This window comes from Eumetopias jubatus, unplaced genomic scaffold (assembly GCF_037043125.1).
Source record: "Eumetopias jubatus isolate StellerSeaLion01/CBP00866 unplaced genomic scaffold, mEumJub1_p1.0 scaffold_6, whole genome shotgun sequence".
Classification (NCBI taxonomy): domain Eukaryota; kingdom Metazoa; phylum Chordata; class Mammalia; order Carnivora; family Otariidae; genus Eumetopias; species Eumetopias jubatus.
Window position 1 is genome coordinate 145,677,455 of NW_028274812.1, and position 558,353 is coordinate 146,235,807.

Sequence of the window (558,353 nt, forward strand, 5' to 3'; positions counted from 1 at the left end):
CCGTTATATTTTATGATGTTGCCAAGGCGCAGATTGGAATTCTACTCAAGGATGCTGGCAGTTCAAGGTGATGGTCGTGGAGTCTTCATTCTTGGTTCCTTGCATAATCACTTATAAGAAGTAATAAAAGTTTAGTGTAAGTATGGAAAAAATGGCCATAAAATGAGGAACAAAATTTTATTGATGGTTGAAAAGTGAGTTAGTTGTGATTTGGACTAACTGCTTCCCGTGTTCTCTTTTGTCTTGAGCTCTTAATTCTCTAGATGGTGGGGTATTTCCTTTTCCCAGGGAGCTTTGGGGCTCCCTGATGCTCATGTGTAAATATCCCCTATTATCTTCCAAAGTTGCAACTTGTACTGAAATTTCCAGGCCTGTGGGGAAGAGCAAAGATATTTCTACGTCGTCCCCTTCCCCCATGCCCCTGCCAAACTGTGTTTTGAACCTTTGTTCGTATTTTTGAATGGAGTTAAAATCAACATGTGTAGAGAAAGCCCAGCCCGTGGGCTTCATAGAAGCTGGTAAATGACAACATCAAAGCCAGTGTGGATTTGAAGTTAGACTAACCAAGTGACAAACCTTACAGAACTGCAAATCACAGGAAACGGTAAGGAAGTTTTCTTATGAATCAAACAGAAGCCACATGATGTTTCAGTGACATTAGTACTCGGTAGAGACTCCCACTTTGGGAGTCTGATCCCAGACTGTTTTTACCCAGTAAAGTTCAGTGTAGAGCTCTGAACATGGAGGGAATGAGCAAACAAGCAAGCCTGCCTGATAGTTTTTGTCCCCACTTGGGTGAGAGGAAGCCCAGAGGAAGGCATTTATTGAGAACATTCTCTGAAAATAATGGTGTGTCAATAAATGTTTAATGGCTCTCAGGAAAACAAACAAGAACCCCCCCCCACACACACACACACAACCCCTTTAATTTGTAATGCTTGCCCATTTCTGTGGTGAAACTATTTCCACCACAGTGGATTTCAAACTAGCAGTGACTGAATGTGGAGTTAGTTACAAAGCAATTCACAGTAGCCCACGACGTAGTATCGCCGCCACACAAGAGATGTGAACAACCCCATGAGTAAGGACAATAGTGAAATAATGAGGAGACGTGGGGTATCAATTAACTTTTTTTTTTTTAAGATTTTATTACAGCGCAAGTGAGCACGAGTGGGAAGGAGGGGCAGAGGCAGAGGGAGAAGCAGACTCCCCGCTGAGCAGGGAGCCCGATGCGGGGCTCGATCCCAGGACCCTGGGATCATGACCTGAGTCGAAGGCAGACGCTTAACTGAGCCACCCAGGCGCCCTTAACTTTGCTTTTTATATAAGCTATTTAATTGTAAGTTTATATAATTCAATTTTTAATAATCGTTGAGTTTAAACAAGCAGCTCTCAAAATGCCTGAAGGCTTAGCAGGCGGCCCTGGCGAGCGGTGTGTGTAGCCCCCACTCAGCTAGCGGCCCTCTTTGTCGTTCTTGTTCCGTGTAAATGATCTACTCCTGTGAGGTAGGGGATGCTGTGAAACTCCAGTTTGTAGCCAAGAATTCCAGACCTATGAGACATGAAGCCGATTGTCAAAGATCAGTGGCCAGGAAATGCTAGAGCGGGTGTCTGAGCTTCATTCTCTGCCCCTCCCCCGCTTTGAGTCCTGGGCCGTTTCTGTCCCCTCCTTCCTGTTAGCTGGTCCGCAGGTTCTCCCTCGGGACATCGGATTCTGTAAGTATCTGTCCTCTGGTGGTCTTCGAACCCCAGCTCTGTCCTGGAGGAGGACGGCCAGACCAGCCAGGGTGACGAGCCATGGGAAGCCAGGTGTCTTTCCAGGGCCTGAGAGTGAAGGCTCTTTTTAGGTCCAGTGAGTTCTGGGGAGGATGGATCTGTTTCAGCCCTGGGGGGTCCTAGAGGCTGGACAGTGATGTAGGAGGTAAAGGGGCCTGCCTCACCCAGGACACTGGAGTTAAATCTGAAAGAGGGTGAGGGAATGAGCCCTTGTGATATCTGGTGGCAAACATTCCAGATAGACACAATGATCGCTGCAAAGGCCGCAAGGCCCTCAGGGACTGCAAGGCCCGTTATTCCTGGGTGTAGTAAGCAAGAGGGCGCCCCCGGGGGCGTGGTCAGGGTGTCAGTGTGAGGTGCCAGGGGGAGGGGGCAAAGCTTGTATAGACGGAGTGGTGTATTTGCAGTGCTGGGCATGACCCGTGAAGTATTCATGAAATCAATTTACTGGGCTGCTGCCAAGTGTTTCTGGATGATAGAGCAGAACACAGAGAAAACAGCGCATAAAAAGTCAAATCAGGGTAAGTATTGTTTAATGAAATACTTGTTTTGCTTTTGTGTATCTTTGCTGTGACAAATAGTTCTTACCGAGTGGAATTTTAAAAATAAATGCTTAAAGCCCTGGTCGTCAGACCTTGTAGGAACACTGGGTTTTATACTGAGTGGGAAGGGAAACCATTGGCAGGATGTGAGTCAGGGGACACGAAAGAACACCCTGCCCGCTGTGTTGGGAGCGGACTGAAGAGACGATGCTGGAAATAGGAAGACCAGTTGGGAGGCTGTTGCCACGGGTCCAGGGGAGAAGTAAGGGGGTGGAGTGACCATCTTAGGACAGGGGAGAGCCTGTGGGTGCAGTCTGGAGAAAGACTGAACCATTGGTGTTGGACATGCCAGGGCTGGGTTGCCTCCTGGACGTCCAAGGGGCAAAGTAAGTTGGCAGATTCTAGAAGTGCGTATGTAGTATTTAATTAACCTTACCCAAAGAGAGGTCTGGCCTTTGCCCTTGGCTGCTAGGAGGTGGTCTCTAGGCCCTTGGAGTGTCCCTTCCCGATAAGAGTGTCTTTGTTTACCTGGTGGCCTTGGCCACTGAACAGTCAACAGTATAACTCCTAATGGGAGCTTTGGGCCACACAGGATCTGCTCTTCCTCCAGGGGGGCTGAGGACGGCGGGTCAGCCATGTGAACATCAGTCGTGGAGCTCCAGAACTGTGGGAAAATACATGTCTGTGTAAGCCACCCAGGCCGTGGTGTTTTGTTGGGGGCAGACCAAGCAGAGAAGCACACAGTGCAATAGAAAAATGGGCAAGAGATGCAAAAGAAAACCACAGTGAGGTACCACTACACATCTGCCACAATGGATAACATTTAAAAAGGCTAACAATTTTAATAAAAAAAAAAATAGAAGGATGTGAAACAGGGATTTTCACCTAAATTTTACTCAATATTAGGTTTGTGAGGTTCATCCAGATGCTTATAACTATGGCTTTAATTTTCATTTTTTGATTCCAGAGCAGGTAAACTGGTACAAGCATTCTGAAAAAGTTTAGAGTTTGACCTAGTGATTTCTGATTCTAGGTTATAAACAACACACCTGTGTCCACATAGGTGCCAAAACACACGTGGCAGGAATGTTCACGGCATTGTTTGTAATCCCTGAAAGAGAGAAACAAATGTCTATCAGCAGTGGAATAGATCCCTAAATTGTGGTATATTCATAAAATGGAAGATTATACAATAAAAATGAGTCACAGTTCTATATAGTGACACAGATGAATCTGTCAAACCTAATTTTCTGAGTAAAAGATACCAGGCACAAACGACTACCTTTTATTTGGTTTCCATTTTATATGAGATGCAAAAACAGCCAAACTGGATGACTGTGTCAGAAATCAGGATCGTGGGTACATTTAGGGAAGACGGAGGGGTTAGTGACTGGGAGCAGGTGTGAGCAGACAGGGAGAGTTGGTGGACGTTCTGTTTTTTGGACTTGTGCAGCGGTTCAGGACTCTTCACTCTGTGATCATCCAGGGAGCTTTACATTGCTATTTTGTCACGTTTTGTTATGGTTTTCTCTTTATAGGTTATGTTTCCGGATTAAAAAAGTTTAAAGAAGGTTGGGGGTCATCTAAGGAATATGTCTTCCATGAGAAGAGTTTTCAGCATCCAGAATAAACTTTAAAATCTCCGGTTTGCTTTCTGGGTAGGTTTAGGAGTGGCTTAACTGCTACTTACTCTTTTCATCTGTCAGTATCAAAGTACTGAATGAACATTTGATGCACAGTCAAGGCGCATGTAGCATATTAGCAGCATTATAAATAAAAGGATAAAACCAACCCACAAGATTTTGGGGGCAGTTACTACTGCCTTTGACTGAATCTTGTTTCCAGTGGTCCCCTTTCTGTGCGGGACATGGGAGAGTACAGATCTACGGGTCGCTTCCCACGTCTCCACTTTAGAGCAGCCAAACGTCGCTAGGTCCTCTAGGAGCAGGGTCTAGGCTTGCACACTTGGACCTTGTGCTCTCTCTGAAGAGTTAGCAAATATGTGAGCGATCCTTTAAAAAACACAGAAACCTGTGTAAGTGTGGAAGAGGGTGGCTGCTTACAAAACCTACTTCGTCTTCCTCCGAGGCATGGGAATGAGAATACTTTACCTGCCTCCTTATCTGTTTCCTTTGTAGTTAGGATTCCCCATGTGGAAAGGGAAGCATGGTGCCCCTCTAAAGAGTTTGTAGGAAAGAATGATTAATTAGTTCAAAGAGAACACCCACTGATTCTAAGATCATAAAACTTATTCCAGTTTCTTCTCACTCATTCGCCTTGAACGTGGCTCGATATAAATGTCAGGTGAAAGCACACTGCCCTGAAGATATGATGGGCCCTTCATAGTTGATGGGGGTGCTGTGACATGAATTCAGAGAGCACAACACTCCCTGCAGAACTTTGCCAGACAGAAACAAACACTGACTGACTTCCAAAGCTTGGCTAGCTCTAAGCATTCCACCGTTCTTTGAAAAGCTAGAATTGTCTTATGATTGCCCTAAAATTGGAAAATAAGAACAGGAACGGTGGATGATCTTTACCGTATTTTGGAAGGGATCATCAATCCTCAATTAAAACAGCATGGTGCTAGTCCTTGGACAGATGGACGGATGCACAATAGAAAGTCCAGAAATCGACAGCATAGGAATTTTGTATGCCATAAAGACAGCATTTTTTTTTTTTAATAGGTTTCATGCCCAGTGCAGAGCCCAGGGTGGGGCCCGAACCCATGACCCTGAGATGAAGACCTGATCTGAAATCCAGAGTTGGACATTCCACTGACTGAGCCCCCGAGGTGCCCCATAAACAGCCCTTCTCATCACTGGGAGTAAAGTGTTGAGACAATGGGATAGTCATTGTTTAAAACACCACATACTAGGATACACTCCAAATGGATCAAAGACTGACATGCCAAAAAAAAACAAAAACAACAACAACAACAACAAAAAAAAAAAAACCCAGATGAAAATACAGGTGAATTCCTTTGATTCTTGAAGTGGGAAAGACCCTTCTTAACTTACCGAAGTTAAAAGACAAATGACTATCTGAAAAAACATTTTACAACACCTGGTATAAAGGGCTCAGCTCTCCGATACAGACCCAGAGCTTCTGGAACCCAAATAAACCGTTGTTCCTTTACACATGGTATATCACGTACCCGTGGAAAGAGATGGAGAGCTCTGGGTCCCATTACAGCCAAAGATCCAGGACAGACTGCTAAATGAACAGCGGTAGAGAACTTGTTCGCATTATCCTGTGACAGGGCAAGAAAGAAAAGTATATATATGTTTTGTTTCTATTTGCAGAAAGAAACACCAGAAGGGGACCTGAGTGGTCAAGGTCAGTGATGTGGAACTTGACTTCTCAGCCTGTATCTTTCCATGTAATTTGGATTTTTGTATCAAACCATTATAAAATAAAACAAAATAAAATAGATGGTGACCCGTGGTAGTCTAGGTCCAGTCACATTTCGGTCTTTAGGCATTTGTATTTATTTGTTTTTAAGATTCCGTGATGATTATTTTACTGCAGCTTGCAAGGTTGCTTTTTACCCTTTGATACAGAAATCCCACTCCTGGAAACCCATTCTGAGACACACTTGAAAATGACTGTAGTTTCTGTTAAATAAATTTTTAAGATCCAGCAGGTGACTGGTGAACTAAACAATGATGCACACCCACTCTCGAACCCTTGGGTAGTTGCTAGGCCACGATTTTACTGAACAACCATTTAGTAGTTAATACTTCGAGTTTAACCCAGTTCTATTTTTGTACGCAGAATAATTTTTCCCCTTAGATTTGCATGTACACATTTTCAAAGATCTGAAAAATAGGTTATGGTGTAAAGAAAAGAACAAACTCACCCCCCCTCCCCAATGTTCCCCCTTTTCCTTTGGGCACGTAGGACACAATAAAACCTGCAGCATTAAGATGTGAGACTTCCCCTCCTCTCTTTTTTCCCATGTATGTGCAATTGTAGGACTTACAGAGCCAAGCTCATTATCTGTCGTCAGTACTTTAAAGGGCACACACTGATCTTCCATCAGCCCCGGAAATCCTGTAACTCCTGTGCTTTGCGCCTCTCTTTTCTTTCCTTTCAAAAATCCCCACAGGCAAGGACAATCACATCAATTAGTAAATAACAGAATTTGTATGTCACGTGTTACCCACTTGTCTCTGGAAGATCTCGGGGACAATGAGATGGATTTCAAGTCTCTACCGTCTTATATAGCTGTTAGATCTGATTCTGTGGTCAGAACATCAAAACAGCAGACTCGGGATTGTGAAAGACCATAAGGGAGCATCTTAACCACTGGTTTTCAGACTTGATTGTGACCCCAGTAAGACACGCATTCTTCTTCACGACCCAGCACATGCATACGTATGCCTAACAACGGAAGTGCCCCAAACCTAAGTTCCAGGAAGCCATAGATACCTCAGTATGGCATGCTCTAATATGTTCGAATCTATTCTATTACCGACAAGCCATGAAAAACACTGCTCTAATGCAACTTTTTTTTTTTTTTTTTTTTAAGATTTGTTTGGCAGAGAAAGAGAGCACAAGCAGGGGAAGCGGCAGAGGCAGAGGGAGAAGCCGACTCCCCACTGAGCAGGGAGCTCGATGTGGGGTTCGATCCCAGGACCCTGGGATCATGACCTGAGCCGAAGGCAGACGCTCAACCATCTGAGCCACCCAGGCGCCCCTCTAATGCAACTTTTAAATTAGCAAAGGGAAGCACAAAGAAGTAGAATAGTTACTCATCTTTATCGATGATGAATGGTCAGGACTAAGTCTCCTCTGCCCTTGAGGTTCGATGCCTCAGGACTTAGCACTTTCCTCTTTATACTCTTCTCTACCTCAGTCATCCCCTTGGCGACCTCACCCAGGTTCACGGCTTTACATGCCATCCGTATACCAAGGAGTCCCAAATTTATAGTTCCACCTTAATTCAACTCAGTCCTTCCCAAACTATTCACAAAGCTGTCGGTCACCTCCATACTACTTAACCAAGAGACTCTTCTCAGGCCTGTACTCAATTCAGTCACTCAATCAGCAGCGTTTGAACCCAGTTGCTAATATCCCTCATCCAGTTGGTAATCTCACAGGCTCAGAATTTCTGACTCCCCCCTTCTCCAGCTCTACCACAGCACACCTGCTTCTGTCTTAGATGACCGCCTTATAAAAACACATCTTTTTCTAGGTCGCTCTTTCAGCCACACTGCGTTTGAAGAAAATCATATATCAATATATTAAAGTCTAAGAGCTATTGAAAAATTTTCTAAAAGTAAAATAAAATTTGAAGGTATCATTTAAAATAATGGAGATGCCAAAAATTAACAAATGTCCTAAAGGACAAAAATAGCTTAATTAAAACCAAGAACTAAAAAGGGATTCCTGCTAAATTATTTAACTTTACTTCGGAAATTCTCAGCAAATGCAGTACAAAAGGGAAATGGTATTCACATTGGTATTCACATTGAGGAAGACAAAAAAAAAAAACCAATATAAGTTATTTTGCTGATGACTAGGAAAGACTCAAGGGGCTCTATTTTAAAAAGTAACAAGACGTGGAATTACAGAAATTGGTAAATTCACTGGATACAACATATCAATACATTTCCTCCTTCCTAGCAGTAAGACCTCAAAAGGGAAATGAGCCTTCCATTCACAGTAGAAACAAGCATACAAATTAATAAACATGACTTATGTGGAGAGATCAATAGAAAAGAACACAGAAATCTTATTTAAGACTTTAATAACAGGACATACAGTGGGAAAAACGGATGGATTGTAAATTGTGTTAGGACAACTGGCCATCTATCTGGGAGAATGTAAACTCGGATTCTATCTTAAAGTGCATAAACTTTTAGATGGATTAGAGACTAAAAAAACTTTAGGAAGCAATTTTTAGAAGAAAACCTAGGCTGTTGAATGAATAATGGAGGGGTGGGGTTCAGTTTCTTAACCAAGAATGGAAATCTAGAAGCTTTAAAAGATAGGTTTCTAACATTTAATATCTGGGATTTTATATAGATCTTTATAACATTTAAATGGAAAATCCACCGTAAACAAAATTAGTAAAAAATGCCAAAATTAGAAAGCTATCTGCCACAGAAGTGGTAAGTAGTTCCTTACTATATAAAAAACACAATGGGACAAGAAAAACTGCCCAGTGAAGAAACGAGCACAGGGATAAGCCTGCATTCTCTGAAAAGTGTATTCAAATGACCAATAAACCTAAAGAAAGGATATAATTAGTGGCCGTGATAATGCACATCAACGTGACAATGTGAAGTAATTTCACACCCTTTAGACGGGCAAAAATTGAGCCCACACCTTGATGGCTGGAATGGATGAGGGGGAGTTCTTTTCGGGATACGTCAGCACCAACTGAAATATAAAATTCACTCCAATCTAGCAATTTCGGTGCTGGAACTCTGTTGCACCAGTCCGCCGTGGTAAATGGAAACAATGCCAAGGCTTATCAAAAGGAAATGGATGAATAGCTTATGTTACTCCACGTGGACATTAAAAAGAGGCTTTGACTTGAAAGGATTTTGGAAAGGTTTTAAGAAGCGGTTTGTATAAAGTCACCGTTTTATAAATAGCCCTCACCGAAAACCAGAAGGAGCAATCATGCGTGTGTAGGATAGGTGCTCCTAAAAGACGGAGTTCAAAGAAATCATGAACAGCTAGCTACACGCCAGTTTAAGGGACGGGGGAACAGAGATGTGAAGTGCCTGTATGGCAGATGTTATCGGATAGTGGGCTCGGAGCCCAGCAAGACAGTGGGGGGAAAAAAAAGATCACCTAAAAAACGGGAAAAAAAAATATGTAGGGGCATATGTAAAAATAAGGCTTGACAACCAATTGAGCTGTGTTTAGTAACCCTGGCTCACCATATGGTGTTTTCTCCCCGGAGGTGAAAGATGTTATTAAAATCGGTATCCTGAAATTTCAAAAGCCTAAAGGGACAATTCTTTGAAAGTGTCCTTCCCTACTTAATATGCTGTAGCACCACCAGAATTGAAAACACCGTACGCAATGAAATACGCTCTAGTCAGGTGCAGAGTGGATTTTCAAATATTAGCCAATCAGGGCAGCTTTGTTTCCCGTAAACACAGTAGCCCGGTAAGGGCTTGGGGGCTTGGGCTCCAAAACTCCGCTGCAGCCAAGCTCCTTTGTCGGGACCACCGCCAAACTTGCGGGCAGCCAAGTCGACCCACGCGGAGGCGCCGCGCCAACAAAACCGACCTGCGCTTCCAGAGCTCGGCCGTGATGGCCCCGCAGGAGGCGTGCGAGGCCTACCTGGTGGGGCTCTTCGAGGACACCAACCTGTGCGCCATCCACGCCAAGCGCGTCACCGTCATGCCCAAGGACATCCAGCTGGCGCGCCGCATCCCCGGAGGGTGTGGCTAAGCTTTCGGTCTCACTGGTTACCACCCAAGCACTTGTCAGGGGAACCCACACCGGAGAAGGCCGCTTTAAGCACTACTGTCCCGAAAACCCCAGGGCCCGGCTCTGAACTCAACAGGGAAATGTTAACAGCCGGGTGCGCACGCCGCGCACGCTCCCACCCAGCCTAGTTACCACGGATGACCCACCAGCCTAGGGCGCGGACTTACGGTTAGGGACAGAGTCCCCCAGGTCTTGCCAACACAGTGAACTCTAGGCAAGACGAAGCTCGCCGAGGCCAGGGGTCCCCGAGCCGCTAAGCTTCACCTAGAGGTTGGGCACGCCGGAGGGAACCTGAGCCTCCGAGGAATGGCCGGGTAGGGTCAAGGAGTAGCTCAGCAGCGCCCCCGCAAGGGGGTGCAAACTCCGCCTAGGAGCCAGGGGACACGTACTAAAGCTCTTTCCTCTGAAGTATGTTGGTGGCTCTTAAAAGAGCCGTTGGGTTATTGGAATAAGTTCCAACTGCAACGCTTACTTTTTCTTGGGTGCGGCCTTTTTGGGCTTGGCTGCCGTCTTTGGCTTGGTCACCTTCGCCTTGGCCGCCTTGGGCTTAACAGCCTTGGCTTTGGCAGGACTCTTGGCTACTTTCTTAGGCTTCACAACCTTGGGCTTCTTGGACGACTTCTTGGCCACAGCCGGCTTTTTGGCCTTTTTCGGAGTCTTAACGGCTTTTTTAACAGTCGCCGTGACCTTCTTAGGTTTCTTGGAAGCGCCCGTCACCTTGGCCTTCGCCACCTTCGTGGGGTTGGCCTTAGCCTCCCCCGAGGCCGCCTTCTTGTTGAGCTTGAAGGAGCCCGAGGCGCCGGTGCCCTTGGTCTGCACCAGGGTGCCCTTGCTCACCAGGCTCTTGAGGCCCAGCTTGATGCGGCTGTTGTTCTTCTCCACGTCGTAGCCGGCGGCCGCGAGCGCCTTCTTGAGCGCGGCCAGGGACACGCCGCTGCGCTCCTTGGAAGACGACACCGCCTGCACGATCAGCTCCGACACGGACGGGCCCGCGGACTTCCTCTTGGCAGCAGCCGCAGCCTTGGCCGGCCTCTTGGCTTTCTTGCCAGCCGCAGGCTTCTCGGGGGGAGTGGAGGTGGCCGGCACGGGCGGCGCGGTCTCAGACATAGTGAGAGCGGAGCAGGCGGAGCGAGCTGCGATGGACCCGACGGAGCAGGAAGACGCCGGCGGCCCCGGCGCGGCGTATTTATAGGGCGGGGCCGCGCTGTGATTGGTGCTCGCCGGCGCCCGCCTCTCGCCCCCTAGCGCCCCCTGCGCCGCGGCCCTGAGCGCGGCGGCGAGGGGACTGTGCGGCGGCAGAGCCCTGTCGCCTCGCGCAGACCGCACTTCTGGGCGGGGCGGGGTCGGGAGCCCCCTAACGCCAGACGGTGCCGCTTTCCTCTCGAAAACAAGCCTTTTCATTCCGGGGGGCGGAGGAAGAGCAGTTTGCAAACGAGGCACCCAAGTAAGAATGCAGGGGGGCGTCGTGAGGGGCATCCGTTCCTAATCCGCACCGCATGTAAAAGGCCGCGTCCTGACTGGCCGGGGAGGGAGAGAGGAAAGCGGGGTGTGGGGGGGAGGGCGGTGTGCAGGAGTGTAGGCCTGGTCCGCCGGCCTGGGACCAGTCCTCAACGCCATTGCCCCGGCGACGCCGAAGAGGGACACGCCTGGTCAAGACCTTTCATGAACTTTGGTCAAAGGAGTAGCGTGGTCAACACCGCAACTCGCTGACCCCGCGGCTAACACGCGGGCGGCACTGGTGGGAAACACTACGCAAGCCTCCCGTGAGGGAATGCCAAGCTGTGGCTGCGGTCCGGCGCCCTGGGCGAGCTGCAGATGCCCCTTCAGCCTCAGCACAGGCCGCGGGCAGGGGCTGACGACACTGCTCCCTGGCGGCGCGCTCTTGCTCAGCCACAGCCCCCCCCCCCCCCCCCGCGCACCGGGGGCGGACTAAGCGCTCCCCTGGGCGGCGCCGTGAGGGGGCGAGAGCGCCTCGGGGGAGGGCGAGAGGCCCCGGGTAACCGCCTAGGGCGAGCCTCCTCCGACTTCTTCGTGGCTGTGAGGGGCATCGATGCGCACGGACAAGGCTCAAGTGATTTCACGGGGCGAATCAGACGATGAGAGAAAAAGTGCCTCTCCCAGGGCCGCGCCCGCGAACCAGCACGCCCTGCCACGGGCTCGTGGCCGTCGCCCGGCGGCCGGGAGGAGGCAGAGACGTCGCCTTCCCGCCCTGCGCTCCTGAAGTTCTCAAACAAGTCCGCGCGGCCTAATAACCCGAGCTTCCCGCTCGCCCTCAAACATCCGAGGGCCTTGTTACCGGCCGGCGGCCAGTAATGGGGTGTTCCCACTAACAGCTCCGCCACCCTCAACGACCTCCCGTTTTCCCGAGAGTCTGTGTTTGCGGACGCAACCCGCAGTTTCTACCAGTTGGGAAGAGAACAATCGGAGCTAGGCGTTTGAAGGAGTCAGTTATAACAGGTACACGACCTTCCTCCAAATCTGGAAGCTTTTGTAAGTGAACATCTTCTGAAAGCCAAGCTTTTCCTAGTGTAATAAACGAGGACTCTAATTAAACGTAGCTTTTTAAAAGGGAACACTGGATTCGGGAATTTCTTAAGGTTCCGGCCTCCTGTGTATCCATTGGATTAAATAGGCTTCAGATAAAATAGGAACGTTCTACCCGAATGAAGGATGCTAGGTTTCTTACTGGCCGATCAGTATAAAAGTACTCAACCAATGAAAAGGTAGACTCTGGCCTACCTACTCTTAGTACAAAACGGTCACATTTGATGTTTCTAAGCTTGAAAAAATTTAAGAACTATAAAGTTAGGTCTTGGTAATGAGAAGTTTGCCCTCCCGTGGCTCGGAATCCAGTTGATTGGACCCGGGACACGCCTGCTCCGCAAGGCTCAGAGAGGTTGGTGCTGGAGAATTTAGTCACTGATATTTTACACCTGGCAAAATGTATTCTAGGCGTGAGAAAAAATAAGTTCCAGAAAGCTGCAAGTTTAGAAGTCAGCATTAACATTTAACAAATGGGCGTCCGATTACTGGAAATGCTTCTGTAAACGCCAGTGTAATTTTACGAAGGTTGACATTGTCTCGTAGGATGCAAAGGAGTTCCTTCATTTTAGCATTATAAAGGGATCTCATTTTTTTGAAACTCAGAAACTTGTAATACCATACGGGGTTATTGGGGTTATTGAGCAGGGAGTATAAAGAGTACATTATTGGGGCCAATATTTCTCAAATTTCTCTCCAAGAATTAAAGAAATAATAGTTTTGAACTACAATACCAACGAAGTCAATGTTTGGTAACATTCAAAGCACCGCATTCTGACTAACGAAAATCATTGTGTAAGTCACAGTGAGCTAGTTGTGGAAAAAAAAAACCCGAAGAGACGGGGATAACGTGGTAGCCAATGAAACTGCGCCGTTGTTGGAAAGCAAAATAGAGACCAATCAGAGCCTGCAACCTTATACGTCACATTTTTCTTATCCAATCACTTCACCTTACGTACTATAAATACTAGGCAGTCTGGTTGCGCGACCTATTTGCGCTAGTGTTTGCTACGTTTGTGTGGGTGTCATGGCTCGCACGAAGCAGACGGCCCGCAAGTCGACCGGCGGCAAGGCCCCGCGCAAGCAGCTGGCCACCAAGGCGGCCCGCAAGAGCGCGCCGGCCACCGGCGGCGTCAAGAAGCCGCACCGCTACCGGCCCGGCACGGTGGCCCTGCGCGAGATCCGGCGCTACCAGAAGTCCACCGAGCTGCTGATCCGCAAGCTGCCGTTCCAGCGGCTGGTGCGCGAGATCGCGCAGGACTTCAAGACCGACCTGCGCTTCCAGAGCTCGGCCGTCATGGCCCTGCAGGAGGCGTGCGAGGCCTACCTGGTGGGGCTCTTCGAGGACACCAACCTGTGCGCCATCCACGCCAAGCGCGTCACCATCATGCCCAAGGACATCCAGCTGGCGCGCCGCATCCGCGGGGAGAGGGCGTAATACACTACGGTCTTTTTTTCCTTGAAACTTCAACCAAAGGCTCTTTTCAGAGCCACCCACTTTTTCAAGCAAAGTGGCTGTAAAACTAATACTCCAGAGTTTAATATGACTATGCACTTAGAAACGAAGGGATATGGATTAGCAACACTTAATGGGCCACAAATGCTTACTTTTGTCTAAATGTTCCCTGCATATGCGAACAAGACTGGCCCTTTAAGAGGTTAGGAGGTACTGCTAACTTAGGTCCTAAGGAAGAGTCGGCGTTTCAAGAGGGGCATGAAACAGGTGGCATTTGAAGGGCATTAAGTAGGGCCTCTGAGCATCAGTTGTAAAACGAACAGGAATAGTATAGTTTCATCAAACACGTATTAAAAGTAAAACATCTAGAAAAAACCTGGTTTATCATCAACTATAAGCTGCTCAACATTTCTTTGATCTTGATATTTTTGCCATTACTGAAATTACTGCGAAACAAGCTTTTTGCCTTCTTAAGTATTCTATTTAGAATATTTTTGGAATCATACATGAGCTTACTATAATCCCAGTTCGTTAGAACAATGTAGTCCAGTTAAGGGAGTAAAGACCAATGGTCAAGCTGGGTTCTGACCCCCGCCCGCCCTGAGTTCCTGGGGCTTGGAGGCGGGATTAAGGGAGGGGACTGCTGGCGTCACATTTCCCGCCTGCGCTCTTTCCATTCTCTACATCTGCAGGGGGTGGGGTTGGAAGGGACGTCGTTATATAAGGACCAGCTCTCACTTGCTTTGTCACTGGCTGTTGTTTTGCTTTCTAGAAAACCATGTCTGGCCGCGGCAAGGGCGGGAAGGGCCTGGGCAAGGGCGGCGCCAAGCGCCACCGCAAGGTGCTGCGCGACAACATCCAGGGCATCACCAAGCCCGCCATCCGGCGGCTGGCCCGGCGCGGCGGCGTCAAGCGCATCTCCGGCCTCATCTACGAGGAGACCCGCGGGGTGCTCAAGGTGTTCCTGGAGAACGTGATCCGGGACGCCGTCACCTACACGGAGCACGCCAAGCGCAAGACGGTCACGGCCATGGACGTGGTCTACGCGCTCAAGCGCCAGGGCCGCACCCTCTACGGCTTCGGGGGCTAAGCTCTGATTTCATCACCAGAAAACTACATTTCATAACCAAAGGCCCTTTTCAGGGCCACCCAAACGTTCAAAAAAAGGGCTGTCTTGATAGACCCTCCACTGTAGTTAAACTTTCTAATCTAGAGATCTAATAACTGAATCCCGTTAAGATTGCAGGATTTTTGAAGGTAAAACCGTGCGACATCCGTATACACCAAAGGAACTCCCTTAGCTGAACAGTATTTAGCCTGCTCCTCTGTCCCTATTCACTGCATACGAGTAAGGTTTCAGGAATGATATTCCAACTCAAAAGCGGGGAAGGACCAAGTGGAGCGAGGAACTTGCAATGATTTCCAGGAACAAAGAGGAACATTGTCCAATCAGCAAGTCCCATCCGTGGTTGTCAACCAATCAGAACTGATGATCTCATGTGCCTTCCCCCCCGCCCCCAAACGGCCAGACGAGCCAGACTGGGGGATGGGAAGGCTGGCCAGAAACCCCAAAGCCCTGGGTTAGGAATTTTTATCATTTTGCGGATTATGAAATAGACCCAGACCTGCAAGTGTCCTTCAATCAAGTCCCGAGAACAGTACTGAAGTTTCACCACTAACAGAATGATTTGTCTCCAAAAAATAAGTCTCTGGAAATGGGCAGGGGAGAAACCAGATTCGGGCTGCCAGAAAACCCAGGGCACTGGATTCAGGGGAGAGTAACATCTGGTTTGTGGGGGGAAAGTGCCTCTTTCATTGTCAGAGCCTGTACGAGTTCGCCATATCTTCCTTCCTTCACAGAGAAATGGAAATTAGGGCGGCTAATTTGGGGTGAATTTTATGGTGTATAAACTATATCACAATTAAATAGAGCGAGTGCGACAGAGCCCCCAAGCTGTTGCAAACTCAGTATGTCAGCTTCAGCCGGTGTCTCTCCTAGCTTTTTTGGTCCTCTTTTCCACCTGATAACCGTCCTCTAAGATTTCTGGGGAATGATAAAAGTACCTAGCCTGGCTTAATTTAAATTAACATTTGGGGAGAATTCAGAGCTGCATCCGGATTAGACAGCCAGAGGAGCAAAATGGGCCTGGCTGGGAGAGTGGTCATTTTATGTTCTCCTTAGCTGGTGTTCCTTCAAGAAATATCTATTGACCTCAGGTAATGTGCCAGATACTCTTGTAGGCATTGGGGTACATCTTTGAGCAAATCAGACAGAATTCCCTGTCCTGGATGCAGAGTATATGTAGAGAGGTGTGTGAATGCAGATTTTCTAAATGGGAGGGGAGGGGTAGTTGCTCCAACAATAGACATGACTAGCTTCTGTGATGGTTGGTCTGGCTTCTTTATTCATAGCCTTGAAGATAGTACTATACCCATTTTAGTCGTGCTCACTGCCCTGGGGGAAAGCCTCTGAGCCTTCCTCAGTCCTAATAATCATGAAGGCCTTGTTCAGAACAAAGAGATCATGCTGCGTGATTTGCCATTCGGCATCATTCCTCAGATCTAGAGGAAAAACTGCCACACCGATTGATTCAGGCAGTGGTAAGTCAAGAAATCGTAGAGAATCAATTGTGGCAGCACTCTGGTGGGCCTAGGGTCTTGTGTAGAAAATTCACGTGTGCGTTCATTCAACTGATGGGGTTCAGGACATGCTATCTCCTAATATGCCACCTTGGTATATTAAATATATTAAACTCAAGGAGTTTGAGCTTCAGAAGCAGGAAAATCACCCTGACATCCCCTACACCCCCCACGTCACCCCCCACTTCTTTCTTTTTTCCTGAAAGCAGAAGATAAATCTTTTATGTGAAATGTACCCTCCTGTACCAGGAGGAAGAAAGACATCCTCATGACCAGAGACGAGGAACTCAGGGCTGAGAAGGTTTTATGAATAAACCTTGTCACTTCTTTACCATTTACTACTTCTAGCCCAAAGCACTTTGTCTTTTCACGTCTTTAGAAAGGTATTCTTTCTTTGTCTAACAGATATAAAAGCTTCCTGCTCTGTTCACTTCCTTGAACCTTATATCTTTGTGGGGCTCCTGTACTTATGTACATAATTAAATTGGATTTTCTCCTGTTAGTCTATCTTTTTATTACAGGGAGGTCTCAGTCAAGAATTTAGAAAGGTAGAAGGAAAAATATTTTTCCTCTCCCCACACAACAAACCTTCATAGACTACCTATTAGCTGTCAGCCCTATTCTAGATGCTGGGGACACTTCAGGGACAAAATAAAATCCCTGCTCTCAAAGAATTGTATTGTAGTTGGGGGACAGAAACAACAATCAGACATATATTGATACACGTGAATCGTGTATCATTACATCATTACATCAAATATACATTGATCGAGTCCCGCATCGGGCTCCCTGCTCAGCAGGGAGTCTCCTTCTCCCTCTGACCCTCCTCCCTCTCGTGCTCTCTCTCTCTCATTCTCTCTCTGTCCAATAAATAAATAAAATCTTAAAATAAAATCTTTTAAAAAAATAAAATAAAATAAATCTAAAATATGTTATTGTAAAGAATGAGTAGAAAGTGGTATTATTTTACATAGGGTGGTCAGGAAAGTTCTCTTTCATAAGAAGGTGTTTGCGCAGAGGCCTGAATGAAATGAAGCCTGCAGCCATCCGGGGACAGGTAGTAGAATACGCCACACAAAAACCGCCTGTGACATAAAGATTAAAGGCACCTTGAAAAACAACAGGTGCTGGAAGGCACAGTGATCTCTCCTTTTTATTCCTGAAAGCAGATGAGAAATTCCCCATATAGAAGATGTCATCCTTATATGACAAGGAAAGCAACGTTTTTCTCACCTTGGGTGAGGAGCTGAGGCCCGGAGAAATCTGTACAAACCAACCTTGTAAACTAACCCTTATCTTCCTAGTTACTTTTCCACAATACACTACCCTAACCCCAACCCCCTTGCCTTGTGTTTTCAGCTTACTACTCTTTGTCCAACTCAGTATATAAGTGTTCAACTCTAACTGCTTCTTTGGGTCTTCATTTCCTTATGAGGGTAACTTTGTCATGGAAAAACATTGGTGTACCCCAGTGTCTAAATATATAAATATATATGTATTTATATTAACGTAAAACGAATGGTATGTTTTTCTCCTGTTAACCTGTTTTATGTCAATTTAATTCTTAGGCCTGCCAAAAAACCCTAAGAGGGCAGAAGTAAGATCCTCCCCTATACCAGGATAAGATACTTCTAGGAAGATAGAAAAATAAGCACAAGGGCTCTGAGACTGGAACATGCTTGGTCTGTTCCACAAACAGCAAAAAGGTCAGTTAAGACAAAGAAATGTGACAGCAAATGAGATCAGAGGGTGGCCACGGCCCAGAGCATGCAAAGCCATCTAGGTAGGGTGACAAACTCACCCTGTTTGCCTGAGACTTTATTCAAGTTTTAACATTGAAAGTTCCACATCCCCAGAGACCCCTGAAATTCAGGCAAACTGGAATTTTTGGCTACCCTCCTTGTAGGCTGGGATAAAGACATTGGCTTTTATTATGAAGGTGGAAAACCACTGGAATGTTCTCACGGTGGACATGACATCTTTTGAAATAATCACTCTTGTTGCTGGGTTGAGAAAAAAAAACAAGCTATCAAAAGCGAAAACAAAGACTAGTTAGGAGCCATTATGGTCATCTGGACAAAAGGTGATTGTGGCTTGTCCAGGAGTAAGTAGCACAGAATGCAGTGAAAGGTGCTCTGATTGACTGGTAACATAGAGCTGACTGGGTTGGATTAAGTTGTAAGAGAAAGAGCTCAAACAGGACGGCAAGGTTTCTGAGCTGAGCCCCTGGAAGCCTCCATTTATTGAGGTGGGGAATACTGGAGGAAGAACAGATTTGGGGTGTTTATGTGTTCAGATATCTAATTTGGACAAGTCAAGTTTGAGATGTCCATTAGGTACTGGAGTAGATATGTCAAAAATGCAGGTGGATATGTGGCAAGCTTCATTATGAAGTTTGAGGTGGGTGGAAGGAAACTGAAAAAAGTATAGGGGTGATTAAAAACTCCCTCCTAAAAACAGCCATTGGGATTGAGAAACATACAGAAGTTGACACAATCATAGGCACTGTCACTACAACCTGAACTGACACTTAGGGCTAGGCCATGGCGTTTTCCTGTTGAGCATAAACCATTTCACAGAACACAGAACATATCAATAGTGAGACCAAGAACAGAAAGGGGGCCCAAGAAGTGAGCCGTAGGTACTCTAGAGCACATACTGGAATAGAGTTTCTCTATTCTTTCAATAGGGCTGTATAGCCTTCCATTTGTTATGGACTGTTTGTATCCTCACAAATTCACATATTGAAATTTTAATCCCCTATACGATGGTATTAGGAGGTTGGGCCCTTGGGTAGTGATTAGGCCATGAGGATGGAGCACTCATGAATGGAATTCGTGCCCTGTAGACATAAGAGACTTCAGAAAGCTCTCTGGCCCTTCCCTCTGCCATGTGAGGCCACAGCAAGGCAAGTCTATGAACCAGGAACTGGGGTCTCACCAGACACCAAATCCTGTCTGAAACTGTCCTGTCTGAATCTGCCAGTACCTTGATCTTGGACTCCCAGCCTTGAGAAATCAGTTTGCTGTTTAAGCCACAGTCTGTGGCATTTTCATTACAGCGGCCTGAAGTAAGACACGATTTCATGGGTATAGATAATATCCAGTCCTTCCAGTGACAATTTACATTTCTATTTACATTTCCACTAATTATTTTTATATTATACATATTACACATATAATATATATTATATGTTATTATAATTATTCTACGTTATTTACATTTCTATTTATTATTACAGTGTATTGCAATAAGTGGTGTTTAAATTCTTACTGATCTGATCCAGACTCACCATTTATAGGTTGGTGATTCCCCAATTTTCCTCTAAACCAAAGCAGACCTCTCACTTGAACTCGAGAATCTTTCCCAACTGCCTATTCAGTATCCTCTTGTGTCAGAGAGACATGTTAGCAGAGTAGCTTGCTCTCCGAAGCAGCCGTCAATATACTCAAGCATTAAATCAAAGCTATTCAGTTGTCCGATTTATCAATTTGGGGACATACTTCAAAACACTTACTGTGTTTGTGGGTTTTATTTTGTCTGACAGAGAGCAGAGGGAGCTGCAGGCATAGGGAGAGGGAGAAGCAGGCTCCAGCTGAGCAGAGCCCGACGTGAGCCGAAGGCAGACACTTAACCCACTGAGCCACCCAGGCGCCCCTCAAAACTTGGTGACCATGTGTGAAAGCTTCATTCAAAAACCCCAAACCTTACAATTTGCAGGAGGCAGAAGAAAGAGGGAGAGGAGCTGGGCGGAGGGACGAAGGCGGAGGATGCAAGACTGTCGCCAGAGCCAGTGGCCTCAAAGGAGGACGCGCCCCCCTCAAGCCCTCAAGGTTGGGCCCTGCCAGAGGCCTTAGGGTCTCGAGCAACCCGAGGCCTGAATCCGAACAGACCCCCTTCGCCTACTAAGTGGGAAGTTTCCAAACTCTGCTTGGCCAGGCGCCTCGGGGCGGCCGGGTACCCGAGCCCGACACTGGAAAGGCCGAGGCAGCGCGAAGCCCAAGACCCCCGGCGGCAGCCTCAGAGGCGCCCACTGCGGGGCCTGCTCCTCTCTCCGGACGCCACTGAGGGGCACACAGCGAGGACCGGACGTCCGGCGCCTCCGCGCAGGGCCTTTCAGCCCACCTGGCTCCCTGGGAGGCGGGCAGCGGCCCCCCGCAAATACGCGTTATTTACCGGCCCGAGCCCTCCTAAAGCGAACGAGAGCTGGGCGGCAACGGAAGCCCTGGCGCCACCCGCGCGCTTCCCGGCAGGGAGCGTGGCTCGTACTTACTGCCTCCACAGGCGCGCAGGGGCAGGCGGGGGCCTTGCGGGGAAGAGCTGTGGGGGTCAGGCCCGCTCCTTCCGCCGGAGGCCCGGCACCTCCCCACTGGCTCCGCCCCCCGACAGCCCCTACTCCTGATTGGCGGAAAACCCGTGCCGCGCACTATGCAGCCCACTCATTGGCTGAGCGAGCATCTAGCGGCCGCGATGTTGTCAGGCTTGTGTTCACAACGAAAAGGCAAGTAACCACGTAAAATAAAAAGCTCCATAAACCCAACAAAACCGGGGACACAAGGCGCGTACAGCCCTTTTGGAGAGAGGGTGGGCGGCCCTAAAAAGGGCCTTTAGAGAACTTTGGAAAACAAACGAAGACGAGGCTTTTAGCCCCCGAAGCCGTAGAGGGTGCGGCCCTGGCGCTTGAGCGCGTAGACCACGTCCATGGCCGTGACCGTCTTGCGCTTGGCGTGCTCCGTGTAGGTGACGGCGTCCCGGATCACGTTCTCCAGGAACACCTTGAGCACCCCGCGGGTCTCCTCGTAGATGAGGCCGGAGATGCGCTTGACGCCGCCGCGCCGGGCCAGCCGCCGGATGGCGGGCTTGGTGATGCCCTGGATGTTGTCGCGCAGCACCTTGCGGTGGCGCTTGGCGCCGCCCTTGCCCAGGCCCTTCCCGCCCTTGCCGCGGCCAGACATGGTTGCTCGGAAGCTCTGTGCGAGTTCGACACAGAAGTGGCTCTGCGCCTCCGGCAGGAGAAATTATAAGCAGAGGCCGGACCTCGTTGAGAACTGAAAGCGCGCGCGGGAACCGCGGCCCCGCTGCCCCACCCCGGGCCCCGCCCCTCTCCGGGCCGATCTCCAATGACTGTGGCGCAGGGAGCAGGGCGGTTTCCCGCGGAAGCTCTGGATTGTCCTGAGCGCCGTGGTGTTTGTAGCTGCAGCTCTTCCTATGAGAAAGTGAGTAGGGGCTTCTAGTTTACCACGAAGTACTGTCGTTCTCATTCAGAAGGGAATGATTGTTAGCCGGGAAGGGAACCCTCAGATGCCACCCCAAAAGAGGAGTGTAGGAGTTCAGGACAAACCGTCTCCACACAGGCCACTTTGGTAGGAAGGGTAGCAGAATATGCCACCCCCAAATATGCCTCTTTGGCATGAGGACTGCTTGTGAGCAAGTCATTTTTAAGAAACACCAGACACAGGAGAATCTCTAAAATCAGAGTAGAACTCTGTCTTAAGGGACATGTTACGTTTATACAGGAGATCTCAATCTGTAAGTGTCTCCCTCTCAGTACCAGAAAGAGAAGGATGATTAAATCACCAGACAGTTTTGTCCATGGAGAAGGCCCGAGCTTAATTCTGCATCACAGCCTTGTTTACCTTTTCCCGGTAACCCGTCCCCGGCTCCCTGTGCACTCCGCTCGCACATCGACATCTTTTAGCTGAAGACGGTATTTAAGGCGGTGGCTTGGGCCTTTCCTGGGAGTTTTACTCAGTTCTTCAGAGGATCTCTCATGTATACAGGACGTATACGTGTTATTAAACTGCTGTTGGTTTTTCTCGTTACTCTTTTATTACAGGGTTCTCAGCTAAGAACTCAGAAGGGTAGGGGAAAGTTATTTTCCCTCTTTTACAGCTGTGTGACCTTGTAACCTTGCCTTAGTTTTCTTCATTTGTAAAGGTGGAGTGATGATACTGCCCATGTAGCTTTTGTGAAGATTTAAATTAACTAATGTAAGCAAAGGCCTAGAACAGAGATTGGCACAAAGAAGTCCTACGTAAATGTGCCTGGATTTTAGCTGGTATTATTACTTAAAGAATCTGTCTGGAGTTGGGAGATTGCCCTGAACACTCATTTTCAAGCTTTTACTCTGAATACAATATAGACAACACAGATACATATATTATAGTGAAAGTTTTTGTTGTTGTTGTTTGTTTCATTTTTTAATTTTTTTTAAGATTTTATTTATTAATTTGACAGAGAGAGACACAGTGAGAGAGGGAACACAAGCAGGGGGAGTGGGAGAGGGAGAAGCAGGCCTCCCGCTGAGCAGGGAGCCTGATGCGGGGCTCAATCCCAGGACCCTGGGCTCATGACCTGAGCTGAAGGCAGACGCTTAACGACTGAGCCACCCAAGGTGCCCCTGTTTGTTTGTTTTAAATCACATTTAATAAAATACAAGACATTGATGATTTCTGGTTTTTTGGGTTTGTCTTCAATTGCAGTATAGCTGACATACAATATTGTCCTAGTTTTAGGTGTACAACACAGTGAATTGATGGTTCTACACACTATGAAGTGCTCATCGTGATGTGTTGTGTTACCACCTGTTACCATACAAAGTCATTATAATATGATTAGATTCCCTATGCTGTACTTTGCATCACTGTGACTTATTTACTGTATAACTGGAAGTTTGTGTCTCTTAATCTCCTTCACCTATTTTGTTTCTTACCCCCCACCCCCACAACTACTAATTTGTTCTATTTGTCTGTTTTGTTTTTTTAGATTGCACGTATTCAGTGAAATCATATGGTATTTGACTTTCTCTGTCTGACTTAGTTCATTTAGCGTATACCCTCTAAGTCCATCCATATGAATAATAAGATTTCATCCTTTTTTTATGCTACTATTCCATTGTTACACGGTTGACCCTTGAAAAACTCAGGGGTTGGGGTACTGGCTGCTACACAGTTGAAAATCCACGTATAACTTTTGAATCCCCCCTCAAAACTACCAATACCGTACTGTTAATTAGAAGCCTTACTGATGACATAGTCTATTAACACATATTTTGTACGTCCTATGTATTCTATACTCTATTCTTATTATAAAGCAAACTAAAGAAAATATCAAGAAGATCATAAGGAAGAGAAAAACATTTACAGTAGTGTATCATATTTATTGAAAAAAATCTATAAATAAATGGGCTCATGCAGTTCAAACCTGCATTGTTCAAGGGTCAACTCTATATACCGTATATTCTTTAGCCATTCATCTATTGATTGGCAAGACTCTGATCCTACATGACATGTTAAATATGGTTGTCGGAAAAATATTCCTTTGTGCCCTCTCCCAGGGTGCACTGACTCTGTCCTTCAGTCAAGCCTGGAATGCAGTTCAAATCTCTAAACTGACTTCCCACTGTTGTGGTCAGTCTCCCTAAAACACTCATTGATTAGTAAGTCACTTCTCCTGGGATGACTGGAAGGGCTGCTACTAAATTTTTTAGTCTGAAAAATGCACCCTGACCTTGCCTTCCCCCTCTTTTCTGAAAGTCTGTAACAAACCAAAAGTGTGGTTTTATTTATTTTTTTTTTATTTTTTTTTTTAAAGATTTTATTTATTTATTTGAGAGAAAGAATGAGAGAGAGAGAGAGCACATGGGAGAGGGGAGGGTCAGAGGGAGAAGCAGACTCCCCGCCGAGCAGGGAGCCGGATGCGGGACTCGATCCGGGGACTCCAGGATCATGACCTGAGCCGAAGGCAGTCGCTCAACCGACTGAGCCACCCAGGCGCCCCAAAAGTGTGATTTTAGACACCAACAGCGTTAGCTGTAAACTTTAGCCTGTGTGGTAATATCACTTTGTGGTGCCTGGGAAAGAAAAACTCTCTGTGACCGAGGACGTTGCAACAACCGTTTAAAAGATACAATCTGTAAGTTAAACACTCCTTTTTTTTCTCCAGCATGACCTTAGTCACACCGCTAATGTAATAAAGGCTTAATGCATTAATATTAAAATGCTGGCACAACCTTTGGTCCAATATGTTCAGTAAATTTTCTTTTACAAATGCGAATTTCTTCCATTCTTTGGTTTTCAAATACCTGCTGAAGTTTCATTTCCAAACTGAGCAACAAAGTAATGCCAAATGAAAAGGAACTTTAGAATTTAAAGTTTGCATTTTTATTTCAATTTAAAAAAATCTTAGAATATAAGGGAAAATAATACACAGCTCAGGATAATTCATAGCATTTATACAATGCTCTGTGTCCAAAAATCAACTCATAGTATCCCAATAACAGTTCTGAGGTGGGTAGTATTACCCCCATTTTTCTGATGATGGAGAAATCAATTTGTGTAAGAGGTCACAGTAAGTAGTAAAACTGAACTGGAGCACTGGCCATCTATCATCCAAGTGCCGCTCTGTGCTGCCTGCTTCCAGAGGCTCCTGGAGAAAGATTAACAAGGTTATGAATTCTAAGATGGTTCAAACCTTACTTTCCTAGACACTGGACAATTATTCTTTGAGGAACTCAAGTAAATGAAGACTTAAAGCCAAATCCTTGATCCTTGGCTGGGAAAGGGGGGGCAGGTGGTGGGGCAGGAGCATAGTCTGAGCCACTGTCCTCTGGCCATCTAACTCTCAGACAGCAATGGGTACTTTTGCTTTTGTTAAAGTTATGCTCTCAGGCCCTGTACCTAAAACACCCTTTTTCTAGCAGCTACATAAAATATTAGGGGGAAAAGCCAAACAATGAACATAAGAGCCAGCACAGTTATAAGAAAAACCAAGATACTTGGACTTCAGCTGGGACCCAGAGCTGGAGAGCAAAGTCACCCTGGTTCAAGCCAAGGGTATTGGGTGCCTCTGACAGACCCTTTGTATGGGTAGCAAAGGTCTGTGCCGGAGTGGTACGTATGAGAGTCTGGAGAAATTAAATGTTGAAAATACAACACAGTGACACACACACACACACACACACACACACACACACACACACACAGAAATGTCCAACCTTATCGTTTTAAGAATGCAAATATGTTGTAAAACAAAAGTTGCTTTATTAAAATCCTGGAATGTAAATAAATCCAAGGAAACCACACAATTCAAGTTTAATCTGTGTTTTATATTTCTTGTTGAGTTGTCCGCATGATTTAATATGGTACATCAACTCACCTCTCAGACGGAGGCCCAAAATTTTAGATATTAGGACCTAAGGTGTGGAAAACAAAACACACAAAGCCTTTGGAATTTGCTGCTGTCGTGTTCTACAGCATTCAGTATTGTTCTGTTAAAGGTAGTTTGTAAGTATAGTGTAAATGCTATATAATTTTTAAAATAATTGTTTTTTAAAAAAAATATTGGGTGAAATATGGAAATTAAATTTTAAAGCAAATGTTATTTTTCATCAAGAATCAGCCACTATTCTTATGTGGGTCATCTTCCTTCCAGTACTGAACCAGCAACTCCAGAGAGCAAGATCAACAAAAGAAAAATAATTAGGACTCCTAAACTTGAATAGAAACTACAGCCAAGTGAAAAAATTATTGCCTAGGCCTAGAAGAAATAAAGCCATGCAACCAATCGCAAGCAGGGCCACAAATAAGAAATAACGTATTAAGCTATGCCTCATCAACTTATTAACAATTAAGAATGGATAGTTAGCTATAAAGAAATGTGCAAGCAGCTAGGTTCTTAGTTCAGCTGAAACTCCAGGTTATCTTTAAAAAAATTAAAAAAGATGAAATGTTACAAGAAAACTATTGGGGTGAGGAAACTTTTTTGTAAGAAACTACTAAAAAACCGGGAATATTTATACTCCTTTGAAACTGATTCCAAATCATGAATGAATAACTTGTGTTAAGAGGTAAAAATTATGGGCTGTTTAAAATGCGAAGATCATTAACAGGATCGAAACAAAATGAAGTACATATTCTCTGCTACCGTTTAAAATGGCTCGTTACTGTCAAGCTACTCTCGCTTATCTAGGAAAATTCACCGCAAGTCTACTATTCCACTGTTGAACCTGATCATTCCGTCGTAGAATATGCCAATGACCAGGGTTAGCACGGATTCCCAACTTAGCAGGCTCAGGGTCACAGTCAAGAGTACCGAAAGTATCACAGCCACTTTTGCTGAAACTAATTGGGTGGCTCTGAAAAGAGCCTTTGGGTTTAAAGTTGGCACGGAACCAGGAAATCACATTTAGGCCCTCTCCCCGCGGATGCGGCGCGCCAGCTGGATGTCCTTGGGCATGATGGTGACGCGCTTGGCGTGGATGGCGCACAGGTTGGTGTCCTCGAAGAGCCCCACCAGGTAGGCCTCGCACGCCTCCTGCAGGGCCATGACGGCCGAGCTCTGGAAGCGCAGGTCGGTCTTGAAGTCCTGCGCGATCTCGCGCACCAGCCGCTGGAACGGCAGCTTGCGGATCAGCAGCTCGGTGGACTTCTGGTAGCGCCGGATCTCGCGCAGGGCCACCGTGCCGGGCCGGTAGCGGTGCGGCTTCTTGACGCCGCCGGTGGCCGGCGCGCTCTTGCGGGCCGCCTTGGTGGCCAGCTGCTTGCGCGGGGCCTTGCCGCCGGTCGACTTGCGGGCCGTCTGCTTCGTGCGAGCCATCTCAGAGGCGAACTGAGTGTGTCTTCACCGAAGCCGGTAAAAGGCAAACAGCCCTCCTGCTTTTATACAGCCAGACCAACAACCATTGGGCCCAAGGATATTCAAAAATTCCCGCGCCCTCCCCGGATTGGCCCAGCTCCGTGAGGTGCCCGGATTAAGAGTTGCTTTCGGGTTGGTGAATGAATACTAAACCCTGCCCTTCACTGTAGCTACTCTGACGTCATTTGTTTACCCTTTCCCTTCTTAGATCCACTGTGCACAAAATTCTTGCACCGAGCTTAAGATGTTTTGAAATGTACGGTAATCACGCAAAGCAACATAGGAATTTCCAATGTATCTTTTTTTTAAAGAGAAATCCTCAAGATAATTTGCAGGTGTTTAGGGAAATAAATGGGCTGCATCTAAAACGAAATTCTGGGTGTGGCACAAATATTGTGAATTAGGAAAATGGTCTTTATTCGCAAGCATGAATTATCAAGGACCTGTAACTTACTCTCATTTGCTTAAGCAGATGTGCATTTTCATCACCTTGGATCTAGATGGAGAATGTGGGTATTATCTTTACCATAAAATGTTAAGATCCCAACGCTCACTATTTTCATTTTACAAAGTATGAAGCTGTCCTTGCGATAAACTTGCAAACTTACCTATAGACCATAGCCCTTTCTGCCTGACTAGAAAGTAGCCTACCTACTATGGCCAAACACGGTGAATACCGTTAGCCACACTTGCACTAAACTCACGTGTGGCTTTTACCTCAAAGCTAATTGTTACTGACTTTTTATGGAGGGGGGAGCAAAGCTTTCTGGGGGTTGTGACATTTCATGTTTTTAAGCGCTCGTAATAGTTCAAAGCAGGACAGCTCTTTCGGTGGAAAAGGTGGGTGGCTCTTAAAAGAGCCTTTGCAAGTTGTTAGGTTAACTCTTGATTAGGAAAAAACCCACGTTAAGAAAATACGGCCAGCATTTCACTTCCCCTTGGCCTTGTGGTGGCTCTCGGTCTTCTTGGGCAGCAGCACGGCCTGGATGTTGGGCAGGACGCCGCCCTGCGCGATGGTCACGCGGCCCAGCAGCTTGTTGAGCTCCTCGTCGTTGCGGATGGCCAGCTGCAGGTGGCGCGGGATGATGCGCGTCTTCTTGTTGTCGCGCGCCGCGTTGCCCGCCAGCTCCAGGATCTCGGCCGTCAGGTACTCGAGCACGGCCGCCAGGTACACGGGCGCGCCGGCCCCGACCCGCTCCGAGTAGTTGCCCTTGCGGAGCAGGCGGTGGACGCGGCCCACCGGGAACTGCAGGCCGGCCCGCGACGAGCGCGTCTTGGCCTTGGCGCGAGCCTTGCCGCCTTGTTTGCCGCGACCTGACATGGATCCTGGCGTAGAAAGCAAACGCCTTCAGAAAAAAACAAGCAGTATAAAGCAAGAGCGAGCGCGAGAGAAATATTTATACTACCGGGAGGTAGGCTGTTTGCAAGCCTCCCATTGGCTACTTTCAACTAACCAATGGAAAAGCAGAATCAGCATCCCTCATTTGCATACACGCCCTCCGCCTAGCGGAAGGTTTTTGCATGCTGTCGCTGTAGTGTAATGAGGCCTGAAGAGCTTTTATTTTAATACTAATAAATGAATCAATTTGGTTCTTTCAAATAATATTATTTCAAAATGCAATCAGAAGCAGAAGTGTTTGTCCTCACTGCTCTGTCTTTTGGCCGTTTTTCCTTTTCCGGGATTGTGACTGTGGAAAGGAAGAAACAGAAAAATTGCTGAATAAATAACATTTAAAGAAGTCTGTCTATTCCAGCAGTTGCGTTAACGCTTTGAACCTTAAAACAGAAAAGAAAGAAAGGAACAAAATAATTCTTCGGGGAAATCTGGCTGGCGCAGTGGGTTAAGCATGGGACTCTTGGTTTAGGCTCTGGACCTGATCTCAGGGTTGTGGGACTGAGCCCCAGGGAGCCCCAGCGTGGGCCTCTCTGCTCTTAGGGCGGTTTCGGTTTAAGATTCTCTCACCCTCTGCCCTCCCACCCCTCGCTTGCTTGCTCTCAAATAAACAAATCTAAAAATAATAATAATAATAATTCTTTGTCAGAGCCCAAATCTTAAATTATCTGAACAGTGAAAACTGAAAGCAAGACCTGGACCGTACAGCCCCGGAGCTAGGACAGCAAATTTTCTGCTTCAGACTTTATCTTACATATGAGGCCTTACGAGGACCACCCTCAAGGTATGTAGAGTACTGTGTTCACCTTAGAGACTGAAAAACTTAGAGACTGAGATTGTTTGTTTGACCTTGTGCAGACTCACGCTGAGTTAATGAGACAAGGACTCCAAACTCCTGACTAGGAAAGTCATCATTCCCAGTGCCATTCCCAATTCTCCTGCCTTCTCTCTCTCTTTTCTCATTTGGCTGCAACACAAAGGATTCTAGTTGGTTCGGGAAATTCCGCCGTCATCAAGAGAGATTGCCAGGAGAAATGCTGTTTTTCCTTTTACAGTCCATGAGATAGAACTAAATGGGGCGCAGATGGAGGTGAATAATTATTTCAGAAATTTTTTCAGGCTCAAGCTAAAGGTCTCCTGATTCCCAAACAGGATGGTAAAAGGAACAAGAGCCTATGTGTGAGAAAATCTACTCATAAGCCAACTCTGTCAGAGAACCATCTTTTGATCCAGGGAACCTGGCAGGAGAGTAAAGATGCTCATCTTCTGTTTCTTTTTTGCCTTCTCTTAAGTCTTCTGACCCTTTTGACTTTTTTTTTCTTAAGAATATTCAACCTCCTGGGTGCCTGGGTGGCTCAGTTGGTTAAGCGACTGCCTTCGGCTCAAGTCATGATCCCGGAGTCCTGGGGTCGAGTCCCACATCCGGCTCCCTGTTCAGCGGGGAGCCTGCTTCTCCCTCTGACCTTCTCCCCTCTCATACTGTTTCTCTCTCTCTCTCTCTCTCTCTCTCTCTCTCTCTCTCTCTCTCTCAAATAAATAAATAAAATCTTAAAAATAAGAATATTCAACCTGCTTTTTAATTTCATCGTCATCTTCACTATCACCAACACTGATAATAACCACTGGCTCAGTGTCTTTGCCAGACCCCAGATGGAGATATAAAAAGATATCTCAAATCCTGCCTCGAAGACTTGATATTCTTGAAAAGGCAAGAATTGTATATCTGAAGACTAAATAGTAGAGCATAATCTGCATCCCCAAAAGAAGGTTTAAATAATAAGTAATATAAGACCACATGGAGGAGAAGAGTAATCACTGTGGGTTAGAAGGGGAAGAGAGTGTGTGCGGGAGATGAGCATCCAGCATTCAGTCAACGTATATTTACTGAACTCCTGCTACATGCCAGTGTTCCAGGTACATGGAACATGGCAGTGAAAAAAGCAGGTAACCACCTGTTCGTACCCTTGTGGTGAGGCTCTTCTAGTGTGGGGAAGCGCACAATAAGCTAAGTACATAGTAAAAGTGCACAGTGCATTTTTTGGAGTTGAGTGGTTTGGACAAAAGGTAGGAAAAGGGCATAGATACAAAGATGGTCAGGGAAAGCGTCACCAAGACGGTATCATTTGAGCTCAAACCTGAAAGAGGGAAAGAAGTTAGCCAAACAAGAAGAATAAATGCTTCAATAAAAGGCCACATGCATCCAAAGCCAAGGGAACGTCAGAGGCTAAGGGCCAGAAGATAGAAGTGTTCTCATTTCTTGAATACACTGTAGGTCACTTTGGATGGAGCAGTGGGTATGTACAGAGCTAGGTAAAATAGAAGGCAAGATTAAGGCCTGTTTCAAAAACCCAGAATAGAAACTGCAGTCACAACATCACAAATCTATATTCCATTGAATCACGGATGAAAATAAGTCATCCAGTTATCTAGGTCACTGTGTCAGACAAATCGACAAACACTTGGCCTCTGCTATGAGTAGAACAACTTAATGAAATCCTATTAGCAAGGTTTCAAAATCAGCAACATCTAGGCATTTGACTCTGAAGAATAATGTGGAGAGCAGATATTGGGGAGGAAGATGAGGGGGGTAAATTCTTCCATAAAAATATGAGAAGAGTAGCTGTTCCCAATAACCCCTCTTCTGCCAGGAGCAGGACACTTTGACGCATATGGGTTTATATAAGCAATGAAAGAAAGTAAATATCTTTTCCTTGCTCAATCAAAAAAGTGTAATGTGACTTGAACTCACTTGAGAAAATCTAACTGGCCTTGAGGTTATTGTTGAAGGAGTCCAGAACATGCCCTCCCCAAATATGCTACTCTGGCATATTGACTAATTGGAGTTAAAGAACTTGCAAAAGAACAGCTGTGAGGACAATCTCATTTTTTACCTTTTTTTCCTTAAAAGCAGGGGTTGAAATTCCCATGTGAAAGATGTCCTCCCTATACCAGAAAGAAAGAGTCATTCTTCTCACCATGGCCAGGAAATTGAGGCTAAGAGAAATCTGTACAAACATTGCTAAACTAACCCTTAATCTTCCCAGTCTCTTCACCCGGTTAACTACCCCAGCCCCAGCCCCTTTGCCTGTCACGTTGTCACACACCTGTTTTTTGTCCGACACAGTATATAAGCATTAAATTCCAACTGCTTCTTTGGGTCTTCATTTTTCTTTCAAAAACTCCCATGTACATGTAAACAAAAAGTAATAATTAAAACTTGTAGGCTTTTATCCCATTAATCTATGTCAGTTGAATTCTTAGACCCAGTTGGAGAGCCTGTGAGTGTAGAGAGAAATTGTTCCTCCCCTACAAGTAGAAGCATTTGGAAGAATCTGGGTTCGAGTACATTCAAGCTGAAGAACTTGGCAATCTAGAAATGGCAAAGAGAGCAAACAAACAACGGCAACAATAAAGACATAAAACAAGAAAAACCTGGTATCTCTAGCCAAAAGACCAAGGGTCGACCTAGAAAGTAGAAAACTTATGAAATAAGCACTGTGCTCCAACGAAACACCATGGAAAAAATTGTGCATCTGCCTCCCCATCTCCCTAGGCATAAGGTTTCCACAGAGGCCACATGGGGATCCTGGACATCACTTACTCAGCAATGATGAGACACTTCTCCCTCTCAGCATGTGGGAATCATCCACCCAGGATTTTAAGGCAGCCATCATAAAAACACTTCAGTGAGCAATTATAGACACACTTGAAACAAATGAAAGACTGGAAAACCTCCAGGAAAAAGATAAAAGATGTAAAAAAGAACCAAATTCAGATTTTAGAACTGAAAAAATACAACGACTGAAATAAAAAGCTCCATGGATGGGCTCAGCAGCAGAATGGAGAAGACAGAGGGGAAAAAAAATCAGTGAATCTGAAGATAGAATAATAGAAATTACCCAATTTGAACAACAGAGAGAGAATAGACTGGGGAGAAAAATCAACATCAGAGACACGTGGGACAATGACAAAAGACCAAATGTTGCGGAGAGATGCTGAAGAACTCCTAAAATTGACAAAAGATGTAAACCTACAGATTTCAGAAGCTACACAAACCCCCAGGTAGAATAAACCAAAACACATTCTTGCCACAAAACACATCATAATCGAACCTATGCAAACTAAAAGCAAAACAAACAAACAAACAAACAAAATCTTGAAAGCAGTGAGAGAAATAAAACCTACATAAAAGGGAAAAATCAATTCAAATGGCAGCAGATTTCTCATCAGAAACCACATACCAAAAGGCAATGTCACATTTTTTAAGAGCTAAAAGAAGGGAACTGGTACCGTCACTCTGAATTTCACGTCCTTTAGGAATCGGTGGGGAAATAAAGACATTCTCAGATGAAGTAAAGTGGAATTTGTTGCTAGCATATCTCTCCAGAGAAGAATGGCAAGAGGAAGTTCTTGAAAAAGAATGGAAATGATATAAGATTTTTGGAACATCAGGAAGGAAGAAAGTAAAGAAAGAAATATGGGTAAATACAATTCCCTTCAGTTTTCTAAATTATGTTTAGAAGCTAAATTTCTTATATTATCTGATGTGGTTCTCGATGTATATAGAGGAAATATTTCAGATAATTATATTATAAACAAGAGAGGGCAAAAAGATTTAAAAGGAGACAGGCTTTGTAAAGTTGAACTGATAACTAGATACCGGTGGACTGTGATGTTATATGTATGTAATATCTAGAGCAACCACTAAAAACTATGAAAAGACAATAGATGATTCAAATTCAAATTGTCTCAAGAAAATATTCAAGCAGCCCACAGGAAAGTCTGAATTAGAAAACAGAGAAATGAACAACAGCGAGGGAAAAATTAAAAACAAACCAAAAAAAAAAACCCACCAGAAAACAAAAAGTAAAATGGCGAACTTAAGGCCTAACATGTATGGAAGAAAAATTCTTCCTAAACCCCTTTAGAGTCCCTGGCTGGGTGTGATAATTAAACTAACAAAGATAAACTAGCAGGAGAAAAGCATACAAATTTTATTGGAACTTTTACATGGCCTTGGGAGCCTTCCTAAAAAAATGAAGACCTAAAGAAGTGACCAAAGCAGGAAACTTTTATAACTTTAGGCAACAAAGTAGATTTCTAAAGGACTGAAAAGACAAGGGGGTTTGGGCAATGGGTATAGTAAATGTTGAAGTAACATTTTTGTTCATAGAGTCTTCTCAGCCCTAAATTCCCTGTTTCTGGTGATGTTTTTCTAATCCTGCCTTTAGAGAAGAGGGGTGAGGAAGAGGAGGTCAAAGTAACCTTGGTTTGCTGTTTTCCCAAACGCCTCTAGCGTAAGATATTCAGTATGTCAAAGTGCCATCTTTTGGGGTAGTATGCCTGAACCCCATCATTGTCAATAATTGCATTAAATGTACATGGTCTAAATACATCCATTAAAAAACAGAGATCGGCTGAGTGGATAAAAGTACATGCTCCAAATGGATGCTGTTGTAGGGAGGAAAAATAATTTTCCCTCTATCCTTCTAGATTGTTAGCTGAATTCAGTTTGTAATCTAATACAAGAGAGATTAACAGGAGGAAGCAGAATTTAAAAAAAAAACAAGAAACAAAAAACCCCAGAAGTTTCATAACATGTGTACCTCCTGTATACAAGGGGGAGATCCAGGAAACACTGAGTAATGCCTCAAATGGCCCAAGCCACCACCTTAAATACCATCTCCAGCTAAAGGCAAAAGATGTTCAGGGTGGAGGGTGGGGAGGCCCATTTTGGGAGGTTACCAGGCAAAGCACAGTAAACAAGGCTGTGGTTGTTAGGCAGATTGAAGTTTTTGCCTTCTCCAATGAGTTCCCACAGGTTTAGTCATCCTTCCTGGCACAGAGAGGGAAACACTCTTGCAAATGCAGATTTCCCTTGAAAATGTAAATTTCTCTTACGAAAGGCTAACTTCTACTAGGTTTTCAAAGCTTTTTTAATGTCTGCTATTAAAAAAAAAATCAGGGGCGTCTGGGTGGCTCAGTCAGTTAAGCATCTGCCTTTGGCTCAGGTCACTATCCCAGAGTCCTGGAATCGAGCCCCACGTTGGGTTCCCTGCTCTGCGGGGAGCCTGCTTCTCCCTCTCCCTCTGCCTGCCTCTCTGCCTACTTGAGCCCTCTCTCTCTCTGTCAAATAAATAAATAAATCTTTTAAAAAAGATCAGTTTAGGTAATCCTTATGCCAAGGAGGCATATTTTAGGGTGGCAAATAATGTTCCCCTTCATTGTCTACAGGAACTCACTTCAAATATAACTATATACGCATGCTGAAATTATAGGGTAGAGGAAGAACAACCCTGCAAATATCAACAAAAGGAATCAAGGGTGCCTATATTAGTATCAAGTAAGTAAACCAGAGCAAAGAAAATTACCAGAGATAGAAAAGGACATTACAAATGATAAAAGAGTCAATCTAATAAGAAAACCAAGCAATTTTTTTGTTTTGTTTTGTTTTTTAAGTTTTTATTTATTTATTTGACAGAGAGGGAGATAGGACAAGCAGGAGGAATGGCAGGCAGAGAAGCAGGCTCCCCTCTGAGCAGGGAGCCCGATGCAGGGCTCCACCCCAGGACCCTGAGATCATGACCTGAGCTGAAGACAGACGCTTAACCGACTGAGCCATCCAGGTGCCCCAAACCCAGAAATTCTTTATAAATGTGTAAGCACCAAATAACAGCCTTACAAAATATGTGAGGAAAACTGGTAGAACTGCAAGGAGTAATTGGTAGACAGGTAGACAGGTCAACACCCCCTCTCAACAATTGATAGAACAACTACACAAAAATTTAGCAAATATATAGAATTCAACGAGTGGCTTGTTTTCATCTGTAAACCAGCAGTGGTAATGTAGAGGTGGAGAAATGTTCCCTTCTTCCTTTCTAGGCTCTTTGGCTGGTTTAATAATTACATTTTGACACAAGGCAGATTAATAGGAGAAAAGCAAATATAATTTCTTATGTCTGAGAGCCCTGTAAAGACATGAGACTCAAAGGCAGTCAGGCAATTGACGATTGTATGATATCCATACGTGGTGAGGACCTGGGGCTTCAGAGGAGAGTTGGCAATTCACAGGAAGGTAAGAGTAGATGTTAATCAGATGTTTGCCCTGCCTCGCAGGTAAGTTTTTCAGATTAAAAAAAAAGTTATCCCTGACAATAGCTCTCTTTCTGGTACTGTTAGACTAGGCTAGGCTCTAACAGGATGCCTGGAGGCCAGCAAGGAGGCAGGCATGGGCAGCTGTGGGGAAGGTCATAGGCCTGTCCTGGCAGCATCCACGAGAGGCCAGATCCCACCAGACGGGCCCACGATGGCAGCGCCACGACAGGAAACCCCTGAGCAAGTGAGGAAGAAAAAGCAGGGGGAGGCCGCTCCTTCTCTCTCATATCTCAGGGGTATACTTTTAACTTTAATAAACTTTCCGGCTTGTGTCCCTTGTCCTCTGTGTTGCATGTCTGTCCTTGAATTCTTTCTTGTGACAAGACCAAGAACCTTTGATCACCTCTTCGGAACCGGCCGAGTGGAGGCCCCAGGGCCCAGGGTTTCCCTGTTCACTTGGCAACAAGATCTCTATTAAATTTGAAAGGATAAAAGAAAGTATGAACTCATATGACATTAATATATCTATACGTTTATAGACTGGCACAAAATAAAATTTCCAGAAGATTGATGGCAAAAAAGTCCTGGATAATGGAATTACAGTTGATTTTCATTTGTTTATTTGAAATTTTTGTGGTGGTTGTTATTTTAAAATAACGGGCAGGTATTATTTTGCAAGGAAGTTAAAAAGAACTGACTTAAATGTGTATATTATTTAATGGAAACGAAAAGCCAAGGAGAAAGACATCAGATGCTGCGGAGAGATGCCGAAGACAGGACGGAGAAGTCTGTGTCCTCTCATCCGCCAGGAAGCAGAGCCAGGGCATCCCATCTCTAACTGTGCCCTATCTCCTGAATCATGAACACTTTCTGGACGCCCTGTTATCTGTCTGTGGATCCTTCTTTTCTTTTCCAAATTCTCAACCTTTCTCCAAATTAAAAGTCTTCGGAACCCCCCTCTGTCTTGTTCCTGGCACCCAGAACTTAGCCCAGAGCAGCTCCCCTTTCCCTCCCTGACAGATTGAGCTCTTCCTGTCTCCAGCTCATCTTTGTTGGATAGGAAGGCAGGCAAAACTTCCCGTGGCTGCAAGAAGAATCAGGGAAGTAATACAGGCTTTTTTTCTTTTTCTCATTTGCCTTTTTACTCAGAAACTGCCTCTCTGGAGAAAATGTGGGTACTTTATTAGGGAAGAGGGTATATAAACCCTTGTAGAACTTCACTTGGATGGCTTGCCCTACTGGCTCTGCTGTGTCTAAAATTGGTGCCTCATCAGATGCAGCTGGAGAGATTTTATGAGTTTTTTCCTACTTTCTCACCACTCCCCACTATAGATCGGGAGTCTACCACAGAGTCCAGGTATCTGATTATTTAAATTCTCTGTTCACTTATTAGAGATCAGCCAGGTATTCAGTACAGATGGTAAAAAGGCCTAAGTCTAAGTTTACAAACCCAAGTTTAGTTTGAACTTGTCAATTAAGGGTAAAGTTTTAGGTAAAGCATCAAATATTAGGAATGAAGGGGAGCATGGAGGGGGAGAGAGGAGAGAGAGAGATGAAAGGTAGAAAGCAAGCGGGCAGGCAAAAGTTTTGAAGGACAAGATGGGAAAAAAATAATCCCTACCTCAGACCATTTTGAAGAGGTTAAGAAATAATATTAAGGGTCAGTGATTCTTAAACTGTTGCCTGAGTTCGATAATTAAAAAAAAGGGGGGGCAGAATATGTCTTTTTATAATTATTAATTTTTGAGGCTGGGGTCTCATTCACAACTATATTTTGTGTTGCTGAGACTTGAGGTACTCATAGAGCCGTTGGCTGACGTGGGATCTGGGAAAAAGATCATTTAAATTTAAATTTTCTTTATAAAGGGGTCCTTTTAAAGAAATTCTACTGTATATTTTATTTCTTCATCCAAAGACACTGTTGTATGTCAACTACATAAAATGCTCATAAACAGATGAAAAATACTGTTTTCCTCTTTTTCGTAGGCAGTCAACAGCTTAGTCCTACCCATTCTCCTCTCCTCCCCGTCCCGGATTTAGAGCTGATCCATTACCTCCTCTTCCTCAACCAAGGTCATTTTCTGTCTACTGGGGATTATTTTTGGGAGTCCGGGTTCTTTGAAAAAAGTTTACCAAGAAACACCAGCACATCTTCCTCTCCCGACCTGGGCCTTCCCCGCCAGTCAGTGAAGTGGCGCGATTGGGAAGAGCGGGAAATTCAAACCTTTTGTCCTTCCTATGGCTGGAGGGCCATCTTTCCCGCCCTTCTAGTGGCATTCCCGAAAAGCCACACTCAGAACAGGAAATGGGAGCTCGGATTCCTGGAACGCAAGAAAAATTGAAACGGGTTTAGACTGGCTATTGCCATCGGTAAACAATTCTAACGCGCAACTAATTTCCTTTAATCTGCGCAGATTAAAGGTATACCCCAGAAGTGCCCACAGGAACCACGAGCGACTGTTTACTGTTTACCCAATGCTTTAGGGCAGGGAATTTAGGGTCCAGGTATATATAAGCCCCTGCCTGCTCTCTTTCCGCCACCCAAAACTGCCCCTCCTCCCAATGAGGCAAGTCTGGATTAATTATCCCCTGAGGGTCCCTATTCTGAAAACTTTTAACCACTTCTTTAGCCAGCAGGAAAATCCCTCTCTTCTAGAAACGTGGACACTGTTCAGGGCAGTGAACACTTACAAGCATCCTGAAGCTTAGGGAAAAACGGAACCCGGGCTGAAAAATAATTTCTCGGCTCTAAAATTGCCTCCAGGAACATCCTTTTGTTACATTCCTAAGGGCTCAAGCTATAGCAATAAAGTTGCACCTACACGGCTACGGTAGTAATTACAGCTCAATCTCGATCAAGTGGGTGGCTCTGAAAAGAGCCTTTGGGTTGCGGTCAGCGGCCGACGGGCTCACTTGGAGCTGGTGTACTTGGTGACGGCCTTGGTGCCCTCGGACACGGCGTGCTTGGCCAGCTCCCCGGGCAGCAGCAGGCGCACGGCCGTCTGGATCTCCCGGGACGTGATGGTCGAGCGCTTGTTGTAATGCGCCAGGCGGGACGCCTCGCCCGCGATGCGCTCGAAGATGTCGTTGACGAACGAGTTCATGATGCCCATGGCCTTGGACGAGATGCCGGTGTCGGGATGCACCTGCTTCAACACCTTGTACACGTAGATGGAATAGCTCTCTTTGCGGCTGCGCTTGCGCTTCTTGCCGTCTTTTTTCTGCGCCTTAGTGATGGCCTTCTTGGAGCCCTTCTTCGGGGCCGGAGCAGATTTGGAGGGTTCAGGCATGGCTCTTCCTCAGGAGCAGTAGAAACGCTAATCGCCTTCACCACAACAAAGGTTAGTGGTTGTGAAGGGTCCAGAGCTCATTCTTTTATAGTTCTTCAATGCAAATGAGGTTTCAAGAATTGTCTCTTCTCATTGGATAAAATCAGAACGCTCTCCCTAAGGGGAGGGGCTTATGCAAATAAGGGATACAGATTCTCTCTTCCTATTGGATATACAGACTAACATATTTTGACCAATGGGATGGCTTGTTGGCTCATCCCCGCAATTACTATAAAAGAATTTTTTTTTAAGTAGCTAATCTACGTTTCTTCAATTTTCACAGAGATTTGGTTGCTCAGCTAGGTTGGCTTGGCATGTCTGGACGTGGGAAGCAAGGGGGCAAGACCCGGGCCAAAGCCAAGACTCGGTCATCTCGAGCTGGCCTGCAGTTCCCGGTGGGCCGCGTCCACCGCCTGCTCCGCAAGGGCAACTACGCCGAGCGGGTCGGGGCCGGCGCGCCCGTGTACCTGGCGGCCGTGCTCGAGTACCTGACGGCCGAGATCCTGGAGCTGGCGGGCAACGCGGCGCGCGACAACAAGAAGACGCGCATCATCCCGCGCCACCTGCAGCTGGCCATCCGCAACGACGAGGAGCTCAACAAGCTGCTGGGCCGCGTGACCATCGCGCAGGGCGGCGTCCTGCCCAACATCCAGGCCGTGCTGCTGCCCAAGAAGACCGAGAGCCACCACAAGGCCAAGGGCAAGTAAAGTCTAGCACAAACAGCACGTATCTTCCACTTCACTACAGCAAATTAAAGGCTCTTTTCAGAGCCATCCATAGTTTCACAAGAAAGGCTGGTAACGAGTTTATACTACCTTGGTAGAATCAACCCTGAATACATTCGTAAAAGGTAAGGTTAAAACCTTGAGATCCAAGGAAAGCGGCCGTGTACCCTGAACTTAGTGCATACCAGACGTAACTTCGCTATGAGAAAGTAAAGGGACTGAAGTGTACAAGCAGGAAGAAAATTTGCTTTTGGCCAATAATGCCCCCCGTGCTTTTCAAGTTTTCAGTTTAAGGAAAAGCCATTTTACCCAAGAAAAGTCGGCGATCATTTGTTGCGGCCCACTGTTGTATCTAGCGTTATCAGAGCCGGTGCTTTACGTGTGATACTCCAAATCCACCCAGGGACGCCGCCATGTAGTTTCATACGAGAAAACTCGGTATTAGGGGAGCTATAATGACCAGACCTAGAAAGTGGCAGTCCAGGCGACCCGAGATTTACTTCAAAATAACTAACCCAACCATCTAGAGACGAAGGTAACAAGATAAAATTGTACTCGATGAAATGTGCAGACCAGCAGGATTGATAACCTGCGAGCCTGTAAAGAATTTGGGGAATTTCAGGTCCCACTTAGATTTACAGAGCCACACAAATTACATATATCGTGCTTCTTAAATGGCTGGTTACCTAAACTGTACTTAGTGAAAGCGTAAAAGAATCTTTGAACGTTAATTATTTCATACTGAGAAAGGGAGAGAGGGGGAGTAATTCATCCAGTCAGATCCTCCACTAATTAAGCAATGTGGTTACCGTTCGACCAATGGATTTATCGCGTGGTTCTTTTGAAAAATTACAAGGCCAATCAGAAGGTTTCTTACTGTATATAAAGGAATCCTCTCCTTTACTCGCCAGGTTCTTAGTGGGTCTTTTGTTTCGCCAAATGGCTCGCACGAAGCAGACGGCCCGCAAGTCGACCGGCGGCAAGGCCCCGCGCAAGCAGCTGGCCACCAAGGCGGCCCGCAAGAGCGCGCCGGCCACCGGCGGCGTCAAGAAGCCGCACCGCTACCGGCCCGGCACGGTGGCCCTGCGCGAGATCCGGCGCTACCAGAAGTCCACCGAGCTGCTGATCCGCAAGCTGCCGTTCCAGCGGCTGGTGCGCGAGATCGCGCAGGACTTCAAGACCGACCTGCGCTTCCAGAGCTCGGCCGTCATGGCCCTGCAGGAGGCGTGCGAGGCCTACCTGGTGGGGCTCTTCGAGGACACCAACCTGTGCGCCATCCACGCCAAGCGCGTCACCATCATGCCCAAGGACATCCAGCTGGCGCGCCGCATCCGCGGGGAGAGGGCATAAAACAAACTACTGATCGTAAAAGGCTCTTTTCAGAGCCACCCACAGTCTCTTGAAAGCGGTTGTAACTATCAACTACCGAAACAGTTTAGTTGCTAGGAACCTTTGTTTGGGATGTAAATGTTTTAGTATGAGGTACTTGAATGATTGGCCAACTCCCTGTCTCAGGCTTCGTACCCCTGTTAGAAGTGTTTTTTAAGGTACGTTTATCATTTTCGGGGTGACTTAGAAGCAGGTTTAATTTCTTGGAGCAGTTAGACAAGCTTCACATGTACACCAGGAATAGAGGACAAAGTAAGCTTATAGTTGGATTTAAATTCCCCAGGGAGGTTTCTCTTTACATTTGTAGTGCAGTTCCTCGAAAACCCTTTCTATTCATTTACTTTTGCCTGTTCAGTTGGACTTCATTAAATTAAAGAGAATAGCATTTAGTCAGGTGAGTTTGTAGAGGGTCCCGACCATCCCAACAGCTTTCATTCCATTTAGCATAATAGAAGTAAATCTAACAGCATTCTCAGTATCCATAAAGTTATCAGTAGTCCACAAAACATTTCATGTACCCTGACTCCAGAATCTTGTATTGGTCTAACTGAGAAGGGATTGAAGCTCAGGTGATAGAAACACTTCTGTACTCACCAGCAGAGACCCACTAAATACATATATGCAATAAGAAAAAAGACTTGCCTATCATTATCCAAAGTTTCTTTGCCTATGCATCTTAAAATCAATAGGATTTGAGATTCTGACAGGTTGCTACCTAAAGTGTCTTTCCTACTCATGTCCCCCTTTAATAAATACAAAGTTATTGACAAAAGTGTTATTTTTTTAAATTTTCTAAGTATAAAATTATAATGAACTGATGGTAGTTCAAGGTTTCCTGAGGCCTAAAACTTACACAACTTGGCAACTCTTAACAATTACAATTCAAAATTTAAAATACAAAACTAGACAGTATTAATTTATAATTGAAAGAGGAGCCAAATTCCAATTTTACAAAAATAAAACCATAGCCATCACAAAGTTCATAAAAATAGCACATTTTATTAGCTCTTGAGTACAACACTATATTTTTTTTCCTTAGAATATTTTTGACTGCATACTCTGATTCCATTTTTACTTGAAAATTATTTTGGAGGGCAACCCTCTTGGGTCCCCTCCCTCCTTGGGAACTTAGTGCTATCGCTCAATAAACCTGGCTTTGCTGCCCAGCAAAAAAAAAAAAAAAAAGGAGTATTTTCTATATATACAGTGGGAAGAAAATTCAGTATTTCCTCCAGGGTAAATTGATCACAATTTATTTTGTTCTCTTGATAGCTTAGAACTGAGTTTCAGCTTCAAAACACATTATTGGTAGTGTCATTTTTAAGACTGTTTTCAAATTTGGGAAATCCCTTGTCAAGCTTCTTTCATATGTGAGTGGTAAAATTTGGAAGGATTCTTCATGGACTAGCTTTCAGCTCTATACATTTCAAATCTTGATTCATCCGTACTCTACACCTTTACTCCCACTGCGGTTGCTACAAATACACAGATGTCATTATACGACATCTAGTACTACATCTTCTTGTCTGAAATCCAGGTAAGTTTGCCAGTGAGCAATAGGAGTATATTCCTTGAAACCACTCTTACATCCGATTGGCTAGAACAACTGAACTCATATGTGAGCACATCTGCAAATTTTATATCTTGTTAACCCTAAACTAAACATATATGAAGTAAATTTTCTCTTACCCAAATCCAAATGTGTTCATCAGTATCCCGGCATAATCAGGCAAAAGGTGAATTGTAATACGAAAGGGAAGATTGAGTGGCAATAAACAACGGGTTTAACCAGCTATGAATACAATATCTTAACATGGACATTAAAAAAAGAGAGAGAGAGAGACCAAGTGAACACACTCCCAAGAGCCCCTCTCAGGGCTTTTGAAGTACTGAGCCCAACATTTGAGTTTCACTAGCTTCAGGGTAAATGTGCTTCTGAACACTGTCTATGCTTTTCTAAATTATACGTGGCCTTCCCCGGCCCTCCTACCACTCTTCTAACACCCCTTAGCAGAGAGCCCTAAGAGTTGAGAATCGCTAGTTTGGGATGATGACTCGTAGGCCTCTGGGATAATCCGAGCTTTGCTTTGCATGCTGCTTTGGATGGTGGTACCATTCTCAGAGATACCAGGACAAAACTTAGTGCGGAGGATATAAAGTCAACTCCGAGCAATTTGAACCCTTCAAGTGTAAATGTGAGTTTTCTGGGACAATATTGCAGGGTGTTAGGGATCTATTCTGGACTGAATTATTGTCTTCCTTTAGAGAGGTCCCCTTGGGAGGAACAATAAAACCATGTTTTCATTGGAGTCAGTCTAGTAGCTAACATTCATAGTTTTCCATGGGTCAAGTACCACGTGAACTGATTGGCCTGAATTGTTATATATCATTCTTTACCTTTTTTTTTTAAGTAGGCTCCACGCCCAGAACAGGGCCCAATTCAGGGCTCAAACTCACGATGCCAAGATCAAGACCTGAGCTGAAATCAAGAGTCAGACGCTCAACCGATTGAGCCACCCAGGCGCCCCTATATCATTCTTAATACAACACTGAAAGTCAAGTTCTCTCAGTGTCCATTTTAGAGGAAGAACTTTAGCCTAAGAGATTTTAGTTAATTGGCCAAATTTATACCACTACTAAATATCGTTGACAGGCAATCTCACACCAAACCTACACTCAAAATATCCTCTGATCAATAAGATTGCCCAGAAAGGGATTCTTAGATCTAGTTGCTCCTGTCTCACAGATTAGGCTAGCTGGGTAGGAGATGCAGCGGGCTGGCTAACTTCTATTGTCCGAGTCCTCTGCTTAGTGGCCTGGTATGAGATGAAGTGGGTAGGATGAGTAGAAGACACATCCCGTCTTAAGGATGCTCTCTGGGCTTCAGGACCAGGTCAGAATAATCATTTCCTTGGAAACATTTGGATTCTGCTACAGAGCAAGTATTTGCTTGTGTCTTCCCCAGAGTATTTACTATGGAGCTATATTGTCCAAGACAGTAGCCACTAGCCATGGATAGCTATTATGCACTTGAAATGTGGCTAGTCCAAATTAGAATGAGCTTTAAGGGTAAACTACGTACCAGGTTTCAAAGAGCTGTCTGAAAAATAGAATAAAAAACCTCCTTAATATTTTTTATATTTGATAACTTGTTGAAATAATATTTTTCTTACAGTGAGTTAATATACTATTAAAATAGATTTTATGTGTTTTTTTACTCTTTTAAATGTGGCTACTAGAAAATGTCAAATAATCTATATAGCTCTTATTGTATTTCTGAGGAAAAGCACTGGCATACAGAGGACAATTGCACTGGCTCACTGATAGGAAACTAGCTACATTCTTAATATCACCAATCCCCAATGTTAATGACACCTACCTCAAAGTGCTCTGGCAAGGTGTTTGATAATAAGTGGAGAGTGATGAGCAACAATGCTTGGCACATTGCAAATTAGAGCTCAGGAAATGCTAGCTCGAAACGCTATTGTTCCCACTCTGCCCTAAATCCCTCCACTGTGAAATCCTCTAATGATGTAATCTTGCTTCTCCTGGACCTATTCATCTCTGGCATGAATTTCAACCTAAAGTTACTTTCTACACTTCCCTTAGGCATAGAATGATACCTAGAACTTTCCCTATGAGAAGTAATAGGATATTTAATTTTTCAGCCATGAGAGAGAGCACTATGTATGGGCAGGAAAAAAAAAAGTTTGGCATAATGCATTATAATGCATTACAAGTAGCCTTTAATTTCTGTGTTACTCACGCTTTTGTCATACATGGACATGAGATCATGAATTTTCATTGTTGAATTATCAATCAGCAGTTTAGTTTATGCAGTTCTGGCTAATCAGCCATGTTTGGGCAATTATTTGAATGTATTATTGCCATTATCAATATGATCATAATAAGTAGAACATTGAAAATGATAACATTAATAATGTCAAAATAAAATATAGACTTCGTAAACTAAAAATCAAGACAAGGACCTTTTTCTTTTTTTTTTAAGATTTATTTATTTATTTTGAGAGAGTGAGAATGAGAGAGAGAGAGAGAGAGAGTACATGAGAGCGGGGAGGGTTAGAGGGAGAAGCAGGCCCCCCGCCGAGCAGGGAGCCCGACGCGGGACTTGATCCCGGGACTCGATCCCAGGACTCCAGGATCGTGACCTGAGCGGAAAGCAGTTGCTTAACCAACCGAGCCACCCAGGCGCCCCAAGGACCTTTTTCTTAAAGCAGCCAAATTAGAGTCTAATGAATGGCTTACAGTATCAGACTTAACCCAGTCAACTTTGTGAACACTGGTGAGGGACTGGAACAAAAATCAAAGAAACATTGGTGAAGATTGTATCTAAAGTCTAGGTGAAATTAGAGATTTTTATGACAACTTTTAGCTCTCTGCGAATGAACTCTCCCTGTACCCTTACTAGAGAAGGGTGATTATATTTGTTTTTGAGGAATACATTTCATTTGAAAGTAAAGGACACCCGTTATTACCTAGGCAGATATGTTTGCAGGAGACATTCAATGTGAGGATCAACTGCAAATATACTAAACTCCAAAGGTGTGTGGACTTGAAAGCATTTGAAAGGGAAAGGGAGCATGGATATTCACTATGCCATAACCATAAGCACTAACTGGGATTCTATTTGAAGTGTCTTAATTAAGTCTTCTGGTTGCTACAACTTGACCCAACCAGAGCCAAGCGAGGTGACCCCACTGGCAGGAGTTCCGATGGCTAGGAGAACCAAGAACTCCAATGTCAGGAGCCCAGAGAACACCGCTCTATGCATCTCTCCTCTCTGCTCTGCTCTGTACTTGGCCCCATTCTGCTCTTTTTATTCACCAGACCTCTCGGTTTCTACTACAGAGTGTCTAAGAAGGCAGTTCCCCGGACATCAGGTCACCTCAGTTTCTTTAACTCAATTCTAGTTCTTGGAAGAAAATTTTTGATGGTTCATATTGGCCCAATGCCCTTTGGACCAGTCAACCATCCTTTAAGGTCGGACACTTCACCAAAAGTTTAGGCCACAGAGGACATAATATATTGACACACTGTCATGCAAACATTAAGCCAAAGATGAGGTTAGAGAAGACCGAGACATTAGGGACAGAGGGCATTCTAGACTTTTATTGTCCATATGGTTGCCACAAGCCACATATAGCTAACTGAGCTCTTGAAACAGGTTAGCAGGAACTGAGATGCGCTGTATGCATAGAGTTTCCAAAGACATGATATGAGAAACAAAAAAGAATGTGGAATATCTCATAAATATTTTTATATTGCTTTTATGTTGAACGAGAATCTTTTGGATATATTAGGTTAAATAAACTATGTTATTAAAATTGATTTCACCTGTTTCTTTTTTCCTTATTTATGTGCTATAGACAGCACTGTTCTAGAGGTTATTAATTCACACAGGCATAGATCCCTTCCATAACTGGCTATCTTCTTCAGCGTGCACTTTATGGGATGCTGGTCCTCAAGGAATCTTAAATCTCACAGGTTGCCATTTCAACAGTAAAAAGATGACAAAATATCTGGGAATAAAGGTAATAAGAAATATGAAGATATATTTGGAGAAAATTTGAAACATTCTCCACAGGTACAAAATATTTGAAAAAAAAGGGGGGAAAACATAAAATGTTCTTGAATAGGAAAATTCATCTCCCCAAATTAATTTGTAAATCTAACATCATCCCAAAGAAACTACTGATAGGGTATTGAGGGGTTTTTATGCATAATGGAGGGGTGAAGAGGTGGGAGGAAGGAAGCATCTTAAATTACATTTGGAAAAACGAAATAAACAAAAAATAGAATAACCAGGAAATTCTGAGAAAGAAGAGCAACGAGAGGGAATGAGCTCTATCAGCTATCAGTCATAACATCTCAGTTTATTAAACATTCGATTTTTATTTTAATACCTACTATAGGTCATGTATTCTCAGCATTGAAAATAGTCCTGTGAACAATACTTAACAGTTGTGATCACACTTGAGGAATGGCCAGGAAAGACCAAAGGAACAAAGTAGAAAACGAAGAATTACTCCAACTACCCAAAGAATTTAGCCCATGATAAAGGTGGCATCTCAAAATGGGGGTGGGGTAGGGGGGGCAGAAATGGAAGGGTTGTATACATTTATTAAACCTTACAACAAAATACAGAGGGCTCAATTGTTTTAAATGTGAAATTAACAGCACAAAAATAATGGGAAGTAACCATGGGAAAACTGTCTTCGTGAGTGCGCCCGCGCGCGAAGCGCTCTCAAGGAAGTGGAGGTCTTTCTACTCACGACAACGGACGTCAAAGTATCCCCACTCTGTCGGGAGGGGCGATGCGGGCAGGGATGAAACCCGTGGTCCCTACCAGGAATGGGGGAACGAATCTAGATTAATTAGCGACTAGATCCGTCATTGTGGCAATGGACAAAGAACTGAGCTGCAGTTCCCAGAAGCCCGTTCCTGGAACTTGTCTCGAGAAAATCTGTGCTCACCAGAATAAAAACGGGACTAGGACTTTCTCTGTCCAGAAGAAACGCCATGAATATAAAAGAACCCACAGATAACACCGTGAATATACACGAAAGCCCTTCATTAGACACCACCCCCACACATGCATACGCTTCCAACTGTTTACCCATATTTTGCTCCTCGCATCGAAACTGTTGGGACTTGGGGCCGCACAGAAATCCTTTAAAAAACGTCTCCGGTTTTGGGATGTTGACGTCTGCCTAAAACGAGGCTCGGGTACCCGCTGCCAGGACAAAATGGCCGACGAAAAGTTGTTTTTGATGCACTCAAATCCATCACACCTCTGTCCATATCCAAAGATATACGAGGCGAGGGATGGAAGGGTGCGGGTCCAGCCGTGCGCCTTGGCAGGGTCGCGGCCGCCGCTGCGCGCTTTTCCAGACGCGATACTTGGTGGCCGCGGCGCACGGGCTTGCAGACGACATCGCGGGGCGCAGGCGCCTGCACCCCCTCCTCCCGGGTCGCGTGCTGACCCCCCCCGGGAACCCCTACTTGACTTTCCAAGACATGGGAAGTGTCCGAAATACCAGATAACACGTTTTTCAGCGGGAAAAGCCCAAATCAACCCACCAGAAACAAAACATAGAACACACAAGAGGCCGAACGCCACCCAATAAAACACAGGAAAAAAATCACGGGCTGGAGGAGTGGGCCAACCCGCGAGCAGGGCGGGACTTTTGAATGAGTTTCCAACCCAATGGGGGTGTCCCTAAAGACACAAACAGGCTGGCTTTGATCTGTGGTTGTTTTCGATGTACCCGGCGCGGGGCGGGGCTGGCGGACGAGTGCGCGCCTCGGGACAGCGCTTCCGCACCGCAGCCGGGGAGGCCACCCGGGGCACCGCAGGGCGGGGGACGCGCCCCACGGCGGCACAGCGATCCCCTCCGCCCCTTTCCGGTTGGTGTAAGCCCGAAGTGGCCAACCACACCCTCGCAACCCTGGTTCTAGAGCTAAAGGTTAAAGGGGGAAAAGGCATAGGAGGAAAGAATGCTCAGCTCCTTCTCGGAGATAGTGGTGGCTCTGAAAAGAGCCTTTTTGGGTTTTAGAAGTAGACGTTCAACAATCTACTTCTTTTTGGGAGCAGCCTTCTTGGGCTTGGCAACCTTGGGCTTGGCAGTCTTGGGCTTCACAGCCTTAGCTGCGCTCTTGGCGGCCTTCTTGGGCTTGGCAGCCTTCGCCTTCTTCGGACTCTTGGTCACTTTCTTGGCAACAGCCGCCGCCGCGGGCTTTTTGGCCTTCTTGGGGGTCTTCTTGGCGCTCTTCTTAGGGGTGCTCGCCCCCGCGGCCTTCTTGGGTTTCTTGGCTGCCCCGGCCGTCTTCTTGGGCTTGGCCGCGCCCGCCTTCTTGGCTTTGGGCTTGGCTTCCCCCGAAGCCGCCTTCCTGTTGAGCTTGAAGGAGCCCGAGGCGCCGGTGCCCTTGGTCTGCACCAGGGTGCCCTTGCTCACCAGGCTCTTGAGGCCCAGCTTGATGCGGCTGTTGTTCTTCTCCACGTCGTAGCCGGCGGCCGCGAGCGCCTTCTTGAGCGCGGCCAGGGACACGCCGCTGCGCTCCTTGGAGGCGGCGACGGCCTTGGTGATGAGCTCGGACACCGGGGGCCCGGACGCCTTGCGGCGAGCCCCTGCAGGCTTTTTAGCCGCCTTCTTCTTCACCGGGGCCTTCTCCACCGGGGGGGCGGTGGCGGGAGCGGCGGGAGCGGTCTCCGACATGCTGAAGCTCTAGGAGTGGGTACAAGTGGCAGAGCGCCGTGGGTGCGCCGCGGCCGGGCCGCCGTATATATAGAGCGCAGGCGCGCGCTGATTGGTGCTCCGCTCGCCCGCCTGGCTGGCAGGCTCCGAGCCGCCGCGGTGCGCCCAAGTTGTGTTTGTTCGACTTCACAAAAGTGGGAAAATATGAAAATGCCCCGCACCAAATCTCCCGGCTTTGGTCGGGAAAGGATCCGAGAAGCCTCAGGCTTCGTGCTCGCCGTTTATTTTTTCCGCAAGCCCAAAGACAACGCGTCCAGGCGCCCCCAACTCCCCCAACTCCGAGGGAAGTCCAGGATGGCCGGAGACCACTTTCTGTTTTTCTTCTAAATTACCTGTTCGCTCCTTTGCCCCTGAAAGTTCTTTTTCTCAGGGGTGGTTGGGCACATGCTTCCCTTCTCAGGGAGACAAAAACGAAATGGTTTCCACCTCAGTTTTCACGATAATTCTGTTTCTTCGCAAGGCAAGTAACACAGGTCCTCTGTGAATTCTGCGCCCAGACCCACAGGAACCGTGGACTGGGACAAGGATTCCCGGGCCAGTCCAAAGCCGTTAGGGTCGGATGAAAGGGGGTCCAGAAGCCTTGGGGGGTGTCCTGGATCGTGGGGGGTTAGAGACTTAAATCTTAGATTTGAAAACACTGAAATTCTTTATCAAATCCGGCTTTTCACAGATGGGGGCGGGGCCCTCTTCACTTCTCCAAAGGCGAGAAATTGGGCAGTTTTTAAAAAGGTCTCAGGTTCCCCTCTGGGTTGTGCAAGGCAGGGGTCTGACCCTCAAGAATAGGGAGAATGAGGGAAGAAGGGAGACCCCCTAAGCCTGCAAAAAAAAAAAAAAATCCTCAATAGACTTGGCAGCTATAGGCATTGAGATGATCTGTTTTCAAAGAAAACAAGCATTTATTTATTTATTTTCATATGCTCCAGTAAAGGGATGAATTTCAGCACATGAAAATTCGAGGTTTCTTCCCGTAATACTATCTAACACATGTTATGCTGTAGAAGGACACTCTCTAACTGGGAATTCAAAGACCTGGATGGAAGTAAAGCAGCTGACTTTAATGGGATACACTTTTATCAGATGAACTATATATTTGAAGTTGAGCAAAGTAGATGGCAAAATTTTAAATAGAAATAGAGGAAAAGTACTGGAACATATAAATTATTACACCATTTTTTTGTTGTTGATAAGAACACCTCTTCCCGTACCCTCTAAAGCGGGTCTTACATATTCAGTTCTCAAGTTTGCTTTACTTCTTTAAGGTTTGGTACTTCATATTTCAGCCTTTGGTTGCCAGCAGTCACAATATTTTCTCAAGAGAAAAAGCTGAATAAACTTACTACTCATATATTTAATATAATTGTATATTTATATTTAGGGACAAAGGAAGTATTACAACTTACCAGAAATTCCCATTCAATTATACAGTGACATGAAAATATGTATTAAAGATACCTGCCTTAGATTGTGATCAAGTTGTACAACTTAAGTTCGGTGATGAATAAAAAATGAGGCATCTTTTAGACTAAGGATGACTCCGTGGGTTTATTGAACAACCTTTGTTCAACATTTGGAAATTGTGTCTAGTACTGATCATGTCCTCTGGGAATTAACAGCCTAATAAGATTAGTGATGGATGAATGAGCAGCCGTAGAAAACTACTTTAGACCTGCCATACCTCACTGTGACTTTGGGTATAGGAATTGTAAGAAGATATTGAAAGTGTTTGAACAACTAAAGGACTTTTATCATACTAATGTACTTTGGTAACAGAATAACAAAACAAAATAAGAACATGGCACTTCGCTCTGATTCTCTGTACAATGAGACCCCCCTGGCCTGCCCCCCCGCCACAGGCATCTGAAATTCAGTTAAGTATGCTTTACCACCAGGAAAATAACAGTGGAAAATCTTGATTACCAGGTCACTGGACTTCCCTTCACTATAAACTGGTGTCCTGATTTATAAAACAGCAACATATAAGTTTGATTACTGTGACTCAGTTCTCTAATATGATCACTCAGGTTGAATCAATCAAAACACATCTCCCCACGTGCAAATCTGTTGTCCAGATCTCAAGTCATCAGGATACCTGCCGCTCAGTCTTGCTCCCAACCTCCTGGCCGCATGGTATAGGCCAGAAGGCAGAGAAACAAATAACCCGTCTCCAGATCCCTGAAATTTGTGTTGAGAAAAGGTATCCAAAACTTAAAAAACAAGGGGAAACTATTTCTTCGTGTCCTTCCAAGCTGTATTAGAAAATAGTATTTGGGTCATTTGATGCTCTAAGGCAATGCTCTACAATAAAATAGAATGTGAGTCACATGTGTAATTCTAAGTTTTCTAGTAGTCCCATTGACAAAAGTAAAAAGAAACAAGTGAATTTAATTTTAATAATATATTCTACTTCAATCTATCCAAACTATGACAATTTCAACATGTAATCAAAATTTTTAAAAAATAAGATAGTTATATTCCTTTTTTTTTTCCCAAATGGCAAGTCTGCCAAATCGAGTGTATTTTACATTCGTAGAACATTCCCTTTCAGACTAGCCCCCTTACAGGTGCTCACTGGCCACAGGTGACTACTACTTACCATTCTAGATGGCCCAGCTTTCGAGAAGTTAACTGACTTCATATTTACTCGTTGATTAGGTCCACAGTATGTGAAATTAGACATTCATTTGTAGAAGATTGATACTCTAATAAGGGTTTTGTCCAGTCAAGAGGCAAATGAACTCTTTCCAGCAGAAAAGATAACCCTAAAAGTGATGATTGCATTGCCTCATAGAACATTAAGCAGTTTTGTATCCGAAAAACTACCACTCATTCAGCCTTTCAGCATTTTTTCTTTTCCGGACTGAATAGGTATTTCATTCTCCTGTATCCTGCCTTGACCTAACTTTGTCATCTTGCTTGCAACCTCTTTAATGACTTACATCGATCGTTCTTTGCCCCATGCTTGAGCCTGCTGTAAACAGTACTTGCAGGAGACGCATGTTTTTAACTTCTTGAAGATTATACTTTGACACCTGGTTAGTTGGTTTGTTCTAAGTGCTCCAAATCAGAATCTTTAGAAGCCATTCTAAAAATCAGAAGACACAAAACTCTTTGGCTGTCGACTTTAAAGTAACTTTAGATCTGGTAGGTGTGTCATGGAGTCTCAGGCTTTGAAATAAGATTGAACAAGCCTGTGAACAACAGAAAGCCTATTAAAATTAGTTCCAAGGAAAAATTCAGGTCAAGGGTGTGGTCTCCCCACTCAAAATTGGTGGCCTTAAGGTAGCCAACAATAAGCTGAGGACACAAATGTTGCAGTGCAATAAACTGTGTATTTTTGTATTTATACACATTCTGAATATTATGGATTGGCTAATTTTCTTTCATCTTCCTCAGGTCTGGAAAGCTGGTGAACAAAATTAAATATGCAGAGCTGAATGTCATGTCCAAAAGGCTATAATGGCCACTGGACAGAGCGTGTGGGGGAGAGAGACTTGAACAGCAAGAAATACACAAGGACAGTGAGAGGAGCTGCTGGAGCAGGTGTAGGGATCCTCCTTTTACCATGCCAGAATAGGGTTCTGTCTGCTTCTGAAGGTAGCTAACCTGATATTCGTGAACCCTGTTACAGGCCCCCACTGGGAGCGATTAAAACCTGCTTCTTCCTGACTCACCAATGGATGAGGCTAATAATTGCAGCCGCTGCACTGGGCTGCCTGCTCAAGTGTAAATGGCCAACACTTTGGTCCACTGTGAGGTTGATGATATAGGGCAGCCTGAGAAAAAAATATTCAGGAAAGAGCTTCCGGAGATTTGCAGCCTAAAGAAGATTGTAAGTCTGATCGGAAAGACCCAAACCACAGAGAGAACAGAAGAATAAAAAAATTAAAATGTTCATGTGCTGGTTAACACCTTTGCCTTCAAGTCCTTACCAACTCAGTTGAGAAAATAAGACATCAGAGTTCAGCCTAGAGCAGTGGATCTCAAACTTCTAGATTTCAGGACCCCTTTGCACTCCTAAAAGTCAGTAAGGCCCCCCAAATTTCATTAATGATGGTTACACTTATAGGCATATTAACTACATTAAAAAATTAAAACTGAGTGTTAAATTAATCTAATAATGTGTATCTATATTTACTTGGTAGTATTCATGAAGTACAAAAGTAATTATGTTTATAATTATATACATATGACATATATCACATATTCATTTGTATTACATTTTACAGATTTCTATGTATAACGTATGGTATAGAATATCATATAAACATTATAGTACATTATATTTTATGTGTTATATTGCATATATAAATGATGGACGGTCAACTCAAAAAACTTCCGCATTCCCTAGCCAGTTGGAAATCCTGGGAGCCCCAGGCTAACCCGAAACTTGTCAGGCTGCCTGCAGGTAGAGAAAACAGCTGAGCTCATGGTGCAAGAGAGTAGAAAGATGGCAGTTTTGGAGCAAGCACATTGTTTACGATCCCAATTCCTCCACCCAGCAGCGGGGTGGCCCTGCTAAGTTCTCAGGCTTTCCACTTCCATTTCCTCCTCTGGCACAGGGGAATAGCACCTCCCCCCAGGAATACAGTGAGAATTAAATTAGATCACATGCACACAGTTGCTGAGATAGGGCTGAACACACAGTTGCCTCTTATTTGAGGTTTCCTTCCATGAGATCCACCCACCATGGGACTCTGCTGTTTCAAAGTGACCCTGAGAAAGTTGGTGCTCTCTTTAATTTGGAGGAGGGTGAGAATACACCCGCCAACAAGCTTGTTCCTCTTTCAATTAGGTGTGTTGCTCCTGGAAGCCTCTGAAAGGTAACATGCCTAGGTGTTAACTCAAGGAAAACTTTGAGAAGAGATTCTTTTTTTTTTTTTAAGATTTTATTTATTTATTTAATTGACAGAGAGACAGCGAGAGAGGGAACACAAACAGGGGGAGTGGGAGAGGGAGAAGCAGGCTTCCCTCGGAGCAGGGACCCCAATGCGGGCTCGATCCCAGGACCCTGGAGCCATGACCTGAGCCGAAGGCAGTCGCTTAACCAACTGAGCCACCCAGGCGGGAGATGTGTGTAGGTGTGTGAGCGCTCATGAGCATGTATGTGCATGCGTTTAATTGTGTGTGTGTGCGCGCGTGCGTTGGGGAGTAGTAGGTGAGCATATAACCCAGGACCATCACTGTCACTCAGAATCTACCCCCACATTGCTGTTCTTGGAGCTCACTCCTAAAACTCCCTGGGAAGAGAAGATGATGACACGCACACAGTCACCAGGTCCCCACCTTCTGCATCTCAGGTGTGTGCATACTTTCAATGGCAGGCAGGTATGGCTGTCAGGGAGAGCTGCGTGTTGCCGATGCCTAAGAGGGACCAAGGAACTCCATCACCGTGCCTTTTTTACTACTAAACTCACCTAAACCTGCTTAAGTTCAAAAGAAATCCTTGTTAGGACCAAATTCTTATTACATTAGTCTACCTATGGATTTGTAGCTATACTTCAGTTAATACATAGATTTCTTATACTTTTCATGGTTAATGGTAGTGACATTTATATTGCCTCTTAATTTTATAAAATAATCCAAGAAAAATACAGAGGTGGCATAGTATATTTATCAAAATGACTGCCTCAGAGGCTGGAATGCCTGGGTTCAAGTTCAACTTTACCGTTGGACAAGTTATTTAATTTCTCTATGTTTCAGTCTTCTCATTATAAATGTCAGTAATACTACCTGATTCATAGGCTGTTATGTGCATTAATGAGTTAATATTTATGTAGCTCTTAGAATAGTACCTGCCATATTATAAGTACAAAATTTTATATATACATATTAAATAAAAGCACACATATATCACTATAACCACAACACAGCACAATCCTGCAACTCTTGGTTTAAGAGTGTCAATAGTACTAATAGAGATAACGAGTAACTGCACACTGTATGGACCAGGCATTATATGCACTACTTTCGTTCCATCTTCACCACCATCCTATACATCCTTTACATTCAATATCATTTCATCAGTAAGAAAACGGAGATTGAGAATTCAGATTCCTCCTGGGACAGCCGTGAAGACAGTACAATCCATGTCCCCAACACCCGTGCACACACAAATACCCATTGAACTACAGTCGAAGATAAGACTTGTTTTTTAATCTATAAAGTGCATAAATTAAAATACACCCCAACTATTACTTACTATCTGTTTAGTGAGTTTTGGGTAGAAGGCCTTTCACAGTCAAGTACATCCTTTTTAGAACTCACACCTTCCTGGCAGAAGCAATTTACAATGCATCGTGCTGTTTGTCCTGATTGACGCTAGGTGGCGCTCCGAACCAACCAACTCTTACTTCAGGGGCACTTTCTCCAGGCCTTTAGGTAATTATTTAACCTCTCATTACACACTTAACAGTTTTCTGTCCCTTTTGGTGAACAGAAATTACTATCCCCATTTGACAGATGGTGATCCAGGGGCCCCTGGGGAGCCCTAAGACTACAGGACGTCCAGAGGCAGGAAAGAACATGAGAGGAACAAATTGAGTGACTTGGACTCTTGTCTAAGTGGTGTAGAGAAATCAGGCCGGATAATTCTTTCATTCCACGGAGAACTCATCAGCACCCTCGAGAAGCCCAGCACTGTGCTGGGTTCGGGGAATAAGAAAGTAAGGAGGACAGCCTCTCGGTGGAGGCTGACGGTGGAAAGGGTGGGAGGAGGCGGAACTAGGAAAAAGGAGGTCACGGTGGTTGTTCAGAAGACGTCAGAGGGGGCCTGAAAGAGGGGAACAGTCGGTTTTCCCCGGGGGAGGAGGTTAGGCCTCGAATCTTATAAGGGCAACTTTGAAAGTACTCAATTCCTTCTTTTCATTCTCAGAGTGCAATGACCACAGAGAGGAGGGGGTTTAGAGGTGAATACCAGAACTGGCTCTTCTCGTGCTTAGTAGGGAACAGAATTCTGAGATTCCTGGTTAAGTGTATCAGTACTGACCATGACGATAGTCCTAATAAGAGTAACCATAAATGTATTAAGCAGTGTGTATCGAAAGGGTTAGTGACTTCGCGATGCGTGGAAGATCAACCCAGCACCTTGACTGTAACACACACTCCTCAAACAAAGCCCCCAAAGGACATTGCACTGAAGCGCGGGTTTATCCAAGTCCGACAGAAGAGGCCCTTGAGATGCAGAACATTAACTAATTGATTTTAAAACACCCGATTGCTAACTGGTAACTTTAAAGAGTTTTAGATAAAGAATTGACTATAAAGGTTATGTTTTTAACCTTTGAAGTGCCCAGGCGTAGTCGAATTGTTGAAGGATAACGGTGTAATACACAGATTGGCTTTGGCCTCAACCCTTTCCTGCCCCAAGGAATTTACGCCGCAGGATGCTGTTTGCGCGACTGGACACTAGATGGCGCTCCAGATTAAAACGGCCCGCAGCTGCCTGGCACCGTCATCAATCATTAACCTTGGGTTGACATTGTACTACCCAGATTTCAAACCTCATTCATACAGTCTGTTGTGACAGTATTGAGAATCAGTGAGGCTGGAGTCAGGGCCCAGAACAGTCGAGCCGGGACGCCAGCTGAGGACTTTTGGGGTCAGTACTCCTGATAAAGAGGTACATTGTCTTGGACAAGAAACCCGCGAGGCTTGATCCACTCACTCCCCCAGTTACTAAGGAGGAGAAATACGGATGAGTATGCTCTCACTGCCTGCAGTTTAGAATAAAGAAGAAAACACATGGGAAGAGAATGGACAGGAGCGCAGAGCCGACGCCCAGGGAGGAACGGGTCTGGAAACAATCTCGGAGAAGCCACTGTGTGGGTTAAATGTGGGTAATCAACGGAGAAGTCACCTGTGTCTTAAATGTGAGCAGCAAGTTAAGCACAAGAACCCCAGAGACCTGGAGAGACTGCATATGCTTTATCTTTCTAAAATTATTATTATTTTAATAGTGAGAAAACCACAGTATAGGCAATCGGTAGGAGGGTACTGACCTGTAGAAAGTGACATCCTCAGGTCAGCAATGTCATTGACAATATTATTGTTATCATGTAGTATTATATAATAATATTATTTTTAGAATATATAATAATATATAGTATTTATTATATAATAATATTATATCAGAATATATAATAGTACATTATATAATATATATTTTAGAATATATCAGCAGCAGCAGCAGCATGGCTTAACCTTGATTATATACCAGACACTGTACTGAGGGTTTCATTTATCAATTTTTTCTTTTTTAAAATTTAATTCTAAATATCATTTTATGAAATAGCCGTTGTTATCACCTCTTTACAAATGAGAAAATTGAGACCTAGAGACTTTAAGTGGCTTTGCAATATAACTTTGCCTTGCAGATTGATTATATTTCACGTGTCTTTAAAGCACACTCACATGCCCATCAGAAATGATACACGATAGGGAAGCTTACAAAAACTCTGGTTGTACCAAAGTGAACAAGTGTAGGTTCTATTGCTTTTCTCATCAGTCATGCAAAAAATATATGGACAGTTTCCGTTGGAAGATATTAGATATCAAGGACATTTCCTCCCTGAAAGTTTCTAGGGCTGCCAAAGGAGCCGAAAGATAACAATTAACAGGACTAGTCACTGCGTTGACCTCCAACTCTTCCCAGCTGAACTAGACCTTTACACCGCGGTCTGTTGTTAGTTCTGATGGCACTCTAAACCAAAATGTATTTCATTGCAGTTCATTCCTAATCTGCTGGGTAATTATTACCTTCTACTGGTGTCTATATCTATTAATAGCTGTAAGAGGTCATTCACGTAAAGAATCGATTGGTGATCAGAAATGATTACCCACATTTAACAGATGAGCAGATTAAGGTTCAGAGGGTCTGGAGTAAAGCCATACAGTAGTACAATAAAAATAGCAGTAAACAGTACATTAAGAGGTCAGAAGTAAGCAACCAGGTCTTTGGACTCAGAGTTAGATAATGTTTGCACAAAGAAATGGAATTGTCACTCCAGTTGTGGACCTTTACACCTTCACCTATTTCTCCTACTGGTTATAGATCCAACAGAACTCCAGGCCACTGCTATTTGACTAGTTAATGTAATAGGGCATATCTTTGCAATCTGACCATAAACTTGATAGAGGACAAGATATTTTTGAAAATGAAATGAGATCATATATCCAGAAAGTTCATACATGGTTCTTAGCAAATAGAGTTCATCTTACCACTATTACACTGCATTATTTTTTTTAAGATTTTATTTATTTATCTGCTAGAGAGAGAGAGCACAAGCGGGGCGGGGTTGGGGGGAGAGCAGAAGGAGAGGGAGACGCAGACTCCCCGCAGAGCAGGGAGCCTGATGTGGGGCTCGATCCCAGGACCCGGGGATCAGGACCTGAGCCCAAGGCAGACGCTTAACCAACTGAGCCACCCAGGCGCCCCAACATTGCATTATTTTTATTTAAAGGAACCAACTTGCAGTTAACCACACTGCTGGACACATGTCAGTCTCTGGTCCTTCTCCAAACTCCACCCTTTTATGGTAAAGGATTTTACAAAGAAAGCATAAACCCTCAAAGATGAAGAGAATGGGAGAGGAGACAACCCATGAAAGAGGTCAACAGAATTTTGGAAGCTGGAGAGCACATGGATGAACGCCTTGCCAGACCAGAGAAAGCTGTGTTCAACCCCAGCCAGGGGACAAAACCAGTAAGAAACAAACAAATTCCCCACCACAGAAGCCTAGAAAGATGTAAGTCTTTGAGACACCAGGTATCTCTGAGGTCAGGGTTGTGAGCAGGACTGGAAATAGGTAGGTTGGTTAGAAACCCGTGGAAGAGGCACTTTGATGTGCAGTTACGCCCCCGCACTAACAGCCAGACCACTACTGGAGCCCCAGGCGGCAGGAGACTGAGGGTTTTCCTTGGGTGACATTCAATCAGAGGGACTCCGGACTCAGACGCCTTAGGCATAGCTGACTGCAAAGGTGCAGCACCAAACTGAAAATAGGGTTTGGAAAGAGAATCTGCATACTCAAACTGTTCCAGCTCCTTCCCGTTGTTTCCTAGAACACTAATACCCAGGCTTGTCTCTCCTACGATCTCTTATTTCAACCAATTTTTTTTATCGAGTGTCTACTGTAAAGCACTGAGCCAGGTACTCTAAATGTTTTAGCTTATATTAGTTTGTTGCTATCACAAAGTACCACAGACTGAGGGGCTCAGCCAACAGAAGCGTATTGTCCCACATTCTGAAGGCTGGATATCTAGAACCAAGGTGTTGAGAGGGTTGGTTCTTTCCGAGGGCTGAGAAAGAGAATCTGCCATGGTCTCTCTTCTGGCAGCCTCCGGCACTCCTAGACTTGTAGATGACTGTCTTCTTCCCTCTATGCACGGATGTCTCAGTCCAAGTTTCCCCTGTTTTATAAGGACACCAGTCATATTGGTTTAGGGCCCACCCTAATGACCTCATTTTAACCTGATGAACTCCATGAAGACCCTATTTCCAAATAAGGTTGCATTCAGAGGTGCTAGGAATTAGGACCCAAACAACATAGCTTTTTTTTTTTAGACTGGGCACGATTCAACCCATAATAATAACTGTACCTATGAATCAAACAAAAGCTTGCACGGTGCTTACATTCCAGTGGACGAGCCCCTGAGAATAACCTTGGCTATTTTGGCCTTAGCTGTAGAGTGAATGGCAGAGACATTTCCTGAGATGGGAAATGCAGATTTGAATGGAGGATAGAGAAGAAATTAAGATTCTAGGTTGTTTTTTTTTTTTTTTAGCCATTCTGCCAATTTCTGTTTTTGATTTAGTTATTTAGACCATTTACATTTAAGATGATTTTTGACGTGTGAGGGTCTAGGTCTGCCATGTTATTACTTGTTTTCTGTGTTTTTCCTGTTTTTCTTTTCCCGTCTTTCTGTAGGTTATTTGAACAGATTTTTTTAAATAATTCCATCTTGATTTATTTATAATATTTTTGAGTGTATTACTTTGTACAGTTTTGTCAGTGGTGACTCTTAGGTCTTACAATGTATATGACTTTTCATAGTCTACTCGGATCAGGTTTTATCACCTCAAGTTAGTCATGGACGCTTCATTTTTCTCCTCTCTATTTAAAAGTATTGTTTTGAGTATCAAACTGTGTTACAATTTTTGTATCAATCACCAAATACGATTTAGAAGACTCACGAGAAAGGCAATCTAATGTTTGCCTATGCGTTTACCCATATTTCTGGTCTTGCCATTGTAAGTTCTTCCTTCCTGGTACGCTAAGATGCCTTCTTTTATCATTTCTTTTCTGTTTCAAGAAATTTCTCTAGTCATTCTTTAAAGATAGATGTGTTAGCAAAAAATTCTTTCAGGTTTCCTGCATCTGAGAATGTCTTTATCTCCCCTTCATTCCTGAAGGTAGTTTTACCTAAAGGATATAGAACTAGCAGTTAACAGTTCTTTTCTTTCACTGCCCCCAAAGTGTGCGCCCTTTCCTTCTGGCCCCCGTTCCTTCAGAGGAACAACCCACTGTCCTCTGAGTTGTCCCCACATCGCTTGTTTCTTTCTGAATGTTTTTAAGACTTTTCAATCTGTCTTTAGTTTCTAGAATTTTTATTACAAAGTGATTGGCATGAGTTTCTTTGGTTATATTTTACTTGGGGTTTACGCAGTTTATGTCTTTTCACTGCAGTTTGAGATTTTTCAGACATTATTTCTTCAAATACTGACAAATCAGGGTTGTCAGCCCTGCATTCTTTCTCTTGTCCTGGGAGCTGATGATATGAATGTTAGGTCATGTGTGTAGAGCTACTCAAAGTGACAAAAGTAAACATGTTCATTGACAGACCCAAAGATACAGTCTCTCTAGGGCATATAAAAATAAAAAGCAAAAGCATATGAACTTAAAGTAGTGCTTAAGAGGTGTCTCAGTGTTCTATCTTGAAATGTATTTAAGTGGGAGTGCCTGGGTGGCTCAGTTGGTTAAGCCTCTGCCTTTGGCTCAGGTCATGATCCCAGAGGGTCCTGGGATTGAACCCCCACATCAGGCTCCTTGATCATCAGAGAGCCTGCCTTTCTCTCTGGTCCCCCTGCTCCTGCTCTCTTTCTTTCCTTCTTATTTTTAGGTTTTTTTTAATTAATTATTTGAGAGAGAGAGAGCATGAGCGGGAGATGGGGTGGGTAGAGGGACAGAGGGGGAGGGAGAAGCAGACTCCCTGCCGAGCAAGGAGCCGGAGGAGGGGGGGGGCTTTATCCCAGGACCCTGAGATCATGACCTCAGCCAAAGGCAGATGCTCAACCCACTGAGTCACCCAGGCGCCCCCCTCTTTCTTTTTCTCTCACAGGCTCATGCGCGCGCTCTCTCTCTCAAATAAATAAAGTCTTTTAAAAAAAGAAATGTATCGAAGTGTCTATCTAATGATTATCCATCAATTAACAGAACATCAGAGCAAGGTTCTCAGTTAATGAAAGATCCACTCTGAGCATATGGGGGGAAAACAGGTACTCCTTCCCTTTGTACACCTGTTAAAGAGTTTTGAGTTTCCTGCCCCATCCCAGTTTTCCATGACCCCTGTTAATGTGGGTGTATTTTTTTTAAGACTGTAAGGTTTTTCAGGAATATATATACTGGGTTATGGCAGAAGCAACTGTGTAGCTCTGTGAGGTTACTCCGCAAAGCATCAGGATTATCAAGAAGAAAAGAGAAGGTCTCAAGCAGTGACGAATCTAGTAGACAGGCAATATACTAATATACATGTGTAAGTTCATGCAATGTATTCCCTAGTGTTCATGAGTACCAGGGGCCCCAGGAATATAGAGAGCCAGGAAGTCTTCCCAAGTGGGTTTCCATTGGCTTCATGGTCTGATGTTGGACATTCATTCATTTGCTCATTTATTTACTCAATTCACTCAAATTTATTGAGTACTTATATGAGGGCAACAGTGCTGAACGGTATAGAGCAAGGTCACTGGGCTCACTGTGAAGCAGGAGTTCAAGGGAAAGAGAAGAGACAGAGAGGTACAAACATTCTTGGCCTAGAAAGTTACTGTTCCTGTGGACAGAGCTTGAAGGGGTTTTGGGGGGGAGGGAGAGAAGTCAGGGGAGCAACCAGGCGGAAGGGCGCCTAAACGGGCACAAGACATGTTTCTTTGTGTGAATGTATAGATGAAGACAGGAAAATAAGCTTTCCTGACAAGTTCTGGCATTCCTAGGAATTCATCGTGGATTTAGACCACCCACTTCAGAGGAAGACAGAGAAACAATCAAGAACCAGGTAGAATGAAACACAGCTTCTGTTGAACCTGGCCTAGTTCCTCTCTGATTCTATTGAAGTCATTAAGGCAAAAACTTATTCATTTCTGTCAGTTCACAGAGTTATTTGCCTCTGTGAACTTGGGCAAGACCCTCAACTCCCAATCTCCAAACAGGGATAATATATCTATTAAGGATTTTATTTATTTATTTATTTATTTGAGAGAGTGGGGGAAGGAGCAGAGAGAGAGGGGGACAAACAGCATGGAGCTGGATGTGGGACTTGACCTCACAACCCTGAGATCATGACCTGAGCTGAAATCAAGAGTCAGGAGCTTAACCGACCGAGCCACCCAGGCGTCCCAGGATAATATATTTTTAAGGAGATATTGAGAGTAAGTTCATCCTATATATAAACAGCCTAGCATGATCCTTAGTACAGGGATAGCATTCTGCAAATTGCATTTCCCTTGCCTTTCCTTTCCTCTCCTCGGGTAATAAGTAGGACTTGGGCAATTTGAAGTTACTGTTCGGGGTTAATTCTGAAATGAAAGTGTCGACAGGGTTGGTTCCTTCTGAGCAGGGCAAGAGAAAATCTGTTCCAGGTCCCTCTCCTGGCATCTAGCCTGCAGTCGGGTACCCCCTGTGTCTTCACATCTTCCCTCTGTGAACTTCTCTGGGTCAAAATCAGTCCTGTTGGATTAGGTCCCATCCTAATGGCCTTACCTTAGTTTGGTCATTTGGAAAAAAACTTTGTTTTCAAATAAGGTCACATTTACAGGTGCTGGGAGTTAGGACTGCAGCAACCATTTTAGTGGGGGACACATTTCAACCCATAACACCTGCCCATCCACAAGGGTTTCCAGAGACGTGAGGGGCTGAGGCTGAAGCACCAGCTGAGGGGCTGAGGCCAGCCTTCAAGTGGTTGTTGGTCTCGCGGAGTGAGCTAGTATCTCAGAAGCGAGGGCCCAGAGCCCATTCTTCCTCCCACCCCTGCCCCTCAGAACCGCCTTCAGTATATGTGACCAGCCGCGGGACCTCTTGGCAGGAAGCAGTGGTGCGGTGCCCAGCCCTGCGTTTCTTCCTCTGTGCTACCACACCGGTACCAGTTCTCGCTAAGGGGTCAGGGCGGCCGGCGCTCAGACCACGGAGGGGGCCAGCCCAGCAAGGATGGAACCACCAGTAACACGTGGAGTAAGGAGTGAGCCTGTCAGGGTTGGTAGCCCTGGGTGGGTCTGGCATATTTGCCGAAGCAGATGGTTGGGACAGAGGACCCAGACTCTCACACCCCGGGGAGGGGCGAAAAGAAGGGAGCAGTTAAGTACGTGGAACCTCAAACAGAGCCTTCGCCGTTCTCCAGGAACACCACTGCTTAGATGCCCACGTTAGCAAGCATTTTGGCCATGGCTGCCACTGGAGTTCTTTGGAAAAAGCTATTCTAATCGGGTAGGAAAGCTAAGAAGAAGCACACTGGGGCTTGCTGTCAGTGTCTTCTGCATGGCCGGCGTCTGGAGCCGCAGATCAGACAGCATCTACTGTCACCATATCACTTCGTGGAGAGTGAGAGCTCATCGCTGGCCGCTCGCTGTCCACCAAGTGGGGTGGAGAAGGCCCTCAATCCTCCAGGCCCCCCCTGTTTCTGCCAGAGAACGCATGCACAAAGGAGTGTGTGCGTGTGTGTGCCTACCCTCCGTATCCCTCTCCGCCACCGGAGCCCACTCCTATTCCACCTTTGCAGACTGCCTTTCTAATTAGTTACATGGGTATTTTTGGTTGAAAATGTCCTTCAGAGGGAGAATGTCCTTGTTTTGCATTGCATGTATTTTTAATTTACTAAACTAATGTCTTTGGTTTCTTACGGTACCCTATGGTGCAGTTTCCCCTTTTACTCATTTTACTCTCTCAGTGAAGGGTATACCCTATGTGCCTGCTCCTTCTGGTCACACACAGACATGTACCTTGAAGGATATATTTGAGAAAATCTTTACCAAGGGTGCCCGGGAACGGAATTGAAGCCCCAGTCTGCACTCCCATATCCACACAAACACTGGGCAGTATTCAACTTTGTAATTTGTTAATGCCCTAAGAGACAAAATTATATATCCCTTTTCGTTACCTTTTTTACCAAGTGCTTTGGATTTTTCTTATGTAAGTTTCTTGTTCATTTTTTTTTCACTCATTTCTGATTTGGGGTTTCTGTCTTGGTCTTCTTGATTTAGAGGAGTTTCTTTTCTGTTCTAATTACTAACCCTTCTGTCTGTTTCCAACATCGTATAAAACTTCCTGCCATTCCATCAGCTATCTATTAACTTAATCCACTGTATCCTTCATTGAACAAGAATCTTTAATTTTGATATATGCACTTTCAGGAACTAGATCAATGAAATAGAACTGAGAGTCCAGAAATAAATCCTCACATACACAGTCAACTGATTTTTGACAAGGGTGCCAAAATAATTCAGTAAAGAAAGAATAGTCTGTTCACACATGGTGCTGGGACAGCTGAATGTCTGTGAGATGATAGGAAATATATGTTGGACTCCCCCTCAGTTCCTAACACAGGGCTCCTAAAATCCTTATAATTTCCTGGTTAATAGGAAATTGTTCTTTTGTTCTAATGAGGTGACTCTGGTGGGTTCCTGGTGGCTCCTGGATGAGGGTCACCAGAAAGACCAAGCCATGAATAGAAGCTTCGAATACTCAACCTCCCCCCGCCCCGGCACCATCCTCCAGAGAGGGGAGGGGGCTGCAAATGGAGTTGATAATTGATCATGCCTGTGTGAGAAGCCTCTATAAAATCCCAATAGAATGGGTTTTGGGGAGTTTCCAGGCTGGGGAAAGGCATCCACCCCAGGAGGGTGACGCACCCCGGCTCCACAGGGACAGACGCCCCTGTGCTTGGGACCCTCCCACATCTCTCTTTATGTATCTCTTCACCTGGCTGTTCGTCTGTGTCCTTTATCATATCCTTTAATAAACAGGTAAACCTACATGTTTCCCTGAGTTCTGTAAGCCATCCGTTCTAGCCAACTAACTGAACTTGAGAAGGGGTCACCGGAACTTCTGACCAATAACCCATTGGTCAGAAGCACAGGTAACAATGTGGTCTTGAGATTGGCATGTGAAGAGAGGGCAGTTTCATGGGGCTGGGCCCCTACCTGTGGGATCCGGCACCACCTCCAAGCAGAGAGTATCAGGATTGAGTCAAATTGTAGGACACCCAGCTGATGTTGTAGAGAATTGCTTATTGTTATGGGGAACTCCAACCATTTGCTGACCAGAAGAGTGAGAAGTCAAGTGTTTTGTGTGAGTAGTAAAGGAGACACACGGGATAGAAAACACAATGCAGAAGAACTGGTTTTTTTCCCCCCCATACACGAAGGAAAAGCTGAGAGTCTTCCTTTACACACATGAAAAAGAATGAAGTTGGACCCCAACCTCATACCATATCCAAAAATTAACTCAAAATGGATCAAAGACATAAATATAAGAACTAAAACTACAAATACTTAGAAGAAACCATAGGTATAAATCTTCATGACCTTGGATTTGGCTATGATCTCTTAGTTATGACACCCAAAGTACAAATAACTAAAGAAAAAATAATAGATAAATTGCACTTCACCAACGTTAGCAGGTATCTTGCCTCGAGGCATACCATCAAGCAAGGAAAAAGACAACACACTGAATTGGAAATTCCAAATCATACATCTGGTACAGGACTTTATCTAGAATACATAAAGGACATTTACAACTCAATGAGAAAAAGCAAATAACCCAGATTTTAAAATGGCAAAGGATCTGAATAGACATTTCTCCAAAGAAGTTTTGCAGATGGCCACTAATCTGGTAAAAAAAAAAAAAAAAAAAAAAGTTCAATATCACTAGTCATAGGGAAATGCAAATCCAAAGTGCAATGAGGCACTACTTCTCACTGACTAGGATGGCTAGCATTATAAAGATGAACCATAAGAAGCGTTGGCAAAGGTGGAGAGAAATCGGAACTGTCATTCACTGCTGATGAGAGCGCGAAATGGTGTAGCCACTTTGGAAGACAGTCTGGTGCTTCCTCAAAAGGTTAATTAAACATAGAGTCATCATATGACGCAGCAATTCCACCCCTAGGTGTACACCCAAAAGAAAATAAAATATAAGTCCACACAAAAATGGGTACACAAGTGTTCAGAGCAGCATTATTCCTAGTAGGCACAAAGTTGAAATCATCTAGTTTTCATCAATTGACGAATGGATATGGGGTCTAATGGAATACTGTTCGTCCACGAAAGAGAAACGTGAAAACATTATGCTAAATAAAAGAAACCAGTCGTGAGGAACCACATATTCTAGGATTCCATGTGTATAAAATGTTCAGAAGAGGTAAGTCTATTGAGACAGAAGGTAGATTAGTGACTGCCTTGGGTGGGGTGGGAGGCATGGAGGGATTTGGAGGTGCTGTCTAAAAGGTACAAGGTTTCTTCGTGGAGAGGATGAAAAATGTTCTAAAACCGAGGTAATAGTTAGTTACATGCCTTTGTGAAAATACAAAAACTCACTGAATTTTACACCTTAAGTGGATGAATCGTATGGCACGTGAATTAAATCTCGATAATCAAGCTATTACCAAGAAAAAGAATATTACAGTCAACCCCAATGTTCTCATCAACTGTATTCAACATTTCAAATCCCCCTACAGTTAGGCCCCAATTTCCAAGTCTGATTTTTTTTTCTTAGATGGCCAAAATTGGCATACATGCTTAAAAAGGTATTGCTCATTGGATTTATTAGCGGTTTAAAGGTTTTTAGGAAAATCAGATGTATGAAACTCGTTAATATGTTTTGAAATATCTAAAGCAGTAGTTCCCAAACTTTGGGTGTGTGTGTGGTGGGTTGTGGGGGGTGGGGGTTAAAATTCCAATCCCCAGGTAGCACAGCACACCAGTTAAATCAGTAGCTGACGGTAAAAGCAGGGCATCAATGGGTTTAATGATTTTCTAGGTGATTCCACTGTTTTGTAAAGTTCGTGAAATTTAATTTAACTATGAAAATGTGAAAGATGTTTCAGTAGGTTCTAATTTATTAAACTTAGGATTTAATTATTTCTAATGTGGGAATAAAATGGAAGTTTTACACAAAAACCGTATTTTTACGTTCAATAACAAGATCGGCCAGCTGAACTTAAGATAAACACTTTGAAAATGTATCGCTAATTTTTAAATTACTATTTAAATATCGAATATCAGAAATTAAGCTATTCAGGTCGGACCATTGTTAAGCATATTTCCTCCCACCCCCCCACCCCCCCCATCAGCCACGTCCCCTTAGGCCTGGAAACCCGCAGGGACGGCTGGGTCACTGAGTGTTTCACAAGCCAGGGCTCAGGCTGCAGGAGAGAGTTCAAGTTCAGCAGGCGCGTTTCTTTTCAGCCACAGCCCGGAAAAGGATCGCACTGGCCAGGAAGTTTTGTCTGGAATCCCCGCAGCCCGGGCAGCGACTCCAGGGTGACTTGCTGGCCATGCCCGCGTCGCCGCCGCTCGGAGGCGGGTGAAGCTCCTGGACGCGCGGCCGCAGCGCCGACATGGGCCCGGGAGCGCGGCGCGCGCTGCTCGCGCTGCTCCTGCTGCGGACCGTGGCCGCGCTCCGGCGGCCGCCGCGTGAGTCCGGGTCGCCCGCGGACGAGACCGAAACCAGCTTTGCTGAGCCCCTGGGGTGGCCAAGTGCGGGGGGGACGCCTCGGCCCCGAGCGCAGCCTGTCCCCGACTCTCCCGGGAGGGGCTCCGCCGCCGGGTGCGGGCGGGTTTGCGGGTCCCCTCGCCCGGGACCTGTGCGTCCCCCACCCCGGCTGCGGCTCCCCAGGGTGGCGCTCGGAGCCACCCGCGCCCTCCGCCGACTGTGACGCTTTAACTACTTTTAACTCCATATATCTGTGCGTTTCTCATCCAGGCTGAGCTAGGATCCCCGGGCCCTCGGACTCCGAGCTGGGTGCCCTCGTTCTGCTTTGGGCCACGTCGTGTTTTCTCCTGTCGTCCCCAAACAGGAAGTTCTTCTCCCCAAAGACGACGTGGGCCCGGCCGGGGTGTTGACGCTCAGGGCTGGCGGAGGGCAGCAGGCCCCGGCTGAGCGGGGTCCCTCTCCGCGCCCCCCCCCCCGCCCCGCACCCAGTAGGGGGCACTGGAGCGAGCGGGGGGCTGGGCTTCCCGCGCCCCTCCTCCCACCTCTTTCCAACTCGGGGTCGGGGGAGGCTCCCGAGACAGATCTGACCCCGGCCTTACTGACTCTTGGCGGTCGGTTATTCTTTTGCCTGGAAAAACTGTAGTTTTTCATCATAACTGTGATTTCTGGACTTTTGAACTGAACGGAAGAGTTCTCATTTTCAGCCGGGGGTGGGGTGTTGATTTGCAACGTTAATCGTACTATACATAACTAACGGGTTTTTACTAAAGGATGCCAACGTGATAACTAACATTTAACTCAGTTTTAAATCACCTTCGTCTCTGTGATCTGGTTTGACTCCACTAAGCATTGGGAGGTAGGAACCAGTCATAGGGCGATTTTACTAGTGTTAACTGGCCCTCAGGTTAAATTCCTTCCCCAGGTTAGAAAGAACGTGGGATCTGGTTCTCTGATGAAAAATGAAATACCGCCACTGTTCCTAATCTCAGGTGACCGTGAGTCTTTGCACACCTTCTACACGGTCTGAGAACAACGCTTGGAGGGTAGGTCGTATGTGTATCCACACTATAAAGATGACAAAAATGAGGCATGACCTGCTCATGGGTAATTTTGTTCCACGTTACCCTGGGCTTTTGAGGCAGAACCAGCGCCTCTATGGCTGTGATTCTTAAATGTCACACCACAGTAGAGGTTGAATCCTCAATTTGATGTGGAACAGAGGTATTTGTTGTTCACCCGTAGAAAGGGAGTAACAGAGCGTGAGTTGCACTGTTCTGGACCCCGGGGAGGTAGCAGGGAGCCAAGTCCTTGCCCTCTGGTATTTTGCGTTCTCTTGGGGAGATGACAGTAAACTAACAAGAGGACCCAGAGCCCCGGGTAGCGGCAGGAGCTGTGGAGACAGGTGAGGTGGGGAGGCTAGGGCAGTCTCCTCTCAGGCTGGCCGTGGAGCCGAGAGCTGAAGGAAACAGGGCTGGTGCCAGCGGGAAGCTTCCCAGACGAGCTGAGCGGACCCCACAAGTTGAGTGGAAGCAGGGACTGCAACCTCGGGGAAACTGACCCCTGTCTGTGGTGGGGACTGTTGTGTGCATCATAGGATGTGCTTTACTCACGGGATGTTAGTAGAAATCCCCCGGTCACAGGTGTCTCCAGACGTTGCCAAGTGTCTGCTGGGAGACACAGCTCCCCAGTTAGGAGCGGCTGGGGTGCAGCACGAGCGTAAGGACCAGAGGCCCGGACTCGTCAGGGGCTCAGCCACAGGCCACAAGCCAGGCCTCCTAGGACCTCGCGGGCTGCCGTGTGGGTTCCAGCTGAGGACGGACATGTTCTGGCACAGCTTTGGGAAGGATGGCTCTCGCAGGTCTGTAGGAGGCAGGGGTGAAGGAAGTCGCAGTCAGAGCCGGGGAGCAGCCAGGAGACTGTTGCCGGGTGCGGGCCGGACGCGGGGGGCCGGGCCTGGGGGCGAGCAGAGGAGGAGGAGAGCAGCATCCTGGATGTATTCAGGAGGAAGTTGCCGAAGGATCCCGGCGCCGTGTGAGAGAAAGACAAAAGTCAAAGGCGACTCTGTTCTTTAAAAATTATTTTATTATTTTAAACGTTTTATTGGCCCGAGCAATGGGGTGATAGGTGATGCCATTCCTGAGATGGGGAAACAGAAGAAAGAGCAGCTTGGGGGAAATCAAGAGTTAAACTTAAGTTTGATTTTTCCAATTCCTCATCCAACCGGTGATGTCCTGTCGGCAGTTGGGCGTAAGAATCTGGAGTTCAGGGCCAGAGATAAAAACCAAGGAGCTGTCATCGATCCATCTAATAAGGATGTACTGAGCTCCTAGTACAATGCCAGGCGCTGTTCTAGGCCTTGGGCGTTCATCAGCGGAAGGAAAGGAAACTCTCACTTGCTCTTACTGGGGCTTCTTCCGTGTTTGCTCTGAAAGTGTCTTAGTTATGGATCAGCAGATCTGCCAGCATTTCACGGCAAACATTTATGCGGGAAAGGGTTTAGAGACGGGCGTCATGGAAAAAACCCAACAGTGAATTCCTCTGCACTTGGATCTAATTCGCCCTGAGCATCAACTCCTGAGCTCGGCTGCCCCAGCGAGAGACCCTTTGGGATCTCAGAGAGTTTGTGGGCTGCAGGGGAGATTGCCCTAAATGTGGGACGTGGGGCAGAGGCTGGGAGCTCCGAGGGGGGTGGTGGCAGCGCCCCGGGGGGTGAGAGCACCCAGGCCTGTGGCGGGGGGGGGGGGGGGCGGAGAGGCCCTGCAGCGCACGTGCGGTGGGGCGGGCCCAGACACAGCTGGTGCTGTGGGTTTGATCCAGCAGGGCTGTGGCCCCTCCGCCCCCCAACCCCGCTTGCGGCCCACAGAGCTGTCCTCTTGCCTTGCCCCCCAGGGTCCCATTCTCTGCGCTACCTCTTCATGGGTGCCTCGGTGCCGGACCTTGGGCTGCCCCTCTTTGAGGCCTTGGGCTACGTGGACGACCAGCTATTTGTGTCCTACAGTCACGAGAGTCGCCGTGCAGAGGCCCGCGCCCAGTGGGTCCGGGGTGGGGCCGCCAGCCAGCTGTGGCTGCAGCTGAGTCAGAGCCTGAAAGGGTGGGATCACATGTTCATCGTCGACTTCTGGACCATCATGGACAATCACAACCATAGCAAGGGTACGTGGAGAGGGCGCTTCTCCTTTCCGAGGTGGGCAGAGCACATTCCTGTAGCTCGAAGATGCCTCTGGGCGAGCAAGCAGGGAGTCTGAGGTCCTGGGGGAGGAGGGAAGGAGTCTGAGGTCCTGGGGTCCCTGGGGATGGATGGTGAGACAGGGACTTACTCCTTTGGTTTCAGTAACGAAGCTCGGGGTGTTGTCAGAGTCCCACACCCTGCAAGTGATCCTGGGTTGTGAGGTGCAAGAGGACAACAGCACCAGGGGGTTCTGGAAGTATGGGTACGACGGGCAGAACCATCTGGAATTCTGCCCCGAGACGCTGGACTGGAGAGCAGCAGAGCCCAAGGCCCAGGCCACCAAGCTGGAGTGGGAAGTGAACAAGATTCGGGCCAAACAGAACAGGGCCTACCTCGAGAGGGACTGCCCGGAGCAGCTGCAGCGCTTGCTGGAGCTGGGGAGAGGGGCCCTGGACCGGCAAGGTATGGTGGGAGCGCCCGGTCTGCCTGCAGACTCTCCCGATGCAGCGGCGGCGGATGCGGGGCGAGGCCCGGGCTGCACTTTCCCAGGGGGCCAAGGTCACGCGACTCTCGGGGAAGGTGCTGAGGTCTGAGGTCTCCGCCTTATAACTGAGACGTAGGACCCAGCCAAGGGGCATGGTTTTAGGGTTGTTGTTTTTTTTTCCCCTACATGTGGCCCAAGAAGTATCTGTGATCTTTTGATTTAACCGAGAACCCTGTGTATATTTATACCTCTTAGGAATCTCAGAGATGTCAATTATCACATGAATGCCAAGCCAAGCGATTACCAAAGGAGGCAACCAGGCAGAGTAGCAGAATCCTTTGGAGGTTAAAGGTTACTTTTACAGAACAGAGAGAGAGTCCCTGAGGGCTTCTAATCTTCCAGGGCCCCTTCTTACAAGAATCCTTACTGGATTGAGCCAGGTAGAATGAACCAATAGGGCTTAGTCAATCAAATCCACAAACAGGGGAATTTCATCTGATTCCATTTACTGTATTGACAAAGGACAGAAGCTGTGAGGTGCAGGTATGCATATTTATATACGGGACAGGAGCGTGGGCTTGACTGTCTACCATGTAGCAGCCCATCATAGCGGACTCCTGCAACATGGTTTAGGACACAGTATGATGACTCACGCAGCTGCATCGGCATAGGGTTAGCTTCTTCCTCTAACCCATAGAGAAAGGGAAGTGAAAGTTCCAGTCTTCTTGTCAAGGGTAGAAAGCTCCCCTCTCCAGATCCTTCCTCCTTCCTGTCCAGTGCCTCCTTTGGTGAAGGTGACTCATCACGTGGCCTCGGCGGTGAGCACCCTACGGTGTCAGGCTCTGAACTTCTACCCCCAGAACATTACCATGAAGTGGCTGAAGGACAGGCAGCCGCTGGATGCCAAGGACGTTGAGCTGAAGGACGTTTTGCCCAACGGGGATGGGACCTACCAGGGCTGGGTGGCGTTGGCCGTGCCCCCTGGGGAAGAGCGGAGATACACCTGCCAGGTGGAGCACCCAGGCCTGGATCAGCCCCTCACTGCCACCTGGGGTACGGATGAGAGCAGGGGGGCGGGGGGGTGGAAGAAGTCCATTGTGGGTGGAACCAGAGGGGTCAGCATGGCAGTGAGGGGAGGGTCTGAGCTGGGCTGGGGCCACAGTCCCAGCTTTCACTTGCTTTTGCTGTTTCAGAAGCCCCGGTGCCTGGCACCCTGCTCACTGGAGTCATCAGTGGGATCGCTGTCTGCGTCATCCTCTTTTTTACTGGAATTCTGTTCAGAATCTTAAGGAAAAGGCAGGCTTCGAGTGAGTAGGAAGAAGGAGGAAGTCTCTCAGTTCCTCTGACCCCAGGACACACTACTGCATCAGGAATTGGGCTGAGGGAGGGCGAAGGGCATTTGGTGTCCATCCGAAAGAAGCCTGTTCCTCTTTTTTCTCTTTGGGAACACGGGTTCCGCCCCGGGAGCAGGAATGAATTGTTTTCCTCAGAATGAAAGCTCCAAATTCAACAAACTTCTTTTGAGCACCTACTGTTTCGCGAGATACTACTTAAAGTAGTACACGGGCTTTGAAGTTGGGTTCATTGCTGTTGCTATTCTCAGAACCCACATCTAGAAGGGAATGAAATCTGTAGCACAAGTAAACACAGTTAAAGGAGAGCCCCTAAGGTCCTAAGACAGACCATTCTCGGGTGTCAAAGGAAGGAATGGCCATGACCTGCTGAGGATCCACCAAGGGTTCTGGGCCTTGAGGTAGATGGCTTTAGGAAAGGTTGCGGACAAGGCGGGGGGGTCTACCCAGATGGGGCAGCCATGCACATGGCAGAGCATGAGGCGTAGTGGGAGGTGAGAAATGATTGTGCCTCCACCTGTCCGTCACCAGGGTGCACGCCTGCCTCCTGAGCATCGGGGCGTGGGGGGGGGGGGAGCAGATGGAAACCAGCCAGGCGGAGCTCTGGAGGCCTTGAGGATGCTAGCCAGGGAGCCCTGGGAAGTCAGTGCAGGGACAGTATGGGGGACACGGTCTGGGCAGTTGGAGAATGAGTGTCAGGAGGTGAGATGAGAGGCAAGGAGCCAGCTAGAGAGCTGGTAAGCAACTCCAGGTGAGAGATGATGGTGCTCTGGGAAGGGGGTGGTCCCAGTTGAGGTGAATGGATGTGGGAGGTGAGGGCCAGGGTCTAGGCAGCAGGGTGCTCGGGTTTGTGATGCCCCTTTTCTGTCTCGTCTCCGCAGGAGGAGCCTTGGGGGACTACGTCTTGGCTGAATGTAAGTGACAGACAGCCTGCAGACCCCTTGTGGGGAGGAGACGTGGAGACTCAAAAGAGAGGGCGCCCCTGTGGCCTTCATCGTGTTCCAGGGCAGAATTGGACTGAACGGACATGAACTGCCCCAGGAACTCTCTGCTTGCGGCCTGCCATGTTCATTTTTGAGAAGTTTCTCCCATTTCGGTTTTTGAGTTCCTATGTGCCAATGAGCCACAGCGCCGGCCTCTGGGCAGAACCAGCTGCCTTGAATCTCAAGCTGCCTCTAGAGACTGCCTTCATTTCTGCATCACTTCCAACTCCGTATGCCCATGTCATCTCATCTCCTACCTCTGGAATAACGCTCCTGAAATTTGGGAGACTCACGGTTCCTTTCAACATCTGAGAAAAACAATGAGCTTTCTCCTCGGGACATAACACTCTCATACCCTTACCAGAATTTTGCACACACATCCATGCATTTCCTAGGCCCATCCAATTTCCTTTTGATCCTCTCTCTCTCTGTTACCCAGTGATTCACCTGTCACCAAGCCCTGTGGTCTCTTCCATCAGAGGGTGAAGTGGGTCATTGTACAGTGGTGAAGGCCGTGCACTGAACAACCCATGGAGGTACCCTCAGTAGAGCCATTGTGGATGCCTGTGTTTATTCATGATAGTTTTCCAGAAAGTGGGCCCGAAATGTATTGAGGAGGGGTATGCTTTTCTAACTGGCAGCAAGGTGACACATAGGTTTCCCCAGAGTCACGATTTACACGAATGCATTCACAGTGCCTCTCTGGTGTGCCAGGCTTGAAGTAACGCAGTCATTTCCTAGTTGGATTCTGCTAATGAAATGATAATGAAAGTGATCCTAAGGATGATGACGGTGATGATAAGGTGGCTGACACTTATAAAAAAAAAAAAGCACTTGCTGCCAGACTGAGTTCTGAGCACCTGCTTACATTATGATTCTTACCATAATTCTCTGATATAAGTACTATTATCCTCATGGGTTTTTTAGGTGAACAAAATGAAGTAGAGAGTATCTCACAGCCTTCCAGGGCTAGAGACAGGTCTCAGCTCAGTCAGTCTGACTCTGATCCATCTCACACACCGCGGCATTAGATGCTTTAGATGTGCCAGGAAATGGGGGGATGAGGGAGGTGGGCACGGCTCTTCTGTGGCCCCAGTGTCTTCATTCTCAGCGAGCTTGACCAAAACGAAGGGAAAACAGCAGAAAATAACCTCAGCCATTTCCTTTCGAAGTTTCTGTGGAAAGAAATCCAGCCTGTGGCCGGCTTACTCTGTTGCCACCCCCGGTCCGCTCTGTCTGGCGCATCTCTTGGGCCCCCAGGTCCGGACAGGGATCGGCAGTGTCCCTCAGTGGATGTGTTGGACCCCACGGTGTTTTCGCTCCGCCCGCACCTCCAGAGTCAGAACCCTGGTGGCATTTCCTTCCGGGAATGGGAGCGACCGTCTGTCCTATTAAAGACGGTAAAACGGATGCCACCGAGAGGCCTGGGGGTACCCTGGCGCATTCCCGGGGCTCCTGGGAGTCTGGTTCTCTTCCCCAACTGTGCACATTAAGAAAGGAAACTCATCTCACCGGACTGCTCAGGAATTACTGCATTCTGGGAAAGTAATTCATCTGACCACGTTCAAAAGAATACTAACACAGACACCCGGACGGCCGGTGTTTCCTTTTGTTGCTGTGTACATTTGGCTGCGTAACTGACAACAAGGCATTCCGTCTCCCAGGGCAGGTGCCTCAGAAGACCAAGTAAAGCTCAACGGTTTGTTTGGTAGTTATTGAATTTGGGCAAAGAGATCTCAACAATTTTTTTTAAACTTTTCTTTTTTTTTTTTCTGGTTACGAAAGTTAGGTGGATAAAAGTACATGTAATTTGTGCTTATTGTCAAAAAGTTGAAAATGAGTTAAATTGAAACTATCATTCCATTAGCTAGTGATAAACCCTATGAATGATCTGTGTATTTCCTCTCAGTATTGCTATATTAAAATATATAAAATCGACAAAGAAACTTTAATAAGCATACAATTAATTGTGTTGTGTACTGTATGATTTTTTCTTTAGGGGGCGGAAGGGTAGAGGGAGAGAGAGAGAGAGACTCTTAAGCAGGCTCCACGCCCAGTGCAGAGCCCAGCGCAGTCCTCAATCCCAGTCACAACTTCAGCCAAAATCCAGAGTCAGATGCTTAACTGACTGAGCCACCTAGCACCACGGTATGATTTTCCTGAGGTACTTACCGATGTTATGGATTAATCAGCTTAATCGTTGGGTCATTTGTGGGACATTGATATGCTTCCGATTTTTTTACATTTTGTTTTATGGAATATCTTCATTAAACTCTGGTAGCTGAATTAGTTGTTTTTCCTCACTCTAGAAACATTATCATCTAAGGGGTTACGTGTTGGTTATTTTACTTCCAAACCATATTGGATATCATTCTGTACTCAGAACAACTGCCCAAAAGGTTCCCTTGCTCTTCTAGCTCATTAAGGATACATTACAATTAATTAGGGAATGGTGTGTGTTATATTGGTTTTCTTTCACACAGACTGAGATTTCAAGAAACACCCGTCTTCACAGTGGGACTTTCACTAACCGTTGGCAAGTGTGGCCTGTTACTTTTCTTTTTATATATGTATATTTTAAAGATTTTATTTATATATTTGAGAGAGAGTGAGAGAGAGAGAGCATATGCCAAGGGGGAGAAGCAGAGAGAGAGGGAGAAGCAGAGGGAGAGGCAGAAGCAGAGGGAGAGGGAGAGGGAGAAGCAGGCTCCCCGCTGAGCAGGGAGCCTGGCGCAGGGCTCGATGGATCCCAGGACCCTGGGATCATGACCTGAGCCCAAGGCAGACACTTAACCTACTGAGCCACCCATTCTTTTTATAATGGAAGTTATAAACCTCTATTTTCTTTCAGTGTTCCTTAGCTTACTTTTTCTTCCCTTGTTCATCAATACTTAAGATCAACTACATTTAAAAAATCAAAGACCTACATTTTAAATTCTGGATCCTATTTGGCCTCTGGCAAAACCACCCACAAACAAAGCCCGGTCGTGTGAAGAAGGGTGCCACCTGGTGGCTAAGATCGGAAGTGTCACAGTGGTCATGTGACTGTCTAGCCCTGGGGCGGGGGTTTTCCTGCAGGGCGAGGGAGAGAGAGAGAGAAGAGGTGGGCGCTGGAGATTTTTGTGGAGAAAAAGCCCCTGAGAATTTGAGGAAATAAGAAACGAGTCACCAGCTGGTTGGATCACAGGGCACTGTTGAGCTGCCTGAACTGAGAACAGAACAGAGGAAGACCTTTGGAAATCTTTGTAGTTCAGGTGCAGCTTAGGTTGAGACCTTCTGGGAGGTAGAGGCAGACATTCTTGCTGTGTCTGAGTAATATGGTCTTACAGGGCTGAGTGGGCTTGGTGCACTACGAAACATTCTTCATGGCCACACACGTACACCTTCGAAAACATAACGCCTTCTCTAAAATGCTGGAAAATTCTTAAAAGCTACCATTTTTAAACTATAATTTCTTTTTTTTTTTCTAATCACACTCCAATCTAATAATGACTAGAACCACCCAGGCGCCCAGTATGTGTATACGTTTTAAGAATGCATGACTTTAAACATTTAAGATTTTCACAACGATGGACAGGTATTTGGGGTTTTGATTTCTTTCTGTAGACTTTGGGTCATCTTTTCTTCATTTTTCTTTTGGAATCAGTGTTAAAAGTTAGAATGTCAATTCATTATTAATGATCTTGTGTGACGATTTCATTACAAAGCCTGGGTTGACTTGACATCCTGCACGTATGCCTTCCATTGCATGACTATTTTCTAAAATTATTTTTTTTCTTCCAGCTAACAATGATTATGTACTTACCAGATGCCGAGCCTTGTTCCGGATATTGTTTCTGAAGGATCCGGTGAAGTAGGAACCATGGTTATTTTTACCCTTATTTTGTTGTATAGAAACCAAAGCACAGAGAGGTTACATAACTTGCTGAAGCTTACACAGCTAGAAAATGATTGTGCTCGATTTTTATTCTAGCTCGTCTGGCTCGGAGTCAAGCTCATAACCGCTATAAAAAACCTGTTTCTGTGTCAAGAAAACATGTAGTGTGGCATTGTTATTATCTCTTTGAGATGCTCCTGGTGGCAACACCTCTGATGTTTGCTGCAGTGAGGAGGGAATCTGTTTTAACATTTCAGAATTTGCCGTATCCCTATAACTTTTTCATAAACATTTGGAAACATTTTCTTTACGTGTTTTTTTAATTTAAGGATTTTTTTCTGTTAATAAACAAATTTCTAATGAATAAATTTACATTTCTATTTATTCTCTTTCTCATTAAGGGAGAAATTTGGGTATGAGTAGCCTTGAAACACCTGTGAATCATTTTATTCACCAGATTGGGGTAGAAACTGTTGTTGCTGTTTGTTTGTGGGTTTTTTTTTTTTAAGTATTGTTATTTTTTACATATAAGATTCTAGCTTTTGATCCAAAGAGTCTAAAACAGAGTTTTGGGGTCTTCTGTGTACTTGGGGTGGGACAGGGTGGAGGTGGGGTGGGTAAGTACCAGCGTCTGTATAAACCCCAGCGTTAAGTCTCGGTTAACCTTACTCTAGGGTTGATTAAATGCCCTGAATTTTATTTCTTAAACAGTTACCACAATGGCATTGTCATAAAACAGGGAATAACCAACTTTGATACTGCCAAAACATCTTGACAATGTGTGTAAAGAGAGCATCTGTTTTAAATATGAATGTAACAGTTAGTGGTCTTTCCTTTTATATGTTTGGAATCACAGTTTCACCATTAAAACAAGCGCAAAATACTTGTGCTTTGTGTATGCAATTAGGAAAGTATTCAAGGAAATCTGAAAATCAATTTAATTACAGACATTTATATAAAAATTTTGAAACAAATAAATGCATAAGGAAGGATATCGTTAGAAATTCTCTGTCCAAAGAACTTTTTTTTAGTAGGTCAAAATACATTAAGAATGTTTATAGGAGCAGGCCCACACCAAGACAGCAGGCTGAGGAAGTAGACAGGACAAAACTTTCAGTAGAATGTTTGGACTGAAAAGAAAAAGTAGAACATTTTCTAGAACAGGAAGGAGAGGAAGTAAGGAAACTAGGGAAAAAGCCAGTATATATTATAGACCACAGATAAGCCAAAGGGAATGAAAATCGAATTTAGGGAAAGTGAATAAGACAACGGGTATTCATACTGGGGTCAAGGTGAGGTGGCTGGAAAAGAGAAATGCACTGAAGCTTTAAATTGCAGTAAGAACTGTCAGCCAGTGGCTGGAAGAGCTGTCTGCCCCAGACCAGGGGGATGTCCCCAAATGCCTGGAGATAACTAATGTTATAAAGCCCTGGAAAACTACGTCGGGTCAGGTTGAACGTATACCTTTCTTCAACTGTAATATATGTCAAAAGCATTTGTACCCTAGGATTTTGTCTCACTAAAGAGCAATTACACACTTAAAAGTGATAGTGATGTAGTGGTAGTTCTCAACCCTGGACAAGTATCACAATTGTTTGTGGACTATATATACACAGTTGACTATATACATTTGTATTTATATGTATAGTAGACACAGCATTCCTCAGCTCTGATACTCTGATTGAGTTAATCTGCTGCAGAAGGTGATTGTAGGCATCTCATGTTTTTATAAAACCTTTGATTAACCTCATGGTGTTATCTGTTCAAATGTGTGATGTGACCTATTAGCCACAACTTGTTTGTAGGGTTTTTAGGTGAAGGGCTTTCCTCACATGTTGAATGAATGGGGTTCTCTGAAGCCAGGTTCTCTCTGAGGACGGTGGGGGGGGGCGGTGAAAAGAAAGCCAGCGATACAGGTTCCAGAGTGAGCCACCCCCTCTCCCGAGCCTTATGACCAAGTAGGACCTGCACTCTTCCCCGAGTGGAAGGATCCATTTTTAATATACATCTATATGTGTATACGTTTTTTTAAACATACTTTATTTTTTTAAGATTTTATTTATTTATTTGAGAGAGAGAGAGAGAAAGCGCACATGAGGGGGGGGGAGGGTCAGAGGGAGAAGCAGGCTCCCTGCCGAGCAGGGAGCCCGATGTGGGACTCGATTCCGGGACTCCAGGATCATGGCCTGAGCCGGAGGCAGTCGCTTAACCAACTGAGCCACCCAGGCGCCCAGTATGTGTATACGTTTTAAATATTTCTGTTCTGACATTCATGATTTTTGAGTCAACGTCATTGAGAAAAATTGATAAAAGAGGACATTAGGAGAAGGGACTAGAAAAAAAGACTAGGAAGTCAAAATAAAAGTGAAGTTTTATTAATGATCGAATGGGCAAAATAAAATTGGGGGGAAGCTGGCCTAGATCTCTTCTTGAAATGCAGAGGGCACCTGCTGGGATGTGCATAAAGGGTGGCTCACACCATGGATTTTTGCATGAAATTACCATATTATATACACGCTATTTTTATTTATTTCCATGAAATAAAAAGCACGTTGAGATTTCAGTTTTACTTATAATCTCAGACCCTACACTTTTTCTCTGTAGTGTTTGACATGTCTTCCTAGCTAAGTCCCCCTTATAAAGTATGTGTGGTGGGGGAGAGGAGAGTAAAAGTCAGGAACCTAAAAACCCTCAATTTGGGGCAGAAGAATGTAACTACTTAATAATTCCAGACGTGTTACAGATTAATACGCCATTTAGAGCTTTTCTACCCTCTCCTGGAACTCTTCTTTTTTCACCTGAGAAAGTATGAGGTTTTATATATATATACACGTGTGATCACTCTCGGGCCATAGTCTTAAGTATCCACAACAGGCATTTATATATTAAATAAATAAATAAGAAGGATATTGTTAGAAATTCTCTGTCCAAAGAACTTTTTGGAGAGAGGGGGTGCCAGTAAGTCTGATCATGGAAATTTTCAAAACCTGCAGCAGGAGGCTAAGGAGAAATTTTTATTTGAGAAGGCCCTCTCCCAACCACATTCAGATCCAATTCTGCTCTATTCTGCTTTTTTTTTTTTTCCCTTAATGGGATTAGCCTTGTTTAAAACACCAATAATCTCATCAAAAGCCCTCCAGGGGAGGGCCCTGTAGGCTTTGTTATGACCTTAATCAAGTATTAGCCCTGCCCTACAATTAATCCCCCACTCAACAAAACGTTTGTTCTTGTCTCTAAACCTGGAGAAGGTTGAAAAGGCATCAATCAGTTAGTTAAGGAGGAAAGGGGAGTTTATTAGGAACTGCAGGCAGATCAGAGAGGCCCAGCAGGCCAGGAAGAGGGTCCAGGGGCAACTGATTGTCTAAGCTTAGCCTTAGGTTCCCTAAGTCTCGCACAGACTTTTGTAGAAACAGGAATCACTCAATAAATGTTTGAAAGGGAACAAGAAGTTTTAATTTGCAATTGTTCGGTTTTTTTTCTGTTTCCAAACATAGGGCCAGAGCTTTTAGGTGGCCACGCTTACACTTTGTCCAGCATAAAGGCCTTCTAAGTGCGTCAGTTCAATAGGAATACTAAAGAAGCCGGAGGGGAAGTCCCTTGACCTATAAATCCACCGTCCTTCACATTATTTCCTCTACATTCCCCCCAAGGAATCATTACATAATTTATTAGTTATTAAGTGGAAATAAAAAGAAACGTTGAGTGGTTCTCTTTGCTCGGCGGCTTTACCTGGTTAAAAAAAAACACATTCCATTTGCAAACGCGGCCTGAAAAAAACTCAGGATAAAAGAGACACAAGCTTTTCATCCAGTGAGGGCTGTACCTCCCCCTCCAGCCCGCCCGACGAAGAGCGAGGTTTCACTGGCCAATCAAAACACCCAAATGTTAATGAGGCCTCCTTGCCCCACCCCCTTACTGACCTAATTCGGAAAGAACACCAGGGCACGGTGTTCTCAATCAGGTCCGCACAAATGCTATTTAAAGGGCTGCGTGACGCCGAGGTAGTCACTTCAACCAGCACCACCACCACCATGTCTGGTCGCGGCAAAGGTGGGAAGGGCCTGGGCAAAGGCGGCGCTAAGCGCCACCGCAAGGTGCTGCGCGACAACATCCAGGGCATCACCAAGCCTGCCATCCGGCGGCTGGCCCGGCGCGGCGGCGTCAAGCGCATCTCCGGCCTCATCTACGAGGAGACCCGCGGGGTGCTCAAGGTGTTCCTGGAGAACGTGATCCGGGACGCCGTCACCTACACGGAGCACGCCAAGCGCAAGACGGTCACGGCCATGGACGTGGTCTACGCGCTCAAGCGCCAGGGCCGCACCCTCTACGGCTTCGGGGGCTGAGCGCACCGGACCCCCCCGTATCTCCAAACACAAAGGCCCTTTTCAGGGCCGCCCACAGAATCATTTAAAGGGCTGTTGTGCTTGGTAGAAGGGAAGTTGGGATAGTGTAAAACGCGCGTAGTAACAAGTGTGTAAACTACGGAAGAGTAGGTTCAGAAATTTATGCCGTGTTGTAATCTAGATCAGGGAAGCTTGTACTACCTAAGGGTTTGAAATTTTTCTCTATTTTTTTAAAAACCGCCAAAGTGGTGGCAACGAAATGACCAGAACTGTACTCTAAACAACCGAGAGCATCCCGATGAAGATTCTTCGGCAAAACGCAGCGCCAGCAGCACCCACGGTACAACGTTGGCTCTCGGTCCCACCAGCCGCGGCTATGCAATGCAAATGAAGGTCCTTCGGGGACAAGCTCTGATTGGATGTCGGTGTGGTGCAGGAAAAAATTGCGGGGGGCGGGATTTCAGCACCATTTTTCCTGTTAGCTAAAAAGGGTTTAATAGTTGTCCCCGGAACTGGCGGAAGAACCTTGGTTGGTTAACCCGATGTCTGCCAGGCCCTAAAGAGGCGCGAGGAACAAAGGCGCACAGGATCGCGGGGCCCGTTCTAGACGGATTCGAGCAGGGCCGGGGACCTGCCTGCTGCCAGGCGGGGGTCTGGGGTCGGTCCACTGCTGGGCGCGGCAGTCGAACGAGGGACTCACGGCCTTCCCCGCAGTATTCCTGCGTTACCGTTCCAACCTGAAAGGGAAACTGGCCGCCATGTCCAAGCAAGACACGGGCTGTGGCGGACTATACAACTTTAAACCATTATGTTTATTCGTTTTCCATTATATAAAAAAATTGTCAAGAGGCCCAGTTACATAAATGAGTTTAGAAAGGCTAGGCCCCAGTGAGTTATCTAATACAAGCTTGTACATGAAAGAATGCGTTACATAGTTGTGCATTGGGCTTTATTCAATAAAGGTTGCTCCAAATACCAAGGCCCAAAATAAGATTAACAGTATGAATTTAATATTTATAATCTTTAAGAATGCTAAATCCCAAATTAGGTGAAAGCTTTAAAACTAATTTTGCTTAAAATGAGAAAGATGCCTTTACTCAGATCCCGAGAATTTCCTAAGTCGTTTTTGTGATGTTCACTTTGGACCCTAAAAACTTTGTAGCCCCAATATCTCCATGAAGGTTTAGTATTTTTCAGCCCGTGCAACACAATCTGGACAAGCCTATCCACTCTCTTCATAAAATACATAGAATTACAATTATATTAGTTGTATTTTCAAACCAATTTTTTTAATGTGACAATACAGTACTTTGGAAATGAAGATAAACGGTATTTCATTCTTTCAACTGTAAACTGAAGATACTTGATTTTTCTGTTAAGTGTTAAACTCAGGGTGCCTGGGTGGCTCAGTTGGTTAAGTATCTGACTCTTGACTTTGGCTCAGGTCATGACCTGAGGGTCTTGGGATGGAGCCCCCAGCTCAGCTCTGCTCCCCGCTCAGCAGGGAGCCTGATTCCCCCTCTGCCCCTCCCCATGCTGGTGCTTGGTCTCTCAAATAAATGTTTAAAAAATAAATGGAAAACTCCAAAGATTTAAAATTGCCCCAATCCAAATTTTGTTACAATTCCTATATATTATTGACCCACAAAGCTGTGCAGTGAGTTCTGAAACCCTAGTTACAGTGGCACCATGTAATAGGGTCAACTGGAATGTAAGCACTTGGAAAGTCAGCTAGGTTTGTGCCGAGCTGATCTCCACTCCTCCCTCGACCAACACGTTAGTCTTTCCAGAGAAGTATGGCGGGTACACAAGGCCGTGTGCCGTACTGGTACTCCAGTGCGCAAACTGCTTTTAGATGAGGCACGAGGATTTTCCAATATTGAAACCTTAAGGTGCCGATCTACAGCACCTTATCTGACGAGACCCTTAGTATTTCCTGCAATAGAATTTACTTAATAGACCACTACTGTTTACACATTTATAAGCTTCTAAAAGTTCAGTGTCAAGCCCTTTTTAAAGTAATTGGGGTGGCTCTTAAAAGAGCCTTTGGGTTGACAATAGAGCTCCTTTCAGCTTACTTCTTGGACGCCACTTTCCTCGGGTTCGTTTTCTGCTGGCTCAGCTTGGACTTCCCGGCCTTCGGCTTCCCTTCTCTGGCTTTCCCCGGACTCTTCCGTGCTTGCTTGCCTTTGGCTCCCTTCGCCTTCCCGCCGCTCCTGGCCGCTTTCTGCGCTGCTGTTGCCCTGGGCTTCTTGGCTTTGTTGGTCTTGGCACCTTTCGGCGACTTCGAATCCCTAGATAAGACCAGCTTCTTTGCCTTTGCAGAAGAGAGTCTTTTGACCTTGCTCTTGGTGGTCTCAGGAAGGGCCTTCTTGTTCAGCTTGAAGGAGCCCGAGGCGCCGGTGCCCTTGGTCTGCACCAGGGTGCCCTTGCTCACCAGGCTCTTGAGGCCCAGCTTGATGCGGCTGTTGTTCTTCTCCACGTCGTAGCCGGCGGCCGCGAGCGCCTTCTTGAGCGCGGCCAGGGACATGCCTGCTCGCTCCTGGGACACGGAGAGAGCCTCCCTGATCAACTTGGACACGGACAGGCTCGGGGCCTTGCGACTAGCGCCTGACAGTTCCACCGGCTTCCTCCCTCTCTTCTTAGCTGGAGGGTTCTCCATAGAAGCCAGAGCAGTGTCAGCTGCGGCCGCCGGAGCGGTCTCAGACATCTCACGAGGACAAATGACGGGGACCACCGAGAAGCGTCAAACGTGGCGGGGGGGGCCCTCAAGGCCTTATATAGGGCGGGGCGCGCTGTGATTGGTGCATCCCCCGGGCGCCGCCCCGCCCCCCGGGGGAGGAATATTTGTGTTTGTTTTACCCCCAAAAGTTGGATCCCACACAAATCCTCCGAGCAGAATCGCCCACGCTTCACTGGTGGGTAATCCGTGGAGACTCGGATTTCACGTGCCTTTTAACCTTTTCATGAAAAATGACCCCGAATGCCAAAACTATTAGATAAAGCTCTCGATTTTCAGCAAAACTCAAGGAGAAGAAGAAAACTTCCTCTTTTCCTTGTATATTTAAAAGTAATTTTGAGCGAGAGGCTTACCTCAGCTCTTCTGAGTGGTTTTCCAAACGGTTGGCTTCCAATCGGTGGAGAAAATAAATTATTCACACATTGACTTTTATTGAAAATGATTTATGTATGTGAAGAAAGTAACACATCTCTTAAATATCTCACTGCGTGCTTAGGAGATGCTTATAGGATTGTCTAAAAACTGCAGAGTACGACTTTATTTGGGTAAACAATCTCATGAACCGTAATCTCCAAGGCATGTGGGTTGTTTGTGACTTAAACCAGTCCTCAGTCCCTGTGGCTTGAATTAACTCGAAAACGGGAGGCAGGAAGAGACCGTGGGAACCAGAGCCCCAGATCTCTAGCAGGACTGGGCTGGCCCATGTGCCTGCAAAGCTTCGGGGAAGGAGTTATTGGAACATGGTCTGGGATGGATCCTTTTGGGGGCTTGTCCTCGGACTTGCCTTCGTAAGAGGTCCAGAAAGGAATTTGTTCATCAAGGCCAGACCTTCCAGAACGATGTTGAGAGAGCAGCGCGGTACGGCCAAAGCCCAGGCTTCAGCAGAGGAAAACGCCAAAACGACCATCATGTGGAGATCACCGCCCCCGCCCCCTCGACCCGCCAGTGCCTGCATGAGAAGCTTGTTACTTTGCAGGCTGGGGAAGGACCTGAAGTTTTTAAGGAGAGGATTTGTGTATTGTTCTTGTAGCTGTCTTGGTTTTAGATTTTTCACATAAAAAAATAATTATTGGAAAGGGCCCAATGTCAGAAGTTGGTAGTCTGTTGCAATAGTCTCAGAAGAAAGGCAAGGGCTTCAGCTAAGGAGGTAGGGTGGGAAAGGAGAGAGTCTACATCTGAAATATTTCTGAAGCGGAAATCAAATGATGAGACTTTCCAATTTCTGGTTGCAAAGTGAGGTAGCAAATTCTCTGCCTCTCTGTCTCATGGGCTCATGCTTACAAACACACCTGAAACAAAAATTCAGAAAACAATACCAACTTAAGTGCTTGCATTCTGATACATTCTAGTCTATTTCATTTTTCTAATGCTGGTTACAAACTATGGGATTGATTTCACAACGCACTAATGCACTAATGTGACCCTCAGTTTGAAAAATCTTTCTAAGGGAGATTGCAGGTGCATCTTACCAAGGACCCTATGTTTTAACATGTGTTTGGTTTTTCTGACCCTCTGTGACCCCTGAGTACTTGTGCTCACAGGTCAGGTTGTGAAGTGGATTGATCCTTATAACTATAGGTTGACAGAACGTATCATTCTATTGCTTTAAAAGTAACAGAATTGGAGAATTTAAAAAATTCTTACATTCCATAATTTAAGATCCAGACAAAGAACCATGATTCATACTTTGCATTGGAAATCTAAAAGCTACCACACACACACACACACACACACACACACACACACACACACAGTGCTTATTACTCTGTGTCAATCATCATCCCAAGTTTTTCCTCTTCAAAAAATGAAAAAGTATAGAAACTAATTTTGTCGTTAAGAAACTGAATCACAGAAAAGTCATAAAACTCACCCAAGGTCTTGGAGCTAGGAAGCAGGAGGTTGGCTTCAAAAGGCTCTAGCTAGTTATGGACATCACCTGTGTCAGGTCATTTTTTTCTTCCTCTTAATATGTTAGAACTGATGTTCATGTAATTACATTTTTATAGCTCTATGCGTGTGTGTGTGTGTGTGTGTGTGTGTGTGAAGCAATACTATAATTTTATTTTGGCAAATTTTCTATTGTGGGAAAGTCAACCTTCTGAACTTTCATTTTTGAAATAATACTGCCATAAACATTTTCCTTAAGATCAACTTTTGTTGCCCTCTCCTACTTCTGAATAGTAAAGCAAGGGAAGCAGTTGCAAAGAAAGTAAAAGAACAGTTTTCTTTAAAAAATTATAATAAGTTTATTCTCTCATGATATGGAAACCATACAGCCCATTTTTAATATTAATTTAACATTCTAGTCTGTTGTTTTTTTAATTTTTTAACTTTATTCATTTATTTTTTTAGTAATCTTTACACCCAACGTGGGGCTCAAACTCATGACCCTGAGATCAAGAGTCTCATGCTCAGAGCTGAGATTTGAAGTGGTGTTACGTTGGCCTCCAGAACCTCTATTCATCTTCCTTGTTTTCCTCTGAGCAAACATTGGAGGTACTTAGTGTGGCTATGTGACCTCAGGACACCTTATTTTTCTGGACATCTGTAATCTCTTTGGTCAAGGTGTTGCAGGATTTTTCTCCATCGGTGCCCACAGTTCAGGGTCACACCACTTCGAAAAATGAAGAGGTGGACCAGACAGAGTGATGGGCAGCAAAGCAAGGTTTATTGAGCGATAGCAAAGTGATAGTACAAAGCTCCCGAGGACTGAGGGGACCCGAAGGGGGGTGCCCTCCAGTCTGTTGTTTTAAAAAAAAAATGTTTATTCTATATTTCTCCATGTATGTGTGTGTGTGTGAGTAAAATAAAGGCGTCTACAGATTTTCACTATGTTCAGTGAGATTAGCAGACTTTCATTTACCAGAATATCTACCCTACATGCTTCTTAGATTTTCCTAGTATCTAAGATTTAGACCTACCTTTTAAAACTGTTAACCTTTTTCATGTGTTTCTTCTTTTTTCAATAACTATTTTTGAACTTCGTTTCAAAGACAGTTTCATCTATCTTTAACAAATATTATTTCACATTTAACTTTACCTTTTTCAACTGATCTCATCATTTTTGAATCACTCTATTTTGATTGATTGCTTGTTCAGGTATTGAGTAATTATTTTGTTTGCTTTGTAGAAAGGGCATGTGTACAATTCCATGGTTTGTAAAAGTTGTCTCTAAAATCATCAAGTATTAAATATCAAGAGCAGGTATGATGCTGTTCCAGGGCTGAGGGACATAAAAACAACAGTTTTTAAATTAAGAAATAAGTATTACTTGGTCTCCAAACTAAAGAAATGACTGTTTTCTGTATTTGGGAGATAAGATTTAAATATATGCAATGACAACAATTATTTGGTGCCAAAATCAATGCCCAAAACAATAATCTGCTCAGGGTTTCAAAATGGAGAAACCTCTGTTTAAAGAGGGTAGCAGGGAAGATGTCCTCAATTGAGTCAGATGGACCTGAATGACTTGTTCAGCCTGTTTCTGCTCCTTCTTAGGAAACAGCATGCCTTCCGAAGGAGTTCTAGAAACTTCTCAGGACAGAGGAAAGAAACCCACCACAGTCTAATGAGAAAGCACCGAAGTGCCTGCTTAGAAGAAAAGCTATTTGCATAACAGCAGAAACCGCTGGAGGAGCCATTCAGGTAATCTTATTTCTGTTCTTCCTGACATTCCGACCTCTATTATTAGCTATTTGTAAGTAAACAAAGACACTACTCATATCATGCCATTTCTTAATTTGTGACTCACACCTATAATGCTAACAACGTAGACTATCCAAAACCTTTCCATGAACGGCTCATCGCTAGATGACTGAAATGATTTTTCTCAAGCTCCATGGATGCTCATGAGCCAGTCTCTGAAAATAAGGAGACACAAGAATTAGAACTTGGGGGGAATTTTCTGTTGCACTTTAATGCAGAATACGGAATCATCAGAAGAAAAGCAGGACGTCTTTTTTTTTAACTTCCCAATAATAATCCAGTTGACTCAGATGCCACATGCCTATTTACCCTTGATCTTACCCCTTCTTCCAGTGTGGAGCATAGATTAGCCTTCCAGAGGAGCTAAGGAGGACCATGAGGTTGAAAACTACATGGAGGATGAAAACGGCACGATTGAGAGCACAGGATGCTAGAAGAAACCTTGGGCACCATTGGCAGCTCCCCATGGCCCCTGACAAACCACCCAAGCTCTTCTGCTAATGAGGACAAACAAATCTCTTTCTAGCTAACCGACTACACATGGACTTTTGTGAAATGCAGCCCAGTGCATTCGTGACTGATTCAGTGGATAATACCTTTCCATGAGCATGCCAACTTCATGGACCTGGAATTTTTTGTCTGCCATGCACAGTACTGAATCCTCCCACAACAGTGCCCGGTGTGTGGGAGGGGCTTATCTGGGCCGACCCATTGAATGGATGGATGGACATATAGTCAATCTAATTTCCACCTTTATCTCCTTTGTTTCCTTTTTTTTTAAAAAAAAATAAACCTTTTAGGGGAGCCTGAGTGGCTCAGTCAGTTAAGCACCTGAATTCTGGTTTTGGCTCTGGTGGTGACCTCAGGGTCATGAGATCGAGCCCCAAATGGGGCTCCACGTTCAGTGCAGAGTCTGCTTGAGACCCTCCCTCCATCTCCCTCTCTCTCAAATAAATAAATAAATCTTTTAAAATATTTTTAAAAATAAACAAACATTTTACAGTATATCTTTCCGGTTTATTTATCTGTCTGAGGCACTACTTTAGGACCAATTTGAGAGCCTGCTTCACCACACATACAAAGCCCGGTGCTGTAAGGATACCATTAGACTTTATATCATTTTTCCACTGGGTTGGCAAAAGGGTTTTGCACACAATTTGCATTTTAGTTTTGCAGGAAGTTCAACATTTTTCATAAATGAGCAGTCAGAGCATATTTATTTAAGATTAAACATTCATCTTCTGGGGACAAGTCTTAGTCTAATACTGGTTCTGGAAACATGTGGCTCTTGACCCTTCAAGGCTACTGTCTGCGTGTGGAATGGAGGAGCCCTGGCCTTGGAGTAAGGACAACTGGGTGAGCTTCCAACTTGCCTGTTTCTGACTCTTGTGATTGTGGCCACATAGCACTTTGTTTCTCCTATAGTCTTACTCACTCTCCTTGTCTGTAAGTCACGGCGATGACCTGTCTTAGTCGGGTCAGGCTAGCAGAATGAAATACTATACGTTGGGTGGCTATAGGAATTTATTTCCTCGTAGCTCTGGAGACTTGAAATCTGAGATCAGGGCGCCAGCATGGCCAGATTCCGGTGAGAACACTTTTCCTAGCCTTTACATGGCTGCCTCCTGGCTCTGACCTCAAATGACCTTTCTCTGCTGCATAGGTACCAGAACTGTCTTTCCCTCTCCCTCTTCTTACAAGCCCACCAATCTAATTCGATTAGGACCTCACTTTTATAACTTCTTAAGCCTCAAATACCTACTAAAGCCCTTCATCTCCAGATAGAGTCACATTGGGAGTTAGGGTCTCAATGTATGAATTCTGGGGGGACAGAATTCAATTCACATTAGACACCTTTCTCATGGAGTCATTAGGAGGCTTGTAAGAAACAACGTAGGTAAAAGTAGGTTCAGTTACACACACAGCCGAATGCAATTTATTATTCCAACACCGTCCTGGGCAGAGGGAGGCACCTGCTAAATACTAGTTTTTGGTCTTAACCTCAGAGCCTACTTACTCTACATATGGTGTCTTCCGTGGAATGATTGTGACCATGGGCAGCAGCGGTTCATTTCTTATGGGATCATAGCTAATGAAAACATGGGGGAAAAGTCCCATGAGGGAAATGGCATTTCAAAAAAAAATTTTTTGGCCTGTCAGGTTAATGATGCTTTAAAGCAATTCTCAGCGTAAATATACATGCTGTAAAACAGGGATTTTCATAAAATGTTGGGATTATAAATGGGCGTGGTCCTTCTGGATGGCAATTTGGCAATGTACATATTAAGAGCCTTAAGGGGTGCCTGGGTGACTCAGTGGTTAAGAGTTGGCCTTCGGCTCAGGTCATGATCCCGGGGTCCTGGGATCGAGCCCCGGGTCAGGCTCGAAGCCTGCTTCTCCTTCTCCCACTCCCCCTGCTTGTGTTCCCTCTTTCGCTGTGTCTCTCTCTGTCAAATAAATAAAATCTTTTTTTTTTAAAGAGCCTTAAAAAATGTGGTGACCTTGTGATTTAGTATTTCTACTTCTAGAAGTCTATCTTAAAGAGATAATCACATATTTAAACAAAGATGTGTGATCTGTTTGATCTCAAATGCATAAAAATGAAACTCAGGGGGCGCCTGGCTGGCTCAGTTGGAGGGGCATGCAACTCTTGATCTCAGGGTCATGAGTTCAAGCTCCACGCTGGGTGTAGACATTACTTTAAAAACTTTGAAAAAAAGTTAAAAAAAAAATGGAACTCAATCTAAATAGCTAATAACAGAGGACTATTTATGTAAGTAATGATACATCCATGTATTACCTAGAAAATTATATATGTGCATATATGGCATGATACCTAAATATGCTTTTTATATGCATTATAGGTGTATCATATGTATTCACATTCATCTATACATATTTGTCATATCCATTAAAAGGAGATACTAAGAGTTATTTTAATTCTCTTCTTTATATATTTCTCTTTTTACAAAATTCTACAATAAACATTTAATATTTTTATACTCAGAAAAAAAAATATTTTAGCCAGGTTCTTACTGATCCTACCACGATTGTTAAAAATATTTCCATTTGTCTTCTTAGGGTGTCTCTTGCGTTTTAATGTGTGAGCTGCAATGGTGTTTAGCAGTGACCAGTGGTGGGTAAAGATGTCTAAAACACATCTGCTCCTCCTGTGAAAAGAGAGAGATTGATTGATCAATTCACTTCTATAATTCACCAGATACTTGATATTGGACTTGACTCTGAGAACAACAGCAATAATGGGGGTGGCTGATTTCACTGGGAGCTTGTTCTGCTCCAGGCAGTGTTCTAAGCGCTTTATAGATACGAATGCATTTGATCTTGCGGCAGCCTTATGAAAGACCTACAATGATCCTTCTCTCTGTTGTGGAGATGAGAAAATGAAGGTTGAGTATCCCAGATGACACAGCTGTTGGATGGTGACTCTCTGTAGTAAACTCACACCCTCTAACACTGGAGTCTATGTATACTCTTAAATAAATGATGACTATGGTCTAGCCAGTGTCCTTTAAGTTACATTTGAGCTAAGTCCTCTTTTTTTAAGATTTATTTATTTATTTATTTGAGAGACAGAGAGAGAGAGTACATGCACAGAGCAGGGGAAGGGGCAAAGGGAGGGACAAACAGAGTCCCCATCAGGCAGGCAGCCCTGCTCGGGGCCTCAAACCCAAGACCCTGGAATCATGACCTGAGCTGAAGGCAGACACTTAACCGACTGAACCAGCCAGGTTCCCCTGAACTAAGTCTTGAAGGGCAAGTAAGAATTCTTCAGGTTAGGGCTTTTCATAAAGGAGACACAATGACAAAGACCAGGGAGTGGGCATTGTCTAAGGTGGGGTGCTTGGGGTGAGCTACAGCTTGAACTGCGAGGAAGGTCCTTATATGACCGCAGTTAGAGTTCAAGCTTGTTATTCCTACAGGGACCAGCTGAAACTGTTTCCAGAAGCCACCCTTCTCCCAGCTGCTCATCCCTCCAGGCTGCTAACAGATGAAGTCATCCCCCATGAACTTTTAAATAAGTTAAATGAAACATATCTGATGGAAATGTACCCAAATAAATGCTTAGTCTGTTTCTGGGGTGTTATAAAATGCACTTTTCCTCCTCCTCTTGTCAAGCAAACAAAGGCAAACCTGATTTTATCCTCTGCAGGCGTCCAAATCCCATGTAGGAAAAGGTGCACAGGGAATTCTCTTTTCTACCTGAGGACTGATCCGTTACTTGGGTGGGGAGATACGAGTTTCTGTGGCAAGTGTTTGCCTGCCTGGTTAATCTCAGGACTCATAATTATAACCCACGCTTGACACAGCTAACACCCTGGTGATCATTTCACTTCACAAAGACAAAGATTCGTGCTGCATGTTTTGTATGTACTTATAAAAGTGCAACGCAGTCATATTCGGGTAGGTTCTAAGAAAGATTTGCCTGAAGCAGAGCCTGCCGGTAGTGGTGGAGCGGGCAAGGGGGAAGCGGTCCTCTCTCTTTAGCTGGCAAGGGGCAGTCTCCCCCACAAGCCACCCCACAAACCACCGACTCAAGATGTGACCCCGGATGTCCCCATAACGCGTTTCGCAGACTCACAGTCGCTTCAAATGTAGTGGTCTTAACAATGGCACATGCCACAGGTTGTCCTAAACTCCGTGGAAAAGGCCCCAGATGTAAGGCCTGTGCTAGAGGAACCACCGCTCACCCTCCGTGTGCTCACACCCGAATGAAGACACTGACAACGGTAGCAGAGAAGGAGCGACAGGTACTCGGAATGCTCCGCAGGTGGAACAGCAGGGCGTTGATTTCTCCGCGTTCCTTAATTCCTGGCTCTTCTTCTAAGGGCTTCAGCCCTGTCTGCTTTCCGGCTAATGTGTTATCGTTTGGGAGTTCACTGAGTGAATAGAGTAAACATGTAGAATGGTGCCTGGCACACACTTCATGCTGCCCCAGTGCTACCAACTATTGTGACAGTAAGTGTTTTCATTCGTGAAAATATAAAAATTACATTTACTACCACCCTGACCTGCCTTGCCCTGCTGTACTTTGTACCTCCCTGGAGCGTTTAGTCCCTTCTCACATTCTGTATAATTATGCGTGATAACTACCCTTTGTTGTCTCTCTTCTCCAGCCAAGATGTAAGCTCCAAGATGGCAGTGAGTTGTCCCTTTCCAAGGGGACAGTTGCTGAAGGTGGAGGAACAGAGCCAGAGGACAGTCCTTCAGGGCAGGGGCAGAAAAGGAAGACTTCCCCTCCTTATGCCGCCCCAAGACTCTGTCCTCACTCTCTGGGCTGGACGTTGTCACTGACTGATGAAAAGCCATTGTGGGGCCTCTAGAACGGACAGAAGGGCAAGAGGAAGTGAGGCAGGGGTGGGAGAGAGGGCACGGAGAGGGGACTGGGTCTTAGGACCCACGAGGGCTGCTTGCTCTGCATCCGTCAGCTCTTCTCCCACCGGCCCACGTGGCCAGCCTGCATTTTCCTCTTTCCCTGGCTGGTCAGTTAGCAATTGCTAATGTGGGAGGCTCTGCATGTGTGGGGATAGGGGTATATGAGAAATCTGTGCCTCCCTCTCAATTTTGTTGTACACCTAAAACTGCTCTAAAATATATGTATATTTCAGAATATAGGGGAAAGAATTTCCAATCCACTCAGGCTTATTTATGTCTAGAACTCACGGGGCAAAATTCTCTCTCTGACCCTTAGAGTCAAGACCCTTGAGCACTCTCCCCAAACCTTCCCCAAAGCGCTGACCCTGATGCCTACCAGCTATCTCTCACCGGCCCTCGAGGCCAGCAGGTTTCCTTCCATTCGTGGGCTGAAAGCCTGCATCAGCTCTGTCCAATTCTTTTTTTTTTTTAAGATTTATTTATTTTTTTTAGAAAGTGAGAGCGAGGGAGCGGGGGAGAGGGGGATGGGCAGAGGGCGAGGGAGAGAGAGTCCCAGCTGACTCTGAGCTCAACATGGAGCCCGAGACAGGGCTCTATCCCACAACCCCGAGATCGTGACCTGAGCCGAAACCGAGTGGGTAGTTTAACTGATGGAGCTACGTAGGTGCCCCTCTGCCCAATTCTTAAACACACAATTGTATTCATTTTTTCAACTTTAAAAAATAATATTTAGTTCAGTGCATTAAAGTCCATATGTGTGTGTGTTTTTTTAAACCTAGTACTCAATATCTATCACACCAACTTAAGTTTAAGCAAGTCCAACAGTAAAAGCAAGTCCAACAGTAGAAGGGGCACATTTTAATTTTCAATATTTATATATATTTAAAAAAAATTTTTTTTTAAAGTAGGTTCCATGCTGGGTGTGGAGCCCAATGTGGGGCTTGAATTCACGCCCTGAGATCAAGACCTGAGCTGAGATCAAGAGTTGGATGCTTAACCAACTGAGCCACCCAGGAGCCCCAGTTTTTCAGCTGGGAGATCTAATACCAAGAAGAACCAAAGCAAGATGAAACAGGCCTTCCTAGTAAGTACCATACAAATTGCTTATGGAATGATAAAGCCACGTAAGTCTTCAACTGAGCTAACCAAAGCCTTACATTCCCCCCCTCAAAACTGAGGTGGGACAGTAAGAAAGTAGCTCCTTTTCCAAATTTACTCTCTCTTTCCTAAACTGTAATGAACCCAGGGCACTTGAAGATATGTCAAGTTGATTGTCAGAGTCCAGAAAATTTCATCAGAGCCTAGAATGTCTTTCAGGAAAGGTCACAGTTAGATGTGTATTTGGCCCCGTTTATTTTTATGCTTAGTCATCCCAGATGGCACGGGGTTGCGGGGGGGAGTCTGGAAAAACTAATATTTACTGCCTTTTACTCGAGGACTGCTGGGACTGCTTAGCAAGGCGTGGAATCCATGCACACTTCCAAATCTGGAAGACTCAGGACAAACGGAGCTATGGTTCTTTATGCCCTTAGGAATATGCCTAGAGAGGTAACTAAATATGTTGGGGAAAAAAGGCATTTTCTTTTAATCTGTTGGACCAAGGTAAACACAGTGGAATCAGTTGTCATTTTTTTTAAGATGTATATGTTAATTTTAGAGAAAGATACACACACACACACACACACACACACACACACACGAGTGGGGGGAGGGGCAGATGAGAGAACCTCAAGCCGACTACCCACTGAGCCCTGAGATGGGGTGGGGCTGGATTCCAAGACCCCTGAGGTCACAACCTGAGCCAAAACCAAGAGTCCATTGCTTAACCGACTGAGCCACCCAGGCACCCCAGTCGGCATTCTTTTTATATCAAATCACTTGTGAAATTCCCATGACTTAGAAAAAAACAGCTTTTACCAAGATCTTCAGTCACCGGCTGCCTTAGGGGCTAAGGGTAGAAGGAAGATTATAAATGAAACTTATCAAATATCAGCAGACACTGAGCACCTACCCTTTACCAGTCACTCTTCAAAGTGCTTTCTATGCGTTAAAGATCTTTAATCTTCACAAACATCTAGAAGGTAGGTGCTATTACCGTCATCCTCAAGACACAAACGAGGACACTGAGGCACACAGAGATGAAACGTGGACTTGCCTCAGTCTCACAGCTAAGAAGTAGTGAGCTGGGGGTCAAACTTGGGAGGTTCCATCTCTAGAGACAACACTTTTTTCATCATGGAGCCATTTTACTGGCATGATACCATTTCTGGGACAAGTATTTTATATTTGCAGTTTCATTTACTCCTCACCCCATTTTCATGGGTAAGTAATTATTACCAGCCTACAGGCTCAGAGTGGTAAGTTTGTCAAATAATAACTCAAAGACGTTTAGTTAATTATTAGCACACTGTTTTCTTGTGTACAGGTATGCCAAGCAATAGATAGATTTCATCCAACGAAGTCAAAAAAAGGTGATTATATAACAGGGGGAAGAAAAAGCCTGCAGAATAAGAACGGGATGTCATGTGTGTACATTATTTTTAGTATGGACAATCTGTTCTAACGTAGAGTAAAGAGGACTTTCAAAGAAAATAATAAGTGATTCTTTAGAAACTCTCAAAGTTGTCTGTGGAGCATGTGACAGGCTGCCTCTGCATAATATATTCTTCCAAACCTCAGTCCACACTTCCATCTTGGTTAGGTGATATCTTCACCATCTCTGCCATTGGAATTTCTCAACCCCCCACTTGGGTCAAAAAAGGTATGAGAGCAATCACAAATGTAATAAGAAGTATTTGAAGTCCACATAGTCTCCAAGTATTTAATTGGCGTGTCTTATGTAGAAGAATAGTTCTCAAAGATCATTTTGATGTATTTTAAACAAGTATCATTTTTCCTAATTATTGTTTCAGTTTTAATTTGAGCCATAGTCAGAAATAAACCATGTAGCACCCATTCTTGTTTAGGAAATTTTAGTCAAGGTATAAAGGTCTAGGCTCTGAGGAATTTATTTTATTTTATGTTATTTTATGTTATTTTATGTTATGTTATGTTATGTTATGTTATGTTATGTTATGTTATTTTTTATTTTATTTTATTTTATTATTTTATTTATTTTATTTTATTTTATTTATTTTATTTTATTTTATTTATTTTATTTTATTTTATTTATTTTATTTTATTTTATTTTATTTTATTTTAATTTAATTTAATACTGGGGAAGACCAAATCCAAAATCTAATCATTGGAAAGACTGATAATGGAGAAAAAGACAAAACAGCAAAACGGGAGGAAAAAGAAGAAGGAAGTGGTCTACTCTAGATCTCATCTTGATCTGTAGAAACTCAGCTTCCTACTTCCAGAATTCTGGAGAACTTTTAATGAGTCTCAGGATTGTGTTTCCAATGAGAATGCATATCTAAGCAGGGAGATTCTGTGTTTGGGAATCAAATATCCATCTGTCCTGGAGTGTAAAAGCAATATTTTTAGTTAAAAGTACTGGAAATGGCCCTTTCCATCATTGCTATGAAATTGACATTTATTTTATTTTATTTTATTTTATTTTATTTTATTTTATTTTATTAATTTTTTAGAAAGAGACTGCCACATTCGGGGCCTCATTTGGATGCATCTGGAGTCTTGGAAGCTTGACTACCCTATGTTCTTCTACAAATGGACCTTGACAGCTTGTTTGGAGGTTCTAGCAGGGGTGCGCAGCTACTCGTATACCCTTGACCGAGAAAGGTTCTCCTCTATCCAGAGTCGTCCTCCTCCACGGAGTGTGCAGCTCCAGGAGGGACGCACATGGAGCAGTGAGGGAGGAAAGGGATATCCGCCCACCCACCCAGCCAGATCAGCCAGATGAACCCTGGTGATCAACAGTGACAGATGTCACTATCCGATCACCCTCACATCCTAAAGTTGACACTTCTTGAAGTTTATTTTAATATAGTCTTTAATAGTATAATTTATAGAAGTGTGTCTGGTGACATCTCTCCAAATGTAGCTTCCATTTGTTCAATTATGATAGTGTGGCTAACATTAGTTATTGATAATATCTAACAATATCAGAAGGTCCCAAAGCAAAACATGTTAAAAACCAAGTCACATGGATCCTTTGGTACAATTTCAAACAATAGGAATTTATGAGAATCTTTAGGTATGGACACATTATCATGATTATTAGGATGAAGAGTAAAGTACTGGCACGGTAAGTTTAAGTTATTTTGGGCAAATTTTACTTTAAAGTCTCTTGTATTATCTTCTCAACAGGTAGGGGATGATATGGACTGATGTGATCTGTCCAATAAGAATGCTTTTGTACAGATTGTTGAAAGTATTTTACCTACGATCTCAGTTTTATCATTTACAAGTAGTAAAGGTATTACCAGGTGGGGAAAAAAATCCGTATGTTTTAACAATAACATGAAATTGATATGTTCACGTGATTCTTGAGGTGTGGTTTGAAGCCCTGCCCTACCTTTATAGTTTTGAAATTTATACTGATTATAGATAACGCAAGATTCAATCACTTGTCCTGTCTTTGGGCTAATCAACATATTTGTAAAATTTGAACTGGTTGGTGTTTATCACTGGAGTTTTTTGTTACATGATTATAAAGTCTGGAGACAGTTGAGCTACAGAAGCCGTATGAGAGATTTGTGATAGTCAATTTTTATCGAAGGGCTGGTTATATTTTATTTTATTTTTAGAAATCAGACTAGACAATTGTTATAGCACTGATGGTGAGGAAACCTTGAAAGGCTGTTTTTCACATTGCAGTTGGGGAATTTTCTTTAGCGTTAGGTTTAATTTTAACTACTCAGTTTTTCTTTGGTTGCTCGTTTTCCTCTCGTGAGTAATTACTCTCTCCTGACTCCTGCCCCAATATTGACTGAGCCGTCTGAACAAGTTAGAAAACTTTTGTTTTCATACAAGTGAAAGCAAATGAACAACCAACCGCCAGGCATATCTACTCTAAGTAAATATGTCAACCCTTGAGCTCTGAGCAAAGTGACATTCTCATATCTGACCTATTACATAGACTGAGTTATTGGTTATAGAGAATAGTTAAAGTTAAAACATAACAGTAAAAATCTACTTGGATTATTCTTCAGGGACAATTAATTACCAGATAATATGTCAAGGTTGTAATGAGTGTGGAACATCAGACAAACTGGCACAAAACAAGCTTAGTGTGAGAACAGTTGTTAAAAAGTTATGGGATTTAATTTGCAACCACATGGATGGAACTAGAGGCTGTTATGCTAAGCGAAATAAGTCAATCAGAGAAAGACCACTATCATATGATCTCACTTATATGTGGAATTTAAAAAACAAAACAGAGGATCATAAGAGAAGCGGAAAAAAAATAAAACAAGACGAAATCAGAGAGGGAGACAAACCATAAGAGACTTAATCATAGGAAACAAACTGAGGGTTGCTGGAGGGGCAGAGGGTGGGGGGATGGGGTAACTGGGTGATGGACATTGGGGAGGGTATGTGATGTGATGAGCACCGGGTATTATATAAGACTGATGAATCACACTGACCTCTACCTCTGAAACCAATAATACACTATTATGTTAATTAATTGAATTTAAATTTAAAAAAAGTTATGGGATTTACTCTTATCAGAAGGAAGTTGGAAAGCTGGATTGAGATTGGAAAATTTAAGAATTATATAAAAAGCAGACTGAGCAGTGATTTGGCAATCAATATTTGAAAAATACCAAATACACCTAATGAATTTATCATCCCTCCTTTCTTGAAGTTGTGGGGACAAACTGTTGGTTACCCAATGACTATCAAGGAAGGCCCAGAGATATTTTTTGGTGTAAAAGATATCTTAATGGTTTTACTATTTTGTGTTTAGAGCTGAATCTACGATAGGTAAAAAAAAAAGAAAAAATGTCAGAGAAAGCTGGTTATTACATTAAGATGTAAACACAAATCATAGGTATATAAAAACAAAAAACTGGCCGCAGTCATATTTTAGAGTGAAATGTAAAACACAGCATGGAGCGATGGCCACAAATTCTTTGAGGTGAGGTAAAGCACTTGTTAGAAATTATTTCAAGCTTGGCAAAGGCAAAAAATATATTGAAAGTCCATGTGAATCCTGAATTTTTCTCTTCCTTATAGTGTTTTTTGTTTGGTTTTTAACCAACCCTAGTAAGCCTTTCTGTGCATGTGTTTAGATATACACAAACAAAACCACAGATAAATAAAATGATAAATTCATAGAATGATAAATTCAAAGCCATTGACTTCACTTCTAAAGTATATTTAACTAATCAGCATAAATAAAATAACACATATCACGCTGAATTTACTTCATTAACAAACTGTAACAACTTCCTAATAAACGAACAGACTAAACACATCCATTATCTTGTATGCATATCTGTGTTTCTCTGAAGCTATAATAATTAACAGGACCAAAACTGTATGTGTTAACAACAGCCCTTAGAAGAAGCAGGCGATTGTGTTCCCTCATAGGCCTGAAGAAACTGGGAACAGTCCCAACCCGCCAGGGCCTCTGGGCCAAGCATACATATTACATTCGCTTTTACACATTTAAAGTGGCAAAAACAAACATATCTAATTCCATTCTCCTAAGGCATCTACATGTTCTCTAACTTGTTAATCTAGCATCATTCTAAACTGTGTAAAAATATAAGCCTTGCACAGATCAAATTGTTTTTAGGGATGCATATTTTGCACCCTCTAATTGAGAAATTGTCCAGGTATCCAAAGATTAGGCATTAATGTACTCAATTTAATATTCATCAAAATTCTTAGGGTTATCTACAGATTATGAATTCAGCATTTAAGTTGACACATGTTTTGTGATTTGTATGCATCGTTATAAACATCAAACTGTTTTAAAAATGACATTATCTATTGTGATTTAATTTAGCTCAATGCATAATTTACAGAAGTATAATTTTAAATAAAATGATTTTAACTCTTCTAACCAGTAAACCTAGTGGAAGAAGTTTAGTAAATTCAAATTAATTCGGGTTGTTTTCTTCTTTTTTTAAGAAAATGAACCCTAGACTTCTGTGAACTAGAATATCGTACTAACATTATTCTTACATCATGACAACAACAAAGAAAAAGACATAAATCCATTTTTAAGACAAGATTAGTAAGCCAGTGAATTTATCCAAAAAGTTATCTTAATTAAAAATATGTGGTTAAGGGGCGCCTGGGTGGCTCAGTTGGTTAAGCGACTGCCTTCGGCTCAGGTCATGATCCTGGAGTCCCGGGATCGAGTCCCGCATCGGACTCTCTGCTCGGCAGGGAGTCTGCTTCTCCCTCTGGCCCTCTTCCCTCTCGTGCTCTCTGTCTCTCATTCTCTCTCTCTCTCAAATAAATAAATAAAATCTTTAAAAAAAAATAAAAATAAAAATAAAAATATGTGGTTAAGGGGCGCCTGGGTGGCTCAGTCGTTAAGCGTCTGCTTTCGGCTCAGGTCATGATCCCAGGGTCCTGGGATTGAGTCCTGCCATCAGGCTCCCTGCTCTGTGGGAAGCCTGCTTCTCCCTCTCCCACTCCCCCTGCTTGTGTTCCTTCTCTCGCTGTGTCTCTCTCTGTCAAATAAATAAGTAAAATCTTTAAAAAAAAATGTGGTTTATTCCTATAAAACTACATACCATGAACTAAAAATTTTAAGTTGTTCAAAAATAATAGAAGTTCTGTTTTGTTTCTTATCCTATAACCTGTTAACTAAAACCACTAATTAAATTCACAGTTAAAACTTTCCTGTTTTCTCAGAGTTACAATTTAAAGAGGAAGAACATTTAAAGCATCAGGAGAAGTTTTATTTTGATTTGAGTTTCTCTCTCTTTTTTTTAAGTTTTTATTTAAATTCAAGTTAATTAACATACAGTGTAATATTAGTTTCAGGGGTGTAATATGGTGATTCAACCCTTCCATACATCATACAGTGCTCATCACAGCAAGTGCCCTCCTTCATCCCTATCACCTATTTAACCCATCCCCCCACCCAGCTCCTCTCTGGTGATCATCAGTTTGTTCTCTAGAGTTAAGAGGTTTTCCTCTCTCTGTTTTTCACCTATGATCCTTTGTTTTGTTTCTCAAATTCCACATATGAGTGAAATCATATGATAAATGTCTTTCTCTGACTGACTTACATCGCTTAGCATGATACTCTCTAGGTCTTAGTTTCTTTTACTTTAAATTGTGTTTTTTAGTCTTTACAGAAGCCATTTAAAATGTAAGTTTACATTATAACTTATTAGCTTCCTGCTGAGGTAGAGTGGACGACTTGCTCAAAACTATTTGTATTCATAAAACAGAAAATATTCTCAATCATTGTGCAAGTTAGAGGAGTTAATCGTGAAACAGGAATAAAATTTAAAGTAGGTAAAACTGATGTGGGAAACAAAGGCAGAAGAAAAATTATTAAATTTCCTTACTACCTACAGCCCATTGACAAGTCCTTGAAACAGGCACTTCCTCTGGGGCCTCAGCGGCCTTGATGTTAATACTTTGCTAAGGGCAAAGGCAATCCTAGCCGGACCCTCCACCTCAGGGTCCTGTAAGTCCACTTTAACATATAAAAATTCTTTTGGAAACTTCCTTTATCTCTATCCGGCAAGATACGTTTTGGCAATCATCCCCCAAGCACATGGCCCACCAATATTCATCTGAAGGGTCTCATGACTAAGGTTCTATTAGACGGTAATAAATGACCTTTTCCCAACAACAGCTAGCTGCCTCAAGGTTCTGGAAACCTTGCTTCCAGAATTCCTTAGAGACTCACTATCCCTAACGCCCTCCCAACTTGAAAGTATACAATGGGCCACTCCTCATGACCCCAGTTCAGCTCTTTCTGCCCATGGGTTCTGTCCCTGTGCTTTAATAAAACCATCCTTTTGCACCAAAGACGTCTCAAGAATTCTTACTTGGCTGTCGGCTTCGAACCTTAACGTCTTTCCTACAACAAAACTGGAGCCACAGATTTAAGTATGTTGGTCAGTTAAGGAAAAAAAAAACAGTAATTAAGAAACAAATGTAATTGGGCACCTGGGTGGCTCAGTCGGTTAAGCGTCTGCCTCCCGCTCAGGTCATGATCACAGGGCCCTGGGACTGAGTCCCCGTGATGACTGGCTTCCTGCTCCGCGGGACGTCTGCTTCTCCCTCTGCCTTGCCCCCTGCTTATGTTCTCTCTCTTAAATAAATAAATAAAAATCTTAAAAAAAAAAAGAAACAAATGTAATTAAGATCAGAGATCTCTCAGCAAACACCATTGTTGAGAACATGAGTAAATTCTCTAAGTTTTGTAGGAAATTCTACTTTCCAGTGCCCTAGCTCTCACAATAAACACATTAAGATTTAGTAACTATTAAATGTTTGTTTTATAAGGGTATTGGAAGCCTTCTCTTTTTGTCTGAGTCAGTAATCTGATTTACAATACCATGTTTCTTCTCTCTTCTCTCTAACCTTACTTAAAGAGCCTGAAGGGACATGGAATTATTGAAGCATACACTTTAGAGAATTCTGCAGAGCAAAAGGCAGGCCTCTGCATGCTGGAGATTTGGGTAACTGGTTTTCTCTCCTGTCATTAGTCTCCTGTAAGGCCTAACCGCTTTCTTAAAGTCAAAAGTTATTACCAGATTGCCATTTTACATTTGTATTATCTTTGAAGCAGGAATCCTATTTTTGCAGATACTGACAACTATTTGGACACATAGTAAGTAAACACAAGAAAAGACCATTTTGAAAGGAGGAACGAGACTCTTATCTTTAATTTCAGGAATCCACAGCATACAAACACAAAACACCAAACCCAGTGGATCACATTAAAGGCCAGAAAGAAAAACACCAACTTCCTGTTCATGTATTCTCAATGCCAGAGAATATCAGAATCCCCAGACAAACACAAACAACCCAGAAAAGATAAGCAAATGCCGTAGACTTCAGATTGTCTGTCCTCGGGCACCATGTAATCGCTTCATGATCTGACATAAAACCATTTTAATGTGTCACCAATCGATAGAGTGCACTCAGAATAAGAGCCAAAGTAAGAAACAAATTTGGGCAAGAATACATTTCAGCATGCAAGAGCCAAAGGCAGATCAGCATAAAACTCAAAACTGCCCCCGGCTGGACAAGGAACTTCTCCAGGTCACACATTTCTATTGATTCCTATGGCAGGACTTAGGTGAACAATGTCTTGGTGAAATCTTCAGAAATAAATGGCCAAGTAGTTAATGATTAGCCTGCCCTTCACTTGTATAGAAGGGGGAACAAGCTATAGAATTATTCTACCCTACAGAGGCAGGCCAGAATTTATATAAGAGAAGAGGGAGAGGGGCATCTGGGTGGCTCAGTCCTTGAGCATCTGCCTTCAGCTCAGGTCATGATCCCAGGGTGCTGGGATCGAGCCCCGCATCGGGCTCCCTGCTCAGCGGGAAGTCGGCTTCTCCCTCTCCCACTCCCCCTGCTTGTGTTCCCTCTCTCACTGTGTTTCTTTCTGTCAAATAAATAAATAAATAAAATCTTTAAAAAAGAGAGAGAAAAGGGGGAGAAGAGAAGGAAAACAAAAGGAAACAACCAAACAAAAACCAAAAACCTTGTAGTCAACCTGGTAATAGTGAATCTGCACATTTTTGGGGTAACGTGACCTAACGCAGTTAGGTCAGTCTGAATTGGACCATCAGTCCTTGAGCAGGTTCACTAGCCCCATAGGGATAAAAAAAAAAATCCAATTTCAGTTTTTGAAGGACTCCAGAAACCTTAGAGTTTGGCTGAGGAGCTAGTATGACAAACACCTGCAACTGTCCCGCATTTGCACTTCCACCTTAACTAGGTCAAAACGCTTCCAAGTTAGGCAACCCGAGCTGTGCTCCAGTGGAAGCCTGTCTAGGGCCAGACAGGCCTTTAGAATTCTTCCCAAGTGTTAATGAAAACTGCAGGCTTAAGATCATGAGGACCTTTTGTTAGGTAACTTGGTAATCTACATCACAATGTTTTATGCAAAATTGTACAAGTCTTTATGTTCTTTTGTAACAAAATTTATTCCCTGTATTTCCTGTTTTTAATGGAAAAAGCAAACTTCACTCCTCTAAGTAGTGAAATGTGTCCTAGATCTGGGCAAGACAAAGGGAGAAAGTGCGTCTTTCACCTTAAAGTCTTTGCCTGGAGCAAAGTTCATGAGTAAAGTGCCTAAACTGTAGTTTCCCAGCCTGCGGTATCTGCTCAGTGAAAGTTCTCTATTCGGAGATTTTGAGTGCCCAAGTTCAAAGGCGTCCTTCCTATTCTCCCACCTCGTTTCTCCACCCCTAGACCCCTAGTACTTGCTTTCAGTTCAGCCTCCCTTGGAGACAAGTTACCCAACAACTTTGAGGAGTCTAATAAAGCAGTAGGTCGATGCTAACCCCGCTTAACATAAGCCACCTATAAAAATCACATATTTCTATGCTCAGATGCATCAGACCAATTACGGCACACAGCATGGAGACTCAAAACTGCATGGGTTTTCACGGAGATGACCCCCAAGAGCATAGAATAATAGGATATTAACATTAACTTATGCTCAGTACTGCCCTAGTACCATTAAGAGAAGCTAGAAATTCCTCCCCATGTAATGACTTTCTAATTAAGGTACGATACTTTGCCCCCAACCCCACCATGCAAAATCTAGTATTGTATTACAGCTCTCTTAGTGGACATGTGGGTGGCTCTGAAAAGAGCCTTTGGGGTTGGGATCACAGGAGGCTTACTTGGCAAGTTCACTTGGAGCTGGTGTACTTGGTGACGGCCTTGGTGCCCTCGGACACGGCGTGCTTGGCCAGCTCCCCGGGCAGCAGCAGGCGCACGGCCGTCTGGATCTCCCGGGACGTGATGGTCGAGCGCTTGTTGTAATGCGCCAGGCGGGACGCCTCGCCCGCGATGCGCTCAAAGATGTCGTTGACGAACGAGTTCATGATGCCCATGGCCTTGGACGAGATGCCGGTGTCGGGGTGCACCTGCTTCAGCACCTTGTACACGTACACCGAGTAGCTCTCCTTGCGGCTGCGCTTGCGCTTCTTGCCGTCCTTCTTCTGCGCCTTGGTCACCGCCTTCTTGGAGCCCTTCTTCGGGGCCGGAGCCGACTTGGCGGGTTCAGGCATTTTTAAAGACCTCAGAACACACGAAGTGAAATGAAAGGAGGAAGCGAATCTCTGCTACTTATAGGGCTTTTATGCTAATGAAGGATGCAGACAGTGTCTTAGTTCATTGGAAGACAAGCTGCAAGGCATCCATGGGCCGAACTATGCAAATGAGGTATGGAAATAAACCTTTTCTATTGGCTACTTGGCTGAGTCTTGTTACTAGCCAATCAGACAACCGGACTTACTCCCCAGGAAATGCCTATAAAAGCAGCGATGTTTCTGTCTACTTCACTGTTAGGTCTGTTTTGGCAAGCGAGTGGTTTTCTTGTTTTGGCGCTCCCGTTCCGTGCCTGCAATGTCTGGACGCGGCAAGCAAGGCGGCAAAGCTCGAGCCAAAGCCAAGTCCCGCTCCTCTCGTGCTGGTTTGCAGTTCCCGGTGGGCCGCGTCCACCGCCTGCTCCGCAAGGGCAACTACGCCGAGCGGGTCGGGGCCGGCGCGCCCGTGTACCTGGCGGCCGTGCTCGAGTACCTGACGGCCGAGATCCTGGAGCTGGCGGGCAACGCGGCGCGCGACAACAAGAAGACGCGCATCATCCCGCGCCACCTGCAGCTGGCCATCCGCAACGACGAGGAGCTCAACAAGCTGCTGGGCCGCGTGACCATCGCGCAGGGCGGCGTCCTGCCCAACATCCAGGCCGTGCTGCTGCCCAAGAAGACCGAGAGCCACCACAAGGCCAAGGGAAAGTGATTCGGCAAGCATCTTAGTTTCCGGAAGCGATTTCAAACCCAAAGGCTCTTTTCAGAGCCCCCCACCAATTCAGTAGAAGAGCTAATACTACTCTTAGGTTAAGGTGATAAATAGGCAAAGGTAAGTTAACTTTTTCCGAGGGCAGGATACTGAGGGTTTTCAGGCTTTAAGAGGCTCAGGGTGTTCTCGATCATTACTGGGAAATCGCAAATTGATTAGGATCTAATAATTGCGTGTGCTTACTAATCATACCAGGCGGTCGAGTTAGGCCCAATTTAAACGGTTTAAAAGCAGAACTCCACCGTCTCTGAGCTTTGTCTTGCAAACTTGGATGTTCTGGAAACCGAGTAACATGGTAACATCCTTAACCAAACCCTCTTGGACTCGTCTTAGGCTGCAAGCAACCGGTCTTAACTAATCCTGTAAAGGAGTTAGGCTCTGCTCCCGTTAGTTTTCAGAGTATCACCTGAAAGAGGCATTGGAAAGGGGCCTCTGAAAAGGGTTTCCCTGCGTTAATATAAGGTGGCTCACAATACTGAATTCAGATTCGAATTGCAGCTTCTTCCCGTTTACAAATTAATCTTTGGGGCTAGTTTCTAACTTTGTCATCCGTAAACTGGAGTTTGATAGTGTCATCAGATTTTTGTGCCAACTAGACCACTTAAAGCCTCTAACCTAGATTAGTGCCTGACATTCAATGAACAGGAATTAATACATTTCAAGAGGTTCACGTGCCTAGATTCCTAAGGCAGCCCGGAAACAAGATAAAAGTATGGCCACAGGCCTCCCCAGAGCATTTGCTACTAAGGATCCGGTAACATAGCTGCTCCAGCCCCAAAAGTGGCAATCTTGGACCGTACAAAAATCCCTACGATCTTACTTTCTAGGGTCGAGTCTCACCCAAGTGGTTCTTCAGGATGACTTGGTTTAGGCTTCGGAGAATGAGTGGGCCATGGTTTGCCCACGCCTCTGCGCGCAGAGACTCTGGCGGCCCAAGCAAAAACAACCTCTTTTTCAAACGCTCCTTGAGCTCCCACTGAAGCATTTTCTGGGATCGTTCGTTTGGAGCAATCAAATGCGAACGTGCGCGGTGCGGAGAGAATCTATAAACAGAAGCTGGTTCTCGCGGACGCGCTTCCCACTGCCTAAATGTTGACGCTTGCGGAGTGGTCTGCAGGCAGCCTCCACCCCCTCTCGCCTCCCCTCTTCCCCCAGCTCCGCCTCCCCTCCCTTGGCCTTGCTGTCAGCAGGGACAAAAGTGGCTCCTGTCTGGGAGGTGGTGAAGGCAAAGTGGCGGAAAGAGAAGCAAGCACCTTGATGGCCACATGTTAGAGTTTCCAGAGGAGTTCCTAACGATTCTAATGGGCAGCGGGACTGAGAATCTTCACCCGGGGGAGGTCCGGCCCCACAGCGTTCCAGGCCGGTCTGCTCAGGGGACGGGGTTCTTTCCACCCAGAATTTCTTGTATGCTGGAAAACTTGGATCCTTAGGTCCGATTGCTTTATATGAGCCTAGCAATCCTCTTCATTAACCTTCCAAAGGTTGCTTTGGATCCCGCTCCAGCACTGACCAGGTATGTGACCTTGGGCTTGGTGCTCAACCTCCCCCTGCTTCATTACTCCTTCACCTCTGCTCACGTCCTGATGAAATGAGTAGGCTCAGCAGTGTGGGTTCTGAAGGTGGAGCACGGGCACTCAAGGTTAATGGCTAACACTAAGCATTACTGTGTCAGACACAGTTCTACCTACTTCTAGAAAATTCTTTAAACCCAACAGTCCATCAGTAAGTGCTATCCGTTTCCTGATTTTAAAGAGGAGGAAGCAGGAACAGAGCATAAATAATTTGTCTAAGTCCCAAGGTCAGGAAGCCAGTACTTTTGACTTCTGGCTGTTCTGTGAACACTGTTCCCTAAGAGATTATTGTCAGAACAAAGAAACCAGTAAAAACTCAAGACATAATGGGTTAACTTTGCCCACATACCAAAACGTTACCAATTGCATCTTAAACTAAAGAATTTAAAGGAAGGAGGAGAGGTGTTCTCCCTGGAATCCACATAAAGGGAGGAAGGAAGGTGAATCTTGGCCCTGTGTTAGCACTGTAAACCCAGGGGGAGGTAAATACACTTTTGAAACAAGGGGACAAATCAGGAGATGGTTTGGTAAAGAGCTACAGGACTTGATAAACTAATTTCTCGTGAATGAAGAAGGGGTTAGAGAACGCCTGGGTGGCTCAGTCGTTAAGCATCTGCCTTGGGCTCAGGTCATGATCCCAGGGTCCTGGGACCGAGTCCTGCGTCGGGCTCCCTGCTCCTTGGGAGCCTGCTTCTCCCTCTGCCTCTATCTCTCTCTCTCTCTGTGTCTTTCATGAATAAATAAATAAAATCTTAAAGAAAAAAAGGAGTTAGAGAAGATTTGGCTTTGAGTTCTCCCCTCTGGGCTCCAGTAACAAAACCTTGAATTTGGTTGGTGAATAATACATTGTGTTAATCTTGTTTCATCTTCTGCAAGACCTCCTTAAAATCAAAGACCCATCTTGTTAAATTGTTAATAGTCAGCATAGACCCTACCATACCATAAACACTTGAAAATGGGGCATTGTGTAAATGTTGAGCTGAGTCAGTGGCCATCAGGAAGCCCTTGTTCTAGAGGTTGGTTTATTACCAGAGGAGACGTTAATTAGACACCAGACTAACAGGTTGCTAATAACATCTTCTCTTTCCAGTAGAAAATCCCTTCTGAAAATCTAATTTGCACTAGCATCTTACTTGGAGAGCTTCAAAGAAATACCGAAGGTGCCAACTGACCAGCTCTTACCTGAGAGCTACAGCCAAAAGGCTCTCGAGAGGACACTCCTCACAGATGTGTCCTAGCTCCCCCCCTCCAACATGCTTATTTTCCTTCTAGTTTGAAACATCACTGTTTATACCCAAAAGCCCTAGTTACATCTTTGGAAAATTCTCCAGTGAGCAATAAATTCTCAGTAGCTTCAGTTGGTTTCCAGGCATTGAGCAGGTCTCCATCCGCCATGCCTCAAGGGTCCCAGGGAGGACCATTTCAACTGGGACAAGCTCATTAGAATGATAAACCCAGGCCTTCCAATTACTGAGGGCACCTGGATACCAGGACAGAAGTCGACCTCAGGGATTTACTGAGGTGTGAAGCTAAGACAGAATCATTATTCGGTTATATGGGGCATTCTCAACAAAGCAGATCATTATGACACAATATCACCAATTAGAAAATCCCTTTTTACATTTCCAAACCATCTATGCAGTTTTCCTTTCCTCTGTCCACTGTACAGTCACTTGCCAATTTTTTTATGTATCATTGGAACTCTTTTTTTATGAGGATGAGGCAGTTTATAATTAGTTCTAAAAAACTGTATGTATCTTCAAGTCAATTGCATTACCATCTATGGGTTTGTCATTTTTGATCCTAAGTTATAATTATTAATGTAAATATTCCTGTTAAATATAATGCATGTGTACTATTAGAAGATGTTAGGAATTTAACTGAGGATTCACCATGCATACTGAACTTGAAAATAAAGTGAAGTTGCAGGCATGGGATTGGTGTGGTCCTCTTTAAAAATAGACTTCATTGGACTGCATTACATTGCAGCTATTTGCTTGAGTTGTACTCTGGGCAGGGTGAAGGAACCAGCATCCCTTAGGGCTTAGGACTAATGGACATCACTAGAGTTGGGGCTCCCTGTGAAAGAAGCAAGTGTGCTAAGCTTCAGATTCTTTGCTATATGTTGTTTGTCTGCCAGTTGGAGCTTCAACCTTGAGCACGTTCCTCATCGTCAGGGACACCAGGCAGTGGCAGGTGAGCAAGTCTGTGTACTCCCTACCTTTGGTGATAGCCACAGCCGGAAGGACTCGGCTTGACCTGACACCACGACAAATTGTCCTTGCATTAAAGATTGATCTCAACAAGGCCGGACAATCATGCGCTCTAAATTTTAGAACCTTGGAGCTTGGTACCAGTTCCTATTCTTGATGATTTCATCAATAGTGCAGTTTCAAAGTCTAGCTAGTAGACTTCCAAGTTTACATCTGCAGCCCTGAACTCTCCCCTGACGTGCAGATGTGTGTGTATACACATTTCTCCTTAACACCTTCACTTGGAACTCTCTTCTCAACCGGAATATGTCTAAGATACACGAATTGACACTGTGTACCCTAAGCCTCTTATTTCCTCCTGTCCTTCCAACTCAGGAAGTGACACGGCCTTAAATCCATTTGCTCCAGTCAAAATTTTAGGAGTGAGCCTTGCTCCCTTCCCTTCATCTCTACACATCCCAACTATCTGTAGGTCATGGCTCCTACACCCCAACGTGTGTCTTGATGTATTCTCCACACTTCTCTACCATGACCTGAAGGGCCCCCCATGACCACCTCTGGTTTCTGCCCACCTCCCAGATTTCATCTTCCATCTCACTGTTCCAACCACACTGGTCTCTTTCCTCCTGCCAAGCTCTTTGCGGCTTCAAGACACTTTCATTGGTGCTCTTTTTCTCTGAAAATACCTATTCTCCGACGCGTCTTCTGGCAAGCTCCTTCTCCCCCTTCAGGCCTCAGCTCTTCTTCAGACAATCCCTCTGAAATAGACCTACCCAGACAAACTACAGGTCTGAATACAAAACACAAACATTAGATTAAATTTCAGGAAACACTTTTAACCTCAGTTGTGTGTGTGTGTGTTTTGAGGGGGAGGTGTCGTTAACAAGCAAGGCAGGAAACACAAAACCATATAAGAAAAGACATAAACCACATAGGCCAAAAGGAAATTTAAGACGCAATATAATAGACAAAAATGACTAAACAGGATATTTTGTATCTTTTATTGAATTCAAATGGCCAATGCTTATGAGGGGGATACAAAAAGTTAACCTTTCTAGTAGTGAATTCAGCTTTGTATACAACAGTAACAATGCGATACCAAAACTAGTAATCCACGGGACTAGTAAGGATGAGGAAGATTTGCCACTGCCTATAATCTTTTGAAAAATTCTCCTGGCAATATCTATTTAAATGTATTATTAGACACTTGGCCTTTTATACAACAAATTAGTACTAGATAAATAAAGAAGTAAGCTAAACAGGAAAAAAAAAATTAGACACTTGGAAAAAGAGGGTGTCTGCCATCTAGAAACAAAAGCCCCACGAAGTAAGGTTATATGAGGAGAGATGGTTAACCTTCATAAATATCTGAGTGTAGAGCATTAAAATGAGCCTGTATTAAGTTTGTAACTTAAAGTTTAAAAAGTAAAATAAAAAAGTAACCTCTCTCTGCTCATTTCCCACCTCAGATCACTTTCTGTCAATCGCCCTGTTTAGATCCTTTAAAATACAGCCCAAGATTTTATTGATTGGATCCCTTGCTGTGCACCTCTCCCGTTACATCCTCTGCTCCATGAGGTAGGGACCGGGTCTGTCTACTCACGGTGACTTCCCAGCATCCAGCAGAGGTGGCCACTCAACTCTGCCACATGAACAGGGAATGGATATTATAGCCCAGAAAGCCCTTTCTGAGCCAAGCATATGGTTATCTGAATTTCCGTGGCAAGATGTCTGCCCACTAACCATTGTCCATACCTCTCCTGCCCGCCCTCCGCAGTTACCAGGCAAGCAGTGAAACGGGGAAGTATGCCCACTTGCCTTTGCCCTTTACCTTTTCCCAGCTCTGTGGACTCATCTCTCCAGACTTGATGTCTCATGATAACCCTCAGGAAGCCCTTAATTCTTTTAAGGGCTTGTTTTCCACTGGCTGATATCATGCATAAAAGAATCCTCTTTAATATGCTACCAGGTCTGTGGTTACTCAATGTTTGCTTAGAATCAAGGAAAGAAAAGAATCCCACAGCTGGTGTGTGTGTGACAAAATCAGTGCTTTTTCATCCACTCACAATGTCTGCTCTGCACAGAAGGCCTCGCTGGTTTTTACATTCTAATGCCAGGATTATCCAGTTAACACGCTCACCTCCAGGGTGTTTGTTGAAGAATTCTACCCTCCTTGTCTCTATACCCTAGCACTTCACCTCCTCCCCCCTATAATAGATCTTCAGTAAATACTCAGAACGAATGTGTTGACAACAAAACTTATATCTGCACAGAAATGGAATAATCACTAAGCTGCAGGGACTTGAGGACTGATTCCTGGGTTATGTACCCTGTTAGCCACCACTTGTCTTTAATTCCTTCAGAGCTAACGTGTCCAAGAGCACTTAATCAACTTCCTCCAGGTGGCACCTGATGATATAGGGTTGCCAGATAAAATATAGGATTCCTGGGGCGCCTGGGTGGCTCAGTCAGTTGAGTGTCCGACTCTTGGTTTTGGCTCAGGTGGTGATCTCAGGGTCTGCACTCAGTGCAGATTCTCTGCCTTGCCCTTGCCCTCTGCCCGCCCTCACTCGCTCCCTAAAATAAATAAATTCTTTTTAAAAAATAAAACAATAAAATAAAATATAGGATGATCGGTTAAATTTGAATGTCAGATAAGCAACAAATCATTGTTTTCGACTAAATATGCTCCAAAATGTTGCGTGAAACATACAATACTAAATGAAAAATTGTGATTTATCTGAAATTCAGATTTAACTAAGCATCTTGCATTTTTATTTGCCAAATCTGGCAACCCAACCTCAAGAGCAAAATGAGAGGATTTTCCCTGGGAGCCTGGGTCCTCTGACCCTGGGGAGTTTCTCTGTGAGGAACTGAGAAGGGCTGATACCACAAATGAGTCTGTACGTTTTTCTGCATGTGTTGAAGATGGTTGAGAAAGAAGTTCTTAACTACATTTACTTTGGTTTCTACTCTTTCCTTAGTTTTCAAAAGCTTCTCCCTGCAAAGATGTCTGGGTCCAGAGTGTCTGTCAAACTCGTCAGTTCTCAGAAATAAATGGACGGATGACAGTATTCTGACATCACTCATTGATTCTGCACCTGCAAATGTTTTCCTTTTGAAAACTTACTCTGGATCTATTTCTCTGTGTGCATGTGTATGCCTTGGGGATAAGGACAGTAAAGGGAGAGAAAACATTATTGAAGGAAAGCTCTCTTTAGTACAAAATATGTCTAATGTCTTGAATAAGTAATATATTCAGAGGGTTCAAACAAATCATGATAACAAGGTCTATATTGAGAATCCACTCCTCCGCTGGATTACTCCACTAGGCAAGCATTCATTTTCTTACACATCTGCCCATTGCTAGTTCGTACAGATGTGAGCCAAACCCCCGCCTTCACTGGTAAAAGATGGCAGACTGTAGGCACTATTCGGCACTTGCTCTTTTCCATAACAATTATCCTGGAGAACTTTCCAGATGTGCAAACAGGGAGCTTTCTGTACACTGTCCTGTGGGATTGTACTGTGTCAATGCATCTTGGTTCTGGAACCCATCCCCTGTTGGTGGGCCCATAAACAATTCTAGAGCGATAAACTCTGATTTACGGCACAATTCAAAGTGTCCTTCTATTCTGCTGGGATTGTGGACCATGAACAGCAACCAGTCACTCTCAGGTTGGACTCTGGTTCTTTGCCTTGGAAACGATATGGCCTTAGCCAAGTTAGTCATTTTGAGCCTCAGTTTCTTTATCTGTAAAATGGAGGGGATACTTAGCTTAAGTCACTATGAGACTGAAAAAAGATCACGTGTATGGACTGTTTGAAGCTCAAAAGAACAACACAAATAAGATTGTCTAACTTGCAACACCATTTGTTTAGTGATAGTTAGAGATAATATATTGTAATAGGCACAGATTCCCCAAATCCCAGCCTGCTGCGAGGAAGTGAAAGCTGGCGCATGGAGGCAGGAAGGCAGTTTGATCGGTTACCTGTTTACGACACCTCCCTGGTGAGATGGCCATTTGCTGCCCTCCTCAGAGGAGCCATAAAGCACACTCTCCCAATTTCCCCACCCCTGTCTCCTTATTGCTCTTTTTTCTCTTCAATCGAGGTCAGGTTTTGTCTATATCACAAGTCTGTACAAAGTGGTTGGTGCATGTGCACAGACACAAATACTTCTACACACAGTGGATGTGCAGGGAGACCTTCTGGAAAGGCATGGGAATCTGGAGCTGAATTACCTGGGTTCATGTTCCTGCTGTGCCATTTACCGAGGGTCTGACTGGGGCTAAGTCACCTGCCATCCCTGAAGGTTAGACTTTTCATCTGTGAAATGGAACAGCACCTCTCAGAGTTCTGAGAACGAATCAAAAGAGGAGGCACAGGAGAAAGTACCTTGTTCTGGGGCGCCCAGGTGGGGGGCACAGTCCATTAAGCGACTAACTCTTGATTTTGGCTGAGGTCATGATCTCAGGGTCGGGGGACTGAGCCCCATGTGGGACATTCTCCCTCTCCCTCTGCCTCTCCCCCCCACTTGTCTGCACACACGTTGGTGGGCGCGTGTTCTTTCTTAAATAAATAAATCAATCTTTTTTTTTAAAAAAAAAAGCACATTGTTCCTGGTAAAGTCTAATATACACATGTGCAAAACTATGTCAATACAGATCTTCTATCTACCTATTATCTATGGATCCATCTGTCCATCTCCAAATGCAGGAAAGCAAAAGTAGAAGAGGGTACTGGGATTCCCCTCCGGGGTTTGCTGGCTTCCCCTGCAGGACGGAAGTACCTGGTTATGCTAAGCGGGGACTACCTGTTCTGACGGCAGCTGGGCCGATGGCAGGAGGGAGCTCCTCAAGGAGAGAGTCAGGCAGACACGCCATGGTAAGTGGTGGGGCAGGCCCGCACCCCCTCCCAGCGGGACTCTCCTACCTTGGAAGCAACAGCCCCGGTGGCCTGGGTGGGCCTTTCAAAACTCAGCTGAGCAGCCTTCCAGGAACAGAGGCACCCAAGACAGGGATGCCCCACACGCTGCCCACTCTGTTTGGGCTCAACTCGACTCCCTGGCTATGGAGAACTCACCATGACTGGGTATCTGAGCAATCTTGACAGAGAAAAGAAAAATGCAGGAGGCTATTAAAAAGAAGGGTTCAGGGGGGGCACCTGGGTGGCTCAGTTGGTTAAGCGTCTGCCTTCGGCTCAGGTCATGATCCTGGAGTCCCTGGATCGAGTCCCGCATCGGGCTCCCTGCTCAGCAGGGAGTCTGCTTCTCCCTCTGACTCTCTTCCCTCTTGTGCTCTCTGTCTCTCATTCTCTCTCTAATAAATAAATAAAATCTTAAAAAAAAAGAAGGGTTCAGGGGTGCCTGGGTGGCTCAGCCTGTTAAGCGTCTGACTCTTGGTTTCGGCTCGGGTCATGATCTCAGCATCCTGGGATCGAGCCCCACATCAGGCTCTGTGCTCAGCATGGAGCCTGCTTCTCCCTCTGCCTCTGCTCCTCCCCCTGCTTGTGCTCTCTCTCAAATAAATAAGTAAGTAAGTAAGTAAGTAAGTAAGTAAGTAAGTAAGTAAATAAATAAATAAATAAAACCTTCAAAAAAAAAAAAGGGTCTTGGGTAGGTGGGCCCTGTGGGAGGACAGAATACACAGGGAGGCACACAGAGGTACCTTCTATTCCCTGTAGCTTAGTCCCTTCAGGTTTCAGATGAAGAGACGAGCGCCCCATCTGTTGGTCTTGTGTGCCGTCATTGAAGAGCTCAGTGGATTGTATGAGTCCACACGCTGAGTTATGCTTCTGCCCTTGACGTCTTCACTCTCTCAAGCCTCCCATGGACAATCTGCATGCCGTTTGGAATCCTTCCTTCCCTTCTTTCTACTCTGCGGAGAGTGTATCCCTGGTAGCCTGAAGGTGGCCATAGCGGCACTATTTACTAATGGGAATTAGTAAATGCTCCAAATCAGGGTGTTCTGTTTACTTCTGGGGAGTCAGGAGTTGAAGACGACCAGCACACCACTGCCTGGAACACTCGTTGCTCCTGCCGGGGAAGGAACACGTGTTGGCTCAGGCTATGTTCCTACCTGGAAGGGTCCTGCTTCACCTGCCATGCTCGTGGGCTGATTTCAGTCCCTCGCTCGTGCCATCTGTACCTACCACGGATATTTCTGTATTGTTTCTCATCTGCTGGTGTTTTCACAGCTACCTTCCAAATTCTATGAGGAAACCCAGAACACCCTTCAGACAGATACTCACCTGCCTCACCCCTCACTTCCCTCACGCTCTTTGCTCCCTCATCGTTCTCCTACTTCCAGAGCGGGCGAGTGGCCATGGTCTGGCGGGTAGTGACGCCTGGAGCGCGGACTGTCAGCGCAGAAGCCCGGGAGTACCGTGAGCAAGGCAGTGCGAGGCCGCAGCAGGGCTGTGTAGCCGTGACCCGGGGGGCCTCCTCTGGGGGCTGCCTGGCGCTGAACTGAGAACAATGGGTGCTTCTCTCCCTGTGGGAGAACCCGCCCACGTCCGCAAGTGCTGGGAGGCTGGCGTCCCCGGCGGACACCCACACACTCCTTATTCGAGTCTGCTTTCTTGCTTTCTCTACGGAGGGAACAACACAGGCAGTGGACGCCCCTCTGGGCATCTGGGGCCTCCTTCCGGGGGAAAGAGCCCCCCCCCCGCCCCGCCCCGAGTCTCCTGAGCTGGGGCAGGATAACACACCCCGCAGGCAGCCTTCTGCCCCCCAGTTCCATCGACACGGGACCAATGGAAGCCCCAAATAGGAAAGCCCGGTAGGAGTCACATCACCTCTAGGGGTGTTAGTCAGTGGACAGGAGTGGAGAGCTTTCTCTTCGGGGCTGTGATCTAACTTCTTAAACATTATTTAAATCTCGTGTCCGTCTTCTTCAATGTTCTTCATGAAAGCTACACTCCAACAGGCGTTTCTGTAAGTTTCTATGTCTCTCCTGTAGGCCCCCTTTCTACTGCCCCCCTGCTGCCCAAAATCTCTCTTTCCTCTCCACTTAGCATCGTGAAAAGGACCTTTTTGTTTTTGCACCGGGTGGTCTGTGTTGAAATATGCAGAGACCGCCCCCCCGCCATCAGGGCCTCCGTGGATGCTCCAGGGGGACCCAGTCTCCAGGGAGCTCAGCTTGGGCTCTGCACGCCCAGCGTACCCGTCGTGGGACAGCAGTGCCGAGCGGTCCTCTGGCTCCATCATCAGGAGCCACGCTGCTGGGAGCTCAGAAGTGTGCCTCAGACACAGGCTCCTAGTACCCACATTTACTGCTCTCCAAACTAGAGTTAGATGGTGAGGAATGTAGCTCCTACCTCATTTCATTAATTAGCTTATAATGTTCAGGATGGGCTCGAGCACTACCTTATTTTATCTTCATAAGGAGTTTATGAGGTGGATGCTATTATTACCCCACTTTGTAGGCTAGGAGCCCGAGACACAGAGACATAGGTAACTTGCCCAGGTCACATTATTTTATTACACAATGATACCAGTGGTCTAGTAGTCCAAGGAGCTAAGAACTGTCTGTCTCTTTGGAGGTTTGTTTGATTTGACTCAGTCGTGACTCCAATTTCATAATGACCTCAGTAGCTTTGTCTTTAACTAAGGAACACCAGAAACAAAGCCCTGCTCATTTTTTTATTTTTGTCATTCTGAGAAAGAGAGAATTTCTGAGAGATGCATTCAATTTTAAGAAAGCAAGAAAATATTTGATTTTAAACAATTTGTTCTTTTTCTTTGTCCCCAACCCAAACAAGATGACAGCAACCATGTAGGCTGGTCACTGTGATTTCTGGGACACTGTGGGATAATGGAAATAAAAGCACAGGTGTGGCCGTACATCAGGCCCTACTTTTTGCAACCTGTGTGGCAAAATATTTTTGCAAAACCTTGAGCAAGTGTTTTCCCTTCTTATCCTCAGTTGCCTTGTCTGGAAGATGGAACCCGTCGTATCCCCACCTCAGAGGATGGATGTCAAGATTAAGGGGGATAATGTGCTTGGTCCATAGTAGACACTGGAAACCATACCCTCTTCTCCCTTTATCTATGTGTTTGGTTCATCTCTGGATGTATCTATTATCTATTGACACGTCACAAATTATCCCCAAACTTGGCAGCTCCAGGATCGAAGCTGGTCCATGCTGGGCTCTCTGGATCTTCCACATGCTGATTTTAAGACGTGGCTGGGACTGTAGTCATCTCGGGGCCCAATGTGGGGTCAGTCCACTTCGAAACCCATGCACGTGGCTGTCGGCAGGATTCAGTTCCTGAAGGGTTATTAGACTGAGGGCCTCAAGTGCGTGTTCGTTGTTTCTCATCTTGTGGCCCTTCCAACAAGAAAGCTTACTACATGGATTTCTTCTGAGAGAGTGAGCATGAGTAAGAGTGCAAGTCAGGGCCCAAGACAGAAGCCACAACCTTTTGTAACCTAATCTGAAAAGTGACACACCATCACTTCTGATACATTCTACTTGTTGGAAGCGAGTCACTAAGTGTAGCGTACACTCAGGGCAAAGGATAACCCAAGGGTACGAACCTTCAGAGGCAAGGATCGTTGGGGGTCATCTTAGAGGATACCTACCACAAGGAATATATCACAACCTGTTTAAAACGAGGGGAAAGTGTCTTCGTGATCCCATGTCTTTAAAAATGGCAGTGTATCTCTGTGTTTTCGCACACAGGGGGCCTGGTTGTGTGCAGGCTGGGTCATATGCTCAGGCTTCAGAAATTGCAGAAATATTTGCATTTCTGCTTGTCCTCTGCTGTGGCTGAGTGTCACTGGAAACAACATTTCCCAGGCTCCTTTGCTCTCCGGTTTCCAGTAGATTTGAGCAATGGGAGACCCTGGTGGGACAAGTTGGGGGGACCAGGGCACTTCTCCCCTTTCCTCCTCACTTCCTGGGGTTTCTCCTGCCTCTTGGTGCTGTGGCTCAGTCTCATCAAATGGCCCTTCTCTTGGTGGTCTCAGCTCTAGCTACACCGGGCGTTCCAGCCCCAACTCCTCCCTGGGTGATAGTTATCCGTATCACAAAGTTTTCCCCTTTGTCCCTGCAACCTTAGAGAGGTGGCACCTTCTTGCCACTGCTTATCTTTGGGTTACTCCTCACCCCTCTTTTGGTTTCTCTTTCATCATCTACTTATATACTTATCTCAGTTAAATTCCTTCTATATGAAATCCCTTGTGTTTCTCCTTTTTAACTGGACTGTACTAATACCCTGATAAGCCGTGGGACCAAACACAGCTGATGAACATTGCTCGTTTTTGGACAACTAATGTACAGAACAGTGTTTCCAGCGTCATCTAGTGCTAAATACCTGCCCTGGGCCTCACGCTGCTGGAAGTCCCAAGGGCGACTGCTTCTTGAGGAGAGAGTCTTACTACTCTGGGCTCATGTTTTCTATTTGAGAACATGGGAGGCTTTGTGACATCTGTGATCTCTTAAATCTCTGAATATCGGGGGCTCCAGAATTTCTCCATAGGGAAAGTTTCGGAACCACATTCTAATTGGGAAATGAACTGGGAGCACTTTATATGAAGCCAAAGTGTGTGTTTGGTTGGGGGGAGGGGGGAAGGAAACAAACAAAACCCCAAACCCTGAATTGTCCACATCACAGAAGGGGTTGTCCCTGGCGGAGGCCATGGGGGAACTGACAAGGATTATGCTAAGGCTTCATAACCTAAGTATGTTGTCCTACAAACTGCTTTCTGTTTCCTACTCCACCCCCTGCTTTCTGCCCCACCCCTAAATCAAAGAAGACAGTTTAGGAATAAATTTTAAAAGTATAAAAATTACTTCTCACTGTACTAGGGATAATAATAATAATTTACAAAAGGCCACAGAGTTAGTCCCTGGAATAATTTTACCAGAAAGAGAGACAGTACAGGTAAGCTCTTGTAGCTTAAGACCCTGGGTTACTATAAGTTATATAAGTTACTTATATGGTTCCTATAAGTTCAGAGAATTCATGTAAGAGCAACTATGAGAAAAGGAAGGTTGGTGGTCAGTTAGAAAAAGAAGAGTTCAAGAATGATAACTTGTTCAACATGTCTTTTCTACAGATGAGAACGCAGTACCCAAGTGTCCCCAGGCTGGAGATGCTGATTGATTTGGAGACCATTGCATGATAAAAAGATCCCTTATTATAACTCTATGCTCAAAAAATATCCTCTAATCTGTATTTTGGTCTCCTGACAAGAAAGTAAGCACACGTCTGATATTTACTTTTAGTATCAAGTGTATCTCATTATAAATTAGTAAATGGCACGGCTTATAAACTCAGCTCATGTGAATTTAGGATTGTATAATCATAGTAATAACAACATGTGAGGGTACTAACTATGTGTCAAACAGTGTGAAAGCACTTCAAAAAAATGATCTCATCTAATCCTAGCAGCACTCCTACTGGGAAGATAATAGTTGTATCAATTAGATTTTTGCCAAATTATACAATAAACAACCCCCAAATCTTAGTTAATAACAACAGTAAAGGTTATTTCAGACTCACATTGCATTTCTCTGTGGATCAGTCATGGCTCTGTTCTGTGTTCTCTCCATAGAGAGACCCAGGCTGAACATGACATAAAGGGATCTTATTGCTGTTAATGATTCTGCTGAAAAGTGGGCACATGTCACTTCTCATATTGTATCAACCGAAGCAACTTATGTGGTGATGACTGGTGTCGATGTGGTGGGGAAGTGTACCCCTCACATGGGAGGTGTATTATAAATCCATGTTGTTGGGCAGGGATATATAATCCTCCCAAATGTGCAGCAAAAATTTGGGAGTAATAGTACAATCGACCATACTATTCTCATCCCAATTTTAAACATGAGAAAATTGAGAAATAGAGTCTAATAAATTTATTTTTTTTAAGATTTTATTTTTTTGTTTGAGAGAGAGAAAGTGAGAGAGCACGAGTGGGGGTGGGGGAGAGGGGCAGAGGGAGAGGGAGAAACAGACTCCCCTCTGAGCAGGAAGCCAGTTGTGGGGCTCAATCTCAGGACCCCAGGATCATGATCTGAACCAAAGGCAGATTCTTAACTGACTGAGCTACCCAGGTACCCAAGTCTAATAAAGTCAAAAACCCAGTTAGTGATAGGCTTGGGATTTGAAATGGAGTCATCTGTCTCCAGAACTGTGATAGTCAGATTCCAAGATGGCCCTGGTAATCTCACCTTCTGGTGGGCAAACACTTGGATTGTTCCCTTCCCAAACTGGAAAGGCTGACCTATGCAACTAATATAATATTGTGACTACTAAAGTTAGGTCATAAAAGATATTGTGACTTCAGATTTGCTCCTTGGATCACTCATTCTTAGGGAGGTCAGATGCAATGTAGACAGTCCTGGGGTAGCCCTATGGAGAGGCCAAGGAACTGAGGCCTTCTACCAATAGCCAGCACTGACTTGACAGCCAGGTGAGCCATACAAACCATCTGGGAATTGGGTCTTCCAGCCCCAGCCAAGTCTTCAGATGACTCCACTCCCAGGTAATATCTTGACTCCAATCTCATCAGATATCCCAAATCCACACTACCCAGATAAGTCACCCCCAAATTTCTGACCCATGGAAACTCTGTAAGATAATAAATGCTTATTATTATTTTAAGCCACTAAATGTTGGGATAATTTGTTATGCAGCAGTTGACAACTATATAAGAGTGTATCTGTTTAACCATTATGCCAAACTGCCCCCACATATGAATTAACCGTTGGTGTAAATGCATAGATTTTAGACTTACAAACAGCAAATGCATATAACTCAGGGGGAGTGAATAGGGAAAGTAAAGGGATGTTGAGGAAATAATAATCGGAAGTATCATGGATAAAGAGAGAAAGTGAACAGCGTAGATACACAAGGAGGCCAAATGCAATCTGTTCTTGTTCATTGAACTGTCTCTTCCAAAGACACCAGCAAGATCATGGAATAAATAGATGCTGAGGAGACTGACTATGAAAATGATTTTGAGTTCAATATCAAGGTTAATGAAGAGGTAATTAATATCTCTGAAGTCATAGTTTCTCTAGGGGCTTTCTTTCCAGACAGAAGAGAGTATCTGCTGGGATCTTGCCGTGATTAAGGGATCTGTGTTTTGACTCTTAAGAGTGTATATGTAGACACTTAGGTTTTATATTCTTAAGCTCTTCTAGGCCAAGAAAGGACATCCTAATCCTCCATCTCATCCCCAGATCCAAACTGCTCTCCACCTGTACCTTTTGCAAGGATCCTTCCTTCAACCAGATTCTGTAAGATTCCTTTGCTGGCAACCCAAAGGGCAAATCACTAACCTCTCTCAGGCTTTCATCTTGAAAGAAGATGGATTCTTGGAGTCTTGGTATGCTTCAACATCCAAATTAAGTTTAGATTTATGAGATTTACACTTTCCATACTTTTTGTTTTTATTTTATTGATTTATTTAGCCTTGGGCCAATGTCGAACAATTTGACTAAGTTTAGAACTTAAAATATGTGTGTATATATAACGTAAATATATAAGATATAGAAATATATACATAATATATAATACTCTATAAGGTATAAAAATGAATTTAAGGTCACCTCTTAAACTGCAGCCTTTAACACAGGTTTCCTTCAGTCTGCTGATTGAGACATTTATAAAATCAGTTTAGTTGCTTGTGATCAGCTTTGTTGAAATTGAATAAAGAGAGGAAAGAAGGGAAGAGACTAGAAGGGCAGTGTAGGGAAGGGAAGGAGAGGGGAGGACAGGGGAGGGGAGGAGAGAAGTGAGGGGGAGGGGAAGGAAGGAGAGAAGGTAGCAGAGCAAATTACATCAAAAAGGCATACCCACTACTTTGTTTTGTTTTGCAGTTAGGGCAGGCATGCGGGTTTGTGAGTGTGAGCATGATGATGTAAAATGTGTTTCTTAATGCAGATTATGGCCAAAAAGGGTTTTTAAAAAAACTGATCAGCTAATAAACAGATGAACATAAACTGAAACCATTACTGTTTAAGTTACAAAGGACCCCAAACTTAATTGCTTAAAACAACCACCATTTTATTATGCTCACAGATTCTTTGGATCAGAAATTTAGATAGAGCAGAATGGAGTTGGCTTGTCGCTATGCCATGATGTTTGGGATTTCAGCTGAAAAGACTTGACCACTGCCAGTTGGAATAACATAGGGACTCCTCTCATATTTCTGGTGCTTGAACTAGGATGTTTCCAATATGAGGACAGCCAACCAGGGCACCCAGACAAGGTCTCCTACATAGCTAGGCTTTCTCAGGGCCTGGTGGCTGCAGAATCACCAAAATTCTCATGAGAGAGAGAGTTCAGAGATGGAAGTCTGAGGGTTCCAGAAAATAAGGCACAAGCCTTCTAAAGAGCAAGGGCATGGCCTTGCAAGTCACACAGCCTCACTTCCTCCACACTCTCTTGGTGCAAGCTGTCACAGCTCACCCAGATTCAATGGGATAAGAATTAGATTTGATGAGAGTGCAAGAGGCAAGACACACGGGAGAAGGGAGTGGGGGTCAGGAGAAATCGCTGCAAGCATCTTTGGAAAATTAAATTTGCCTCATCATACAACCAGGAGAATGTCCATGAGCAGTAAGCTAGACAAGTAAATACATTGGGCCACATTTATAAAATGAAATAGAAAACAGTGCAAATCAACAAACTAAAGCTCTCTGTCCCAGTATAATACAGAGGAATGGTTCTTATTGAGGGAAAAAAGCAAGACACAAAGGAGTAAGTACACTATGATCTCGCATATATACATTTCAAAACCAGGACAAACTAAACCATCGTGTTCATGGACATATATATATGATAAATCTTAGATAAAAAAACAAAGAAATAATTTCAGTGAAAGTCCAGATAAAGAGCAGAAAGAGGGCACAGACTATACTACTTGGGTGTCTAGGGAAACTTGGTACACGTTAAAAAAAGTTTTATATTTTTAAGAGAAGCATGTTGTTTGCTAATAATAAAGTAATCCATGCTTATGGTAGAAACTCTGAAAAACATAAAAGCTTGGACACAAGAATAAAAATCATCTACATTTCCACTGCTATGGAGAATCTGTCACAGTCAGGTATATTTTCCCTTTCTATGAAAAGTGTTATATCATGGTGAGATGTGAAGAGAAACCATTTTTAGAAAACTTTTTATTTTGAACTAATTTTAGATTTATAAGAAAGTTGCAAAACTAGTACAAAAATTCCCTTATATCCTTCAACTGGCTTCCCCTCATGGTAATGTCCTCCATAACCATTGTACAAATGACAATTCAGGAAATTCAACAAAACAAAAGCAAGCAAACAAAAGAACAGGAAATGGACATTCGTACAATATTATTTACTAAACTTCAGACTCTTTTCAAATTTGACAAACTTTTCCACCACTGTCCTTTTTCTGTTCCTGGATCTTATTCAGCATCCCACATTGAATTAACTTATTGTTTTTCCTCGGTATTTTCAGGTCTGTAATAGTTCTGTAGTCTGTCCTTGTCTTTCATGACCTTCACACTTTTGAGGAGCACTGATCCATTATTTTAAAGAATGCCACTCGATTGGAATTTGTCTGATGTTTTCTTATCAGTGGAGTGAGTTTATGCATTTCTGCCAGTAAATATCACAACAATGAGGAAATGTCTTCTCAATGCAAGGAGTTCACCATGTCAATAGGTCCTATTACGTGTCATGTTTACTTGCTCACTTAGTGGAGGTGATGACTGCTGAGATTAGCCACTGTACACTTAACTACCTTTGCTTCATAGTTGATAGGTATTTAGGGAAGATAGGAAGATACTCTGAGCCTGAAAATCCTGCTGCTCCTTAAACTCTCACCAAGTGATGTTAGCAATGGCAATATGGCAGAGTTGTCCCTTCTCTTTATGTATGTATTTATTTATGGATACATATTTTACTCAAGGCATTAAAAAATCCAATATTATCCATTTTTATTTTGTTGCGCAAATGGCATCAGCTTTGGCCATTAGTCGCTCCTTGAAACTGGCTGGCATGTTTTTTCAACATTTCCATCTTTTTAAAAACATGTCCTATCTTCTGGTACCATAAGATGTTCCAGGCCCATCCTGTATTCTCCCTGCTCCATCCTTGGAATCAACCACTTATCCAAGGAGCCCTGGTTCTTTTTATTGGAGAATGATGTTTACCAAAGATTGTGTGCCAGGTGTGTTCATTGCTGCAAGAGTGTCACTATTGGTAGGCCCTCTCAGCTGACAGAGCAAGGAAATATATGTGTATATTAACCCATGCACACACACACATCTATGTCTTTGTACCTATATAATTGTAGATACACTTCTGCTTCTAATCAGGCCCACAAGGTTCACTTCAACCAAATACTTCTTTTTCCAACCATAAGAACACTACATCTCATTGTCTACAACGTATTTACTTCATTGGTCAATTCTGGTAGACACATGGGTAGTTTCAGAATGGTTAAGTCATGTCCCTGAAATATTTTATTAGATTACAACCCTTCAGGGTTATTATTTTGCTCAGTTAATACAGCTTGGTTCCTTTGTTAGTGCTTATATTCCATGTGGGTTCCTTCCCCAACCCTACCGCTTTTAATAGTTTCTTTTGCTGGTACATGAAACCTTACCATAGTTGTAAGAGTCAGAGTTACACAAATAGACGTACTCAATAAACCATTCCTCCCTCCTCACCCTTGCTGCTCTGTTCCCCTTTCTCCCTTCCTTATACTCCTTTCTAAACTTCCCCCCATAGAAAACTCATCTCCTTTGTTTTTGGTTTATCCATCCTGTATATCTTCTGCATAAATAATCAGAAAATGTGTTTTCTTATGGCCTCTTCTTTCCCTTACGGAGGGAAGCATACTATGGATACTCTTTTGCACTTGGCTTTGTCCTTTAGTCACACATTCTGGAATTCACTCCTTATTACTTCATAGAGATCTTTCTGACTCATTTTTGTAGCTGCATATTCCTCAGTTCTGCAAATATGCCCTAGGTCACTCAACCACTCTCTCCTGTGTGGATATTAAAGTTCTTCCCAACGTTTCACAGTTCCAAACAGGCAGTAACAAATAACAAAGGGTGTGCAAACACACTTCTGTTGGCTGAATTAGAAAAAAAATGAATAGTAGTTTTTAAAGGAACATATAGCTCCTTTTAAGAAAAATTCTCCAGGAATGTTCTACGCCAAAAGCTAAGAGAGAGGAACCATTAAAAGTCCACAAAGGGGAAGTCTGTCCCAACAGATAGAGTTCCACAGGTCTTCACAATGCTGCCATGTCCCTGCGCACAAAACACCTCCCCTGAAGAAGCCGGGGAGGGGGCACTCATTTGTCTTACAAAAAATACCTCTTTCCCAAACTCTATCTTCAAAAAAGCAATCATGGTAACATTAAAATAGCCAAGTCCAGAATTAAGTGCTTGGAACCCAGAGTGGTTGAGTAAAAGGAACCAAACACAGGCCTCCCATTCCCTTCAACTTTTGTGCAAATCATATTGCTGTTCCTCTAGCATAATTGTTATCGTGTCCAAAATGGAAATGTTCGCCGAGTGCTCCCCACTTTCCATTACTCAGGGTTTTTCCTAGAGGCTTAAAAAAGGTCAATATTAGGAAATTTCCTTTTTAGCTCATTAGAGATTAATACACTTGAGAATATTTCATGGGTTCAAGAAATTGCATGAGGATGACTCCTCCCAGTCTGGCCCTATGGTCCTGCACAGAAGAAATACATTTCACACAGGGGTGGCATCAACACACAAAAAGCTAAGTGAATAACTGAAACCAAATGAATTGGGCTCTGATATTTGATATCCTATTCTAGTTCATTAAAAAAAAGAAACATTTGGCCTGTGCTACTCAATTGATTTCACAACCTCTAATGATTATTCACACCTGCAGTCTGGAACGCACTTTCAGAGCACATGCTTTGAAGCCAGGCAGATATGAACTGGAATTCTAGATGTACCTCATAGCAGACTCAGAAGCCCTTAGCCTGTGTAAGCCATGTCCTCCTATGTAAAATAGGGACAATATCCCAAACTAGGGATTGTTGCCTTGACTAAGTAAGAATGTAGGTACCACACAGAGTACAATAACCAGTAAATGGAAAGGGTAGTTTTTATTAAGAATGATAAAATGGGATGAGAAGTGGAGATGCTGTGCTAGGTGGTTCTGGGAGTCCACAGGCTGCCGAGACCCAGTCCACCCTATGTGGATGGAAAAATCATGAAGCCCAGGAGCCTTTGCCATCACTCTCCTTTCTCCTTCTAGAGGCCACACTAGTGCCCAGTAGGGTGCCAATCCAAGGAAGTCAGGATTGGACTGCTGCTGGCCCCACCCTCTCAACCCAAGGTCATGTCCAGCATGGGCGTTCTTGTTCCACAGGAACACTCACATGAGGGAAAACATTTTTGTCCTGTTGGTCACCTCCAGTGACAGTGGTAGTTTCCAGGCTCAGCTGGGCATCAGAGGGAATTGAGGGCTTGTTAAATATTCAGATTCTGAGACTCACTAGAGTTATTGGTTCAGAATCATCTGGAGCAAGACTTTGGAATCTATATTTAAAATATAAGCACACATGCTCACACACATACACTCCCCAGGTGGTTGAAATATAGCCGGCCAAGCTGGCAGATCAACAGTGTAAAGTAGAGCCTTTGGTGTTACTCCTATTTCATCGTAGAAGAGTGTCAAATAAATATTTGCTTTAATAGTGAGAGATCGTCGATGGATTATTTGAATCCATGACTTAATTTTACTTATAGGAAAACACATCACACCATAGGACACAATCAAACATGAGTTGGAAGATCACAGGATTTGGAGAGTTTAAGTCCCTCCACCACGTCAGAAATAGTAAGGGATACATAGAATCAAGTCAGACATTTAAGAGAAAACTTCAATGGGTTGCATAAATTTCAGCCATTTACAAGAGGTATTGTCACTGAAAATGAGTATAATATACTGTTCTGGGATTGAGTTCCCATAAATCAGTTTCCCCAGAAACTATCAACTGGTCTGTTTTGGAACCTCATCCTCTCCCTTTTTATTTTTACATATACCAAAGGGCATATTTATTTTTCACTAGCATGCACTAATTACACTGAAATGTTTATACAACTAAGGCTTTAAAAATACTGATAATTTACATCACTTTTATACCAGCATTAATTTAAATAACACTAATTTGAAACATTTAAATACTGTTGTATCAAAGGTATGTATTCCCTTTGATTTCAGTAGGAGGGTCTGTTGTGTGTGGAGAGGATGAATTAAACTAAAAATTAATGTGATGTCCAGTGCTGTGTTACAACCAGCTACCCCCACCGAATACTGTCACATCACTTAATAGCACTGGCCAAAATTGTACTTTGTTTCTCAAGTACACGGCTTGCAAGTTTTTAAAGACAATTCCATCCAGACCATTTTCCAGGAATAATTCCTTTAGTACATATCCATTCTTTAGTACATGTCCATTGCCAACATGTACTCTTTGCTGATTGGGTGACTACCTAAACAAATCCATCTTTCAGAGACCTGGCAGAGGATGTCTTCAGAGGGCAATGACTTAACTTGCATAATCCCTCAAAGATCTGCCTCTGAGTTGGAAATCTGAACTTATAATTCAATCCTACATGTAACTTGTTTTCTTTCTTATGGAACACTGGGAAGCATACAGCCATAATCTTCGTGACTGAAGCCATCCATATTTGATGTGTGGACTAGCTATTCATCAACTATTGAGTAATAACAGGGTCTGGGTTTCTCTAATAAGGGGAGTAGAGATGTTATAATTTACACTTCCCATTTTTCCCCCTCATGATCGACGCTTGAATTTCAATTCTAACTCCTTTATTAGTTTAATCCTGAAGAATATGCCAAAAGAACTCAGCAACACTGCAAATTATTCGAAGTGCCCCTCCACTTACAGTGATTTTATGGACTTCATCTCTGTGTCGTGTGAAAATTAATCCTTTTCCATCTGTATACCCTGACTATGTTTTGGGACCCCTTACCGTCCCAAATATCCTGAATTCAAGGTATCTAAACTCATGCAGCAGTTGTCCAGGGAAAAGAGAAGCAACAGCCCCGCCCCCAACCCTTGGGAGCAGAAAGGAAAAGAATTATCCTAAAGAATTATTTTAAAACCCCGTTGCAGCAGACAGAAATAAAACCATGACTGCATAGATTGATGTCCCAGGGGTCCAAAATCTAACCCCAAATGGGCAATAATTTGTTTGGCATTAAACTAAACCAGTTTGATGAACTCAAATGCCCTCGGCTCAATAGGCAGGACTCTCGGAGGAGCCTGTGTTACTTCCCTCACTTAAGCGCAGTTTTGTAATAAAAATCTTAGTGCCAGTGGCATGGTTTTTGGACATATAAGAAGCTAACCACTTGGAGAATCCTATTTGAGAGGTCAGAAAACTCCACAGTTAAAGATCGGTTTATAATTTACGAAGAAAATAGAAAGTTTTGTTTCTCTGAGTTGAAATTTGAAGAGCACGGCGGGAAATATTGCAAGTTTTTGGCATAAAGCTTTGTGCTTTCTTCATAATTTGAGACCAGCGTGAAGCCCGAGGCTTCAGGGATCATTTTCTGAGAAAAACCGGGCGATTCGATGTAGAGAATTTTGATATTTTTGGCATTTTTTGAGGTGTAACAAACACAACTCGGGATCCGAGAGGACACTCTGCGGCTGCCAGCGAGGCGGGCTGGACAGCGCACCAATCACGGCGCAGCTCCGCCCTATATAAACGGGAGGGCGCAGCGGCGCGGCCCGAGTCCCGGCCAGTGCCTCTGCTTCCGGCTCGAATTGCTCTCCCCGCGCCCGCCTTCAACATGTCCGAGACTGCGCCCGCCGCGCCCGCAGCTCCGGCCCCTGCCGAGAAGACGCCCGTGAAAAAGAAGGCCCGCAAGTCGGCAGGTGCCGCCAAGCGCAAGGCGTCCGGGCCCCCGGTGTCCGAGCTCATCACCAAGGCCGTCGCCGCCTCCAAGGAGCGCAGCGGCGTGTCCCTGGCCGCGCTCAAGAAGGCGCTCGCGGCCGCCGGCTACGACGTGGAGAAGAACAACAGCCGCATCAAGCTGGGCCTCAAGAGCCTGGTGAGCAAGGGCACCCTGGTGCAGACCAAGGGCACCGGCGCCTCGGGCTCCTTCAAGCTCAACAAGAAGGCGGCCTCGGGGGAAGCCAAGCCCAAAGCCAAGAAGGCGGGTGCGGCCAAGCCCAAGAGGGCCTCAGGGGCGGCCAAGAAACCCAAAAAGGCCGCGGGGGCGAGCACCCCCAAGAAGAGCGCTAAGAAGACCCCAAAGAAGGCCAAGAAGCCTGCCGCGGCTGCGGGAACTAAAAAGGCTAAGAGCCCGAAAAAAGCGAAAGCAGCCAAGCCTAAGAAGGCGCCCAAGAGCCCTGCGAAGGCCAAAGCGGTGAAACCTAAAGCGGCCAAGCCAAAGACCGCTAAGCCCAAGGCAGCCAAGCCAAAGAAGGCGGCAGCCAAGAAGAAATAAGTTCCTTTGGCCAACTGCTTAGACGCTCAACACAACCCAAAGGCTCTTTTCAGAGCCACCCCAGACCTCAGGAAAAGAGCTGTTGCACACTGTATTCGTGGGGGGCGTGGCGGGAGGGAGGGCGCACCGCGGAGGGGCGGTACCTCCAACCCCGGGAAGTGGTTCCCACAACAGCGCCAGCTACGTCCACCTGACCCTTAACGGAGTTTCATGGTGTAGCTGCTTTCAGGTCCAGGGAACATGGCTGATATCGCCATACGGACATCAGTGCTATTTACCACCTATTTCTCCGCTTTATGGAAGTGAGTGCGCCAAGTGCGAGGAAGAGAAGCAAGTTGGGAAACAATCCAGGCAGGCACTCCTTTTTTTTCAGGAGGTAATAAGCACTACGTATTCGGAAAAAGATGTCGAGCAGCCCAGAATATCGCAGACCTCTTACTTGTAAAGCGAATGTGTTTGTCAATGGTTTCATTTTCAGGCCAAGAACTACGTTCTAGGACCTTCGGGAGGACCACCAGGTGTCCCGTGGTGGAGGGCTCCGTGAACACGGGAAGCCGTACTAGCTAGCAGGGAGCTGTCTACACCAAAGAACCCAAAAAGCTAACCTCACAAAACTTTCATTGGTCCTCGGAGAAATACCAGCGCAATTCCATTAGAGGCTTATTTATACTAGGTTTGGGCAGACTACTCTAGGCCTTCTGATTGGGTCGAAGCAAAGTAACGAAGCAGCCAATGAAAAGCCAGGACTGCATGTATCTTTTACATTCGCATTTGTGACGACACACTAAAATTAATCCAATCCGGAAGGAAATCTTGCTAACCTCATTTGAATACCGCATCTATAAATAAACGGGGCTTTAGCGCTCCCGATTATTTCCCAGGTCTTAGAGTGTTCTAACTTAACGCTGGGATGCCTGAACCCACCAAGTCGGCTCCGGCCCCGAAGAAGGGCTCCAAGAAGGCGGTGACCAAGGCGCAGAAGAAGGACGGCAAGAAGCGCAAGCGCAGCCGCAAGGAGAGCTACTCGGTGTACGTGTACAAGGTGCTGAAGCAGGTGCACCCCGACACCGGCATCTCGTCCAAGGCCATGGGCATCATGAACTCGTTCGTCAACGACATCTTCGAGCGCATCGCGGGCGAGGCGTCCCGCCTGGCGCATTACAACAAGCGCTCGACCATCACGTCCCGGGAGATCCAGACGGCCGTGCGCCTGCTGCTGCCCGGGGAGCTGGCCAAGCACGCCGTGTCCGAGGGCACCAAGGCCGTCACCAAGTACACCAGCTCCAAGTGAACTTACCAAGTAAGCCTCTTGTGATCCCAACCCCAAAGGCTCTTTTCAGAGCCACGCATGCTTTCAATAAATGAGCTGTAATCCTCTCATTCTGAGAGCTATTCTCAGATGTCTCCCAAACTTAAATTAGCTAGGGCTTTATTTCCGGTTAGGGCTTCTAGCAAGTATGTGCACGTTCCCCGGTCAATTACAATAGCCACCATAAATTGAGCGCTCACGATGAACAAAAAAGGTTTTATATAACCATTAATCCTTTAGTTTCACAAAACTAATCAATTTCAAATGAAAATGCCATTTCAAGGGTAGAGCTCTCCTTTCCGTGTGCGGGGCTCCAAATTCATCGTGACGTTCAAGGACTTGGTTAAGGACCTCTTACCGGGTGCACAAAGAGCAGGCTCTGAAAAGTTTGTTCTGCTCAGAGCTCTGCTTTTTCTTTTTAGCATATAGGTTTGTAATACTGAAAAAACCCGAAGACAATATGAGCTTTCACAGAAATCTTACATAGGCTTTCCTGGTTTGCTACCTTTACAATTCCTGTCCTTTCAGCTGGGGGGACCAGGGGGCGCAGGTGGAGGGAGGGCGGTGATGGGGGCGGTGAGGGGTTGGGGGGGCAGTCTGTGTTGTATGTGCTGTATCCTAAAGGCACAGAAGGACAGGAAGGGGAACCTGTCCTGTCTTAGAGAGGCCTTCAAATCCTGTCAGCTATTACACCTTCTCTCCTAGGAAGCTCTTTTCCATTTACACTCTTCTTCCGGCAGCATTTAGCTGCAAGGCCCGGTGGGTCACAAGAGAGAAGCCCACTACTCAATCCCGTAAGGTGTCCGACTGATTAGACGTGCGTTACCCCAGGACCGAGGCCCCCTTCTCAGTACCAGGACTCTTTCCCCGTGTCCCCGGGAGGTAAGGACTGAGAGGAGGGAGAAAGGGAAGGGAAGCCCTTCCTGGCAGGATGTGGCTTCTGCTGTACATGAGAAACTTTCCTGGTGTAGCTGACAACCTGACCCGTTACATCCTCACAGGAGAAGGATGAACTAGAAATGAACACACACGCGCACCCACCCCTACCCACGCTCACCATAGAGGATTGCAACAAGAGTGTGTCCTGAGCCTCGGTGCTGAGCGAGGTAGATTCCGCCATGGAGAATTTGGGCTACAACTCACTGTTTCTGCCATTAAGATCACAGGGATTCAGGATACACCCAGGCTGAGAATTAATTTAGGGATATCCCAAGTTGGTGCCTCTGAGCACCTGGTAAATGCAAAGACACAGTCTCTGTGGAGGAATAAGCTTCATTTTAGGTTTCAACAAATCCCCACAGATAAGATACCAAAAAAAAATGAATGAGCAGTTTCACAACCAAAATCAACACACCATTCGACAAGACACTGTGACCAAGAATAAGAGAAGCACACGATGGAAACAAAAAGTGAAAAAATTAACAGATACAGATTTCAGATTGCTAACTTTAATATATTTAAAACAAAACAAAAAAAGGTCTATTTGAAATATGCTGAGGGATTAAGAATACAAAGAATTTTCCAAAAAGATTTGAGAGAACCAAATACAAATTCTAGAAATGAATGTATATAATTATAAGAAAATTAAAATTAAAGGCTTGCTGGATAGGTCAAATAGTCATTTGGCCCCAGATGAAGCAGACTTTGTCCAAAATGCAGGGAGAGAAATGTAAAAGTGAATTTAAGAGATCTGGAATTAGTACTAAATTTGTCCCCCATACGTCTAATCATGATACCACAAAGACAACCAGAGAGAACGGTGCAGCTGTGAGCTTTCAAAGATCATGGCTGAGACTTTTTTAGAGTTGATGGTAAGTAATTTAATTACTCACGTAATTAAAAATAAAATAGAGTGAAACTCATACAACAAAAGGGGGCCACTCTTTCACACTGTGAATTAATCCCCATAAATTCCCACAACAAATGGAAGGCTGATTTTCACAAGGTTCTACTTTCTAATCTGTTCTGACAGATGGCATCAGACTGAAGCACTTATAAATTCTTGGGGGGAGTGGGAATAATTGAGAAATTGATTATTTACATGCACTTTATATCTATCTGAGTACTAAACTTTGCCAATTCTAATCAATAGTTAATGGACTGTTTCCATTAAATCAAAAAGTTTGATATGCTTTCCAATATCTATTTCTCTTAATTACTTTCATCATGTTATTGTGTTAGCTAAAATTACAAACTATTTGCCATGTTGGGTATGCTAGCAGGCATCACCGTCTTTTTCTTCCTTCTCATTAAAGTGGCTTTGGTTGTTCATGCCTTATGAAAAACTTATTTGCCTGACTACACATGTGTGTGAGTGTGTAATCTGTTTGTGTTGATTAGTTTCCTTCTAAATATATTTTAAGAGTTTTTATTAGAAATGCTATGTGAATTTTTGACATTTGATGGAATCATGTGCTTCTCCTCCTTTATCCTGCTACAATGAAGTATAGGTAGTTTCCTAATGTTACTCCATACTTGCATTCCCAGGCCAAATCTTATTTGGTCATGTTGTATTATTATCTTAAATACTGGCTGCACACATTTTAATATGTCAGAGGGATTTTTTCCTCCTCTATTCATACATAAAATCATTCTGTGGTTTTTTCTTTTGGGCTCATCCATATAGATGGTAGTCATTAAGATTATGGTAACTTAAAAAAAACTTAATTATGGCCTCTCCTCTATTATCTACTGCTATGTAACAAACTACCTAAAAACTCAGCAGCTTAAATCAATGAACATTTGTTATCTCATTTTGTTTCTGGGTTGTCAGGAATCCAGAAGTGACTTGCTGGGAGGTTCTGGCGAGGGTCTCTCAGGTTGAAGTCAAGATGTAAACATGGGCTGCAGTCACCTGAAGGCTTGACTGTGCTGGAGGGTTCCCTTCCAAAGTTGGCTCACTCCCATGCTACCCGCGTTCCTGTTGGCTCTTGGCAGGAGGACCTCAGTAGGACCTCTGTGCCTTGCCATATAGACCTCTCAGGAGGGCTAACTGACTCTCTTCCACAAAGACAAATCACAGAGAGAGGCGGGGAGGAATTAGCCACAAAGTCTCTGAGACCTAGTTTCAAATGTCACACCCTGTCATTTCTGCCACTGTCTATTAATTAAGCAAGTCACTTAAACGTGGCATATATTCAGAAGGGGGGAACAAGGCTCCATCCTTCAAGGTAAGGATAGTACATTCGTGAACATACTGCAAAATCACCATATCATCTTTTTTATGCTTTAAATACTTGATTGTAAAAAGTATTTGTGCTTTAAAGAGTAGACAGAAATCAGCTGTATAATCACCTGGACCTAATACTTTTATATGTGGTAGCTTGTTCAGAATTCCAGGAAATTAGACTGCAACTGACCACTGTCCACAGACAAAAACAAATAAAACTCCCACATGATGTCCTGATGGACTTTTCCCTGAGATTGTAAGGAACCAAACAGTGGTCTCTGTAGTTACATAAAACCAGCACGTTGCAGGTACTTATAGAAAATACTGAATGAATCAAATCAATTCATCCGAGAATTCCTAACCAGCCACCTGTACAGTGAATCTCTGGTTCATGATGGTTGTACGAATGTCCAACAAAATGGATAGGTATGAAAAAAAACAAATTAAAAGTGAAAATAAATACAATAAAAAGGAAAAACCCCAGAAAATACTTTGGCTTATGAACATACAAGAAATTAACAATATGAAAAAACACAAATTAATAAAATTTGCAATTGGACAAGAAGTTAAAGCTAAATTAATAGATTTCAAAGGTAGAATTTGAATTGATGATTGAGTCAGACTTAAAAAACAGCTACCATGTTTAAAGTGAAAGGTAACAGATTAAGTGGTAGCAAAAGGGCATAAAAGAAGAAATCGAAGAGCACAATTTAGTCATGACGGCTTATAAGGTGATCCTTGACATTTGTCAACATTCCCTGCTCAATTGTACCATGGCAATAATTCAGAGTATTTCTTATAAATCAGTCATTTAAGAGGCAGTCATTGAATATCTTTGGGCCAGACACAGGCAAGGGCACTAGAAATACAAAGAGAGATGAGGTTGTTCTTGACCTTCTGGAGCCCTCAGTTTTGTAGACCATGAAGGAAACTTACAGCTAATTGCCTATTTTTTGTTTGTTTCTTTGTTTGTTTGTTTGTTTTATTATCATCCACTAAGACCTAAAAGAGTGTTTATCACTCTTTGGAAATCTGCTGGCAGATGAATAGACTTGGGCGCATCTGGGAACTACAAAATTAATTAAGTTAGGCAAAATATTTATTCAAATATGTGAGTAAGAAACAGAATACAGTAATACTATCATTGTGACATGGTACAAAGTTAAGGAACAGTCCCATTAGACTGACCTCATGTCTGACATCAACTGCAAAGTTGATGGGTCTCTAAATCCATCCTCAGATTTGGTAATTCTTTAGATGACTCACAGAATTCACTAAAAGTTTTTATACTCAAAGTTGGGGTTTAGTATATCAAAAGGATAGAGATTAAAAATAAGCTAATTTCACTCATGTGGAATTTTAAGAAACAAAACGAACATAGGGGAAGGGAAGAAAAAAAGAAACTAATACAAAAAGAGAGGGAGACAAACCCTAAGAGACTCTTAACTCTAGGAAACAAAGTGAGGGCTGCTAGAGTGAGGTAGGTGGACGGATTTGGTAACTGGGTGACGGGCATTACGGCGGGCACTTGATGGAATGAGCACTGGGTGTTGTATGCAACTCGTGAATCACTAAATTCTACCTCTGAAACTATATATGCTATATGTTAATTAAATTGAATTTAAAAAAATTTTTTTTAAATAAGCCAAGGTAAGAGGCACATGAGCAGAGTCTCAGAGGTTCCCAACTCAGAGCTTCCAGTAGTCCTTTCCCTTTGTGGGTGTGGGGAGTATTAATGCCTCCTGCAGCACAACAATATTGTAACAACACAATACACATTGTCAACCACAAGGCTTTAGCACATAAACAAGGATGACCATCCACATGGCTGATCTTTTAGTCCACAGTCCCTCTGGAGGTAGTCCAGGTACCACATGGCCCAAAGCTTCCAACAGAAATGATATTATTAACACTCTCCTGTGCAGCCCAAGGCCTATCGGTAAACAAAGATAGTCTTATGCTGCAGGACATTCCAGGGGCCCAGACATCACCTCCCAGCAAAGGGCAAAGGCCACACCTCCCTTTGGGTATGTTAGTGCTTTACTACACACATAGTCCTAAGAAAAATGATACTTTTTACAGTTTTGAATAAGATATCTGTCATTGACCATAACTTGAATTCTCCAACTGTTTGCTTTTTGATGGTTCTGTCACATAGTTTTGGCTATTTCGATTGACTGCGGACCCAAATGTTATACGGAGTTTTCTTATCGAAGGCTATTTTTTGTACTTTATTCAGATGAATGACTTCGGCAGTCTCCTCCTTGACTTACACTCCCAACTGCCTTCCAAACCTTGGCTGCAGGAAAGAAGCCTGAGGAGAGGTGGAGATCACGTTGGGGGGAGTTCCGAGTTCTTGAGCTCCATTTTGGTGGCGTGGGTTTGCAGCGCTATACACAGGAAGAAAGGCTCCCTTTGCTTTATTTGAACAGCAGCATTTGAGTGACTTTTCCTTTCATAACCATGACATCTGCTACCATGGATAGGGAACAGGAATGTGGAAAAGTGAAGGACTAAAGTTTTAGAATTTGGTCTAAAACTTTAACCATGAAGGTTAAGCTGTATCTCATAAGTACAAAACAATGTAAGTATCACAACCAAGTTATGGCTATTTTTTAGGAAAGACAGAGAAGCACAGGGGGAAGAATAGAGGTGAGAAAACTTGAGAGGGACTCAGAAAAAGAATGGAAGAAGCAAATGGCTACTACCAAAGGACAGACGGAGCCTGAAGACCAAAGAGAAGCCACAGAGCACGCTCGTCAAAGAAAGCAGAAAGGGAAACGAGGGAGATGAGGAGAATCACCGTGTCATGTTTTGGATGCTTCAGCTGGGTATACCACCTGTTACACACTGAAATACTCCCCGCATTCCTTGGGTTTTGGGGTGAGTGGATGGATTACAATGTTACCGCATCTGGGAGATACTCTCCGATCAGCAAAAGTCAAACGGCGCCCTTCTATCCCATTCTTAACCTATTCTGTTCACTCTTCATTACACTTAGCAAAAGTGACATGAATTTGTATATTGTTTCTTTCCTCTTCCCATTCTCCAGACAGCAAGCTCCACTGGGAGGGTTGGTCTTTTTTTGCTGCTGACTCCCCAGTGCCTGAGGCTGTTGCAGGCATACAATGGGCTCTCGAGGAGGATCTGCAGCAATCATAACTAACAAAGTATATGTATATCTATAACAACAGCGATAGAGGCCAGAGCTGAGTTGTTGCAATGGTTCAATAAACGAAGTGACTCAGGCTTTTGGGGACTTATTTTCCACATTTATACAACAATAAAATAATTCTAAGAAGTCGTGTACTATTAAGGATTAAGTGAGATAAATCATGTAACGTTCTTAAAATGCTTATAGACATTTAGTATACACTCACCAATTGTTAGCAGGTACTATATTTTCTTTAGTCACTGAATTAAAAGGACAATCAGAGTAGTCAGTTCTTCTCGGGTCAAAAACTAAAGAGAAAATATGAGCTTTGAACTGCTCAAATCCCACCTCCAGCAGTGTATTTGGGGGATTTGGAACAAAGATCATCTTGTTCAGGAATATCTCTTGGCTAAGCATGGTTTGAGACATTATCTGTTCATGCTACAAATGACTGAGGCATAGGTAATATTGGAGTAAAGGTATCTCATAGCACATTATACGGGCATGTGATAAAACACCTCTCTTCCCTGTACATCAAATATCAATACTGATTGCAAAATGGCACCGAAGAAATAAACCATTTTTATTTCTTCAGTTATAGGAGAGAGATGCAGAGAAGAAGTGAATGCAATGAGTAACTGAAAATGTGGATGAGCTCATAGATTTATGAAGTATAAAAGTCTGATCCGCCTGAGAATGATTGATTAGCGTGTATATCCTGCTCAAATCTAACCTGTCCTGGTTTGTTTTACACTGATTCATCAGGAGAGCATTACCTCGGGAAGAGCCTAAATAAAAGTGTTTTAGCATTTTCACTGTAGTTTTGCTCTAATTATAAAAATAGAATCTACTTCCTTACAGGCCCAGTGACTGGGAATTCATATTTACCATGGAGTACCTTTGATGGAGACGTCTAAGTGAGGACAAAACGTCTGTAGATGAGAGGTTATCATTAATCGGACCTGGAGAAATGGAACGCTGCATTCATTGTTGATTCAAATCCCTCTCCCAGATCTCGCCTTTCTAGACATACGTAATTTTCACCTTATACTCTGGCATCGAAGTCTGAGTGGGTAAGGGTTAAGCCCTGTTTTGGCTTTGGTAACGATCTTGAAGGTAAACGGCTCGGTTTAGCTCAGCTGACATTTGAAGAGGCACCTCCAGCACCTGACCTAAGGGAAGCACAATACTTCAAAGCAGTCCCAAACTTCAGCGCGCACCCAAATCAGCTGAAGTGTTTTTTAAAGCTCAGATTGCTGGGCCCCACCTCACAGATGCTGATGCACTGGACCTCTAGCAGGATCGGATTATTTGCATTCCTACACTGTCCAGGTGCTGCCGATGCTGCGGGTCCGGGGACTCACGCCAGAGAACTGCGCTTTCGACCGGAAGAGAGGATTTCCTTGAAATACTAGTACCGAACAGCAACACAATTACACTCCGGTTTAAACTGGAACTGCAGAGGCCGAAAAACTGGCAGCGGCCGTCACCCACCCTCCGCGTCCACGCAGGCGTGGAAGGGGCCCTGAGGTCCGGCAAGCCCCGCCCCCTCACCCCAGGCCCCCTGGCCACGCCCTCCAATCGCCACCTCATTGGGCCGTTTCCACGCCCGCGTCCCGCCCATTGCCCCAACGAGCCTCCCGTCACGTTACGTTCTTCCGGCTCCCCTGCGGGGTCGCGCGTCTTCTCGCTTCTTCCCGTCGCCTTCGCCGGGGCGGGTTCCCGCGGCGCCCCCTGCTGGTGCGCAGACGCTGGTCACCCGGCGTCGCGGAGCTGCGGCCGGCCCTTCGCCGCCAGGCTCTGGGCGGTTGGCAGGGAAGAACGCAGAGCCGAGCGCTGTGCCGCCCGGGCAGCAGGGCGGCAGTGTCCCTGTGTCCCTCCTGTCCGTCCTGTGCAGTGGCCGAGGGACCCTCCCAGCGCCTCCGCGGGACGGCCGGCTCGCACGCCCCCTGCTCACGGTCCTCAGGTTTCTAGGGCACTTCGTGTGTGCGATGTGTGTGTGGATACTTACTTCATACTCGGTAGCTTTTTCCGCGATTTCATACTCACCTCCGTTAGGCACAGTAGGCACAGGCCGCGGGCCCCAGGGTGCTTTTTGAGGCTCATCAAAATTTTAATTTCTTCTGAAGTCGGAAGATAAATATCAACTGTGAGGTTGACCGAAACGGTCTAATATATAATGTTAATAAATTAACCTCTGTGATTCTAATAATGTTATTAATTATTATTTTAGTCGAGGAAGAGGCCCAAGAAGTCAGAAGTCCTTAGGGTCCACAAAACAGTGAAGCCTCGGGAGCAGGTAGCACACACAATTCTTCCGAGTTATTTTCATTTACCTTAAAAACATGTTTGTTGTTTTGCAAATACCCAGATACGTTTTAAGTTCCTTCCAGATGGTAATCGTGTAATCCTCAGAACACACCTGTGAACTATTAGCCCAGTTACCCGCATCTATATTGAGTCATCTCAGTCTTAAAGTTGTACTTGCCCAATGCCATATAGTTAGTAAGTGGCAGAGGGGATTCTGACTCTGGCCCAGGCAGGTTAGGTCCGGGGCCCCTGCTCTAACCCACTCCACTAAAGACATCTCTTGGTAACCTGCTAACGCAATTAGTTCAAATGACGGCAGGTAAAGTTTAGGCCAGACTCTAGCCAGGTTACTCTGAGCCCTCTTCTCGACTTATAAACACTTGAACAAACATTAAAACAGTTTTAACAGATCAAGTCTATATCCCTAAGATGACCCTAGCCCCTCTTAAAGTGCGTGTCCTAAATCAAAACCCACCATTCTTTACTTTTTTTTCTATTCTTTCTCCTTTTTCTTTCTTCCCTTTCTTAGAATCGTCTTCACTACTTTTGCTCACGAATGTGTATTTCACAATGTTACCAAAAATTCAGTGCACTTTCGTGGCATCACATTAAAACTTTAGTTTATTCGGGAATTTATGAACATTTTAGCATATTGAGTCATCACAAAACATAAACAGTGCAGTGTATGTCTATCTCTTAACTGAAATCAATCTTGTTTTATATCCTTCAGTGACATAGTTTATTCATATAAATTTGGAATTATTTTTCTTGGACGTAGAATCCTTAGACTCTGAAGTACTGCTGTGAATGATGTTTGGTTTTCCTACTTCAGTTCCAGCGAGAGTATTGCTAATGTATACAAAGGCCATGAATTTTATGTGGTGATCATATATCCACCAATCCTGTTGTGCTCTATTAGATCAAATTGTTTCTAGGATCTTGTGGATTTCTTAAATGACATTATTTTCAAAAAATAAAGATAACATTTTTCCCTTATTGAATTTTTATCTATCCTTATTTATACTTCTTGTCTCCTGGTGCTGTCCAGGCCTTGGTGCCATGTGGAATGAGAATAGTACCACAGAACTTTTGTCTTTTTTTTTTTTCAGGAATCCTAAAATTGTGCCCTTATATGTTATGCTCACTATAGCTACTCCTTATAAAATAAGCAGCTACTCCCTCTTGTTCTAGTTTGTTGAAAATGTTTATGATGAAAGAGTGTTATATTCTAGCAAATAATTTCTCAGTATCTATGGAGATGACCACAGTTTTACACTATTAATATCCTACACTGGCAGATTTATGATGTTAAACTTTTCTTCCATTCTTGGGATAAACTCTGCACAATATACTATTATTTGTTAAATAATATGGCTTCTTGGCTTCCATTTGCTTGCTTTTTAAATAGAGCTTTTCTTAAATGTTCTTAAGTAAGACAAAACTATAGTTTTCTGTCTTTTTTGTGTTGTTTCTGCTCAGTTCTGATAATAGGTTATAGATTTTTCAAAAGGAAAAAGGGACGAGATCTATTTCCTACTGAAACAGCTTTTGTAAAATTGGGATTATTGATTCCTTCAATTTCGCTTAAACCTGTGGCCCAACTGTGCTTGGCCTCATTTGGGTTGAGGGGCATAGAACAGATTTTTTTTTTTTAAACTACCCATCCTATTTCCTTAAAATCATAATTTGCTTATTCATTACTTAATATTTTTTCTTGAAAATTATCCTTTTCTATTAAGTATCTTTTTTTTTCATTTGTAAAACTTATTCATAGCATTCTCATGGTTCTTAGTATCTCCCTTTTGGTAGTGACATTCTCTTCTTTATTCCCATAACTATCCCTCTACCGCCGGACCCCCGGACCCCCCTCACATGTACACACACTATTTTTTTCCCTGATTAGTTTTGGTAGAGGCTTGTCTGTTATTAAGTTTTTCAAACCAAAGGTTTTGGTTTATGGATCATCCCAGTTTTTCTATTATTTTTTCTTTTTAAATTTTAAAATTGACATATTGAAAATATGTCAATGTAACAATCCATGGGAATTTATAAATAGTTCTAATAAGAGCTCAAAAGGGTTGGTGGGTATATGAGCACCACATAACAATTCATGACCTTTCTATAAATGAGCAATGACCTATCTGGAATTGAAATAGAAAAGCCAGACTTCATTCACAACAGTACAACAGATTCTAAGGATTCTAAATCCAATTCTCAATCTACTCCCATTTTTATTCTAGCTTTTTTAGTTGAATATCTAGTTTACATATCTTCAGTGTTTCTTGTTGCTTAACATATGCAATTGATATTATATATTTCCCTTTTGGTACCACTACAAATATATTCTACAATTTTTATATGTATTATTCTCATTCATATTTATCTCAAAACATTACATAGTTTCCCTTATGATATCCATTCTAATCCATGTGTTTAGAAGTGTGCTTTTAGTTTCCAAGCATTTGAGAAGATTGTTTCATTTTTAGTTATTTTTTTAACAACATAGTGATTTGACAAGTCTATACATTGTCTATACATTGTGCTGTGTTTACTACGAGTGTAGCCACCATCTGTCAGCACACAAGCTATTACTTTACAATACCATTGGCTATATTCCCTGTACTGTACCTTTCATCTGCCTGATTTATTGATTCCACAACTGGAAGCCTGTGTTCCTCCCCCTCCCCTTTACCCCTTTTGCCCATCCCCCCACTCTTCTCCCCTCTGGCAACCATCAGTTTGTTCTCTGTATTTATAAGTCTGTTTCTGCTTTTTTGTTTCATTGTTTGTTCATTTGTTATGTTGTTTAATTTGCATATGAGTGAAATCATATGGTATCTGTCTTTCTCTGTCTGGCTTATTTCACTTAGCATAATACTCTCTAGGTCCATCCATCCATCATGTTGTCACAAATGGCAAGATCTCATTCTTTGTTTTGGCTAATATTACATTTTATATATGGACACACTCCACATCTTTTTTATCCATTCATCTATTGATGGACACAGGTTGCTTCCATATCTTGGCTATTGTAAATAATGCTAAAATAAATATAAGGGTGTATATATCTTTCCTAATCAATGGTTTTGTTTTCTCGGGTAAATAGTAGTATAATTACTATACCATATGGTATTTCTATTTTTAAGTTTTTGAGGAAACTCCATGCTGTTTTTCACAGTGGCTGTGCTAAGTTACATTCCCACCAACAGAGCATGAGGGTTCATTTTTCTCCACATCTTCAACACTAGTTATTTCCCTTTTTTGTTTTAGGCATTCTGACAGGTGTAAGGCAATATCTCATTCTGGTTTTGATTTGCATTTCCCTGATAATTAGTGATTTGAGCATCTTTTCACGTGTCTGTTGGCCATTTGTATGTCTTCGTTGGAAAATGCCTATACAAGTCACCTGCCCATTTTTCAATCTTATTTTTATTATTTGTGTTGAGTTGTATAAGTTCTTTATATATTTTGGATATTAACACTTTATCAGACATTCCATTTGCAAGTATCTTCTCCCATTCAGCAGGTTCCCTTTTCATTCTGTTGTTGGTTACCTTCTCTGTGCAAAAGTCTTTTATTTAGGTATAGTCCCAATAGTTTATTTTTGCTTTTGTTTTCCTGGCCTGAGGAGACATGGCTAGAAAAACTCTTCTAAGAGTTTTAAGGTTTCAGGTCTCACATTTAGGTCTATAATCCATTTTTAGTTTATTTTGGTATATGGTATAAGAAAGTAGCCCACTTTCATTCTTTTGTATGTAGCTCTCCAGTTTTCCCAGCAACATTTATTGAAAAAAAGAGTCATTTCCCCATCTTGCCTCCTTTTCTTAGATTAATTGTATTGTTACGGAACCTGGACTGGATCACCCGATGGAAGAACCAAGCAGGACCCGGAGATCTTGGAGGACAGGAGGTTTTATTTAAAGGCCGCAGGCTCACAGGAGAGTGGTCTCCAAAGGTCTCAGCCCCCAGCACAAAGAGAGCAATTTATGCACTTCTACTTCCTCATATTTGGCACTTTTGGCACATGCGTGAAGCTGGGCAGGGAGAAGGACCCCGATTGGTGCGCTGAAGCAGAGCAAGAGAAGAACCCGGAAGAGCCCTGAGGCAAGGACTGGGACTCTCCTGCTGGCTCCGTGGGCCATCTTAGGAGACAGATTTTTCTTTATCAATATCATAAAAATTTGGTTTATTTCTGAGCTCTTTATCCAGTTCCATTGATCTATTTTTGTGCCAAGACCATACTGTTTTGATTATTATAGCTCTGTTGAATTTCTTGAAATCTGAGATTTTGACACGTCCAGCTTTGTTCTTTCTCAGGATTGCTTTGGCTATTTGAGGTCCTTTGTGGTTCTATACACATTTTAAGATTATTTATCCTAGTTCTGTGAAAATTACTGTTAGTACTTTGTCAAGAATTGCAGTGACTCTGTAGATTGCTTTGAGTAGTATGGACAATTTAACAATATTAATTCCTCCAATCCATGAGCATGGAATGTATTTCCATTTGTGTGTGTCATCTTTGATTTCCTTCATCAGTGATGTATAGTTTTCAGAGTATAGGTCTTTCACCTCCTTCGTTAAGTCTATTCATTGGCATTTCTAATGCATACTTTCTTTAATGGTGTCCATTATAATGTATGTATTTATAAGTGTGCTTTTAGTTTCCGAGCATATGAGAAGATTGTTTTATTTTTACTATCTTTAAAAAAATCCTTTCTATTGCCCTTTAGTTAGATTATGATAAAAGAGTGCAGTATATATGAAACTGATTTTTTGGTATGTATTGTTACTTTTTCTGAAGCCAGTGTTGAAAATTTGAAATTAAGTGTGTACTTTGAAAATTTCAGATATTCTCTATGTGTTAAGTGAAGGAATCATGGATTAATGAAGTTAGTTCATGGTGTTGTTCAATCTTCTATAACCATAAACATTTTCCTTGTTTACTATATGAATTTCCGAGAGTAGTATATTGAAAGCTTGCCCTACAATTGTAAACTTGAAGTTCTTTTACTAATTCTGGAAGTTACTGCCATACATAGTAGCTATGTGATCAGGTGCCTCAAGGCCCTAAATGCTACATCTTATCAGTGGATTTTTATTTTATTATTATGGAGTATGGCTATTTTCAGTTTTAGAAGTTCTCTTTCGTTTTTGTTTTTGTTTTTGTTTTTGTTTTGATATGCCCAGTTTGGAATGTCCCTTGCTCCTTGACTGTATTATTTCATTTTTATTTCCTTAAGATTTCAGTAAATATTTTATAGTCTCTATGTGATAACTTCAATATCTGAAATTCTTTGTCTGAGGGAGAGGAGGAGATCTAAGGCTCTTTCTCGTTTGGAAGGCTGACTCTTCAAAGTGTTTTCCTCCGAGATTAGGTCACATTTATTATGAGTTTATATTTGGACACCCCAGATTCCTAGGAGGTGCCTGACACGTAGTATGTGCTCAAGAAATAATTTCTGAATAAAAAAAATTTATATGTACATAACTTGGGTTCAAGACACTTCCCTCCTGAAGGGGTTTAAGTTTGCCTTCAGGAAGCACTAGAGGGCGCACAAACCCGCGGCACTTTAATTTTAGGAAGCTTTCATGGAAATTCTATAGACTCTAAGTAGGTCTGTGGTGAAATCCTTGTGGCAGATTTCCTCTACCCTCCTCCACGGAGCCCTGCAGAGACCAACGGGTTTTCTTGTTAGGGATCTTTGCTAGATTCTCCCCGCCCCCGCAAGCTTGTGTTTTCTCAAGAGCCCTGGCTCTATGCTAGGTGTCTCCAGTTCAGTAGAAAGGCCTAGAACCCTCTTTTCCCCAAGAGGCTGCCATTAAGTGACAAAGTGCAGAATCTTAATGACATTTGCCCCCAGGGAACCCAATCTGCTGTGTTTATTAGTCAGGCTTCAGCTCCTAGGTACGTATTGTTCTGGGAGATTTGGGGAGTTTTCCTTGGCTTCTTGTTATCTGGGCCATGATGTGCTAGGATGTGTTTGTTGTTTATGGAGTCCTTAGCTATTTTGCTCCAAGACAGCTTTCCAGAATATCTTGTTGTCCACACCGGAACAAAAGTCCTTACAGTGCACCTCCCTATCCCCACTACTACTTTGAGCCTTAAAATTTGTTTAGTATTAATACTGCTATACTTGCTGTTCCCCTCATCCTTATTTTTTTCTTTATTATTATTTTTTAAATCCATGCATGATTTTTTTCAGACTCAGGAGGAGCACTTTCTAATGCATATTTTGTATAAAAATGTGGTAAACATCATAAAAAGATAAAATATTGTACGTAATCCAGAACTCTTGACATAATGCTTTTCTGAGAAAGGCAAAGGAAAACTTATAAAACTTCCATGAGACCACAATCATATAGTAAAACAACTAAAAAATATTACATGTAAGTTTATAGCTACCATTATTTTGGAGTTACATTTTATGTAAACCTAGAAAAAAAAATCACTATCTGGAGAGAATTTTTATGGGGAATAAGTCCACCAGAGAAATACACTTATTTAAAAGCATGCTTGTCAATTTTGCTTTTAAATTAATGATCTGTGGCCCAAGAAATGCCTCATCATCAAATGATCACTGCCCTGGAGGGGTTTAGAACAACAGGGATTCAGGAGCTCTATGGGCACAATTTTCATGTTATCCAACATATATTTCTATCATAATTATTATATTTCAGTAATTTCATTTCAGATTACATTAAAACCAAATGTGTTTAATATTCTTACATTTTTAATTTCTTTTTTAAACATCAGACCAGCAAGATTTAAATGAGATGTCATTGATTGTAACTGACAGTATTGATCTTTATCTGAGACTTGTGATCCTGGAAAACAGTTAGAGGAATACCCCAGAAACTCTGTGCTCCAAAAACAATTTACTGCAAGGGACCACATTTTCCCCTTATGATTTAGGTAACACTCAAGGATGAACTTTTTGTTTACCTGAGGCCAGACACAGACCCTCAAATTCCCATTCTTTGCCTCATAAACAATTAGCTGAACTGCTTGTCCTCATTCACTAATCAGAACAATACACTCGTTGGGGCGCCTGGGGGGCTCAGGGAGTTAAGTGTCTGCCTTCGGCTCAGGCCATGATCCTGGAGTCCTGGGATCGAGTCCTGCATCAGGCTTCCTGCTCAGTAGGGAGTCAGCTTCTCCCCCTGACCCTCCCCCCTCTTGTGCTTTCTCTCTCTCACACTTTCTCTCTCAAATAAGTGAATAAAATCTTAAAAAAAAAAAAAAACAATATGCTTGTCCACCAAACCTCAGTGACATTTTCCTATCCCCCAGGCCCTGAGCTTTGACTCACCCTCAGCCTCCTAAGGGTCCCTCCTGAGAACTGGCTAGCCTCAGGGTAAAACATTCTCTGATTTGTTCTCTAGCTCACATTCTCTGATCAAGGCACTTTTTCAACCCACCTTCCTATACCAGGTTCTTTCTGGTCTTGTTTACTCTTCCCTATCAAAAAAATCCCTTTTGCCTAACCTTGCAGAAGCTCGCCTCTCTGGTGCAATGGTCACCACTTCCCTATTGCAATAGCCCCTTTCACCCCGTCAGTAATCCTTTCCCCAAAAGTTCTTCCTTACAAAATCTCAATGTTTTTTTAACACAACTCTTGGATTATTTTGTTTGCGTTACATACTGTTTGTGTTTCACTAAATTCATGTAGGCGTGGAATGAAGACGGCAGTTTGGGTCAATCCTCACTACTTTTTAGTATCTATCTGTTCAGGTTCACACACTTAATTTAGTGGCTGGGTCCATTAGACCCATGATTTAAATCCTATAAACCCAATGGTTACACTTGTGGGGCAAATGGTCTGGTACTATTGACTTGCTGCTCTTATTTATTCGTTTGTCCTGAATTGGAAATAAATTAGACCACAAAGGTCTTGTGTTTCCAGGCAATGTGTCAAAAATGATCACATATTTGTAAAAAGAGATGCCCTCTTCAGAGTCAAATCTTATGGGGAGGAAGAAATTTGAGTACAGTTAGAGAAATCATCACTCCTAAAGTGACTGCATATTGTAGGTGGCTCTACAGGGTTGGCTGTCAGTCTGTGGTTTTCAACTTTACCCATAATAAAAATATATAAAATTTTCAAATAGTAAATTAATAAAGAGGTAGTATTGGTGTTGCAGGATTTTTCTCCACCAGTGCCCACAGTTCTTGGTCACACCGCTTGGAAGAATGAAGAGGTAGACCAGACAGTGGTGGGCAGCAAAGCAAGGTTTATTGAGCGATAGCAAAGTGATACTACAAAGCTCCCGAGGAGACAGGGGACCCGAAGGGGCTGCCACCAGCGTTTCTAAGTCTAGAGGGTTTTATGGGCTCCTTGGCAGGCTGTTTCAATCTGATTAACCCTCCCTGCGCCTGTCATCCAATCAGACTTTTGTCACCTATCATATGGGAAAGGGTGGAGGACTCCCTCCAGGGTGGTGTAAAATACTTTTAAGGGTGGTTTCCTCTTAGGGAGGGGGCCCCTTGTCCCTGCCTGCCTGCCTTCCAATTACCCTTCGTCATTGGTAAAGCTAATTTAAACTAACAAAACTAATGGCAAAGCTAAGATAAACTGATAAACAAGTGATCCTAGACAAAGAATTACAAAAGGGTGAGTGTTTTTTTAAAAAATATGGGAAAGAAAAGGGAATCTAGTAATAATATATGCCCATTTATTTTATGGGGCCACTCCGCATGGGTGAAGATAACAAGCAACCATATGGACAGCTCCCTAGAATAGTGCTTCCCACACTGTACTGTGCACCCAAATTACCTGGAGATTTGGTTAAGATTCAATCTGATTTGTAGCTCTGGGGTGGAGCTCCCACAGGACTTGCTGGTGGTGGTTCAGTGACCATAATTGGAGTAGCCAGGCCTTACTAGGGGGAAAAAAAAAAAAGCTGATTAACTGGAGACCAAGGGTCAATGGGAAATGAGACTATTCCAGGATCCAGGCCAGCAAAGGAAAGTGGGGCTGTATCAGCCTATAATTAAGAACACTCAGGGTTGCCTGGGTGGCTCAGTCAGTTAAGCAGCTGACTCTTGAATTCGGCTCAGGACAGGATCTCAGGGTTTTGGGATCCAGCCCTTCGTGGGGCTCTGCACTCAGCAAGGAGTCCACTTGAGATTTTCTCCCCCCATCTCCCTTTGCCTCTCACCCTGCTCTCTCAAATAAATAAGTCTTTAAAAAAAAAATTCAAGAATATCTCAGAGGAAGTTTTGCATAAAAAAAAGTAGCATTGGACCAAGCTGGGCAATGGCAGGCATAGCAACAAAGCATGTTTAAAAGTTTGTAGCTCTGGGTGCCTGGGTGGCTCAGTTGGTTAAGTGACTGCCTTCGGCTCAGGTCATGATCATGGAGTCCCGGGATCGAGTCCCGCGTTGGGCTCCCTGCTCGGCAGGGAGTCTGTTTCCTCCCTCTGACCCTCTTCCCTCTCGTGCTCTCTATCTCTCATTCTATCTCAAATAAATAAATAAAATCTTTAAAAAATAAAATAAAAATAAAAGTTTGCAGCTCTAAAGATAATCCAGTGCTCATGAACTAAATTCAGGGGCTGAAAAAGAAATAGCAAAAAATATTGAAACAAAAAGAGGAAGTAAACTTGTTTTTTTCATTGTACAAAATCTCAATCTCTGCTACTTTAGATATGCACCTTCAAAGGCTCAGGATATTTTGTGACCTGACTTGTGCCTGGCATCAACCATGCTTCTTTACTCTCTGGCTTCTGAGAGGAACCCGCAAGACATCTGAGGGTGGAGAAAAAATGAGACTAAAGTATTTATTCTGCTTGGCTCCCCTCCTACAAAACTGGGCAGAGACTACCTTTCTCTCACAAAAGTCACAGCTCCTGTTGAGCAGCCCTCAACTATCCTCACTGCTCTCCTCAAAGCCTCCTCTTGTCTTGCTTCTTCTGAACTGGAGTAACAGCCCAGCGCCCTCCACCATTCCTTGGTGGTATCCCTTAACCCTGCTCACAACATTGTAAATACTACCTTTATTATTTAACTGTCTTAAATAGGGGCGCCTGGGTGGCTCAGACAGTTAAGCGTCTGCCTTCTGTCATGATCTCCAGGTCCTGGGATCGAGCCCCTTGTGCTCTATCTCAAATGAATAAATAAAGTATTTTTAAAAACTGTCTTAAGTAAAGCTATGACAGGCAGCTGAGGGCTTCCTTCAAGAAAGGACTCGCTGGCCAGCTGTAAGGTGTGTGGTTAATGTGGACCCTCGTCAGGGTCCAGCTCAGGGATCCATCTGAGGTCACTGTGGTCTTAGGTTAGCCCCTGCTCCATCACTGAGCAAGCAGAAGTGAAGGCCTTGGTCATTTCCCCTCAGTTCAGAACTTCTCTGATGGACAGTGTGTCTAGAGTTCCCTGTCGGGCTGACAGCCACTTCATCACCTCTTTCAGGCGTCTAGAACCTCTATTCAAACGTAAAAATACAGCTTTTCCAGCACCTGTACAGGGGACTTGCAAATCGGAGACCTGACCTAGACCTGACCGTTGCTTCTTCGGCAATTCAAAATACGAGGGAGAGCAAATTCTAGTTTCTAAAATTAATCACCAAAGTAACCTGAAATATTAATAATCTGAACTTGTTACAAAGTTAACGGAGGAAATCGCCCTGAATGGGGAAAACTGCTCACAGGCTATGACCAATGGGAGAGTAGAGCTCGAGCCAATCATGAGCTTGCAGGCCACACCATTAGTTGACGAATCAGCGGTCGCAAAACGCATTCTTCATTTGCATATGAGTGTCTACAAATACGCAGGACCCCGACGCGGCCTCCGTTTTCTGTTGTGTCAGAAGAAAGCGCAGTCAGGATGCCTGAACCCGCCAAGTCGGCTCCGGCCCCGAAGAAGGGCTCCAAGAAGGCGGTGACCAAGGCGCAGAAGAAGGACGGCAAGAAGCGCAAGCGCAGCCGCAAGGAGAGCTACTCGGTGTACGTGTACAAGGTGCTGAAGCAGGTGCACCCCGACACCGGCATCTCGTCCAAGGCCATGGGCATCATGAACTCGTTCGTCAACGACATCTTCGAGCGCATCGCGGGCGAGGCGTCCCGCCTGGCGCATTACAACAAGCGCTCGACCATCACGTCCCGGGAGATCCAGACGGCCGTGCGCCTGCTGCTGCCCGGGGAGCTGGCCAAGCACGCCGTGTCCGAGGGCACCAAGGCCGTCACCAAGTACACCAGCTCCAAGTGAGCCCGCCGGCCGCCGGCCGCTGACCGCAACCCAAAGGCTCTTTTCAGAGCCACATATTTTCACCAGTAGAGCTGCGCACTGCCGCGCGCTGCGGCCTAGGCTTGGCGTTCACTTAGCTTAGTGGGAACACCGGGGACCCGGTCCCCCGTTCTCGGGGGTGACGCTCCCTGCCTGTGGCTCTGACAGCCGTGACCGCTCTGTGGCGAGGGCCCCAGCCAAGGGAACGACCGCGCACCGGGCCGGCCAGCGCTCCCGGCACCGGGCCGCGGGGCTCCTGCTCCCCTCCCGAACGCTTTCTCGGGCGCGGTGGCTGCTGGCGCCGAGTCTAGAAGCTCCTAAAGCGGCCGCGGAGTCTCCGGGCTCCGCCTTTTGTCAAGTGTCAACCTACAGAGTGTACGCAGCCGCAGTGAGATTTGAAAAGCCCGCCACCGAGAGGCGGGGTTTCCTGTTCCGGTGCCGCCAGGCTCGCGCCCAGTGTTCTTCGTGTCGCTCCGATCCTCCCCCTGCCCCTCCCCCGCCCGCTTCCGGGGGCTGTTAGAGTCTTGGCTGAGCGTCTGTTACAGGTTTTTAAAATGTGTCTTGGGCGGTTGTAGCTCTCCAGGAAGGAGACTCAGAGGTTCTTAGGACTTTTTCGTCGTGCTTTGTCGCTTTCCCTTTAAGTTTATTTCACAGAGAGACCCAGAGAGGGAACACCAGCAGGCCCGATCTGGGACTCCGTCCCAGGACCCTGGGATCATGACCTGAGCCGAAGGTAGACGCTTAACGACGGAGCCACCCAGGCGCCCTGTCGCTTTCCTCCTTAAGCTGCCCTGAAAAGGCGATCGTCACTACACTTGATTTTTAGGGTGCCGTGGAGAAGAATGCATTCGTCTCCCACTCTCCGCCTGACTCCCAGATGACCCGCCACAGTCTCCTCCCTAGTGCAGCCCCAGAATAAGAAGGCCGGCTCAGCAGCCCCCAGTCCGCCCTTTCCTGTCACTTGCCAGTTTCCTTCCAAGCCGCCCACCTGTCCTGTCTCCAGCGCTGGCCCCCCAGCGCCGTTGAGCAGCTGTGTGTGGGGAGGTCCCAGAGAAAAAGGGACCCAGGGTGGGTCAGGGTGGAGAGCAGGAAATGTGGACTCAGCCCGTGGGTGTTAACATTCTGATGCTGGACACCAAGGTCTGAAAGGCTCTGGTCTGTGATCATGTGATGCCAAAGAGCCTAAACCCTGAAAGTTAAAAGCAGGATTTGTCTCCTTCCCTCATTTCTCCAGGCACTGTGACAGAGGGGCTTCTTTCTGCAACTTAGGTGAGAAAGATTGGGTTGCCGACACCTCACCTGTAAATGGAAATCCAAATGCACCCTAGAATAGCTAACTCTGTCGGCTAGGAACTCAGAGCCAGCCTTCCAGCCAGTCTGTCGCGTCTCCCTCTATTCTGTCAAAAAGGCAAAATAAGCAACAAGAAACAACAAGAATTTGTTTTCAGGCTGCCAAATTACAGCTGCACTTCAACTTTTTCTGATCATCTTGATTTCAGTTTGAGATGATACTAAATCTCCTCTGTCCATAGTGAATCTACTTTCATTCCACAGGGAGAGTAGTTGTGTAGGGAAGCATACCTGATCCTGTATGATTCCTCTCAGTGCCTCCCAGTGATGCCCCTCCTGCGCGCAATCAGAAATCAAGGGCCGTAGACTACCCCTTACAGAAAACTCACACCAAACCTCAGAGAATTCTTTTCCTCCTGTTCTTTCTCCTATGCTTGTCTGTTTCATTTTTTGCTTTTTCACACTTTTTGGAATTCCCCGAGACCTCTCCAGCCTCCAGGCCTTTGCAAATATTCTCTTCCTGAAATGCCCCGGATTCCCCCTTTATCCCCAGCACACACGCACACACACAGTTTTCTTAAATCGACAACTCACTTTTCAGCTCAACCAAAACGTTACTGGGGAAGCTGATCTGCACCGTTAAAGAATCTCAGCCACAAAGAATTGGCTGTATTCCCAGCCCCAAACTAATCATTACTAAGAGGCTGGGACCCTCAGCACTAGTGTGGTAGAATCAGGACCTGATCCCCGAGACCAGAGAGAAAGTCAGCCTTCCCCGGAGCACAAGGCAAGGAGGAGGGGGAGACCAGAATGAAACCGAGGCTCTTAGGAGGAAGGAGGGGAAGTGGCCCTGCCTGACACCCAGGCCTTCTAGGCAGAAAGAAGGAGCGTCCATCTGGTTCATTCATACTCAAGCGCCAAGCACGGAATCATGTCCTGAGGATACAGGGCAGTGCTTCTAACCGAGTGTGCATCGAAATCACCTGGAGGCTTGTTACAGGACAGCTTGCTGGCCCCACTCCCAGGGTTTCCGTCTCATCAGCTCTGGGAGAAATTTGGGAGCTTGGCTTTCTAACAAGTTCCCACAGATACAAACGCTGCTTCTGGCTACTAAGCTTCGAGAACATCTGATACATGGAGAACAAGCGAACCAAAGCCCCTTCCTGTGTGGACGTTTCTGGTGGTAAAGATGAGGTTATGGGATATGAGGAAAGCAAAGCCAGGTGCCCCTAGGCGGCTCAGTCGGTTAAGCGTCTGCCTTCGGCTCAGGTCATGATCTCAGGGCCCTGGGATGGAGCCCCGCATTGGGCTCCCTGCTCAGCAGGGAGTCTGCTTTGCCCTCTCCCTCTGCCCCTCCCCCCCCCGCTCCCTCTCTCTAATAAATAAATAAAGTCATTTTTTAAAAATGAAGAAAGAACAATCAGAGGACAGTTGAAGCAATGCCTTTATTTTGTCAAACACTGATGATTTCCTCTGTGTGAGGCATTAAGCTAGAGCAGTAAGCACAACAGATAAGAGACTGCTCTCGGGAGCTGAGATCCTAAGTGGGAGAGGAGAGATCATCAACACACTGATTCCTCCACTCCATCATTTCAAATAGGACTTCTCACTGCTATGAAATTATCTGAACTAAAACAGAGGTGCCCTGATGCTGACTAGGTGATGCTCCTGATGAGGGAACCAAGGACTCTCATTTGGGGATACAAATTCCAGGACAAGGGACTGATGGTACAACAAAGCTCTAGGGCAGGGAGGAGTTTGTGCTCCAGGTTGGAAGTGCTGTGAGCTGGAAGCCTTGTACGCAAAGGTAAGGTGTTAAGTAAGAGACATTTCTGGGGGTTAAATGGATGCCTGAACATGTTGGACCTTATGGGCCAAAGAAGGCATCCAGATTTTTATTGTGTCCTGAGAAACTCTTAGAATTTGAAAGCACTCAGGCTGCTGTGTGGAAAATGGTATTTGTGGGATTAAAGGTAAAAACAAGCAGAAGAAAGAATGGAACGGTTATTGCAATAACCCCGGTGAAATTTTTGTAAGTCCTCTGGGAGGAGAAAGTCCAAAGAATTTATTTATGAACCAGGTTTCATGGGTGAAGAAACATGTAGCTGACATTTATTGAGCACTTTACATGTGTTTAAGAGATTGTGCCAAACTCTTTCCAAAGGCTAGCTCACTTTGTCCTCTCAACATCCACAGTATCTAGACACAACTATTTTTGCCCTCTAGTTGACGAGGGATGAGCAAGGTGTGGAGCTGACGTTAAAGCCAGACAATGTGTCTCCAGGTTGTATGCGTACCCACACCTTACAAGCGCTGCTGAAATTCTCGGATGAATGTTGCAGAATTATAGACCAGGATGAGGTTTCAGAGGCTGGGACATGACAATGTTTAAAACCCCTTAAGCATTCCATCGGAGGGTCAAGTGCGTTGTACATGTAAGTCTGGAAATCAGAACAACTTGGGGACTGAACATAGAAATTTTGGAGAGTTTGGAAATAGAAATTTTATTGTTGGCACACATTGAAACAGGCATTTACCCATGCAGAAAAAATAAGGAAGCGCTCCAAACTTTAGGGAGAGAAAGAAGGCAGCCAAATGGTGAGGAAGAAAACCAGGGGAGTAGAGTCACAGAAGTCAAGAAAATAGTGTTTCAGGAAGGAAGTCGCAGACAGCCTGCTGTGATGGCTATTGGAGGTGAGAACAGACAGTGACCTTTGCATGTGGTAAATGGATCTCACTGGAAACTCTGATTATGAGTAATAAAGAATAACCCAAATTTTGGGGACAGCTTCAGGAGTATTCCCTCTTACCTGAGCTCGAAGTGTCCCCACTACGTTGTTCCCGTTCCCTTGGGTCATCATGTATGATGGATGGTGGCATCTCCCCAGCTGGATCAGTTGGATTTGTTTTCCTAGAAACTAGGAAAAGCAACAGAACAGAAAGTCCTGCCTGCTCAGCAATTTTGTAAGCGTGGTAGGAGAACGTCTCTTTCAAGAGAGTTTTCTATTTTGTTTGAATAATCTGGAACTGAGTTTTCATGAATAGATCCACAACACGTTCATTAATTTACTTGCAACTTCTCAGGGATACATGTAAACTCACGCTGTGGTCACATTACTTATCCTCCATTGTCTCACTCAGTGACACACACAAAAATATTAAGTTATCCTCACATTACCTATGAGGGGAGAGTGGTTAGTGATTTGTAACAGACAACCTAGATAGAAAATGACAGTTCAAGACTTTAAGAGTATGTCTTCATGGGTTAAAAGTCCCCTTCTTTTTTTTTCTGGGCCTCTCTAATTTCATGAAGAATAACAATAATAGTAACAGTAATAATAATAATAAAAGAGAAAACAGAGAGATTACCGTGTGCCACGCACTGGACAAAATGCTTTGATTTTATTCACCCCAAACCCATAAGGTAGATCCTACTGTTTTCCCCATTTTACAGACGAGAAAACAGAGACACAGAGAGGCCAAGTGACCTGAACAAAGAAAACACCAAGACTAAGCATCCTTCTGTACAAGGTTTCCAGTTTCTTTTTTTTTTCATCTCTAAGGGGATACTGGGAACTTGTAAACTTAATCTATGACTTGCTCAGTGACACGGCCTACTACGTTCTTAGAACTTGTTAGTATATTTACCAAGACTGGTGATGGAAGACAGATTCATTGGGCCTTAAGAAAAAATCATGGACTTCTTCCTGAATCGGGCTGAAAATAAACCTCTCACTGTTTTTATTTACCTCCACGTCATGTGAGATTGAGTCAGTTTGGACTTTCAAGCTTTAAGGACAGTTATTCGTGTCACACAGGACAGATCCAATGTGATTAATCCAGCTCTGAGGGGGCAACTCTGCTCCTCCTGATCAATCCAGGGCTCTTTTTCCTTCAAGTCATCGTTTTGCTGTCCCCTAGGACCTGATGTCTCTGCTAGGTCAAAGATCACCTTCTTAATTAGTGGGAAAAGGGAAAAAGGTTTTAAAGCCCAGACCTGGGAGTGACTTGTGCTGACTTTTCTTGGAGATCTTAGGCACACTTACCTCTGCTGCCAGACAAAGCCAGGACATGTTGCCTAAGGGTAGAAAGCCATCTGCCCAGTTATGCCTTTATGATGTTCAAGTGAACAAATTTTTATGGAAAAAGGTCAGTCTACACCACAATGAACCAAGACGCTTCACAAAATCAAACACATTAGGATGACACCAAAGTACTAATCGGGCAGTCTCTGCCATGTTTATAGTACCAAAGAACAAGAAAGAGGTAACTCATTTGAGGACTGCTACCTTAGTTCCTCACTGCTGAAGAGTAGAAGAGGGATTTGAATCCTGAAGGCCTGGGTCTGAAAGGACAGATCAGTCAGGATGTGCTGCATGCAGACAATAGGGCCCTCCCTGCGACTGGAAGGAAGTGACTTATTAAGTCTAAGACTGAGACACTAAGTCCAGACACTCGTTAAAATATAAACCTTTATAAGGACATCTATCCCAAGTACACTAAAATTTCTCTGAATCTTTAAGAATAAAAGTTCTGGATGGAACGCAGTTGAGAGAAGCAAACACGCCATCTCCCCCATAGCACCTCTCACTACAAACCGACGGGCATAAAGCATCAAATTTGAGGATGTAGGAGGCAGTTGACTATGACAACAGACCAACAAGTCAACAGAAACAATGTAACTTGCAAATTATAAACACAGTAGCCACACCGACACCAGGATAAGACGGAACCTACAGAAAAGTGAGCAACTCTTTGGCGACTAGATAGGTGGCCCTGAAAAGGGCCTTTGGTTGAGAATCGCAGCGTTCCGGTGGGGAGATGGGAATGCTCAGCCCCCGAAGCCGTAGAGGGTGCGGCCCTGGCGCTTGAGCGCGTAGACCACGTCCATGGCCGTGACCGTCTTGCGCTTGGCGTGCTCCGTGTAGGTGACGGCGTCCCGGATCACGTTCTCCAGGAACACCTTGAGCACCCCGCGGGTCTCCTCATAGATGAGGCCGGAGATGCGCTTGACGCCGCCGCGCCGGGCCAGCCGCCGGATGGCGGGCTTGGTGATGCCCTGGATGTTGTCGCGCAGCACCTTGCGGTGGCGCTTGGCGCCGCCCTTGCCCAGGCCCTTCCCGCCCTTGCCGCGGCCAGACATAGCAAACACCAAACTCCTAAGCCGGCCAAGCACTACCGGCCGCGGCGCCACTCAGCCCTTTTATAGCAATGAGACGGACCTGTTTGAAAACCGCGAGCGCAGGGGCGGTAACCACCCTCAGTTCCCGCCCATTGCCTCGTTCTCCTCTGCTCCGCGCTCTGCGCACCGGGCAGGCCGGGCGCCTGAAGCAATAGTCCGTCCCGGGTGGGGGCGGGGGAGTCATTCAACAAATCCTCCCAGAGTCATCAGTGCATGCGTGTGCTTGCAACACTGGCAGCCACTACGCGGGACACCAACGCACACGCTTTCCACAAAGAAGCCTCCCATTGTCCTTCACATTTCCCGGACATCCCCAGAAATCTTTAGTTACTACTCGCTCTTGTCCCTAGGAGACGCTTGAAATAAACTTTGAAGCTAATCATAGCCTTGTTGCTAAGTTTCCCTGTGTCTTATCGATAGATCGATGTCTGGTTCACTAAGGAAGGCTCGCTGGGATGCAGCTGGATAGCCCTACGGGGGGAATTCGCTAGAACGTTAAACGTTTCAAAGTCAAATCAGGTCCAACCCCACTGGAGGCTGCGCTGAACGTTGTTTGTAAATGCGTGTGTCCCAGAGTGATGAGAACCTTGCTCTGCTGTGAGTCTCCGGTTGCTCCTTTGAGCGTGTGCTTAGTTATGCACAGCTTAGGGCCCGCGCGGTTTCTGCCGCCGCCGCGTTCTATGCTGCAGCCGTCGGCAGAGCCTAGGGCCAAGCTCTGGAGACAGCCAGCTGCCTTGCCGGCTCTATGACCTTGGGCAGTCTGGACTCGGGTTTTCCTTTTCAAATGTATAAGAAAGTCTAAGTTACAGAGCACTGGAGTTCAAAAGGGATGATCCATGTAAAGTCTTTACTATCTGCAAATAAACGCTCACTCAACATTATGCTCTCAGCTCCTCCCCTCAGTGTTCACCCCTCTAAACCGCTGAGCCTAACAGAGCATCCTAGTTTGCACAACTTTCTTTCGAGAACTCCTTGAAATAATGAACACTGAAAGATTGAATTCATTGAGGAGTTCCAGTTGAATGGCCGAGATCTGGCTTCTCCTCCAGGGTCTGTGAGGAGGACCTAGTTCATCAAAGCCGTTTTCTGAGTTTATGGTGCATGGGGACAAATTCCTCACTGGGGTTCTTCCCTTGGAAACCGTGATAGGATGCAGGGCAACTAGGAATTGTATGGAACAAAAATTCCATCTGTACTATCCCCCAACTGAACCTTAGCATTTCCTGAATTTATGGATACAGGCAGCAACCAGGGTGATGGGTGGGACCTGTGCTGTGTGCGAACCCTGGGCGGCTTAAGCTCTCACTGTTTCCAATACCATTTAGACACGTCATTCCTACTACACTGTGGTAATTCTTGCTCACTAGGGCAATCTTTGACTTTAACAAATTAATAAAAAAATATCTGTTAACACTTCAACAGTTCGGGGGTTTGATAAATTTAATAATGTATTGTAATATAAATCTTTTCCTATGTAATCCTATGTATATTCTCTTCAGCACTTAAAAGCATTGTCCTGGTAAGGGGCCCATAAACTTCATCATTTCTGCAAAGAAGTCCATGCCCTGAACTGATCAAGAAGACTTCTTTGAGATCTTCAGAGCCTTGAAAGACTGAGTTTTGAAAATGTGCAGAGAGAAACTTTGGGAAATGCCATGAATGTTGGAATAAATACCATATGTTATTAACAATAGTCTAGTGGGGGTGTGTAAGGGTAAATGGCAATGATTATCTTCACTTATCAACAGCAAAGAGATTGTAGCAAGATATAGCCTGGTGTACAAAGGTGCAAAGGGAAATATTAAGCAAGCACCCAGAAATACAAGTTTGACAGTTAAGCAGGAGGACAGACCTGAAAGGAGACATTTGGAAGTTACCCACATCAAGGTAACTCATGAGCCCATGAAGGTGATTGGGGCAGTACCTTGGAGACTCCCTGCATTGACACGACCTAGAGACAGCTCTTCTTTCTTGGTACTGCATCTCTTTTATTTCCCCCATCATGGTTGTAATTCTGGCTCTTCTCTTTTTTGTATGGACTGACTACTGTCACAGCCTTCCATGGCTCAGCCTCTGTAATTCATACTCCTCATTGCTATCAATGAATAATCTTCAAGTGAGCTTCAAAACCAACTATACTGAATCAAAACCACTTTAGTATTAGGAATGCATAAGCTCCATAACAATGAATACACAAAGTAAGAATGATTTATACTGAATCGATTGCTCATCTCATCTCTCCCATTTGAATCATGTTAATATGTAACCTATAGTGACACTAATTTTCATGTTTCACTTGGATGTGCTGAAGGAAGTAATCAGTCATTTCTTGATTTTGAGGGGATCAGAATCACCTTTTGGGCTTTGCTCTGTGTATTCCCGGCATTTCTTTCTTTCACCATCTGAGGGGAACACAGATTACTACATGTTTCAAAATTAAGATACTATATAAAAGACAAAGAGTGAATTTAAGGAGTGAAGAAAATCACATTAAATCACTTTCTGTGGTAAATCTATTTCCTCTTCAACATGAAGCATAAGTTGTAATGTGTTTCCTTCCATTAATAAAAATTGTAGTAGTGAATATAAAACATACTTTTTATAAAATGTCCTTCTTTCAAGGAAATTCCATAAGTGTGTGAATGTCTGTGTATCTGTGTGTGTTATGCATGTGTATAATCTTTTATTCTGTTACTTTAATACATTCCATTCTTCTCTTCCTCAAACATGGCAGAAATCTGTTCCCTCACTTATAAACATTTTAGTAACTGATCCTCCCAAATAAAATTAATGTAAATAAGATGTTATTTTCAACCAATAAAGGGACCAAACTCTTTTTTATACCTCTTCTAAATACCCTGTCCTCACCTATGGCAAACGTAAGCCCAACTACCATGTCAGGAGAATCATACATTGCTGCATTCCCCATTTTCCTAGACAAATCTTGAATGCTTGAAACCCCCAAACTAACTAACCCTGCAAAGTGTCACTAAAAGCTATGATAAAGGTTTTTCAGACAAAATAATGACTGTTCTTGTCAGAATTAGCTGTTATTCCAAGCTTCCTTTACTACCATTCTTGTAGAGAAATGGAGAAAGAGCCTGTGTTATTTCTCTTCATATGAAACAGATTTTCTGGGTAAATCTCCACGAGAACTAAGCAGTTGTTGAATGTATGAGAAGCCAAGGATGTATAGAATATCACTAGAGAGCAAGCGATGGAAAGCACAAAGGGAAGAATTTATATTTTAAACGAAAATCAAGAAGTTGTCTCTCTGACCTGTGAATCTCTCAGAGTCTCGGGGGCTTTTGAAAAAATCTGTGACTAACGTGATAAAAACTGGAAGAAGAAAACATGAAGATCTCAAAGCCCGAGGTGTCCCGCTTCGCTATAGAATGTAATCGGTGTGATTCCTCCACAGGAAATTTTATTTTTTTTGCTTTCCTCAGTTGTAACAAACACAATTCCGGGACAGAGCTGAGACTAGGTTGCTGTCAAGTTGGAGGACTGAGCTGGGAACCAATCAGCGCGCAGCGTGGTTGTTGTATATATACACACGCGCACGCCAGGGCCAGGCAGCTCAACTCCGAGACTTTATTATCATTTTTGTTTTCTGCTTTCACCTTCAGGAATCCAAACGCACGATGTCTGAAACCGCACCTGCCGTGCCTCCTGCCCCTTCTGCCGCGGAGAAAACGCAGGTCAAGAAGAAGGCCCGCAAGTCGGCAGGTGCCGCCAAGCGCAAGGCGTCCGGGCCCCCGGTGTCCGAGCTCATCACCAAGGCTGTCGCCGCCTCCAAGGAGCGCAGCGGCGTGTCCCTGGCCGCGCTCAAGAAGGCGCTCGCGGCCGCCGGCTACGACGTGGAGAAGAACAACAGCCGCATCAAGCTGGGCCTCAAGAGCCTGGTGAGCAAGGGCACCCTGGTGCAGACCAAGGGCACCGGCGCCTCGGGCTCCTTCAAGTTCAACAAGAAGGCGGCCTCGGGGGAAGCCAAGCCCAAAGCCAAGAAGGCGGGCGCGGCCAAGCCCAAGAGGGCCTCAGGGGCGGCCAAGAAAGCCAAGAAGGCCGCGGGGGCGAGCACCCCCAAGAAGAGCGCCAAGAAGACCCCCAAGAAGGCCAAGAAGCCCGCGGCAGCGGCCGTCGCTAAGAAAGTGGCCAAGAGTCCGAAGAAGGCGAAGGCTGCCAAGCCCAAGAAGGCCGCCAGGAGTCCAGCCAAGCCCAAAGCCCCGAAGCCCAAGGCAGCCAAGCCTAAAGCGGCCAAGCCCAAGAAAGTGGCCGCCAAGAAGAAGTAAGCGAATATGGAACAGTTTAGAATCTTTAAAGGCTCTTTTCAGAGCCACCCCCAGACCTCAGTAAAAGAGCTGTTGCACTCTGCAGTGTAAGGGGGCGTGGCGGGAAGAACCAGTCCACGGACCATGGGCGGCACCTACCGGGACACTAGTTAAACGCAGTCGGGCCTTTGAAAACTGTTCTCAGTGCGGTTAGAAACTCTGGGATACTATTTTGAGCACTATTTCGACATTAGTTGGCCCACACTCCACACGGTGCAATAAGGGGGAGCATAAGTTGGGCCATAGCTTATTTAAAAATGTTACCCAGGGACCATGTGCTTGGGGGATGCTAGTGTTATGTACTATATACCCACCTCAAAAAGATTTGACACTGCATGGACCACTGGCATTCCTCTTAGATTGTTACAAAAGTACTTAAGCCACCAAGTCTATGGATAGAAAACCAAGAGGCTAGGGAATAAAGGCATTTCAAAGGTCACTGTAGTCCAGCATAATGCAGAAATCCTGGTTCTTTCCATTAGGTTGGTTAGCTGTAGCAGGAATAATGCGCATCTCATCAAGAACCCCTTGCACACCAGCTGCAGCATCTAGGAAGTCAAAACGAGATGAGACACCCTTCCCAATGTAGGAAGTTTCACTAGCCAGCAAGAAGCTATCCACACACAAACCGAAAGTTACAGTTTTTCCACGAAAGTTTCACCTACTCAAGGTTAAGAAAAAATACTTTTGCTTGAAGAGGATTATAAATAGATTCTGGTAGCCTAGTCTAGACGTTCTGATTGGGTCGAGACAAAGTATTGAAGCAGCCAATGAAAAGCTAGGCTTTCAAGCATCTGTTACATTCGCATTTGTGACGACACACTAAAATTAATCCAATCGTGAATGATCTTACTAACCTCATTGGAATACCGCATGTATAAATAAACGTGGCCTTGCCAAGGCAGATTATTTCCCCAAGTCTTAGCGTTAGTGTAGTTTTTAATAGCGGGATGCCCGAACCCACCAAGTCGGCTCCGGCCCCGAAGAAGGGCTCCAAGAAGGCGGTGACCAAGGCGCAGAAGAAGGACGGCAAGAAGCGCAAGCGCAGCCGCAAGGAGAGCTACTCGGTGTACGTGTACAAGGTGCTGAAGCAGGTGCACCCCGACACCGGCATCTCGTCCAAGGCCATGGGCATCATGAACTCGTTCGTCAACGACATCTTCGAGCGCATCGCGGGCGAGGCGTCCCGCCTGGCGCATTACAACAAGCGCTCGACCATCACGTCCCGGGAGATCCAGACGGCCGTGCGCCTGCTGCTGCCCGGGGAGCTGGCCAAGCACGCCGTGTCCGAGGGCACCAAGGCCGTCACCAAGTACACCAGCGCCAAGTGAACTTGCCAAGTAAGCCTCTTGTGATCCCAACCCCAAAGGCTCTTTTCAGAGCCACGCATGCTTTCAATAAATGAGCTATAATTCTCTTTCTAAAAGCTATTCTCAGATGTATCCTACCAAACTGAAAGCTAATTACGACCCTTAATTTTCAGATAGGGCTGGGAAGTATGTGCACGTTTCACGCTCAATTAAAATACCTACCAAAGATTGAGCGCTCACTATGATCAAAAAGCGGTTCTGTGCAACCATTATTCCTTTAGTTTCACAAAACTAATAATTCTAAATGAAAATGCCATTTGGAATGTAAAGCCCCCGTGTCCGTGTGCAGGCCTCCAAATTCATCGTGACATTGTTCAGGAACTTGGTAAGGATCACTTACCCAGACCACAAAATGGCAGGCTCTGAAAACTGTTCTGCTCGGAGCTTTGCTTTTTCTTTTTAGCATATAGGTTTGTAATACTGAAAAAACCCGAAGACAATATGAGCTTTCACAGAAATCTTACATAGGCTTTCCTGGTTTGCTACCTTTACAATTCCTGTCCTTTCAGCTGGGGGGACCAGGGGGCGCAGGTGGAGGGAGGGCGGTGATGGGGGCGGTGAGGGGTTGGGGGGGCAGTCTGTGTTGTATGTGCTGTATCCTAAAGGCACAGAAGGACAGGAAGGGGAACCTGTCCTGTCTTAGAGAGGCCTTCAAATCCTGTCAGCTATTACACCTTCTCTCCTAGGAAGCTCTTTTCCATTTACACTCTTCTTCCGGCAGCATTTAGCTGCAAGGCCCGGTGGGTCACAAGACAGAAGCCCACTACTCAATCCCGTAAGGTGTCCGACTGATTAGACGTGCGTTACCCCAGGACCGAGGCCCCCTTCTCAGTACCAGGACTCTTTCCCCGTGTCCCCGGGAGGTAAGGACTGAGAGGAGGGAGAAAGGGAAGGGAAGCCCTTCCTGGCAGGATGTGGCTTCTGCTGTACATGAGAAACTTTCCTGGTGTAGCTGACAACCTGACCCGTTACATCCTCACAGGAGAAGGATGAACTAGAAATGAACACACACGCGCACCCACCCCTACCCACGCTCACCATAGAGGATTGCAACAAGAGTGTGTCCTGAGCCTCGGTGCTGAGCGAGGTAGATTCCGCCATGGAGAATTTGGGCTACAACTCACTGTTTCTGCCATTAAGATCACAGGGATTCAGGATACACCCAGGCTGAGAATTAATTTAGGGATATCCCAAGTTGGTGCCTCTGAGCACCTGGTAAATGCAAAGACACATACTCTGTGGAGGAATAAGCTTCATTTTAGGTTTCAACAAATCCCCACAGATAAGATACCAAAAAAAAATGAATGAGCAGTTTCACAACCAAAATCAACACACCATTCGACAAGACACTGTGACCAAGAATAAGAGAAGCACACGATGGAAACAAAAAGTGAAAAAATTAACAGATACAGATTTCAGATTGCTAACTTTAATATATTTAAAACAAAACAAAAAAAGGTCTATTTGAAATATGCTGAGGGATTAAGAATACAAAGAATTTTCCAAAAAGATTTGAGAGAACCAAATACAAATTCTAGAAATGAATGTATATAATTATAATTATAAGAAAATTAAAATTAAAGGCTTGCTGGATAGGTCAAATAGTCATTTGGCCCCAGATGAAGCAGACTTTGTCCAAAATGCAGGGAGAGAAATGTAAAAGTGAATTTAAGAGATCTGGAATTAGTACTAAATTTGTCCCCCATACGTCTAATCATGATACCACAAAGACAACCAGAGAGAACAGTGCAGCTGTGAGCTTTCAAAGATCATGGCTGAGACTTTTTTAGAGTTGATGGTAAGTAATTTAATTACTCATGTAATTAAAAATAAAATAGAGTGAAACTCATACAACAAAAGGGGGCCACTCTTTCACACTGTGAATTAATCCCCATAAATTCCCACAACAAATGGAAGGCTGATTTTCACAAGGTTCTACTTTCTAATCTGTTCTGACAGATGGCATCAGACTGAAGCACTTATAAATTCTTGGGGGGAGTGGGAATAATTGAGAAATTGATTATTTACATGCACTTTATATCTATCTGAGTACTAAACTTTGCGAATTCTAATCAATAGTTAATGGACTGTTTCCATTAAATCAAAAAGTTTGATATGCTTTCCAATATCTATTTCTCTTAATTACTTTCATCATGTTATTGTGTTAGCTAAAATTACAAACTATTTGCCATGTTGGGTATGCTAGCAGGCATCACCGTCTTTTTCTTCCTTCTCATTAAAGTGGCTTTGGTTGTTCATGCCTTATGAAAAACTTATTTGCCTGACTACACATGTGTGTGAGTGTGTAATCTGTTTGTGTTGATTAGTTTCCTTCTAAATATATTTTAAGAGTTTTTATTAGAAATGCTATGTGAATTTTTGACATTTGATGGAATCATGTGCTTCTCCTCCTTTATCCTGCTACAATGAAGTATAGGTAGTTTCCTAATGTTACTCCATACTTGCATTCCCAGGCCAAATCTTATTTGGTCATGTTGTATTATTATCTTAAATACTGGCTGCACACATTTTAATATGTCAGAGGGATTTTTTCCTCCTCTATTCATACATAAAATCATTCTGTGGTTTTTTTCTTTTGGGCTCATCCATATAGATGGTAGTCATTAAGATTATGGTAACTTAAAAAAACTTAATTATGGCCTCTCCTCTATTATCTACTGCTATGTAACAAACTACCTAAAAACTCAGCAGCTTAAATCAATGAACATTTGTTATCTCATTTTGTTTCTGGGTTGTCAGGAATCCAGAAGTGACTTGCTGGGAGGTTCTGGCGAGGGTCTCTCAGGTTGAAGTCAAGATGTAAACATGGGCTGCAGTCACCTGAAGGCTTGACTGTGCTGGAAGGTTCCCTTCCAAAGTTGGCTCACTCCCATGCTACCCGCGTTCCTGTTGGCTCTTGGCAGGAGGACCTCAGTAGGACCTCTGTGCCTTGCCACATAGACCTCTCAGGAGGGCTAACTGACTCTCTTCCACAAAGACAAATCACAGAGAGAGGCGGGGAGGAATTAGCCACAAAGTCTCTGAGACCTAGTTTCAAATGTCACACCCTGTCACTTCTGCCACTGTCTATTAATTAAGCAAGTCACTTAAACGTGGCATATATTCAGAAGGGGGGAACAAGGCTCCATCCTTCAAGGTAAGGATAGTACATTCGTGAACATACTGCAAAATCACCATATCATCTTTTTTATGCTTTAAATACTTGATTGTAAAAAGTATTTGTGCTTTAAAGAGTAGACAGAAATCAGCTGTATAATCACCTGGACCCAATACTTTTATATGTGGTAGCTTGTTCAGAATTCCAGGAAATTAGACTGCAATTGACCACTGTCCACAGACAAAAACAAATACAACTCCCACATGATGTCCTGATGGACTTTTCCCTGAGATTGTAAGGAACCAAACAGTGGTCTCTGTAGTTACATAAAACCAGCACGTTGCAGGTACTTATAGAAAATACTGAATGAATCGAATCAATTCATCCGAGAATTCCTAACCAGCCACCTGTACAGTGAATCTCTGGTTCATGATGGTTGTACGAATGTCCAACAAAATGGATAGGTATGAAAAAAAACAAATTAAAAGTGAAAATAAATACAATAAAAAGGAAAAACCCCAGAAAATACTTTGGCTTATGAACATACAAGAAATTAACAATATGAAAAAACACAAATTAATAAAATTTGCAATTGGACAAGAAGTTAAAGCTAAATTAATAGATTTCAAAGGTAGAATTTGAATTGATGATTGAGTCAGACTTAAAAAAAAGCTACCATGTTTAAAGTGAAAGGTAACAGATTAAGTGGTAGCAAAAGGGCATAAAAGAAGAAATCAAAGAGCACAATTTAGTCATGACGGCTTATAAGGTGATCCTTGACATTTGTCAACATTCCCTGCTCAATTGTACCATGGCAATAATTCAGAGTATTTCTTATAAATCAGTCATTTAAGAGGCAGTCATTGAATATCTTTGGGCCAGACACAGGCAAGGGCACTAGAAATACAAAGAGAGATGAGGTTGTTCTTGACCTTCTGGAGCCCTCAGTTTTGTAGACCATGAAGGAAACTTACAGCTAATTGCCTACTTTTTGTTTGTTTCTTTGTTTGTTTGTTTGTTTTATCATCCACTAAGACCTAAAAGAGTGTTTATCACTCTTTGGAAATCTGCTGGCAGATGAATAGACTTGGGCGCATCTGGGAACTACAAAATTAATTAAGTTAGGCAAAATATTTATTCAAATATGTGAGTAAGAAACAGAATACAGTAATACTATCATTGTGACATGGTACAAAGTTAAGGAACAGTCCCATTAGACTGACCTCATGTCTGACATCAACTGCAAAATTGATGGGTCTCTAAATCCATCCTCAGATTTGGTAATTCTTTAGATGACTCACAGAATTCACTAAAAGTTTTTATACTCAAAGTTGGGGTTTAGTATATCAAAAGGATAGAGATTAAAAATAAGCTAATTTCACTCATGTGGAATTTTAAGAAACAAAACGAACATAGGGGAAGGGAAGAAAAAAGAAACTAATACAAAAAGAGAGGGAGACAAACCCTAAGAGACTCTTAACTCTAGGAAACAAAGTGAGGGGTGCTGGAGTGAGGTAGGTGGACGGATTTGGTAACTGGGTGACGGGCATTATGGCGGGCACACGATGGAATGAGCACTGTGTGTTGTATGCAACTCGTGAATCACTAAATTCTACCTCTGAAACTATATATGCTATATGTTAATTAAATTGAATTAAAAAAAAATTTTTTTTAAATAAGCCAAGGTAAGAAGCACATGAGCAGAGTCTCAGAGGTTCCCAACTCAGAGCTTCCAGTAGTCCTTTCCCTTTGTGGGTGTGGGGAGTATTAATGCCTCCTGCAGCACAACAATATTGTAACAACACAATACACATTGTCAACCACAAGGCTTTAGCACATAAACAAGGATGACCATCCACATGGCTGATCTTTTAGTCCACAGTCCCTCTGGAGGTAGTCCAGGTACCACATGGCCCAAAGCTTCCAACAGAAATGATATTATTAACACTCTCCTGTGCAGCCCAAGGCCTATCGGTAAACAAAGATACTCTTATGCTGCAGGACATTCCAGGGGCCCAGACATCACCTCCCAGCAAAGGGCAAAGGCCACACCTCCCTTTGGGTATGTTAGTGCTTTACTACACACATAGTCCTAAGAAAAATGATACTTTTTACAGTTTTGAATAAGATATCTGTCATTGACCATAACTTGAATTCTCCAACTGTTTGCTTTTTGATGGTTCTGTCACATAGTTTTGGCTATTTCGATTGACTGCGGACCCAAATGTTATACGGAGTTTTCTTATCAAAGGCTATTTTTTGTACTTTATTCAGATGAATGACTTCGGCAGTCTCCTCCTTGACTTACACTCCCAACTGCCTTCCAAACCTTGGCTGCAGGAAAGAAGCCTGAGGAGAGGTGGAGATCACGTTGGGGGGAGTTCCGAGTTCTTGAGCTCCATTTTGGTGGCGTGGGTTTGCAGCGCTATACACAGGAAGAAAGGCTCCCTTTGCTTTATTTGAACAGCAGCATTTGAGTGACTTTTCCTTTCATAACCATGACATCTGCTACCATGGATAGGGAACAGGAATGTGGAAAAGTGAAGGACTAAAGTTTTAGAATTTGGTCTAAAACTTTAACCATGAAGGTTAAGCTGTATCTCATAAGTACAAAACAATGTAAGTATCACAACCAAGTTATGGCTATTTTTTAGGAAAGACAGAGAAGCACAGGGGGAAGAATAGAGGTGAGAAAACTTGAGAGGGACTCAGAAAAAGAATGGAAGAAGCAAATGGCTACTACCAAAGGACAGACGGAGCCTGAAGACCAAAGAGAAGCCACAGAGCACGCTCGTCAAAGAAAGCAGAAAGGGAAACGAGGGAGATGAGGAGAATCACCGTGTCATGTTTTGGATGCTTCAGCTGGGTATACCACCTGTTACACACTGAAATACTCCCCGCATTCCTTGGGTTTTGGGGTGAGTGGATGGATTACAATGTTACCGCATCTGGGAGATACTCTCCGATCAGCAAAAGTCAAACGGCGCCCTTCTATCCCATTCTTAACCTATTCTGTTCACTCTTCATTACACTTAGCAAAAGTGACATGAATTTGTATATTGTTTCTTTCCTCTTCCCATTCTCCAGACAGCAAGCTCCACTGGGAGGGTTGGTCTTTTTTTGCTGCTGACTCCCCAGTGCCTGAGGCTGTTGCAGGCATACAATGGGCTCTCGAGGAGGATCTGCAGCAATCATAACTAACAAAGTATATGTATATCTATAACAACAGCGATAGAGGCCAGAGCTGAGTTGTTGCAATGGTTCAATAAACGAAGTGACTCAGGCTTTTGGGGACTTATTTTCCACATTTATACAACAACAATAAAATAATTCTAAGAAGTCGTGTACTATTAAGGATTAAGTGAGATAAATCATGTAACGTTCTTAAAATGCTTATAGACATTTAGTATACACTCACCAATTGTTAGCAGGTACTGTATTTTCTTTAGTCACTGAATTAAAAGGACAATCAGAGTAGTCAGTTCTTCTCGGGTCAAAAACTAAAGAGAAAATATGAGCTTTGCACTGCTCAAATCCCACCTCCAGCAGTGTATTTGGGGGATTTGGAACAAAGATCACCTTGTTCAGGAATATCTCTTGGCTAAGCATGGTTTGAGACATTATCTGTTCATGCTACAAATGACTGAGGCATAGGTAATATTGGAGTAAAGGTATCTCATAGCACATTATACGGGCATGTGATAAAACACCTCTCTTCCCTGTACATCAAATATCAATACTGAATGCAAAATGGCACCGAAGAAATAAACCATTTTTATTTCTTCAGTTATAGGAGAGAGATGCAGAGAAGAAGTGAATGCAATGAGTAACTGAAAATGTGGATGAGCTCATAGATTTATGAAGTATAAAAGTCTGATCCGCCTGAGAATGATTGATTAGCGTGTATATCCTGCTCAAATCTAACCTGTCCTGGTTTGTTTTACACTGATTCATCAGGAGAGCATTACCTCGGGAAGAGCCTAAATAAAAGTGTTTTAGCATTTTCACTGTAGTTTTGCTCTAATTATAAAAATAGAATCTACTTCCTTACAGGCCCAGTGACTGGGAATTCATATTTACCATGGAGTACCTTTGATGGAGACGTCTAAGTGAGGACAAAACCTCTGTAGATGAGAGGTTATCATTAATCGGACCTGGAGAAATGGAACGCTGCATTCATTGTTGATTCAAATCCCTCTCCCAGATCTCGCCTTTCTAGACATACGTAATTTTCACCTTATACTCTGGCATCGAAGTCTGAGTGGGTAAGGGCTAAGCCCTGTTTTGGCTTTGGTAACGATCTTGAAGGTAAACGGCTCGGTTTAGCTCAGCTGACATTTGAAGAGGCACCTCCAGCACCTGACCTAAGGGAAGCACAATACTTCAAAGCAGTCCCAAACTTCAGCGCGCACCCAAATCAGCTGAAGTGTTTTTTAAAGCTCAGATTGCTGGGCCCCACCTCACAGATGCTGATGCACTGGACCTCTAGCAGGATCGGATTATTTGCATTCCTACACTGTCCAGGTGCTGCCGATGCTGCGGGTCCGGGGACTCACGCCAGAGAACTGCGCTTTCGACCGGAAGAGAGGATTTCCTTGAAATACTAGTACCGAACAGCAACACAATTACACTCCGGTTTAAACTGGAACTGCAGAGGCCGAAAAACTGGCAGCGGCCGTCACCCACCCTCCGCGTCCACGCAGGCGTGGAAGGGGCCCTGAGGTCCGGCAAGCCCCGCCCCCTCACCCCAGACCCCTGGCCACGCCCTCCAATCGCCACCTCATTGGGCCGTTTCCACGCCCGCGTCCCGCCCATTGCCCCAACGAGCCTCCCGTCACGTTACGTTCTTCCGGCTCCCCTGCGGGGTCGCGCGTCTTCTCGCTTCTTCCCGTCGCCTTCGCCGGGGCGGGTTCCCGCGGCGCCCCCTGCTGGTGCGCAGACGCTGGTCACCCGGCGTCGCGGAGCTGCGGCCGGCCCTTCGCCGCCAGGCTCTGGGCGGTTGGCAGGGAAGAACGCAGAGCCGAGCGCTGTGCCGCCCGGGCAGCAGGGCGGCAGTGTCCCTGTGTCCCTCCTGTCCGTCCTGTGCAGTGGCCGAGGGACCCTCCCAGCGCCTCCGCGGGACGGCCGGCTCGCACGCCCCCTGCTCACGGTCCTCAGGTTTCTAGGGCACTTCCTGCGAATATTTGAATATTACATAGTTTCTCATGATATTCATTCTAATCCACGTGTTTAGAACTGCTTTTAGTTTGCAAGCGTGTGAGATTTTTATTTTTACTATCTTAGAAAAATCCTTCCTATGACTCTTCAGATGATGATGAAAGAGTGCAGTATATATGAAACTGGTTTTTTGGTATTTATTGTTATTTTTCTGAAGCCAGGGTTGAAATTTTGAAATTATTAAAAATGTACCTTGTAATAAATCAGATATTCTGTATGCGTTAAGTGCAGAAGTTACAGATGAAGTATGTTTATCGTGTTGTTCAGTTTTCTATAACCATAAGCATTTTCCTTGGTTGATATATGAAATTCTAAGAGTCGGGTACTGAAAGCTTGCCCTACAATTGTAAACATGAAGTTCTAATCCTGGCAATTCCTGCGATACATAGTGGCTGTGTGGTCAGGTGCATCAGGGCCCTGAATGTTACATTGTATCACTGGATTTTTACTTTGTCATTATGGATTATAGTTCTTTCTTATCTCCAGAAGTTCTATTTAATTAGTTTTAAAAATGGGCCTCATTTTGAATGTCCCTTGCTTTTTGCCTGTATTATTCCATTTTTACTCCTTTAAACTTTCAATAGGTATTTCATGGTCTCTATCTGATAATTTCAATATCTGAAATATTTTTCTGAGGGAGAGGAGGGGATCTCTTTTTTATTTGGAAGCCTAAGTCTTCATAGTGTGGTTTCTTCCTCATTTAGGTCAAATTTATTATGAGTTTATATTTGGACACCCCAAATTGCTAGGAGAATGACTGGCAGGTAATATGTGCTCAATAAACAATGAATGCATGAATAGTTGGATAGATGATAGATAGATGATAGATAATAGATAGATAGATAAATAGATAATAAATAATTGGTGTGTAACCCTATAACGGGTTAAAGATGCTTCCTTCTTGAAGAGGTTTAAGCTTGCTTCCATGAGGCACTAGAGGGCGCCCACGGCTCTTTAATTGCAGGAAGCTTTCACTGAAAGTCTAGACTCTAGGTCTTTGGAGAAACCCTTGTAAATTTCCTCTGCCCTTCTCCCTAGCGCCACTTCTGAGACAAACAGGTTTCCTTCTTAGAAATCTATGCTACATTTTTTTTTTCCCTCAAGCCTAAGCTTTCTCAAGAGCCCTGGCTCTATGCTAGGTGTCTCCAGTTCAGTTGAAAGGCCTAGAACCCTCTTTTCCCCAAGAGGCTGCCATTAAGTGACAAAGTGCAGAATCTTAATGACATTTGCCCCCAGGGAACCCAATCTGCTGTGTCAGGCTTCAGCTCCTAGGTGTGTATTGTTCTGGGAGATTTTGGGGTTTTCTTTGGTTTCTTGTTGTTTGGGCCATGATGTGCTAGGGTGTGTTTGTTGTTTATTGAGTCCTTAGCTATTTTGCTTCAGGATGGCTTTCCAGAATATCTTGTTGTCCACACTGGAACAAAAGTCCTTACAGTGCACCTCTCTATCCCCACTAATACTTTGAGCCTTAAAATTTGTTTAGTATTAATACTGCTATACTTGCTGTCTCATGGTAACATTTTCCAGGCATATTTCCCCCTCATCCTTATTTTTTTCTTTATTATTATTTTTTAAATCCATGCATGATTTGCTTTCAGATTCAAGAGGTACACCACCTAATATATTTTGTATTATATATACACACTTTTTTGATTTATAGAAAAAGAATAAGCATCATAAAAAGATAAAATATTGTACCTATTCCAGACATTTAATGTCGGGGAGAAAGAATTCCTCTGCACTTCAAGGTCCTTTTAGCTGGACTAAAAATAAAATTGAAATGGGACAGATTAACAATTGAAAATTAAATTTAATACTGTACATTATGGGGAATCCACATAGACATTTCAAAGACAGTCTGGCAAAATAAGGTACATATCTTATTCTGAACTAAGGAGTTGGAGGGAAGGGTCTCGGACTTCAGAGGGAGGGAAGGTAATTCACAGGGGGATAAGAAGAGCAGATGTTTGGTAATTAGATGTTTGCCCTACCATACAAATGGGTCACGCGGATAAAATTTATCTGTTAATAAACCTTATTCTAGGAGAGACCACCAATTTAGAGTCTTCTGTTTGGTTAAGGGAGAGACAAAAGTTTTCTTGAGACTGCTGGGTATCAAGTGCCTTTAGCTGAAAATAATCCACATGCCAAGTGGCACACTGGGCATGGGGTGGGGAGGACTGTCCCGAGCCCCTTCAGTTTCCCCATCTGAAACTTCATTGGGAGTTTCACATATTAAGAGTTGAGCAGGTAGGTTGTTTCATCTCATTGATCTAGTCTCTTAGCCCTGACAATAGTTCAGTTTAGTCAAACTCATTTCAGGAGGCAGTAATCCAGGTGTATTCTCTGAGTTAGGCCTATGGTTCAAGTAATCAGGTAATAAATAAGAGGCATTTCTATGGAAACAAAAGCAATGGTTAACGATTGGATCAAATGTTAACCCAGTTCTTGAGTCTCAGGATAGCCAGTGGAGAAGACTTCTAGATGTCAGGTTTGACGCATCTTCAACTAGAGTGAGGGCGGGTAATGGCAACCTGACAGATTTTCTTGGTAATTCAGATGTCTCTGGTGATCTTTTGAGTGGCCCATAGAGCAAAAGGACAAAGATTGTCTATTCATGAGCTCTTATGGTGGTTTCTTTACACCAGTCATTTATACTTAGTTTGCCAGGGCTTCAGGAGGAAGGGAAGTTTTAGTTCTCAAAGGATTCGAAGTCAGAAAGATGGAAGAAAAATCAAAATGGTAGCTTGGAGACTTGTAGCCAGGCATTGGAGGACACTAGAAGAAATCCCAATCTAGTTCAGCTTATAATGAATAGTATTAAAATCTTATATCTACAAAGATGTTTTATTGAAACATATTTTCTCTCTATACTCACCCTCATTCTTACCAAAGATAGCTATATTAACAGTATTTTGTTTGTGAGATAAGTTTTTTAGTTTCAAAAAATCTTGGCCTGATTATATAAGTGCAGCAAGAACATGGTTGACCCTATAGACTTTTTAATACCTGCATTGCTGGAACTTTTCAAAGGAATCTCAAGGTGGAATTTTTAATAGCCTCTCAAGGCCAGAAGCCAAGCCAAATCCTTGCCATCAGACTTGACCTGCAATACCTACACATTTGGGTGAGTTCCTCTCTTCTCGAGGTCCCCCAAATATCCTGTGGTTCCTGCACCTGCCAGGAAGTAATCTCTACTCACCTAGTAAGGTTGTTTGGAATTCTGAAAGCAAGGTATCAGGGTGATATATCCAAGGGGCTTTATTGGCTCCATAAACTCAACCTTAGTTCCTTAAAGCTGTCTGGTCATATCTGAATCTATGCCTGTCTCTCAAATATGACATTCAGTCAAAGCCTTGGTAATATAACTATTGTTCCCAATTATGTCCTGTCATAAGGAGAACAAATGTTTATTGAACTTATGCAAATGAATAAATTGCCATAAAAATACAAGAATTCTCACAAATTTTCTGGAACATTCAGGTAGGGAGAAATCAAACTTTTTATTTTATTATGTCAATCACCATACTACATCATTAGTTTGAAATGATACATTTTTAAATTTGTTCACAAAGGTGTATTTTGTCAAACTGCTCTAAGTCAGTTAGCTTAAGAGTAAAGGTTTTCTTAAATCTGGAAAAAAGTGAAACATTTTTTTAAAAGTCAGTAATGTTTGAAATAAAAACTCATAAAAAGTATAATTATCTTCCTCAATTCATTCAATCCCATGTTATTAATTCTTGTTCTGTTTGAATACGACTTTTCCACTAGTTCTGGAAATTCTTACATAGTTCAGCTTTTGGGTTTTGTTTGTTTAGAGAGAGAGTGTGGGGGGGGCGGGCAGAGGGAGAGAGAGAATCTTAAGGAGGCTCCACACCCAGTGCGGAGCCCAAAGTGGGGCTCCTTCTCATGACCCCAAGATCATGAGCCAAAATCAAGAGTTGGATGCTTAACCAACTAAGCCACCCAGGCACCCCAATGTAGTTCAGTTTTATGATCTCAAGGTTACCAGAAACCTGTACTCAGAACTTTTCCCATGAGTGTCACTAAAGATGAAATACATTTGCAGGAAACTTTTATAGAGGCAACTGAGTATAAATACGACTGTCTGTAAATGATAAAAGACTTAAAAATGGCCACGGTGAAGGATCTGATCAGAGCTCATTACAATGCAAATGACAAGGAAATTTGGTTATTTTTGTGACATACAACACTTCAAGATAATAACATATCAAGACATCAGATTTCTAGGAGTTTCAAATAATTTTAGATAACAGATCTACATAAATATAACCTAACAGGGTTTAATATCACTTCACTGACAATGCTTCCCATGTAATTTCACATACCAAATAAGCCTAATTAGTTTTATTGCTCACAAAAAAAATTTCTTTTAATGTTTCTGGGGCCTAGTGGGAAATTTCACTTAGATTCTGGTCAAAAGACTTCATTTTAGAATTTGATTTTGGGAAGTATGTCCAAAAAACCCACAAGGTTTGAACATTTGATTAAGTAGGATCACAATTGTTATGAAACAGTATGAATTATCCATTTAATCAAACCAACAAGAAAAGCAATCAGAGGCAAATACAGAAAGTTACATAGTTGTGAATAAAATTTAGCTCTTTCAATATTAAGACTCTATTTTCTTAAGTAATCAAAGACCCGAAAAACATAGAAATTATTTTGGCAAACTTAGAATTATTGCTTTTTTAAGGCAGATAACTTAAAAGGTACAGAAAAAAATTTGTTTACAATTTCTCATGAAGGGCACAGCAATAGTTTAAGAAAACTTTGTACTTTCAACAAGGAGAAAACAAAAACTTTGCACCAGTGTATTTTTGGTATTAAAACTTATTTACTTATTTAAATTTATCCTAATCTCAGTGAGTATTGACCACACATAAAGTTTCTTTCCAAAGAGTCTTTGTCCATAAACCTACAACATTCTTTATTTAATACTCAGATTTTGACCTAAATTTTCCCTCTAAAAATAACCAGTCTTGCTTTAACACTTGCTTTTCCCTCAACAAATTTGTAGTTTTATTACTCATATTTCTTCTTACCAAAAACACATCTTTCCTCACATAGAGTTGTTATTTCCAGTAGTCTTAATTACATTTCTTAAAATTCTTAATACTTAAAAACCTTAATTTCTAGTGAAAACTAGGTAGTAAGCAATTGTGAACTGTTACAACAGAACTCTTCAGATTGGCAAATTTATGAATCTGTTTCATTATTTTTAGAAACATGTATTTTTTTATAATATAACCTTTCAGTAAAGCATAAAATATGTTTAACAGACCCAAATTCATCTTTAGTTTCTCTATAATAAGACAAAAGTAGATAAACATGTTCAGTAATTAATGTTTCATTATTTTATCTTATTCAGAAGAGATCTAGATTATCAATAAGCTTAACTTTACTCATCATTTGACTTAGCAAAACTATAAAATTTTAGCTTTCCAAAGACTTTGGAAGCTATTTACAAGTTTACCTACAAAACTTTTTATTTACATCTATTTAATTTACTTCTTTTAACAATTATGTGTAGACTACGCACAAAAACATCATGAGGTGGGTGCCTGGGTGGCTCAGTTGGTTAAGCAACTGCCTTCGGCTCAGGTCATGATCCTGGAGTCCCAGGATCGAGTCCCGCATCGGGCTCCCTGCTCAGCGGGGAGTCTGCCTCTCCCTCTGACCTTCTTCCCTCTCATGCTCTCTCTCTACCATTCTCTCTCTCTCTCAATAAATAAATAAATAAATCTTTAAAAAAAAAAAAAAGCATCATGAGGCATTAGAAAGAATCAACCATTATTCTAAGCTTTTTTCTTTCTGACAAATTTTGCAGCAGAAATACCCTGAACTTATTTGACTTTTAGTAAACAAAAGCAGAATAAAAATTTTATGTTTAATGGTGATAACTCTAAAAACATGTCCATTTTAATTAAACCAACAATTTAGCTTTAATACCAAATATTTTCCCAGATTACATGAATTTAAAAAAGATTTGGATTAGTTTCTAACTTTCTGGATGTTAGAATGTCCAATCTTTATAAGCATGTGCCTTCAAACAAACTAAATAGAGTTCTTCTACATATTAATTATAGCAATACCGTCCAGAGGTAGAGAAAATATCTCACGTTAAAACATACATGGACACACTCACACCACAAAATAGACAAAAAATAAACAAAATTTTGATATTTGTGGAGAGGACATTATAGGCTCAATTTTTTTTTAAGATTTATGTATTTATTTTAGAGAGATCAAGCGTTAGGAGGGGCGGAGGGAGAAGGAGGGAGAGAATCTCAGACTCCACACTGAGCTCAGAGCCCAATGCCAGACTCAAAATCACGACCCTGAGATCATGACCTGAGCTAAAATCAAGAGTCAGACACTTAGCCAACTGAGCCACCCAGGTGCCCCGAGGCCCAATTTTTAAATAGTTCCATCTATCTATCTATCTACTTTTATAAAAACCTTTCCCTAAAGTTTGCATGTCAAAAAGACTGGCTCCTGGGTCGTAGAGAAGATGGAAGTAGAAAATTTATAACAAAATCAGAGAGAGAGAGGGGGGCGCCTGGGTGGCTCAGTCGTTAATCATCTGCCTTAGGCTCAGGTTATGATCCCAGGGTCCTCGGATCGAGCCCCGCATCCCACTCCCTGCTCCTGCGGGGAGTCTGTTTCTCCCTCCCCCACTCCCCCTGCTTGTGTTCCCTCTCTCGCTGTCTCTCTCAATGTCAAATAAATAAATAAAATCTTAAAAAAAAAAAAAAAAAAGGCAGAGAGAGTGTATGTAAGTTTTCTTGAAGGTGCATATTTGGAGCATTTCTGCATGTTATTTTAGGTGCTCTAGTCCAGGCATAAAAGCCCTTACAGAAGTTTGCATTTCAAAAAGGCCTCTTTCTGCCCACCCTCACCCACTCCCCCACCCCCCAGCCCCCTACCCTCACCCTCTTTTCTTTTCTTTTCTAAATTCAGTCTCAGGAGATTGTGGGATGTGTTTACATTTCAAAGACATGATAAGATTTATAATTTCAAGGAACAGAGAAAGAAAGCAAAGACATTTTTTCCTAGAGTTTCAGGGTAATTGCTATTTAGAAAATTACCCCCCTTTTAAAGTCCAGAACAATTTTGTTCCAATATCCTATTTTTTTAAGTAATATCCACAAACATTTTGAAAGGAATATGCAAGGTTTGGAGATTGGTAAAGATAGGAGGGCTTTAACTTGTTTCTAGAGTTGTAGAGATTTTTTGCAGAGATTTGTAAAATAAGGACAGAAGAGCTGGATTATAGTCTGAATATCAAGGGATTGGCCCATCTTTTTAACTGAATTTGCTTCTTTATATCACAGAAATTTTTAACTAGAAGGGAAACCAAAATATTTATACCTTTGTAAAGTCTATCTAAAGCATTTTAACAAAAGCCTTCTTTTTCTGGGTATATAATTTAAACTTGGCTTCTATTAGCCCCTGAATATTGGCATTTTGCAAATCATTTATAGGACGGTCTAGGTGATATTTTGGTTATATATCTCCTCAGAAGACAAAGTTGTGAATATAGTCAAATAATCTTTCTAATTCCTCTCTAAATTTGGTAGGATCTTTTGAAAGTAGAAGTAAAAGGGTTTTATAATTTAAAAGCTCTGCTGTTGTGCAGGAGGACATGATTTTGTTGTTGTGTTATGGGTGGGGGGAGGGCAGGGAGGGCAGTGGATCTAGGATACTCCTGCAAAGGGCACTGTATAGGAATGCTTGAGGCTTGGCAGAACCTGATTACAGAGCCAAGGCAGGCAGGAGCAAAGTGACCCTTATTGCTAGTCTCCTGCTGCTTTTGTTAAACTCTTTTTCTGGCTTTCAGCGTTTACCTGAGCAACCTATGTACTTTGAACCTAGAGATTAGGCCAGAGTCATCTCTGTAGATCTTGTAGGAAAAAGGAATTAAAATAGGCAGATGCAGCCAAATTTTAATGAGAATTTACATTGGTTGTGGACATTTCTTTTTGTCTTGTGTCTGATTTCTGTTCTTTTATCTTGTCAATGGAGTCCCTAAGGTGAGCCATTATAAAACAACTGAGAGCTCCTTATAATATATATATATTAAATACAGCCAATTTAAAGGATCCATTGTAAAAATAAATAAAGGATCCATTGTGTCGCCATTGATAAGTAGGATCTATTAATAGTGATTTAAACCAATAAGCCTTTTAATGGCTTAACCAAAGATACAGTAGGTGTCCAGAGAGGGCACAGATGATTCAGCCCACACCCTCCCCCATTCCAACATTTTACTGATGAAATTGGTCTAAGAAAGCAAAAGCTCTCATTGCACAGATGGTAAGGATGGTATAGTAAATGTCTCTGGTGTCGCACAAAAACGTCACACATCTCCAGTCACACACCCACTAATCTGCACAAAAACGTGACACATCTCCAGTCACACACCCACTAATCTGTGATACCAGGTGGGCGCTTCTAGAATGGGACTTTCCAGCACTAACAAGCAAGGAATGTTGAAACAACAAAGATTCCTATGGGCTGGAACCTCTCATGATAAGCACCCTGAGAGGTCACACAGCTGGACAGAGAGAAAATCTGATCCCCAGTCTATTAGACTGGCCATCAATGTGCACCCTCCAGATGGTACACCAAAGAGAATATTCACATTAGTCAAAAGCCAAGCTCTTAGGATATATAACAATACAAAAGGAAAATATTAACAGATTTAAGTCTTGGGTCTCCTGGAACCACACTGAAACCCAAGAGGTATTTGCTGTGGGGTTGGGACTGCGTGTTGTTTTATAATGTACTTACTTCACGGAAGTTTACTTGAGCTTGGGGGTCACCTAGTGTCAATATAACGCTTTCCGTGACCAACATATCCTATCTTGGGAGTCTTCCTGAGCTAGCCAGCTCTCTAACAGCTTTCAAGTGCTCAACCCATGCCCACAAATTATGGGGCATTGGCTTCCAAGAAGTCCCTTAGCAACAGACCACAAAAAACACAGAAGAGGCAAAGGAAAACAGAGAACATATATGGGAGGAAAATGATCAGTTAGTTACTAAAGAGTACTCCGCCAAATTAAGCAGAGTCACTTAGCCCAAAGAACTAGTTCCACAAATATTTTCTCCTGCTAATCTAAATTTAGAAAGAGAGAAAAGAACTCTCACCACACTTGCTCCATCAGATTCCACAGAGATTGGAAGAGGTTGACAGGGTAAATCTTACCTGCCGCCAGCTATGTGGCAGATGTCCCAGGATCTCTAAGCTGCTGCACTGTCTGGGGCAAGCAGTATCCACTGAGTTAAAGTATGCTGCCAACTATGCCAACTGTTGGGGAGCAAGCATTCTGTCCCCTCAAAGCTCCTTGAAGCTTGACATTAAAAAATTAACAAGAGAGCTTTTCCGCCCGCTCCCCCCTCCCCGCGAGTGCCGCTCCGGCTGCACCGCGCTAGGTCAGAGCTCCCGGCTTCTGCTAAGGTAGTGCCGCCGTCGTCTCTCTCCAGCCGTCGTCATGATCATCCACCGGGACCTCATCAGCCATGACGAGATGTTCTCCGACATCTACAAGATCCGGGAGATCGCGGACGGGCTGTGCCTGGAGGTGGAGGGGAAGATGGTCAGTAGGACAGAGGCTAACATGGATGACTCGCTCTTTGGTGGAAATGCTTCCGCTGAAGGCCCGGAGGGTGAAGGTCCCGAAAGCACAGTAATCACGGGTGTTGATATTGTCATGAACCATCACTTGCGGGAAACCAGCTTCACAAAAGAAGCCTACAAGAAGTACATCAAAGATTACATGAAATCAATCAAATGCAAACTTGAAGAACAGAGGCCAGAAAGAGTAAAGCCTTTTATGACAGAGGCTGCAGAACAAATCAAGCACATCCTTGCTAATTTCAAAAACTACCAGTTTTTTATTGGTGAAAACATGAATCCAGATTGCATGGTTGCTCTGCTGGACTACCGTGAGGATGGTGTGACCCCATATATGATTTTCTTTAAGGATGGTTTAGAAATGGAGAAATGTTAACGAATTCGGCCATGACTTTGGATGTGTCACCTGCTGCCGTTAACGGGCTGCTACTCTTCATCCACACGACACCAGGACTTACACAGATGGGACTGATGGCATCTTGAGCTCTTCATTTATTTTGACCCTGATTTATTTGGAGCGGAGGCATTGTTTTTAAGAAAAAAAACATGTCATGTAGGTTGTCTAAAAATAAAATGCATTTAAAAAATTAACAAGAGAAAACCAACTTTATACTGTATATATGGGGAATCCACAAAGACACAGAAATTCCCAAGACAAACAAAATGAGGAAAATATATGTGATTCTAAACTAGGGGATGGAGGGTGGGAGTTTGAGATTTCAGAGGAAAGGAATACACGTCATACGGCAGAGAAGAGCCGAAGTTTGGTAATTAGATGTCTGCCCTGCCATAGAGATGGGTCACTCAGATAAAGTTTATCTCTGTTAGTAACCCTTATTCGGGGAAGACCCCACCCAGTTTAGATTCTTCTCTATGACTAAGAGAGGGATAAAAATTTCTTGAGTCTACAGGGTCTCAAATGCCTTCAACTCAAAATAACACGCATGCTAAAGAGGCAAATTGAGAGGGCAGTGGCCTGTCTTGAATCACCACAATATAAAGTAAACTGAACATGTTATACACTAGGATACCTCCCTGTCATTTCAAAACACAAGAGAACGTAGTTTCTAATATTGAAAATTAATCCACAAATTAATCGGCATTTCTATTACTAATCAGAACTTGTTTTCATAAAAACTTCACCAGGACTAAGGCCTCCAGGTTGATCTGGGGAAACTGCTCACAGGCTATGACCAATAGGAGAGGAGAGCTCGAGCCAATCATGAGCCTGCAGGCCACACCACTAGTCGACGAATCAGCGGTCGCAAAACGCATTCCTCATTTGCATATGAGTGTCTACAAATAAGCAGGACCCCGAGGCGGACTCCGTTTTCTGTTGTGTCAGAAGAAAGCGCAGTCACGATGCCTGAACCCGCCAAGTCGGCTCCGGCGCCGAAGAAGGGCTCCAAGAAGGCGGTGACCAAGGCGCAGAAGAAGGACGGCAAGAAGCGCAAGCGCAGCCGCAAGGAGAGCTACTCGGTGTACGTGTACAAGGTGCTGAAGCAGGTGCACCCCGACACCGGCATCTCGTCCAAGGCCATGGGCATCATGAACTCGTTCGTCAACGACATCTTCGAGCGCATCGCGGGCGAGGCGTCCCGCCTGGCGCATTACAACAAGCGCTCGACCATCACGTCCCGGGAGATCCAGACGGCCGTGCGCCTGCTGCTGCCCGGGGAGCTGGCCAAGCACGCCGTGTCCGAGGGCACCAAGGCCGTCACCAAGTACACCAGCTCCAAGTGAGCCCGCCGGCCGCTGACCGCAACCCAAAGGCTCTTTTCAGAGCCACATATTTTCACCAGTAGAGCTGCGCACTGCCGCGCGCTGCGGCCTAGGCTTGGCGTTCACTTAGCTTAGTGGGAACACGGGGGACCCGGTCCCCCGTTCTCGGGGGTGACGCTCCCTGCCTGTGGCTCTGACAGCCGTGACCGCTCTGTGGCGAGGGCCCCAGCCAAGGGAACGACCGCGCACCGGGCCGGCCAGCGCTCCCGGCACCGGGCCGCGGGGCTCCTGCTCCCCTCCCGAACGCTTTCTCGGGCGCGGTGGCTGCTGGCGCCGAGTCTAGAAGCTCCTAAAGCGGCCGCGGAGTCTCCGGGCTCCGCCTTTTGTCAAGTGTCAACCTACAGAGTGTACGCAGCCGCAGTGAGATTTGAAAAGCCCGCCACCGAGAGGCGGGGTTTCCTGTTCCGGTGCCGCCAGGCTCGCGCCCAGTGTTCTTCGTGTCGCTCCGATCCTCCCCCTGCCCCTCCCCCGCCCGCTTCCGGGGGCTGTTAGAGTCTTGGCTGAGCGTCTGTTACAGGTTTTTAAAATGTGTCTTGGGCGGTTGTAGCTCTCCAGGAAGGAGACTCAGAGGTTCTTAGGACTTTTTCGTCGTGCTTTGTCGCTTTCCCTTTAAGTTTATTTCACAGAGAGACCCAGAGAGGGAACACCAGCAGGCCCGATCTGGGACTCCGTCCCAGGACCCTGGGATCATGACCTGAGCCGAAGGTAGACGCTTAACGACGGAGCCACCCAGGCGCCCTGTCGCTTTCCTCCTTAAGCTGCCCTGAAAAGGCGATCGTCACTACACTTGATTTTTAGGGTGCCGTGGAGAAGAATGCATTCGTCTCCCACTCTCCGCCTGACTCCCAGATGACCCGCCACAGTCTCCTCCCTAGTGCAGCCCCAGAATAAGAAGGCCGGCTCAGCAGCCCCCAGTCCGCCCTTTCCTGTCACTTGCCAGTTTCCTTCCAAGCCGCCCACCTGTCCTGTCTCCAGCGCTGGCCCCCCAGCGCCGTTGAGCAGCTGTGTGTGGGGAGGTCCCAGAGAAAAAGGGACCCAGGGTGGGTCAGGGTGGAGAGCAGGAAATGTGGACTCAGCCCGTGGGTGTTAACATTCTGATGCTGGACACCAAGGTCTGAAAGGCTCTGGTCTGTGATCATGTGATGCCAAAGAGCCTAAACCCTGAAAGTTAAAAGCAGGATTTGTCTCCTTCCCTCATTTCTCCAGGCACTGTGACAGAGGGGCTTCTTTCTGCAACTTAGGTGAGAAAGATTGGGTTGCCTTCACCTCACCTGTAAATGGAAATCCAAATGCACCCTAGAATAGCTAACTCTGTCGGCTAGGAACTCAGAGCCAGCCTTCCAGCCAGTCTGTCGCGTCTCCCTCTATTCTGTCAAAAAGGCAAAATAAGCAACAAGAAACAACAAGAATTTGTTTTCAGGCTGCCAAATTACAGCTGCACTTCAACTTTTTCTGATCATCTTGATTTCAGTTTGAGATGATACTAAATCTCCTCTGTCCATAGTGAATCTACTTTCATTCCACAGGGAGAGTAGTTGTGTAGGGAAGCATACCTGATCCTGTATGATTCCTCTCAGTGCCTCCCAGTGATGCCCCTCCTGCGCGCAATCAGAAATCAAGGGCCGTAGACTACCCCTTACAGAAAACTCACACCAAACCTCAGAGAATTCTTTTCCTCCTGTTCTTTCTCCTATGCTTGTCTGTTTCATTTTTTGCTTTTTCACACTTTTTGGAATTCCCCGAGACCTCTCCAGCCTCCAGGCCTTTGCAAATATTCTCTTCCTGAAATGCCCCGGATTCCCCCTTTATCCCCAGCACACACGCACACACACAGTTTTCTTAAATCGACAACTCACTTTTCAGCTCAACCAAAACGTTACTGGGGAAGCTGATCTGCACCGTTAAAGAATCTCAGCCACAAAGAATTGGCTGTATTCCCAGCCCCAAACTAATCATTACTAAGAGGCTGGGACCCTCAGCACTAGTGTGGTAGAATCAGGACCTGATCCCCGAGACCAGAGAGAAAGTCAGCCTTCCCCGGAGCACAAGGCAAGGAGGAGGGGGAGACCAGAATGAAACCGAGGCTCTTAGGAGGAAGGAGGGGAAGTGGCCCTGCCTGACACCCAGGCCTTCTAGGCAGAAAGAAGGAGCGTCCATCTGGTTCATTCATACTCAAGCGCCAAGCACGGAATCATGTCCTGAGGATACAGGGCAGTGCTTCTAACCGAGTGTGCATCGAAATCACCTGGAGGCTTGTTAGAGGACAGCTTGCTGGCCCCACTCCCAGGGTTTCCGTCTCATCAGCTCTGGGAGAAATTTGGGAGCTTGGCTTTCTAACAAGTTCCCACAGATACAAACGCTGCTTCTGGCTACTAAGCTTCGAGAACATCTGATACATGGAGAACAAGCGAACCAAAGCCCCTTCCTGTGTGGACGTTTCTGGTGGTAAAGATGAGGTTATGGGATATGAGGAAAGCAAAGCCAGGTGCCCCTAGGCGGCTCAGTCGGTTAAGCGTCTGCCTTCGGCTCAGGTCATGATCTCAGGGCCCTGGGATGGAGCCCCGCATAGGGCTCCCTGCTCAGCAGGGAGTCTGCTTTGCCCTCTCCCTCTGCCCCTCCCCCCCCCCGCTCCCTCTCTCTAATAAATAAATAAAGTCATTTTTTAAAAATGAAGAAAGAACAATCAGAGGACAGTTGAAGCAATGCCTTTATTTTGTCAAACACTGATGATTTCCTCTGTGTGAGGCATTAAGCTAGAGCAGTAAGCACGACAGACAAGAGACTGCTCTCGGGAGCTGAGATCCTAAGTGGGAGAGGAGAGATCATCAACACACTGATTCCTCCACTCCATCATTTCAGATAGGACTTCTCACTGCTATGAAATTATCTGAACTAAAGCAGAGGTGCCCTGATGCTGACCAGGTGATGCTCCTGATGGGGGAACCAAGGACCCTCATTTGGGGATACAAATTCCAGGACAAGGGACTGATGGTACAACAAAGCTCTAGGGCAGGGAGGAGTTTGTGCTCCAGGTTGGAAGTGCTGTGAGCTGGAAGCCTTGTACGCAAAGGTAAGGTGTTAAGTAAGAGACATTTCTGGGGGTTAAATGGATGCCTGAACATGTTGGACCTTATGGGCCAAAGAAGGCATCCAGATTTTTATTGTGTCCTGAGAAACTCTTAGAATTTGAAAGCACTCAGGCTGCTGTGTGGAAAATGGTATTTGTGGGATTAAAGGTAAAAACAAGCAGAAGAAAGAATGGAACGGTTATTGCAATAACCCCGGTGAAATTTTTGTAAGTCCTCTGGGAGGAGAAAGTCCAAAGAATTTATTTATGAACCAGGTTTCATGGGTGAAGAAACATGTAGCTGACATTTATTGAGCACTTTACATGTGTTTAAGAGATTGTGCCAAACTCTTTCCAAAGGCTAGCTCAACATCCACAGTATCTAGACACAACTATTTTTGCCCTCTAGTTGACGAGGGATGAGCAAGGTGTGGAGCTGACGTTAAAGCCAGACAATGTGTCTCCAGGTTGTATGCGTACCCACACCTTACAAGCGCTGCTGAAATTCTCGGATGAATGTTGCAGAATTATAGACCAGGATGAGGTTTCAGAGGCTGGGACATGACAATGTTTAAAACCCCTTAAGCATTCCATCGGAGGGTCAAGTGCGTTGTTGTACATGTAAGTCTGGAAATCAGAACAACTTGGGGACTGAACATAGAAATTTTGGAGAGTTTGGAAATAGAAATTTTATTGTTGGCACACATTGAAACAGGCATTTACCCATGCAGAAAAAATAAGGAAGCGCTCCAAACTTTAGAGAGAGAAAGAAGGCAGCCAAATGGTGAGAAAGAAAACCAGGGGAGTAGAGTCACAGAAGTCAAGAAAATAGTGTTTCAGGAAGGAGGTCGCAGACAGCCTGCTGTGATGGCTATTGGAGGTGAGAACAGACAGTGACCTTTGCATGTGGTAAATGGATCTCACTGGAAACTCTGATTATGAGTAATAAAGAATAACCCAAATTTTGGGGACAGCTTCAGGAGTATTCCCTCTTACCTGAGCTCGAAGTGTCCCCACTACGTTGTTCCCGTTCTCTTGGGTCATCATGTATGATGGATGGTGGCATCTCCCCAGCTGGATCAGTTGGATTTGTTTTCCTAGAAACTAGGAAAAGCAACAGAACAGAAAGTCCTGCCTGCTCAGCAATTTTGTAAGCATGGTAGGAGAACGTCTCTTTCAAGAGAGTTTTCTATTTTGTTTGAATAATCTGGAACTGAGTTTTCATGAATAGATCCACAAAACGTTCATTAATTTACTTGCAACTTCTCAGGGATACATGTAAACTCACGCTGTGGTCACATTACTTATCCTCCATTGTCTCACTCAGTGACACACACAAAAATATTAAGTTATCCTCACATTACCTATGAGGGGAGAGTGGTTAGTGATTTGTAACAGACAACCTAGATAGAAAATGACAGTTCAAGACTTTAAGAGTATGTCTTCATGGGTTAAAAGTCCCCTTCTTTTTTTTTCTGGGCCTCTCTAATTTCATGAAGAATAACAATAATAGTAACAGTAATAATAATAATAAAAGAGAAAACAGAGAGATTACCGTGTGCCACGCACTGGACAAAATGCTTTGATTTTATTCACCCCAAACCCATAAGGTAGATCCTACTGTTTTCCCCATTTTACAGACGAGAAAACAGAGACACAGAGAGGCCAAGTGACCTGAACAAAGAAAACACCAAGACTAAGCATCCTTCTGTACAAGGTTTCCAGTTTCTTTTTTTTTTCATCTCTAAGGGGATACTGGGAACTTGTAAACTTAATCTATGACTTGCTCAGTGACACGGCCTACTACGTTCTTAGAACTTGTTAGTATATTTACCAAGACTGGTGATGGAAGACAGATTCATTGGGCCTTAAGAAAAAATCATGGACTTCTTCCTGAATCGGGCTGAAAATAAACCTCTCACTGTTTTTATTTACCTCCACGTCATGTGAGATTGAGTCAGTTTGGACTTTCAAGCTTTAAGGACAGTTATTCGTGTCACACAGGACAGATCCAATGTGATTAATCCAGCTCTGAGGGGGCAACTCTGCTCCTCCTGATCAATCCAGGGCTCTTTTTCCTTCAAGTCATCGTTTTGCTGTCCCCTAGGACCTGATGTCTCTGCTAGGTCAAAGATCACCTTCTTAATTAGTGGGAAAAGGGAAAAAGGTTTTAAAGCCCAGACCTGGGAGTGACTTGTGCTGACTTTTCTTGGAGATCTTAGGCACACTTACCTCTGCTGCCAGACAAAGCCAGGACATGTTGCCTAAGGGTAGAAAGCCATCTGCCCAGTTATGCCTTTATGATGTTCAAGTGAACAAATTTTTATGGAAAAAGGTCAGTCTACACCACAATGAACCAAGACGCTTCACAAAATCAAACACATTAGGATGACACCAAAGTACTAATCGGGCAGTCTCTGCCATGTTTATAGTACCAAAGAACAAGAGGTAACTCACTTGAGGACTGCTACCTTAGTTCCTCACTGCTGAAGAGTAGAAGAGGGATTTGAATCCTGAAGGCCTGGGTCTGAAAGGACAGATCAGTCAGGATGTGCTGCATGCAGACAATAGGGCCCTCCCTGCGACGGGAAGGAAGTGACTTATTAAGTCTAAGACTGAGACACTAAGTCCAGACACTCGTTAAAATATAAACCTTTATAAGGACATCTATCCCAAGTACACTAAAATTTCTCTGAATCTTTAAGAATAAAAGTTCTGGATGGAACGCAGTTGAGAGAAGCAAACACGCCATCTCCCCCATAGCACCTCTCACTACAAACCGACGGGCATAAAGCATCAAATTTGAGAATGTAGGAGGCAGTTGACTATGACAACAGACCAACAAGTCAACAGAAACAATGTAACTTGCAAATTATAAACACAGTAGCCACACCGACACCAGGATAAGACGGAACCTACAGAAAAGTGAGCAACTCTTTGGCGACTAGATAGGTGGCCCTGAAAAGGGCCTTTGGTTGAGAATCGCAGCGTTCCGGTGGGGAGATGGGAATGCTCAGCCCCCGAAGCCGTAGAGGGTGCGGCCCTGGCGCTTGAGCGCGTAGACCACGTCCATGGCCGTGACCGTCTTGCGCTTGGCGTGCTCCGTGTAGGTGACGGCGTCCCGGATCACGTTCTCCAGGAACACCTTGAGCACCCCGCGGGTCTCCTCGTAGATGAGGCCGGAGATGCGCTTGACGCCGCCGCGCCGGGCCAGCCGCCGGATGGCGGGCTTGGTGATGCCCTGGATGTTGTCGCGCAGCACCTTGCGGTGGCGCTTGGCGCCGCCCTTGCCCAGGCCCTTCCCGCCCTTGCCGCGGCCAGACATAGCAAACACCAAACTCCTAAGCCGGCCAAGCACTACCGGCCGCGGCGCCACTCAGCCCTTTTATAGCAATGAGACGGACCTGTTTGAAAACCGCGAGCGCAGGGGCGGTAACCACCCTCAGTTCCCGCCCATTGCCTCGTTCTCCTCTGCTCCGCGCTCTGCGCACCGGGCAGGCCGGGCGCCTGAAGCAATAGTCCGTCCCGGGTGGGGGCGGGGGAGTCATTCAACAAATCCTCCCAGAGTCATCAGTGCATGCGTGTGCTTGCAACACTGGCAGCCACTACGCGGGACACCAACGCACACGCTTTCCACAAAGAAGCCTCCCATTGTCCTTCACATTTCCCGGACATCCCCAGAAATCTTTAGTTACTACTCGCTCTTGTCCCTAGGAGACGCTTGAAATAAACTTTGAAGCTAATCATAGCCTTGTTGCTAAGTTTCCCTGTGTCTTATCGATAGATCGATGTCTGGTTCACTAAGGAAGGCTCGCTGGGATGCAGCTGGATAGCCCTACGGGGGGAATTCACTAGAACGTTAAACGTTTCAAAGTCAAATCAGGTCCAACCCCACTGGAGGCTGCGCTGAACGTTGTTTGTAAATGCGTGTGTCCCAGAGTGATGAGAACCTTGCTCTGCTGTGAGTCTCCGGTTGCTCCTTTGAGCGTGTGCTTAGTTATGCACAGCTTAGGGCCCGCGCGGTTTCTGCCGCCGCCGCGTTCTATGCTGCAGCCGTCGGCAGAGCCTAGGGCCAAGCTCTGGAGACAGCCAGCTGCCTTGCCGGCTCTATGACCTTGGGCAGTCTGGACTCGGGTTTTCCTTTTCAAATGTATAAGAAAGTCTAAGTTACAGAGCACTGGAGTTCAAAAGGGATGATCCATGTAAAGTCTTTACTATCTGCAAATAAACGCTCACTCAACATTATGCTCTCAGCTCCTCCCCTCAGTGTTCACCCCTCTAAACCGCTGAGCCTAACAGAGCACCCTAGTTTGCACAACTTTCTTTCGAAAACTCCTTGAAATAATGAACACTGAAAGATTGAATTCATTGAGGAGTTCCAGTTGAATGGCCGAGATCTGGCTTCTCCTCCAGGGTCTGTGAGGAGGACCTAGTTCATCAAAGCCGTTTTCTGAGTTTATGGTGCATGGGGACAAATTCCTCACTGGGGTTCTTCCCTTGGAAACCGTGATAGGATGCAGGGCAACTAGGAACTTGTATAGAACAAAAATTCCATCTGTACTATCCCCCAACTGAACCTTAGCATTTCCTGAATTTATGGATACAGGCAGCAACCAGGGTGATGGGCGGGACCTGTGCTGTGTGCGAACCCTGGGCTGCTTAAGCTCTCACTGTTTCCAATACCATTTAGACACGTCATTCCTACTACACTGTGGTAATTCTTGCTCACTAGGGCAATCTTTGACTTTAATGGATTAATAAAGAAACACATCTGTTAACACTTCAACAGTTCGGGGGTTTGATAAATTTAAAAATGTATTGTAATATAATTCTTTTCCTATGAATCCTATGTATATTCTCTTCAGCACTTAAAAGCATTGTCCTTGGAAGGGGCCGATAAGCATATGCGAAGAAGTCCATGACCCAAACTGATCAAGAACCCTTCTTTGGGATCTTCAGAGCCTTGAAAGACTCTGGATTTTGAAAATGCACAGAGAGGTAAGACTGTCAGAACAGCACACAGATCACACATCCTAGCCCCAGAAGATGGAGAACTGCCTCCAATCCCCCACTTCCGATGACATCTCCCTGCTTCTGGAGTCTCAGTCCAGCACGGCTAGTTTTGGCAAGGGGGCAGAGTGAGAATAGGAGCCACCATGGCCATATCAGGAACTAGTTCTAGTTCTGGTCTATCATCCAACACCGAGCCAGACTCCCCTAGCAACTCAGCTGACTGAAGAGCAACAAATTAGGATAGCTCAAAGGATAGGCCTTATACAACATCTGCCTAAATGAGTTTATTACCCTGGAAGGGATGATCAGACAAAAACGATCCAGGAAGGTGTTATCTGTGTGATGGACTTTGTTCATGGCGACCCGATTCAATTTCTGCCGTGCACGCACATGTATCTCCTGGACTGTAGGGATGACTGGTTGAGGAGACCCTTCACGTGCCCCTCTTGCATGGAGTCAGGTGATGAAGCCCTGCTTTCGTCCTACGAGACTAACTGAGCCCAGGTCTCTGGTCTGACCTCAAGTGAACCATCATCTTTGGTGGTTTTGATCTTTTGTCACTGGGCCCAAAGAACCAGGGATTAGGAATTAAGATCATGCACAAAAGTTGCCCCAAAATTCCTGAATAGGCTGCAGATGTTGGAGGAAAAAAAATATGTGATATTTTAGAAACTGAGGGGGGAAAGTAGGGTGGTATTTTTATGTAAAGCTTGACCCAGTATTTAAAATTATAATTGTATTTAGATGTTGTTATGCTCCAGCGCATAGGAATTGTGTAGTGTTACAGCAGTTGTATATGTTTAAATTGTGTGTGTTGAAGATAAGGAAAAAGATAGTGGTTGTTTTTCCTAAATGGACTAACTCTCTTTTTCCCCAGACCCAAATTTTTTTCTGAAGTTGCTGGCATTTGGATCAAGGTTTTATTAAAAACTACATTTTATAACATGGGCACAAAAAAAGTAGTTTTAAGCTTATTGGCACAGTTCTTTTTTTTCCGTTGGAAATGGATATCATTGCCTTAGCTCTTTTTAAATAGTGTATTATTATCATTGGGGCTGGCTCTATGCTTGAAAACCAGTTTATGTATAACCTGTTACAAGTGCTCTATCTGGTTGCTGTTAGGAAATGCAGAATTCAAAAAAAAAAAAGGAAATGCAGAATTCAAAGTGATTTCCTAGCTTGTAAGCAAACTGAGATGCACCATCCTTTTTCTATAAAAACTGAGTTAATGTCAAGAGCCCACTCTAGTAAAGTGGGGTTTACTATTACCCTTTCCTATGTGTTTTACCTAATTATTTTGGTTGTTAATATGGTAATAATTAAAAGTCAAGGTCAATTTTACAAGCCATAAGAGACTCATAATCATAGGAAACAAACTGAGGGTTGCTGGAAGGGAGAGGGCTGGGGGGATGGGGTAATGGGTGATGGGCATCGGGGAGGGTATGTGTTGTCATGGGCACTGGGTACTATATAAGACTGATGAGTCACAGACCTGTACCCCTGAAAGAAATAATACATTATATGTTAGGTAATTGAATTTAAATTTTAAAAAAAGGTAAATACAAAAAAAAAATCCTAAAAAAAAAAAAAAAGAAAATGTGTCTGCATTCACTAGATAGTCCATTGTGTATCTTATTATGTCTGATTTATTTTGGCTTCTTACCACATATTTCTAAACCATAATGTTGTTTATAAATATTGATATTATTTGTTTATAAGAAATTGTATGCCTTATGTTAATGGTTTCTTTTTTTCAATTACAATATGCTAATCAAAATTTATAATTAAAGAAGTTTAACTGAGCTGTATTTTTGTTTGGTTTGCATTATTTTACTGCTATTAAAATAAGCCATATCATTTAAAAAAAAGTCAAGGTAAATTTTAAATGTTAAGATTTCTGATTTATTGAGCTTGAATTATGCCACCATGCTTATGTAAAATGAAAGTGGCACCATGGTGAAACAGAAAAGTTGCTCAGTTGTAACAGTTTTGGTTCATTCTTTCTTGAGACCTCCTTCCCTTATAGTCTGGAACCATAGCAAAAGGATACTGACTGCATCTCTTATTATTGTAGTGCTGAGTTTACTGAAGTTATATAAAACACATCTCAATCTCTCTTTCCTGGAAAGCAAAGTCCTGCTGGCTGACTGACAAGTCTAAGCAGGAGAATTAAGATAAACATATTTCATGTTTCGCACACAAATGCAGAATCTGAATAACCACATGACTTCATATTTGTGATCTCAAAGAGGGAATTTCTCCTTTATTTTTTTTCTGGCAGTTAATGTAAGAGCACTCTGAATCTCTAAGCTTCTGAAGTGTTAGTGGTAGAGATGGTTTAGTATAGATGTAGTTTGTAATGTTTTATCCATTTAGCATGTGTTTATTTTTCCTTATGTACTCAAAGGTGACTTAATTGTTCAGCTCAGTGACATTACAGCTAAGAATCATTCATTAACAAAAGGAGAAGCAATGTCAATCTAACAAATCAGAACTGTTTATTTTATATTGAGTTGAATATTTGACTCTAACATTTTTCTATGTACAAAACACGAATATCTTAAGGGTTCCTCATAATTGCATTGTAGGGGAATTCAATATGTCATAAATACTTCTTAAAGATTTGACACTAGACTATAGTATCCATATGTTGGTTAATTTTCTTATGAGCCCCAGGATGGGAAGACTTAAAGATGAATTTGAGAAAAAAATGAGGATTAACACGTTCTGTTAAAATGTTACATGTATCTTGCTTAAGTTTTTGGTCATTAATTTATATCCACCCAATTACATAAAGCAAATTTGGAGGGGGGAAAAAAGAAAAAATGTGCAGAGAGGAGCATTGGGAAATGCCATGAATGTTAGTATGAAAACCCTATGTTAGTAACAATAATTTAATGGAGGAGTTGAAGGGTAAATGGCAATGATTTTCTCCACTTAGCAACAGCAAAGCTTATTTCCTCTCCCTCTTAACACTTTATCTTGAAGAAATAGCGTGTCTGAGTTTTCACATTTACCTTCGGGACAGAGAAACTTTTCTAGGGATTAGCCCCGTCTCCTATTTTTACAATGAAGAGATATTTCTTAGGTTGAGGAGATATAACCTCTACATAATATGTTATAACCCAAATACTCTCTAGATGAGTGGGGCAGCTAGGTGGTTCAGTCGGTTAAGCGTCTGCCTTAGGCTCATGATCTCAGGGTCCCCACATCAAGCCCCAAGTCAAGCTCCTTGCTCAGCGGGGAGTCTGCTTCTCCCTCCCCCTCTGCCTCTCCCCCTCCCCACTCATGTTCTCTCCCTCTCCTTATCTCAAATAAATAAAGAAAATCTTCAAACCACTTTAAAGAAAAGTAATTTTTAGATGTGTAAAAAGGTTCCCTTGGAATTAGCGTAGTGGTCTCTCACAAGATACACCAGTATTTGTCACCAGGTGTAGCCCCTATCTCAGTTAAGAGAAGTGACGGATCCATTTTGCTCTACAATATGAGACCTGTGAGATTTTTTTCTCCTAACTGTGGTCAATCCTGTGCTGAGTTACCAGGATGTAAATCTGTTAATGTTTACTCAGTAATATATGTTTTTTTTCTCTCTCCTCTATGTTGCTACAGAAAGATCATTTTAGTGACAGAGTTCTTTTACTTCTCCACATGTGAAGGGGACCAAAACCCCATAAGTTTCACATTCGTTTACCATTTCTAATAGGAATATTGTCACTGAAACACGCATCCTCTGTATATATTGATGAGAGGATCAAGACTCTCTAAGGAGAGACATAGTTGGACTACTCAGAGCTCACTGGTAGTCATTGGAGCTGTCTACTTATTTCATAGTTGCTCTGGACCTTCAATAGACTAAAGGGCCCCACACAACTAAAATATGTCTCTATTAATAAAAAAGAATGGGGTTTCAGTATGTAGAATTGACAACGATGTCGAGTTGAATGATATATTTTGATTGGAAACAACATGGTGAGGTTGGTTATGTACAGATTATAGGGAGAGTATAGTCCAGTGTATGGAGGTACAAGAGCAAATATCCAGAAGGATCCAGAAATACAAGTTTGACAGTTAAGCACGAGGACAGACCTGAAGGGAGACACTTGGAAGTTACCCACATCAAGGTAACTCATGAGCCCATGAAGGTGATTGGGGCAGTACCTTGGAGACTCCCTGCACTGACGTGACCTAGAGACAGCTCTTCTTTCTTGGTACTTCATCTCTTTTATTTCCCCCATCATGGTTGTAATTCTGGCTCTTCTCTTTCTTGTATGGACTGACTACTGTCACAGTCTTCCATGGCTCAGCCTCTCTGTAATTCATACTCCTCATTGCTATCAATGAATAATCTTCAAGAGAGCTGCAAAACCAACTATACTGAATCAAAACCACATTAGGATTAGGAATGCATAAGCTCCATAACAAGTGAATACACAAAGTAAGAATGATTTATACTGAGTTGATTGCTCATCTCATCTCTCCCATTTGAATCATGTTAATATGTAACCTATAGTGACACTAATTTTCATGTTTCACTTGGATGTGCTGAAGGAAGTAATCAGTCATTTCTTGATTTTGAGGGGATCAGAATCACCTCTTGGGCTTTGCTCTGTGTATTCCCAGCATTTCTTTCTTTCACCATCGTAGGGGAACACAGATTGTTACATGTTTCAAAATAAAGATACTACATTAAAGAGAAAGAATTTGAAGTGATGAAAATAAAAATTAAATGACTTTCTACCAAAAATGTATCCCCTATTCAACATTAAGAATAATTTAATATATGGGGCACCTGGGTGGCTCAGTCATTAAGCACCTGCCTTCGGTTCAGGTCATGGTCCCAGGTTCCTAGGATCAAGCCCCACATCGGGCTCCCTGCTCAGCGGGAAGCCTGCTTCTCCCTCTTGTGTTCCCTCTCTCGCTGTGTCTCTCTCTGTCAAATAAATAAAATCTTTAAAAAAAAATATGTGTTTCTTACAACTTTATCTCCTTGCATAAATAAGAAATATAGTAGCGAATATAAAACATGCCTTTCAAAAATTGCCCTTCTCTCAAGTGAATTCTGTAAGTATGTGGATGTGTAAGGATTTGTGTGTTGCATGTGTATATTTGTTCATTCTGTTACTTTAATACTTTCCCAAAGTTTATCTTCCCCAGGCATGGCAGATTTCTGTACTCCAAAGCTTATGAATATTTTAATTACTGACCCCCCAATTAAATCAATATAAATAAAATATTTTTTTTAAAGAAATAAAGGCATCCAACTCCCTTTTATATCCCTTCTGGATCTCCTCTGTCACCATCTATGTTTACAGGACCAACAATCATGTCAGCAGGATCATACATTGCTGCATTCCCCATTCTCCTAGACAAATCTTGAATGCTTGAAACCCCCAAATTAACACTCCAAATTGGTCAAGAAGCAATGATAAAGCTTTTCCAAAGTAATGTCTGTTTTTGTCAGAATTAGCTGTTATTCCAAGCTTCCTTTACTACCATTCTTGTAGAGAAATGGAGAAAGAGCCTGTGTTATTTCTCTTCATATGAAACAGATTTTCTGGGTAAATCTCCACGAGAACTAAGCAGTTGTTGAATGTATGAGAAGCCAAGGATGTATAGAATATCACTAGAGAGCAAGCGATGGAAAGCACAAAGGGAAGAATCTATATTTTAAACGAAAATCAAGAAGTTGTCTCTCTGACCTGTGAATCTCTCAGAGTGTCGGGGGCTTTTGAAAAAATCTGTGACTAACGTGATAAAAACTGGAAGAAGAAAACATGAAGATCTCAAAGCCCGAGGTGTCCCGCTTCGCTATAGAATGTAATCGGTGTGATTCCTCCACAGGAAATTTTATTTATTTATTTATTTTTGCTTTCCTCAGTTGTAACAAACACAATTCCGGGACAGAGCTGAGACTAGGTTGCTGTCAAGTTGGAGGACTGAGCTGGGAACCAATCAGCGCGCAGCGTGGTTGTTGTATATATACACACGCGCACGCCAGGGCCAGGCAGCTCAACTCCGAGACTTTATTATCATTTTTGTTTTCTGCTTTCACCTTCAGGAATCCAAACGCACGATGTCTGAAACCGCACCTGCCGTGCCTCCTGCCCCTTCTGCCGCGGAGAAAACGCAGGTCAAGAAGAAGGCCCGCAAGTCGGCAGGTGCCGCCAAGCGCAAGGCGTCCGGGCCCCCGGTGTCCGAGCTCATCACCAAGGCTGTCGCCGCCTCCAAGGAGCGCAGCGGCGTGTCCCTGGCCGCGCTCAAGAAGGCGCTCGCGGCCGCCGGCTACGACGTGGAGAAGAACAACAGCCGCATCAAGCTGGGCCTCAAGAGCCTGGTGAGCAAGGGCACCCTGGTGCAGACCAAGGGCACCGGCGCCTCGGGCTCCTTCAAAAGCTCAATAAGAAGGCAGCCTCCGGGGAAGCCAAGCCCAAAGCCAATAAGGCGGGCGCGGCCAAGCCCAAGAGGGCCTCAGGGGCGGCCAAGAAACCCAAGAAGGCCGCGGGGGCGAGCACCCCCAAGAAGACCCCCAAGAAGGCCAAGAAGCCCGCGGCAGCGGCTGTCGCTAAGAAAGTGGCCAAGAGTCCGAAGAAGGCGAAGGCTGCCAAGCCCAAGAAGGCCTCCAGGAGTCCAGCCAAGCCCAAAGCCCTGAAGCCCAAGGCAGCCAAGCCCAAGAAGGTGGCTGCCAAGAGGAATTTAGCTAGTTGAGAAAACCTTAACGACTCTTTTCAGAGCCACACAGTTAACCTTATGAAAGAACTTTGTAACACTTGGTTTTTCCAGTATCTTTCACAATTTAAAAAAACCTAAAACAAGTGCACAGCAATCTTTCATAGAAAAAGTCGTTGGCTCTGAAAAGAGCCTTTGAGCATAAGGTTCAAAGGCTCTGGTCACTGGCTTAAAAGAATTAACGCCCTCTCCCCGTGGATGCGGCGTGCCAACGACGTCCTTGGGCATTATGGTGACGCGTTTGGCGTGGATGGCGCACAGGTTGGTGTCCTCGAAAAGCCCCACCAGGTAGGCCTCGCAGGCCTCCTGCAGGGCCATCATGGCCGAGCTCTGGAAGCACAGGTCGGTCTTGAAGTCTTGCGGGCTGCCTTGGTTGCCAGCTGCTCGCGTGGGGCTTTTGCCGCCCGTGGCCTTGCGCGGGGCCAGCTATTTGCGCGCGGCCGGTGACTTGCGGCCATCGTGCAAGCCATCCCAAAATTAACCAAAACAGGTAGCTGATGGAAAAATGAAACCATACATTCCACACTGTTGTATATGAAGAGAGTCCCATTCTGATTGGACAGACATTTGCTTCCTAGGGCTCCAAGTGAAGATATTGGTAGTGACATTTCACTCCCTGAATCACAGGACCTCCAGTACATTTGGAACAAAAATTAATGTCTTCCATGAAAAAAAAATTAACATCTTCCTCCAATCCACTAGTTTAACTGCTGGTGTTTTCAACTTTCTCTCCTCTACCTTATTTACGTTGATCTATCTCTTGTCTACCTCACCTATTTATGTACAATTTCTTTGGCTTTTGAAAGCGGAACTTAATACCAATTGTTGCAATGATATACCTTGTTGGCTCAATAAAAATGTAAGGTTTGGCCCCTGGAACTGGCTTTCTTTAGAGCTTTTTTGAAAAGACACTCTCTACATGTGATTGGCCAAGTACTTTTTTACCCCGGTTGGAGTGTAGGAAGAATAATTTCAGGTCTATTTCTTGATGTCTCTATTCAAAGTTGGATTTTTTATTATATTTTTATTCTATTCCTAAATGGACCATTACCCATGAGTTAATTTCACACTTATTACTATAATTTCATTAAACACATACTTACTCTACACTAACCAAAGTTTGTGTAAAAAGGTGTTAAAAGACACCCAAAGTTGTAAATGTACAAAAAGATCACTGTGTATCTTTTTAAAGTCATACTGAACCCTGAGTTAGGAAGCTCTGTATAAAGGACAACAAATTCCAGAGCATATAGTTTTGTATTCCAGTTTGTAACTGATTAGGCACAGGCCAGTAAAGTTGGATATTGGTTTATTTTTTTTAAAGTATGATTTGCAGGGGCTCCTGGGTGGCTCAGATGGTTAAGCGTCTGCCTTCCGCTCAGGTCATGATCCCAGGGACCTGGGATTGAGCCCCACATCAGGCTCCCTGCTAGGTGGGGAGGCTGCTTCTCCCTCTGCCTCTCTCTCTCTCTCTCTGACTCTCATGAATAAATAAATAAAACATTTAAAAAAATAAAAAGTAAAGTATGATTTGCAGATGATTTTGTCCACTAAGGTGGAAAACAACTGCCTTCAATAGGATATATTAATAAAGGTATAGTTTTATTGATCTGTAGATCACTAACTAGATTTGGATCTAACCTTTCAACAGAAACCAAGCATTACCTTTCCCACTATCTTACAGCTGGTTTACAATACTGAGAGACTCTGGTATCGATATATTTTAACATGGGACTCAACCTCTCCATACCGTTTTAATCTACAGATGGCAACTCTTATTTTTATGGTAACTCTAAACTGAATGATTAGTTTCACCTTTCTGAGGATTTGGAAGTACTGACATGTATTTATGGATTGATGAACTACCCTGCTGGGCATTTTCAATTAGCTACAATTAATAAAATGTAAGCCCTTTCAATGAGTACGCGGGTGGCTCTGAAAAGAGCCTTTGGTTAAAATGGACCCCTCAATGAATTAAGATTGTATTTTTCCACCTTACTTGCCCTTGGCCTTGTGGTGGCTCTCGGTCTTCTTGGGCAGCAGCACGGCCTGGATGTTGGGCAGGACGCCGCCCTGCGCGATGGTCACGCGGCCCAGCAGCTTGTTGAGCTCCTCGTCGTTGCGGATGGCCAGCTGCAGGTGGCGCGGGATGATGCGCGTCTTCTTGTTGTCGCGCGCCGCGTTGCCCGCCAGCTCCAGGATCTCGGCCGTCAGGTACTCGAGCACGGCCGCCAGGTACACGGGCGCGCCGGCCCCGACCCGCTCGGCGTAGTTGCCCTTGCGGAGCAGGCGGTGGACGCGGCCCACCGGGAACTGCAGGCCGGCCCGCGACGAGCGCGTCTTGGCCTTGGCGCGAGCCTTGCCGCCTTGTTTTCCACGTCCAGACATCTTAACACTCTCTAACCAGGATGCTCCGAAACGGAAAAAGAAATGGGAGTACTAATCCTTTCAGCAAATGAGAAGCAATTATACTTACAAGCCGAATTGTAAATTACGCGGTTTGATTGGCTAAAACAATTTTTAAGTTTGCAACCAATTACAAAACAGAATTAAACACACGTAATATCCATACTATGTTGCAGTTCGCATTTATTTTTTCAATCAAAGTCTAACTCTTTTAGCACTTCATTCGTATAGGAGCCATTAAATATTATGAGCGTTGCAACCAGGGCACATTTCTTATCCGAGAATCATAGTTTTTGTTCATCATGCCAGAGTCACGGAAGTCTGTTCCTATCCCCGAAGAAGGGCTCCAAGAAGGCGGTGACCAAGGCGCAGAAGAAGGACGGCAAGAAGCGCAAGCGCAGCCGCAAGGAGAGCTACTCGGTGTACGTGTACAAGGTGCTGAAGCAGGTGCACCCCGACACCGGCATCTCGTCCAAGGCCATGGGCATCATGAACTCGTTCGTCAACAACATCTTCGAGCGCATCGCGGGCGAGGCGTCCCGCCTGGCGCATTACAACAAGCGCTCGACCATCACGTCCCGGGAGATCCAGACGGCCGTGCGCCTGCTGCTGCCCGGGGAGCTGAAGCTCCAAATAATCCTGACAAAATGTCTTCAGATTTAACCCCAAAGACGCTTAAGAGCCAGACAGTTTTTCAGCGTGAGTTGTAACGGCTTTGATAGTTAATGTAACTGCTGAAGAGGTTTTGCTTTACTTTGCTGAAAGTGTTAGGCTTGTTGGTGTGTGGTGCTAGCACCTAAAATACACATACCTTTTCACTGGTGGAAAGAGAAATGTACGAGTGTGGGTAACGGTAGGACAGATTTCTCTTGTTTCTACTGCCCATTATAACCACGAGCCTGGCCCAAGTGGTGACAAAAAATGTTTCACTGAAGCTGCTGGGATGTAGTGTCCTTTACACGTTGGTTCTATGAAAAGCCAAGAGGGCTTAAGAAATTTGTTAGCGCTATTTTTGTTAGTGGTATGTTGTGGTAAAAAGAAACTGGTTTATTTCCAGATTAATCTTTGTACACTTTTAATGGATTTATTTGCTTAAGACAACATAATTTGTAAATAGTAGTGGGAACAAGCCAATGCATGAAAATTGAAAAACAAACATCACTGACTCCAAGATGTGGTCATTTAATTGTAATGAGAATTTCCCCAAGGCTTGTTTAATGAAATGTGAGACCACTGGCAAAATTCCACATTAAGTAATGATGCTGGCAGTCCAAGATAGAAACTCCTTTTAAGGATATTTTGGTGCCTCTCCCTTAAAATTAGTATTTTCCTCCAGGGTGGATTTTAAATCAGCTTATTTCTGTCCTGGTCAACAAAAGTTATTTTTAAATTAAAAAAAATTAATATGGGGCCTCCTGGGTGGCTCAGTGGGTTAAGCATCTGCCTTTGGCTCAGGTCATAATCCCAGGGTCCTGGGATCGAGCCCCCTGTCGGGCTCCAGCAGGGAGCCTGTTTCTCCCTCTGCCCTTCACCCTGCTCTGATAAATAAATAAATAAATAAATAAATAAATAGATAAATAAATAAATAAATAAAATCTTTAAAAAATTTTTCATATGTCGTTCTAGTAACACTACCACTGCCCTAGCATAGGCAGACATAGATAATAATGGTGATGGAAATTTACACTTTTCTCCTTGTAATTAGAAATGTACTTAAAGTTATAAACTGCCATGAATGGTATGCCACATGAATTAAATGCTAAGGATGAACATACAGAATATTTTTAGGGGTTCAACCCAGGTAGGAAAAAAGTAAAACTATTTTATATTCTTGTATAATTTCTTCCATGAATAACAAACTTTCTACTCCCCACACAACACAAATGCGGGCGCACACACACACAAAACAACATACACAAAGAACATATACATCTTCAAACAAAACAAAAACAACAAGGAAAGAAATGTAAAAGAATGAAATCTAACAATACCAGGAAACTGTATATGAGAGCTTCTGTTGTTATAGTCAATTTTTGCTTTATGTATTCCCAGAAGTAAACAAGGTATGTATGACCTTTCCCAGAGTACAAGAACACCCTGAAAGTATATATGGTAGTGCATCCATTTATTCTTCCCGCTTGTAGAACAGGAAGTATATAGCTTTCTATCAAATTCTAAAAACACTGTGACCTATGGTGCTAGGCAGAAAAATACCATCACGATTATCTTTAACTCCGAACCTCTACGGGTCTGTGAATATGTTAGGTTCCATGACAGAGGGCAATTAATGTTGCAGATGGTAGTAAGATTGCAAATCACCTGATTTTTTAAAAGAGAGATTATCCTGGATTATCCAAGTGAACCCAGTATAATCACATGGATACTTAAAATTGGATGAGGGAACCTGAGTCCAGAACCAGAGAGATAACAGCCCGAGGCTTTGGCCAGAGATGGCTGGCCTTGAAAACTGAGAAAAGGGGCCCTGAGCCAAGGAACGAGGATAGCTGATAGGAGCTGGAAAGGGCAGACAAACAGATTTCTTTTGATAGACCCCAGAGAAGAATGCAGATTTCCTGACACGTGAGATCCATGCCCAAATGCTGATCTACAGAATTATGAAATTATAAATTTTTACTGATATAAGCCACTAAATTTGTGATAACCTGTCAGACCAGCAATAGGAAATTAATACCCCCCCATAGCTTAAGAATTGATTCTGTATTCATTGAGGTTAAGATTACAACTACACATATATATAAATTTAAATGTATACTTATTATCAGAATTGTTATAGATGCGTGTAAATTCTTCCTAAATATTGCAGGCTCCCATAATGTTGAAGGTTCTCTAATTTTGAGAGCAGCATTTTACGTTTCCTTTCTTCCTGGTGTTTAGGATGTCTGGATTTAAGAGCAGCAATTCTAATTTCATGGAGTAACACTTGCTCCACTCGTTGTAGTATTATTACTTCTGATTATAACTCTACTTCAAAAAGCTTGCATTTATTATATATGAAATATGGGAGAAATGGAAAACTTTGCCTCATAATGTTCATAAAAACCTTCTGAATTGTAAATTCCTCTAAAATGTGTATTTTTATTATAAATTATTGCATTTTGTTTTCACAAGTGTCCATAGTTTATTTTAATTATTTATTACTTAGTAATATTTAGTAATAGCCTCATTTTATAAAGTGAGGCACAGTGGGTGTGAGAACCAAAGCTCATTTACATGGCAGAACCTTCGCACCAAAGTCTTCTCTTTCAAAGGTGTCTGGATAGAATTCAAAGACACTTCACATCAAGTAGATTTGTCAACACTTTAGTATTTTTACATAGATCATCTCCTCTCTCCAGCACTAAGCTACATACCTCTTTTCTTGGTGCATTCCTTGTTCAGCTTTCCTTACGTGTCCTGAGTCAGCCAAGAAGAAAGGCTTGGTTAGGCTAGGAGAGGAAACCCCACATTCCATAGGACTGCCGCTGCCCTCAAATTCAATTCACTTCTATATCCTGGAATACTTCCCCTGCCTGGGAGAACTGATGGTGGTAAACCTGAGACTGTTAGTCCCTTGAAAGCAAAGAAAATATCTTACATGATTATCAAAGTGCCTGATGGAAAGAGGAAATGCAATAAACAAATGCTTTCAAATGTAAAGTAGTCGTGGCCCTTATTTAAAACAATGGAGCTTGGAGCCATGCATCTCTCAGGAAAATGGAAAAGTATTGATTTTTACAAATATAATTTAATTAAAAGCTACCCAGGTTTTTCAGCCAAAACTGAGGTATCCCAGAGACAATTGAAGGCAAAAGTAGGGGCTTGGGGCACAAAGAAAAGAAAAAGTTATACAACCTGTAAATTTGGAAGAGGCCAGGTGGAATTCAGGCTGACAACTTAGGAGGGACAGGAATGGAAACATTTCTGGGAGCGTAGAAATCAGAGGGTGGTGGAACTAATTGCTACTGGCAGGATACAAGACCTAGGGGTAGGGAGAGAACAGGGGCACCTTCTAACTCCTTTCCAGCTTCCATAGCATTCTGTAGACTGAAATGGAAATTGAATGTGTGCAAAGTTCCAGGCCCTGTAACATGGACAAGAGAGACTAGAAGTTTTGAAGCAGAAAAAGACGTACGTGCTTTTACTACGCGGGTGGGCATCGGTTGTTTCTCCTATAAAAGGCCGGTCTTCAAACAAATTCAATGTCAAAAGTATACTTAACGTTACAACTCTTTGGATGAAAATATAGGTGGCTCTGAAAAGAGCCTTTGGGTTAGATTAGCTGAAGACGCTTACTTGGCAAGTTCACTTGGAGCTGGTGTACTTGGTGACGGCCTTGGTGCCCTCGGACACGGCGTGCTTGGCCAGCTCCCCGGGCAGCAGCAGGCGCACGGCCGTCTGGATCTCCCGGGACGTGATGGTCGAGCGCTTGTTGTAATGCGCCAGGCGGGACGCCTCGCCCGCGATGCGCTCGAAGATGTCGTTGACGAACGAGTTCATGATGCCCATGGCCTTGGACGAGATGCCGGTGTCGGGGTGCACCTGCTTCAGCACCTTGTACACGTACACCGAGTAGCTCTCCTTGCGGCTGCGCTTGCGCTTCTTGCCGTCCTTCTTCTGCGCCTTGGTCACCGCCTTCTTGGAGCCCTTCTTCGGGGCCGGAGCCGACTTGGCGGGTTCGGGCATCTCGACTACCAACAGTTCGATTGACAAAGCAAATAAAAATCCTAAGATGTCCGCCTACATCCAGAGTCTCCTCTTTTATAGGCCATCTATGCAAATAAGGTATGCAAGAATATCCGAATCTGATTTGATAATGAATTAGTGACGGGGAATATGTAAATTTGAGTGCGTCATATCTGCTTTCTTATTGGTGGGATTGCCAAACGATGACCTTAACCAATCCCAACTCGAGTTTTCCACTTCCATCCAGCACTATAACTGGCATCTTTCTGCAGCTCGCAGGACATTTCTTTTCTCTCTTTCTGTGGGTTTTGGCTCTCAGATATCACTCGCTATGTCAGGTCGCGGCAAACAAGGCGGCAAGGCTCGCGCCAAGGCCAAGACGCGCTCGTCGCGGGCCGGCCTGCAGTTCCCGGTGGGCCGAGTCCACCGCCTGCTCCGCAAGGGCAACTACTCGGAGCGGGTCGGGGCCGGCGCGCCCGTGTACCTGGCGGCCGTGCTCGAGTACCTGACGGCCGAGATCCTGGAGCTGGCGGGCAACGCGGCGCGCGACAACAAGAAGACGCGCATCATCCCGCGCCACCTGCAGCTGGCCATCCGCAACGACGAGGAGCTCAACAAGCTGCTGGGCCGCGTCACCATCGCGCAGGGCGGCGTCCTGCCCAACATCCAGGCCGTGCTGCTGCCCAAGAAGACCGAGAGCCACCACAAGGCCAAGGGAAAGTGAAATGTTTGCAAAACCAACAGTCCCTCTTGAAAATCAAAGGCTCTTTTAAGAGCCACCCAAATTTTCTGGAAAGCGCTGAAATACTTAAAAACCATAGGTGACGTGTTAAGTCTTAGCCATTTGACTACACGCAAATCTTGTTACACGTAACCTGCTTTAAAGTTTACTATTTTAAAAATTGGGTAACTCCTCCCGTTCTTGCCACAGTGTTCATTTCCAATTAAAATGTTACTTACGTCTCCTATGGTATAAAATTAGATTCATGAAACAAATTACATAAAACGTTTGCAAATGCACAATTACAATTACATGACTTGGGGATGTAAGCTATGTAAATGACAGAATTATAGTAATTGAGACCAAAATATCAACACGTTGAGACTGTTTAATATACAAGTGTACAGTTTACATACAAATGTACGTAATTACATATATACTATATTCAAACTTGCGGTCAGAAAGTCTTAAAACGTATGAAAGAAATGAGAGAACAAAGGAGAGATACCTGACCAATCACATGTCATGGCGGGCTGTTTAAATTTTATGGCAGCCTGCATTCTTACTAAAAATTATTTTACCTATTCGTTTTTGCCTTTTCACAAAAAAGCAATGAATGAAGTACACTCACATCAACTCTAAATGAAATCTCGTTTTTATGAACTCAATTTCAAGTAAACTAGGAGTAAATATAAAGAAATACATTTTGATTCTATATTCAAATCTTAGTGGAAATCCAATCATTTCTCGCGAAAGCAACCGGAGAGCCAATTAGATCACAGCGCGGGACCTACGAACCAGACTGGTCTATAAATACCGTCAGAACCGACAACTTGGTACTCTCCAGTCCGTTTCCTCTTCTGTTGTTTGTCATGGCTCGCACGAAGCAGACGGCCCGCAAGTCGACCGGCGGCAAGGCCCCGCGCAAGCAGCTGGCCACCAAGGCGGCCCGCAAGAGCGCGCCGGCCACCGGCGGCGTCAAGAAGCCGCACCGCTACCGGCCCGGCACGGTGGCCCTGCGCGAGATCCGGCGCTACCAGAAGTCCACCGAGCTGCTGATCCGCAAGCTGCCGTTCCAGCGGCTGGTGCGCGAGATCGCGCAGGACTTCAAGACCGACCTGCGCTTCCAGAGCTCGGCCGTCATGGCCCTGCAGGAGGCGTGCGAGGCCTACCTGGTGGGGCTCTTCGAGGACACCAACCTGTGCGCCATCCACGCCAAGCGCGTCACCATCATGCCCAAGGACATCCAGCTGGCGCGCCGCATCCGCGGGGAGAGGGCATAATCCAAGGCTATTTTCTCTGGACTTTGAAAAAGGCTCTTTTCAGAGCCACCTACTTTATCAAAAAGTGTTGTAATGCTTTCCTTACATCTCCCTTAGTGAGAGTCTTCTCTTTCAAGTAATACTCAAGCCATATTAGATGCATGCAGTGAGTTTTATAACAATCTTGTTTGGATTCATAGTAATTGTGTGTAAGGTTACATAATCCATCGCTTAATTTTAGAAAGATACTCACCTGATAGGATGTCTTTCAAACTCTAGCTGTTTGATAAGGGCACAGAATGGCTTTTAGATATTAAAAGATAGGAACTTCCCTATTTACCGGCAGCCTTCTATCCTTTTGCAGTGTGAAAGAAAAGGGCAATACTGTTAGCACTAGAGTCAAAGTCTAGGTGAATCAAGTGAAATGCATAGTTTTTTAATGGGTCTCCAATCCACTGGGTTAGGCCTCAGTAGCTTAAAAAGCAAATACAAACCTGATTTCTTTTCACATGGAGAAATTGTTTTTCATGCCCTTACATTATGCCCTATCAAAGTATAAAATTCGAAATAATAAGCCAAGTCTCATATAGTGAGTTTTTCCAATATATAAGTCATCAATAAGGGACGATCAGGAAGATAAGCCTAGTACAAAGGAGTATAGGACATTATCAAGACTATCGATAGTCCAAGAAAGTGAAGGAAACACAATATTCCTCTTTGACATAAAAATCTGGGGTTCAAGGCAGTTAAGCAACAATCACAGGAAAAGCTCCCTCCACCCTTCCTGCTTTCTGCCCTAAGGCAAGATATAAAGGCTATTCTGGAGACCTCTAGAATCTTAACAGCCCAGAGAGACACCAGAGGAATCAGCAAACAAACCTTCCTGTTTCCTCCCATATATTCACCTTCCCAGGATTTTCAGTCCTTAAAAGCCTAAAACTGCCTTCTTTTGTCCTGTCACTTCTCACTGTATCTATTTTTCTTTTTCAAGATGCTGTATAAGCTGCAGTTCTAAGGTACCTCTTTGAATTCGCTGGGTTTCTCCCAGGTGTCTATGAAATATACGTTAATAAACATCTGATTGTTTTTCTCTTGCTAATTTGTGTTTTGTAACAGAGGCCCCAGCCAAGAACCAAAATGAATGGAGGGAAAATTTCCCTCCCCTACAAAAGACTGAAATAAAACCAAAAGAGCAAATTTAGATAAAAGAGGGTTATTGTCCTATGGCACAATTACAACCTCTAGATAATCTTTTCTACTGACATAATTTCCATCTCCAACAGACAAAACTCACTGAAATTATCAACATCCTACGAATTATCTAAATCGTCATAGATTTTTCTTAGACACTAGACCCTAGACCCTAATAAATAGTCAAACAGAAGCACATTCTCTTGAAATAAGTTAAAAAAACACTTGGACAGGCCTTTCAGACTGTGCTCAATATGACCACGGAAAGAAATGCAGTCTATCCCTTTACGTCAACCTGATATTTAGGTATTTCTTAACAGGTTTCAGAGCTGTCCTAGTCTGTAACCAAAGTCTTTTTCCCTTGGCCTCAGTGACCCCATGCCTGATGAAGAATCTACTTTCCCATCTGCACTTTCAAACTTCCTGCTCATCAGTGATGATTTGAAGTGCCACAGAGGGACTAGTGTTGAATTTCCCAGGCCTAAAGAAGTAGAGAGGACCAGCAGCTTTATGACACCCTGTTTATCTCCAATCAAGTCAAAGTCATGTAATATCACTTGTTTACCTTTTTTCAAAAAGGTGAAATTACCATTCAGAATATAGAAGACAAACATGTGACAAAGAGTTTACTTAAACCATCATTGACTGAAAAAGGTAAAATGCTCTGATCGGTTCAAAGAATATTTAAGAGATTAGGGTACCTATAAACAATTTAATGCAGAAATATTGCAGTAGGATTGTTGAATGAGGTTAAAACAAAATTAATAATGTCCAAGAGGCCATAAATCTTTGGAGAGAGAGAGCGTTCCTCCCAACAGAAATTATTTGCATCTCTACCAAATAAACCCCTGCTAAATTTGTTACTTTCAGTCAAGCGTCAGTGAGATGATCAAAGTCCATTGTCCTACTATATTTGTGTGGTCTTTAGCATTTTATGATATATTAAACATCATGGCCCATTCTTTTTTCTTTACTTCCAAATCTCAGATAATGTGTCTCATACTGTGAACCTTTGCTGGAAAAAAATACAAACATAGAACCTGCAAGATAAATTTCTATGAAACTTCATGATGTGACTCCTTGACATTCTCATTATACCCATTAATCAAATAGTAGACACTGTAACTTTGTTTCTAGACTCCAAAGTAATGGACTTGATTTTCTTATCTGTCTCTCTTGGTCTTTACCCAGATTCTAGAAAGAGTAAACCATTCTCTAAGCTCTCCCTTCCATGAGATGCTTTTGTACTTCCACAGTGATTAATTTGCTTATTTTTTTTTAATACCAGAATATATAGTCTCTTGTACAGAGGCTTAAGCTCTTTTGGACTATAATTGGGTTAGTAAACATTTTTGGATGCTCTCTCTCAACAAAACATACTTTCTGAAAAAAAACATTAGCACAGAATTTCAGCAAGTCTCCGTCTCCTGACACCCCGCCCTTGAAGAATTCTAAGGTCAACAATTTTTCTAGCTATCCATCTTTTCTTGCTTTGATGAGTAATGTTTCCTTTGACAAGCCTCCCTTTGTTCCCTAATGTCATTTTGTTATTTTTTTTTAATTTTTGTACAATGCTTCATTTGAGTTTGGTGCCAGTCTCTGTAACTGGGTTTCTTAGAAATATAGATGGCCCTTAAACAAAGGTTAGGGGCACCAATCCCTTGCACAGTTGAAAATCCAGGTATAACAGTTGACCCCCCAAAACTTAACTTCTAATAGCCTACGGTTGAACAGAAGCCTTACTGATAACATAAACAGTTGATAAATAAATATTTTGTATATGATATGTATTAAATACTGTATTCGTATAATAAAGTCAGCTAGGGACAAAAATATGTTATTAAGAAAATCATAGAGAAGAGATAACACATTTACCATTCTGTATTGTGTTTACCAAAAACAATCTACATATACGTGGGCCCATGGAGTTCAAAGCCCTGTTTTTCAAGGGTCAACTTTACACTGAATGTCCACAATATCCCAAAACCCATGACAGCAAAGTTTGGTAAGAAATCAAGTAACAGAGAGAGGAAATGAAGAATCCTGGAGCAGTGCCACCTATAAGAAATAATGCAAAACACATATGTAATTTAAAAATTTCCAGTAACCACATTGTAAAAAGTGAAAGGATGCAATTATTTTAATAGTATATTTGATATAATTCAAAATGTCCAAAATATTTTTGTTTCAATATGTAATCAATACAAAGACATTAGTAATGCAATATTTACATGCCTTTTTTCATCCTACATCCTCTAAATTGGGTATCTATTTCATTCAATCTGTACTAAATTTTTATTGTAAAAAACTTGATTTGCATTTCAATACCATAAAATTTACTGTTGAAAAATTGAGTTCACATGCCCAAGTTCTTCAAACATACCCCAAACATTGCTATAACTGGACAGAGTAATAGCTTTTAAATTTAAATATTTTTATTAAATAAAATTAAAAATTCAGTCCCTCACAGCATCAACTATATTCCCAATGTTCAAAAGTGGGTCCAGATCACTTTTATCACACAATGCAATCCTAGAAGGAATTGTGTTTTTGGTGTGAAGGTGGTGGTAAATTGGGAGAGTATATAAATTTGAATGTAACCAGGTAAATTTAGCACTGACCCCTAAACTCAAAGATTTGCACTTACAAAGATATAGAGCTTACAAAAAAATAAAAAATAAAAACTGAACATAAATCCAGATTGCAAAATACCAGACTGAGAGATTTAAGAATATCAGGAAGGAAGTCAGTCCCCGGGGTAGGAGACTGCATTTCCACAGGCAAAGTCGTTATCACTGTGTTCAACACTTGACCTAAGATTTACCCTTTGATTTTCAAACCATTTTTGTGATTTTGGGATTAACACTTCCATTCTACAGAGGAACAAACTAAAGTGAAATTGAGAGAACACAAGTCACAAAACAGGCCCTGGACCCTAGAAGGTGAAGGGTAGGGAGGGTCCAGGGCTCAAGCAACAGACAGGGACCTCCGAGGAAAAAGTACCCCACCAGGAAGACGCGCGTCCGTGTCCCACCGGGGACGTGAGTTCTTTCCTCCCTCCGTGAGACCATCTTGCCAACATCACTATTCTACCTTGACTTAAAGTGTACAAAAATACTTCAAGAGGAGGAGAGAAGCGAAACACTCGACTACATTTCAGATATACGTTTAATATTCAAAGCCAGGGGTAATTTCGTCAACGACTTGCCCACGCTGCGTAAGGATGCTAATGTTTCAAACCTGAGAAACAGATACTAGGTTGGTAGATGCCATTATTTCAGTCCCTTGAAAAGCAGAGAATTTTTCTTACACGCCCTTAAACAGAGCTTGTCTCAGACAATTCAGGGAAGGAACAGGGAGGGACCCGGGCCGTGGGCCCTCGGCCCCACCGGACGCACAGCCTGGCCCGCAGCGGTGGGCGGGGAAAATCCGCTGCCTCCCCCGCCCCTCCCCCACCAGCCCAGCCTCCTTCTTGGTTCTCAATTAGGTCCGCCACAGGGCTATAAATAAAAAGATCGGTATCCTGTCAAACCAAATCGGTCAACGGCATCTTTTTTTTCTCGGTGAGGATGTCTGGCCGCGGCAAGGGCGGAAAGGGCCTTGGCAAAGGCGGCGCCAAGCGCCACCGCAAGGTGCTGCGCGACAACATCCAGGGCATCACCAAGCCCGCCATCCGGCGGCTGGCCCGGCGCGGCGGCGTCAAGCGCATCTCCGGCCTCATCTACGAGGAGACCCGCGGGGTGCTCAAAGTGTTCCTGGAGAACGTGATCCGGGACGCCGTCACCTACACGGAGCACGCCAAGCGCAAGACGGTCACGGCCATGGACGTGGTCTACGCGCTCAAGCGCCAGGGCCGCACCCTCTACGGCTTCGGGGGCTGAGACTGCCCACAGATTCGATTTTGGTGAAAAATCCTAAAAGGTCCTTTTCAGGGCCACACTCATTCATTTGAAAGAGCCGGGGACATTGGTGTATAATGGTCTTTTTCACTTTTCTCAGGAACAGGAACTCCAGAATGTTCTCTGGTCTCAATTCAAGTGTATATACTATAACTTAATCCTGTTCGCTGCTACTGGAAAGCACTAAATGTTAAAGCAAGGTTGTTAAAGGTTTAGTACTAGGCTTTGCCAACATAAGACTTTCTAGCTTTTAAGTGGTCCCATACTATTTAATTAGCAATTGCTTCTGATTTTTAAGAATTTCCTTGGCATGATTTGGCAATCCCAATGACCTTCACACACTAATAGGTTAGGTTTTTAAAATATATAGTTACTATTTTCTGGAAGTAAAGTGAATACTGAAAAAATTATGTAATCCTTTTATTATTAGCCTATTTAACTCAAAAAAAATGCTATTGAGTTTGGTCAGATCAACCAGTAGTTGTCTAACTAGAGAAAGGATTCAGTGAGAAGCTCAGATTGAGCTCCAATGAAGGCACCTAGGAGCAGGCCTAGGTGGCACATGGGTACTTTTCTCCCCCATAAAGCATTTATATTTGGATTATGTAAACTGATGACCAATAAAGTATTTTTAAGCCACAAAGATTTGGGGGTTTGTTACACTGTGTCACACATATTCCCTGATATTCTATAATAAAAGCAACAATGTTAATTCATCTCACAAACCCTCTGGTTTGTCAGCTTTAAAGTCAGAAAGGGAGGTACACAGACTTCTAGCCCTGTGCTGGGACTCAGCCACACAATGTTTTCTCATGTGTCAGTACTTGCAAAGGAAAGGAGGGAGAAGCATCCTCCAAAATAATAACCAGGCAAATTATGTTCAGTGTCTTGGCTTCAAGACAGTCACTGGCAGTAGCCTATTTAAAAGCACTTCAAGGGCGCCTGGGTGGCTCAGTCGGTTAAGCGACTGCCTTCGGCTCAGGTCATGATCCTGGAGTCCTGGGATCGAGTCCCGCATCGGACTCCCCACTCGGGGGGAGTCTGCTTCTCCTTCTGTCCCTCCCCCATCTCATGCTCTCTCTGTCTCATTCTTTCTCTCTCAAATAAATAAAATCTTTAAAAAAATAAAATAAAAGCACTTCAAGGTATTTGTAGCCTTTCTCCTTACCTCTTAGCACCGATTCCTGCCTTCGGGCAAACTGAACCAAAGTAACGTAGGGGCAAGGGGAAGGAGGGAAGTTATTTTAGTCAACTTCCTTTGGGTTCTTAGATGGCTTTTATTTTTCCTGATGGGTCCTGTAATGATGGTCTCTAGGGAGGTCCCCAGGGTCCCCTCCTGGTGTTCACCCTTCTGTGATCTAGCCCCTTGAGTGTGGACATGACCTGTGACTGCTGAGGTGATGAGATTTAATTTTCTGTATATAATCATGTTACCTACCATGTTAAGTATGTTAGGTAACATGTGTCTGCCTCAACTCTTACATGCTGACTTTGACAGACCAAGTATCCATGCTGGCAGGCCCAAATGACAAGAAACTGAGGGAGGGGGCTCTTTAGGAAGTGAGGGAGGCCTCCAACTAACAGCCTACAAGCCTTTCAACCAATAGCCAGCAAGAAAGAAAATGGAATTCTCAGCCCCACAACCGCAAACAAATTCAGCCACCCAGTGAGCTCAGAAGATGATATTTCACCAGTCAAGCATCCAAGAGTCCTCTATCCTAGCTAACATCTCAATAGCATCCTTATATAGGACTCGGCTACACCTTGCCCAGATCCACAGAAACTGTCACATAATACATGTGGGTTATTTGAGGCTAGTAAATTCAAGGTCATCTGTTAGGCAGCAATAGAAAACTAATACAGTTAGCCAACACACTTAGCATCTTCAGCAGTCCATGTTGCATCTAAAATAACAGATATGAAGAACTGAAACTGCAATCTTTATCTAATGGAAGACATATTTAAAAAAGGGAAAGGGGGGCCCTATAGTGGGAACATTCCCTTTCACTACTATGTAACCCTTCATACATATCCCCAACAGTGAAGTGGCACATACGTCCATCCATCACACCTTGCAGGTCTCCCTGATATCAAGCCTATAAACCCTGGTCTGGACTCAACAATACATCTAAGTCATTTTACTTTTGGCAGCAAGAAAACAAACGGTCAACTTTTAAATAATTTACACATGAAACCTCCTGGTTTCCATCCATATCTTGTGTGATCCCTGCATACCTAGATCTTTTTTTACTCTTGTTTTTTTCATTTTATTCTTTTTTTTTTTCTGTCTAAATGAATACAGAAGGAAAAACTGAGGGGAAGAAAAACAAAAAATAAAAAGTAGGTCAAAATTAGGGTTTCAGAAACCAACTCAACACACTATACATCTGTAACAAAAAGGCAAAATAAGGAAAATTAAAAATTGTTATTGCAACCTCGAAGAAGTATCTTTGAAGCAGTCTATATTGGTAGTTAAGATTAAATTATGGGGTCCAGTAATTCCCCAGACCTAATTCAGTCTCTACTATATGATGACTAAAATTGAGACTTGGTGTCCTTTGTAAAATAATTTCTTCTCAGTGCATGACTTAACGGTTATGAAACACATCCAATTATATTGTTATAATGTAGGCGTTGTATTTAAAACAAATAACCCAAGTACATGTACTTAAGCACAGGCAATCATAAGCTCCAGACACCAACTACAAAATAATTTTAAAATCTAAACAATTAGGCAAAATAGAAGGACAAATTAAAGACTTAACAAACACAAAAAACAAACTACTCTTTCTAGAGCTTTAGCCAAGTTCCTACTGTACACATTTCACAAAATCCATGCATACCATAAAAGTGTGCTGAGAAAACTTATTACAACTCTCAATATGCAAAAACTGAGTGGCTCTGAAAAGAGCCTTTGGGTTATAAAGCTTGTCTGATGACTGGAGTCGTTTTACTTGGAGCTGGTGTACTTGGTGACGGCCTTGGTGCCCTCGGACACGGCGTGCTTGGCCAGCTCCCCGGGCAGCAGCAGGCGCACGGCCGTCTGGATCTCCCGGGACGTGATGGTCGAGCGCTTGTTGTAATGCGCCAGGCGGGACGCCTCGCCCGCGATGCGCTCGAAGATGTCGTTGACGAACGAGTTCATGATGCCCATGGCCTTGGACGAGATGCCGGTGTCGGGGTGCACCTGCTTCAGCACCTTGTACACGTACACCGAGTAGCTCTCCTTGCGGCTGCGCTTGCGCTTCTTGCCGTCCTTCTTCTGCGCCTTGGTCACCGCCTTCTTGGAGCCCTTCTTCGGGGCCGGAGCCGCCTTGGCGGGCTCGGGCATGATAATCTCAAAACTAGAGAAATTGGGACCACCGAAAAAAACAAAGGAAGCCGAAAATCCAGAATATTAATAGCACCTATATACAAACGAAGGCTCTACATTTTCATTGGACCCAATGTGGCCAATAGATTAATAGTATGTAAATTAGGAATTACAAACCTGCTTTTCTTATTGGACGAATAAACGAAGGCTTTCAGGGACACCAATAGGTTGATTTACAATACCGCTTCATTACTGTAAGTGCGTTCACTAAAACACACACACACACACACACACACACACACTCCCAATAAAATCTTATTTTTATAATTTTGAAAATAAGTAGAAACCTTCTAATTTGGACGCGTAAACCAAGGCAGGAAATCCTATTATCGAGCCCAGTCCAGTCGTAACTTTAGCTACTTTGGCTTTATCACAAATTGTCCATGACTTCCGGCAATAATACCGAGATTCTAGACAATTACTATTGTTAAGAAATCTTCTCAAAAGACTCGATCGCCGCCATCTTTTTCAAGGTTCCACATTGCAAACATTTTCTCAGGACTCTCGCCATTACACCCCGGCTCACATTTTTTTAATTCCCCAAAACCAAACAGCCCAGTGCAATCACCAGTTTGAGTCAAACCCGGTATTAAAGAGCCCGGGGCTCCAGGATACTGCAATTTTAAAACGTGAATCCTGAAATAATGAAATTCTTTACGTCTTAACACTATGACCTAGGAGACTATACTACAATGAACTAGATATTCGCTGTCAGTATAACGAAATAGAACTCACGAGATACTTACACAGTGGAACTTGCAAATAGATAAGGACAGTAAATACCACCCAGATGAAAACGGGATAAATAGAAAATGGCGGACATTTTGTTAAGAGAAATTGTAAAGCGCTTTCTCTTTCGAACATATTCTATTTTCTCTACCGAAACAGGAGGAAACTTCAAAATTATTATTAACGATAATTAACGAGTTGTGAAGCACCCTCAAAGAAACAAGTAACTTAGAATTGATTCTTTTTTTAAGGGGGCTGGGAAGATGTCGGCTAATTGAAATCGACCAATCAGAAACGCGCACGGGTCCGCTAAGCCAATGCGAATCACTCCCGCACTTCCGGGACCGCGCGGCCGTTGACTCCGGGAATCGCCCGCAACCCAATCAGGGGGATTCTGTTCCTGTATAAAAGCAGGGCCGAGAGCCTCGTTCGGTTTCTTCCCTTCGCCGCTAAGCGATGGCTCGCACGAAGCAGACGGCCCGCAAGTCGACCGGCGGCAAGGCCCCGCGCAAGCAGCTGGCCACCAAGGCGGCCCGCAAGAGCGCGCCGGCCACCGGCGGCGTCAAGAAGCCGCACCGCTACCGGCCCGGCACGGTGGCCCTGCGCGAGATCCGGCGCTACCAGAAGTCCACCGAGCTGCTGATCCGCAAGCTGCCGTTCCAGCGGCTGGTGCGCGAGATCGCGCAGGACTTCAAGACCGACCTGCGCTTCCAGAGCTCGGCCGTCATGGCCCTGCAGGAGGCGTGCGAGGCCTACCTGGTGGGGCTCTTCGAGGACACCAACCTGTGCGCCATCCACGCCAAGCGCGTCACCATCATGCCCAAGGACATCCAGCTGGCGCGCCGCATCCGCGGGGAGAGGGCCTAAATGTGATTTCCTGGTTCCGTGCCAACTCTAAACCCAAAGGCTCTTTTCAGAGCCAACCACTTTATTCTATGACAGAGACCGTGGCACTCAAGGTCCGGTTTTTGATAGAACCCTACCTCCACCCTGGCGCAGGCCTGAAAGGCCTTTGGGGACCGTCTTGGAATTGACCTCTCAAGAAGCCAGTAGTTTTTCTAATAGTGATTGCACAGTTTTATTCTAAAAGATCTGTTTTTCTTTGCCTTAAACGCAGGTCTGGTACATTTAGGTTTTGGCTTTCAGGTTTCTTGGCTTTATCCCTAACTTTGGAAATTGCTAGTTTCACCTTTTGTATTGTGGATGTTTTCTTGACTCTTGCACCCGAGGTGCTCTTCGAAGTTAACTTCTTGGGGCTGTTGCAAGGGTTGGCCCGCTGTGGTTTTGGGGTCTAGACAGCCTTCGATTGAGCCTTCAGGGCTTCCGGTTGTCTTTCCCAGAGTTTGCCTTGTTGAACTTGCACCGACCCCAAGGGGCCAGAACGCTTGGTCTGCACTTAACAGAATCTGGGGGCCCAACTCCCTAGCGACCGCCAGAACCTTGAGGAGGGTGATCCAGGATACACCTCTATGCCTCTTATAGGAAGCTGAATCTTAGGTTAGTAGCTGGGGGACCGAAAGGTAAAAGCGCAGCTTTCCCTGCGGACTCCTTGGTGTCCCTCTTTACCGGGGTCTCTAATACAGGCTAAGCAACCAACAAGAGCGGCTTGGGTGGGTCTCAGAAAGTACCTCTGGGAATGAAGAACTCCGGGATTTAGGATCCTTTTTAGTGACACTTTTTTTCCCCCCTAAGATTTTATTTTCAGTAATCTCTACACCCAGTGTGGGGCTGGCTGGGATTTACCACAAGAGTCCCATCCTCCACAGACCGAGCCAGCCGGCTGCCCCTTAACTGACACTCTTAAAAGGGGCTCTTTCAGTTTTCCTAAATTCTGTATATTAACCTCTAAATTAAATCTCATGAGAGTACCTCATATTTGTCAGTAAAACATGGCGATCCTTTAGAAGCTGGATAGTTTTCTTGCAGAAAATACTCTGTTCTCTTCTATCCCTACAAGAAAATGGGTTTCTGTGATACCCATTAAACAGATATTCCCTTCCCATGGAAATAACAGGTTCCTCAGTTTCTAAACTGGTAGCCAAATGGAAGGGAAATCAGGAAATCTGTTCTGAAAGCATTCGGGCAGTTATTTGGAAATGTAGAAGGATGTTTACTAATTGGGATACTGTGCTATTTGGAAGGATTTCATCTATTTAACTGTTTCCGCAAATTTAAGTTTGGAGATGGGAGAAGTTATACTTAACTATAGAATTAAGAGGCCTCTGTCCATTTTTTTATGGGCTGTTTCCCCTCAAAGGATCGCGAAGGAAAGAGATCAGTCAGGTGGTACATTTAACAGGGACTAAGCTGTAAATAAATTACACAGACAAGCTAGCCATAGTAGGAAGTCCTGGAGGCTTTATAGAAGAAATTTTTGTTCTTGGAACTCTGTCAGGCATTGAGACTTGAGAATGTGGGAATAGGGACTCTGGGGCCCTATGGAAAAGAGCGGAGCTAACCGTCTCTGCAATCACTGGAGTGCTGGACATTTGTAATGTTGCATAAAGGCATTCATGTTAGACTGTGGTTTCCCATATCCGGTACTTTTTTTGAGATTCTAGCACACTCAGTTTTTTAATGTGTGTTTCTGTCTCACCAAGTGTTGGTTGTTAAGACATGAGGACACAGGCTCAGAAAACATCTTGTCATATCATTAAATCCATCAGAACATCTAGAATGGTCTTTTGCCCAAAACAAATGCTCAGAATTTTTTTTAGTTAAATTGGAATTTAAAATCAAACTTTAGGGCTCCTGGGTGGCTCTGTCGGCTAACGTCTGCCTTGGACTCAGGACTTGATCCTGGGGTCCTGGGATCGAGTCCCACATCGGGCTCCCTGCTCCACTGGGAGCCTGCTTCTCCCTCTGCCTCTGCCTCTCTGTCTCTCATGAATAAATAAAATCTTTTAAAATAATAATAATAAATAAAATAAATTAAATTAAAACATTATTGGAGAAAACGGGAGCCTAGGTGGCTCAGTCGGTTAAACATCTGCCTTCGGCTCAGGTCATGTCATGATCCCAGGGTCCTAGAACTGAGCCCTGCATCAGGCTCCCTGCTCAGCATGGAGTCCGCTTCTCCCTCTGCCTCGCCCCTCACCCCTGCTCCTGCTCTTTCTCTCTCTCTCTCACTCTCTCAAATAAATAAATATTTTAAAAAATTATTGGAGAAATAGATTACTGTTTGGTACATTCTTGATTACAGAAATAAAAGACTGATTTAGTTCATGTAATTTTAATACACAACTTTCCTAAATAGAAATTTATTGAGTGGGTCGCAAATAGCCAGAAGTCAGGTATAAGTCTCCAAAATATACGGAAAGTTCAATCATGATCTACTAATATTACCTATTATATGCAATTATTATTCTATTACTGCTTTACAGATAAGAAAACTGAAGAAAGAAAGTTTCAGATAGTAAGGGGTAGAACCAAAACTTCTCCCATTAGGCATTACTATATTAAACAACAGCATCAACGTAATACTCATCACTTATCCCTGAAGGTTTTATTCCCAGGAAAAGCTGTCAGAGGAAGACTGAAATCTTTATCCAAATTCTTTCATATCTGTTAAAGGAAATGGAATGGTTTTGAAAATTTATAGGGCCCTATATGATTGTGAAGTTCTATTATACTATAATTAAACAGTCAGTTGCACAGAGATATAACCAATGCACAACAATAAAAATATAACATGACCATGGACAATTTTTAGCCTTCCTACCCACCATTCAAACAATTCTCATGTTTAAGACACACACACACACACACAATATTTTTTTTTAATTTTAAAAGGTATACATTGAAATAGTAGTACTTGTTATCAAGTTTTTTTAATAAATTTTATTTTATTGGAGAAGGATCACAAATATTCAAGTCACATTTCATATGTATCCACTGGTACATTAAGTTGTATATCCACTTTAAGCTAACATTGTTGCTATAACTACATATCATTTTGTTTAAATGTATAATCTCTGAATGACCAGGAGCTTTCTCTTATGGCAATGACAACTAAAAGTCAACACAATTCAGAAATTCCATTTCATTCTGCATACCCTTCCTACCCCATCTGACCACAGGTAAATATTGAAGTTTTATATCAGGAGACTTTTTTACCATAAAAATGCTATAAATATTTTTTATTTTCTTTTTGCAGTAGCCCCAACACGTTGGGCAGCATACTTCAGAAAGTAAGGGAAATAATGTATAAGTCAAGGCAAGGGGAAGAGGGCCATAAAAGGGGCAGGGAGATTTATTACTCTTGGCTTCCTACATAGAAAAACAGAAAATAAAGTTACTCAATCTATTTAATACCCAGGGATAATCTCACCCCTTGGACAGGATTAAAAACTTAGTCCATTCTAATGAGATAATCACTTCACACCCGTCAGAATGGCTAAAAACAAAAACACAAGAAACAACAGGTGTTGGCAAGAATGTGCAGAAAAAGGAACCCTCATGCACTGTTGGTGGGAATGCAAACTGCTGCAGGCACTGTGCAAAACACTATGGAGGTTCATCAAAAATTAAAAGGAGAACTGCCCTAAGACCCAATAATAATCACACTACTGGGTATTTATCAAAAAAATACAAAAACAGTTACTCAAAGGGATACATGCACCGCTATGTTTATTGCAGCATTATTTACAACAGCCAAATTATGGAAGCAGCTCAAGTGTCCCTCATCAACTGATGAATGGATACAGAAGAGGTGATATATACAATAGAATACTAAGCCATAAAAAAAGAATACAATCTTGTCATCTGCAACAACTTGGATGGAGCTAGAGAGTATAAGCTAAGTGAAGTAAGTCTGAGAAAGACAAATACCAGCTGATCTCAATCATGTGGAATTTAAGAAATAAAACAAACGAGCAAAGGGGGGGGAGAGAAAGACAAACCAAGAAATAGACTCTTAACTCTAGAGAACAAACTGATAGTTACCAAAGAGAAGGTGGTTAGGGGGATGAGAGAAATAGGGGATGATGATTAAAAAGTACACTTATCATGATTAAAAAAAAAAAACCTCAGTCAATTAAAAACACACACTTAAGAGTAGTGGAAAAACAAGACAAAGAAGAATAACACCCTAAGGTATACTTTAATGAGAGAAAAGAATAGGAGCATTATTAATTTGCCACTGATAATAATGGTACCCAACTGTTAAATGTCATCAAAACACATTATAAGAAGACTTTAATTAGGGGAATTTATTCATGGAGAAGGAACTTGAGATGGAATTGGAAAAACTCTCCCAGGTAGAGAAGAGAGAAGAAATGGCAGGTGAACAACTTGTTTCAAAAAAAAAAACACAAATAAGAAGGCAATGAAAGGTAAATGTGAGTTGTTATTACTGCTAATTAATGCAAGCAGATGGTATTATTATGAAAAAAGACTACAAAGTTCTCACTTGAACCAGAGGCCATGGGGAGCCACTGGCCCTATTCATAAGACCTGTAACAGAATGACCAGAATTTAGGAATTAGGGGCTGGAGACACTGGAATTAGAATGCCGGTTAGGAAACAGTAAGATCATCCCAGCTATGAGAGGAGAAGGAGAGCATGTGAGAAAGGAGAAAATGTCAGTTGCCTAGACTCTTTAAACATCAATCTGCTTCTTCAGTGACTGACGGGCAGGCATAATCAATGCCTCAACAGAGTGCCATGAATTCGGTTTGCCTCCTCCAGCTGTAAGGAGTCAGGTGATTACTAAGCAGAAAGCAGAAAGTGGTTACTTCAGCCTGGTCCTAAAAATTACTTTTGGCTCAGACCTATGCCATGTGCATAAGTACACTCCTGCGTTTAAGAAAATTTGAACATGCGCTTCACACTTTCCGTGCTAAGACGACCAGTTGATTGATTGGGTTGTGTGGCTCAGAGAGAACTACTCACAAAGGCTCCTGTCTGATGTTTTGCCATCCTCAAGTATCAATCTGTTGGGTTTTTCTAAACCTGGGTTTTTGTCACCATAGTTGGCAGACCATCTTTGTGCAGCAAAAGAGCATCAGAAACCCAAGCATGAGCATTTCAAGAGACCCTCATAGGGAGACTAGGGATGTGGCTAATGGTGAAATATAGTGACTGGGAATGAGCTTCCTGCTCATTCATCTTCCTGGTGCAGAACACTAAGACGTCTTTAGTGTTCTTGACTCATGATCTGACTGTAACAAAAATTTGGGGAGATGGAAAAAGATTGGAGTAAGTTTTGATGCCCTTGAAACAAATGCCTGTCCTAGGGAAAGGAATTTGAAGAGTAGACCACAGAGTAAAACTAGTCACTGATTAAATCATGTTTAATATTGTGTCTGATGCATTCCAAGGGGCTTGTGAATTAGAAAACTCACGAAGGGCCTAAAACAGAATCACATGAACTCTACCACCTTCCTGGATGAGCCTAAAAATGAAACCAAGAACTCCACCCCTTTTGTAGTTCATATAATAGATGGGGCGCAGTGTAAAGAAACAGACCCTAGGAACAAAGAAACTTGTATTTGAGACCCAGGTCCACCATTTACTGACAAGGCGATTCTGCTCATTTCATCTTTCTGGGCCACAATTTTCTTACCTGTGAAACAAGCATTTTAACTATGCCTAATGCAAAGTCTTTCTAGGGAGGGGATCAGAGTGTTCTGTAAACTGTAAGGAACTACAGAAATATTCCGTAGTCATTTTGACCACTCACTGAATACCACATTGTGGCATAATTCCCTTATTCCTCATTGCTCTTCATCAGAGGACTAGCGCTCTCATTCTGGGTAGAAAAGAGCTCACGGGTCTCTTGCTCCCTAACTTTCCCACTCCACACAAACTCTTGTCTTTGAAAAGATTCTTTTGTGTAAATATTTCACATTCCCTCCATTTATCCAGATCTCATTCTCAAACAAGCCACTGTCATAAAGGTTTTTTGGACTCTTAATGGAAAGAAGAAATTATGGTTTGCAGCTGCAATTGGGGAAAACCGAACTACTCCGTAGAAGAGCTAGAAAGATACTGGCAGGCTCTATCACCCCACCCTGTTGTGCGAAAGTTTAGTCAATTTCAATCAGCTATTAACCAATAAGCATAGGAGAAGGAGGCTGTAAACAAAGAAACTAAGTGAAAAGGTATTTCAACTGTGAGGTATTTGTGTGCCCACTGGAGATAAATTCACCAGTGTATGACTTCTTTCCTATTATAGATTCTTTGGATAGTCAATAGACACCTTCTCAATAGTAGAGCAGACAAGATAGGAAAGCGACATTAAAATTGCTATCATATTATTTCTTTTAAGTATGTGCATATAATAATGTGTTTCATTAGGAACACATATAACTAGAAGAAGCAGGTAGAATAATGAATGTCACTGTCAAGAGCCCAGAATAAGTGTAAACTTTATTTCTAGATATCTGCAGTACTTCAAGTGATAAGAAAACATCTGTGCTTGCCATTGCAGAAAAAGCCACAGGCACTTGCAAAATCCATTTTGATTAGCTGTCTATACACAAATGAAGGAAATGCTAAATTGCAACTGCACTTTATGAAAATAAAGACACAATGTTTTCTCATCCAGGTTTACAGCCCCATAATGATCTGTAGGACTCAGATTTTTGCCAAGATTTCCCAGTAAAATTAAGAGGGCTTCCCTGAAATAAAAAATGAAAATAAAAACACCTCAGCCCTGGAAACAAAACAGCCAGATCAACCCATCTAGAACCCATTTATTTTGCCCTGGTCACCTCAATTCCCGTAACTTTCTAACAAACCGCACAGCCTTCCGAGAGATTTTTCTTTTATTGTTCCACTTTTCCTATTCCTTGAGTATTCGGCAGAAATATTCGACAGCCAGGCATGTCTCCCTGGAACCCCTCAACAATCTAGGGAAAGGAATCTGGCAAAGAGAATAAATTATAAACCACCAGAGGTGACGTTTACATTTTTTACTACTCCTTAGCATCATTGTGGTAAGAAATTATGCAGCTTTAGCGAAGAAAAGCGTGAATAGTCCCACAAAGGAGGACTCCATCTGATCTAGTAAAAAAAAAAAAAAAAAAAAAACAGGATCTTCTACTGTTTCGCAATATATACAACTTTTAATATCTCAATCTCTAATTGGTGAAGTATTTTCTTTCTCTAGAGCACACGTAAGCCAAGAGTACCTTCTGATTGGCTAACTCTCAACAGCCCCTGCAAACCAATGGGAAAGGAAATTTTACCAAACAGCCAGAGACTATAATAACCCCTTCCTCAGACTGGCTTGAGAATTAGTTTCTTATTTAGTATGTCAGGTCGCGGCAAACAAGGCAGCAAGGCTCGCGCCAAGGCCAAGACGCGCTCGTCGCGGGCCGGCCTGCAGTTCCCGGTGGGCCGCGTCCACCGCCTGCTCCGCAAGGGCAACTACGCCGAGCGGGTCGGGGCCGGCGCGCCCGTGTACCTGGCGGCCGTGCTCGAGTACCTGACGGCCGAGATCCTGGAGCTGGCGGGCAACGCGGCGCGCGACAACAAGAAGACGCGCATCATCCCGCGCCACCTGCAGCTGGCCATCCGCAACGACGAGGAGCTCAACAAGCTGCTGGGCCGCGTGACCATCGCGCAGGGCGGCGTCCTGCCCAACATCCAGGCCGTGCTGCTGCCCAAGAAGACCGAGAGCCACCACAAGGCCAAGGGGAAGTGAAGGCTTTAAAACGGCTATTTCTATCCAAAATCCCAAGGCTCTTTTCAGAGCCACCTATTTGTCCTACGAGAACTGTGACCCGACTGGCTAGAAGCTATTTCCGGCTGCGGCAGGGTGCGCGCCAAAACAGGACCCTGTCGCTTTAAGTGAAAGCGAGCCAATCCGTCGCCGGCGGCAAATTTTGAAAGATCTCTCCGTGGACTGCCTGGTAACGAGTAAAACGAGCTGCATGCAGGTTCTAATATATAAACAAAATAATGGCTAAGTAAAATACTTACTAGTTACTTAAGCTCTTTTGCCTGATAGTAGTGGGTGGCTCTGAAAAGAGCCTTTGAGATTTCCAAAGCAGGACATCCCGCTATAATTTTTACTTCTTCTTAGGCGCAGCCTTCTTTGCCTTTGTCGCCTTGGGCTTGGCCGCTTTGGGCTTGGCTGCCTTGGGCTTCGGGGCTTTGGCCTTGGCTGGACTCTTGGTCGCCTTTTTGGGCTTGGCAGCCTTCGCCTTCTTCGGACTCTTGGCCACTTTCTTAGCGACAGCCGCTGCCGCGGGCTTCTTGGCCTTCTTGGGGGTCTTCTTGGCGCTCTTCTTGGGGGTGCTCGCCCCCGCGGCCTTCTTGGGTTTCTTGGCTGCCCCGGCCGTCTTCTTGGGCTTGGCCGCGCCCACCTTCTTGGCTTTGGGCTTGGCTTCCCCCGAAGCCGCCTTCCTGTTGAGCTTGAAGGAGCCCGAGGCGCCGGTGCCCTTGGTCTGCACCAGGGTGCCCTTGCTCACCAGGCTCTTGAGGCCCAGCTTGATGCGGCTGTTGTTCTTCTCCACGTCGTAGCCGGCGGCCGCGAGCGCCTTCTTGAGCGCGGCCAGGGACACGCCGCTGCGCTCCTTGGAGGCGGCGACGGCCTTGGTGATGAGCTCGGACACCGGGGGCCCGGACGCCTTGCGCTTGGCGGCAGCAACGCCCGTTTTCTTCGCCTTCTTCTTAACAGGCGTCTTCTCCGCAGGTGCGGGAGCAGCAGGAGGAACCGGCGCGGTCTCCGACATCTTCCTGCTTCGCCAACAAAGACCAAAAGTGCGCTCAAACTGTCCGAACGGCGTGCTTCGCAGACGGGCGGCTGGGGGTTTATATAGAGAGCGGCTGAGTGATGATTGGCTCCCTGCGCCGTGCGCAGCGCTGCTCAGAAGGGCTCCTCCGCTCCGCAGTGTGGCTGTGTTTCTTTCCTCTCAAAAAAGAAGAAAAACGTAAGAAATCTGGGCATGAAATAATTAGAGATTTGGGGGAAACGGATCCAAGAGTCCTCAGGCTTCATTCCTGCTTTATTTGCTATCCCTAGTTTCAAAGCCAGTACCCCGAAACTTTCCCCATTCCCCCAGCTCTCTTTAAAACTTGGCTCGCATTGAGACAACTTTCAGATTTTCCTTAAAAATGCTCTTTCTCTCTCTTTCCTTTGCACGTCTGTCTCCCAGGGCATTGTTCTGCACATTCGTCCCTTTGCAAGTTTATATAAATAAGCTCATTTTTACTCAAATATACAAGGAAAGACGCTTTTTTCGCGAGAGCAATAGCACAGCTCTCCCGCAGTTTGCACGAAGCCCTGGGAATTGGCACTGGGCTAGAACATTCTACGTACAAGATGGATAACGATTTTTTTAATAGATTCATTTTTAAGTATTTGAGTGACCAGTGGGTAAACTGTGTTCGACCCCCGTGTTTTGGAGATTTAAACATTTTAGGAAGAATGGGGAATGAGGATGGATGCTCCATTCGTTTTCCACATAAAAAGTTCTAAATAGCAACTTTCCTAAAATAGTGGTAGAATAGATTTTTCAGACCTGGGACGGGCATTAGGGACCAACCACCAAATCTACAAGGAGCAAAAGTTAATCGTGAAGCTCTACAATGGTAGTTCTACCTCATTTTACCAGTTAGGAGCTGAAGAACACAAACTCATGTGTTTATATCCCATCTCCTTAAAACTGTAAATTACTTAATGACACCCTGTCCATAAGATATGTTCCCTCCAATACTTAGCATAGAATTTTGTTTGTACATATTTCCTGTATTTCAAAATGATATTTAAAGTACAGATTTTATGTGACTCTCTTCCAGCTTCGCCAGTAAGGGACACAAGATTAGAAGGGAGACGTTCTCATTTAAATCACTCTTTCTGAATTTTCATAATGTTCCCTGGGCTTTTTACTAACAGAATATGAAGTGGGCTGTCACAACCTCAATTATTTGGCGAAATATGTCCACCTAAGAAGTAGAACAAACATTTCACAGCCAACTGTGACCCACTTTACTGCTTTACTGTTGGTTTGCAACACAACAGAGCTAATGAAATTAGGTAAATATTGGATAATTAAGCACAAATTTAATATCTACCAAATAGTCAGATACTGAAATTAAACTCCATGCTTGTTAAAACAAATAAGCAAGAACAGTATTTTGGTGTTATGTCTCTTCTAACAAATACCCTTATTTCTTAAAAATTTTGTTATTCTGGTTTACATTCAATGGTAATTTAAGAATTTTCTCAAATAAATCCAAGATAAGATCATCATTTTTGAAGATGTCATCTCTCTACACTAACACTTAATTCCATAAAAGTCACTTGGCCTGTTTTTAAGTAGCCATTTATTGACTGGCACTGACTGAAACCAAGCCTCTGGGACTTGAGTCCATGTTAAAAACCAAACACAAATACTGTGTTTAGAGAGTACACTTATAGGACTGGATCTGCAGCATGCAGTTCTCCCTAAGCAGGCATTTCATGTGTGTCTAGAAGGGACCGTTTGTCATCCTCAGTAGCATCAATGTCAATAGCAATGGTCCCAGACATTACATAGGTCCTGTTCTTTTTCAGACCAGAGCCTATATTATCATCTAGACCTAAAGATAGAATTATAACTCAGATTTCTAAAAGTTTACCATTTTGGTCATCATTGTAGCCAAAACATCTGTTGTTGAAAACTCCTTGGAATTGTTCCCTAAGTTACATACACTCAATTTAAGATGGGTGACAGGACCCCACAGCGGATGTCACCATTCCATTCTTGTACAACTCTTACTGGTTTCTGGGACTATTTAGGTTCTAAATAAGTAAGAAGACTTTGGGGCTATTTCCTTCACTGTGGGTAATCTCTGCCCTTCCTGGAGGGCAAGAATTGAGACTTGAATCCACCTGAAAAGTTCTTCCCCAGATGTTTATAGAAGGATGGGGCTTGGCTGCATATTCTTACTGCTATGGCCTGAGACTGAGGTACTTAGCCTCTCTGTACGTGTAGCATAAACAAGGTTCTGGAAAGCTGGCTCATCCCAAGGGACTGGGAACTTGAAAGGTTCCACCTATTACTTTGGTAAACCACGAAAATGTTGTGTTCCTTACTTTTGAGGCCTAAGTCTGTATACATTTTAAGACAATTGATTTTGCACTGGACTGAAACTTGCACCATTAATTTTATAGATATAAAAATAACAGAAAAAGCACAGTTGGATGAGTGATGGATAGCTCTCCTAGGAATTCATGTTCTCCCAATTTTGATGTCAACCTCCCTTTCATCACAGTAAACCACTCTGAAAGATCTAGGTAGCACTCACCAGGTCAGTCCATGGTGGCTGTACTTATGTGTTCCAAAATTCAGTGAATTTCAGAGTTTAAGAGAAAAGTGACTGTAAATACCAAAAAAGAGAGAAGACAGCATAAGGGCTCTATAGCAGATAGAGCATTGTGTCGGAATCAAATGTGTTCAGAGGGCCATGAAAAAGCACATCTATTTTAATTTCCTTTCAGATGGTCTCATCTAAGAGCACTCTCCCACTTAAAACTCCTCTCCAAAGATCTCATTTTATTTCCTATGAAGGGCAATACCGACATCAAACTTCCAATTTCCTTTTTGTATGTCCCTCTCTATCTGTGATATCTGTTATACCCAGGGGTTGACTAATCGCTCTCATATTTCAAAAATACTCCAATCCTCACTTCCTGCAGTAAGCCTAATTTTCAAATATCCACCACACTCCCTCCCCAGTCTGCACTAGAAGTTCCTCAGAAGAAATTCACTGTCACAGAACAGCCCAATGTCACGTATGTGCAATGATGGAAGTGTTCTTTATCTGCACTGTCAAATAGACAGCCACTACCTACATGTTGCTATTTAGCAGTTAAATGTAGCTAGGGTGATGGAAGAAATGTTTGATTTGATTTCATTTTAATTACTGTACATTTAAATGAGCGCACGTGACTGGAGGCTGACGAGGGCAACACAGCTTTAAAACAATGTCTTGGGGCTCCTGGGGGGGGTTCAGTCTGTTAAGCGTCTGCCTTTGGTTCAGGTCAGGATCCGGGACCCTGGGATCCAGCCACCCCCACCCCCCACCCCACCCGCCAATGAGCTTCCTGCACAGTGGGGAGCCTGCTTCTCCCTCTCCCTCTACTCCTGCTCTCTCTCTCAAATAAATAACATCTTAAAAAAAAAAAAAAAAACCTCTTCTCAAACTTGAATGAGCATACCACCCATTGGAAATACTATTAAAAATGCCATATCAATTCAGTAGACTTGGGGTCGGGCCTAAAATTCTGTGCATCTAACAAGCTCCCAGGTGAGGCTGAGGTTGTTGGAACACAGCTGCTGCACCCATTACTGCTGGATGGAAACTGGTAATCGGGGCCAATGTCTGACCCCTCACCCTGAGTTCACTTTTCTCTTCCTTCTTCTTAAGCTTTGAGTTCCTTAAAAGAACCTATATGATTGTCTTTGTAAACCTGGTATTTGTACATTGATCTCGGCATATACTAGACCCTGAGTTCTTGAATGAATGAACGAATCAGTGATTATTCTTTGATTCATGGAAGATCCCTGGGTCTTAAGTCTGCAGGTAATGTAGCTGAGCTAAATTTCAATAATGTCTGCCTAAAGGAAATCAATAATCGGCTGCCTGCCTATAGTGTAAGTACCAGCAGAGAAGGAATTTTTTAAATTACCTTTAATAGTACACAGAAGGGAGGCACTTATTGTGAATGTACAGAATGAGTAAATATTGGCATTTGTCTATTAAGCATATCAATGTATCATCTATGTATAGAATGTTAATTCTGCAACTCTTTTTACCTGGACAGTATTTCAGTTTATTAGCATTTATGTTTATTATTAATTCTGTTGATTTGCAAACTTTTACACAGCATGATGTATCTTCAGTTATTTTACTGACATAGATTAGTAGTAGGTGACAAGATCAGAAGACCTCAGTTCTACCCCAACAACATCACTTATTAGAACAGGATTAGGTCTCCAAGCCTGGAATTCTTCATCTCCACAATACAAATAGTGCTTTACAAATGTGGGGGTAGAGTTTGCTCCCCTTCCCAGAGTTTCCTTTTTATCAGGAATGCTGAAAACCACGTAAGTATATATGTCCTGCCAAAGGGGAATGTTCTGTGATCTGCCCTATTTAAATAAGTATTGTAAGCATTAATACTTGCATTTTTTAAAAGTCTTCACATTTAAAAATTACTTTTATTCTGTTATCCCTCGCTTTTATAGACAACCGTAGCGTCACTGCCCCCTTTTTATAAATGATAAAAGAGGTGAGGAGACTAATACAATATCAATGATCTGAGAGATCCCACAGGCACAGGACTAGTCGCAGAAACCAGCGATTCCGGCCTCTACAAGGAAAGGGGAGTCAGATGCGGCCCGCACTCCCCACCCCCTCCTGTCGCTAAGCCGGGGCCCCGCCGAGGAAGGTGGGAAGGGGCGGAGCGGAGGACTCGTTCCCGCCCCTAGCGCTTCAGTTTCCAAAAAGGTCCGCAAGAGTGGTATATAAAGGGCTGCAGGCCGAGCTCCGGGACTGGAAGGTGACGGCTGCCTGCTGTTCGGCATGTCTGGCCGCGGCAAGGGCGGGAAGGGCCTGGGCAAGGGCGGCGCCAAGCGCCACCGCAAGGTGCTGCGCGACAACATCCAGGGCATCACCAAGCCCGCCATCCGGCGGCTGGCCCGGCGCGGCGGCGTCAAGCGCATCTCCGGCCTCATCTACGAGGAGACCCGCGGGGTGCTCAAGGTGTTCCTGGAGAACGTGATCCGGGACGCCGTCACCTACACGGAGCACGCCAAGCGCAAGACGGTCACGGCCATGGACGTGGTCTACGCGCTCAAGCGCCAGGGCCGCACCCTCTACGGCTTCGGGGGCTGAGCTTCGTCGCAGCTCTGGGCGCTGCAGCCTCGCCGTCGTCCCCAAAGGCTCTTCTCAGGGCCACCCACTTGGTCACAGGAAGAGCTGTTTTCCGGAGGACAGAGGTAACACCTAATGCTTTGTCGCTGTTCCTTTTCTCGGACTCTGGCTGAACGGGCGCCCCGTTCCCCCGGCGGCTTCTGGAGACGCGCTCCGCGGCCGGTGGCGGTTGGCTAAGGTGGCGGCGCCCGGCGGACCCCGGAGAAGGAAGGCGTGCACCTTGCAGCCGCCGGGCTTGCCTCCTTCATGTGTTCTGTTCGCTCTGCCTTGGCCTTCCCACCTAGGACCTCATCCCTCCCTCTATTTCTCTGCCGGGCAGCCAGATGAGGTGGCCTTCAGCCCACGCTCACCCAGCTATTGATGTTCTAAACGTTCTCCCTACTTGGAGACTTGGGTTTGCCTTCCTGGATGCCAGAGAAAGCACTCCCTTGTTGACCGTGGACAGTTATCGTCTGTGTTGTGTTAAGCCCACAAGATACTGCCAATAGCTTTTTTTAACGAACTAGTGAGCTTTGTTGGCTGGCCTAATTTAACGGTAGTGCTGTAGCCCAGCGTAAGTCTTCTGGCTCCTTACTATCAATGTATATACCTGTCTCCACTTAATCCAGACCCCTATCAATTACTCGATCTTAACTATTATGTTAAATCTCCAAGAAATCTGGAGTATCCATGTCTCAGTCACTCTTCATGATTATCTGTTTTCTGTACCACTCACTAAAACACCTTTGCCATGGTTACCAGCGACCTAATTGCCAAGTCCTAAAGAACACTAGAACATCCATCTGCTGCAACTGATCTAATTCATCCCTCCTCCCTTCGCAGTCTCTTCACAGGGTTTTTGGTACCTTTCGTCCTGACCCAGATCCTGTATTCTCCATGATTCTTCTCACTTTGCTTTTGGGGCCCTATTCCTCTGCTTGTAATTCTTCCCAGTGAACAAACTTGCAGTGTCTTCACATCAGTCCGTAGATCTTCCTTGAGTCATCCAGAGATGGTGAGACAGCCAGACTCTTCCAGAGATGGTGAGACATCCAGGCACCCAGGAAAAAACAGGATCAGCAGAACGGTAGCAGAAGGGGCCATCCCAAAATACACCACTTTGGCATAAGGATTATTTTGAGCTCAAGGCACTTGAAAAGCAGATGTAAGAATGGGGCTCTGACCTTCCCATTTCTCCCTGAAGGCAGATAATGGTCCCATGTGAAAGGAGTCGTGTCTATATGAGAAGAACGCATCACTAGAAACAGTCATGCTGAGAGAAATCTATACAAACAGACCTTGGTAAAATAACCCTGTATCTCCTTTCGTCCCCTCCTATTTTTGTTGCTATTTCAAGATTATTATTCTTTGTTCAACCTAGCGTGTAAGCACTTAGGCCTAACCACTTTCAGGGGCTTCATGTTCCTGTGAAGACTCCCATGAGCACATAAAAATATTAAATAACATGTGTATGCTTTTCTCTTGTTACTCTGTTTTATGTCAATTTAATTCTTCGGCTCAGCCAGAGACCCCGAAAGGGTACTGGGACATTCTGCCTCTTGTACACAGCCTTCCAGCCCAATCCTCAAAGCCCTTCTGTGACTGCAGGTTCCTGCCAGATCTTTGCCTGCATCGTTCACCCCCCACCACCACCACCACCACAATCCCTCCACCTTGCTGCAGTCGGAGACCTGAGTGGTGTGCACATTTCATTATCTCATCTAGGCCAAACTACAAAAAATAAAAAGCCTTCACTGGTTCTCCTAACATCTGCAGAATAAAATCCAATTCTTGTGCTTTATGTGGCATCTGCTCACCTGCAGAATCTCCTCTTCCAGCCTGGCATCTGCTCACCTGCAGAATCTCCTCTTCCAGCCTGGCATCTGCTCACCTGCAGAATCTCCTCTTCCAGCCCGTCTCGCCCTCCACCACTGACTTCTCTAGCTGAATATACTTGTCATACTTGGAGCTTTCTTTTCCTCAGCAGTATCCTTTATATACACGTGTCTCCATCCTCAAAAAAAACTTCAACTTTTGGGGAGGTTTTATAAAAACGCTCTCAGGTTCTCTGGCTGGACCCAGTAAATGAGACTAAGAAAAGGCAGCCTAACCAGGAAAACAAACAGAAGCTTACCATGTGCATCACATACACACACGTAAGAGCCCTCGGCAATAAGGAACTCAAAGCAGAAGTTAGAGTTTGGGGTCTATGTACCTAATTTAGTAGGGGACAGGGAGGGAAGAAGGGCTCTTATGGAAAAGCAAATGACTTTTTGGAAAGATAAATAGGCCTAAAAGAATAGATGGCAGATATGATAGTTTATGACAAAGTCTGGGTGTGGTACCAACTTCTCATTTACAATGAGAGACGAATGTTGCTCCCAAGGAGGGGATGTAAAACAACTGAGTTATTTTTGAAAGGACCTGCTTTTAGGCGCAGAAAGATATCAGGAACTCAAATGCTTTCAGCCAGAATTAATTCTTATGCTTTGTATAAGTGTTTATATAAAGTGGCATATTTTGGGGTGGCAGATCCTGATTCCCTTCACTCCTTTAAGAGTTTCCATCAGGAAAACTTCACCTGATTCTGCCGGACAAAATCAGTACCTAGGACTTCCTGACATTCCAAAAGACATGCTCCACGCATGTACCTAACCCAGCATCAGAGTTCCCAATCCAACTTCAGAGCTACTACACAGTTAAGCAGCTCTCTAGATGCCTTGAAGGCTTCATTTTGCTATTCTCAGGACCAAGGTAATTACCAGCACCTAGTATTCACTTAGCAAATATTTGTGCAATGACTAGATGATTCAATGGAATGAATAAACTATCAAAGGTCACAAGTAAACTTTTATACAAATTCCTTTCCTTTAATAATTTTATCTGCTCCCCTAGAACTTTTTCCTCTCTTACCACTTTCTCTGACACAAATGTCAGGCTTGTGGCTACAAAGCACCATCGCAGACTTTCAGATACAGATTGTAAACTCTCAGTTTGGGATAAAAATAATTTAATGAGTCCCAATCTGCATGTATAAAATAAATATGCCTCCTGTTTCTTGTTCTCGCAGGTCTTTATTTTAAAGTCCACCTTTCAAAGAGGATAATTTTACCCAAAATTTTCTCACAAAAATGCCACTGTCATAGGCTCCTATGTAATCAAAGTGAGCCAGATTTCTATCACTGTTTAATGGAATAGTTATATGTTGCTATAGAATTCTTAAGCTTTATTTTGCTGGCATGAGATAAGAGAAAGAAAATAAAAGAGGGATTAGCAGGATATTTTTTAAAAGATTTTAGTTATTTATTCGAAAGAGAGAGAATGAGAGATAGAGAGCATAAGAGGGAAGAGGGAAGAGGGTCAGAGGGAGAAGCAGACTCCCTGCTGAGCAGGGAGCCCGATGCGGGACTCGAACCCGGGACTCCAGGATCATGACCTGAGCCGAAGGCAGTCGCTTAACCAACTGAGCCACCGAGGCGCCCGGGGGGTTTTTTTTTTTTTTTTTGGTTCATATTTGATTTAAGTGTGACGCCAAAAAAAACTATTTCTTGGGGTGCCTGGGTGGCTCAGTTGGATGGGCATCCAATTCTTGATCTCAGCTTGGGTCTTGATCTCAGCTTGGGTCTTGATCTCAGGGTCATGGGTTCAAGCCCCATGTTGGGCTCCACTCTGGGTGTGGAGCCTACTTGGAAAAAAAAAGAATGTTTCTTTAGTTCTGTAACTAGGCTTGATCTTTTCTACAATGTAAACTTTCCTAAAAATGTATGGTATTATGTTTTTAGCATATTCACTGATACAGTATGAAAAACAGTTATTGCAACAGATCTTTTATGAAAATATTTGATCATCCAAATTAATCCAAATTTATTTACTCTGAGTGAAAATGGTATGTTTATTCAGAGTTAGTGACTGCACTTCCGAAGTTTGGATTTACCTATGTCTGTTGTGGGAAACAAAGGCAAAAGAACAGTTAAATTTCCTTACGATGTACAGCCCACTGACAAGTCCTTGAAACAGGCAGAGTGACCTTCCTCTGGGAGCTCAGCTGCCTTGATGTTAATACTTTACTAAGGGCAAAAGGCAATCCTAGCCGGACCTCCAGGATCCTGTAAGTCTACTTTAACACATAAAATTCCTTCGGAAACTTCCTTTGTCTCTACCCCCCCCCCAAAGATACATGTTGGCCATCATCCTCCAAGCATATGACCCACTGATATACATCTGAAGAGTCCCATGACTGAGTTGTTACTAAACAGTAATAAATGACCTTTTCCTAACAACAGCTAGGTCCTGGAGACTAGAGACTTACGCTGTAAGTCCCTAACCCCTCCCAACTTGAAAGTACGTAACAGGCTACGTACTCATGACCCCAGCGCATCTCTTTCCACCCACGGGTCCTGTCTGCGTGCTTTAAGAAAACCACTTTTTTTTGCACCAAAGACGTCTCAACAATTCTTTCTTGGCCTCGCCTTCGAGCCCTAACATCTTTCCTACATCATATCCATTGATGTGGATTTTTAAAAATAGTATAGTATAATATATAGAAAATATCAAAGTACCATCTCATGTAATAAAAATATCACGTCATAAAATTTTAGTTTCAAGTATGTATGTTTTTGTTTTGTTTTGTTTTTATTGTGGAACTTGGAGTTTGCAAACTACGGATCCATTTGTTTCTTTCATGCATTTGTGCGGTTCCCACGTTAGAAGGGCTCCACATATCCCGGCTTCCGGGCTGCAACTGCCAGCCTCCCTGGCAGCTAAAATGGGGATGTGTGGCCAGGCTCCACGGATCAGCCTCACCTTGGAAAGACTTCTCTTCAAAGTTGCCGGACGGGACAGCAGAGGCCAGAGCCTCACTTCGCTGGGAGAGGGGCGGACAGAAGCGTCCAGGCTTTGATGGTGGAAGCAGCCGTGGCGTCCAGGGGGTCGGGCGCCCGGGGCGCAGTAGGCCGGCTCCGCAGCATGCTTTCGGCTTTTGTCCCTGGGAGCGGCTTCAGGCCTGGTTCCACAGCCCCTCCCCAGGACGCGGGCCGTCTGTCTACCACTGAAAACATCACCTCTCAAGTTTGATCAGCCAGAGTCAGCCTTTCTTTTTGCAACTAAGCACTTGGAGTTTAAAAAAAAAAGGTATTAAATGGTTTTAAATACTTTCTGGTAGAGTTTGTGTATTTTAGGTGCTTAAAGTTGCTTCCAACAGTGATGTGTAAGGAAGGTAAAATTAGCAGGAGAAAAACAATACAAATTCTACTTTCCATGTGCACAGGAGTCTTCCCAAGAAGATGAAGACCCAAAGACGTGGCTAGGCCTGCGAACTTACAGCCTAGGTTGCATGAAGAGAGGAAATTATGGAACAGTGACTACAATGATCTAGGGAAGCTGAAGGAAGGTAAGGGTTATTTTAATGAGATCCGTTTTTACAGATTTCTCTCCATCTCAGTTCGCGTCTCTGGTGAGAAGAATGTTCTTAACCTCCTGGTGCAGGTGGGGACACCTTTCACATGGGAATTTCATCTCCTGCTTTCTGGAAGGAAAAGGAAGTTCAGAGCACCCTTCTTGCATCGACTGTTTTTCAAGTGCCTTTAGCTGAAAATAATCAGTATTCTGATTATCAAGTCCAATTGATTTGATCTTCGATATCGAAGTGGCATATACTGGGGTGTCGTGCTCTGGACCCCCACAGTTGCAGAAAGGCTTCTTTCCTTGCTGTGGCCTTGGCAGACTGAATACCCGGCCCAGCCCGCCCACAAAGATGCCCATGTCCTAATCCCCAGAGCCTGTGAGTATGTTAACTTATCGAAAAGGACTTTGCAGATGGGATGAAATGGAGGGTGTGGAGATGAGGGGATGATTTGAGATCATACAAGTGAGCCCCATGCAACGCGAGGATCCTTATGAAAGGAGGCATGAGAGTCAGAGAAGTGACCGTGAAGAGACTGAAGCAATGTGCTTGGCTGACACAGGAAGGGGCTACGTGCCAAGGAATATGGGTGACCTCTAGAAGCTGAAAAGGGCAAAAAAAAAAAAAAATCCCTCTAGATCTTCAGAAAGAAATGCAGTCTTAAACAACTTCATTGTAGCCCCTTAGATGCATTTTGAACTTCTGACCTCCAGAAGTGAAAGCTTAAGAAATTTCAGAGTTTTTTTCTTTTAAGCAACTAAATTTGTGTTAATTTGATAAAGCAGCCACAGGAAACAAATACAAGACTAATAATCTAATTGAAGTAGCCTTAACCTTTGTCATAGTGTGAAAATTTGACTTGAGATTTTACCTGGGAACTTAACCTACGTTTGCCATAGGAAAGCCTAGTTCCCAGAGTAAAAGGCATAATTATTTTATCTCTAAGATGCGCAGTTTGGATTCTTAATCAAATCAATACTTAATCTCCTATGTGACAAGCAATGAGGTGGACTCTGTTCCCAGATAGTAAAGATCATCGAGGCATCGTGGTGAAAGAACAATATATTGTATTGGTAAAAGTCCAGACAAGACCAATGGAATATAGTATAGAACCCAGAAACCCTCACACCTGGGAGCACTCAATATGGGGTAGAGAAGGCATAACAGACCTGCAAGGAACATAAGATGCCTTCTGGAAATGACACCTGCAAAGCTGGAGATCCACATGGAAAAACGAATGAAATTAAAACTTCACCCTGAGACGACTAAAGACTGAAACGTGAAAGGCAAAACATAAACTCCTAGAAAACAGCATAAGTAAATACCATCATGACCTTGGATTAGAGAAGGAAATTTGTAAAATAAGACAGGAAAAATACAAAAAGAAATAAAGTAAAAGATGGGTAAATGTGACTGTGTTAAACACAAGGGTTCCGTTTATATAGGCAATCGTGTAAAGAGCAAAAATACAAGTCACGAAACCGAAAAAGATATAAAACTGACAGAGTGCTAGGATCCAGAATATAAATCAATACCTATTTAAATCAATTTAAAAAGGTCGGGGGGGGGATGGTATAGAAACTGACCAAAAACTTGTTCAGGAACTTCGCAAATGAGAAAAACCAAATGACAGACAAATATGTTACATATATGTGGCACAGGGGCACCGGGGTGGCGCAGTGGGTTAAGCGTCTGCCTCCTGATTTCGGCTCAGGTCTTGATCTCAGGATCCAGCCCTGCATCTGGCTCCGTGCTCAGCAGGGGGTCTACTTGAGATCCTATCCGTCTGCCTCTCCTCTCCTCACACTGTCTCAAATGAAAAAAAAAAAAAATATATATATATATATATGTATATGCGGAACAGAAGAGAAAGTCACAGCATGGATCATCCCTATGTGACCGCCCCATCTTCCGACTGCAGGGGTCCCGTTCTAGCCTAACCAGAATCACATGCCCTAAGGGAGCAGCTAATCCCCAAGTTGTTGGCAGGAGGACAAATGTGCTATTAAGAGAAAAAGGTAGAGCAGGGATAAACGGATAACTGTTGAACATAAAGCTAGAGATGAAAGACCATGGACTTTTGGTCCTCTAGGCCCTGGAATGATTCCCTGCATTTACCTTTCTCAGTATTTAATCTCGGACAGTTTGCTTAACTTCTCAGCCTCACTTTCTTGTCTCTAGGTGGGGGCATAGGCTCTGGACAGGCTGTTATGAAGATAAACTGAGACCAGACAGACAGAACAAGTCTTGTCCTCCCAGCATAAGTGAATCAGATCATTGCACAAAAGACTTACAGGCCCCGATTGGCATCAGTTCAAAACGACATGGCACAGTCTGAATGTTGTATATAAACAATTAAGAACCTACAATAGTCATTGCTGTGAAATCCCGGGCTTTTTATTAGGTAAATTGTTTCAGTTAATAAGGCTTTCTTTGGCGTGGAATGCTTGGTCACAGTAACTCGCACTTTTATTATACTTTAAAGTTCAGAATGTGTACACAAAGTATCTAATCGGGTCCTCACAACAACATTGTAGGGTAGGTAGGGTGATCTGTCCTCTTTCTACAGGCGTTCAGACATGAAGTGACTTGTACAAATTCACTCAGGTAACAGCTATCCTCTGTGGCTCGGATTACTCCTCGGAAACAGACCCAGGATGCCACTCTAAAGAGGAGACATTGATTGAATGCCACTGATATAAAAGAAGATACAGAATGAATTAGTACATCATTCTTGTCACAACAGTGGGGGGACCAAGGTTCCTGGAAGACAGATACAGTTTCTTTTATTATTTTTTAAAGGTTTTTATTTATTTATTTGAGAGAGAGCACATGAGCTGGGGCAGAGGGAGAGGGAGAAGCAGACTCCCTACCGAGCAGGGAGCCCGATGCAGGGCTTGATCCCAGGACCCTGGGACCATGACCTGAGCCGAAGGCAGACGCTTAACTGACTGAGCCACGCAGGTGCCGCTGATAAGGTCTTTTAAAAGGAGACAAAAGAACTTGTCAACTGGTAGACAGCATTGTTGAGGGGTAAAGGGTGCAATAGGTCTAAGGATTCGTCGGCCCTCCAAGTAAAACAATCCTAGAGTGAAAATCCGTGTCTCTCTCCACTGTCCCCTCACCACACCTCCACCATCGCTGAAGGCCGATTCGGCTCTTGCCCGGCCGTCGGCAGCGGCCTTCACACTGCTCTGCACTACACCCACTCCGACCTCCACTAAGGGACAGACATAGCTTCTCCAGAGTGAATCTTCTGACACATGAAACCTAACCAGATCAGGTTCCTCCTCTGTGTGAATAAAATTCAAAAGCCTTGCCAGCATCTGCAGGATCCCATAAGCCACGGTCCCTGACTGCCTTGAGTTTCTTTCTTTCACAGTACTGTTCACCATCTGAAATTACCATCTCTGTGCACTTGGGTATTGTCCGTCTCCTCTCACAAGTGCCCAGCACAGCACCTGATATGTGGTGGGTGCTCCAGACATCTGGTGTGCACTGAATAAAAGTGAAGGTAATATCTCTAGAGAAGACCCCACTCCTTTGCCTCTTAACGTCTCCTGCCTGCAATGTTGTGATCACAGTATGATCAAGTCCCTCACCAAGAATATTAGTGTAGCATACACAGCAGTGAAGAGGAAAACCATCAGCTTTGGAGAAACACAAGTTTTAAATCCTTACGATTAATCTGATTCAACCACAATGTATAAACAAACGGATGGTTACCAGCTAAACAGACATTTAGTAAAAAGACCACAGGCTTCCCTCAGAAAACCCAACAAGGTGACCTTAGACAAGTCACTTAATCTCTCTCGACAGCTCTTGTAAAAAGTCCTCCTCTCTTGGAGGCCACAACTCTAGACGTCACATCCATGTTAGTTTTATACATTAGCATTCTTACTTAGAAATTAATTGGAGTGAGGTTTGAATTGAGCACATTCCCCCAAGGGCTTAAGCGCTTGTTGAGAAACTAAAACAAAATCAATGATGAGGCTAAAAAGCCTAACAATCATTCTGGCCTATTACAGAGGTAAGTTCTGTATCTGAAAGACCTATCTGCATGCCATGGCAAACATTTATTTACCAAACATTTGCTCTTCCCATCTTCTATAAGTTGTCTTCCTTCCCGTTGAAGCCCCAGATCCTGGCCCGCTTCCCCTTAGCTCAGGATGACATGTATAAACCTCGATTACCTGACTGCCGGGGAATCTTATTTTTATGGGGCTCCTGTATGTACGAAATTTGTTGTGCTTCTGTTATTCTGTCTTATGGAAGTTCAAATATTCGACCAGCCAAAAAACTAGAGAAGAAGGGAAAAGTCTGCTCTGGGAAGTGTGTAACCCAAGGGTTCGGGGAATTCACTTTGGTCTATAGAGGGGAGCTACAGAAATCATAGAGAGGAGGATAAAGCCTCCAGGGGGTGGAAAAGCCAGGTAGCCATTCCACTGACTGATGTGAGTGCTGCCAAGTTAGCAAATGGCAGGTGGAAAGGCAGAGAACAGAGGGTCCCACGGGTGCTGCATGTCCCGGAGACCTAAGCTGATCGTGCGCTTGTCCGCAGAGTGGCCACACTCTCCCGATCATGGTAGGAGATAAAAGAGCCCTATTGTGATTCAGAGCTCTCCTTTTCTCTATTCCCTTGGAGAACAGAAAATTCTTTGGGGTATTAGAAGTAAAACATAAGAGAAAAAAAATTCATTTAAAATTGTTGGTGATCACCATCTATCCCTCACGTGGGTTAAACTAAGGTTTAGAGATAAGAACTCAACTCTCAAAAACACTGTGTAATACTCCAAACCACTAGTGTAGAGATTTATTAGTTTTTATACTTTCCAAGTGTTACACTTTCCAAGATCTCAGACCAGAAAACAGAGAAGCCAAGATTCAAGCGATGTCTGTTTGACTCCAAAACCCTCCCAACAACCCTGTTGGGAAGGTATCATCATCCCCATTTTACAGATGAGGTCACTGAGGCACAGAGAGCTTATGTGACTTATTACACAATTCGTAAGTGTTAGAGCCATAATTCTAAGCCAGTCACTCTGGCCCTAGTCTGCTGTTTAAACCCTGCCATATTATATAAGGGCCCAAAATATTCTGGGGCCTATGGGAAAGTGGATTGAAAAGCTTGGCTTTGATGGAAAAACTAAAGTAACTGGGAAAATGTATATCCTAGAAAGGATTTTGTTTCTAAGAAATGGAGCCAAAATGTATAGATCTGTTTGTTTGGAGGCAGCAAAGTGCCAAAGTTATGCAATGGCTTGCTAGTGGGTGAGCAGCCCGGCTAAATCCTTACCAATAAATCCTGTGCAAGTGTGTCCGAAACATAGTCTGTTCATATTAAAATACATGTGCAGGGGCGCCTGGGTGGTTCAGTTGGTTAAGTGTCTGACTTGGGCTCAGGTCATGATCTCAGGGTCCTGGGATGGAGCCCCACCTTGTGTTCCCCATTCAGCAGGGAGTCTGCTTCTCCCTCTCCTTCTGCCCCTTCACCTGCTTGTGCTTTCTTTCTCTCAGATAAATAAATAAAATGTTTTAAAAAATGTACAAACTGGAGGAACTTATGAAAAATATGGCACACAATGGGAAACTAAAAACAGAAGGAAAAAAGCAAGTTATACAATTCACATAGAGCAAGGAATATAAAAATAATTATCTGTGGTGAAAAATACATACAAACTTTAAAAAATCTTTTAAAAGTTTGAAATGCCACCTTGAATTAACATCTATTTTTTAAAAGTTTTGTTGTGTTCTCTTTCATTTTCTTGTTTGTTTTTAAACTTAAAACACATGATTACTTTGTCAGGTTTCAATTTTTCCCATGGAAAGCCAAATGCCAACCAAATATACATCATTCTAAACTCAAAACTCATAGATTTAGAGAGTAAATATTCAATTCTGTGGAACTGGGTATATGGAGTAACTTGTTCATAATAGTTTATAAAGCCCTATGTGGTCTATGAATGGTTTGAACTGTGACACCAACCCTACAAGCTGCTTCCAGGGACAAGGCAAAGAATTTTAAATCTTTCGAAAGAAAGTGTGTCATAGGAACAGATAACTTTCTAGAACATTCATTTTAGAAAACACGGAGATAGCCTACTTCAAACATAACTGTACTGAGTACCTTCCAGCTGGCCCTCCAGACTTAGCTCTACCGTCTCCCCCTGGCCCTGGGCCATGTGGGGCTCCCTTGTATGGATCCCACCAATGGCTACCTGGACCCCCACCTCTGGTTGGGTTCAGCCGGTGAAAACCACCTGTAGGAGATGGGAGGAACAGAAAGATGGGTGTTGTGAGTGTTTACTACCCAGTTTCCCCTCCAGCGGCCCCCACAGGCTGCTTGCACTCCTCTCTCAAAGCCCCAGTGCCTGGGGGGACCCCTTTCCACACCGCTCTCTTAACCTCCTTCCTTGCCCCATCAGGCTTGTAGGGGATAAGCTGCCCTGCTGACCAGGCCTGGGGTGAGGCACAATTTCTTGGGGTTCCTATACCTTGCGCTCAGTTTGCAAACGGCTTCTTTAGGAAACGCTCCTCCTATTGCCCAATGTGAGGGGGCTGTCACCTGTCCTGACCTTGACTGAACAGTGACAGTAACCCAATGTGGTGACTCCACAGCACAAAGTGCATGGATGGTCACCATATCCCAAAGACTTGGTGTAAGCAGGCTGATCCCCAGGTTTTCAGCTGACGGGAGGGGCCTTCCCCACTCAGGCAACTGCTGGGCCTCCTTCTTCGGAAATCTTTCCCGATCTCCATGGCATTTAACTACTCACTGTCCCCCTGCATCTTTACTCTGGTGGCTGTCTTACTCTTTGCCAACGTGGCCCGAAGTGACCTGTTCCGTGTCCTTGCCCCCCGGCCAACTTCTGGTCAAGGAGTCAGCACAAGGGGAATAAGACACGTGCTTCTGACACACATCACGGGCCGAGTGCCCTGCTGCTTCTGCCCCCTCTCTGCACCGGGCAGATCTTTACACTCACCAGTTCAGACAGCCTCTCCTAAGGACACAGATCCGTTTCCAACACATTCTGTCACCTGTTTTATTTTTCCCCACTTTTTATTATAAAAATATTCAAACAAAAAAGATAAAAAGTGTGTTGATTGATTATCTTTATAACCAGCACCTAGATTCAATAACTGAGCACAATTTACCACTTTTGTGTATATGTCTATATGCATATACATTTTTTGTTAAGCCATTTAAAAGTAGATTGCAGACATCATGAGGCTTGAACCCCTGAATATTTCAGTATCTAACTCCTAAGAATAAGGGAATTTTCCACATAATCTCAACATTATCAAACCTAAAAAAAAGAGAAAGAAAGAAAAAGAAAAAGAAAGAAAAGAAAAACTAATTCACAAAATAATCTAATATCCGGTCTGCATTCAAGTTTCCCCACTTGTCTCCAAAATGGCCTTTATAGCTTTATCTATAGAGCCAGGATCCAATCAACACACCTTGTTCAGTGCTCTATTACTTGAGTCTCTTTCAGTCTTGAACACTCCTCCACGGTTTTGTTATGACTGATTTTGGGAGAAACCAGACTAATTGTGTTATATAATGTCTCACGTTCTGGTTTGATGTTTTCTCCTTGTGATGGTGTTTAACTGGCTCCTTTATCCCCTGTACTCTCCTGAGGCATGATTAGATTCTTACACCTTTGTCAAAGGTGATGCTCTATATTTATCGTGCACAAGGGAAGGCACACAGGTGGTCGGTTACTTTTAGTCCTACTAAATTAGACACTTAGCTAACACGCAGTGGTGGGGGGTGGGGGAAGCATTGCTCCACTGTAAAGATATTTTTTCCCTTTGCAAATAACGTTGTTTGGAGATACTTTGACACCATTTGAATCTAGTGTTCCCCAGCTTTTTTCCAAAAGATTTTAGCATTGATAATCTTTGACCATCTCATCAAAAATGGGTTTGACATAAGACAAAAATTCTGTGGAACAAATGCATTCAACACCGCATAGGCTAAGGTTTATGCTCATTACTGTTTTTATTCTAGAGCTAACAGATCTGACTCGGCAGAGCATAATATGGCTGGGAGAACCCACCTCCCAACCACACACACACAAATGTATATTGAAAAAATAAAAACTGTAACACTAGAGAAAACATTCTCGTATACTTTGCTAAACTTTAGTATAGCCACCTTAAAGAGGGAGTGTGGCAGTTAGATCTGTGGTGTCTGGAGGCAGCCCAAAAGATTCCTAATCTACCAACCTGTCTAACCCACCGTTTCACTACCTGCTGTATCACCAAATTTAACCGCTTCCCGCCTGTCGATCCTGAAAGTGTTCGATGCTACATTCGCAGCGGCTGCTATGGACACCCAACAGCATTAGGAGAGAGTTGTGCCCATGAAGTTTCAACGTTTGTACCAAACCATCCCCACCCCACCCCACCCCACCCCACCCCACCCCACCCCCACAGAGCAGCACCCAGGGGCAAGTGAGAGCTCCTTAGTAGAAAGAGCAGGTGGCCCTGAAAAGGGCCTTTGGTTGAGAATCGCAGCGTTCCGGTGGGGAGATGGGAATGCTCAGCCCCCGAAGCCGTAGAGGGTGCGGCCCTGGCGCTTGAGCGCGTAGACCACGTCCATGGCCGTGACCGTCTTGCGCTTGGCGTGCTCCGTGTAGGTGACGGCGTCCCGGATCACGTTCTCCAGGAACACCTTGAGCACCCCGCGGGTCTCCTCGTAGATGAGGCCGGAGATGCGCTTGACGCCGCCGCGCCGGGCCAGCCGCCGGATGGCGGGCTTGGTGATGCCCTGGATGTTGTCGCGCAGCACCTTGCGGTGGCGCTTGGCGCCACCCTTGCCCAGGCCCTTCCCGCCCTTGCCGCGGCCAGACACAGTAAGTACTCACTGGGAATAACAGTCGAAGGAGCTTAATACCAGCCCCTTTTGTAACAATTGTACAGAACTTTGTGAAAACCAAAACACCGGAAAAGTTAGGAAATCACTCGAAGTCCTCGCGCCCTTGCTTCTAAGGCCTAAAGTAGACAAGGGGTAGGGAGATTTACTGGTATTTAGAAAATAAGAACCTCTAAACACAAGTTTCAGACATGTACACAAAAGAAATGACCTCCTTCGTATATATGTACATGTGTTTAAAGATTTATCTTTTCCATATATATTCTTGGATCGTTTGCTACACTGGAATTTAAACAAGCCCAAAACCCAAGAAACAAAGGAGTTCGTCAATATATTGTGGAGCAACCAGGCCAGGCTTCAGGTTCGGATCAGTGAGTGGCAGCTTTCAAACTGTAACATTGAACTTGTCTGTTTGTCTACTTGAGTTTCAAGAGACTTGCAGTAAGAAGGAAGAGCAGTTGTTGGTAAGTGAGTAATTATAAGCAAAATGACTGGCATCTAGTTCGTGAACAATAAATTCATATCGCCCAGGAATTCCGTTCTTAAAAACAATGTATTTAAATATAAGACTGAAGAGCATGGAAGGATTTCAAAACATTTCCAATATAACACTAGTATGTACTGTGTGCTTTATCCATACAAATTAAGCATATTTATTTCAACAATGAAGGGTTGCAGAGGAAAAGTGTAAATTGTCAGGGGCTAAGGCCCTGTTTTTCTCCTGTGGAGGACAAAAGGTGGAGAGCCCTTTTCTGGGCTTAGTGCGTGAAACACAAGCAAAGCTGTCGTGAACTCTAATGAAAAATATATGTGTTGAGCTAGTTACGTGGGAGTTTAGCTTTAAGAAAATATGAATGATGTCCTTAGAATAAACAGAATTTTCAAGTAAGAAGTGATTTTTATTGCGTACTTACGATGTACCAAGTAAAGTATTCTAAAAGAGCATGGATTAGCTTGGCCAAGTATACCCCATCAGAAAATTTGAGATTAGGAATATCAAATTCTGAAATTCAATTTACTTTTGAGGCAGGGGCAGCAAGATGTAAAACGTCACATACCAACATGAATGAACCAAACATCAGCCCGATGGGCATGTCACCACTAGAACAGCCAGAAGAAAGCAAAAAAAAACTGCTGTTTGTGGGGAAAAAAATCACATTATTTTCTTAAACAAACCATGGAATCCCAGCAATGCAAAGTAGCAATTGTTAAAGAATTGTCCAGCAGCTTTTTTTTTTTCACCTTGTTATTTTGCAACAGTAGTTGCAAAGTTTACCTTGTTGTTAAGTTGCAACGGTAGTGCGCAGAGGCCCCTTGAACTAATTCCCTCTAATGGTCACATCCCACATAACCGGTGTATATTGCAATATCCAAGCCAGGTAATTGATATTGGCAAAATACTGTTACCTAGACAACAGGGCTTTTCAACTCTTAGGGTCTTACCATGCACTCATTTGTCTTTGTGGGTGTGTAGCCCTATGCAATTTTACCCCACGTGTATAGATTCACATAAATACCACTGCAGCGCTGATACAACACGTTTCCAACATCACCAAGGAACTCCTTGTTATCCCTTTATATTACATCCATACACGTTTTCCCTGTCCTGTGGCAATCATTAATCTGTTATCCATCTCTGGTTTGTGTCATTCTGAGAATGTTATCTAAATGAATAATGTAACATGTGACCTTTTGAAAATGACTTTGAGGGGGAGCAATATATGTGACCCCAAAATGTGCTGCTTTGGCACGTGGGTTATTTTGAACTGAAGGCAATCAAGACCCAGCAAACTCAAGAAAAACTTTTACCTCTCCCTTAACTACCTAGAAAATTTTAGAGAGGGGACCTGGCCCAGAAAGAGAGCTGTTAGCAGAGACAATTTTTATCTGAAAGACCTATAGGTGGCCCTCTCCCCCTCTGAAGCCCCAGGTCCCATCCCATTCTTTAGCTCCGGGGGTCATATGAATATCTACCGACAGACTTATCCTGGGGTCTCATATTCTTATGGGGCTCCAATACACACACAATTAAAATTTTCTCCTGTTAATCTGTTTTTATATCAGTTTGCAGCCAAAGAACCTACGAGGGAAGACTTTTCCTCCCCAGTAGTTTTTTTTTCCCCGCTAAGCATGATGCCCTTGAGATCCATCGCAGTTGTGTGCATCACCAGCCCCCCTTTTGTTGCTGAGTAGGCTTCCACGCATGGATGCATGAAAATCTATTTAACCATTCACCCACTGAAAGACATTAAGTTGTTTCTGATTTAGGGCTTTTGCAAATAAAGCTGTTATGACCTTTCATGTACAACATTTTTGTTTTGTGTCCCCACCCACCCTGTCCTTGCCAGTTTTGTTTTGTGTTTCCTGAATTCCACCTTAAAATTACGTTTTTTAAAATGCAAAAGTACTGTTGTGAAGACTGGGAGCCTTATAACTCTTTCAGTATTCTCAAAGAAATCACATGGTGTTGCTATTATCATGTGCAAGTTTGCTTCAAGGTTCCAAAATATTGCATCAAGCAACATATTCAGTTGTTTCTGAAATGTGACTTCTGGGTTCTGTAGCTAATGATTTATCCCACCAAGAGCCTCCAATGTTTGTTGAATAAACTGCTGGTATGCCCGTCCTGTGGTTCCTGCCATGGGACTTGGGTTTTCACTGATGTGCAGAGCTGTTCACTTAGTTCCCGGAAAGCCTCCAGTGTTTAGTAATCCCCACAGCGAGGGATAAACCCGGGATGAGGCTAGGCGTTCCCACAACTAATGTCTGTGAAACCTGACTGATGGACAAATCCTCCATGGCTCTAGGGTTTGTCACAGGATTCTGAATTTGTTGGAGGAAACGTTGGGAGCTGTTGCCTCTTTGGTTCTCTGAGGATTAATAATGGGTTATGCACCACCACCTGTGCAAGGGCTGGGTTCTGCCTTAATGACTAACTACATCATGTTTCTCACACAAGGACAGTGCAGACACATTCTGCACAATCTTGACTTTTTAGTTATGAGCAGCTACAAGCTCTGAATTCCTGGTGTGCATATACTCAGCTATTACTCCAGGCCCCACGTTTGGTAGTGGTGCCCTGCCCAGCTGTACCAGACAGGCTGCTGCTAGTACCCCTCCAAGCTGGGTCTCAAATTCTGTGGAACCCAGTACAGAAAAGTTGAGTACTGTAACTATAGGACGTATTGCTCAGTCAAGAAAGAAATGGATGGCCACCAAACTGCTCTCATGCACCACTCCGCGTGGGGTCTTGAACACCGGTGTGCGCATGACCCACCAAACATGGTAAACCCCGTAGGATGCTTTCCAGGTTGCTCAAGGACCCGTCCTTTCTCCTATCAGAATGAAATGTGGAAACCCATGCCTGGATTCCTGGCAAGTTGCAGTCTTAATTACGTATTAATATGGCCGGCTGAATGTATATCATGAACTGCTGCCCTTGTAGATAGGCCCTGGCTAGCTGTGGGTCAGGTTTTGACAGCACGCTCCGTAGATTTCCCAAACCGGGAACCATTGTTTTCAGGACTGGATGTTGTAACTTGTCGCTACATTATTTTGTAGTTCAGCTGAAAGTACCCAAGTCCGCGGTGGTTTTATGAGCCACTTTAAATACACTCAACTATATGGACGGCTCCAAGAAAAAGCCAAGACTTGTCTAATAACACCCTCTGCTGGGGAACGCAGCGCAATCGGCCTGATTCACACCGGTTGTCAAGGGAAGGATCGCGAGGTTTGGCTAGTGTTCCGGCGGAGGCCGGAGTCGCGAGGTGGGCAGCCCGCGAACGCGCACTGGCACCGCCTCTGACCCTAGCGGTGACAAGGGCGATACGGGGAGTGCGGAGATTCTGTTCTGTTGCGGCACAGCTCTTCAAGCAAATTGTAGGTGGCTCTGAAAAGAGCCTTTGGGTTGATAGTTTGCGTTCCTTCCTGAGAACTTACGCCCTCTCCCCGCGGATGCGGCGCGCCAGCTGGATGTCCTTGGGCATGATGGTGACGCGCTTGGCGTGGATGGCGCACAGGTTGGTGTCCTCGAAGAGCCCCACCAGGTAGGCCTCGCACGCCTCCTGCAGGGCCATGACGGCCGAGCTCTGGAAGCGCAGGTCGGTCTTGAAGTCCTGCGCGATCTCGCGCACCAGCCGCTGGAACGGCAGCTTGCGGATCAGCAGCTCGGTGGACTTCTGGTAGCGCCGGATCTCGCGCAGGGCCACCGTGCCGGGCCGGTAGCGGTGCGGCTTCTTGACGCCGCCGGTGGCCGGCGCGCTCTTGCGGGCCGCCTTGGTGGCCAGCTGCTTGCGCGGGGCCTTGCCGCCGGTCGACTTGCGGGCCGTCTGCTTCGTGCGAGCCATGACGAGATATTGCAAGCACGGTTTACAACTGGCAATGCTTTTGCTCCGGGTCTTATTTATAAAGGCAACGTCCTCCTGATTGGTCCGAATCTTCAAATTCCGCGCCGTGAATTAAGTAACTTGATGGGCCTTGTGATTGGCTACCGGGACTCACTTGAGAAAGTCAGATGTTGAAAGACATCTTCTCACTTATAATTCTGCGTCCATTACCCAGCCTGTATTTTGTTTTACAGTTCCTTAACTGGTTTTGTTTTAATCACCTTCTTTGGGGATTAAATTTGGGAAGAGATGAAAATGAAAATTTACAGGTCAGAAGCTCTGTTCTTGGACGTGATTGACCCAGTCCAGTTTCGTCCTTCATCATTTCTCAAAGCTTCTGACTTTGAAGAAACGTTTTATTTTAGCAATGGGAACACCCTATTCCGTAACTCGGAACACAGTTAACAAACACAGACAACACTTACAGACACCGTTTTTAGGGAACATAAAAATCGCACCTCTGTTTAAATGTGACGATCCTCTGATTCTGAAAGCTTAAATTTTGCCGACTTTGATCAAACTGGGAATGCCATGGCATAATTTTGAAAACATTTAAATATTTAGCTAATATTTGTGTTCTCTTTCCTTCGTTTAGTATCCGGGTAACTGCAATTTGGCAGGAAAACAGGATCATAAATTTGCATGGGGGTTTTGTCTCTTTAGGGGGGGATCTAGGAAGACGCAAGGCTCATAAACAGGTACTACTGACGAGACATTAAACTTTTGCAGTTTGAAAATACTTTTTTCTGACGGAGAAAAGAATCTGGAGTTGTTGCCACATAAACAGCCAATCAAAAAGTAGATTTGAAGTCTCCTGATTTGCATAAAATGTTTCTACTGGCTGATTTGCTCCAATCAGGCATTAAGACAGATTAAGCCGCTATTTGCATACAAGCCATATAAAAGTAGGCCAACCCTGCGCTCAGCTTTCACTCTATTAGGTTCCCGTGTCCGAGCGTCGCTATGCCCGAGCCCGCCAAGTCGGCTCCGGCCCCGAAGAAGGGCTCCAAGAAGGCGGTGACCAAGGCGCAGAAGAAGGACGGCAAGAAGCGCAAGCGCAGCCGCAAGGAGAGCTACTCGGTGTACGTGTACAAGGTGCTGAAGCAGGTGCACCCCGACACCGGCATCTCGTCCAAGGCCATGGGCATCATGAACTCGTTCGTCAACGACATCTTCGAGCGCATCGCGGGCGAGGCGTCCCGCCTGGCGCATTACAACAAGCGCTCGACCATCACGTCCCGGGAGATCCAGACGGCCGTGCGCCTGCTGCTGCCCGGGGAGCTGGCCAAGCACGCCGTGTCCGAGGGCACCAAGGCCGTCACCAAGTACACCAGCTCCAAGTGAACTTGCCAAGTAAGCGTCCTCAGCTAATCTAACCCAAAGGCTCTTTTCAGGGCCACTCACTCTTTCACATAAAGAGCTTTAATACTGAACCTTTTTAATACTAGGGAGAACCTGTGCCAGAGTTACAGTGCCTATCTCCTTCATCGTTCCCTTCCCATCCTCGTTTTCTCAGTAGCCTGTTTTACTGGAACAGAGAAGACTAGCAAGTGCAAAGCAAGAAAACTTGTTTGAAAACTGGGAAGGCAGTTTTAGGTGCTGACCTTTTGGGTTAGGGTTTCAGAAAATGAAATTCATCTGGGCCAGAACTTTCTCCAGGACTTGTAACTGAGAAATTGAATTGTCCGGACGAGTTGAATACATCCTGGGCATCCTTTATAGATAAGCTTGTCTGGAGAGCGTACTGTGCTTGGTGGGGCTGTGTGAGACTTGTTTTAGTGGAAAACAATAGGATACTGTCTACCTGATAGCGTGAGAAAATAATTTTCTAGTAAATGGAAGGGGGTGGAGGGGGAGACGACTGAAAAGAAAAGATACCTTTTGAAGAATAACTCACTCGACTGTAGCTATTTATTCTGCAAGTAACAGAGGCATTCAGGCTTCTTTGAAGAAAGGTTAAACAGGATTTATAAGAGGAAGGAGAAGGGGAAAGCAGCAGCAAGCAGCCTGAGAGCAAGGCTCTCTTAGTTGGGGAAATGTCTTCAGCAGCCAGCACAGAAGCCAGGCTTGGGTAGTCTTCCCTTAAGAGGCTTGATAGGAATCATTTAACAATACAGTGTCAGTTATAGAGTTACAGAATACCTTGAGATTAATCTCAACCACAGTACTTCAGTTATGTTCTCACTTTTGAGAAGTCCACCCTTCTAGGCACTTCCCTGTTGGGTCATGGAGTGTGGGGCAGGGAGGGTGGTGGTTCGTGCGGAGTATTCTAAGATCATAGATCAAATTCTTCCCTAAATGACGTGTTGAGTCGAAGGACTAGGAGTGGGTCTATTGGCTCATGTATTGAGAGCTTCTTAAGTTTCAGAAAGTGACAGGTATTGGGAAAGGTCAGTGAGCAGGCTAGAAGCAATCCTTAACCTCACAGGGCTCCCAGTCTAGAGTGGACATTTACACTCGATCTGAGCCAAAAGGCGGAGAAGTAACCGCACAGGCCAAAAGGGGTAAGCCTCTTTCTATTGCCAAAGCTGAAAGGATTTAATCTTGAAAAGCACTTCTGGAAGGAAGGTGGAGTAAGAGACAATGATAAGGAAAGGGGAGACCGCAAGAGGGAGAGAAGAATTGATGTGCAGAAAAAGACACCCAGAATTTGTATTTATGGACTATAGTTAACAACCGGGGCTATGTAGTTATACTTTCATCTAGCCATGTCACATCTTTGGTTCACGGGGATTTTGTAGAAGTCCTAGTGCTGATCTTTACTAAAAAGATCAGATCTTTACTAAGATCTGATCTTACTGAAATGCAGAAAGGAATGCTAGCACAGCAAATCGGGTCCATTAATCCTCTTAAGGAGTGTCTTTTATGTACACCTATTAGTATTAGATATCCTTGGAAGTGACCGACGACCCAAAGTAGTCACTGATAAACTAGATAAAAGTCGATTTCTCATGTACAGATATGTAGCTCAGGCTTGGAATGGGGCCCCACTCTCCTGAGGGAACTCCTCTACCTCTGTGTGTAAGGTGTGTTCACTCTAGTATTTGAGAACATTCCGCTATTAAATTCTGCCATGGAGGACCAAGACAAGACCAACAAATTGATGGATAAAACCTCATAAAAATATTAAGTAGGTGACTCCTAAGTAAGAAACTTCTAAGAAGTGTTAAATAGGTAAGCAAGGAATTTTATGAGATACAGACATAATTCAAAAGCTGTATTTACCAAAAATCATAAAGTAGTTGCCTGGAAGACATGTTACACATGGAAAAGGAAGGAGAGTTCATGTGCTACACGGAGATAGGAAGAGAGGAAAGGACCAAGAAGTGCCAAATATTTGTGAGACACCAAATATTGATGAGGTACTCAGTATTTATGTAGTCTTAAATCATCCACCCATTGGTGACTTCTACGTTAGCCGCATCTGCGCTCTGCAGACAACACCCACATAAAAGGTATGGCCTCTTGGGAAGTCACTGTCAGCCTACACGGGAGGCCATGTGCCTCAGAAATGTCCTGCCTTGTAGTGTATTTGAAGACACTACAAGCTAGACTAACATGTAGGTAATTTCCTACCTTGTAGTCTAAGATGTCTGCTCCAGCCACAACTATCTCGTTCACATTCCATCCTGAAGGAAGGAGAAAAGGGTAAAGAAGCACCCCCACCATGAATGAAATCCTGAGAATGGTGTAACTCTGCCTTTGCTAACATACCAATTGGCCACAAATAGTCAAGGCCACACTAGCCACAAAAGAAGCTAAGAAAGGAAAACCCGTTTCAGGGGACAACTGTGTAGCAGCCCCTGCCACAGCTCATATAAGTAGGTAATTCCTACTTAAGTAGGTAATTATAAATTATAAATATTATAAATAAGACAAGAGGGAAACTGATGATTTCTTACATCTACAGGAGGACCCTGGAGCTTCCTGGTGCAACACAACTGAATTATAAATATTGGCAATACTTGCTTCAGTTGAGAAGAAGACAAAATGATACAACTCTAGTTAGAATCACATTTTCCACTTCAGATGAACAGGGCTCAACACTATTGGGAATCCCAATCGAGCTAGGTGCAATCAGCGCAAGGCTTGGGAGATGAAGAAAACACATTGGAAAGTGGAGGAAGGCCTCCATGGTCAGACTCACGGCCTGTGAATAAGGTCAGGCTGGGTTTGGAATCCAGTGACAGCCCACTGGTTTTAATGTACATTCCAGGTCTGACCATCTGGTATACAAGTTCAAGTCTTACCTGCCTCAGTTCTGGCTTTTATGCTGTCTTTTATCTTGGTGGATTTTCTCAACTCATTCAACTCATTTTCTCAATGCATTCTTTATGAGCTGAACCTCTATAAAAGTCAGTCTTGCCTTTTGTGCAAAAAAGCTCTGTTCTCTCATTTCGAGATACCCTGATATGTTCCTCAAAGCCTTCCATGTCTGAAATGCCTACCTCACTCAACTGGATGTATCGTTCAATCAAAGCACAAGGGTGAAACAGGCATGTTCTCTGTTATCTAGGACATGAAATATTATTTCATAGAAGAAATAATGTACACAACTACAGAACAGCAATAAAATATGCTTAAAATTGGAGGGATTTGAGGCCTACTACTTGGGCTGAAATTTGTTTCGTCGTTTACCAGCTGGGTGACCTTAGGCATTAAGCAGAACCACTCTGTTGACGTACTCTTTCTTCTGAAAAATGATGACAGTGATTATTTAGAACCTCAGATCTCTTACTTTTTATTTTAAATAAATTACCACATAATTTATACACTGTCCTCAACTACTGGTGTCCTTGAATCAGGCTGGCAGTCCTCCATGAGATTAACACTCATCTATTCCTGCCTTTTCCTCTTGGATCACCATCCAAATTGGGTATGCTCAGGAACCTGGACTCATACTTTTAAAAAATATTAAAAACATGTGAATCAATACTGAATTTACCTAGAAACTCCAGCTTGAGAAAACAGAAGACCCTGGTTCTAACTAGTTGGTTATCAGACCTGTGGCCATGACCCTGAGTTTGTTCCCAACTTAGGATCTGTTCAGTCATCACTGTAGCTTCTCTGTGGAATGATCTTCTCACAGGTGTGTGCAGACCTGTCTCCCTCCCAGGCGTCCTACCTCTGCTCAGTGGCATCTAAGTAGTGAAGTTCCCCCCACACACACATTTAAAACAACCCTCCACCACCCATTGCTCCCACTCCCTGGCAGTCCTTAATCTTCTTGGCCTGATTTCTTAATCTCTTTAATCTCTTTACCTACAAAAATACTGTTTTTATTTCCTGTTTCCCACAACCAGAATATCTGTGAGCTCTACACAGGGAATTTTCCCCATGGACTTCCCTGCTCTATTTCCGGCAACTAGAACAATGCAGGGCACATAGTAAGCGCTCAAAAAGTTTTGGATGGATGGATGGATGGATGGATGGATGAATAAAGTAAAATTAAATTATGCAGGTAACACACAAAGGCCCTCCATTCTTTAGCACCAGAGATAAAGTCCACGACTGAATTATTCAAATGAGCCCCTGTGTGAAGTAGTTCACCTCACTATGCTTCCATTTCTTCAGCATTGTATTTGGGCTACTAAGGGTCTCTAAGCCATAGAGTTATTGTGTGGATTAAATAAAATGATGTGTATAGGCACCAAATTACACTTTTGAACTAATGAAGTCACGGCTCTTTTACCTACACGATTCCCACGGCAGGTGTCGTTAACACCTCTCTTGGGCAAATGACATAACAGACATGGAGCTGCTACCCAGAGCCTGCAGCTGGCCATGGGAGGGCTTAGATTCCGCCAGAAACACCGCTGCTGACAGACCCAGTGAAGTACAGACAGAAGAACCTCTTGCCTACACCCTGAAGACATTCGCATTTGTAATCCTGAATTTGCAATCCAAATAAATGGAGTGTGTTACCTGAGGGTAAACATTTTGCCTGTGGCAAAAACAAAACAAAACAGAAAAACTAGTGAATTTGAAGTACTGGGATATGAATTGCATTTAACTCCTAACTTTCAGAGATTTTCTCTTTTCTAACTATAAAGGCTAAAGGTCAGCTTCTATTTTCAAAGTCTGGATAGCACAAAACAGGAAGAAAACTGGACCCTAATTTTTGTACTGGAGCCCAATGGAGACTACCTAAATATAAAGCAGAACCTGCTAATGTAAGAAATACATGGAAGTTCCCATGTCCAAGTCCTTTCAAGGCCTTACATCTCAGAGCTAACGTCTACAAGCCCCTACTTGATTGGGCTTCTCTTTGTTTCTCTGCCTTCAGTTCCTGCAACTGTGCCCCACCCATTGCAGTGTCTTCCTAGTGGCCTTATCTAAAAATCTCAACTCCCCATGACACTCCTTATTCTAGCTTTATTTTTCTCCTTCTTACCCTTTAACATACCACACGTATCTATCTGATTTATTGTCTGTCCCTCTTCCACTCACATGTAGACTCCACAAGGGCCAAGAATTCTGTCAGGATGGCTCTCTGAGTATATTCCCAATGCACAGAACAGCATCTAGCACATTGCAAACTCTCAAAAATATATATGGAGTAAATACAATTTTTAAATTCACCCATGTTAAGACATGTTTGTTGGGGGGAATCGTCATGGCATCATAATTGGGCTTTTAAATGGTGGACATGTTTTAAAATATTGAAAGGGAAAATGATACCATTTTCTTTACAATGATCAAGGCAGCGGGGTGGACGAGAAATGGATAAAACCTATTTGGCTAGTGATGATGTGGAAGCTGGGTGCAGGGTACATAGAGTTTATGAAACTAATATTTCTACTTCCATATATTCTCAAATGTCACATAATTTAAAAAGTTAAAAAAATGAATAGCTAAAAAAAAAATTATTATTTATTTATAATAAATAATGGCCATGGAGAAAAACCAGGTGAATACCCAAACAGGACTTTGTGCCCATGGGAAGATAGGCAGGTCTCCACAGTTTGTCTGCCAAGAAGCCCAGAAGGTTCCTCTTTGTAGCATCCCTTAAAACCCGGCATTGTCAATCACCCAAAGCAGGTCCATCTCTCATCATAGACTCACATGAGCCCCATCCTCAGAAATTGCTACAAAAGCCAGATGCTGCTTGATTCATTGCAGCAATTAATAGTCCTCGAGCAAGCCAAAAATCCTCTCTTGGAGAGCAGGACATTCTAATCAAAGCAAGCTACAAGGAAGCCTGATTCTGTAGATAAATCCTTGCTAAACCTGGAGTCAAATCAAACAGGAGCTAATCACAAGACTGGTATTTATGTAGCATCTGTTCTCGACCCTAGCGACCTTTTGGAAGCACCTGAGTTTTAATAATTACTATTGCCTGGGACCACTCCCACAAACTACAATTAAAATGCTACTGATTGGACCCCAGGCAAAGATATTTTTTATAAAACATCCAATGGTCTATAATGTGCACTCAGTATTGAGATCACTGATTTCTATTAAATCAAACTATCTTCCCAGGTTCTTCTTATGTGCAATTGATTTAGAGAACATTTAATTCTATGACATAAACATGCAGTTTACAAATGTTTATTCCTGTGAGAGTTCACAGGTTGCTTTCTTGATGAGGCCAAAAATATTTTTTAAATGGGCTTCTTAAAACTAGTTGTGTCAACCACTAACTTCCTGGGGTGAAGTTGGTACAATGTAGATTCTGACTAGGCCTGGGTGGAGTCTGACAATCTTCATCTCTAGCAAGCTCCCAAGTGATGTCCAAGCCACTGGTGGGTAGACACTTAACGAGTCAAAGACCGCAGAAGCCATCATGACTGTCCTAGGCTCTGCTACCAGTAAAGCTTACTAGAAATCCTAATTATTCAAAGTCAACCAGCAGCCTGCATTCTTGCGTAAAAGGTTGGTTTATAGAAAAGCCCAAACTTTCACTTTTAACTATAGAGATGGGAAGTGCGCAAATTGAGGTTTCAGACATTGCCCAAATTTGTGGGAACTTACCAGAGATAAATAGAAAATGTTCAGCCACCTTTACCCAAGTTCAAACTTGTGGATAAAGAACCTCACCTCCTACCTGTGCCCACATAACCTTAGAATTACCTGCACTAGGCAAGCCACCTCAAAGTGGCTCATTCCCTTCCCAGGTCAAAGCGCCTCTCAGACTGCCTGAAGGTACTTATATACTGTTACTTCCGAGCCGGAGGTTACTATCTTCAGGCGGCTTCTGCTTATCTCCTCCAACTCAAGCTGTTAAGGGGAAGACTTAGGACACAGCTGAAAGCTCGGTAAAGGCCCACAATCCTGGAACCAAACGCGGCCCACTAACCTTAGTACCTTGAAAAACTCACCTAAAAATCGGGAACCAACTTAAACCATCTCAAAAAAGCATTAATACCTTAAGACGGCTCTATGTTGATTACAGCAATCTTAGGGAAAAAGTGGGTGGCTCTTAGAAGAGCCTTTTTGAGTTAATTGAGCCACTGGTGGGAAAGCTTTATGCCCTCTCCCCGCGGATGCGGCGCGCCAGCTGGATGTCCTTGGGCATGATGGTGACGCGCTTGGCGTGGATGGCGCACAGGTTGGTGTCCTCGAAGAGCCCCACCAGGTAGGCCTCGCACGCCTCCTGCAGGGCCATGACGGCCGAGCTCTGGAAGCGCAGGTCGGTCTTGAAGTCCTGCGCGATCTCGCGCACCAGCCGCTGGAACGGCAGCTTGCGGATCAGCAGCTCGGTGGACTTCTGGTAGCGCCGGATCTCGCGCAGGGCCACCGTGCCGGGCCGGTAGCGGTGCGGCTTCTTGACGCCGCCGGTGGCCGGCGCGCTCTTGCGGGCCGCCTTGGTGGCCAGCTGCTTGCGCGGGGCCTTGCCGCCGGTCGACTTGCGGGCCGTCTGCTTCGTGCGAGCCATTTCAAAGAAAGCTAAGGAAAAAAGCTAAGCTGACGAGTAAGCCTGAAAATGTTGCCTTTATATATACTCAGAAACCTTCTGATTGGTCTTGCATTTTTCAAAAGTCCCGCGCAATAAAACCATTGGCTAAAGAGCGAACGACATGATTGGTGGATTGTTACAGACTCCGATTGGATGAATTAGTCAACATTCCAATCCCGTCTTTGTTGTAGTCAGAGATGCAAGAACTTAATATTCTGCTTCAACTCATCTCAAATTCTAAAGAAATCACCCGGGGATCGGAGAAGATGCCAATTCTGGAGACCTACGTAATGGGGCCTGAGATTCCGACGGTCAGGCTTTCAGAACTTGCGTGTATTTTGTTTTCTCAGATGGTTACTTTCACTGAACTTGGACCTTGAGAGTCGCCTGGACTGCCCCCTATCTCCACTCTGGGAAACCACAGGTGAAACGCCTGGCCGGGAGACCGCGGGCAATCACCACTATGCAACAAAGGGTGATTGACCTCCTTATGATGGCCAAATAGTATTGATTCATTCCATTCAGCTTTGAAACAACCCGCGCGGATTTCCGGTCCTATAGTTCTGCTTGTAATGTCCTCAGGCATTCCGGGCTACCACCCCTTCCACAGCAGTTCAGTTAACTAAACCCCCCTTTGTTTTCCATACTGTTTTTACTTCCTAAACACAATTGAGGGAACAGAACGAACCTGGCCATCTAGAAACAGGTTTTGTAAACATTACCATTACTGTAACTAGGTCTCACCTCTACTAAACCCTTGCTTACCATACTAAGGTTTCCTCTGTAGAAGTCGTTTCCCTGGGCCGCCTTCAAAGTGACGTTAAACAGCCAAGATGAACTGCAGTAAGTGAACTGTTTTACTAACCACACTAACCGTTTAAGGCTTATGTAATAGAAAAGCAGGACTTATTCAGTTACGAGCTTTTTTACGTGAAAATGTGGACGGCTCTGAAAAGAGCCTTTGGGTGAGGAAAAAGGTTTTAACTGGATACACTGGTATCCAAGTAGGCTCACTTGCCCTTGGCCTTGTGGTGGCTCTCGGTCTTCTTGGGCAGCAGCACGGCCTGGATGTTGGGCAGGACGCCGCCCTGCGCGATGGTCACGCGGCCCAGCAGCTTGTTGAGCTCCTCGTCGTTGCGGATGGCCAGCTGCAGGTGGCGCGGGATGATGCGCGTCTTCTTGTTGTCGCGCGCCGCGTTGCCCGCCAGCTCCAGGATCTCGGCCGTCAGGTACTCGAGCACGGCCGCCAGGTACACGGGCGCGCCGGCCCCGACCCGCTCGGCGTAGTTGCCCTTGCGGAGCAGGCGGTGGACGCGGCCCACCGGGAACTGCAGGCCGGCCCGCGACGAGCGCGTCTTGGCCTTGGCGCGAGCCTTGCCGCCTTGCTTGCCGCGTCCGGACATAACTAGGGCAGTTGTGATGCAACAAAAAGAAGAAAGAATCGAGCTCTCCACAAGCCAAGAAGCTAGGCTATTGTACTCTGCAGCGGTTTGGAAAAGCAGCCTATGCCGTTGGCCGAACACAAATTCTAGCCAATCAAAAGACACATCCCAAACAAAAATGCTCCTAATTTGCATAGGGCGTTTCCGGTTGCAAGGTCAAATTATTTAAAGCGGAAAAGAGCCAATGAGAGTTTAGGATAACCAAGGAGCCTATCAGAGGTTAAGATACTGAGGCGACCAATCAGAAATCGTAATTCTGCTATCCCTAATTTGCATACATACTAAATAAATAGGAGGGCGCTCGCTGGTGGGCGTATATCTTTCGTTTTGTTTAAGCGCTGTACCCTCAGTCCGATGCCTGAACCAGCTAAGTCCGCCCCGGCCCCGAAGAAGGGCTCCAAGAAGGCGGTGACCAAGGCGCAGAAGAAGGACGGCAAGAAGCGCAAGCGCAGCCGCAAGGAGAGCTACTCGGTGTACGTGTACAAGGTGCTGAAGCAGGTGCACCCCGACACCGGCATCTCGTCCAAGGCCATGGGCATCATGAACTCGTTCGTCAACGACATCTTCGAGCGCATCGCGGGCGAGGCGTCCCGCCTGGCGCATTACAACAAGCGCTCGACCATCACGTCCCGGGAGATCCAGACGGCCGTGCGCCTGCTGCTGCCCGGGGAGCTGGCCAAGCACGCCGTGTCCGAGGGCACCAAGGCCGTCACCAAGTACACCAGCTCTAAGTAAACTTAATTTGCCATAGCACCAGCGACATCAGGCTCTTTTAAGAGCCACCCACATTGTCACTTAAAGAGCCGTAGCTTTTACAAGCTTAGAGAAAATGGCAAGAACATCCATTCTAACATTCGAGGACTAATAAAATCTGGGGATAGAAGTTGCCCCGGGGCATGAGAATCACCAAGAAATGAATCTGTAAGCAATTGGGACTAGTCCATTCTGCTTTGCTACTCAGCTACTGAGCAATATATTTAGAGTGTCCCCACCTGGAGAGCTTTCATTTTCCAGTTTTTTGTCTTCCTATTAGGCTGGATCGGGAGTAACAGGGAAAACAGTCCTGGGCTTGAGTAGCGTTAAGTTAAAACAAGTGAGAGGAGTAAGCGTTCTTCAGAAAAATGAAAGTACCTTTTTTTTTTTTAACTTGCTTTGAGCTTGCGAGAGGCTACAGTGTCATCTAATGGAACAATGTACTGTGATTTCTAAACCACAGCGGGTCTCTGCCGGTCTCACACCCGACGTCCTTCCAATTCCACTAGGTTTTTCACCGCACATTTTTAACGTAGCTAAATACTTTTGACAAGGTCAGGGAACTCGTCCACTAGTTTATTCTACCGGGCTTAATATACAAGGGTTTAAGAGACACTGTCTACAACTGGATAACCTGAAGGGGGAGGAAGCAAGTGAAAGTCTCCCATCTGTGATTCCTTGCGCGGGGGGGTGGGGGGGTTGGGGGGGTGGAGATTGGCTTCTGCCTCAATCTGTCAGCCTCCACTCTTCAGCCCCAAAGAGTCCCTAACTCTAAACCTCTCCGTGTCCTGAATGATCTTGTCCTCAGTCACATCTTCATTCCCTGGGATTTTATTTTATAGGAGAGGATTTAAAAAGAACATTCGTGTGCTTGTCCTTCGCCTGATTTCAGCCTACAATCACAATCATACAAAATGGAATCTCCCATTTTACAAGTGAATGACCTGAGGAATTAAGGTTAAGTAGCCCCTTAAATAAATAAAAGTGGGATCTGAATCCCTAAGGACTGTTTCCACACTATTTTTCTCAAGCTATAGATGCCAGCTGCAATCATAGGAATGGGGTAACAGGCTCAAGAGGGAAAATTGAGCATTAGAATAAAATGAAAGTAAAACTGACCAGGAGATAACACTTGTTCTTTGATGCACAGCACAGTTCTTAAACCAGCCAAAGTATATAGCAAAATATGGAAGCTAAGGATTACCAGACAGCAAATTTAACTTTTCTGAGCGCTGTGCTCTAGAGGGAAAACCATGAGCATTGGCAGTGTGAAACTGAGCTCAGAAATCTCATTTTCTACCTATTAGCTTCCTGTCTTCATCTGCAAATACCCACACAGATTTCTGTGCACATTAAGTGATGTGGGAAGCAAAGGCAAAAGAAAAAATTAAATTTCCTTACTTCTCACATCCCATTGACAAGTCCTTGAAACAGGAAGAGTGCCCTTCCTCTGGGAGCTCAGCTGCCTTGATATGGACACTTTGCTAAGGGCGAAAGGCAATCTTAGCCTAACATTGTCCCAACCCTCCAGGATCCTGTAAGTCTACTTTAACATATAAAAATTCCCTTGGAACCTTCCTTTAGCTCTACCCCCACCAAGATATCTGTTAGCAGTCATCCTCCAAGCATACGATCCACTGATACACATCCGAAGAGTCTCATGACTGAGTTTTTACTAAGTAGTAATAAATGACCTTTTCCTAACAATAGTTAGCTCCCTCAAGGTCCTGAAAACCTTCTTTCCAAAATGCCTTGAAGGCTTGTGCTGTCCCTAACCCCCTCCCAACTTGAAAGCATATAATGGGCCACTGCTCCCAAGTGCAGCTCTTCCTGCCCAGGGGTCCTGTGCCCCTGCTGTAATAAAACCACCTGTTTTGCACCAAAGACGGCTCAAGAATTCTTTCTTGGCCATCGGCTCTGAACCCCAAGCATTTCCTACATAAGTAACTCAATTTTGTAATGGAGCTTGTGACGATTCTCTAAGCCCCACATGTAATTAAGGCATTTGTTTCTCGCTCCCCAAAAAGCTAATCTTAAGTACATTCGAAAACAATACATGAAAAGAAATATACAAGTGTGGCTTAAGGAGGAATCCCTTAGGACACGATACAGTCCTGACGGCCTATTTCAATGCTAAATTTGGGCCAATTCCTTAAGCCGTTGGTGAGCATTTCCTTATCTCTAAAATGGTAATAATAATTAGTAACCACCACATGGCATAGCTGGATGATCAGTAAAAGAACACAGTAAAGCATTTAGGACAGTACCTACAACAGAGGAGAGTCTTCCAAAATATCAGCTGAAGCTAAAGCCTCTGGTTCAAGTGTTAGGGAAGTTCCTGCCCATATTAGAATCTGAGTCTTGAGGCTTTGAACAAGGCAGTAGGCCACAATGACTACCAGCAAGTGACATGAGTTAGGGTTCCTTGTCTGGCTGTGTGAGCAATCTAACGCCCTTCTAACAGTCTAAACCCCTCCTTGGAACATCTCTTTACCCTGAACTCTTTTGAGGACAACCTAGGCTGTGTGACTTCCCTGCCTCTGCCTGGCAATTCAAGCAACATGTGACTCATTTTCCAGGGACTTCCTCATGTCTCACTAGTACTAAGGGTACCTCATTTAATAGTAAGTTGGGCTACAAGGAAGGGACCCTGGAAATTCACACAAGAGCTTCTTAGGAGCTTTTTATTCCTGTTTTGTTCCCATGCCTCCAATTCTCTTTGCCTAACCTCTCTGTAGTATCTGGCCAGAATGAAGAATCATCTTCAGAAAAGCAGCTGCACTTTTAAAGCAAGAAGAGAATCACAAAATTGCCATCCACAATCATTCCCAGACTAGGGAAATCTAGGGCCACCCTAAAGATTGCTGTGGTATTGCCAACAACTTAGAAGACTCCTATCAGTCTCACTTCATAAAAGAACTATTCTTTCATACGCTCAAAGAAAATTCAGATAACCTCAAAATAAGAAATCTTTACACCAAATAAATGACCCACAGTCAATAAACATTATGAGCAAAACGTAAACCTTTATCACAGTAAGTCGCTGGGATTTGGTGATTGTTTATCACAGCATAATTAGCCTAAATGGATCAACACAGTATTATACTGCATCTAGTTTCTGGGAATTGCTTTTTTCAGGGAACAATGAGTTGCCATGTTGTCACATGGGGCTAAAGCTCATTTGTTTTCGTAGCAATGTTAGATTGTGTGATTATGCCTGATTATGTCACAATTCATCCACCTATTGGTTGACATTTGCTTTGTTGGTTGCCTTAAAAAAAATTTATAGGATGCTTTGCTGGAATATAAAATGTTAAGTAGAAATTTCATTCTATGGATTACTTCATAATATTCCATTAATAACATGTGTGGATTACTTATAATAATGGAATATAAGGGTTAAAACAGGAAGTGAGCAGATATAGGGGAAAGAGTCAGGAAATCTGCTTTAACCCTGCCCCACTCTCCGATTAGCTGAGCTGATTCACTTTCCTCAATGTGGAAATACTGAACAAATCAGTAGTCTCCAACTGCTCATTCTACGGCTAGTACTAGTCCTTGCAGTTTATTCTCTATTCTCCCACTCTTTGTAAAAGTGAGAAAAATACGGTCAGTGCAGCAAATTTTCCTTAATATTAAAAGTTATATTAAAGGTTAATTTACACGTTTTTAATCTTGTCAATTGCTCACAAATGTACTGTCTTCTGAAAAGTATAAAAACTGCCTGCCTCAGTCATTTGTGTCTCAATTTCATTATTGGGCCTCTGCACGCAGGAAATAAAACTTTGGATTTTTTTCTCCTGTTCAATGTCTCATGTAAATTTTTAGTCCAGCTGGAAGACCTTGAAGAGGATTATTTCCTTCCCTACACTTAGTAATTTGGGGTGAAATATCCTGATGCCTGTAGGTTTTAAAAAAATGCCACTCAGCAGGTAATACCCTTCTTATCTACTTGAGGTTTTCAAACTGTCAGGAAATTTCGGGGGCTATGCTAAACACTTGCCAGGTCTCGGCGCGAGTGCACTTCCCCCAGTGCCGTCCGGCCCACGCAGCCGGCGGGAAGGGCGCGGCCGGCCGCTCCGCGGGAGCTCGTCTTTGTTCCCCGGCCGCCCCGCCGCCGCCGGCGCGCTCCCTTTGTCCCTCGCCCGCCCCGCCATCTTGGGCCCTGGAGCCCGGCGGGGTAGGCTCACCCGCTACCTGCCGGCCGGGGGTCCCTGCTCTCCAGTGTTCAAGAACCGAGCGAGCACTATCTCCAACTCGCAAGTAGTCGAAAACGGAGAACGCTCCCGGGGAAAACAATGAGCTGCTCTGCCGCTATAAAAACGCTCAGGACGCGGCTTGAACAGACCCGAATGCCGCAAACCAACGACGCAGCCCGACGATGAAGTGAACTCCCGGAGTTACAAAGCGATCAAAGCAGCGCCTCACACCAAACAGCAACTAACCATCCTTAACCCGTTTGGAACCTAAGTACTCCACCACGAGTCAAGAGCTAAAAAAGAATGACGACTAACTACAGCTCTTTCAAGAGACAAGTGGGTGGCCCTGAAAAGGGCCTTTGTGTTTGGGGATACGGGGGGGTCCGGTGCGCTCAGCCCCCGAAGCCGTAGAGGGTGCGGCCCTGGCGCTTGAGCGCGTAGACCACGTCCATGGCCGTGACCGTCTTGCGCTTGGCGTGCTCCGTGTAGGTGACGGCGTCCCGGATCACGTTCTCCAGGAACACCTTGAGCACCCCGCGGGTCTCCTCGTAGATGAGGCCGGAGATGCGCTTGACGCCGCCGCGCCGGGCCAGCCGCCGGATGGCGGGCTTGGTGATGCCCTGGATGTTGTCGCGCAGCACCTTGCGGTGGCGCTTGGCGCCGCCCTTGCCCAGGCCCTTCCCGCCTTTGCCGCGGCCAGACATTGCTGCAACGCTAAGAGATCGCGAAAAAAAGCACGAAAACCGTTGGGGCAATCTCCTTATGTGTGCGGATTGCGGACCTAGTTGAAGACTGGAAGCGCGCACGCGGGAACGGCCGCTGCCCGGCCCCGCCCCTCGCGGAGGGCGGGGCGACGTCACGGGAGGCTGGGCCCCGGCGGACACTCTCCCCCTCCCCCTCCGCCACCGTGCCCTCCGCGGGGGCAGCTGGAGCGTCCCGGGTCCCCACATGAGAACGTCGGACCTTTTTAACTGCGTCAGACTAAAGAAAGGAGCGTTTTGCCCTGGCCGTCTTCTGCTGCGTGGCGTGCCTTGTGCGATCGCGCCGCCCTCTGCGTTGGCCTGCGGCGCCCCCCAGCTCCCTGCGCCCGCGGACCGGCCCTTCCCGCCGCGAGCCTCCGCCCCGGGCTCACGCGGCCGGACGGCACCTCCATCACCAAGCCCGGGAGGGTGCTCTTCCCAAAGGCGAATGCGGGCCTGGTTAGTGTCTGTGAGGCGGCATGGTCGCCCGCCGCGCGGAAGCCCGTTCCTTAGCCGGCTTTCCTCTTCCTTCCCTGTTGATTAAAGCTTGTCATTCTCTCTCATATATCCAGCCACCTCTCGCTTCTGCGTCCGAACTCTCAACAGGGTGTTAATGTTTCCTTCTCTACGCCTGCTTTGTTCTCTCTTTGATTCCGGTAGCGATATTATTCCGAAAAGAACTGGCAGCTTGTGGTAGCCAAGGGGTGGAAGCCAACGGACGACCTCGTACGGGTTCTTCCAGGAGGAATCGCCTCGGAACAGGGTTAAGAGTATTATTAGGAGATGCTGAGGAGCGGAGCAGAGTGGCGCAGCGGAAGCGTGCTGGGCCCATAACCCAGAGGTCGATGGATCGAAACCATCCTCTGCTAAGGGTTTTCCCCTTTTGCTAAAATTATGTTTCACAACAGGGAAAGAAAATAGAGCCAGATTTGTTTTGTTTTGTCTAATTCTGGAGCTTAAATTATTTCCAGAAAATAAACGTAGAACTGTTTACATTCTCTAGAGATAAATAGAACGTCGGTAAAGGACACTCAGTTATCATTAATATGTCTTCCCATAATAAGCTTTATTTCTAGTGGCTGCCGAAGTGGTAGCGCTGTTGTTGCCACCAGCTATCATGACAGTCTCATTGTCCTGTGAAGCCGTGAAATCGCTAAAATAAGCTGAGTGTGGCGGTGAGGGCAGGGAAGGAAGTCCAGATAAGGAGTTTAATTTCCTTCTATACATAATTCAGAAAGCACTACCTGTTAGGTAGTTGTGGCCATGGGGCTAAAGCGATAGACAAGAAATCTCCTGGGCCATCCTAGCGCCAAACTTTTGCAACTCGAGAGTCTTAATCTTCGGAGTAAATAAGTAACAGTTTGAGCCAGAGTGCAAAGTTTTGGTGGCCAGGATTGAACTCTGACCTGAGAAAACCACTTATGTGGTCATTGCTGGTAAATGTGTCTCTACGGCCTACCTTCCTTTACAGTCTCTAACAGGACTGTTGTCTAGGCTCATTTTTGAAAAGTGTATGTTTTATATATCTCTCAGAAAAAATTCCTATTCAGATATTTATGTGTCAGATACTGTGCTAAGCCCTAAGAAAAGTATTTAAGTAGCCTACAGTCTAGCTTTCAAACAAAAATGTATAGTAGAATAAGATCTTTCTTTTAAAAGATTATACACTAAATGCAGTTGGAAATAAGGAAAAATGATTGTTCCTGGTAGCCCCATGAAGATCACCCAGTAACTGGATGAATTGCTAGAAGGACTCCCATAAATGAACATATGCTCAAAGTTAAGATTTACTACAGCAAAGGGAAAAGTGCAGACACAGCAGGAAAAAGATATACACAAGCAAACACCAGAGAAGTCTTTCTGGTCCTCCATCTTCAGAGATGATCCACATTCTTTCTCTCCTGTCGTGAACTTGCAGGGACCAGTGAAGGCTGTGGTTTACTTTAAATATGCTGACAACCTGGTTCATAGTGACCCACTGCTTCATGTACACAGGATAGCATCATGACCCAGTAACTAAGTGAACATTCCAGTATTTTAGTTCACAGAGTTTGACCAAGGGTCATCACCGTGGCTACAGACGTCTGTGAAAACTTGAGTAAAACAGATTTGCTGCATTACCTTTGCTCTGGCAATGGCCCAGTTTGGGAAAGGTGGCAGATTTGGAGTCCAATCTAGAATGAGTAAGAAGTTGGCAGGTAGCCAAGAAGAGGCTTCTAGATAGAAAAATAAATACATACATACATACATACAAGGAGGCATAACAGTTAAGGGTTTCTAGAGAACTACAGAACATTCAGTGTGCTCGAGCATGGAGGTGAGGGAGATGGAGCAGGAGGATTGGAGGGGGAAGGTGAAGGGGCTGTATCTGATCACCTCCCATTCACCCTATAGGTGAAGGAGGGATCCTCTGCCCTAAACAATACCAGACGGCCAGACACACCGTGCTCAACACTGGGCAGATGAGATGGGTAGCTGTTTACCGGCACATATACTCACAGCCTGGAGGGGGAGGGCACCGCGTGCCCCGCAAGTTGGCTCAGGTCGCACTCCTGACTAGAGTGACCAGCAAGAGCTGTGGGAGGTAAGCTTTATAGCAGACAGAGAAAAGGGGGACCCTGGTTTCCTCCAAAAGATGGAATTGGCTTATCTTAATAGCTTCCAGGACCAACAGGGAGGTGAACCCATTAGGTTGAGGGGCTGGGATGTACCTGGTCTGGTTGATAGGGGAATTAGCCAGATATAGGGCATATCCTGTGAGAACAGGTGAATTCACAAGACCGTTTGGGGGTTCTTATGAGACTCAAAGATGTCAAAGGAGCCCTTGAAATTTTAGGTCTTACAGTATAATCCTGAATTGTGGCAGAAGAGATAGGGAAAGGGACAGTCATAAGGAAGTGAGTATGCAGTGCAAACAGGTTTCGATTTTATTTTTCTATGGGCAGTAAAAAACCATCACCAAGTTTGATCAAAGGAGTAATATGATCAAACTTCCTAGCCAGAAAAAAAAAATCTCTGGCGTTTTCGAGTTTGTGGTCTGGGCTTTGATCATGTTTTTATTTTTGTTTTTTGTTTGTTTTTATTATAAGCTATACAATAATGTCTTTTATAACATATAGGGTTTTTAAAAGTTATTTCTTCAACCTCTCCATATACAGACAAAAGTAAGTGTACTAACATATTGAAAGGTGCAAACTTGATCATTGCCAAGAGAATAGAAAATTATCCCTACAGCATGCTAAACCAGGAGGCCAATTCATCTGCCCAGCTCCAAAAACTTGCAGATGAACATGATAGACGGATTGACCCCCCCAACTTTCATTCGCCGCCATTCCATAACCAGGCCCATATCAGCAGCACATTTCTCGTCAACAATCATTAACTGTCCAAGGCTTTCATCATCATCTTTTGCTACAGGTATCTGGGATATCTGTCTCTTAGGTATCACCAGAAAACATGTTGACACTTGAGGGGAAATGTCATGGACACCAAGACATCAGTCATCCTCAAAAATTCTTTTGGCTGGAGATCCTTGCCAGTGATCTTTCTGAAGATCGTGTCTCCCTCCACAGGGCTGGGTGACTGAGCCTTGAGGATCTCCTCTCACCACTTAACCCAACAGTACCCATGATGGTTTAACCACCATCTTCTTGCTTCCAGGGAGAGAGGAAGAGAACAAGTCCATATGCAGATTTTTTTGCAGGATAAAAGAATCTTTTAGTTAAATAATCCCCACATTAAAAACGATTGCAAAATTCAAAAATATATGTATTTGAGAAATTCAGCACATTTTTACTGAGCTCCGACTATTTGCCAAATGTAATTCTGTGGACAGGGAAAGAACGACTATGTAAAAGACCCCATTTCTGTGCTCCAGAAGCTGCTAATTTAACCTATCACGAATGAACCAAGAGGGCCAAAGCTCCCAAGGTCTGGGATTTAAGAAAATTAAGGTACTGCAATATGTGTAGATAGTCAACATTATTCTCAAACAAGGTGCACGAGATCACACAGATTCACTGATAAACTCGAAAGAAGTCATCCAAAATATAAGTTGAAATCTCTATCACTTTATTGGGCCAAGCACTCTACAGAACATTATAAACTCTATAAATATCTCGTCCATAGAATTTCACTGCAACACGTTTTTGTGTTGAATCATCTGTTGACTGTAAGAATTGCTAACAGTCATAATTTTTGTAATCCTACTATAGTGTTTATTTCTTAAGATATGGAAACTTCAGATAACATGAATGACCCTAGACCACTCTATACACCTCCTGAAACGCCAACCAAAGATTGCTCTTCTTCTCCAAACAGAGACACACCAGGAAAAGTGCTCTGATGTCACATTACAACAATCAGAGAGAGTCCCAGAGGAGTATGAGAAGGGGACCCTGCAGGTATCCATGCAGGACAGCGAGAAAGACAATCGTAGGATGCTAAGATGCCTTCTGGGTGCGGTTTGCACGGTAACTGTCCAGGGGGACCTTCCAACCACCTGGAGTCTGAAAATAGTGAATGTGGATGAGCATTTATAGGGAAGAAGCTCTGAGTTAGCTTATTTTTAAAAATAGCCCCAGATGCAGACAATATGCAGTATTTGGGCATCTTTCAGATGCCATAGACAGCTTTTCTGCTCAGGAGTGGTGATGTCCATGACTTTTCTTCCCGTGGAGGACCCAAGACCGAAATTGCCAGTTCCTACCTTTCACGAGTCCCGACTCCGTGGCCCCAAATAACCCTGGTAATCTCGTTTCCATTTTTTCTTTTTTTACTTTTTTTTTTTTTTTTTATTCATGAGAGACAGAGACAGAGAGAGAGAGAGAGGCGGAGGGAGAGGCAGGCTCCCAAGGAGCAGGGAGCCCGATGCGGGACTCGATCCCAGGACCCTGGGATCATGACCTGAGCCGAAGGCAGACGCTTAACCATCCGAGCCACCCAGGCGCCCCCATTTTTTCAATGACTAGAAGCGCGGGCGGCCGGGCGCTCTTTGACGGCTCAGGACCGGCCAGAAAGCTCATTATACTTTCTAAGTGCTGCAGCAAAAGCGCACAGCGAGCGACCACGTGGCCTAACGGATAAGGCGTCTGACTTCGGATCAGAAGATTGAGGGTTCGAATCCCTTCGTGGTTAATCGTGGCTTTTATGCGGTTCCCCAGAATTGTCGTATTTCACATGGCGGGAGGAATCACGGGGCATCTGTTTGCCAAACGTGTTTCTTTTTTCGTACTCTAATTTTTTTTTAATTTAAATCCAATTAGCCAACTTATGGTACACCAGTAGTTTCGGACGCAGTGTTCTGTAATGTATCAGGTACATGTAACACCGGGTGCTCGTCACAGCAGGTCCCTCCTTAATGCCCGTCACCCAGTTACCCCATCCCCCCACCCCCTCCCCTCCAGCCACCCTCAGTTTGTTTCCTAGAGTTAAGAGTCTCTCATGGTTTGTCTCCCTCTCTGATGACTTCCCACTCTGTTTTCCCTCCCTGCCCCTAGGTCCTCTGCACTATTTCCTATCTTCCACATATGAGTGAAACCATATGATAGCTGTCTTTCTCTGACTGACTTATTTCCCTCAGCATAATCCCCTCCAGTTCCAACTCTAAAGAGGTCCTTCTCACAGGCGTGGGACCCAGGAGAGGCAGAACTGCAACAAGCCCTTCCCATAATCTGGGGGCTCTCAAGCTCTCCTCAAATTTGGATTGTGAGTGCCTGAGTTTCATTTTCACAGTTTCAAGGGAACTCAGATCGGTAAACTGACCCCTCTCTAAGACTTGCTGAGTCTCAGACCAATGCCAGGCCCCGGGGCCCGCACAGTGGGAGCCTGTTGCTTCTCCTTCCCCCTTTTTTCTTCACTTTTCTCTTCTAGTCTGAGTCGGCCTGTCCTTGAAGACCTGGCTGCTGGAGTCTGTGTTACTGGTTTTCACCCTTACCCTCCTTTTCCCTCTCAACTTCCCTTTTTCCTTTGTTTTTGTTGCCATCAAAAGGATGAGAACAGTCCAGATTCAAACCTAAATTACAGAACGGAAGAACATAAGGTCATGAAAAGAATCCCAGCTGTTTACATTTACAGAGTGTGTAGGCAAGCAGGAAGACAGAGAAGACAGATGCACAAAATACACAAAAACACATTTTTGTGTCTAAATAACTGCATTTAATAATTTAGGATGAAGAAAAAGTAATTTCCAATGCTTGACTTCATGGTGAAACACAGTTCCTTCAAATCACGTGGAGGATGCTTTTGCTAGGTGAAAGCAACGAATATTAAAACAAGGTAATAATTACCTCTTCCTTTGCCCAGCCTCTTTTTTAGATCTCTGGTGTGACTCTGGTTTTCCCCAGTCAGCTGTAGAGTCCAAATTGTACAGAAAAGTTGGGGCTTGAGCGTTGTTTCTCAGGATTGAGCTTTCCCAGACTAAAAAAAATTGCAATGTGTTAATGTCATGTGAAGCCACTCGCTGCTTCCTTCCTCACAAAATGTACCATGACAATAAGTATCCTTTTATCAACCAGGAAAAAGATATACTCTACTATATGGATATGTCTACTAAAAACTAAAAAGGATATATGTCTACTAATATCCCATTGATCGAAGTCATCCTCATGCCCCAGCCCATAGACCAGGGGCAACACTCCAACTCTAGAAGAGGAACTGAGAAGTTACTAGACAAAAGGCTTGGATACAGGAAGGGACGAAAAACTGAGGCCAATACTTGAATCATTTGAGGAGTCAATGCAGATTTACGAAGTTTAGAAATCATTCATCCTTTCTTATTATCTTACACCTTATTGCATTTCATCTTAAAAATGAGTTCCCAAGTGTATGAATTACATGCATTTTGAGAAAGAGAACAGCAGCCCCTGACACCAGGCCTGGGTCTGACATTCACAGCTCAGTCTTAGCGTTGCTAGGAGCTGGCCTGGCCCTCACAGCTAAGCCCTGGTCAATTCCTGTGGAACATAAATAATTTCAAAGGATACCAACAACAGGCAAGGCCACTCCGTGACCCTCAGGAAGCAAGATAAAAACAAAAAAACTGTCTGTAATCATGTGTCCTACTTTGATCCTCTCACCTTTCAGACAAAAATTAAAATAACCGACCATAGAGTTACTGAGTCACTTAATAGATCACCATGATATTTTGCCTCCCTCATTGCAACAAGACAATAAATCCAACTTTGTTCAACTACAGTATGTCCCTCATAGTTTTTGGCAGGAGATCAATTATCTTGAATTTTGAAGCACTAAATATCACAGACATAAAGGCAATAAATTATTGTGTGATACCTTCCCTTCATCCATCACTTAGCCAGGTTAACGGGAGATGGGTTAAAAAGTGGAAGACAATCTCTGTATGTCATAGGAGTGACAAAATTTTCCAGTTTGCTCTATCTTAACATGCTATGTTTTTATTGCGATATGGAGTGCCTTGGGCCATGTGACAGTTTTAAATTTTTATTTAGGAATTTTATCAATGTTTTCCATTGTGATTTTTTAGCATGATATAATTTTTAGTGGTCTGGTGGTCTTCTTTTATTTAGGCGTTTGTAAACCATCTTCAAACTACATATACCATATAATCCAGATGCTGTTAGATGAAATTCAAAATCAGATACTGCTTCAAACTTCATGCTTTGTAGGCCTCAATCCTCATGAGGCTTTGGCTCATGACAAATTTACTTCAGAAGAATTTTCTAGATATCAAAAGTCACAGTCAGTCACAGGATTTGAACATGTTGGAAAGATTTCATCACCCCTAACCACTTGCTCTGAAAGAATTTGGTTCCCATGAACCTTAATAAGGAAAGGCTCATTATATGGTTTTTTAAAACAATTAGTTTGGTTTCTACCTCAGTTTCCTCATCTGTAAAATAGAGCCAGGTGATAGAGGGGGGACGTTTTAGAGACATCATCTCTACAGTCCCTTCGAATTTTGTGATTCTACGCTGTGTATCTGACCCCTTGCTCTAGTTCTCAGTAAAGTGAAAAGAGGAGACAGGAGAGATTTTATGGGATAATGTGCTCAAATTAAGAAGCAACTAGCAGAAGAGGACCAAAGAAGGGAGAAACCAACAGAGGTTGGAGGGCTCGCAAAAGATCTTTGATTTAAGTTAATTCAACTAAAATACAAAAAAAAAAAGGAGAATGGTGCCTTTCTGAGCGAATTCACGGGAAAGGTACATGGGATGTGGGCCTTGCAAAAGGATTTTTTGCCAGAAGGGGGCGCTAGCATCACCCGCGCGCCCGCAACCCCTCGAACGGCTGGACCTCACCTGGGAGAGCTGAGGTCACCGACCCGGGGCCGGAGGCCCGAGCGGTCGGAGGAGAAACTCCAGGGGGCGAGGTGCCCGCAGCCTCGGAGGTCCCGAAGCAGAGTTTCAGGCCTCAGTGGAGACCCCGGGGGCGGGGGGGGGGGGGGGGGGGGTGGGGGCGGGCTTGTGCCCCCGCCGCGGGAGCCGGGTCGGTGCAACACTCCCATCCAGGCTTATTTAACCCCGGAAATCTCCGTAAAACGGTTAAAGAAGTACATTGGTTAATAGTGAAAAGTTGCTGGTCTAGCCTGTTTCTGGTTTTTTCCTACAAACACCTTCGGCAAGATGCTAGCGAAGCCTCTCGCTCACCAAGAGCTAAAACCTCTCTCCACCGGCGCAGCGGGGGAGCCGCCGACGAGGATGGGATTCGAACCCACGCGTGCAGAGCACAATGGATTAGCAGTCCATCGCCTTAACCACTCGGCCACCTCGTCACCTCCGGGGGCTTTGTCACATAAATACCATGTTGTTCTCCTGAGCACAGCTCTATGTTGTAATTTCTATTATTTGATTATATACTTTTATTAATGAAGAAGACCTCCTTGCTTTCTGTCAGTGGCCCTCTTGTCTTCGTAAAGGAAAAACAAATAAAGAACAGGCTATCGTCCCGGGAAGGAGAGGGTGGGGTGTGGACCCGAATAAAAACCAAATACACTTTCTCAGGAAACCTGGCAGCCTCTGCCGGAAGAATGGAGTTTATGACTGCTTTTGTTTTAAAAATCCAATTGGTTATCGTCATTCCTTTAGGCCATGTATATACTGAAACCATCATGAAACGAGCTGTATTATATCTATTATTGCAGGATTCTCAGATGTCTACCATATGGAACATTAGCGCTTCTTAGAGTCATCACTTCCCAGGAAGTGCGAGCAGGTGATTGCTGAGGAGCTGGGGCTGGGGGGCTGAAGGTCAGATTAACTGGAACTGGTTCCCAATGTCACACCAAAGATTTCAGACTTTATTAAAGAATTTTAGGACCATCGGAGGGAGTTTTGTTTTGTGTCGATTTGTTTTGTTTGTTTTGTACAGGTAAATTTGATTTAAAAAAGATAATTTACTACTGTCGTTTATTTTTATTTATTTATTTATTTTTTTTTGCTGCCAACTTCAACGCCCTCCAGCCAAAGATCACCAGGAACACACCTACAGTTGGATAAGTTGTAACTGTTGCTGCCGCCACTAGGAAGGGCACACATCTCGAGAGACCTTGGAGGATCTCAGTTAAAAGGGGAGTTTAAAGACCTTATTAAATACAAACATCCTTTCGTGTTTCACATGTCATGGCATATTGTTGACAAAATACAACATTCTTTCATGATTTTAAAAAACTCTCTCAACAAGTTGGGTATAGAGAGAATGTACCTACCTCTACATAATGAAGGTCATATACAACCTTCATACTGGATATAACTCAAATACTGGATTTATCCAAAACTGGATAACCACATGCAGAAAACTGAAATTGGGCCTCTATCTCACACCACTCACAAAAATTAACTCGAAATGGATTAAAGACATAAATATAAGGCAAGAATCCATGAAACTCCTAGAAGAAAACATGAGGGGGAAAGTTCACTGACATTTATTTTGGCAATGATATTTTGGATTTGACACGAAAAGCACAAACTACAAAAGAAAAAAATTAACAAGTGGAAAGCCTATCAAACTAAAAAGCTTCAGCACAGCAAAAGAAATCAACAAAATGAAAAAGCAAACTGTGGAATGGGAGAAAATATTTGCAAACCGTGTATTGGATAAGGAGTTAATATCCAAAATACAGAGAGAGCTCATCCAACTCAGTAGCAACAAAAACGTCCAATTTAAAAGTGGTCAGAGAACAGTGTAGACATTTGTGTGAACCAGACTAACACCATCTTAGACAAATCTGCCATGATGACCACTCTGTGGCCTGAAGCCTTCCTGAACACAGCCCCCATACACACTCCAACCCCCCCCCCCAGTCTTTCTGTCTAACCCCGCCCTTATAAGTACACCCGCAGGCACGGTGTCCTCAATCTGCTCTGGAGATACACCTGTGAGCCTCCAACATCGCCTCCGGGTGGGGCCCCCTGCAGGTGCTCCGAGCCTCCAAGGCTAGAAAAGCAGGTCAGTCACACGGGAGATGGAGTCACCCAAGGCACCCTTCCGTCCCTAAATCCCCTTGACAAACCACTTCTCCTCAAACTGGACTTGTTGGCCTATTCCTTCAGTCTTCCGGCTCCTTCGGCTCTTAGGGCTCATTTTGTGTAGACCTCCCTTTCGTGGAATAACGTCTCTCCAAAGAAAACATCTAAATGGCCAGCATGCTCAACATCACTAGTAATCAGGGAAATGCAAGTCAAAACCACAACGAGCTACCACCTCACATCTGTTAGAATGCCATCACCAAAAAGTCAAGAGATAAGAAGTGTTAGCAACTCTGTGGAGAAAGGGGCCCCCTCGCGCACTGTTGGTGGGAATGTAAATTGGTGCAGCCGCTGTGGAAAACAGTGTGGAGGGTCCACAAAAAATTAAAAATAGAACTACCGTGTGACCCCGCAATCCCGCTTCTGGGTTTTTACCCAGAAGAAATGAAAACAGGTTATCAAAGAGATATCTGCACGCCCATGCTCATTGCAGCATTATTTACAATAGCCAAAATATGGGAACAACCGAGTGTCAGTGAATAAATGGATAAAGAAAAAGTTGTGTAGGGGCCTGGGTGGCTCATTCGGTTAAGCGTCTGCCTTCGGCTCAGGTCATGATCCCAGGGTCCTGGGATCGAGCCCCGCATCGGGCTCCCTGCTCCGCGGGGAGCCTGCTTCTCCCTCTACCCCTCCCTCCTACTTGTGCTCTTTCTCTCTTGCAAAACTAAATAAAATCTTAAAAAAACAAAAAGAAAAAGTTGTGTATACATACATATATGTATACGCAAAGATACCACAGGCAATGGAATCTTACTCAACCATGAGAAAGAAGGAAAATGCCATTACTGACAACATGGGTAGACCTTGAGGGCGTTATGCTAAGTGAAACAAGTCAGACAGAGAAAGACAAATACTGGGTAATCTCACTTCTATACGAAATCTTAAAAAGCTGAACGCTGAACTTTTAGAAATACAGAGTAGAATGGTGGTTACCAGGGGCTCGGGGGGGGTGGAACTGGGGAGATGGGGGTCAAAGGACACAAAGCTCGCTGTGAGCGGATGAGTGACTCCTCGAGATCTAATGCACAAGCTCATGATTATAGTCAACAATACTATATTATATCCCTTAAAGTTCCTAAGATCTTAAATATTCTCATCACACAAAAAAGAAATGGTAATTATGAGACCTGGTGACGGTGTTAGGTAATGCTATGTGGTAACCATATTGCAATATATAAATGCATCAACACGTTGCACATCTTAAACTTTCACGATGTCATATGTCAATTATATCTCAAATTTGAAAAAAAAAATGGGGGGGCTTATTGTAACATTTGTCTTCTGTTGGGTGATTTGAGGGAGGAGACAAGGAAGCCAGGCTTTGTCCTGGGTTGGTTGCTGTCAGGAAGGGAGGGCATAATTCTGTGATTTCGTATCTTCATAAACTCTATCTAGAAAAAGGTAAGAATAGAATGAAGCTAAGTTTGGAAAACCAGTGGTCCCTTGTGTTAGCTGGCAGGAGACATTTGGTAATTTTGTGGTACACACAGTGAGTGACCTTCTTTGGCTGTCTGTTCTTAGACTAGACTATGAAATGTTCTGTCTCACGTCATCATGATCAGAGAAAGCCCTTGTCTGATGCTCCTGTTGTGTGAGATTGTTTATGTTCCACAGAAAATCCCCATGGCCTAGGGGTGAGTACCAGGCCACCTCCTGACAGCGCCCGGGCCTACTGGACAATCATGTCAGCTCCTGGATGCCTGGATGTCAGCTCCTTTTTCTCATCTATATCCAAGGTCATTACAAAAAAAGAATAACTCCTGGTGTGTGTGTGTGCACATGCTCTACAACGTGATCAGGATTCAAACTGCAGGCTCTAAGGAGGTGTCAAGGAATGATTTAATAAATAGCAAACATATTAATTATCTAATATATAAACACCTATAAAACAGGTAATGTTATGGTAAAAAATATGAAGTTGTAATTGTTTTAAGCTTAAGTGAGTGACAAATTCTAAAATGTTTCTGGAAAGAAAATAAAAATGGATTTGGATTTGGTACTGTTAAGGTTAGGAACTGTCAAACACGATGACCAAGGCCAAACTGAAGAGTTCATTGATTCTTTCATTTATTCAATCTTTCCAAGAATATTTATCAAGCATCGCATCTGTGCCAGGCACTGTTCTAAGTACGGGAGTATATACCACACGTAAGATTCCCTGCCCTGGTGAAACTGAAGTATGCAGAAATAGGCAATACATACTTAAGAAATCAAAACATACCATATGTCAGAAAGTAGTAAATGCCTTGCAGTGGTAGCCGGCTGAATAGGGTGGTCAGGGAAAAATTAGCTCAGTGGCCTCACCGCTTGCTGCACATTCAAATCCATGAGGAACTTTAGGAAAATAGCCTCGGTGCATTATACCAAGAGATTCTGATTCACTTGTCAGGAGTGATATTAGAAGAGTGATAGTCTAGCTCGTCAATGCTGGCTTAACTGTGAAGAAAGATAGATAAAGGAAAACCATAAAAGCTAAAACCTAGAAGTAATTTTCCCAGTTGGGAGGTACGAGGAATTGCTCTCAGTATAGCAACTGCTGACAAAGTATAAATAAATAAATAAATAAATAAATAAATAAATAAATAAATAAATAAATGAAAAGCTGCTTGCAAAGTATCAGTCATAGCAGAAGACCAGAGCCAGACAGGGCTCATTCAGCTTCGGGATCTCCAGGGTCTTTGAAACCCAGTGGGGTAGACAGACTTTTTGTGAAATTCCTTCCCTTGAGTGCAGCCTGGACCTAGTGACTGACTCCTAACCTAAGGAACACAGTGAATGTGATAGGATCTCACTTGCTTGATTAGATTACAACAGACTGTGATTTCTGACTTACCAAAACATTTGCACTCTTGCTTTCTCAGCTCACATGCTTTGACAAAACAAGCTGCCATGTTGGTAAAGTCGACGTGGCAAGGAACCAAGAATGGACTCCAGCCAACAACCAGCCAGCAGCTGAAGCCCTCAGTTCCACAACCTTTGAGGAGGAACTAAATCCTGCCACACACATGTGAGCCTGGAAATGGATCCTTCCCCAGCTGAGCTTTGACATGACTCCAGTCCAGCCCATACCTTGAATGCAGATCACAAAAGATCCTGAAGCAGAAGACCTAGGTATGCTGACCCTCGAGACCCTCTGCAACTGTAAGATGAAGAGCATCTTGTTTTAAGTGCCAATCTTGTGGTAATTGATACAACAGATAACCAATAAACTCAGGAAGGCCCCATGGCCCAGAGATCCTGTGGCTGGGAGGGAAGGCCATTGAGAAGGCAGAAACACAAGGTACCCTAAGATTGCCGGATCTGAGTTCAGATGCCAATCATCACCCCATGGAGCCCCTACAGAAGAGTCTCTTGAAAAAAAGACTTGTGTGGAAACTGGATTGGTATTTTACCTTTGAAAGAAGTCCTGATCAATAGAATCAATCTAAAGAGCATTCACAGACACGTGCTGTTTAGTAATAGAGGCTGTGGTAGGCTGGATCATGGCTTCTAACAAAGGCCTAAATCCCAGTCCCCAGAACCTGTGAATACGTTACCTTACATTTATAGATGTGATTAAATTGAGGATTTTGAGATGAAGAGATTATGCTGGATTTTCCAAGGATACCCAGAAGAAGGTCAGAGTCAAGAATAGGAAACATGACTACAAATGCAAGAGGTGATGCAGGGAAGAGTCCACTAGAAGCTGAACGTGGCAAGGAAACAAGATTCTTCCCTGAAGTCTCCAGAAAACCTGCTGACACCTTGATTTTAGACTTCTGATCTCCAGAACTGTACGAAAAGTAATTTGTGTTATTTTGAGCCACTAAATTTGTGGCAGTTTGCTACAGCAGCAGTAGGAAACTATTACAGAGGTTCTAAAACATTACCATGACTGGGACTTAACAGGTGTGAGGAAGTTTGCAGGGATTTTTCTGGAACAATGTTTAGTGGCCAGAGGAGTTGATGGGGGCTCTTCTTTTGCTGTCATTGAGAGCACTGGAGGATATGCTTGAACTAAAGAGAGTCAACAGAAGGAATTTAGGGTCCAGTGTCTAGAGGGTTAACCATCACACATGGGACCTCTGCGACAACAAACCTTCAAGGGAAGACATGTGTACTCTTGCACGGGGTCAGGTGATCTTCAAGGTGTGTAAATTCACTCTCCATTAAAGGAGAGCCTCTTGTACGACAACAAAGGAAACTCTCAAATGACTATGATGGTGGGGGTCTCACTCCATGGTCTGGACACTTTCAGGTCTACAGAGGATGCGCATGAACCTCATGGGGAGAAGTCACAGGTGAGGCCTGTGACTCTTGGTCACCGGAGCACGTAATTAACTCACGGGGATCTCACTGACTTCAGGCACCAGGCGAAGCAAAACTCGGCACCAAGAGGAGAGATTCTAGGAGAACATGAGGATGATGGGGAGGGTACAGTTTTCAGGAGCCAGAGGAAAGAGCAAGGAGCTGAGTGTTGATGTGGGGGGGGGGGGGGGTGCAAGTCTAAGGGAGTGTCTCTCATACCGAAGTGGACTCCTGGTTTGGGAAAACAGAAGGGCAAGGTGACCAAAACTGAGACAAGTCCACTGAGATGTGAAGTCCAAGTGCTACCCGTTACATCATGAGGCCCTTGAAGTTGGGTCCCCACTGAAAGACCGACGAGTATTCCTAATAGATCAGTGTAGCTTCAAAATGATGGAGGCGACACATTGGCTTCAGGTGCACACGGAGCCTCCAATGAGGGCAGACAGTGGAGGCTCTAAGACGTACTCCACAGCTGTCCCACTGTGCAGTAGTATTATTTCAGGACAGTGTTAGTGTTTAGAAGCTGATGGAACACTTTATGTGGGCTCCATGAAAGGAAGGACCTCGGTTTGGGGCGGTAAAACGTAAACTCTTAGTCACCAGGGCCAAGATTCTAACTTGCCAGGATCTGAGAAGCTCTGGGCAAAAAAGGCAAAAGAGGAACATGGAGTTTGAGGGGGGAATAGGGCTCGGATTCCCCGGGTGGATGGTGAGAGGCAACTTTCTCTTGGCAGGGACTCCATGTTGATCTGGAAGAGATTGGCAGTGCCTGCAGCTAGATGTGTCGACCTCGAAGGTGAGCAAATGAGTTAGGAGAGGGAAAATCACCAACATGTTGCTGAGGCCCCAAAGAGATTTGGACTCAAATTGCTGGATTTAGAGCCCACAGTGCTCACCACAGAGTCCGTTGAGGAGCTTTCTGTTGCAATTGTTATGCGTATTTTTGCATGGGGCCCTTACATTTTGAGGAGCTAGAGAAGAAAAGAGGAAGGAGCTTATGACACGTGAACTGTTAGGGTCTGAAGACTAAAGAGACGGACTTCGGGAACCCAGGCAGTTAGAGGGAGTGATCCACAAGGACACAAAGGTGATACATAAATAGGTCATTTTTCATAAGGCCGAGAAGAGAGTAAGGAATTACAGGATGCTCTTAGCATGAAGAAAGTGTGAGTGTAAAGTTCCAGTCCAGACACCAGGAAGCAATAGCGATTTGAAATATGGGCCGAGGTCACCAAAAGCAAAACAGGTCCCACCGAGATTTGAACTCGGATCGCTGGATTCAAAGTCCAGAGTGCTAACCATTACACCATGGGGCCACCTTGCTGAGTGTTCTTGATGGAGTATCTATGAATATTCAATGCAGAGTTTGTCACTGTTCAGCATGCTGTAGACTATAGTTTTAATTTTTTAAATATTAATAGAAAATCTGCTGTATCGCAGACAGCAGATGTTCCAAAATAAACACGACAATTGGGGCTCACGTGCACTACGAACTTCTCAAGGCCAAGTTCGTGTTAGAAACTGATGGAACCCGAACCCAGAACTGAGGTCTGGGGTGTTTGGACGATATCCTGATTTCCCAAAGAAGGAGGAGGGACACAAGAGGACAGACGTAGAATTCCAGAAGAAAACGCAGGCGACGCTGTTCTGCAAGACAGTGTCACCTTGCCGACCCGGATGCGCTGTTGAGGTGCGCAAGTGATCAGGTGTCTCTGGCCAACTCTGGGTGCGGGGGTGATTTAAGAGAAAAGGGGAAGATGCTAAAAAGGACTGGCAGGTCCCACCGAGATTTGAACTCGGATCGCTGGATTCAAAGTCCAGAGTGCTAACCATTACACCATGGGGCCACGGATGACTCCTGTCCCCGGCAAGCTTCTGGAAGCTCTTTGCAGTGATTTGTACGTGAGTACCTGTCCTGGACAGGTGGAGAAGGTTCACGGTGCCCGAATCCAAGGAGGCAACAAACTTGCTCCGCCGGGGAAAAAGCCCAATAGGGCTCGTCTTTGCTTGGAATTTTCCCCAGGGTCCACGGAAGGCTTGAGTACCCGCGTTCCTGGAAAAATCAAAACTGCATTTACTAAATTCCTAACCTGGGCAGTGAACGTTTGTCTACCTATGGGCTTATCGAGGAAACTGTCAACACTGAAAAATCTCTTAGGGCATGTACGAATATAGAAAATGCAAGAAGAAAAGTTAAATATAACGGGAATTTACTAGTAATTTCAAGGATTAAAAACTACGTTTCTAAGTATTTTTACTTTGCTTATCTGCATTCTGTGATGGATCAATTGCAAGTGTAATAAAAGATAAGTTGTTATTACATTTACTCTTATTTATGTTGCATATACGGTATTGTGTATGTGTTGGTTTTATCCAGCAAAACAACTTTTTTAAATAAGATTCAGCCAACGTCTGAAAACAGTTTTGAAAATTCTCTATCCCATACCTCCTCTCTGCAATTCTGGCTTCCTGAGTGGAATGATAAGAGGGATCAAGAAGGAGGAAAGATTGGAAATTTCTGTTTTGAGATATTCATTCCACAACACCAAACGTGGTCACGAGTTGGATAGTGATGCCCTGGATATGCCCTAATTCCTGCAAGAACATCAAGCAGAAGAAGTAAGAGGCAAACCAGTTTTCAGAAGTCAGATCCAAGCTGGATTTCGGATATGGAAATAGAAAATTAAAGAAAGAATTAAATCTGGGGATTTTTTTTTTTCAGCATCTTCATATAGTGGTCTCAGAAATCCCTAGTGTTTTCCCAAAATCATTTTCAAAAAATTCCTTCACCCACCGTTAGACTAAAGGACTAGATCACCTGCTTACCTTTCATGGAGAAATATAGTAATACCCAGGAAAGCGGCGTATTTAGTGCTGTTTTAGTGTTTTGCAGTTTCCAAAGTTGGTCCAGCAGGTATAAGACCTGGAAAGAAAAACACCACTCCGTAGTCGGCAGGATTCGAACCTGCGCGGGGAGACCCCAATGGATTTCAAGTCCATCGCCTTAACCACTCGGCCACGACTACATGACTGTTGTTTCCCTCTCTGGATATATTCCCATGAGGAATAATACCTTTCCAGTTTACAAACTGACCTTTCTGTTGGTTTCCATGACAACTGCTCTGGAGTGCCTGTCATCACACTAAAAAGAACAAGATTTTGAATATCGAGATGCTGGTAACACAAGTTATTACACACTGTAACGCTTGCCTGACGTGCGAGATACCAAAGCGCTTGCGAGGGTGGCATTCAGTCCCTAACAGGTGCAGGGGCCCCCAGTCGGAGACTGGATTACAACGGACGAACCAGCCGCAACGGAGAGATCCGCCTCTGTTACAGACAGGGAAGCGGGACTTGTAACAAATTACCGTGGTTATTCTTACTCATCCAGAACTGGTCCACAGACCCTTTCTGAGAGTGATCAACTTTATTCACTCCCTTTTTCTAAAATCTGAGTTTAAACCAAAAAGAGTCACCGGAGAGATAGCAGAGGATGGTTTCGATCCATCGACCTCTGGGTTATGGGCCCAGCACGCTTCCGCTGCGCCACTCTGCTAATACCCCAGGAAAAAAAAAAAAGCTGCAAAAAATTTCCAAGACAATAAATTTTGGCGCCTTCTTCTGAATTTTCTGTTTATTTTTCAAATGATCGCTGCCAAGACCGGAGGAGGATACCTTGATCTCCGTACATGGCTACGTTCCGCCCTCGGATACTAGCGGCTTACAATTCGCCTCCGAAAGACCAACCTGTTGAGGTCGGAGTGTGTTCCAGCTCCGACAGGATGACGTTTCAGGCCATTGGAACACCAAATGCATGCCAATTGGCATAATTTATGAGGGTGAAATTGCAAAAGGAGCGTTAACTTTGATCTTTCTCAGCCATACTCGGATGAGAAACACAGTTACTTCGAAGTATTTTTACTTTGTAATTTTTCAGTGAAAATATTTCTACCCCTGCTGTGGGTAAAAAAAAAAAAAAAAAAGCAGGCTGCATTGGCCGGGAATCGAACCCGGGCCTCCCGCGTGGCAGGCGAGAATTCTACCACTGAACCACCAATGCCCCACGGAAGAGTTGTCCTTTATTTGTCCTCATAGCTACCGTTCCGTTGTCTCTGCTTCCTTAGTAAAACAGTGAGGTACTATGTTTTTTCTCTGGGACTTCCCTGAATCCAATGAAAGAAAAAGCTATACCTAAACATTCTGAGAAAACTTGTGACCTAGAAAAAAGGTGAAACTGATATGTGGCCCTTGGAGGCTTTTGAAGGCGAAAAACAGGTATAAATACCCAGCATATAAAAATGTCTTTCTCCATCCCCCCTCAATCCCCTTTAAATCATTAATGAAAACAAATTCTGAAAATCTCTCGTTTTTAGGATGCAAGCCAATTCGGTTAATTACTAGATCACAGCACTCAATCCAAGTTTGAAACAAGTTATCACATTTTGGAAAAAAGACCTATTGTCATTCCACTGTGAAGACCCAAGTTTGGACAAAGAAGGAAGGTATCGTCGTCAAAACTGAGACTAGTCAAGAAAATGCTGAAAGTAGGAATTCTCCCGAATCCTACTCCTCACATCAGTCCCCATCACTTGCTGCTTGGGAGGATGGCCACCAGCTGCTGAGGTCCTTGTGGCTCTTTGGAACCAAAAGCCAAAGGGGACCTGGAAATAAGTAGAAGTTATGGCCCCTGTTTGTGAGGACTTTTCAGAAGTTTTGAGAAAAAGCCAACATGGAGAAAACCATTGACAATCAATGAAAATTATCTTCCCTGAAGTGAGTCTTGAGTCTGGGTTTCAGGGAGGTAATGGACTCTGAGTGTCTGGATTATATGAAGCACATGAAAACCTCCATCTTGCTCTAGTCTCTACCTTTTCACCTCTTCTTCAGGACGGAGAACTTACAGTATTTACTTGGCAGCAGTGATTAGGATGCTTTGAAGGGGAGGAATGGAAGGAAGCTACAGTAGCAAATTAAAAGGCTATCAATGTTGATCTTAAAGGAAGAATTTCAGCCATAAAATAGGTTTCTCCACATCCTAGCAACAGAGGAAAAACAGAACTGGACAGTATGAGACATATAAATCAACTTGATTGAGTTACATGATGCGTTGGTTCTTGTTTATTCATCTATAAATGGAGCCTGGAGTAGTTGCCCTACATTCCTCCAGAGGCTTTAAAGGTAAATTAAAATGATGTCTATTAAAGCCACTTGAAAAACAGTACAAAACTACCAGTTAACTATTAGCTACTGATTTTTATTTCATGCAACTTTTGAATGAACCACTGAAAGTCAGAAATTTTGCCTTATTTCTCCAGCGTAACACATGTAGTTGGTGTTCATGTTAGCGGGACTTTTAGAGTAGGCAGTGAGGCCCTGACGGGATGGCCGGAGGCCCGCAAGGAGGCGGCCGTGGGCAGCTGTGGGGAGGGCCAGAGGCCTGTCCTGGCAGCATCCACGAGAGGCCGGATCCCACCAGACAGGCCCAAGACGGTGGCGCCACGACGGGAAAGCCCTGAGCAAGTGAGGAAGAAAAAGCTGGAAACCCTGCTTCTCTCCCCAGGTAATAAATATTCCACCCCCTAGTTAACAACTGTCGGTAAAAGACAGAAACACACCCCTCCCCAGGGCTGGCAGCTTGTGGGAGCTCTCTCTTTCTCTCCCTCCCTTTTCTTCTCCCCTCTCCCTGCCTCTCATGCTCTCTTAATCTCCACAGTGTGCTTTTGCTTTAATAAACTTTCCCACTTGTGTTACTCATCCACTGTGCTATTTGTCTGTCCTTGAATTCATTCTCGTGACAAGACCAAGGACCTTTGGTGAGGCCTGGGGATCTGGCTGGGGTGAGGCTCCAGGGCCTGGCGTCCGCCCAGCTCACCGCAGCAGAAGCATGCAGCAAGCAAGAGAGAACATTCCTTTCAGAGGAAAGGTCAGGGACAAAGGCCCTGTCCTGGGAAGGAGCAACAGGTCTTGGAGGAACTGAAAGAAGGCCTGTGTGACAGACAGTTGGCTGATTCAATTAGGAGGATATCAGGACAAGATTTGTGTTTAAAAAATATGCATAATAGGGACTCCAGTTCAACTGAACAAGAGGAGATCTGGGAAGAGGAGTTAGGAGGTTCACATCAACACCCAGGGCAAGAGATACTGATGGAAGAAAAGAGGTCCTTGTAGAGAGCAGGATAGACAGTTTAGGAAATAAAACTCAGCAGAACTCACTGCTCAGATTTGGAGGAGAAGATGTGTCCAGGATGGCTCTAGATTCCTGGCTCAGTGGGGGCAGGGTGGGGCGGATGAAGCTGAGAAGAATGCACACATTGTTAGAGGCAGACACGCAAAGGAACAGTCAGGAAAGCAACCAGAGAAGAAAGAGGGAAACCAGAAAACTATGCATTCCCTGATGCCCGGGAAGAGAGTGTTTAAATTAAATCTTTCTTTAAAGAAGGTTGCCAAGGACGCACTGTCCATTTGGGGAATGCTTCCCCCATTTAGAATTCCAATGGCAAGCTAAGGGCAAAATAGGAATCACAATACATCCCACAAAACTCTGATAAGAGCAGATATTCTGTTCTTTCTATCAAGTTAAAAAACAGGACCACAGGCCCAAAATGGAGTCACTTATGCTAAGCCCAATCACCGAATGGAGACTTATTAGACTTACCAGTTACAGTTTCCGCATCCCCCAGAAACGGAATCTCCAACCAGTCAGGCAATTAGAAATCACCCGGTCGGCACTAGTTAGGTAATCGGCCTGATAGATGCCTATCATCCTCTAAAGGAAAGTGGCTTTGCCTGGTGTTTTGCTGGTAGAACTTCCTCGTTCCCAGTCCCTTCTGCCTATTAAAGTCTCATTTTGTACAACTCCCTGGAGCTCCTTTCCATCTACTAGATGGGATACTGCCCAATTCATGAATTGTTCAATAAAGCCAGTAATTCACTCACGAAATTTTGTTTTTTCACAATCACAACTCCTTGGAAGTCTCTCAAAGCCAGCCTACTATATATACCTCGGAGGAAAACTGTCTTGCCTTTCATTTCTTCTTCCTTCACCCTAAAAAGGTACCCATAGCTGACCCCGACGTGATTTGAACACGCAACCTTCTGATCTGGAGTCAGATGCGCTACCGTTGCGCCACGAGGCCACAGGGAAGAGGTTCTTCTCTTCTAAATTAGGATTTAAATCCTATTTAATCCTTTCTCCTCTCCTTCAGGTTCTAAAGATTTATTTCTTTTTATTGATGGATTTGATCATTTTTCTCCCTCCTATCCATAGCTTCGCTAATGCTTTGTTAAGAAAAGAAAGGAATCGACCAGATTAAATATGGATGCAAAAACCCAAATGCTTCCTATGGGGAGAAAAAAACCTTCTATGTTTTCTCATGCTCAATCTTTCCACGGGTGAAAGTTCTCCTGTTTGGAGACCAATCCTGCATGTATTGGGTTTAGATCCACAATGAAACAGGACTCATAATAGTTATACATTTTGCACTACTACTCTTCCTACAATTCACTAGACTTCTCCCTCTTCTGAAACAGGCCCCCAGCCCTGCCCGATCCTGCAGTGCCCACCCTGGCCAGGTCCACCTCCCCGCTTTCTCAGCACCCGCCAGCCCCATCCTCAACCTGCTGAAAAGCTTAGTCTCAAAAGCCTAGTTTAAATGACATCTCTTCGCAACTGATGAATCACTAAACCCTACCTGTGAAACGAGTAACACACTATATGTTAATTAATTGAATGTAAACTAAAAAAAATAAAAATAAATAAATAACATCTCTTCCTAAAACTCTCACTCGCTCCTCTCAGCCAGAATGCATGGGCCTTCTGGTCTGTATTAGAAGTCCACCAGCGACAACTCAGAACAGGTGGGTAATATTTATGGAGCTCTTACCATTTTCTGCTAGCCCTGTGCATGATCTTTCTCCAGCCTCGTGAGTCTCAGAAAGTGCTCCCTGGAACCGGAGCCTGAGTATCAGCTGGGAACTTGTTAGAAATGCACATCCTTGTCTGCACCCCAGAACCGCCAAGTCAGAAACTCTGGGAGTGGGCCCCAGAGGCCTACGTTTTAACAAGTTCTCCAGGCTATGGTGATTCAGGGGAAAGTGTGAGCATCACTGCTCCAGCCTGGAGATCACATACTTTCCTTTCTCAAGAAAATAAACATCCAGTCTTCCTCCAGGATGGAGGAGGGGCAATGGATGAATCGACTAGGGCTGCCACAACTCGGGGCTACAGATTGGGTTCTGGAGGCTAGAAGCGGGAGATCAATCCTGTCAGCGAGATTCATAGACAGCTCTCTTCTCCCAGGGTCCACGTGGTGTGTCTTCCTGTGTGTGTGTGTGTGTGTGTGTGTGTGTGTGTGTGTGTGTGTGTCCCAATCTCTTTTTATAAGGACACCAGGCATGTTGGGTCAGGGCCCACCCATATGACCTCACCCTACTTTATCTATATCTTTGGAAGCCCTGCCTCCAAATACAGTGACATTCTAGGGTACTGGGGGTTAGGGCTTAAGCATGTCAAGGAAGGGGGCAGTGAGACACACAATTTCACCCCTAACAGGCAATTTCCAGATGAAGCCCCCAAAGACAGTCCCTGACCTTGGCCCTGGGGCATGAGAATGGAGGGTTTATGGGTAAATCTGACCACCTCTTTGCTTTTCCCATAGGACTGGCTTAGGATTCAGCTTTCTCAAATCTGACAAGTCAACTATCACACCTCCATCGGCTTTCCAGATCACAAAATTTTGTTGCTGTTTTTGTCCTATTTGAACTTTTATGTCGGAGTTGTTTTGAGCAGGGTTTCTGGAGTGTGCAGAAGTGAATTCTTGACTTTATCCACAATCTCTACCTGCCAAGGGGGTCCCGGGGGGACGGGGAGCAATCCGGTGTCCACTTTGCCTCCCCCACCCCCAGCCCTCAGCTCAAGCGTCCCCTCCTCACTGTGGCCTTTTCTCCCAGATCCCTGTCGGAAGATAAAGCCCTGTCTTATTGGTTATCGTCGCAACATCTTCCTCTCCTTGGTGGTTATCTCCGTTGTAACTTTATTGTGTTTTTGGCCGTCAGGTTCAACTGGTTTCTCCAACTAGACTGTAGGATTTCTTTTTTTTTCTTCAAGATCTCCTTTAAATTCCAGTTAGTTACCATACAACCTAATATTAGCTTCAGGCGTAGAATTCTCTGATTCATCCCTTACATATAACACCCCGGCTCATCCCAACAGGTGCCCTCGTGCATCCCCAACACCTATTTCCCCATCCCCCACCCACCTCCTTCCCGGAACCCTCAGTGCGTTCTCTGTGGTTAAGAGTCTAGACTGGAAGATCCTGGGAAATGCCTTGGTTTACAATAATGAATTCCCTAGGTTGCAGTTACAACGCCAAGGTGAATTTCTTTCAACAAATTTTGGACACGCACCGCCTTCAGCGCCCGGAACGACCACGTGGCCTAATGGATAAGGCGTCTGACTTCGGATCAGAAGATTGAGGGTTCGAATCCCTTCGTGGTTGCTGCGGGGTCTATTTTCCATTCAAGACACCGGGTCGGTTCCTGGTGGTCCACTTTTCCTACGGCTGTTTTCTCGGTTACAGTCGGCAAACAGAATCGGCTCCTTTTCACGTTGACCGAATAGCTCCTTCCCCCGGGTTGGTCGCCTCCACACCGTCCTTCCTTTCTCTTCCTTTGTTCCCCTCCCCCCGAGCGCCTGTCCCACGAGAGCAGCGCAGGCCCTCGTCTGGGGCCGCCGCACCTGTGGCCAGTGCCCCGTCCCTCTCAGCGCTCCCCTCCGCCTACAAAGTCAGGAGCTTTGGGGCGCGGCCTCGGGCCCTGCGGGCTGCCCGACGCCCCGCAGGCTCCCCCGCCCCTCGGCGCCAACACCCCCGACCGAGCGCCCCGCACCCGCCCACCTGCGCCCCCGCGTTCCACGACTGCCGTGGGAACCCCAGGAACGCCTGGGGGCGGGGAAAGGCACGAGAAAGGTCGAGCTTCACGACACCCTCTAACAAACGTCGGGGCGTGGGGGAATTAGAAGACTCACCATCTGCGATCCCCAGAGAAATCAGACACTCAGCAGAGAGCGTTCGCGATCTCAAAACTCTTAGGGCCCTTAGGGGTTTTGGGAAACAACGTGTGCAAGGTGTGAAAGGACCACCCCAAGATTATTTGCTAATTGCAAAGGGAAAAAGAAAGCCCCGAGGGGACCACTCTGTCTTCACGGTGGGTGGATATCCTGACAAATGCCTCCTCGTGTGAAGTAAGTACCCTAGCAAGTAAGTACAGTGTCAGGCCCCAATTTTTAACCTGAATCTAATCTAATCAAAATGGACGTAATCAATAATTTCGACTTAACTTCTAGTTTAATGAGGGTCAGGGGATAAATTAAAAGTTGCCTTGAAGAAACAATCCGGATCCAGAGTGTGGGACATTCTACGAGACAATTGGCTTGGATTTTTTAAAAAGTCAGTGTCAAAACAACACCAGCAAGGAGAAGCTGGCAATGCTGTTCTGAACTAAAAGGGACCAAGGAAACATTACAAATCAAATGCAATGCACGCATGAACTTTGATTGGATCCTGGTTAGAAACACCAACTCCAAAAAACATACTTAGAGAAGTTTAAATAACGCTGGCATAATAGATGTTTTTATAAAGAATCACTGGATTTTTTTTCCCTATGATAATGGTGTCATGGTTATATAAGACACGTGCACAGTTGAAACACGTGTACGTGCGTAGGTGGGATGCATCATGATGTCTGCAAAGGAATTTTATATTCCGGAAGAAGAAGGTAGATAAGATTAATATGGCAAAATGTTAACAGTTGTTGAATCTGGATGGCGGGTATGCAGATAATCCCTTACTCTTTCAACTTTTCTATATGTTTGAAAATTTTTATAGTATAAGTTCTAATTTAAAAAAAAAAAAAAAGGCTTGGCAGAAGCTGTCCTATTTAAACGGAGGCCCTAAAGAAAGGGCACAGAGCTCCAAGGAAATAAGGCAGAGGGTCAGCTTGAAGAAGTGTGTGAGGAAGGGCAGGTCGTTCCTTGATTCAGGAGTCCCAGGCTCCCTTGACAGATGGCCCAGAAAGGAAGCTGAGAAGGTCAGAGAGATGCCCATGAGGAGGGCCTCCTGTGCCATTTGTGATCTTCCTTGTAGGCCACAGAGTACCTTCAGAGACTTTAAGGAGGGGAGGGCCACAATCAGATGGGCATTCTCAGATGAACATCAGCTGCTGCCAACACAGCCCCACCTACAAAATCTGCCCTAAAATACATCTCTGGTGTCCACTCTCACTCCTGCCCCTCCCTGGATCTCTCCAAAAAAACAATCTTCCAGCGAGACAGAACTTTCTTCAGTTTCTCTCATCTTCTGTGAGGTTTAGGTCTAGAACACCACACCCCTTTCCAACTCGGCTAACTCCTACACATCCTTCAGATCTGAGCTTAAATATGATTCATTCCACATATAGTCATTGAGAACCCATTTACCCATTCAGAGGTAATAAAGGTAGAACTGGACACTTTCTTCATGAAATCTGGAGTCGAATGAGTGACTCTCCAAGCAACGATCCACGATGTCCACGTCTGGGACCGAGCATGACTCCGATAGGCCACTTGGCCCACTGGACCCTCACTTGTCAATGTTCACTTCTACAATTGTTCACTCTGGAAATCCCTCAAGGAGTGGCTATATTTTTCTTGCTCTCCATTGAATGAGCAGCACTTAGCAGAGTGCTTGGCACGTCATTGGGCTCAGAATAAAATTTTTGAAAGAACGAAGAAATGAATGAATCAGTTCAAGGACAAGAGCCTGGGAGCCAAAATACTTCGAAGAAGTTGTTGCAAAAACCCCGATGACAAACTGTAAGAAGTTCATCTAAGAAAATGGACCCGTTGTGGCTTGGGAGGAAGAGCCAGATTTGAGAAATAATTAGGAGGTTGAATTGAAGGCCTGGTAACCAATGGGCGATGGGGTGAGACTCAGAGAAAGGAAGAAAGTTAAGTCTTTGATTTGGGGGCTCCTGATAAAATTTGGATTGTTGAAGGAGGTTCAAGTTTGGGGGGAAAGGGTGGAGCATTCATTTTGGGATGTCTTGCTTTTGAGATGCCCATGCACTTGCAAAAAGAAATTACTAGGACAGCCATATATTATGAAGCTCAGAAGAGAGGTCTGGGCTACGGATAAATTTTCAATCCATCAGCACATGAGCAGTGGTTTATCAGTCACGTCTTATCCTTCTTCTGTTCACAAAATGGAGCTATTGATGAAGGACAGAATCATCTACTTGTGCACTAGTACACCCACACATACACATACAGATAAGATTGTGATAATGGTTGTACAGTTTCAGAAATGTGGAGATCCTGGGGATCTGCTCTTGCTTTGAAGATGATCTTTGCGAATATCTTTAAACTATCATCCACAGAGTATCAGATGCAGTTGTCCTTCCCCTCATGAGAGAAGGTGCCATGCAATGAAGTGGATTTGACTTTCAGAAATATTTTCTACTTCCCCGTTTCATTCAAAAATATTCTACCACCTGTGGAACATTTTGATGGGTCTCCTTTCTCGAATTTAAAAATGATGCTTACAATAGCAGCTGACATTTACTGAGCCCTTATTCCAGGCGCTGTATTAGGTGTCTGGAGGCATAGGGTACCTGCGAGGATGTCTTTGTCAGATTATTTATTGAGGATAAATTTCCCACTTCTGCAAGAATATGAGGATTTTTAAAGGATTATTTAAAGGGGATTATTTAAAGAGGATTATTGCACCATATGGCTGATTTGCTTTCTAGAAAAGACCCAAAGAGCATTTTCAACTTACCACGTGCTGGAATGGATGTTGGTTGATTCCTTTCCAGTTTCATTAACGGGGATCCTTTGCTTTGCTCTCTTGTATTACTAAATCCTAAAGTAGCCTAGAATACATGATATATGCTAACATGGAGGAGACTGAAAAAAAGCTTGCAGCAGCTGTAGTCGTGGCCGAGTGGTTAAGGCGATGGACTAGAAATCCATTGGGGTCCCCCCGCGCAGGTTCGAATCCTGCCGACTACGAGAGGTGGCCTTTTTACACATTTGCACCTTCTCTCCTCAGTGTAATTTGCACCTTCTCTGCTCAGTGTAATTTATCTTCAATTACAGGCTACTTTTAAACATATTAAACATTCCCTCAGACTTTTCCAAGTTACACCAAAATGGAGTTCTTACTGACCACAAAGAAAGCAAAGGAACAAATAGAAAACTCTTTTGTTTGAATTCTGATGTTTTGGGGTTGGAAATCCTGGTAATAGGGAAAAAAGAAGTTGAAAGAAAAGATTTCACATGTTCATATTTAGAGCAACATAGCAAATCCACTACTTCCTTTTTCTGTAAATAAATCGTAACTGTGTGTGGGCCAGTGGCGCAATGGATAACGCGTCTGACTACGGATCAGAAGATTCCAGGTTCGACTCCTGGCTGGCTCGTTGTTTTGGTTATCCTCTTTGAGGTCTCCAATTCTCATCTTTTTTAGGCCACTGTAATTGTATGTATACATTTTTTTAAAATTTCTTTTGTAACATCATTTTACACAAAGTGACAAAAATGTTAATAATATAGTCTCCAGCTATAGTTCACTACTCTTTTCTCACATATGTAAATTTTCTTTAAATCACATCATTAAATTGATTGTTTTCAAAATTGACTAGTCCTCACATTAGATGATAAAAACTTAATAGAAGGAATACATTTCAAATGCATCATTTTTTGAAAGTAAAGACTGGAAGTCTCACAAAGAGAGTATTTCTAAGTACCAAGTACCAATTCTTTTCTTTTCTCTCTTTTTTTTTGAGATTGAAGTTTTCAAAGCAGTTTTAGGTTCATAGCAAAATGGAGAGGAAGGTACCACGTGCACTGCGTCCCCCAATATCAACATCCCCCGCCAGAGTGGCACATTTGCTATAATTGATGAACCTACTTTGACACATTGTAATCACCCAAAGTTTAGAGAGTACATTACAGTTCACCCTTGGTGTTATAGTTCTGTGGGTTTGGACAGACATATAATGACATGTATCCATCGTTATAGTATCATGCAGTGTATTTTCACTGCCCTGCCCCACCCCCCCATCCTCTGCACTCTCTGTGCTTTGCCTATTCATCCTCCCTCCACCCACCAGCCTCTGGCAACCACTGATCATTTGGTGTCTCACCATAGTTTTGGCTTTTTCAGAATTTCATATATTTGGAATCATATAACATGTAGCCTCTCAACTTGGCTTCTTTTACTTAGTAATATGCATTTAAGGCTTCTCCGTGTCATCTAATGGCTTGGTAACTCATTTCTTTTTAATGCTGAATAATATCACATTATCTGGGTGGACCACAGTTTATTCATCCATTCACCCACTGGAGGGCATCTTGGTGGCTTCCAAGTTTTGGCTATTACTAATAAGCAGCTATAAACATCTGTGTTCAGGTTTTTGCATAGACACATATTTCAACTCCTTTGGGCAAGTAACGAGTAGTGTAATTGCTGGGTTGTGTGGTGAGAGTATGTTTAATTTTGTAAGGAACTGGCAAACTGTCTTACCCCGCCCATGGCTGTACCATCTTGCATTCCCAACAGCAGTGAATGAGAGTTCCTGTTGCTCCACATCCTTGCCAGCCTTTGATATCAGTGTTCTGGATTTTGGACATTCTACGAGGTGTGTTGTGGTATCTCATTGTTGTTTTAATTTTCATTTCTCTCATGACCTATGATGTGGAGCACCTTTTCATATGTTTAAAAAAACATGCAAAACGGCTTATCAGACACCACCAAAGATCTATAGATGGCATATTGCAAATTTTGTTAGGTTTTTATTTCTATCCTTTTGACATAGACATAATTTAAAGAATCAAATCTTTCACAAGATTTGTAACAAGAATTCATCTCTTCTTTCTTGCTCCCTGTGCTTACGGGAGGAAAAGGACTAAGCCTAGCAGAGGATGGTTTCGATCCATCGACCTCTGGGTTATGGGCCCAGCACGCTTCCGCTGCGCCACTCTGCTGTGGAAGTCCATGTCCTCATAGTTAATATTCAGCTCTTCCCTAGTTTGTCTCCCTCCCCCCACTTTTCCCCTCAATCTGTACAAATAAAAAATGGGTTCTCATTTTTCCCTTCAGAGTAGTAACTTGTCTTTTGTAAGGTGGTAGCCCTGAGCCTGAATTAACTCCTAAGAGAAGGGTTAAGAAGAAATGGAAAAAGCTTACTGTGGATTTGCTTCTCCGGCGCTCGGAGGCAGGCTTAGATGGGATATCTGTCACTGTGTGCTATGTGAAGGTTACATTATAGCACAATTCTGCTGATAACCCAAATGCCGTGTCTTAAACTTATTCTAAGTTATGCAAAATGATGGATGCTGATGACGTAAATGTGCTTTCCCTTTCTCCCATGCTGTCATGTGATGGTTCATAATCTGTTGATGGGGGACGGAAGTCTGGAGCCCCAGGTGAGAGTAAGACGCACATTCCTGCACATAATCTTGACATAGAGTTTTAGGGGGTTCAAGGAACTTCTAGCCCAGAAGACTAACTTTCTCTCTTTCCCTGTAGTCTCAATTTGACAAACAAAACTGTGTTCAGTTTTCTGCATCTGGAAAGGAACTGACCTCTTCTGTGATTTGAAGTGATAAGGAATCCCAGAGATCCAAGTGTGGGCTTGCTGTGGGACCTCTCTGGCACGGAAAAGCTGACCCATGTGTGGAGCAGGTGAGCTAAGGTCACCTCCTAGAAGCAAACTAGTTGCCTGAGAAGATCTGCTAAGGTTCGGAAGGTTAGAAAGACATGTGGATGAAGAGATGGGTCTGAGAGCACAGACGTGAGCATGGAGAGAAGGCTGAAAGCGTTGGGAATATTAATGGACGAGTTGGTAAAAAGTGGAATTCAGAACATTTGCAATAAAGGAGTAAAAGTGTTTTTATGAGGCCCCCAAAAAACCCAGACACAATACCAAGGTTGCATCTTCCTGTGTATGCTGCCTATTATTTACTTTTTTTAAAGGTATTTTAATGAGGGCAGCCAAGGTGGGAGAAAGCGGGGGAGGAACCTTTCTCTTCCTCCTACATCTCACTTCCCAGACCAGGACCTTCCAGAGACGCTAAAACTACTGACCCCGACGTGATTTGAACACGCAACCTTCTGATCTGGAGTCAGACGCGCTACCGTTGCGCCACGAGGTCCTCGAGGGTGCCCCCGATTTCTTTACCTGTCAACCTGATCCGTGAAATTAATTTTCTGCACTCGGTGAAGACCACACAGATGAATACCATGTAATGCCTGGCCGCCTCCTGGATCAAAATGCTGTCCGTCCGATCACTCCCCGTTTCTGCCTCCCGATTGCTTCTATTTACAGTCCTTCCTCTCCTATTTCATTCCTGGTTTTCTCCATATACATTAAAAAAAAAAAAAAAAAGATGTTTGGGGGAGTTTTGTTGCTTTTTCTCTTTTTAGAAAAATGGACATTTTGTCTTTTTAGAAATATGGCTATTGAAGGGCGGTGGCTCCGGAGCGGCGTGGAGGAACGGGAGTGAGCAAAGAAAGATTGTGTGTCCTCTCTCCCCAGCCGGGGCGACCAGGGCGGGGTTCGAATTTGTTTCCCAAGCGTAGCTTCTAGATGGTGCTTCCGGGAAGGAGGTGGACGCGGGGGCTGCGCGCTGTGACCCGCGTCGCACCCCGCGGGACAGATCCCCGCACCCTCTGCTCTCCGGTTTCGGGGAAACGTGGTTGCTTTCACACTGCCGGAGTCCTCCAGGATCTGATCCCTGGGTCTCAAACTGCCCTCGAAAAGAGCAAGGGATCTTCTGTGTGAGCAAGTAGGTAATTCTGGCCCCCGGGGTTTGGCTGCTGAAAGCGCCTGTCTTGAGACCTGGAGACCCGGCTCGTGAATCTCGGGGGAATTTTTCCGGAGACCTGACATCATGCAGACCATCTCCTCACATGGTGAGAGGTCTCTCTGAGCTCCTGGAAAAGGACACTCTGAAAAGCGATTCACTGTTTTAGAACAGACGCACTTTTCTCCGGAAAATAGGGTTTCTCTCTCTTTATCTTGAAAAATCGGTCCAGAGCCCAGGACTCGGGGTGGGACTTGCAAAGGAACGTTGTAAATACTGGCTTGAAGGAGTGTGTGTTTGACCTTGCAGGTAGTGAGTAGCCTTGGCAGGTTGCCTGCCGGTATTCGCTGGTAGTCACTCTGTGGGGTGGTGCCGCCAGGTTAGGGATCTGGGAGAGGGATGTGTGGGAGCCCGCGGCACTGGGAGGTGAGATGAACCGGCCTTTCAGAAAGTGAACCACCAAAGGTTTGGTAGAATCTGGGGCCGCTTAGAAAAAGAATGGATATACACAGGTGTGCTGCCGCCAGAGAATTCTGTGCGATCGTTGTTGGCTGAAAGTTGTAATTTATACTTGCCTCACCTACCTGTAAAATGGGGATAATAATTTTAGTGCCTGCCTCCTAGGATTGCGCTGATAAACGTCATGTATTCTAAATGAGTTTATATAGTTATATATGTTTAGAATGATGCCCATCTGGCACACAACAAGCTCTCACTAACAGTAAGTGGAGTGTCTGGTTGGCTCAGTGGAGAGAGCATGCAACTCATGATCTGTGGGTTGTGAGTTCAAACCCCATGGCAGGTGTAGGGGTTATTAAGCAAGTGGATAAACTTTAAATAAGTGTTAGTGTAATTACGATCACTATAAAGCTTGCTAAAATTCTTTTAAGTAATCTCTACACCCAACGTGAGGCTCAAACTCACAACCCCAAGATCAAGAGTCACACACTCCACCGACAGAGCCAGCCAGGTGCCCCTAAGTCTTGCTGAAATTCGTAAAAGCATTTGCACACATCACCAGCCTGGTTTGGCAGACTGGTAAAATTTACATTTGTCAATTGTTAGTTTCCTCCATAGATTTTAGAGTTTGCTGTCATCAAACAGAATTAAATGAACTGGATTATCTCTAATGTTAGAACTATTGGGGGTTTTTTTATAAGTAAAATTTTAAAAATTAGTAAAAACAGCTCTCATCCCAGGTTACAGCTAAAATCAGACAGGCATTGACAGAGCAGGGCTGCAGATGAATGTGCAACCTAACATCAACTCAAACCAACAACGGAAATTTAAAACTCAGTGAAACACTGTGACTCATAGAACTTTCTTTATTCATTTGTTTCAGTTGATGTTTCATGATACGTCACAGCACAGCTGATTTCTGTCTGGTTGTTTACAATCAATAGTTGCTAATATTGGAGCGGTTTGGGATAGTATTTTAAAATTAAGTTGTTATTCCTTCTCACTAACAAGTTCCCAGAGTACCAAGTTGCTTCTCTCACTCCTTGCATTGTTTTGCTGCATGGGTAGCGTTTTCTTTCCCAGAGCCGGAGACCCATGATCCCAGGTCTTGCAGACTTGGTTTTGCTGATTACCCTATTCTAATCTGAGCCTCAGGCAAGTGAGTTTTCAGGAACCTTCCACGCCGGGGTCTTAGCACCAAATCACCCTCACAGTTTATTTTGATCTTGAACCTCACTTCTGATTGCTGGCTTTGTCTCTGTGTCCATGTTTTCTGTTTCTGCCTAGTACCTATCCCAGAAACTTGGGTCTAGTCCTGGAGAGCTAAGGAAAGGGACTCCAGGAATAAGCCCTTTGGTTTTGGCCAGGCCCCTCCCACAGGCTGTCTCCTGCCCGCCATCACCCGCCTACTGACAGATTCCCCTCATATCAGTAGCTTGTCTGGGTCTCCAAATGTCTTTGTTCCTGCCACACATCTCATTGCTGAGATCTTCACACCCTCTTTGACAAGAGACATTGCTGAAATCTCCTGACTGCTCACCTGAACGCGGACCCCCTCATCTGCTACCACCTCCTCCGAGTAGTCGCCCCCGCTTGGCTGGGTTCTCTCCTGATTCCTGCAGTGAGCCACCCTCAAGCCTCCTCCACCTGCAAGGTAGGCCAAGTTTCGGGCTGCCTCTACCGTGCCAACATAAATTTGTGTTTGTGGTAGAAAACAGAGGTCAAGTGTAATTGTGCGTGTTTAAACCTAATTAAAACATTCACACCCATTATTGTGGTTATTATCAAAAAAGAAAGAGAAATGACGGTGTTGGCAAGATATGGAGGAACTGGAACTCATACATCGCTGGTAGAAATGTAAAATGAGGCAACCACCGTGGAAAACAGTACGGTGGTTCCTCGAAAAGTTAAACATAGGCTTACCATATGATCCAGCAATTTCACTTCCAGGTATATAATCAAAAGGGTTGAAAGCAGGGACTTGTACAGACACTGTACTTGTGATATTTTATCATATTGGAGAATTCCACTTACATGGGGGTGCCTAGAATAGTCAAATTCAGAGACAGAAGGTAGAATCGTGGTCACAGGGGCTGAGAGGGGGGAATGGGGAGTTCTTGTTTAATGGGGACAGCGTTTCAGTCTAAGATGATGAAAAAGTTCTGGAGATGGGTGGTGGTGATGCTTTCACAACAAGGTCATTGCTTTCAAGCCACTGAATTTACTCTTAAAAACTGTTAAAATGGCAAATTGGGTTATGTATATTTCACCACAATAAAAAAAAGTAACTACAAAGCCAATTAAAAGAGAAAGGCAGGGGGGCAGACATAAGGAGGAACTGGAGGTTAGAAAAGACAACCACAGAGGTGCAACGTGATGACTGTTTACTGTCCCCTCTTTGGGGGCAGAAAATGACCACTGGCGGGTGTGCTGTGAGTAAAGTTGGCACCCCCCCACCCCGTGCTCTGTCCCCGCCACACTGGTCTCAGTAAGGGAAAAATCATGAAAGTTTCTTTGAGGAGGGAGGCAATGTCCTCTTCACCCTTCCTTCCTCAGAGCGTCTCCTTAAAAACACAATATGCTCAATATGAGGTCACAATTTTTGATTTTACAATGCAAGGTCCCACCCTTGGCTGTAAACCCATACCCCTGAAACTAACTCAGGAGTCTCTCATGAGCTATACAAAAGATACAAGCTACATCCTTTGTCTCTCAGGGAAATAGAACTTCCAGTGGATACATTTTTACCAGATAAATTACTTTTAACTATATAAATTTGTGTGGATTCTTTCCAGACTTTGTAGCCACTTTTGTGCTACCTTATACACATGTAAATTTGATAATGTTTAAATAAGTCATAAATTGTGTTCCCTCTTCAAATTGGTAGAGAGACATCTTTTGTTGGCAGGATTAGTTTGTCTCCCTGCTCCGGGCTGCTCCCACCTCAGGGCCTTTGCACTTGCTATTCCCTCTGCTTGGGCTGTTCTTTCATCGGATTTTTTCACGGCATGTCCCCTCACCTTTGAGGTATTTGTCAGCTTCCTTGTCTCCTCTTATCAAATCATATCCCTCCCTCTCTCCACATCTCTTTTCCTTGCTTTATTCTCTGTAGTACTTAGCAGCATCTCGAATACTATATATTTTATTCATACATTTATTACCTGTTAAAAGCCAAGACACAGCCCTTCAGGGCTCCGTGTGGGAGGTCAGCTTGCCCTCCGAGTATGTTCCCAGGGGTTACGGCATGCCTTCCCCACCACAGCAGGTCTACTGCTCCCTGCTAAGAACAAACACCAGGCAGTTTACCCACAGGGGTAGCCGCCTTCCCAGAAAGCAGACTCTCAGACCTGATACACGTCACTCCTTTGGTTGTGGACACCCTGTGGTCCGGAACACATGGTTAATTATTGCGGCAAAGCCTGCTCTGGTCGATTGATCAAAGTCTGTTTTCCTTTTCCTCTTGGAAACACAACTGTCTCAGCCCACTGGGCAGCGCCAGCAAAGCTAGCCCAGACTGGGAGGAGGAAACAGCGAACATTTCTTTCCCACAGTCCTGGAGGCCGGGCGTCCAAGGTTAAGGCGCTGGCAGGTTCGGGATGGCTGTGTCCTCACATGGCAGAAGGGGGCCGGGGAGCTCTCTGGGGTCTCTTTTACAAAGACACTAATTCCATTCATAAGGTCTCAACCTAATCACCTCCCGAAGTCCCTACCTCCAAATACAATCACACCAGGCATTAGGTTTCAACCTAGGAATTTGGGGGAACACAAAAATTCAAGCTAAAAGACATTTCCTAGCCTCCTTTGCAAACGAGGGATGGCCATGTGGCTGGGATCTAAACAAGGGACTATGGAAGAATTGTAACCAGCCAGGTAGCAACTTTGAGGCTTGACCTAGGAGAACCTCCCATGAAAGCTCTTCTCTCTGTCTCTTTTTCTGTCAAACGCCGAGGATCAGCAGAGGACTCCATGGCCCCAGACTTCAGAGTCACATGATGGTCCCTTAGCAACCGTGCAAAGACCAACCAGATCTGCATTAGAGGTTGCCTGAGAGAAAAATATTTATTGAGTTGAAAAACTGAGATTTGTGGGTTTCTGGGTTACAGCAACTGAACACATCACCAATAAAACAATGTTTTCTTGTTCCTTTCTTATTAACCTCCCCTTATTTCAGTGCTCAAACTCCAGCTCTAGTAAGTACAACATCCTCATAATCTACCAGGTGAGAAGGTAACAGGAATCAGCAGCACACACATATAGCTACGTCTATGGCAAAAAAAAATACATGGGTGTCTCCAACATTCTAAGCATTATCAACTCATTAATAATGTATAATTGTTCTTTAAGCTAATTAAGGGTTCCTCCTGCATGTCACTTCCTCACCCTAAAAATCCAAGCCGAGCAAAAATATATAAATGGATTACTACTCTTCAGCAACTGTAATACTACCCTAAAAATCACATATCAATGTGGATACTTTTTAGGTATGATCTTATTTTAAACTGACTTCCCACTTTCTGCTCCCTCTGATAAAGGCAAATACTTTTGAGTGCCCTTCATTGTTCACAGGCTACTTGGGTTCCTGGTCATTCCCAGGCTGTGCATGCTGGGAAATGTTTAATTGTTGGCTCTCTAGGGGAAAAATGTCATCCTTGTCTGCAATATTTGCCAGCTTCCATGATATAAATTCTCCTGCCGTAGCTGATGCAAGCGACAGATGTGAATCACCAAAGTCATTGAATGCTGAGCTGGGGAGGGAGGTGCACGGCTGGCTCCCTATGAGCTTCTCCAGAACGCCACAGAGGTCCCACCGAACATTTTCTCAGCAGTTATAACAAGAAGCAGCTAATATTTATTGAGCACTCACTATGGGCCAACAACATTTCTCTGAATTTTCTTATGCTGCTATACAGAATTATAGTCAATCCTCACAACAGGCGTGTGAGGTTGGTGTTGAAGACGTGAAAGAATTGCCCTAGCAGCTCGAAGCTAAATGCTGACACGACTAAACATAAACAATGTACTGACAGTAATCAGCCGAGGCCACTCTGTTCCCTGTAATAGAACAAGTTGGAGACGATCACTCCATAACTATGTCTGAAACAAGAAAGAGATAAGGACACTCCCCAATCACCCCTCTTTTCCAGCCTAGCAGAGTGACCATGCCCCCTGACCAATGACATGGCCAGCCCCCTTCAGTCCTCCTTCCTCCCCGAGGCCCCCAGCACTGAACTGTCTGCTCCCGACAACACCCCATCCAGGACTAACCTCTGATTTCCCCCCAACTAGCCCTGGAGGCATGGCTTCTCCCAACCCCCTCTTAGCTAGAGGGCCGTGATTCCTAGAGCTAGCACTCTCCCCCATGCAACAGCAAGCTACATAAACCTAACTCGGTTTGGCTGCAGGTGCATCCTGGAGCTCTCTGGTCAATGGACTCTAACCATGTTAGCGGCTTCACTTTACAGGAGAGAAAATTCAAGTTTAACGTTAGGAGTCCTTAGGGAGTCTGTCCTCTGAGATAGGATGTCATACAGGAGGGTGGCCTTGCCCGCCCGACAAGGAGCAGGTGACCTGAGCTGCATTTGAAAGGCCTTGTCAGAGGGCGGGGGACGAGGAACTGGCCGCCAGGAGGCGGACTCACGGGAGAGTGGCTCCGATTAGCCACAGAAAGACGCTGTTATCGCTCCTAGAGACAGAGAGACCGTGGGAAGAGGGGGCGTTAGGGCCCAGGGGTGGGGCTGACAGTGAGCAAGGATGCCCCTGGGGAGGGGCAGCCAGAGCTGGGGGGCGGAGGGGCGGTCCCGCAGTAGCTAGGGCGGGAAACGCTGCAGGAGCGAGAGAGGGAGGAGAAAGATCTTGGCCCCGGCCCTCCTCCTGCTGATCAGTCTTTTTTCAGTCGTCCCATTGGAACCTACCCAGAAGCCAGAGGCGAGGGAGCTCCAGAGACGTCATTCCTGTGACACAGAGGAGCAAGAGAAGGGGAGGGGTGAATCCAACAGCACGCAACTTGACTGACACCCCTCCAGCCATGACCACAGTATTAAATCTACAAAAAAAAAAAAAATGTTTTAATAAATATATAAATGAGGGGTGCCCGGGTGGCTCAGTTGGTGAAGCGTCTGCCTTGGGCTCAAGTCATGTTCCCAGGGGTCCTGGGACCGAGTCCCAGGTTGGGTTCCCTGCTCTGCAGGTGTGGGAAACAGAACGCCGCAACGACCACTGGTGCATGTTCGCTCAGACTCCGAGATCTCTGAGAAAACTCGAGATTGCAGGGTTAAAAATAACCCAAAAGGATCAGTGAAACGCCCTTGGGATGTGTGTGGTCTGTTCTAAAGCACACAGCATGTACAAGATGCTTTGTAGATGGGAGGCCAGCTGTAAGCAGCACACTGTGCATTCCCTCCGTTGTTCTCTCATCCTGTGTTAAGGTCCGAGTACAATGGTGTTTACAATTAATTGATCACAGCCAGTTACAGATTTCTTTATTCCTTCTCCACTCCCACTGCTTCACTTGACTAACCCTGTGTGCGTGGAAGAATGTGCCTTACTAAGCCCCTGCTGTAAATCATTATAGATCTGTATCGTTGTAGAAGGTATATTAGATTATGGAAAATAAACCTCGGCACCTCGGGCTGTTTGCTCAGGGTCCCCTGTGCCTCGCTCTACTGTCGTCTCTTTTTCTCAGTTCCCTTGCCGCCCCAGGTCCCCGACTCTCTGAGGTCGACAAGTGGCGCCCGAACAGAGACCTGAAGCCCCCATTGAGGTATGATCGGCCAGCGGTAGGAACCCTACAGAAGGTGGTAAGTAGGAAAGTTTATTACAGGGTTATGGGGCAATCAAATTCGAAAACATCAGGTTTTGCTGCATTAATACATCATTTTCTTAAAGAATATGGAGCTAAAGTTACTAAGCAGCGCACAGAAAAATGTTTGGAAACAGTAGTTGAATATAATCCTTGGTTTCCGGACGAAGGCTCCGTAGATAAGGAGACTTGGGTCCCAGTAAAAAATAATGTCTTGAGGGCTATGAGACAGGGTGAAACGATTCCCCTTGATTTCTGGCCATTTGGGGCTTTAGTACGAGTGGTGATCAATACTACGGAAACCGGGGATAAGTTATCCCTGGCTGAGGTTGGTAAAGAAACTACCAACTCTTTACATGCATATGAATTAGACGATGAGACTTTAGAAAAGGCTAAGACTGAAAGTAAAAAACTTTTCGCGGCTTCACAGTCCCGGCCGTCACCCACGGCCCCTCCGCTTTCAACAGAGGACCCCACCGAAGGTGATCAACCTCCCTCCACAGTAGATTCATTCCCTCTCAAAAGGTCCTCTCTAGCTCTCTCACCTCTCGAAAAGGACCTCCGACGGCAAGGGGCTAATGATTTGTTTATGGCTTTCCCCATAGACCGAACACAGGCTGTTGGTCCTGAGGGATTACATTTATTTTTTTTAATTTTTTTATTGTTATGTTAATCACCATACATTACATCATTAGTTTTGGATGTAGTGTTCCATGATTCATTGTTTGTGCATAACACCCAGTGTTCCATGCAGAATGTGCCCTCTTTAATACCCATCACCAGGCTAACCCATCCCCCTACCCCCCTCCCCTCTAGAACCGAGGGATTACATTTAAATAGTTTAAGGGAACTGAAGAAGGCTTGCCACTTGTATGGACCCACAGCCCCTTTTACTATAGAGATTTTGAAAGCTCGGGCAAATTCTCGGGAATGGATCCCTCATGATTGGCATATGGTTGCACGGGCTTGCCTTAAGCCACAGGATTTATTGCAATGGAAAATGTGGTTATCGGATGCTGCCGATATGAAAGCCTGGGCAAATCGGGTAAACCCAGCCATGCACCATATTTCTTTTGAAATGCTCACTGGCTCTGGCCCCTTTTCAGATGTTCGAGAGCAGTTGGTCAACACTCCACCCGCAGCCACAGCGCAGGTCTCTGAAATCGCCCTCGCAGCCTGGGAAAAGCTAACCCCCTCAGGGGAAGTGGGGCAAAGCTATATAAAAATTGTGCAAGGCCCTACAGAAGCATATACAGATTTTACTAATCGGCTCGAAATGACTATCGACTGCCAAGTTGATAATAAACCTGCTAAAGAGCACTTGCTAAGACAGCTTGCTTTTGAAAATGCTAATGAGGACTGCCAAGCGGCCATCCGGCCACATAGGGAAACAGGAGGTATTCTCTATTATCTTCGTCTATGTAGAAATATTGGCACTTTTACACATCAAGCTCGAATAGCCTCCCTCCAACTCATGGCCCTACAAAAACAACAGGACATAAAATGTTATAATTGTAGGGCCCCTGGGTGGCTCAGATGGTTAAGCGTCTGCCTTCGGCTCAGGTCATGATCCCAGGGTCCTGGGATCGAGTCCCGCATCGGGCTCCCTGCTCCTTGGGAGCCTGCTTCTCCCTCTGCTTCTCTCTCTCTCTCTCTCTCCCCCCCTCTGTCTCTCATGAATAAATAAATAAAATCTTTAAAAAAATAAATAAAATGTTATAATTGTAGAAAAATAGGACATGTCAAGAAGGAATGCTGTAAAGCCCCCAACCTAGAGCCAATTCTCCTTTTAATACCGCCCCTAGCCTCTGCCCTCGTTGTGGCAAAGGCAAACATTGGGCCAAGGAATGCAAATCCAAATTTGACAGGCAAGGTAACCCATTCCCATTAAGATCGGGAAACGGGATGCGGGGCCACCCCCAGGCCCCGAACAACAACGGGGGATTCAACATGTCGCCTCTCCAGCAGCAACATCCTGCTGCGCACATAAACCCTCCGTGTTATCACTCAGTCCCGCCACCCAGGGAAGTGCCACAATAGATTTAACCACTCCTTTTACAGTGGTCTTCACCCTGGTCTTCACCCTGGTCTTCACCCTGGTCTCGGGCCTCAAAAAATACCCAGGGGTTATTACGGACCTAACCAAGAGGAATCGTGGGTCTTGTGCTAGGAAGATCTAGCCTAAATCTTAAAGGAATCCAGGTGATGACTGGAGTAATAGGCTCTGACTATGAGGGAGAAATAATGGTGGTTGCACAGACTCGGGTTCCTTGGACCCTTAAGGGAGGACATAGAATTGCTCAGTTATTATTATTGCCCTATGTACAAATTGGTCAGTCCCAAGAGATCAGACGGGAGGATTCGGTAGTACTGACCCTCTCATGGTTAAATGGGCTTCATTACCGACTCAGACTGATCTTCTTTCTACGACTCTTAAAATTAGAGGAAGGACTTTCTCAGGTCTAGTAGACTCTGGAGCCGATATTTCAGTAATAGCTTCCCAGCACTGGCCTAATACCCGGCCCACGCAAGCAACCTCTAGTTCGGTAGAAGGAATAGGGTTTGTGACGGCAGAAGAAATTCGACAAAGTGGTGTACCACTTAAATGTGAGGGACCAGACGGATTAGAAGGAGTTATCCAGGCTTTCATCTTAAATACCCCCGTTAATCTTTGGGGAAGAGACCTCTTGCAACAGTGGGGAGCCGAGCTAGTCATCCCCCCAAATCGACCAGTTAATCAAATCATGACAAAGATGGGCCATTATAAACCAGGACAGGGCTTAGGCAAACAACATCAAGGAATCACAGAACCTATCACTGCCCAAGGACCAACTCATAGGGCTGGACTGGGTTACCCTTTTTTCTAGGGGCCATTGAGGAAGAGGCCTGCCCCTATTAAAATAACATGGAAAACTTCTTCCCCGGTTTGGGCTCCTCAATGGCCCCTTCCGATAGAAAAATTGCAGGCCTTAGAGCAAATTGTTCAAGAACAATTGCAGGCAGGACATACAGAACTTTCGCAATCTCCTTGGAAATCTCCTGTTTTTGTTATCAGAAAGAAATCAGGTAAGTGGAGGCTCTTAATAGACCTTGGGAATGTTAATCCCGTCATGGAGCCTCTGGGTGCCTTGCAGCCTGGGTTACCCACTCCTACAGCCATTCCCAAACAATGGCCATTGATAATAATAGATCTAAAGGATTGTTTCTATACCATAGCCATTCACCCTGAGGATAGGGAGAAATTTGCCTTTTCTATTCCCAGCACTAACAATAAGGAACCAATGAGACAATATCAATGGACAGTTTTGCCACAAGGTATGACTAATTCTCCTACCATGTGTCAGTATTAGGTTGGCCAGGTCCTCAGACCTGTAAGAGATCATTATCCTCGATCCTATATCATTCATTATATGGATGATATTTTGCCAGCGTCACAAACTGAAACTGAATTACAAAATGTCTATCAGGCCCCTTCTCAACACTTGACTTCCGCTGGTCTCATAATAGCCCCGGAGAAGATCCAGACAACTACTCCGGCTTCTTATCTAGGCCCTGTGGTAGATAGAACACAGTGAAACCTCCAACAGTGCAAATTCGTGGGGATACCCACCTTACACTTAACGATTTCCAAAAACTCCTAGGAGACATTAACTGGATTCGCCCTCTCCTGGGGATTCCAACTTATAAATCACAAAATTTATTTAACACTTTACAAGGTGATTCTGCTTTAGACAGTCCTCGCGCTTTATCCTCAGAGGCAGAGGCCGAACTGCCGTTTGTTGAGGAGTGATTAAAAACTGCCTTTGCTTACAGGGATGATGATTCTCTCCCCCTGCTTCTTCTTATTTTCCCTGCCCCTCATTCTCCGACTGGTGTCATAGCACAAGAAGACAAACCTCTCGAATGGGTGACTTTACACACAAAAACTTCTCGAACTGTTACTCCATATCTATCTCTTGTCGCTTCACTCATTCTTCAAGGACGAAAGCGTTCTATTCAAATTCTAGGTTTTGACCCAGCGCTCGTTGTTTTACTGATCTCTTCCACATCCTTTAAGGAAGCCTTTCCGTTCTCTACTGACCTGCAAATATCTCTTGCTGACTATACTGGGCGCACAGGTTGCCACTATCCGTCAGGTAAACTATGGGACTTCCTAAAGCGCACTGCCTGGGTTATACATCGCGTCGTTCGTAAGGCCCCAATCCCCTCAGCTCCTACATACTTTATTGATGGCTCTTCCTCCGGGCGCGCCGGGGTCTGGGGCCCTGCTATTCAGTGCTCCATGAAAATCCCTTACACTTCTGCTCAAACAGGCCGAACTTGCAGCTTTATTGTTCTTACTGCAGAATGTTCATTATCCTATAAATATCGTATCTGATTCTGCCTCCGTAGCTGGCATTGTTGCGCCTTTGGAAACAGCTCTTATCTCCACAACTCATTCTATCATTAACCCTCTGCTTCAGGAATTACAATTAGAAATTCAATCTCGAACTCTCCCTTTGCTCATTACTCATATCCGCTCTCATGCTAACCTCCCTGGACCTCTTACACAGGGAAATCAGTCTGCTGATTTATTGGCTACTCCTGTTTTTGAAACTCCACAGGCAGAACATGCCCATCTTCATACCAACGCCAACCGCCTACATTCACACTATAAAATACCCTTGCGCTCTGCCAGGCAAATAGTCTCTTCCTGTCCCGTTTGTCGACCTCTACATTTAACTGAGCATCCGGCGGGCTTCAATCCCAGAGGCACAGCTCCTGATTGTATTTGGCAAATGGATGTCACTCATTTTCCCCCTTTCGGACGCCTCTCATATATTCATGTCACAATAGACACCTTTTCAGGATTTCTTCAGGTTACTCCTTTGACGGGGGAAAAGGCTGGGAATGTCATTTCTCATTTGCTTGAATGTTTTGCTATTATGGGGTTACCTACTTGTATCAAGACAGACAATGGCCCAGCATATACTAGCAAAAAAGTATGAGAATTCCTTGCAGAATGGCAAATACAGCATATCACAGGTATTCCTTATAATTCTCAAGGACAGGCTGTAGTAGAAAGGGTGCACGCCACCATTAAAAACAACTCCGTAAAACTATGTCTAAAAAGAAAGGGGGAATCTCCCCCCGAGACGTCATGGCACAAAGCTTATTTATTTTAAATTTTTTAAATTTACCCCAAGGAGAACCATATACTAGAGCTGACAAACATTTCTCATCAGCCTCAATCTCAACTCAGGATGCACCCGTGTGGATAAAAAAGGAAAATAATTGGTTGCCCGGGAAATTAATTACCCGAGGCCCTGGTTATGCTTGTGTCATTCCAGATGGATCCAGTCGAGCAATTTGGATACCTCTTCAGAAAGTCCGGCCCAGGACCGGCGATAAAGACAACAGAAGAGGTCTCTCAGCCTCTGCAGGGATTGACTACCCAGCGCCCTGTCCAAGAGATGGCAACACTCTCCTTGAAGAGACCTTGAAAACGGAAATTGCCCCCGACAACACCCCCAACTTGGGGGCAACTGAAGACCCTCACTCAGAGGGCGGAGCGAGTCCTGGAGACGACCAGATCCACCAAAAGCCCTGAACGTCTGTTCCTGGCCATGTTAGCGGTGGGGACATGCGCCTCTGGGGTAGGAGAAAAACACGCCTACTGGGCATATGTACCCCATCCTCCCTTGTTACGTCTAGTCGAATGGACAGAATATGGACCTATTTTTTACAGTTTTTACAAATGACTGTACTCATCTCCCAGCACCTTGGTCCTCTGTACCCTCAAAAAACGAATGAATGCCCAAAACCTCCATCACAGAGTGCTTACGGGCAGCGGCTGTTTTGAAAAAAAGAAAGGGGGAGCTGTGGGAAACAGAATGCCACAACGACCACTGGTGCATGCTCATTCAGACTCCGAGATCTCTGAGAAAACTCGAAATTGCAGGGTTAAAAATAACCCGAAAGGATCAGAGTGAAACGCCCTTGGGATGTGTGTGGTCTGTTCTAAAGCACACAGCATGTACAAGATGCTTTGTAGATGGGAGGCCAGCTGTAAGCAGCACACTGTGCATTCCCTCCGTTGTTCTCTTATCCTGTGTTAAGGTCCGAGTACAATGGTGTTTACAATTAATTGATCACAGCCAGTTACAGATTTCCTTATTCCTTCTCCACTCCCACTGCTTCACTTGACTAACCCTGTGTGCGTGGAAGAATGTGCCTTACTAAGCCCCTGCTGTAAATCATTATAGATCTGTATCGTTGTAGAAGGTATATTAGATTATGGAAAATAAACCTCGGCACCTCGGGCTGTTTGCTCGGGGTCCCCTGTGCCTCACTCTACTGTCGTCTCTTTTTCTCAGGTCCTTCGCCGCCCCAGGTCCCCGACTCTCTGAGGTCGACAATCGTGGGGAGGCTGCTTCTCCCTCTCCTGCCGCTCCGCCTGCTGGTGCTCTCTCTCTGAGTCAAATAAATAAGTAAGTCAAAAAGAGAGACTTCCTCTGTTGGAGGTTGCTATGTTGCTAAGTTGGGATGTGATCCTAGGACCACTGCAGCCATCTGGGGACCATGAGGGGCGCTGAGCTGACTTTCTAAGCCTGCAAAGTATAAAGATGGCAAGAACCTGGGTCCTTGATGAAACACCCGGAAATTGTTCCCTAAGTTGGTCAGGGTTCAGTTGTAGAGAATAGAATGCCCTTTAGCTTGTCTAAGCAGGAAGGGACTTATTACAAGGTACTGTCTATACTGAAGATCAGAACTGACTCCCCCAAGCTACACTGCAGAACAGAGCCCCCAAGGGAGCTGATGGCCCTTCTAGGACCGGGACTACCCTGCCATTGCCGCGGCCAAGGATCCCTGGAGCATCCGGAGGCCCCGCTGGCAGGCAGCTCGACCACCCCGTGGCTCCCGCTGCGTCTTCGAGAGCAAAACAGATGCCTGTGGGCCTCTCAGTCCCTAGAACTTGGTGATGGGTCACTGGGGACTCGGCTCACACTACACGGGAAAATGAAGGACATTTGAAAATGAAGAAATGGGAGCCCCTGCCCATTTCTATCCCCCAAATCCCACAGGAGTGCATCTGATTTGCCAAAACAAAATCTCTCCCAAATCACAGCTGCTTGAGAACCTGAGAAATGCGATCGTTAGTTTTCCTGCCTCTCTAGGACAGAAAAGACCGCTGGGGTGGGGGAGGGGGTTGGCTGTGGAGTGATCCCTCCCTCTGTCCTAACTCAGAACTTTTTGTTAAATGAGAAAAATCTCTATTGTTTAAGCCAGTAAAGCAATCTGATGCCCCAGGGTATAAAATCAGTTCTTGGCAGCTGGGGTACTAGGACCTAGGTCTTCTGGACCTCAACCCTATTCTCCCACACCTACCCCACCCTTCATTACCTTTGGTATTTTTATATCTCTTCCTTCACACATGTGTGGTTACCATAGTAAATAAAAGAGCTCAGAGATGTGACTTTCCAGAGGAGATGGTGTCAGCCAAATTAGGTCAAGAAAGGCCCTTCTAAGAGACAACTGAAATGGAATTTTGGAGATCTACCATGTTTAGCAAGAAACCCAAGACTGACCCAGCTTCTTTATCCCTCCAATGACTTTCATAAATGTGTGGCTTGTAGTCATATATATATAATATATTACAAATAGGTATATTAATATTACATATTAATATAATACCTATATGTAGGTATATTATATATTACTTATATATAATACATAATATAATACCTAATACATAGGTATATATTAATATATTATGGGTAATATATATTATGTATAATATATATGCAAATGGGGAGGGGTAGGCAAGACAATATTAAGAAATGTTAACCCATGTTTTATATCCTTTTGCATCAGGAAACTCTCCACTTTGCCTCATGTCTGAATGAAAAGGTTCTTATGACATTAATATGAAGAAAAGTAAGTGTATTTTTAGCTTTCAAAATTATGTTTAGAAACCCATGCCAAAAACTATAATTTTGAAGAAAAAACTCTTGAGTCTCAAAATTCTGTCTTCGAAAAGCAGAACGGTGCAGGACGTGGGCCATCATGTTTCCGCCATAAGATAAGGATCACAGAACAGTGCTTTCAACCTGCAGGTCCTGGGCCATTAATGGGTTGTGAAATCAATATATTGAGTAAATTGAGTGACCAAGACGTTTTTTAAGCAAAAAGAACGGAATGTAATTATAAGAGTGATGGGAGAAAAAGAAACAAAGGCAGGACTTGCCTGAGGCTCACGGTGTCCAGGCAGAATCCCGAGGCTGGCCGACTGGAACTTTCCCCCAGCGATCTCAAGGACCTCCTTCAGTGCTTTGTCATCGTAGGCTTACGCCCATTAGTGTCACTTTCCCTGATGGCTGTAAACACCCCCAAGATAAATTGGCAATGGCCTCCAGAGCATATGGCCCAACTGATAGGCATCTGAAGGGTCTCGAGACTGATGTTCCACTAGGCAGTGGTGATGTCAGTTTTTGGAATGTTGGTAGGTTTGGTGGGGACGGGAGCCGAAGGCCGAGAAAGAATTCTTGAGAAGCTATTTAATCAGTCGTCACTCCTTACAGCCAGGAGTGCCGCTCTTCCTGCCCACACGTCCCGTCCCCACATCACATCACGAGTATACAGAGCGTAAATTAGAATGTGTGTTCTGAGTTACAACATAAAATGTATTTCTTACTGGCGGCCACAGCAAAACAAAAAAGTGTGAGATTATGTTAGAACAAAGACACAGGAGCCACGGGAGTTAGAACCACAGAGGGAAAGGAAGCTCGGCCGGCTTCCCGGTTCCTCCAGATGGCAGCGGAGAGCCAGCGACTCTTCGCCTCGCCGGCCCGGTCACAACCCCTCTCCTCCTCCCGCAGGTGAGGTACAATTCCGAGCAAACAGGGAGCCCCCGCATGAAATCCTGAGTTTGCGGCCCACAGCATTCAAACCGACTGACGGCATCTTCTAATGCTATTACAACGTCCTTCGCGGCAAAACCCACGCCTTTCCGTCCTCAGGATCCTCTGTGCGCAGCCCCGGGCTTGTCCACTGACGGGACACGCCTCTGGCCTGGGGGACAGGGGCCTGCTCCCCGGCGCGGGGCGCGTGCAGACACGCGCGGCGGCCACTAGGGGGCGGAGAGGCCTAAAGCTGACCACGTGGGACCTGAGCGGAGGGGGGAGGGGAAGAGGGGAGGGGGAGGGGCGGGAGAAGGAGGGGGAGGGGGAGGAGGAGAAAGACAGCTGGAGGTCGGCCAAAGAAGCAGAGAGGTGGAGGGTGCAGGGGAGGGGAGAAAGCAAGTTACTGGGGCGAAAACATAACTGTCTGGCTGGCAGTTAGGATACTTCACATCTGTTAAAGAACAAAAACAACTCAGTAAATTTGGAAAGTTCTAATTGGCTCTATTACGCGAGCCAAGAACCGGACAGCTTCCCCTCCAGCAAGCAGAGGCGGAGCTCTGAGGGGCAGTATGGAAAAAAAAAAAAAAAGGAGGCTTTTATAGGAAGGAGGGTGGGGCGAGGAGGTTATTAGCAAAAGAAAAGGAAGATTGGGTTCGGGCAACGTCACCTTCCCCGTAGGAGTGGGGGGGGTGGGGGGAGGGGGTTGGAGAGGGCCCGGGCCCAGGTGCCAGACTGCTTCCTTGGGGCGGACCGGAAGGTTCCTGACTGGCCTGGTAAGGCTGCGTTTCTGGGAGATTGAAACCGCGGTTAGGTGTGGTCTAAAGCCCTGGTTTGGTAAGTGTCCCCATTTGGGGCCTGTAGTTTTCTTGTGGACACATTTTACAATGTGTTATAGATACTGTTTCATTTTCTCCTAACAACAACCCAGTTGGATCATGATTCCTACCCACTTTTATTTTCAACCTGAAATACTGTGGATTAAAACAGAAAACAAGGGCGCCTGGGTGGCTCAGTTGGTTAAGCGACTGCCTTCGGCTCAGGTCATGATCCTGGAGTCCGGGGAGTCGGCTTCTCCCTCTGACCCTCCCCCTCTCATGTGCGCTCTCTCTCAAATAAATAAAGTTAAAAAAATAAAATGTTAAAAAAATAATAAAACAGAACAGATTTTAGACGCGACAACATGCTAGAGCTTTCCTCTATTTTACAGTTTTATTAAGTCCATTTGTATGGTTATTCTGGATGACATCCAAGAGCGCAATCCTTCTGTCAGAGCTCATAGACAAAAGGATCGAGCAGTACTCAAAACTTAACAGACGTCTGCCTCCATGGAGTTGGGGTGCTAGCGAGAGGGAGAGAGAAAATAAACAAGTAACATACGCCATAGCATGTCCGATGGTGACCCATATGTTACGGAGAAAAATAAGCCCGGAAGAAAGATAAAGAAGGGCAGGGGAGGAGGGGGTGGTCCGGGAGGGTTTTGAGCAGTCTTCTCATCTGTAAACCGGGGACAGTAGCCCCCACTTCATAAGGTTCTGGTGAGCAACAAATGAATTAGTAAAGGCCTTAGCAGGTGCTCCATAAATGTGAACAATAACAGGAGAAAGTGAGAGAGAGTTTATTACTGTAATCATAATATGTGGAGCTGTTCTGTTTGAGGAATCAGATAAATTTTTGTTGAGCTGCACAGAGCAGAGCTACAACCAAAAGGTGGAAGAAAGTTCCAAGGAAGCAGAGTTTGCCCTGTAGGAGAATAACGGAGAATAACTTTCTTACAATTAGCCTTGTTCATTTTGTAAGGTAGTGAGGTGCCCATTTGGGGAATGTTTAAGCAGAGAGCTGATGGCTGCCAAGTGAAGGATGCAGTTGAAAGGATTACTGCTACACTGTGTGGGCAACTAACAGCCAAGTTTTATAATCCTTTTTAAAATATCAAACTTAATATTCAACTAAAATTTACCCATAAACTAACGACCTATATGGAATGATACACATTCACTCGACAAATCCTTTTTGAATTCTTCCGTTGGTCATTTTTGGAGATGAAGCATAGAGATTATAGTATAGTGGAAATACACCTACTGTGTTACATCAAGATCAACAAACAGCAGGTGGCATAATGCATTTCTGCATTACTTTCATAACGTCAAAATGTTTTCCTTCTTGGACCTAAATGATTGTCCACTGTTTTCTCTATTATCACGCAGATTCAGAACAGCATACCAGGTGATGTGGGAAACAAAGGCAAAAGAAAAAGTTAAATTTCCTTACTGCTTACAGTCCATTGACAAGTCCTTAGGCAGAGTGACCTTCCTCTAGAAACTCAACTGCCTCAAATTAATATTTTTGCTAAGGGCAAAAGGCAATCTTAGCTTAACATTATCCCAAACTCCTGGATCCTGTAAGACTTCTTTAAATATAAAAATTCTTTTGGAAACTTCCTTCATCTCTACCCGGCAAGATACGTGTTGGCCATCATCCTCCCAGCATATGGCCCCCTGATCTACATCCGAAGGGGCTCATGACTGAGTTTTTACTAGACGGTAATAAATGACCTTTTCCTAACAACAGCGAGCCCCTCCGGGTCCTGGAAACCCTGCTTCCAAAATTCCTTAATGACTTACACTACCCCTAAGCCCCTCCCAGTTTGAAAATATATAATTGGTCACCTGTCACAACCCAATGCGGCTCTTTCTGCCCACGGGTCCTGTCCCTGTGGTTTGATAAAACCACCTGTTTGCACCGAAGATGTCTCAAGCATTCTTTCTTGGCCGTTTGCTCTGAATCCCTACATTCCTACGTCACCAGTTACAAGCAGAAACTCTGGGGTGAGACATTTGGCTTTAAATCTGAGCAGCCTACTCCTCAGTCAGTGACCTGGGGCAGCTTTACTAGGGTCTCTGAGCCTCAGATGTCTCTTCTGAGTAGAATGAGCTCACCATTTGCTGTTTAAAGGTGATGTTTTAAGGATTACATGCAATAATGCATCTATAAAACATTAGCAGAATTCCTGTAAGAATCAGCCAGTAATTAGCAGGTAGCAAAGCTAGTTTTCATCCCCACTCCCACACACCGTTGAATGTGATGCACCCTTAATGGCAATGCTATGACCTTGTTTGGACCCTGATTTGAAGAAACCAATTGTAAAAATACATTTTTGAGAGACATTTGGGGAAATTTACATATGGGTTTAGATGACTCAAAGAAACTACAGTAGTCTTAATTTTTATTAGGCATGATAAAGGCGTTGTGGTTGTTGGCGGGGGAGGGGGGGAAGTCCTTAACTATGGAAGACTTAACCTTACGGATAAAACTGTATAGTGTGTGGGGAGAAAAGTGAGAGCAGAGATATGCAGTATTTTCCATCCAGCAAAACATTAGAGTTGCTGAAGCTGGGGATGGACACCTAAGGGATTCTTTATACTATTTTCTCTACTTCTGTGTATGTTTGGAATTTTCTTTAATAAAAATTTTTAAAATATGCTGAAAAAATGGCATGGACATCTACCTAGTACACTGCTGAATTATAAAATGGCACAAAACTTTAAGAAATCATTTTGGGGGGCCCCTGGGTGGCTCAGTCATTAGGCTTTGGCTCAGGTCATGATCCCAGGGTCCTGGGATCGGGCCCCTCATCAGGCTCCCTGCTCGGCGGGGAGCCTGCTTCTCCCTCTCCCACTCCCCCTGCTTGTGTTCCCTCTCTCGCTGTGTCTCTCCCTGTCAAATAAATAGAATCTTGAAGAATAAATAAAATAAAATAAAATTGTCTAACCCAACACTCGTAAAAAAAAAAAAAAAGAATTCATCTGGGGGGAAGAAAGGAATTCATCTGGTAACAAAAATACATTCATTGATCCACAAATATTTACCAAACACCTACAATGTATCAGACCCTGTTCAAAGTGCCAGGGATAGAGGCAGGGAGACATATACAGAGTTCCCGCTCTACAGTGACAAGAAACAAATAAACAAGATGCCTGAAGGAGATAGAACTAAGATACAGCAGTGGTTCTCAGCTGGGGATTGAGGATGATAAGCACGCCCTCAGGGAACATTTGGCAACATATGGAGACATTATTGATTATTGCAAAGCGGGGCGGTGGGGGGGGGATGCTCCTGGCACCTAGAGGGTAGAGTTCAGGGATGCTACTAAACATCCAACCACGTACAGGACGGCTCCCCACTGTCCGGGTTAAAATGTCAGTAGTGCTGAGGTTGGGAAACTCTCAAGCAAGATGTGGTGGTCAGGAGTAGCCTGTTTGAGGAGGTGATGGCTGAGCTGAGCTGAGACAGGAATGATGAGAAGGAGTAAGCCTGCTTCTGAGAGGAGGGCTTGCAGGCGTGGGGGCAGAGTCCTTGGAGCTGGAGAGCTGAAGTGGAAAAGGAATAGACGGAAGGCCTTTGAAGGGAGGTGGCTAAAGAGGAAGTGGGGGAGGGGGCAGGTCACAGAGGATGTTCCACTGGGGGCCGTGAGCCCAAAGCACCAAGCCCACTCAAAATGCCGAGTCAAGCTGCACCCCAGATTTACGGCGTCAGTCTACATTTTAATAAGATCCCCACCTGGGGCATGGAGATCCGCATCTCAGTTAGGGAAGCATGCTCTGGAAAATGGTAAGGAATTGGATCTTATTAAAGCTGCAAGTGACCAGCTGAACTGGGAAGACCCCAGGTCCTGGGGCCTTGACCCAGCCAGCCCTGAAGGAGTCATCAAAGGGTCTTGGTCTTGTTATGAGAAGGAATTCAAAGAGACACGCAGCACAGTGGACAAGCAACATGAGGGGGAAAGTTTACTAAAATGAAAAGTATACTCTGGTGAGATGCGAGGGGGAGAGAGAGAGGGAGAGGCGCACGACCTGGGGGTTGGGTTTCTATTACTGACAGTTGTTAACAAGGGGGTGGAATATTCATTACTTGGAGCAAGGATTTCTTGGTAGGACAGTTTCCCGCCTTTTCTTCCTCACTTGCTCAGGGCTTTCCTGTCGTGGCGCCGCCATCGTGGGCCTGTCTGGTGGGATCTGGCTTCTCGTGGATGCTGCCAGGTCAGGCCTCTGACCTTCCCCACAGCTGCCCACGGCCGCCTCCTTGCTGGCCTCCGGGCATCCGTTAGAGCCTCACTAACTGCCCACCGTGACACAAGGACCACTGGCGGGTACAGGGGGCCGGCTGCCATGGTGACCTGGTGTATATGGTGTATATGATGTGCGGTCCATGGGGCAGGGCTGAGTGCAGAGGAGGGAGACTCTTCAGGAAACAGTGGCAGCCGTCTATGCCCAAGATGATGGCCCAGACTTGGATCGTGGTGGTAACCGTGTAGGGGCGGAATGTGAATCGGAAGTGGAGCTGATAGGACTTGCTGGTGGGTTAGATGCTGGTGAGTTAGATGCTGGTGGTAAGGGGAGCATAGAAGCAGGGATGACTTCCCAGTTTGGGCTTGAGCATATGCGTGGATGGCAGGCCACTAGGTGAATAGTAATGCAACCAGGTTCCCGTTGGTGTTGGGATTGTGTGCGTGTGTTCTGTGTTTCGCGCATGCTACTTCTGCGGTCAGAGCTGTCTCCTGTGGTGCACAGGGCCACTGCCCCCAATTCTCCTGTTGTCAGCCGCGTGTCTTTGCCAAGCCACACCTCCTTCACTTTGGGCTTGGTGGAATATCGGTGAAGTGGGCCTGGGCTCTAAATGTGCTTGATATAATCCCCTGAGATGTTTGGTTTATTTTGAGGCATGGTTACAATAGAAACCTGTTGAATATGCATACACCACGTGTAGAGTAGATGTGAGTACCATTATTATTATTTTTTAAGATAAGAATGGTAAATCCTTGCCACTGATTAGTTGGGAGACTATTTTGGCTATGTCTGAGGTTCCTATTTTGTGAATCTGAGCAGCTTAATCATTGCTGAGCATGAAGATGGGGGAGGAACCTGAGGACAAAGGGCCCTTGCTTAACTCCGGGGCAGGATCTGGATAAGGGATAGTCCCAGGGACGAGAAGACTCCCTTGCCCCTGAAAATCTGTTTCCAACCTGCTCACTATTTCCTGAAGTCTATTTAATGAGGGACATAGCCTTTTATTCAGCAATTAGAAATCACAGATTTCAAATGCAATATTAAAAAAGTAGAGCAAATGAGTTTTTAAGGTAGATAATGATGATCTCCCTCACTCTCTCATCTCTTTCTTTTTTTATTCAACCAGTGGTTTGGGCACCTGCTCCTGTGTTTCAGGCACTAACTGCAGGTCCCCTCAAGTATGCCAATGCGAAAAACAAGAAGCCTCACCTTACAGAAGCTCATCTGATAAGGGATAGGGTTAAGAAGTCAGCAGGCCCTGGGCATCTGAAACTGAGTACCCAGAGGAGACTGGATATCCTGAAGGCAAGACTTCTCGAATTCCACAAATTGGCCTCAGGACAGTCTGTTTTTAAAACAAACAGAAATAGGGGCTAAAGGTATGTGCTTCATTCCGTGCATGGCTGAGCCCATGCAAGCTTTCGGACTCTCCCAGAGAGTACCATCCCCGGAGCTGAGACCAGCATTTCTGGAGAGTACCTCTCTCTTGGCTGACAACAGCCCCACAACAAACAAACACAAAAACAAAGCAGAAAAGACTGTCAAGGTTTATCTGTTCTCTAAAATGGGGCTTGTTTCTCAGGTCCCCTCTGAATAAAAACAGCTTTCCCCACTGAGGCGGAGGAACTTATCCACCAAAATTCATGTTTTCCTTCCAGAGTACAGAATTATCTCTGGTGATTAGCTGTCCAGCGAGGGAAGACATTTCCCAGCATCTCTTGCAGCTGGAGCGGGGCGGGGGGCGGTCCATGGATTGACTCTCAGCAACAGAATATGGGTGCAAGTGAGGTGTGTCACCTCTGGGCCAAAGCCTTTAGGAGAGGGCCACTTTCTTTTTTCTGGCCACATGTGGAGGACCCTGCTGTCAGGGATGGAGGCTCACAGATGAAAGGGGTCACACCCACAAAACCTACCTGCCAACCAGAAGCAACTGACAATTATGTGAGCAAGACATTGATTACTGTTGAATTAAGCCCCTGACACTTTGGAATATCTTGTTACAGCAGCTGGCAATACTCTAAGCAATTTATATACTTTCCGTGTTCTAGAATATATAGAAATAGCAATCATTCTTCAGCGAGGCAGTGTTTGCAAAAGTTTCCTTGCTTTCCCGAGCTTAGGAGCCCGTCCTTAAATAGCCCTGATGCAAATGACATCAGAGGAATTTGGTGACATTCTCCGGGTAATCAAGGTGCCCAGGCCAAGAGCACGTGACCTTATCGACAAGTCTGGCGCTTTGGTGTCTCTGTTAGGCAGTATCTGGGAGGGCTGGGGCGGGGAGAAACGAGCCTTCTGGGGACTTGCCTGAAGTTTAGCATCTAGTTTGGTTCTTTGTGTCAAACTAATGTGGATCGTCCAGGCAAGAATGGAATGTTTCATTCTCATTGATAGGATTTTGAGCATGAAGCTTTTGGTAGCCTGTGAATTTTAAAGACCACGTTTCCCAGCGATAAGAAAGCAGGAAGCCCTCAGAGAAGGGGCTTGTCTGCGTCTCTGTGGCTGCAGCGTGACAGTGGGAGAAACAGTATCTCCCGTTAACTATGCAGTTGGCTTTAGCAAACATGTCTATTCTCCCAGCCTGCCCACCGGCAGGGCAGATTTTTACATTCCGAGCTAACTCGTCCTTCCTCACTCCTCTGTAACGCCATGCCCACTCCTATTTTATTGTGTCTCTGAACTCAACCCCATGCCTGTCCTCAGTCCTTCACAGTTTCATGATTTTATGCCTGTCATTCTTCGAGTGATCTGTGGGGCCCTCGGGTCCTCAAGAACACCTAGTCCCTTCCTGAGGAGCACTTCTCCCAGCAGGTGCCGGGGAACGGACAGGAGGGAGCGCAAGTTCTAGAGCCCTTCTGCTTCCAGAAGCCCTCCTGGAGGCAGTTTTGATTCTTCCTGGATGGGGCCAGGTACCTCGGGCCAGACTGTCAATAATGTCAGGAACGGCCAGGCATTTAGGAGCTACGGATACGCAGGTAAAAATAACCCACTGATCATTTTAGAGCAGACAACTGAAAGTTACTCCTACACGTATTTCAAATACCATATTGAAGATGGAGCCTGGTTATCTAATAGGATTAGACTCTCCATCCTAATAAGATGGAGCATTTCATAACTGCGTTGTGTTTTTTTTAAGATTTTATTTTATTTATTTGACAGAGACACAGAGAGAGAGAGCACAGATAGGCAGAGTGGCAGAAGCAGGGAGCCCGACGCGGGGCTCGATCCCAGAACCCTGGGATCATGACCTGAGCCGAAGGCAGACGCTCAACGACTGAGCCACCCAGGCGCCCCTCGTAACTGCGTTCTTGACAGGTGAGCTGAAGTATCCAGGGGAAAGTGCACTGATGTCTGCCACTTACTTTAAAAGGCATGAAACAAAAAAATAAGTAAGGATTGAAATACACAAGTAAGAATGAATAGGCGGCTGAATGGAAGGATAGAGTATAACAAAGTAAGCAACAGTGTCCAGAAATGGTCTGGCTGCTTAGAGATACATCCACAACCCCCCCCCCCGCCCCCACAGTGGCCTCCCGGGGCTTCTGCTCACGTCTCGGTGGGACCTGGGGGCAAGTGCAGAGTTCGGGCTCCAAATCCACGTGGGAGCACTCCTGGCTGGTCCCTAGGAACTGCCTCTACCGCCTTCCAGCTGTTTCTGTGATGCCTTTGAGAAAGAGAGGTTTTCCTCCAAGAAGAACTCCTCCTGACCCTATGGTATCAGGTCAAGAACTTCCTTGTGTTACTCCACAGGGTCTGAGTAGGGAAGGCAAAGGGCAGGGTGAGGAAGGAGAAGAAAACGTCCCCACGGTGACTGGCGCCCAGCGCTTTGGGTTCAGTTCTGTTCCCGATAGCTTCTGTGGCCCTCCAGGTGCACACTGCTGTGGGCCCGGGGCGGGGGGGGGGGGGGGGGGTGCTGACCTCCAGGCTCTCCCACCAAAGGCCTCCAGGCACCCTCCTGCAAGTGGTGTTTATGACCTGCGGCAGAAGGGGAACATGGGCCAGGTGGAAACTATGGGGTGTCTCTGGAAGAAGGTGTCCGAGAGGACTTGGCATAGAGTTTGGGCTTGTGTTAGGGAATTTGGGGGAGGGCTCATGGAAGCGGGGCTTTGCCCTAGACAGGATGTTGCCAGGGAGGTGGGGGAGGTGTCATTCTTTATGCAGGTATCTTAATAGGTCTGGTGTAGGAGGAAGACTGTATCAATGGAGGCTACAGCTGGAACTGGTGAAGGTTCAGCAGTCTGTCGAAGCCTCTCCTGGGGCGATGTTTGGTCCCCGCTGCGGTGCGGACGTGTTTTCCTCCACATTCATACACAGTTGCTGAGTAGTCTTGTGCTCGTCTCGATCCATCATAGTGACAAAATGCTCTTGTCTGATGTTGCTGTCCCGTGAAATTGCTTATGTTCAACAGAAGACTGGGACCAGGCCAATGTCCAGGTGTTGAGGGTTGCATTTTTCCTTCTCAGGGCACCCTCTTGACCCAGTGGCTTCTGGCTGGGGTTGGTCCATGGGGAGCCATAGCAGAGGCTGAAAGAGGGAGAGAGGAGAGAGAAGTCTGGGTACTTATTCCCCGGGGGGCTCTCTCCCCGAGGGACCACCTGTAGCTGGCTACACATTCCCCTTCAAAGGTCACAGGTCCTCTTAAGAGAGCCCTCTCTCCATGACTCTGTTCTTTTAGGTCTTCAAAATAGCCTCTTTTTCTCCTCCCCTTGGGGTTAGGGGTGGGTGGTAACCCCAGGGTTCCTGGCCCCAGGGTATAGCTCTAGCCCACATTTTGTAAACCGCTCCAGAGGGAAACCCTTCCTGAATTATCCAAGCTTGAGTGTGCTGTCTGATACCTGTTGAGAGCCTCCCTGGGACGGGAGGCTCCCCAGAACGCAGGCTACTTGATCCTTCTGCAGCACTGGGCTCTGATAGAACCTCGTGTTGGAATGAAGCGTTATGAAGATGGCAGGATCCTTCTGGAGTGCATGGCTGAGTCCCCAGCCCCAAACCCAGTGGGGCTGCGCCAAGGGAGAGGGCCCGCCGGCTGCTGCGGCAGCACCCTTGGTTGCAAATGGAGCAGGTCTGTGAGCAGCCACAGCAGCTGTGAGCCTGAAAGGGGCTCCGGGGCAGACTCTCCCGTGTCGTCCGAATTCCCTCCTGGGCCAGGAGAAGACAGGCAGTCTCTGCACAGCAGGTCAGGCCCTGGGCAGCCTCGGGACAGCACGCTGAGGCAGGCTACTGAAAGGACCATGTAGGTTCTCCACTGCTGACTCGGGCCTTTGTCTTCCAGTGAATGTGGGGCACAGAGCAGCGGTCCCGAGCCTCCTCACTCCAGAGAAGCTTCTTCCCCCCACAAAGCTGCTCGGGACAGACTCTGTGACAGGGGATGAGAATTGGTCAATATTAGACCGTTACGCAAAGACAAAATGATAAAAATGGGAAAAAATATAGACAAGTCATATCTTAGAGAAAGAGCTAATCTCTGTAAAATAGAAAACAACCCAGGAGAAAAATGAGTAAAGGAATTATTAGTTCATAGAAATTATTAGTTCATAGAAAAGGAAATAACACACGAAAGCTTCTCAGTAGAGAACCAGGTACATATGTCAGAGTGTACTTCTCCAGGAAAGATCATTCTCACTGTTGGGTACAATGCTTGGTAAATTTCTACCTAATTCCATCTCTTCGTTCAGGTTCTCCAAAAGCTGACTTTTGAGTCGAGGACTTGGGTGCATGTAGTCTACTTGGGAAGTGACCCCAGCATGTAGTCTACTTGGGAAGTGACCCCAGGAAACCCGAGTTCAGAAATAAATAAAGGGAAAAAGTCAACTAAGTGAAAAGTGGCAGAAAGGGTATGTTAGCTAGTTGGTTACTGTCTGGGCAGCTGGGCCCAATCCCACCCTGTACTCTCAGAACCCCCCTGGCAGGGGTGGGTGCCTGGGCCACTTATGCACAGCCCCCATCCCCCTTTGGGTGAAGGATGCCCCTAGGGGGGTCAACGCCCCTGTCCTCCCAGGTTGGGCCGCGTGTATGCGGAGGAGCAAGCATCATCAGTGTTAGAGAAAGCTCTCAGACGGAGAAGAAGAAAAGTAGGCACCTGGGAACTTGTCACCTTGCAGGAAACTATCTACCTGACGTGGCCCAAGGGCACATGGGATTGCACACTGACAGCGTTCTTTACGAGGCTCCGCCTGGGAGAATGGAGGGAATGCCGGGTAAGGTCTGTCACCACCCCCCTCCACCCCATCCATGCAGCAGCCGTGACTTCCATCTTCCAATACATGTCCATGTTCCGTGGTCCCGCTGCCCCCCCGACACCCCACCCAGACCAGGCCGGAGGGCAAGTTTTGCACGTTTTGACTGAATGGCCCAGCACTGTGTCACCAGTCACACCCGTAGCAGGTATGCCTGGGAGGTTCGCGAGGGCAGTTTTCATGCACAGTGTGGTCCAGAGAAGCAAAGGTAGGTGATGTGGCGGGAGATCGGACTGAAGCAGATGTATGGATGGACAACGTTGGGGGTGGCCTCCCACTTAGCTTTCTCACTCAGGCGCTGAACAACAGCCGAGTGCAGAGCCCAGGCCGGGCCTTGTAAGGGAGAGAGAGGAATCACAGAGGGCAAGGATCTGCTCCCGGGGAGCACAAACTCCGGTCCCTGCGAAGATGGGCTCATGTCACCTCGGCAACAAGAACGTGGGACAGGATGGAGTAACGGGCAGAGCCTGCGAGTCGGAGGAGTCTGAGAACACGACCTTCTGGGAACGTGTGTTGTTGGTCTGGGAGGACGGGGACATGAAGGCTAGGCGGGGCTCCGGAGGCAGAAATGGAGAGCGACGGGGGGGGGGGGGAGGGCCGGGGGGGGGAAGGGGTGCGGGCCTCGGGACTTTGAGCCCCGGGATGCAAGGCCAGTGCAGCTTTGAAGTGAATCAGAACGATTTGGAAGCCTCCCGAGGAAGCATGTAAGCAGTTGGGGGAAACACTAAGAAATGTGCGTTGGAAGATTATTCTAGAAGCTCGAGAGTGGCCGGATTGGGGTCTGGGAGGGGCGCTGTGTGGGTGTAGGGGGTGTTGGGCTCAACCAGACCGTCCACCACCGGCCGACCATGAAGCCCAACGAGAAGCCTTTGTCGGCTGCCGTCTTCCAGCCCCCACTAGAGCGCGCCTTCCTGTCCTCAGTGCCTCACTCAACCGTTTCCGAGAGAATGACGGCGTCCATAATGGCGACTGCCGCTGCCGTCTTGCTTCCTTCTTTACCAGCTCCCCTCCCCTCCCTCTCCCCTCCCTCTCCCCTCCCTCTCCCCTCCCTCTCCCCTCCCTCTCCCCTCCCTCGCCCGCACAAGCCCAGCGACTGGAACAGATTCTTCTGGCTTTGGAAGTAGGGCCGCTTATGTTTCCCTCATCGCCTCCCCAACCCCAACTCCAGCCACTACACACTCATCGGTCTACACATAGAGGCCGCTCCTGGGGTTAGTCTGCTTCTGAAAATGACAAAAAAGGACATTTTAAAAGTCCGGATAATCGCAAAAAGCTACGCGCCGCTGTGCGAGTTTAAACTTTGTGTGTATTCTGCCTAGTGACTGGTGAGTAAGGAGGCTCGGGGATGCCATTGGCTGGTTGACCCACAGCCGGCCAATCCTGGGCTCTAGACAATTCATTGGCATCTAAGGACCCTGTGGTCACAGTGGACCCGATGCCGGGCCCCGAACGCCGCGACTAATGCGAGGCGAAGAAAAGGGTTTTTTTCTTTGCTTTCAGGACGTTTTGTTCTCCGATTGTGATTATGAGACTAGAGAGAAGAAGGACAACAGGAAAATCTTCATTTGAGCGTCAGAGGAGATAAAACGCATAAGTGAATTCGAGAAGGTAGGAAAGGGAGGGTCGCGCTAGGTCTCCGGGACCGGGGGGGTGGGTGGGGGCGGTAGGTGGGAAGTGAGACGGTGGAAGGCGGGGTTCCCGGGAGAGGCGCGGCTCTCCGCGCCTGCCCTCACCTCCCTGAGCTCTGCGGGATTCCAGGGGAGGATGGGGAGGCGGGGCGAGGAAGCGTATGGAAAAAGATCGAGTGACACCTGAAGAAACTCAACTCTGGCCAGAGAAGGGAGCCGGGGAGGGCGGAAAGCTGCTTCCCGGATCATCGCCTTGTGGCTTATCCGCGGAATGTTTAAGGAGTCAGTCTACAGGGAGAGGAAGGGCGCTGCTCATCACAGAAGTTGGGGTGCTGAGGATCGCAGTGCGGGTCACAGGAAAGTTTGACTTCGGTCAGAGCTGGTGCCAAATTCCTCCTCGTCTGTACCCCCAGGCGTCGGGTCGCGGACTCTCCCGGGAGCCGCGTGTTTGGCGCAGATGGAGCCAGAGGCTGCCCCGCGCGTGTCGGCGCCCGGCTCGCTCCTGTCGTTCGCGCTCCTCAGCTGCTCTGCGCTGCGCTCAGGTAGGGGCGCCTGCCTGGAGTTCCTGCCGGCCCTTGGGACGGCAAAGATCAACACTTCAGTCTGCAGAGCGGAAGAGTGAGGTCCTGCGGCTGGGGTCCCGCGGCTCGCACTCTGCACGCGCTCCCCGAATGTAGACCAGCGCGGAGAAACCCAGTGAGAGCCACAGGAGGGCTGCGCGTACAGTCTTAAGTTTTCCAGTAGCTACCTTTAAAATTGCAAAAAGAAACAGATGGAATAAATTTTAACAATGCATTTTGTTTAACCCCAAATAACCAGAATAGTGTTATTTAAACTTTCAGTTGATGTAAAATATGAACAGTGGGATATTTGACATTTTTTATTCTAACATTTCCAAATTGTCCGTATTTTACATTTACAGCACATTCCAGTGGGGACTAGCTCGTGGCTGGTGGTACCACAACGGACCCCTCAAGTGTATCCTACCCTCCAGGCCCTGCGCTAGATCGGGGGATAGAGGGAAAATCTCTGTAAGCCCAGGGTTTGCACGAGGTCCTCAGTATGTGCTTTTTAATAAGTATTAGCAGTTCCAGTCGATACCCCCACCAGCTGTCTGTGGCTGCCAACCAGCCTCAGCTACCGGCCCCCAGCAGCCTCAGCTCAGGAAGCCCCTGTGGCCTTAGAAAGACTACTTCTGTCCCCCGAATACCGTCTTCCTTTCCTGCCTTAGATCTGTGACGGCCGCGCCGTCTGATTCTGCTCCTTTGTTGAACAGCCCAGTTTACTGTCGTGGGGCCAGCTGACCCAGTCCTGGCCATGGTGGGAGAAGACACCATGTTCCACTGCCACCTGTGGCCCGAGAAAGACGCGCAGCGCATGGAGGTGCGCTGGTTCCGCGCGCAGTTCTCCCGGGCGGTGCTCGTGTATAAGGGCGGACGAGAGAAGACGCAGGAGCAGATGGAGGAGTACCGGGGAAGGACCACCTTTGTGAGCGAACACATCAACACGGGGAGCGTGGCGCTCGTCATCCGCAACGTCACAGCCCACGACCGCGGCATCTACCACTGTTACTTCCAAGAAGGCAGGTCCTACGACGAGGCCATCGTGCGCCTGATGGTGGCAGGTGTGCCCTTTCATTTTGCTTGGTTGCTTTTCCAGGGTGACCCTTAGGAAAGTTTCTCTCCTAACCTCAGGCCCACCGCAGCCCAGCAGATTTTTTTTTTTTAAGATTTTATTTATTTATTTGACAGAGAGATAGACAGAAAAGCACAAGCAGAGGGAATGGCAGAGGGAGAGGGAGAAGCAGGCTCTGCACTGAGCAAGGAGCCCGATGTGGGGACCCTGGGATCATGACTTGAGTTGAAGGCAGATGCTTAACCATCTGAGCCACCCAGGCGCCCCGGCCCAGCAGATTTTAAAACAGGGAAGGTGGCTTCCTCCTGCCCAAGGACCAAATGAGTGGGCTTGCCCTGCCACACTGTAGGCATCAATTCCTGAGAGGTGCACACAGAACTCCTCTGTAGCCTTGAGCCAGAGAGAATGTTTAACTCCTACAGATAATTCTCATGCCTACTTAGAGATCTCCAAGGGTCTTGCTCAGCGACTCGTTTTAGAATTAGACATTTTATTGTGAATTATAATACACATCCAGAAAAACTTATGTACAGATTACTGAATCACTATGAACTATAACCCATGTGACCACTACTCATATCAACAAATAGAACACTGCCTTCTCCTGACAAAATACCACAGACTGGCTTAAGCATCAGAAATGTATTTTCTCACGGTTCTGAAGGAAGATCAGGCTTCTCCTGAGGCCTCTCTCCTTGGCTTGCTGATGGTCAGTTTCTCTCTGTGTCTTCACATGGCCTTTTCTCTGTGTGGGCACATCTCGGGTATCTTTCTCTGTATGTACTGGTATCTTCTTCACATCCTAAGGTACTGGAGGTTAGGAATGGAGGGGAGCATAATTCGGTTCATAACATGCCCATTCTCAAATTTCCCAAATGAAGCATGTTCCTAGAAGTGCTGTATAATGAGAAATATTTCTCTTCCTCTTTTTAAAAAAAAATATTTTATTTGGGCACCTGGGTGGCTCAGTCGGTCAAGCATCTGCCTTCAGCTCAGATCATGATCCCAGGGTCCTGGGATCGAGCCCCGCATCGGGCTCCCTGCTCGGCGGGAAGCCTGCTTCTCCCTCTCCCACTCCCCCTGCTTGTGTTCCCTCTCTCGCTGTCTCTCTCTCTGTCAAAAAATACATTAAATCTTTAAAAAAATATTTTATTTACTTATTTGAGAGAGAGGGAGAGCATGAGCCAGGCGGAGCAGCAGAGGGAGAGAGAGAAGCAGGCTGTCTCCACTGAGCAGGGAGCCCGATGTGGGATTCCATCCCAGGACCTCGGGGTCGTGACCCGAGCTGAAAGCAAACACTTAACCAACGGAGCCACCCAGGCGCCCCTCTCTTCCTCTCTAATAGATACTATAAATTTGTTTTCTAAAATGCTTGTGCTAATATACACTCTTACCAATAGCATATGATGCTCCATACATTTTTCATCAAGTCCAAAGACAAGTTTTTCGCATTTGATTTCAATCCATCTCTTCTTTTTTTTAAAAAAAGATTTTTATTTATTTATTTGAGAGAGTGAGAGAGCACAAGCGGGGGGCAGGGGGTGCGGTGGCGCAGAGGCATAGGGAGAAGCAGACTCCCTGCCCAGCAGGAAGCCTGACTCTGGGATCAATCCCAGGATCCTGAGATCATGACCTGAGCCGAAGGCAGCCACCCAACCAACCCACCCAGACACCCCACCATTTCTTCTTTCTAGTCAGTTGTTTCCCACAACTGGGAGAATCAACCCCCATCCTGGACCCTTTTCACTCCCTTTCCTGCCTTTTCCCCTTGGCTCCCGTAGCCTTCTATGTGCATTTTACTTACTTATCCTGCATGTTATGTCTCTTCGGCTAGAAGGATGTTTACTGTTTTGCTCCTTTTGCAAGCCCATGTCTGGAACAGAGTCTGGGGCATAAGAACTGCTCAACAAATAGCAGCTGAATGGATGAATCTGCTCCCTAAAGCTGTAAGTGGTCATCATATCCCGCCATCTCCATTCTGAGCCTGAGATCTGCTTTTTTAACCTTTTCCCCGAGCCTGTGGTCAGGCCGTGTTTTTAATCGTCTTTGATGTGTGTGTTGGTCAGGACATGCGAGGAGATGCTCTGGTAACAAGCAGCTCTCGGAACCCAGTAGGTTAAAAGAACAAAGGTCTATTTCTGACAGGTGAAACATGTCCTCATGAGTCAGGTGGGGCTCTAGTCCACACGGATCTCGCTCAGGGATCTGGAGCTTTGCAGTTCACCTTAGCTGAGGGAAAGAGAGCCTGGCAAATCATGACTGCTCCATGTTCTTTAAACTCGTATTTCGTTGACCAAACCAAGTTGGATGGTTATGCCTCCTGGTACAGGAGAGGGGAACTACAGTCCCAACCGTGTGCCCAGGGGAAGTGAAAATTTTTGAGTACCCTTGAGTACCCTGAGAGTACCTTTGCAGGCTTTTGTTACTGGACTTTTTTTTTTTTTTAAGCTTTATTATCCAAATCACAACCAGAACCCATCAGGATCTGACAAACAACAGCAATTATTCACCACTCTATCTCCAGCATCGAGCAGATTGCTTGACACCTAGTAGGTGCTTAATAAATAGTTATAAACTGAAAGAAAAACAAATACATAGCTGATATCAAAATTTCAGAGTGAGGGGGCGCCTGGGTGGCTCAGTCGTTAAGCGTCTGCCTTCGGCTCAGGTCATGATCCCAGGGTCCTGGGATCGAGCCCCGCATCGGGCTCCCTGCTCGGCGGGAAGCCTGCTTCTCCCTCTCCCACTCCCCCTGTTTATGTTCCCTCTCTCGCTATGTCTCTCTCTGTCAAATAAATAAATAAATAAAATCTTAAAAAAAAAAAGAATGTTAAAGCATTAGAAAAAAGAAAAAAAAAATTTCAGAGTGAGTTTTAAACTATCCAGAGTCTGGAGGCAATCAGGATGACACATGGGGATGTTAATCTAAAGCTGTACAGTCCATTAGCAATAAAATAGATGCCACAAATGTGAGCCACACATATATTTTTAAATTTTCAATAACACATTTAAAAAGGCAAAAAAAAAAAATCAGAGTGGGAAAATTTCTCTTTGGGCCCCCTCGCATCACAGACATTCGTAAGTTCATTCAGCAAATACTTCACAAACCACTCCTATGCTCAAGTCACTATTCCAAGTAACCAAGGTGGAAGCAGTGAAGAAAATACACCAAGGTTCCTGCCCTCACGGCGCCCACGTTCTAGAGAGTGCAGAGAGCCAATCACTACAATATCTAATTAAACTGTATCTTAGATGGTGGTGAGCACCGTAGAGAAAATAAAGCAGAGAGGGCTTGAGAATGTAAGGGGTGCGGGGGTGGGGGAGAATAGCTTCCCTGACAGGATGGAGATCGAGCACAACCAGAACGAAGTGAGAGAGTGAGTCGTAACCCTCGGGGGCTCAGAGGACCCCGCGTGAAGTCCCAGCTCAGCACCCGCACCGGGGGTCCAGAGAGGGGACCATAGACTTTGTCATCTTGCTCTCTCACTCTGAGAGTGAGAAGAGCCACTGTCTGTAACCGCATGGGGACAACATAGGGATGTCCCTTGTTTTGATAGATAGTAATTTTGCCTTTTTTCCCTTTCGCCAAATACTAATCGTAGTGAGAGTGATTGACTTGTCCAGATGATTTCATTAAAGCATGATTAAGTATCAAGCCTGTTGGCCCCACAGGAAAACAAGAGAATTTGACCAGAGGACTTGGGCAAGCCTTCAGAATAGAAGTGGCATATAAACCAGGATTTCTAGGAGTTTATTAATAATGGTTTTAAGATATGCCCTCATTCTCAGGGCAAGTTTGAGACAATAGACTCATTCATTCTCATAGACAATAGACTTACTAAAAGAAACGTTTGAAGGCTGGAAGAGCCTTTAAGATACACCTAAATCAATGGCATTTCAGTCGATCAGACCAGTGGAAGTAAGGCTTAGAGGATAGGGTGGCCTCCCCAGGGGGCCTCAATTCACAGATGGTAGGAGATGCCATCTTTGTCACCTAGAAGGGCAACCTTGTATGTGATTAATAGAACATATTGAAATATTGTGGCAGGAGGGTTTCTCAACCCTGGTGTCCTGACTCTGTGCATAGCAGCACTGCACAGCTGACCAGGATGGGTTTGTATGTGGCAGGAACCCTCTGTTCTTTCCCTGTAAACATGACCCTGGCCTGGCCTGCCCCAGTCTGAACTGAGTTGTAGAATTGTTTTATTTATTGTTTTTTGTTTGTTTGGCTCATTGGCTGGTTGATTTTGTCCTTAAGTCTATTGTCTCAAACTTGCCTTGACTGAACCCCGTGGAACCCCATTTTGTAGAATTTCCCTCCAACTTGCTGAATTCTTTTGAGTCTTATCACACTTCAGTTTCTGCCTGAGCCTTTCAGTGTGCAATTGGTTTTTTGTTTTTTGCTTATTTCTTCTTGGCAAAAATCAGATGGAGCTGGTAGCGCTAAGACTTATATGATTGCTTTAATTTTGTCTTTTGTCTTTTCATTTGTCTTTTAATTTTTTGGATCGCCTTAACAAAGGAATTAGGAAGTTTGGATGTGAGGCACCCGTGGCCGGTTAAGCGTCTACCTTTGGCTCAGATCTTGATCCCAGGGTCCTGGGATTCAGCCCTGAGTGGAGTCGTCACTTGTGCTCCCTGCTCATCGGGGAGCCTGCTTCTCCCTCCCTGCCCCCCATTCGTGCTTGCTCTGTCTCTCTCTCTCTCAAATAAATAAAATATTTTAAGATTTATTTATCTGAGAGAGCGAGAGAGAGCAGGGGTAGGAGCAGAGGAAGAGGGACAAGCAGACTCCATGCTAAGTGCAGAGCCCACGCAGGGCTCGATCTCAGGACCCTGTGATAACCACCTGAGCCGAAACCAAGAGTTGGATGCTCAACTGACTGCACCACCCAGGTGCCCCAATAAATAAAATCTTTTTTTTTTTTAAGAAATTTGGATGAGACAGTGTCGTCCAATAATAAACAGGAATTTTATTTTGCTGAGCTGTTCTGAAATAAAATTTAATTTAATTAAGAACTTTGGATGATCACTGGACCCCTGGCTGAAGGGGCAGAAGTCTTCTAGGACCATGCATTTACAGGTCTTGAACCAGACTTCTCTTTTATTAGAGATTCTTTTATAGACAGAGTAAGTTGGGAAGAGCCTGGAGTCAGGATTTTTTGTGATGTTCTGCTGACATTGAGGAGGTGATACATTATCCTGAGGTTCCCAGGAGCACCCAGGTCTTTCTAACTGGTAGGTGTTGTGGAGGGGTACCAGGACACCCCCTGGCTGACTGAGCCCCTGGGCGGCACACGTCTCTGCACCGGGGCAAGGGCTGGTTCTGCATATTCCAGTTCTGTCCATTCTCCTAAGAACCACCACTTCTGATGACCTGTGTCACGTGCAGCCCTAAGCCGGGAGAGCAGGGACAATGTCTTGAGGTCAAAAAGTTTCCCAAGGTTCTGCCTGGCCCAGCAGGCTTCTGTCCTTAACGGATTATTCCCGAGCTTCGGGAGACCAGCGCTGCTGAGAAGTCCCCGCAGGACGGAAAGTGAAATCCGCAACGTGCTTGTTTCAGGTCAGAGCAGACGCACTCACCCGGAAGTGAGACAACCAAACCCTCTAACTGAATGAATCAATCAACAGTCACTTGGTAGGAGACAGACGGATGTGTGTCACTGTGATGGGGTCACGGGTGGAGCACAAAGCCAAGTGCAAGGTCACCCTGCCCTCAGAGACCTCAGGATGGCTTGGCATATTGGTCTCCTGATGCTGCCCAATGCCGGGGTCTTCTTCCTTCCTCTCCTCCAGCCCTCCTTTCCTCCCTCCTTTCAGAAGGGGTACCGTGGGAGTGCGTGGAATACGACAACCAGCTTCTCCGGCCACTGGCCCCCTGCTGCCTTCCTCCACCCCTTGGCTCTCCCCGTGGAGAGCTGATCTAAGACGCTTAGGCTAGGGCGCTGTTGCCTTTTTAGCTGCTCCCTGGTCTCTGTCCCCAGGCCTGGGCTCTAAGCCCCTCATCGAAATGAAGGGCCAGGAGGATGGAGGTGTGCGGCTGGAGTGCACGTCCAGAGGCTGGTTCCCGGAGCCCCGTGCGGTGTGGAGGGACCCTCTCGGTGCGATCATGCCAGCCCTGGAGGAGGCTTACACGGTGGACGCAGACGGCCTCTTCATGGTCACCACGTCCGTGGTCATCAGGCCCTGCTGTGTGAGGAAGACATCCTGCTCCGTCAGCAACACCCTGCTTGGCCAGGAGAAGGAAACTGTGATTTTCATCCCAGGTTGGTTCCCTGCCCTCTGGAGGCTCATCACGCCGAAGCAGGGTCCTCAGACAGAACAGAGCCTGGAACAGGGATGGGGAGATAGAAGCGTGGGGTGGAAGGGCCCTGAGCCCCGAAGAGCTGGAGGACTCCCCCCTTGTCTTGCCTCGAGGGGAAAATCAAAGTCTTCTCCGAGAGCTCTTTCTCTGTCACGGTCCTTATCCTGCAGCAAATTTTTTTTTAAGTTTATTTATTTAAGTTATCTCTACCCCCAGGTGGGGCTTGAACTCCTAACACCCTGAGATCAAGAGTCACACACTCCCCTGACTGAGCTAGCCAGGCACCCCTGCAGCCATTTTTAAAACATTTAGAACAATCATAAATGGAGAGTGGTTTGGCCAAGTGGCACACTACACCCAGAGGGCTGCCTGCTGAATCTCTCCCTTCCTGCCCATGGCATTTCTCAAGGGAAGGGTGGGTGGGATTCTCTGTCTACAGACATCATGCGCGAATTCATTCAACAAATACTTAACAGGTACTACCCATGTTCAAGGCATTGTTCTCGAGACTGAAGATAAATCAGTGAACAGAATACATAAAGATCCCTGCCGTCATGGGGCTAACATTCTAGGGTGGCAGAGAGCAATAAGTGAGATAATTAATCTGCAGATTATATCAGATGGAGGTAAATACTGTCGAAAACCTTAGTTGGGGGAGGGGACGGGGAGTGCTGGGGTAAGGCAGAGTTGTAATTATAAATAGGATGGTCAGGGAGGTCTTCACCTGAAAAGATGGCAGTTGGGCAAGGGAGGAATGAGCCGTGCAGGTATTTGAGAATCAAGCAACCCAGGGAGCAGGAACAGCACATGCAAAGGCCCTGAGGCAGGAGCATGTCAGACAGCTTCAAGGAACCCCAAGGGACAGGTGTGGCTGGTGCGCAGGCAAGGATTGTTGAGGGAGTCTGAGTGACATAGGAAACACTGCAGGGTTTTGAGCAGAGAAGTAACAGGATCTCACTCGGGCTGCTGTGCAGGGGACAGACTGCAGAGGGTATAGACGAAGCAGGGAGCGGGGAATTGCAATCTTTCGGGCAAGAAGGGGTGGTGGGATGTGCCGGGTGGTGGCTGTGCTGATTCAGGGGTGGCCGGTTAGCCGTGTTCACCCTGGTCCTTCCCATGGTAGCCTCAGGGGCCCCCGCTTTTTTGGCTCCTGGGCCCCCAGCCCTGGCAATTCCTGTGGGATGAGCCAGTGCAGAGCCAGGGTCTCTGTCTGGGGTTTCTGAGAGTAAAGCCAACAGAGCAGGGAGCCCTTCCCATGGGCATCGTGAGGGACCCTCTCCGGGCTCTCCTTGCTCTCACTGAGTGGGGCTCTCCTGGCTCCCTTTTCAGAATCCTTTGCTCCTGGCACCTTTCCCTGGACGGTGGGCCTCGCTGTCATCCTGCCTTCTCTGCTCCTTTTCACCGCCGGGAGCATCTGTCTCATCAGGAAACTCCACAGGGGAAAAGAGGTTGAAAATGAAGAGAAGGAAATCGCATGTAAGGACCTGGAGACAGACCATGCGGAAGAAGAGAAAGAGCATCGCATCAAAGGTAAAAGAGTAGGAGGACAGGTGCCCCAGGGCCACGGCTCTGGCAGCTAGAAGCCTGGGGACAGGGAGGAAACGAACAGAGGCCACGGCAAAGGGCCTGGACCGGTGGCAACCAGGGACTCCCCCTCCCGCCTGCTTGCTCCCGTTCTGCGGACTCAGCACCATGCTGCTGAACAAACGTAAACCTAATAAGCAGTGATAACATCCAGCCACTGGTGCATCGATTGTTTCTGGAATCTTGACAGTTCCAGTGGCAGGGGCAGCGGGGGACAGGGGTGATCACGAAGGACCCACCCTCCCTCGTTCAACACACACTCAAATTCTCTGATTTCTTCTATTGAGGACCTGATTTGGTTTCTGTTTCTTTTTCAGAGCAACTTCAAGAAGAATTGCGTAAGTGTACCATTTCCTGAAGTAGTCCATGCAGGTGTGCACTCTGCTCGGTTAGCCAGCAGCTCCTGAAGCTCCTCTGTGTGTCTGTCCCGTTGCAGGATGGAGACGAGCCCTGCTACAGGCCGGTGAGCGCCGTGGACATGCCCTCTGAGCTCAGGCTTCTGCCCCCTGGCCAGCCAGCGGGGCGTATTAGAGGAGATGGGCAGGGGGCGCTGGGAGGCGGAGGGGCTGGGGTGCGCTTCACCGCGGCACTGGGTCCCAGCTCTGCCATCAGGGAATCCCCACGGCTCCTGAGGATGTCCTCTTGTTTAGCATAATTTTATCTATCATTACCAGAGCTTTACCATACATTTACATTTTAGGAGTTGTTGCTCTTTGGATCCTGGATTAATTTGGGAGATGGTATAGACTGCACAATTGGAGAACCACATGATGGAAAAGCAATAAGCTTCCCCACACCCAATTCAAGGGTGGATGCTTAGGCGGCTGGAAACACCTCTCTGCTCCCGGGGAACACTGATGCTCTGGGAATGGCCTGTGAGGGGAGGGGCGTTGGTCAAGAGAGAGAGCATAGGATCCAAATTCCTCATCCTAATGAGCACTTTGCATCTTATGATTTCTCCCCTTCTGCTCAAAAGCACCAAGCAATCCCGGCTTTACCAGATACCGTGGTACTCGAACCTTTCCTCTTTAGGTGAATTTCAAAACTGTCAGAGTCAGACATATCAACAACGTGGGGAGAAGAAAATCATGTTCACACGACAGAAATGTAGACCAGTTGAGTAGTAACTGTAGGTGGGAGATCTGCAGAATGTCAGGGGTCTGAAGCCTTTCCTACATCCAGAGAGGGCAGAGACATAGGCGTCAGACCCATTTTGTTAACACAGAAGCAGGTTGTGGAGACGTGACCCCCCCCTTTTTCCCCTGGGAAAGGGGGCCCTTGGGAGTCATTTAAATCAGTTGTCACCTAGTGAAACTGGTGGAATCCGGAGAACCAATGAAAGGAACTTTTACTACCCAGGAATCGGCAGAGGAAAATTGGCATTAATTGCTTCACTGGGAGAGGGAGCAGGATGGGCCTCTTTGCTGGTTTAAACCAAATTGGGACGTTCCTAACTAAAGAGAGTCCCAGAGACCGTATGTCTTAAATAGAAAAGGGGGCAGAGCGGAGAAAATTGAGAGAAAGCGGGAGCCATGAATTTTGGTTCCTTTGCTAAACTTTCCACATTTTTAGACCCCTGATGATCCCCTATCTGAGGCCAGTCTCCTGTCATCCAGGAGACAGAAGTGCAGCCTCAGGAGTTCTGTGAACTAGCCGCCTGGGAATTGGGATCAAGGGCCCTTCATGGAAAAGGCCACCACACAGGGATTTCCCACCACCTTTCTGGGACCTCCCTGGGGTCCAGAATAGCACCATCTCCTGAGACCCCAGGCCTAAACCGGAGACTTCTTCTGCAGCTGACGTGGTCCTAGACCCGGACACCGCTCATCCCGAGCTCTTCCTGACGGAGGACGGGAGAAGTGTGAGAAGAGGCCCCGCCAGGCAGAGTGTCCCCGACAACCCGAAGAGATTCGACTGCCGGCCTTGTGTCCTGGGCCTGGAGAGCTTCTCCTCAGGGAGGCATTACTGGGAGGTTGAGGTTGAAAACGTGATGGTGTGGGCTGTGGGGGTTTGCAGAGACAGTGTTGAGAGGAAAGGGGAGGCCCTACTGGTCCCCCAGAATGGCTTCTGGACCCTGGAGATGTTTGGAAACCAGTACCGGGTCCTGTCTTCCCCTGAGAGGATTCTTCCCCTGAAAGAGCGTCTTCGTCGGGTGGGTGTCTTCCTGGACTATGAAGCTGGAGATATCTCCTTCTATAACATGAGGGACAGATCACACATCTACACATGTCCCCGTTCACCCTTTTCTGGGCCCCTGAGACCCTTCTTCAGGCTGGGGTCTGATGACAGCCCCCTCTTCATCTGCCCAGCCTTCACAGGGGCGCGGGGGATCCTGGTGCCCGAGGGCGGCCTGATCCTCCACAGGACAGGGACCAGTCACAGCCCCCACGGACAGTGCCCTGGCCTCAGAGCCAAGTAGAGAAGCCTTGGCCATCTCTGCTAGCACAGCACAGCACCCCGGAAGGAAACAGGCCCTCCTTCCCAGTGGACACATGGAAGAACCTCCTCCAGAGGCCCCTCCAACACCCTCTTCAGACCCAGCCCCATCCGCCCCTCATTAGGCTGTTGCTTTAGTAACTCATTTGCTGGGAACCATGGGGCAGGGTCTGGCCTCAGAGAGGGGCCGCCACATGGCTCCCACCCATGAAGAGTGTGTGAGAGTGACAGGCTTTCCCGTCAGAGTGACACATCGAGCCTGACGCTCAGGTTGATGTCAGACGCCGTGGACTCCAGGTGAGGGCATCTGGACACAGCAGGCTGTGAGGGGAGGGAGGCCACCGCTGGAGGTCAAGGACAGACGAAGCTGCCAGGGAGGTGGGAGCCTCGGCGTCACCGCCAAGGGGCACAGGGGCTGAGGATCCGTTTCCACCCCTCCCCTGAGCTTTCCAGAGCACACAGCAAAGCCCTCCCAGCCTAGAACTGAGCTGGAGAAGGATGACGACACATCTCGGCCTGGCTCAGGTGTCCCCTCAATAAACTGGGAGTCAGTACTCAGTTACTGAGTGTGGCCTGAGGTTCAAGGTCCTAGCTGAGCAGGTGAGTACTGAACCAGGTGGGTCCCCGGGTTCAGGTTCAGTGGGGAAAGCAGCACGTTCCCACGTTTTGACCTCAGGCTGCCTTTAGACATTAACAATCACGGAGAGGGGTCCCTGGGTGGTGCCGTCGGTCGAGTGTCCAACTCTTGGTTTTGGCTCAGGTCTCGATCTCAGGGGTGTGAAATCGAGCCCCTGCATGCTCCGCGCTCAGCACAGAGTCTGCTTGAGATTCTCTCTCTCCCTCTCCCTTTGCCCCTCCCCCTGCTCTCTGTCTCTCTCTCGCTAAATAAAATCTTTAAAAATGAATAAATAAAATAAAAATTATTGAGGACCCCAAAGGGCATTTGGGTTCTATCTGTCAATATTTATGGCATTGAAGATGGAAACAGTCGTTTTAAAAATGTATTTATAATTTATATTAAAATAGCAATAATAAACCCATTGTAAGTTAATAAAAAACATGTTTTATGAAAATAACTTGTTTCCAAGGCAAAATAAATTTTATTGAGAAATGTGGCAGGTGGTAGTAATCCAATTGTAAAAAGTGGGCTGAAAAAAAGTATTTAAAAACTACGGCAGTGACACATGGACACCTTCTGGAAAGTATGGGGCACTGAAATAGCTGATTGGTAAGATGGAAGACTGGGTTATTAACATGTATGTGTTGTTTTTATATTTGGTTCTCTTGTTACAGTACAGGTTTAACCAAAAGCACAGGTCTGCAAGTCCAGTTGGGAAACCAGTGCTGCTCATGAGTAGGCAGGCCAGGTCTGAAGACCCAGTGGATCCAAAGACCCGCCAAGAGGGTCCTGGGCTTTGAGCAGCATAGAAATCAAAGGCAAGCCAGGAAAAAAAGTGAGAGCAGTAAACTGAATAGTGTAAGTGATACACTATAGCTGACAGAGAGTCTGGGAGACTCAGAGAAGGGAGTGTCTGTTAGGGGTTTATACTGGAAAAGGGTCCAGGGTGCATGTTCTTTAAGGAATCCAGGTAGGGTCCAATCAAAGGCAACTGGTGTTATTCTATAAAACCCCAAAGGTCAGGGATGTGGACACCCGTGAAAACCAAGGTTTGTTGGAAGCTAGTGTCCTGAAACAGGCTCGGCCCAGTTCTTCTCAGATGTTATCAGGCGTATGGGGGCCTAGGAGGAAACTCAGACTGATGCACGCTCTTGCCTCCCTCTTGGAGTGGGAACAGAGCTTCTCTGGTTTCCTCAGATGCAAGGTGAAATAACAGAACATGAGTACGTGGGGCCTACCAGAGAAACAGCAGAAATGGAGTCTTCCTAAAAGGCAGTCCCTTCAGCTTCCCTTTGTTGCTAATAACTCTTATGCTGATTTTAAGCAACTTACAGCCTTGCAGTGTTTCAGCATTCCGTACAATAAAGTTTTGAGCAGGTTTGTATATCTTTTAGACGCTTTCACTTATGCCGAACTCAACCCTGACCTTCATTCTGAGGAGGAGGCCAGCGAGTGTTGGTGGAGGGAGGGGTTGGGGGTGGGCTTGGAGGGTATACCGTGGGAAATCGCTTATAAAATAAAATCAAACACTTGGGATAGGCATTTAAATTCCTCCAAACCAACTTAAGATGGGAAATGAGAAGGGGGATGAGTGGGGTTAGGAGGAGGTGAGTCGCGCGGGGGCCCTGGGCAGATGGCCCCCAAATGTGCTGATTCTTTCCTACTCCTCAGGTCTCCCCAAAACCATCACTTCCTCCAGGAGACCCTTCCTAACTTTGCCATCAAGTGGTCCCGAGATAGAACAGAGGCTGTGTTTGGACCCCCACCCCCGCCCTAACCACAAAGCCCACGGCTCCCTGCGTGTCACCTTAGAAGAAAAGGCTGAGCAATCGTGGTTTTTTCTTTTTTTGAGCAGTATATCTCATAGGAAAGCGGAAGCGGGATCTTTGCCAGAAAGAACTCGGCCGAAGAAACCGGACTAAACCAGCCTGTGCCGCGGGGGACCCCAGCCCTGACCCCTCACCCACTCTCGCGACAGTCCCGACGCTCGCGGCCGTGGGTGGAGACTTGACATGCAAATGAGACACGCGGGGCAGGTAGGAGCCTGTGCCACCCACTGCGCCTGCGCGCAGCTGCCCGGCTCGGCGCCCGTGCGAGCGGGGCGCCCCTTCTTTCCAGCCTCAGGCCCTCTGCGAAGCGCCGTGGTTGCGGAAGCCGGCCGGGGCTTCTGCTCCCAGAGTCAGCCCCCAATAAACGCTGCGTGCATCTTTCTTGGCCTCATGTCAGTTTCTGTTTGCGCTGAGAGCCAAAGAGCCCTGGGGTCGGGAACGTATTCCGGCCACCACGCAGGGACCCCAAGAGGGAGCCCCGGTGAGTCCCCGAGGACCCGGAGACGGCGGACGGCGGATGGAGCCCCTCCGACCCTTGGGACTGATGAGCGGCCTGGCGCTTTAGTTCGGCGTCTCGGCGGCGGTAAGTTCTGCTTCTGGCCTCAGCGACTCTGCCCCTCCTGTCAGGCCCCGAGGACGGCTTCGCTTCGTTTTGCCTCTCCGTCTTCACTTCGGCCTGAATTTCTCCGGTGGAAGGAGGTTTTCTGGTCCCGCGTTCCGGGGCCGAGTGTCCCCTGCCCCCAGACTCTCACGTCCCCGGTGTTGGTCCCCTGCAGGGTCCCTGGAGGACCCTCTGGTGGGTTGAGCCCGACCTGGGTGCCCCCTGCCCCCACACTCTCGTCTCCCCGGCACCACTGGATGGTCCCAGGTTTGGGCCCTCAAATATTGCTCTGAACACAAAACCAAGGGGATCCATCTGTGTGGGGTACTCATGTCCGGGTGAGGCAAAAAATGTCTCCCCCTTCATATAAAGTTAAAACCCAGGGCATGCTGTCCTTGGAAAAAAACAGTATCCCATAAAAAGTAAATCTTTCAGAGGAATCCAGCGGTTATTTTCAAAATTTCTCAAGTATGGACTGATCAAGCCTTGTCAATCCCCATAATACCCCAGGCCTCCCAGTGAGGAAGCCCAGTGGAGAGTTTTACTTTGTACAGGATTTGAGGGCTGTAAATAAAGGAGTTGTTCCCATACACCCAAGAGTACCCCACCGGTATACTCTGCTTACCCAGGTTCCTGGCAATGCTCAGTTTTCCACTGTCCCGGGCCTGAAGGATGCCTTTTTCTGCACATTCCTTCATGAGGAAAGTCAATATTTACTTGTCTTTGAATGAAAAACCCCTTGTACTCAAAGGACTACTTAGTACACCTGGACTTTAGAGACCACCCCCATCTATTTGGAAATGCACTGGCAAGAGAGTTACAGGAATTAAAAGTGAGACATGGGATCCTCTTACAATATGTTGATGATTGGTTAATAGCCAGTTTGACCAAGCAGGCCTCTGACCAGAATACTGTAAAAACTTTAAATTTTCTACTAAGAGAAGATATAGGGTTCCCCCATCAAAAGCCCACGTATCAGAACAACAGGGCCAGTATTTGGGCTTCATCCTGACACTGGGCCATGGATCCCAAGAGGACCATCAGCGCCTTGCCCATTCCCCAAACTAGAAAGTGACTCTGTGGCTTTCTGGATATGGCAGAGCCCTGTTGCATCTGATTCCCTAATTATGGCCTAATGGCCTTTTTGGGGGGGAGGGGACCCCTACAACAGACTGATGTCAATGGGTCTTTTTAAAGCCTTGAAAACTGAGTTGGGTGGGGCCCCGGTACTGGGGCTCCCCAATTTACCTCTATGTCCATGAGAAGCAGGGGATTGCTTTGAGGGTCCTAACTTAAAAGCTGGGCCCTGATCAGAGACTGGTAGCCTATTTTTCAAAATAACTGGATCCAGTTGCACGGGCATAGCCCAGCTCTCTTAGTGAGTGAGGCCTCTAAGCTGACCCTGAGTCAACATGTAACTCCCCATCAGGTTCAGACAGTATTAGAAAGTAAAGGGCACCATTGGCCGACTGGAGGAAGGCTAACGAAGTATCAGGCCCTCTTGCTGGATTCCCAGATGTTATTTTAAAAGTATGCCAGACTAAACCCTGCTACCCTGCTCCCATCTGCAGAAGATGAGGGTCTCCAGCATCCGGGTGTGGAGACAATGGAACAGACATATTCTAGCAGACCTGATCTTCAAGACAAATGCCTTGACCATCCAGATAGGGTGTCGATTAGGGACGGGAGAAGTTTTGTGGAGGGAGGTGTCTGGAAGGCAGGCTCCATGATAATGAGCCTAGGTAGAGTCTTGGAGGCTTGAGCTCTTCCACCTCAACACTCCGCCCAACCGAAAGCCTGAACTGATAGCCCTAATTAAGGCCTCACAGTTGGGAGAAGGAAAAAGATGAAGTCTCTATACTGATTCAAAATATGGGTTCCCTGTACCATATGCCCCATGCTGCCATCTGGAAAGAAAGGGGAATGTTAACGACGAATTCACCAATAAGACACTAGGACCCAATTTTCACCCTCCTAAAGACAGTGCAACTTCCCAATCAGGTGGCTGTAGTCCATTGTGAAAGTTGTCAAAGAGATGGGACCTCTGTCAGCGAGGAAAGTAATAAGGCTGACCAATCAGCTGTTTGTTTGTTTATTTATTTATTTTAAAGATTTAATTAATTTATTTGACAGAACAAGCCGGGGGAGCCTCAGGGAGAGGGAGAAGCAGACTCCCCGCTGAGCCGGGAACCCGAGGCAGGCTTGATCCCAGGACCCTGGGATCATGACCTGAGCCAAAGGCAGACGTCTAAGGGACTGAGCCACCCAGGCGCCCCCAATCAGCTGTTTAAACAGGCCACCTGAGCTCAGGAGCCAGCTCAGATTACCACCATGAGTTCCCGGGCCAGCCACAGAACCCCCTGCTGGAACAGGAGGACGCAGAGTCAGGGATATACAGAACAAAGCACAGGGTGGCTTATGAGAGAGGACAAAATTCTCATTCCGGAAGCCCAGCCGTAAAAGCTCATTCAACATTCCGTGATGCCACCCATTATGGAAGAGACGTCCAATGGGACTTGGTGCAAAAGGTCTTTTCAGGATAGGAACTTAGACAATAAAACAAGTTACCCTCGCCTGTGACTTGCGCACCCAAAACAAACTACAGACCCATCCAATCAGTCCCAACTTCTTATACCAGTCCAACTCCAGGGACCATATCCCAGGGAAGATGGGCAAGTAGTCTACCCTGCTGCAACACGAGCAGGCTACAAATACCACCTCGTGTTTGTCCATACTTTTACTGAATGGGTACAAGCCTTCCTCACCGGTCTGGGAAGGCAACCGAGGTCTGTAAATCCCTCTTAAAAGAGAATTCCCCGGTTTGGGGTCTCTAAGTCTCTCCAAAGTGAGAGACTCCTTTTACAGCTAAAATCACCCACAGCCTATCAGCGGCCCTGGGAATAAATTATAAATTGCATGCTCCCTGGCACCCCCTTCCTCAGGGAAGATTGAAAAGATGACTTATACCCTAAAAAAGACTTTAGCAAAACTTTGTCAAGAAACTCATGAGCCAAGCTTGGGTCCAATTGCTTCCTATTACACTACTCAGGATTGCCACTGCCCCTAAGACTAACCTAAGACTCAGCCCATTTGAAATGACATGGGAGGCGCCTCCTCACCCCTGGTATTTTACTAGATGGGAAAATAAGCCAGAGCCTGCACCATTTTATTTGGGACTGGTGCAAAAAGCAGTTGTGGATTATGTTAATCACATGCTACCAGCACCCCCTAGAGGTAATTTAGATGAGACTCCCCCCTCCCCCGCCCCACCACCTCTGCAAATTAATCCAGGGGATCAGGTCCTCCTTAAAACCTCCTTGGAAGGAGGGCTCCCTGGAAGATCAGGTGCTACCCAAGTGGAAAGGCCCCTATTTAGTGATTTTAGCCACCCCAACAGCAGTTAAGCTCCAGGGAATCCCTAGCTGGGTACATCTTTTCAGGCTAAAACCTTTTTCTCCTGGACATCCTCAGAAATACCTGGAAGGCCCAGAACCATCTTACTCATGTGAGCCTGTGGAAGACCTCAAATGCTTGTTCAAGAAGCAACCCTCAGAGTCAGATAAGTGATTATACCTTGGCGGTTTGGCTTGCTGACTTTGCTTTTTGCTGCCTTTGTTTCACTTTTTCTTCTTGGTGAGCACTGTTCTGGGTCCCCTCCACTCCCTGGGAAAGACCCGTCCTGCCCCTGCGGGGCCTAGCAGACCACAACCAATGACGGGGCCGATGAAGTGGACCCTCCTCTTGGCCCTTCTCCTGGGGATGAGTCGGGAAGGAAATAACAAAGCGGGGGAAACCTGGAGAGAAAACTCAATTGTCAACTTTTCTAGCATTGTGGCCTCGGGGAATAATCTCTCTAATTGTTGGATCTGTCACCCCCACCCACAAGATGGGGTTCCTGAGCTCCAGTTTGTACCTGTCAATGAGGATGTCACTCTCACCTTGACTTCTGGTCCTGTGAGGAGCACAGCCCTTCTAGTAGTAGAGCTCGACGATCGTGACGATTTGAGGTGTGTCAGGCTTACAGACTTTTGGAACCAAACGGGTCTCCAGGTTAAGCGGCCTCTTCTCTGTCAAGAACAAGGACAGCCCTGTTGCCCCTGCCGGACAGATACCTGCCTTACCAACGTGGGAAGCTCGCCCTCCATTTATCCTATGTCGTTTTCCTCTTCAAGCTCTTCATGTAGCCCCAACCAGACCCACTGGTGTGTGGACTCGTCTCTACTCTCCCCAGGCGACCAACCTAACTTCTCCTGTACATACTGGAAAGGAACAGCAACCCCTTCCTGGAGACTGACCTATCAGACCCCGTCTGCCTTCGATAGCCAGGAGGGAATAGAAGAGGATTCAGAGCTTGGTGGGGGACCACTGGATGGAGGGCCCCTGTCCCCCAGATGCAAGAGTACACCTACCTGGGGTCCCCTTTTACGAAGTTGGTTTAATTCCTCTTCACCCCGCCAAGCTTGTACCCCACCTGGGTATCTCTTTCTCTGCGGTCCACCACAAAATAAACTACCCTACGAAGGGAGCCCTAATTCCTCCTTCTCCTGGCCTCTTCGGGCAGTGGCCTATTCATGTGTAGATAATGTTCACTTCCGGGGAGAATGCACTTTGGGACGATTGGGTCCTAAAGGATTAGGCGCCACTATATATAACGTCACCTCTCAAACCAGACGGAAGAGAGCACTCGGGCTCATCTTGGCAGCACCCGGAGAAGCCGTAGGACTGGCTGCCCCCTGGGGGGGGTTTGCCTATCATGAAACAACCTTAAAAAACCTTACCCAGGTCATAGAAAACCTGGCCACGAACACTGGTGACAGCTTCGAGGGCCTCCAGGAGTCCCTGGATTCCTTGGCTAATGTCGTACTTGACAATCGGTTAGCTCTAGATTATCTTCTGGCCAAACAAGGGGGTGTCTGTGCAGTGGTCAACAACACTTGCTGTACATACATCAACAACTCTGGGGAAGTGGCGCTAAATATTCAGGAGACTTACAGACGAACCAAATGGTTGCGTGGGTTCAATAATCACAATGCCCAAACTCTGGGACTCAAGTAGAGGCTCTGTGCCTAACATTGTGTGATTCTTTACATTCCTGGGCCCTCTTCTGGCCATCATTCCCTTGTTAATAACCCTGCCTCTTAATCTTTTGGTTAAGTTTGTGTCTTCTAGACGACAGGAGTTTCCTGTCAAACTGATGGTGGTACAAGGGTCCCACCTACCGGGTCCCAAGAGGAACAAGGTCCCTATAGGGCGTTAGAGCAGACCCCGAGAGATTTTACTCCTCCAGGGTAGGACAGGGACAACGCGCCGCTCCGCAAGAAGCAGTTTCAGAAGATGGGACCTTCGGCCCCTCCTCAGGAGTAAGGAGGGTACAGTCTCTCAGGGGGGGACTGAGATGGAACAGAGGCTGTGTCTGGGACCCCACCCCCCCAGCCCACAAAGCCCGTTGCTCTGTGCCCATCGACGTAGAAGAAGAGGCTGGACTACACGTTTTGAGCGGTATATCGCAGGAGATCTCGGGGATGCAGAAGCGGGATGTTTGCCAGAAAGAGCTCTGCAGGAGAAACCGGACCAAGCCAGCCTGTGCCGCGGGGGGACCCCAGCGCCGACCCTTCAGCCACTCACCCCTCGGGACAATCCTGACGGCGGCGGCCGGGGGTGGAGACTTGACATGCAAATGAGGCACGTGCTGCCTGCGGGCGCGAGGCGTCCACTGCGCCTGCGCGCAGCTTCCCGTGTCGCCGCCTGTCCGAGCTGGGAGCTCCCTGCTTTCCCGCCTCAGCCCCTTTCCAGTCTTTCCGGGCCTTTGTTCCCGGCGCTGCCTCCCTGGTAGCGGAGCGTAAGCCCCCAATAAACACTGCCTCAATCTTTTCTTGGCCTCGCGTCAATGTATGTTTTTGCTGAGAGCCAAAGAGCCCTGGGGTTGAGAACAGCGCCCCCCCACCCGGCCCTCTTTCTTGGCTTTCTCCGGTCCCCAGTCTCTGGTGTTATGGGTGCCGTTTTACCTAGTACAGGGAGGGCATTTTTCATATGGGAGATTTGCTTCCTACTTTCGGTGGAACGGAGGAGGGTGTGAGTGTCCTTGAACTCGCAGTTTTGTAAGTAACTTAATTAAGATAATCAGTATGCGAGAGGGGCACGTCGTGGGGGCACCCTGCCCTTTCTCCCCAGATCATTGTAGGGGAAGCCAAACTACCTCTCCCCATCTTAGGTTTTCAGCTAGGACTCTTAACAAAAAGATTAACAAGAGAAAAACAGTTAATGCAGGCAGTGCACATGAAAAGTAACTCTGAATGGCAGCTTAGAATTCCAACTTAATTTACCATCTTCAATAACGTACAATAAATTTGCAGAGAGATGACGGGACAAAAGAAAACAAATTTAGGCCCCAAGGGAAGGTAAACAGAAGGGAGGGAAGTAATGGAGAAAAGTCTATAGATTCTTCTGGTTCCTCTCTGGACTGGTAAATGTCAGTCTCCAGTAAAAGGAGAATTTATATCCAGCCTTGAGGCAAAGCGGGGGGGGGGAAGGTAAAGAGCACTTCCTGTGTCGGCTGCTTTTCTTTTTTCTTTCTTTCTTTTTAAGGTTTTATTTATTTTTGAGAGAGAGCACCAGCAGGGAGGGGTAGAGGGGAGCGAGGAGCCCAGTGTGGGACTGGATCCCAGGACTGTGAGATCATGACCTGAGCCAAAGGCAGACACTTAACCGACTGAGCCACCCAGGTGCCCTTTTTTCTCTTCTAACTTGAAAAGCTTTAATTTACACAAATAACTACTAAATACAAAAAGTAGATTAAAACAGTTTTTTTTTTTTTTCTGGCAGAGTTTAAATGCACATAATGGATAATTCCAAAGAAAATGCATTTTCCCTACAGCATTCAGAACTAAAATTCTACTGAAGTCTTTGCCTCTAACTGCTTTGGCTGCTTCTAAATTACCTTCAGCTCAAATAATTTCTATGACAAAGTGGCATATTTGGGGTGGCCTATTCTGTTACCTTTCATCATCAAAATTTCTGTTTTTGTTTTTGTTTTTTTTTCCTCTTCCTTACATGCTCAGTGGTCATCACATGCCTGAGGCTTCTCATTTGGACAGTATTTTTATTTTGGAAATGAAATGGGGTGGGGGGCACACAGGGAGGAAGGATGAGTTTGATTCCTGTTACACTATGTCAGGCTGCCTGTCAGGTGTTTGTGCCTTGTAAGCATTTAAACCTTAGACATGCTTGGCTTCCATGTCTTTTAAGATGACTTCCAGTCAAAAGTCATCCCAATCCAGAATCTAGAAATACGATTCTAAGTTGTTCAAAATTGGAAGGGGTTCGGGGTGTCTGGCTGGCTCAGTTGGAGGAGCATACGACTCTTGATCTTGAGGTTGAGTTCTGGCCCTGCGTTGGGTGTAGAGATTACATAAGTAAATAAAAAACCTTTTTAGCGATTCTCAAGGTTATAAAACCCCGAACACCTTGAGATCAGAAGGAGAATGTGGTCTCTGAGAAAGCAAAAAGCAGGTATGATGGCGGCTGTCACTGTCAGACAAGCCCATTCCGCGATTGTGATGGAGACAAAACACGTCTCCTGTGTAACCAGGTTGAAGCGCAAAGACACAAGACCACATGCAAGCCACAAAAGTGACCACACATCCCTGTCTCAGCTAGCTGCTGCTTTACCAATTAGAATTTTAACCTGTTCTGTTCTACTTCCTAATAAAAAGTAGAATATCTGATCAAACAACAGTGGCCTGATTTCCAACAGCATTCATCCAGAGCAACCTTTCCTTCTTAGACCCTCCCCCAAGCCCCCAACACAAACTGAAATCCTATAAATTCCTCCCACACCCTCTCACTGAGACACCCCACCTCCCAGCCTCCCCACGGTGTATGGGATCCATGCTGCTGTCACAGGTACCATCAAATTGGGTTCGGCCACAGGTGGGCTTTAGCTGGTGGGGTCCAGCATGACCACAAGCAAGTCAGAACCCTATCAGCCTCCCAGCCCTCATTCCCATCCATCCCAAACTTGGCTCCAGACTTTCAGTTAAATTCCCCAGATACAGCAACATCTCTTAGCATCTAGAGCCAAAAGGAACTTCCTGCAGATTTCTAAGAACTGAAACAAAATGCATTCCTGTTCGTGATTTATTGATAGGTTTTCAGTAATCAGGTATTCACAGAAGGGAACACTCACTCCATTGTGTGATTCATAAGCACATTCCATCCTCCTTTCCATGTCTTAACTCAAATCTTAATTGCTTTAGTTCTGTTTATTTTCCAAAGAAACTCCTAAAAGAGCTTGGAGAATTCTGGGGTTCTCCCACATTTTTCTTTAAACAAGGCTTTGCATCTGTTATAAAACCTTTCTGTTACTGCAAAATGGAAAAACCACAATTGTATGCATATCAGTGGCTCTTCATTCCTCTGGGACTCTGAGCTCCTACTTACTATGGATTCGAAGCCTCAGGATACACGAAAATGAAAAATACTGACAACAATTTAGCGATGAGGGCAGAGAGAAGAGAGATAGTGTAAATTGCATCAACTTGCTCCTTAGGAGACATATAGGCCTCTTGGAAGGTGACCGTAAGATTAGCGAACTCATTTCTCTTTCCCTGAGTAACTTGAAGGCACACTCATCTGAAGCTGATAATTTGGAAATAAGTTGGGGCGGGGGTGCAGGCAGGATGGGTAGGGGCTAAGGGCTGGGAGTGGAGGCCAGTGAGGAGGCTGGAAGAGGTCTTCTCATGAGGGTAATTGACAATTCTTAGCACGGTGTCTCATTTCTTTGGAGAAAAAAGAGATGCCTTTGGAATCTCTCACATTCACTGACTCTCTGTCCCTTCCCTTCCCCTCCCCTCCCTTCCCCCTCCTCTTATGTCTTCTCAGTTTCCCTGTGTGTGTGTGTGTGTGTGTGTGTGTGTGTGTGTGTCTGTCTGTCTGTCTCTCTCAGTAATCACCTGCATACACTTTCTGTGATATTCACCCTGGAAGATCCTCAGCCAAAGTGGGGCTAAACTCTGTATTTTCATGTTCGTATAGCCTCCCCCCAGACGGTGAATGCAGGTAGCCCTGCTTTGGAGGGTTTGCCTACCAGGTAGGAAAAGAGGCTGCAGGGGGTAGATTCTGGAAAGAACTCAAAGAGTGGTCCACACGACCCTGACCCCTTCCCGGGATCCTCCTATTTCCGCCTGTTCAGTCCAACCTCACTTGGTTGGCTCCCGTAAGTTCCCTGTCTGCCCCTCCTCTGTGTTTCCTGGAACTCTCCACTGCAGAACCATTTCCAGGAATATGACTCAAGAGATGTCCCCACTCAGCCAGACCTCAGCGTCTTCTTGCTCCCCAGGACACACTTCATCTCCCTCCACCTCCGCGAGCCCCTCTAATACACAGAAATCCATCTGTGTCTTCTCCAGGCCTCCTCACTTCCTTTCTAGCCACCCTTCCCTTATGCAAACCCTGGTGCAGCAACTCACCTAAATTGAATACAGGCTTGGTAAATAGGGGAATGGTGTCACTGTTATAATGCGGATCTATCATTAAGTGACTTCTGATTATTATCAGCATGCCAACAGTGTGTGCCCCAAGAAAGAGCAGTTGACTGCAAAGCTCCCTCGCAAGCCACTACATTCAGTACTACACCCGGTGCCCATTCGCCCTCATCCTTTGTCCTAGATTGGTTTAGCAAAAGAAATGAGCCCGAGACCCTGAGCCAGAGCCACCCCTCAGGGGCATGTCCACAATTCACTGGAAGCTCGCAGCTGCCTCCTCCTCACCTGCGGCTTCTGAAGAAGGATCGAGGTAAAGCCCCTGCCGACCAGCAGCCAGTGGGAAACTCTGATCCTGCTCCAGGCCTCCGAATCAGAATCTGTTGTTTAGAAAACCCTCCAGGGAAGCATAGGCTCGGGTAAGTTAAAAGAGGCGCTGCTCCGGGAGGGCCAGGGATGGGGAGGGGATGTCCTGGTGCTGATAAATCATCAGATAGATTTCACGGTGGAAACGGTACTCAGAGGCTGTTGGACAGGCGGGGAAAATGTGTGATGAGAACACAGAAAAGCAAGCAAAGGAACTAAGAGGAACCATTTAACGCCTTCCCTCCTCCATCTCCAAAAAGCACAAGAAGTTGTACAGGAAAGGAAAGGAAATCAGATGCGATACTTGGATCCGTAAAATCACAGCTACATAACCAATAGTATTGGAAACACTGAACGGAAGGGATATATTTCTATTGTATTAATTAGTCAGGGTTCTCCAGAGAAACAGAACCAAATCTGCATTTGGGAAGAGTCTTTCTGGCAGTCTGGAGAGTCAGTTGGAGCCCTGATCTTTTGTTGGTCTTACTCACAGTCTCAATTAAAAGGCAAAGTACAAACTGGGGTGGTGAAGGATTTGGGCCACAAATGTAATACAGGGCTGACATCTTTGACTTATAAAAAGTGCATACAGACTGATAAGAAACAGCAGAATCTGTCTGGGGGAAAATGGGCAATTCGCCTGAAAAGATCACTTCCAGAATATATTAAATGGTTAATAGGAAAAATGATCAGCCTCACTGCCATGTAAATGCCTAGCAAAATAATAATTTGATCTATTTCACCCATCCCATTAGAGATAATGGGGAGGCATAGCCCTCAGTGTTGGCAGGAATTAGATGAGAAAGACATTGCCATTAACCAGGTGTGATAGGTTTAACAGCTCAGGAGGGAACTTCGGCAATAAGCTCATAATTCAACTTACAGACCTGATGACTATATTTCTGGGAATTTATCAGAAAGTTTGTCAGGTAGTTATCAAAGATGTGGACAAAGACTTATGTATAAAGTGTACTAGTTATAGTAGGCAAAACAAAAAAACAAAAACCCACCCAAAAACCTACTAAGAGGGGCACCTGGGTGGCTCAGATGGTTAGGCTTCTGCCTGTGGCTTGGGTGGGGGTCCCACATCAGGCTCCCTGCTCGGCAGGGAGACTGCTTCTGCCTCTCCCCCTGCTCCTGCTCTCTCTCTAGTTCTCTGTCTCAAATGAATAAATAAAATCTGAAACAAACAAACAAACAAACCCACTAAGATATCCCACCCTCTTGGGAATCATAGGAACCCACGATATATTATATAAGCATAAGCAATGTTTCAAATTATGCAAAAGCTTCATCAATTCTGCCAAAATGTGAATAGAGGCTATCATTAGTTGGTGACATTATGAGTGATGTCTACTTTTTTAAAAAAAATGTTTTTCCAGACGTGGCTGGCTGGCTTAGTGAGGCATGCAAGTCTTGATCTTAGGGTTGTAAGTTTGAGCCCTGCATTGGGTGTAGAGGATACTTATTTTTTTTTATTTTATTTATTTATTTGACAGAGAGAGAGAGAGAGAGAGAGAGAGAGAGAGAGAGCGAGAGGAGGAACACAAGCAGGGGGGTTGGAGAGGGAGAAGCAGGCTTCCTGGGATCATGACCTGAGCCAGAAGGCAGAGACTTAACAACTGAGCCACCCAGGTGCCACCCTGAGGGTACTTAAAAATAAAGTCTTAAAGGGGTGCCTGGGTGGCTCAGCCATTGAAGCAGTAGACTCTTGATTTTGGCTCAGGTCATGATCTCAGGGTGTCGAGATGGAACCCTGTGGTGGGGCTCCTGCTTAACGTTCTCTCTCTTCCCGTCCCTCTGCCCAACCCCCAGCTCACATTCTATCTCTCTCTCTCTCAAAAATAATAATAAAAATAAATAAAATTAATAAATAAGAAATAAAAATAAAATCTCTTAAAAAATAAACAAATTTTTCCATATTTTTAAATTTTTTCATAACAATAAGAAGTTTAGCCCCAAATAAGGAAATGCAGGCTGAATTGCTTGCAGGGAGGTAACTTCTTGGAGGCCTTGAAAACGGAATGACACACATGCATTCCCAGCCTACCTTTAAATTTTCAACCCACATAAACAACAATAGGATAACAATTTACCCTCTTCTAAATCCCTATGGTATGCTAAGCACTTTACTTGCTTATTCTCATTTAATGCAGCGCCTCTCCAAAGAAGGTATTATTAACGATATTCCTAATTTAGAGGTAAAAGAAGTGAGGCTTGAAGCGGTGAATGAACTGGCTTAAGGCCTTACAATCTCATTTAGTGTTGCCCCGACCCTCTTCCTTTTTCAGCTGATTGCCTTTTATTTAGTCCAGCTCATCAGTGTATATCCTGGTCTTTGAGCTGAAGACCACAAATGCACAGACCCTTCATCTCTCTGGAAAACTTTTTTTTTTCCCCCAAAGGAAATGCATCTGGGGCCTGGGGGCAGGCTTTGCTGGGAGCACTTCCCCCTTCCCTCTTCCTCTGGCCTTTAACTGTGGCCCCTGGGGCCGGGAGCAGCTCTGTCACTGGGTAGCTGGGCTCATTGGTGCCTCTTCCTCCGGGATCAGAGGTCAGTACCTGCGGCGGCTCTCATTCCCCTGAGAGCGCCAGCAGCCAGGAGGGCATTTGCTCTCCCTCTGGCTCCTTCCCCCCAGTCCTGGGCCCTCTGCCCCGCACCCTGTTCTCTCTCCAGCTCCCCTTTCTTGTGCCTTCTCCTCTCGACTTTCCCCTTTTTTCCTCCAGTTCAATCCCCTGGTTCCTGTCTTTGCCTCCGTTGCTTCGTCTTTATTGTCACTGCAGAAAGCGAATACCAAGTTACTATATTTGGGGGGGGGGGGGAAAGAGGCTTTTTATAGAGCAGTGGTCCCAAGACTTGTTCACTGACACGCAACCCATTAATGGGCACCGTGTCTCACCATTCCCTCCTCCTGCGATTCCCTTGGGGTTTCAGGGCCTATTCTGTGGCTGTACCCGTGCTTGAGCAGACTGGGCGGTGGCTGCGCGGGTGCCAAAGGCTGCACCGACCGAGAGAGTCCGCAGTGGGAAGAGGCGAGGGGGAGGTTTCGGGTGCAAAGGTCTAGAGCGTTCCAGGTTGGAAAGAGCGGTAGGGAGGACGCAGCAGAAGGGTGTCTGAAGAAACTTCGTGATCTCCTGTGCATTCATCTCCTAGGCGGAAGTTCTGACGACCGTGGGCCCCCGGCAGCCTGCTGCCCCAGGAAGGCTGGAGATGGCGGTTTCCCCAAACTTCTGCCTCCCCAGGGGTCTGCTCATCCTCATTTTCTTCCAGCTGTGCAAGCCGGATTCGGGTAGGCGCCGCCTGGGTCTCCCTCTCTGGTCCCCTCACCCGCACCCCCGGCCGGAACCGCTCACTAAAGGTCTCGCTAGCGCCCTCCGCGGGGGTCCCCGAGGCGCAGGAGCTACGGTCGCGGGCACTGAGCCCGGTCGGCGTCCGCGCTCAGCTGCCCGCTCCGCACCCTGTCTGCCCGCCTGGTTTTCGCAGCCCACTTCGACGTGATCGGGCCGGCGGAGCCCATCCTGGCCATGGTGGGTGACGACATCGAGCTGCCCTGCCACCTGTCGCCGAACGTGAGCGCCGAGCGCATGGAGCTGCGCTGGTTCCGCAGGAAGGTGGCGGCGGCCGTGCTGGTGCGCCGGGACGGGCGCGAGCAGGCCGGGGAGCAGGTGGCCGAGTACCGCGGCAGAGCCACGCTCGTGGCCCGCGACATCGCGGCGGGGCGCGTGGCCGTGAGGATCCACCGGGTCAGGGCCTCGGACGACGGCGAGTACCGATGCTTCTTCCGGCAGGACGGGAGCTACGAGGAGGCCAGCGTGCACCTTCAGGTGGCCGGTGAGCGCGCGGGGTTAGCCTTCCTCCGGCCACTTCCAGGCGGTGTACCTTTTCCTGTGGCCCCGTGACTTTGGAAACCACCAGATTCTTTGCCCAAATCCCTCCTGGGATGGAAAAGGTCGGCAGGCCTAGAGTGGGAGGTGACTCGGAGGGGCGTTTGAGAGTGGGGACAGAGCATTTCCCCATGTCATGAGTTAAGTAAATGGAAGATGCACCGGCTATATAACATTCTTCTCCGTGAGTACCTCGTAATACACTTGATCCGGTCTCAGAACTGCACATTTAGGTCGTGTCTATTTTTCACCACTGCGGTGAGGCTCTGGTGCGCATCCTTTGAAGCTGCTTTATGGATTAGGACCCAAGGGCGGATTTCCTAAGATCCTAGAGCGTGGCTGCTCCTTAACATTCTTGATCCACCGAGAAAAGTGTTTGGTTTTTGTTTCCTTTTTGGCTTCAAGCCCAAATTCAGGGTGGAAACCATAATGGAAATGGTAAGCATTCAGGAGGAGAGTAAGCATTGTGCTCTGACTTTCCCACTTACTAGTGAATGGAAGCAAACAAATCTCTTTCTGAGCCTTATTTCCTGCTGAAAAAATGGGCATGCACCTATCAAATGATGTTTTGCAAGAATGAAATAAAATTACACGATACCTAAAAAACTGCCTTGTCGACGCTTGCAGAAGCATTGCATGCTTGTAAGATATTATTACTGTGCCTCAGACTGCAGGTCGGTGGCTCTGCAGCATATAAATGTATTGCCTTTTATGTATATATTAAAGGTAAAGTTAAAAAATACTGGGGTGTAGTTTGGGTCCCTGCCTCAGAACAGGGTGTCCCAGGCAGCAGCATTATGTATAACTCACATTTCCTTTTTAGAGAATTATCTTAAAAGTTGACTATAAAGCCCTAGGGATGTGATAGCATAGAATGTCATTATTACCTTTTATGAGTGAGAGATATATTTGAGATTCTTCTGAAAGTGGCAGCGCTTTCCACAAACAGAATCCGCATTGTCACGTAGACACACATACCGGAACGTGGATTTCAGCTAACAGTGTGGACACGTGTTTGAGGTGTCTTCTCTGCAGCTTGGTGTTTGTCTCTAGTCTGTAGAATTGTAAGAAAATAATCAGGCTGAAGACAGAAGGGAAAAACAGCTTTATGTTGATATATGTTAGGACATAACTGTGTTGGGGGGAAGATGAGGTTGAAACCCACTTAAGAAAATTCCTGAATCAGTATCACAGGTAAAGGAAACTTCGATTGTCAGCTCCAGTCTCAATGCAAAGAAGCTGCAATCCCCTTCTCTTCAAGTTCTCCTTCTCGGATCATCCTCAAATACGCACTCCTGTTCTCCTCTTCAAAGTCTTTTCATAACACTTCAGACTGCAAAGCTCTCTCCCCTCTCTGGAGCTCCCTTACTTGCCTTATTTGGCCATTGGTCTCCCTGTTCCTGCTGATTAGAAAAGCTCCCTATGTCTGTCCATCAAACTTCTGCCCTCACTTCAAACCCTAACTCCCAGTATGGCATCCCTCTCTGATAAGGTTATGAAATTCCTTTTATTGATACCACAGCTTCCTTGTGTCATGAAATAGGAGATGAGTCCCTCTCACTCCCAGTCCCTGTCTGCTTCTTTTTCTCAAACTGTGTAACCCTGTGGTTGTAAGGCTCCCAGAAGGGTGTCCACTGAAAAAGTAAGGCCAGCCTCTCTCTCCATAGCTCTGGGCTCTGATCCTCACATCCATATGGAAGTTCGAGAAAGTGGAGAGGTCCGGCTGGAGTGTACCTCAGTAGGATGGTACCCAGAGCCCCAGGTACAGTGGAGGACTTCTGAGGGAGAGAAGTTTCCATCCACGTCAGAGTCTAGGAATTCTGATGAAGAAGGCCTGTTCACTGTGGCAGCTTCAGTGATCATCAGAGACCCCTTCATGAAGAATATATCCTGCTGTATCCGGAACCTCCTTCTTGGCCAGCAGAAGGAAGGAAACATTTCCATACCAGGTCAGTGAAATCAACGCTGGGTTCCTATTGGACACAGTTTCAGGGCCATATTACCTGGGACACCTGCCCAAGGCATGCCCTCATGGTGCAGCTGTCTACTGTCCCCACCTAAGCTCCTGACCACTGACATGAAGGAGCCCCACCAATTTTACTAGAAGAGAAAAGATTCTAAATGCATAAAATCTGCCTTGATCTCATAGAAATTCCAGATTTTCCGTTTTAGGAGATATATCTTAGATACAGAGGCTTTGCCTCTGGGGCCTTCTCTCCTTGAGTAACAAGAAAACCCATTTCTACCCTTGCCCCTCTGTCTTCCCCATCCTATACTAGAGCTCCGTCTAGGTTTCCAGTGTCCTCAGGAAGGCAAATCTCATTATTCCCTCCAGACTACCTCTGGTTCAGGCAGGAACCTTTCCTTATTCTTTGGTCATGGAGTCCCATCCTGTAGCACACAGAGGTGACATTTTCCCTTCCTGATTTACTTCCTTCATCCCCTTGGCTTCCATCCTGCACTGAGGGTTAAGAAAGGATTTCCACAATAACATGAATTGATCCATTACTTTCTTCACTTCCCAGGTCCTGTCCCGAAGTGACTCTTCTCTTTTTCTTGCCCATAATCAAAACTTTATTGAAAAACTGATACCAAAATAGATCATGGTTGTATCTCTTACAAAATTAAACATAATTACATTATCTTGGTACACTAACTGGAATTACTGAACCGATAAGGCTTTCTGCAATGTAACAGAAATTCAAGAGGTTGTGGGGATCGTTAGTGTTGCTTTCTTCTAAATGAACACCCTTCTGTGAGTCTGGCCTTTCTCCTGTTGGCTGGCACAGCACTGCTGAGCTCCCTCTACAAAGGATCACCGTCTGAGCACGGCTGAAATCCAGGGTAATCTTGTAGCAACCTTGATATTTTCTTTTTTTTTTTTTTAAGATTTTGCTTATTTATTTGAGAGAGAGAATGAGAGACAGAGCACGAGAGGGAGGAGGGTCAGAGGGAGAAGCAGACTCCCTGCTGAGCAGGGAGCTGGATGCGGGACTCGATCCTGGGACTCCAGGATCATGACCTGAGCCAAAGGCAGTTGCCCAACCAACTGAGCCACCCAGGCGCCCCGCAACCTTGACATTTTCCATCCATAAAAAAGGAATTTGGGCTTTGAACTACCCATTTTCTTTTTAAAGATTTTATGTATTTATTTGACAGAGAGCACACAAGCGGGGGAGGGCAGAAGGAGAGGGAGAAGCAGACTCCCCGCTGAGCAGAGAGCCCAATCCCAGGATCGTGGGATCATGACCTGACCTGAAGGCAGATGCTTAACCAGTTGAGCCACGCAGGCGCCCCCTAGCCATCTCTCTCTTTTTTTTTTTTTTCTTTTCCCCTTCCAAGGGCAGGTGTAGTAAATCTCCAGCCAAAGACATTATCTTCTGCAAGCCCAGCCAGTCCCCATCTCTAAGGTGACACTGTCAGGCCCGAAATGACTCCTGTTCATCTTCATTCCTCTCTTTCTCTACCCTCTCCCACCTAAGATCAAAATTTTTCTGAGAAGCTTAGAGCAGCAACATCAGAAGGTCTATTTTTTGCCCTGGGAGGAGTCGGAGAGGGCCAGGTCATCCTCTCTTCCAACCGCCTTCGGAATCAAGTAGAGCTGGCCTTGCTCAGAGTCGCGCAACAACCCGTCCTTCTTGCGGATTTTGTTTCAGCTTCCTTCTTCCCAAAGTTGACTCCCTGGATGGTGGCGGTGGCTGTCATCTTGATGGTCCTAGGAGTTCTCACAATTGGGTCCATAGTTTGCACTTGGAGACTCTACAAGGAAAGATCCAGACAGAGAAAGGATGAATTCAGCTCTAAGGGTAAGTCATAGGCTGCTTGTCGGGCATGCTTCCGAGTGGGGTTGGATCCAAGTCCTTTGGGATGGCTGCCAGTGGGAAGATATTTGATTCTAGAATTCTGAGAGTCAAGAAGGGGGATTATAAGGCACCAGAAGCCACTGACACCCTATAGGAAGGTCTGGGGCGAAGGAGTCCAAACCAGTGCTAATTGAGATGTCAGACCTGCTGTTCACTCACTACCCTCCCTCAGACTCTCTCCTCACTTCTAACTTGGTTTCCCAGGAAAGATTAAAGATCTGATCCCAAACCAGTAGGAACTTCCTGCACATTTCTTAGGAAAACAAACAAACAAACCCATAATCCTTGTGCATTTGTTGGTAGAGTTCCAGGAATCAGGTGATCGTGAATTAACCCCTCACTCCTTTGTGTGTTCTTCACACTAGCTTTCTCCCCTCCCTCATGTCCACTCTAGAAGGTCATTAAGGTATTTCTGTTTCTTTTCCAGAGAAACTCCTGGAAGAACTCAGTAAGTTCTCTCTTCTTGTCATTATTTCTCCAACAAGGTGTTCTCTCTCTTATTAGAAAACCTGTCACTGACTCTCTCTCTCTCTCTTCCATTGCAGAGTTGAAAAAGGCAACGGTGCATGCAGGTCGGTGGCTCTGAACTTCTCAGACTTCTCAGGGGCTCTGAGGCTCTATGCCCCAGGGATTCAAAGTCCTGTCATACTGGGAAATAAAAACACTAACCCATTTTTGGGGGGGATAGATAGGGGCAAGATGATGGCAGATGGCCTCCACATTTTCCTTAAGGCACATAGAAGGCCCTTGGAAGACGTTTAGAAGACAAGCCCCTCTGACAGGGACTTGATGGGTGACTGTTGATGGGTCACAGGAGGGGGCCAAACAGCTCTCCTCCTGTGGGGACCTGCCAACTTCTAGAACAGTGCTCTATTTTTTTTTTTTGAGAAGAAAGAATAGGTCTTGTGACCCCTAATGCTTACTGATGCTCAGACTTGCTCTCTCTCTGTCTCTAGTTGATGTGACTCTGGATCCAGACACCGCCCACCCCCACCTCTTTTTGTATGAGGATTCCAGATCTGTCCGACTGGAAGATTCACGTCAGGAACTGCCTGAGAAACCAGAGAGATTTGACTCCTGGCCTTGCGTGTTGGGTCGTGAGACCTTCACGGCAGGGCGACATTTCTGGGAGGTGGAGGTGGGAGACAGGGCTGACTGGGTGGTCGGGGTGTGCAGGGAGAATGTGGTGAGGAAAGGGTTTGACCCCATGACTCCTGAGAATGGGTTCTGGGCTGTGGAGTTGTATGGGAATGGGTACTGGGCCCTCACCCCGCTGCGGACCCCTCTCCCCTTAGCAGGACCGCCCCGTCGGGTTGGGATTTTCCTGGACTACGAATCAGGACAGGTCTCCTTTTACAATATGACTGATAGGTCCCATATCTACACTTTCTCCAACGCCTCCTTCTCTGGCCCGCTCCGGCCTTTCTTCTGCCTGTGGTCCTGTGGTAAAAAGCCCCTGATGATCTGCCCAGTCACCGACGGGCCTGAGAGAGTCACAGTTGTTGCTGATGCCAAGGACTTCACTAAGGAGATCCCGCTGTCCGCCATGGGGGAGGACTCTGCCTCTGGCGATACAGACACCCTTCGTTCTAAGCTAATCCCCATCCAGCCCAGCCAAAGGGCACCTTAAGGAATGTCCCAGCCCAGCTACTTTCCTTTGTCCTAAGCCCTCCCCCTCCGGCCCCTCTGACACACCAGCGGCCAGGCCCGCCCAGCCCCTGTTTCCCCCTGTTGGGGAGGGATCAGTTGGTCTTGGGAGGTGGGGTGCGGGGTGCGGGGCCTTCCTCATCGGTTTCTGTACTGATCCTCAGGGGGCAGGAGGTCACGCTGAAGCTGCAGCAGTCTCCTGTCTCCGGAGGCCAAATCCTATAGGGAGGGGCGGCTCAGCGATCCAGATGGGGTTAGGTTGGCATGGGGTTGTGACAGAAACATCGGGGCGTCCCGAATAGGGGTGTGTAGAGGAACAGGTTTTCGGCAAGCAGGAAACCCAAAAGGTTCTGGGAAGAGAAGATTCAAGGCTGAAATCCCATAAAGGAACTGGGGGGTACATCACGATGGACTGTGAGGGGAACCCAGGCCAGTGATGAGCACCTGGCCCGCTTCTAGACTTTCTGGGCCTGTATGTCCAGCTTTCTAAGACACCTCCTACAAAGTAGAGGAAACTGGCCCTACTTCCACGGGATCTGAGCCATGGGCATGGGGACCTGGGGAAGGGATGAAATGAGCGGGGCTGGGGGGCAGACCAAAGATCTGATCCAAGAGAAAACTTCAGACCAAACCCAGGCTGGGTGCCTGGCTGTGCCCCAGATCCTGCTCTCCTCTCGGCCTCGGCCTGTTTCCCCCTCACCCGGGGGTCCTTCCAACCTCACTCCGTGGACGCCACACAAGTTTCCAGCTCTCTTCTTCCTTTCACTGTAGAATCTCTCCATCCCAGAGGCTTTTCAGGAATCCTCCTCAGTGACATCACCCCTTTATCCGCCAGGGTCGGCCTCGGCACCCCTCAGCCCTCCTCCCAACCTCTGGGTTAAACCCCCAAACACACCTTCAGTTCGCTCCCCCTGCCACCCATGCGCACCCCCCGCCAGCGTTCACTCGCCCCACCCCGCAGGCTGCTTTTCCCCTGGGCCCCCAGATGCTGCGTGCTGCTGCGAGCTCAGCTAGCTGACCACGTCCCCTTGTGTCTGCACTTTCCTGTACACAGTGGCTCGAGGGCATGCCCCCGAACTGCAGATTTATCTGGGCGCACACCTTCCATTTCCATTGCATTTTTCCAGTTTCCAGAGTAGATGTCGCCCACGGTCTTAACCTAATAAATAAGTCTGTTGATTGCTGAAGGCAGCACCTGCACCTTTCCTTTATCCCGACAAGTGCAAGTGAAGTAAGAACAAGCGGGAACGCAGCTGGCTGGCCACGGCCGCGCGTCTGTGTGTCCAAGGCTCACCCGCGGCCAGGGGGCGGGGGGCTTGCCAAGGCAGGAGGCACAAGGGGCTGTTGGCGCATGGGGATCTGGCTGCCCACAGAGGCCAGCGTGCTGGTGGCTGCCCCCACTCAGCCTCCGTTCAGGGGGCGGGGGTGACTCCATATCCACTCCTAAAAAGGTAATTGACTCCTGGTGTAGGTGAGTGAGGCCACCTCTTCAAATGTTCACAGCACTTTTCCAGGGGGAGGAAATATTTGGGAAATTTTTAATGGTAATGCCTTGTAATCGGAAAACCAAAAGCAAAAAAACTTGATCTTTAGAAACCCCTTTTCCAAGGATTTCTGCTTCAAAGCCCTGTAGTTCAGTGACATGCGCACTTTCCCTGTGTTGCCCCAAGCAAGGGTCCACAGTGGTCTCCTTCACAGAAGGTCTGACCTGAATGCAATCTGCTGCCCAAAGGGACAGAATGTGAGTCTCCAAAGGTTCCCCAAGTGGCGGGAAAATCACCTCAGATGTGTGTCTCCTGCTAGGAAATCACTGGAATCAGATCTGTTATGGATCAAACAATAAGAAATCCAAATTCCAAATAATGCTCACCCTAACATTATTTCCATTGTTGTACCACATTACATTTCTCATGATTAAGCTAAAAACCAACTTTGCTAAATTTTCAGTCTACTAACTACCCTTACAGAAGACTGTGACAAATTAAGACCCAACATGGTCTCTTAGGTGGAAATTCTGAACACCAGACAGGTCTATTATCGTCACGTTCACTTGTGGTTTGTGACTTACGACACTGTCAACAACTCTCCATTACTCACCTTTGTTATTGTCAGCCCCCAGGCCCCATTTCCGTTAGGTTTTGGTAATGATTGTGGTTATGATTATGAGTTAGGACTTTGGGTTCAACACCTACATAACCATATCTAGATAACCACATTTCCATATATGTACTGCTAGATTATTTTAAAATGAATCCTCATGAAGGCTTGTAAATCAGGAGACCACACAAGTATTTGGGGAAGAGGTTGAGAAGATGTAATGGATGAGAAGTGCCTGTCGACATTTTCCCTCTGCCTCCTTTCAGAGATGAGAATCTGAAGCCAGGAGCCGTGAAGTGATTTGATTTAAAGCATTTAGTCTGTGCGCAAAGCAGGACCTGAACGCTGGTGTCCTTGCTCTCTGTGTCTAGGACATCTTCCGTGAACAAACCACAGTTGAATAGCAGGACTAGAGGCTTAGAGAAATTACCGAGGTGGGAGAGTCTTAGGCATGAAGAGGGTCAGGAGAAGAAAAAAGCAACTAAGTGTGCCACCTTTTACTTGGACCAAGGGCTGGCACCCAGAGAACCAGATAGAAAGGGCCCCTTCCTGTATCATTTCATGGATCCCCAACACCTGGTGTCCTTCCCATGCCCCTGCCTCAAACACTTCTCACCCCACACTGTCCACCCCATGCCACCCCTCCCCCACTGCCCTCCTGGGAGAAGAACATCATTTATCATGACTTTAAGTGTTCGTTTGTGTGCAAATTGTACTTTTGGAAAGTCAGAGAAAAACAAAGTCCAAATTTCTTTAAAAATACTTGGGAACCTCAGACAGGTGCTCTGCTAGTTTAATGTATAATGTGTATCCTGAAATGTTATGTGAAATCTCACCCAGAACAGACGGGGCTGTCCCAAGAACCCCTCTCCGAGAATATAAAGACAGTCATAGGTTTTAATCATCTCTGTGACTCCCCTCCCCTTCCCGCATGATCCTTGACCTCCCCAAGATCCATGATTTCCTTGACCATTCAAGGAAAATGGTCACCAGACACAGTACTGAGCTGACAGTAGATTCATAGGAAACATTTGTCTCCTTCCTTTCCACCCCCCTTCCCCCTCCCCCAGCTCTAGCTTCTTTGCTTAAGACACCTCTAAGGAAGAACTTACCTGATGAGCCTTGAGGCTCTCTTTCTAGCAGGCATCTGCTGCCAGGGCCTGGAGGAAATGATCAGTGTTGGTAGGTCTGGCTTTTTTTTCCCTGAATTTTCTAAAAGAGATGACATTTGGTGTTGCTGGACCTCTAAAACCCAGAAAGTTTATCTGCATCCTTGAGAGATATGTTTGTCTTCACAAAATGCTTACGTACAACCTCCTCCCATGCAAGCACTCCAATAATCGGATTTTAACATTCTCTACAGATTGCTTCCATCTTACCTCCTGGAGGGGTTGGGCTCTGGCCTTTCAGGTCCCAGGGGACACCTTCCTTTGGTTATAGTCATCCCTGGCTCTCTCCAGTGAGTCACATTCAGACGTCGAGGCGCAGGCGGGGGCACACGCATTCGGAGCCTCCGCACATCCCTGTAAGCTGTGCTTTGGGCCCCTACACTCTGTGATTCACACATATTTCAGGCCAGAGCCCTGTGCCACAGAGGCCTGAACACTTTTTTGAATGTGGCCCCTCCACTTTACCCTTAAAAGAAAGATCTAGGCTTTTCTTACAGCTAACCCCTAAAATAATGATCTCAAACTTGGGTGCACCGGAGAATCCCCTAGGGGTGGAGGGGAAGTCCCACCAAATACAATTCCCAGGTGGCACTCTTAGGTCTGAGGTGGGGGGATGTTGGCGATACCCACAGGCTTTCACATTTCACCTCCGGCTAAGGGCAGAGCCGGGTCTCTGAGGCCTGACAGGGTTGCTGTGCTCAAAGCGGGCGACTGCAAACTTGGGCATGGCTCCGAATTACATGGAGCGCTTGTTAGACACACCTTACCGGACTCTATCCCCCAAACGTCTCATTCAGTAGGTCTGGATGGGACTGCGAATTTGCCTCTAACTGGTTCCCTGGCGATGGGGATTTGATGCATAATTTAAGAGACGAAGCACTGTAGTTCTTCAACTGAATTTAGATGTAACTGTCAAGCGCCTAGGAAAGTTTGTCAGGTGGACAGAGGCAAAATGACTTGTCTACAATCCCGCAGGCAGTTAAGTGACCAGTTTCTAGCTTTGTTTGAAACTCTCAGTCAGGTTCCCAGACTCCCAGGCAGCGCTATTCTGAGCACAGGGTCCTGACTCTAACGCTGGGCGAGAAAACCTGAAGTAGGTCCCATCTGACCTTAGGTATGTTCCCAAAGTGGCTGCACTGGAGGCTTGGCACCAAGGCCCCCGCCTGCCGGGTTTACTAGATACAGAAACTACTCACTTTTTCTTTTTTTTCTTTTTAAAACTATTTATTGCAGTAAAACATCCATAGAGTAACGCCCGCAAATCCTCAGTGCACAGAGCTAAATGCACTCAGAAGAAGCCAGACCAGCCGGCCTCCTAACACCGATTCCCGGAGCGGGGGCGAGGGCGGTAAGCACCCGCTGGGGGATTTACAGGAAAGGCTGGGGAGGAGTAAGCGAGCACCTGCGGGCTCGGCCTCAGCCAGCCTTATCTGGAACGGCCTAGAGCCTCCTGGGGCAAAGTGTGTATGCCAGCAGCACGGTAGCATTATTTAATGCCGAGGATTCTGTAGGATTCTGCCGAGAGTGCCCTTCTTCCCGGGCATCCCGCCCCGCTCCTCCGGGGCCTGGAATCGAATCCGAGGTCGCACAGCAGGTGCCCCTTGAACCCCCAGCAACCGAGCGCCCCGGGCAGATCTCGAAGGCGTGCTGTCACTCTTTCACCGAGGAGTTCCCGTGTCTTGAACAAAGAGGCGAATAGTGTTTCTACAGCCCCAGAAGTAAATTCGGCGCAAGAGTGGCTTCCGCCGAGTCAGGATGGCCGAGCGGTCTAAGGCGCTGCGTTCAGGTCGCAGTCTCCCCTGGAGGCGTGGGTTCGAATCCCACTCCTGACAAAGCCGTGTTTTTAGTTGTTAACGCTAGTGAATGTATCCCTCCACCTTTCCTATATTCCACCACCCCTTAGGATAATCACGTTTTTAAAAAAATTTCTTATCCGCGCTCTAGAATTAAGCACTATGTACTTAGAGGACCATTTAAGAACTAGCATTTTTAATCTCCTCTCTGTCTCCCTCACATTCAAGGAATTGAAGGAATGTCAACTCCTAAATTACACTGATGTCCCCAGGGCCCCTCTTTCGTTTTGTTTACTTACAGATTTCTTTCTAATACTCTTTTCTCAATCTCATTTCCCAATAACTATAAGAAATTACTGGAGAAAGGTAATCTTTTTCTTTCTAAATGTGTTTGTAGAGCATACATTTTTGGTTTCAGTGCTTGCGTTTTTAATTCACGTAAATGACGCTCTTTCACATATCCCATTCTATTTTTACTTTATTCCTGTCCTACCATGGTTTTGAGGCTTATTTCTGTTACTGTATGCACATCTAGACCACATCTAGACCAATTGCTTCTAATTGCTGCACAGAGATCTGCAAGTGCGTGTTCGCCTCCTCACCCAGGGATGACTCCCAGATTGGGTCCCACGCCTTGCCACCACAGAAAAGGGTGCTATTGATGAACATCTTCCTACATATTCTGCTCCGAAGCTTTCCTTGACATACAACAGGAGCAAATGGCTGGTCATGGGGGTCTGTCCATCAGGGCAGTTTGCAAAGTTTGCACTTTATAACAGGATCCCGGACCCAGGGCATGTGATTTAGAAACACGGAAATTCATGTTTAGTGACGTCTTTGGAAATAGCCCTAAAATTCAAGTTTCCTGATGTCCAGCCTGTTTATCTTAAGCATTAATAGCTAGTTACAAATATTAGCATACAATGTTTCTATTACGAACTCCAAACTTGGACAGTGAGTATTATTATTCTTACATAATTTATTACAAAACCCCAAGTAATCAAAAATCCCAGGTAACTAGAATTTTCTCCTCACCGTTCCTTTCTAAAAAAGAAATCCAATCTAATACCCACTTACAAAGACCAAAAACAGGGTGGATCTGTTTTATGATCACTGATATTCAGAATCATTCTGTCTTCTCCCAAATTCCTCAAAATTCACAGAAACGTTCATACATACACTGAAAGAAAAGTGAATTGGTATTTCTTAGAAAGATTGTCATCAATAAGGTTAGAAAAGAGCAACTAAACAAGGTTTCTTTTATTGCCCAGGAGGCCGCATAGTCAGTCCATTTCTGCCCATTTCGAGTCTCCACTTGGGCCTCGGCAGCATATGACAAAGGAGGAAATGGCAAATAGGTGCAAAGAGGAGAAGCATTTAGAGATACTTGGAGGGCCAACAGGTTGGTTCAATGCTATTCAGGCTACATGGGTTCATCCCTGACTCTGTCACTTAGGAGCTGTATGGCCTTCCAGGTGACTTTGTATCCCCGTGCCTTGGTGTCCTCCTCTTTAAAGTAGGGGAAATAATTGAACCTTCCCTCATAAGGATGCTGTGGGAATTGCATGACTTAATATATAAGAAGTGCTTGGCAAATAACAAATGCCTGGGAAATAATAAGCACCAGATAAATGGTATTTTTTTGTTCCAATAGAGCACCTGTTCTTTGCAGGGGCCTGTGTGGAACTCTTGAGATCCAGAGATAGCCCTTGCCCCAGGAGGTAGACCAGATGGCAACAAAGTCAGATAGAAAGCAAGTAGATGAGTGTTGCTATCCAGGGTGAAATGGGAAACATGGTCCCTGTCTAGCTCCACCTCCTCATAGGAGAACCTCAGCAGTCTAGCTAGAGACTCTACTTACTTCACAACTAGTAAATTCAAGGGCTACCTTTATTGCTTTGGTAACACATGGTCTTTTTGAAAAACAAAAACAAAAACAAAACCCAAAAAACCATGAAGCAAAAACAAAACAAAACATAATCCATGAAGCACTTGATACTTATCAACTGTCAGGTCAAGTCCATCTGTGGTCTTCATGAGGCCACAAGTGATGAGGATGCCCAAAGGCCTTTGGTCATGTCCACACAAGAGTTTCAGCTGCAAACACACCTCCTGCCCTCATTGCTTCCACTTACCCGCACTGGGCATCCTCTTTGTCACCTCCGGTCCACGCCATTCCCTTTGCCTAGAGCACTCTGTCCACACCTTTTCCCCAGCCCACTCTCTTTGCCTGCAGAAGTTGTACATCTCCTTCATGAGCAGTTTGGACGTCACTTCTTGCACGGAGTCTGCCCCCACCTCCTTCTACCTCCGCCAGTCTGGGTTAAATAGCAAACCGTGGCCCACAGTACCCCCACTCTCAGCGTTATTACAAGCCACCATCGAATTGTTTGCCACCCCTTCCCCCAGCCTTTTTAGAACACAATTCATGACCCGTGTGTATGATTAGCATGGTGCTTGCCATATACTTGGCTCTGGACAAATAGGCACTGGGTGGATAAACAAGCATTTGATTGTAAGTCATTTCCACTGGTACATATAAATTACTTTCGTGATTGATACGTGGAGAGTTAGAAAGGCTTTTAAGCTTTTGGGAGAGATGGTTAGACTTTTCACCTGGAATATTCTATAGCTTCAGTAGCCAGTACCATTACCTCAGTGGTACAGATCATGCAATCTCTTGAGGGGCCTCTGGGCTGGAAGCATCCCAGGAAAGGTATTCCTGGACCCTGATGGAGCAGGGGAGTGAGGGTTAAGTCGAATTCAATAACAGGATGAAGTAGTGGTCTAGTGTTGACTTCTGCTTGGTGACTGAGCTGTCCTCTGCACTTGATAGACATCTGCACTCTAGACCTGGAAGGAAGGTTTTCATGAGCAGAGGATGGGAGGATGTAGTGAAAGAGAGGGTCTGCCTTTCCATTGCTGTCTGCCGCCTATAGAGAAAAGTGGGGAGTTAAGCTGCAGAGTGGAGAAATTCTCCATAAGAATAGAGTTGTTCCCTGAACTGTTTCTCAAAGTACTGGGTCACTTTGTTTCTGTAGATAGCACATATTTCTACCCTTGACCATCTACATGAAATAATGTGCCCTGTAGGTAAAAGCAGGCTGGTGGGACTTTCTGTGCCAGGTGGTGGGGAGTTTGGCGGTGGGAGATGAGCAAGAGGGTTGGTAACAGCTTCAGCAAGCTTCCATTTCCATCGTCTGAGTTTCTGTAGGGGCCTGGCTGTGAGTAGAGCTCCAGACTTCTTTCCCACTTGCTTTTCTTCTCTTTTTTTTTCTTCCCTCTTGGAGAGTTTGGGAATAGGCACCTCAGCTCTTCTGGACTTCCTCAAGTCCGCCTGTTCTAGTGGGCTATCCACTCTGATAATACAGTTAAGTAGATGCTTCTCCCTGACCTTCTTTTCTGAAATCTCAGTGACAAATATTTGTTTCGGTTTGATTTTCCTTTCCAAAAAACTCCGGACACAAACCACCTTTTAAAATACTTATTTACAGCTTGTGTTATGTGGTGGGGTTTTAGTGGCTGCTATGAACTGAGATGCTGCAGCTTATCAACAAAACCTTTATCAATCATTCCAGAGGTTGACCTTTCTAAAAATACTGCCTGCAGACTGTGAGAGAGCATCCGTTTGGAATTCCCCCAGGAAAGAGAATAGAATGACCAGAGATGATGATGTGGCTTGTAATTTAAACTTGGCGATTTTGCCTTCTGCTTTCCCTGGTTCCTTTAGTATGTGCTAAAAACATATTACATGTGAAATACAGACGTTGACATCAAGAAAAGTTGAAATTCTTTCTCCCTAAAGAAATGTAAATTTGTCTTTATATCTTCGCTTTGCAAGCAAAGAGCTCAACCTCAGAGCCACATAAAACACTTGAGTTAAATTCCGTAGGGGGACCGGCCCCTCCTATTACACTTTGTTCGCTCATCCTCTTTATTGAGGGTGGGAAAAAAACCGCAAAAGGCCCCGCTGGGATTCGAACCCAGGATCTCCTGTTTACTAGACAGGCGCTTTAACCAGCTAAGCCACGGAGCCAGCACGCTCGGGCCTTTTCGAATCCACAGTGAAAAGGAATGGTCTTCGCTTCTGTTGGTTGCGTTTCTGGATTTTCTCACCAGTGAGGGACAGGAGCAGCCCCGATGCCTCTCCAGACCCTAAAGATGAAGCAGTCCCCGCTTCGCCCCCGGCCCCCAAGACCTAAGGAACCGCACGGCTACGGGAAAACTGAGTCCCCTTCCGGCGGCGCCAGAGGCGTCTTGTCCCAGAAGCTGCGGGGAGGAAGGTTCTCCAGCGTCCGCGGGGAGTGCGACCCGGGGCCCAAGGCGGGGAACGCGCCACGTTCACACCCGAAAGCTTCCAGCACCGAAAACTGGTCCCTCAGGAAGCGAACTGTCGGTCCTGTACTTTACAGTGTTTGATTAAAAGTCCAGTCATTCCTTACCCCATTTCTTTCCGTAGTAATTGGGTTCCACCTGCCTGCTTCTAAGAGTTCATAATGTTAGCTAATGGGGTTCCAGAGTCGCACCTTAAACGTACACCTGCCTGCTTCTTGCTTATAATGTTAGCTAATGGGGTTCCAGAGTCGCACCTTAAACATACAAGACTTCATAATGAAAACCTAGCCTTAGAAAGAGAGAAAAGAGCGGCCCCCTCTCCTCTGCAGCTACAGAGGGAGAGAAGCTTTCTTGTCCTAAAACTCGTTCGAAGGATCTGCTTGATAAGATGTCAAATTGAGAACATTCACAAGAATTTCTATATTGTCGTGGGGACTTGTGTGAGTATTTGTAACTGCTCCCAATTTATTCTAGTCTTTGTAAAATAAATCTGCCCTTGGGAATACAATTTGAACAGAGAGCCTTAGTGAGACTCCCAAGAATTTACAAATTATGTGGCCACAACTGTGAAAGTAACTTCCCCAATGAAATTATGATTGGCTGTGTTGCTTGAAATCTATTGTCACGGTGATAATGCCGAAATCAACATTTCAGTTTTTCTAAACTGTATCAATATTTGAAGGATTTCGCTGTCACACTCTATAAGGCAGCAACGGACACTTACCTTCCCCGACATACATGATGGGGGGTGAGGGGATGAGGTGTGAAAGCCCATGACGCTGCTAGATTTCCCATTTCAGTGAAACATAGAAGGTCTATGAAATCAGTTGGAGACTCCATGAAGTAAGCAACTATTTCTTTAATATTATAAAATTAGCCATCATATTATTAGTGTGCTTGGAGCCCACAGAATCATAAACAGTACAGTCACTCCTACTATGGCTTTGACCATACTGTGGCAGGCAGTCCGAAAGACGGCAGAGCCAACAGTAATTTGTTTGGGTTTTTCCTTTGGTTAGCAACTGTCAAAATGTGCACTGAAATTCTGGGAAGTAAGCTGTTTAACAAGCCAGAGACAAATCTTGGGGGGAAAAAATGAGACTTAGAGCAATGGTTTCCAGAAATCTGGATGTGAATTCTATCTTCTACTCAATTCCCAGTGTCACCAGCAAAGACCATGTGCCGGAGTCCAGCTCCAGCAGGAAAGGGTTCCTCGAAGGAAAGGACGGCGTCGGCGAGGGAGGAGACTCGGACACAGGATCAGGTTGTAAGCATCTCCTCTCTGAGAGCCTCGGAGGGACTTCATTTATTCATTAGAATATCTCCTTGTTTTTCCATTCTTTCATAACATGTGATTTTGTTTTTTACATTTTATTGCAACCATTTCGGATTTAAAATCAAAGGTGCTAAACAGAGCGTGACAGTACGAGACAAAGCGTGACCTATCTGCTATTGTGTGCCAAAGCGAAGAAGTTATATTTTTACTCTTGCCTAAAGGTTTATCTAAAGTTTATTCTTTCTCCAAAGGCAGCTTACACTGTAAGCCTGTGCACCCTATCTTATCAAAGTACTTATTCCATTTCTCTATGTTTTCATCTCTTGTCCTTGCTCCATAGACACCACGGAGGATTACTCCTCTTAATCTTTAACCAGAGGCTGACAGATGATGCCCGCACCCTTCTTCCCTTTAATCTCATACCATTTGTTTATGTCCTCATCATCAACTCCATTATAAGGAATGGGAGGAGTAGGGGTAAGGAAGTTATCCTACACCAGGGCTTGCCTCGAGGGGCGTACCAGAGGTGGCCTCCTATTTTGTATGCAACATAGGGAGGTCCCTGTACTGTGGGAATGACATGAGATTCTCCTTTCCTAGAATGCTGATGTTTCAGAGGTGCCTGAGGAATCTCATCAATAGGAATTTTTACTGGGCCTGGATCCAACAGCTCCCTTACAGATTGGAGGACATCGGGTATTTTTACTTCTTGGCCCATCGTCAGCCTTTTTGGAATCAGTTTCATTATGATTGCTTGCATAGGCATAACTAAATTTATAAATCATTTTATCAGGAAACCCCAGAAAAAAATCCCATGATTATAAAGATTGGCGCAAATAAAATGAAAGGAAGTAGCAGGAGCCAGCTGCGGAGTCTCCTGATTTTCAGGATTGTCCCCCATACTTGGACTTTGTCAAACAGCGTGAGTAGCTTGACTCGCGCCAACCATGGAAAGTCCTCTCACACTGGCTCTGTTGCAGACGTCTGAAATTGGAGAAGGAGCGGATCTCCGTGTCACAGACTGCTGACAATAATGTAAAGAAACAGGGGAGGGGCAGACAGTGCCATTTTCCATACGCTTGAGAGAGAAGCCAGAAGAACAGTGTACTGAGACACAGAGGACGAGAGGAATCCACCACTGCGATGGTTAGCATGATATGTTCACTTGGCTAGGCTGTGCTATCCAGTTATTCAACTGAACACTAATCTACATGTTGCTGTGAAGGTATTTTGTAAATATGGTTAACATCTACAATTAGTTGATTATAAGTACTCTCAGTAATATGGGTGAGCCAGCCAGTTGAACCAATTATTATTTCCAACCAATTATTATTTCCAACCAGTTGAAAGGTTTTAAAAGCAAAATGGAAGTTTTCCTGAGGAAGAAGAAATTCGGTGTTAAGACTGTAGCATCAGCTCCTGCCTGAGATTTTCTAAAGGACAGGCCTGCCCAGCAGAGTTCAGACTTGCCAGTCCTAGAAATATTCATTCATTTATTCTTTCATTCTTTCATTCATTTATATTCTCTTACTGGTTCTGTTTTTTTCTGGACTCCGTTTCTCTGACTGATACAACCACTGAAGAAAAGACTGGAAACTAGAAACTGGAACTCTCAGAAAAGAAGGTGCAGTAGAAAGATCTCCAAAAACGAAGTTAAAGCCTGCCTCAGCTCGTGTCAGGTTGTGAACACGGCAGAGAAGTTTGAAGCAGCAGAAGCTTTTGAAATCTACAAAACAACGGGAGGTGTTTGTAGACACTGAGGAGAGCAAATGTGGGCAGGGCCTCCAGCTCTGAGTTGAAGCCCATTTTAGAGGTGCAAGATGGGATCTATGGCTCCAGGGACACCTTGGGATCTAGCCTGCCCAGCTGGGTATGTGATGAGCATAAAATAGAACCAAGAAGTACCCCGGTTTGTTTCATTTCTGAAAATTCAGGCATAATTGTTCATGTTTCCAAACTTCTCTTTAGAAATCTCCTTTTTCTTACAGGGAGAGGATAGGCTGTGAACTTGGGTGGGAAAATACATTTTTGTCTTGACCAACTTGTTACTGAAATTTTGGGTTTTCTTCCACTATGAACGTAGGCAACAGATCACAGTTGTATTTCAGCCCTTTTTACTTTATCACTTTCGGAAATCACAAATATTTCACATCAAAGTACAGTTGTTACAAATTTCTTTAAATAACATTTACGTTCATGAGTGCTTTGAAATTACAGTATTTATTAGGCCTCCTGCTGTATATTGTCATTTAGCAGATTAATAAAGGAGCACAAATATTACCATATCATAAATGTTTAATATTTTGATAACGTATTTCAATATAGTTAATTTCCCTTTGAAATCTTATGTATTTATCTTTTTTCTTTATATTTAAAAGTATTTTTCTGTGAGGCAGTCCATAACCACCAAAGTGCCCTAGGGGTACAGTACAAAACCCGGTCAGAAGTCCCTTGCTCGACTGTCCTGGGGGAGATTCCTAACTAGAGCGACTTCAATGTTATGCAGAAAGAGTAGCAACATGTATATTCTTCTTAAGGACTGCTGCCATCTTATGAGCTGAAAACAACTATTTTCTAAACTCAGCGTGTATGCTCTCAGTATCAGGCAGTTTTACTCCCTCTGTTAACAGCCCTCAACTTATTTACAATGCCCACCCAGGCATGGAGATAACGCTTACTGCTCAGAAATACAGAGAGGCTGAACCGCATACATAAGAGATACTTATTTGCTTCCCGAGAAAGCAAACACGTGAGAGCGTCCACGTGTGCGCGGGCTGACGATGCTCCTTTTAAAGGTGTCGAATTCTGACTTGTAGGCCCAGCGGTAGAAGCACAGGCCGAGCAGGTGCTCAGCACCGAGCCTTGCTTAGTGAGGACTGAAGTACACGATGGGTAACGACCCGAGCAGACACAGGACAGCACGTCCGGTCATGCCAGGCCACAACGACTTCCAGTTTCCTACGGGTCACATCCAAAGCCGTCGCGAGGGTCTACAGGACCGGAGGTGGTCGGCAGGCCTCGGCCCCGGAGATTTCCCCCGTTCCCCGCTCTTTTCCCCGAGAGCCGCGTTTCTTCAGCGTTAATTGCCGGCGCTGCGGGGCTTTCCTAGTCTTCCCGGTTTGTTCGTTTTCCTCCAAGTGCTTATCACGATTATTTTACTTATTTATTTAGTGCTTCGTGGTCGTCAGTTTCTCGAAGGGCAGGGATCACATCGCTTTCCTTCTCGGGTCGGCTTCCAGCGCCTCGAACGGTAGGTAACACAGGCTGGTGAGCGAACGCGTGGACGGAGAGGGCGCGCGGGCAGAGAGGGTGCCGCGGCTTTGCGCGGGCCGAGCGCGAGCGCGCCTCGCCGGGACCCCCGGCGCCTGCGTCCTCCCGAAGGCGTACAGGCGCCCCCACGTCCCCGTGCGGGCCAGTGGCGCAATGGATAACGCGTCTGACTACGGATCAGAAGATTCCAGGTTCGACTCCTGGCTGGCTCGGGGCGCGGCGCGCTCTTTTACGTCTTTCCTCTGCACGCCGCCGAGGAGCTGCGTGGAGGTCGAAAAGTCGGGCGAAGGGAAGTCTGCCTGCAAGGTCGCCAGAGCGAGAAGGCGCCGCTTTTAGCACAGCTGGGGTCATCACTCCTCTGCAGAGCGGGTTCCGCGTCTCGCCCCGCGGAATGTGCGCGGTCCCGGGGCACGCCCATGGCGACCGAGTTTCGTAAAGATTGAAGTCTTCCTATTGTTTTCCTGCATCTGGCCATTTTAAGGATGTGGCTTCAGGTCTGTACACTGCAAGGGTCTGGTCTGCGCTTCCCAATGGCGAGTTTGGTGTGAGCGCTCGCGGGGCCCGGAGCCATGCACCTAGAAACCACGGTCATCCTCATCTGCGAGGGTGGAAGGGCGTGTTCTGCAGGGGAACTGCCTTCTGGGGCAAGCTTTCGCTGTCGCGTTTCCGTAGTGTAGTGGTTATCACGTTCGCCTCACACGCGAAAGGTCCCCGGTTCGAAACCGGGCGGAAACAGGCGCCCTCCCCGTTTTGCAACTAATTCCTTAAAATTTTGTCTTAGCCTTTAAAAAAAAAACATATCGCGTCTTCATAAACACGCTCCCCGCCTTCTGTGGTCTTGTGGCCAGGCCGTGGTGCGGGGGCGGCGCCGCCCGAGGTGGGTCGGGGTCCGGCGGCCCGGGCGGCGGCCTGACGTATCGCGAGGGGAGAAGCGGCTCTCCCCCGCTCCGACGCGAGGCGGCCGGCCGCCCGCAGCCCCGGAAGCGGTTCCTCGCCGCCCGCCGCCTTCCTGTTCCCGGCAGGGCCCGCTGCGCGCGTCTCCCCTCGGCCCCACGGCCCGCGCCGGCCCTGCCCCAGCCGAGGGCACCCGCGCGGCCCTGGCCGCAGCTGGACGGCCGCGGGACTCGGGTAAGCAGCGGAGGCCTGAGCGCGCGCCTCCCGACCGCGGGGTGGTCGGGCCGCCCCGCGCCCCGCGTGCTGGGGACCCTCCGGCCGTCGGGCCGGGCCGCGGGGAGGGCCGCCGCCCGGCGCGCCTCTGCAGAGGAGCGGTCCCGCTGGCGGCCCGGAGCGCGACCCTCGGGGCGAGGCGCCCGCAGCGCCGCGGAGCCCGGAGACGCCCGGGCAGAGGCGGGGCGGCGACGAGCGCGGTGGGGGGAAGCGGGCGGGCGGGCGGGCGGGCCCGGCCTGGGCGCGGCCTCTCCCTCCGCTCGGCCCCGCTCCGTGAGGCCTCCCTTCGGGAGGGCCCGCCGGGCGGACGCCGAAGGCCCGAGGCGGGCTGCGCTCTGGCCGCCTGCGCTCCCCGCCGAAAGGAGGGAGACGATCCCGAAGTTGAGAAGCGGACCAACTGTGCGTTCCGCGTGTTGCCGCGAAGCTTGGGAAAAGTCCCCGGCAGCCCCTGTTGAAAATCGGGTCTTGAGCCCGGGTGTGTGGCCCCTGGCCTCCGGCCGACACACGGCCTGCGTCCATGTTAACTGGGATCCGTCGGGCTTTTCCTGGCGCAGAAGTCTTGGTAGTCCACCTGCCAGCCTCGGGGAGAGCCTCGGGATTTCCTTCTTAGATGTGTTGTCACGACTACTCCTACTTTTATTGTTTCTATTTCTGCTGCTGCAACTACTACTTTTAGGGGTTAGCCAAGCCTAGTCTCTCAGACCCCGTTGCTCTCAGACCCCTGAAACGACTGTTTCAGGGATGTGATGTTTTTACGGCCATGAGAAAAGAAAGGGCGATCTTTACCTAATGAGCTGTTTTTCTTTCTCTTTCTCTCCGCAGCTCCCTCTTCCTCCATTTTCATACCTTCTCAGAAAAGCCCTTGCTTTTATCATCTTATTAATTCCCTTGTTAGCAAGGTAGTAATCAGCTTTGGTATGTGCTCAGTAGAAATGTATCTAAGACACTTTCGTTTGAAATCTCTTCTGTACCGCCCAGAAATACGAGTGAGTTACCGTGGTGCCCTGAAAGGAGGCAGGGGTCTCAGGGGCCTGGGGGGTGTTGGGAGATGTGTCCCCTCCCGTCGCTCTGTGATGCCAGTGGGCAGGAGTCCTTTAGCTGGGAAACCGAGTGTGCCCAAGCCAACCAGTTGCAGGGGGGTGACGGTTTCATTGAAAGCCTCTGACTCTCTGCTTCTCTTCGAATCAGGTGTTTTCTGGCAAAATGCGGAAGGAGCCCTACCCTTTCAGACACTCTGCCTTTCTCACCTTCTTCTACCACCCTTCCCTCCCCCAGTCTCCCTCAATGCCAAATGGCAGCTCAGGCTGCCCACCTTGGCTGACAGATCCTTTGGAAGGTGGAGAGCAAGCGGGCCCCAGAGAGTGGCTGACGCCATGTGAGCCCTTGGTCCTGGGGCAGACTGCACCTTACCTACGATCTTTTATTTTATTTTGTGATAGCCTTTATCGTCTCTTTCCTAAGCTTGGCGTTAGCAGCCTTCTCCCAGACCTTCCCTCCAACCCCAAGGCACGAAGAGAAGAAGGTGGCCTTCTGACTTTGGGGTGGGATTGAGACCAGAACCCAAGTTAGAACTGTCTCCCAGAAATCCAGGTCAGTAACAGTCAAGGGAGCAAAAGGATGCTGCTAAAATGTGCCTTGTACCTGTTTGCTGGGAATGGGGTGGGGTGTATAGGATGAGGTAGGATTTGCTCCATGGACACCGGAGACAGGCTTATAATGAAAGAGAAAAAAAATATGGGGAGGGGATTTTGAGAGCTATGCAAAACCGCAAAATGAATCGAATCCAAGATGTGTTGTAGGTCACTAAGGTCTTTACACTCCTCCCTCCTGTGGTAGTTTGCTAGGGCTGCCATAACAAAATGCCACTGACTGCATGTCAAGAACAACAGGAATTTATTTTGTCACAGTTCTAAAGGCTGGAAGTCCAGCATCAAGATGGTGGCAGGTTTGGTTTCTTCTGAGGCCTCTCTCCTTAGCTCACAGATGGTCACCTTCTTGCTACCTCTTCACAGGGCCACCCCTGTGTGTTGTCTGTGCCCTCATCTATTCTTATATTGGATTAGGACCCACCCACATGACCTCATTTTTCCTTGACTACCTTTTTAAGGGCCCCATCTCCAAATACAGTCACAGTCTGAGGTCCTCGGGGTTAGGACTTCAACCTATGAATTTGGGTGGCGGTGGGGGGGGGGCAAATTCAGCTCACTTCTGGGGACGAAGATCTATGTATTATATATATTATTGACTGAGTTTGGAGATCTCCCAGCAGTTAACCTCGCAGAAGACTATAGTACACCTGCATCTCCTCATTGTTTTCATCATTTGCATATTTCCGTTGCAGATGAGACAGACTATTTGCTTTTTATTTGACTTTTAGGTTTTTAAAGCCACTTCTACCAGTTAAACTTCGTGGGTCTGCTTCTAATGAAAATATGCAAGTCTTCATAGCTAACAAAAGTATTGTTTAAAAAGGATGGAGCAGATGTTCCCTCTCCCCTGAGGCTGCTGAGGGAGAGGTACCTTTCCACATTATAGAACAAGCAATCTGCTTAAATGAAGAGTTAAATTGTGAGCTTTCACAAGATTTTCGGCCCGATTCTTTGCAATGCAAGGATGAATGATTCAACACTTTTACTATTTTGTTTGTTCTGTTCTCTGTTAATATACTTCTGTCCTTGGAAGTGTTATTTTAACAAAGGGGAATTGTTAAATTCCTAAAACTTTAAAAATTGTTGCCATGTCATGATAATTTCTTGCCCTGGTGATAGCCCTGAAAGTCCTTTCTCTGTATTCCCAAAGTTATAAAATTACTTATATGATTTATCTGCCAGGTCATAATATTTCTTTTCTCTCACATGCATGATAGAGTGTTTATAATCCTATGACTTCTCTATTTTATTACCTAACAAATTATTTCCTCTTTTTTTAATTCTTAAAATCTCTGTATATTTTTAATTGGTAGACTTTATTTCTTTAAGGCCAGTTTCAGTTTTTCAGATAAGTTGAGCAGAAAGTAGTTTCTCCTATTATTAAACTTTCTCTTATTAATGACAACTTGCATTGGTGAGGTACATTTGTTACAATTGATGAGCCAGTGTTTCCACATTATTCTTAATTGAAGTCCATTGTTTATTTTAGGCTTCACTCTTCGTATACAGTTGAGTTTTGCTAAATGCATAAGGTCATGTATCCACAATTATAGTGCATACAGAATAGTTTCATTGTCCGGTACTCCACCTCCAATAATTTCTTTTCAGTTAACGCCACTGTGTGGTGAGAACGCTGTCTTCCCCATCCCTCTTTGGCCTTCACGGAAATGAAATGACTTTTTATCCCACTGGCCCTTTTTCCTTATTTGTGTATCTGTCTCCTGATTTGTAAGGTCTCTGGAGAGTCAGCCCGAGGTCTCCTGATAAGCTTCCTAAAGGTGAGTTTCAAGGAACTAATCCATATTCGTATACTCAGATACAGCATCCGGCCAGCGGCCTGTTTTCCTTGAATTTATCTTTATTGTTACCTGCTGTGTTTCGGCCTTTGACATGTGGAGATCATGGCCCCCCTGCTTGGGATGGACTGCAAGGGATCTAACATGAAGAAGACAGCCCAGGAAACAGACTGTGAGCATTCCCACACCAGGACGTGGGCTAAGAAACACAGTTTTGGAGTGAGATGGAAGGAGAATGGTATGGAGTGTCCATTCTTTAGGGAAGTGTGTCCTAGAACAAAAGCTCACCCTTTGGTTTCCTCTCTCATTCTCTGGTAACAAAAAGGCCTCTAAGAGTATATGCAGAAGGTTTAGAGTGACATTTTCATTTTTTATTCAAGTTGGCACACTTTTGAGAGTGAGTGGGAGCATTATTAATAGTTCTACCCGGGCAACAGGTATAAACCATGTCACGCTAACACTAGGCAAGTGATTTTCATGCCATAAAATATCTCTCAACGTTGGTTCCTTCATTTTAAGAGCAGCTGTCTTTTCCTACCTGTTCCCTTCTGGGCACACCTTTACCATACCCAGAGTTGACCTATGTGATATCTGGTGTCCTCAATTACTTTCTTTAAAAATTATTTTCTTTATTGTGTCAGAATTTGGATTTAAAAAAAAAAAGCCTTTTGTTGTGTAAGGATTGTTCACACATTTCTTTAGTGGTACATTTGGGAGAGACAAAAAAGAATAAATTAGGCATAAATTCATGTAATGTCTAGGGAAGCGTGTCCTTGGGAGAGGGCAGGTTGAGTCTACTGGATCATTTGAACTACAGCGCATGTCTGTGGTAACAGGGACTTTTCAGTTCTCAGGCATTTAGGATATTTAGAGGCAAGGGAAGAGAAGAATCCAGCTAATTTCACATTAGCTTTTCAGTGAATTGCTTTCAGCATGAGAATAGAAGTGTTTCTCTTCTCAATTTCCATCTGTTCGCAAAATTTCTTACAAGGTACCAAGAGAAAAATACACACTGATTCAAGGCACTTTGCTTCTCCTTTCTTCTTTATACTAACACACTTTTCCCTCTATTACACAAGAAGAAAGGAGAAAAATGCAAAATTTCCAGTAATTCTAGTCATGGTGAAAAATTGGGGAGAAAAATAGATAATTTGATGTTTTAGCACCACGTATAGGTGGATAAAAATCAAAACCAAGTTTGCTCAAGGATCATGTATCTACATAGTGAGGTCCAGCAAAAACAAAACAGAGCAAAATAAGACTCTGGAGGAATTTAGGAATGAGAGAATAATTTTTTTTTTCTTAAAATAAAATATTGTGGAGTGGGACAGGGCATAGGATTACAGAATTCCCCGGAAAATGTTTTCAAGGGTGGGGCAGAGATGTAGCTAGTCTTGGCCTAAAGCCTTAAGAAAGTTCACACAGTGCTTGTGAATGCCAGCCATCGGCCCAGGTCCTAATTACCCAAACTCAAAATAAATCACTTTCCATTCTGTGTATCCCTAAATCTGTGCTTTGGGCTACGTACTTTTTTAAAGTAGTTTTTTATTAATTCTTGAGCAGAGACATCTGTGTAGAATCTAGAGAATAGTATGTCAGCTATGTCCCCCCTCCTCCCCACCCCCCCCTCCATTCAAGGGAGAAAATGCTACCCCCCCCATCCCTTTCCTTGGACCCTCTTACCCTCTCCAACCACCATCCCTTTCTCAGCCCCCTTTTATGTGACTACTGTCCCGATTTTTATCTTTATCCCTTGTTTGTTTGTTTTTTTTTTTTTTTAGTTTTACTACATGCTTGTAGCCTAAACATGTCGTTTACTTTTATACTTGTAAGTGGATCTGTACTGTACATATTTTCCAACCTGTCGTTTTTACTCAACAGTATGTTCTTGAGATTCATCCGTGTTTTTGCATGTTGCTGTAATCTATTCATTTCTGCTACTGAATAGCATTCCCTTGCAGAGATGCTACTAAACCTATTTATTCTATTATTGAAGGCCAGTGGGTGGTGTCGGGTTTTGAAATTACAGAGTCACCAGAAACATTCTCGCAGGGATTTCCTCTGCACATCTCCCAAGAATTCCTCTAGGGAAATACCCAGAAGTGAAATTGCTTTTCAGAATGTTTTCAAATTTAATACACTAATTTATACACACAGAAACACACGTCCCAGCAATGTATAGTGTTTCAATTGTTGCACATCTGCTGAGCCCTTGATTTTGTCAGACAATTTAGTTTCCACCAATTTGATGGTTGTAAAGTGTTAGTATGCGTTTGTCATATTACTGATGTGGTTGAGCATACTTTTATATGCTTATTCACCACTTATACTTCTAAGAAGTACTCATTAACGCTTTTGCTTGTTTTAAAATGTTCCTTTTGTTCTTTTCTCATGGATCTGTAGAAATTCTTTATATATGCTGGATTCAAATCCCTTGTCACTTATATGTGTTATGAGTGTCTTTGCCCAGCTTGTGACTTACCTTTCTACTTTTTTATACTATCTTTGATCTGCACAAATTATTCATTTTATTGTAGTTAAATTTGTCATTTCCCGTTATGGTTGACACTTTTTGTGTTTGTTAAAGAAATCTTTCTAGAAGCAGTGTGAGGAAGACAGAAACCGTCCCCCTCCCTGGACTGGCCAAGCCACCGGCCCAGCGCTGCTACCACCATGCCCAAGAGAAAGGCAAAAGGCGACGCTAAAGGTGACAAAGGGAAGGTGAAGGATGAGCCACAGAGGAGATCGGCACGCTTGTCTGCTAAACCGGCTCCTCCAAAACCAGAACCCCGGCCCAAAAAGGCCCCTGCGAAGAAAGGAGAGAAGCTGCCCAAAGGGAGAAAGGGAAAAGCGGATGGTGGCAAGGAGGGGAACAACGCTGCAAAGAACCTAGATGCTTCCACAGTCCAGCCACAGAAAGCAGAAGGCAGTGGGGATGCCAAGTGAAGGGTACTCTTTTTGATAGCTCTGTACTTCTAGAGACTCTACTGTTCGAAATACTATTTTTCTTTAATCAAGTTTTATAAAAATGTAGAATTTGGGTTTGCTTTTGTTTTTTCCCCCCAAACTTATGTTGTTAGCATACAAGACACATTGTTGTTTTTTGTGGTAAGTGCAAATACCACTAATAGAATGTCTCAGAAGCTGGACTGAAATGGGGAAGATGGGATCTTCTGTCCTTGTTTTTGAAGATTATTCTTGGCTCCCAGGAGAGATTCTCTGACTTTCACACATGTCAGCCGCTTTGGCTTAGAAGCCTTACAGCATAGAGAAGCAAAACTTCATGTCTTCTTTCCTGATGCCATCAGCATATACTTGACTTCCTGAAATAGTTGTGATGTGGCCTTGGCCCCCCTAAAATCCTGTGTCGGGTAACAATACCCAGGCTTTCTGTTGATAACATCGAGATGGTGTAGCCCTAAAGAGCCAAGATTCCTGTTTGTAGTTGCTGGATCATCCCATTGATAAGAGTTTTTAGTCCCTTTCTTCCATGTCCGAGTTGACCTGTGAAAGATCTTACATGCCTCTTGTGAAATACCCACCCCTTCTGAGAACTCCGCCTTTTCAAAACAGCAACAGAAGACTGTTGACTTTTGGGGAAGGGGAGTTTGAAAGTTGTAAAACGTTATGGATTGTCAACTATGTCCTCCTGGAAGTAACTGGTTTTGAAAAGTATCTGATAAAGCTGAATACAAATTGGCTTGGTGGTAGGGGGATCATTTCCTACCCAAAGTCATAGAGATATTCTTTACTGCATTGTAAACATTTTATAGTCTTTTCACATTTGTCTTTAGTCTGCTCTGAACTGATTTTTGTGAAAAGTAGGAGATAGAAGTTCAATATAATATTTTTTCCATGTGGGTAAGTGGTGGTTGTCCCAGCACCATCCTCTGAATACTTAATTCTTTCCCACTGACCTATAACACCAGCTCTTTCATAAATAAAGTCTCTCTGTGTGGGTGGGTCTGTTGATGATTTCTGTTCTGACTCACTGGTCAGTTTGTCTAACCTTGTGGCAGTACTATACAACCCTGAGTACTACAACTTTAGAAAACAGTCTTGATATCTCAGGACAAATCCCACCTCCAAAAAAATTACCACCGAATTTTTCTTCCTCGGGAGTGTCTTGGCTATTAGCCATTTGCTCTTCTGTACAACTTTTGAATTGGATTGACCAGTTCTAAAACAAAACAAAAATGTTGGAATTTTTATTGGATTTGTATTGAATTTGTAGACTAAATACAATGTTGAGTCTTCCAATCCATGAACATGATATACTTCTCCATTTATTTAGCCTTTTTAAATGTCTTTCAATAAAGTTTTATAATTTTCTCCATAAATGTCTTTTGTCAGTATTTCCTAGGGACTTTATGCTTTTTGACGCTATTCTTACGGTATATTTTTGGTTACTGCATTTTCTGTTTTTAGCTAAAGTTGATGTTTATACCTATCAACCTTGCTAAACTCTCATTAATAAGTCTGCATGTTCTTTTGGGTTTTCTACATAGGTAAACCGTGTATTGTATATGTGCAGACAATTGTGTTGCCACACAGTTTTATTCCCATGTTTACTCTTTCTAATGCTAGGCATTGTCCAAGTGCTGGGGGCACAGCAGTGAAAAAACAAACTCTCTGCTTTCACCAAGCTTATATTCCAGTTGGGCCTGGGGGAAGAATTAGAAAATACACAGATTTATGTGAGGAGGGGCCTTAAGTAAACAAGTAAAAGTGGGTGCTATTTCGATAGGGTGGTTAGGGAAGTCCTCCATGATGAAATGGCATTTGAGCAGAGAACTTAATGAAATAAAGGAACAAAAGATGTCAGTATGTGGCAAAAGCACTCCAGCAGACAGGAGGTGAAAATGTGTTTGGCTGTTTGGCTTGTTGAGGAAGAACAAGGAAGCAGAAGTGACTAAATTGGAAAGAAGATGGATAAAGGTGATAGTTGATATGATTGCAGAGATAGCCAGGGGCCAGGAAATGGAAGACTCTCCAAGCCGGAAGTTTTCTCTGAAAGTGACAGGATACAATTAGAGTTCCCAACAGAGAGCATCATCTAAGCGTTGGGGTTGGGAGTGGGCAATAGGCTGTCAAGGGAGGGCAAGAGTTGAAGGAGGAAGACCAATTAGCTGAACTGCAAGAAATTCTACTTTATCATGCTGTATTGCTGTCCTTCCCTCTGTTCAACTATTCCCACCCCATTGTCTTTGGTAAACAGCAAACATGTATCTGTGCTTTCTCTTTGCTAAGCCACGGGTCAGGAACAAAGAAAAACACTACCTGTCCTCAGAGGCCGAAGTCAAATGCAATAAAGTCACCACACAGTACTGTGCTTAGTGTGGTGGTAACACTGCAGGAGCCCTGCCCCTGATGCCAGAGCATAAAGGGGTTTTAGGGAGAACTTCCTGGGTCATTTTGACACCGAAGCAGCAAAATGAAAACAGGAGGAGCTGGTCAAGCAAGGAAGGAGTGGGGGAAAGCCTTCTAGTAAGAGTAGTAACATATGCAAAGATATTAAGAGAATATGGTGCATAGTAGAAGTTCAATAAATTGTTGAATAAAAAAATGATTTAAATGCATAACCAAATTCTAGTAGGTTTTTGTTTTTGTTTTACAATAATAAGGTATTTCTTAAGTGGTCATTGTTTGCCAATGGGTTTGGCATTGGCCAAAAGAAACCGGGTTTCTTTTATTGTGCGCCCTGAAGGCTGGGTTTCTCTTCTTTCTTTTACCGGGGCCGGAAGCAGGGTTTCCCGCCTTTTCTTCCCACTAGCTCAGGGCTTTCCCGTCGTGGCGCCGCCACCGTGGGCCTGTCGGGTGGGATCCGGCCTCTCGTGGATGCTGCCAGCACAGGCCTTCCCCACAGCGGGCCGCGGCCGCCTCCTTGCGGGCCTCCGGGCATCCCGTCAGGGCCTCACTGCCTACTCTAAAAGCGCCATCCTCAGCAGTGCTCACAGTGATCTCTGCAACACCGGCGCCAGGCCGCCTCAGCACCGTGCACGGCTCTGCACGTGGCTCGGCCACGTGGAACCCGAAGGCCCACCCGCATCCGCCCGGGGCGCGGCCGGAAGAAGCACTTCCGGCCCTTCTAGGCCCTTGGGAGGCCTCAGCTCTCGGTGTCCCGGGCCCCTACCCAGGAGCGCGGCGGCCTGACTCCAGCTGGGTAAGGGAGGCTGGGGCAGTGAGGCGCCTTCGCTGTGTTGCTGCTCAGACCCCTCGCAGCCTTGCTCGGGCTGGGGGTTCCGGGCGCTCACCCCAAGTCCCCTTCGGTGAGGGGCTTGTCGGAACCCCATGTCTCTTGGTGTGCGGCCTCTGCATCTGTTCGTTTCCCCGGGGGCCTCTGGCCTCATGATGCAGCCCGTGGAGCCCTTCTCAAGATTATAGTCTAAAAAGCCGTAAAAAATACACAGAATGACCAAAAAAAAAAAAAAAAAAAAAAGCCAATTATACCACAAAACAGTTACCAAACAAGTAAAGTACATTGCGTTAACGTATTGAATATTAAAGGACAAGACCCGTCTTGGGACCCCCGTAATGCCGAACGAGGAAGAACGAGGTACTGCTGTGATTTGAGGCGGGGGTCGGGAGCGAACGGCCAAGAACGAATTCTTGAGACGTTTTCGGTTCAAAAAGGTGTTTTTATTATAGCACAGGGACGGGACCCGTGGGCAGGAAGAGCTGCAGCTGTGATTTTGAGGAGAGACTGATGATAGGCTTTTAAGTTTGTGGAGGGAGGGAAGGTAGACAGTTGCAGGGATTTCTGTCTGCTGAGAGCAGGGTCCCCAAGCCCTTGGAGGTCTGGCTCTTGTTAAGATAAGGTAGCTTTAGGTTCTTAATAAGGCAGCCCTGAGTTCCTTGAGGGATGTCAGGCTCTGCGTGTCTCAGGTGTTTATCAGTGGGCTGCGGGTTGTAAGGAGATTTAATTTAAGCTGCATCTTTGTTCTCCTCATCAGTGCGAAAATGTCTGATTGTCCTTGGTGACAAAAACACAGGGTCTTCTGACTGTAGTTTGTTCCCTACATTCGTCCGTGAAGGGTATGCCAGATTTCAGTTCAAGGTTAGAGATTTTGAAGATGGAGCTAGTTTTCCCATCCAAGTTCACCAGTCCTCAAGTTAAGACTCCCTGCAGAGGTGCTGACCACAGTGTCGGGATCGTTGAGCGCCCCCCTCCTCCCAGAGACGGAGATATTGGTGACTTAACTGTTAATTTTCTTGTTCCTGGTGACATTTCTTATAGGTGGCCATGAGGAAGTTTTGAGAGAGCACAAAAATAAATCAGAATTTACCCCTTCATTTGGTCATTTTTTAAATTTATTTTTTTCTGAGGTACAGTTGACATGTAATGTATTAGTTTCAACTGTACAACATAATGACCCGGTATTTGTGTACATTGTGAAATGATCACCACAATGTCTGGTGAACATCTGTCACTTTACATAGTGCCAAAAAAATTTTTCTGTGTGATGAGAACTTTCCAGATTTACTGTCTTAGCAACTTTCAAATATGTAACACAGTATTGTTAACTATATTAATTTTAGTTACTTATATATATAACTAAACATATAATATGTACTAAATATATAACATATCTATATTTACTTATACGTATGAATTCACTTAGATATGAGTGCTAAAGAATGCTGTCCACACCCTTCCTTCCCTGAAGGAAGAGGAGAGCGTGGGGTTGATGAGTGCCAGGAAATGCCAAGGGTCTGAAACTTTACCCAGCTTGCAAGCTAAACTTGCCACACACAGTTTCACGGATGCTGGTGTAACTCACAAGACTCCTGGGTTACGGACAATGGAAAGTCTATTATTCTAGTAATAGCGATAGCCAGACTCTCAGCATTTTTTCTCTGGTTCCCTGGCTCTAGTTCTCAGAGAGCAAAACCACGACATCTGTACATGCAGTGGGTTCTAAGAGAGAAACCCTAAACAATGGATCTCTATTCTTTTATAATGAGCAGTAAGCATGCCTGCCCATCACTCTGGAGAGACTCTCTTCCAGGAGTGTTTGCTATATAAGTATCCTTGAAAAGAAAATCCGGAACAAAGAGCTCTTAGAACCTTGCTTAGCAATACATGCAGAAATGTGAGAGATTCGTGAAGGATTATGTCCCAACAATGAGTTGCTGTCACTCATTGAAGTTTTTTTGTTTTGTTTTCTTTCTTTCATTCTTCTTCTTCTTCTTCTTCTTCTTCTTCTTCTTCTTCTTCTTCTTCTTTCTTTTTAAAGAAGCATGGCCTGGGAAATTTAAATCTCAATATTTGCCTAAACTCACTTGCCCAATAGAAGGGTAAATGACCCAGGGAAACTTCTAGTAGCTTTTTCCTCTGGGCACCCACCTCAAGGTAGCTGGGTTTCTTGAGTGGTGGGTGCCAGCCACACATTTGGCTTTGTCTGGTAAAGCAAATGATTAGCACTAGTTAATGGAGGTTAATGGAGACAGGTTTAGAGATCGGGACAATAGTGTAGAATGTAAATACAATGTGTCTGTTTCCTTAAAGCAGTGCCATGTTTTAATGATCTAATATATATGTCCCTTGCCTCCTGGAATTGGAGTAATATTCTTGGCAAGTCTGTCAGTCAACCAGTTGCAACCAGGTGGACTCCTGTTGTTGGAGTGCAGATAACAGCGCAGTAGGGCTGGGGTTCAGCCCATTAGGATCCAGAATGGAAAAGTGGAAATGGTTGTCGTCTCCTTCTGTCTCACGCTTCCCCTCAAGACTGAGAAAAGAAAGGGAGTCTTTTAACTCTCATCTAACTATGCACACTGATATATTGGTAAGCCCTTTGTCGTCTTGAACAGTGTAGCCGCTCACCATTGATTATTTTACTGCTTAGCACACTCTCTGAGACCATGTTGGGATCATTTTGGAATCAATATTCAATTTTGTGACTCCCTCCCACTGCTTGTTTTTAAAAGGTTGTGAAAGACAGTTGCCCTGTTCTGTTTAATTAAAGTTAATGGAGGTTTCTTTCCTTTCGAAAAAAGCTCTGAGCATTGTAAAGAAACCATGGGGTCACAACCCAAGTGGACTGCCTAACAGGCAGGAAAAGCTTTCATGAAGTGATGGGCGCTTCAAGAAGATACTGTTCCCGTGACTCTAATAGCAGTAACAGTCATGATCACATTGGGTTACTTCTGCAGTTTGGGTTCTTTTTTCCTGCAAAATGCTATCCTGTCTCTGAGGATTGAGCTCAAGGCCCTCATATTATGAGGCCGACATGCTGCCTACTGTGGCAACAAGGCAACTGACAAGGGTGTTCTGTCTTTTTTTCTCAGAGGTTTTGTAGCTACTTTGATGATTTTTCATAGTAGCGTAAAATCCACTTTCTCTGTTATCTTCTGGATCCAGTAGGATGAAAATTCTGCTTCGGGCAATGACCAAAAGAAGTCTCAGTCAAGGGCTGCCACGTCCTGTTTCTTCAGTGGTTCCTAGCAGGGCAGAGACGGTGTTGGTACCAGTGTGCTCAGGGGACTTGAGGTTTTGGGTCACTCTAAGAAGGGGACTGGGATTTAGGGGAAGGGGCAGGGCAGGCAGGTAACTCGGCACAGGACCCCATCACGCTGTACTCTATGTTACATTGCATCTTTATGATGGCTCTAAACCCAGTGTTTCCCAATGAGGGGCATGTGAAATCAATTTAATGGTGAGTAGCTCCCAGCCCGGTAAAGAATAGGATGGAATCTGAAACATCACAGTGCAATGCATGTGTGGGAGTAAGTGGTAATTCAGGCAATTTTGTTCCTGCTACATTTGTGTGTCTGGGTCCAGATGTAAACTCAAGTTCAAACTGGCCATGGCCAAAAAAGTTTGGAAGCCACTGCCCCTGGCCCTGAGCTCGAAGTGCTGACACCATGACCCCTGTGGTTTAACGTGGGCATCCCCAGGGCTGAGCAAAGCAGAGGATCGGAAAGGAGAGCCTACTCCAGTGTAGGGCAGAGGGAGCAGTTCTATGTTTTTGTGGGTTTTCAAATAAGAGTTTGACTTTTTGATAATTTGTGCCCATTGTTACTTGTGCTCTAGACGAAATGTTTTGTGCGCTGCGGCTTCTAGCCACCTTACTAAAAGGCCCTTCTGTTTTCTGAACAGGTCCTAGGTTATGATATCTATGCCGTGCTTGGGATCCCTTCTTATTTTTTAGTGAAATCAGCCTGTGATTTGAGATTATCCTCTTTCCTGTTACTATTTACTGGGTTAAAAATCAGGAAAAAGGAAAGGAAAGCGTCAACGCCCGAACAGGGACTTGAACCCTGGACCCTCAGATTAAAAGTCTGATGCTCTACCGACTGAGCTATCCGGGCTCACAGGAGATCCCTCTGGCACATCAACTGTAGTTGATTTATCTACAAACTTGAAATTTTACAAGTTTGACAGGATTCTGGTGCAGAACTGCTCATTCAAAAAATGCTTGTAAATACACTAATCAGCATAGAAACTCAGCCACAAGGAAGGTCTTCTTTAATACCAAGATCTAACCGTATATTAAATATAATAATGCCCCAAATTGTTTTTCTGTATAACTATACACTATATGTACAGATCGATACTCTATGTAGAGATATATACTGTACCGTATAGAATTCAGCGCAGTCAAGAACTACAGAATGCTGGCCTTCAGTTCCTAGGCTTCCCAGAGACATATCTCAAATATTCTACATTTGGGCTCAAATAGAGCACTTTCAAAAGGAAGCTGATCCATTGCTGGTGCTTCTGAGGTTTTAGGCAGCACTTTGGACTCCTGAGTATGGGTCGAGAAACAGGAAGCGGTTTGATTTTTTGCTGGGTCTCAGCTGCCTTTATTTATTTATTAATCTTTTTATTTAAATAAACTTTTAATTTTTGAGTAATTTTAGATTTACCAAATTGCAAAAATATACAGAGTTCCCATATACCCAGTGTCCTTGGTTGTTCACATCTTAAGTCACGTATGCATTTTAAGAAAAGTAATTAGAATACTGTGCACATGTAAATATGTGTGCATTTCTTAGCTTAGAAAGATAATTACCAACATTCATTTGTCCCCCCAGGGTCCTATCTCTTCATCTTCCCAGATAAACACTGTCTTGAATTTGGGGTTTATTTTCCATCTGCTATTCTTTATAATTTGGCATCTATTACGGTGTTTCTAAGTTTCTGAACAATATACTGTGGAAACTTCCATGATAAAATTCAAACTTAAGGATTTATTAAAAAAAAAACACAAAACCAATCTCAGGTTTATTTAGGGATCTCTGTTTACATAATCATCTTCTCAATCGGTGTCCTTCTGTACCAGCACATTTTGGGCATGAGATTCTACTGATCACTGAACGCATGCCCTGTAAACACTAGGGCCACCTAACGTTTGCAGGGCTGGGACCAAGGGTCCAAAGGAAAGCAGGAGGCCTGCTGCTGACCCACTCCCTCCTCTTCCCAGCCCTGTGCTCCAGAGACTGCATCCTTCTGGAAGCCCATTTAAGGCTTTGGGCTGCGAATTCTGGATCCTGGGAGTGGACTAGAGGGCAGTGGGGTAACTAACACATCCCAGTTTTAGCACTGGACTCCCTGAGTCCCAAGGCAAACTGTGACCCTGGAAGACCTTCTGCTCCATGTGGGTGAGAGCCCCCTGTGTTACTAGGATCCGTTTTATCTAGGTGCAAGACTTTTCTTAGGTTGTTAATTCTTCAGCCAATTTATCTTCAAGTAAAAAATTATCCCATGTTCTGAGACACTTCCCATCAGTTCTCTTCTACTTTTCTCTCAATTCAACTGCAATTTTCCAGTGATCTTATCAGCCTGTAGTCAGGCTAACATGGCTGCAGTACCCCTCACTTGTCTTAAAAGAAAAAAAGGAAAGAAAGAAGCTTTTTATTTTATTTTCAAATTTTTATTTAAATTTGAGTTAGATAACATATAGTGAGAAAGAAGCTTTTAAAGTAGAGTCCCCCTCTCCTTTTTCTCATCAGATTTTTAGGTATTTGGTTCCATCCTTTGGTCTCTGGCTTAAGTGCTTGACAAGGGTCCGATGGCTGGAAGACTTACTCTACTTGGAACACTAATGTGATCCCTTTAACCATTTCATGATTTTGCTGAATAAGCAAAGGAAAATTTAACTTCAGTGTTCCGAAAAGTCCTCTCTTTGCTGGGGACAAAAATAGGATTCAAAGAACTGGGAAGAGTTATCAAGAAGAGTATGGTAGGGTTGGGGATGTAGCTCAGTGGTAGAGCGCATGCTTCGCATGTATGAGGCCCCGGGTTCGATCCCCGGCATCTCCAAACCGTTTTCTCTACGCAATCAGTAACTATTTTTTAAATCGTGGAATCATTAAACTTCGTATCCTCCTCTTCATCAATTTCCTGCGGTGTTCTTGTACCCACTGCACTTAGAATTGTGTATGTAGAGAGGGAAACAGAATTCCAAGATACTGGAGGATACCTTTATCTGAAACCAATAAAACTGGAAACGTGGATAAAAACACCTGAGAGATGGCCGAAGCAGAGCAGCCTGGAAATCAGCCCAGGACCCATTAATGACAGGCTGTTTGTAGTATCTGGCTGGCCTTCAAAGGCAGAGATAATCTTGGCCTGAAAATACAGAGAGGGGATAAGGGCGTATTGCTAGAGCCTCGTTGCTGCGTCATGGCACGAAAAAAAATAGGACAAGTGTTGGGAAAAGGACGAAGCCTAGCTCGGTGGGAGCAAAGTCAGCAGCTCGGATACCCCATGCAGCTTGCGGAGTTAAAAAGCAACAATAACAAGAATACCTTCTTATCAAGACTTTGGAAGGCCCTTCCTCGCAGTTGGCCGGTTAGCTCAGTTGGTTAGAGCGTGGTGCTAATAACGCCAAGGTCGCGGGTTCGATCCCCGTACGGGCCACGTGCTTCGTTTTCCATCGCCTTGAGCAATAGCTGTGGCTCTTGGGTGGAAAAGGAGGGTCACCGTCTGAGGTCAGACAGCCCGCCGTGTCCCTACGAGCAACGTTTTGCCACGAGTCCAGACCATCCTAGGAGAGCTCCGAGAACCCTGTTGGCAAGCCAGCGTGCTCGGAAAGTTTGCCCGGAGAAGCAGAAGAGCCGCAGGTCTCCTTAGGGGTGATTAAATTCCTTAGAAAGCCTGTCGTTTGTGCAGTGTCCCAACACTGCCCCTCGAAATAGCCCGGAAACAGGAGTGAGAAGAGAAGGCGGGGCTCGTTTGCTGACTGCTCGGCTGAGGGTTCGGGTTCGGGTTCGGGTCCAGCAGCACGCCGGGCAGGGGAGGAATCCGTCTAGACGCAAGCATGTTCGCGGGGAAGGAAGGACTCAGCCCTCTCGCCGCGGTCCGACGCCGCAGCCCCGCTGTTCCGGCCGTTTCCCGTGTCAGCCTCATTTTCCACCGAAGCCGGCTCTCGGCTCCCTAACTCTGTGTCCCCGTCTTCCTGGCACAGCTGATTTCCTTTCTTCATTCCCGACCCCCCGCTTTCGGTCTCGTTGAGGGGCTCCCACGCGTCCGCTCTGGGCGTGGAGAACCCCGGGATCCCGCCGACAGCCCGCCGGGGGTCGGGGCGTGCGAGCGGCCGGCCTGGCTCGCGCTGCGGGGCTCGGGGGGCCGCTCCCGCCTCGACCCCGCGCGCCGACTCCGGGCAGGGGGCGAGGAGCACCGGCTTCTGCTGTTTGGACGGCCGCCGCCGCTGTCTCGGCCTTTGCGGAGCAAGTGAGGCTTCCTACGCCCCTTACGAGGACTGGGTCACGAGAAAAGCCGGGGAAGTGCTGGGAGCCCCGTTTTCCCGGTTTTAACAATAGAAAGGAGGGAGGGAGAGTCAAAGTAAAGGTCGGTTATAGTTATATGCACCTAAACATGAATGAAATACAAATAAGAAATTTACTAAATATTTAACATATTCAGAGAGAAAGCCGGCACGCCTGGCTCGTTGGTCTAGGGGTATGATTCTCGCTTAGGGTGCGAGAGGTCCCGGGTTCAAATCCCGGACGAGCCCGCGTTTTGGTGCTCACTCAATTTTTACTAACTCACCGTTAAACTCACACAACACAAACGCATACAGCTTCCCCCCCGTTCACTTGCTACACCTTCCTGTGGGAATGCGTAGGCTGCACACGCGCTCGATCCCAGTAACATGGCAACTCTTACTCGAAAGAAGCAAGCACTTTTCAATTTTACCTTTTATCACGCGTCCCATCAACTCTAAAGTGATTCTTGCAAAGGCTGATGTTTCTGGTTCTTCTAGACATTCCAACTCCACGGTTGTGATGGTGTGAAACTATGGGAAGACGCTGGTCACGTCTCAATTCAATGTCATCCACCATTCATGCATCACTTTTTTATGGAAAAATAAAACAGTGAACTGTAGATTTGGAGTTTTGGCAATCTTTGCGCAAGAGATTTCGGCTTTCCACGTTAGTATAGCGTTGACTATTTCCCCATCTTTCAGGAGATTGGGGTTCTGCTTCCTTACTGGAAAGGGGCTCTTTCTCTCGCCTCCTGCAGATACTGTTGGTACACTCATTAAGCACATATTTGTTTAGCAGCTATTATGTTTAATGAACTTCTGCAGTCAGTGGTAGACAAAACATAAAAAAAAATCATTGGATCCCGTATTTCAGGGTTTGTTAAATATTTTATATTAAAATGAATTTGCACCTCCCCTCCCTTTTCTGTGTGTGTAAGCTTTGATGGTGGAGAAGTACAAAAAAATTCAGATAATGCTTATATGCTTTGCTTTTCATGTCATCCTCCTTATAAGACAAAAAGAAAAAATTTAGACAAAATCTGGAATCCCGCATTCCTAGCGGGTTCAAGAAGAATTTGTATGTCCTCATAATAAATTGGGGGAAGGTTTTTCTTAACTGCCCGGCTAGCTCAGTCGGTAGAGCATGAGACTCTTAATCTCAGGGTCGTGGGTTCGAGCCCCACGTTGGGCGACTCTTTTTACTTTCTCTTCCAGTGCTTTTTGTTAACTGAATTTCTGCACATTCAGAAACAACGTCCCACACCGCTATCAAACAAGAGGAATTTTGGAGATCAACACTTTTAAGGAATGGAAATTCGGAATCACGGTGAGTGGCCACGGCTCACGGGCTCCGCTGAGCTACTCCGACCTGCTCTCTTAAAAATTGCAGAGTATAGGCTGGTCGCCCCCTGGCGGGAATGCGTTTTTATGGCTTATTAGAAATTTTAATACTACAAGTCTGTGGTAGGCCACGGGCTCTGTATGTTTAAACTCCTCGGCTGATTTGAAGCACCACCCCCCACGAAAAAGGGTTTAGGATATAGGGGGAGAAGGATGCAGAGATGTCGGAAAAGGTAAAGTCTGAAGGTGGAGAAAACAATTCAAACACAGGGAGCAGTTTCATGGGCAGCAAATGTCCACGCAGAGTTTTGAGAATGGCGGCTCCACTTTCTGGCCCAAGCAAGTGTCATTTTTTTCTTTTCTTTTCTTTTCTTTCTTTCTTTTTTTTTTTTTCCTTAATTTTTTGGGGGGTTTGTTTCAGAGGTAGAATTTAGTGATTCATCAGTTGCATGTAACATCCAGTGCTCATCACATCACTCACTTACTCCATCCCCCCACCCCTCTCCCCTCCAGCCACCCTCAGTTTGGTTTCCTAGAGTTAAGAGTCTTTTATGGTTTATCTCCCTCTCTGATTTCGTCTTATTTTATCGGAAGATGAATTTTCTATTACCACTACCTCACACACCTGTTCGGTTCCTGTTCACCCACACCTAGACGGCAAAACGTACCTTCTAAAAGATAATGCTGTTTCCAAACTTCCTTCCCTTCATATATGACAAATGGAAGAACCAAACAACCCACAACACATTGCAATTGCCTACAAAATAAAATCTAAAGATTTAGGCTTGTTTTTCAAAATCCAAACTGCATTTCTGCCTCTAACTCGTCTGAACTCTCCACCCTCTCGAAAAAACCTCCCTGTCCAGCCACCGGTGTTCGTTCACCTCCTGCCTACCGTGTACCCTTTTTGCTCCTACAAACCGATGCCAGTTGTGGACGAGGGCAGCTCAGCTCTGCGCATGCGCACTCCTAACCCAGCGAGGCGTGGATTTTGCTATTACTGAGTGGCTTGAAAATCATTCCCATGGTCAAATTGACCAAGACTTTTTTGTGAGATTTCCCTGTCCCTCTGTGAAAATTCCACCAGGTCTGTCTTCTTTTATCATTCCTTTCGAGCTTTCCTGGGTTCACTAGCATTTATTGACAAAAAACCCATGGCCACAATAGAGAAAGCACACACCTGCATACCTCTTCATTGATTCTAAAAGCACAGTTAGCCAGATGAGGTCCTCTCTCTTCGCTAACATTGTTCTAATGTTCTCTTCAGGCCTCGGGACAGTCCAATGGAAATGCTCTAACTTGGGAATCCAAATCTGGCTCTGCAGGTGAATCACCTGGCGAGCTTCAAAAATTTGATTCCTGGGCCCCATCTCAGCCCTCATGAAGCTGAATCTCTGATGGTTTAGAAACCAGTGCTTTTGAGGTGGTTCTTTCTATTCTAACATGCTGGATATGGCAGGTTGGCTGCCTCGTCAGGCTAGAATTCCATGGGGAGCCAATATCTTACAGGAGACACTGAATCTAGATGTGTAGCTTTTGGGTTCACAAACTTGATGTTATGGGTTTTTCTGCCTCTCTCTCTCCCTCCCTCTTCCCAGTTCAGAGAAACTCTGGAGGGATGACGTCCTGATGACCCAAATGAAACAAACTCAGCCATTTATTCATCCCACACAGGTAATGACCACTCCTATGTGTCAGTCATTGTTTTGGGTGTTCGGGATTTATCAGTGAACGAACAAAGATCCCTGCCCGTTTCATTCTTTGGAAGGAGGCAGACAACAACAAATAAACATACAAGTCAACTAAACTTGATGTTAGATTGTGGTCAGAGTGCCGGACACTGGAGAGGCATGTTGCAGTAGCAAACAGGGTTGTCGGGTTAGGCGTCCTGAAGGTGACATCCGAGCACAGAGGAGCCACGACGTTGTTTTCACAAGTTTCTAAATAGAGGAATCAGGCAGAGCTGAAGGCAACTGCATGTCTGCAGTAGGGTGGCTAGGACAGAATGTTTGACGAGAAAGGAGTAGGGGGTGGAGGTAAAAACATGACATGGGAGGCCTCACAGGCTTTGTAAGGGCTTTGAACTGGGTGAGACAGGAAGTCTCTGAAGTTTCTGTGCAGAAGAGTAACAGGATCTAATCTACCTTTTAAAGGGTACTCTGGCTGTTGAGTTGAGAACAGATCTTAAGGGGACAGTGGTAGAAACAAGGACACCTGTTAGGAGGCTCCTGGTGACCAAAAGTGTCAAGTCAGACCAGAGTGGTCACAGGGCAGGAGTGGGGAAGTGACCGGACTTCTGGGTATACCTGGAAGGCTGTCCGAGGGCCTGCCTGGTGGCCGTGAAGGACAGTCAAGAATCACTTGAAGTCGGAGTGCCAGCTTCATAAACTTGGGCCAAGAAACAAACTTAGGTGGCCCAGGGTGTGTGTGTTTTATAACTGCCCTCAAATTTGGGAAGATAATATTCATATGAAAGGTTGGCTAGTGTATAATCAGAGCAAAAGGAGTTAGATGCTAACATTATTTATGTTGTTGTGAACACCTGATATTTCTTGCCGTCTGCCCCCTCCCCCCACCCAGGCTGCCTTGAACCCTGGAATATCCACACCACATGGAGATGCCCACTTCTGGGCACAATGGCGTCACCACAAATTACCACTCTCCATCCTCTCCCAACCAAACCTTCCTTTTTTCTTTACCCAGGAGCCTGAATATTGTCATTAATAGATCACTTGCCCCTTGTGAGGTTATATTTAGTTCTGAAACTCTTCTGTATTTTCCCTGTTTAGATCAGTCACACCTGTAAGTCAGGCACAGGGAATCACATGATTTAAACTAGGTGGACTCCCTAGTGCTTGGAGTTATTGTCATTATATACACAATGAAACCAAGAATCACGAATCAATATAAAATGCATGAACAAGAAGTAACTTTCCTAGAAGGGTACACTGAACCTTGACTGTTTTCCAAGTCTCCTTTAACAAGGCAAAGAATCTTTCAAATCAACCGATGAACACAGTTATAGTAAGCACCTTTCTCGTGTTGGATACTTAAAATGAAAACACACACACAACATGGTCCACGCCTTCAAGAAGGCTGTCTTCCACCTGGTGGGTGAATGTATCTGATTCGATAAGAATTAAATCCTCAGCTGTGTTTTAACTGTCTGGCCCTAGGAAATGCAGGGACTTGGTGTGACTGATTTAAAAATAGGTGATGGTGACAGGATTGGATAGTTAAGAAATCACCAGCATTTACCAAGTAAAATCAAAGGAACAAAGACCTTCTATCTGATTCATATACTCTACCTACTAGACAGAACAACCACTGAGGATTTCCAGACCACATGTTGTGGATATTAAGAAGCCCCAAGTCTTATTGTAAAGCCTGAAGTCCCTTTCCTCACCCTATAGCCTCTGCTTGATGTTTGGATTTCTGGGGTGCCAGGAGAACTATAATGGGTTATCCTGGGTAGAACAAGTATTACTAGGTATTAATAAACCACATATCCTCTGTCCATGAACTTACTGGATTTCTGGCTTATAAACATCTTTTGGGTTGCTTGGAACAGATGGATTTTTCCTGTTTCTACAGCCCCTTGGCTATATTACTAAACCTGAGTTGACATATTTAAAAATTAAATTTCTGAACCTAAGACCTGCGGCATCAACTCCAAGGCCAAGGCTGTCCCTGAGCGTGGTCCTGAGCACCATCTAACCTAACTCCTTTGAAATAACATTTTAACTGCAAAGGTGTCCTTGATGAAAGGAGGTTAGAAAGGGCCTGGGCCGGGGGGGGGGGAGGTATCTTACTATGCAAGGGCTGCCAAAACAAAACACTATCCACTGGGGGGCTTAAACAACAGAGATTAATTTTTTCAGTTCTTGAGGTTGAGAAGTCCAAGATCAAGGTGCCAGCCGATTCAGCTTCTGGTAAGAACTCTGTTCTTGGTTCGCAGAAGGCTGCATTCTCATTGTGTCCTCACATGGAAGAGAGGGGGTGAGCTCTCTTCGTGTAAGGGCACTAATCCTAATGCATCAGGGCTCCACCCTTATGACCTCATTTAACTTCAATTATTTCCTTATTCCAAATACAGACACACTGGGGGTTCAGTGTAAACTTTAGTAAAGCTTTAACATATGAATTGGGGGATGGGGGGTGACACAATTCAGTCCATAGCAGGGGGACCAAAAAAAAAAAAAAAAAAAAATCCCACCCAAAACACAAGGTGACATTTGGAATTCAGAAACTTTTCCGGCACATGGTAAGTACTCAAATATTTGTTGAAGGAATGATTTAGCTGCATTGTCTTTATGACGCTCAACATAATCTTTTATACATATAACACTGTATAATAAATAGTGCTGAATTAACTAAAAAGCCATCTTACAGGGGCTTTTCTTCAGGACAGGTAATCTGAAAGTAGAATGCACAGACTCTGTTCACAACTAGAGCTTGAATGGTACTGGACTGAGCCAGGGATGAATAAAAAAAAGCCAGATGTCAGTAATTTGAGGGGCTGCCGGCCAGGCTGTGTAAGCCTAGAGATAAATCTGAACTGGGAGGTCAGTCTCTGAAAAAAAAGCAAAGGGAGACAAAAGCACAAGGTTGTGAACCTAAGGTTCTAGTTTCCCGTTTAGGGAAGGAGATCAACAGCAATCCGTGCAGCCTAGTGTGCTTCGGGAAGCCTCGGGTAGGTGAGCGGGGTGAAGAAGGAAGGCAGGGGCCTAATCCTCTGGGCAGGGCACACTTGGAAACCTGTTAGAGGCCGGGCCATAGGTCAAGGAGAAAGGAAGTACCTACTCGAGGGGCTCTCGGCACCAGTGCCCGGGAGGACAACCGCCCAGGCATTCCGGGAACAAAAGACGGTACCATTTTCTGAACAGCAGATAAACAGGAAAACGTAACGAATGACCTCAGCCATTTTCAGAGACCTTCTGCGCACATGACTGCATTCCAGGGTAGAGCCTCTGGGAAAGAAGCCTCAACTGTCCTGTAACAAAGAACAAGGAAACCAATCCATTCGCGTTGCAGTGTCAAGATCAAATTAACGTTCTTTCTTTCCAGCCTGTCACACGCCAGTCTCATTAGGGATAAAGCACCGCCCCCGTTGCTTAACGCTTCTGCGAATAATCCCAGGATCCGAGTGGAAGAAATAGTATCCAAGAAAGTTCACTATGTCTGGGAAGGTCCCTCCATAGGTACCCTTCTAGGAACATGTGTTCTCATTTGAAGTATATCAGCATTCAATGAGGACATAACAGACTCAAAGGAGGCTTCAGAAAGGGAAAACAGTAAAATAAAAGGAGGTCAGAAAAGGGATACCTCTCCCTAATACCTATAAGAATCCAAGTGGGAGACAAGAAATTACCTTCCCCGGATCTTGGCTAATGACTCAGGAGGTGTTAAAAAAAGGGGTGGGGGGTACCTGTTCCAGCTAACAAGCTTGGCCAGGGTCACGGGGCTGCCTTGTGAGGTGGGACCAGGAGTCGGGATAGGCCTGAGGGGAGCCATGTTGTAATAAGGCTTCTTGAGGGAGAAGTCCCCGCATTATTTGGGGGGGCACTGTATGAAAAGCGATGTAGCCAAGAGGACTGGGGACAATCAGATGATGAGTTCTCACATTCAGCTTTCAGTCACCTTTCACCGAACTTGTCTGCAACTCAAAGTCCTCTACGTTGTACCTTTTTTCCAGAGCAGTCAGCCAGACTCCCCACTTCTCCTCGTGTGGGTAGTTGCTGTGTTCAGCATCAACAGCTGAAGGTATCACACAGATTGTCTGATGTCAGGATAGACCGTGACTATGTTTCAGAGCAATAAACTTTTGGACAGCTGACCTCTTTGAGGTCATATAGTGACCTACCTCATACAGTGTCACAAGAGCTACTGTGACCATTTTTTTATTCACTAAAATTTCTTTATGAAGCACTAATAACAATGACCACTCATAAAGACCTCAGCCCACTGAAGGCACTACGCTCTATGCTCAAGAGCCAACTATAAACACATCAGCACAGAGGGTCCCCGACCTCAGTCGGTAAAGGGTATGTGACGCCTAGTACCCATCAGGTACTTGGACAGGTTAAATTCTTTTTCCAGATGGTTATCTAATGTCTGGCAAACTTTTATAGACTTTTCCTTTACTTTTCTTACATTCCGAACTCTCAGCTTTTCCCTTCTTCACTCTTATACTTCCAAGTACAGAATACTGCTGTAGGAAATCAGGGAGGAAGAAGTTACCAAAAAAACCCCAAAAACCTCAGGGGAAAAAAATGTTAAATTTTACTTTGAGAAACTCCTGGAAATACTTACATCTGTTGGTATTTTAAACATCTTATGACAGTCTTCATGTGAGATATCTGCCACCAACCTATACAGCATACCAGAGGCGGGATGACCTACCTTAAGGAGGGCCTGTGTTGGCAAGTAGGACTAGTTTAGTTTTGCCTTGGCCAGTCATCTTCACTGCCTGTGTCTCAGCACATACGTGCATAATCAACTGGAGTCTAGAGTTCAAAGAATTCTAGGACTTTTTCTAAAAAAAAAAAAAAAATCTTTACATTAATAGAACATACTTTTATTAAGTTATTCCATTAACTTAAATGCCACACATTGAGTCAAACCTTCAAAGCTACAACCATTAACTCCATGACCTACTCAAACTCATTCTTTGAGCTTTTAAATTTTGGCAGTTTCTGGGGACAGAGACTGTCTTATTTATTGCTGTGTGTTCCAAGCACTTAGCACACATAGCACCTGGATAGTCAGTGCCCGACACATGTTTGTGAGTATAAAGGTCACTGTTGTGTAGGAACCGCTGCTTTTCCTTAATGTTAGTCTCCAAACCATTAGCTGACTTTTCATTCAATTATGACTACTGAGCCCAATGTAAAAGAAAATACCAAGTAACTTTAATACCTTGCTCACATATACATGCACGATCCTGGAATCAATGAAAAATGTCCCTACTTTTGTCAAAAGTGTTTTTTATCAATCTCCTCTTCAAAATTCCTGTCTAGAGAATTTCACTCCAACTAGGAGGGTTCCCTTAATTAATCTTACTCAAATCTGATCACTTATGTAGTCTAAGTTCTATGTACCTGTATTTTTTGTGACATTGTTTGGGACCTGTTGTTTTAAGGAATAAACTGTTGCCTTTGTGCTTCATATGGTGTGTGCTTGAACGTTCCACTCTGAATTGCCCAAAGGTGGGGCCCAGATGAAAACCTGTCAAAGCCCCCCGTGAGGCTTCCCCTGCTTGAGCCAGTGGGGGTGGGACTGAGCAGTGCACCCCATACACTTTGCTTTACAAATGCTATTTCATTTCATATCCGCAATAATAACCCTAAGGATCTTTATTATCATCATCCCCATTTTGCATCGGACCCAAGGAAGTCACACGGTTAGTAAGAGACAGGATTCAGAAGTGGTCTAAGTGTTCTGAACATTAATAATGAAGTAGCAGAAAGAGAGATTGAGAAAATAATTCCATTTACAATTTCACCAAAAAGAATAACATACCTAGAAATAAACTTAGTCAAGGAAGTAAAAGACCTGTACCCTGAAAACTATTAAACACTGATGAAAGAAACTGAAGATGACACAAACAAATGGAAAGATATTCCATGCTCATCGACTGGAAGAATTAATATTGTTAAAATGTCCATACTACTCAAAGTAACCTACAGATTTAATGCAATCCCTCAAACATCAAACAGCGTTTTTCACAGAACTGGGACAAAATACACTGAAATTTGTATAGAACGACAAAAGACCCCAAATAGCCAACGCCATCTTGAGAAAGAACAAAGCTGGGAGGGTCGCAACCCCATGTGGTTCACATTTCAAGACATATCACATATTATAACATCCCTCCTTCAAGATACACTACAGAGCGGTAGTAATCAAAATAATATGGTACTGGCACAAAAACAGACACATAGATCAATGGAACAGAGCAGAGAGCCCAGAAATAAACCCACATATATATGGCCAATGAATCTATGATAAAAGAGGCAAGAATATACAATGGGAAAAAGTCTCCTCAGTAAATGGTGCTGGGAGAACTGGACAGCAACATGCAGAAGAATGAAACTGGATCATCTTATACCACACACAGAAATACACTTAAAATGGATTAAGGACCTAAATGTGAGATAGGAAACCATAAAACTCCTAGAAGAAAACACAGGTAGTAATTTCTCTGACATGGCACTGAGCAACATTTTTCTAGATACATCTCCTGAGGCAAGGGAAACAAAAGCAAAAATAAACAACTGGGAATACACCAAATCAAAAAGCATTTGCACCGTGAAGGAAACCATCAACAAAATGAAAAGGCGGCCTACTGAATGGGAGAAGATATTTACAAATGATAGATCTGATAAGGCGTTAGTATCCAAAATATATGAAGAACTTACACAACTCAACACCCAAAAAACAAATAATCTGATTAAAAATGGGCAGAGGACCCAAATCGACATTTTTCCAAAGAAGACATACAAATGGCCAACAGACACATGAAAAAATGCTCAACATTACTCATCAGGAAAATGCAAATCAAAAGCACAATGAGATACCACCTCATACCTGTCAGAATGGCTAGAATAAAAAAAGACAAGAAATAACAAGTGTTGGTGCGGATGTGGAGAAAAAGGGACCTTCATGCACTGTTGGTGGGAATGCAAACTGGTACAACCACTGGGGAAAACAGTATGGAGTTGCCTCAAAAAATTAAAAATAGAAATACCTTGTGACCCAGTAATTTCACTACTGGGTATTAACCAAAAGAAAATGAAAACACTAATCTGAAAAGATATATCCACCCCTACCATTATAGCAGCATTATTTACAATAGCCAATATATGGAAGTAACCCAGTCCATCAACAGATGAGTGGATAAAGATGTGATATATAGGTACACATACAATGGAATATTACTCAGTCATAAAAAAAGAATGAGGGCACCTGGGTGGCTCAGTCGGTTAGGCGGCTGCCTTTGGCTGAGGTCATGATCCCTGGGTCCTGGGATCAGAGTCCTGTGTAGGGCTCCCTGCTGGGAGTCTGCTTCTACCTCTGCCCCTCCTCCCTCTCAATCTCTCTCGCAACTAATAAATAAAATCTTAAAAAAAAAAAAAAAAGAATGAGACCTTGCCATTTGTGACACCGTGGATGGACGTGGAGGGTATAATTCTAAGTGAAATAAGTGAGAGAAAGACAAATACTACATGATTTCACTTATATTTGAAATCTAAAAACAAAACAAAGAAACAAAAAAGCAGACTTTTAAATACAGAGAACAAACCAGGGGTTGCCAGAGGGAGGTGGGAAGGGGAATGAGTGAAAGAGATAGAGGCAAGTAAGAGGTACAAACTTCGAGTTATAAAATTAAGTCAGGGAGATGCAAAGTACAGCATAGGGAATATAGTCAATAATATCGTGCTGATGTCGGGTGACAGACGTGACGACACTCGTCACTCCGAGCAATGAGTAATGTTGAATCATTATGTTGTGCCCCGGCAACTAGCATAACACTGCCCATTATACTTCAATAAAAAAAAAAAAGAACAAGCGGCCTCAAGGTCTCGAGAGCCTTTGTTCTTTCCACTGCCTCATACATACTACTAAATAACCTGGCGTGCTGCTGTGATTTCTTCCAGGGAAATTCGTTATTTACTTGTAAATTGTGTGAGCCAGGCCCTGCCTACAGGAAGTGCTACAACGCAGTGACCACGAGACACACGTCACCGAGAGGGGCCGCGCTCGCCCCGGGCCACCGGCACTCTGCACCTGCTGAGCCGGCTCCGCCCCGCACGCGGCGGCCAGCGCCGGGTTCCAACCTCGCGGGGCCTCGCGCCGGCAGGCCGCACGAAGCCTTTCCGGCAGGAACAACGGAAGGAGCGACCTGTGGCGCGGCGGCGCGGGCCCCACTTAAAACGAAGTGACACTTATCTGGCCGATAACGCGGGGGGGGTCTAGGCGCCGAGTCCGCGGAGCTCAGCTGCCCCGCCCACCGGCCGCACGTCGCGCCCCCGCCCGTCCGCCCCGCGTCCCCGCCCCGCCCCGCGTCCCCGCCCCGCCCCGCGTCCCCGCCCCGCCCCGCGTCCCCGCCCCGCCCCGCGTCCCCGCCCCGCCCCGCGGCCCCGCCCCGCCCCGCGGCCCCGCCCCGCCCCGCGGCCCCGCCCCGCCCCGCGGCCCCGCCCCGCCCCGCGGCCCCGCCCTCCGTTTCCTGGCCTTGGTCTCCTCCCGCCCCGCGTCCCCGCCCCGCCCCGCGGCCCCGCCCCGCCCCGCGGCCCCGCCCCGCCCCGCGGCCCCGCCCCGCCCCGCGGCCCCGCCCCGCCCCGCCCCGCGGCCCCGCCCTCCGTTTCCTGGCCGCGGGAGAGCAGGGCCCCGCTCCCGAGCCCACCCGGAGCGAGCGGGCAGCAGGGGGCGAGTGAAGCAGCGGAGACAAGTGCAAGAGGGGGCTAGCGCCTCCGGGTGGGAGCCCGACACGGCCGTCGGGGCGCGGCCACACGGAGACCCCCCTCCGGCCGAGGGGCGCCCCCGCGCGCTTTCGTTTCCTGGGGAGTCCGCGAGCCGTCCCACCCGGGTCTCCAGACTCCCGCGGCTCTCTGTCGAGTCCGGGAGTGCGGAGCGCCCAGTGCGCCCGCGGCGTCCGGCCCCGCCTGCTGGCTCAGAACACGCACGGCCCAGGCCCTCCGCTCGCTGCCTTACGCGAGCGGGGCGGAGAGGTGGCGAGTGGGCTCGAATTCCTCCCCCACCTGCGCCTGAGAATACTTAGGAAGGAGAAAGAGAAAGGGACACCACCACTTTTCCTGCTTCTTGCCGTTTTTACACTGAGTTCTATGTTATTTTGAAAATATATAGAAAAGAATTATATATAATTTAACATAAATATAATTATATATAAATTATATAATTTTGTCTGATATATATATTTGATATACATCTGCTATAGATATATATCAGAATTCACCTACAAGAATACAGTTTGTGCACACACTTCAGAATCCCTCAAATCTACTGCCTGTACCCTCCCCCTCCCCCTCAAAACTCCCTTAAGTTCTGTCTTTATCACCTCTGAATCTTCTCTCATGTGGAGCGGAATAAAATGAAGGACAACTTTTTTTTTTTTACATTTGTATAAGTGTCATACATTTAACTTTTTGAAAGGGGTACTTTGACAAAATGGAGAATATTAACTACATCTACAAAATAACTTATTTAGTCAATCGGGCTTGGGGAGGAGACTAAATTTTATATTTAATTCATGCAGACCGACTCCTCTTCAAATAGATGTTTCATAAAGCCTTGAGGAGGTTAATGGCCAAATTAAGTGATGAGCAATTTGCTTTTAGTTCTTATTCAGAAAAGAGAAATTTTTCTTTGTGCCCCAGAGGGTCTCAGTGTTCTACTTGCACAAGGGGGATCGTTTGCCCTCTGTGTATGGCTCCATTATAGGACAAGGTAATGATGTTTAATGGAACGTGAATAAAACATGTCGGATGCCACTTCGGATCGATTTCATTCACAAAGAGAGTAATAGACCTTTTGAGATTCAGACAGTCCTGTCTGAACTAGAAAACTAGACTAAAACCTCACATTTTGCAAAATTAACTAGTAGTTGAATGGCATTACATTCTACCTTGTGTTAAGATAGAGAACTTAAAAATATTGTTTTAGCTCCCTATAGATAGGTTTTTGCTGAGTTTGGAATTAGTGTGATGATTACTTTATGATTATGATCATTAGCTTATGATTATGGTTAGTTTATGATTAGTTATGATTAATTTATGATTAGTGTGATGATTAGTTTATCTACAAAGACTAATGTCTTTTAGTATGGTTTTGGCGAGTTTATCCCTATACTTCTTTCTTCCTCCTCCTCCTGTTAATTATCCTGTTAGAATTGCAGATTGAAGTACTTCAAATCCTATTTATAAGTTGAGTCAAAATTGGGTAAATTCGTTCCTCATAATAAAAGATGTTCTTGCTAAGTTCTTATCCGTTCCTACGTTTCCTTATTTTATTTTCCTTTTTGCAAACCAATGGACGCTCCCGTTTTCTTCTCCGTCCAGGGCAGTGGACCTCTGAGTGTCAGTTCCGAGGGGGTGCTGGATTATTAAAAAAAAAAAGTGGACGCGGCTAGGACAGACCCACGAACAACACGGCCGAATCAAGCAACTTAGCACCCACACACGCCCAACCGCGCGCAGAGATGGCATCCTCTGCGAGAAGCCGAAAGAGTGTGGTTCCTTCGGTAGCTCAGTCGGTAGAGCGGAGGACTGTAGTGGAGCATACTCAGGCATCCTTAGGTCGCTGGTTCGAATCCGGCTCGAAGGAGTTCACGTTTTGCGTCGTTCTCTTTTTATCCCCACCCTGAAAAGGCGTATCTCATCTACATGTATCCTCGATGTGCATCTGCTAAGACTCTTCCCGATGTACAACGAATCCAAATTTTTAAAATTATTAATTTCTTTAACTAATACACGCGATCAGACTTCCACCCCGTACTTTACATGCAGTACAGCTGGGGGCCGCCGAGAAATACGGAGCTCTGACGAGGCATAGCAGAGGCGTCCCCACTGGGCGAGGGGCCTGCAGACGTGTCTCTGCTCCCCCACCCGGGATCCTGAATCCCGGGAGGAAGGACGCTCCCTGCGTAGGAAGGACCCGACCTGCGGGGAATTGGTGGGACAGGCGCGCCCCCTGGTGGGCTTAGAGTCCCGAGTCTCTGGAAAGGTGTTTTTCCGGGGTGAAGAATGCTGAACCGTCTCAGGGCGGGATGAAATTTAGGGGCACTACTCCCCCTTCCCGGTTTAATTCTGTAACAGTGGCTTTCAATCCTGGCTGAGAAAAATTGGTGGATATAGAATCATCTGGGCAGATGTTACAAAGCGCCTTTGCTTGGGCCAGTTTGGAGATGGGGACCTAGGCATTGGTAGTTTGAAAAGCTTCCAGGTGACATTTGCTGTGCTGCAAGGTTTGAGAACCACTGATAAAAGAGAAACAAACATTTTAGAATTAAAAATAATAGACAAGGGGGGTAGAGGTGGGTAGGATTTTTCTACCCATTTTGGGAATCAGCTCAAAAGATAGAGATTTCTCTTAACAATAGAAAGCATTTGCTAATTTGGGGCCAATCTCATTAGGATATACGAATCCCACTTCTACCCTGTCTCAAAAATGTGATAACAAGCACCTCTGGAAGAGTCGTCAACTACAAAAATGTTAGATCAAAGTAAAAAGAGTTGTGTGAGAATTTTGTCCCTGTCAGCTTTTTGGTATTTTCCTTCCTATGCTTCGGCACTGTTATTCTTTAATGATTCTCAGACTTTGGTGTATGTCAGAACACAGAAGCCCAGGCTTCTGGAATTGGGGTAGTGGTTTGAAAACTACTCCCTAAAACGTATTGGAAACTACCCCTATTAAGGGCTGAAAGTTGGTCTAAACTGGGAGCTCCTGATTAGCTTCTTGCTTTTTGAAAGCAAGTTGGGGCAAAAGAGTAAAGAAGAAATAATGGTCCAATTTTATTTTCAAAGATAACATCTGGGCTTTGGATGCAAAATTTATTAGATAGTCCTGGGCTGAGCTTCTCCCCAAGGCATCACAGAGGTTCTCCACCCTCCCGTAATTGGCCCATATTCTGCCATAGTCCAGTTTCAGTGTCAGCCTTATCACCACCGTCTCGGAAGACTCAGCCAGACGACCCCAGAAGAGGAAGAGTGCATGTATTAAAAAACAAATCTCAAACATACCTACACATTATATGACTCTTCATCTCATTAAGAAATGGGAATCATTCGTTCCAGTTTTAAGAACTTGGGGTTGCCCTTAATAGGCTGGGCATGTGAGAAATAAATTCCGAGAGTATACATGTAATATTAATACATAAATAACTGGAGTGTAGATTTGTAAATCCACCTGGCAGGGACCGATATTCAAATGTGCAAAACGTTTGAGAAACGTTGAGAAACAGCCCTGCCTATCCTAGCACTGTCTGAAGAACAACAGAGAGTGTGGCTTTTGAAGGGAAGGCCCCGCTCTGAGCTGGTCATGTTTTACGCTTAGCTCGGTATTTAGTGCAGGAGTAAAGGCCAAGGGTAAGTAAGGGAACATAAAACTGGAGAATGCGGGCATCGATCCCGCTACCTCTCGCATGCTAAGCGAGCGCTCTACCATTTGAGCTAATTCCCCGCCCTGCCGCGCGGCCGCGCCTCTCTTACTCACTTGTCTGGCGCTAATGCGGGACGCGTTGCCACCTGTTTGCAGTCGGCGTTGACCACGTGAACGAGGTGCGGGGCCTTAGATCGGTGGGGATGGCGTCCCTCAGCGCCACCTACCACCTGTCCTACAGTTCTGGATCCTGTCGGTACAAAACCCCAGAGGGCCGGCGGAGTCCGGGCCGGGGAGGCCTCAGAAACACTCGTCTTAGAAACTGGGCAAGAGTTCAACCCCGGAACCCTATCCGAGGAAACAGGCCACCAGGAGACTGCAGGTGCATCCCGGGCAGGGAGGCTCGGCTTTGGCCTTCGCAATAGTTCCTGACAATCCCTGCACCCCTAAATTTTCCACCAGTTGACTCTGCTGGCTCCAGAAACAGATTCTCCAGAGTCCATGCAGATTACCCCTTAAGATCCGCCGTCTGGCTTTTTTTTTTTTTTTTTAAATTACCGCCTGTGGACACATGGCCACGAGGGGAGCGCGTCCCAGTTAATCTCTCCTTCCATTCTGGCTTCTGTAGTCCCGAGTTTGTTCCAAGGGTGTACTCGTTATTTTTTACTTTCCTAAGGTAAACATTACTAGGATGCTAAGATAATTATGACTGCAGGCTTACATCCAGAGTCTTTGCAAAAATACAAAGGTAGTAGTGGTGTCTTTTTCTTCTGGACCTATTGGGTACTAGGTACCGGGTACTGTGCTAGGTGCTGGTTAGGAGCCAGAAGGCCATCATGTGCAGGAAAGCCATATGAAGGCCTTCAACCAACACCTTCAACTGTTTCCTTGTCTAATATCCCATCCTTGGAGACTTCCTCTCTTTGGTTTCGTGTTATTTTTTACTCTCAATGACACTGAAGCAAGTGATCAAAATTCAAAGGCAGGAGAAACAAATCGTTTAAGAAAGTGACTCTGTATGCAGAGCAGGCCTTTCCAAGGTCCTTAAAATACCCTTAACATTTGCTCTTCTTGTTTGCTTTTTCATTGCAATCAGGGCTAATAAAAACAGATGAGTACCTTTGAGGGAAGAAACCTTCCACCTACTTGCCTCCCCACAACTTAGACAAGAGAGTTTACAACTCAGGTATTCCAAGTGGGTGTAGAAACCACCATTCATTTCAAAACTTGGCTCCAGGCCAGCCTTACCCTGATTCTCTCTGGCATCTCGGTGCTTCCCCTACTCTGCCCAGGACAGAATTTGCCTAGGTGCAGAAGTCAGCTTGGCCCCCACTCATTTTTTTCTCCCTATTTATTTTCCATGATTCTCCTAGGAGTGTAGGTGTGGAATTTTAGTGACAGAATGGAGCCCAATTCCACAGCTCAGATCCACAGATTGGGCATTGGCATGATTGACTGAACTGGGAGTGACTGGTTTGTTTGGGGGCTTTCAAACATGAGCTGGGAGTGCTGGTTTCCAGTAATGCTGGATTGGGGATTACATTTTCCAACACTCAGTTTCCACAGAGACTAAATGAAAATCAAGACTACTATTTTAAAAATCACATGGAAGTTTTACCAGTTGTTAAAATATTGGCTCAACTCTCAGCTCTCTGCTCTGGACTGAATTGTGTCTTCGCCCCCCACCCCACCCCCAGTTCTTATGTTTCAGCTCTAACCCCCAATGTATTTGTAATAGGGATGTAATTAAGGTTAATAAGGTCGTAAGGGTGGTAATCCTGATATCTAGGATTAGTGTCTTGATGAGTGGAGACACCAGAGAGCTCACTCTGTGTGTGAAGACAGCCAGGACGCGACCAACTGCAAGCCAAGAAGAGAGCTCTCACCAGGAACCGAATGGCCATCACCTTGGTCATGGACTTCCAGCCTCCAGCACTGTGAGAAAAATTAATTTCTGGTGTTTAAGCCACCCAGTCTGTGGTACTTTGTCACAGCAACCTGAGCAGACTAAGACAACAATCCTTTTTAAATCTGCCGTGTGATAAAGGAGATAGTACTCTATAAACCACATGACTGATGTCCTGCTTGCGCCCATGTTAGGCTTTGCCAGAAAGTAAGTAGGAGAAGAATGCAAGGCTGGAGGAGGAGGAAGGTGGGCTTACTCACTCCGGTTTCCCTTCTGGGGACTTCCTGTTCCTCTAAATGTTGCCCCAGTAATGAATCCAGCACCAGCCTGAAATTTCACCACTTGTTGGCAACTTTGCTATTTTCCACTTGGTATTCAAGGCATGGAAAGGGATTTAATTACTGAGTTCAAGAACAACTATGTGATTTCAACATTTCTAATGGGAAGCATTGGTGATTGCCATTTGAAGACAAATTTGGAATGTTTTCAATAATATAGTTTTGTAGAAACTTTTTTTTAATAAGCACAGATATTTTATAGAGAAATTCACTTAATTTTTTACTTAAATTTATTGGAGGAAAGTTTGCTCCTGATAGTGTAGCATGTTAACCATCTGTGTCTATTTTTTGTAGTAGGTGCAAGGAAACTATCAATCTCTGTTGAAACTCAATGTTGGATGATTTGCTTTGGAAAAGGAATATTTATATTTCCATTTAAGAATTTTAAGGATTTGTATTTCATTTTAATTGCTCTACTATAATTATGCAACATAATATGAAGCAGCCAAATCAATTATACAACTAAAAAAAATTTACACACACACATGCACACACAGAACACTTCACATCTTTCATCATTAGAGTTATGAATATACACGATTTCCCATTTGACTTCCAGAATGGAGTACTGTAGTTTACCAAAATGCAGGGGGCATTGCTCTGTTCACAACTCAGAGATCTTCTTCAACCTAGCTGTCTGTATTTAGGGCAACTACAACATTTATTGAGCAAACTTTGACGTTTTTGAAAGAAGAAGGAGGAAGTAAGGAGGGAAGGAAATTGGGCGTAATCCAGGGCATTACTTTCAGCTGTATTATTCCTAGGGTAAGAGGACATGGGATACCCTTTGGGATTTTGTCTTGAGATAGACATAAGTAATACCCTAACGTCTTAGATGTACAACGCAATGAATTTTATGTTTTTATAAACCCACGGACCAGCTATCCAGATCACTATATAAAATACATTCGGTGTCCAAGAAGACAGCTTAAAATTGCACTTTTAAAAGTGAATATGAACATCACCAGCGCAAACCATCTGGACAGACGTTATTTTAGGAATCCTGTAAGAGCTTCCCCTAGGAGTCCTTCGATAGCTCAGTTGGTAGAGCGGAGGACTGTAGATGTGACAGTTGGGTATCCTTAGGTCGCTGGTTCGAATCCGGCTCGAAGGACGAGACTTTTGGAAATCCCAGGCTCCTCCAGCAAAGCCACTGTAAAATTTAGATCCTTGCGGAACGTCGGGGCACAACCCCTGCCCGCGTGTCTCCCGAGGACAGGTTGCACTTTCCGCTACGACAAGAACGCGCTGATCTCTCTTATTTACGGAGCGGGCGGCCACGGCGGCTGCTGTGGGGAAGACCTTCCCCGCTGACTTCGCTCCCCTTTTCCCGCGTGAAGCGCAGGGGTCCACACCTCCCCCGCTCCCGCGCTGCACCCCGCGCCCCAGGCCGGCCCCCGCGCCGCGCAGCCGGGAGGAGGGCGCACGCGCGCGGCTCCAGGCGCGCCCCGCCCCCAGGTCTCCAGACCCCGCCCCTGGGGCGTCGGGTCGGCGCGGTCGCGCGGATCCCCGGTCACCCTGGTAATTCCTGAAGAGGCCTTTTATTGGAGAAATTTCAGACCTACCCCAAAGTGGGAAGTAGCATCATGAACTTCACCGGACCCGTCGCCCAGATACAGCCACCCTGTTGGCACCATCTGTACCCCAGATCCATACCCCGCCCGCACCCTGAGCTTTCTGCACAAATCCGAGATGTGGACAGGCCCAGCTCAGCCCCTTTGCCCCCTCTGCCCACGCCAGGAGTGGAGGAAAATTCACATAAGGCCGTCTCCTTTCGGGTTGACGGCGCGCGCGGGTTTTCCAGGGAAAAGGAGCCCGAGCGTGCACGCGCCCTCTGCCATCAGAACTGAACGGGAAACGCGACAGCGACCGGGTCTCCTCTAGCTTTTGGCCACGGAAGAAACATGGCACACACATGGGACACAGTCGTGTCGCTTCTCACGGAGTAGCATGCTCAGTCTGTTTACGCAGAGTTTGATGTAAAACTCAACATTTGAAAATGATCTTGAGTGGTAATTTTCAGGAGCAGCAAGGAATAAGGAGGGTTTGGATTTGAAGACTCATGCCATAATTTTCAGTCTGCCTTTGGGGAAGCCTGTTCCCAAACACCAAATGGCTGGGAGAAGCTACCAAGCAAAAAGGAAAGCAGCCTGAATTCTGAGAGAGGAGGACAAGGGCAGTCACGGCAAATGACAGAGCCTCTGTCCAGGCGCTTACATTAAGTCCTTTTTGCTGGAGCCCCCGCAGTTTCCAGTCTTGAAAAACTGCCACGGTATGTTCAAATCCCAATCCAAGACTTGTATTCACTCCAATAAATTGGTTCTACTTTTAGCCCAACACACTTAGGAATTCCACAAAGAGCCTCAGCCTTTTATTAGCAATTATCTCAGAACATTTTCCTAGAACCCATTTCTTGGAGTGACTGAAAAAAATTACATCTCTTAAAGTAGTATAAAATGACATTAGGCTGACGGGTAGGCTCTTGGCAAAACTTCACCGAGCTTTTTCTTCCCTCACTGATATAACATGGACGTTTGTAAAAAAAAAAAAAAAAAAAATCTGAGTACTCTTACCATATATCTTGGCACAGAAGTTCACACATTTTTTGTTGGGTATTTTCCTGGGAGGTGAATAAGCCTTCTTAGTGGATATAGACTTTCAAATTTCCTGCATGTATCTACCTGAATAGGTTAAGTTACAGTGTAGTAATAAGCATTCCCCCCTCCTGCTGATCATGGTGGCTTATAACCAGAAACTCTTATTTCTGTGTCATATAAATCATGGTTTGGCTGGTGGTCCATTCTGAGACCCTGACCTGTAGATCCTCTACAACTCAGATCATAAATTATTTTGTCAGGGTAAGGGTACAGAGGGGTGTGGTGGATTGCTCATTAGCTCTCAGACTTCCAGAAGGGACATCTCATTTCCCAAACATGGCATTTAGAACAACTGCAACTGTTGGATATAATATTGAAAACATCAGCTTGAAAGTATTGGAAGTTTTAAAATATGGTAAAAACAAATTTGTGTAATGGTATAATATGTTAAAATAATACATACTATGGGCAAAAGAAAAGTAATCGAGTTAACTGGGAATCTGATAAGGAGGCTGTGTGTAGCAAGAAATAGAATGCTCAGCAAGACATCAAATTGATGTTGAAGTTTCTGTATGGTTAACTAGTTTTGTTTTGTTTTTAATTACCTCTATTGAAATGCAATTTAAACACAGTAAAATTCATTCCTTTTTAAGTATATAGTTTGCTGAGTTTTGAAAATTATACTCAATCATATAACCACAACACTCATGATATAAAACCTTTTCATCTCTCCAGAAAGTTGACTTGTGCCTTCAGAAGCGCTGATCTGCTTTCTGTCACTGTCACTGTACTTATTTATGCCTTTGCCAGATGGTTCTAGGAATAGACTCCTACAGTGTGCAGCTTTTTGAGTCCGGCTTCCTCCATTTAGCACAATGCTGTTGAGATTCATCCTTGTCAGGTGTGCCTCCACAGCTCATTCCGTTTCACTGTTCAGTAGTCAGTCCATTGCAGGGATGTACTACAATTTGTTTATTCATTCACTGGCTGATGAACTTTCATTACTGTTTTTATTATTATTAATAAAACTGCGTGTTATGGGCTGAATTACATGCCCCTCATTCGTGTTAAAGCCCTAATTTCCAGTACCTCACAATGAGATACAATGAGACTGTATTTGGAGATAGGCCTTGAAAGAAGTTACTACATTCCAGTGAGGCTGGCAGGGTGCCTTGACCCAATCTGACTGGTGCCTTTACAGGAAGAGGAGATTAGGTAGAGAGAGAGACAGTAGGGGCAGAAGCGTACAGAGGAACGACCACGTACAGAGCAAACAAGGAGGCACCTTTCTTCAAGCCAAGCAGAGGCCTCAGAATAAATCAGTCCTGCTGACACCTTGATCTTGGACTTCTAGCCTCTAGAACTGTGACTTAAACAGAAATGTTTAAGTCACCCAGTCTGTGGTATGTGGTGATGGCGGTCTTCGCAAATTATTATGTGGCTATAAATATCTTGGATGTAAGTGTGGCCATGTGTTTTATTATCAGTAAATACGCACGAGTGGGGCTGCTGGATCCTATGGCAGGTGCATATTTAACTTGCAAAGAAACTACCAACTGTTATCCAATGTGGCTGTACCATTTTACATTCTTATTAGCAATGGATGAGAGCTCATTTCTCTACATCTTAGACAACACTTGGAACCGTCTTTTAAATATTAGCCATTCAAATTTGTACCCAACACAACACATTCACATGTCCTACCCACACTTATGGGGCAGGGATTATTCAGATATTATAAGAGGTGGGTGGAAATCTTGGGGCCGTCTTAGAATTTTGCCTCCTACGATGAGTGTGTAGAGGCATCTCATGTGGTTTTAATTCATATTTCCCTCAACTAATGATGCCTACTTATTCAGGTAGTTGTCATCTGTATATCTTCTTTGGTGGAGTGTCTGTTGAAATCCTTCCCTTTAAAAAAAAAAATTGAATTGTTTGCCTCCTTATTGAGTTCTGGAATGCTTTATACATTCTGGCTAAAAGTCTTGTCTATCAGGTGTTTGTCCTGCAATATTTTCTCCCAGTCTTTTCATTTCTTAGCAGTATCTTTTGAAAAGCAAATATTAAAATTTTGATGAAGCCCAATTTATCTTTTTTTTCTTTTATACCTTGAATTTTTTGTGTTCTTTGGTGTTCTAAGAATTTTTTGCCTAACCAAAGGTCACAGAGATTTTCTTCTGGAAGTTTTATCTTTTACATTTAGGTCTCTGATCAAACTTGAATTAATTATTTTATATCGTATTGATTTATATTATATTGATGGTAAAAGATTTTTTTGTTTTATATATGAATGTCCAGTTGTACCAACATCAGTTACTGAAAGCTTATCCTTTCTCTATAGAATTACTGTGTTGTCTATGTGAAAAATCAATCAACAGTATTTTTAACAAATGGTGGTAGAACTGAATATCCACATGCAAAAAAAAAATGAATCACAAAAGTTAACTCAAAATTATCATACACCTAAATGTAAAATGCAAAACTATAATATCACTAGAAGATAACAAAGGAAAAAATGTAGGTAGCCTTGAGCATGGTGATAACTTTGTGTGTGTGATAACTTTTGAGATGTAACACCAAAGGCATACTTCATGGAAAAAAAATAATTGGTAAGTTGGACTTCACCAAAATTAAAAACTTCTTCAAAAAGACACTGTCAAAAGAATAAAAAGAGAAGCCACAGACTGGGAGAAAATATGTGCAAAGGCCATATCTGATAAAGGACTGCTATCCAAAATATACAAAAAGCTTTTAAAACTCAACAATAAAATAAACAACTTGGGCAAAATATCTGGACAACTCACCAAAGAAGACATACAGGTGGCAAATAAAAGATCCGCCACATCATATGTAATCAGGGAATTGTAAATTGAAAAATCAATGATAAGCCACTACACACCTGTTAGAATGGCCAAAATACAAAACACAGTACCAAATGCTGGTGAGGATGTTAAGCCAACAGGAACTCTCATTCACTGAGGCTTGTAATTTGCATTTCCCTAATGAATAACAATATCGAGGATCCATATCATGGGCTTATTGGCCATCTGTACATTTTGTTTTGTGAACTATCTACCCAAATCATTTGCCTATTAAAACAATGGCTCACTATTGAGTTGTACAAGTGTGTTATACACTCTGGATCCAAGTCCTTTATCATTTATCACTTAAACACTTACCTGAATGTTTTGCCTATATTTTTCCCCAACCTGTCACTTGCCCTTTAATTATCTTAAGTTCTTAAGCATCTTTTGAGACTTTTTCTTTAGTCTTTGATGAAGTCCAATTTATCATTTAAAAAACATTTTTTTTAAGATTGTATTTATTTATTTGACACAGAGAAAGCCAGAGAGCAAGCACAAGCAGGGGAACCGGCAGGCAGGGGAGAAGCAGGCTCCCTGCTGCGCAATGAGCCCAACGTGGGGCTCCATCCCAGAACCCTGGGATCATGACGAGAGCCAAAGGCAGAAGCTTAACTGACTGAGCCACCCAGATGCCCCCCCCTTTTTTTCTTTATAGTATATGCTTTTTGTGCTCTAAGAATTTTTTGCTTAACCTAAAGTTACAAAGATTTTTCTCCTAGTTTTTCTTCTAGGAGACAGTTGAAATGGTTCTATAGCTGACTCAATTGACAGTTTTAATCATTATGTTTAGGTCTTCATCCATTTTGAGTTTTGTCCATTATGCTGTGTAGGGTCTGAGTTCCTTTAGTAGCATGTGAATATCCACTTTTTCCAGCGCCATTTGTTAAGGACTATCTGTTCCTTGGCACCTCTGTCAAAGTCAACTGATTATGTATATATGCTGGTATATTTTTCTGGACTCTATCTAGCTTTATAGTAAGTCTTGTAACCAGGTAGTGTTAAGTCCTCTAACTTTGTTCTTCTCCTTCACAATTGTTTTGGGTATTTTGCATCTTTTGAGGTCTATATACATTTTAGAATCAGCTTGTCATTTTTACAAAACTGCTCACTGAGATTTTGACTGGGATGGCGTTAAATATATAAGTCAATTTGGAAGACTTTGCAACTGAAAAATGTGGATTTTTCTGTTATAGAATGTGTTGTTTTTATTGTATTTTTTGTTAAATTTATCTCTAAAAATTTCACTTTTTAACCCTTCTGAATGGTATTTTATATTTCAAGTTCAGTAAACCAGAATACTTATTAATAAATAGAATTGTAATTTATTATATTTGTGTCCTGTGGCTTTGGTAAACTTATTATTTGCAGTAGATTTACAGCAGATTCTTCAGCATTTTTTCATAATCATCACATCATATATGAATAGAGAGAGTTTTGCCTTTCCTTTTCAAATCTATGCTTTTCTTTCTTTCTTGACTTGTACTGGCTAGAACCTCCAGGGCAATACTGAAGAGAAGTCAAGGTCGGATATCCTTGTTCTAGACCTGATTTTATTGACGAACCATTCAGTCTTTCACTACTAAATATGCTAATGTTAGGGTTTTTCAATATGTCTTTTATAGGTTGATGAAATTCTCTTATATTACTAGTTGGCAGAAATTTAATCCATGAATGCATCCTAATTTTGTCATGTTTATTCTGCATCTGTTGAGATAATCATATAGGTCTTTTTTAATCTGATAATAAGATTTATTGGTTTCTAATAAATTCTAACCTACACTTTAACTTTTCACCTGGTTTAGTTTTTCGGAAGTTTCTTTTCGTACTTTAAAAATTCAGGCAATATTTACATAAGATGTCCCTTTTTAGTACCATGAGTTCTGACAAATGTTTACAGTCATATAACCACACCCACAATGAAGATATGAAATGGTTACATCACACCCCCAACTTCTCCATGTTCCTTTTGCAGCTAACTCCTCCCCCTACATTCTAACCTGCCAACTACTGATGTTTTCTATTCCTTTAGTTTTGTGCTTATAAGAATGTCTTATGTAGCCTTTTGTATCTGCCTTTAGGGTAAGGCATAGGAGATTCATCCCTGTTGTTACATCTATCAATAGTTTGCTTCTTTTTATTGCTGAGTATTCCATTGGAATATTGTCTGTAAGCTTTAGGAGCAGGCAAGTTTGAGCCAGTTAGCTATAGAACCATTTCAGATTTAAATCAACTCTGCAATACCACATGACTGAGACATGAGGCTCTGGGATCTCAAATGAGTACTTGTACATTACCTAGCACTGGCTGATGAGAAAAATATGGAACATTTTCTCAGGTCCCATTGTGCCCTTTGTGAAAATTGGGCTGCAGGGGAGGTGGGTGGGGGATGTGGTAATTGGGTGATGGGCATTAAGGAGGGCACTGGATGTAATGAGCATTGGGTGTTATAGGTAATTGATGAATCACTAAATTCTATCCCTGAAACTAATAATACACTCTATGTTAACTAACTTGAATTTAAATAAACTCTAAAAAAAAGAGAGAGAGTGGTAGATCAGGTAAGAGGAAAGCTTTGACCTACTGGAAAAGCTAGAGAGTTACACAAGAAAAAAAAGCAGATGCTGAAGATGAGGAGACACTCAGAGAGTCAAAAGCCAACGAGCACTGGCTGAGAGAGGGAGTTTGGAAGTTTATAAACGAGAGAAAAGAGAAAGAAATTTGGATTAGCTTCTGTGTTATGGCCAGGGAGGCTTCCGAGATGAGAGACGTCTGTAAGGCAGTGTTGTCCTATGTGATAAATATCGTGTCAATCTGTGTGTGTTCTAAGATACTTAAGTAAAATGTAAACATTTTTTCCTTTAAAAACAAGAAAGAAAAGCTTTTATTTGAGACACAATGTGAACTTAGACCCTAGAGTATGGCTGCTTTCATGTCTGTGGTGTTCAAGGCTCTGTCAGGACACTCAATACGTGAAAGAGATGGTCTCACACAGAAACCGCTCGTTTCTCTAAGGCTTTTCTACTCCAGCTTCTCACATTTCCCCCAGATTAGGTTAGATTATTGGAAAGAAATGTACCTCATTTCTCATGAGAGGGAACTGAATAACTGAATTAAATAGAAATTATGTGTTGCAGATTTCTCAGGGAAATCACTGGATAGGACCTTTTGAAGAAAGATTTATTTTTCCAAGACTACAGTTTGAAGTACTTTGATTTTTAATAAGCAATATTCTTATAAATTCATCGAAAATCTTTTCTATAGATACATCCTCGGGAAGTCTGTCCAGATGGCTTCCTGCTTTCTCCATGGGTGTTCAGCCAGGAAGCCCAATGCCATAATAGGTGCTCATTAGCAGTACATGACAGCATCCCTACAAACACATGTCTAAATTTCTTTTTTTAGATTTGGAGAGGGGTGTGTTTCATTTATTTGCCCCACTAAATACGAGCCACTCAATTCCTAAACACACACGCACACACACAATGCCTCTTGTGTTGGGTCAAGTACTTCTATGTCTATACATTATTTTCATTGTCCTTCAAAAAGAATGGCAAAGTTTCCAAAATGAACTCGGCAGTATGTCCACTTCAAGACAGTAGATTCCTCTTTAACCCAACTGTCTATATGTGGGATAAATTATCATTTCTCCATCACTTTAATAGAGAGGCGGGAGGCAGAAGGTACAGAGGGACAGCAGGAGAAATAAGGGTGATGGTCCTATCTATATTATGCCTAAGTGAGCACGATGGAACATGGGTGGTGGTGGTTTCTTTTTTAAAGACCTAAATCAGAAAGTAAAAAGCACAAAACTTAAGTGTTCAAGGGTATTAATTTTTTAATATACCTCTAAGATCACCACCCCTATCAGTCTAGAACATTTCTAGCACCCTAGAAAAAAATCGTGTTTGCCTGTAATTTTAAAAAGACGGTTAAAACCACTGGGATAAACATTATTCAAGGTATTCTAACAACCCCTACCACCAATCCTTCGATAGCTCAGTTGGTAGAGCGGAGGACTGTAGACGTTCAGACATGGTCATCCTTAGGTCGCTGGTTCGAATCCGGCTCGAAGGACTCAACCTTTTGACAGGTTTTCACTGACGCCGCTTGCGTGAACCCTTTGCGCAGATAAGAAAACTTGAACAGCTGGGCACATTGTCGTTTGTGCTCACAGATGAACTTGTAACACTGAAAATAATAATAAAAAATAAATAAGCGATCCGCAGGTACATACACAAGAAGCTGCGCATGTAAGACCGGGTCTCCAGGGAGACTGACTTTTCATGGAGTTTGGGCAAGGGTCATGGGGCGCGTGGAGAACGGGAAGGACCTCTTGGCCCAAAGTTTTCAACTTATTTTGGTGGTCCCATGGCCTTTCTGTTATGTGGATATTTAAGTGAATAAACATTAATGGGAATTTCAAATACACACAAAGTAGAGAAAACAGCATAAATTACCATCAGAGGCATCACACCTGTCCCCTGGCATCCTCTGTCCCCCCGCATGCCCCCTTCCCACCCCCGACCTCTTGAAGCAATACCAAGATGCGCTCTCTCATCCATCGTTGCTCCGTGTTTTGAAGACAGGAATTCAATTCCTCTTACCGCCCCCTGCCGCCTCCAGAAAAAGAAGCGGCGAGCAACTGACAGTTCCCTTCCATAAAATTAATGAAACTGGTGTAAGAACTCGAGGAGGCTGGCTTTTAGCTCTTTCGCCCACTCCACGAAAGAGCGTGGCGCCATGTTCCGGCAGAACTAAACTGGGACGCCTGCCTGGCAGGAGACGTCACCTCGGATGGGAGCTGTGGACCCCTTGCCCGGTTTCTGTGCGCACCCGCCCGTTCCAGCGGGATAGGAAATTCTGTCCCGCTGCAGCGAGGGCGGGTTTATACTATGCTTACACTCGTCCGGGCCCCTCCCAGAAGGCCGGCCGCACGGCCGCTCCGCATTCGTGGCGGCTGGTCTTTGCAGTCCGCCCAGCAGCAGGTGCGCGTGGGAAGAACCGCGGTGCCAAGAGCGCGCGGACGGCGCCCCCTACCGGGCGGCCCCCGCGTCGCGGGAAGGGGCTGCGCCCGGCGCCCGCGGGAGAGGCCTCCGCCGGGGTGCAAGGACCGCCCGCCCCGCCGCGCCGCGCCGCGGGGCCCGCAGCAGACGCCGGTCCCGGGAGGGCAGGGTTAGGCGCGCCGCCCCGGGGTCGCCTCAGGCCGGGCCGTGTGTACACAGGACAACAGGTGTTTATAATATCCGTATGCATCACGTGTCAACGCAAATAACGTTTTGAAAACAGGAGCAGTAACTGTTGCCCATTAAAAATTCTCTGGACAACTTGTTCACAAAATCAAATTGCAAATTAATATCTTAAGTACACAAAATGTTTTAAACTAAATGAGGTCACAACTGAAGTACTCAAAAATCTTAAGTCTCCAGAACTTGTATTGGCAAAGTTAAGCTACATTTTCAAAACTTAAAAAACATTCAGAACTCGAAGTTAAATTTTGAAAAATAATTCACATTTCAAAACTCAAGACGATTTTATATACTGACGTTTAAGTCAACCTTAAAGGCGAATCACCCCCCAGCCGGAGTCGCACCCGGGTCCCCTGGGTAAAATGCTGTTTTCATCTCCCAACTCCCCAAAGCTTTCCCACACTTCCAGAAGAGCCCGCCTCCCGCGTTTTTCCATCTCGCCGAGGCGTTCTCTAGGGCACGTCCACTTGCGGACCTACCCGCTCGGCTCCGGCCTCTCCAGCCCCGAGCCCCGCCAGTTCGGCCCTCCCCCCGCCCGAGCCTCAGGTCCCGCCTCCCCGCTTCGAATCCCGCGGCTGACCCGGCCCCCACTTCCGCTCTCTCCACCCAATCTGGTCCTGCCATTCGTCTCCGCCCCGTCGGCCCCACCCCCTCCCGCCGGCCGTCGCACGCGCTGTGCGGCAGACGGCGCGGCGCTTTACGGCTGCCGTGCTTGTCGTCTCCGCCGGCATGGACGCGGAGGAGCTGGAGAGGGAAGCTTCGGAGCCGGAGCCCCTGGAAGGGACAGATCAGAAACCAGAGGCGGCGGAGGGGCAGGAGGAATCCGAAGAGGCGGCTTGTGGCGCCAAGAAGCGGGTGGTGCCGGGTATTGTGTACTTGGGCCACCTCCCGCCCCGCTTTCGGCCTCTGCATGTACGGAACCTTCTCAGCGCGTACGGCGAGGTCGGGCGCGTTTTTTTCCAGCCCGAGGGTAAGAGCGCAGGCCCTGGCTGTGCGGGGAGGGGGGGTGGCGCTCGCCGGCGGTGGGCTCGCCTGCGCGGGTCCGAGGCGCTGTGGGGGCGCGGGACTCGCGGCCGGCGCCCGGCTCCTTTGGGGGGGCCGGGATTGGGTGTGGGGAGCTCGGTGAGCGCCGAGTAGTTCTCGGATAGTTACCTTTGGCTTGTAGTGTCTGCTCCGCACACCCCCCGCTCCTGAGCCCAATCTCCCGGCTTGTGAAATGAGCACGCCCTGGATAAAAGCCTCAGAGGCTCCTTCACAGAACTGAACCCATCCCCTTTGTCATCGTGACCCGGGTCTAGAGGCAGTGTATGATCAGCTGACCCCAGCTTTCCTAGAGGCACTAATTGAATTGGGATTCGGGGCGTGTGCATGTGCAGAGCCGATCTGGTGCAGGAGTTGACGGCTGAGGAAAAGACTGAGTTAGACGTAGGGAAAGGGTGTACGGGGCGCGGGTGGACCTTGCAGTCCTCTTCCCCGCAGAGGCCTTGAGGTGGGATCCTGGCCCGCGGGCGAGTGGGGGGTGAAGTTAGTTGGGTGCCACGTCGGCCTCCTAAACCACTGCTACGTCTTTGGCTCAGACGGGTTCGTGAGGCGCAAGAAGAAGGCAGCAGCAGCCTCGGCCGCGGGAGGCAAAAAGCGGTCCAGGTACAGCAAGGACTACACCGAGGGCTGGGTGGAGTTCCGGGACAAGCGAGTAGCCAAGCGCGTGGCGGCCAGTCTTCACAACACGCCCATGGGAGCCCGCAGGCGCAGCCCCTTCCGTTACGACCTGTGGAACCTCAAGGTGAGGGGTAGGCTTGCCCGCCTCGTCTCGTCCTCTGCCTTCCCAGCCCAGGCGCCTCGTTCCCTTTTGTTGGCCCCACTCTCTCATCTCCTCTCCATTCCTGACGTACCCTACCCAGATCTTTTCTTGTTTTCCTGTCCACAGTACTTGCACCGTTTCACGTGGTCCCACCTCAGCGAACATCTTGCCTTTGAGCGTCAGGTGCGCAGGCAGCGCCTGAGGGCCGAGGTTGCCCAGGCCAAGCGCGAGACTGACTTCTATCTTCGAAGTGTGGAACGGGGACAGCGCTTCCTTGCCGCTGAGGGGGACTCTGCTCGCCCGAATGGCAGCTGGAGCTTTGCCCAGCGTCCTACTGAGCAAGAGCTGAGAGCCCGGAAGGCGGCTCGGCCAGGGGGACGTGAACGGGCTCGCCTGGCAAATGCCCAGGACCAGGCTCGCTCCAGCCGAGGGCTGCTTGCCAAGATCTTTGGAGCGCCACCACCTTCAGCGAGCGTGGAGGAACCCTAACCAGTCAGGGACTCCTGAAGGGTGGACAGACCCCTTCCATCTCTTGGCCCTGCTTCCTGTCTACCTGATAATGACTGCTGATAAGGATTATATTATCTTTCTAAGACCAGGAGTCTGGCGGGTGCTTAGACATTGATGTCTTGTGTTCCTCTGGTCCCCTTCCATCCAACTCCTCCTGCCTGGCTGAGGCACCTAATTCATACTAGCAAGAGTGTGACTACTGCGAGATGCCAATTTTGTTTGATTTTTGGCTGTCCGCCTCCTCCCCAGTGAGATCCTCTAAAAGTCCCACTTTCTGGACCCAGGAAGAGCCTTTACTTCAAGCTAGAGTGATAATGTCAAGTCCAGGCAGCTCTTCTACCAACTGTAGTTGAAGGGCAGCAGCAACATCGGTTTTGTTTAGCAAAGATTAACAGGGCCAGGGGTTAGTGGGATGGGACTGGGTGGGGAGCCACCTTCCAAATGCATGTAAAGAAAAAAAGTGTGTGTTTATATGCCTTTGTAGTTTATTGGGGGTGGGGGGCATTTTATAAGCTCTAACTTCTATCTTCTCATGTCCTGTTCATTCCCCTTAACTTCATCTCCTGGTCTCAGAGCCACCATTCCTCTCCCACGCCCCCAGTTCAGCTTGGACCCTTTTCTAGCTATCAGATTAATTTCTTAGCCCATTTTGTCAGTTATCTAGTTCAGCATTTATTAAGTCACTATATGAGGACATAGGGATAGTAGGTAATGACACATGGCCCTTGGTGTTAAGAGTTACCACTAGAAAGAGACATTTAAGAAATTTATTTCTTAGAGGTATTGCAGGCATCATGGTACATGTATATAAGGGGTAGAGTAGGGGCCATGGGAGGGCATGGTTGACTCTGTCTGGGAAGGGAAGCAGTGCTTAATATGGAGCTGATTCCGGATAACACGCTTCAGAGATGGGGCAGTTTTCACCAGGTTTTCCAGATCAGTCCTGAAAAGTGAACAGAAGTCTGACTGAGCCTGGTGTAGTCCTGTTTTTGGAAACAAAGGTCTGTGGATGTAGTGTTGGGTTCAAACCATCGTAAAGGTAGGCAAAGCCTGGGAGGTAGTCAGGCACAAATGATGCCCCACAGGTGCACTTCTGTGAAGTAGGCCTTAGATGAGGGAGGGTTCATAAGCAACATGCAGAGCAGCCCTGGAGGCCACAAAGAATCTATGTAAGCCCCTAAGAGAAACTGAAAACTGGTGTCAGAGTAAACTAAACTAAATTACAAAATAAATAAAATATATAAATTAAAGCTGGTCGGGCACGGGGCTGGCTCAGTTGGAACATACAACTCTTGATCTTGGGGTTGTGAGCTCGAGCCCCATGCTGGGTGTAGAGATGACAAAAAAATGTTAGAAAAGGGACACTTGGGTAACCTCTGCCTTTGAGTCCCACGTCGGGTTCCTTGCTCAGGGGGAGTCTGCTTCTCTATCTGCCTCTCCCCCTGCTCATGTTCTCTCTCAAAATCTTAAAAAGAACTGGTCAATATCTAGTTCATTAAACTTACAGGAAGTAGTAGAGTGATTATAATAATTTGGGTTTTGCTTGTACTTTTTTTTTTTATTTTTTTAACCCACTGTCCTCAATATAATTACTCATTTGTTCTTTGGGTGAAGTGGACTAATCCACTTCTTTGGTTCTAAAATAAAATCTTAGTCATGTTAAGATTTTATTTGGTAGGTGTGCTTTATTTGGGAGAATAAAGACAACCATACAGTAAAAAATAATGGTTACTTGGTGTAACATTTCCCACAATGCCTGTACCTCTCATACCCATCAACAGAGACGTGTGTAATGTTACACCCTCAGTCTTAGGAACTTGTACCCTGGTTTCTGTGAGTTGTGAGTTTGTTTCATGTGGATTGTTTCCTCAGGTCATGGTGTCTTCCAAGTGAGCCAGAAAAATCCAGTGTCAGAATTTGATAACCTGTTCATTTAATCAGAATTCTCAGTGCCCATTGCCCCCTTTGCTAGATAAAGAGAATATCAAGATTAAGAAACTTCTTCCCCTTAGATCGCTAACAACTTAAAAAATAAAACACATATAGGGCTTAATTTTTTGAATGAAATAAAGGTATCAGTATATTCAATGTCAGCATCTCAGGCTCCAGTTCAATAGTTCTGCACAAAGAGCTCACACCCAGTGCCTGGTGAACTGGGTAAATCACAGGTGGAGTGAGAAATGAAAATAAGAATGGGTGGAAGAAAATGAATTACCCAGAACTGTCAGTTTGATTCCCTGGAGCCTAAGCCCTTCGAGGGCAGGAGAACATCTTTTTTACACTTAAATTTTCTCTTTTTTAAATGTGGCCATGAATGACCCTGACATGGGTCAATTTTAGTTGTACAAATACAGTAATCGTATACATTTCCAGAAGTGAACTCGCAGAGTAATTTTGGTAGATAATGTCAAAATGCCTTTTATGAATAAAGTGTAAGCGACCATTTTTGTGATTTATACGCGAGGAAACATGATTTAGAAAAATACCAGTCACTGGAAACTAGATATCCCAGACAGAAGCCTCCAGCATTCTTCGTTCGCAGTGTCTTGGGGATGTCCAAGGCCCCCTACCCGAGGATCTGACTCAGGGTATTGAACGCATTTGCTAAGTTTTTAATCACTGAACAAGAGAATGTTACCCCTATCCCAAAGACGATCTGGCTAAGTATGCTAGCTAGATTTTCATTTAATCTGTGAGACTGGTCAGAAACAATATTGTCATATAAAGTTTTGGAAGGAAAAGGCAAGCTCTAAGCGCTGTCCTTAAATGGGAGGGGCCGTCCCTGGGTGGGCTCGAACCACCAACCTTTCGGTTAACAGCCGAACGCGCTAACCGATTGCGCCACAGAGACGGGGGCGAGAAGGCCTCTCTTGTGAGACCTGATCATTTCATTTTTCCAGTCTACACTGCGATACACTTCACGAATGAAGTTTTCGTTGGGTATATATATTGAAGAACTGTCCCCGCACGATTTTTGTTGTTCCTATGCTTGTTTTCAAAACAAGTTTTGATAATATGGATATTATTCTTAGAGAGGAATTTCGGAATGTTGATTGGGTGGGGAGCAGGGCGCCGGACTGCGAGTTAGTGTGAATATAATCCAAAAAAGGACATCCGGACAGAATTTATTTTCAGTTCAAAAAGGGAGTTTTTGCTGACCCTTAACAGGCCCTAAAAGGATTCTGTATAGATGAAGACATTAAATGGGAAAGATACCAGGAAGAACAACTAAGAAGGGAAAACCTAGAGGCTCATCAACGCAACCTCAAATTATCGGGTAAAAGTGTCCTTCCTGGGAAATTGGATATTCTCATGTACCAAAGTAGGAGAGCAGAGCTATCTTGCTAATTGCAAAGAGAAAATCAAATCTTTACAAAGAAGAGACTCATGTCTCCACTGAAACTAGGGATCAAATTTAACATCATTAACAACGGGACAAATGAACATTATGTGCTTCCTGATGACGTCACAGCAAGTACACAGCACATGATATTCTGCCTAAAAGGGTTAACTTGGATGTAATTAGGTCTGTTAGACAACTTCTAGCCTTGTCGCTACATTTAGCTATTGCTGTGTAACAAGACACTAAAAAATGTCAGTGGTTGTTTGAGTCATGGTTCTTCCAGAGAAGCAGAACATTTATGATAAATCTCCTTCTCTCTCATCTCTCTACCTCAGTCCCTCTCTATAGAGATCTCCCCATTTCTGTATTTATCTATCATCTATCTATCTATCTATCTATCTATCTATCTATCATCTAATCACTTACCTATCTAATTGGCTTATGTGTAGAGTGGCTGGAAACGCAGGTAGGATTTCTATGTCACAGTCTTGAGAGAGAATTTCTTCTTCAGGAGGAAAAGGAGTGAAACATTAAGATTTAAAATGTTGGTTGAGTAAAATAAGATCTTGGAGACTTCAAAGTCAAAAAATCCACTTAGGGTCTTCGACATAAACTTGAGTATTTTGGAATATACGGTACATGGAAAGGTCTGGATGATAGTGCAAAGTGACATTAATATGTCCCTAGACAGAGATCGCACTAGCTGGGAGCAAGGGTAGAGACAGGTGATCAGAAATATTATGATGTAATGTATTTTTTCTTTGCTAGGAGAATAAGAAGTAGCCAAATAATGTGCTATTTTGTCTTAGATAAAACTTGGCCTTGGAAAGGTTGAGTGACATGCCCAGGGTAACACACTGGTGGGTTTCATAATGAATGAACTCCCAAACCTAAGCTCTGAACCATTAAGCTCTAGTATGTTTCCTACTATATGTCGACAGTGAGGAGTACTTCAAAGGGAGTTTCTGGTCTATAGTAAAGAGGATAGTGTCCTGTAAGTCAACATACTGGCTAGTTTCTAGCCGTACTTCAAACTAACACATCTGGGTAATGGAAAGCTGAAGCACCTAGTCTCTTGGCTTAAAATGTGCTTTAGAAATATCTGATTATTCTGACCCCGCATCAGAGAGAAGTCAATTAAATTCTTGTGATATGTCAGCACTATTAACAGTCAAAAAGAGGCAAAGACATTTCAAAGGGGAAAGGAATTTTTGACCAATGAGATCAGATTTCTATAACTCTCCATCATCATATCCCAGTGTAAACCCTCCTGTTCAGAATCCAGTTGAACCTTGGTAAATTCTATAGCCACATCCTTGAATGTCACTGCTTCCTGAGAAACCAAACAAATCCAGAATCGCCTAACTGAAGGGCTACAGCCCAGGAAGTGAATGGAATGTAGAACAAAACAAAACCAAGCAAAGCAAGATACGGTTATGACAGAATAAAATATTCTGAGTCAAGACAAGCCAAGTCTATTCATTCTTACTTTATATCTAGTACTGTGTTTGAGTCTATGTGAAATACAAAAACAAATAAACAAAGAATACCAGTCCACAAGGGACTGGAAATTTTACATGTGAAATAATTTCAAAACTATATAGCAAATAAAGAAATCGTGAAATTCTTTGGTACAGACAAAAGGTACTGAAGGCATTCCAGGAAGGACACCAGGGTATGCAAAAATAGCAAGGGAAGGAGTTCACTTAACGTTCTCAACTCCGGATGAACAATGCAAGTAGCTGGAGAGTTTCTAAAGCATAGGGATGTCAAGGCCCAACTCGCTGAAATTCTGATTTAAATTGTCGAACAGAGGGCCAAAACATCAGTGTTTGTTTGGTTATTTCTGGAAGTATGCTAGGTAATGCCAATGGCAGGACTTGAGTTGTACTAGATTCACTGGTGAACTCATTTACCCAAATTAAATCATAGACCACAGTAGCATAGTGAGAAAAACATCAACCACAGACTCAGATACCAACGCTGATTCTTTGTTCTGTCATTTACTGGCTGTGTGAATTCTCTTTGCAACTCTTTTTTTTTTTTTTAACTTTATTTATTTATTGGAGAGAGAGCGAAAGCAATCACAGAAGGAGAGGGATCACAGAGGGAGAGGGAGAAGCAGACTCCCCACTGAGCAGGGAGCCCGACACGGGGCTTGATCCCAGGACCCTGAGATCAGGACCCCAGCCAAAGACAGAAGACAGACGCCTGAGCCACCCAGGGGCCCCTGTAACCCTTATGAACAACTCTTTCTGAATGTTCTGCCCTGGGCCTTTGCTTACTTCTCTGTTTTGACTGATGGTATATGGATGAGAACAAATTCTTTACATCCATCCCGAATCAAATCTGCCTCAGGGGTACAGCTATCTTTCAGTTTCCCTAAACAAACGATCTTGGCACTTTCCAGGAACTTCCTTCCTCCTCTATATATCCACTTCTTTCATCAAGTCAAACTTCTTTCTCGGAACCCCTGTTAGGGGACAGGGAATGGGCTTGTTGACGGTCCTCCGCCCTCTGGCCTCACCCTATGTTTTTATCAGTAGCTTCAGTCTCTTTTCTGGCTTTCTCACGTGATACACTCATTCCTATCATCATAGCGCTGATCACATTTCCCACTCTGCCTGTAACACCCTGATTCGTACACATGATTCAAGACCTATTGCAAATCCCACATGTTATATGAAGCTTTCCCTGCCTTCTGCAGCCTGCAAGACCCTCTCCCTTCTCAAAATTCCTTTAACTCTTACCTTGCCCATTTAACCAGACACTTAAGTGTACATATAAATATGTATGTATAAATGCATGTGGATGTGTGTGTATACACAGAAACGCTAACGGTTCTGTAATGATTGTGCAAGGGGACATGGGCCTGATCCAGTGCACACTTTCTATTACCAGCAGGGCCAAGAACGGAGCTGTGCTTATGACTAGTCCAGAAGATGGACAGCCGCATGCACGAAAGACAGTTAGATGTAGAGAAGGACAGTGAGGGGAAGACACCAGAAGAGTGGTTAACGTTCCTTTCAGATACCGCCTCTACCACAAAGTATTATATCTAGGTATCTACCAAAAAATAGAGCTCAAGTTCCAGTGCAGGAACTTGACTAGTCATTGGTTAATTGGTTAGTTATTGGTTAGTCCGTAGAGTACCAGAATCAAGGAAGAATACCAGTGTTCAGGAATTGAAATAATAAATAAACCAAGGAACAGATAAATCTACTTATCGCAACTTACCTGGGTCCTGGCTGTCATAACAGTATACATTGCTTCTTCGAAAGTTAGAGCAATTCTGAGACATTAGTGTCCTGCTAAGACAGGGCTAAGGAAGAAGAAAGGCATGAAATAGCCTTGTTCTGATAAAACTTCCAGCCTTCAAGTCAGAAACGCACTCACTTGCTTAATACATATTGATTGAGTGTCTTCACGTGTCCCAGGCTCAGGAGACACCACGACGCATGGGCACTTTTCCAGACTTCACGGAGCCTATGGTCTGGTAGAAAAACTACAAGAGCCGAATAAGTACACAGATGTATACACATCTATGCTCTGTGATAAATGTTATAAAGAGTAAAAGGTTGGATTAGCACATACCCAGCCTCTAAGAGTAGAAGGCACATCGGAGCTGAGAGTGAAGGAAATGAACTTACAGATAAAAAAGGAGAAGAAAAGAAGTCTGGGCAGAGGGACGGGGGTGTGGAAGGGCCCTGAGGCAGGAGGCGACATAAAACCTACCAGGACAGGAAGGGTGAGTGTGGCTAACACTGAAAGAGACATCTCTTGCGACAAGGCAAGCCTGGGGAAGCGAGGAACGAACAGATGACGTGCGCCTCGTAGCTAATATTACGAGTTTGTATCTTTACCCAAAGAGCAATGGGAACCGCCAAGGGGTTTTAAACAGTGACAAGGCGCGCGTAGATCTGTATTTTTAAGACATCTATCTGCCTGTAGTATAAAGAGAAGCCTAAAGAGAGGTAAAAATGGGTGTGGGAGACCAGCTAGGAGGTTATTATGATCCAGGCAAGAGATGCCAGGGCTTTAGCCTAGAGTGAGAGTGTCAGAGACAGAAAGAATGAGGCAGATACAAGAAATACTCACGGGGTCAAATCATCAGGTTTTTCTCCATATGCCCAATGGGAAAGATCGATCAAAAGGTAGAGTTTTTAAAAGAATAAAAAGACTGGGAGGAAAATTTACCAAAAAACCCATACGTGATAAATGACTGGTATCCAAAACATACAGATTCTCTTAAAATACAACCGTAAGAAAATCAATTAATTTAAAAACGGGCAAAAGATCTGAATAGACACCTCATCAGAAAAGATCTACAATGGCAAATAAGTACATGACAAGATGCTCCCCAGCCTATGTCATTAGGGAATTACGAGTTAAAATAACAATGAGATATCACGCCAAACCTATTAAAATTCAGAACACTGGGGCGCCTGGGGGGCTCAGTCGTTGAGTGTCTGCCTTCGGCTCAGGTCATGATCCCAGGGTCCTGGGGTCGAGCCCCGCATCGGGCTCCCTGCTCCGCGGGAGGCCTGCTTCTCCCTCTCCCACTCCCCCTGCTTGTGTTCCCTCTCTCGCTGCATCTCTCTCTGTCAAAAAAAAAAAAAATTAAAAAAATTAAAATTAAAAAAATAAAAAAAAAATTCAGAACACTGATAACACCATGCTGGTGAGAATATGGGCCAACAGGGGTTCATGTTCCTTTTTGGTGGGAATGCACAATGGTACAGCCGCTTTGGAAGAATGTTCGACAGTTTCTTACAAAGCTGAACATCGCCTGCCCATGCAATCTAGCAATTGGACTTCTTGATATTTCCCCAGGTAAGATGCTATATCAACACAAAAACCTGCACACAATGTTTCTTACAGCTTTATTCATATTTGCCAAAACTTGGAAGCCACCAAGATGTCCCTCGACAGGTGAGCGGATGAACGGTGGTACACCTGGACAGTGGAATATTGTTCAGCACTAAAAAGAAAGGAGCTGTCAAGTCGTGAAAAAACATGGAAGAATCTTAAATGCATAAGGCTACATACTGTAGGATTCCAACTATATGCCATTTGCAAAAGGTAAAAATATGGAGACTGTAAAAAGATCAGTGGTTGCTAGAGGTTCAGAGTGGGAGCGAGGGATGAAAAGGTGGGGCGCAGGAGATTTTTAGGGCAAAGTGTTCTGTCTGACACAGTCAGGGCGGACACATATCACCATGCGTCATCAAAACTCAAAGAATGTTGTAATGTAAACTATGGACTTAGGTTAATAATAATGAATTAATATTTGCTTACCAATTGTAATAAATGTACTACTGATACAAGGTGTAAATCACAGGAGGAGTTGTGTGCAGAGGGAGATTCAGTAGGTGAGAACTCTCTGTATTTCTTTTTCTTTTTTTGACCTGTCTGTATTTCTTTTTATTTTTTAAAGATTTTATTTATTTATTTGAGAGAGAGAGCACAAGCAGGTAGAGCCGCAGACAGAGGCAGAGGGAGAAGCAGGGTCCCCACTGAGCAGGGAGCCCGATGCGGGACTCGATCCCAGGACCCTGGGATCATGACCTGAGCTGAAGGCAGCCGCTTAACCGACTGAGCCACCCAGGTGCCCTTGAACTGTCTGTATTTCTGATTAATTTTTCCATAAACCTACAAGTGCTCTAAACAGGTCTTTTAATTTAAATCAATCAAATCAATTAATCCTATAAAAAAGGAGAGGGGTTGCTGAGCAGCCTCAAAACAGGATCAAAGAGAAAGTTCATGAGCACCATTGCCTGTCCCTGTACTCAAATTAGGATCCAGGAAACAGAGCTCCCCAAATTCTCCCAAAATGCCTTTTGCTTTGCAAAGTAGAATTCAATCTGACCCTAGTTTTAGTCTACTTTTTCATTCGGTGACACATTTTTAATATTCCCCTACTGCTTTAGAGGGTTATAGAAATCCATCCATTCAGTTCCATAGAAGGACATGATGACCTCAAACAGGCATGTTTCCTGTTCCTTTATTCCCTGCAGAATTCACGTCTGAGTCAATACATTTATTGGACTGTTCAGTTTCCTCAGGGATTTAATGGGACTATGACACCTGCCCAATTTCTAGAGTCCGTGTAAAATGAACACCTAGCAATCAGTGTTTCACCAAATTCTCATGGGTACTGATTTATTTTACAGATTATGAAAAAAAAAGGAGGGTGGGTAGGAAGGATGTCCAAGAGCAAAGGGTCTTTTTGCCTCCAGATTTGGAGCCAATAATGGTGAATATTTCCTCCTCCTTGGTTTTTGACCCAAAGATTTGCCACATCGTAGGGCGAGGAGAGAGCTGGGGTTGATGTAATACGTGAGATTCACATACACATAATGGGAGTGGGGACTGATTTTTTTTTTTTTTTTAACTAAGCCATAGACAGGATTGGTAAAGTTTGGTGAGTATGGAATTGGCTCAAGGCTGCTGATCCTACCCTACACCTCATCATTTTCCCTCTCCCACAGCTCACGCCTTTCTCCTGAGGTCTTTGGAAGCTGTCTTCTCATGGTCCTTTGTGCAGTATTGCTTCTGCTTTTTTCCCAAAAGGATGGATCCCAAAGTTCTCTAACTCGGGCAGCTCCAGGATCTGTTTCTGCTTGTGCATTTCTGGTTTCTTTCCTGAATCCATATCCATCTGGGGCAAACAGCTAAGTCTGTCCAGGACCATAGCAATAGCATTAAACTAACCGATGGATGTGGTAACTGTGAGACGTTCTGTTTCAGAATATTCCCGCAAGACGGAAGGTCTGCAGAGTGGTAGGCAGTGGGTGTGGGGGCTGAGCTGATGCTGTAAACTTTGGTAGAATTAGAAGTGAAGAAATCACAGGATGTCAGGGGTAATGTATGTTAGTGACCAACTGATTTAATGCCATTAATTTTACTGAAGAAGATAGGGACCAAAAACGTCTTCCTTTGAGGCTTCTAAGTAGAAGAGCAGATATTACCTACCTGACTTCCTGATTCGATTTCAGTATTCTTTTCACAACCCACCACGTTTTTCACAGAGTTGTCCCCTGAAATCAGGCTATGTGAATATCAGGACTGTTTGCTTTTGTGTTTACCCCAACCTCCCATCATAATGCAACTTTTGTAAGTGCATGAACTGTTCACTGATATTTCTGCAGCATCTAGAATAATGTCTGGCACTCAGTAAATGTTTGTGAAATGGAAGACAAAGTTCTAGAACTGTGATAGGCCACATTCAATCTGGTTAAAGCCTGCACTTCAGGCAGTCCCCTGATTAAGATACTTGTAGGCAGGCCAAACCATCGCATGCTCCTTTTTTCAAATGGGTTGTTGAGTCATTTCAGATGGTACTCTACTACCAGATTTTAACGCTCTTTGAAAGAAATAATCGTACTTCATAATAATAAGCGCTTAGCAAATGTCACTTCCTTTCCATCTGTCTTCTCTCTAGGGGAGGCTTCTTTCCCCGTAGCTGTTTAATTTCTCATTAACTTTACTAATACCTTATTTATTTTTAAAGATTTTATTTATTTATTTGAGAGAGCGAGAATGAGAGAGAGAGCACATGAGAGGGGGGAGGGTCAGAGGGTGAAGCAGCCTCCCCGCCGAGCAGGGAGCCCGACGCGGGACTCGATCCCAGTTCACCAGGATCATGACCTGAGCCGAAGGCAGGCGCTTAACCAACGGAGCCACCCAGGCGCCCATTATCTTTACTAATACTTTGATATGTTACTTTAATACTTTAACTCCTAAATACTTTACTCCTAATACTTTAACTCTTAAAGTATCTAGTAGGATAATGGATGACCTATTAAGAAAATTTCCACATAAAAACATCACAAGAGATTATAAGAGAAACTATCCACTTCAAGCTGTAAGTTCAACTGCTTGGAGCAGAGAGGCCGAGAGGCTCTGGCCCTCCGGTGGGAACTCCGACCAGATAGAATCTCTGTCTTCCAGGATGGATTTTCCTAACCAGGGGTTCAGTTGGGTGATGCCTCCCTCCTCTGAGTTCTGCCTGGACAAAGTCTGCATCGCAATTAAGTTCTTTATTGGTATCTTATCTTAAAAGCATTTCATGTATAAGTTTTATCTCACCAATAAAAGTAAACTGTATAAATCTTGAGCATTGAGGAAAAATAAGAGAGAAAAATATGAGAAGAACTTGAGAGACAGAGCACCAAAGAATCCTCTCAGGAACGTTTACTAACATAAGAGGCCTTTTTTTTTTTTTTCTGTAAAAGGACAATCTAGGGACGCCTGGCTGGCTCAGCCGGTACAGCGTGCTTGGGATTGTGAGTTTGAGCCCCATGGTGGGTGTAGAGATCACTGAAAATAAAGTGTTAAAAAAATAAGAAAAAATAAAAAAGGAGAATCTAGTTATCAGCTTAATTTTGTAGGCAAAAACATAAGAACTTCACAAGGCCCTAGAAGCTACATGAAGAACTGTTTTTAAAATAATGGATTAAAAGGTGAAAACAACACAAATATCTATCAACAGATGAGTGGATAAACAAAATGTTGTATATTCATACAACAGAATATTATTCCTCCTTAGAACAAAATTCTGATACGTGCTGCACAGGGATGAACCTTGAAGACATTATGCTGAGTGAAATAAGCCAGACACAAAAGGACAAATATTGTATGATTCTACTTATATGAGGTATCCACTCTAGGCAAACTCATAGAGACAGAAAGGAAGATAAAGGTTTCCAGGGACTGGGGGAAGCGGGAATGAGAAATTACCGTTTAATGGGTTCGGAGTTTCTGTTTGGGATGATGAAAAAGTTCTGGAAATTTATAGTGGTGATGGTTGTACAACACGGGGAATGTACTTAATGCTATTGGTATACTTACAAATGGTTAAAATGGTAAATTTTGTTATATTTTACCACAATTTAAAAAAATGGATCTTGCATTTTCAATTTCAAAAATATGTTCACTATTAGATATTTGGGAAACAAACCTATAAACCAACAGAGATAATTGCTGTTATCATTTTAATATATATATTCCCAGTGTTTTTCCTATAGATGTCAGTCAGTATATACTAAAATGGAGTCCTACAGTATACATCCTATGACCTGCCCTTCAGTTTTCACAATGTATCATGTAGACCCCTTAGTGTTAGACACGTACATTTTATGTGTAACTATGACAAGCACCCTTGTCTGTGTATTTTGTCACACTGTTGATTGCTTCCTAATGGTAAATTTCTTAAAATGATTTAAGATCAAATCAAGAGGACTTGAGGGTAAAGGAAAACTAAGGGAGAAATTTCTTGGACACCCAAAGTAGACAAAACTCTAGACTAGACAGAGAGAAGAAAAATGATGAAAAACTAAGAAAAGACATTGGGTTTTTTTTTTTTTTTTAAAGATTTTATTTATTTATTTGAGAGAGGGAGAGAATGAGAGATAGAAAGCACGAGAGGGAAGAGCGTCGGAGGGAGAAGCAGACTCCCCGCTGAACAGGGAGCCCGATGCGGGACTCGATCCCGGGACTCCAGGATCATGACCTGAGCCGAAAGCAGTCGCTTAACCAACTGAGCCACCCAGGCGCCCAAGACATTGGGTTTTAATAAATACCACCATCTACCATGTAAACAATTTCCCATGGTTTATGGTATAGCTAGTTGCCCAACTCCGGTAAAATAGTTGTATTCTTAATGTTCTGTTCAGACCGTTTTTTTTCTGAATTTTAACATTTAAATAATGAAATGATACGAAATACATAAATCAGAAAATGCAAATGTTCTCTATTTGTAACATTCATAAAAATACTACTATAGAATACAATACAGCATCATTTTTCTTTGCATTTACAAACACACCATTTTTTACAATAATGTACATACTACTTTGTTACTCTTTACACAAATATATTTTGGGCATTTCATCAAATGGATTCACATTAATTTATTTAAATAGTTTATTTAACTTAGGATTTAAATTATTTCCAATTTTTTTTGCTATATCATAAGCTGGCTACAATAAATATCCATATAGAGACACAGATTTTTTAAAAATTTTATTCTATTATGTTATGTTAGTCACCACACAGCAGAGACACAGATTTTTATCAGTATATTTATGGAAACAACATTACTGGGTTAAAGAATATATACATTAAATATGAAAGCTACTGTTCTCCTAGTTTCCAACCATTTCAGGCATAAAGTTCATTACTCCAATAAGATTATATATAAGTACAAAAATATTTCATATTTATACTCATACTAATAATGTATAAGAGTGTCAGTCTCTTCATAGACTGGGCAGTTTATAAACAGCAGAGATTTATTTCTTACAATCTGGAGTCTTGGAAGTCCAAGGTCAGGGTGCCAAAATGGTAAAATTCTGGTGAAGGCATTCTTCCTGGTTCTGTTCCAGATGGCAGTCTTCTTGCTGTGTTCTCACATGGCCGAAGGGGCGAGAAGGATCTCTAGGGTCTCTTATATAAGGACACTAATCCCATTCGTGAGGGTTTCACCCTCATGACCTTAATCACCTCCCAAAGGCCCAACCTCCAAATGCCATCACACTGGGGATTGGGTTTGAAACCAGAAGAATTTTGGGGAGGTGCAAACATTCAACCTACAGCAGAGTGTATTTTTCTGAACTGCCACCAACGTGGCTATTACGGTTTTTTAAGTCTTTGCTAATATGAAACATTACCAAAAGAGTTGGAGAATTCAAAATAATCAAGGTATTTTATATTACTTTGACTATTAATGTGACCCTCTTTTCAAGTGTATATTGGCCAGTTATATTCCCTCGGTGAACTCCCTGTCCACATCTTTTCCCATTTTCTTTTAGTTGTTGATTTGTAGATGCTCTTTTATAGCATGAGTAGGAACACTTGTCTATGACATATGGTAAGTATACTTCCTTATCTGACTGATGGTGTAATTAGGTAATGTAAGTTTTTAGTTTTTATAACATCAAGCCTGATAACTCTTTCATAATTTCTGACACTGACAAGTCTATGAAGAAAGGCCTTCACAACAAAGGATTATTATTTTTTAAATTACCTTAAACTTTATTTTGGCACAACCATGATCTTATATTTTACATTAAGAAAATATTTAATTTTTCCAATTAAACCTCTCCAGACTGTTTTTAGATTTGGTGTGGTAGGAATTCAGTGCTATTTTCCCCAACCCTTAATGTTCAAAGAACATTTTTAAATAAATTATCCTTTCTCTATGATTTAAATACCAATTTGAAGATAAATCACTTCCTATATAAATCGCTGATCTGTTTCTGGACTTGCTAGTCTGTAGCTCTTGGAGGAAAAATAACCCTTGCTTTCTTATAAGTATGGCAGTAAAATTTTCTGAGTAGACAGAGAAGCAAGTTAGGAAACCTATAAGGAGCAGTTCTGGATGCTTGTTTCTTTAGCCACATAGGTCTCTCTCAAGATTTGTTTTTGTTGCTCTGGGATTTTTGCTTCTTTATGTCTTCTCTTTAGTTTCTGTAGAAGCTGGAGTTTCAGACCTAAAGAAGCAAGCTCCCTTCAGCTTTATCTCTGAGACTTACCTGTACCTCCCAGATGGGAGACAAACAACAGGTCAAAAGAAGGGACCTCCTTCCCCAAGTCAGACACACCCCCACTAGCACCCAGACACAGTCCTGGTGTGATCTCTGAAGATCACAGCTACTCAAATAAACTCTAATAGAAATATCACGTTCCATATATGCCTCAGATATAAAATGAAACACATGTCAGAATCCAACCTTGGAGCACAGCAGAGGAGGGACTTGCTCTAGTCCTGATTCCATCATATGAACCTTGGAACTGTCTTTAATAAGGCTTAGTTTCCTTGCCATCTGTGAAATGGCAATTATCATTGTGATCCTGCCTTAAGTCACAGAGTTCCTGAGAGTTAAATGAGACAATATACCATAAAATAGCTGTAGAAGATGTAATTTACTATACAAATACAAGGAATCACTGTAAAATACTAACAATAGGCTTTTAAAGCTTGAGATGGCCTTAAATATTATACAGCAGTACCGTTCCATAGAGATACAATGCAAGCCTCTGAGGCACCTGGCTGGCTCAGTTAGCTGAGTGTCCCACTCTTGATTTCTGTTCAGGTCTTGATCTCACGCTCCTGAGTTCAGGCCCCATGCGCAATTTTAAATTTTTCAGTAGCCACATGAAAAGAAAAATGAGGGGAAATTTGAGTAATATATTTTATTTAACACAATATATCCAAAATATCATTTTAACATGCAATTGATATCAATTATTAAGGAGAGACTTTACATTCTTTTTTTTGTACTAAGTCTTCCAAACCCAGTGTCTATCTTACAGGCATATCTCAATTTAGACTAAAATTTTAAGTATTCAACAGCCACGTGTGGCTACCTTAATAGACAGTGCAAATATATGGTTTAAGTGCTTATTTTATAGAGTGGAAAACTGAGGTTCAGAGGTATTAATAAGGGCTTGTCTTCAAGGTCATCTGATTTTATCATGGTAGGGTTTGGCTTAGAACTCCAATCTTTCAGCCTACCTGTACTTTTTGCACTTAGGGTGGTAGGGATGTAATTTTTTTCTCCCAAGCTTTTATCTGACTAATCTAATACCCTTCCCTGAGCGAATGAATCATCCTTTCTGCACTAATTTAAAACAACACTTTTTTAAATATAGTAAATTCCTATACAAAGTGCAGATCTGTTTTTGGACTTTGCATTTTGTTCTATCTACCATCTCTGGAAGAAAAGGAACTCGATCTCTTGGGTGTACGTACGTAGGGAGAATCTGCCAGTGGTTTTGCATTTAATTTACAACAACGACAAAACACCGCACAACATTTTAAAGTGTATGTGTGAACCTAGAACTCTGGAAAAGCGCACTTCATACATGAGGCTGTCAGTACAGAGCCCGCGGCCAGGGCCAGCTCGGGGGCCTCCATTCACGGGGACACGGGTGCAGACACACACAGGAACCCACGCACACATAACTCAGCCCGACACACAGATTCAGGGAATAGGCGCGGAGGCGGCGGAGTGAGGCGAGCGCCAAAGGAGGAGAAAGAAATCCCAACCGCAAGTCCTGGACTGCGGCGACGACCGGGAACCTCCGGCCCAACCGCCGCAGAACCAACGGCGCGGGCGGGGCGTAGAGGGCGCACGGCACGCGTGAGGGCGTAGGGCGGGGCTGGACGGCGCGGGGCGTGGCTGGAGGGCGCGGGGGCGTGACTTGAGAGAGGGGGCGGGGGGCGGGGAGCGAGGAAAACAAACGTCCGGAAGAGGGTGAGAAAGCCGACCGTGCTGGGTGGCCGAAGAGGACGCGAGAGGCGGCAGCTGGGCCGCACAGCGCACATCTTCTTACTTTGATCGTTGAGAGTAGAAAACAGAGAAGGCTGACGGTAGCATGATGGGAAATGAGCACTTAGAAATGGAGGCAGTATGGATTTTAAGCCGGTAAATTCTGGAAGGGGAAAAAGAAGAGAAAAACTAGCAAACGACAGGGTATCTATACATATTTGAACACATGAGGAAAAATCTCAGTGAAGGAAATGAACTTAACGTTTTCCAGAAAAGACAAATGTTAGAAGTTTCCGTGAGTTGTTGTAGAATGTGCTTGGCATGTTAAAGGCATCAGGACATGTATTTCTCCGGGAGAAGAAAGGCAGGATAGATAAAAAGATTTGTTTGGGAGTGCTCAGGAGGGCTCTGCCTGCCAGAGATTTTTTTCGGGTAGGTGATCCTGCGGGGGCGCTGAGGGCTGAAGAATGAGAGCTGAGAGTGTGGTTTTAGGACGTCAGTAGAAATGACAAGCAGCGGCTGTTTCCTCCGACTCCCTTATCAGTCCCCTGCCCAGTCAGAAACAACTAGTCTGGTTTAGACCACGAGGCTCTGCTGCCCCTCCGCTGACTGCCCTCACGTCTCCCGAAGCAGCTCCAACTTCCTCCGCCTGTGAGACTGAGGCTCCCCGTTTGGAAGAGGAGCTGGATTCAGTGAGAAAGGTCCACTTAGAATTTCACACAAAAGGCTTCTCCTGGTTTTCAAATATATTAACGCAACGGAGTCAGGCATTAAGGTATAGGAGGGTTGCAGAGATTTTGAAAATGCGCACAAAAGATAACCGACAGGAGCTACTCGCAGAGTCCTCCCTTCTCCGCAAGACTCTAAGCGATTCGTTCGTGTTACGGGTCACTACGGATGAGCGGAGCCCCTCCGGCTGTTTGCTCTGCCAGATGGAAGGATTTCCTCTGCAAGGGTTGACTGCCTTCAGCTTCTCTCACCCCTTTCTAAAGTACAGATCTCTGCTTGGGTAAAGTGATGACACAAGCTAATGTTTGGGGGATGAAACAAGCTTCGATTTCATTACAAGCTTTGTTTTCTGTTTTGCTCAAGGAGCAACGTGAAGAACTCTTTCAGGAAACACTAGTGGCGTATGTGTGCTGGGATGCACTTTTGCTTTTCTACTTCCCCGGAGACACCACTTCTCTTCCAATACGTGTAAGCGCTGTGGCTGTTTTCCCCAGAAAGGTCTCACCACAGCCCACCTCAACGTGGGGGCGGAGCCTCAGCGTCAGTGGGGGTAGAGAGCATGACGGTTGCAGGCCCCGTCCCAGGCACACCACTCTACACGAAGGTCAGGAGGAAAACAAAACCCAGTTGTGCCATTTTTCCTTCCCCTTTTCATCCACCCGGCGGTCATTCCTCCTCCTCTGATTCTTTTCTCACAATAAAAATAAACCACTTAAAACCCGGAGACCTATTCTGGTTGGCCGAACAAACATGAGCGGAAGTAAACTTGATGATGGGAGGAACACCACCATTCTGACCCCACCTCCCGGGCCCCGACTCCAGCAGATAAGGTGGGAAGCGGCAGAACCGCTGCCCTATGTGGCTTCCACTGAGAACTGCAAATTCAAAATTTTTCTTGATTTTGAGGATGAAGGTTACTCAAACAATGAATTTTAACCCCAAATATGGGCAGTTTAGGCTTTTACTCTCTCCTGTGCTATTTAGGCGATGCAGTGGGGAGACTCCAAAAAGATCCAATATCCACAGCAGAACACACACAATATTCCTTCCAGGTTTCCGTTCACTTCTCTGCATTAGCATCAGAAACTCCTGGAATTCTAGAGACCTTCTAATGGCTATCACCTCTACTAGGCCTAAGTAGGAATATCCATGAATAGCCACTTTATTCTTTCGCCTTGTCTCACTGAGGTGTAACTGACAAGACTGGAAGGCAGAGTGTACAGCATAAACGATTTAGGTGTGTACTGGGAAAGGGTCCTGAACATCTGCTTTATTCTCTCACAAGTGTAGGGGAAATGCTTGTTCTTAGTAGACTGGAGACAAAAAATGGAGCTTTTCAGAATAAATGTTTATTTAAGAATTAAGGGAAAACAAAAACATTAAAGCATAGGAATACATTGACTGAATACAAGTGTCTCGTTTGGTCTGAAATCTTGAAAAAGTTACTCTAACTACTTACCTGAGGTAGATTTAGGTTGGCACTGTCTCAAGAGAACCTCCATCCATCCCAGAAGTTACCTTCTAGTTTTGGTTACAGGCTCCCAAGTGGTCCTCTCCAACCTCAGGTTATGCTCTATGAATAACACCAACACCTTTTTTCCCCACGGTTAAAAGCCCTCACTCAGACCTGTCTCATACCCCAACTGTTCTCCATTTGAAGGATGGTCCATCCTTAATTTACTTAAAGACTAGAGAGAATTACCAGTAAGATTAGTTGAAAGAAGGGGCAAGTCATTGCCCTGCCAACGATATAAACTGTCCCCTTCTCCAAGTTCTAATGACTAATAAGTAGCCATAAGGACTAACTTTCATCACCACCATGCCATACACCCAATACTATTTTAAGTATTACAACCGTCAAACATATACTAGTGATAGGCATGATCTGCACCAAAGAGAAACAAATACATCTTGCGTGTTTTATCACACTGGGCAACTTTTCATGGTATAAGAGCTATTTATGAAAATTACTAAAACACAACAGATCAAATAAACTTCCAGCATTTGTTTTCTAAAAAAAAAAAAAAAAAAAAGACCAAGAAAACCCCACCCTAGAACCAGATTCCTTATTATCACTATAAGCTATATCCACTGGGACCCTAAGATTATCAGGCTCATCAACCAGCCATTAGGATCAAAGCTGAGAGCTGCACACAAGGTCGCAGCTGGCCACCTCCCTTAAGTCTGAATGCCAGCACTCTCTGGAGTTCAGGGATTTGTTAAATAAACCAGAGAACCCAGAGTAGCAACAAAATATTTACTCACCAGTCTATAGTCCCAAATGCTGTAGGAATCTTAAGTACTTATATTAAATGTAATATTTTAATCTGAGGGAAGAAAAAAACCCTCAGAATTGTCCATTTATAATCCCTGGATTAATTATAGTATTTCTAGAGAACGTTAGAGATGATCGTGAATTATCCTGTTAAGTTGGAGATAAGTGCTTATCCTTAAATCTCTGATGAATCTGCCAACTACTTTTCCCTTCTAGCATTCAGAATCCTACATTCCAAGCCACACAGGTACCTTATGTTGTGGTGACTGCAATCCTTTCCCTGGGAATAAAAAGTATTCTCTTTCCTTGGCAGAACTGAAATAAATGAAAGGCATATCATTATGGGGCTTGATTTGCTATAAACAGCAGGATAATGGAGTGAAAAGAACACCAGCTTTGGAGTCTGGGATACTCAAAATCACAAAGTTTTAGCTCCTTCATTATTGATTCATCAAATAAGTGTTTTACTCTGTGCCTACTCAGACTTAAACCTTTCTTTTGGTTTCCCTTTAATCATTTTGCAAGGAGCTGAAGAGCATTTTATCAATGAAAGAGGCGAGTTAAAGTCATAAAAATACAGATGCTAGAGACATCATGACATGACTATTATACTGAAATTTGCATTTCAGTTTAAAAGAAGTCAGTCTCTAAAGCTGAAATTTCAAAAACCAGTGATCATCTCCCAAAGATGTTTGAGGGAAAGGAAACTTTTGAGGGGAATGCCTTAACTCATGCTAAGTAAAAAAGCTGAGTATTCTGCCTCTTTATGAGGCTGGCCCTCCAAAGGGAGAACTTTTGGGAGAGTTTTGATCCAGGGGAACTACTCCCTAGCTGCTCCGTTCTTTTCACGATCAGCAAAAGGTTCCCAGGCTACTGTCAACACACTAGTCCCACAGAGGCCAAGTCAACATAATCCTTTCCCCCACAGGGAACACATGCCACGCCTTCTATCACAAGGTTACAGTCCTTTCCTTTATTGGATTTCCAAATTTTAAAAAGCGAAAAGTAAAGCAATCATTAAGTGGTTCAGATAAAAGAAAAGCATCTTTACCTGAGTTACCCATCAGGCCTACTGTGACCTGCTCTAGCTCCTCCCAGAACAAGCTTCCGGGTATCTAAACAACTGTTTACATACTGACTCCATTAAAAGTCATCTCTACCGTATGGGTCAACTATTACCTATTATATGTACACAGTCCACAATTAGATCTCTCACTGGCCAAAATTCTCCAGAGAGTACGTTCTTTGGGACCCAATAAGGTAGGAGTTTCTAGCAAGGCTTTTTTCAGACTCAAGGGGGGTTTTCCACTAATGCGAGTTCCCTGGTGTACCATGAGAGCTGATTATTGACAGAAGTTTTTCTCACTCAGAGACTTAGTAAGGTCTTTCCTCAGATTGGGTTTCTTTGGTGCAAACCCAAGAAGGCTCTTCCAACTCATGTTTTTGCCACATTCAAGACAAATATACATATTTTCACCAGTATGGCTTCTCTGAAGAGTAAGAAAGTCATAGTTCTGTTAGAAGCTTTTTACACACTTGCTGGGGTTTCTCCCCATTGTGGGCTTTCCGACGTCCAATGTGACGTGCATACTGTCTGAAGCTCTGTTGACACTGAGGGCATTTAAAAAGTCCTCTGGTGTGAATTCTCTTGGGATGAGGAGGGGTGAGCACTGCTAGAAAGCTCTCTCACACTCACTGCATTTGTAAGGTTCCTACCTGTAGGAATCCCCTTGTGGATGATCAGATATGAGCGTGGACTAAAGGTTTTCCCCAAACTCAGGGCATTTGTAAGGTTTCTCATTGGAGTGACTGATAAAGTGTTCTGTTAGGGTAGCTCTCTGGGCAAACCATTTCTCAACTTCCCACAGCTGCATTCTCTGGTCCCCACTGAAGTCTGAGCTCTGAGGAAAGTCTGAGATTTGCCTAGAGTTCTTTACTGAGTTCTCTGACATGTAAATACATTTTTTTATGGTATTATAACTCCTTGTCGGATCAAGACATTTGCGAGGCTTCTGACGCTTGGGGAGGACTGAGCTCCAGACCTTTCTCGCCCATATTACAGATACACGGTTTCTCACCGATGTGGATTGTCTGATGTTGGAGTAGGGCTGAGCTCTGCTGGAAGCTTTTATCACATACACTGTATTTATAATGCAGCTCCTCGGTCTGCGTTCTCATTTTCTGTTGGGCAACAAAGTCCATGCCCAGGAGGAAGCCGCTCTCACATGTAGACCACTGATGTGGTTTCTCTTCCATATGAATTCTTTGATGCACAATGAGGTCTGAGCTACAGCTGAAAGTTTTCTCATATTCAAGGCATTTAAAAGTGTGAGTGTGAGTTGCCTGATGCCTGATTAGGTTGGCACTCCGAGTAAAACTTCTCATGCATTCCAAGCACTTATACGGCTTCTCACCTGTATGGACTCTCTGGTGTACAATAAGGTCAGATTTCTGGCCAAAGCATTTCTCACAGGCACCACATTTATAGGGCTTCTCCCCAGTATGAACTCTTTTATGAACAATGAAGGCTGAACGGTGTCGGTAACTTTTCTCACACTTATTACATTTGTAGGGCCTTTCACCAGTATGAGTTCTCTGGTGGCTAATAAGATCTGATTTCCCACTAAAAGCTTTTTCACACTCCAGACACTTAAACGGTTTCTCACCTGTGTGAGTTCTTCGGTGCCTTATGAGGTTTGTGCTTCGACTGAAGCATTTATCACACTCACTACACAGATATGGTTTCTCGCCTGTATGGCTTCGCTGGTGGACAAGCAGATCAGAGCTCTGACCGAAATTCTTGCCACAAATATCGCATGTATAGAATTTTTTACCTGCATGTGTTCTCTGGTGTCCCGAAAGGGCCAGGTGGTGCCAAAAGCTCTTCTCACATTTGCTACATTTATAAGGTTTCTCATAATTGTGGATCCTCTGGTGTGAAATAAGATCTGAGCTTTGGACGAAGGTTTTCTCACACATATCACATCTATAAGGTTTCTCCCCAGGATGGGATCTCTCACACATAATAAGAGCTAAGTTTTCACAGAAGTTTTGCTCACATTCAAGGCACTGGTATATCTGATCATCTATTTGAGTAATCTCATGCACATGAATAAAAATCTTTTTACCCTTCTGAGGGCATACATGATAGATTTTCCTTTTCTGAGTTCTCTGATTGTATCTCTCTTCTGAAGTGTACATTTTCTATGGCTCTCTCCTATGGAGTTTTCCACTGGTCTTCTTGACCCATCATGTTCTTCATAGTCATTTTCTTGGTAAGGACTTGAAAGATACATCTGTCATAGGCCTTTCAGTCATGAGCAGCTCGTCTCTACACGTTTCCAGCATCATACAGACTAATTCCTTACTTGGTATTTCCAACCCTGTAAGACAAAGAAGAAGTATTATTTATATTCCTGTAACTAAGAAAAGAATGCTCAAAGTTAAAATTACTGCAGGAAAGACAGAAATTCTCCATCAGAGTCCGTAAGTGCTCTAGTTTTTACAGGGGTTGAAGCCAGTTAGTTTTCCTCTTTTCTAATACAAAACTAGTCAGCAGGAAAAGACCTGGAAAAGTTATTTCTTTTATGAGCCTGGGTGATCTCAAAACCAGGGTTCTTCCCCTTTCCCTGGCTTCAACTGAGTAATCAGGACAGGCCTCGTAGTTAGTACGCTTGCTCAAGAGAAAACAACCCCAAAAGGACTGTGAACATCTATGCAGTCCTCTCCATTGGAAGGTTTGGAAAGAAATGGTAACGATCATTAGAATTCCCAAGGCACTGGGAGAGAGAAGGGTTTCTGTGGCTCCATCATCCCAGCTGTGTGATGTTGGGCAAGGTATTTAACAACTCTTCCCCACCTAGTTTGTTCCTCTGTAAAATGGGACTTATAACTAAACTTATTTCACATTGTGGAACTGAACAGTAAGTTAATCCCCTCTTCATCTCACGGTAATAAGCATTCTGTGTTAGCTCTTATGCTATTATTATGATAAAGATTCTTTGTTATGACCACATGAGCACAAACCCTCCTCAAATAGGAAAATCCTGACTGGGGTGCCTGGGTGGCTCCGCTGGTTAAGCGACTGCCTTCGGCTCAGGTCATGATCCTGGAGTCCCGGGATCGAGTCCCGGGATTGAGTCCCTGGATCGAGTCCCGCATCGGGCTCCCTGCCAGGCAGGGAGTCTGCTTCTCCCTCTGACCCTGCCCCCCTCATATGCTTTCTCTCTCTCAAATAAATAAAATCTTAAAAAAAAAAAAAAAAAAAAAGGAAAAGAAAAATCCTGACTACAGATGAAAGCTTGGCTTCAAACCTGCTTTAATACCAGGCTTTTCTTTATACAGTGAAGAGATGTGGAAGAGTTTCTCTCCTGTTAGAGGCATGTGCAAGTATTAAAGCTCCTGGAGTTGAGCATCTTAAGGAAATAAGTCCTTCTACAAAGGAAGATCACAATGACATAGTTCTCCTTTCTAACGTAACCGAAAACGGCCCTCTGTTCAGGCTGCCAATGCTCCACTCCTCCCGGGTAAGAGATGGCAGATCACCTTCAAATGAGTAAGAGATTAAAAAGGAGAGGGAGAGGAGAGAGATACGGAGGTCTTTCAACTGGGGACCTATTTTCCATGAAGCTACACTGGTAGGTGAATTAAAGGTGTCACAGCCAACAGGAATACGGAAAGACAGACTAATGCTATACATTGGGTTGATTCAGGAGAGCAGCACAGGGGGTAGTGAATTGGTCATTTCATTTATCAACCGCTCACAATATAGCAAAGAAGAAACACATGAGAAACAAAAGGGGAAAAACCACCATTTTCTTTGTCCTTCACACTTACTCTTTTCAAGGATCGTTTCCATGTTTGACCCTTGTCATACCTTCAAAGCCCTTCGCAGCATCTAAGGAGTAAAAGCTGATGACTGTGCTTCCTATTTTACTGAGAAAATTTAAGCGAACCAAAAAAACAACACAACACACATACTCAAAAACATAAAAAACCACTTCTCCGTGCTCCCACCCCATCAACCAGCTTCTTGCCAGTGTGGTCATGCACTCCACCTTTCCTTCCATCACTGTGGATGAGGCTGCCTCCGTTCAGTCTAAGGACAACCCTTCCGTCTGTGTACTTGGTCCCATCCCTTTCCTCCACAAGGACATCTCTCCAGCAATTCTAACCCCCCCGTCCTGCACCTGTTCTTTTCTTCTGGATCACACTAATCAGCAAACTGGCTGTTTCTGCTCTCCTAAAACAGAAGCACAACCAACATGAAAACTTTTCTTTACCACCTCACCCTCAAGCTATTATCCCACCTCCCTGTTCCTTGTTACAGGGGCGCCTGGGGGGCTCAGTCGGTTGGGCGTCTGCCTTCGGCTCAGGTCATGACCTCAGGGTCCTGGGATCGAACTCCATACCCGGCGCCCGCTCCGCGGGAGGCCTGCTTCTCCCTCCGCCACTCCCCCTGCTTGTGTTCCTGCTCTCACAACCCTTCTCTGTCAAATAAATAAAACCTTAAAAAAAACTCTTCTCTGTTCCTTTTTACAGCAAAATTCCTCAAAAGAAATAAATCTGCTTATTGTCTCCAACTCTTGTCTCCCAAAGTTTCTGGAACATCCTCCAACCTAATATTCGTCCTCATAACTCTGCCAAAACTGCTCCTGTTGGAAGCCCACAAGCCCCTAAGCCACCTGCCGCCTGGTTTCCGCCGACCCCTCTCCTGGCTCTCCTACTGAGCACATACCAGTCACCTTGGCCTCGCTGCTGCTCTGCAAACCAGCCAGGTCACCCCCACTTCAGGATCTTCGTACTTGCAGTCTCTCCTGGCTAAAGTGCTATCCCCTCTAGATTTTCAAGGCTCCCTCCCTCATCTTCCTCAAATCGTTGGCCACCTTGCTTTACACTGTCACACACCTGCAATCCCAGCTGACCCGCACCTACAACACTCCTGTCCTCTCCTGTTTTATTTTTCTCCACAGAATGTCAGCCCCTAAAGGACCAGGATTTTTGTTTATTTCATTTGCTGCTTCCCTAGTACCTGGCACACAGTAGGTGCTCAAAGCTAGAACGGATGTCCTTATTTGGAATCTATGGACTCCTAAATAACCTATGAAAACTGTGAAATTTGACTGCAAATGTTATTTGGTATGTGTACATTCTTCTAGGGACAGAGTCCACCGTTCACCAACTATGATGTGCGGGCCGAGTCTGTGTGTTGGTGTGAGAGGAAACAATATGAGAGCAGGCTGAACATCACCCTAGTAAACGTGATGGACCAGAACGCAAAGCAAAGCAGCTATACAAGCAGAATAAGCAACAGTCACCTGAATTCAGAGGAAACAATGAGGTGAGGCGAAAGGATCCAGAAGATGGATGACTTTGTTTCATCAATTTTCTGATTGGTTTTCCAATTTCCATTCAGCAATTTGTAAACTCTCCATGTGTAAGGCACAGAGACAGTTGTTATAATAAAAAAAAAAAAAGTTATTTATAAATATAAAAAGAAATACCAAGGCTCCAGATGTCAACTCAAACACGTTCTCATGTTTAGTTCTAGGGGATGAGAGAAAACTGAATGGGATGGGAGTAGTTTCTTAAGTCAAGGAACAGACTGCCCACAGGAAATGTAATGTTAAAACCACTAAAGAGGGACAGAATGAGAGAAAAGTGGGATGTACGGCCGAAAGAGTAAAGTTCACAGCTCTGGGAAGGGGAAGAAGCAGGTGAGCAAAAAAACACACGTTTATGTTAAATACAGTAACTCTACATCCGTCTGTGCGATGCTGGGCCAGTTATTTAACCACCATAAAGACTGGCGTCTTTGTAAGAAGAGATCAGGACACAGAGATATCAGGGACGCGCATGCAGGGGGAAGGCCATATGAACACAGAGAAGACGGCCATCTGCCAGCCAAGGAGAGATCTCAGAAGAAACCAGACCGGGCACTTTGATCTTGGACTTCTAGCCTCCAGAACCGTGAGGAAATAAATTCGCTGTTTGGAGCACTCAGTCTGTGGCATTGCGTCATGGCAGTGCCGGCACCTCCTGTCACCCTCCAATCCCCACCCTCCTTACACTCAAAGCCTCAACCCCCAGCCAGTGAACTCCTGTTATAACAAGAGATTCTTCTCTGCCCCTTCAGTGGCTTCCCCTCCCCCGCTCCTCCCCTTCAGTCCCCACGATGGCCCAAAAGGCCTCACAAGGGCTGCTGTCACCCCGACCACTGCTGTTCCAATCTGCTCTCCCCTGTTCTCTCCACACGGTGCGACCCACAGTGGCCTCCGGGCTGTCCTCACCCACACCCCCTTTAGGGCCTCTGCCCTTCCTTTCTTGGGTCTCCAGCCTTCTCCCCCCAGGGGTGTGTACAGCTCTCTCTTCAAAGGTCACTTCTCAAGGGCGCCTCTCCCGACTGCCATATTTAGGACTGTGAACTGCCCCCCACGCCCCAGCGTTCCCTACCCGCTTTTCTGCTTGGCTTTTCCCCACGGCATTTACCACCTTCTGATACATGGTGTAATTGGTTTGTTTATGGTCTGAAACATGGCAGGGATATTTACCTGTCTTGCGTGCTGCTCCTTCTCTAGTACACAGAGCAGTGCCAGGCAGAGTCAGGGCTTACTCAGCATCTGCCGAGCGCATGAGTAAATCCTTACCGTAATTCTACTTGCGTCCCTATGGTGAAGGAAAAGGGCCGAATGCCAGAAGACACAGGAGCTACTCTGATGGGGCACGGTCTAGGAGAGAGAAGGCACGCTTCTAGAGAAACTGTAGCTTACCTAGAAGCTAACTGGAAGGAAAGCGGCGTTTACTTCCTGCTCCCGAGAATCTGATTTCTCAAGGAAGAGAGTGTTCTGTAAAACACAAGGATAAGAAAAGGCTAAGTAGTTATAAATAAGCAGACTTAGCACTGGAGCATTTCACTCGAAGAACCTGAAAATGGGTAAACTAGGTTCCTTAAAAGAGCAGTTGGGTTTTCTTATACAATCCCTTAAATTCAGTTCTGAGGAGGTTAACACAGTCCTAAACCATCCCATATAACTCTACAGAAAGGGGCCAACAAAGAATCTGAAAACCATCTGCACAATCTACAGCCTCCGAGGGACTGTAACAACATCGAAGGCAGAGCCCCAGCCCTAACTCTCAGCGGAAGATGGCGCACGCTCCGGGTCACTCTCCCTGCGGGAGCTCAGGGGGCCTTCACCTACAGGGCAGTCGGGACCACAAAAGCCTCTTGTGCTCTAACAAAACCAAGACTTGACCATCAGCACCCTTCCTTCCCTGGTGGGCAGGCAATCATCACATTTCTGGTTATTCAAAACTTACCACGGCCTAAGGGGATTTCTATTTCAGCCAGAAACAACTCGGGAGGGGTCAATTAGGGGCATAGAAGTTTGAGAGCTCAGACTTGACCACCAATGCCTTCCCTCAGCAGCTTTAACCTGCCTATTGCAGGTGGCTGAGGCTTCAGTTCCCTCAAGAACCTTCCTGTTCCTGAGGATCAGAAGCAAAAAAGGAACTGCTCAGCCCCAGACAACACATGGGGACATTTAGCTGAGGCTCTCTATGACAGTCCCTCACAGCTGCCAGTAGAAAGATGACATGTTTCATGGTTCTGGTTCCAGGTTAAGACGGAGTAAACACAGGCCATTCTTATTCTCCCTCACAATGCACTTATGACATCTGGACAGAACGTATGGGCCAGCTACTTGAGGACTCTGAAAAGTAAATAGCACGCGGGTCAAGGAAGACCAAAATTTAAAGCCCAACCTAACCAGCAGCGAGGGGACTCTGCGTTGCTGTCCTTCCCTTGAGTAACCCCTGGCCTGAACGCAATACAGCCTGAAACAAAGAAGTCAGGGAAACTAAATCGTAATTCAACTAGGATTTTTCAGAGAACCTATGAGCTTCTATGAAAATGATTCAAAACTGACTTCAATGGATAGAAAACGGACTTAAATATGGAGGAAGAAAGAACAAAATACCTCTGGAAGAACTACACAGGACACGGTAAGAAAACAGTTAGGAAGGGGGTAATGGTGTCTGCAGAAATCCAAATCTCCCAGCACATCCTTTAACAGCTGTAAGAACAAGAGAAATGCACAACCCAAACCCACACCTGTGCTAAACCCTAGCTTTCATATGCAAGCTCTGCAGACCACCAATGAGAGCAATCTGAAAATGTGGAGTAGAGAGGAGGGCTCGTGGTGCACAAAATCAACTGAGCTTCCTGCCAGAAAGAGAAAACCCATTACAAGAAAAAAGAAAACCCAGTACAAGAAAAAAAAATTTAAAGTTCTGATCAGAACGGGATATTAGGAAAGGACTTTTAGCTCACACACCAGACTTAGAGGCAGTCCTGGAGTGGCAATTCTTTAGGAAAAGAGAGTAAAAAGGAAGGGAGAGGAACCCTTTGGACTGCACAGTGAAGGAGAAAAGGAGCAGAGAGAAATTCAAGATGAAGGGAAATTTTTTTTAGAAAAGAGTAAAATAAAAAAGGCACAAGTCATGCCCTCACTATTTTCAAAGATATGTCTTCTAGTTAAAAAAATAAAAAAGATAAAAAATCCACAAAACCTGACCAAGTGTCACTGAATTAGCAGTCTTGTTAAACACATCATGTTCTAATAAAATAGACATAATCCAACTAAACACTGGAAGGAGAAGAGAGAACAAACTGAAATAACCTCACTGGTCATTGCATTAACTGCAGACAGGGGTTAAGGGATACTACCAAAAACTGAAAAACCAGACAATTAAAGGCTAAATCAGAACATGGGACTAAGGCATTACAAAAGATCTATGTTCAAAGGTAGTCATGATAACAAAAATCAAACATTCTAAAAAAGTTAATGAAAGAGCAATGCAAACACAAGTAACTGAAAAAACGGGACAAATATAAATAACATGATTGTGCTGAGACGAAACATGTCAATCGTATCAATATATGAGAATGAGTTTGGCTCACCTATTCAAATTTTTTTTACCATGGCTCACAAAACAAGACCCAACTATATGCTAAATACAAGAGACACTTAAAACAAAGATTCAGAAAGGCTCAAACTAAAGGGACAGAAAAAGTAATACAGGCAATTAGAAACAATAAAAGAAAGCCTTATATTCAAGATATCATGAAGAGGAAAATTCAGGCTGAAAAACATTAAACATGATAAAGGACACTTTTTAATGTTGAAAGCCCTAATCATAATACAGCTTGTAATAGTTATGATTTTGAACCAAATCACACAGCAGTCACCCTTACAAAGCAAAAACTACAATAGATAACAAGAAATATAGCAAAAACATTAATAATAAGACAACATACCACTATCAGTAGAAAGACATACAAAGTAGAACAAAAAAAGTAATGATGCAGAAAACCTAGAGAATCTAATTAGTAAGCCTTATGATAGCTACTGAAACTTAACCCTAATAATAGGAAGTAAACTTTGTTCTCAAGCACACATGAATCAGTCACAGGATTCTGTCTTATATTAGGTCATAGAGACAGCATCAGTAAGTCCATAAAAAGACATGAATCTAAAAATTTATTGAAATACCAAATTTAAAAAACCCCACCTAAATGGGGAAAATAAAACAACTCTTCAGCAAATGGGGAGATGAAACAAAATTTCTAAATATTGATAATTAAAATTATTACAGATTACAATCTATGGAATAAATTTAAAGCAGTGATCAAAGAATATTCATAATCTTAAGTACTTTTATGTCAATATAACGAATTAAATGAAATCAGTGAACTAAAGAGAAAACCAACCTAATTATAAATCAAAATCCTACTTATTTGGAAAAACTTAAAGAAATGATACACTACTAGCTAACTTAGTGAAGAAAAAGAGAAAGTACGTATTTATAAAAAAGGAAAAGATAAGGAATAAATAAGTAAAACAAAAAGCCCCACATACACATAACAGATCACTTTGCAGACTTCTACACAAATAAATGTGATAACCTATGAGGCAGACTGTGTTTTTTACCAAAATCACCCCATCCAAGACAGAAAGTTTTAAAACACCAATATGCACAGAATAAACACAAAGTTGTTAAGGAACCAGCCCACAAAAAAGCACTGGATCCAGATCATTTCATAAGGGTATTCTAACAAACTTACAAAGACCAAATAAACTCAATGCTTCAAAAATGTTTTCCAGAGCACTAAAAATGAAGAAAAACTTCCAGTCTTTCGTGAAAATAGTTTAACATTGACAACTGAACCTGATGAAGAATATAAAAATGTTTATAGCCCAATATTAGTGTGAAAAATACTAATAAAAATCTAAAACCACATTAAGAAAAGTAAAGTACCATGACAAAGTAGGAGTTATTCAGGGAACACAAGATTTATTCAGTATTAGGAAACCCATTAACATAATGTCTCATATTAACAGGTCTATGGAGAAGAATCATGATTATCTTCAAAGATGCTGAAGGAACTCACAACAGAATCAACATCCAGTCCTGATGAAAATACTCAAGAAAGTAGGAATTAATGAATACTTCCTTTTAAATGATAAAATATACGTTCTTTAGTCTAACAGCCAGTACCTAAGTGAGAAAAACTAGTCATTTCCGATAAGATCAGCAACAAGTTAAGAATGACCCCTATCTCTTCTGTTATTAAACTCGGAACTGGAAGTATTAGCCAGTGCAATTGGAAAATAAAAATCAATTAGCGGTATACAAATAGAAAAGAAATAAAATTATATGTTTGGAGATAGAAGGGCATAATTAGAAAACCCTAGAGAAAATCAACATTAAAAGTGACTCAAAGGAATTCAGTAAGGCAGCAGGATATAAAACTCACACACAGAAATGAACAGCCCTTTTTTGTACAAAAATAACAACCAACTAGTGTATAGATAGAGAATACTCCTTGCACAACCACAAAATATGAAATACTTAAAGATAAATTAAACCATAATTATGTAAATCACATACGTAATTATGTAAAATGAAGAAGAGGAAAACTTTCAGACACTACTGAAAGACCCCAAAGCAGACCTGAACAAATGGAAAGACATCTTTTGTTCTGGGACAGAATGATTCAATATAATGAAGATGTTAGTTCCTCCTAAAAAGATTTATGGATTAATACAATTGCAACAAAAATAATAAACTTCTTCATGGAACTAGACCAAAGGCGGACAAATTATGGCCCACAGGTCAATTCTGGCCTGCAGTCTGTTTTTATAAAGTTTTACTGAAACAAGGTAATACTTACTCATGAATGTATTGCTCATGGCTTCTTTCTCATATGGCAGAGTTAAATAGTTGAACAGAGACCATCTGTCCCCCAAAGCCTAAAGTATATACTTTCTGACCCTTTACAGAAAAATCACAATGCTTGAGCTACAGTTATTACTCAAATTCACTTGGAAAAACCAACATGCAAGAAAAGGCAGGAAACAATGAAAAGAAAGATTGAGGGGTGACTTATAACCCTGTAAGACATTAAAATATGCTATAAAGCCTCTAATATTAAAAAAATATGGTTCTGGGGGTGCCTGGGTGGCTCAGTCGTTAAGCGTCTGCCTTCGGCTCAGGTCATGATCCCAGGGTCCTGGGATCGAGGCCCGCATCGGGCTCCCTGCTCGGCAGGAAGCCTGCTTCTCCCTCTCCCGCTCCCCCTGCTTGTGTTCCCTCTCTCCCCCCTGCTTGTGTTCCTCTCTCGCTGTGTCTCTCTGTCAAATAAATAAATAAAATCTTAAAAAAAAAAAATATGGTTCTGGTACGTGAATACATAAAAAGATAAGTGAAATAGAAATCCAGAAACAGATACAAACATATACAGAAATTTAGTATACAATAAGAGTGATATCTCAAATCACCAGGGAAAAAAATGAACTTTTTAATAAATGATGTTAGAACATCAGGATAGTCACATGAAAATTGATACAATTTGATCCGTACTGCACACCATACACTAAAATCAATTCCACATCGATCAAAGAGCTGAATTTACAAATTGAAACCGTATGGTACTGAATATACAGGTAATATCAGTGTACAGAAAGGTTTTTTGGCTTGGGACACAAAATTGGCCATTTGACTAAAATAAAAACATTTTGTGTGTAAAAAGAAAAGAACAAAGTCAAAAGTCAATGGGCAAACTGAGAGAAAAATTTGTAACATATATTTGACATATATGTTATATAAACATAATCTATTATATAAAGATCTCTTAAAATTGAGAGAAAACACCAAAAACCTGAGAAAAATAGGCAAAAGACAATACATAAAAAGATAAAAAAATGTTCCTTAAACATATGAAACGATGTTCAATCTCACCCATATTTAGAGAAATTCAAATTAAAAGTACATGAAATAACTAGAAAGAGAGGAACTTCATCAACTTGATAAAGAATACAAGAAAACTACAGCAAATATTATACTTAATGGTGAGAAACTAGAAGCTTTCTAGCTAAGATGAGGAACAAGGTAAGGAGTTCCTTCCTACCACTCCTTCAACATTATACTGGAAGTCTTAGATAATACCATAAGAGGAGGAAATAAAAATTACACAGAATGGGGGGAAAAATAAACTGTCTTTGCTTACAGATCACATGACTGTCAGTGTAGAAAATATAAAAGTATCAACAACAACAACAAAATGGAACTAATCAAGCAGTTATAGCAAGCATGCAGCAGGATACAAGGTTAATATATAAAAGGCAATCACTTTCTTCCATACCAGCAATAAAGGATTGGAATTTCAAGTTAAAAACACAATTACCATTAGCACGTCTGCAAAATGAAAATGAAATACTTATATACAAATCTAGCAAGATCTCACATGAAGAAAACAAAAAAACTGATGAAAAAATAAAAAAGAATTAAATAAATGAACAGAGAGTCCATGTTCATGGATAGGAAGACTCTATATTGTCAAGATGACAATTCTTCCTACCTTGGATCTACTGACTGAACTCAATTCCGATCAAAACCCCAGTAGGTTATTTTATTGATATTAACACACTGACTCTAAAGTTTATGTAAGGAGAGCAAAGGACCCAGAATAGCCAGCACAATATTGAAAGAGAACAAAACTGGGAGCACTGACACTACTCAACTTCAAGACCTCCTACCATGCCACTGTAACCCAGTGTGGTGCTGGTAAAAGAATAAACAGATTGGTGGAACAGAGTCCAGAAATAGACTCACATAAATACAGCCACCTGAGCTTTGACAAAGGGGCGAAGGGGCAAAGGCAATACCATGCAGAAAGACAGTCTTTTCAACAAATGGTACTGGAACAACTGGATATCCACATGCAAAAATATGAAATAGACAAAGACTTTATACCTTCCACAAAAATTAACTCAATATAGATCATAGACTTAAATATAAAACACAAAACTATAAAACTCCTAGAAGATAACATGGGGGAAAATAAAGACAATGATGACTTCTTAGATTTAATACCAAAGAAAGGCATGAGCTATAAAAGAAGTAACAATCTGGGTTTTATTAAAATTAAAAACTTCTATTTTGCAAAGGACACAAGACTGGGAGAAAATATTTGCAAAAGACATCTGATAAAGGACCGTTACCCAAAATATACAATATATTTATATACTCTTAAAACACAAGGAACAACCTGATTAAAAAATGGGTAAAAGATCTAAACAGACATCTCACCAAAGAAGATATACAGATGGCAAATAAGCATAGGAAAAGATGCTCAACACTACATGTCATTAAGGAATTGATAGTTAAAACAATGAGCTACTACTATAAATTACAATGACCAAAATCCTACAAGCCCTGAGTTGGGCTCCCAGCTCAGCAGGGAGTCTGCTTTTTCCTCTCCCTCTGCCCACCCCCCCATTTGTGTGCAAGCTCTCTCTCAAAACAAAACAAAACAAAAAACATAATGACAAAATCCAATACACTGACAATACTAAATTCTAATAAGGACATGAAGCAATGGGGATGCTTATCCATTGCTGGTGGGAATGCAAAATGGTACAGCCACATTGGAAAGCAGTCTGGTGGTTTCTCCCAAAACCATATAATCCAGCAATTGTGCTCCTTGGTACTTACCCAAAGGAGCTGAAAATGTGTATCCACACAAAAACCTGCACAAGGATGTTTATAGCAGCTCTATTCATAATTGCCAAAACTTCAAGGCAACTAACATGTCCTTCAGTCAATGAAAGGATAAATAAACTGGGCTACATCCAGGCAGCGGAATCTTGCTCAGTGCTGCTAAAATGGAAATGTGCTATCTAGTCATGGAAAGACATGGAGAAACTTTATATGCATATTGCTAAGTCAAAGAAACCGGTCTGAAAAGGCCACAAACTGTCCAATTCCAAGTACATGACATTCTAGAAGAGGCAACTACGTAATCAGTGAAAAAGATCAGTGGTTGTCAGGGGTCGGTGGGGGAGAGGATGAATAAATGAAGCACAGAGGATTTTCAGGGCAGTGAAACTCCCCTGTATGACACTATAAATGGTGATAGATGTCATACATTTGTCAAAACCCACAGAATGTACAACACAAAGAATGAACACTAAAGTAAACCACGGCCTTTGGCTGGCAATGATATCTCAATGCAGATTCACCAACTGTAATAAATGTACCACTCTGGGCCAAGATGTTGATAGCTGGGGAGGCTGGGGTGGGCGGGTGGGGGGTGGCAGAGGACAGAGAGCAACAACATGTACTCTCTACTCAATTTTGCTGTGAACCTAAAAGTACTCTAAAAAAAGTCTATGATAAAAAAATGAAATAACTGAAAAGTGCATGTGAAATACTGTTTATCACCAATCGAGTTGGCATACATTGAAAAGTACGACAACACATTTTGTTGTCAAAACTGTGGGGAAACAAACACTCTTATATGTTGCTAGAGGGAAAGCCAATTGGTAAAACTCTCTGGAGGGGCATTTGACAACATCTAGTAAAACTAGATACGCATTTATATCTAACTCAGAATCCCATTTCTAGAAATTGATTCTGAAGATACACCTCCAACGACATAAAAATATACAAGTATAAAGTTATTCACTGTAGCAATGTTTATAATTTGAAAATATTTAAAACTTAAGTGCCCATATATAAGAAGGTGGTTGAACAAATCTGGTATATGCACATATAATGGAGTACTACGAAGCTGTAAAAGAATGAAGAAAACCTTTATGCGTTGGTGTGGAGTGATTTTCAGAACATACTGTAAAATTTTAAAAACAATGGTATAAAAAAGTATGCTACATTTTGTGCAAGAATGAGGTAGAAATAAAAAACCACACATGTATCTGTGGGAGCCTGGGTGGCATGACTCTTGGTTTTGGCTCAGGTCATGACCTCAGGGTCATGGGACTGAGCCTCGTATCGGGCTTCGTGCTGAGTGTGCAGCCTGCTTGGGGTTCTCTCTCTTCTGCCCCCCCCCCCCCGCTAGTGCTCTCTCTCTCTCTCTCAAATAAATCAATAGATCTGCCCCCCCCCCCGCTAGTGCTCTCTCTCTCTCTCTCTCTCAAATGTATCAACAGATAAAATCTTTAAAAAACACACACACATCTATACATGTATCTACTCATTTGGCCAAAAAGAAATTTGGAAAAGGTAAAAGAAACTAATGAATGTGGTTATCATCACAAGGTACGTAAAATGGAATTAAAAGGGACAGGAAAATGGAACTGGTGTAAAGAGGTGGGGGGTCACCGTCTGGGACTATACATTTTTGTAACACACACAACACTTTTACTTTTAGAACTGTTACATTTCACATATTCAGTAAATAAATAGACAAGACACTAGAGAGAAATGTCAAAATGTAATACAAACAAAAACAAATGAGTCAGTTTCAAATGAGTAACACAACACCCAGAAGGGAAAGAAATAACTCAAACAGTACTTTAATACAGTATTAGGACTATACAAACTCAAGCTAAAGATAAAAAGAACTACAAACAATTACTGAATTCTCATTAGTAGGGTTTTTTTCCTCCCCATGATGGTAAAGATATACTACTTAATGCATACCCTAGGACTGAACAAATAAGTAAATATACTATGGGTAAAATGGCACACAGATTCCTCACTGCCAGAGAAGGGAGTTATAAATATAGACAACGGAAGGGCAAGAATGAACTCTGTAACCGGAATTAGAAATATCAGTATAAGGCCAAGGTTTTACAGTATATACAGAAAAAATAGAAATGCATGTATGTGTCAAAGTGTGTGTTTATTCTACTTTATTTTTCTAGTAACGTCTGCTGAAAGGTCATAAAAAGAATGAAATCCTAGTAGTAATGAGCATAACACACACTCAGGTCTTGGTTTCTAAACGCCATTCTCCACTGAAAGCTATCAGGGCTCCTAGGAGAAATGGCTGATTCCGGGGTTTAGAAAGTACAAGATGAACCCAGAACATCTTGTACCAGAGGATAAGGAAGTGCTCAAAAAGTGCTGATAATGTGCCATAAGGACCCAGAAGCCAGGCCAAAGGGGCTGCTATGGTAAAATCTGGAACAAACAGAACATCAAGATAAACAGTAACTGTAATAAGTAACACAATAAGAATCCATGAATCTATACAGATAAAAAAAAAAGTGAATAAAGATGGAGAAGGGAGTTTTTCTTTTCTAAAGATTTTATTTATTTGACAGAGAGAGACACAGCGCAAGAGGGAACACAAGCAGGGGGAGCGGGAGAGGGAGAATTAGGCTTCCCGCCGAGCAGGGAGCCTGATATGGGGGCTCAATCCCAGGACCCTGGGACCATGGCCTGAGCCGAAGGCAGACGCTTAATGACTGAGCCACCCAGGCGCCCTGGAAGTTTTTCTCATATTAAAAAAGCCAAAGGGCGTCTGGGTGGCTCAGTCCTTGAGCGTCTGCCTGCCTTCGGCTCAGGTCATGATCTCAGGGTCCTGGGATTGAGCCCCACATCCCTCGGCAGGAAGCCTGCTTCTCCCTCTCGCACGCCCCCTGCTGGTGATCCCTCTCTCGCTGTGTCTCTCTCTGTCAAATAAAATAATAAAATCTTAAAAAAAAAAAAAGCCAACAATTAAATGTGGAAGAACTGATGGAATTTTAAAAATCACCATGTCCAGTCAAAAGAAGAGTGTTTAATTGTTTCAGGTAAAAATCCAGTGGGTGAAAAGTTTATGAGATCAGGATTTTACACAGTCTGAAAATATCTCCCTACTAGATATTTAATAATTATAGAAACAAGAAGAGTAACTTCACAGTACAGAAACCTGAAAGTCACCACCTTAACCAAGTGATCAAAGTCACCATTACTAGTAACATGATGTCCAATGTGCCAAATAGAATGTAAAGAACAGGACAGAATATCACCTCTGGGCTATCTTGCCAAAAATGTAAAACCTGAACGTAATTATGAGGAAACATCAGGCAAACCCAAATTGAGGGAAATTCTACTAAATACATGGTCTAACCTCTTAAAGGAAAAAAAAAAAAGTCAATGGGGTGCCTGGGTGGCTTAGTCAGTTAAATGTCTGTCTTCAGCTCAGGTGGTGGTCCCACGTGGGCCCCCTGCTCAGTGGGGAGTCTGCTTCTCTTTCCCTCTGCCCCTCCCCGCTTGTGCCCTCTCTCTAACAAATACAATCTTAAAAAAAAAAAAAAAGTCAAGGTTATGAAAGACAAAGCCTGAGGATATATATTCCACGACACAGAAGACAAGACATTTAAATGAAATGGGGAATGATGGATTGATCTTGGCCGACAAAAACCAGTTTTTTCCTTTTCCTGAAAAGGACACTAGTGGAAGAACTGGCTCAATTTGAGTAAGATAACAGTATTATGTGAGTGTTAATTTCCGGACTGTGATAGCTGTAATGGTAAGAGAAGAGCCTTGTTTTTAGGAAATAAACGATTTGTATTTTAAGGCAGACATTCTTAACTGGGTTTCTAGGAAAGAATGAAGCCCTACGGAAAATGATTGGAGTAACTATTTTTTCAATTCTTCCAAGAATGGTATGTAGCTAGGAGCACCGTACAGGCATAGGAGAGAAGTTAATTCATTACATACCTTAGGACTTTGGCGCTTAATCTCTTAAGACTTCAGGGCTTAGCATGTCATAAGACTTTTAGGGCTTAATGTTCTTATAGTTTGAGAAGAATCATTATGTCTATAACCTATTCTCAGAAGGTTCAGAGAAAAATGTGTATATGTATGTGTATACAGAGACACACAGAATCATAAAGCGAATATAGTAAAATGTTAACATTTAGGATCACAGGCAAAGGGTATATGAACATTCTTTGTACTATTTCGTACTTTTTCATAAGTCTAAAATTATTTCAAAATTAAAAGATATTTTAGTTTGTTTTTTAAAGAACATGGTAGCTAAGAGTCGAAATATTACACTAGTTAAAACTGAATGTTCAAGTTCTAGAATCAGATTTCGGTTCAAATTCCCACTGCTCCTCTGTAACTGCAAGAACTTGGGTATATTACTTAACTTCCTTCAGCTTCAATTTCTCCTTTGATAAAACAGCTAAGATACTCTTACATGCCTCATGGAACTGCCATGAGAACCTAAGATGTCGCCACCAAAGGACTCAGTGCTCAGTGCCTGGGTCTCAACAGATAATAAATGACAGGTTCTATTATTTTCTGAATTCCATCTTCACACACACAAAAACCCTATTTATCAAGTCCATCCTCTGCACCTGCCTCTTCTGTAAAGCCTTGTTCAAAATCCATATAAAATAATTAACTAAATCATAAACAATAAAATAACTCAGCCAGTTAATGATGAGTATGGAGATTATGCAAAAACTAGAAACAGATTTATGGAGAAATATTAGGATGAAAAGGAAAAATTCAGAATCACAACTAAGGAAAGATATGCAGGCATATAGAGAAATAGCTAATATAAAATGGTAGGTTTATGGAAGCTCTGTCTTTTAAAATGTGTATTACTGCTCAGGTCAAAAGGAGAGCAGAGTGGAAATAAAGGATTCGGAGCTTGGTCATAGCCTGGCAAATGAAATCAGAGTATTCCCTAAAGTTATCAGCCCAGGGTATCATATTTGCCCTAAGGAGCCAATAAACTGTGGGGCACCAAGAAGAAAAAAAAAAAATTAAAAAAATAAGGAAATCATTTTCTTATTCTTATCTAAGTCTTTTAGATGTCAGCACCTAGAAAATAAAATAGTCTGGTTGTCAAACTTAAAGTAGACCATGACACTTCCCTAGTTCAAGATACTACAACTGTTCCCTATCAGACTCAGAATAAAACCCAGTTCTCACTGTTCCTTATAATGTGGCACCTCCACCTATCTTTAGCCTCACGAGCCACCTCAGAACTTTCGCACCTGTTCCTTCTGCCTGGAATGTTCTTCCTGCCAGGTAGCTTGCTTCTTTATGTGATCCAAGTCTCTCCCTGAAAATTAATTCCTCAAAAGGAGGCACACCCTGAGTACTTTATATAAAACAGCTCTGTTCTCTTATCCTGTTTTATTTCTCTTCATAGCACTTCTCATCCTCCAACCTTGGGGTATATATTTTATATCCGTTAATTTGTTTCTCTCTCCTACTAGAATATAACTTCCATTAGGGTTGGGACTTAGTCTTGTTCACTGCAACACCCCTAGACTCTGGCATATGTTTGTTGCATGAATGAAAAATATGAATAAATACCACAGCAAAATAAAGGACCACCATAATCCTTAGAACCCCCATAGCAATGCAACTAGCTAGGCGAGCAGCCCTGGCTGGTCCACCAGGGACCCTTCTCCAAGAGGTTTCTCTTACCTCACCCTAGGAAGAGACTGGTTCTCTCTTCCATGGCTAGCGTCAGAGTGTGCAGAATAAGCAGGCACGCAATAAAAGTCCAAGCAGAGAAGCTGAGTATAGAATTTCAAAGCTCAAGGTTATTCTTACAGTTAAAGGGTGTATGGGACAAGCAGAGTCGATAAAGCATTAATCTAATGCTTACTGTTATCAAGCCCGAGGCGAGGGATTACCTCATTTATCTTTCACTGATTGCATGGACTGCCTCATTTAATCTTCCCAAGAACTGTGTAAGATAGGTATTAATACCGGTATTTGCACTAACAGAAAACCTGATGCTTAGGGCAATTAAATATTACTACCCAAGAACTCACAGCTAGTAGGTAGCGCAGCCACGGTTTAAATTTCAATTTTCTAACTACAGAGCCTAAGCAACGGGCATACTGCCTTTTTGGGGGCCGCAAATCAATCAAGAAGCAATTATTATAAGCCTATTGTGAATATGTGTGTTGGAAAGCAGTAGAAAATACACTCAAGTTAGTAGAAGAGGATCCAGTTTTATCACTCTGCTATCTCAAGAGCTAAGAAAGTATCAATCCCTTTTTCATATTATCTTCCCCAATCCTTCTTGTCCTCCCCAAGTACTGCCCCACCCCATCCGCTCCAAAATCCATTTATATAGAAACATACAGCCTGGCATGCTACTTACCATAACAATGAAGACTCAAGACTGTCTTCCTTTTGGCTTCAAAAGGTCTCTAGTCCGTAAGTACGCATAGCACTCAATTCTTCCCTCTCCTAGAGAAAAATGAATAATGTTGAAATTTATAATTTTTTCTGAAATTTTTATTTTTTCTGGAGCTGGACATCTAAATACCGGTCCCATTTACTCCCCAGTCTGGTCGTCAGCCTTCAACCACATCTTACCTCTTCCCGCATTTGCTTACTTTCTGTTTCTCCTGCAAGAAGTAGCTGCCACTGGGAGCCATCACTTCCTTCCCAACCAGCACTAGCCGAAACATTAAGAGTCCTTCTGGATAATGACTTTTACTTCTTAAGAAAGCCCTGAGTCCTGTTTTACTTGTTTAGATTTTTCTTTCTGCTGTTTTTTGTTTGCATTATCTCAACTTCTAAGGTCAAGGACCCATTCTTCTACCATATACACCCCAAGACGTAGTTGGTAAGTGCATACAGTACAATGTTACATATAACGCAGTTTTCTAAACCATAGTTACGACATGGTTAAATAATCTTCTGTGTATAGATTTGAGTACAACATAACTAATCTCTGTCTTAAAGATGGTGGTGGTTGCGGTGGGGGGGGGACTTCATTCAACGTCCTTGGGATTTTCCCCAATATGAGAGATACAGATCGCTTAGAAAAGTGCCTGGTAACGTTTACTATTATCCTCTCCAAGAACGGCCGTACTGAGCTGCTCTTCTTTCAACTTTTCATTGACCGCCTCTCGGTCCGCCGTCAGGGGGGGGTCCCGGGCCCCGCTCGGCGGCGGCGGCCGGGGCAGCCGTGACCCTGCGCAGGCCGGAGGGCCGGGGAGGGCATGTGGGGGGGCTGGCTCTGGTCCCGCCGCACCCCTCCCCCTCCCCCGGGCCCCGCGGCCGCGCCCCTCCCAGGCCCCGCGGGCCCGCTTACCCGGGCGGCCGCCGGCACCGCCCCTCCGCCTGGGACCGCACTTCCGGTTGGTCTCCGGACACTGGGGTTTGGGTTTCCCGGCGGCCGCAGGCTTCGCGGCGGTGGACCTCAGGGCCCACCTTCGGGAAAAGAAGGAAAGCAAACCTGGGGGGCCGACGAGAGCCAGGAGCAGCTCCCTTTGCGCGACTCGGGAGGGGAGTTGGGGCCAGGCCACCCAGGGAGCGCTTCAGGGGCCGACAAGGCCGGCTACGCGAGCCCTTTCAGCCAGGCTGGGAAGCGGCCGGCGCAGCCCCGCCCCCGCGAGTCACATGACCACCCCTGCTTCGGAGGCTGGGGCGCCCCGCCCCCGGCCTCTGGGCCAATGGGGGCTGAACCCCTGTGACGGGGCGGGGCCCCGGGGCGCCTGCGCTCCGGGCCCGCGGCGGCTCGGGGCGGAGCGGGCCGGGAACCCGGGAGTGTGCGGGACGCTGCGGGGTCCTGGGCTGAGGCCCGGACTGCACTGCCGCTTTGTCTAAGAAGCAGCAACGTTGTGTATATTACAGTGTCTGACTCCTGGGCCCCTTCCTCAAAGCAGCTAAAAGAGAACTCGAGCCAGAAGTAGCGTAACGGAGACGAATGCCGACCCTGAGAAAAACACCCCGAAGGATCTGGGAGAAATGGAGGCTCCCGAAGCGCAGCGGAAGCGCCCAGTCACCGAAGATGTGGCCGGCGAGACGGCTGAGATGCTTGGGGTGGTGGTGGCCTTGTGTAGGTGGAGGCAGCTGCCGCCGAGGCTGGGACCGCTCACGCCAGGACGGTCCCCCGTCCCGTTTCTGGGCTGGAATCAACGAAGAGTAATCCCGTCTGCTTGGGTTGGAGCAGAAATGGGATTCCCTTCAGAGCGAAGTGTCTATGGAGATCTGTTTTCCCTGCTCAACTGTTCTGTGAACAAAAGTTTTTTAAAAGAGCCCTCAGACAGCAAAGAGGAAGGCTGAACACTAAGAAAATAAAGGACTAAAGCCTGGGTAACGCAGCCAGGGACTTCGATTGTGAGCAAAGTACTGGGGATGGGGAGCCGTGAGAACATCATCAGGGTTTTACCAGTCACGCCTTCAGGGTTAACCAGTCATGTTTCTAATTCTGGAATTCTCCAGGGGGAGCTGCAGTTTATTTTAGATTCATATATTTTTTTAGATTTTTATTTATTTATTTATTTGGCGCGCAAGTAGGGGAAGGGGCAGAGGGAGACAATCTCGGGCAGACTCGCACTGAGAGGGAGCCCAACGCGGGGGGTGGGGGTGTTGTTCTAAGGACCCTGAGTTCATGACCCGAGAGGAAATCAGTAGTGGTTCTCTTAACGAACTGAGCCACCCATGCGCCCCATAGTTTAGTATTTGTTTTTAATTGAGCGAAGTAAGGCCAAAATATACAAAGTCGTCTTAATATTTGAAATAATTTTTAAAAAAGATTTTACTTATTTATTAGAGAGACACAGCGAGGTAGGGAACACAGGCAGGGGGAGTGGGAGAGGGAGAAGCAGGCTTCCCGCAGAGCGGGGAGCCCGATGTGGGGCTCGATGTGGGGCTCGATCCCAGGGCCCCGGGATCATGACCTGAGCCGAGGGCAGACGCTTAACGACTGAGCCACCCAGGCGCCCATGAAATAATAATTTTAAGTTCTATGTATGGTATGTTCCAGACCCTGTTCTAGTCACTTCACATGTGTTATCTCATTACCTTGTAAGAAAAATTCTGATATGTATTAAGTTTATCTGAGGAGGGAACTGGTGTACGTAGAGATTAAATGACTTGCCCAAGATAACACATTTAGTAACTGGTGAAGCTGGAAGATGAAGAGTCCGGTACCAGAGCCTGTGCTTGCAACCACTATATTTGTATGACTACCTCAATAGTGGTGAGTGTATTGTGGGAAAGTACTGGAATAAAAATAAAGCAAATGGTTCTGATCCCTGCACTGCATGTAAGAAGGTCTCAGTACTTGGTGAACTCTTCAGCCTTTTCTTTCAAGAGACATTGGCCCAATCAAAGTGCTCATTTTATTTATTGGTTCATTCACTCAACAAATGTTTCTGGAGCACTACCAATTCATATGACTCTATATTGGATTTTAGGAATATAAAGACAGGTGAGATTCAGTCCCATTCCTCTAGCGGTTCACACTCTAGCGTGGAGACAGCAGGTGCTGTAAGTGGTGTCATAGAGGTAGAAGTTACATGTTACAGTCTGGGAGCACAGAGAAGGAGTACTTAATTAAGAATTCGAGAAAAGTCTAGAAAAGACTCTGGAGGGGATGAAATATGAGGTGAAGCTTCATAGATGCAATGAGTTGAAGATGGACTGGAATGGAAGATGGGAGAAAAGAGATACTTGAATGTGAGTTCGATTAATGGACCTCGCAGGAAACGGAAGCCATTCATAGGATGGCTGAATTATCTCCAAACTTAAAATTCTTTGGAGAGTTTTTATTTTTATTATGTATTTATTTAGGAAGATGACTTTATTTTAAAATATAGAGAGAAGCAAAACAGGAAACCTGGAGACAAGGGTAAAGAATAAGAAGGAGCAGCCAGCAAATTATGAGGAAAATGAACAAACAAAAATGGGTCAGGGCAAGGGAGGAGAGTTTCAAATAAAAGGTTGATGACAGCAGTGTCATACAGAGATCAGTTGGGAATTTCTATGTTCTAGGCGTGTTACAGGCTCCTTATATGTACTAACTCAGTCATTCAAGAACCCTTTGCTGTTTAATCCTCACAACAACCCCATCTTATGGATGAGGGAAATGAAGTACAAGGAAGTTAAGTGTTTCGTGCAAGATCATGCTGCTGGTAAGTGGCAGAATGGGGATTTAAACCCTGGCAGTCTGACTTCCTGAGTCTGTGCTTGTTACCACTATCTTATACTCCTTCTCTGAAGAAGATCTAGGGAGTTTAGGAATCAAGAGTTTTTCATCTTTAATAGGGGCAGTTTCTGTGGAGTGTGGTGGAAAGGGAAGAACGGGACACAAGCTGTATCATTTCTTTCCAGAATTTTGGCTATAAAAATGAAAAATCAAAGGCCATCTCTACTGTAGAACATAGGACTTCCAGAGGGAGTAGGGCCTACAGCTTCAGGGTGCAAGAGATTTGAATACGTCGCTAAAGGAAAAATGCCAATAGAGAGGATGAAGATTCAGGAAAGGGGTATCAGAGGCCACTCAGGAGATAGGGGAGGCTGGGTTCTAAAATACTAAGGAGAATTGATCCTTTAACCAGAGAAGGAACCTGAGATCAGAGGAAGGAAAATACATCTGCATTGCTTGGGTCTTGTTCAGAGACCGTTTTAGGATTTGGAGGGAGGAATTCCAACTAGCCACAGGTACCATATTCATCAGGCGTCCAATTTGTTCTATTAGTCACTCACCAAAACCCTGATTCAGCGGAGTTAAGAGTCTCCCAAAAGTATTTTCTCTTTGATCTATGCCAAGGAAAACAACCAACAGCATATTTTTAAAAATCACCGAGTTGATGGTCCAACAACTCCAAGAGGATAGCATCTTCATCTCTTGATTTCCTAGAGTGGCTCAGATTTTCTCACTGAAATACACCCAAGCAAGAGGAAAACGAACAAGCGCCTCAAAGTGACTTGTCACGGGTGTCAAATTCGAGGGTCTCATTTTATCTCTGTGGTGGTGTTAAGCCACAGTAATTGCTTCACTGTTCAAAATATTTATTTTCCTAATAGGTCACGCAAAAGTTGGGAAGAGAAAGATGGATGTCAACTAGCCTATGTCCCAGTCTGGGCTGAGGAGGAGCAAAGAGCTGCCTAAAGAAACGAGTAGCTGGGACAAACCGCAGAGGTCAAGATGGCCACTGGCCAATGGAACCGGCTGCCTGGGTCCACACCCACCAGCCACCCTCACGAGCACCACCGAGGTGCCGCGAGGACAGCAGAGCTGCCGGCCCCAAGCATTACAACTTCTGGAATGGAGACGCAGGAGCTCACTCTTCAGACATGGTCTCGATGATGCCTCTGTGCTCCTTTGTGGCCTCCCAGTTCCTGCCGTTGAATCCCTCAGCGACCACACTCCACCCAGTGCCCTCCTCCGGGCAGTGTGGGGCCATTCCAGAGCCTCCAGGGTATGAGCGGGGCGTGCAGAGGCGCTGGATGCCCCCGCTCTTACAGAAGGTGATGAGAGAAAAACTCTCTGAAGACCTCATACACAGGGGAAGCCGTTTGAAATTTCTTTCTAAGATAGCATGACCATACATAAACTTTGCTCAAACCAAAAGCCTAGTGTATGGCGCACCACGAATACACTGTACGTCCGCTTTGTAAATGAGTAGTCTAAAGGAAAGCCAGCCTGTCCTTGAGCCATCGGTGGATGTTCCTACTCCCGACATTCCTTTGCGAAAAAGCTCATTCCTGCCTGTATGCCAATCTGTAGTCTTTTGAGCTCTTACAAGGTATAAAAAAGTATATGACCCTGTAAAAACCGCTCCTTCTCCAGAACACTTTCTTCCCTGTGAAGAGCGCGTTTCCTAGCAGCCGGCCTAAGTTGGGCTCAAATAAAACTCTTTTTTTCTTACTTCTAGAGATTCTGACAGGTCTGTTCATTTGGCTGGACAGGTGTGCTAGGCTCAGTGTGCTTTGCATGAGTGTGTGCTTACGCTCTTGGCTCCCTTCAGGCTTCAAAAGCCTGAGCAAGGAAGTGTCTGTTCTGTGGCTTCTTTCAGATACTGCAGTTGCAACCAGAGAGGTGCAAGTCGGCCGAGGCTCAAACGTCCGTGTCCTACCCCGCAGCGGGCACCTCCTGCGTAGCTTCCCCGGCCCTGGTACTCCATGGTGTTCAGCAGCTCAGTGGCACCCTGACCCCTCCTGCAAAGTCTCCCACTGGTCTCCCGGGGAAGGGAGCAGCTGTGCGGGGCCACCTCCTGGGTCCAGTGACCGCTGCCTCTGCAGCTGCTTGTTCCTTGTTCCCAGCCCCCACCCCCCCCACCTGCCCCCGGCTGGCCCGTGGAGTCCTTTGTTTGTGGCCAGTGTGCAGGCCCCGGAGGCTCCAGCTGCTTCTGCCCGTGTGACTTGGCGGCCCTGCTGCTCCTCGCTGGCAGCATTAAATTAGGAGTCTCATTTTATCTTTAAAAGTCATGCAATTTGCATTCTACCCTATAATCTAGTTGGGCACTGGAAATGGAAAGTAAGAAAAGATTGGTTCCTCACCCTTTAGAAATCATAGTTAAAAATGAAATAGGGCGCCTGGGTGGCTCAGTAGGTTAAATGTCTGCCTTTGGCTCAGGTCATGATCCCAGGGTGCTGGGATCGAGCCCCACATGGGGCTCCCTGTCTGCCTGCCACTCCCCCTGCTTGTATGCTCTCTCCCCCTCTCTCTGTCAAATAAATAAATAAAATCTTTAAAAAAAAATGAAATCGAAATACGCCGAGTTCAGAGGTAGCAACTCTATGGGGCAAATTACCAGTCTCCTTGCCAAATTCAAGGCAGGTAACACCAATCACTTGTGACTTTCTTTTCCACTCAACAAAAAGTTAGGCTCGGCTTCCTCCTCAAAACGATATCCACTGCCTGTCAATCAGAATGGGCTTTGATTTGGTAAATCCCTGTGCACAAGAGACAAGTTTAATTCGATAAGATACGTATTAGAGGAAAGATCTGTGTGAAGCGCAATAAGAACATTGGAGGAAGTGGGTGTTTCTGCTTGGGAGGATCGGAAGAAACTTTACAAAAGGAGGTAGGCAGGCAGTCCGTGGTTGTGGTGATGGCTTTGTTCCACAAAGTCTTCAGGGACCCAGGTTCCTTCCCGTTCATAGTCCATCATCCCTTATCTGGTGGGTAGATTTCTAACCATCATATTCAGGTTTCAGACAGAAGGATGGAGGAGGATTCAAGAAAAGGCAAAGGGTGTGTGCCAGCTCTTATTAGAGGAAGTCTCCAAGAGGTCGCAGGCCTGCAGGCCACCTGCATCTCATTGGCCAGACCTTAGTCACATAGCCACACCTATCCGCAAGTTCTGTTCCCACAGAAGAAGATGGATATGGGTATCACATGGGGACGGGGGTAGGGAAGGGGAGGGGGGTCAAATAAATGGTTGTTTTGTCAAGTAAATGTAGGACATACTGGATTAAATCAAGTTAAGTGGTCTCTTTTTATTTTTAGCATGACTCTTGTTTGTAGAATGCCCAACCCCTGACATGTAATATATGTTATTTGTCTTCTTGCGTAGGGATAGAACCCCAAGTAATTAAGTAAATGGACAGCGGAATAAGAATTAATTACCTTGCAGCAAGGGAGGATGAAGAAACAGTGATATCGCCTGAGTAAGAGGGTAAGAGGTTAAAACAAAACAAAGAGGGAATCAGTTTAAGGAAGTAACAAGAAATAAAGTTGGTAGTATGCAGGGTCCAGTACACGGGGAGGGAGTGGATTATATGCGAGGGCAGAACTTCCTTTGGGCAATCTGACGGAAAGCAACCTGAGATTTGGCCATATCCAAAGTCTCCTTTCAAAAGAGCTCAAGTGGAGGAGCCAGCTCAAGTCTGGAGGGGAGAAAGGGCATATCTCCTCCTATGCCATAAGCGGCTCCATTCCATCTTTACCAGAACATGCATCTCTCCCAAGAAGAACGCAAGGAAGCAGGTCAAGTTTCTGTCTTGGCCTTCAACTTCATGGCCACCCTCTTGCTGAAACAGACGTGCATCTCCTTAGACTGGGTACCTGTCATGTTCCTTGACAAGCTGACATTCAGCACTGTCTGGGACATCTGTTTTGAAGGTGATCTTTGACTTTCTCCTGGTGCAAAGGGTAAGCAGGACCCTGTGACCACTGTAGGGAGTGGTTACTTTATTGTAGGCTAGGTCTCCCATGAGGTGGGTGTTCCTGACCCAGTCCTTATACTGTGGTAGTGGAGGCTAAAGGAATTGACCCCTGTCCCAAGTTGTAATTCCCACTTCCTCCTCAGAATATGTGTGGCTGATGTTTTATTGTCTTTGCCATTGAACTCTCCTTCTTATGCCTCATTTTGGTATAGCATCCTTCCAGACTTTTCCTCTTTTTCCCTCGGAGTCACCTGTTTTTGCCATCTGGGAATTCACTTTGGGTAAGGGATCCCCTTCTGGTTGCTTTGGTTTTGAAGAGCATCTGGGCATGGGGATTGAAATGAAGGGTAAGGGACAACCATTGTGAGTAGGGTTGAATGGTTAGAAATTTGACCTGCAACCCTGGACAGGCACATTTTATCAGTCTGAGACCTTTTCCTGAGATGAGGCATTAGAAAATGAGATGCCATATTGGTCCCAAGGAGAGTGTGTGGTATCTAGGGTTGCCAGATTTAGAAAGAAAAAAAAATACAGGGGGCCCCATTATATTTGAATTTTAGATAAATAATGTATTTTTAAGCTTTTTTACATGGGGCTACCTATACTAAAAAATGATTCATTGTTTATCGGAAATTCAAATTGAACTGGGCATCCTGTAGAAGTAGCCTTTGTGTGGAAGGGGAGATGGATTGTGTGAGAGGAATTCATTTGCAAGTAGCAGGATTCATGATAAGATGAGGCGGAAAATTCCACACCTTCCTAGGATGCCTCTATTTGGAAAGGTGAAGAGGTATCACATGAGAGAATTAGATCCTGTGAGTATTTTAAGATAATGAGATCTGATTATAGAAGAGAGTGATTTATCTCTGTAGCTGGGGTCAAATACTTGGGAAGAAGAAGGGTGTGGTGATTTGGGAAAGGAGAAATGTGAGTTTGGGCTAATGGTAGGTAGGAGGATAAGGCATTGGACATGTGGGGGAGGGGGCGGGATTGGGGTCGGCGGAGGTTTAGTGTGTGGGCCACATTTAGGTGGAAGGGTGAATTTGGATGGGAAGTGACTTCAAATAGATAGATGATAGATTTTCATTGGATGGACAAGCATGATTAAGCAAGGAAGTCAGCAGGACGGAGGGTATGAGTTGCGCTTGGCAATTTAAAGTGTGGAGAATTGATGAGTTGTAAAGTGATCAATGAGATTTTTTGAAGGATACGTTTTATAGAGACATTGGAATTCCATTTGGAAGGGTTTTGAATCCTCCTTAGACACTATGCAGTCTTTCTTTCTTTCTTTCTTTTTTTTTTTAAATCGTTCCTCAAAGCAACTTACATACTAAAGAAGCGGGCCTATTTTACCCTTAGGACATGCACTAACACGGATAATCTTAGGGACAGGACATATTCAAGACCAAAGTCAAACTACGTAGGACATTTAAAGGAAATAGTTGGGATCAGGGGAGAGCTAAGGGGTGAGATTTTTTCCTGCTCACATCTAAGCTCTCACCAAGGGTTGACTCCAGAGAGATGTACTCTTCTTACGTCCACATGGAGGATACACTGTGATTCTTGGGATCCTGAAGCACGCACTGCTGGTGAAGACTCGCATGGAGTCAGAGCTCAAGTCACCTGAGAGCGTCCTCACTTTATACTTCATCTTGTTCCTGAGTTCTGGTGACTGTCCTCGCACCTGTGAACCCAGCCAGATTTGATCTTAGTCAAGGGAAGGCTTTTATGCCATGTCACTTCTTAATTTACCTTTTCTCTCATTGGTGGAGTCTATCTGGCCACCCATATGGAGACATCAATTATCGTTCTCCTGCATACCACCTGACTGTCCTTCTGTGTTTTCTCTCCAGCTCTCTGTATTTTCTGTTTTGCAACTCTCCATTTTGTCTTTCCATCTTGATGTTACAAGTTCATAACACAACACCTCCCTCCCTGGGAAGGAGGCAATGTGGTAATTTGGGCAGAGACCAGCACAGTGGCTAGGTACGAAATAGGTACTCATTAAAACGATAGTTCTCTAAGGAGCATGAACCATGCCTTCGGTTTCTTTTGGCTCCAAACTGTTCTGAACCCAGTAAACACCAAACAAAGACTGACAATTTGAGACTGCTTGTTGAAATCCGTTTCTCTTTTTGTCTCCACTTCATGATGTCTTCATATCTCGGTGGCTTTTTGATTTTTCTCTTTCTCCTTCTGTTTCCCAGGATTCCTTTCTTTCAGCTCAACCTCAACCAGGTATACCTGGAGGACTAGCCTTGAGGGAATGAACACAACCTGAGGAGGGTAAACCCTAGGAAGTCTGAGCCTAAAGCATATTCCTGGAACAGACTGAACCCTTACGAGATTCCACCACTGTGTAGTGAGAGCACCTGAGTCTTTGAGTTGCATCTGCCAGCCTCCCTTGTGCTTTACCTTCTGTGCCCTAGGAGTCTGTCTCCTAGTTCGTGCGTCATTTTGTCAAAATCCTGTCTGTTCCTCCTGTGGAGTTAGGTTCAGATTTAGACAAGAAGGTGGTTTAAAGAGATTCGTTCTCAGCTCAGATGAGCAAGTGGGACCTTTTGCACAATGCCGTGTACACCTACATGACGTTTCTAAGCCTAGGGACCCCCGTGATTTTGCCACTCCTGGCTGATTGCTTATACAACGCAGTGATTTCAGAAGGCAGACTGTAAAGGAGACATGAGCCCAAGTTTAGGATACAGCTGGATCAGTGGGGTTGGGAGAAAAACAGCTCAGCCCACCACCCTGTCCTTCCTTCCCCTTATTCCAAGTGGATTTTGTACAAGCAGCTGGTTTTAAGTAATTTCCAGGCAATGATTTGGAGTCTGCCATTTGCCACTTCAGAATTCCTGTTTTTCCAATGTTGACTGATTTTGGTTTGTTGGGGGATGTTATTAAAAAATCAAATTTCTTGGGGTGCCTGGGTGGCTCAGTTGGTTGGGCGACTGCCTTCGGCTCAGGTCATGATCCTGGAGTCCCGGGATCGAGTCCCACATCGAGCTCCCTGCTCGGCAGGGAGTCTGCTTCTCCCTCTGATCCTAACCCCTCTCATGCTCTCTCTCTATCTCATTCTCTCTCTCAAATAAATAAATAAATAAATAAAAAAAAATCAAATTTCTTTTTCTTTTTAAAAAATTGTATTGTGGTAAAATGTATAGAATGTAAGGCATGCCATTTGTAACCACTTTTGAGTTTACAATTTAAAAACATTAATTACATTTACAATGTTCTCCAACCATCACTACTATTTCCGAGTCTTTTAACTACCACCCAAATAGAAACTCAACCAATTCATACCTGTTTTCCCCCAACTCCTCATATCCTCAAATCCACATTGTCTCTATGAATTTGCCTCTTCTAGATATTTCACGTAAGTGGATTCATACAATATTTATACTTTGGTGTCTGGCTTATTTCACTTAGTATAATGTTTTCAAGGTTCATCCATGTTCTAGCGTGTGTGAAAACTTCCGTTTTATGACTGAATACTATGCCATTGTGCACACACACATTTGGTTTATCCATTCATCTGTTGATGGACATTTGCATCATTTCTACCTTTTGACTCTTGTGAACAATGCTACAGTGAACACTGGTGTGCAAGTATCTGTGTAGATCTCTGTTTTCAGTTACCTTGGGTATATACCTAGGGTAGAATTGCTAGCTGATATGGTAATTCTGTTTAGCTTTTTGAGGAAGTCACCTGTTTTACACAGCCATTTACATTTTACATTCCCATTGGCATTGTACGAGGGTCACAATTTCTCCACATCCTTGCCAACATTTACTTTCCTTTTCTTTTTAATTATAGCCATCCTAGGAGGTAAGAAGTGATATCTCATTGCAGTTTTGGTTTGCATTTCCCTGATGACTAATGATGAACATCTTTCCATGTACTTATTGGCCATTTGTACATCTTCTTTAGAGAAATTTCTATTTGAATCCTTTGCTTATTTTCATGGTTAATTAATTAAAAAATTTCAATTGAAGTATAGTTGACACGAAATATTACATTAGCTTTAGGTGTACCACATAGTGATGAAGTAACTCTATAAGTTAGGCTATGTTCACCCGAGTGTAGGTACCATCTATCACCATATAATGCCATTACAATACTATTGACTAGATTCCCTATGTTGTCTGTACCTTTCGTCCTGTGACTTATTCATTCCATGACTGGAAGCCTGTACCTCCCACTTCCTTTCACCCATTTTGCTCATCCCTCTAACCTTCTCCTCTCTGTCAACCACAAGTTAGTTTTTTGTATTTATGGATCTGTTTCTTCTTTTGTGTTTGTTCCTTTGTTTTTTAGTTTCCACATATAAGTGAAATCATATGGTATTTGTCTTTTTCTATCTGACATATTTCACTTAACATACTACCATCTCGGTCCATTCATATTGTCACACATGGCAAGGTCTCATTTTTTTCAAGACTCAGTAATGTTCCTATATCTATTACCACATCTTTATCCATTCATCTCTTGATGGACACTTGGGTTGTTTCCATATCTTTGCTATTGTAAATATTGCAGTAAACATAAGGGAGCATATATCTTCTCAAATCAGTGTTTTTGTTTTCTTTGGGTAAATACCTAGTAGTGGAATTACTGGATCATATGGTACTTCTATTTTTAGTTTTTTGAGAACCTCCATACTCTGTTTTCCACAGTGGCTACACCAGTTTACATTCCTACCAACAGTGCACAATTGTTCCTTTTTCTCCAATCCTCCCTAACACTCCTTATTTCTTGTCTTTTTGAGTCTGGCCATTGGGACAAGTGTGAAGTGATATTTCACTGTGGTTTTGATTTCTATTTCCCCGATGATTAGTAATGTTGAGCATCTTTTCATGTGCCTGTTGGCCATCTGAATGTCTTCTTTGGACAACTGTCTTTTCAGTTCCTCCGCCCATTTTTAAATTGGATTATCATTATTATTTTTTTTTTTTTTGGTGTTGAGTTATATAAGTTCTTTATATATTTTTGGATATTGACCCGTTATTGGATATATCATTTACAAATATCTTCTCTCATTTCATTTTGTTGATGGGTTCCTTCACTGTGCAAATGCTTTTTGCCTTGGTGCATTCCCAATAGTTTAATTTTGCTTCTGTTTTCCTTGCCCGAGGAGACATATCTAGAAAAATGTTGCTCAGTCCAATGTCAAAGAAATTACTGTGTGTGTTTTCTTCTAGGATTTTTATAGTTTTATGTCTCACATTTAGGGCTTTAATTCAACTGGAATTTGTTTTTGTCTATGGTTCAGTTTCATTCTTTTGCATATAGCTGCCCAGTTCTCCTAACATCACTTATTGAAGGGATTCTCTTTTCCCCATTGTATATCCTTGCCTCCTTTGTCATAGGTTAACTGACCATATTAGTTTGGGTTTATTTCTTCGCTCTCTCTTCTGTTCCATTGATCTGTGTCTATTTTTGTGCCAGTACCATGCTGTTTTGATTACTACAGCTTTGTAGTGTATCTTGAAATCTGGGAATGTGATGCCTTCAGCTTTGTTCTTCTCTCTCAAGATTGCTTTGGATAATCGGGGTCTTTTGTGGTTTCACACATATTTTAGGATTATTTGTTCTAGTTTTGCAGGAAATACTGTTGGTTTTTTTTGACAGGGATTGCCCTGAATCTATACATTGCTTTGGATAGTACAGACATTTTAACAATATTAATTCTTCCAATCCATGAGCATGGAATATCTTTCCATTTGTTTGTGTTGTCCTCAATTTGTCTCATCAATGTTTTGTAGTTTTCAGAGTACAGGTCTTTCACCTTTTCAGTTAAGTTTATTCCTAGGTATTTTATTCTTTTGAGTGCAATTATAAATAGAATTGTTTTCTTAATTTCTCTTTCTGCTACTTCTTATTAAGTGTATAGAAATGCAACTGATTTCCGTTTATTAATTTTGATTCCGGCAACTTTCCTGAATTCATTTATACTTATAATAGTTTTCTGGTAGAGTCTTTAGGTTTTCTATGTATAGTATGTCATCTGCAAATAGTGACAGCTTAACTTCCTCCTTACCAGTTTGGATGCTTTTTTTTTTTTTTTTCTTGTTTGATTGCTATGGCTAGGACTTCCAGGACTATGTTAAGTAAAAGTGGTGAGAGTGAACATCCTTGTCTTATTTCTGGTCTTTGGGGAAATCTCCCAATTTTTTCACCATTGTGTATGATGTTAGCTATAGGTTTTTCACAGATGGTCTTTATTATGTTGAGGCATGTTCCCTCTAAACCCTACTTTATTGAGTTTTTATCATGAACAGAATTTGAATTTTGTCAACTGCTTTTTCTGCATCTATTAAGATGATCATATGATTTTTATCCTTTGTTTTGTTAACGTGTTATATCATGTTGCTTGATTTGTGAGTACTGAACCATCCTTGCCTCCCCAGAATAAATCCCGCCTGATCGTGTTAAATGAGCCTTTTAATGTTTGGGTGTTTTTTAAAGATTTTATGTATCTATTTGAGAGAGATAGCAAGAGGGAGCATTAGGGGTTGGAAGGGGCACAGGGAAAGGGAGAAGGGAGTCTGCCACGGGGTTCAATCCCAGGACTCTGGGATCATGAGCTGAGCTGAAGGCAGACACTGACTGAGCCACCCAGGTGCCCCCCTTTTAATGTATTGTTAAGTGCAGTTTGCTAATGTTTTCTTGAAGATTTTTGCATCTATGTCCATCAGAGATATTGGCTTGCAGGGTTTTTTTAGTGTCTTTGTCTGATTTGGGGATCATGTGATGTTGTCTGGCCTCATAGAATGTATTTGGAAGCATTCCTTTGTGTATTTTTTGGAGTACTTTGAGAACAATCGGTATTAACTCTCCTTTAAATGTTTGGTGGAATTCATCTGTGAAACCCTCTAGTCCTGGACTTTTGTTTCTTGGGAGTTTTTTGATTACTGATTTAATTTCATTACTAGTAATTAGTCTGGTTAGATTTTCTATCTCTTCCTCATTTGGTTTTGAAAGACTCTATGTTCTTAGGAACTATACATTTCTTCTAGGTTGTGTCCAATTTGCTGGTGTATAATTTTTCATAGTAGTCTCTTGTAATCCTTTGTGATATTGTGGTATCAGCTGTTACTTCTCTTTCAGATAAAAAGATAAAGTAACAAAATATTAAAACAAAAATACAAGGGGGAAGGGCAACAATGCCAAAAGAAAAGATCAGTGAAGTAGACAAACATTTGGCAAGATTAAACAGGAATAATGAACAGTGAAAAATATACTTAAAAAGAGACACAACCACAGATGTTCCCATGACGAAACAGCTAGGACAAGATGAGGAAAATCTAGTGCTAATAAACCTCAAAACTTACATTTCTTGAAAAAATGTGATTTACTAAATGTTTTTAGTAGAAAATGTAATTCTTTCCATAGGCATTGACAAAAGAACCCATGATTTGAAATCTTCCACCAAAAAATACCTGACCCAGAAGATCTGAGATATGAATTTATCAAATATTTATAAAGATATTTCTGATCTTATAAAAACTTCCAGAAAAACGAATGGGAAAAAAAAATCTCAACTAATTTTGTGACACTAGCAGTAATTTTGATACCCCAAACCTAACAAAGACTATGTGAGAAGGAAAATAAGATTCCACTCTCACACATGAATTTGAATGCAAATATTAAATGAAACTTAAGAAAATATAAAAGTCCAGTAATAAAATACATCCTTATTGTTAAGTTGGATTTTTTTTCTAGATTTTTAAGGTTAGTTTTATATTATGCTCTAAAACTATGGTTTTATACTATAAAACTAATTAATATAACCTCCTTAATAAGAGAAAAAATATATGACCATACTAAGAGATACAGATACAGATAAGCTGTTAAAATACAATATCATTCTTTAAAAAATGCGTAGCAAGTGAAGAGTAGAAGAAAACTTTATCAGTAAAGGTCATGCACAAAAATGCCATAGCGAGAATGTCTATTTAATTTTGGTAGATGGTAACTACACCTGTCGTGGTGAGCATTTCATAACGGATAGAATTGTCAAATCACTACGTTGTTTACCTAAAACTAATAGTATGTCAACTATGCTTCAGTTAAAAAAAATTGCCTCATCCTGTTGTTCTCCCTCTTCTTTTTCCTTCCTTTTCTCTCCCATTCGGTTTCACCTTTCTTTTCCTTCCTGAGGACTATAGTAGTCCCATCATTTAGGCGTGTCAGACCACATTAGGTCTGGGGAGCTTGGTGCCCTGGAGTCTCCCAGGTGCAGAGCATACCCCCGTTGGGAGGGGGCATGGAGTGCAGGAACCCGGGCAGGACGAGGAGGGGACAAGCACAAAGACTAACGGCCTGTGGCTGGTTGTGTCACCTAAGCACAATGCAGAAGGATGACGAGAGCATCTCTGTAGTGCAGAGCAAAGGCGATTGAAACAGAATTTATGAAAAGGATTTTGGAGTGAGCTGTTGGGGGGTTATTATCTCTGTACATTCCCCACACACAAGAATTCAGATCGGGGTGTCTCTTCCCTTTTACTAAATCTTCACAAAAAGAGATGTCAATAAGGCACAAAATATGGGGGACACAGTAGAGAGGGCCGTGGGTAATATTAAGGCAACAGATGGGCAGCTTGACTGCCTGAAGTTGATTCTTTATCAAGATTAGCCTGTAGTTCAGAGCTCTTCAGGGAAACCAGGCATGAACATTTCCCACAACTCGTGTGGGGAACAGGAGAGAGGGAGCATTGGTATGGGATCAGCTTAAAGCCGGCTTAAACGGGCCAAGTGGAGAAACGAAGGTAACTCAGGGAAAAAGAAGCAGAGGAAAGAGAGAGGAAACATTTTCCCTGGCAGCTATCCAAGTGGCCTTCGCTCAGCAGCTCCAATGGGTGAGGGGAGAAGTTTGATCTTTATGTCAGGTATGAATTTTATTTTTTATTTTTATTTTTTTTAAAGATTTTATTTATTTATTTGACAGAGACAGACACAGCGAGAGAGGGAACACAAGCAGGGGGAGCGAGAGAGGGAGAAGCAGGCTTCCCGCGGGGCAGGGAGCCCGATGCGGGGCTCGATCCCAGGACCCCGGGACCACGACCTGGGCTGAAGGAGCTGCTTAACGACTGAGCCACCCAGGCGCTCTCAAGTATGAATTTTAGAGTGTCCCAGGGAGTGGAAATAAAATGATAATGGAAGACCTCAGTATATGGTCTATATTATTATATCCCAGCACATCCCAGCGGATGGTCACATTTATATCACAGAGTTTGGAGAGGGCTAATTGATACAGTTATATGACTGTCCCTTAATTAGTTTTATTATTATTATGACTTTATCCCACTAAGAAAGGACATCTCGCGGATCTGAGAGACAGTGTCCTTGTGGGTAATCCAAACGCATACGGTAGATACAACAATGTTCATAACACAAAGAAACCACTTGACATTTTCAATTTCTGAGTATGGGTGTAAACATTATATCATTTTTATTTAGAAATGGCAAAAAAACCTAAAAGCATTCTTTAATGGGGGTGAGGGTAGGCAAAATGGGTGAAGGGGGTCAAGAGGTACCAACTTCCAGTTATGAGATAAATAAATCATGGGGATGTAATGTACACCATGGTGACCACAGTTAATAATACTGTATTTTATATTTGAAAGTTGCTAAGAGAGGAGATCTTAAAAGTCCTCATCATAGAAAATAAAGTTCTCATCATAAGAAAAAAATGTACCTATGTATGGATACAGATGTTAATTATATTTATTGTGATCATTTGGCAACATATACAAATATCAAATCATTATGTTGTATTATGTATGAAGCTAATATAATGCTATATGTCAACTCCACCTCAATAAAAAAAAGAAAACCTCTTTTTTTACATCTCCTTTCACCCCATAAGGCAAGGAAAACAAATTTTTTTCTAAAGATTTTTTATTTATTTATTTTTGAGAGAGAGAATGAGAGAGAGTGAAAGCACATGGGGGGGAGGGTCAGAGGGAGAAGCAGACTCCCTGCCGAGCAGGGAGCCCGATGAGGGACTCGATCCCAGGACTCCAGGATCATGACCTGAGCCGAAGGCAGTCGCTTAACCAACTGAGCCACCCAGGCGCCCACAAATTTTTTTCTAGATTGAGACATTTTAATATACATAATGTATAGCACTTCATATAATTTATTAATGTCCTTTTCTATAGACAAAAGAGTTACCCTGCAAAAGAAAACAGATATTGATAATCACTTATTTTCCATGGCCTAATCATAAGCCAAAACAAATAGCCTTTAACCAAATATGTACTTCACCAAATGTGTACCTTACGTTCTATTTCTAAGTACTAATTGTGGCAATGTAAGGTTTTAGCCTCTCATAAATACGTTTTTTGGTGTTAAGAAATGTGTGGGAAGATGTTTTTAAGATCAAAGACCACTGGAATTGCAAGTTTAATGCAAGGTAGGTCTGAAGGTATTGTTGACATGGAGACTAGGGCGGTGTTGTTGGGAAGGCAAAAGTCTCCTTGTGCATTCTTAAGGAGAAGAAGCAAGTCACAGGGTCAACCAAGTCTTTTCCTGTTATCTAGACTTCCTCTGGATTGGGGAAATGCCTCAGGCAGAGTTCTGCTATAGATGATTGAAACCAGCCTAGCAATTTTAAGAAATGGTTTAAAAAATAGAGGGGCATGCACAATTAGGAAATAGTTGGAGGGGCTGGAGGACCAGGCTCCAGGCCGTCCACCGTAGCCTCTGTGTAAAACAGGCCCTCCAGGGAGGCTGCCAGGTGTCACCATCAGAAAGCGAGGCAATCGGAAAATGGCTTCTTTCTGTCAGTCTTTGCCGAGATTCAGAGATCAGGAAACTGCCCTGCCGTCTGTTAGAACTATGTCAGCTGAAAATGGATGTGTCAAAGCTACCTCCCTCCACTACAACAACAAGCGCATTCTAGGTATAAGCCACAAGTTGCCATGTGTCCCGACTTCTTGCACCTTTGGAATAATATCTTGTTCTGGCCAATATCTTGTTCTCCCACTTGTCTGTTTTTAACACGCTACAAGGTAAAAACTGTTTTAAACCAGAGCAGAAAGCAGATAATTCCTGGCCTGTTGTCTGCAGTTCCCTATTTGCATTTGTGCTATGTATTTTGAGATACCAATAAGTGGGTTTCCCCCCCCCCTCATCTTAGGTAACTAACAAGCTCCAGTGGAAGTGCACAGCAATGTAGAGAGTGGTTTTGGCCAAGGTTTCCCTGCTTCCTTTCACTGTGCCCCCCAAGGTCTAAGACAAGAACTGGAAAGGGTCTGCAGAGGATGTAGCATGGAGAGGTTTTGTAAGAGAAGCCTATTGGACTAGACTTTGAGAAAGGAATGAAAGGACTTCCCTAAATTAAGAGAAAAAAAAAGATTCGCTCAAATATGGAGAAAGAGAAAAACATCTCAGAACCCATATGGGCATGGATACTACAGAGTTTCCCCCAAGCAACCAGGCAGGTAGAAACAGGAGCAGGCTTAGTGTTACCCCCCTCCCTCCCTTTCCTGGGGTCTGCATTAGATCCCGTAGACTTGGCATGAACCTGAGTGAGCAAAAAGATAACAAATTGAGGTTTATAACTACCTTCGGAACCAGGACTCAGAGTCAGTCTTTTCTCTAGACCATATAAATCATGAATCTACGCATACGTGAGGTATTGGATTGTTGCACAGAGTGGCTGAATTTCCTTCTAGGTATGGTGACTACTGGAGGGTAGTAATGAAAGATACTGCGTGTCCATACTGAACATTATAATAACAAAATCCACAAGACGGTTACTGACAAAGAGTCTCAGCGTTCGGAGGAAAAAAGACAAGATCATATAAGAATGAAAATATCAAGAATGGGTCTTGAAGAATGAAGATGAGGAATCGTGGCTGTATGGACCAGGCATGAAGTTGGAATTCCTCTATGAGGAAGGGTGCATGACTTTTTTAATTGAGGGGGCTTTAAAATACTCATGAAGGGAAGTAGAGACAGCAAAGGCTGAAAATCTACGGGTAAAAATTTTGTAAAACATTTGAGCATCTTATGGGCTGAATTGTGTTCCTCCAAAACTCATGTTGAAAGCCCAACCCTTGGTACCTCAGAATGTGGCTGTATGTAGAGATAGGGCCTTTAAAGAGGGAATTAAATTAAAATGAGGTCGTTAGAGTGGACCCTAATCCTATCTGACTGGTGTCCTTATAAGAAGAGGAGATTAGGAGAATTAGAGAGATTAGAGAGAAACCAGACATGTGCACACCCAAAGGAAAAACCATGTGAGGACGCAGAAGGTGGCCGTCCACAAGTCCAGGAGAGAGGCCTGAGGAGAAACCAAACCTGCTGACACCTTGATTCGAACTTGGATTTGATCCAGCCTCCAGGGCAGTGAGAAAAATTTCTGTTGTTTAAGCCACCTGGTCTGTGGTATTTTGTTATGGCAGCCCTAGCTGACTAATACAGAGCGGAAGGGTTATGTTATCAAAATGAAGTATTTCAGAGGATATATTTAATTGTGAGAATGAGGAAGTTCGAGAGCATGGGAACTGGGCCTTTGTTTACCCTGTCAGCTCCTGAGGTCAAGGATTGCTCTATTCTCTGTGAATCCCCAACCTCAGGACAACGCTTGGCACAGAGCGTGTTCTCAATAATGATGAGTAGAATGAATGATGGAATGAAAAGGAAGAGAGATTTAAGAGAGGTTGTGTAGAAGTAATCTACTGTAGTGATCCTCAAGCTTTCTGGTGTCAGGACTCTTATTATTATTATTTTTTTTTAAAGTGATTTCCGCCCCCTTACAACCCAGAGACCAAGAGTTGCATGCTCTACCGACTAAGCCAGCCAGGCACCCCAGGACTCTTTGCACTCTTAAATTATTATTGTGAAACCCAAAGGTCTTTGTGGAAATAACCATCAATATTTACTATGTTAAGATTTAAAACTGCAAATTTAAAAGTATTTACTAGTTGGGGTTCCTGGTTAGCTCAGTTGGTAGAGCGTGTGACTCTTGATCTTGGGGTTGTGAGTTCAAGCCTCATGTTGGGTGTAGAGAGTACTTAAAAGAAATAATTTAAAAAGTCTTTAAAAGAAAGTATTTGTTAATGTGTTAATCAACCTATTAGGTGTTATCATAAGTAACATTTTATGAAAAAATAACTATTTATATTTTTTCTTTTTTTTAAATATTTATTTTATTTTTTCCTTCCTGGCTTATTTTTTTTTTAAATTTTATTTATTTATTTGAGCCAGAGAATGAGAGCACATGAGAGGGGGGAAGGTCAGAGGGAGAAGCAGACTCCCTGATCCTGACATGGGACTTGATCCCAGGACTCCAGGATCATGACCTGAGCCAAAAGCAGTTGCTTAACTGACTGAGCCACCCAGGTGCCCTATGTATGTTTTTTCTTTAACTCTCCTTAATGACTGCTTAGGAGAAGACAAATTTTTAGATCTGCTTCTTCGTTCAAAATGTCATAAGCATATGAAGAAAGTTTGGCTTCATACAGATATGTTGTTAGAAAAGGAAAGAGTATTTTAATAGCTTTTTCAGGTGATTGTGGACACTCTTCTCTGATTTTATGCCAAACTTCACAGGTGGCACCTTCTTCAGGATTGGTTGTAATGTGAAATCTGAAGCCTTATCACTAACTTTGAATGGATCTTTTACCCATGTGTGATTTGGTAATAAGTTGGTCATATTGGTCTGTGGAGGTATTCAGCTTTTGCAAATGTTGAAACATTTCAGTACATAATATCAAACAAACAGAAAAGAACATGCATTAATACCATCACCAATCTCATCAGAAAGGTCTCCAAGTATTAGGAAGCTGCAAGTTCATGAAGTTTCCTAACTGCTAATTTTCACCTCAAAGTTAATAACTCATCATTGCAAACAAATCCTCTCCATTATTTTTCTTTGAATTATTATTTTTTACAGACTGATTTCTTTGATTTTTGAGAAAATGTCAGAATATATCATAGTTTTGTCTACTATTTATTCTTTCAAATAAAAATGGTGTTCCATGAAAACAAAACAAAACATCTAGATCAGTTTGCAAGTCAAAAGTCACCCAAACACTTTTCTTAGACAATCATCTTATTCGTATACACAGCTGAAGTGCTTTTTCTGCACTTACCATTTATTCACATGGATTATTAAAAAGACATGTACTTAAGGATAAGAGCTAATAAAGTAATTTTTTTTTTTTTTTTTTTTTTTACTGCTTCATCAAGGATATTAAGTAAACCAGTCCCCACCCCCAAACGTGACTGCTATGGACACAATGAGGGCGGGGCCTTCTTGATAAACTGCCTTGATCCATAGGAAGCACCAGCAATTTTATTTACTGTTTTTGCACCACCAGCTTTTTTCACAACAAATAAAGCCTTGATATTATTATGAAAATATTGTTGGCCTCATATACCTTGAAAGTGTCTCAGGACCTCCATGGATCTGTTCACCACACTTTGAGAACTGATGATCTAAAGTATCTGCGGGGGCTTGAGGGACATAGGGCCAAGCTTGCCTTGGAAGTTTTGAACCCAGTTGCCAAGCATATGGCAGGTTGTGAATGAAAGTTTGTTGAATGGACTGGAGAATCCATAATTGTATAAATATTTGCTTTCTTGAATGAATGTGGTGATGTGGAGAAGAATGGTGGAGAGAATATGATCTGGAGCCGAGAAAGCATGCTTTCTGGAATCAGAATGCTTCCAAGGTCTGGCTTTGCCACTGGGTAGCTGTGGGTTTAATTCTGTGGAGCCTCAGTTTTATCAGTAAAATGGGGATAATAATATATAGATTTATGGCAAAAAATTAAATTGGACTAAATGAAACTATGTGTATAAGTTTTTTAATAGGTATAACCTGTCCCCCAACATGGGGCTTGGACTCACAAACTCAAGATCAGGAACCACACACCCTACCCACTGAACCAGCCAGCCTCTCTCACCCAACTGAAGTCTTTAATAGTATATTTGATCCTATAGAAGTGCAGAAAGTATGGAGAGTTATAAAAATCAGTTTGTGATATTTCAAGGGGACTATGTCAGGAAACATAGGTGGAAATACAGATTTAAACTGACTGGTCGGTATAGGCTATGGACATGTTCGGGAGATAGTCATTCAACTACTATTTACTGAGTCTATTACTCCAACAGAGGAGACTGCGGACAGTAAAAAAAAAAAAAAAAAAAAAAATCGGTATCTCTGAGGGAAAGACGATCAAGATCAATAGGGAATAAGAAGGAAAATACCGGCCAAAGGTCAGGCACAATTATTCAGCGGGTACATCCTGGTTTCCAGAAATTAGATGATTCCTTTAAAGTCTAAGCAGAGGTGCGTTTCCATCGCCTTCTTAGCGCAGTGGGCAGCGCGTCAGTCTCATAATCTGAAGGTCCTGAGTTCGAGCCTCAGAGAAGGCAAGCGTTTTTGTCAGGTGACAACCACAACTCCTTTTAGACTGAGGAGCGTCCTGGGAGAGATGCGCCGACGGGCGGCAGGGAGGCAGTTCCCTCCGGTCCTAAGTCAAGAAGCTGACGGCACGAGAGATGCAGAGCTCTCCCACCACAGGCGGCGGGGTCCCCATCCCGCAGCCGGGGAAGCCGGGCGGGGCCCGCGGCAGCCGGGGCGAGACAACCCTGTGCTGGGGGCGCGCGGCGGGGGCGCGCGGCGGGGGCGCGCGGCGGGGGCGCGCGGCGGGGGCGCGCGGCGGGGGCGCGCGGCGCTGCGCTCGCGCGCGGGGGCAGGGGCGGGAGGGGCATCTCCGCGCACAGGCGCACCGCCTGAGCCTGCTTTTCATTTTACGCGCACACAGAAGACAGGGAAATATTGGACATCTTGGAAGCGTAGTAAATTGGCTCTTTATGCCCTTTTGTCCCGTTTGGCTCCACGCGTGGCAGGGCTGGCGATGTCCTGACCCACATTCCAACCGACTGCGTGTGGACGGTGAGGGGACACAGGGGAGGAGATGTGGGGCGGAGGTGCTCGGAGAGGAAGGAGGTCGGTGTCAGGCGGTCACCCACACCCCCCGTTACAAGCAGCCTTGAGAAGTGAATTGTAGTGGGGACAGCCCCTCTCCGCTAACCGGATCTGGGATTTGCGCGGGGGTTGACCCTGGGGAAAAAGGAAGGCCGACGACGGGGACCGTGAGAAGCTAGACTGTTTATTTATAACCTGCGGGGGCCGGGTCCCCAGACAGACCCTGGCTTGCGGAGGGGATTGCCGAGTGCCGGAGGCAGCCAAGGAAGGTTACGACCCCCAGTGGACTTTGTAGAAACTGAATTCACGCAGGAAGGAAGGAAGTGCTGGGAAGTCTGTCGTTAACGGAGTGTTGCCCCACTGCCTGGGACCCCATCACCACCGGCCCGGCCTCCCCTGTTTCAACTGTAATGCCAGTCCCGAGCAATAGCTTCAGAAACCCTTCAGAATCAGGGAAGGAAGCAAAGGGGCCGTTGTCTGTGCCATACCCAGAACCCAGATCGTTTCCCCCTTGTGTTTTAGAGGCTCTGGGAGATGGAAACAAATACGCAAAAGCTTCCCAGCAGAAAAGCAATTCCACCCCATCCTTTCTCAGAGGTCCAGTCGGGGGAAGGGACTCACTCAGAGTGGGCAGTGGGACAGTCCCTGCCTTCGGGCTCGTTCTCACAACCTTTTCAGGTTTTCAACATGAGCCCAAGCCCCAAGATTTCTGAGGGTGATGCTGAGGGCCTGAGGAGGTCCTGAGAAAGGGATCGCGGTGGATAGGAAGAAATGATCATGACTTTCAGATCCACAGATGCCGTGCCCCCTTGACTTTTAAGGTCACCCAGGTAGAGTGAGGACGGAATGACCACCCAACAGCCCAGACAGTGCCCTGGGCGAGAGCATGAGCTCTGTTGTCCCCACCACGGGGCACAGTTGCCAGGTTCGTGGAAGGGAGTATGACCCATCTGGGGAAGACCACGTCGAGGACTGCCTGGTGAGTTAATACAGGGATTCCAGAATCTCCTTTCTCATTTTTCAAAGTTATGATGAGCAACTGAGTGTTGTGGCTGACCCTGTGGCTGTCTGGGAGGTGCTTTGGGGTAGGCCATTCCAGGCTCTGTGTTTGCACAACTGTTCCCAGTGTGTCTAGTCCACGTGTAAGTGGAAAGACCAGGAATACAGGGAAAAAATGATCATTTATATGCGACTCAAGATAAGCCCCCCCCTTTTAGTTTAAAATGGCAGTTAAACATTCTGTCCTTTAGACATGAAGAGCGTGGTGGGTTTTTTGGTTGTTGGTTTCTTTTTTTAAGTTGCTGAACAAAATAACTGGTAGAAAGAAATCAAGGTTCAGCTTTAATTTTTGATGCTACAGGAGCCATCTGGAAACAGATGGGGACCATGCAGAGTCTGGAGACGGTCATGTAGGCTCCTGCTTCTCACTCTGACCCCCCCTCCCCCACTGTTGGTCCCTAGTGCTTCACACTGTCCCTGGTCCGTCTCCTCCATGGCCAGGTGGTCAGCTCCCATAGAGCAGCAGCGGGCTCGTTCTTGAGATCTGGGGGCGCTGCACACCCCTCCTTTGGCTCAGTTCTCTCAGTCACGGGGACAAATTCCAATTCTGACTTTCACTTCATATTCCTGACAACTACAGAGACCTAATCCCACAAATTCCATACTGAATGAATAAATACGTTATTTAGGTGACCCAAATAAAAGTGGTTAACTGGGCTTTGGTGACTGGGACAGCCTGACGGAGACTCGATCTAGGGCCTGGTGGATCTGCAGGCCGTCCCTGTCCGGGGGCTGAGACCGGGAGGAGAGGCGAGCGCAGTAGCCCTGGAGTGACTGGCCGCTGTCAGATGACCCGCTGGTCTTTTTTTGCAGGTGCAGGCAGACCGGCAGGGCTAAAGCCCCACCTGGTGGCAGTCCAGGGTCTGCAGGGCGACGTCACACGGGCTGCACTCTGTTACCTCCCTCCATCCCTCCCCCCCAGCAGGCCCTGTTTCATCTTTCCACACAGAGCGCCTGAGCAGTAGGGGAAATAAATGCTAGGGTTGAGGTCTGCCTCCTGAACTTCTCTACTCTTGTGGGCATTTGGCGGAGTGGCCGAGGTTCCGCTGTCCGGCCCTCAGGTCACTGTGGGAGCCAATGAGGCTGCCTGCCTCAAATTTCCCCCTGCCCTCCCCTCCTCCCAACCCCAGCCCTGCCTGATCCCTGCTCTCAGCCTTGGGCAGGCAAAAGTGAGAAGGGCCATCAGTGAGATTAGGGGGAAAGAATTCAAGGAGCCCAGGGTGCCTGGGTGGCTGAGTTAGGTAGTTCCTGATTCTTGATCTCAGGGTTGTGAGTTCAAACCCTGTGTTGGGCTCCATGCTGCTTAGAAAAAAGAATACGATGAGCTCATTTTTGCTTTTCTTTTTTTCCTTTTGAAAAACAGACTCACATAGAGACAACTTGGGGCAGTTACCTTACTTTTAAATTTTATATATTTTTTGAATAGGTAACAAATTAACACGGTTCAGTATTCGAGAGGTCTTCCAGAGTGATGGGGTTCCCAGTGTTCAGTTCCCTCCTCCAAATGCAATCAAAGTTAGCAAATGCTTATGTGTGTTTCCACAGACACTTAAAGAAGGTACAAGAAACTATCTACGCAGGGCGCCTGGGTGGCTCAGTCGTTAAGCGTCTGCCTTCGGCTCGGGTCAGGATCCCAGGGTCCTGGGATCGAGCCCCGCATCGGGCTCCCTGCTCCGATGGAAGCCTGCTTCCCCCTCTCCCACTCCCCCTGCTTGTGTTCCTGCTCTCGTTGTGTGTCTCTCTGTCAAATAAATAAAATCTTAAAAAAAAAAAAAGAAACTATCTATGTAGCTAAGTGTATTCTTATGTATCTGGTTCCTCGCTATATGTTCTGTGAAAAGCCGCTTGTAACAATAGACCTTGGATCTTTTAGGTTTTCACCTTGTGCTCCTCTTTCAAGCCCACTGAGGATTCTATTTTATGCATTTACCATATTTTTATGTAAGTGTTCTCCTGTCGATGGGCCTTCAGGGAGTTTCCAGTCCCTCGACGTTACAAATAATGCTACAGTTGCTATCTTAGGTACATTTTTTGGCATATGTAAGGCCATCTGCAGCATGAATTCCTGGAAGTGCAGTGGCTGGGTTAATTTTGATAGATTTGGGCCAATTTGCGCTCCATTAAGTGTTGTACAAGGTTTGGAGGGAAGTGAACTGACGCTTTGTGGTCAGGGAGGAAAATATATCGGGTGTCCCAGAGACTGCCGTTTACTTACAGGAAAGACAATTCTCAGAGGAAGTGTCACCTGTTCAAATGGCCCAGCATTTTTATGGGCACATTTTGGAGCAGGGAAGACATACAGCTCCTTGTTGGTGGGTAGAAGAAAGCCAAGTCTCAGAAACCTGTAGGTCTCCTGGGGTCACAGTAAGAAAAATAAAAGATACTCTGCCCGCCCCCCCACCCCCCACAGACCCTCCCCTCCCAGCGTTCCTGTACCTGGAAGGGACCTGCGCCTTTCCCTCTTCCTCCCAGGACTTATCCACGTTTCCCCTTCACAGCCTTCGCGGGGTCTTCCTGTCCACAGAAGCCTGGTAAGGCCGGGGACTTGCAATGCCTCTTGCATCCCTTGGGCTGTCCAGTTCCAGATAGCATCTCCGGCTGGACCCAGTGTCAAGGCCCAGTGGGCCTGCCAAGCTCCATCTGAGGTGAGCCCAGATCTGCCTGCGGAGAGTGTGGGGCCTGGGGTGGAGACTGTGTGAGGAGAGGAGGTTCTCCTGGATACTGACTGAATGAAATATTTCCAGACACTTACACCTCAAAATGAAAGAGAGAGAAAAATAGACCTGAATACACACGAATAAAATAAAACTGACTTGCCGTGTCCTTAGCGGCATGCTGTGAACGCATGCTGCCTGGTGGCCTTGGCGACAAGTCCCCCGAGCCTGAGCCACGCAGGTGGAGGCCTCTGGCTTTCTTTTCTGTCCCCTTTCCCTTCGAAGCTGAACTTTTGGCGGTAATAATGGGAAGTTGCACTTTGTTCTAATCAGAACATTAAAAAAGAACATTTGCGAGGCGCCTGGGCGGCTCAGTCAGTTAAGCGTCTGCCTTTGGCTCAGGTCATGATCCCGGGGTCCTGGGATCGAGCCCCGCATCGGGGAGCCTGCTTCTCCCTCTGCCTCTGCTTGTCACTCCCCCCTGCTTGTGCTCTCTCTCCCTCTCTTTCTGTCAAATAAATAAATAAAATCTTAAAAAAAAAAAGAATTTAAAAAAAGAACAATTTGCTCCTGTTCTTCCCCTTTCTTTCCTCTTCTTCTCAAGACCACACTTGTAATTACATTTTATTGGCTAGAGAGCCAAACAACTAACTTAGGAATGGGCATTTTAGGCACAGGCAAGGTCCCAGAGGGATGAAATCGTCCGGAGTGGAGGGGAGCTAGCCAGTGGTTCACTTGCCGAGGAGGGACAGTAGGAGGGCGTTCCAGGATGAGGGGCTCTGAGCACTTTCTTGTCGGCAAACGGTCATCATTTTACCATTTTACACTGGACTGCCACATGGCCGAATCTGCGTTTCTCAAATGACAGCTGTTGGTGCAAAAGATGGCTTGGGAAGAGATGACAGTTAAGTTCAAGTCAGGAGAAGCGTTAGGACACCCGCCTGGTGGAGCTGCCGGAGCCACGGAACGGCTCTCCAGAGCACTGGCAGTCAGGTCAGACTCATTTACCCCTTCAGTGGGCATGGCACGGGGGCCTCCCCCAGCCGTCGGCCTCGGGGCTCCACGTCGTGGACGAGTCAAGACAGACACACGCCTCGCGTGCTCGTAGGGGGAGATAAAAGTGAAAACAAAAAAACCTAGGGAGTTTCACATATGATGGAAGTAACCACTTGATGATTCAAGGAAAAGTGCTCCGAGGAGATGATTTTGAGGTGAGCCTAAATAATGTGGAAAGTCAAGTATGTAAAGACTCCTGAGCCTTGAAGCAGAAGGAATAGTAATGCGAGGGCCTCAAGACAAAATTCACTTGGGTTAACGAAAGGGAAAAATGCAAAGAAGCTAGTGTTTCTACTTTAGACAGAAGGGTAGAATTGACAGAAGGTAGTGAAAGACTGAATGCAGACGATGATAAGGGATAGAGAAGTCTTGAGGTCTCTGGCTTGGGCCATTGCCTGGATGGTGGTGTTTTTAAATTTTTTTTTTTTAAGATTTTATTTATTTATTTGACAGAGAGAGAGACACACAAGCAGGGGGAGTGGGAGAGGGAGAAGCAGGCTCCCCGCTGAGCAGGGAGCCCGGTGCGGGGCTCTTGGGATCACAACCTGAGCCAAAGGCAGCCGCTTAACTGACTGAGGCTCCCAGGCGCCCCAGTGGTGGTACTTTTCTCCAAGACTGATATTCTTCACTAAAGCAGGTCTGGGGAAAGAAATTATTAGGTTCTCCCATGTCCTATTAGTTCTGAAATATTCATGGGATGTGCAAGTGGAGATATCAGTGAGGGATTACGTCTAAAGGTTGGAACTCAGGAGAGATGGCCCTCCAGATTATCGATAGTGCTTGTAATGAAGCAAAGAGAAATAAATTGTATCGGGCTGGACTACTCAAGACAGTAGCCACCAGTGACAGGTGGCTATAAAGTATTTGAAATATGCTATGAAATGGGATGTGCTATAAGTGTAAAATAGAACCCATATTTCAAAAACTTAGCATGAGAAAAAGAATGTAAACTATCTCAATAATTTTTATATTGATTACTTGTTGCACTGGTAACATTTTGGATATAGCGTTAAATAAAATACAGTTGTATTAAAATTAACTTCACTTGTTCCTGTTTGCTTTTTTTGATGTGACTACTAGAATATTTAAAATTATATGTATGAGGCATATCTCTATTGGATGGCACAGGTATAAGGTAATCGTTCTGAACGTCCTGATGAAAAGGGGATCACATTTATAGAACCATTTACATACAATATAAGAATGGTTACAGATCCCCCCACAATTAGCTTGAGAGAAGAAGTGGCCCAAGGACAGAACCTCAGAGAACGTTCATTGAGAAAGATGGAGAAAAAGTGGGGACACAAAGCACCCTGAAGAGTTCAAGGAGAACTGACTGCACTATTGAAATCCAAGGAAGAGATCACTCACACAGGAAGGGGAGGGGTGGAGAGTATTTCAAAAACTGTAACCCTAAGTAAGAAAAAATATAGAGGTTCCCACTGGATTTTACAATTCTAAGGAGATCCTAGTGACCTGAGTTATATCAGTTGTTTTTTTTTTTTACAACCAACACATCTTTTATTTACTTGATTGAAAGTCTAATGGTACATACGAGGTTTAATCGAGTTGCCCTCCATCTTATTCACACTGACTCCACGGAGTTGTATTCTTAAGCATGATTCCGCTCAACTGCTGCTCTTGCGGGGGCTTTGTTTCCTTTCAGGGTCAAGGTGGGTACTTTCGTACAAAATCTTATTTTTAATTCCATCTCTGGCAGTTCTTTCCTGGATTCTTAGCTTCGCATAATTATACCTACAATGGAACCAGCATCCTAAAGTCACCAGGATAAATCCTCCTACTCCAATGTCACGTGATCTTCTAATCCTACCTGTTAGTTAACAAAAAATGTCCAAGGCCAGCCACAACAGATCCTAATGAACCATACAATATTGAATCCCGTGCACAGGGAATGTTTTCAACATCTAAAATCCCTAGGAGCTTAAAGGGCTTCCCCTTGGCGGGCTCACCGGGCTCTGGCGCGGAGGCCATGGGATCTGGTGGGTCGAGTTATATCAGTTTTAATGAAATGCCACACCCAGGTGTCCTGCAGTAGGTTGTGGACTGAAGGAAGTTTGGACATTCACTTACATTTCTTTTTCTGGAACTTGGCAATAGAGATAAGGCTGAAAATGTGCCAGTTTCTTGAAAGTGAAATTAGGGAATTAGGTCAAGGAGAACGTTATGTCTGTGCGTGTATAGTGGTTGCTGCTAATTAATGAACAATCATGAATATGATCTAATATCCACATGTTTTCCAGACTTCTGATTGTCACAGACACAATCTCCCTTAACAGGTGTCCAAGAAACCAAATAAGACCCACGCTTTCTTTAATGTTTTAAGTCTCCTTTCATCCATAGAAGGTCTCTTGCTTTTCTTTTTAAATTGTTATTTGTTAACTAATGTACTTTATTTTTTAGGGCACTTTCAGATTTGAAGAAAAATCGAGTGGAAAGTACCTAGTTCCCAGTAAACAATATCACCCTTCCTCTTGCATAGTTTCCTTTATTATTAACATTGTGCATTAGTGTGGGACATTTGTTATAACAGGTGAATCAGTATTGATACATTATTATTATTGCCTGAGGTCCATAGTTAACCTTAGGATTCACTCTTTGTGTGATACATTCTGTGGGTTTTGACAAAAGTGTAATAACATGTATCCACTATTCTGGTATCTTACAGAATAGTAGTTTATGATAACAGACTTGTTGAAGAGGCTGCATCTTTTATCCTACATAATTTCCCACACTGTGGATTTATTCATTTGCATCTTCTTGGTGTCCCTTGACATATTTCTTGATTTGCTCTATTTCTTGTAAACTGGTAGTTAAAGGTAGAGGCTCACTTAGCTTCAGGTTCAAAGATTTCAACAGTAAAATTTGAGAGGTATTGTGTGCATCACATTATGAACTGTATAATGTCCGAATTTCTCCTTGTTAGTCATCAATATTAACGTTCATACCTGGGCTCAAATGTCACATACATAACATAAATCTTGTGCATATAATCATATATTGATACATAAAATTGATTCACAAAATAAATTTAGACAATATCATTAAAAGAATAAACATAAAAGCAAACAAAATATTAATTTTCAAATGAGCACCTTAGAGAAAAGTCAAAAGCATACCTTAACAGTCATAAAAATGGGAATTTCAAATGACCTATTTCTTAGGTTCTGCAGAAACTGCCCTCTTGTTTAAAACTCTACCCTTAAATACTCTTTAGTTGTAGAGCACTACAATAAATAATCTGTGCATTTAACATAAGGAGTAAGAAAAAGAAAGAGACTCTAAAGAAAGCAAGAAAACAGAATGGTAAACGGAAACTTGGGGATTAGCTGGAATACAGCAAATCTAGTTTGTCCTTTGAAAAAAACCTAAAATTGCCAATCATCAGTCAAATGTAAGAAAAAAAAGAAGATGAAGAAAGCACAAGGAAGAAGCAAAATGAATTAGTGGATGTTATTTTAAGATTTTGGAGATGTGGTAGGATAATTTTTTGAAGAATTGATTGGTGTTTGATTTTCCCATGCTACCCACTCCATCCGGTCAAGGCCGTAGCCATAGGTTATAGAACCTTCGCTGGGGGTGCAGTAAGATTCAGCATTCTGTACAGACTGTGCCTGAGCACTCAGGAAGCTCCCATTCTAGGAAAGAGAAGAACAAGCCAATAACTTGAAAACATACTTTCTGGGGGACTTAACATTTGTGCAGAAGATACAACAGGGAGTGAGACCGGGCAGGCAACATTTTAGCTATGCTTGTCTGAAGAAGGAAAATTTGAGTTGAGACCTGAGTACTTAGAAGTGCCAAGCGTGGGCGGGAATGGGAAGGAAGGGATGCTGGAAGGTGGACCACGGGTCTCCATGAGGAACAGTGACAAGGGTACAACAGAGGTGCCAAAGTTTCTTGGATCTTTTCGCAGGTAAGAAGCCCCAGGTTTGTAAATAGAACAAGCAATATACAAACCAAGGAAGGTGGGTTTGGAGAGGACATCTCGAATGCTAAGCGGGTGCTCTACCACCCCAGCTAGCTCCCTGTTGCCAACCCATGGGCAGACAGACCACACCCCGCTCACTCTCCTGGTTACGGCGGTGGGGGGGGGGGGAACTGCCGGGAACTTTGGGCCTTCAGGCGCCAGCCAGGATCAGAGGGAGGGCGGAGATGATCAGACATTGGAGTGTGAGGAATGGAGACTTCCTTGGAAAGCCTTGTCCCCACTTCCCAACTTCACTTTCTTGATCTCCTGGAAGTAAAGAGAAAACATTCCGGATGTGGAGACACCACGTCTATTCCAACCTGCTCCAGAGTTGTGATCATTACTGGTCGTTGCAGGCATGGCTGCCCAAGACAAGCAATGGAGCAGCTTCTCGAAGGCAGGGCCTCAAGCCATCCATGTCACATCCCCGGGCCAGGCCACTGGAAAGCCCTATTCCCATTTCCTAGAGAAGCCCCAGAAGACCCAAGACCTAATTCTTTTCACCTTCCCCAAGGTGAAAACTGTAGCCCACGACGGGGACAAAAGGAGCCACTGGGAGAGAATTTGTTTCTTAAGATTTTTTATTTATTTGTTTGACACAGAGAAAGAGAGAGAGGGGCGCCTGGGTGGCTCAGTCGGTTAAGCGTCTGCCTTCGGCTCAGGTCATGATCCCAGGGTCCTGGGATCGAGTCCCACATTGGGCTCCCTGCTCAGCGGGGAGCCTGCTTCTCCCTCTGCCTCTGCCTGCCTGCCTGCCTACTTGTGCTCTCTCTCTCTCTCTCTGTCAAATAAATAAATAAATAAATAAACAAATAAATAAATAAATAAAAATTAAAAAAAAAAAAAGAAAGAGAGAGCGAGCATGAGCAGAGAGAGGGGCAGGCCCCCTGCTGAGCAGGGAGTCTCCAGACTCGATCCCCAGACTCCGGGATCATGACTCCTGATTAACCGACAGAGCCACCCAGGCATCCCTGGGAGAGAATTTTGAGGCCAGTAGGTCTAAGTGAAAACACAAGCTTTGCTCAGTTTGATGGAATGATAGTTTTAAGGAAAGACAGAGAAGACAAATGCCAGTGTCAGTCCCTTCCCGGTACTGAGTGTCTGTGGGGTTAGTGAGTCTGATAAAACAGTTTGTTGTTAGCCTGAAAGAATGGCCTAGTTTCCCCCTCTCCTCCTTTCTAAGTGCAGTAGAGACCCTTCTGCTTTCCTCTCCAGTTCTGGATGTAGCATCCACACACTTGACCTTAGTATTTTGTCTTTCGCAGGCCATCTGCTGCAACGTCTCCCTTTCAACGTTGATCCGAGCCTCACCGTGGTCCCCAGTTATGCTAGTCAGTCTGTGGTGGAGATTTCTTAGATTTCTCAGACAGCACCATTCCTGAGGCTGCACACAGTGCTTTTCTCCTGTAGGGGTAGGGAGTGATGAAGAACCTTGCAGCGGAGACACTACTGTGTCTTGAGAGTTTTAATCATATCCTGTAGATTCATTCCTGAAGCACTTGCTTAGCACCAGGCCCAGGGGATGAGGCCAGTGACCTACACAGACACTGCAGCCCCCAATATTACCTTACTGAGCAATTACTGTGCTCTAGACCCTGTTCTTGATGCTCTACATGTACTATTGCAGGGAACATACCTAGAGATAGCCTACAGTCTCCATTTCCTTACGAAAAATCTTATGAAAATTTCTTGCCGCAGACCTCAAGACTCTCATGGCCAAAAGGGAAAACAAATGGAGGCTAAACATTGCTCTTTGAATTCGTCCTCCTCCATCCCACCCCCTTTTCTCTCGGTCCACTTGGCAACCACATCTTCCTTACATTGTCTAGACCTTCAGTCCGGCGGGCCAACAGAAGAGCGCCTTTTCCCTTAGCATCTCAGTGAAGGCTAAGTTGGCTCCATTGTCCCAGAGTGGTAGTGGATTCCAAGTGTGTTTCCCACCAAGCAGGATTCTTGTTTAAGATATGAACATAATTATTTCCTCTAAGTACAACTAACAAGTAGGGATTTTGCTTAATTAGTATTTGGTGAATGGAGAAATGGTATACAAATAATTAGAAGCCTTGCAGGAGGAAGTAATTGGAGATCAGTAAAGACTGGATAGTGAATAAGAAGGCTAAGCCCAAGGCGTGTCTGGGTGGCTCAGTTGGGTGAGTGTCCAAGTCTTGATTTTGGCTCAGGTGCTGATCTCAGGGTCATGAGATCAAGCCCCGCATGGGACTCCTCCTTTCAGCAAGGAGGCTGCTTGAGATTCTCTCCCTCTGCCTCTCTCTCCCCCCTCCCCCCCCACTCTCTCTGTCTGTCTTTCTAAAATAAATAATTTTTTTTTTTTAAAAGCTTGAGCCTGACAAATCCACAGGAATCTCTATGTGAGAGAAGGAACTGTGGTTGGGGAAGAGGAGGAGGGCGTGATCCACAGAGTGACTGGTGGGTACAGGCCTTGGCCTCTGGGCTTCTGGAACTGCAGGTGGTTTGGGGTAGCTTCAGGTCAGGGTCTCCTTCATGGTCCCAGTTCATGAGGAGTGCACACCCTAAGAATGCGGTTCTCATAGGAGAAACAAATTCAACAATGTGCATTGTTATTTTATAACATTTATTGGGTTCATTTACAAATAAGGACATAGAAAAACACATTTAATCAATAAAAATGCTTTTCTACTATGATCAATATAGGACAATGCTGAGAGGGATCAAGTGGTGTCAAAGAGAGAGATTTGGGAGGTGGAGAGGAGAAAAAATTTGAAAAGAGGGACAAACCCTGGCAGCAGCCCTAAGGACCCACAGGATCTCCCAGAATCCAGTGCAAAGATCAATGCCCCCTTCAGCATGGCTCTGCTAGGGCCAACTGAGCTAAATGTCACGTGACTTGTAGTTCATACAGAACTTCATCCTGTTTCTTAGTAAAATGGGATAATGTTGCCATTTCAAAAATACATTTTTAAAATGTGGTTCCTCTTGGGAGTTAGAGGAACACCTGGTTCCCAATACATTTTGAGCACATTTTCAGAAAATTCAGGGAGATGAGCAAAGCACTGGACCTCTGCCTCTTAGTGAGGGTGTATCTGACAGCAGAGTTAAGATGCTAGCCCACACCTTTCCCATCGTCCTTCTAAATCTCTCTTTCCTTCTTTGTCTTTCTTCTTAATACTTAACCAACTCTCAGAGAATCTGATAGAAGACAAACTGACATCTGCTACCTGACCATGGGTTGCCACTGTGAATAAAATACTAAAACAATATCATGATAAAAATAAATAATAAAATTTAGTAGTTATAAAATATAAAATATATCTTTATTTAAAGAAGAATAAACATTAAAACATCATAAAATCCAGACTCTCCTGGGTGTGCCTCCTGACACAATTCTCAGGCTGTTCCTCCCGCTTTGCACCCCAAAGGAGAAGGTTTGGTTTTCCCAGACACACAACATTTTTTAATAACTTTGAGCTGAGGCCCCAAAACCTGTGTTTCTAAAAGACATTTTGACCCATTTGTTCCTTTTTTGTTTTTGCGTGTCACATTTCGTTTTTTTTTTCTTTTTTCTTCTTTCTTTTTTCTTTTTAAGCCCCAGGGAAGCACACAGAGGAGGCGCTGAGCTAGAGAGGCCGGCCTGGTGCGAGCCCCGGGGAGCCCGGCCAGGCTGCAAAAGCTGGAGAATGCGGGCGTCGATCCCGCTACCTCTCGCATGCTAAGCGAGCGCTCTACCGCTTGAGCTAATTCCCCCTGGGATCTCTGCTTTTCAGCCTATTTTTATTACCTTGACGCAAATTTCACTCCAGTGCCACTTCCGTTTCCCAGGTGGTTCCCACCGTCAGGCAACCTGGCTCTATCAAGGCAGAGCCGGGACTGGAGCTTGTCAGAGGCAGCCTGGGCCCCGGGAGGCCCCAGCACCCCTGCGTGGGGAAGGGAGGGGGCAAACCATGCGGGAGAGCTAGCTCTGCTTCAGCCTCTCTGTGGGCAGTAGATGCGGGAGGGCAGACACAGGTACTCTGAGTGCTCTGTTGAGTGCATCACACGTTACTACCACCTTCTGCGCCCCATCCCACAAATCCGGGAATACAAGTATCTTTCCACTTACTGTTCCTTCAGATAAGTCACCTTTTCTCTGGTGTCTATGAATTGTTTAATTGCTTCTCCACGAGTTAGGAGCTTCTCTATTGACTTGTGGGCTTATCTACTGAATTATAGATCCCTGAATCTAGCAATGCTTTCTTAAAGAAGGGACTGGACTGGGGACCTCTTTTATGGCGATTTATTTTACGGTGGTCCAGACTGCGGTGCCTATTTTAAAAAAATATCAACATGACCGAAGCATAATCTATCCCCAACAAAACGCACACATTTCGATGAATTTTGACAAATGTATACACGCAGGTAACCACCACCACAATTATGATACAGGACCGAAGTTTCATGCTGTAAGGTTCCTGCGGCCGCCGTCGCCAAGTACCATAAGCCGGGCGGCTGGAAACGCGCGCTTACGGCCGTCGTTCCGGAGGCGGGCCGCCGGGGCCGCGGTGCTGTCCGGCCACGCGGTCTCACGGCTCCCGAGCGCGAGCCTTCCTTGACTCCGGTCGCCTTTCTCCCGCGGCGCGTTTTGGACATTGCGCCCAGCGCGGCGGCATGCCTCAGTTGGCCACTCTGTTTACGGCTGGCGGCTCGGCGACAGCGCCACCAGCTTGCCCGGGGGGCTCGCCTGGGAGCCGGGGGTCTGACGGGCCCGCGCCCGGACAACCCGCGCTGAGGGCGAGCCGTCCGGCCCGGCGGGTAGGGTCGTCCGTGCCGCGAGCCCCAGGGCGTTCGCCAACGCCCGCTGTGTTGGTCGCTCCGCCTGTCCCCCTTCCCCCCCGGCGAGGGCCACCGGGCCAGGTTGCGGTGCCGCCGCGGGGCCTGGGCGGCGAACCGAGCAAACGGTCTCCGTTTACGAACGAGGAAGCCGAGGAGGGAGAGGACTCCTCCCACGTCCCACAAGCTACAGACAGACGGGACCGGACTCCCGAGTTTGCTCTGTCGGTGGCAGAGCCCGCGCGGGTGCGACCCTCTTTCCAACCGCAGCGATCTGGGGTCGGGAGACGCGCGGGGCCCGGCTGCCCCGGGGCTGCGTTCCCTGTGCGGCCGGCGCCTGGCCCCGCGCGCGCATCATCGGGGGCGGGGGGAGCGGCCGCCTGCACCCCCGGGCCCGCGCGCGGGGTACGGAGCTCTCGGGCCGGGGGAGGGAGGGCCGAGGGGCCCCCGGGGATGCGGGCGAGAGCAGGGACGCCGCGGCGCCGAGAGGCCTGCATCCCCGCTGCCGGTCGGCTTCCCAGGCTCGGTTCCCGCTGGAAATAGCAAGGGTCCGGGTAAAGCCCGCAGAGGGCTCGGGGTCCCCGACCGCGTCTCTCTCAAGCCCCCACCGATCTGTGGGGGTGCTCGGACTGCCCAGGAATTTCGGCGGGCGCCCCAGGCTGGAGGTCTACCTCCCTCCTTCCCTCCCTCCCCCCTCCCCCCTCCCTCCTCCTCCCCTCCCTCCCTTCCCCCTCCCTCCTCCTCCTCCCTTCCCCCTCCCTCCTCCTCCCTCCTCCTCCTTTCCCCTCCCTCCTCCTCCCTTCCCCCTCCCTCCCTCCCCTCCTCCTTCCGCCCTTCCCCTCCCTCCTCCCTCCTTCCTCCCTTCCCCTCCCTCCCTCCTTCCTCCCTTCCCCCTCCCTCCCTCTTTCCTTCCTTCTTTCTCAGCACTATTATTGCTGTTATTATTGAACTATAGTTGACATACTGTGCTATATTAGTTTCCGGTGTACGGCATAGCGATTGGACAATTCTATATACGTTACTCAGTGCTCAACATGATGAGTGCAGTTACCACACAACGTTATTACGATATTAGTGACCATATTCCCTATGCTGTACTTTTTTTTATCTCTGACTTATTTTATAACCAGAAGTTTGTACCTCTTAACCCCCTTTATCTATTTCATCACCCCCACCCCTCTGTCAACCACTAGTTTATGCTCTGTATTTATGAGTGTTTCTTGTTTTGTTTTTTGTTGTCCTTTTTTTTAACGATTCCACATGGAAATGAACTCATACGGTATTTGTCTTTCTCTGACTTATTTCACTTAACACAATACCCTCTAGGTCCATCCATGCTGTTACAGATGGTAAGGTCTCGTTCTTTTATGGCTAATATTCCATCACATATATATATATATACACCACGTCTTCTTTATCTATTCCTCTGTTGATGGACGCTTAGATTGCTTCCATACCTTGGCCACTGTAAATAACGCTGCAAGAAACAGAGGGGTGCATATATCTTTTCAATTAATGTTTTCATTTTCTCTGGGTCATGGAATTACTGGATCATACAGTATCCCTATTTTTAATTTTGGGGGGGGAGCCTCCAGCCTGTCTGTCCCGGAGGCTGCACAGTTTACATTCCCACCAACCGCGCCCCAGGGTCCCCTTTTCTCCACATCCTGGTCGCCGCGTCTCGTGTTTGTTTTTGTTTGTTTTTTTTTCTGACAAGTTAAAAATATTTGTTTCAGTTTTTTTTTTTCAGGTTCCAAGGGGTTTGACCCGTGGGTGGGGCGGGGGCGGGGTGATCGCTGGGGTTGGTCACCAAGTTCAAAAAATTTGGAGGCAAGGAGGGGAAGAGCTTTTCTCTGCGTCCTGTTCTTTCATGGGGGAAATTCGCAGGCACACAGATGCTGATAAGGAAACGCCGCAAAATGCCGGGCTCTCCGGAGAGTCTGGAACAGTCGAGCGACCCCGGCACACGCGAAAACAGACTCACTCCCCCCACCGCGCTGGTGCGGAGTTTGCAACGCTCCTCCTCCGCACTGAGGAGTAGAGTAACTCCGGCCCCTCCGCTTGGAGGGCGGTTGGGCTCTGCCGGAAGGCGCCACGAGCCGCTGATCGCGACTGTTCCTCTTTTCTGTCTTTTCCCTCCCTTTCTGGCCGTCGGCCGGCAGCCCAGGCGCAGGGCCCAGAGAGGATGTGCGTGTCCTCTACTCACTTTCTCGCAGCTTGCTTTCCTGCTCTCTCCCCGCCTGTGCGCGGGGCCGGGCCGGCGGCGGTCTGGGCAGAGGAGGGGGCCGCGGGGGGCCGCGCGGGAGGAAGAGCCGCGGGGTTTGCCGCGAGGTTGGTGCCCGGGCCCCGGGCCGCCGCCGCGCCACGACCGGCAGCCCGTGAAAAGTGCGTTGGAGAGAGTGGCAGTCGAGCCCAGAAGTCACTAGAGGAAACAGGACACCAGCAAAATGGGCCAGGCCGAGGGGCTGCGCGGCGGTCCTGGCGGCCGGGCCTCGGGCTGAGCGCCTTCATTTACTCCGTGATTCGGTGCGCGGCCGCCTCGCCACGCGGGCCCGGGTCCTGCCGCTGGGCCGGGGCGTCGCCCGGCCGGTTACCCGCGGCCCGCACGCTCCCCGAAGGAATCGCACGGAACCCCAGGGCGGGAGAAGCGGCCAGGCCGGCGGAGACGCGGCAGGCGGCGGGGGCGTGAGGCCTTCTCTCTTGGGCAGGGGGAGCCCCCTCTTCCCCCCGCGAGATCCGCGGAGCGCCCTGCGCGTGTGCCCCTCACTCTAACGGCCGTGAGCCCCAGCTTACAGGCGGGGTCTTTCTGGGCTCAAGGAGTCAATGGCCTTACCTTGTTTCACGAAGAAATACAGACACAATGACTGCAGTGGGACGCGTTTGTCTAAAGTGACTTTTGCAAATAGAAATATGGGCGTGCTTTCCCGGTTTAGGTAAAAAGGGGGGTAGAGATAAAATTCTGCTTCTAAGGGAAAATGGGTGGAGAGCCCGGTGGGAACTGTGCAAGAGGCCACGTGTAGAGGAACAGGTGGAGGGCAAGGGGCGGTCACTTCGACTTCCGCCAGCCCCTCGGCGGCAGTGAGCTCCGGAAGCAAAGCAGAGAGGAGGGAAAGGAACGGGTCAGAGGAAGGACGAAGGGTGGTGAGGCTGTCTCCTAAATAATGTGCTCATGAAAACCCAGGGTCATGGAACACCTAAGCAGATGATGTTTGAACTTCCCTTGGGCAGCACTGTATTTTAACTGAAGTTTCGGCTCTAGAATGAACCGGGGATCGTAACTTCTTCCAAGCTCCAAGATGAATTCGAAGAGAAAACTCCCTTTCAAAGTGTTTAGACTAATATTGATCTTTGATATGTAGCTAAGGATGGGAAGCCCGGGCCTCCAGCGGGCCGGTTAGCTCAGTTGGTTAGAGCGTGGTGCTAATAACGCCAAGGTCGCGGGTTCGATCCCCGTACGGGCCACGTGCGCTTTTTGTCCCCACTTCATGGAAAAATGCTGTGTTCTAAAAATCTGAAGAAATAAAGAAAGTCGAATAATGCATGCTCGTTGATCTTGACAGGGTGCAGAGCGGCCAGCTGTGGTTTTGTGCTTCCGATCCCTTGGCCTGGGAGATGCAGATGAGAAGGGGATTTAAAAGACGTGAGACTCCAGAAGGGACTGACATCGGGAGCAATGTGAAAAACAGAACCGGTGGGCTTTCCCAGCTTCTTACATTTCCCAAGATGTCCAGAGATACCTCAAGCATAACTAGCTCCTCAGGTGAATTTTTCTAGTTATGCGGCTGCTTACTTGCAGAGGGCTGTCCTTGGCCTGAGCAGGGCAAGTAAAGCGGTTCAGGGCAACTCAGGCCCCAGCCTCCGCCCCCGCCGCCGCCCCCCTCCCCCCCCCCCCCACCCCCCGCTTCGTTCTTCACTCCTACTTCCTCTTTTTTCTCACACTTGACTCCAGCGGGGCGGGACTTAAGGAGATGTTTCCTACAGATTGCCCAAACTTTCACTGCTCTTTGGCCAGCTACCTGTTAGACCCAAAACCATTTTCTGGGAGGCATCTTGTCCCTGATGCCTCTCCCAGTTTTCTGAGGTTGGGTTGTGTTCTTTCCACAACTCCCAGAGATCCAGGAAAACATCCATTTTGTGGCATTTACCAAGTTGTGAGTGCCTGTTGCTCAGCCACCTTCCCCATGAGATTGTAAGAGCCTTGGGGGCAGGATGCTTATTGCCTCGTGCTAAGTACTTTTAAATGTCTGCATTAATGATAGAAGAACAGAAAAAATGTGTGCAGGCCTGAAGGGAAGACTGTGACTGGTGCCTCAAACGGACCTCACAGGCCTGTGGGATCATGCCGTCTGAAAACAGTGCATCGAGGTCCAGGGAGGGGTAGACGAGGGTACACGGTGATTGGTCCCATTTCTCTGCATGTATCCCCGAGACTCACTGAGAATGGCTCTACGTGTCCCCAGGATCAAGGTGGTGGTACGAGGATCAGGACAGAGCATGTCCACTAGATCCAAAGTCAGGGAAAGTCTAGAAGGTTGAACTAGGTTGAGGCTGGGAGATGGGAGAGAGCCATCTGACTGCTTCAGGCCTCAGGAGATGGAAGAATAAATATGGACAAGAAGTGACCCCTTTTGGTTCTACCATTTGCAGTCTCCCTGACATTTACAGGTAAATAACTCTTTCTAAAATCTCAGTTTCATTACCATCACTCTTCCACACTTTGACCACTCTTGTTTCTTAGTTTTGATATCTTGCATTCCTCTCAACACTTTGGCCCTTCTATCTGTTAGTTAGGCAGTTAGGGAGGCCCTGACGGGATGCCCGGAGGCCCGCAAGGAGGCGGCCGCGGCCCGCTGTGGGGAAGGCCAGGGGCCTGTGCTGGCAGCACCCACGAGAGGCCGGACCCCACCGGACAGGCCCACGGTGGCGGCGCCACGCCGGGAAAGCCCTGAGCAAGTGAGGAAACCCCGCTACCAGCCCCAAGTAATAAATATTCTGCCCCCTAGTTAACAACTGTCAATAATATAGAAACCCCAACCCCCAGTGCACACAGCTCACTCCCTCGCTCCCTTCCCCTCTCTCCCCACTCCAGCTCTCCTATCACCAGAGTGTACTTTTCACTTTAATAAACTTTCCCACTTGTGTTGTTTATCCGATGTGCTGTGTGTCTGTCCTTGAATTCCTTCTCGTGACAGGACCAAGAACCTTTGGCAAGTCCTTGAGGTTTGGCAACTCCTTCAAGTCTGGCTGGGTCAAGGCCCCAGGGCCCAGGGTCCCGGCAACGTATCTATCTTGTGATTTTGCTTTATAAAGTCAATTAGATCCATTGGTGGAAGGTGTTCTGTTCTTCAGTATGTCGTTGATCTGTTCTCTACTAGATCTATCAATTAATGAGAAGTGTTGAGTCTGCAACTGTAACTGTGGACTTTTTATTTTTCTTTTCAGATTTATTAGCTTTTGCTTATGAGTTTTGAAGCTCTGTGGTCAGGGCATACACATTTAGGGAATACAGTTATTTCTTTGGTGAGCTGTCACCTTATAATTATGTAACATTTCTCTTTATACTTGGAAACTTTCTTTGCTTTGAAATCTGCTTTGTCTGATGTTAATATATCCATTTCAGCTTTTTTGGATTGATGCTTGCATGGTGTATCTCTTCCTGTTCTTTACTTTCAATCTTATACATAACTTTTAATCTCACATGCAAGTGTATTTGAAGTTTCTTATAATAAGAGCATCTATTTTTTATTCTGACAATCTCTGATTTTTAATTATGTTTAGATTATTTACATGTAATTTTATTATATTTTGATAGTTTTGCCTATCAATTCACTGCCTAATAATTTATTAGTGGTTTGTTCCCTTTGTTTTTCATTCTTTTTTGTTCCTCTGCCTATTTTTGGCTTATTTAAATGTTGTCAGTGATTTGTCACAGTCACAGTTCTCTAGTGATACGCGTACTGAACATTTCACAGTATACTTAGAATCATTAAGTTATCATTCCAGTTAAAGAAAGAAATGTCACCACCCTTTTTTTTTTTTAAAGATTCTATTTATTTATTCGAGAGAGACACACAAAGAGCACAAGCCAGGGGAGGGGCAAGCAGACTCCCTGCTGAGCACAGAGGCTGACCAGTGGAGGATGGGCCTGATCCCAGAACCCTGAGATGGGGACCTGAGCCAAAGTCAGGCCCTTGACCGACTGAGCCACCCAGGCGCCCCACCTCACCACCCTTTAATCCTTCTGCCCTAACCTCTTTATGTGTGTAGTACATGTAGCTACAATGAGAAAACGATCAGACAATGTTGTAATTTTCACTTTCAATCATCAACCATACTTTAAAGAACTCCAGAGAGAATAACGGTGTATCATATTTACCCAGCTATTTCCTATCTCTACCTTGCTCATTCATTCTTAGAATCTAAGTTTCCTTAGGGTATCATTTTTGTTGTCTCACAATTTGACTTTTTTACTACTTCTGCTAACAATGGATCCTCTGTTTTACCTTCAAATGAGGATGCATTTCTTTCACCTTTATGTCCGAAGGATGGTGTTGCTCTATTTAGCCTTCTGGGGTTTAACGGGTCTTTTCTTTCAGCATTTAGTAAATGACGTGTCGTTTCTTTATGGCCCTTATGGTTTCTGATGAGAAATGCATAATCATTCAGATTATAGTTTCCTTTTTGTTTCTGTCTTGACGCTTTCAAGGATTTTTTTTCCCCTGTCGTTTCCAGGAGCATAATTGTGATATGTCTGGGTGCGGGTTTATTCAGGTAAATCCCGCTTGAGGTTTGTTGGACTTCTTGAATCTTTTGCCAAATTTGGGAATTTTTCAGCCATTAAGAATTCAATTTTCTTTTTTTCAAGAACCTCTTTCTCCTCTTCTGGATCTCCAGTGATGTAAATAATATTTATTTGTTATTTTCCTATTTTGTCCCTGGAGGCTCTGTCCATCTTTTAAAAAACACTTTTTCTCTCTGTCGTTTAGATCGGGTCGTTACTATTGTTCTATCTTCGTATTCGCTGAACTTTTCTCAGTCACCTCCTGCTACTGAGACAATCCAGTACTTTGGTTCATATTTTTGGTTAATACACTTTCTAGTTCTGAAATTTAAATTTGGATTTACAACTTCAGATGATTTGCTAAGATTTTCTAACAATTTATTTCAAAGAATTCTTGCCCTGAATTCTTGGAGCATTTAATCATCACAGCTTTAAAGTGTTTGCCAGATGTTTCCAACATCTGTGCCATCCCAGAATTGGTATCTGTCGATTCTCGCCTCCCAGTGATGTAGGACTTTCTTGGTTCTTCATATGCCAAATGGTTTCAGACCATAACCTGGCCATTTGTATGATTTCACTCAAATCTTATGGAGAATGCCGCCAGTTTTGTTTTTGTAGGTGCTTTGCCTTGTTTTCATGTCCCCAGTACCAAGTAGCCTTCTAAGTTGTGGTTTCAAGGTCCATTCCATTTTCAAAGTCTTTACAACATGATTCGGAGATCTCTGGAGTGTGTGCAGCCCCGCGGCCAGTGTGGACCTGGGCAGTGGGCTACCACTGCAGTTCTCAAAGTCTGTGCTGTGTTGTTTAGGGTTAGAGACACTTGCTCACAGCTCGAGAGTGTGTTCAAGAGCTCATAAGTAACTTTACGTGTTTGCTTTCCATGTGTCTTCCCCAATATTTTCTCGTCACCTGAGGCTCACCGACTCAGTCCCCTGACAAGAAAGTTGGCCCCATACTTCCCCGCTCTGCCCAGCGCTTCTCAGGACTGAGCCGCATGGAAGGCCAAGCTGCAGGAGAAATGGAGAAAGAGAGCAACTGGGTATTTCCCTTGGGATCACAGCTCCTCTGAAGAAACAGAAAACAAATGGTAAATTGATGGTAGATCTGTTTATGCGGTGCAGGTAGAGTGGGCGTAGGCCTGCCTTTGAACTTGCCCAGAGGTCATATGAGAAAGAAACATCCAAATGACTGTGTTCAAAGTGTCTACTATTTTCTCAATTCGTTCAATAGGCTGGAAGATGCAGGGCTGTGAGTTGGAGATTTGGGTGGAAATGGTAAAATCTGGAGAATGTGGGCGTCGATCCCACTACCTCTCACATGCTAAGCGAGCGCTCTACCACCTGAGCTAATTCCCCTGTCCTCTCTGGTTCCTTCTCCGGGTTTTCGCCTTCCTGTCCTCTCTGGTTCCTTCTCCAGGTTTTCGCCTTTCTCATCTCCACTTCATTGTTCACTATTCTGAGCAGCCCCAAATATGGGGAAAGTCAAAGCCTTTAATATGAAATCAGGGCGTAGCTTCTCCAACATGACCAGGGCCAGAGAGCGATGAGTACCTATTCCTATGCCAGAGAAAGGAGGAGAAAGCAGCCCTTGGAAAACTCTAGCATCCCCCAAATTGCATGATTCAGACTCGGCGGGACTAGAAGAGGACACATCCCAGGGTGGGAGGGAGGACTCACCCAGAACATTCCGGCCAAGGTGGCATAGTTAGCTGAGGATGGTTATCTGTTTCTTAAAGACAAAAACAAAAACACAGCACAACAAATGGGGGATTATGACTCTTTCCAGCTGGAGCTGCCCGGAACAGAAGGGGGTGGTGATTTCTCCCAGAAGGCAAAAGAAGCCAACTGTTTCCGCCCGGTTTCGAACCGGGGACCTCTCGCGTGTTAGGCGAGCGTGATAGCCACTACACTACGGAAACTCATTCTCTGAGGAGAATCTATCTGTGTTCAATTCTTGCTAAGGCCTGTCATGGAGCAGTTCCATATCCATACCATGAGAGAGAGCAGAAAAACCATTACAAACAAAACCAAGCCAAACAATCCCCCAAAAACAAATAGTCAGAGCTACAGGAAATAAGAGGAGAAATCACATCAGAGTGAAGAAATACAGAAATGGACATGGAGGGGTGCAGATGAGGAGTGAACGTAGGGTGTATGTAGGGTTTCTTGTGTTAAGAAATATACCTGTTCAATTGGAGCAGTGTGTGTGTGTGTGTGTGTGTGTGTGTGTGTAATAGACACGGAGAGATATGTTGAGGAGAAGGGGTTGTGGAGACTTAAGAACCTTTGAAAAATTCCAGGCAGGTGGTTTATACAATCAAAGTAACAATTTTGGGAAAGGTTTTTAATTTGGAATGCCAAAGAGGTTGGAAATGGGGAAATTAGAATTGAAGAGAAGGGAAAGAAGTTATAGAGCTATGAAAGGGTTGGGGTTTATCCTATTAACTCTTTTTTTTTTTTAAAGATTTTATTTATTTGAGAGAGAGAGAATGAGAGAGAGCACAAGAGGGAAGAGGGTCAGAGGGAGAAGCAGATTCGCTGCCGAGCAGGGAGCCCGAGGTGGGACTCGATCCCGGGACTCCAGGACCATGACCTGAGCCGAAGGCAGTCGCTTAACTGACTGAGCCACCCAGGTACCCTATCCTATTAACTCTTGAGATTATCAGTATTGCGAGTCTTTCTGTATCGTCAGTGCCCGGTGCACTGCCTGGCATAGCATACACCCTCCACAAACACCATAGAATGGGTGAAGGGACACATGAATGAGAAGAAAGAGAGAGATTCTGGAGAGGTTGTGTAGGAAGGATTTACAGTATTTGTCAAGACACTGGGTGTAGAGATCTGAGGGAGAAGGAGTCAAAGGCACTTAGAAGTTTTGAAACAGAAGGGATTTTGAATTAATGTCTGATGAATGGAAGAATAAATCCACTCATTTACAAGTATCTGTTATATGAATAAAATAATGAATGGGTCCCGGCAGATGGGTAAGGAATCTCCTTAAAGAAGAACTACCCAAAGATCTTACTTCTATTCTTCTTTCATGGCTTTTCTCTAAGAATTCCCCTAGTTTCACAATCTTTTTTTTTTTTTTTCCCTGACAGTCTGGGGTCTGGGTCTGTGTGATCCCTCCAGACCCATGCTACTCAGAGACCTCGGACTGACAAATTCTCTTTTGCATCCTGTCTCTCTAGGTGACCCTCACCGGTCTTCTTTGTGTCCCCATAAATCTCGTTTACAAAGTCATGGGGAGGCCTTCTCCTCACCAGGATCTCTCTGTCCAGAAAACAGGAGTAGGAGGTCCACCTTCCTACCAGCCAAAAATTGTGAATCTCGAGTTGAAAATGCCCAGCACAGCCCAGTGCAGATGATGATCACTCTCCTCACAGCTCTTTTCAGGTTTTCCTTCTTTGTCTATAGCCCAGTGACAGAGAGTGTTGGTCAAAGACTAAGCCTGAGCTGCCTTGTGTGTGAAATAAGATAAGAACCAGAAATGTATAACTTGCCATTTTTAAAAAAGGTCCAATATTTCCTGGAGTTGAGTTCAGGAGAAAAGCTTTGGGGATCACAGTTGCCTATGAAGGAGGAATGAAGGGTCATAACCGGAGAAAACAGGTGTCTTTCCCACCAGCTCTGAGTGCGAAGAAAGCATTCTAACATCTGACCCAATTCCCATGCTTTAACCCTCTTCTTGACTTATGGTCATTATAGGCATGTGCCCCAACTAGTTGTATGGGTCTCACCTGGTACCGTAGGGTTACTTCACTGCCATCGAAGAGGACCCGACTAAGGGCAGATCATCTCAAAGGTGACTCCGGCAAAAGCAGAGTGAAAAACTAGGAATTCTGTCAGGGAGGGTTGGGGGGAAAGGGAGACCTACGGTATATCACCATGAGAATGACCTAGTTCTGAAACAATTTCACTATCTTGAATGACAGAAGGCAAAATGAAAGGTCCCAACTTGGTGGGGGACCCAGTTGAAATGACAGGGCTTTCCCAGAGGTTCTCACTATAAAAACAGGGTTGTGATTGTTACCTGATTTAGAAGCATGGCCGTCTAGGAGGAGAATGTGGGGCAGCCTCTCTGGGCCTCACATCTGCACCATCATCCCCTCCCAATGTGGCCCAGGTCACTGGGGAGGGCTTGACCTCTCTCCCTAACTTCCAGAGAAAGGGAGGTTTGGCACAGGGAGACCCTAGGAGCCTGGGACAAGGAGGGGGAGGGGGAGGGGGAAGAATTTTTAAGAGAACATTGAAACTGGCTTTTACTCAGCATTTAATTTTAAAGAAATTTAAAAGTGATCAGGAAAGACCAGCCACAAAAGTGCTGATGCCCCGGGGGTCAGAATCTCTTCTCATTCTAAATAATCTGTCAGAAATTCTGAGATTTTGAGTCAGAAATGATGGGGAAAGTCTTTTCTCCATCATGAAAGAAAACCTTGACATTTCTTTTCTTCCTTTCTTGCCTGAGCTCAAGAGAGAACAACTCCGGTGCATTTACCTTTCAAACCGCGGAATGAAATCAGGATCGTTTCTCTCCACCATGGACATTCCGGTCAGATCCGCTGCCTAACCATCCTGAGCTCCAGGCCTCATGTGTGTACCGAGACCCTGCTAAATGCTCAGATTATGTCCTTCCACAGCTGGGCGTCCTGCTTTTCCCAAGAACAATCGATTTTTCCAGCCCACTGGGGGCTCTTTCCTTACCCGGGAACTTTGGGAAAACTTAGAGGGGAAGCCTGTTCTGTCCAAGAAGAGAACCCTGGTGGAGTCTAACCTCAATCTGCAAATCCGTTCCTCAAGCCTCTAATGAGCATCGATTCCACAGGAAAAAGACAACCGAGCAGTAGCTGATGTCTGCTGATCAGTCCCTGACCCTGCTCCAGGTGCGCCCATCTCCCGAGAGAGGCGCTCACTTCTCCTCTTCCGTAGGAAGAAACATGTTAAGGATTTATCAGGTAGCACTGTTTATCCAACTAAGCCCACTCAGCCTATGTGCAAATAGCTCTCATGCCCTCCTGTTGCCTTGGTAGGTAAAAATTACTCTAGTGACGGTGTTAGAAAAGCTTTGGGCACAAGGATCTCAGCAAGCAAGAAGGAAGGAAAAATATCTTCAGGGTGACAACTCTCCTGACTCTTTCCAGAAAGCTAACGGAGCCGCCTCCACCCTCCTGAGCCCCTCGACTGGCTAATGATTACCCCACAGTAAAAATTATCACTAGTTCATTATGCATTTTTCGTATTTGCTTCTTGTCCGTTTCCCTGACACCTCCCAACTAGGATGTAGCTCCAGGAGGGAGGGAATTTTTGCCTTGTTTTCACTCTTTAATGACTGCACCCAGAACCTTCCATTAATATGTGCTCAAGAAAAAAAAAACAAACGTTGAATGATTAAAAGAATAAACGATTCTCTACTTCTTTCACCTCTTAACTGTGGTTGGGCGATCTTCAGAGCAGGAAGTGGGAAGAGAGATTTCCCCTGCTTCTTCCATAAGACAGAGAGGAAGACCAAAAATACAGCATAGCTTGTGGTTTCCGGCACAACCTAAATTTCTTCACCTTCCCTTTTCTGAGAGTACCGGGAAGCCCAGCGAACTACAAAACTCTCCTGTGCAAATACTGCATCAGTCTTCAAAAATCCTTATCAGGCAGTATTTGGTAATTTTACTTTCTGTTACTGTCTTTTAACCGAAGTAACCTTAGGCCCGGCCGACTGTGAAAAAAAAATGCAGCCTGCCCTCTCTGAGGCTCAGGCTCAGGACCTTCAGATTATGAGACTGACGTGCGGCCTACTGCGCTAAGAGGGCGGTTTGCTGTGGGTTTTCCCATTTAAAGTAAAATATCAAATATTATTTTCCCCAGCACCGCTGTTTTGTTAGTTTCCAGCGTTTAAGGAATACAGTCGGTGCTACTTGAAAATCACTCCATATAAGCCAGTGGTGCACCCAAAGGATTTCACACCCACGAGCAGTGAAATCCAAGCCTTTCCGGGATTCACCCGAGGGTAGGCCCGTCTGGGCTGCGGGACTGGGGGACAGGTGCGCCTGGCTTTTGCTGCTCTGGTGTCCTGATGATGTGGTTTTCCTGCCCTCAGAGATCTCAGGTGGTCTTACACCTTCTGTGGTCTCCTTTGTTGAAAATAAACATGGGAGATGCTTAGTTAAGAGCTCACTGATTGGCGGACTGAATGAGCGAATAAATAATCCTCACATCTGTCTATAGCCCAAACGTCTCTGCCTTGGTCTGTTTTGTCCCCACTTATATCTACGTGACTGGAGACAGTCTCCCTACAAAACATACAAGCTGAACTTAGTAGAAATCTCGCCGTTGGCTTTGTCTTGTCATGTACCATCAATTATAGTGAGAGATTTATGGACATTATCCCATATGGTCCAACTGGATTTTGACAACAAAACTGTTTATCAAAATCTCCCTTCCCAGATATAATGGAGGTTCGGATACTAAGTATTGCTCCTATGGTCCCCAGAGCTGCTGGGTGGCAAAACCTGACCGGAGAAGCAGATTTTTAGGTTCCAGAACGTAAGCTCTTTGTCTGCTCCAACTCAAGGCGTCTCTGTTCTCCGCAGTAAGCTCATTCGTTGATACAGAAATATCTAACTTTCAGCCTCCCGTGTGCTGGCCTTTTGGGCTTAGACTTCCAAGTCAATATGGACTCATTGTCCTCCTTCAGATCCCACATCCAGTGACTTGATAATCACTGAACATTGTTCTTGTGCAATTCTTTTGAATCTATTACTTCGTTTCCATTCATGTTCTTTGCCAGGCGCTGTGCTGGGTTCAGGTGACTCAGAAGGAATCTGATGACTGCAGACCTCAAGAGATGGGAGGGTAAATATGGACAAGAAACGATCCACTCCCAGGTTCACCGCCTTGTTTCCCTGTGGCCTTTACAGATAGATAACTCATTCTAAAACATCATTTTTAATAACCTCACTCTCTCTTGCACCCTGGCATTCTTGGTTTTTTAGTTTCGATATGATCTTGCTTTTCTCTCAGTCTTTGGTCGTTCTTTCTTCCCTACATTGTGATTTTGTTCTGTAAGGTCAGTTGGTGGACGGTGGTGTTTAGTTCTTCAGTATAGTTGCTGATTTGTTGTCTACTAAATTTATCAATTAATAGAGAGAAGTGGGGGCGCCTGGGTGGCTCAGTTGGTTAAGCGACTGCCTTCAGCTCAGGTCATGATCCTGGAGTCCCGGGATCGAGTCCCACATCGGGCTCCCTGCTCAGCAGGGAGTCTGCTTCTCCCTCTGACCCTCTTCCCTCTCGTGCTCTCTATCTCTCATTCTCTCTCAAATAAATAAATAAAATCTTTTAAAAAAATCATTAATAGAGAGAAGTGGGTTTTTTTGTTTTTTGGGTTTTTTTAGGATTTTATTTATTTGAGAGAGAGCATGAGGACGGGGAGGGGCAAATGGAGAAGGAGAGGCCTGGCCGCTGAGCAGGGCGCCCGTTGCAGGGGCTGGGTGCCAGGTGGAGGGCAGATGCTTAACCGACTGAGCCACCCAGGCGCCCCAACAGAGAGAAGTGTTAACATCTGCAACTATAATTGTGGGTTTTTGACTTTACTTTTTTTTTTTAGGTTTATTAACTTTTGTTTGAATTTTGGAGCTCTGTGGCCAGATGTGTGCACATTTAAGACAGTTCCATCTATCTGGTGAATAGACACCAAATAATAACATCTCTCTGGAAAATTGCTTTGAAATCTACTTTGTCTGATACATTCACTTTTTTTTTTCCTTCATGGTTTAATTTCCCCCTTTCTTTTACTTTTACTCTACCTAAGCCATTATATTCGAGGTGAGTTTCTTATAGTCAGCACATATTTGGGCCATGTTTTATTTTTAATATAGTCTGACTATCTCTAGTACGTAGCTGATGATAAATCTAAAACTAGATTTATACTAGTTAACATTTAACATTATCATGGGTATGTTTGTATATAAATCTATTAATTTTACCTTGTTTATGGTCTGTTCCCTCTGTTTTTCATTCTTCTATTTCTGTCTTTCTACTTCCTTTTGGCTTTTTAAAACATATTTAATATTCTATATTAATTTATCTTTTTTTCTACTATATCTCTTTGTATAGTTATTTAGCAATTAGTCTAGGTTACTAATAGTGATTGGTATATGTGTTACCATATACACAATTAACATTTTACAGTCTATTTTAGAATGAGTGTTATACCATTCAAGTCAAATATAGAAACCTTATCACCATTTAGGTCCCTTTATTCTAACCCCTTTGTGTTGTGTATATAGTATATTTAGATGATGTGTTATAATTTTTGCTGTTAGTCATCAAGAGCTGACTTTAAAAAATTTTAAAGAACTCCAGAGAATAACAGTCTATTGTGTCTACCCAGATATTTCCTACTCTGCTGTTGTTCCTTCGTTTCTGATGTTCCAAATTTCCTATCAATTCTCTGCTGTCTAAAATCTTTTTTTTTTTAAAGCTGTTCTGCTACAAATGAATTTTCTCAGTGTGCTTTCAAGCGAGAATGTATTATTTCACCTTTATGTCTGAAGGATATTTTCGCTACAGATAAAAATTTCAGATTGACGATTATTTTCTTTCAGCATTTAAAAAAATATTCCTCCATTTCTTTCTAGCTTCTGTGGTTTCTGATAAATCCACAAACACGCAACACCTTTTCATGTCCTCTGGCAGCTTTCAATTTCTTTTCTTTAATTTTTAGCAGTTTGATTGTGATGTGTCCAGACGTGATTTTTCTTTGGGTTTATCCTTCTTGAGCTTTACTGAACTCTTGAATCTGATTTATGTGTTTTGCACTTTCCGGGACTGTGTTGAATTTAGGGCCAGGCTGCAGGGGGACACGTGGAGAAAAACAGCAAGTGGGTATGCCTCATCCTTTGGGATCCCATCTTCTCCGAAGAAACTAGACTTTATTTACTATAAACTGGCAGTCTACATACCTACGTTTTGTAGGGCCGTCACTAGCCCTGTCTTGTCCATTCCCATAGGTCAAAATTCAAAGCAACGGCCAAAACGCTACTGTGTTGAAAACGCCCGCCCCTTTCTCACGTTCCTGAGGGGGTTAGAAAGCCGAGGGCGGACAGAATCTGGAGAACGTGGGCACCGATCCCACCACCTCTCGCATAGCTAAGCGAGCGCTCTACCAGCTGAGCTAATTCCCTGACCGGAGCCTGGGCCTTTGCCAGTTTTCCCTCCGGGAGCAGATGAGCGGGTCTCCGCTTCATTAGTCACTGTTTCTGGTGGCCAAGAACACAGAGCCCCAAGTCAAGGCCATTAACGCAGAACAGGATTCAGCGCAAAGCGCCTCTTCTCCAGACGGCCCCGGGCAAGGGCGCGGCGGTCACCGGGTCCTCTGCGGGAGGGAAGGGGGAGAAAGTCGCCGACAGAAAGATCTGGTGCCGCCAAAACTTTCCGTCGCACGTTTTCCGGGAGAGGAGCGCGCACTTTCCCGCGGGGCTGCGGTCTCGGGAGGCCGGGCGCTCGCGGGGTGGGGACCGCGGGCTCCGCGCGGCTGCGGCCTCCGGGAGCAGGCGGTGGGGACCGTGCTGGGCTGTGGAGGCAAAAGAAACCGCCTGTTTCCGCCCGGTTTCGAACCGGGGACCTCTCGCGTGTTAGGCGAGCGTGATAACCACTACACTACGGAAACTCCCTGGGCGAGGAGCCTTTTCTTGCGTCCGAGGTACGCGTTCGCCGTCGGGAAAGTGGGCCGAGCGGCTGTCGCGGCAAGACCCACGACGCGCTCTCGCAGAAGGGCGCCGGGGGGCACGGCTGCGTCCGAGTGCAGGCTGCTGAACCGTGCGGGATGGAGAAGAGGAGGGAAGCCCGCGAGAAGCGAGCCTGCACGGCTGTGGCAAGTGCTTGGGGTGGGGGGGCGCGAGGCCTGTTGAGTATTTGAATTAAAACCGAAGGGCCTCGGAGCGCGCGGGGCGGCTGGAGCGGGGCCGCAGAGCGCGCGCACTTGGCCGGGAGAGGCCCCGCGCGCCCGCCCGCCCTGTGCCCGCTTCCGCGCGCTCCTGTCCCCGGCTGGCGGCGCGGTCTCCACGACCCGATGGCAGCCGCGGGGCTTTCCCCCGGGACCGCAGGTTTAAATCTGGATAATAACGGACCTTGGATCTGTTGGTTGGTTTTTTTTTTTTTTTTTTCTTTATGGGCGCACACAGGACGGGGAGGCAGTGACTTGGATCCCACCGCGAGGGGTGGGCTGTAAGAGGTGGAGGAAGGCGGGGAAGAGCCGAGGGGACGAAAGCCGGGTAGGACGGGGAGCCCGGGGACAGAGGAGGCGCTCCCAGCCGCGCCGGGAGGGGCATTGCTGTCTGGGGGGCTGCGCGCCGCCAGTTCCGGGGGGTCGGCGCGGACGCCCATTCCCGGTTCTCCCGACCGAGAGGAGCCGGTTTCAGTGGTGGCAGGAGCGGCTCTCGGCTCCTGGAGACTGAGATTTATGCGAAGGTTTAGCCTGGGAAATAAGAAAGGGGAAAGCCTGACTCCTGGAGACTTGAGGTCCAGGTGAGAATGTGTGGACCCGAGGCCTCTGCACGGGGCGGCACGGAGAGATTACATAAAACCCGAGAGCGACGGAACCGAGGGTTCTGACACCTACCAGGGTTCCGAGAGAAAACCCCGCAGGCAGATCAGGGACGGGGTGGGGGTGGCAGGCGGTTACAGGTGGTCATCACCCCCCGCCTGGGCCCATTGCTGTAGCGCGCCCGCTTTTTAATGACACCCGGAACAAATGGCTCCGGATGGCCTACTACGTTATAAACAGAAGCGATGAGGACCTTTTCCAAGGCCATACCTGTGCCCCAAGACAGATTTTTCTCTAGGGCCCCGGCGAGCTGCAGATTGACTGCATCCCACTGTAAATGCCCAGCCGGAAGGGCTGTAAGGCAGTGCCTTCGCCGCCAGCTGAAGGATCTAGTGAGAGTCTGAGCCAGGGCGCGAGGGCGGGAAGGTCCTGAGCCACCGTGGGCTGAGCTCATCCCACACTGAGCTTTTCCTCTTCTTCGCCTGGAGGCCTAAGCCTTAGGGACACCAGGAGCCCGACATGCGGTCCTGGCAAGAGCCTTCTGGGAGCGGAGTGGATCCTCGGAGCCCCAAGACGGCTTTGGGACTGTGAAGTCCCGTCTGGAGAACTGAGGAAAAGGAAGACCCCGTGCTTGGTTGTGCCGAGGAGCTGTCTTCCTGCTGCCCACGGAGGCGCGCGTCGCCTTTCGAGTCTGCCTTCCCGCTCTTGCTCCAGACTGGACACGGCTGACTCTTTCATCCCTGAGGCCATTACTCCAATGTCACTGCTGTAGAGAGCCCTTCCCGGACCTCTCCAGCGGAATCAAGGCCCTCCCTATCTCTCTCCCTCCATCTTCTTTATAAAATTCTGTCCTTGGGAAGGATATTAAATTTTTATTTCCCCTATTTCCTCTAGAGGATAAGCTTCTGGACAGGTTGCCGGTCTCAACCCTCTCAGTGTCTAGAGTTAGGATGATGCTATTCTCAGCTGTCGCCTCTTCAGACCTTAGTGACACGGAGGGAAAAAGCTTTCCTCTGGGTCGTTCTTTCATAGGGTAAATTCCAGGAGGAACCTTTCTTAAACCAAGGCAACACGGCAGCTGTGAGACCCTCTGGTTTTCTGGAATGGACAAGGTAAATGGGCACAGCCTGGAAGGAAGCAAGGTAACTCCACCCGTGACATTTTTGAATACTCGTTTCTGCCTTGCAATCCTCCGGTACGGCTTTTGGAGCTCTTACTGATTCAGTGAGAAAGCAATTGCCATGATGAACTTCTAAGAAATAGAAGTCATCGGCTTTTCTTAGTGGCCTGCATGATCATACAGGGTTCTGGCTGTGACTGCATCCCATCAGTGGGAATCTGAGTATGGTAGTCTGGAATCTTCTGCTTTCACTCCCTCTGCCCCGAAACGGAATCTGAGGCTTTGACTGGAAGCTGGGTTTTGTTCCATTCAGAATAAATATATAGAGAAAAACTTCTGTGCTTCTTTCTGGGCACTGGCTGTCAAATCAGATAAGAAGGGGAAAGAAAATCTGAGTCTTCTCAATTTATTGTTCTCTTTCTCTTTCCACCTTCACTCAAGGCAGTGCTCACAACTTTTTTTTTTTTTTTTTGCGAGAGAGAGAGAGAGAGAGAGAGAGAGTGAGAGACAGAGAGCATGAGAGGGAGGAGGGTCAGAGGGAGAAGCAGACGCCCCACCAAGCAGGGAGCCCGATGTGGGACTCGATCCTGGGACTCGATCCTGGGACTCGATCCTGGGACTCCATCCTGGGACTCCAGGACCATGACCTGAGCCGAAGGCAGTTGCTTAACCAACTGAGCCACCCAGGTGCCCCACAACTATTTTTTTTTTTAAGATTTATTTATTCAAGAGAGAGGGCGTGAGTAGGGGGGCAGAGGGAGAAGGAGAGAGAATCTCAAGCAGATTCCACGCTGAGCCGGGAGGCTGATACTGACATGGGGCTCAATGTCACGACCGAGACCACAACTATGAGATCACAACCTGAGCCTAAACCAAGAGGCATCACTTAACCGACTGCACCACCCAGGCGCCCCCACACTTAACGTTTTAAGGATGAGATTCCCTTTACTCAAGGGATTTTGCGAAGTCTCAGAAAAATGAAAGAACAGGTTTTGAAGGTAAATTAAGAGTGACTTATTTTTCTAGAGTCCACATGGGATAAAATTCCAGGAGTGAAGCTGTTGGACAGGCCAGCCATCTTCATGAATGGCTTTGGGCGCCAGAATAAAGTATTTGGACAGTCTCTTTAGCTAAGTTTGCTGGTAAATGAATTTAGTGTGGACTGTAACTGAATTTGCATCTCAGCACCACTCCAACAGGGGGCCGGAACTAAGAGCTGAGTGCAAAGGCCAGGAGGAGGGTCAGATCATATCAGAGTGGTCAGGGCAGAGAATCTGAACAGTCACTCTGTGAGTTAGACACCTTCATTCACTACACAGATCCTCATTTGAGGGCCTACTGTGTGCTCCTAGGCTCGGGGGTGGGGGGTCAGCGTGCCTCCTGGGACCCAGGGATAGCTGCTAGGGCGCACTGACCCGTGGCCCTTGGGTGAGAAACCCTTTCAAAATCTGATCTCATATTGAATTATATGGGGAGGTACTGATGCGGAGAAACGGCATTCCCTAAGGCAGCGTGGCACCCGGGAGGAGGAATTAGGGCTCAGTTTTGATGCAACAACTCAGTCCGGCAGGGTGATGGGTGGAACTTTCCTCTTCCCGTCTGAAGATACCAATGTGGGGGTTCAAAGTGAGTTTATTTTCCTGTGTACAAAACATCAATCAACTTACTGTTTCAAGAACAAAATGACTCCAATCAACAGAGACGTTAAGAAAACATAGACTCCCACAGTCCCTTTTACAAACAGCAGGTTTGGGACTGCGGTCCAAAGTTGATGCACGTTTCAGGAGAATGAAAATTTGCCCCTTTTGGAAAAACAGGTGGAGTGCAGACTGGGAACTGGGCAAGAATCCGGGAGCAAAGGGGCGGAAGGTGCATGTTTGTTGGCGGTGGTCAACCTGACAGTCTGGGAGAGGGAAAAAGAAGAAAGTTTATTGTCAGTCAGCCTCCGAGGGTCATCCAGGTACTGTGGAGACAAAGCAGGAAGTAGGTCAGGCTATAGGGTGGCAGGGTGCGTTGCAATGTAACTGGGGCCATCACGCTAAGCAGATGACATTTGAACTTTCCTACCGCGGTTTCATGGTGACTGACGTTTTAGGCTAAAAATAAAAAGGTAAAGTCTTCTAGGCTTCTAAATGAATTTGAAGGGGAAGGTGGAGTCACTCTAGAATGTGGATTATTATTCACCATTCAGGGAACCACTTGAGAGATCTGAGAGATCTGATTAAGGTGCTGGTTTTCTTAAAGTTCCATTGGTTACAGTGCACTGCTAACATCCATGACCTTCTAGTGATCTGGGACCTGGAGATAGCCATGACCTTGCTAGGAACTTCCAAAGCAGAGCGCAGGTGAGTACCCCGGGAGGTCTGGTACCAATGAGTTTGGTAGGATTGGTAGGAAGGCAGTGCCAGTGCAGATTCCTAAATACTTTCCTTCTGCAGGGGACACACCAGTGCTATTAACAGCGGTCGTCACTGGCGGGGCTCCCCGGGGGCTCCCGGGGCAGTGGGGTGGTGGCGTCTGAGTTTTGCCTCCAGGAATGTATCTCCTCTTCCAAACTTTATTTTTTTTTAAAGATTTTATTTATTTATTCATGAGAGACAGAGGGAGAGAGAGAGGGAGAGAGAGAGAGAGAGAGAAGCAGAGGGAGAAGCAGAGCAGGGAGCCCGACGCGGGACTCGATCCCAGGACCCCGGGATCATGACCTGAGCCGAAGGCAGTCGCTTAACCAACTGAGCCACCCAGTTAACCAACTGAGCCAGCCAGGCGCCCATCCTCTTCCAAACTTTAAAAGGCAAAGTTTGGGCAACATTATCCTACAAGGCCACAGCACAGCCAGGATGGAAGGAGCCGCTGACCCCAGACCCTTTTCTCTTTCCTGAGGCTGCATTCTCTCGGCCTCCTCCCGCACTCTTCCACCGTCGGTCTCACACTAGGAGAGAAAAATTCGTCCTTGAACCGGCCAGGATCTGGTCTCTGCCCTTCTTCTGTCAGCTGGCCCGCTCGCGTGTGCGTCCGTGACCCCCGGTCGGGACGAGCGCTCGCGGCGGGAGCCACCGGGACCTGTCACTTTGGAGGCGCAGAGCCGGAGCGGTGCACGGCGCCGCGTGGGGTGGCTGCCCTGCGGACACCTGCGGGGGGATCCCCGTTGCACTTTGGGCCGCCACCTCCTCCCAGCCGAGCCCAGCCCCGTACCCTGGTGCCTTGGTACACACGAGATCCAGGTCGTCCCTGTCGCTGTGTGAAGGGCTCATCGCCTACCAGCCGCTTCTCCCTCCGGGAGGTTTGTTCTCCTGATCCGTGATTGCCGCGTGGCCCGCATCCTTCCGCAGCTTCCCTCTGTCGGTTACTGCATCGCCGTCGATTGTTCGGGCGTGGACTTGGACCGCTGAACCCTGGAGGAAATGAAGCAGGGTTCTCTGAGGCTTCTGTTAATTCGCAAGAGAGCATTAACAAAGAGGCAAGCGTTCTCGAACGGGAGACTTTTTCATGCAAAATGGGCTGGTGTAGAAGATATTGTTAGTCAATTTGTGCCAGATTCTGGTTTTACTCCTTTGTATGTCTTTCCCAACCGCGCCTCATCTTCCCTCAATCTTTCTCAGGGGTGTGGTGATGGAACAACAGTTATAATGCAACTTTTAGGAGGCCCTCCTCATAATAAAACAGCTTCAGATTTTGATATTTGATCATATTTGATCCACGTTGGTTATAAATAACACAGCACACCACCCCCTTTTCCCCCCAAAATAAGTGGAGGGCCTGAGCCAGCCAGGAGTCGAACCTGGAATCTTCTGATCCGTAGTCAGACGCGTTATCCATTGCGCCACTGGCCCTGCGGAAGACAATGCCTTCTAAAGCATCATTAATTAGTCTTTATGAGGAGTGTGCATTTTTATACCACCCAATTCCTGGATGTGGCTCATGTGCACTCGGCCCCCTTCTGGTTTTTCTGCTCTCCAGTTTCCCAGCTGAGAGAATGTAAAGATTTGTGGTCGATCTTGAAGACTCATGAGTTCAATATCCTGCCAACCTCAGGTCATTGACCTCGTGGTGAAGGACCCGCCAAGCCCCAGATGATGGCGTTTTTACGGCTTAGCTGTTGGAGAACTGAAGGAAACCGGGAATCAGAGACCAGCAGGAACAGATGGAGTAAGGAAACGCTCTTGCAAACCTAATGGGACTAATCCTTACCCAGTCTGGGTTTTCTTTCCTACATTCCTAGGTGCACAGCACACCCATCAACTGTGGCATTGTGTTGTAAACTGCTGTTGGCTCAGCGGCCTTCCTCGCTGAACTGTATTTTCCTTGAGGGCAGCACCTTCAGTGTCTACAAGAACTAATTTTCCACTAAAAGTCTGCGTGCATGAAGAATTGAGACAAGTGCCTGGGAGCATCAGGAAAAAGGCCTAGCTTGCGGTGTGGGTAGGCATCCCAGGTCTGTGACTCCATGCCACTTTAACCCTGATGTTTAAATGGGAGAGCAGCAGAGGACTGTCCGGCAGGGGCCTTCTAGACCCCTGAGGACAGCTTGGAGGTGCACGGCGGCGGCTTCTGTGCTCAGGAGCTGGGGCTGGGCTAGTGACGGACAGTAGGGCTGGGCCCGAGCTAGTGGCTGAGAAGTAGGCCTCCTCCTAAGTGAAGAGACTGCCTAGTCTGATGAGATGAAAGAGAAAGCTTGGTGAACCAGATGCACAACAGATTGACATTTTTCACAGCATTTATGTGGTTGGTTTTGAGATTTCCTGATGCCAGTGATCAGGAGGATCTAGAACATAATGCTTATACAAGGCTTATTACAAAACCTATACGAGATCTACCTCTCAAGATCCGTCCCCAGTAACGGGAAATTCAGCAATAGATCACAACATCTGAAACTGTAACATTCACTGGCTTCAACGAAATGGTTGTATTATCGCACATAATAAGTCCAGAGGGTAGGGAAGCTACATGCCTGGTTCATTCAGCGGATCCATCAGGACCCACATTCTAAACAATTCTTTGCACTCTGTCCTTCTCAACTTACGGATCTTATACTGCAGCTGGTTTCCCTGCAGTTCCTCAAACTCTCACAATCTTAAAGTCCCGGAGAAAAGAAAAAGCAGACCGGCCTCTTTTTGGTGTCTTTTGTTGAGGGCAACTTCTCCTATACGCTCCCAGTGGATCTCCCCCACACTGGCTGGATTTGCATCACACACTCACCTAATCCAATTATTTCCCAGAGTAGGACCACTGTGACTGATTTGGTCAATCATAATTCTTTATTTGGACCTGAGAATGGGGTCCATCTCCTCCAAAGCCAAGGAAGTATATAGAAGGTTATGTGAATACAAATATGTTTCTGTTGGAAAGGAGGCCTGGGGGCCGTGGTACTGGGGACAGCGAGTGCCTTAGCCAAGCAGTATTAGCTGCTATACTCTGCTCCAGCCCCATATTTGAAATCAAATGAAATAAGTATTTTTTAAGCATGTTCAAGAGCTGAGAGCTTACATTAACCTACATTAGACCTTAGCTAGATTTCCAGATCCTTCCAGAGCCTCAAAGAAGGGATTTGACCTATAGTTTGTGTTCAGTACTGTATTCAGTGCAAGCACATGAATTGCATATGACATTAATTATACATGATTACATATGGAATCTGACATTGAAATTGTATAATTGTGGCTGTTAATAATGCCATACATCACAGATCTTTGTAACTGCACCGTAAAATGACCCCACGCTTTCTAGACCTGAAGTGTCAGAGGCTATTGTAGGCAACACAGAGCCCAGGGCTGGTGCTCAACCCGAAACCATGGCCTCCATGTGCTTCTCCGGGGTGGAGCAGGAGTCTGAAATTATTAGTTCCAGAAATCAGTAATTTATGCCACCTACATTGGTCTATAACATATGTGTCTCTCAGTGGTTCCCACACTTATTTTTGCAGTGTCTTTATAGCTGTCGATATTTTAAATTTGTTTCATTATCACGGTCGGCTCATCTCCGGCATAATCGCGGTTTAACATTTCCTGTCTTAATTTTACTCTCTATTCTTATCATTGTTCATGAGAAGAAACTTGATGTGGAAAGAAAGAGCAGGTGGAGCGAGAGACCCAGGTTAAAATCTTGACTCTGCCTTTTTTTTTTTTTTAGCTCTGTGAAATCTGGACAAATTAAGTTTTCAGTCACCGCATTCCCTTGTCTGCAATATGAGGACGATCGTCACGTTGCAGGTTCGCTGTGAGATTAAATAACAGAACACAGGTCACGGCCTGGCCGATATTTCAGCTGCCACTAAAACGTGGCAATGTTTTATTCCATATACAAAAGCAATGTCCAATTCCATCCCTGCTTTCTAAAATCTCATCTCAATAACTCAAAAGGCATTTATTGTTTATTCATTTGCCACGCAAAATGTGAACCCCTAAGGATTCCCAGATAAACCTTTATCCTCATTTCTCAAGGAACTAATATCTAGTCAGAGAGACCAATCTAAACTCGTAATTACAATAAAACAGGAGAAGTGCTACCCCAGAAATTAAGAAGAAAATGTGTGAGCAGTGTGGAAGCCAAGCAATGAACTCTGGAGGGGAAGTTGGGGGAGGCTCTCCCTGACCAGATCACAGCGGAGCTTAGTCTCGAAGGAGAAACAAATCGGACCTTGTGAAGAAGGCAATACAGGGCCAAGGTCTCAGGCTGTGCAAGATTAAAAGTTGCAGAAGGTGCCTGGCATCCTTGATGGAAGCAGTCTCATGCGGGAGACCCAGTTTGGATCGGCCCGGAGAAAGGAACTGGGGCGGCTGGAAAAGAGGCTGGAAAGGTACCCATGTCCTGTACATTTTAATACTTTCTTTGCATGTATGATGTGCACATAATAAAAAATTAAAACATTTTGAAAGATAGGTTGGTGCCAACTTGTAAATAACTTTATTTATCAAGATAAGGAATTTATCCTGAGGCAAAATATGTACTTTCAGATTTTATTTATTTAGTATTATTTATTTTTAATTTTACTTATTTGTTTGTCAGGGAGAGAGCACAAGCGGAGGGAGAGGCAGGCTCCCCTCGGAGCAGGGAGCCCGTCGCGGGACTTGATCCTAGGACTCTGGCTGGGATCAGGACCTGAGCCAAGAGCAGATGCTTAACCTGCCGGGCCACCCAGAGGTCTGTAAAATGGAACCATTTAAGGAGAACATCGTCAGTTCTGTGCCTTAGGAAGACCGAACCAGGCACCACTAGCGGAAGACTGCCGTGGGGGAGAAGCCACGTTTGGAGACCCCACAGTCTGGGCAGAAATGACAAGGACTGCTCCGGCCACTGAGCGTGAGGAGGGCTCCGAAAGGGGAGCAGAGGTCTGGTTGAGGTGGAAAGGATAGGCCTTGGTGATTCATCAAAAGTGATGAGCAAGGAGAATTTAGGATAATGTTTGTATTTATGGAACAGGAAATTCCACTGACCTTCACTGAATACTAAAAAAAAGTATCGTGAAGGAAATGAGCCCCAGGTTCTAGTCCCCAAAGTCCCTTGGGTGGCCCTGATTCTACCAGGACTTCCTTTGAGTCTATGAGCTACCCCTGCATCTTTCCAACAAATTCAGCCTTTTGTCATCACTGAAGGTAGTTTGGATAAGATTTTGTTCCCTGCAACGAAGAGTCCTGAATAATAAAATAGTGAAAAGATTCCATTCACGAAATTTCCAGAGGGCTGAGGATTTTTATCAAAGCTCAGGATTCACAGGTGGAGAAAGTGCTGTGGTTACTTCTAGGGAACTACTTCCAGGAGACCAGGAACGTCGGCGGGGGGGGGGGGGGGGGGTTGCGCTAGGGAATCCTCAAGATGAGGAAGGTTTTCATTCCAAGTCCCCAAGAGCCAAAGCACACTCATCCGTCCCCACACCCCAAGTGTGTCTTCTCTCTTAGGAAAACCTAAACTCCTGGAGTCCGAACCCATATCTGAACAAGGATTAGCAACGGGCAACTCCTTCTAGTCTTACACAGGGATTAAACAGGAGTGTGTGAGCAGCTGTGAAGTCTTGAATCACAGGCTGGACACGATGTTTCTGTTAAAAGTTAGCCTTCTCACTATCCCTGAGGTCGGGCTAGCCGTCTTTTCCCAGGCTTCTCCACCATTGTGACTGGGTTCCCACTGGCCGCTCGTATTTGCCTGGGTCCACTCGGATTGGTTGCTGTAAAACTCACCGAAGCCAACAGTGACGGGAGCTGACGAAGCAGAAAATTCCTGATGAGAGAATGATCCTACTGAAGATGAAGTGACTATGGTACTTGACATATGTTAAGAAATTTAACAATTCGGGCGCCTGGGTGGCTCAGTCGGTTAAGCGACTGCCTTCGGCTCAGGTCATGATCCTGGAGTCCTGGGATCGAGTCCCGCATCGGGCTCCCTGCTCGGCAGGGAGTCTGCTTCTCCCTCTGACCCTCTTCCCTCTTGTGCTCTCTACCTCTCATTCTCTCCCTCTCAAATAAATAAATAAAATCTTTAAAAAAAAAAAAGAAATTTAACAATTCTAAATTTTTAAAAACAGGCTTCACCAATGGGAGTGTGGTGTAGGAACCCAAAGGGCAGACTCCTCGGTCCCCCCCATTTCCTTCGTCCACCCGCCCCAGGCCTTACTATAATCTATTTTACAAATTCCCTCTCACCTCCAAGACATGGTTCTTACAGAATGTTCGGAAGAAATGGATTCTAGGTCCTCTATGAAGGCAAAACTCTAACATTATAGAGTAGGGGCAGGTGCAGTGAACAAAGGAGTTGTCATTGCACTGAATCTGTGCCCGGAACTAACAGCACTCAAGGGAAAGCGTGGAAACCCACAGATACGGTTCTGGACTCAGGACCTACCCCCAAGAACTCCCAAAGCCCCAAGGAGCACTCACCAGATAAGAAAACCAGCGTGGTGCTGAGCGAAGGGGATTAAAGATGAGTAGAGAAACATGATTTTCTCTTCCTTGTGTGAGCTAGTTTCTTTCAAAATATACAGACTTCGTAGCAGCCATGCCAAGAACACACAGACACCTGTCAGGAAAAAGTGCCACAACGTGCCTGGTCCAGCTTAGTCTATAGCCTTAGGGCGAAGTCCCAAGACCTTACTTACATTAGCTCCCCCATTTTGTTTCTCTCCTTTCATTTGCACTGGATTACCTTTTTCCTTAGTCGTCCCCGACCGGTTTCTAAGAGGCTCTGCCCAGCACACCACCACCCCAGCCCAGAGCCAGGATGGTCAAGGGGATCTTCTTCCTCCCGTCCCTTACCTAGGATGAAGAAGGTGATTGTGAAGACAAAATACTGTTTCCCCCAGGTATCAAGAAGGGATTGAGGGAAGGCCAGGAGTATAAAAGCTCAGGAAAAAGGAGAGAAGAATTGGATCAGGAAAATTCGACCAAAGGTAAAGTAGGCTGAATTCGGGAGGGAGAGGGGAGAAAGGCCAGTGGCTCCCTCTAGGCCCCCTTCCTTCCTGGGTCTGAATCCCCAGAACACTAAAGAAGCAGCGCAGAGACTTTACAGTGGGAACTAATGGGGGCTGGTGGGAAGCAGAGGGATGGAGGGAGAGGAAGCTGCAAAAAGGTCTAGAAGGTGGTTCTAGAATAGCGATTCTAGCTGGGCTGGTGTCCCTAAAATCCTGACCTGCCCCCCACCCCCATTCTGAAACGAGCCACTGTTCCTGCTGAGAGCGATGGGGCGGAAAGAGAGGCTGACCATTCTTGGGAAGAAGAGAACCAACTTGATTTTGATGAAGGACTCCCCCCCCCCCCCCCCGTGACCTCACCAGTCCAGATGGAGAAGAGAGCACAGCATAGGGGCTGGGAGCTGCCTGGCATCTCTCCTCACGCAGGTGGAGAGGCTCCAAGCCCCCCACAGCAGGGCCGAGCCGGTGACCGTGCCCACAGGGATGAGAACGCAGTATGGTCTGATGATCCCACACTTCACACAAAAGGGCGCTGATTGGAAAACATGTGAGGGGAAGGTAAACGCGTTCGATTTTCTCAGTTCCTTTGGGATTTCTCCCCATTCTTAAAGACCCCCATGAGTCCTGGGTGTCTGGGTGCCCTGTCTCACCACCTGGCCTGGAAGTCCCTGGAGGACAGTAGCCCTGACGTAACCTCCCTGATATCACACTTAGCCCCGTGCTTCAAATGCGGGAGGATCTCTGCGAATAATTCATTGTTAATAGAAAGGGGGAAAAAATGGCATATGCCAAATGCATGCCTCGGTGATGGCAAGAGAAGTAAGGTTGTTTCTGATGCTCAGCATTCCCTGCCACGGTCACTTCCCAGAAATCATAGCCCCTTCTCCCCCTTCTCCTGTGCTAATGATGCCAGTTTACATTTCCTCTTATTCTTTTAATCTTTCTGTTTCAGCGTTCATCTTTTGATTGCGCTCTGTTCTCTACAGCACCTTTTTACATTGAGGTCATCCTAAGCTTCTCTTCCAGAGTAGAACCTTGTGGTCCTCTCCTGTGTCCCTGTTGGTAGGAACATTCAGTGACATCATAAGGGTGAACTCTGCCTTCCGACGAAAAGGTGAAATCCTACCCTGCTGCCCCTGTTTTTAAAAAAGCACATCATTTCCCAGGAGCACCTGGCTGACTCAGTCACACTCATGTGACTCTTGATCTTGGGGTCATGAGTTCGAGCCTCATGTTGGGTGTAGAGATGACAAAAAAAATGAGGGGTTCCTGGGTGACTCAGTCAGGTAAGTGTCTGACTCAGGTCATGATCTGAGCTGTGAGGTTGAGCCCCGCATTGGGCTCCACACTCAGCACAGAGTCTGCTTGAGTTTCTCTCTCCCTCTGCTCCTCCTGCTTATGCTCTCTCTCTTTCTCAAATAAATCAATCTTAAAAAAAAGAATAAAAAAACGTATCATTTGCCATACATCTCCACCCGGCAGTGTCTGTTTTCCTTGGCACACATGTGCCTCAAAAGCCATGGCTTATGCCCTTAGTTCTAACTTCTCATACTGAGTAGGCAGGAGGATTGTATTCCTGTACAAGACCAAAGGGCACTCGAGAGAGAATACAGGGTAATCAGGGAAAAATATCTGGGAAGACGTTAAGTGGAAAACAGTTTTGTGTTAAGGGTGCAGTGGGTCATACTGCATACCATACATACTTCCCTGCACTGAAAGTGCCAAGTAACTTCCCTTCCCTTCCTTCATCAGAATGATACTTAAGACATGGAATGCCTCTGACCCCACACTTATTGGCTAGCACCCTGCTTGGCCCATGGTAGACACTCTGCATGTTGGTTGAAGAAGGAAAGATGGAGCAAGGCTGAGCCCCTTACACATTTCCCATGTAAGAAAAGCTTAGGATTTTCTCAGGGTCTGTGCATCTATAAAAAATTCAGTACACTTTTCCTCCGGTGCCCAAATCTCCTTTATCCGTATTGTTGAAGGCAGTGGGACATTGTTTAGTGCCCTTTCGTTCGGTGGTAATTTTTTGCTTTGAGTTGGAAGACGATCTACCTTTAGGAGCAAATACTATATAAAAATGTCGAGAAGACTGCAGGGGCTCTTTTTCCTCCTTGGAACTTTATATACACAGTACCTTTCACACCACTCCATATTTTTCTATCTTACACCACACTTTTTGTTTTGACAAATCCTAGGCACCTATCCATGAAAAATGGTAACTTTTTTTTTTTTTTTAAGAGAAGAAAGAAAGTGCTTGGGATAGAAATGCCAGCGAATTCTACCTAATCTCTCTCCCACATGGCCCCCCCACAAGAAAGACCCCACCCCCTGGGTACACACACACACACACTCACACACACACACACACACACACCCGTACGGATAGCTCCTTCCCCCCATCCTCTCATCTCAAAACTCTCCTAAGTATGAGGTCTTTTTTTTTTTTAAACCTAGTTTAAATAGCAGAGAGACAGCGGGGACTCCAGAGACCCCATCCTGGGCCTGTGTCTGTCGCTTGCCCTCGATCGTTCCCGCTCTCCCGTCCCAGGGAGGGATGCCCGCGGGCGAGCCGCTGCGGGCTCCCTACGCACCGGCTGTTGCGCAGATCCCTTCGCGGCAGCAAACAGCCTCTCACATCCTCCGGTTTCCAACCCGTTGGTTGCGGGAGAGCCGGAGCGAGGCGCCGAGCGGCGTCCGTGCGAGCCCCCCCCCCCAGCCCCTCGGAGGCCGCGCGAGGAGCGCTGTCCCGGGGGGCGCCCCCGCGTCCGCACCTGCCTGTCCCGGTCGCCTTGCAAGCGGTCGCCGCCGTCTCCGCGCGCAGAGCGCCCCCCGCGCCGTCACGGGGGTGACCCCGGCGGGGTGGCAGCCGAACCCGACCCGCCCGGTGCGCGAGAGGCGGCGGCGGCGCTCGGGGGGAGCGGGGGGGGGGGCCCCGGGCCGTGCCCCCAGCCGAGACGCTGGCCCTTGCTGCGTAGGCCGTGTAGCTAGTGACCGGAAGTGGAAAGCAGGTGCTCCAGTGGCGCAATCGGTTAGCGCGCGGTACTTATACAGCAGTATGTGTGCGGGTGATGCCGAGGTTGTGAGTTCGAGCCTCACCTGGAGCATCATTTTCCAGCCAGGGGCTGCCTCCCTTGAGAGAGAGAGAGACCCTTTCCTCTCTGCTTTCCCAGGTTCTTCCGGACCGTATTCCACCGTCTTTGATGTGTTTGAATTTGTTCTATAGCGTGTATCCTTGCCGTTCTCCTGGGCGCTTTTGAAATCGAACAATGTCAAAAGCTTTTACAGACTGAATCCTGTTGTACTGCAGTGAGTCAGCTTCTCTCTTTATCCTCACCTGCTCCTGCAAGCGTTCTCCTATGCACATCTCCTGACAGCCCGCCTTCCCACTTTGCTCTAATGGTCATCACCTCGGGGAGCCCCTGGCGCATACTTAGAAAGTGCCAAGTCACTTCCCTGCACTGATAAGCACTGAACTCCATGAGAGAGAACTCAAAAGTGAGAAATTGTACGAGGTCCCAGCCTGATTAAAGTTCCAGCTTGGGGGAGCAATGGAATACTGATTTCTGCAGGCGGCACCACCTCTAGTATCCCCCCCGCCCACTTAAGTATATACCCTGATGACCCAACAACCGGGAACGATATAGCAGCTTTTGTCAACTGAGAAGCAGAACCTGGCATCCTCAGTGATCCAGCTCTCTGGGCCTGGGAAAAGATGAGTGATAAAGAGCCCCAAAACCAGAAATCTGTAGAACAACATCACAGGAATAAGCATATTGTTGTGCCTGAGGTAGGAAATAGGTAGTGATTTTGACTTTGACTCCCTTAACCCATTTTGCAACCCCCTCTACCTCTGTTTTTTTTTTCAAGATTTTATTTATTTATTTGAGAGAGGGAGTGAGGGATGGAGGGCATGGGGGGGAGGAGGGTGAGGGGGAGGGGCAGGCTCCCCGCTGAGCAGGGAGCCCGATGTGGGACTCGATCCTGGGGCTCCAGGATCATGACCTGAGCCGAGGGCAGTCGCTTAACCAGTGGAGCCACCCGGGCGCCCCCCCCACCTCTGTTAACCACCAGTCTGTTCACTGTATGTACGAGGTGGGATCCCCCTGCCCCGCCCCCCCACCAAAAAAACCTACTTTTCATGAAGACTGAGGCAGATGCAATAACTTTTCAGAGGCAGGATTCAGCCAAACTTCTATCAGAGTCGGGAAAACCAGCAGCAGGACACAGGAGGACACTTAAGGCTCCAGTCAAGGGCATTGTCCCTCGCATTAAAGACTACAGAGCTCATTTAATTCTTACTGTCTTTGGACAGAATCTCTTAAATATCAAATTCACAGTTCTTGGGCACAACTAATTTACCAGTAAGACCATATTTCCAATATCCTAATTAATTAACAAGGATAAATTTCACTAAAGAAAACCAATTTCTAATATTTCATTATGTTAATTAGCAGAGCCTCTGGTTTTTATCAAAGATAAAGAAAACAGAAGTCTTTTTAGGAGTCACTTCTGCACTGTGGGTTTCTGTTTATGATGCTGACTCACCATCCTCCAGATTGTGATATACCTGCACAACAGCCTGAATCATCTTAAGTCATCTTAATACAAACATTTATATTAGGCTGTGCAGTTGATTAAATTATTGGTCCCTCTCTGTATCCATACCCAGATTGTGGGTGGAGAGTATGTCTTCATCCATAGTTGACTGTAGATCTGAAATAGCTCTCGTTCTCTTCTGCGAAGTGACCTTGGAACTGCCTCACCTATCATTGGACTCTGTGTCTCTTCCCCTTGAAGTTGGACTGGATTTCTAACTCCTTGGAACAATGGAATGCTGTGAAAGTAACATTCTGGGGCTTGTGAGCCCAGGCATTAAGAAAATAGGTCAGCTTTCCATTTTGCCTTTAGGGAGAAGCTAGATCCCATGTAAGAAGTCCAAGACTGTGATTTCCTGAGGAGGCTCCGGCTGACCATGGGGAAAGCAAGCGTACACAGAGATTCCTGACCAGCCCCCAGCTGTCTCCAGCCATTCCAGCTGAGATATCAAACGTGAAGGAAAAAGCCATCACAGATATTCCAAGCCTAGCGGACACCCCATGGGGCAGAGACAAGCCATCTCTGTCAATCCCTGCCCAAGCTGTAAAATCATAAGCAAGTAAATACTCATTGTTTTAAGTCACTACATTTGGATGTAGTGTTTAACCCACTGCATTTGAGGTGGGTTTTTTTAAAATGGTTTTATAGATAACTGAAAAACATGGTCCCTTGACTTTGGGTTTGGCGACTGAACATGGGGCAGAAGCAACAGTGTGCTTATTCCCAGCCTGGACCTTAAGAGAAGCCTTGCCTATTTCCACTTTCTTTCTTGTACCTCTGCCATTGTCATAAGAACAAGCCCCAGCTCACTCAGTGGTGTGAGGAGGGGGCCAAGAGGCATAAAGAGAAAAGCTCTCCGGCTGTCCCTGTTGCTGGCAGACGGAAGCAGCGTCTCCCAGCTGAACCCGGCCTAGGTCAGATGACTTTTCCAACCAGCCTGTATGAAATCAATAATTATTGGCATGTGCCACTGAGCTTTGAAGGTAGTTCATTAGGCAGTAATGGCTAGCTCTTTCATTCTGTCTTTGTTGAAGTATTACAGACATCTTAAGAGGAGTTCATAATTCAATTCTTGTGGACCAGTAACAAAATCATTAGAAAAAGACAGAATATGTAAAGCATCATCGCTCTGTCCGTATTTTCCCATTTTTATCACATACTCTTACCTGACCTAGAGGATAAAAGGGAAGTAAGGCTAATTCCATGTGCTTTGCAGATGTTTATATGGTCTATAAACTCAGAACCTATGGGCAATATTAGGCCTGATGTCTCCCATCCACCCAGAAGAGTTTTTGCAATTTCCCTCAATTCCCTTTAGCGCCCAGCTCCACGATAATGCCTTCATTCTCAGCAAGTGATCATCCCTTCTATTTCACAGAGAAACTAGCTCCTCTGATTCACATCACCTCTCTCCCCCACCCCAACTCAGGGTACCTCTATAATTCATCTGCGTCACTTCCCAGACTCCACGATTTGCCACCTCATCTCTCTAGGGAAGATCTCTCTGTCTCTCTTTTAAACACTAAACTCTTCATGCCCACCTCCAAATTCCAACTCCCTACTGACGATTTAACCTTAAGATATGTAGATACACACCAGCCTGCCATCCTTTTACAAATTAATCTTGGCAGCGCCATCTGGAGGTGGAAAAAAGCACATATGTATCGCACAGATGTATGAACCTACAGAGAGAGGCAAACAGAGAGACCTTATTGTTTTCAAGTTTTAAGCCATGAGATGGGCATAATAATGCAAAACTCACTAGTTCATAAGAGAACAGCTGGATGCAGTTTTGTGGCAGATAGAATAAACTGAGGTTCACTGCTCAGATGGCTAAAACTTTTTCTACTGGTATTTGTGGAGAAGACACTGAGGATTTGTATTTGTCCTTGACAAGTAACCTCATGGAAACTGTGGGCTAGATGGGCAGGGGGGCTTCTAAAAGGTCTTCCTCCCCCACGCTTTTTTCTTCAGTCTTAGGAATTGGGGGTGATGTAGATAAGAGTTCTTGAAGAGGTTACAAGCCTTTTGAGACAAATAGGGGAGGTTTTGGGAATCGTGGAAGCAAATGGGTAGAATGTGACCTGCCTCTAGAGGTGCAGTTCTCATCTTACAAGTTGTAAGGTAAGAAGAGTAGCTCCCAATTTCTCAAAGAATTGGGCTGTAACTTAAATGACATCATAGATCCATCTCTCCAACTTCATTATCCTCCATTTGTTTCTTTCTTTCTGGGTACCTAGTTCTAATTTTAATGTAGGGGGGAAGACTTTGAAAAATTCCTACCAGGCTCTGAATATCAGCTTCCAATCTGGCCAACTTTTGACCGCAGATCTACTTAAAACAAAATTATCTTAAATGTTGGATACCTGGGTGGCTCAGGTCATGATCCTGGAGTCCGGGGATCAAGTCCCGCATCGGGCTCCATGCTCAGCGGGGAGTCTGCTTCTCCATCTGACCCTCCCCCCTCTCATGTACACTCTCTCTCTCTCATTCTCTTAAATAAGTAAATCTTTAAAAAAATTATTTTAAATGTCTTATCATTTTCCAGCGAGAACAAATAGTACATATTTCTGGCCATGTGGAATAACCCCCTTTGGGGGTAAGACAGGACCCCAAAAAGGGTGCATAGAATACTACCTGCCCGAGATCCAGAGCCACTCCCAAAGATAGCCCAAAGAAAAGAGCCAACCACCTGCGCGTCTCCAGCAGAAAGGCAGAAAGCCAAGCCAAGTTCTTAGGACATAAAATAAGAGCCAGGAAGTAATAGCTATCTCCGGGAGGCAAAGAATCAATAACCAATGGGTCTGGATTTGGAAAGGAAGGGACAATGTGAAATTTTCTTTTCCTCTCTCAACTGGGTGCTACAGACAGAGATTCAGAAAAGCTGTTTCTGGTAAGAATTTTTACCCTTTTCTGGCTTTTGCCAGTTTTTCCAGGATCCCCTCTACAGGCTCTGATATCTACCAGAGATTCAGTTTACCAGAAAAATCCCTCAGTTTTGTCAATTCTGGGAGGGGCCTGAATTGGGACCCTCCTTTAAAAGTGAATAGAAGGGTGTCTGTAAGGTGATTAATTGGGCAGACTTTTGTTGATGGTCCTGTGAGGGCAATTCAGACAGAGGATTACTAAAATGAGTACTCAGGTAAAGGAGGTTACAAGGAAGCAGTAAGAGTTATGCCCGTCTTTTGTATTAGGTACTTCCTGTGTCCTTAATTTTTTATCAGCTTTTTTTGCAATGAAACTTTCCATGAAACTAGTTTTGGAATTTTGAAGCCTTTGCTTGTAAGTGCACTTCCTAAATGATCATCCAGTTGGAATGCTCTTAATAATGGTGACTGTAATTCTAAATTATTCAAAAGTTCACCCATTTTTCCAGAAAGACACAAGAGCCTGGCCCAGGGACCAGGTAGTTAGATGGAACCTATCTTGCCTCTGGATTCCCTAAGATATTTTAGTTATGGGGGCCTTATTTTCCAATAGCTCTTCTAAAACACTGGGAATCAATGTGTTTTTTGAACAGGATGGATGACTTCAGGAAGCTTCAAAAACAGAAACAAAAGAGTACTGGTCAGGAAAAGTGATGCCTTCATAAAAACAGAAAGGACAAGGCTTTTGATCAGACCCCAGATAAAGCCTGCAGAGCTCAAACAATGCAAAATGAGCAGAACTTGAATCCAGGAGGAAGGTTACCCTCAAACTCCGGGGTGGAGGGAGCTCGACGGACCCAGTGGGTCCTGCCCCCCGTTTGCTCGCCGGCCTCGCAGTTGTTGGGGGTCTTCTCTGGATCCCACTTCTCTGACACCAACTGATGTCAATCTCGAAAATAAAATGGCTAGTTGTTTTATTAGCAAAATGCGTTTCTTTGGGAATAGCCGAAGAATGACAATGCAGGACAAGCAAACTATGGAAGCACCACAGACAAGTCCAAAGAGACAAAGGAAAGATCAGCTCCTATTAGGTTTTAGGAGACAATTGGGGAGGGTTGATTCATCAGAGAAGAACAAGAGTTTGAGGTTGTGGTGATTACTCCTTGGCTGCCAGTGTGGTTAGTGCGTTGTTTCTGGGGGCAGGGAGGGATCTTCCTTCTTGCTGGTTATGCAGGACATGAGGAGGGCCGTGTGCAGGAGAGCTCCCCCTTCAGACTCCCCCTGCTGCACTTTAAATGAGGTTTCCTTTATTCATTTTCACACTCCCACTGTGCCTGTGGTACCGTACCAGAGGCCAGGGATGGGGCGGGGGGGGGGGGGCGGAACAGTGGGTGTCTCCTGAGTGGTTACTCTCGCCCAGGTCCTGCTCTAGGGGCTGGACGTGCACCAACCTGTGACCCCCAACTCATTACTCTGGCTGGTGGCAATGCCATTACTCCCCATTTCCCATGTGAGGACACTTAGGAGAAATCATAGTCCTGACCGAAAGGGTATTTCAGAAAATACTCCATCTGTATGTCAGAAACAGTCCCTTGAATCATGGGGAAGATAGATCCCCATGAAGAAACCCTACCACACTGGGAAGAACATACGCTGAGAATCTTCCCCCCAGCCACCCCCAGAGGGACATGCAGTCATTTACTATGGTGACTGTGGAGTGGATAAAGGGATAGAATCTGTCTTTTTGGAGATTCATGGTCATTGGGTCTGAACTGAAAATACTTCCTGAGACCCCAAAGTCTCACTGTGGATCACCAGTCGAGAAGGAACTTAATAGGGTTAGATGATCAATAAAGTTTTGTCTCAGGTCCATGGTTTCTTCTAAGAAATCCACTGTCATTTAAGAATTGTGGGTAATATATCGTTTAAGTCTGGCTGCTTTCAAGATATTTCGCTTTCATTTTTACAAACTGGATTACAACCGGTCTGGATGTAAACACTTTTGAGTCTATACTGCTTGGAATTCTCTTAGCTTTTTAAATCTACAAGTTTGCATTTCACCAAATTGGAGGCATTTTCAGTTATCATTACTTGAAAACTTTTTTAAGATTTCACAGGCCAAATCGATGCTGACTTCACCTTCCTACTCTATTTTACTGGTAACAAAACTATAAACGAGAGGTGAGCAATAGTTGATGGGGCCCCCAGCCATGTCAGGGTGTTCTACAACAGCTTCTGCTTCCTACCTCTCACTCCTGTCCATGGGTAACAATTTTGTTATGTGTTTCTCAATTTGAAATTGCTTTCTGCAGAAGAGTCTATATTCAATTTCAATTTCTCAACTCAATTCTAACTCTTCCGAGGAAGCACAGAATAGCACTTATTTGAGAACCCAAATGCCACGGTCTCTGTGATCACTAATTTTGTGGGTCACCTTGACTGATCCAAGGGATGCCCAGATAGCTGGTAAAACTGAGTTTGTCCATGAGGGTGTGTCTGGAAGAGATCAGCAGACAGAGTGGGGATGTCTTTTCACCCATCTGTTAGGCGCCCTAATGAAACAAAAAGGCAAAGGAAGGGTGAATTCTTTCTCTCTTCATGAGCTAGCAAGTCCGTCTTTCCCAGCCCTCTGACCTGGGAGCTCCTGGTTCTCGGGCCTCAGACTTGGGTACTTAAACAAGGAGCCCCTTTGGACTCATAGTGAGCTACCCCACCGGTTTCCTGGTCTCCAGCTTACACACAGCAGACTGTGGGGCTTCCCTGTCTCCATAAGGGAGTGAACCAAATGCTATCATTTCAGAGAGAGATATATAGATATAGGTACTTCCTACTGATCCTGTTCGCTCCGGAGGACCCTGACTAACACACGATCCTAACCATTTTTTGTCACCAATCACACATCTCCGTGTTCTTCTGGATACTTTCTATTTTTAGTGCTCAATAACCTCTTCTTTTTTTTTTATTTTTTTTATTTTTTTTTTTAAAGATTTTATTTATTTATTCATGAGAGACAGAGGAGGAGAGAGAGAGAGAGAGGGAGAAGCAGAGGGAGAAGCAGGCTCCCAAGGAGCAGGGAGCCCGATGCGGGACTCGATCCCAGGACCCCGGGATCATGACCTGAGCCGAAGGCAGACGCTTAACGACTGAGCCACCCAGGCACCCCAACCTCTTCTTCATAATTAATTTTAAAATGCTATTCTTAGTTTCATTTCCGAACTCTTCCATCCCTTCCTTTTGGGTTGATTACCAACGACCAATTCAAAAGAGTGCTTATTTTCTCTTGTTCTCGGTGATAGAAAAAGATGTCATAGGAAAATTATGCAACTAAGATAAATAGCATAGTCCCGGCTTTCAGACACCCACAGTTCTATCAGGAAGTTAAGCTCCAACACATATTACAATATAGCATAATAACATAAATACGTTACTTAGAACTGTGTTGACACAAAACCAAAGGGAAGTTTAGGAGAGAAGTAAAAAGCTCAAATGTACACAAGGGTGATAAAACAGATATAATACAGGCATTCTTAACAATGGGGTGGAAAATGTTTATATCAATTCTAAGATTTTGTATTATAAAAGATGTGGAAGCAGTAACAGAGCAGCAGGTATTTTTCAAAACAGCTTGAGGACATATCTTTTGCCGGAATGATGAATTCTACTCAAATACCTATTTGGGTTCCAATTTAAGAAAAATATGAACCAAATTTCTTATTTAAATTACTGTAGAAACCAAATTATTGTGTAGCTCTCTGAAGGCACACGAGTACGGGGCTGGAATGAGAGTGGCAATGTGAGGGCATTAACAAACGTGTCCTCAAACAAGCCATGCGGTATTTTCAAAATGAATTTTTTATTCATCTTTAAAAAGATATATTCAAAGATTTAATGACTCAGAAAACAGAGAGAGATATAAAAGGAAATTCTACTTCCTTGTTTCATTTACCCTGTTTCTCTGAAACCAGGAAATGCTGTTTTAAGTTTCTTTTGCACTCTTGCAAAAGAGGGAGGTAAGACTGAGTTAAAGCATTCCATTCCACTTTTGAATGCCATTGCTTTTGAATTCCTATATTTATTAATTATAAACACACCTTGCACATCATTCCATGGCAATGCATGTTGAACTCACCCATTCTTTCATAAGCTCAATAAAATCCCTTTGTATGGCTGGATCCTCTAGGATATTTTCACACAGCCAGCAAAATAACCTATTTGCTGGATATGTAGTTCATGATTTTTAAAAATCGCCACAATGGATAATAATTTTTATACTGCAATTCACATATGAGCAATCCTCCTGGAAATGAAACTTACAGGTCAAAGAGAAAATACATTAGCATTTTGAAGGAATTTGCCAATTATTCTCCTTCCTGTAGGAAGCTTGGGGGTAAAAGAGGCATCTTATAATCAGGAAAACTGGAATTAGCTTACCCTTCCCGAGGGGGGCAGGACAGACAGAAGATGGCTAAACCCTCGGAGGTCATTATGACCTCCTTCCTGTGTCAGCTCAGGGCTACCAGTCACCAGCTTTGCTGTATAACATCATACTTTAATTTGTTGAAGCTTCTCTTCATTTTTCCTTTTACTCGCAGCCATAGAATGTCTTCTTTCAAACTTGCTACCTGAGGGATCAATGAAACGGTCCTTTTCTCAAGTCTTAATGAGAGTGCCAACATTCAGCCAGATGTCCATCTCTGTGAATCAGGACAAACGGGCTGAGAATTACATAACCAACGCTTAAGACTTCTAGAATGTTTAATATTAGGAACTTATTATCAAAGAAAGAATTTAAATACACAGAAATAATACAATCTGGCCAATAAAAGAAAAGAAAACAAAGCATCAGCAGGAGAACACTGTGAGCGGCTCTTATCTCAGGGGGGTTGTGGTAGAGAACCTTGGGTTTCTGCAGGTAGCCGGCATGCTTGTGGTGCTTATGGAGAACGCATACCATGGAGACACTGGCCCAGCCCATGAGACCCAGAAACAGGAAATCTCGCAGGGCCATGAGAATGAGAAAAACCCACCTCGTTGTCTGGCTTGCTGGTAGAAAAACACAGTGGCCTTCACTTTCACCAATTTGTGACCCGTTTAGGCTGTTGATGTTTTTCATGTAATAGCGTAAGTTCATGCTGAGCAAGGAATTGAGTATCCAAAAGAAGAGGAAAAAGGGAAGGATAGGCCATGTGGATGCTGTCCTGAAGCTGGCGCACACGGAGGCTCTGGGGCTGATGGTGGTGGCCTGGACCACAGTGAGGAAGCTGCTGGTGCAGATCAAGAGGCCCCGGGCCAGCCTCTCGAGGTACGCAAACATTTTACAGCCTGTATCGTCCGGGAAGTGTCTCAAACCGGACGTATAGTATTGTTTTTAGTGTTACCTTGGAAAAAAGTATTATGATATTTGTAAAAGCCAAGTGGATGAGAATTAGATGTATAGATTTCTTTTTGGTGTCCCCAAAGAAAATGCACATGTAAGTCACAAAAACAAAGACGTTCCCCATCGTGCCAGGTCCAATTATAGAGAGGAATATTGTTCGTTTAATACTAATCATCAGAAACATCTCTTACTTCATGGGCAGGAAATCTTTGGATCTAGCAAACACCTCTTGAAGAAAGCAACAGTAATGATGATATGCATCTGCAAAGAATAATGCGTATCAGAGGGCTTTTCTGGTGTATCAGGGACACTGAGCCACGGCTCATGATGTATGTAATGGAGCAGAGTTTTGTCCAAAGGACTCTATTACTGTCCTTGTGGGCACTCGCTGTGGGTGATTCTATGAGCCTGAAATTCAGTCTTGGGGATGAGCATACAATAAGCTAAATTTGCAACCAAGATTTTTTTCTGTGCTCCATACCAGCAAAACCAACCTGCCCGTTCAGATCTTTATATAGCTAACGTATGTTCAATCTCAGCATGTGCTAAAATGAACCCAAATTCCCCCAACCTGATGTCACCCTGTGTTTTCTACTTCGTCATATGATATTACCATCAGCCAACTCCAAAAAAATCTGGGTTTTCTTAACGTCTCCACCTCCCCACACCCCACAACAAAGACTCAGTTACTCCTCTTGCTTCTGCGTCTTTCATAGCTCACAAATTTAGGCTGTCTCATCTGTCATCATGCCCCTTCTATTTTCAGCATCCATCACATACCTCAGTTTGATTAGTGTAACAACTTCCTGGTTTGTCTCCTGATTCCAGATATTTTTTGGGGGTGGGGGAGGGGAAGGGCAGAGGGAGAGAGAGAGAATCATAAATAGGCTCACACCAAGCACAGAGCCCGAAGCGGTGCTGCATGTCAGGACTCTGAGACCACGACCTGGGCCCAGATCAAGAGTCGGGCACTCAACCCACTGAGCCACCCGGGCGCCCCTCCTGATTCCAAATTTTATCCCTCTGATACATACACCTTAGTATTTCCAGAGTTGTCTTTCAAAACCCCAAACATTTTCTGTATGTTCACTGCTTATAGTTTTCAGTGAATTTTCCTAGTTTTTGAGATCAAGTTAAGCTGCAGAGATTCCAACTTTTAAATGCCCTTCGGCCAAAGACATCCAGACAGGAGCCTGTGGGCAGCACAAACTCAGATCTACGACTTGCAGCAGCCTGGCCAGGGCCGGGGGGCCCTTGGAATGCTGCCTGCAAGGGTCTTTATAGGAGGTCTGAGCCCCACTGCGGAATCAGAGGGGATCTATGCGGAACCTGGATCCGTTCAGGATGTTTGATGTCTCCCCAGGGGGTTAGCAATGCCAATAACCAGGAATTGGGTGCTGTCAGGGGACAAGGGCAGTTTATAAAGGAGGGATCCCCAAATCTGGGGGCATATCGTAAAGTGAGTTGGGGCGTCCTCGGGAAGAAAAGAGTGGTCACTCAAACACAGGATCATTATGCCATTTCATAGCTGCGGAAGAACGTGCGGAGAAATGACTCAGGCAAGTGGGTCAGTGCGACCTGTGTCTCTTCTCTCAACCTGGTCGATACTAGAAGTGATTTGATCTTTATCAGTCCAAGGCTGATTGTCACACTTTCAGGCTGGAATAAGAATTGCTCTTTCAGGGGCGCCTGGGGGGCTCAGTCATTAAGTGTCTGCTTTCAGCTCAGGTCATGATCCCAGGGTCCTAGGTTCGAGCCCCGCAGCGGGCTCCTTGCTGGGCGGGAAGCCTGCTTCTCCCTCTCCCACTCCCCCTGCTTGTGTTCCCTCTCTCGCTGTCTCTGTCAATTAAATAAATAAATAAAATCTTTAAAAAAAAAAAAGAATTTCTCTTTCACTACCAACCTTTTGAATCTCATTTCGCACGTAGACATTTCTATAAAACTACAGAAACCAGGACATCTAAGAGCCAGGTTGCATAGGTTCCGTGTACTTGGAAAGCTTCCCACAAGCCTTCACCCTGCACCGTGTCCTACCCCCATTAAGGCCTGGCCTTAGATGCACCTTCGCCTTGCAGGTGTCTGTCAGCATGAGCTGTGTGAACTCAGTCTCGTATCCGGGTTTGGAACCGGGAGGCCTCAGGACATGGGGAACACGGGCGGTTATGGCCATCAGCCTCCACTTCCTCCCCCAACAAAAGTGGCGACTAATGCCTGCACCATGTAGTCAAAGAAAGCGTGACGTGATCCTCAATGCCTAGCACCTCGTGAAATAAACTAGCAGCCTAACAGCAGGAACGTCAGAAATAACCAATGTTCTGGACTGAGAACAGAGGAAATATTTAGTCAAGCCTCTGGAATCTACTAGAAATCACTGCACTCAACACACCTCAATGCCCTGATGTGTCCTTATGAAATATGTTCCTGTTTGGTTTTGTTTATCTCTGTCTAGGATTTCCCATTTTTCCGGCCTTCTTTCCATCTTGCCCAAATTTCACAGTTCTGAGTCCGAATTGGGACCACCTTCTGTATCACCTAATAAACCACGTCTCTTTCTTTCTGACTGAATAATAGGAACAATGGCAGAGGGGGGAGGGATGGTACTCTCCCAGATTATGGTTTGGAAATGGTCAGGTAAACAACTGTAAAAGACATGCTTCACACTCCGTAGCTGGGTGAAGCCCATTCTGGATCTGACACCTACCAGCTGAGCCAAGTCAGTGCGTCGCTCTCAGCCTGTTTTCTCCACTAAAAAATGAGATGAGTGCTTCCTGCTATGGAAGACTGGGGTAAAGTGACCGTGGACAGCCTCAGGGTATTCAAACCTGGCAATTCAAAAGTAGGAATTTGCCAACAGCCCCTGTCACTTTAATCCTAATGGCTGCTAATAGGTGCCCCATCCAGTGGGCACATGGTGGGGGAAGGTGACTTACACGGATGGTGTTCTTATTAACACTAGGATCCAGAGGCTTAAGGACGCAGGCAGGACAAAACCTTCCAATTACACCCATGCACTTGGGGGATCTGTCACGCACTGGGGAAGACAGAGCTGGCTCACATGCAAACACAGGAATGCAGCCAATGAGGGCTACGAGGTTCATCACCGCGGGTGATGCTTGCACAGGCCTGGTGCAGGGGCCACGGAGGCTGAAGGAACAGCTGCTCCCGGGACCTGGAACAGCTCTGGCCCGTCTCGATTTCCGGATAAAGAAAGTGGGCCCCCTCGGTGGGAGCCCACCCCAGAGCTCTCCCGTGGGACCACACCCTGAACTCGGCACCGGGCCCACACGTGTCCGGAGGCACATTTGCTGGAACTGGTCCCCATCATCTTTCTGGCCCCGGGGACATACCTTTGCAGGGTCAGGAGGCCAGGTGCTCAGGCTCACAGACCCTCCCAGGAACGGCCTTCCTTAGTCAAAGACAGAAGCCCCGTCCCCGCGTCTGAGGGAAAGGTTCTCTGGCACAGGGGGGGAGACAAGCATCCATCAGGTCTGCTCCCGGGCTACCTGCTGTGCAGCCAGGCTCTTTGCTGCTCCTTCTGGCAGGTGAACCCTCCCCTCCCCAAGCCATATCTGTACCCTCTGGATTTGAGGAGCTGTTGACTAACACAACCTGGAACCAAGACTTCACTTTTCAAAGTCGTCAGGCTGTCAGGGAGGAGAGAACCCTCGGCGGAATCTCAGTCCCTGAAGTAGAGCTTTCCCTGTCCCTCCACAATTACAGCAAGTGTTGGGTTCAGAAATGGTCTCCGTCTTAATTAGGCTTAATTATTTTAATAGGAGGGATGTGCGGTGGGAAAATGAACAACTAGTGAGGCTTCTGGATCCAGCCTTTCCCATCTTTCGGGCCCCCCTTCACCTTCCCTAAGTTCCAAGGCTGTGAATCAGAATGGGGACCAGCTCCCAGACACATCAAAGTCGCTTTCCTTTTTTTCTCGAGGTTTTCTTTTTGCACGGGGAAGCGACAAAGGATGGCTGGAGAGTCTGTCTCCTAAGCACGTCACCAGCGCGGGTGTGGGGAGGACAGGACTCCCCACGCTCCTCCTGTGCCCGCGGGGTTTTGGTGGGGGGCTGATTCTCCTCCTGCCCTCCGCGTTCCAAGCTGCGGCCTCTGTAATAAAAGACAGGCCGACAAGAGAAGAGCAAGCAGGCATTTATTATCACGTGTACCTCACGTACACATGGAGATACCCAGAGAAAAATGACTAACGCCTTGAGGTGGCTTGGGACTTGGGCTAAACACCATCTTAGTAGAGAAAGGGTATTGGGGGGGGGTCTAGGCCGTTTAGGAGGAGGTAAATGATTTTTAAGAAAGGTGAATGGGCCCTTAGAAGCACAGTTGGGAGGTATGATACCTGTGACAAAGTTTGTTGGGTATGGTGTCCACTCCTCATCTACTCTCCTGTGATGCGAACCAATCTTCCCTGATTAATGAACCTCCCAGGGAGGTGATTTATGACAACTGAGTTCCTTTGGGAGAATGTGTCTTTAAGCAGATTACGGGAGTTTTGAGGACGCCTCTCCTTGCTTTCCTCGTTTCCAAGTGCTCAGAGCTCAACATAATCAATACACCAACGTGGCATCTACTGAGGTAGCATATTCTGCTGCCCTCAGCGGGTCAGAGATCTTTTCTGCAAGCGGTTCATCGTTTGTTTGTTTTTGTTTCTTAAAAGATGTTATCTATTTATTTGAGGGACAGAGACAGAGAGAGCACAAGTGGGGGGAAGGGAAGAGAGAGAGAGGCAGAGGGAGAAGCAGGCTCCCCGCTGAGCAAGGAGCCCGATGCGGGGCTCGATTCCAGGACCCTGGGATCATAACCTGAGCCGAGGGCAGTTGCTTAACCAACTGAGCAACATCCGGAGATGTATGTAATTTTTTAGAAAACCTTATTAAAGCTCTCACCAGTTTTGCAACCCAAGAGTATTTTTTTCCAGGACCTGTGAGCCACTTTTTGCAACATAATTCTGAAAGAAGATAGGGTCCCTGTTTCCCAGTTTCTGTGGGAGATTAGGAGCCCAAGTTCCAGGAGGACCTGATTCCAAACGGCAAAGCTATATCCTGTCATCTAGATCGAGAAACATCTTATGTCTTTGGATAAAGCCAACTCATTTACACAGTGTCACCCAAACCAGAAGAATTTAGGATGCACTATGTGGGACAAATGGTGCTGTCAAGACTTCTGACTTGAGGGCAAACTCTCATTATCTGGAGAACATGTATGCAATGCTTTGTGTCTGTTTGGTATATAAAGAATGAGCTCCCCCCGCCCCTCGTTCTTGCAGTCTCTTTAGTGGATTGGCTGTGATGTGCATCACGTTAAGGTTGAATGCTTTTTCAATATTAAAAGTGGTTTTCCTTCTCCTTTACTTTTATAGAGAAGTCTAGTGGGTTGGCAAGAGATTTTGTTTCTAACTCTCTTTCTCCAACACCCATAGGTAATAAATGGCTGAATGGAGGATGAATCCAGAGACTCTGACCAAGAGCCTAAGCTCCTCACTACCGACCGTGGCTCCCTTCCCCGGTTTGATGTGTCCTTCTGGTCAGTCTCTCTTCCCCCTCAGCACGCCTCCCGTGTCCCCTAGACTCTGCCCACACCTTTCTCTTCTGCATCTAGATGTGTGTGCCTCCACCTCTCCTTCTACTGGGAGTCACGCCATTGGTGCGGTTCTGGGGTTTCACGTGGATTCCATGGATTCCTGGGGTTGGGGAGGGAAAGAATTTCCTCCTACCCTTCAAATTCTTCCAGAGGGTGTAAGAATGAAATCGACAGGAGACAGATTAGCAGGAGAAAAAAAAAAAACCCACAGTTTTATTGCATGCACCTAGAGGTCCAGTAATGAAATTGAGACCCAAAGAAATGACCAGGCAGGTGGTTCTTGTACTTTTCACACAAAGAGACAATAAACCTGGGAGGATTTGACAGGACCAAAGAAAACTTAACTTTGGGAGCTTTGATCGATAAGGAATTCTAAACAGAATTTAGGCTGGGGTGGTAATGAGTAGAAAGTGATAAGGGGTGTTTATACAGCTTCTCAGCTCAGAATTTCCTGTCTCTGGTGGATAAGGATGTGTCTTTACCTCCTGGTACAGGGAAGGTACCCTTCTGGGAGACTGATTTCCCTGCTTTCAGGGGGATGGAGAAAGGTCGGAGTGTCCTGGTTACACGGGCTGTCTCTTAAGTAACTTTTATTTACAATCATTAGTATACCAAAGTTGCACACCGTGGGGCAACCTGCCCTGCCCCCCACCCCCACTGGCTAAGTCCCAACTGATGGGAGACATTTGTTGAGTCACTTGGTCTCTCTCTGTTCCTATGCTTTCTCTTCTGTAAAATGACAATGAAAATAAGACCTATCTCAGAGAGTATTTGTGGACATTCAAGAAGAGATTCCAGAAAGACAGTCAAGAAATCGTTGCTATGTATGTTCAGTGTGAGAAAAAGAAGAATCTTTCCCAGCCTTGAGGAAAAACCAGGACAGAGAGGCTTATGCGAATGGACCACATGTGCATTTCTTGGCATGGAACCGTGTGAGTCAGAATCTCCAGCTCATCCCTAGGGCAGCTCTGGGTCATCACGATCTGGGTGGTGGAATTGGTAAAGGCACCTGAGAACTTTGGGCTTCCCTGACATTCACCAGTTCTGCAAGTAATTGACAAGTCGAATGTCTCCAAGGAACACCTCCTCTTCTTTGATGCTCTTTGTACTTTGAAGAGGAAATACTATTTAAAAAACTGAGGCGTTTGCTTACAATGTATCTGTTAAGCTTTGTTTAAAACATCAAATGAGGAAGTTTTTGTTCAAATTCCTGCCTCCTCTCTCTCCACCCTGCCCCCTGCCCTGTGCACACTGTGGGATTGCTGTAACCCCAGGGAGAGCTTGTGGTCAGCACAGAACTCAAGAGTTGTATTCTCTCTCTACGGGCTCATCTACAATACATCTTAATTAGGTATCACTTGTTGGTGATGGATAAGCCTCGTCTTCGTTCCTTTTATCACTAGTTTTCCTTTCTCCCTAGGTCCAAATTCCATGTATTAAGGGAAGGAGCTATCAGTTCCCACATTAGAAGCCTTGGGTTTGCTTTATAAATATGGGCAGATGAACAGTTAGGTGAGGGAATGAATATTTCTGAAATTGGCAAAAATTATTCTAAAAGTCCAATCTGAAGCATCTGTAAGTTTTCTTTTTTTAATATGGAAAAGCAGTTTCCCTGAGGAGAACGCTGGGGCGCTGCTGAGTAATATCACCAATGACTTGTCCCAAATTTTGTGTAGCCGTGGTTCGATTTCTTGTCAAATCAAAAGGTTTAAACAAATGAACAGTGTTATAACACGGGGCAGTTCTGAGCCCTTATATTATAAATGGATTTTAAAACTAAAAGGGTCTGTTTAAAACTGCCTTAAATTGGGAAATAGATCATAAATAACACTATTGAGAAGATCTTTCCCAGTACTATGGACATTCAGCGGCTTGTCTCTCATCGTTCAGAATTCTCTGACCCGGGGTGAGTCTCACCGGATTGGGAAATGTACACCTACTGAAAGCCACTCTTTGTCCTTACTTCCACTTTCGCTAATTCCTTTTTATGGGTCCCAGGGTGTCAGAGAAGAAACCACAGATGTTGATAATTTCTTTTCAATCCAAAGTCAAGAAAACCTTAGAGCCCGGTAGTATCTGAGAAAATGTACCGTTTTCAAGGAAATGCTATGTCTGTTTATATTCCTCTTTTTTTCTAAGATTTAATTTATTTATTTGACAGAGAGAGACACAGCGAGAGAGGGAACACAAGCAGGGCGAGTTGGAGAAGGAGAACCAGGCTTCCCGCTGAGCGGGGAGCCCGATGCGGGGCTCCATCCCAGGACCCTGGTGTTTATATTCCTCTTTAGCAAAGTGGCGGAAATACCATTTCCATCCTCTTAACAATCACATAGGAACAACCACCACAGTTTAATTTTGTTTACAATGCGCCAGGCGCTATTCCAAGCATGCTGCATTTATTGAACTCATCTGATTCTCTCTCTCTCTCTTTTTTTAAGGTCCAGTGTGGAGCCCAAAGCAGGACTTGAACTCACCACCCTGAGCTCAAGAGGGATGCTTAACCACCCGAGCCACCCAGGCACCCCTGAGCTCACCTGATTCTTACAACCATCCTACCAATGCCGCTACTTACTATTAGCTCTGTGTGTATACGAAGAAACTAAGCCTGGACCTACATCTCATAAGGTCTCCAAAAATAACGCCAGCTGGATCATAGATTTGAAAGTATGAGATTATGACTTATAATAAGAAATATATATTTGGTCTTTCCCCCTTTTCCGGGCACAGGGCTCCAAGGACCATTGAAATTTCCTAAGCGATGAGAGGGATGAAGGTGTCTTACTATTCCCAATAAGTCTTTCTCAACCACACCTGAGCTCACGTTACTGAAGTGATTTCTGGAATGATCCCAAGGACGGGGGCTGGTTGCCAGGGGAACCACCAAGGGATCAAAGTGTCAGGCTCCTCCATCCCTACCCCCTGACATCTGGGGAGGGGAAAGGGGCAGAAGATTGAATTAAATCACTAGTGTCCAAGGATTTAACCAATCTTGGTAAAGTAATGAAGCCTCCATGAAAACCCGGCACGGGGTGGGGTGGGGTGGGAGAGCATCTGGGTTGGTGAACCTGTGGTAGTGTAGGGAGAGCGGCCCACTCCCTGAGGACAAGGAACTTACGTTCTCGTACGGAAGGTTTGCTGAGTCCCGTGAGCCACTTTAGCAGACGAGTCAGACCTGAGGAGGGGGTCGTGGTACCTCCAGTGGACAGCTGGCAGGTCAGAAGTCCAGGTGACCAGCTGGACTTGCAATCGGCTGGCATGTGAAGTTGGGCAGAAGAGGGGAGGGCAGTCCTGTGGGGCTGGGCCCTTCCCCTGGGGGATCTGACGCGATCTCCATGGAGACTGTGTCAGAATTGCATCACACTGTAGGCCACTCAGCAGGTGTTGCAAGACCATCTGGAGTTCAGAAGTGTTGTGAATGTGAGTGTCCCGTGAGCATGAGCCAGCACAGGGACTGGAAGCAAGAGGGACTTCAGTCCGTCAAGACACTGCTCTGAGGCCAGGGTTCACGGTTTCCACAGGCTTGGAGACAATCCGAGCTGGGAAAGAGAACGGTTGGGACATCATAGCCATTAGGCAGGAGTGGTTGTCTGAGCAAAATTAGACGTAATAATTTCAAGCCTGATCGCACAAGTATTTCTATTTTCCAGGAGCCCGAGAGAATGTCCACCATGAAGAAAGGCATCCTGTGATTGTCCCGTGTCCACGAAAATGGAATGCCCACAGAGAGTTCTGGTTCAAGATGGCGAGGAAGGAACCCACCACTCACACTTATGAATGGACCGATTCCTCCTGAAGAAGAGCTGAGGGCTGACTGAGCAGCTTCCGAAGGACCAGAGACAGAAGAATGGCCAAGAGAGACAGAGACATAGTAGCCAAGGGAACCCCTACGCCCAATTCTGAGAATGGCTCGGAGGCGGGACAGGACCCAGGGACCAGGAACAGATCGCTTTGTCTTTGGGCACAGGGAAAAAAAAAACAAACCAACCCTATGGTTTAAAAGAACATATAAAAGAGACCACACTAGAATCTTGCCAAGAGACAAAGGAGCTGCAGGAAAGCGCTCCAGGTCAAGGACCACAGAACTACAGGGTTTATAGTCCCACCCCACCTTGGAAGTCTGGACCTGAGCAGGGCCTGGACAGCAAAACGGGTGGGTGCGGTCGTCCCGGTGCGCTTGGGACCTCAGGGAGCCCAGGGTCCACAAGCCCAGATCAGCCCCAGCCTGCACGGGGACGTGGGGAAAAACGAAGCCAGGGCTTAAAAGGGCGCAGGAGCGGGAACAGCCTCTCCCACTCCACCTTATTAGCCCAGGCCAGAGCAGGGTCTGGGTGCCACAGGGGTGGGTCCAGTTGCCACAGGGAGCTTCTGACCCCCCTTTCCCAGGGCCCACACGCCCCCAGCAGCCACTCTATGGTGTTGGGCCTCAGAAAACAAGCCCTCGTTTGGGGGCTTTGGTTTTTGTTCTAATTTTGACAGTTTTATTTTATTTTTACTTTTAAAATGTGTCTTGTTTTGGTTTGTTTTGGTTTGTTTTTGTCTTTTTGGTTTTGTTCTTTCTTGGTCTAGCTCTTTTTGTGTTCTTTTTTCTTCTCTTTTTCTGCTTTTATTTTATTATTTTCTTTTTTCTGTTCCTATTGCTTTCTCCTTTTTTAATTTTTTTTCTCTTTACTCTCTCTGTAAAAAGCCAGGGTTTAAAAGAGGAACTAGGAGCACCTGGGTGGCTCAGTGGGTTAAGCATCTGCCACCAGCTCAGGTCATGATCCCAGGGTCCTGGGATGGAGCCCAGAGTCCTGGCTCTCTGCTCAGCGGGGAATCTGCCTCTCCCTCTCCCTCTGCCCCTCCCCCACTCGCACAGGGGCACACTCTCTCTCTTTCTCTCTCTCAAATAAATAAGTGAAATCCTAAAAACAAAAAAAGAAACAAACAATGGAGTAACGCAGCACATGGGGCCACAGCTCCAGGCAGCCAGCAGCAGTCAGCAAGCACACACCATCTGCACGGGGGGCACCACACAAGATCCCTGCTTCACTCCAGGAGAAGTAGCCATTTCACCTAATCCATAGAAACAGACACTGAAAGTCAAGCAAAATGGGGAGACAGAGGAATATGCTCCAACAGAAAGAACAGTCGGAGAAGCACTGATACCACAGAACTGCAAAAGATTCCAAGAAAATACTGTGATGAGTGACAAAATTGAAAATGGTCCATCTGTACTCACTTCCTTACTTGTAGTAGGTCTATTCAGAGTTTCTATCTCTTCCTGCTTCAGTTTTGGAAGATTGGATGTTCTCTAGGGATTGATCATTTCTTCTAGGCTGTCCTGTTTGTTGGCGCATAATTTCTCCTCATTTGAGACAACATGGATGGACCTAGAGGGTATTATGCTCAGTGAAGGAAGTGAGACTGGGAAACACACATGTTGTATGAAACGGAATCTTAAAGAATGAATAAACAAAAAGCAGAATCAGAACTATAAACAGAGAAAACAAAACTGCTGTTTGCCAGAGGGGAGGGGCTGAGGGGCTGGGCAAAATGGGAGAGGGGGAGAGGGAAATAGAGGCCTCCAGTAATGGAGGGAGTAAGTCACGGGAATATAAAGCAGAGCCTAAGGAGTACAGTCAACGATACTCTAATGACCGGGTACTGGGACAGATGGTAGCTACATTATGGGGAACACAGCTCGGTGTACAAACTTGCCAAATCGCTAAGTTGTACGCCTGCAACTATGTAACATTGTGTGTCAACTCCACTAAAAAAAGAAAAAGAAAAAGAAAATAACTTAGTGGAAGAGGCTATTCAAGCCTTTGCCCACTTTTATTGGGTGAATTTTCTTATTGATGTGGAAGGGTCTGCATACATTCTAGACATGAGCCTTTCGTCCGTTATGTGTGTTGTGCACATCCTCTCGCGCTCTGGGGGTTCTCTGCTCAGTTTCTTACTGATGAATGCTGATGAAACGAAATTCTTAATTTTAATATGGTCCAAATTATAATTCTTCTTTTTCAAATGATTTTTAAATATTTATTTATGTATTTATCTGTCAGAGAGAGGGCACGAGCAGGGGAAGAGGCGGGCAGAGGGAGAAGCAGGCTCCCCGACGAGGGACTCGATCCCAGGACCCTGGGATCATGACCTGAGCCGAAGGCAGACGCTTAACTGACTGAGCCACCGAGGCGTCCCTGTAAGTCTTTTTTTATGCTTAGTTTGGCAACCTGCGTTGGTTAAAAAGTATCTTTGCCTACTCTGTAGTCATAAAGACATTCTCTTATATTTTCTTCCAAAAGCTTTATTACTTAGCTTAATTAAAGTCTTCAATCCATCTCTGATTGTATTATGTAGGTTAGGGAGTCAGGTGCAATTTTCCATGTGGGTATTTCACAGACCCAGCATGATTCACTTAAGACCAATATTTACCCACTGCACTGAGGTGTTGCCCCAGTCTTAAACCAGATTTTTATAAATATGTAGTCTGGATTCAGTCTCTTGTTCCGTTGATCAGTTTACCTATTCTGGAACAAACGTGTACTGCTTTATTACTATAGATCTATAACAGGGATTGGTATCTGCTAGTGTATCTATTATTGCTTATAGTAGGTCCTTTATATTTTCAATAGCCCAACTGTGGAAGGAGCCAAGATGTCCTTCAGCAGATGAATGGATAAAGAAGAGGTGGTCCATATATACAATGGAATATTACTCAGCCATCAGAAAGGGCGAATACCTACCGTTTGCATCAACATGGCTGGAACTAGAGTTATTACGCTAAGTGAAATAAGTCAATCAGAGAAAGACAATTAGCATACGGTTTCACTCATATGTGGAAGATAAGAAATAGAGCAGAGGATCATGGGGGCAGGGAGGAAAAACTTAAATGGGAAGAAATCAGAGAGGGAGACAAACCACGACAGCCTCTTGACTCTGAGAAACAAACCGAGGGTTGCAAAAGGGGAGGTGGGCTGGGGGCTGGGGTAACTGGGTGATGGGTATCAACGAGGGCGGGTGATGTGATGAGCACCGGGTGCTATACACAACAAACACATCACTGAACGCTACACCAAAAACTAATGATGGACTAGTATATGTTGGCCAATTGAATCTAAATGAAATTAATTAATTAATTTAAAAAAATGAAATTGACAAATGATTTTTTTCTGCCCAGAAAACAAAAAGCTCTTTTTTATCACTAAGATTTCTTATTAACTCTCTAGGTTTTGACATACTCTCAAATGATTTTTGTCAAAAGCTTCTTCCTAAAACCAAAGGGTAAAACTCATTACTGCTTCTTTGTACTATATTTTGAAAATTCGCCAAAAGTATGTCCTGCCGATAGATTGTCAAGCTTTATGGTTATAGCTTTCTCCCCTGTCGTCCTTTTTGCTCGCCAGATTGAGAATAAAAATGAGCCTAAGGTGTCTTTCACAGCTAAACTATCTTCGAATTTCAAGATCCTCTCTAGTCCAAACAAATACAATATTATTGATGATATAAGAAAGAGGGGTAACTAAAAACAACTCCATATGCTTGACATTCAGCAGGTATTCTGATGAGATTACAATACTATGGAGCTGTCCTATTTGCAGGCACACCTTGTTTTATTGAGCTTCACTTTGTGGCATGTCACAGATACCGCATTTCTTATAAATTGCAGATTTGTGGCAACCCTTTGCACAGCGAGTGTGTTGGCGCCATTTTTCTAACAGCATTTGCTCACCTGTGTCTCTGTGCCACATATTGGTAATTCCCACAATACTTTAAACTTTCTCATTACTATTATATTTATTACGGTGATCTGCAATCAGTGATGTTACCACCATAATTCTTTTGGGGTGCCAGGAACTGCACCCATATAAGATGGTGAACTTAATCAATACATGTGTGTGTTCTGATTGTCCATCGACTGGCCTTTCCCCCATCTCTTTTTTGCTCCTGCAGTCTTCCTCTTCCACGAGACACAACCATATTGAAATTAGGCCAGTTAATGAGCCTACAGTGGCTTCCAAGTGTTCAAGTGTTCTGAGAGTTACACACGCCTCATTTTAAATCGAAAACTAGAGATGGTGTGGCTCAATGAGGAAGGCATGTCTAAAGCCAAGGTAGGCCGAAAGACTGGCCTCCTGTGCCAAAGTGTCGGCCAAGTTGTGAATGAGAAGGAAACGTTCTCGGAGGAAATGAAAAGGGCCACTCCAGCAAACACACGGATGATAAGAAAGTGAAACAGCCCCATTGCTGATACAGAGAAAGTCTCAGCGGTCTGGATAGAAGATCAAACCAGTCACAATATTCCCTTCAGCCAAAGCCTCATCCAGAGCAAGACGCCAACAGTCTTCAACTCTGTGAAGGCTGAGAAAGATGAGGAAGCTGCAGAAGAAAAGACTGAACCTAGCGGCAGTTGGTTTATTGGGTTAAGGAAAGAAGCCGTCTCCAAACATTGTACAAGCGCAGCGTGAAGCAGCAGGTGCTGATGGAGAAGCTGCAGCAAGTCCTCCAGGAGATCTAGCTGAGACAATGAATGAAGGAGGCTACACTAAACAACAGATTTTCAAAGTAGATCAGACAGCCTTCTCTTGGAAGAAGATGCCATGTAGGGCTTTCCTACCTGGAGAGGAGAAGTCAATGCCTAGGCTTAATGCTTCAAAGCACAGGCTGACTCTCTCGTCGGAGGCTAACGCAGCCAGTGACTTTAAGTTGAAGCCAATGCTCATTTACAATT

At 45.0% G+C, this 558,353-nt stretch overlaps 44 protein-coding genes, 2 long non-coding RNA genes, 34 other non-coding genes and 6 pseudogenes across 117 annotated transcripts; 47 read left to right on the plus strand and 39 right to left on the minus strand.

Annotated features, from left to right (window-relative positions):
• Nucleotides 1-1,135: 1,135 nt before the first annotated feature.
• Nucleotides 1,136-20,773, minus strand: H1-1 (H1.1 linker histone, cluster member). Of its 5 annotated transcripts, none has more exons than XR_003610017.2 (5): nucleotides 20,687-20,773; nucleotides 5,476-5,571; nucleotides 3,368-3,429; nucleotides 2,847-2,982; nucleotides 1,136-1,552 (listed from the first exon to the last, which is right to left on the minus strand). XR_003610017.2 is itself a non-coding variant. In XM_088024145.1 (1 exon), the coding sequence occupies exon 1, from the start codon at nucleotides 10,881-10,883 to the stop codon at nucleotides 10,245-10,247; it is 639 nt and encodes a 212-aa protein (XP_087880271.1). In that variant the 5' UTR covers nucleotides 10,884-10,906; the 3' UTR covers nucleotides 10,102-10,244. The 5 variants fall into 5 exon arrangements, 1 of the variants encoding a protein (XP_087880271.1); XR_015768401.1 differs by lacking the exon at nucleotides 20,687-20,773 and adding an exon at nucleotides 10,249-10,906; XR_015768402.1 differs by lacking the exon at nucleotides 20,687-20,773 and adding an exon at nucleotides 10,249-10,906 and having other exon boundaries at nucleotides 1,136-1,824.
• On the plus strand, nucleotides 13,328-13,807 carry H3C1 (H3 clustered histone 1). Its single transcript, XM_028107527.2, has one exon. The coding sequence runs from the start codon at nucleotides 13,345-13,347 to the stop codon at nucleotides 13,753-13,755; it is 411 nt and encodes a 136-aa protein (XP_027963328.1). The 5' UTR covers nucleotides 13,328-13,344; the 3' UTR covers nucleotides 13,756-13,807.
• Nucleotides 14,552-14,917, plus strand: H4C1 (H4 clustered histone 1). Its single transcript, XM_028107547.2, has one exon. It carries the CDS (start codon nucleotides 14,552-14,554, stop codon nucleotides 14,861-14,863), a length of 312 nt encoding a protein of 103 aa, XP_027963348.1. The 3' UTR covers nucleotides 14,864-14,917.
• Nucleotides 20,774-20,955: 182 nt separating the features above from the next.
• Nucleotides 20,956-21,387, minus strand: H4C2 (H4 clustered histone 2). The gene has a single exon (XM_028107548.2). It carries the CDS (start codon nucleotides 21,366-21,368, stop codon nucleotides 21,057-21,059), a length of 312 nt encoding a protein of 103 aa, XP_027963349.1. The 5' UTR covers nucleotides 21,369-21,387; the 3' UTR covers nucleotides 20,956-21,056.
• A 3,165-nt stretch (nucleotides 21,388-24,552) lies between these two features.
• On the minus strand, nucleotides 24,553-27,345 carry H3C2 (H3 clustered histone 2). Its single transcript, XM_028107526.2, has one exon. It carries the CDS (start codon nucleotides 27,007-27,009, stop codon nucleotides 26,599-26,601), a length of 411 nt encoding a protein of 136 aa, XP_027963327.1. The 5' UTR covers nucleotides 27,010-27,345; the 3' UTR covers nucleotides 24,553-26,598.
• A 96-nt stretch (nucleotides 27,346-27,441) lies between these two features.
• Nucleotides 27,442-38,246, minus strand: LOC114212601 (histone H2A type 1-B). The gene is made up of 2 exons (XM_088024147.1): nucleotides 38,228-38,246; nucleotides 27,442-37,857 (listed from the first exon to the last, which is right to left on the minus strand). The coding sequence occupies exon 2, from the start codon at nucleotides 28,367-28,369 to the stop codon at nucleotides 27,977-27,979; it is 393 nt and encodes a 130-aa protein (XP_087880273.1). The 5' UTR covers nucleotides 28,370-37,857; nucleotides 38,228-38,246; the 3' UTR covers nucleotides 27,442-27,976.
• Nucleotides 38,247-38,359: 113 nt separating this feature from the next.
• Nucleotides 38,360-38,871, minus strand: LOC114212605 (histone H2B type 1-B). The gene has a single exon (XM_028107540.2). The coding sequence runs from the start codon at nucleotides 38,824-38,826 to the stop codon at nucleotides 38,446-38,448; it is 381 nt and encodes a 126-aa protein (XP_027963341.1). The 5' UTR covers nucleotides 38,827-38,871; the 3' UTR covers nucleotides 38,360-38,445.
• Nucleotides 38,872-39,274: 403 nt separating this feature from the next.
• On the minus strand, nucleotides 39,275-49,247 carry LOC114212592 (histone H1.4). The gene is made up of 2 exons (XM_028107522.2): nucleotides 48,579-49,247; nucleotides 39,275-39,524 (listed from the first exon to the last, which is right to left on the minus strand). Exons 1-2 carry the CDS (start codon nucleotides 49,214-49,216, stop codon nucleotides 39,296-39,298), a joined length of 867 nt encoding a protein of 288 aa, XP_027963323.2. The 5' UTR covers nucleotides 49,217-49,247; the 3' UTR covers nucleotides 39,275-39,295.
• LOC148164170 (histone H3.1) lies at nucleotides 39,639-41,749 on the plus strand. The gene is made up of 2 exons (XM_088024146.1): nucleotides 39,639-39,715; nucleotides 40,502-41,749. The coding sequence occupies exon 2, from the start codon at nucleotides 40,530-40,532 to the stop codon at nucleotides 40,938-40,940; it is 411 nt and encodes a 136-aa protein (XP_087880272.1). The 5' UTR covers nucleotides 39,639-39,715; nucleotides 40,502-40,529; the 3' UTR covers nucleotides 40,941-41,749.
• An 18,597-nt stretch (nucleotides 49,248-67,844) lies between the features above and the next one.
• HFE (homeostatic iron regulator) lies at nucleotides 67,845-76,103 on the plus strand. Of its 3 annotated transcripts, none has more exons than XM_028107514.2 (6): nucleotides 67,845-68,150; nucleotides 71,059-71,322; nucleotides 71,501-71,800; nucleotides 72,600-72,875; nucleotides 73,016-73,129; nucleotides 74,056-76,103. In XM_028107514.2, the coding sequence occupies exons 1-6, from the start codon at nucleotides 68,075-68,077 to the stop codon at nucleotides 74,094-74,096; spliced, it is 1,071 nt and encodes a 356-aa protein (XP_027963315.1). In that variant the 5' UTR covers nucleotides 67,845-68,074; the 3' UTR covers nucleotides 74,097-76,103. The 3 variants fall into 3 exon arrangements, with proteins under 3 accessions (XP_027963315.1, XP_027963317.1, XP_027963316.1); XM_028107516.2 differs by having other exon boundaries at nucleotides 72,600-72,832; XM_028107515.2 differs by lacking the exon at nucleotides 67,845-68,150 and adding an exon at nucleotides 68,183-70,027.
• Nucleotides 76,104-82,059: 5,956 nt separating this feature from the next.
• LOC114212613 (histone H4) lies at nucleotides 82,060-83,945 on the plus strand. Its single transcript, XM_028107550.2, has one exon. It carries the CDS (start codon nucleotides 82,066-82,068, stop codon nucleotides 82,375-82,377), a length of 312 nt encoding a protein of 103 aa, XP_027963351.2. The 5' UTR covers nucleotides 82,060-82,065; the 3' UTR covers nucleotides 82,378-83,945.
• On the minus strand, nucleotides 83,027-85,441 carry H1-6 (H1.6 linker histone, cluster member). The gene has a single exon (XM_028107523.2). It carries the CDS (start codon nucleotides 85,085-85,087, stop codon nucleotides 84,452-84,454), a length of 636 nt encoding a protein of 211 aa, XP_027963324.1. The 5' UTR covers nucleotides 85,088-85,441; the 3' UTR covers nucleotides 83,027-84,451.
• Nucleotides 85,442-85,528: 87 nt separating this feature from the next.
• H2BC4 (H2B clustered histone 4) lies at nucleotides 85,529-106,387 on the minus strand. Of its 3 annotated transcripts, XR_003610019.2 has the most exons (3): nucleotides 105,973-106,387; nucleotides 88,158-88,340; nucleotides 85,529-86,406 (listed from the first exon to the last, which is right to left on the minus strand). XR_003610019.2 is itself a non-coding variant. In XM_028107539.2 (2 exons), the coding sequence occupies exon 1, from the start codon at nucleotides 106,360-106,362 to the stop codon at nucleotides 105,982-105,984; it is 381 nt and encodes a 126-aa protein (XP_027963340.1). In that variant the 5' UTR covers nucleotides 106,363-106,387; the 3' UTR covers nucleotides 85,529-86,406; nucleotides 105,973-105,981. The 3 variants fall into 3 exon arrangements, 2 of the variants coding, with proteins under 2 accessions (XP_027963340.1, XP_027963339.1); XM_028107539.2 differs by lacking the exon at nucleotides 88,158-88,340; XM_028107538.2 differs by lacking the exons at nucleotides 85,529-86,406; nucleotides 88,158-88,340 and adding an exon at nucleotides 89,818-91,992.
• Nucleotides 106,388-106,649: 262 nt separating this feature from the next.
• H2AC6 (H2A clustered histone 6) lies at nucleotides 106,650-110,660 on the plus strand. The gene is made up of 2 exons (XM_028107529.2): nucleotides 106,650-107,212; nucleotides 107,980-110,660. Exon 1 carries the CDS (start codon nucleotides 106,700-106,702, stop codon nucleotides 107,090-107,092), a length of 393 nt encoding a protein of 130 aa, XP_027963330.1. The 5' UTR covers nucleotides 106,650-106,699; the 3' UTR covers nucleotides 107,093-107,212; nucleotides 107,980-110,660.
• Nucleotides 110,661-130,714: 20,054 nt separating this feature from the next.
• H1-4 (H1.4 linker histone, cluster member) lies at nucleotides 130,715-131,510 on the plus strand. Its single transcript, XM_028107521.2, has one exon. It carries the CDS (start codon nucleotides 130,755-130,757, stop codon nucleotides 131,412-131,414), a length of 660 nt encoding a protein of 219 aa, XP_027963322.1. The 5' UTR covers nucleotides 130,715-130,754; the 3' UTR covers nucleotides 131,415-131,510.
• Nucleotides 131,511-132,236: 726 nt separating this feature from the next.
• On the plus strand, nucleotides 132,237-146,002 carry LOC114212603 (histone H2B type 1-M). Of its 7 annotated transcripts, none has more exons than XR_015768406.1 (4): nucleotides 132,237-132,714; nucleotides 138,132-138,775; nucleotides 139,908-141,345; nucleotides 145,185-146,002. XR_015768406.1 is itself a non-coding variant. In XM_088024149.1 (2 exons), exon 1 carries the CDS (start codon nucleotides 132,325-132,327, stop codon nucleotides 132,703-132,705), a length of 381 nt encoding a protein of 126 aa, XP_087880275.1. In that variant the 5' UTR covers nucleotides 132,237-132,324; the 3' UTR covers nucleotides 132,706-132,714; nucleotides 145,185-145,202. The 7 variants fall into 7 exon arrangements, 3 of the variants coding, with proteins under 3 accessions (XP_087880275.1, XP_027963336.1, XP_027963335.1); XR_015768407.1 differs by having other exon boundaries at nucleotides 139,908-141,012; nucleotides 145,185-146,000; XR_015768405.1 differs by lacking the exon at nucleotides 145,185-146,002 and having other exon boundaries at nucleotides 139,908-142,346.
• A 6,160-nt stretch (nucleotides 146,003-152,162) lies between these two features.
• Nucleotides 152,163-152,608, plus strand: LOC148164171 (histone H2B type 1-C/E/F/G/I). Its single transcript, XM_088024397.1, has one exon. It carries the CDS (start codon nucleotides 152,179-152,181, stop codon nucleotides 152,557-152,559), a length of 381 nt encoding a protein of 126 aa, XP_087880523.1. The 5' UTR covers nucleotides 152,163-152,178; the 3' UTR covers nucleotides 152,560-152,608.
• Nucleotides 152,609-155,293: 2,685 nt separating this feature from the next.
• LOC148164172 (histone H4) lies at nucleotides 155,294-159,029 on the minus strand. Its single transcript, XM_088024158.1, has 2 exons — nucleotides 158,605-159,029; nucleotides 155,294-158,212 (listed from the first exon to the last, which is right to left on the minus strand). The coding sequence occupies exon 1, from the start codon at nucleotides 159,008-159,010 to the stop codon at nucleotides 158,699-158,701; it is 312 nt and encodes a 103-aa protein (XP_087880284.1). The 5' UTR covers nucleotides 159,011-159,029; the 3' UTR covers nucleotides 155,294-158,212; nucleotides 158,605-158,698.
• Nucleotides 159,030-162,631: 3,602 nt separating this feature from the next.
• LOC148164173 (histone H1.4-like) lies at nucleotides 162,632-163,403 on the plus strand. The gene has a single exon (XM_088024150.1). It carries the CDS (start codon nucleotides 162,694-162,696, stop codon nucleotides 163,339-163,341), a length of 648 nt encoding a protein of 215 aa, XP_087880276.1. The 5' UTR covers nucleotides 162,632-162,693; the 3' UTR covers nucleotides 163,342-163,403.
• A 916-nt stretch (nucleotides 163,404-164,319) lies between these two features.
• Nucleotides 164,320-173,255, plus strand: LOC114212614 (histone H2B type 1-M-like). Of its 4 annotated transcripts, none has more exons than XR_015768409.1 (3): nucleotides 164,320-164,720; nucleotides 170,143-170,786; nucleotides 171,922-173,251. XR_015768409.1 is itself a non-coding variant. In XM_088024152.1 (2 exons), exon 1 carries the CDS (start codon nucleotides 164,331-164,333, stop codon nucleotides 164,709-164,711), a length of 381 nt encoding a protein of 126 aa, XP_087880278.1. In that variant the 5' UTR covers nucleotides 164,320-164,330; the 3' UTR covers nucleotides 164,712-164,720; nucleotides 171,922-173,255. The 4 variants fall into 4 exon arrangements, 2 of the variants coding, with proteins under 2 accessions (XP_087880278.1, XP_087880277.1); XR_015768410.1 differs by lacking the exon at nucleotides 171,922-173,251 and adding an exon at nucleotides 171,656-171,875; XM_088024152.1 differs by lacking the exon at nucleotides 170,143-170,786 and having other exon boundaries at nucleotides 171,922-173,255.
• A 9,240-nt stretch (nucleotides 173,256-182,495) lies between these two features.
• LOC114212595 (translationally-controlled tumor protein-like) lies at nucleotides 182,496-183,319 on the plus strand. Its single transcript, XM_088024398.1, has one exon. The coding sequence runs from the start codon at nucleotides 182,604-182,606 to the stop codon at nucleotides 183,120-183,122; it is 519 nt and encodes a 172-aa protein (XP_087880524.1). The 5' UTR covers nucleotides 182,496-182,603; the 3' UTR covers nucleotides 183,123-183,319.
• A 776-nt stretch (nucleotides 183,320-184,095) lies between these two features.
• Nucleotides 184,096-184,532, plus strand: LOC114212607 (histone H2B type 1-C/E/F/G/I). Its single transcript, XM_028107543.2, has one exon. The coding sequence runs from the start codon at nucleotides 184,109-184,111 to the stop codon at nucleotides 184,487-184,489; it is 381 nt and encodes a 126-aa protein (XP_027963344.1). The 5' UTR covers nucleotides 184,096-184,108; the 3' UTR covers nucleotides 184,490-184,532.
• Nucleotides 184,533-187,217: 2,685 nt separating this feature from the next.
• Nucleotides 187,218-190,939, minus strand: LOC114212609 (histone H4). Of its 2 annotated transcripts, XM_028107546.2 has the most exons (3): nucleotides 190,515-190,939; nucleotides 190,053-190,122; nucleotides 187,218-188,699 (listed from the first exon to the last, which is right to left on the minus strand). In XM_028107546.2, exon 1 carries the CDS (start codon nucleotides 190,918-190,920, stop codon nucleotides 190,609-190,611), a length of 312 nt encoding a protein of 103 aa, XP_027963347.1. In that variant the 5' UTR covers nucleotides 190,921-190,939; the 3' UTR covers nucleotides 187,218-188,699; nucleotides 190,053-190,122; nucleotides 190,515-190,608. The 2 variants fall into 2 exon arrangements, with proteins under 2 accessions (XP_027963347.1, XP_027963346.1); XM_028107545.2 differs by having other exon boundaries at nucleotides 187,218-190,122.
• A 1,699-nt stretch (nucleotides 190,940-192,638) lies between these two features.
• Nucleotides 192,639-193,106, plus strand: LOC114212612 (RING finger protein 11 pseudogene; annotated as a pseudogene).
• A 5,513-nt stretch (nucleotides 193,107-198,619) lies between these two features.
• On the plus strand, nucleotides 198,620-201,694 carry LOC148164174 (uncharacterized; annotated as a pseudogene).
• Nucleotides 201,695-201,950: 256 nt separating this feature from the next.
• Nucleotides 201,951-202,477, plus strand: LOC114204153 (histone H2B type 1-K-like; annotated as a pseudogene).
• Nucleotides 202,478-203,336: 859 nt separating this feature from the next.
• Nucleotides 203,337-206,460, minus strand: LOC114204152 (histone H2B type 1-C/E/F/G/I). The gene has a single exon (XM_028097338.2). It carries the CDS (start codon nucleotides 206,421-206,423, stop codon nucleotides 206,043-206,045), a length of 381 nt encoding a protein of 126 aa, XP_027953139.1. The 5' UTR covers nucleotides 206,424-206,460; the 3' UTR covers nucleotides 203,337-206,042.
• Nucleotides 206,461-206,729: 269 nt separating this feature from the next.
• On the plus strand, nucleotides 206,730-207,220 carry LOC148164175 (histone H2A type 1-B). Its single transcript, XM_088024154.1, has one exon. It carries the CDS (start codon nucleotides 206,755-206,757, stop codon nucleotides 207,145-207,147), a length of 393 nt encoding a protein of 130 aa, XP_087880280.1. The 5' UTR covers nucleotides 206,730-206,754; the 3' UTR covers nucleotides 207,148-207,220.
• Nucleotides 207,221-207,995: 775 nt separating this feature from the next.
• LOC148164176 (histone H3.1) lies at nucleotides 207,996-208,491 on the plus strand. The gene has a single exon (XM_088024153.1). The coding sequence runs from the start codon at nucleotides 208,017-208,019 to the stop codon at nucleotides 208,425-208,427; it is 411 nt and encodes a 136-aa protein (XP_087880279.1). The 5' UTR covers nucleotides 207,996-208,016; the 3' UTR covers nucleotides 208,428-208,491.
• Nucleotides 208,492-213,142: 4,651 nt separating this feature from the next.
• On the plus strand, nucleotides 213,143-213,481 carry LOC114212502 (histone H4). The gene has a single exon (XM_088024156.1). The coding sequence runs from the start codon at nucleotides 213,167-213,169 to the stop codon at nucleotides 213,476-213,478; it is 312 nt and encodes a 103-aa protein (XP_087880282.1). The 5' UTR covers nucleotides 213,143-213,166; the 3' UTR covers nucleotides 213,479-213,481.
• A 2,421-nt stretch (nucleotides 213,482-215,902) lies between these two features.
• On the minus strand, nucleotides 215,903-217,708 carry LOC114212596 (histone H2B type 1-C/E/F/G/I-like). Its single transcript, XM_028107525.2, has 2 exons — nucleotides 217,616-217,708; nucleotides 215,903-216,840 (listed from the first exon to the last, which is right to left on the minus strand). The coding sequence occupies exons 1-2, from the start codon at nucleotides 217,690-217,692 to the stop codon at nucleotides 216,447-216,449; spliced, it is 471 nt and encodes a 156-aa protein (XP_027963326.1). The 5' UTR covers nucleotides 217,693-217,708; the 3' UTR covers nucleotides 215,903-216,446.
• A 346-nt stretch (nucleotides 217,709-218,054) lies between these two features.
• On the plus strand, nucleotides 218,055-220,545 carry LOC148164177 (histone H3.1). The gene has a single exon (XM_088024155.1). The coding sequence runs from the start codon at nucleotides 218,055-218,057 to the stop codon at nucleotides 218,463-218,465; it is 411 nt and encodes a 136-aa protein (XP_087880281.1). The 3' UTR covers nucleotides 218,466-220,545.
• Nucleotides 220,546-225,647: 5,102 nt separating this feature from the next.
• On the minus strand, nucleotides 225,648-227,321 carry LOC114212590 (histone H1.3). Its single transcript, XM_028107520.2, has 2 exons — nucleotides 226,620-227,321; nucleotides 225,648-226,200 (listed from the first exon to the last, which is right to left on the minus strand). The coding sequence occupies exons 1-2, from the start codon at nucleotides 227,279-227,281 to the stop codon at nucleotides 225,972-225,974; spliced, it is 891 nt and encodes a 296-aa protein (XP_027963321.2). The 5' UTR covers nucleotides 227,282-227,321; the 3' UTR covers nucleotides 225,648-225,971.
• Nucleotides 227,322-230,727: 3,406 nt separating this feature from the next.
• Nucleotides 230,728-235,554, plus strand: LOC148164178 (histone H4). The gene has a single exon (XM_088024157.1). The coding sequence runs from the start codon at nucleotides 232,119-232,121 to the stop codon at nucleotides 232,428-232,430; it is 312 nt and encodes a 103-aa protein (XP_087880283.1). The 5' UTR covers nucleotides 230,728-232,118; the 3' UTR covers nucleotides 232,431-235,554.
• Nucleotides 235,555-246,290: 10,736 nt separating this feature from the next.
• Nucleotides 246,291-250,244, minus strand: LOC148164179 (histone H4). Its single transcript, XM_088023778.1, has 2 exons — nucleotides 250,127-250,244; nucleotides 246,291-246,717 (listed from the first exon to the last, which is right to left on the minus strand). The coding sequence occupies exons 1-2, from the start codon at nucleotides 250,242-250,244 to the stop codon at nucleotides 246,398-246,400; spliced, it is 438 nt and encodes a 145-aa protein (XP_087879904.1). The 3' UTR covers nucleotides 246,291-246,397.
• LOC148164180 (histone H3.1) lies at nucleotides 246,704-257,874 on the minus strand. The gene has a single exon (XM_088024159.1). It carries the CDS (start codon nucleotides 251,074-251,076, stop codon nucleotides 250,666-250,668), a length of 411 nt encoding a protein of 136 aa, XP_087880285.1. The 5' UTR covers nucleotides 251,077-257,874; the 3' UTR covers nucleotides 246,704-250,665.
• Nucleotides 252,059-255,706, plus strand: LOC114212606 (histone H2B type 1-C/E/F/G/I). Its single transcript, XM_028107542.2, has 2 exons — nucleotides 252,059-252,468; nucleotides 255,026-255,706. Exon 1 carries the CDS (start codon nucleotides 252,079-252,081, stop codon nucleotides 252,457-252,459), a length of 381 nt encoding a protein of 126 aa, XP_027963343.1. The 5' UTR covers nucleotides 252,059-252,078; the 3' UTR covers nucleotides 252,460-252,468; nucleotides 255,026-255,706.
• A 96-nt stretch (nucleotides 257,875-257,970) lies between the features above and the next one.
• On the minus strand, nucleotides 257,971-260,911 carry LOC148164181 (histone H3.1). Its single transcript, XM_088024160.1, has one exon. The coding sequence runs from the start codon at nucleotides 259,991-259,993 to the stop codon at nucleotides 259,583-259,585; it is 411 nt and encodes a 136-aa protein (XP_087880286.1). The 5' UTR covers nucleotides 259,994-260,911; the 3' UTR covers nucleotides 257,971-259,582.
• A 38-nt stretch (nucleotides 260,912-260,949) lies between these two features.
• Nucleotides 260,950-261,442, minus strand: LOC148164182 (histone H2A type 1-E). The gene has a single exon (XM_088024161.1). It carries the CDS (start codon nucleotides 261,415-261,417, stop codon nucleotides 261,025-261,027), a length of 393 nt encoding a protein of 130 aa, XP_087880287.1. The 5' UTR covers nucleotides 261,418-261,442; the 3' UTR covers nucleotides 260,950-261,024.
• Nucleotides 261,443-261,796: 354 nt separating this feature from the next.
• LOC148164183 (histone H2B type 1-C/E/F/G/I) lies at nucleotides 261,797-262,306 on the plus strand. The gene has a single exon (XM_088024162.1). It carries the CDS (start codon nucleotides 261,811-261,813, stop codon nucleotides 262,189-262,191), a length of 381 nt encoding a protein of 126 aa, XP_087880288.1. The 5' UTR covers nucleotides 261,797-261,810; the 3' UTR covers nucleotides 262,192-262,306.
• A 4,447-nt stretch (nucleotides 262,307-266,753) lies between these two features.
• Nucleotides 266,754-267,127, minus strand: LOC114212501 (histone H4). Its single transcript, XM_028107382.2, has one exon. The coding sequence runs from the start codon at nucleotides 267,110-267,112 to the stop codon at nucleotides 266,801-266,803; it is 312 nt and encodes a 103-aa protein (XP_027963183.2). The 5' UTR covers nucleotides 267,113-267,127; the 3' UTR covers nucleotides 266,754-266,800.
• Nucleotides 267,128-267,945: 818 nt separating this feature from the next.
• TRNAM-CAU (transfer RNA methionine (anticodon CAU)) lies at nucleotides 267,946-268,017 on the plus strand. The gene has a single exon. It is a non-coding gene; the product is annotated as a tRNA-Met (tRNA).
• A 4,194-nt stretch (nucleotides 268,018-272,211) lies between these two features.
• Nucleotides 272,212-272,284, plus strand: TRNAR-UCG (transfer RNA arginine (anticodon UCG)). The gene has a single exon. It is a non-coding gene; the product is annotated as a tRNA-Arg (tRNA).
• Nucleotides 272,285-275,815: 3,531 nt separating this feature from the next.
• Nucleotides 275,816-275,897, minus strand: TRNAS-GCU (transfer RNA serine (anticodon GCU)). Its single transcript has one exon. It is a non-coding gene; the product is annotated as a tRNA-Ser (tRNA).
• Nucleotides 275,898-283,181: 7,284 nt separating this feature from the next.
• TRNAQ-UUG (transfer RNA glutamine (anticodon UUG)) lies at nucleotides 283,182-283,253 on the minus strand. Its single transcript has one exon. It is a non-coding gene; the product is annotated as a tRNA-Gln (tRNA).
• A 459-nt stretch (nucleotides 283,254-283,712) lies between these two features.
• TRNAQ-UUG (transfer RNA glutamine (anticodon UUG)) lies at nucleotides 283,713-283,784 on the minus strand. The gene has a single exon. It is a non-coding gene; the product is annotated as a tRNA-Gln (tRNA).
• A 1,097-nt stretch (nucleotides 283,785-284,881) lies between these two features.
• TRNAS-UGA (transfer RNA serine (anticodon UGA)) lies at nucleotides 284,882-284,963 on the minus strand. The gene has a single exon. It is a non-coding gene; the product is annotated as a tRNA-Ser (tRNA).
• Nucleotides 284,964-285,421: 458 nt separating this feature from the next.
• Nucleotides 285,422-285,493, minus strand: TRNAM-CAU (transfer RNA methionine (anticodon CAU)). Its single transcript has one exon. It is a non-coding gene; the product is annotated as a tRNA-Met (tRNA).
• A 433-nt stretch (nucleotides 285,494-285,926) lies between these two features.
• On the minus strand, nucleotides 285,927-285,997 carry TRNAG-GCC (transfer RNA glycine (anticodon GCC)). Its single transcript has one exon. It is a non-coding gene; the product is annotated as a tRNA-Gly (tRNA).
• Nucleotides 285,998-289,001: 3,004 nt separating this feature from the next.
• TRNAW-CCA (transfer RNA tryptophan (anticodon CCA)) lies at nucleotides 289,002-289,073 on the minus strand. The gene has a single exon. It is a non-coding gene; the product is annotated as a tRNA-Trp (tRNA).
• A 2,288-nt stretch (nucleotides 289,074-291,361) lies between these two features.
• TRNAR-UCG (transfer RNA arginine (anticodon UCG)) lies at nucleotides 291,362-291,434 on the plus strand. Its single transcript has one exon. It is a non-coding gene; the product is annotated as a tRNA-Arg (tRNA).
• Nucleotides 291,435-294,900: 3,466 nt separating this feature from the next.
• TRNAS-AGA (transfer RNA serine (anticodon AGA)) lies at nucleotides 294,901-294,982 on the plus strand. Its single transcript has one exon. It is a non-coding gene; the product is annotated as a tRNA-Ser (tRNA).
• Nucleotides 294,983-295,319: 337 nt separating this feature from the next.
• Nucleotides 295,320-295,392, plus strand: TRNAR-ACG (transfer RNA arginine (anticodon ACG)). Its single transcript has one exon. It is a non-coding gene; the product is annotated as a tRNA-Arg (tRNA).
• A 1,495-nt stretch (nucleotides 295,393-296,887) lies between these two features.
• On the minus strand, nucleotides 296,888-296,959 carry TRNAM-CAU (transfer RNA methionine (anticodon CAU)). Its single transcript has one exon. It is a non-coding gene; the product is annotated as a tRNA-Met (tRNA).
• Nucleotides 296,960-298,057: 1,098 nt separating this feature from the next.
• On the minus strand, nucleotides 298,058-298,129 carry TRNAW-CCA (transfer RNA tryptophan (anticodon CCA)). The gene has a single exon. It is a non-coding gene; the product is annotated as a tRNA-Trp (tRNA).
• Nucleotides 298,130-315,652: 17,523 nt separating this feature from the next.
• LOC114212573 (butyrophilin subfamily 2 member A2) lies at nucleotides 315,653-340,879 on the plus strand. 4 transcript variants are annotated; one of them, XM_088024164.1, is made up of 12 exons: nucleotides 315,654-315,754; nucleotides 322,792-322,955; nucleotides 323,140-323,295; nucleotides 326,082-326,177; nucleotides 327,717-327,824; nucleotides 328,258-328,386; nucleotides 329,121-329,468; nucleotides 335,464-335,745; nucleotides 337,113-337,313; nucleotides 337,685-337,705; nucleotides 337,804-337,830; nucleotides 339,164-340,879. In XM_088024164.1, the coding sequence occupies exons 6-12, from the start codon at nucleotides 328,302-328,304 to the stop codon at nucleotides 339,784-339,786; spliced, it is 1,587 nt and encodes a 528-aa protein (XP_087880290.1). In that variant the 5' UTR covers nucleotides 315,654-315,754; nucleotides 322,792-322,955; nucleotides 323,140-323,295; nucleotides 326,082-326,177; nucleotides 327,717-327,824; nucleotides 328,258-328,301; the 3' UTR covers nucleotides 339,787-340,879. The 4 variants fall into 4 exon arrangements, with proteins under 4 accessions (XP_087880289.1, XP_087880290.1, XP_027963293.2 ...); XM_088024163.1 differs by lacking the exon at nucleotides 322,792-322,955 and having other exon boundaries at nucleotides 315,653-315,754; XM_028107492.2 differs by lacking the exons at nucleotides 315,654-315,754; nucleotides 322,792-322,955; nucleotides 323,140-323,295; nucleotides 326,082-326,177 and adding an exon at nucleotides 327,316-327,541.
• A 1,430-nt stretch (nucleotides 340,880-342,309) lies between these two features.
• LOC114212582 (endogenous retrovirus group V member 2 Env polyprotein-like) lies at nucleotides 342,310-348,723 on the plus strand. The gene is made up of 2 exons (XM_028107505.2): nucleotides 342,310-342,834; nucleotides 346,324-348,723. The coding sequence occupies exon 2, from the start codon at nucleotides 346,564-346,566 to the stop codon at nucleotides 347,905-347,907; it is 1,344 nt and encodes a 447-aa protein (XP_027963306.1). The 5' UTR covers nucleotides 342,310-342,834; nucleotides 346,324-346,563; the 3' UTR covers nucleotides 347,908-348,723.
• Nucleotides 348,724-348,808: 85 nt separating this feature from the next.
• On the plus strand, nucleotides 348,809-363,283 carry BTN1A1 (butyrophilin subfamily 1 member A1). The gene is made up of 8 exons (XM_028107553.2): nucleotides 348,809-352,750; nucleotides 355,852-355,987; nucleotides 356,182-356,529; nucleotides 358,250-358,531; nucleotides 360,239-360,388; nucleotides 360,873-360,893; nucleotides 360,991-361,017; nucleotides 361,402-363,283. Exons 2-8 carry the CDS (start codon nucleotides 355,909-355,911, stop codon nucleotides 362,073-362,075), a joined length of 1,581 nt encoding a protein of 526 aa, XP_027963354.1. The 5' UTR covers nucleotides 348,809-352,750; nucleotides 355,852-355,908; the 3' UTR covers nucleotides 362,076-363,283.
• A 3,824-nt stretch (nucleotides 363,284-367,107) lies between these two features.
• TRNAL-CAG (transfer RNA leucine (anticodon CAG)) lies at nucleotides 367,108-367,190 on the plus strand. Its single transcript has one exon. It is a non-coding gene; the product is annotated as a tRNA-Leu (tRNA).
• A 3,923-nt stretch (nucleotides 367,191-371,113) lies between these two features.
• TRNAT-AGU (transfer RNA threonine (anticodon AGU)) lies at nucleotides 371,114-371,187 on the minus strand. The gene has a single exon. It is a non-coding gene; the product is annotated as a tRNA-Thr (tRNA).
• Nucleotides 371,188-376,171: 4,984 nt separating this feature from the next.
• On the plus strand, nucleotides 376,172-376,244 carry TRNAR-ACG (transfer RNA arginine (anticodon ACG)). Its single transcript has one exon. It is a non-coding gene; the product is annotated as a tRNA-Arg (tRNA).
• A 266-nt stretch (nucleotides 376,245-376,510) lies between these two features.
• Nucleotides 376,511-384,984, plus strand: HMGN4 (high mobility group nucleosomal binding domain 4). 9 transcript variants are annotated; one of them, XM_028107414.2, is made up of 5 exons: nucleotides 377,033-377,160; nucleotides 378,661-378,789; nucleotides 380,582-380,626; nucleotides 380,747-380,882; nucleotides 383,232-384,984. In XM_028107414.2, the coding sequence occupies exon 5, from the start codon at nucleotides 383,318-383,320 to the stop codon at nucleotides 383,588-383,590; it is 273 nt and encodes a 90-aa protein (XP_027963215.1). In that variant the 5' UTR covers nucleotides 377,033-377,160; nucleotides 378,661-378,789; nucleotides 380,582-380,626; nucleotides 380,747-380,882; nucleotides 383,232-383,317; the 3' UTR covers nucleotides 383,591-384,984. The 9 variants fall into 9 exon arrangements, with proteins under 9 accessions (XP_027963224.1, XP_027963215.1, XP_027963218.1 ...); XM_028107417.2 differs by lacking the exon at nucleotides 380,747-380,882; XM_028107416.2 differs by lacking the exon at nucleotides 378,661-378,789.
• On the plus strand, nucleotides 376,695-376,767 carry TRNAV-CAC (transfer RNA valine (anticodon CAC)). The gene has a single exon. It is a non-coding gene; the product is annotated as a tRNA-Val (tRNA).
• A 5,898-nt stretch (nucleotides 384,985-390,882) lies between the features above and the next one.
• On the minus strand, nucleotides 390,883-390,955 carry TRNAK-UUU (transfer RNA lysine (anticodon UUU)). The gene has a single exon. It is a non-coding gene; the product is annotated as a tRNA-Lys (tRNA).
• A 1,882-nt stretch (nucleotides 390,956-392,837) lies between these two features.
• TRNAA-CGC (transfer RNA alanine (anticodon CGC)) lies at nucleotides 392,838-392,909 on the plus strand. Its single transcript has one exon. It is a non-coding gene; the product is annotated as a tRNA-Ala (tRNA).
• Nucleotides 392,910-393,435: 526 nt separating this feature from the next.
• Nucleotides 393,436-393,509, plus strand: TRNAI-AAU (transfer RNA isoleucine (anticodon AAU)). The gene has a single exon. It is a non-coding gene; the product is annotated as a tRNA-Ile (tRNA).
• A 1,024-nt stretch (nucleotides 393,510-394,533) lies between these two features.
• On the plus strand, nucleotides 394,534-394,605 carry TRNAP-AGG (transfer RNA proline (anticodon AGG)). The gene has a single exon. It is a non-coding gene; the product is annotated as a tRNA-Pro (tRNA).
• An 870-nt stretch (nucleotides 394,606-395,475) lies between these two features.
• Nucleotides 395,476-395,548, plus strand: TRNAK-CUU (transfer RNA lysine (anticodon CUU)). Its single transcript has one exon. It is a non-coding gene; the product is annotated as a tRNA-Lys (tRNA).
• A 12,402-nt stretch (nucleotides 395,549-407,950) lies between these two features.
• Nucleotides 407,951-408,039, plus strand: TRNAY-GUA (transfer RNA tyrosine (anticodon GUA)). The gene is given in 2 exon segments: nucleotides 407,951-407,987; nucleotides 408,004-408,039. It is a non-coding gene; the product is annotated as a tRNA-Tyr (tRNA).
• A 1,781-nt stretch (nucleotides 408,040-409,820) lies between these two features.
• TRNAA-AGC (transfer RNA alanine (anticodon AGC)) lies at nucleotides 409,821-409,893 on the minus strand. The gene has a single exon. It is a non-coding gene; the product is annotated as a tRNA-Ala (tRNA).
• A 3,189-nt stretch (nucleotides 409,894-413,082) lies between these two features.
• TRNAY-GUA (transfer RNA tyrosine (anticodon GUA)) lies at nucleotides 413,083-413,170 on the plus strand. The gene is given in 2 exon segments: nucleotides 413,083-413,119; nucleotides 413,135-413,170. It is a non-coding gene; the product is annotated as a tRNA-Tyr (tRNA).
• Nucleotides 413,171-421,502: 8,332 nt separating this feature from the next.
• On the plus strand, nucleotides 421,503-421,591 carry TRNAY-GUA (transfer RNA tyrosine (anticodon GUA)). The gene is given in 2 exon segments: nucleotides 421,503-421,539; nucleotides 421,556-421,591. It is a non-coding gene; the product is annotated as a tRNA-Tyr (tRNA).
• A 1,870-nt stretch (nucleotides 421,592-423,461) lies between these two features.
• Nucleotides 423,462-426,737, plus strand: ABT1 (activator of basal transcription 1). Its single transcript, XM_028107559.2, has 3 exons — nucleotides 423,462-423,733; nucleotides 424,341-424,546; nucleotides 424,691-426,737. Exons 1-3 carry the CDS (start codon nucleotides 423,493-423,495, stop codon nucleotides 425,051-425,053), a joined length of 810 nt encoding a protein of 269 aa, XP_027963360.1. The 5' UTR covers nucleotides 423,462-423,492; the 3' UTR covers nucleotides 425,054-426,737.
• A 1,114-nt stretch (nucleotides 426,738-427,851) lies between these two features.
• Nucleotides 427,852-427,925, minus strand: TRNAN-GUU (transfer RNA asparagine (anticodon GUU)). The gene has a single exon. It is a non-coding gene; the product is annotated as a tRNA-Asn (tRNA).
• Nucleotides 427,926-443,750: 15,825 nt separating this feature from the next.
• ZNF322 (zinc finger protein 322) lies at nucleotides 443,751-467,357 on the minus strand. 4 transcript variants are annotated; one of them, XM_028107459.2, is made up of 5 exons: nucleotides 467,071-467,357; nucleotides 466,129-466,217; nucleotides 452,468-452,542; nucleotides 451,016-451,126; nucleotides 443,751-448,081 (listed from the first exon to the last, which is right to left on the minus strand). In XM_028107459.2, exon 5 carries the CDS (start codon nucleotides 447,897-447,899, stop codon nucleotides 446,691-446,693), a length of 1,209 nt encoding a protein of 402 aa, XP_027963260.2. In that variant the 5' UTR covers nucleotides 447,900-448,081; nucleotides 451,016-451,126; nucleotides 452,468-452,542; nucleotides 466,129-466,217; nucleotides 467,071-467,357; the 3' UTR covers nucleotides 443,751-446,690. The 4 variants fall into 4 exon arrangements, with proteins under 4 accessions (XP_027963260.2, XP_027963262.2, XP_027963259.2 ...); XM_028107461.2 differs by lacking the exon at nucleotides 451,016-451,126 and having other exon boundaries at nucleotides 467,215-467,357; XM_028107458.2 differs by lacking the exon at nucleotides 451,016-451,126.
• A 916-nt stretch (nucleotides 467,358-468,273) lies between these two features.
• LOC114212542 (uncharacterized) lies at nucleotides 468,274-471,642 on the plus strand. The gene is made up of 2 exons (XR_003609993.2): nucleotides 468,274-469,897; nucleotides 470,793-471,642. It is a non-coding gene; the product is annotated as an uncharacterized LOC114212542 (long non-coding RNA).
• A 17,558-nt stretch (nucleotides 471,643-489,200) lies between these two features.
• On the plus strand, nucleotides 489,201-489,273 carry TRNAM-CAU (transfer RNA methionine (anticodon CAU)). Its single transcript has one exon. It is a non-coding gene; the product is annotated as a tRNA-Met (tRNA).
• A 7,123-nt stretch (nucleotides 489,274-496,396) lies between these two features.
• On the minus strand, nucleotides 496,397-496,590 carry LOC114212478 (cytochrome c oxidase assembly protein COX20, mitochondrial pseudogene; annotated as a pseudogene).
• Nucleotides 496,591-502,236: 5,646 nt separating this feature from the next.
• Nucleotides 502,237-502,309, minus strand: TRNAA-AGC (transfer RNA alanine (anticodon AGC)). Its single transcript has one exon. It is a non-coding gene; the product is annotated as a tRNA-Ala (tRNA).
• Nucleotides 502,310-503,502: 1,193 nt separating this feature from the next.
• LOC114212564 (uncharacterized) lies at nucleotides 503,503-515,566 on the plus strand. 5 transcript variants are annotated; one of them, XR_003610003.2, is made up of 4 exons: nucleotides 503,503-503,617; nucleotides 506,932-507,131; nucleotides 511,067-511,239; nucleotides 512,616-515,566. It is a non-coding gene; the product is annotated as an uncharacterized LOC114212564 (long non-coding RNA). The 5 variants fall into 5 exon arrangements; XR_003610004.2 differs by lacking the exon at nucleotides 503,503-503,617 and adding an exon at nucleotides 505,219-505,558; XR_015768411.1 differs by lacking the exon at nucleotides 503,503-503,617 and adding an exon at nucleotides 505,221-506,304 and having other exon boundaries at nucleotides 506,932-507,062.
• TRNAI-AAU (transfer RNA isoleucine (anticodon AAU)) lies at nucleotides 506,760-506,833 on the plus strand. The gene has a single exon. It is a non-coding gene; the product is annotated as a tRNA-Ile (tRNA).
• Nucleotides 511,998-512,070, minus strand: TRNAV-AAC (transfer RNA valine (anticodon AAC)). The gene has a single exon. It is a non-coding gene; the product is annotated as a tRNA-Val (tRNA).
• Nucleotides 515,567-519,739: 4,173 nt separating the features above from the next.
• Nucleotides 519,740-519,812, minus strand: TRNAV-AAC (transfer RNA valine (anticodon AAC)). The gene has a single exon. It is a non-coding gene; the product is annotated as a tRNA-Val (tRNA).
• A 3,907-nt stretch (nucleotides 519,813-523,719) lies between these two features.
• Nucleotides 523,720-534,319, minus strand: LOC114212561 (uncharacterized; annotated as a pseudogene). Its single transcript, XR_015768279.1, has 6 exons — nucleotides 533,983-534,319; nucleotides 531,566-531,737; nucleotides 531,051-531,137; nucleotides 530,676-530,814; nucleotides 525,001-525,637; nucleotides 523,720-524,737 (listed from the first exon to the last, which is right to left on the minus strand). The product of XR_015768279.1 is annotated as an uncharacterized LOC114212561 (transcript).
• Nucleotides 525,566-525,638, minus strand: TRNAR-ACG (transfer RNA arginine (anticodon ACG)). The gene has a single exon. It is a non-coding gene; the product is annotated as a tRNA-Arg (tRNA).
• An 8,308-nt stretch (nucleotides 534,320-542,627) lies between the features above and the next one.
• On the minus strand, nucleotides 542,628-544,940 carry LOC114204332 (putative vomeronasal receptor-like protein 4; annotated as a pseudogene).
• Nucleotides 544,941-558,353: the final 13,413 nt, after the last annotated feature.

Excerpts from the sequence above, each read along its gene's own strand:
- LOC148164180 (XM_088024159.1), bottom strand. The coding sequence starts at position 251,076 with ATGGCTCGCACGAAGCAGACGGCCCGCAAGTCGACCGGCGGCAAGGCC.
- LOC148164179 (XM_088023778.1), bottom strand. The coding sequence starts at position 250,244 with ATGGTTCCCGGTTTGGGAAATCTACGGAGCGTGCTGTCAAAACCTGAC. Across the intron at positions 246,718-250,126 it reads TCAGCCGGCCATATTAATAC|TACTTACTGTGTCTGGCCGC; the intron begins GTAATTAAGACT and ends ATTCCCAGTGAG.
- LOC114212592 (XM_028107522.2), bottom strand. The coding sequence starts at position 49,216 with ATGTCGGAGACCGCTCCCGCCGCTCCCGCCACCGCCCCCCCGGTGGAG. Across the intron at positions 39,525-48,578 it reads AAGGCTGCTCCCAAAAAGAA|CACGGCCTGGATGTTGGGCA; the intron begins GTAGATTGTTGA and ends CTTGGGCAGCAG.
- HMGN4 (XM_028107423.2), top strand. The coding sequence starts at position 383,318 with ATGCCCAAGAGAAAGGCAAAAGGCGACGCTAAAGGTGACAAAGGGAAG.
- LOC114212601 (XM_088024147.1), bottom strand. The coding sequence starts at position 28,369 with ATGTCAGGTCGCGGCAAACAAGGCGGCAAGGCTCGCGCCAAGGCCAAG.
- BTN1A1 (XM_028107553.2), top strand. The coding sequence starts at position 355,909 with ATGGCGGTTTCCCCAAACTTCTGCCTCCCCAGGGGTCTGCTCATCCTC. Across the intron at positions 356,530-358,249 it reads CGTGCACCTTCAGGTGGCCG|CTCTGGGCTCTGATCCTCAC; the intron begins GTGAGCGCGCGG and ends CTCTCTCCATAG. Across the intron at positions 360,389-360,872 it reads GGATGAATTCAGCTCTAAGG|AGAAACTCCTGGAAGAACTC; the intron begins GTAAGTCATAGG and ends TTTCTTTTCCAG.
- LOC114212607 (XM_028107543.2), top strand. The coding sequence starts at position 184,109 with ATGCCTGAACCCGCCAAGTCGGCTCCGGCGCCGAAGAAGGGCTCCAAG.
- ABT1 (XM_028107559.2), top strand. The coding sequence starts at position 423,493 with ATGGACGCGGAGGAGCTGGAGAGGGAAGCTTCGGAGCCGGAGCCCCTG. Across the intron at positions 423,734-424,340 it reads CGTTTTTTTCCAGCCCGAGG|ACGGGTTCGTGAGGCGCAAG; the intron begins GTAAGAGCGCAG and ends TCTTTGGCTCAG. Across the intron at positions 424,547-424,690 it reads ACGACCTGTGGAACCTCAAG|TACTTGCACCGTTTCACGTG; the intron begins GTGAGGGGTAGG and ends TCCTGTCCACAG.
- H1-6 (XM_028107523.2), bottom strand. The coding sequence starts at position 85,087 with ATGTCTGAGACCGCTCCGGCGGCCGCAGCTGACACTGCTCTGGCTTCT.
- LOC114212573 (XM_088024163.1), top strand. The coding sequence starts at position 328,302 with ATGGAGCCAGAGGCTGCCCCGCGCGTGTCGGCGCCCGGCTCGCTCCTG. Across the intron at positions 335,746-337,112 it reads AACTGTGATTTTCATCCCAG|AATCCTTTGCTCCTGGCACC; the intron begins GTTGGTTCCCTG and ends CTCCCTTTTCAG. Across the intron at positions 337,706-337,803 it reads GCAACTTCAAGAAGAATTGC|GATGGAGACGAGCCCTGCTA; the intron begins GTAAGTGTACCA and ends GTCCCGTTGCAG.
- LOC114212582 (XM_028107505.2), top strand. The coding sequence starts at position 346,564 with ATGACGGGGCCGATGAAGTGGACCCTCCTCTTGGCCCTTCTCCTGGGG.
- H1-4 (XM_028107521.2), top strand. The coding sequence starts at position 130,755 with ATGTCCGAGACTGCGCCCGCCGCGCCCGCAGCTCCGGCCCCTGCCGAG.
- LOC114212614 (XM_088024152.1), top strand. The coding sequence starts at position 164,331 with ATGCCCGAACCCACCAAGTCGGCTCCGGCCCCGAAGAAGGGCTCCAAG.
- LOC148164178 (XM_088024157.1), top strand. The coding sequence starts at position 232,119 with ATGTCTGGCCGCGGCAAGGGCGGGAAGGGCCTGGGCAAGGGCGGCGCC.
- H3C1 (XM_028107527.2), top strand. The coding sequence starts at position 13,345 with ATGGCTCGCACGAAGCAGACGGCCCGCAAGTCGACCGGCGGCAAGGCC.
- LOC148164177 (XM_088024155.1), top strand. The coding sequence starts at position 218,055 with ATGGCTCGCACGAAGCAGACGGCCCGCAAGTCGACCGGCGGCAAGGCC.
- H4C1 (XM_028107547.2), top strand. The coding sequence starts at position 14,552 with ATGTCTGGCCGCGGCAAGGGCGGGAAGGGCCTGGGCAAGGGCGGCGCC.
- LOC114212605 (XM_028107540.2), bottom strand. The coding sequence starts at position 38,826 with ATGCCTGAACCCTCCAAATCTGCTCCGGCCCCGAAGAAGGGCTCCAAG.
- LOC114212613 (XM_028107550.2), top strand. The coding sequence starts at position 82,066 with ATGTCTGGTCGCGGCAAAGGTGGGAAGGGCCTGGGCAAAGGCGGCGCT.
- HFE (XM_028107514.2), top strand. The coding sequence starts at position 68,075 with ATGGGCCCGGGAGCGCGGCGCGCGCTGCTCGCGCTGCTCCTGCTGCGG. Across the intron at positions 71,323-71,500 it reads CAATCACAACCATAGCAAGG|TAACGAAGCTCGGGGTGTTG; the intron begins GTACGTGGAGAG and ends CTTTGGTTTCAG. Across the intron at positions 72,876-73,015 it reads GCCCCTCACTGCCACCTGGG|AAGCCCCGGTGCCTGGCACC; the intron begins GTACGGATGAGA and ends TTGCTGTTTCAG.
- LOC148164182 (XM_088024161.1), bottom strand. The coding sequence starts at position 261,417 with ATGTCCGGACGCGGCAAGCAAGGCGGCAAGGCTCGCGCCAAGGCCAAG.
- LOC148164183 (XM_088024162.1), top strand. The coding sequence starts at position 261,811 with ATGCCTGAACCAGCTAAGTCCGCCCCGGCCCCGAAGAAGGGCTCCAAG.
- H2AC6 (XM_028107529.2), top strand. The coding sequence starts at position 106,700 with ATGTCTGGACGCGGCAAGCAAGGCGGCAAAGCTCGAGCCAAAGCCAAG.
- LOC148164171 (XM_088024397.1), top strand. The coding sequence starts at position 152,179 with ATGCCTGAACCCGCCAAGTCGGCTCCGGCCCCGAAGAAGGGCTCCAAG.
- ZNF322 (XM_028107461.2), bottom strand. The coding sequence starts at position 447,899 with ATGTACACTTCAGAAGAGAGATACAATCAGAGAACTCAGAAAAGGAAA.
- H2BC4 (XM_028107539.2), bottom strand. The coding sequence starts at position 106,362 with ATGCCTGAACCCGCCAAGTCGGCTCCGGCCCCGAAGAAGGGCTCCAAG.
- LOC114212595 (XM_088024398.1), top strand. The coding sequence starts at position 182,604 with ATGATCATCCACCGGGACCTCATCAGCCATGACGAGATGTTCTCCGAC.
- LOC114204152 (XM_028097338.2), bottom strand. The coding sequence starts at position 206,423 with ATGCCCGAACCCGCCAAGTCGGCTCCGGCCCCGAAGAAGGGCTCCAAG.
- LOC148164181 (XM_088024160.1), bottom strand. The coding sequence starts at position 259,993 with ATGGCTCGCACGAAGCAGACGGCCCGCAAGTCGACCGGCGGCAAGGCC.
- LOC114212502 (XM_088024156.1), top strand. The coding sequence starts at position 213,167 with ATGTCTGGCCGCGGCAAGGGCGGAAAGGGCCTTGGCAAAGGCGGCGCC.
- LOC114212603 (XM_088024149.1), top strand. The coding sequence starts at position 132,325 with ATGCCTGAACCCACCAAGTCGGCTCCGGCCCCGAAGAAGGGCTCCAAG.
- LOC114212596 (XM_028107525.2), bottom strand. The coding sequence starts at position 217,692 with ATGTCCGCCATTTTCTATTTATCCCGTTTTCATCTGGGTGGTATTTAC. Across the intron at positions 216,841-217,615 it reads CTATTTGCAAGTTCCACTGT|TTTTGAGATTATCATGCCCG; the intron begins GTAAGTATCTCG and ends CAATTTCTCTAG.
- LOC148164175 (XM_088024154.1), top strand. The coding sequence starts at position 206,755 with ATGTCAGGTCGCGGCAAACAAGGCGGCAAGGCTCGCGCCAAGGCCAAG.
- H4C2 (XM_028107548.2), bottom strand. The coding sequence starts at position 21,368 with ATGTCTGGCCGCGGCAAGGGCGGGAAGGGCCTGGGCAAGGGCGGCGCC.
- LOC114212609 (XM_028107546.2), bottom strand. The coding sequence starts at position 190,920 with ATGTCTGGCCGCGGCAAGGGCGGGAAGGGCCTGGGCAAGGGCGGCGCC.
- LOC114212501 (XM_028107382.2), bottom strand. The coding sequence starts at position 267,112 with ATGTCTGGCCGCGGCAAAGGCGGGAAGGGCCTGGGCAAGGGCGGCGCC.
- LOC114212606 (XM_028107542.2), top strand. The coding sequence starts at position 252,079 with ATGCCCGAGCCCGCCAAGTCGGCTCCGGCCCCGAAGAAGGGCTCCAAG.
- LOC148164173 (XM_088024150.1), top strand. The coding sequence starts at position 162,694 with ATGTCTGAAACCGCACCTGCCGTGCCTCCTGCCCCTTCTGCCGCGGAG.
- H3C2 (XM_028107526.2), bottom strand. The coding sequence starts at position 27,009 with ATGGCTCGCACGAAGCAGACGGCCCGCAAGTCGACCGGCGGCAAGGCC.
- LOC148164170 (XM_088024146.1), top strand. The coding sequence starts at position 40,530 with ATGGCTCGCACGAAGCAGACGGCCCGCAAGTCGACCGGCGGCAAGGCC.
- LOC148164172 (XM_088024158.1), bottom strand. The coding sequence starts at position 159,010 with ATGTCTGGCCGCGGCAAGGGCGGGAAGGGCCTGGGCAAGGGCGGCGCC.
- LOC148164176 (XM_088024153.1), top strand. The coding sequence starts at position 208,017 with ATGGCTCGCACGAAGCAGACGGCCCGCAAGTCGACCGGCGGCAAGGCC.
- LOC114212590 (XM_028107520.2), bottom strand. The coding sequence starts at position 227,281 with ATGTCGGAGACCGCGCCGGTTCCTCCTGCTGCTCCCGCACCTGCGGAG. Across the intron at positions 226,201-226,619 it reads AAGGCTGCGCCTAAGAAGAA|CACGGCCTGGATGTTGGGCA; the intron begins GTAAAAATTATA and ends CTTGGGCAGCAG.
- H1-1 (XM_088024145.1), bottom strand. The coding sequence starts at position 10,883 with ATGTCTGAGACCGCGCCGCCCGTGCCGGCCACCTCCACTCCCCCCGAG.